This window comes from Schistocerca nitens, chromosome 1 (genome assembly GCF_023898315.1).
Source record: "Schistocerca nitens isolate TAMUIC-IGC-003100 chromosome 1, iqSchNite1.1, whole genome shotgun sequence".
Lineage (NCBI taxonomy): Eukaryota > Metazoa > Arthropoda > Insecta > Orthoptera > Acrididae > Schistocerca > Schistocerca nitens.
Window position 1 is genome coordinate 1,142,896,251 of NC_064614.1, and position 576,716 is coordinate 1,143,472,966.

The following is a 576,716-nucleotide window of genomic DNA, read 5'->3' on the forward strand; positions in this document are numbered from 1 at the left end:
CAACCACTTCCTTAACACTAGAAGTACCAGACTTGGCTGTACTTCTAGAAGTATCATGTGGGTCATTTTTGACCCACAGTAGGAAACCACCGTTTTATTCGTATTTGGGTGGTGTCGCCATGATTTTAATATGTTAAGGAAGACAATAAAGTGTAACCAAAGGATAATATGGTGTCTAAAATGAATAGTATACTGTCAAACGTAAATTTTCCGGACTAAACTTTTTTATTTTAAATTTTATAGAAGAAATTGCCCAATGTTTCACTAATCATCGTTAAATCAAGTAAGCAAACCAGTGTTTCAATGTTTTTCTTCAAAATGATTGAATCAGAATAAAAAATATTGTTTATGTGAGTACTAATAGTATTTTTACTTTTACAGACAAATAAGGTAAGTATCAAGTATACGAGGTGTGGCTAGAAAAAAACCGGACTAGTACTGGTGAAACAATAAAACGAATGCAATAAGGCTGAAAGTCGCGTGGCCTGTCACGTGACTCTCGCTCCGCCTACTGCTCGAGTTTCATCTGCCTACTGCACTCAGTCTGCCCGTGGCGTCTGTTTTAAGTAGTTGACGTTTTGTCTGTGCGTCGGAAAATGTTGAGTGTACAGAAAGAACAGCGTGTTAACATCAAATTTTGTTTCAAACTAGGAAAATCTGCAAGTGAAACGTTTGTAATGTTACAACAAGTGTACGGCGATGGTTGTTTATCGCGAACACAAGTGTTTGAGTGGTTTAAACGATTTAAAGATGGCCGCGAAGACACCAGTGATGACACTCGCACTGGCAGACCATTGTCAGCAAAAACTGATGCAAACATTGAAAAAATCGGTAAACTTGTTCGACAAGATCGCCGTTTAACAATCAGAGCAGTGTCTGAGTTAACAGGAGTTGACAAGGAAAGATTCTTCATGAAAGTTTCAACATGAACAAAATGTGTTCAAAAATGGTTCCAAAGTGTCTCACAATTGAACAGAAGGAACGCCGAAGAATGATTTGTTCTGACATCCTGGAAACTCCTGTTAACTCAGAAACTGCTCTGATTGTTAAACGGCGATCTTGTCGAACAAGTTTACCGATTTTTTCAATGTTTGCATCAGTTTTTGCTGACAATGGTCTGCCAGTGCGAGTGTCATCACTGGTGTCTTCGCGGCCATCTTTAAATCGTTTAAACCACTCAAACACTTGTGTTCGCGATAAACAATCATCGCCGTACACTTGTTGTAACATTACAAACGTTTCACTTGCAGATTTTCCTAGTTTGAAACAAAATTTGATGTTAACACGCTGTTCTTTCTGTACACTCAACATTTTCCGACGCACAGACAAAACGTCAACTACTTAAAACAGACGCCACGGGCAGACTGAGTGCAGGAGGCAGATGAAACTCGAGCAGTAGGCGGAGCGAGAGTCACGTGACAGGCCACGCGACTTTCAGCCTTATTGCATTCGTTTTATTGTTTCACCAGTACTAGTCCGGTTTTTTTCTAGCCACACCTCGTATGTGAAAGATTCTAGAACACAGCAGGTGACTAAAATGCGTTGCTTGTTTTCCTGCTAATTGCGATCAAGGAACTGAAACGTAAGAACAAACATTTTCAATCTACAATTATAGCTATTTGAAAAGATTTAACAACACAGACTTGACAGAACTGCCTAAGCTGGGATGAGCCGATAGTTCAGACATTCGACAAGATTTTTTGTTTGGCAGCTTTTGCACACGTACTTGAAGCATGCCTTTGGATGTTTTATTTCCCTTCGTTGTTTTTCTGTTTGCAGGAAATCTGAATTTGACAATAGCTTCTATTTTAATATTGGGCAACTCAGTTATCGAGTGCGGCAGGGGGAGATTGGATTCTCCCTGCAGTTTGTAAGGAGCAGCAAGTTCATATGTTACTCTGAGGATAAATTCTCAATGTGAAATCTTCTTAAAGGTAAGCGGCTTAAAAACTGTGTGAGCGCTGATCATGGCATGGCCAAGATTTTTGTAAAAGGCATGCACTGCTCGAGGACACTGTAGTGTCTAGCTATTCGGTCAACTATATCGACTCCACGCTTAGTTTCATTATAAAAACTCCACAGTTTCTGGAAGTTTCTTTTTAGTACTCACAGTCACCTGACATCCAGCATGTATGTTACTCAGAATAAGGACTTTCTTTTTCCCTTGGTATGCTGTGAGAAGATTGTCGCCTGACTTGTTCGAGTGTGTTGCATACAATGCGTCGTCTCCGCTTCTCGCCGCAGGAGGGAACTCTTTGAATGAAGGCTAAGAGTATGTGATACGCAAATAGAATAGCTGATCCACAGGATAAAATTAAAACCATATGGTCAGTTGTGAAGGAAGTGTCTGGTCAACAGTACAAGGTCGACGATATAAAGTCAGTTCGTAGTTAAAATATTTCTGTTACTGATAAATCAGATATATGTACAGTATTTAACAATCATTTTCTGAGCATTAGTGGTGCATTAAATAAAAACTTAGTTTCCACAGGGAATCATATAACTCTTGGAACATGCCTTTCGGAGACTGATGTCTGAAATACTCCTCTGTGATACTGACAAATGAGAGATTGAGTCAATAATTAAAAAACTAAAGACTAAGGACTCTCACGGATATGATGGAGTCCCTAGCACAATATTAGCGTATGGTACTTTTCCTCTAAGAATGGCCAGTTTCCTTAACCATTAAAGTACTCAGTAATAAAGCCGCTTTATAAAAAGGGAGAAAGGGATATGTAGACAATTTTAGACCTATTTCTATGCCATCAGTGCTTGCTAAAATTATTGAAAAGGCTGTGTATGTAAGGATAATTGATCATTTTATATTACATAATTTGCTATCAAATGTACAGTTCGGCTTTAGAAGTGGTTTAACAACTGAAAATGCTATATTCTCCTTTCTCTGTGAGGTACTAGATAGATTAAACAAAAGCTCACGTTCAGCATCACTTTCAGGATCTTGTTCAAAGCCCTAACGCTGCCATTTTTACTATTCGATCGGTATCTTAAGTAAGTGATCGTTCGACACAAAAATTAGTCTAATTTGCTTATTTTGTATGTCGTATGGTATTATATTTTGGGGTAACTCTTGACATTCTCAAAGGATATTTTTGGCTTAGAAACGGGCAGTTTGGGCGATAAGTGGTGTAACTTTGCGAACCTCTTGCGCCCCTGTTCACTAGTCCAGTTATTCTGTTATTCGTTTCTCTCTCTCTCTCTCTCTCTCTCTCTCTCTCTCTCTCTCATTCTTTAATGTCGTTTCTTGTTAACAATATCAGCTTAACCCTAGGAATCAGCGCAAAGGTGTGCAATATACTGCTGCATCAATTTTCAATAACAAGAGTTAAAAATTTTTAGCAGTAATCCACGCACTTTCAAACCGAAACTGAAGAGTTTCATGAGTCCCTCCTTCTATTCTGTCGAGGAGTTCCTCGAAAAATTAAGCTGGAATGAGATTTTTACTCTGCAGCGGAGTGTGCGCTGATATGAATATTCTGTGCCGGACCGAGACTCGAACTTGGGACCTATGCCTTTCACAGGCAAGTGCTCAACCCTCTGACCTACCTAAGCACGAGTGACGGCCCGTCCTCACAGCTGTACTTCCGCCAGTATCTCTTCTCCTATCTTCCAAACTTCATAGAAGCTCTTCTGCGAAGTTTGCAGAACTAGCACTCCTGGAAGAAAGGATATTGCGGAGACATGGCTTAGCCATAGCCTGGGGGATGTTTCCAGAATGAGATTTTCACTCTGCAGCGGAGTGTGCGCTAATATGAAACTTCCTGGCAGATTAAAACTGTGTGCCAGACCGATACTCGAACTCGGGACCTGTACCTGTGCCTTTGCCCGCGAAAGGCAAAGGTACCGAGTTCGAGTCTAGGTCCGGCACACAGTTTTAATCTGCCAGGAAGTTGCAAAATTAAGCTGTTTCCTATGTTATATTGTTGATTACATTTAGTTAAACTTATGTGTTGTTTTTTTGGGTTCATAAATATTTTATTTTTTCTGTTATTACTTTTATCATGTAATTTCACGTACTGTCTCGTTCCGTTACCTTGGAGATTCGCTCCTCAATTTGGTACTACAGAACTAGACGTGTAAAATAAATAAATAATCTCCGAAGACTGCCAACTAAACTTGTTCCTTTTCTTTTCAACTCATATACCGGTTTCAAGGAGGTGAAGAAGTTGTCAGTCGTGACGTTGCGCAAGGACGACCCGCCTGACATCTACTATCGTGCTAGAGAACTCTTAGCAGCCTACGGACAGCAGTGTAGGAGGGGGGCGTTTACCCCACTGTGTAATATATTACTCTGTACGTGCCCAGTGTCACTCCATAGTTCTGCATGCCACCACTCTATAGAAAACGGAAAGCTGCGCTGATATTAAGTGTCGCCCGACATGCGAATTCTTCATATTTCACGTTCTTTTTGGCCCAAAGTGTCGTAATATACTCCAACATCTCGTGAATAGCAGCGAGGCACGCCCAGAAACTATTTAGTGTCTGAAAACCGGTGTTGCTGATATCAAATTGCGTTCAGATTCATATGGGTCAGAAATGACTCACATAAAAACTTAGTTTCCACAGGGAATCATATAACACTCTTGGAAAATGCCTTTCCGAGGCTATAACAGGTAAATTTTTGATACTTCTATGTGGTCTAGGAAGATGAAATTTTGGTGAGTTGTACAACCCAAAAAATGATGAAAAGTCACGGAAAGGCTTGGTCCTGCGATGATTATAGTGGGGGGGGGGGAGTAGGGCCCTCGAAAAACCCTTGTGGGCCAAAAATGACTCACTTGCAACTTCTATTGTTATCTTTGAGTATTCCACAAGGTTTTAAGTTTCTAGCTGTTTAGTGAAATCTCTCTAATTGCCTTTTTGTCATATTCTCTTTCTTAAAATTATTGCTTTCTTTAATTATATCTTTTCTTTTCTTTACAACAATAGACAGTAGATGGGATTCAGTTTGTTAAAAAGTCTCGTTGCACTTTTTTTCGTTACACAATAATATATTTATTTCACATTCACAATGTGGTTGCGCATCGATACATTGCCAGAGCTGGCAACTCCCTGACGAAGCGGACTGCGTATCAACAGAAAAATAAAAATTAACCACTTAAGCTCTGAAGTTTAACTAGTTAGCACAAACGAAAGACTCTGATTTAAGCCACTCGTAACGTTCTGTTTAAAGTGGACAGCCCAGCTGCATTTGCTCATTAAAATGGTTCCGTGGTTATTTGCTCAATTCCTATGAGGACTAACTCAAACCTTGAAATGCGAACGCAAGCTTTAATAAATCACCAACTGCTGTTACCATGCAAAGTTCTGCGAACTTCTACGTAATGTCTGTCAAAAAAATCACGTAACTAACCAATGGAGGTACAATCTCACTCATTGTCCGCAGTATATCCAAAAACTTCGACGCATCTAACTTTGAGCGAGCTAGACAGACACACTACTAGTATTACTTAGGAACAGTCGCATAGCCGATCTGAGTCAAATATTACCAAATAAATCAACTGAGCCTCGTTCAACACACACACAACAGCAATAGCAGTGAATCCAGTATTACTGCCTTAAATCCCACTAAATTACCATCAAATTAACCTTTAACAAGCTCAGTTCTTGACACTGAAACTTCCTGTACACAACTACGTAAGTATCCCTCTAACGGAAAACCCATAATACCGTCCTATACTGATAGGCTGAAACTTTAACTCTTAACTAATCAGTAAGTCACATGTCACATGTGACTTATCCAATGACAAACACTGACTTCAATAGATCCTTGACGCGCTACCAAAATTCCTGCGGCCATCTCCCAACTGCCCTATACTACTTCCAGACGACTGACTTTCAAAACCAAAACTGAATTACATTGTACTGACTTTAAATCCCATGTTAATTTCATTTGGAACCATTTTCTAGACAAATGAACAACGTTATCCTCAACCTTTCACTATCAAGTTATTGTTTATATGAATCTTGGTGTCTATTCTTTCGGACATGTCCGAAAGAACAGTCGCCATTCACTCATATAACTGATTGGCCTAGACGGGCAGTGAATCCTCCTTCTTCAGTGCGGATGCACCAGTACGTCCGACCTCCTATGGCAATCTCAGATTAGGAAGCGGGGAGGAAATAGACAGCGACGGCGGATAGGTGGCTCTCGGTGGAACGTGGGTCGACCATGCAGCGTGCTGTGATAGCCCGTGCAGTGGCGATAACACGGTGTCCCGGGTGGCGCAGCGGTTAATGGACCTCTCCTAGTAAGTAGGAGATCCTGGGTTCGAATCCCGGTCTCGCACACATTTTCATTCGTCGCCGCTGATTCCGCATAATGTCTGTTATTTCCGACCGTTCGCTGATGCTGGTGCAGAAAGCTGCGCGATTATTTATTCCATGCGGCCCTGGGTTCCGCTTTGCCGCAAACCACCTTCTCGCCATTGTACATCTGCATTAAATTCGCTCCTCTACTATATCATTACAAGAAACCTTATAAGAAACAGATACACCTGCTCCTAACACACTTATTAGGATTTATTTGACTTACGGTTTATAACCAACGGAGCTGAAGCGAGAGAATCGGATGTAGTAATAGCTCTTGAAAATTTTGGGTACGTACAAGTTAGTGATATAGAGATGAAGCAAAAGGCTATTCATTCAAATGCAGAGCCACTTATTTTGGTTAGAAAGAAGCAAAAGAATGGTTTGTTGTTATAAGATTAAAGTAGAATATCTATTGGTTTATAATACTTGATTCTAGAATTTTCCTTGTAATTAGAGCTTTACGAACTACCAACTAACAAACTGTTACATTTGTCTCGAGAGTATTGAATATAACTACTGAATGTAGAACCGTTTACAGGCAGATGATCGGGATCTGGGAGTCACTGCTCCGACTGGTTTTCCATGTCCATGATGGAGAGGTATAGCCTTCCTGACTGAGAGTTTTCTAAGCATTTAGCACACAGTATCCGAGTTTTAGAAAAGTATTCTGTCAAAGTGATCATACCTGAATGACTTGACGTATAGCTGGTTCGTTGACAGATTAGAAGCCGTTTACAGCCAGTAAGGAATTGGACATCAGCTGAATATTGCTCTTAACACCATTTCACGACCGTGGAGATTTCAGGAGGGTGGAAACATTCAACAAAATTACGGGCAACGTCGATTACATATTAAAATCCAGATCCAGGATCCATTAGTTGTTCTTAAATCCCCAAAGATAACCAATTAGAACAGTAGCTGCCTGGCTAGTCGTCCGGGGACGGTCTCAAGGTCCAACATCATCTGTTTGGTTGCGTGCCGTCGGCTCCAAGAGCGCTATGCTCTCGGCCACGCACCAGGTGCGATCTCCGCTCACAATGGCACTGCGTGACTCGACACTTTAGTTGTTATGTCCACCGTGAGGGGAGCCTTGTTTATAGATGAGTTGTGATTTCGTTTAGGGAGTGCTTCTCGTCGTCTGTTTATCTGCTGCTCCCCTGGGATGCGTTACAGCTCAGCAAGTATTTGGAGAGAGGCCAATACGGTGACTCCACTGTTCTCATTGTACACATCAAGGTGATACTTCCACCACGAGGTGAGTTTCCTAGCACTACTGTAAGAACTGAAGCAACTGGGATAATATCCTGCAACGGTACGTGTGGGATTTAATGATTCATTGATTGACTGATTGATTGATTGAGAGGGGTATGGGACCAAACGCCGAGGTCATCAGTCCCGCGATTCCAAAGTGAGTAACAGAAGAAAGAGGGTCTGCTAAAAGTGGACGGATTCTGTCAGAATAGTCAAATGATAAAGTAATGAACATTATACACAGGAAAAGCAGAAAAGCTCAGACTAAATCTAAAAACTGGAAAAGAAGGGGGGCTGTCATGGGGCACAGACCGTGAGGACTGCAAAAGAAGTCCCAATAAAAGCCACTTTCACGGAGAAAACTGAGGACCGTCTGCTAACACCTAATATTAAATTTAAGGAAGCACGGAAACTATACTTAACGTGAAGAGCCGAAAGAAGGAGACATGCCACCAATATGCGAGATATCGTCAAACTGGCGCCACAACCACATTGTAGGGGTGAAACGTTACGTAGGAGGAAAAAATGGGTCAGCCGGGTATGACCAATGCGTAAACGGCGTAAAACAGTGGACTCCTTCCGAAAGGAGCGGAAAGAAGAGCGCCAAACCGGACTCCTTGATTGTGCGGAGTTTATTACTGTGAGCAGTAGCGCTCCAGACGGCATTCCACTGTCGAGCAAAGAGAGATTTGACGTAGATCCGCATATTTGCTGCTGGAATCATGAAAGGAAATGGGGGATAAGTATCTGATTCTCTAGCCAAATTCATTCCCTGGGATGCCCACATTACATGGGACCCAGAGAAAGTCGACTGCACAGGCGGCGCGCTCAAGAGCAGAGAAAAGGTCATGGATAACAGAGACCAAAGGGTGACGAGCGTAGCATCGATCGATAGCCTGCAGGCTACTCATGGAGTCGGAACAAATCAAAACACTGTGGAGGGAGGCTTAAGAAGAAAAAGAGGCCTAGGTGAATGGCTAGAAACTGTGCTGTGAACACACTACATGATCCTGGCAACAAATGGTGCTCAAAGCCAGTAGGAGACGTGAAAGCATATCCCACATTATCAGTATAGAAACATCAATGTAAAATATGGTGGCACCCTGGAACTCTGCAAGGATGGCACATACAAGACGCCAGTAAACCATAGGAGAAACAGAGACCTTAGGACCCTGGAATAGATCGGTCCTAATCCGTGGTCTAGGCACCATCCAAGGGGAGGTATGGGGGGAGAGACATGGGATGCAGTCCAGTGAGTGCACACGGAGATCCTGACAGAGGGTAGTGAGATGCATGCCAACTGGCAATCCCAACTGCGGGCGGGTGTTAGGAGGGAGACATCCCCCATTGGTGAAGAGCACAGAGTGCACAGGATGGTCATGGAACTGGCGTATGGTGAACGCATAAGAGACAAGGAGTTGGCTCCGTCACATGTGTAGAGGGGGAATCCCTGCTTCTGTGAGGACACTATCAACAGGACTGGTGCAAAAGACACCAATAGCCAGATGCACCTGACAATGATGGACAGGGTCAAGGAGCTTCAAAGTGGAAGGAGCTGCTGAGCCATAAACCTGACTACCATAATCCAAGACCAGAGCACAGAAAAAGATGGAGAAGAGTGGAACGGTCTGCACCCCGAGATGTGTGGGCCAGGAGGCGGAGAGCATTAAGCTTCTGCATGCATGTAGTCTTCAGGTGGTGAATATGGGGCAGCCATGTCAGCTTGTTATCGAAAATAAGGCCCAAGTAACGGAACTGTGCTACAACATCAAGGAGCTGGTTGCCTAAATAAAGTTCTGGATCGGGGTGTACTGTGAGTTTACGACAAAAATGCATAACCCGCGTTTTAGAGGGAGAAAACTGGAAGCCATGGGCGGTGGCCGACGCAGAGGCCCGTCGGATGGCTCCTTGGAGCTGGCGTTCAGCATACGCTACCGAGTAAGAGCTGTAACAGATGCAAAAATCTTCAACATACAATGCAGAGATAACCAGAGGCCCAACAGAGGTCACAAGCACATTGATGGCAATGAGGAAGAGTGTGACACTTAACACAGAACCCTGTGGGATACCATTCTCGTGAATATGAGAGGTGGTAAGTGAAGTGCCAACTCAAATCCGGAAGAGCCAGTAAGATAAAAACATGCTGATAAAAATCGGAAGGGGACCACGGAAGCCCCAGTCATGGAGGGTAACTAATATGTGATGGCGCCAAGCCATGTCATATGGCTTATGTAGGTCAAAGAAATCTACGACAAGGTGCTGGCGGTGATTAAAAGTCTGTCGGATGGCTGATTCCAATCGGAGTAAATCGTCAGTTGGAGATCGGCCTGCATGGAAACCAAACTGGTACGTCCAGAGATTCATGTACCCAACATAATTTGAAGTTGACCATCCTTTCGAGTAGTTTACAAAGTACATTCATAAGGCAAATGGGGCAGCAGCTGGTAAGAACTAACTAACTTGGGTTTTTCGCAGGCTTAAGGATGGGGATAACTATACTGTCTCGCCATTGTGACGGAAAAGCACCTGTGAGCCAGATGTGGTTGAAGACCCTGAGGAACTGTTGCCTCTGGGGAACGTCCAAGTGGTTGGATCATCTGCTTGTTAATGGAATCCGGCCCTGTGGCTGTGTCTCATGAAGAGCTAAGAGCCTGCACTAATTCCCATTCAGCGAAAGGTACATTATAGGGCTCAGTGTGGTGTGGGATGAAATGGAGAGGGGTCTGTTCAACTCTGCATTTCTGCCAGAGAAAGGTAGGAGGGTAGGAAGTGGACAATGATGCCATCACAAACTGTGTCGCAAGGTGTTCCACGAGGACCAATGGATCAGTGCACAGAGCACTTCCGAGGTTAGACCCAGGACAGTTGACTGTTGCTGGCGGCCCAGAACGCTATGGAGCTTTGACCAAACCTGCAATGGAGAGGAATATGTCCCCAGGGAGCAAATATAGCGCTCTCGGGATTCCTTTTTACTGCGCTTAGCAAGGTAATGAACCTTAGCACGGAGACGGTTAAAAGTGAGGAGGTTGGTCTGGGAAGGGTGTCGCTCAAATCGCAGCAGCGCCCGTCGGCGGTCCTGGACAGCGACTGCAACGTCCTTGGTCCACCATGGTGCCAGCCGACGATGAGGAGGCCCTGTGGATAGAGGGACAGCAGTGCCAGCATCATGAAGAAGAGCAGCCGAGATGCTCTGCACGACTACATCAATGAAATTCTAGATGGAGGTGTCAAAGACGACAGCAGACATGTATAAAGGCCAACTGGCCCTGCAGAATGCCAAACGTGGGGGCCTATCTGCCTGGTAGCAGCAGGGAAACGATAGTATCACTGGAAAGTGGTCACTGTCACAAAGGTCATCAAGGGATGACCAATGTAAGGAAGCCACGAGGGCAGGGGAGAAGATCGTGAAATCGATAGCAGAGAAGGTGCCCTGAGCAGCGTTGAAATAGGTAGGGGAACCATCATTGAGAAGACACAAATCAAGGTCCGTGATAAGTTGGCTGATTAGAATTCACCTACCCATTGAAACGACACTCCCCACAGTGGATGGTGGGCACTGAAGTCCCCAAGGAAGAGAAATGGTGGCTGGAGTTAATGGATTAAGGCAGATAGTGCGACATAAGCAAGTGGCCTACCTGGAGGGAGGTAGACATTGCAAATGGTAATTGCCAGAGTCGTTTGCTCTCTAACCGCTATCACTTCCAAGGTGGTACATAGGGGGATCCAGTCACTAATGACATCAGAGCGGACCAAAGAGCAGTGGACCTCACCAGATGCTATCCTGGGGCCAGCACGATTCAGACAGAACACCTGATAACGATAGAAAGCTGGAGAGTGGTCATCACAGAAATGTGTTTCTTGAAGAATGAGACAGAATGCAGAATAAGAGGAGACAAGACGTTGCATTTCCGGTATGTGACGATAGCATTCGTTGCAGTCCCACTTGATGATCATGTGGCACATGGAGAAGCCGAGGAGGATGTCAGGTCACCTGGTCAGTAGTTGTCACAGACAAGGATGGAGTGACATCCATAAAGAAGATGTCAGACTCAGGTTGCGAGGGGGGAGATGGCACCTCTGGAACTACGAGGGGCACCTTGTCTTGGGCTTCATGTTTCTTATTCTTCTCTTTCTGAGGTCAAGGAGGGTAGGGCACAGGTTGAGTACAGGCTTTACAGGCTTCTGCAAGATCAGGAACTGAAAGAGAGTGGGCGATCTTGGAGCATACAGATGGTGTGCTTCATGGCCGAGTGGTGGTGAGAGTCTACTGGCCTGAGAGATGCTGGAGAAAGGGGTCCCAGGCGGGAGCCTAATCACTGGCAGATGCCAAAGAAGGGGGAGTGGCTCCCTGACAGGAGGTCGTGGAAACTGCAGGTGAGGTAGAGGGGAGAGTATGGTGGGGCTGGGGTAAGGACAAGGGTGGAGGAGAAGGAAAGGAAATAACAGAGGCAAAAGCTGAAGACAATGACACCGGATGGAGTCTCTCATACTTTTGGTGAGCCTCAGCATAAGCCAGGCGATCCAGCTTGTAAGCTGGGCAATCTGGCGAGCGAGGGGAGTGGCGGTCAGCACAATTGACATACACAGGCTGCGGAATGCAGAGGCTTCCCTCAAGGACTGGGTGGCTACAGTCACCACACAAAGGGTCCGGCCATACAGAGGGGAAGACATATGCCCAAAACGCAAGCACTGAAAGCAATGTGGAGGGTATCCCCCTCGAAAGCCAGAATGAAGGCGCCAGTATTGGTGCAGTTGACTTTGCGACCCTTCTGCACACGTCGAACGAAATGAACGCCACGCCACTTCAGATTAGCCCAGAGTTCCTCCTCAGTTTGCAGGATGATGTCCCTATGAAAAATTACTCCCTGGACCATATTAAGATGCTGGTGAAGAACGATAGACATTGGGACATTGCCAAGACGATCGCAGGAACGAAGAGCTGCAGATGGGGTAGCAGAAGGAGCTTTGATCAACAAGGAGCCCGACTGCATCTTACTAATAGACTCCACTTCAACAAACTTGTCCTCGATATTTTCCACGAAAAACAATGGCTTTGTGGCGGTGAAAGTGTCCCCATCCGTCCTAGTGCAGACGAGGTAATGGGGGTTTCAGCCCAAGATGGCGAGACTGGCCCTCCTCCCATGGGGTAGCCAGGGAAGGGAAGACTGCCAGGTCATACAAGGCTGCATTTAAGGATCCTTCACCATTCGAAGAGATGCCATGTGAGAATGGCTAGATTTTTGCAGCTTGATATGCTTCATGCGTCAAGCATCCGTCCTGATACCACCCACTCCGACCAGGGGGTCTTCCCATGGGCGCCACCTAGCCACAGCAAGGGCTGTTGCTGGGAGTTCTGATGTTTCAAGATGATAAGCAACCACTCCTTGGCATACCTGGGGAGGGAACAGCTCGGGTATCAGCAGTGTGATCCTCATGTTGTCAAGGGACAGTCATATGGGTACAGCCCCACCACACGGACTGGCTACACGTGCTGGCGACCTTGCAGGGTGGAAGGGGCTACATTGGGGAAGGGAGAGGGGAAGGGAGGGGGAGAGGGATCCACACTGTAGATGCTTGGGAGGGAGTTCTTCCCCATATGGCTCACACTAAAAACAGGAAATTTTGAAGTGGATGTCAAACCTCAAGCAGAGACCGAAACGCCAAAAGGGTGGAAGAACAGGCAAAAGGAACAAAATTGCAACCAACACAGGAAGCCAGGTGGATAGCCAGGTCGACCTAAATCAGAACACTGACAGAGGGGATGGAAGTGGCACTGGGGAAGGAGCGGGGACATGGAGGGAGGAGGCAGGGGGAAGGAAACGCAGCCAGGGAATGAAGAATGGGCCACAGTAGCTCGGGGCCCTGTGTGCTCCATGCACGAACCCACGAAAGAACCGTGAGCCGCCTGGGGGGTGGGGGGGGGTGGGGGCTAAGGGTGGATTTAATTTAATTTCCGTTAGATGGATAACAATGCCCGGCGACATACGACTGGTCCGGTGGACTCATATCTGGAACTTGATGACACTGCATGCCTAGAGTGGGTAGCCCACATCCTACACTTAACATGTATGACTTGGTATCCACCGGACGACAGCAGCTCATGCTACTGTCACGAACATATATTTACAATAACTTGCCAGCAATAGAAAGTTTAGCGATTAACAAAGCTGAGAAATGATTCAATGATGGTTAAGCCCTTCTAATAACATACGGAAAAAAGAGAATCGAAGAGTTTGAGATTTGGTGTCACAAAATTTTGTTGAAAATTAGGGGAACTGATAAAATAAGAAAAGAGGAAGGTGTCTGCGGAACCGCTGAGGAAAGAAACATGTAGAAATACTTCAAGAGAAGAAGGGAGAGGACGATAAGACACCTGTTTAGGCATTAAAGGATAACTTCCATGGCACTGGAGAGTGCCGTGGAGGATAAAATATACATGGGAAGACAGAGGTTGGAATAGCTTACATCAGCAAGTAATTGAAGATATTCGTGAGGAAGTGCTACTTTGAAATAAAAAAACCTTCTTCTACCACGTTTCTTAGTGGAATCAGTTGATATATTGCTAGCTGTCACTCGCAGCTATGCTCAAAATGCAGTAAAATGATCAGGAGACTCCGTTCGGCAATCCGGTGACTTGCGCGTCGTTGACGACGAGATGATGATAGGGGCAACACAGACCTAGTCTCGAGCGGAGGACATCCTACCCGACTGGTAATCGAACATGGGACACGTTGATCAAGGGTCAGCAACGCTATCCACATGACCACGAGCTGTTGACGCTTATCAGCAGTTTTGTTATGATGAGTGGTGGTGACGGTAATAAGCTAGAATGTGAACTTACCAAAATTATTAAACTGCTTTAAATTGCCGAATAAAGAAAATAAATAATTTGTAGTTCGATGCAGCGGGAATTTTATAACATTTGGATGTGCAATAATGGCAGCTGCCCTCACACTGTGCCTGTTACACTTTCTACAAGTAAAACCGCGACAACTCCCTGTTTGTCGTACAGCATTTAAAGGACATTGTTGTTATGGGTGTTCAGGTGTCACAGAAGCTGTAAGAGACCCACGACGCCCAAAGCTAAAACGTGAAGGGGTTGTGACTGATATCAGAATAGAAGTATGGATTAAACACGTTGAGGATTGTATAAGTATGTATTCATTACGTCGAATCGAATTATAGTACAAACATACCCAACAAGAAAAGCATATTCACAAATATGGTAAAATTCAAAAATAAAAAAGTAAATAGATTTTTCAAAGAGTAATTATTGTCCATATTTCACTTTACATTCTTCAAATCAATAAATATCTTGTACTGCACACTTTCTAAAGTAGCTTATGTTTTTCCTCAGCGTTCAAGCTACCTCCATACCAAATTTCAACCCAATAGGTTCAGCGATTTAGTCGTGAAAGCCTGACAGAGTTGCTTTCCCATTTATAATATTAGTATAGATTAATAATATCAAACAACGTGAGTGCTACGAAAAATCTTAATTCTGCATCAGTGTAAGTAACTGTTGTAAACTAGTTTCTGTTAGAATTACAACAGTTTAATGATTCGCTTATGCAGTTCAGTGTACCGGTATATTTATTTGCATGTTTATTGCAAATTTGATACTACCTCTTAAATGAAAAATGTTTCAGACTTGTGAGTTACTACACATTCATAAGAACTATTTCACTTCTGATCTGTGAAAAGAACGTTAACCTGTCCGCAGCTCGTGTTCGTGCGGTAGCGTTCCGGCGCCCGGGTGCCCGGGTTCGATTCCCGGCAGGGTCAGGGATTTTCTCTGCCTCGTGATGACTGGATGTTGTGTGATGTCCTTAGATTAGTTAGGTTTAAGTAGTTCTAAGTTCTAGGGGATTGATGACCATAGATGTTACGTCCCATAGTGCTCAGAGCCATTTTTGAGAACGTTAACCCATCTCCTTTTTCAATAAGTAACGTCATAAATTTTATTTTATGACGTATTTCGTTCTTGGAGATATCTACTTGGATTGTGGGAAAAAATATATCCATTCAAATTTCAATACGAACTACCGCTACATTCCAAAGCTAGTCATGGACAGACTACAGAACTTCAGAGAGTCGAGAACTCTCCTCTCGAGAACACATCCGAAATGCGAGAAAAGAGAACTTTAACGGTTACTGTCTTGCTGCTACTGGCACCACGCGTTTCTCACGCTTCAGCCACATATTCGGCTGTAGTCGTGATCTGGCTTTTCGTTTTTCGTATATGTCTAATCGTTTCCATTTGGTTATTGCGTCCATAATATGAGATTTCGCGTCAGCTTTTAGTCTGTGAAGAAACTAGTTTCATGTAATGTATATGAAACAATACCATATCAGTCTCAAACTATATTCTCTAGCATTTTACTTTTGCATAAAAATAAAAGCACAGGTTTTGGATAAACGTCTTTTCTATGCTACTCGGCCTTTCTCGTACATCTGTTAGGTACAAGAACTTTTTTCTTTCGTTCATTTTAGTGAAAAGAGTTAGCTCAGTTGCTGGTTGAAATGAGGAGCATTACAGAAGTTTTTGTGACATCACGTTTTACCTAAGCCCCTTTCTCTCTTTCGCCAAGTGTTATCATATTAGCGGTTACAACCACCTACTTCCCCCTCTCCTAGTACACTACGAAGTTGTTTATGGTCGGTCCCATTACCCTTAATGCTGATTTATAGTTAAGTTTCATTTGAATTTTACAGTTCAATCAACATTTTATTGGAAGAAAACTGCATGCATTTTTTCTGTTAAGTAGAAGTTAAAGAATTTATTTATAATTGAACTCCAGGATTAAATTCAAAATTAAATAACTTTAGTATTGTGACTTTTCATGCTCTCTCGACGGACCTGCTGCAAATACGCTTCTCGGGTTTGCTGCCGGATCGTATTGTGCAACTCGCACCATATTTCATCGACGCAACTGCTCGACATCATCAGGTGGTGGTAGCTGCTGCTGTCACTGCTGCAAGGGGCCACTGATGATAATCGCTGTCGCTGTCGTTGACATGACTTGCCCTACTCAGGCACGTGTTGGTGCAGTATCAGCATTTATGGTGCTTTGCCTGCTAGACTTAACTGATATGAGAGTGGGGTAACCTTACGGATAGGAATGTCCTGATAGACGTAATTCGTCTAGGTAGTTTGGGATAGGTGACTGACGGAGGAATACACAAATACCCTCGTTGAGTAAGTCGGAACCAGGAGATTTGGGTGGGTCGGGCGGAGGAGTTTCGGCGCGTATGTCTAACAGGCCGAACCGTGCAAGAACGCTGCGTCATACAAGCATGGGACAACCTGATAAATCAGCGGTAGCGGAGCATTGCTTGGACACGGGACATCGTATGCTTTACGAACCGACGGAAATCTTATCCACAGCGTCATCTTTCTGGGACTGTGTTGCTAAGGAGGCCATACATATCCGTACGGCGGACAATCAACAGGGATGCAGGTTTTCAAGTAAGCATACCTGGAATCCAGCACTGGCTGCCATTAAATCAAAACAGGGAAAACAAGATGCAACGCGCTACTGAGGTTTAGTTCAGCCTTTAACCGCAGGAACGTCCGGCGGCACGCTCATTGCCCATAGCGCATGCGTGGATGGCCTTTCTGCGGCTCCCAGCAGGGGCACCAGGAGCGCCGCTTTCCTCCAACTATGAGAGCCTTCCCGCGCACGCGTATTGCCTGCTCCCAGCATGATAAAATCCGACGCCGCCGCAAGATTATCATCAACTGTCCCTCTGACTATCCTTTAATCTTTCTTATATAAAAAAAAATATGCACAAAAGTCAAGCCAATCGAAAACGCCAAGAATTTTCATCACCTGCCCATCAAGCCCGAAGGAGAAGCGCTTCCATGCGCTAGTACTTCACCACCAGTCGAGAATATCCTCCTTCATGTGTGCACGCCGCCGCCATTATCATCAGTCGCGCCTTGCAGCTGTGACAGCAGCAGCTGTTGATTTCAAGCAGTTGCGTCGATGAAATATGGTGCGAGTTACACAATACGATCCGGCTGCAAACCCGAGAAGCGTATTTGTAACTTCAGTGTTCTCACCAGAATTATTTTTCAACATATTCTATATTCACGTGTTTTCTTTCTGTTTTCTGAAAATTAATGGAAGTATACTTACCAAAATGCAGTTGGATTGTGTTAAAGCATATGGTGTATAAAGTACTAGCAAACGCAGTAATGCTTCTTAATATCTAAATACAGAGGGGTCCAAAAAAACGTATCCACTGTTTAAAAGTCCATAACTGGCAAACTAATTGCCGGAGTTGTCTCATCTTTGGTCGTGTAATAGTTTATAGTTCCGGCAATCGCCACACAAGCGTTGTATTGCGTTGTTTTGTTTTGTCAGATGACAGTCGCCACATAGTCAGTGTTTTGTTCTTAGTTGAACCTAGTTACTCGAGTAAACATGGCTGGCGCAAGGCTTACATTCGATGAAAGGAAGTCAGTTTTGAAGTAGTATTTTAAGTACGAAAACATTAACGAGGATCAACGCAATGGCGAAATGAGTATCAAACAGAGCCACCCACACGTTTAACGATTCGTCGCATTCGAGACAAGTTTGAAGCCGAAGGCTGTATTAAAGATGTACACAAACAACGATCTGGACGACCTGTAACAGTAACAAGCCCAGCTAACTTACAACAATTTACTCGCTCACCACAGAAGTCTGTGAGACAGTGTGCCCGTGAAACTGGAGTGAGTCGCTCAAGTGTCCGGCGAATTTTGAAGACAGCAAAGTGGAAGTGCTACATCCCACGATTGCTACACGCAATGGACGAGGACGATTCAGAGAGTAGAATGGAGTACTGCGAGTGCTTTACTAAATGGTGCGCAACGATGAAGAGTTTGCAGAGATGATTGTGTGGTCTGATGTGGCACAGTTCAAACTCAGTGGTACAGTAAATCGCCACAATTGCATCTACTGGGCCACCGAAAATCCGAACGTCCATGTAGACAAAGCCGTGAATTTCCCAGGAGTAAATGTGTGGTGTGGGTTGTCTTACCGGGGCTTGATTGGGCCATTCATCTTTGGCGGCACAGTTACCGGTCAGGTGTACCTTCAGAAGCTTCAGACATCCATTTTACCTGCCATCCGAGACTTGTATGGAGACGGAAGAATTTACTTCCAACAAGATGGTGCCCCAGACCACTACCAAAATCGTGTTAGGGCGTATCTCGACGAAAATCTACCAGGAAGATGGATAGGCCGTAGAGGTGCTGTGGAGTATCCACCACGTTCCCCAGACCTAACTCCTCTGGCCTTTTACCTGTGGGGAACACTAAAGGACATCGTTTATCGACTAAAGCCACGCACATTGGATGATCTTCGAAAATCCATCGTACAGTCATGTGCAAATATCCAACTGAACACGTTGCAGTCAGTAGTTCGTGCTGCAGTTCGGCGGCATCGTTTGTGTGCGGATGTTAATGGTGACCATTTCGAACACCTACAGTTATACCTTTAAGTTGGACTTTAAGCTACACTTTCACAAAAAATGAGACAACCCTGTCAAATAGTTTGCAAGTTATGGACTTTTAAACAGTGGATACATTGAAACTTCCTGGCAGATCAAAACTGTGTGCCCGACCGAGACTCGAACCCGGGACCCCTGCCCCTCGCAGGCAAGTGCTCTACCATCCGAGCCACCGAAGCACGACTCACGCCCGGTACTCACAGCTTTACTTCTGCCAGTATCTCGTCTCCTACCTTCCAAACTTTACAGAAGCTCTTCTGCGAACCTTGCAGAACTAGCACTCCTGAAAGAAAGGATACTGCGGAGACATGGCTTAGCCACAGCCTGGGAGATGTTTCCAGAATGAGATTTTCACTCTGCAGCGGAGTGTGCGCTGATATGAAACTTCCTGGCAGATCAAAACTGTGTGCCCGACCGAGACTCGAACCCGGGACCCCTGCCCCTCGCGGGCAAGTGCTCTACCATCCGAGCCACCGAAGCACGACTCACGCCCGGTACTCACAGCTTTACTTCTGCCAGTATCTCGTCTCCTACCTTCCAAACTTTATAGAAGCTCTTCTGTAAAGTTTGGAAGGTAGGAGACGAGATACTGGCAGATACTTTACAGAAGCTCTTCTGTAAAGTTTGGGAGGTAGGAGACGAGATACTGGCAGAAGTAAAGCTGTGAGTACCGGGCGTGAGTCGTGCTTCGGTGGCTCGGATGGTAGAGCACTTGCCCGCGAGGGGCACGGGTCCCGGGTTCGAGTCTCGGTCGGGCACACAGTTTTGATCTGCCAGGAAGTTTCATATCAGCGCACACTCCGCTGCAGAGTGAAAATCTCATTCTGCAAACATCCCCCAGGCTGTGGCTAAGCCATGTCTCCGCAGTATCCTTTCTTTCAGGAGTGCTAGTTCTGCAAGGTTCGCAGAAGAGCTTCTGTAAAGTTTGGAAGGTAGGAGACGAGATACTGACAGAAGTAAAGCTGTGAGTACCGGGCGTGAGTCGTGCTTCGGTGGCTCGGATGGTAGAGCACTTGCCCGCGAGGGGCAGGGGTCCCGGGTTCGAGTCTCGGTCGGGCACACAGTTTTGATCTGCCAGGAAGTTTCATATCAGCGCACACTCCGCTGCAGAGTGGAAATCTCATTCTGGAGTGGATACATTTTTTTTGACCCCTCTATATGTGTGGGTATTTGGATATACGTCCAACCCCAGCTTTCTCTCCGTCTCCTCTTCACCCTCTCTCTGACTTCGAGCTTTGTTTATTGTTATTAACAACGGAACCTCGACTGGGAAATAAAGTCTTTAAAAATAAATGACTAAATCGGTTGGGATGATTGGTTTATGGGGTATGAGAGAGACCTTTCCAGATGCTGGATCTGTGAAGATGGTAGCTTTTCCACAGTTTTAATCTGCAAACGGGTAGGCTCACATAGTTAGCTGTAAACGTAACTTTCCTGTTTTCTGTTACAACCGACTGGGAGGAAGAAAATAAAACCGCACATTGTTGTGCATAAAGTTTTTGTATAAAATTATGTATAAGGCTCCCGGGACACGCTGTTATCTGTGGGAATGAGGCGGCCGATATAGCGGCCAAGGCTGCAGTCTCTCTTCCTCGGCCAGCTATTCAGTCGCTTCCCTTCACCGATCTACGGAGCGGTTTATGTCGCAAAGTTGCTCATTTATGGCATGCGCATTGGTCAACACTTCCCCATAATAAATTGCGGGAAGTGAAAGCCCTATGTTGCGCTTGGACCTCTTCCTCCCGAACGCGTCGTCGGGAGGAGGTAATTTTAGCTAGACTCCGGATAGGGCACTGTCTTTTTAGCCATCGACATCTTTTAAGCGGCGCTCCTCCCCCACTCTGTCCCCACTGCTCTCAGCTGTGGACGGTAAGACATCTTTTAATTGAATGCCCCTATTTTAATCCGTTACGCTCCCGTCTACAGCTATCGCCTGATCTATCGTCGATTTTAGCAGATGACACGCGCTCAGCCGACCGCGTTCTCCAGTTTATTAGTGACAGTGAAATGACGTCAGTCATTTGAAGCTTTTTTTGGGGACAACCAACCCCTTTCTGTAGTGGATTTATAAGCATCCCTTCTGCTTTTGGTTTCTCCAATTTTATGACTTTGTTCCCATTGCCGCTGGTTTTCAATTTCGGTTTTTTACTGTTTCCTAACTCACGGGCTGGGCGCTAATGACCATAGAAGTTTTGCGCCCTAAAACCAAAAAAACAAAAAAAAAACAGGACTGAAGCGCCTAGAGCCTCTCGGCCACAGCGGCCGGCTTGTATAAGCATTCCACATTTGCAATGGCTTATCTCGTGCTTACGTTAAACTGTTATCTTGGTTCAAATAGCTCTGAGCACTATGGGACTCAACATCTTAGGTCATAAGTCCCCTAGAACTTAGAACTACTTAAACCTAACTAACCTAAGGACATCACACATACCCATGCCCGAGGCAGGATTCGAACCTGCGACCGTAGCAGCCCCGCGGTTCCGGACTGCAGCGCCAGAACCGCACGGCCACCGCGGCCGGCAAACTGTTATCTTGTTCTGTTAATCATTTAATATATGAATGCGGAACAGTTGTGCGAAGCGACTGAGAGTATATTTCAAAAAAGGAAAAGTAATTCAGCAGACAGCCGCTAATCCAGCCTGTATTTTAGTGCCGACTTGGATTTCACCTTTCAATAGCTAGTCACAGTACGTTTAAACCGGGAAATATACACTCCTGGAAATGGAAAAAAGAACACATTGACACCGGTGTGTCAGACCCACCATACTTGCTCCTGACACTGCGAGAGGGCTGTACAAGCAATGATCACACGCACGGCACAGCGGACACACCAGGAACCGCGGTGTTGGCCGTCGAATGGCGCTAGCTGCGCAGCATTTGTGCACCGCCGTCGTCAGTGTCAGCCAGTTTGCCGTGGCATACGGAGCTCCATCGCAGTCTTTAACACTGGTAGCATGCCGCGACAGCGTGGACGTGAACCGTATGTGCAGTTGACGGACTTGGAGCGCGGGCGTATAGTGGGCATGCGGGAGGCCGGGTGGACGTACCGCCGAATTGCTCAACACGTGGGGCGTGAGGACTCCACAGTACATCGATGTTGTCGCCAGTGGTCGGCGGAAGGTGCACGTGCCCGTCGACCTGGGACCGGACCGCAGCGACGTACGGATGCACGCCAAGACCGTAGGATCCTACGCAGTGCCGTAGGGGACCGCACCGCCACTTCCCAGCAAATTAGGGACACTGTTGCTCCTGGGGTATCGGCGAGGACCATTCGCAACCGTCTCCATGAAGCTGGGCTACGGTCCCGCACACCGTTAGGCCGTCTTCCGCTCACGCCCCAACATCGTGCAGCCCGCCTCCAGTGGTGTCGCGACAGGCGTGAATGGAGGGACGAATGGAGACGTGTCGTCTTCAGCGATGAGAGTCGCTTCTGCCTTGGTGCCAATGATGGTCGTATGCGTGTTTGGCGACGTGCAGGTGAGCGCCACAATCAGGACTGCATACGACCGAGGCACACAGGGCCAACACCCGGCATCATGGTGTGGGGAGCGATCTCCTACACTGGCCGTACACCACTGGTGATCGTCGAGGGGACACTGAATAGTGCACGGTACATCCAAACCGTCATCGAACCCATCGTTCTACCATTCCTAGACCGGCATGGGAACTTGCTGTACCAACAGGACAATGCACGTCCGCATGTATCCCGTGCCACCCAACGTGCTCTAGAAGGTGTAAGTCAACTACCCTGGCCAGCAAGATCTCCGGATCTGTCCCCCATTGAGCATGTTTGGGACTGGATGAAGCGTCGTCTCACGCGGTCTGCACGTCCAGCACGAACGCTGGTCCAACTGAGGCGCCAGGTGGAAATGGCATGGCAAGCCGTTCCACAGGACTACATCCAGCATCTCTACGATCGTCTCCATGGGAGAATAGCAGCCTGCATTGCTGCGAAAGGTGGATATACACTGTACTAGTGCCGACATTGTGCATGCTCTGTTGCCTGTGTCTATGTGCCTGTGGTTCTGTCAGTGTGATCATGTGATGTATCTGACCCCAGGAATGTGTCAATAAAGTTTCCCCTTCCTGGGACAATGAATTCACGGTGTTCTTATTTCAATTTCCAGGAGTGTATAACCTATGTCTGTCCAAATGTTTGTTAGAGCACTGAGGAAAAACAGGTCAAGAACTTTTCTAGACTTTTGTTAACATCGTCTCTCCTTTAAATGTTTTATATATATTGATATATTAAGAAAATGTGTAGCCTACGTCTGCCTGAATGTTTATAGCAGTGCAGTGTAAAAATTTGCAGTAAATCAACCTACAACTTTTCGAGATTTTTGGTAATGGTTCAAATGGCTCTGAGCACTATGGGACTTAACTTCTAAGGTCATCAGTCCCCTAGAACTTAGAACTACTTAAACCTAACTAACCTAAGGACATCACTCACATCCATGCCCGAGGCAGGATTCGAACCTGCGACCGTAGCGGTCACGCGGTTCCAGACTGAAGCGCCTAGAACAGCACGGCCACACCGGCCGGCCTTTTTGGTAATAACGATGAACAACGACTTGTTTTTATATAGTAGTAGAGAACAGATATAGAGATTTATATGCCATAAATATTTAAAACTTTATTAGAGTATCGCATAAAAATCTGAAGTAAAATGATTAATAACTTTTCAATATTTTTGCTAGCATTATATATTATATATAGTTCTGTCATGATTATTTGTTTTTCTTGAGGTTATGGTGTAAAATCTCAAAGTATATAACACTATTTCGACTTGAGGTTTGAGTCCTAGTATATTCAATCACAGACAAGCTCACAGAGCCAATAGTTGCTGACCAGAGCACCTGTGGTTGCCACGCAGACGTGTTCGTGTTTTGGAGTTCGCCTGTTACCCTCAGCAGGGTCCTTGACAGGGTGCTATCACGCGGACCCAGATGGACCTCGGTTTTTCATTGAGGTTGTTACTCCTCCCCCTTCCCCTTTCCTCGTCACCTGCAAGAAGACGAAAATACTGAGAAAGATCTAAGGGCCAGTTTAGAAAGAGGGGTATAGAAAGCGACAAAAGAACTGTACGAACCGACAGAGACAGCTACAAATAACATTAGGAAAAGGAGGGAAAATCTGTATCGACACATACATAGGATGAACGAAAATAGACTGACCAAGAAAATTTTTAACACAGTGACAACTAATACAGTGGAAACCACAGAAGACATGTCCTGTTGGAAAACTCCCCCTGCATTGTTGCTCATAAACGGCAGCACAACAGGTCAAATCTCCAGATTCACGAACAGATCTTCACTGTTTTTGACGACGCGATCCACCAACCATTCTCAGGGATCTACGCCAAATCGCCGTTGAGGAGTGGAACAATTTGGACCACAATGCCTTCATGAACTTGTGGACAGTATGCCACAACGAATCAATGCAAGAGGACGTGCTATTGGGTGTTAGAGGTTCCGGTGTGCACAGTAGTCTAGACCAACACCTCTGAAGGCTCGCTATATGGTGGTTCAACATGCAATGTGTGGTTTTCACGATCAATAAAAAGGGCGGAAATGATGTTTATGTTGATCTCTATTCAAATTTTCTGTACAGGTTCCGGAACTCTCGGAACCGACGTTATGCAAAACGTTTTTTGATTTGTGTAATATCCAATAGCATTGTGGAGCTTCCTTACGTGCTTAATCCACAACATACTCGCAATGATTTCAGTAAACACTGTTTATTGTGTTCCTCCTGTCATTCAGGTGGATGTAAAAATTAGTATTAAAATATTAGTAGATACTTCTTCCATAGAAGCTTTATTGTGGCTTTTTTCGGTTTCTAATTAAGACTTCCGGCGTAAGAAGTCAACCTTATTCTGCCAACGGCCTTGTCAAAGAGGACGGAGGAGTTGACAGGGGTTCAGGGCACTCTCTTACCCTTGGGGTGGGAAACCCCCTAAAGGCGAAAGGATCGGCAGTGATCAACGGCATGAGGATGCAGAAGGCAATGGCAAGCACTGCATTACAGACAAGTAACGCGTATCCACATTGGCCTGTAACTGAAAAAGTATCGTGATGATCACTCCACTGGCAAAAGATTCCGATATAGTCCCCCATTCGCATCTACGGGAAAGGACCGCCTAGGGGGATGTGAACATGAGTAAAAGACTGAATAATCAACTGAAGGATAACGTACTATGAGTCGGGGCGTGGAGTGTCAGAAGCCTGAATGTGGCAGGGAAGCTAGAAATCTGAAAACGGAAATGCAAAGGCTCAATCTAGATGTAGCAGGAATCAGTGAAGTGAAATGGAAAGAAGACAAGGATTTCTGCTGAGCTGAGTATAGGAAAATACCAACAGCAGCAGAAAATTGTATAAAGGGAGTAGGATTCATTATACACTCCTGATGCCGGGTGTTGGCCCTGTGTGCCTCGGTCGTATGCAGTCCTGATTGTGGCGCTCACCTGCACGGCGCCAAACACGCATACGACCATCATTGGCACCAAGGCAGAAGCGACTCTCATCGCTGAAGACGACACGTCTCCATTCGTCCCTCCATTCACGCCTGTCGCGACACCACTGGAGGCGGGCTGCACGATGTTGGGGCGTGAGCGGAAGACGGCCTAACGGTGTGCGGGACCGTAGCCCAGCTTCATGGAGACGGTTGCGAATGGTCCTCGCCGATACCCCAGGAGCAACAGTGTCCCTAATTTGCTGGGTAGTGGCGGTGCGGTCCCCTACGGCACTGCGTAGGATCCTACGGTCTTGGCGCGCATCCGTGCGTCGCTGCGGTCCGGTCCCAGGTCGACGGGCACGTGCACCTTCCGCCGACCACTGGCGACAACATCGATGTACTGTGGAGACCTCACGCCCCACGTGTTGAGCAATTCGGCGGTACGTCCACCCGGCCTCCCGCATGCCCACTATACGCCCTCGCTCCAAGTCCGTCAACTGCACATACGGTTCACGTCCACGCTGTCGCGGCATGCTACCAGTGTTAAAGACTGCGATGGAGCTCCGTATGCCACGGCAAACTGGCTGACACTGACGGCGGCGGTGCACAAATGCTGCGCAGCTAGCGCCATTCGACGGCCAACACCGCGGTTCCTGGTGTGTCCGCTGTGCCGTGCGTGTGATCATTGCTTGTACAGCCCTCTCGCAGTGTCCGGAGCAAGTATGGTGGGTCTGACACACCGGTGTCAATGTGTTCTTTTTTCCATTTCCAGGAGTGTAAATATGAAGGTAGGGCAAAGTGTGTTACTGTGAATAGTTCAGTGATTGGGTTGTTCTTACCAGAATCGACAGCAAACCGAAGACAACGATAGTTCAGGTATACATGCCCAACGCAAGCTGAAGATAAAGTGATAAAGTGCATGAGGATACTGAAACGGTAATACAGTATGTAAAGCGAGATGAAAGTCTAATAGTAATGAGGGATTGGGATGCATTTATAGGGGAAGGGATAGAAGGAAAGGTAATTGAGAATATGGGCTTGGGACACGGAACGAGAGAGGAGAAAGACTAATTGAGTTCTGTAATAAATTTCAGCTAGTAATAGCGAATACTCTGTTCAAGAATCACAAGAGGAGGTGTATTTGGAAAAGGCCTGGTGATACGGAAAGATTTCACTTAGATTACATCATAGTCAGACAGAGATTCTGAAATTAGATCCTGGATTGGAAGGCGTATCCAGAAGCAAATATAGACTCAGGTCACAATGTATTAGTGATGAAGAGTAGGCTGAAATTCAAGAGGTTAGTCAGGAAGTATCAATACGCAAAGAAGTGGGATACGGAAGTACTACGGAATGGCGAGGTACGCTTCAAGTTCTCCAAGGCTTTAAATACAGCAATGAACAATAGGTTCATAGGCAGTATAGTTGAAGAGGAATGGACATCTCTAAAAAGGCCAATCATAGAAGCTGGAAAGAAAAACATAGGTACAAAGAAGGTAACTGAAAAGAAACCGTGGGTAACAGAAGAAATACTTCAGTTCGTCGAGGGCAGAAGGAAGTACAAAAATGTTCAGGGAAATTAAGGAACACAGAAATACAAGTCGCTGAGGAATGAAATAAATAGGAAGTGCAGGAAAGTTAAGACGAAATGGGTGCATGAAATGTGTGAAGAAATCGAAAAAGAAATGGTAGGTGGAAGGACTGACTTAACGTCTAGGAAAGTCAAAACTACTTTCGATGAAGTTAAAAGCAAGGGTGATTACATTAAGAGTGCAACCGGAATTCCGTTGTTAACTGCAGAGCAGAGAGCGGATAGGCGGAAAGAGTACTCTGAAAGTCTCTATGAGGGGGAAGATTTGTCTGCTGTGACAGAACAAGAAACAGGAGCCGATTTAGAAGAGATAGGAAATCCGGTATTAGAATCAGAATTTAAGAGAGCTTTGGAGGACTTAAGATCAAATAAGGCAGAAGGGATCGATAACATTCCATCAGAATTTCTAAAATAATTAGGGGAAGTGGCAACAAAACGATTATTCACGCTGGTCTGTAGAATGTATCATTCTGGCAATATACCGTTCGACTTTCGGAAAATATCATCCACACAAGACTGCAAGAGCTGAAAAGCGCGAGAATCATTGTGCAGTCAGCTTAACAGCTCATGGATTCAAGTTGCTGACAAGAATCATATGCAGAAGAATGGAAAAGGAAATTGAGGATGTGTTAGATGACGATCAATTTGGCTTTAGGAAAGGTAAAGGCACGACAGAGGCAATTCTGAAGTTGCGGTTGATAACGGAAGCAAGACTAAAGAAAAATCAAGACATGTTGATAGTATTTGTAAACCCGGAAAATGCGTTAGACAATGTAAAATGGTGCAAGATGTTCGAAATTCTGAGAAAAATAGGGGTAAGCTATGGGGAGAGGCGGGTAATATACAATATATACAACAGCTAAGAGGGAATAATAGGAGTGGACGACCAGGAACGAAATGCTATTATTAAAAAGGGTGTAAGACAGGGATATAGTCTTTTGCCCCTACTGTTCAATCTATACATCGAAGAAGCAATGATGAAAATAAAATAAAAGTTCAGGGGTAGCATTAAAATTCAAGGTGAAAGGGTATCATTGATACGATTCGCTAATGAAATTGCTATCCTGAGTGAAAGTGAAGAAGGATTACATGATCTGTTGAATGGGATGGACAGTCTAATGAGACAGTGTAATTAGTACAGAATATGGATTGAGAGCAAATCGAAGAGAGACGAAAGTAATCAGAAGTAGCAGAAATGTGAAGGAGAAACTAAACATCAGCATTGATGGTTACAGAGTAGATGAAGTTAATAAATTCTGCTACCTGGGCAGTAAAATAACCAATGACGAACGGAGCAAGGAGGACGTCAAAAGCAGACTAGCACTGGCAAAAAGAGCATTCCTGGCCATGAGAAGTTTACTAGTATCAAACACAGGCCACAGTTTGAGGAAGAAATTTCTGAGAAAAACTTCTGGAGCACAGATTTGTATGGCTATGAAACATGGACTGTGGGAAAACCAGAACAGAAGAGAATCGAAGCATTTGAAATGTTGCAAATTGGGTCCGCTGATAAGGTAAGGAATGAGGAGGTTCTACGCAGAATCGGAGAGGAAAGGAACATGTGGAAAAAAATGACAAGGAGAAGGGACGGGATGACAGGACATCTGTTAAGGCATCAGGGAATGACTTCCATGGTACTAGAGGGAACTGTAGAGGGCAAAAACTGTAGAGGAAGACAGATATTGGAATACATCCAGCAGATAATGGAGGACGTAGGTGGTAAGTGATACCCTGAGGTGAAAGGTTGGCAAAGAATTGAAATTCGTGGCTGGGAGCATCAAGCCAGTTAGAAGACTGATAACTAAAGAAAAATTATATCTATTAAGACCAAGGAATTAATTTTCGTATTGGTTATTCTTAATGCGCTGATTATTGTTCAGATGATTCAGTTTAGTAGTTCGTAAGTTTCACTCAACTAATTACATGTCCTGGTTCAAATTAAAGCATTACCATAAAAGGACGGCGTTGACAATACTTCCGTTAAATCGGTTGCTTTTTAAAAAAGCTTGTATTAGTGCTGCCGAGCTGCCGACGTCGAGTCTGCTACATTACAAAAATATGCTTCAAAATCTTTATCCCTCAAAATATCAAATAAGTTCATTCTTTTCTTGAGCACCAATGTTTTAAGTATTTATGTATTTCATTGTGCACTAATGATAAATTAAATTACATCTCTATGTCCATAAATATTGTATTGTACTCCAGTTACAGGATCACAAGGGAAAATCAGAAAGTAAGAACCTATCTCAAACACAAGAGTAACCGATTTTGATTCCAGATCATATAATAGCTGTACATATTTTCTTTTATTTTGGTTAAACAACGATTTTAACAATACTTGCAGTCTGCTATCGCAGATTCGCACCGCGCGTTTTTTAATGGCAGGCACCGTATACCCTCTGTGATTTGCACTGTATGGTTTTCTCTCTGCCGCGTCCTTCGGTGAACCACGAAACATAGAAAAATAAATCTAGATACCCATTCATATGGTTAAAAACTGTACAACTCACACATTCTTCACTTTCATTTCCGTTTGTAGAAACGGTAAAAGTACGAGTACTGTAGTTCACTTTTGTGCCTCTACAATCCGAACCATCATACAAAAATACACTCCTGGAAATGGAAAAATGAACACATTGACACCGGTGTGTCAGACCCACCATACTTGCTCCGGACACTGCGAGAGGGCTGTACAAGCAATGATCACACGCACGGCACAGCGGACACACCAGGAACCGCGGTGTTGGCCGTCGAATGGCGCTAGCTGCGCAGCATTTGTGCACCGCCGCCGTCAGTGTCAGCCAGTTTGCCGTGGCATACGGAGCTCCATCGCAGTCTTTAACACTGGTAGCATGCCGCGACAGCGTGGACGTGAACCGTATGTGCAGTTGACGGACTTTGAGCGAGGGCGTATAGTGGGCATGCGGGAGGCCGGGTGGACGTACCGCCGAATTGCTCAACACGTGGGGCGTGAGGTCTCCACAGTACATCGATGTTGTCGCCAGTGGTCGGCGGAAGGTGCACGTGCCCGTCGACCTGGGACCGGACCGCAGCGACGCACGGATGCACGCCAAGACCGTAGGATCCTACGCAGTGCCGTAGGGGACCGCACCGCCACTTCCCAGCAAATTAGGGACACTGTTGCTCCTGGGGTATCGGCGAGGACCATTCGCAACCGTCTCTATGAAGCTGGGCTACGGTCCCGCACACCGTTAGGCCGTCTTCCGCTCACGCCCCAACATCGTGCAGCCCGCCTCCAGTGGTGTCGCGACAGGCGTGAATGGAGGGACGAATGGAGACGTGTCGTCTTCAGCGATGAGAGTCGCTTCTGCCTTGGTGCCAATGATGGTCGTATGCGTGTTTGGCGCCGTGCAGGTGAGCGCCACAATCAGGACTGCATACGACCGAGGCACACAGGGCCAACACCCGGCATCATGGTGTGGGGAGCGATATCCTACACTGGCCGTACACCACTGGTGATCGTCGAGGGGACACTGAATAGTGCACGGTACATCCAAACCGTCATCGAACCCATCGTTCTACCATTCCTAGACCGGCAAGGGAACTTGCTGTTCCAACAGGACAATGCACGTCCGCATGTATCCCGTGCCACCCAACGTGCTCTAGAAGGTGTAAGTCAACTACCCTGGCCAGCAAGATCTCCGGATCTGCCCCCATTTAGCATGTTTGGGACTGGATGAAGCGTCGTCTCACGCGGTCTGCACGTCCAGCACGAACGCTGGTCCAACTGAGGCGCCAGGTGGAAATGGCATGGCAAGCCGTTCCACAGGACTACATCCAGCATCTCTACGATCGTCTCCATGGGAGAATAGCAGCCTGCATTGCTGCGAAAGGTGGATATACACTGTACTAGTGCCGACATTGTGCATGCTCTGTTGCCTGTGTCTATGTGCCTGTGGTTCTGTCAGTGTGATCATGTGATGTATCTGACCCCAGGAATGTGTCAATAAAGTTTCCCCTTCCTGGGACAATGAATTCACGGTGTTCTTATCTCAATTTCCAGGAGTGTAGTTTTAGGAGGGGCAGATGACAGGTCGATATTATCTGAATGAATCATAAGAAAATGAAACTAATCCTCAAAAGAAGTTTTACGGAGATACTCAGCAAACTCCGGTGGCAGCGCCACAAAAGAGGCGATGAGCACCACGAGAAAGTTTACTGTTTGGACTTCGAGAACGCGGGAGTAAAAAGCAATCAGGTAACGTATTACGTCCTCCAGCATACTTCTCCTAAGAATATCGCGACGGAAAAAAAGACAAGAGATATCGGAGCTCATTTGGTGGCTCACCGACTATTGTTCTCCACATTCACCATTCGCGAATCGAACACGGCATTGAAAGAAATCATACTGATGCCAAAAGTACCCCTCCGTTACAGTAAGATAGCTTGCAGAGTATAAATTTAGATACAGAGTAAGATTATGAACAAAACGTACATTGTTTCGGGGATATCTAAGAGCTCCTAACTTAAAGACGTTATTTATGCATCGTGGCGAGAACAAAGCCATAAACCTGTCTATTGCATATAATGAAACATTCTTCTTACTTCATTGTTACGCTTGTGATCTCGTTTACAAGTAACCGTGCAGTTAATGTAGCAATCAACACTTAGACATAATTGCGAGATAATTAATAGAATTGGAATTTTAATAGCAAAGAGACGCAGTTTATATTTGGTCGTTAAAAGTAGAGTAATGGAGATAATTTCCGGCCAACTATACTACACTATGATGCATAGCAGCATTGGAGGTGATAGTGAAGATAGGAGCAGTGAAAGAGACGTGAAGTAGAACACAAGTAAGAAAGAGAGGAGGAAAAAAAGCCTCATGGCTAACTGAAAAACGAAAAGGGAAGGGATCATCGAATTGCGCCACGTTGATCAGCAAATCTGCCCCAAAATACGAATATCTTTAAAACCTGTGCTATTCATAATGTGCTGTTCCTGGGGCTAAAGATGAAACATTCAAACATTTATCTCTGGTAATAGTGAAGCAATCATCCAGAACTGAATATAAACAGAGGCATTTTTAGCGGACTCGGAGGAGATGGATCTGTGGTGTCTGCTCAAACGTTGCAGCAAACACGCGTATCAATAAGCAGCATATAAGTCCAGAGACATTTACTGCATTTTTTCCTTATGAAACAACTCCAGGATAAACAAACATACTGAAACACCCACAATCAGCGAAACCTCTGCCCTGGCTGCGACTGACGTCAACGTTCCAAACCCACACATCACTAAACCTACCATTCACACGTTTCGGCGTTTGCGAAGCATTTGTACAAAGACACCAAGTTACTAAGGCAATAAACCTATTACGAGTTACAATAATCCAGCTGAATACAAGATATATAGTAAGAAATTGACAAGAGAAATATGTGGACCACCATTTTTTTTTAAAGAAAAAGAGTAAGAGAACAGAAGCTTTCGAAATGTGGTGCTACAGAAGAATGCTGAAGATTAGGTGGGTAGATCACATAACTAATGATGAAGTATTGAATAGAATTGTGGAGAAGAGGAGTATGTGGCACAACTTGACAAAAAGAAGGCACCGGTTAGTAGGACATATTCTGACGCATCCAGGGATCACAAATTTAGCATTGGAGGGCAGCGTGGAGGGTAAAAATCGTAGAGGGAGACCAAGAGATGAATACACTAAGCAGATTCAGAAGGATGTAGGCTGCAGTAGGTACTGGGAGATGAAGAAGCTTGCACAGGATAGAGTAGCATGGAGAGCTGCATCAAACCATTCTCAGGACTGAAGACCACAACAACAACAACAGATATACAGTCAACTATGAGTGTCAGCATGGTGGTATCAACTATAGTGGCAATATCATAGATTGCCAAGAGATAGCGGAGTTATTTAGATTTCACTCTATTAGATATAGGACACCAAGTGCTACTCATTAAACTGTTGTCACAGTTAAGTAAAGTTTTCTATCATCACTATTAGTAAATGTACGGTTATTTTTTATAGTGCTGCCACATTTCCGATCTAGTGCCACTGTGTCAAGCAAGTACAGATTTTTTTAGTGCTTGCGTGAGTACTGCCACCTCTTTCATACGAATATAGTAGGAAATAAGTTTCCTGCTTCTGTAGATTTTTAGGCCGAATTGATGGTAAAGTTCAGTTACAAAATCTCAACATAATCTTACTGTGTTTCTATGATATTTACAAAACATTTTTCTTCAACCTTTGATGAGATCGGTAGTATATGCAACTTTCCAAATTGAAACTGAACACTGACTGAAATGGATTAAAGTGCTTGGCTGGCAGGACTCAATCATTCATTTAGAACTCTAAGGTGAGCCAGAAGTCACGATCGGAAATGCAGTAAGTACTGGGAGATGAAGAAGCTTGCACAGGATAGGGTAGAATGGAGAGCTGCATCAAACCAGTCTCAGGACTGAAGATCACAACAACAACAAGAAACAGAGGTACCTAGAGGGTGGCCATCATCACTGTTGTACAAGCGCGTGTCGCAGAAGGGAAAGTAGTTTCTGTAATACACAATCAGAAAAAAACACAAACATAAACCAACCAATCTAAGCACAAAAAGGAACAGAATGAGCCGGCCCCGGTGGCAGAGCGGTTCTAGGCGCTTCATTCTGGAACCGCGCGACTTCTACGGTCGCAGGTTCGAATCCTGCCTCGGGCATGGATGTGCGTGATGTCCTTAGGTTAGTTAGGTTTAAGTAGTTCTAAGTCTAGGGGACTGATGACCTCATTTGTTAAGCCCCAAAGTGCTTAGAACCATTTGAGCAGAATAAAAAGGTCTAGCTTTTGCATATGGATTTATGGAAATTACAGAATATATGGTAAAAGCATAAAGTGAAGAAATAAAAACTTTGAGGTTTTCCGATGACATGGTAATTCTGTCAGAAACCGCAAAGGATCTGGAAGAGCAGTTGAACGGAATGGACAGTGTCTTGAAAGGAGGATATAAGATGAACATCAACAAAAGCAAAACGAGGAACGAGGATAACGGAATGTAGTCGAATTAAATCAGGTGACGCTGAGGGAATTATATTAGGAAATGAGACACTTAAAGTAGCAGATGAGTCTTCCTATTTGGGGAGCAAAATAACTGATGATGGTCGAAGAAGAGAGGATAGAAAATGTGGACTGGCAATGATAAGGAAAGAGTTTCTGAAGAAGAGAAATTTGTGAACATCGAGTATAGATTTAAGCGCTGGAAGTCTTTTCTGAAAGTATTTGTATGGAGTGTAGCCATGTATGGAAGTGAAACATGGACGATAAATAGTTTAGACAAGAAGAGAATAGAAGATTTCGAATATGGTGCTACAGAAGAATGTGGTGCTACAGAAGAATGCTGAAGATTAAATGGGTAGGTCACGTAACTAATGAGGAGGTACTGAATAGAATTGATGAGAAGAGGAATTTGTGGCACAACTTGACTAGAAGGGGGGGATCGGTTGGTAGGACATGTTCTGAGGCATCAAGGGATCACCAATTTAGTATTGGAGAGCACCGTGGAGGGTAAAAATCGTAGAGGGAGACCAAGAGATGAATACGCAAATCAGATTCAGAAGGATGTAGGTTGCAGTAGGTACTTGGAGATGAAGAAGCTTGCACAGGATAGAGTAGCATAGGGAGTTGCATCAAATCAGTCTCTGGACTGAAGACAACAACAACAAGATAAAAGCATGTACACCAATAGGTGTTTTAAAAAGAAGAGCAAACATAACTGATCTAATAATTTCCGTTTATAAAAGTCATGAATAACTTCAAAAAATGCACCAGAACACAAGTCACAGTAATGTTTAGTACAGAAAAAGTAAGAAAGCTTGATTATCTTGACAGAAACATGTAAGAAAATGCATTACTAAGATTGCTAATAGAGCAGTAAATCCATAGAACAATATTTGTAGCAGGAAATTCCTTACCTTATCAGTGCACCTAATTTTCAACATTCGTCTATAGCACCACATCGCAAATGCTTCGGTTCTCTTAACAACTATGTTTAAGGTAAATTTGAACTTTTTTGATATATCATTGCAGAATGGCAGAAAAATCGTGACAGTACCATTTAAAGATTCTTAACTGCATTCTGTTATGCCTTATGTTATGTCTTAACAACTATCATCATTATTCAGACAAATGCGAAAATAGATTATAATAAAAATATTGGAATAATAATCAGTTGCCTTTGGTATGTGTGCCTCCATTTGACACCAAGACAAGCTTTTATTACAGTATTTTCAGGGAAGGAAATGATGAATAATTCACACGGATAAAACAAAATAAACATGGAAATCCAGAGCCATAGATAATCAGAATTAGTCGTGACGAACTCTTTCCAGAATAAATTACTAAATTTGGAAGAAAAAATAGTAAGTTTACAGTCTTGGGGATTGAAGAAAAGTAAAAAAGACATAGCAAGATGACGAATTATTATTGAGAAAGAAATGAGAAAGACTGCAACTGAATCGTGATTCTCGTTGGTCAGTATGATGCTGAAAACAAAAGGTGTAGGCTATAGGCTACATTTGACTATCGAGACTGGAAAGTGAGCGAGATCACTACATGAGCTCATCGCAGGTGCACCCGCACGCTAGAAGACATTCTTAAAAGCAACAACTAATTTTACACGGAACATAAAGTGGACAAAGAGTCTTTCCCAAATAATTCAGGCAAACTCTGTGTTAAAGTTCTAGGTTGTGATTATACCTAAACTCTAGCTGACATACGCAACCTTGTCAAAAGTTGCCTGTTGAGAAATGTGGTTGTAGTGCAATTATAAGTTTATAGAATAAAAATCTGCTTCAGTTGCTAGTAATCTTCTGGATTTATTCCACGACCGGTTTCGAAGCTTAAAGCTTCACCTTCAGGTGCCACCAAATAATTATGAAAACATGACAGTGTGGCACTTCCGTGTTTTGCTGTCCAGACGGGCGTTGTGGTGTCTGGTCCTACGCCCCCAAGCGTTTGTTTGACGAGGGTGTGATCCCTAACGACAGACTGGACCGACCGCCACGCATTCATGTTTTCATAATTATTTCGTGGTACCTGCTTATAAAGCTTTACGCTTCGAGAAAGGTCGTGGAGTAAATTAAGAAAATTATTAGCAACTGAAGCGTGTTTTTATTCCATAAATATGTTTCTCAGTTGCGGATGTTCATCTGATCAAATACTTTGTACAATTGTGAGGTTTATAATTATAAACATTACTGGGAGAACTAAGTTGGGTAAAGTAAAGAAGTCATTGGCAAGTCCTTATTCAGAATTTAATTGAGAATAACGCTTTTCTGTTGCAATATTTGCTTGCAGTATAGATACGTTTATGAGTTCAGGTACTGCCAGCATTTGCTCGTAACGTTCGCTTCTGATGTCTCACAGTTTGTGCGAGCCCTTGACCGCCGCAATGTCGGCTCTTCGTAACTCGCAGACTGCGGTTAAGCGTCTGTTGCATCGCTGAAACAAATGCCAGTGAGGGCGCTCGCGCTGGCAGAGCACCCTGGCGGTGGCGTGGGGGAAGCTGTCAGTATGGGTCGTGAGGGCGGCGGGAGCGCACACGGGTGAGCGCGTCGCGAGGCGCCGGCCGGCGGGCCAGGCTGAGGCAGCGCCGCGGCGGACAGCCCAGCAGACACTCGGCGCCGCCGCACCATGCGGGTCGCGCTCCTCCTGCTCGCCCTTCTCAGGTAGGCGCGCCGCCTCGCTAACGCTTCCCTTTACTGGCACGGCTAGCGACATCGATTTAGACAGGAACCCACATAATTCGTAATTCCTACCAAGAATAATTTTATCTAGTGTTTCGCGACTGCATTCGGTTCGCCGGATAGGCGACGACGTTTTGATACACGTATTCTTTAACTTTTTGTGCAATTTCTACAGGGGTGGAGAAGATACGGACGTCAGCAGCTAACATTTGCACGACAGAAAACAAATGCTTTTATCTTTTATATCTGTATTCAAGTAACCGTATTTACAGCGACGTCACAAGGCTTTTTCATCACTCATAAAAGTCAGGAATCTATGTGCAGTCTTGTGTCTCCATACCTGCTGATGGACGGACAACCTGTCTCGTGCTCTCAAGATATACTTAAGGGTGCAGTGTTCATTGTGAATCGATTATTGTATTATGCTTCCGAAGTTGGAGCCTTGTATCTTCAGAATCGATAAAAGTTGAAGTGCAAAGAATAAAATTCAACTGTTCGGCTATAGAAGTAAAAGGGAGATAAATATTTATTTTCCGCCAAAAAAATATTTTTTGCTTAATTATTCATCTCTGATGTTTTCACATAGGATTGTGACTGTTGTGATACATCACTCAAAATTTAGTGAAACTCTGTGGGTATACTTACTGTGACACTATTACCGACACATCTGCCATTGTGTACCTAAGTGACATTTTTATGTTTGTAGCCTGTCTTCCGCTGTTGTTAGTTTACTTCCTTTTTACAGACTTTTTTTAATCGTTATCACAAACTGGAAAAATAAATTAAAATCGAATTACTTTCCGCACAATATTAGCAAATTTCTACTTTTAATCCGAAAATAATGTCTGTTTAAAAATAGTTTTTAATATATTAGGAGGTTGTTAAAAAACTTTCTTTTCCATTCTCAACTTCGACGGATACCTGTACGATAAGGGTTCGAGAAATCGTGAGTACTTGTGAATAAATACCAATCTTCGAGTAACTCAATTTTTTCCACACGTATAATCACGAGTGAAGCTGAGAAACAAAATAGTTCATAATTACTCGCTCTTTTATACGAAATTAACTTGTAAATGCAGAAACGTAGTTCGACGCATATTAAAATATACTAAGGATCCTTAATAAAGACACGAAAGAGTGTAATGTTGATGAACAAATATTGTATTCCTACGGTGTGTTATATGTAATTAAAACCTTTGCTTTTAACGTCAGAAAGATCGTTCATGCTTCTTCTGTGAGCATTTGACTGTTTCGTTACATTTGCTGCCTCTTTTAGCACGTTTTTAGAAAATTCTTTACATGTGACGTCCACGATATATCCGGTGTTTACAACAATAAAAAAAGAGGTACACCGTCTCGTATCGTTTCACTGAGCAACTGTACAAGTATAACAAAAATAATGTTCACATTAAGCAGCTTTACTGTTTAAACTCACGTAGAAAAGTGTTTTCGTATTTACCACCGCTGATCGTTGGCTGTGGATATTCTGAACTACCTCTGTACAAACATGACGCAACTGACGTTCTATAAAAAAAGTTTTGTTTGTTATGTTTATCTTCTTGACAGGCGACAACATTGTAACTTATTTATCGTTTATCTCGTAAGCACACGATGGGAGTGATAACTTAACATTACCTTGGTTTATCAGTACGTGGAGCTGCGCATGTTTACAGCAAAACATGCATGTTCATGAGAGTCGGTTGTGTTCATAATGTCTTCACATACTGTAAGCGATGCAGCTTAACTGCATTTTATTGTAAGCCATAATCAGATTACTTTCGTTGTTTCGACCGGTGAATGTTTTACTGTAATACATGGCCCGCATTACATCATCTGCGGTATTGACTATTAGCACACAATGCTCAAAATTCAACGAAAGTATTCATTGTTTTCGTGTTATACGAGAGAAATGTTGAACGGCAACTGTGATCCTATTCTGAGTTTGTAGTAACTCTTTTTCTTTAATTCTTCAAATGTAAAGATTAAATCGATCTCCGAGCGTTTAGAATACTCACGTTTCCATACTGTGTTGGAATAACGATTTCAATTTCTTTTTTAAATTATTCTTTTATTATTCACTGGGTTTGTTGTAATTTGTAAAATCTAAATTAGAACTAGCACCTCGCTAATTACCAAAGTTATCCATTTATGAAACAGTGTTTATCTAGCGATCCTGAAAAGGCCAGTTTCCTCCTTCTGTAATCACTTTCCTTCTGTTATTCTGCACACATTAACACAGACAGCAATCCATTTGACTCCATCGAAGGTTTCATTTTTGTGTGTCATCTGAACGATGTGCAAGTAAACAACAAAAATTCGCCCAGTTAGAAAGGCTCTGGGAAACAGTTAAATATGTCGTACATAGCTCGTGACGTTGTAACATAAAAATGATAGTTTATTCTTTAGTAGACTGAATACTACACATAATTTTCTGCATGTTTATGTCCAATAAATCGTCTTTGCCAATCTTGTATTCAGAGTTTGACTCTACATTCGATGTACGGTTGGCACGAAGCGAATTGCCTTTTCTGTTTCCCTGATCCGACAGTCGGCGTTCCTTCTTGCGTCGCAGAACAACGCATTCCTGCGCAACTACTTTCCATATTTAGTTTTCGACGCCTGCCCTTGTCCCCAAAACACCCGGCGCCTTATAAGCTCGCCGTTGTGCACTCGCCGCTGTTCTACAACTCTCTGTGCCAATCCACAACTCTCCGGGCAGAGGGCTACGCTTTTTCGTATCTGCAATAACACACGTTGCCAGGACTTACGTCGTTGGCAAATTTGAAATATTTGGCTCGTTCAGTCACCCAAAAGAGAACGTTATAAGGATGATAATCACGAGAATTGCTTCTTATTTTTCCTGTAAACTGTTTCGCGTTGACCGCCTTTACAGTTGACATAGCATTTCTCTGAAGGTAGTTCGTTAATGTTCAAATTTGCCACATGCGGCTGACACCACTGTTACTTTACTGATATCATGACTTGTAAACATAACCTGTTACATCGCAGTGTAGTATTGTTGTAGGTTTCCTACAACAGTTCATTGCGCTATCAGGAAGGCATTTTAGTCGCTACGAAAGGCTTCATTCTTGTTTGAAAATCGATGTTAGATGTATAAAACCACGCCAGAGACAGAGCGTAGAAAGCGTCTCATTATATCATCGCCGCTGTGATCAAATTGTTCACGCCTTTGACATCGGAAGTTGCGTAACAGTCTTATCTCCTTGTGATGTGAGAAGAATATGCGCTGTACCTTTTTGGTGAAGCAATCAATAGAGTCCTACTTAATGTAAGTGGGTCTCTAGTTCTCGGAACAAATACTACACAGTAACTTTGCATTTCGAATTCTACATATACAGTTTAGCTTAACGCAGTTTCTAGCAAAACTGTAGTTAAAATAATTAGTAACCATACTTTCATTTGCATTTAATTTCCCTCGTGAGATCCGTATAGAAAGAAAAAATCCTAATACCTACTTTATTTACTTACTCTGCCAAAACGAGAAGAAAAGGAAAAGATGATAAAGAAGTTCAAGGATATGTATTCAGTTAAGTTCGATTATTTTGGTAAATTTTATACATTATCGAATTTCGTTGCATCGTTGTGTACTTCACAGATACGAAGTAGTTATTTCATGTGTGTAAGACACTCTATTTCCGAGAATTATTATTTAGTGTCATCCGCACCTACAGTCTTTGTAAATCGTTTTATAGAGACGTTACGAATGGTCTCAAAATAAAGGCACTGGATACTGTGCGTATGATGGCATCATAATAATTAACGTCGTAATGGTTTAGATGAAGACACTTTTTTTCCAGAGTTATGGTCAAAGCAACGTTCCATAATTTATTTACAGTAAAGGGAAAACGTCGAGGAAAATTCTCTGAAATACTATTAACACAGTCTGCACACTGCACGAAGATAAACAGAGTAGATTTACAGAAAAGTGAATGTAATCTCGTGAAAATGATGAAGTACATAAACAATAAAATATATGAGGGTGTATTGTTGACAACATTCGAGTCTCATAAATGAAGCTCGGACTAAGTGACATGTACCGACTTTTAAATTGGATAATTTTGTTTCGTCGAAGAATGTTCGTCACAACTATTTCCGAGCTTCCAATTAGTTGCATTCGACCAAGTGTTGGGTGGTCACGACGTTCGGATCACGGCTTACTTCAACCTTTCCACACTTCTATTAGTCAATAAGGACAACATAATGCGCAAGTAGTAAGTTGTACTACTATGGCAATCGCGAGAGAAATTTTGCGCGTCAGTGACATATCGGTGTGTTGCGTCCGTGAGCACGAAATGGCGGCTGTCATGTGGTTAGCATTGAAGCTCAGCAATCGGTGGATCGATGGACCGAGTCGAGCTTGTCTTTCTTTTTTTAACTCATTTTTTTCCAACACCAATTATAGACAAGTAAACGGCAATATGCATTAAGTTTTCCGAAAATCCTTATACCTGCAATCGGATGAGTACCCGGGACTGCTTCGCGTCTACATGATTACAATATGCCAGAATATGAGGGTAACATCGATTAATCGTAGAATTTGCTTTAGACATTACAAGTTGCAAAATGATATTTTTCATAGGGAAACAGAAAATATAAATTTAAATGTCATCCACAACATCGAATGGCTGCGATTTTCCCGCATGCGCAAGGAATCTTTTGGAGTTTCTAAGTAAAAACAAAGCCCCTTGACATTTTGAAAAATTTATCTTTCTTCCGACAGTTTGGATGTACACGATGCATTACGTAACATTTACTAAATATCGGTACCGAAAATTTGCTATGTGTGAGTATATGTACTTTAATAGCATTTTCACGAGAAGCAATTTCTCGTTCGTTGTCAGTCAAATATGAGCAAATCTGAATTCACATGATAAGTTTTCAACTTGCTCATAGAAATAAGAGTCACATAATGTTCGATGTAATAATAAAAATTAGTAAACAGCCAAATAACATTGGAAATTCAATAAAAGTCCATGCAAATACACGTGTCTTTTCATCATATTACATTTCGGATGCCACAGTACGAAAAATTACTAGTTTGGAAAAATATATATAAATTTAAAAAAAAAAAAAAGAAATATGAGCAACACTCGATCCACCGATTACGGAGCTTGAACGCCAAGTACACGATCGCCACTAGCTCGTGCTCACCGATACGTCATTCACGCGTAAAACTGCTTTAGTAGTATTCTAATCTACATCTACGTACATACTCCGTAAATCCACCATACGGTGCGTGGCGGAGGATACCTCGTACCACAACAAGCATCTTTTCTCCCTGTTCCACTTGCAAACAGAACGAGGGAAAAATGACTGCCTATATGCCTCTGTACGAGCCCTACTCTCTCTTATCTTGTCTTTGTGGTCTTTCCGCGAAATACAAGTTGGCGGCATTAAAATTGTACTGCAGTCAGCCTCAAACGCTGGTTCTCTAAATTTCCTCAGTAGCGATTCACGAAAAGAACGCCTCCTTTCCTCCAGAGACTTCCACCCGAGTTCCTGAAGCATTTCCGAACACTCGCGTGATGATCAAACCTACCAGTAACAAATCTAGCAGCCCACCTCTGAATTGCCTCTATGTCCTCCCTCAATCCGACCTGATAGGGATCCCAAACGCTCGAGCAGTATTCAAGAATAGGTCCTATTAGTGTTTTATAATCGGTCTCCTTTACAGATGAACCACATCTTCCCAAAATTCTACCAATGAACCGAAGACGACTATCCGCCTTCCCCACAACAGCCGTTACATGCTTGTCCCACTTCATATCGCTCTGCAATGTTACGCCCAAATATTTAATCGACGTGACTGTGTCAAGCGCTACACTACTATTGTAGTATTCAAACATTACGGGATTCTTTTTCCTACTCATCTGCATTTATGCATATTTAGAGTTAGCTGCCATTCTTTACACCAATCACAAATCCTTTGTATCCTCCTACAGTCACTCAATGACGACACATTCCCGTACACCACAGCATCATCAGCAAATAGCTGCACATTGCTATCCACGCTATCCAAAGGATCATTTATATAGATAAAAAACAACAGCGGACCTACCACACTTCCCTGGGGCACTCCAGATGATACCCTCACCTCCGATGAACACTCATCATCGAGGATAACGTATTGGGTTCTATTACTTAAGAAGTCTTCGAGCCACTCACATATTTGGGAACCAATCCCATATGCTCGTACCTTAGTTAGGAGTCTGCAGTGGGGCACCGAGTCAAACTAGTTTTCTCGGAGTCACCTAAATAGTACGGTTTACTACTTGCAGATTACGTTGTCCTGATGGACAACTAAAAGTGTACAAAGTTTGAAGTAAATCCGTGATCCGAATGTTGTGGCGTCCCATTGTTAATCTTCAAACAGGAAGGTAGAGCACAGAACGTCACAGGAAACTAACTTTTCATTTCCTACCTCCATCCTTGGATCATCTATTACTACGCTTTTAGCCCGATGCTCAGGCACTACCTCTCCTCCGTGCGTAATGAGCTTACAGTCTGCAGAGGAGGGCTGATAGCAACGTACAGAAAAACTAGTCACCTCTCTTATCGAAAACAATTATGACTTCAGGCGTCTACACTTGACTGTTACTAAACTGGTGCGCTAGCATTTGTTTGAAAAGTTGTGTTCAGAGTAATCACAGAGGTGGCGTTCGGGGCTCTTGGGCTATGTTGTTGTCTTCTCACCATTAATAGCTCCTGGGGATGCTATTTATATACACTGAAGAGCCAAAGAAACTGATACACCTGCCTAATATCGTGTAGGGCCCCAGCGAGCACGCAGAAGTGCCCCAACACGAAGTGGCATGCATTAGACTGTCTAAATCAGTGCTGGAGGGAACTGACACCATGAATCCTGCAGGGCTGCCCATAAATCCGTGAGAGTACGAGGGGGTGGAGGTCTCTTCTGAGCAGCACTTTGAAAGGCGTCCCAGATATGCTCAATAACGTTCATGTCTGCAGAGTTTGGTGTCCAGCGGAAGTGTTCAAACTCAGAAGCGTGTTCCTGGAGCCACTCTGTAGCAAGTCTGGACGAGTGGGATGTCGCATTGTCCTGCTGCAATTGCCAAAGTTCGTCGGAAGGCATAATGGACATGAATGGAAGCAAGTGATCAGATAGCATGCTTAAGTGCGTGTCACCTGTCAGAATCGTATCTAGACGCGCCAGGGGTCCAATATCACTCCAACTGCACACGCTCAACACCATTACAGAGCCTCCACCAGCTTGATAAGCAGGTTGTCTCCATACCCGTATACGTCCATCCGCTCGACACAATTTGGAACGAGATTCGTCCAACCAGGCAACATGTTTCCAGTCATGTTTCCAATCCAGTGTTGATGGTCCCAGGCGAGGCGTAATGCTTTGTGTTCTGCAGTCATCAAGGATACAAGAGTGGGCCTTCCGCTCCGAAAGCCCATATCGATGAGTTTCGTTGAATGCTTCCCACGCTGACACTTATTGATCGCCCAGAATTGAAATCTGCAGCAATTTGCAGAATGGTTGCACTTCTGTCACGTTGAATTATTCTCTTCAGACGTCATTCGTCCTGTTCTTGCAGGATCTTTTTCCGACCGCAGCTATGTCGGAGATTTGATGTTTTATCGGTTTCCTGATATTCACGGGACACTCGTGAATTGGCGGTACGAAAAATCCCCACTTCATCGCTACCTTAGAGATGCTGTGTCCCATCGCCCGTCCGCCGACTACGACGACACGTTCAAACTCACTTTAATCTTGATAACCTGCCATTGTAGCTGCAGTAACCGATCTAACAACTGCGCCAGACACATGTTGTCTTATAGAGGCATTATCGACAGCAGCGCCATCTTCTGCCTTTTTACATATTTCTTTACTTCAATAGATGTGCCTATACCAGTTTCTTTGGCGCTTCAGTGTAGGATATACTCCGCTAAGTCCTCCAGCTTGGGAAGCTAATTGACGTAATACTAATTAATCGATTTTGCTAATTATAAATTATGCTAGTAATTGATATCAAACGTACTGATTGCAAACAAAGCAACTGAGTGTTGCATTTGTGTTCAACAACGATAGGCTGCACCAGCACGATAACACTGTGTTTTAGGGCGTGGCTGAACTGATGTTACTGTGTGGTTTAAAATAACTGTGTGGTTTTGACATTTTAGTTCGCATGAGGACAGATGACGCCATTGTTGTAGCAACGCAAATGACGAGTTATCTCATCCTTCCTCTCGCGCTTCAGAGATTGTTGTTGTCCGTAAACAACAGCCCGTGGAGTCGAGAATCGGTAGCTTCTGTTACCACGTTTACAAGCAGTTTTCTATGTCATATATACGTGATAGTTGTGAATAGATTTTGCTAGCCATATGGAACATCAGCTTTCAGAATTTAGTACGTTTTCCATTGATAGTAATCTACTGCTTCGATTTTATCAGTTTAGTGAAGTTTGGTTATCGGTACCTCCGTTATATATTTAATTCGGTTTCTTTAGTGATGTTAGTGAAATCGAGAGGAGAAGGAGGAGGGAGAGGGGGAGGGAGAGGGATTGGGGTTAAAACTCTTACCTACGCCGATCAATGAGGGAGAGATTGATTCTGTACACCCACTCAGATCACTTGCATTGCGGAAAACATTCCGAAGTGATTTCTGGTGGAACACTTAACAATTTCGACACTCAGAATGTCTAGAAAATTTCCAATTGCGTAAAGAGCGAATGCTTTGGTCACCGTCGTTTTAGTATGTATGGTAGCGCTTACAAGTAAAAGAGAAAGTAGACATAGCAGTTCGAAAAACAGCCACTTGTGCAAAATGTAAGGCAGCAACCAATCTATTTGATTTTACTAGTTCGACCATTGTATCAGCATTTAGCTACTAGTACATCCTTACACAGACAAAAATGCACTTCATTTGAATAAAGGATATTAAATACTTGCCATCTATTCCATTGCCAAAACTGGAATGTTTACATCACCATCCAGATACGGTATTGGAATTTTGGTTTACAAAAAAAGCAGGTTTGGGATTTCAAGTGGATGATCTGCACCACGCATATGTGAACTACATTCAACACCTTTTGGCAACGACCCTACACCACATTTACCAAGCATCATTCCGTCGAGAGTTGCAGTGGCTGAAAGAATATCATATTATAAATCCAACGGTCTGGGGTTCAAAGCCCAGATTTTTTCTTATCACTTACCTTTTCTTTTATTTTTGGAAATTATTTCCAAATGTGAAAAACGCAAACTTCCAACTGTATTTATTATCTACTTTGTAGATTCTCCTGTACTGCGCTAAAATTTAGCGGTAAGACGGTTCACTGGATGATAGTCCGTCACAAACTGAACACAGATCGAACATGAGAACAGGAAGAAGGTGTACTGGACTCTGAGAAAACAACCAAAATAGAAACAGTGAACGGTCCAGGCTCAAGATGTGCTACATAGAGCGAAATTCAAGAGTCTACGCGTCGTGCTTGTGTGGTCGCGGTGTTGGGCTGCGAAGTGGGAGATCCGTGTTTACTTATCCCTCGTGCCCCCCCCCTTTTTTTTTTTTTTTTTTTTTTTTTTTACAAAATTATGAACTATCTGTCCGGTCACCGGTCATTGACGTGTTTCTTCGCTGCATTCCAATTTGTGCATGTGTCGTAGTGTAGCGCCTGTTTGCGACAGAGAGTTGTAACGCAGGGACCTGTAGACGTACGTACCTCCTATTTGTTCTATGCAAATACCACATGTCATTCCTCTTGCTTTCCGTTTTGGAAGCTTCGACTCTTGAATTCCCTTGTTGTAACATAGTTCACACCTGTTTATTTGTTGTTTCCATTCCTGTGAGAGGTCTATGCGGCATCTCGCCTGCTCTCACTATTCATCACATTTACTTGCAACGGTAATATATTCTTATCACGTGGCAGATATTTTATATCCAGTGTGTACTATCACAATTGCCAACATTGCAGAAGGAGAACAGACACGTCAGTGACCTGATGGAAAGTTTATAATTTTGTGGAAAAGAATAAAAAAGGGAGGGCGACGACAGAGATTTGTACACGAATCGCCCCCTTCGCAGTCCAACAACGTAACCACACTGCCTCAACGCTGTGGCTCTCCAAATTCGCTCGATGTTTGACGCCCTGAGCTTGGACCGTCCACTGTTACTATTTTGCTTCTTCTTTCACAGTTCAGTACACCTTCTTCCTGTTTCCATGTTTGATCTGTGTTCAGTTTTTGACGAGCTATTCACTGGGGCATTTTGGCACTAAATCTGAGAGGGTGCGATGGGGAGTTTCCCTTGTAAGTAAGCTATGTGAAAGGTCGGAGGAACTTTGGCATACTATATTCAGTAAGACCAGGTCTAGTAAATCAATGCGGTGCTTCCAAGCAGCCAACAGGTTGAGGACAGTTTTACCTTTATGTTGCCTTCTATTCAAATGTGTGTGAATTCCTAAGGGACCAAACTGCTGAGGTCATCGGTCCCTAGACTTAAACACTACTTAAACTAACATATGCTAAGAACAACACTCACACCCATGCCCGAGGGAGGACTCTAACCTCCGGCGGGAGGGGCTGTGCAATCCGTGACATAGCGCCTCAAACTGCGCGGCCTCTCACCGCGCCCGTTGCCTTCCACATTAGTTAATACATTACTCTGAAGAAATATAGAACTGACCTCATTCCATCACAAACCAAGTTTTGATGACACTAACACATTACATAAAAAATTATCTGAAAGCCATTTTCCTGAATGATAATTATATACAATTTTGCGACAAGTGGAACATTGGCAGGAATACTTTAAACTGGGTGTAAAAGCACATATTATTATCAGGCATAGTTCGCAGCATTGAAGGTACCACACGATGCGAGGTCCTCGCGCTGCATGTGACAGAGGGCAGCAACTGCTGTCTTTGTTGTTTCCGCTGCTGCGTCAAACCTGACCAGGCGACTAGCAGCGATGACTCTCCGTCTTTACGCGTCCAGCTGAAACTTCCCACTCGGCTCTCAAACCCGAGAATGTCGCAGTACAAATGGAAATTTGAGTGTCTCACGTCAACAGTAGGAATGAAGTATTCCTGTACATGTCGCTGTTCCCTCTTTTGAACGGATAGCTGAGGCTACGAGCGGCACAAAATTATCTATAAGTATTTATTAGCATTTTCATTCCTCTTGACTAACGTCATTTCTATTCCACGCTAAAAACATCACACACGTCTGGAAAATATTTCCTGTAAAAGCATTACAGAGTGGCATTTGCATTTAACTGTGAATCACCTGTGTACAAACCGTTCTTGAATAGACAATGGAGATCTCACTCACGCGGTGTCCTATTGTCTGGTGAGATCTATCCCTTCCTCTTTAAACAAACGACCATAGAAAGATAACGTTTGGAATCGTAATGTAAGATCACTGCCATTTGACATACCACAGACCACCCTATCTAGGCATTATACATTTTATATACAGGGTGCGCCATTGATAGTGACCGGACCAAATAGCTCACGAAATAAGCATAAAATGAAAAAAACTATAAAGAACGAAACTCGTCTAGCTTGAAGGGGGACACCAGATGGCGCTATGGTTGGCCTGCTAGATGGCGCTGCCATAGGTCAAACGGATAACAACTGCGTTTTTTAAAATAGGAACCCCCATTTTTTATTACATATTCGTGTAGTACGTAAAGAAATATGAATGTTTTAGTTGGACCACTTTTTTCGCTTTGTGATGGATGGTTCTCTAATAGTCACAAACGTATAAGTACGTGGTATCACGTAACATTCCGCCAGTGCGGACGGTATTTGCTTCATGATACATTACCCGTGTTTAAATGGACCGTTTACCAATTGCGGAAAAGGTGGCTATTGTGATCAAAATGCCCAACGGGGGTGTGCTATGTATGCTGATCGGTATCCTGGACGACATCATCCAAGTATCCGGACCGTGTGAAACGTCAACCACGACCTGCAACAAATGATACCCAAGTAGTTGTTTTAGCTGCTGTCGCGACTAATCCGCACATCAGTAGCAGACAAATTGCGCGAGAATCGGGAATCTCAAAAACGTCGGTGTAGAGAATGCTACATCAACATCGATTGCACCCGTACCATATTTCTATGCACCAGGAATTGCAAGGCGATGACTTTGAACGTCGTGTACAGTTCTGCCACTGGGCACAAGAGAAATTACGGGACGATGAAGATTTTTTGCACGCGTTCTATTTAGCGACGAAGCGTCATTCACCAACAGCGGTAACGTAAACCGGCGTAATACGCACTATTGGGAAACAGAAAATCCACGATGGCTGCGACAAGTGGAACACCAGCGACCTTGGCGAGTTAATGTATGGCGCGGCATTATGGGAGGAAGGATAATTGGCCCCCATATTATCGATGGCAATCTAAATGGTGCAATGTATGCCGATTTCCAACGTAATGTTCTACCGATGTTACTACAAGATGTTTCACTGCATGACAGAATGGCGATGTACTTCCAACATGATGGATATCCGGCACATAGCTCGCGTTCGCTTGAAGCGGAACGCCTGACAACATGCGTCAGCGCATTGTCAATGCATGTGCAAACATTACGGAAGGCGAACTACTCGCTGTTGAGAGGAATGTCGTTATACTAATTGCCAAATGCATTGAGGTTGACGGACATCATTTTGAGCATTTATTGCATTAATTTGGTAGTTACAAGTAATCACGCTGTAACAGCATGCGTTCTCAGAAATGATAATTTCACAAAGGTACATGTATCACATTGGAAATTAAATGTTCAAACGTACCTAAGTTCTGTATTTTAATTTTAAAAAACCTACCTGTTACCAACTGTTCGTCTAAAATTGTGAGCCATGTGTTTGTGACTATTACAGCGCCATCTATCACAAAACGGAAAAAGTGGTCCAACTAAAACATTCATATTTCTTTACGTACTACACGAATATGTAATAAAAATGGGGATACTTATTTAAAAAAACGCAGTTGATATCCGTTTGACCTATGGCAGAGCCAACTAGCGGGCCAACAATAGCGCTATCTGGTTTACCTCTTCAAGCAAGACAAGTTTCGTTCTTTGTACTTTTTTCGTTTGACGCTTATTTCGTGAGATATTTGGCCCGGTCACGATCAATGGACCACTTGTATTCACCACCTTGTATCCTTTGTCCTGTTTTTTCTTTATGGGTATTCGATCCAGCTCAGTACTTCAGAACTAAAGAATGGAATTGAATTTGCTTCATTATTTTATGCTACTTGTAGGTATTTAAATGTACTCTTTGCTTCGTTAGTCTTACTTTTGTTGTCCCCTGCATGGCACTGGTTTCGTTCGCAAAATGAAGGCCACAATCCTTTGTCTTCACGGCACAAGAGAAATCGTAATCTATTAGAGGACAAAGAGCCAGTATATTAAGCCAATAAATCAGTGACGTGCTGAGAAACACCAACAACTGGCATGCGAGGGGGTAATTAGACCCAGATGATCTATAAATCTGATCACTGTTCGAAAAGAGAAATGCATTGTTCCATGTCTGCCAAAACCCTCTCGAAGCGCTTCTTAGATGGGTAGAGTCTGTGATTGCGACACAGGGGATACGCAACCACAAAGTGATAGCATAACAACTCCAAACAAGCAAATTACTGTTAGTATCCAGTTTTAATAGCAGACTTTTTCTACTAAATGCCCGCTACTCAGCAATGGACCCTGACGCTGTCGTGTCACAACTGTTTTATGGCGAGCTACAGTGCTACGTTGTTATATTATTTCCAGTTGTATGTTAACACATCAGTGGTATTTTCCATTGAGGAATTCATTACTGTTTTGCAGTTTTATGGCGTTCGTAGAAACTACTACGTATAATAACTATTTATCATCAGATTACTTCATATTGGGAGTATGTGGGCACTTCTTGAAATATATTAATCTAACACTTCAACAATTATGCGGAAACTGAATCTTTAACTTCGTTTCTCTTCTTTCGTAATCACCACTCACATACATGTTAGAGATACCAAAATACCCCCACACCAATGGCTATTGAAGGTATATGAACAATGAGCAGTTAAATATATATTCATCAGCATTTCAAAGCAATGTCAAGAGGAGGCAGACAGAGGCGAATATGAGTTTAACTCCATTCAGTTGGAAGTTAAGATCGTATGTGGACAGTTGATACGAGTACAGCAGACTGTACCAAACACGTAACTCTGCTAAAGCACTGTTTCCCCTCTGAACCAACACAGGTCTAAAAGAACTGAGGTAATAATGATCGGGTTCAGGTAGTTGTAGTTCCATTTTCTTATCAGATCTTCCTCTATCCCGTAGAGATAACGTTGCTGATGCGAAAATCTTTCCTCGAGACAAGCAGTAACACTTCGAAGAATAGAATAGGTGAACATGTCTCTGATTTTATAGATAAAGAAAGAGCAGTTTCTTGTGGCCAGCTAGCTAGCAGTTTTTAAAATACAGCCCATGTCAAAATAAGCGAATTCACAATACACCTCGTTTCTCGGGACGTCTGCTTATCGATACTGATGCAGTATTAACTTTACTGTGCCATGTCCACAATACGTTGCATGTGGCAGTCGCTGTCAGAAGAGTGTTCTGTGTAGTTGTGAGTGCATTATGTCAGAGCTAAGTGAATTGAAACATGGACAAACTGTTGGTTTTCATATGGTGGCTGCTTTCGTAACTAAGGTATCCGAGGTGTTTGGTGCTTCGAGAGGCACCGCTTCGAAGATTTATACCGCACGCTGGGAAAGCGGAAAATTATCATCCCCGAAGTCACAATGTGCACGAAATTGTGTGTCAAGTGGTTGTGATAGACGGTCATTGAAGAGGATTGTGACGAAGAATAACAGAATACCTACGAGGTATGTTCAAAAAATTCCAGAAATTAGTCCGCAAAATTTTTCTACGCCTACCTTTTTACTTATTGTGCATGATCTTCTTCGAAATACTTTCCTCCACAGTTGATACACCGCTCCCAAAGTCGTTTCCACTTCCGGAAGCGGTCTTGATACGCCTCTAACTGCATCGCGCGAAATGCCGTCTGCGAATTTTCTTTTACCTTGTCTATCGTTGCTAATCTTTGTCCTTTGAACAGGATTTTCAACTTTCGAAATAATAAAAAAAAAAAGTCCGCAGGGGCCAAGTCTGTAGAGTATGGAGGATGAGGCAGCACAGTGATTTCGTTTTTAGCGCAACAGTTACGCACTAACAGGGATGAATGTGTGGATGTGTTATCGTGATGCACGAGCCATGAATTATCTCGCCATATTTCAGGCCGTTTCCTTCTCAGGTGTCGCAACACGTCCCAATAGTATCATCGATTAACAGTTTGTCCCTGTGGCACGAATTCAAAGAAAACTATCAACATGGTTTTGATATTTTACCTGACCTGACGAGCTTTTTCGTTTTGAATAACTTGCCCCGACCCACTGTGATGATTGAACCTCGGTCTGCGGTTCTAGGCGCTTCAGACTGGAACCTCGCGACCGCTACGGTCGCAGGTTCGAATCCTGCCTCGGGCATGGATGTGTGTGCTTAGGTTAGTTAGGTTCAAGTAGTTCTAAGTTCTAGGGTACTTCTGACCTCAGATGTTAAATCCCATAGTGCTCAGAGCCATTTGAACCTCGGTCTCAACATCGTAACCGTAGACCCACGTCTCATCGCCAGTTAAGATTCTCTGAATGAACGTCTTCTCCTCATTTGCGCGATCCATAAGCTCAGATTGTGAGGCGTAAGTCTTTCTGACTCGACTCATGAGCCGTGGGACGAACTTGGCGGCAACACTACGCATTCCAAGATGCTATATCAGGATTTCATGACATGGTCCAACTGAAACGTTACATTCTTCTGCAATTTCTTGGACAGTCAGTCTTCGATCGGCAAGTACAATTTCCTGACACGTGCGTCCTGAACGAGGTCATCTTTATCTTCCGTCAGGCCATTTTATTTAAACCGTGTGAACCATTCGTAACAGTGAGTACGACTTAAGCACTTATCACCGTAGGCTTCCTGCATCATTTGGTGTGTCTCTGTAAAGGTTTTCTTGAGTTTCACGTAAAATTTAAATCTGCCGCGTTGCTCCTCTAACTCTGCCATCCAGAAATTCGCCAACTGTGTGACACAACGTTCTTCTCGATACAGGACTTAACAATAATGAAGACATGTAACAATGAACCTTCCGTCAGTAACATATGAAATAGAGGAATGTGCGGGAATGTCAACACATCACTGGCGCCAAATTACGCATGTTCCGGAATTTTTTGCACAGACTTCGAACAAAATTCAGCGCAGAACGGAATGTCGCACTCGCAAACCCTGTAACCAACAAAACAACACGATGGGAGCTCCAGACGCAGAGAATTCCTGGGCGAGCTGGAATTCCAGAACCACTCATCGGAGATACAAATGCCCGTAACTGGAAAACGTGGCCCCAAACAAATATAACCTGAACGATGGAGCGATGGAAGAAAGTAATTTCGTCGGATGAGTCTTGTTCCAGATTGTTTCCAAATTCTGGCCGAGTTTACGTCCCGAAAGTGAAACTTGGCGGGGGATAAACTGATGATTTAGGCAGCCGTATCGTGGTATCTCGTGGATCCCATGGTTGCCTCAAGGTCGTATTACTGCCAAGGGTTGTATGATTTTTTTTGGGTGATTACGTGCCTCCCATGATACGATGGTTGTTCGGCAATTGAGATGCTGTATTCTCGCAAATCGCCTCGGCCATGACTGGTTTTGTGAATACGAGGATGAATCGTCGCATCTTCCCTGGAACGCACAGTCATTAAATCTCATTATTATTGAGCCTTTGTGGTCCACTTTGGAGATCTGTTGTGAATTTCAACAGTTTCCTTACACCAGATTAGACATTGTAATGTCTTGTGTTTTTGGCATTTTCATATTTTTGTCCACACCTGTACGTTACCTATAGAAACTCCTGCTAAATTTACAAATAGAGAAAGTTTCTGTGGGCGACAACCGATACTCATAAGGAGACTAGCGTTTGAAGATCACGTATTTAAACAAAATTCTGCAGTGAGATTCGTCAATTAAAAAAAAAAAAAACATCGACGTCAGTTTCGGTTCTTTGCTTGACGCCCGTCTCCCAGTTCTGGTGAAATTTTCTTTTATGTAAATTATACATTTCGCTGAAAGTAATCAACATTTCATTAATATAAATAGTTTATTTATTTGACATGGAAGAACTGTCTATGTGGGTGACGTAATTAATTTTCTACACGTCTCAGTGCCACCAAACTTCGTTTTTCTGTCGTTTTTACATCGGTTCCCCGTGAGGCAAAATTAGGCTTGTGTTATAAAACAAAGCAGTTTTGGTGTATGATGATATGGAAATTTAAGTTCATTGTAATAAAATAATTAATTATTAATTATGATAAAAACTTGCACTACTATTATAATTTGTGTAGCTTGGTATTTGTCCGTAAACCTCTTTTTCAACAACTAACTGACCACAGAAAACGTTACGTGTAGCCACGTCTGCGTAACGGAGGTGAAAGTGGACGTGTCTCGAGGCGTGAATGGGCGAACGCGACTTTTGTACACCGTTACAGCTGTCAGTATACTTCGAATGGCCACTTCAAGTGAAGCCTTGCGCACATTGCCATTTAGCACGGGAACTTGCCCAATGGATTGATTTATACCACAACGACGTGAAACACAAGGCACCTAAGATCTGCGTAGTACTGGTCACCCACGGCCAACACCATTAGCTGGTGGCCGCTTACCTATAGACTGTGGCTCGTAGGGGCCCCGAGGAGATCACTGCGAGAGCTGTGTCGACACAGACAATACACAAGCGACTAAACATGATCAGCGCTGCTCCTGACCGTCCACTACGAGCAACAGTGTAAAGTCCTCACAACAGTGGTGCACGAAGTACCTGGGTAAGGAAACACCTGGAATGGGACACGAAACAGAATCCTAATTTGTATGGGATGTGACGATTGTTGTAGGAGAGTTTGAAGGCTATCAGGTGCCAATAAAAGTCTCAAGTAAGTCATCACACAGGTTCACCACGTAGGTGAGTCAGACATCTTATGGCACGATATAATAAATGCACGCTTATCATCGCCATCGAGAATAGTCTAACGATTGTGTAGTAACGGGGCGGTGTCGTCCAACGCAATATCCAGCCAGGCAGACCACATTTCAGCAATGGTTTCGTCCATAAAGACGATAACGCATGACTGCAATGTTCTACCTCTATCCAGGAGACAGATCGGTTTACTGAATATTTACACTTAAGTAAAATAACACAAAATTTTTAGTAAACAGATTAACGTTTTTGTCTAGTTCACTCGAAAAATTTTGTCAAGTTACGCGCTGACCACCTATCATCACATTATGCATATTTATAAAGTCACCGGACAAAAACTTACTCTCTTCTAGAGAAATGGCAAGCCGTCGCTCGCCTTAATCATAAATACGTGTCCGAGTGAAGCTACTCATGTACCACCCCAATAAAATAAAAGCAGTGAATAGTAGAAAGATTATGAATGAGGTGGCATATTTAAGTTTAGAAAATAACGTCAAATGTTATTAAACCTTTAGTAAATACAACTGGATTATAAATCTTACACATAAACGACAAACACAAATCGGATAAGAAACGGTGTTTGATAGGGAAAGCCCACATTGGGATGGAAGATACACACGTTCTCCCCTGAATGAATCTCTTTTGAAACACATGAAACTTCTTTATTTAAATGCGTGTGTCTGTATTTAAATTGCAGAATGAAATGGGAAGTTGAAGCTTCTACGTTATTTAATTCTGAAACAGCTGAGTAAAACTGAACGTACTGAGCCTGCTTTCTCTTTACTTATTCTTATTATGTCAACACTGACCCACAATATTCTAGCGCAACGCAAGCTGACTGCTCAAAAAAAAAAAAAAAGAAAATTACAACCTGACTTCAAATAATTAATTCAAAAGAATAGCCTGACTAAAAAGAAGCACTTACCTCTCAAAAATCTTCATTACACGAACTGATGCAATACAGCGAGCGCCAATACTGCCAGCTAAATATAAGATTCTAACTACTGAAGGCACTACCTTCTAATAGGGATATGGTTAGCAAAGGAAAGATTTTGTTGCGGAGCAAACAAATGGTTCAAATGGCTCTGAGCACTATGGGACTTAACATTTGAGGTCATCAGTCCCCTAGAACTTAGAACTACTTAAACCTAACTAACCTACGCACATCACACACATCCATGCCCGAGGCAGGATTCGAACCTGCGACCGTAACAGTCACGCGGTTCCGGACTGAAGCGCCTAGAACCGCACGTCCACCGCGGCCGGCGCGGAGCAAACAATGTATTTACCTTGATAATGTGGCAACCAGTTCAAAAATCATATAATATATAAACGTCCGTGACATCCAGTTCCAAAAGATCATATAATCATCGTCAAATTACATTTCCGTGACGGACACACGTCCAGATCGTCCGCTCGAGCTGACACTTCAAACCTCTAACCTCCATCACCTCTGGCTATTCTCTCCCCACATCCATCACTGCTGGCTGTTCACCTCCAACTGCCCAACAGTACTTCCATCACTGCTGGCGACTACCTTCCAACTGCCCAACACTATTGGCGATTAACTTCCAACAACGAGTCCAACCAGGCACAGAGTCTCTTGCAAAGCAAGCGCAGAGCACTGTTCTCTTAGCTGCCGGAGATCTTCGTTAGTCTTAATTTTCAGGCTGCTCCTGCAGCGGCTGAAGCGACAACAAGCTGCGCGCTGGCTTCCGTGTAGCGACCGCGAAGGTGGCTCGTGTAACGAGGGAGGCGGGGCAGCGACTTTATGCTGCCGCGGATAGCGCCGGGCAGACTTATGACGCTCTCCCGCGGCGCCGCTGTGGACTCACAGTAAATCCTTACGGTCGCTGTTGTAGCTGTACAGTGTGCAGTGTGAAGTGTACACAGCCGCAGGTAGCGAGGTTGTCTGGCGGAGCACACGTGTCAAGAGGCGGCTGGAAGCAGCCGTCACACGTTACCCACACAACGTTACACGGCGATACGAACAAACAAGCTGAATGCTTGCATCGAGTACAGAAGGAGTATTAGAGATGCAATCTGACAAATAGGCATTCACTCAGGAGAACTACATTTTGTTCGATTAACAACACAGTTAATTGGGACAGAAGGGCTATACAAAGGAAAGAAACTTAAATATGAGATAGAAAGCGGAAGTACACGAACATGAGATGAGAGAAGTGGTGCCGTTTGCAGAATTTGACAGAACACTGGAAGACGCAAGTCGTAACTAGATTCCTGGCGTAGACGATATTCCCTCGGAATTACTGAAATCCTTGGGAGAGCCACACATGCAAAAGTATTCCAGAATGAGATTTTCACTCTGCAGCGGAGTGTGCGCTGATGTGAAACTTCCTGGCAAATTAAAACTGTGTACCGGACCGAGACTCGAACTCAGGACCTTTGCCTTTCACAGGCAAGTTCTCTACCAACTGAGCTACCCAAGCACGACTCACGCCCCGTCCTCACAGCTTTACTTCTGCCAGTACCCCGTCTCCTACCTTCCAGACTTTACAGAAGCTCTCCCAGGCCTTGGCTAAGCCATGTCTCGGCAATATCCTTTATTTCAGGAGTGCTAGTTCTGCAATGTTCGCCGGAGAGCTTCTGTTAAGTTTGGAAGGTAGGAGACGAGGTACGGGCAGAAGTAAAGCTGTGACGACTGGGCGTGAGTCGTGCTTGGGTAGCTCAGTTGGTAGAGCACTTTGCCGCGAAAGGCAAAGGTCCCGAGTTTGAGTCTCGGTCCAGCACACAGTTTTAATCTGCCAGGAAGTTTCAACAGTATTCCACTTTGTGACTGACAAGAGACACTCAGCTTTCTAAAGGAATGTAATAATTCCAGTTGCAAAGAAGGCAGATGTTAATAGGTGTGAACATTGCCGAATCATCAGTTTAATTTTTCAAACGAGGAAACGTAATTCAGCAATAGTCGCAAGTCCAACCTGTACTTTGTTGCAGATCTAGAGTTCCCTTATTAAACAGATCTCCTCAGTACGTTTAAACCGAGTAATATCGATTCTCCAAACTTGTGACATCACATATCACCATACGACTTTAAGACATACATAGGCAGTGTTGTATTGGCAGAAGAGCCAACACCGTGTTACAAGTGGAAGCCGAAATGCACGCGTTTTAGCTCACGCAGACTGGCGTGAGGAGGGAAGAACTATACTGACGTTAGGTCTGGAACATGACAAGGAATTAGGGCGGAATTAGTTTGATACTTAACTTTAATCCATTAATGATGAACGTCGCTCTTGACGGTACATGATTCAGAAGACATAGTACTGAATATGGCGCCTTGCTAGGTCGTAGCAAAAGACGTAACTGAAGGCTATGCTAAACTGTCGTCTCTGCAAATGAGAACGTATGTAGACAGTGAACCATCGCTGTACAACTGGGGCGAGTGCTTGGAAGTCTCTCTAGACTAGACCTGCCGTGTGGCGGCGCTCGGTCTGCAATCACTGATAGTGGCGACACGCGGGTCCGACGTGTACTAACGCACCACGGCCGATTTAAAGGCTACCACCTAGCAAGTGTGGTGTCTGGCGGTGACACCACAGGCAAATTATAATTTAGAATCTACGTACACGTTTAAGTCGTGCTGTCACAAACTTGACGAGTATATATTTCTCGGTATAAACGTACAGAGACTAGCTACTGAAAGGTGAAATCTAAGTCGGCACTAAAATACTTGCTGAATTAGCGGCTGTCTGCTGAATTACTTTTCCTGTTTTGAAATATATCCACAGTCCCTTCGCACAACTGTTCCGCAATCATATATTAAATGATTAACAGAACAAGATAACAGGTTAATGGAAGTACGAGATAAGCCATTGCAAATGTGAAATGCTGATACAATAATAACCGTTTTTCGATGACGCTGGAGTTGTCTTCCAGTGATGTCCCATATGTGCTCAACTGGAGATTGATCAGGTGACTGAGCAGGCCAAGGCAACATGTCGATACACTGTAAGAATATATTGGGTTACAACAGTGGTATGTGAGCGAGCGTTATCCAGTTGGAAAACGCCCCGGGAATTCTGTTCATGAATGGCAGCACAATGGGTCGAATCACCATAATGACGTACAGTTTTACAATCAGAGTGCGTGGGATAACCACGAGAGTGCTGCTGCTACCATATGAAATCGCACACCAGACCATAACTTCAGGTGCAGATTCAGTGTGTCTAGCACGCAGACACGTTGGTTGCAGACCATCAGCTTACACCTTCTAACCAACACACGGCCATAACTGGTACCGAGGCAGAAACAGCTTTTATCAGACAACAAAGCAGACCTCCACCGTAACCTCCAATGAGCTCTCGCTTGACACCATTGAGGTCGTGAGTGACGATGGTTTGGGGTCAGTGGAATGGAAGTTAAGGGGGCGAGGAGAGGAAACGGCTGGGAACTGTCCTTGAGGTAACCGAAATGTACCAGTTTGTTGTGTCACTGTGGCGCCAACAAATTGCTGCTGCAGACTCAGTATGATGCGCCAGAGCCATACACCGGATACGGTGGTCTTCTCTCTCAGTAGGATACGTGGCCATCCGAATTCAGGTCTTCTTGCAACCATACCATCTCGTGACTACCGCTTCTAGCAATCATGTAAAGTGGCTACATTCCTACTAATCCTTTCTGCAGTATCGTAGAAGGAACATCCAGCTTGTCGTAGCTCTATTACACGACCTCGTTCAAATTCGGTGAGGTATTGATAATGGCGTCTTTGTCGCCTTAAAGGTATTCTTGACTAACATCATTCGCCGCGTCCGATATCAAAGGCAAGTAACACCCACGAACGTTACAGCGTATATTTAAAACGAACCTGGTAAGCATCCTCATGGTGGTACTATCAGCGTCACTCTTTTGCGACTGGTGCGAAATGTGAATAGATTTCGGATGTAGAAACGCCTACCAACTTTGGTTATGTCGTACAACTCGGGCGTTGCCATTTTGTTTCCATCAGCGTATTTGAACGCGGGAAGTACCACTGATCTCTCGATTCGTTTTAGTAGACAGGTTGAAGAAAGGCAAACTTATGATTAAAGTATTTCTTTAAAAATGGTTCAAATGGCTCTGAGCACTATGGGACTTATCTTCTGAGGTCATCAGTCCCCTAGAACTTAGAACTACTTAAACCTAACTAACCTAAGGACATCACACACATCCATGCCCGAGGCAGGATTCGAACCTGCGACCGTAGCGGCCGCGCGGTTCCAGAGTGTAGCGCCTAGAACCGCTCGGCCACAACGGCCGGCTAAAGTATTTCTTCCTTTTTAGAAATATTTTAACAATGTTGTATGAAATACATTCTTCAAAATTCTCATGGTAGCAGCGATAAAATACATAGAGCGAAAGACTGTATATAACTTGTACAGATACCAGACTGTAGTAATAAGAATCGAACATGAAAAGGAAAGTGAAGTTGACATTGGAGAGAGACAGGGCTGTAGTTGCCCCTGATGTTTTTTCAGACTGCATGGTGAACAAGCAGTAACAGAAACCAGTGAGAAATTTGGAAACAACATTGTAAATGTGTGACTAGGGCCTCCCATCGGGTAGACCGTTCGCCGGGTCTTTCGATTTGACGCCACTTCGGCGAGTTGCACGTCGGTGGGGATGAAATGATGATGGTGATTAGGACAACACAACACCCAGTCCCTCAGCGAAGAAAATCTCGGACCCAGCCGGGAATCGAACCCGGGTCCTTAGGATTGACATTCTGTCGCGCTGACAACTCAGCTACCGGTGGCGGATGGAAACAACATTAAAGCTCAGGGAGAAGAAATAATAACTTTGAGATTACGCAAAGACGTTGCAGTTGTGTCAAGAGACTGTAGAGGATTTGGAAAAGCAGTTGAATAGAATAGACAGTGTCTAGAAAAAACGTTATAAGACAAACATCAGCAAAGGTAAAACAAACGTAAAAGAATGTAACAAATTTAATCAGGCGATTCTGAAGAAATTACGAGGGCGTGATGAAAAGTAACGCCTCCAAACTTTTTAATTTAATTCTCGTGAAGCATTTTAAATAAAACAAACGCAATTAACATCTTTATTCTTCATATGTACATTTTTTCTGCACTCTGCCGCTAGAGGGCTCTAAATTGTAAGATGTATCATGGCGGTGTGTAACGTGAGTATGGCGGTGTGTAACGTGAGTATGTCGGTGCACGAGAAACAGGGTGCTGTAATCGACTTCCGAATTCGGGTAGTTGGTTCACACCCTCTCCTTCAGCATGACAATTTCCGACCACTCACGAGTGCTGCGACATCTTCAACAATCCGACATCTTGAGTTCGCCGTCGTCGGTCATCCTCTAGAAAGTCCCGACTGGGCACCATCCCATTTTCATCTGTTTCCAAAATTTAAAGAACATCTTCGAGGACTTCACTTTGGTAGCGATGAAGCGGTATTTGCAGAAGTGAGGTCGTAGTTCCATCAACAAAGTCAAACATTCCACAGTGACGGTGTTAACAAAGTGGTGTCTCGTTGGGAGAAATGTATCCGTCGCCAGGGTGACTACGTTGAGAAATAAATATGTAGACGTGAAGAATAAATATGTAGAATCTTGACAACGTTTGTTTTATTTAATAAGCTTAAGGAGTTTTCACATGTAAATTTCGGAGGCATTAGCTTTCAGTGCGCCTTCGTAGAAACGAAAATGACAAAGGAAGCAGATGAGTTCCGATTTCAGGCTTCCTTTAATCTGATTCATGTAGACCGCCGTGTTTTTTCGATCTAATACATGCCACATTTTGGCAAGTGATATCTATTTTTATTAAATGGATAAAGAATATCTATGTAATTTAACCGATTCGGTATGGTATAATGAGAAACTTGATCTTTTAGTCTAAGTTAGACAGCATCAATGTCTCGTATCATCATTCAGTTTTGTTTGCTGTGTCGTTTAACAAGTCTTAAGTGCTTATTAAGCGGCCGCCTAACGTTCCATGATTATCAACAAATTTTAAAGTTTTCATTGATATTTGATCACAACTAAAATTCTTGAAATCTTTGTTGCGTTTCACATTTGGCTCTATGTTGACGACTAGTTGCAAGTTGAGAATGTGTATCCCCATTGTCATCAGCGAATATTTTTATCGATTTATTTCTGGAAAAATGAGTATTAGTGACAAAATATAGAGTTATCATACTGTTTCAAAATTTAAATACAATAATTTTCAATGCGATAGGGTCCGCAGCTGCGATGAATTTTTTGAATGATTTCTCGGAGCCTTCAGCTGCCATTTTCTTTATTTCCTGTACGATTGTACAATTTCAGCCTTAGGCCATTTTCAAGTATCTAAAATGGAAGTTTCGTACATTGGATGCATTAGTGACACTTGTGATTCTGATGTAGGAACAATTCATATCTGTAGATACACTAGGCGTATTATAACTTACTTCACGGATGATTTTTGGTAACAGATTGTATCATATGTGTAGACGTATCACTTCAGATATTACATAAGCCACAGAAAGGAAAAGTCATGGATGTAATGGAAGAAATCGAAATCTACATACATCTAATAGATCAATCAGACAAAGGTTTAAATGAGCAAATTGGAAATTCCTAGACAACTTTCTATCAGTTCTAGGGCGAAGCGTTACAGAAATGTAGAATGTAAAATTGTCGCTACACTCATTAATAATTATGACTGTAATGCGAAACATGAAGCAACCATAAAGCAGTTTTTATTAGACTCTCGTGGTTCCCAGTACTCCCTCATTAGAATACTGTGATAAATGTGATGTATAAAATCTTTGTACCAACTATTCAAAAATGACGTACTCCTACAACAACACAACAAATATTTACAAGTTATTTTAAAGAAATTACATACAGTCATATTTACGCCAATGATGAACGATGATCAAATACAACTAAGAACAAAAGTATATGCAGATTAAGTAGCAAAATTCTGTAAAATAATTATAATCTTCCTAGTGTTAAGTATGTTATATATAAGAGCTTTGCAACAACTGCTCGAAAGTAACGTGCTCCTAAAATAGCGTGTACACCTCGAGCTAATTTATGAACGTGACATGATGTCATAGTAGCAACGACGCATATGATATAATCTGTTACCAAATGGCTCTGAGCAATATGGGACTTAACATCTGAGGTCGTCAGTCTCCTAGAACTTAGAACTACTTAAACCTAGCTAACCTAAGGGCATCCCACACATCCATGCCCGAGGCAGGATTCGAACCTGTGACCGTACGGGCGCGCGGTTCCAGACTGAAGCGCCTAGAACCGCTCAGCCACTGCGGCCGGCCTGTAATCTGTTACCAAAAAATCATCCGTAAAGTACGTTATAATGCGCCTGGTATATCTACAGATATGACTTGTTCCTACATCAAAATCACAAGTGTCACGGTTGTATCCACTGTATGAAACTTCCGTTTTAGATACTTTAAAATAGCCTAAAGCCGAAATTGTACAATCGTACAGGAAATAAAGAAAATGGCAGCTGAAGGCTTCAAGAAATCATTCAAAAAATTAAATACAATACCTGTAATTTTAATTACCTTAGTAGAATTTGGGTGTTGGAGATCGACAATTTAAAGGTCGGGAAATTACCCCACAAAATCACATTTCCAGTGGATGGTGTGCCGACACCACCTCCTGAGTGGAGAGTGGAAACGTCTGCTGCTACAAGGAAAGACACACGCATCAGGGAGTAGCTGCACGTTGTCGTTAGGGCATCTGCGAAGGAGAACGGCGAAGAGGCTGGCGCTTCGTTTAGAATCCGTGACATTGAACACAAAGGATAGTGGGCGTTGGGAATTATGGGCTCACCTGAGCAACGAGGCGCTAACTGAGTGGCAACTCGACGCTGTTTGGCTGGGGTGTTAACGCGTCGCCTGTTGGAGGAGTGAGTGGCAAGAAATGCACTCGGTGCTGAGCGGAAGCTCACAAGCGTACAAGGACGACTGCGCGTGCAGGGTCTCCAGATGGCGGTGTGTAACCTCCCATCCGGCGGGAAGGCCTATAGATGTAACAGGCTGAGGAAATGTCGCGGTTCGACATGTCGCGTAGACTAAAAGAGGAGCTATACACTGTTTGCTGTTCTACAGGCAGAAAACGAGCGAACCTGCTAGTGCAGTCATAACTAATGTAACTGTCTTCGGCAGAGGGAGATTGATTACCGATCTTAGGCGGGTTCTCTCTCTCTCGAGTCTAAGTGGGATGCGATGCATATCTGTTCACATAACTGAACACACCCTTGTAAATTGTAGAGCCAGTCAACTTGTCCCACTGTCTTGATTGTGCTGAACACATATACAGGGTGGTCCATTGATCGTGACCGGGCCAAATATCTCACGAAATAAGCGTCAAACGAAAAAACTACAAAGAACGAAACTAGCTTGAAGGGGGAAACCAGACGGCGCTATTGTTGGCCCGCTAGATGGCGCTGCCATAGGCCAAACGGATATCAACTGCGTTATTTAAAATAGGAACCCACATTTTTATTACATATTCGTGTAGTACGTAAAGAAATAAGATTGTTTTCGTTGGACTACTATTTTCGATTTGTGATAGAGGGCGCTGTAACAGTCACAAACATATGGCTCACAATTTTAGACGAACAGTTGGTAACAAGTAGGTTTTTTAAATTAAAATACAGAACGTAGGAACGTTTGAACATTTTATTCCGGTTTTTCCAATGTCATACATGTACTTTTGTGAACTTATCATTTCTGAGAACGCATGCTGTTACAGCATGATTACCATTAAATACCACATAAATGCAATAAATGCTCAAAATGATGTTCGTTAACCTCAATGCATTTGGCAATACGTGTAACGACATTCCTCTCAACAGCGAGTAGTTCGCCTTCCGCTAATGTTCGCACATGCATTGACAATGTGCTGACGCATGTTGTCAGGCGCTGTCTGTGGATCACGATAGCAAATATCCTTCCAACTTCCCCCACTGAAGGAAATCGGGGGACGTCAGATTCAGTGAACGTACGGGCCAGGTATGGTGCTTCGACGACCAATCCACCTGTCATGAAATATGCTATTCAGTACCGCTTCAACCATACGCAAGCTATGCACCGGACATCCATCACGTTGGAAGTACATCGCCATTCTGCTATGCAGTGAAAATCTTGTAGTAACATCGGTAGAACATTACGTAGGAAATCAGCATACATTGCACCATTTAGATTGGCATAGATAAAATGGAGGCCAATTATCCTTCCTCCCATAATGCCGCACCATATATCAACCCGCCAAGGTCGCTGAAGTTCCACTTGTCGCAGCCATCGTGGATTTTCCGTTGCGCAATAGTGCATATTATGCCGGTTTACGTTACCGCTGTTGGTGAATGACGCTTCGTCGCTAAACAGAACGCTTGCAAAAAAATCTGTCATCGTCCCGTAATTTCTCTTGTGCCCAGTGGCAGAACTGTACACGACGTTCAAATTTGTCGCCATGCAATTTCTGGTGCATCGAAACATGGTACGGGTGCAATCGATGTTGGTGTAGCTTCTCAACACCGACGTTTATGAGATTCTCGGGCAATTGTCTGCTACTGATGTGCGTATTAGCCGCGACAGCAGCTAAAACACCTACTTGGGCATCATCATTTGTTGCAGGTCGTGGTTGACGTATCACATATGGCTGAACACTTCCTGTTTCCTTAAATAACGTAACTATCCGGCGAACGGTCCGCACACAGGGATGATGTCGTCCAGCATACCGAGCAGCATACATAGCAAACGCTCGATATCGAGCTTTTCCGCAATTGGTCAACGGTCCATTTTAACATGGGTAATGTATCACGAAGCAAATACCGTCCGCACTGGAGGAATGTTACGTGATACCACGTACTTATACGTTTGTGACTATTACAGCGCCAACTATCACAAAGCGAAAAATGTGGTACAACTAAAACATTAATGTAGGTAAAGAAATATTAATACCTACTACTCGAATATGTAATAAAAAATAGGGGTTCCTATTGGAAAACCGCAGTTGATATCCGTTTGACCTATGGTAGCCCCATCCAGCGGGCCAACCATAGCGCCATCTGATTTCCCCCTTCAAGCTAGACGAGTTTCCTTCTTTGTAGTTTTTTCTTTTGATGCTTATTTCGTGAGATATTTGGCCCGGTCACTGTTAATGGACCACCATGTAGATGGGTCTCAGGAAAGTACGAGGGCTATCCACAAAGTACATTACGTTTTGGAATTAAAAATAAATAAAGTATTGGAAATTTTTTTTATTTTATACAGATGACAGCCACACTTAAATACTACTTTTCTACATAGTTGCCATTTAAATTAAGGCACTTATCGTAGCGATGGACGAGCTTGGAAATTCCTTCGTCGTAAAATTCGGCCGCCTGCGCCTTCAACCTCGTGGTTAATCAGTAACCCGGTAGAAATACGATTTTTGTGGATTTCCTGGAAAGAGGCACTACAATAAACTCTCAAAGGTATTGCCAAACTCTGCACAACCTCAGAAGAGCAATACAAAACAAGCGCAGGGGAAAGGTGAGCTCAAAGATCTTGCTGATTCACGACAACGCCCGGGCCCACATGGCAAATGCCACTCGTGAAGTTCTCGAATCTTTTAAGTGGGAGTTATTTCCTCATCCGCCGTACAGTCCCGACCTGGCACCGAGCGACTTCCACTTATTCCCAGCAATGAAGAAGTGGTTGGCTATGCAGCGTTTTCATGACGACGCACAGCTTCAAGAAGAGGTAACCACGTGGTTGATGGCGCAGGCGGCCGAATTTTACAACGAAGGAATTTCCAAGCTCGTCCATCGCTACGATAAGTGCCTTAATTTAAATGGCAACTATGTAGAAAAGTAGTATTGAAGTGTGGCTTTCATGTGTATATAATAAAAAAAATTTCCAATACTTTATTTATTTTTAATTCCAAAACGTAATGTACTTTGTGGATAGCCCTCGTATTTGTTTCGTATGTGTTTTATGTTACATTGTTGCACTCATAATTAACGAGTTAGCAAAATTTTGAGGTGTTTGTAAGAGGGGCGTTCAATAAGTAATACCAATTTCGGTTGAAAAAATGATTTGTTGTGGGACATCTTGGAATACTCCCACTTGAGCCCCTATAGTTTCATGAAGTTCCGATAGGTGGCGGCGCTAAACGTAGCCTTCAGAATGGTATGTTACGTAGGTGCGTTGCAAGCAAAGAGTTGTCATTGAGTTTCTCTTGGCGGGAAACCAGAGCATCGCAGAGTGACTACGGAGACCTCGCAGTGAACAAAAGTACGGTGACTCTTCCAAAAATGGTTCAAATGGCTCTGAGCACTATCGGACTTAACTTCTGAGGTCATCAGTCCCCTAGAACTTAGAACAACTTAAACCTTACTAACCTAAGGACATCACACACATCCATGCCCGAGGCAGGATTCGAACCTGCGACCGTAGCGGTCGCGCAATTTCAGAGTGTAGCACCTAGAACCGCTCGGCCACACCGGCCGGCTGACTCTTTCGAATAGGCCCTGTCATCATCGCAAAATGGTCGCACATACCTGTCCGTTCATCCGCGTGCCGGCCGGAAGCGCACACTTTCCTGAAATTCAAGAAACGACTTCAGCGTGTTCGTTGCCACAAAACCGCTAACGAACTTCTCCTTTTCAATCACACATAAGTCCGTACACCCGAGAGCAGCTCACTAAACTTCACTGGACTTTTCTTCCCCATTCGCCGTATAGTCCAGATCTCTCACCTTCCAGTTTCCATGTGTATCGCCCAATGAAGGATGCAGTTCACGAGAAGCAGTACTCGGATGATGGGGACGGTGCTGGAGCAGCAAGACGTTGGCTCCTTCGTCGACTAGCAGAGTGATACCGTGCAGGCATAGAGGCTCTCCTAGTAAGGTGGCTTAAGTCCGCCCGGTTAGCCCCGCGGTCTAACGCACGGCTTTCCGGTTTCGGGAGGAGCGCCTGGTCCCCGGCACGAATCCGCCCGGCGGACTTGTGTCGAGGTCTGGTGAGCCGGCCAGTCTGTGGATGGTTTTTATGCGGTTTTCCAACTGCCTCGGCGAGTGCGGGTTGGTTCCCCTTATTCCGCCTCAGCTACACAACGTCGGCGATTGCTGCGCAAAGAAGTTCTCCACGTACGCGTACACCACCATTACTCTACCACGTAGACATAGGGGTTACACTCGGTTGCTGTGAGACGTTCCCTTTTTTTGGAGTGGGGGGTGGGGGAGAGGGGTGGTCGGCCGGGGGCCACAATAACCCTGAAAGAGTAGTTCGGTGTGGTGGGGCGGCGGAGGGATGAAGTGGACTGCTGTAATCGACATGGGGTTGTGGACCACTGCGGCTGTGACGAGGACGGAGCCTCTCCGTCGGTTCTAGTTCCCTGTTAACATAAAATACAATACAACACAACACAAGGTGGCTTAAGGCCGTTGCATTCGACGGAGATTATGAGGAAAAACAGGGTTTTGCAGCGAAAAGAGTGCTATGTTGTATACTGGAATCCTAAATAAAGCAAACCTGATTTCAGAAAGAAAGCGTTGAATTTAATTATTGATTACCCCTTGTAATTACCGGAAGAATTTTAAAACCTAGAGGTAGGATGAATTTGAAACTTTTTTTCTGTAGAATAAAAAAATACTTGTTTCTGAATGTTAAACGAGAAGAAAAGCATATTTGTGTCGTGTGAACGGCGAAATGTTAGGTGCATTCCGTTTAGACTCTAAATGTCACATAAAACTCATTCTCCTTTCTTTGGTATAGGGGACTGTTTCCCATAAGTCGCAACCGTAAAGGACAACTGGAATGACCACTGTCTACAACACGAGAAGCTTTGCTTTGGTGCTCAGTCTTTTTTCTACAGGTGCTTTTCTTAAATTTTAAATCAATCTTGATAACTTATTTCTGATTGGGGTATTTTCCTGTTCGTTATCTGTTGCAATTCCGAGATGTTTGTCTCAACCACCAACACCATTTTTCTAGCGCAACTGTTTCAAAGATGTGGCACATGTCTCTTTAAGTGACTTCTCTCTGATCGTGGTAGCTAAAGATCTTTATATTCGTTTATTGCTTGGTTTTAATATGGCAGTCAAGAAGTCTAACTTGAATTCTAAAAAAAATGCTATTCGATTTTACGCCCATAAGAGCCTGTTACCTTAGATTTTCGAGATTTCTGGAGAAGAACAAAATAAACTGTTCGGTAACTAGTGGAAAATCCAATAACACCTCTGCTGTATCATTTTCAAAGTGTCGCGTCATTCGGGCCTGACAGGATGACCAGAAAATTGATTCTTCTTTATTTTACTTATGTTTTACTGATACGTTACGTTGTGGCGCAAAACAACGTTACCAAATGTAGAAAAAGTCGTTAAATTAGGTATTGTAAGTCCAAACGGTGAATTAGGTGTAATTTTTAAAATCATATGCAATGTAATGACGCTCAAAATCAGCACAATAAATGTTAACACCTAACCGAAGTCACGTGACCTGGAAGGCTATATATCGGCTACAAAAATCCTATTCAACGCATGCCAATTAGCACTCTACAGACATCTCTACAACTAAATTACGTGATAGCGTAAAATACTTTTGGTAAAATTTTTGGATTATAGATTGTATAGTTTCTCATTGTGGTATTTTGGATCTATCAGTTACAAACATATAAAGCGTCCCTGAAATAAAAGTGGAAAGATAACGTCAACTTGCCAAGATTTTGGCGCGTAATACATCGGAAAAAAGACGGATATGTATGCTCCAGACTGAAAGCTGGAAATTACCAAAAACGGACTCCTCCTTTGCATGACGTTTGCAAACAACGCATTGCATCTTCCGTAAATGTCAGATTATGAGAAGGACACAGAGCACAGCTGCTTTCAGACCTTAAAATGTTAGAAATGTGTTTTGATTTATCTGTTAATATCACTGGTAGCTGTAGATGCCTTCATGGTGCACCAGTATCTGAATAGCATCTTTACAAACAAGTAAAAAACTTAGAAATACGAAACATAAGTAGTATAAAATAAAAAACATGTAAACATCTGCCAAAGGTGTTTTTTTATTTAATAATTGCACAGAACTCCGAGTTAATTTTTTCCCCGAATGTTGCATCATCGGTTGATTTTCTCAGGGTGTCATTGAAGATGTATACCTATGTAATCTCGGCAAGGTGCCGCTGTTGCTTCGGATTGTGATCGCCAGAGCCAGACATGTGTGTGTGTTCCTCGGCGCTCGTATTACTTAAACTCCTGTTCTCCCGCATTTTCATCTATAGCGTTTGAGATACGTGGCGAGATCTTAATATATTCGGTGCCGGATACCAAGTGCTGATTAAATTGAAGGCCCGTCCCAGTTTAAAAGGTTTCTGACATCCCAATTTCGTCGGACTCCCCAATTACGTTGGACCATAAACTTGGAGCCAGCGTCTCGATACTGATCTTGTCGTTCGTCCTTACGTAAATACGTGCCGGGCAGTGCAAATCCACAGCTTATTTGCCTTGCTGTTTCAGCTGGATGTGTAACTGATACCATGCACTTCTCCTAACTAACGGACTGCCCCCCCCCCCTCCCCCTACATGTGACTTTGGAAAAAACCTCATATTTGCGCAGGACTGATTAATTTAACATGAAGTGGCAAACAGTGTTTTTGTCGTCAGGGGAGAAATACACTGAACTGTGCGCTTCTGTAAATATTTTTTCCCCCGGAGATTGGTTCAGAACTAACGTAATTTCTAACAGATTCATTTCATTTCATATGTGTGAAGATAAGAGCTTGGGACAAATTTCAACTTACGCATAAAAACTAGAGACCTGGGATCTGTTGTAACTTGCCGTTTCACGTGGCTGACGCTAGGGCTCTTGCACAGTCTCTCATTCATCACACAACGTGCATCTAGTTTAGGTAGCTATAATCACAGCAAACGAAAAGTGTTTTCTTGTTCTCTGTTTCAACATGTAGGAGGGTCACTCCAAAACAAATGCACACTATTTTTGTAAAAATACAGTTTTCATTCTGCATGTGTGAAAGTTTTACAGTGTGTAGATATATCCTTCCCGCTTGTTTTCAAACTTAGTTCAACCTGTTCCCGCGAGTGGCGCCGTCACAGCATGTCTTCAAGATGGCTGCTACACTTGACGTTCGTCAGAAGCATCGTGCTGTCATAGGATTCCTGTGCTGTGAAAAGGAGACAGTGGGAAACATCCACAAGAGGTTGAAAAAGGTGTATAGAGATGCTGCTGTCGATCGCAGTACAGTTAGTCGGTGGGCAAGCAGGTTACATGACGAAAGCGGGCACGGCAATATTGAGGATCGTCCTCGCAGCGGCAGGCCTCGTACTGCACACACTCCAGACAATGTGCAGAGTTTCCAGAATGAGATTTTCACTCTGCAGCGGAGTGTGCGCTGAATTGAAACTTCCTGGCAGATTAAAACTGTGTGCCCGACCGAGACTCGAACTCGGGACCTTTGCCTTTCGCGGGCAAGTGCTCTACCACTGAGCTACCGAAGCACGACTGACGCCCGGTCCTCACAGCTTTACTTCTGCCAGTATCTCGTCTCCTACCTTCCAAACTTTACAGAAGCTCTCCTGCGAACCTTGCAGAACTAGCACTCCTGAAAGTTCGAGTCTCGGTCGGGCACACAGTTTTAATCTGCCAGGAAGTTTCAATGTGCAGAGTGTTCACGAACTGCTGACTGCTGACAGACGCATCACAGTGAACGAATTGTCACGTTACGTTGGGATAGGGGAAGGAAGTGTTTGCAGAATACTGAAAGTGTTGGCGTTAGAAAAGGTTTGTGCCAGGTGGTTTCCCAGGATGTTGACAGTGGCTCACAAAAAGAAACAAGAAAAACGGTATGCAGCGAACTTTTGGAACAGTACGAGAATGGTGGAGATCAATTTCTTGGAAGAATTGTGACAGGTGATGAAACATGGCTCCATAATTTTTCACCAGAGACGAAGAGGCAATCAACGCTGCCAAACAGTGGCTCCAACAGGTTAACAGGTTGGTCCAGAATTTTACCGTGCAGGTATACAGGCGCTGGTTCCAGGATGGCGTAAGGCAGTTGAGAGGGATGGAAATTATGTGGAGAAATGAAAATATTGTTCATAAAGGATGTATTACACAAACTTTCAAACATGTAGAATAAAAGATGGATTTTTAAAAAAATAGTGTGCATGTGTTTTTGGAGTGACCCTCGTACAATTCAGTGATAAATGCACGGAGTATTTTCGTCGAGAATAGAGAATTATGCCTACTACAGAGTAAGGGACATATGGGTGTCATATAGCACAACTCACGTCCAGCGTCGCCCAATCTCGCAGTACGTGCTGCTTTTGGGGCATTGTGTAACAATCTGTCTATGTGCCCTTCCTTCCCTCCACCCCCGCCCGCTTTCAACAACTTCACGTCAAAGCAGCAACTCCAGACACGCTCCCAGTAGTGTGGGACGCCGGCCGGAGAGGCCGAGCGGTTCTAGGTGCTTCCGTCTGCGACCGCTACGGTCGCAGGTTCGAATAGTGCCTTGGGCATGGATGTGTATGATGTCCTTAGGTTTGTTAGGTTTAAGTGGTTCTAAGTTCTGGGCCACTGATGACCTCAACTGTTAAGTCTCATAGCGCTCAGCGCTAATTGAACCATTTTTTAGTAAGGGACGACTTTGACTATGGTCCGGATGTTTGTCGTGTGACCGGTAGAGGACACAAGGAACATTAGTGGAAGATATATGAAAGGTTTGATCTTAACCGTAATAGTGGATAATACATGTTCATGCATATAAAATCAGACGGACAAACTTTGTAACACTATGCAAATGGTAAAATTTAACCCAAATTTCTATCTTCAGTTTAGTGGGAGATGTAGTCTTGCGAAATAGGATGACCCTTTTTGAAACAGCTTGTATTAGCAGGGATAGTACAACATGAAGAATAACCAGGGCTCAGTGCTCGAGGAGTGAGAGAACCGCTGTGGCTCGCGGTGACTGCTACTGCCATGCAACAGCGCTGAGTCGGACTGGATATGTTCCTCGCGCCTTGCTGTCCCACTGAATAGAGGTAACTAAAACAAATATCGCACTACACTAATTTCGAGAAGCTCTATCGAATGGGGACATAAAAATTCGCTTTAAAAATAATTTTTTTTGTGATGGTAAAGAAACCGGTGCTCGACAGTGGGCGTCGCATGAAATGCGCGGTGAGCAGCATTTGTTTGGGCTGACTCCAGCAACACATTGCAAAAATTGAATTGCAGAAATTTTGGAAATTTGTGGTAAGTTCCTATGGGATAGAACTGCTTAGGTCATCGGTCCCTAGGCTTACACACTACTTAATCTAACTTAAACTAACTTACAGCACACTCACATGCCACACTCGAACCTCCGACGGGGAGAGCCGCGCGAACCGTGACGAGGCGCCTTAAACCGCACGGCTACCCTACGCGGCGAAATTGCAGACATCTGTCGAAACATCCGGGAAAACACGCCAGTCGACTCTAGAGACTGTGATTCAGCCACCCATATAGTTGTCTTATGCGACCCGCAGTTCTATAGCCGGCTTTAAAAAACCACGCGAGCTTGTCATATTCTCCCGCTCGTTACACGAAAACTATTTGTCCTACAGAATAAATGAACAGGACTTACTTTGTAGGAGATTTAGCGTAGGTAAATTTTGTACTAGAATACGTGTTCGCTGGATGCCATGGCCGTCGAGTTATTCAAGAAAAACGTGCAAAAGTGACCTTCAAACGCATCTTCAGCCCCCATGCTCATCTTTGACCAGTCAGGATTTCTAGTACGCTGTTCGCGACACTTCCTTCTACGACCGCACAAAAATTTCCGACTACACGACCTATTCCCGATATTCGATCTTATTAATTTAAACGTGCCCGTAAGGGCGATGAAAGAAAAACTAATTTTGTGAACCTTACGCCAAAACTAATTACGTTGACAAGTTCACCCAAAATTAACTCTTGCAAGGACAGTGGTTTCATATTTAGAAAGCCTAAGGAATACAACGATGTAATTATTTATTTCAAGCTCTTAAAATTCTCAAAACAGGTAAAATTTATACAAACTTGAATTTTACAATTTGTAAGTGTCAGTGGTATAATAACGTCACCTAATGAAGATAAAAAAAGTCGAATGTGAGAAATAATTCTTACAGTTGAAAATTTTGACAGTACTAGGAGGGAGTCTCATGAACATGTTAGAAATCCTGATCGGAAGGGGGGTGGGGGGGCGCTCAGTGTGGTGCGTGTGCGGGGGCGAGGGAGAGGCGGGGGAGGGTTGCGTTTGAAGATCACTTTTGGTTCAAATGGTTCTGAGCACTATGGGACTCAGCTGCTGAGGTCATTAGTCCCCTAGAACTTAGAACTAGTTAAACCTAAGGACATCACACACATCCATGCCCGAGGCAGGATTCGAACCTGCGACCGTAGCGGTCTCGCGGTTCCAGGCTGCAGCGCCAGAACCGCGCGGCCACTTCGGCCGGCGAAGATCACTTTTGTTTTGTACGTTTTTCTTGAATACCTCGGAAACAACGGCCTCTGGCGAAGAAGTATCCTAGCACAAATTTAATTACATGAAAATTCCTACAAAAAATGTCCTATTCATTTTTTCTGTATGACTGTCACCCTATATATGAATTTGACATGTAGTTTAGCTCTTACTCCTTATACATGCGTCACTCTGTTTCCTCTTTTACGTAGAACATCAAGAAAAATCCGTAGCACCAGCTGTGACGAACCTGTATAGGGAAAATGCTAGACATTCGACACGCAAAATTTTCCGCTTATATGCTTGTCGAATGCCTAACATTTTCCCTGTACAGGTTCATCACAGCTGGTGCTATGGTTTTTTCATTATGTTATACGTAAAAGAGGAAACAGGGCGACGCAAGTATAACGAGTTAGAGCTAAACAACGTGTCAAATTTCTCCAACTTTGTTAACAATAAATCAGAAAGGACAAACAAGGATCAAAGATGGTCAGAAAATCCCTTTACCGGAGCTGCATTTCGTTGAGGCGCAATAGATAGTCGACCGAGTTCTCTCCATATTTCCCACATGTTCACTAATGAAATTTCTGAACTACGTATTGTTCCAGCTATTCTACGTGGGTGCGCCGACGCTGCTGTTGGTTGCACAGGAATGTCTACCTTTTGTACCATATAAGTCCTACCTACTTTTGATTCGACAGCTACTCATGGGTAATGCTCTTAATTAGGCGACGTAGTAGCGCTGACAGACTGACGAAAAATACGGTCTTATTTTAGTGTTACTGGTGGGGCAACAACTGTCTGTAGGAAACGTCATTCAGCAGCTTAAGCCGCCTCCTGTTTTCCTATGCTCTAATGATAAAATCAAAGCTTTTTATTGTCCTGTTCATCTGTCAGTGCTTTTTCCTTGGGGGCGCTGCACCTAAGCAGGTCGTCGATATATAAAGGCTTTGCAGGCGGCCGAATACTTTCGCTGCTTGCGCTGGGAGAGGAACTGCAACCTGCTTCATTATAGACGCAAACAGCTGCTAGCAAAAATTTTCCATTGAAAGCGAAATTAACCAAAAATCTTTGTCGATCCTCTTCCTATCATTTCTCACTTAGATTGATGACTGCGTTTCATCTTATATCCATCCTGCAACTAACTGAAGTTTTCTTCCTGTTCTGTTATGTATACGGTATCTCGTTTTCATCATAGAATATTGTCAACCAAGAGGTTCAATACAGAGAACACCTTTATACGTACGCGTTCATACGCCGAAGACGTGAAGATGAGGTAACATTCAGCTGGCTTTCTTCATGGCACACATTCAGTCCAGCAAACGCTCAGAGGTCGCAATTACTGTAATCCCATGTGAATAGCCGGACGTACTGCTCGATCTCGTGGAACAGGTTAGTTAACAGCGTAGCTATAAAGCGAGATTTGTTGGCGACTCTGTCCCGCTGTGCTAAATTGTCCTACTTGAATACCATGTTTATGCAGCGAAGGCAAAGTTGAATTTAGTGGTTCGTAAAAGTTTCATTTGGCGTAGAGTATTCAAAGCATTCGTTCCGCCTCATTTCGTGGCACGCGGCTTAGGAGCAGAAGTTATACTCCGTGAAGAAGACATCCCGACTCAGACGTTACTGTCATTGCTCTGAGTAAGAAATTACCTCCACGACGGCGATGTCTTTCGTTTTACGACAGAAGGATCAGAAGAGGCAGTGCTTAAGTCAACGACCTCCAGTGACCTAATGCAAAACCTCAAAACATGAAGAAATAACATAATCAAAGAGAATTTCGGAAGTATTTGATAATGTATTATAGGTTACTATCATACTGCAGCAAATAAATCCTTACGGTGGAGTGGGGTCAAAGTTTCCGATTAGGTGTGCAGATCTGGGCTGTTTGCAGAAGCCTCTGTAGGTGACTTGCTGCTGCTGAACACACCACAGCTGAGTTCCGTCACAATCCTTTTTCACTACGGCTAGTGATACGTCTCTAATGCGGCGGCGCAGTTGTAAGACAATGGGGTTGTACAAGTAGCCTGGGAGAGCACCAGTCCGATACCAATTCTCTCACACAAATTTAGGTTTCTTCTAAATTAGCTTTAATGTCGAGATGGCTACTTTGAAACGGACACAGCCAATTACCTTTATCATCCTATTCCAGTTCCAGGTTGCGTTACCTCGTCGTCGTCGTCGTCGTCGCCGCCGCCGCCGCCGCCGCCGCCGCCGCCGCCGAGACGTTCAATTCAAATTTTTCTTTCGTTCTGAACGTAAAAGTTGCTTCCTTCTCGTCTGAACGTAAACGTTTCTTCCTTCACTTGTGAACATAAAATTTTCGTTCTTCCCTTTAGAACGTAAAACTTTCAGAATCACACACATGCATCTATGTTTGATGATAGTAATTGTTGCACATAGTACTGCTCCAGTATATTTTCTTACTATTAAGGCTACTATAAATACCTTATCCTGTCTTCCAAACATTATAAGACCACCATGTGCTATCATGATTATTGTAACTGTCAGTACACTACCCTCCCAAATAGTTTATTTACACGATCCAGTCACATTAACGTCACCGCCATCCGAGTTCGACGTCAACGCAAAATAATCACTCATAGACGGCAGCGCGAGTACTGGATGTTACGGAGGATGATTCAGCTGTCCCTACCGAATCGTTTTATGCAACCTACGCTATGTCTGCATCAGGAACATTATTCTGACAGGTGACAGACAAGTAATCTATGTAAGTTCCCTTTCAGAGCTATGGGAAATTGTTAGCAAACGGAATCATACTGTAAAAAATACAAGTGGGGATTGGCCGTGGATTATGCAGCATGCTTGTACCAAGACATACCTTAATTCTGATATATTTATCCAAGTGTACCCAGTCTTTCTTTGCGTAATTAGTGGTGTATTCGTAATATATGTGAGTTTATTCCGTTTACTTCCACGATTCCCTATTTTGATGTCTCCTGTTAATTTCGCAATTTATGTGAGTGAGGCAACGTTTCTAAACCATTTACGCAAGATTAAGTACTATTATTGGAATAAACTTACAGACACATCCAAAATCCGTAAGACAATACCACAAATTACACAAAGAAACATTGTATACACTTCGGTAACTATGGCAGAAGTAAGGTATATCTTGGTCCAAATATACCATGTAACTGATGGACAATCCTCAATTGTATTTTTTTACAGTATGAAGACTGGAATTTTCGGTCAAGAAAACTGACGACGGCTGGGAGAGCTGTATGCTGCCGGCCGCGGTGGTCTCGCGGTTCTAGGCGCGCAGTCCGGAACCGTGGGACTGCTACGGTCGCAGGTTCGAATCCTGCCTCGGGCATGGATATGTGTGATGTCCTTAGGTTAGTTAGGTTTAAGTAGTTCTAAGTTCTAGGGGACTGATAACCACAGCAGTTGAGTCCCATAGTGCTCAGAGCCACTTGAGCTGTATGCTGACCACGTGTCCCTCCTCATATGCATCTGGTGACACCTAAGGTTGAGGGTGACGTGGCGGCCGGTCGGTTGCATTTGGACTTCACAGCCCACTCGGAAGGTGTTTGCATTTTTAAGAAGACAGGAATTTGCAAGCCAATACCGTAACCAGACGATAGGTGGCCTTTTCACATTAATCACATTTTATGGTCCACCGGATAGATGGCCATTGGCGTGTAAAGCGTGATACGATTGTCGGAAGGCCCCAGGCCAGACGAGGGAGCGTTATGACCTGGGAAGTGTTTTCGTGGCATTCTCTGGCTGATCTCGTCATCTGGAAGTCACAGTGGATCAACACAAGAATGCATCTAACCTTGGGGACCATGAAAACAACTTCATCCAGACTCCTCGAAACGTGTCACACAGCTCGTAGTGCATGTCCGTGGTTCAGATGGCCATTGGCGTGTAAAGCGTGATACGATTGTCGGAAGGCCCCAGGCCAGACGAGGGAGCGTTATGACCTGGGGAGTGTTTTCGTGGCATTCTCTGGCTGATCTCGTCATCCTGGAAGTCACAGTGGATCAACACAAGAATGCATCTAACCTTGGGGACCATGAAAACCATCCAGACTGCTCGAAACGTGTCACACATCTCGTAGTGCATGTCCGTGTTTCAGATGGCCATTGGCGTGTAAAGCGTGATACGATTGTCGGAAGGCCCCAGGCCAGACGAGGGAGCGTTATGACTGGGAAGTGTTTTCGTGGCGTTCTCTGCCTAATCTCGTCATCCTGGAAGTCACAGTGGATCAACACAAGAATGCATCTAACCTTGGGGACCATGAAAACCACTTCATCCAGACTCCTCGAAACGTGTCACACAGCTCGTAGTGCATGTCCGTGGTTCAGATGGCCATTGGCGTATAAAGCGTGATACGATTGTCGGAAGGCCCCAGGCCAGGCGAGGGAGCGTTATGACCTGGGAAGTGTTTTCGTGGCATTCTCTGGCTGATCTCGTCATCTGGAAGTCACAGTGGATCAACACAAGAATGCATCTAACCTTGGGGACCATGAAAACCACTTCATCCAGACTCCTCGAAACGTGTCACACAGCTCGTAGTGTATGTCCGTGGTTCGAAGAGCACCAAGATAAGTTAAACTTGGATTTAAATCCAACTGAATGTCTGTCGCCCCACCTCGTTCAGGCTGTTCACGCCAGGGATCCTCAACCGAGAAACCTAGCAGCACTGGAGTCAGCATGGCTCAACATCCCTCCCAGTATGTTCCAGAACCTTATTGACTGTCTTCCCGCACGTCTCTCAGCGCTTTGCGCTGCAAAAGGTGCTTATTCAGGCTTTTGACACAAGGTCACGTTAATGTGACCGGACAGTATCTTATGACTTTCGTTTCCTTATAAAAATGATCTACTAAAACTATTCAGCTACTGGCTACACCATGAAAATATTGCGGTTTGTATGGTGGAGTCTGCATGAAGGACGGCCCGCTTAGCGTTTCCATTCATTCGACCGACGCCGGGATTCACTTTACCTTCAGGGGACCACATTTCTAAAAGAAAGCGCTAACCGGTAGAGGATTTAATGTAGCAGTTGCCGAGCTCATCTGCCTTCTTTCCGTATACTCGGGCCGTAGATGAGTGTCTGTAGTTTCCCACTGTTCCTCAGGAGTGTTACCACAAGTGCCATACTTTTTTCTGATTTATTTATGTTTGTGCCCTACGTTAAATACACTCCTGGAAATGGAAAAAAGAACACATTGACACCGGTGTGTCAGACCCACCATACTTGCTCCGGACACTGCGAGAGGGCTGTACAAGCAATGATCACACGCACGGCACAGCAGACACACCAGGAACCGCGGTGTTGGCCGTCGAATGGCGCTAGCTGCGCAGCATTTGTGCACCGCCGCCGTCAGTGTCAGCCAGTTTGCCGTGGCATACGGAGCTCCATCGCAGTCTTTAACACTGGTAGCATGCCGCGACAGCGTGGACGTGAACCGTATGTGCAGTTGACGGACTTTGAGCGAGGGCGTATAGTGGGCATGCGGGAGGCCGGGTGGACGTACCGCCGAATTGCTCAACACGTGGGGCATGAGGTCTCCACAGTACATCGATGTTGTCGCCAGTGGTCGGCGGAAGGTGCACGTGCCCGTCGACCTGGGACCGGACCGCAGCTACGCACGGATGCACGCCAAGACCGTAGGATCCTACGCAGTGCCGTAGGGGACCACACCGCCACTTCCCAGCAAATTAGGGACACTGTTGCTCCTGGGGTATCGGCGAGGACCATTCGCAACCGTCTCCATGAAGCTGGGCTACGGTCCCGCACACCGTTAGGCCGTCTTCCGCTCACGCCCCAACATCGTGCAGCCCGCCTCCAGTGGTGTCGCGACAGGCGTGAATGGAGGGACGAATGGAGACGTGTCGTCTTCAGCGATGAGAGTCGCTTCTGCCTTGGTGCCAATGATGGTCGTATGCGTGTTTGGCGCCGTGCAGGTGAGCGCCACAATCAGGACTGCATACGACCGAGGCACACAGGGCCAACACTAGGCATCATGGTGTGGGGAGCGATCTCCTACACTGGCCGTACACCACTGGTGATCGTCGAGGGGACACTGAATAGTGCACGGTACATCCAAACCGTCATCGAACCCATCGTTCTACCATTCCTAGACCGGCAAGGGAACTTGCTGTTCCAACAGGAAAATGCACGTCCGCATGTATCCCGTGCCACCCAACGTGCTCTAGAAGGTGTAAGTCAACTACCCTGGCCAGCAAGATCTCCGGATCTGTCCCCCATTGAGCATGTTTGGGACTGGATGAAGCGTCGTCTCACGCGGTCTGCACGTCCAGCACGAACGCTGGTCCAACTGAGGCGCCAGGTGGAAATGGCATGGCAAGCCGTTCCACAGGACTACATCCAGCATCTCTACGATCGTCTCCATGGGAGAATAGCAGCCTGCATTGCTGCGAAAGGTGGATATACACTGTACTAGTGCCGACATTGTGCATGCTCTGTTGCCTGTGTCTATGTGCCTGTGGTTCTGTCAGTGTGATCATGTGATGTATTTGACCCCAGGAATGTGTCAATAAAGTTTCCCCTTCCTGGGACAATGAATTCACGGTGTTCTTATTTCAATTTCCAGGAGTGTATTTGAGTAATGTGTGCTTGATACAAGAATGGCGAAAAGCTTTGAATTTGTCACGATCTCAGGAGAAATCATTTTGAAAATACACGAGAGTTGAAAACTTGCCAGATCAGTCCAGTCGGCAATTTTGATAGTTACACATTTTATCTTCCTATGGTTTCCAAGGAAACTGTCCACCCTTTACTTTTACCTCTTTATTTGGCTTTGGACTATCGAACCATATCCGTCAACAGCTTCAAGCAAATATAGAAACACGAACATAGATGAATTACAACTTATGCGGTTTATGCATTGACAGTTTTAACATAGGCAGAAAGCATATAGTTAAAGGATCTGGACATTATACAAACAGTAGACAAAATCAAAAGTAAAGCTATCGTCAACGCGAAGGTTGAGTTGAACATCACAGTGCTTTCCTAGTCATTGTGCTTTTGAATTTGGTCTGCCATTGTCTTCCTCTGAGGTTTCAAATGACTTGCCCACCAGTTAGTGGAACCTACAATTTAAATTGGCTTTAGAACCACGTTGCACCTTGACGTCTTTCACATCAACAAAACTCCCAGAAGTGAAAGAAGTGACAAGTGACACGGCAGAACAAGGATCAACCCCAAGATATTCTGGATCTGTAGTATGGCAGCTCAAATTAATAGAATGCGGATCATACACCTGGAGATTAAAGTGTTAATGCACCTACTGATATCATTCCCAATTTCACATACACACGTTAAATCTTGCATAAAATCAGGAAAGGACTTTGTATTTTTTAATTTCTTGCGGTCACATTAGGACCGGCGCACTTGCGCACCTGGGTAAGGCACTTTCATTTTCAAGAAGTGTTGCAGTAAGCTGTGCTTCGAAGAAACTACAGAAAAAACAGCAAATTGTTTACATATCTTTCATCTTTGTTCTGATAATCGCAGGAAGAGTTTCCCTCGATGTCTGTTCGATGAGAGGAGCAACAGTTGGTATACATTCGTATCACGGTAGTTATCAGCTTCCTGATTCCTGAAATTTTTAAAATACAGAGTAGTTGCTAATTGAAAACGCTAATTCTCTGACCATTCTTCGTCGGCCAGTTTCCATATCCACATCCATAGACTGACTTTCTCCATAGGGTCAGAAGCATTGGCCTCCTTCGTCATGTTACCGATCCTACGTTAGTTGGGGGCAGTAGAAAGGAGATTCCCAGATAATTTGTTTCGCAATGAATCCCATATGATTTCTCCAACTGAGTGTTAATTGTGCTCACCTACTTCAGATTTTCGATGTACAGTAATACACTTTCTACCGTGGTGATATTGTGAGCGTACAAGCTGTGGCGGGAGTTTAGAGCGGCAGTTTCCCGCCGCAGAGCACATGGCTGTGCCGAGAGGCTAACGTCTACGCGGCCTTGGAAAACCCCGAGTGGACGCTAGGCAGGTGCACGTATGACCGTGTTTTTGCGCTTGGAGGAATTTATATGCCAGAGAAAAATTGATAAAAACAAAACTAAGAGTGACACAGAGGTGCGAGTTCAAATTACACTCCTGGAAATTGAAATAAGAACACCGAGAATTCATTGTCCCAGGAAGGGGAAACTTTATTGACACATTCCTGGGGTCAGATACATCACATGATCACACTGACAGAACCACAGGCACATAGACACAGGCAACAGAGCATGCACAATGTCGGCACTAGTACAGTGTATATCCACCTTTCGCAGCAATGCAGGCTGCTATTCTCCCATGGAGACGATCGTAGAGATGCTGGATGTAGTCCTGTGGAACGGCTTGCCATGCCATTTCCACCTGGCGCCTCAGTTGGACTAGCGTTCGTGCTGGACGTGCAGACCGCGTGAGACGACGCTTCATCCAGTCCCAAACATGCTCAATGGGGGACAGATCCGGAGATCTTGCTGACCAGGGTAGTTGACTTACACCTTCTAGAGCACGTTGGGTGGCACGGGATACATGCGGACGTGCATTGTCTTGTTGGAACAGCAAGTTCCCTTGCCGGTCTAGGAATGGTAGAACGATGGGTTCGATGACGGTTTGGATGTACCGTGCACTATTCAGTGTCCCCTCGACGATCACCAGTGGTGTACGGCCAGTGTAGGAGATCGCTCCCCACACCATGATGCCGGGTGTTGGCCCTGTGTGCCTCGGTCGTATGCAGTCCTGATTGTGGCGCTCACCTGCACGGCGCCAAACACGCATACGACCATCATTGGCACCAAGGCAGAAGCGACTCTCATCGCTGAAGACGACACGTCTCCATTCGTCCCTCCCTCCACGCCTGTCGCGACACCACTGGAGGCGGGCTGCACGATGTTGGGACGTGAGCGGAAGACGGCCTAACGGTGTGCGGGACCGTAGCCCAGCTTCATGGAGACGGTTGCGAATGGTCCTCGCTGATACCCCAGGAGCAACAGTGTCCCTAATTTGCTGGGAAGTGGCGGTGCGGTCCCCTACGGCACTGCGTAGGATCCTACGGTCTTGGCGTGCATCCGTGCGTCGCTGCGGTCCGGTCCCAGGTCGACGGGCACGTGCACCTTCCGCCGACCACTGGCGACAACATCGATGTACTGTGGAGACCTCACGCCCCACGTGTTGAGCAATTCGGCGGTACGTCCACCCGGCCTCCCGCATGCCCACTATACGCCCTCGCTCAAAGTCCGTCAACTGCACATACGGTTCACGTCCACGCTGTCGCGGCATGCTACCAGTGTTAAAGACTGCGATGGAGCTCCGTATGCCACGGCAAACTGGCTGACACTGACGGCGGCGGTGCACAAATGCTGCGCAGCTAGCGCCATTCGACGGCCAACACCGCGGTTCCTGGTGTGTCCGCTGTGCCGTGCGTGTGATCATTGCTTGTACAGCCCTCTCGCAGTGTCCGGAGCAAGTATGGTTGGTCTGACACACCGGTGTCAATGTGTTCTTTTTTCCATTTCCAGGAGTGTATAAATCAACGTGAGTGACTCAATATTTTAAATTTCACCGCAATACTTGCCTGCATTGTTTTGTTATATTTTATTTCAGCTTAAAACTTACGACAGGTGTGAGCTGGCACCCTATGACAAAGAACGTCTCCAAACATTGAGACCAGCCACATCTCTGGATCACTCAATGAAGCTGAGTGTAACGAATACATATATTTCCATGCCATAGTACGTGGGGGCTCGAGCCAAACTATTCAAATTTCAGTGTGTAGTGCCCAGTAATATCGTAATATGTACAGTAGTGAGTCATAAGTTCTCGAGCGGCAAATGACGTTCAAATCTGAGAACCCCTTGAATCACTATTGCTTCCGCAGTAAAACCGAAAAACGTGAACAGGCGAAATTGTTCGGTGTATTTCTGCTTGGCAAGAACAAATATGCATCCTACCAACGAAGTCTCTTGATATCGAGAACTGTTTGAGTATACACCACCTAAGAGCGACAAATAACGATTAACGTAAGCACTGAAAATGGCGTTAATTGTGCCAAAGTCATTTTTTGTAATAGTGAGTGAACATTGAAGTTTTCCAAGTGTTATCTGAATGGAATTCAAAATGGAACTATGTAACTTCACGTTTCCAATGTGGCCCATACAGACGGAAGGTAGGCTCTCATTTCTCATAAGAATGTGACTAATATACAGGGTGGTTCAAAACGAAAGAACTGAATTCAGTTGTTTATTACAGTCTAACTATAAAAGATAAAAACAAATTGCTGATGTCACCGGAAAGAGGAAGTTACAAAGTTTTGAAACAGCTACATTGTTGTTTGTCTATAGCAACACGGCGACAACACCAGAAGAGAAATCATTTCGTACATTGGAATTTGCGCGAAGTTAATCCACTGTTCAAGTGCAATGTGCATTCCGTGGTCGATTCAGGAATAAGACGCCGCTGCCCAAGCAGATTTACGTCTTAGATAAAAAAATTCTTGAAAGCTGGTTGGCTATGCAAAGGGAAGATCATTGGCCGGCCACGAACGTCTTACGAAAATGTCGAGCCTATTCGAGATGTGCTCACACGAAGCCCTCGGAAGCCCACAAGACGGACAGGCCAGGAACTTCAGTTTCCTCAAACAGAAGTGTGGCGTACTCTGCAACGACGCGTGGAAATGAAGCCTTACAAGTTGCAGTTACCGCAGCGGTTGGGTCGCAGTAACCATAACAGAAGGTACGCATTAGGCATTTCAGTCATCCAGGATATGGCACTTTTTCCAGACGACACATCTTTACTGACGAATCGACATTTCATCTATCGAGTAAAGTAAACTGATATAATGTAAGAATTTTGGCGTCACAGAATCCTGGCATCTTCGTCGAACACAAAAGAGATCACCGATACTGAATGTGTTTTTTGCCGTTTGAGTTTACAAAGTTTATGGACCTTTTTAAGCGCAGGAAACTGTGGCAGGAATGTCACAGCTGGACACGCAGCAAAACTGGTTGTTCCCCAACTTCAACAAGATTTCAATTTCATTTTTATGCGTAACGACGCTCCGCCTTGCTTTCATTTTGAGGCGCAGCCTTATCTCAACATCATCCCACAACATTGGTATCGAAAAGTTAGACCAAAAGATCGTGTTCATTGTTTTCAGGCTCCCAGAGCACTAGACCTCACACCTTGCGATTTCTTTCTGTGGGGATATATAAAAGACAGAGCCTTTGTCTCACCTGTGGCAACTACTCTTCAAGATCTGAGAAATAAAGCTTTTGAAGTTGTCGATGTAATAAACAGGGACCTGCTGATTCGTGTGTGGACTCAAATATACTACAGTTTCGATGTTTCTCGAGCAACGCATGGTGCTCATGCAGAGTGGGTGGTATAGTATCTGTGCGAACATCATAATACAGGACGTAATGAAAGAGCATGTGACCATTTACAAAGGGTTCCTTGTCCACTAATTTGACAATTTGATGTTTTGGTAGCAATGGCTTCGTCTGTTCGCTCTCTACGAAATGTATTATGTCTTATACTTCCAAAACGCTCCAAAACCCGTGTAAAACGCATTAAAATACTGCATGCAGTTCCAAAGTAGCCCTTTTCCAATGTCACGAATCCAATACGGTGAACGTAATAATGTACAGCTGCAAATAGTCCCTTGTCCCATTGCAAGGATAAGCATGGAACAATATTGAGTTTCAAGGTGACTTGTCCATCAAGGGCGGTATCTTTCATCGGATTTTACTCAGAGATGAATTCTTTACTCTTTGCTTTATTGCAATGCAGTAATAGGTCTTGTCCTGTTGGTAGCATTGCTTTCACAAACATTTACAACCAAAACATTGGAATTCCAACGCTCATGAAGCTCATAATACTCACGTGAATTATTGGCTCGCGCACGGCCGTTGCTCGAGGCAGGTTAGTAATCGTTTTACATGGTGATTTAGTATGCTTTAAGATCTAATTTTTGTGATTTAGAATACAAAGTTCAAATGGCTCTGAGCACTAAGGGACTTAACTTCTGAGGTCATCAGTCCCCTAGAACTTGGAACTACTCAAACCTAACTAACCTAAGGACATCACACGCATCCATGCCCGAGGCAGGATTCGAACCTGCGAAGGTAGCGGCCGCGCGGCTCCAGACTGTAGCGCCTAGAACCGTTCGGCCACCCTGGCCGGCTTTAGAATACACATTAATACTTACGGGTCACCATGGAAGAAACAACACGCAGTAAAATTGAGGTTAGGCGAGAAGGAACCGTGACACCGAGAGTTAAAGGGCAGAAAGAAACAACGAAATCCAACGGTGTGGGAGAGAAAGGTGCAGAAAAAATTTCGCTATACCTCCAAGTGCCTCCCAAAACTACCAGACTGCCAACACAAGAATCGGAAGGATGTCCACTGCTCGAAGGTCACTCTTCAAGATGTTCCTAAGTTCCACAACATGTTTTATCCGAGAAAAATGGATTGTAGTTCAATAAAAACAGAGCAGGATAATATTTTATATATGCACGTCAACAAGCTAGAGGAGAACGTAAACGAGTAACAAATACCTGGCATAAATATTATGTTCCCGTAACAAAACAATACCAAATCTGTCAGAAGGCATATTTTAAAAAGACATTTCTGAGCAATTTGAACATATCAAAGATGATAGTTCTAAGAGTGTGTCGGATGCATTTTTAAACTGGTGCACGTCCGAAAGAGACTCGCGTTGGTGATCGTCGCTCAACAGACCATCCCGAGCTAAGGAAATCAGTCAAAAGTTTTATTGAGGCCCCCGTACCTATAAATCCCATTACTGCCGTAACACCCAGGCAAATAAGCAGTATTTGGATAGCACCTTAACAGTAGCATAAATGCGTAAGTTGTTCAATACTTCATGTTCTAAGTTAAATACGAATATTTCAGGAATATTTTCGTAAAGGAGTATAACATAAGTTTTGAATCACCTGCTGTAGATGCCTTGTTCCAAGTGTTTGCAATATGAGGAAAGATGCAAATCTAATAGGACCAAAGAACTTGAAATTGCGTTTCAGTGTCATAAAAGGGGTGCTAATGCATTATTTGAACTGTTGAAAAGAGATGAAGAGAATACCATAATGTTTTCCTTCGATTGCGAGAAGAACTTGGTACTTCCTAAAATACCAGACCAAGCTACTTATTATTCACGACAATTTTACAGTTTGTGAGGGCACATCAAATGCACCCCAGACTGTGGGAAACACATTTATCTATACCTGGACGGAAGAGATAGCCATAAAGGTACATGCGAAATAGTCTCAGCTGTTTATCACCGGCTAACTAATACATAATTAGGAGGCATTGAAGTAATACGCCTGTTCGCTGATGGTTGCGGTGGACAAAATAAAAACAATTATGATTTGTATGCTGAAGAAACTGTTGCACGACGCCCGCACCAACATTCGTGAGATACAACTCGTTTTCCTCGGACCTAGACTTTGGGTGCATCGAAAAGGAAATGAGTACGATATCCAGTCCAGAACAGTACAACAAAATTTTTTAGAAGTATGGGACTGTCCTAAAGATAGGTGGGGACTTCAGTGTGTGCAACTGGAAAGCAGCAACGGGGGAACTTCTGAGGAAGCCTAACAACTGCCACTTTCAATTCTCAATAAGCAAGAGGTTTATTATCACACGAGGAAAAACACGGAGTGCAGACATTCCTGTACGTGGAGAGCCAGGATGCAATACAGACGTGGGTATTGCAAGAAAGGTTCTCAAAGAGGAAGGTAGCAGAGGTTAATCCAGAGCAGATTGCAGTTGGCAGTCCCGTGAAGCAGATAAGAAGAGATGACATCAAGAAATTACTGAGACTTCGTTATGGTGAAGATTGGCAGACCTTGCCTGCCTTGCTGTTCTACAAAAATATCATCTTTGCAGATTGTGAAAAAGATAATGAAGATGGATCAGAGGACGAAAACAAGGGTGGTCCAATGCGAGATGTTGATGATCCAGGTGTGTAATGGCGGATATATTTGTTCCTAAGCATTAATGTAAAACTTTGTTCAATTTTCTATGAATAAATCAGTTGATATAACATCAAAACAGCAGTATTATTAGGCCATCAAATTTCCTTTGAACCATACAGAGCGAAAGCCTCCCTTGTCCATTTCATTGTGTTCCTAAATGCCCCTTGTCCACAATGCAGTTCTAAACGGCACCTTGTCCAAGTTATTTTGTTTATTTTACAAATATCCTTTGGGGTCCATGAGCTGTAATTCCACCCCAATGCTTTAACAGTTAATACTAATCAGTGTACAAGATATTATTTGCACACAACGAATGGTTTGTGAGCAGAACGCTTTTTGTGTTTCCCCAAAATTTTCACATCTTGGACAAGGAGCCTCCTTTGAAACCGATACATATACACTGCATTATGACGTGAAATGACTGATCAACCGAAAATTGTCATGACGTCTTGTGACCCGTTTCTGCTTCGCTTTAATTTACTGACTTCAGCGCATTTTTCGTAATGTTTGAAGGAAGTGTGGTTCCAATTATTAATGCATTTGTCTAGGATTGTGATTGCACTTGAAAATGACGACTCAATGCAAACTAGTTACGAAAATTTTTAAAAATTGTACTGTTTTAGTGACTGTGGCTTGACGATCATTTTTAGTGTAAAATAAACATTTTAAACTTTGAAGCTTCCTCCATCCAGTGACGTGCGCAATGTGTTTCTATCTTTCACGGTTTGTAAGTAATAACTGTTGACTCTTATGGCCAATAAATTTTCTTGAAAGGTATTAGTGTCGAATACTCTGCCGTGTTGAGCTTCTACTAATACGAGTATGGCGTTTGTCGGATTCTACAGCGTAGCCTCAAATGGGTATGACATCGGAATTGTACCGAATCACGTTTGTTAAGCGGACATTGGGCAACCTTGCGATATTAATACTAGTCTTACAGTTTTAACTATTATCTCGAGAAAATAAAGTTACTTACATGTACACATCCACAGCTCTGGTACACATGGAAATCCCTGTGCCACGTAATACCGGGTGATCAAAAAGTCAGTATAAATTTGAAAACTGAATAAATCACGGAATAATGTATATAGAGAGGTACAAATTGACACACATGCCTGGAATGACATGGGGTTTTATTAGAACAAAAAATACAAAAGTTCAAAAATGTCCGACAGATGGCGCTTCATCTGATCAGAATAGCAATAATTAGCATAACAAAGTAAAGATGATGTTCTTTACAGAAAATGCTCAATACGTCCATCATCATTCCTCAACAATAGCTGTAGTCGAGGAATAATGTTGTGAACAGCACTGTGAAGCATGTCCGGAGTTATGGTGAGGCATTGGCGTCTGATGTTGTCTTTCAACGTTCCTAGAGATGTCGGTCGATCAGGATACACTTGCGACTTCAGGTAACCCCAAAGCCAATAATCGCACGGACTGAGGTCTGGCGACATGGGAGGCCAAGCATGACGAAAGTGGCGGGTGAGCACTCCAACATCAAAAAACGACGCGCGCAAGAGATCTTTCACGCGTCTAGCAATATGGAGTGTAGCGCCATCCTGCATTTTGGTTCCAATAAAACCCCATGTCATTCCAAGCATGTGTGTCAATTTTTACCTCTCTATCTACATTATTCCGTGGTTTATTATGTTTTCAAATTTATGCTGACTTTTTGATGACCCGGTATAATATCAAAATGGTGCAGCCTATCTCCACTTTACCAAGTGGATGCATCGTCTTGTTTTGGCTTGTGTAGCGACGTGCTACGATGATGTGGCGCGAGAATTCCAACGTGTAGCAGGACTATAAACTTGTATCTGCAAATTAACAACAAAATATGCTAACGTAAGTTTATTTTTTCGTCGTGATAATTAAAGCTTTATGACTACTCCACGTAAATGACCCAAGCCTGTACTGACTAGGCTACTGTACATTATCAAAAGAATGCAAGGGTCCCCACCACACCAATTCTGTCTTTCCACTGCTGCAGTGCGTAGCAATGACGAGTGTGGCGGTGCCCACTGCGACCCATTTACGTGCCGATATGACGGGCCGCTGGATCGCGTTTATCAACACGCACTGCCAGCCGCAGCCTCCGCCACGGCCAGTGACGTCACTGCCTGTGGCGCTTGCGTCAGGGGGCGGGGCGCTGCCCACGGGCGGGCCGCCCGCCGTGTAATTAAACTGGGTGGGGGAGGGGAGGGGCGAACGCGGTTGCTCATGAATCTGTGTCACGAGCAGCGCTCGAGGTCACCGGGGTGGCGGCGTCTCTAGCAACAACGAGTGCTCACAGCGCTCATACACGGGATGGATACATCTGTGCGTGTTAACTAGCTTCTGATCATTTCCGAATCTTCAAAAGATTTCATATTTCAGATGTAAATGGAATTTTAAGTCATGCTTCACTGAGTCTACTCCTGAGAAGAGAGATGAGCTTTTTCTTGTCACGAACAGCGTCAGCTCACAAGGGAACCTCCCCATCGCACCCCCCCCCCCCCCCCCTCGAATTTAAGTTGCCACAGTGGATAGGCCTTGAAAAACTGAACACAGATCAATCGAGAAAACAGGAAGAGGTTGTGTGGAACTATGAAAAAAATAAGCAAAATGTACAAACTGAGTAGCCCATGCGCAAGATAGGCAACATCAAGGATAGTGTGAGCTCAGGAGCGCTGTGGTCCCGTGGTTAACGTGAGCAGCACGCCATACAGCACCTAATAACGTCTCAACAGATCACACAGTCAGCGTTATATGAAGGCGCAGACGTTTGCCTGCCATTGGCGCGATGTATCTATCTGCAGGCGGGCTATTGTCGCGTAGCGCGGCCCTGATTGGCATGAGCGGCTTCCATCTTCACATCTCCAAGTACCCGCGGCTTTATAGCCGGCGCTCAGATCAGCTTAACCAATGTCCCGTGCAGCACGTCCCCATGATTCACTCTGAAAACAGCAACCTGGCGGCAGGTTCTGCACGTTGCACCAGCTCTACAGAGTCTTCCACCGGTCATACAGCGCTTTCTGGCAGCAGCAGTTCGACTGCAGAGGTGGCATCCCAGTTATATTGGGAGGTATATGTCAGCTAGCAGGAACACAGTCGAATTTTCAAGTACCTGAATATTAGACCGAAAGGTAAATCATCCGACATGGATTAGAAAATGAGGAACTATGCCGTGGGAATGAATACAGGAATTACACTTGAAGTTTCGAAAACGTGTAGAAGACGCATTGACATACCTCCAGAATGGAAGGCCGAATGCCCTAAGTTAAACAGAATCAACTCACACAAGTTAGTTTTTGAGGTAAACGGTCTTTTTCTTCTTCATAGTAGAGAATACTATTACCTTCTCGTATATGTCACCGCTCACTAAACTCTTATGTGGAACCAAACAGGGATCGATTCGCACACTTCATTATGATCGTTTCCCACTCTCGTATGGACACATGGATGTTGCTACACTGATTCTCAAAAACTTTATACACAAACAGTTCAAATACGAGTACACATACCAGGTGTACCGGTATGAATTGAGCGTTTTTTTTGTGAAAATGAAACACTAATTTTGAATTGAAAAGTAAAATTTTATTCAAAGTACTGACCATTGCTTTCTATACATTTTGACCATCTTTCTGGTAATTTGTGCACACCACGCCAATAGAAATGTTCGTCTTTTGAAGCAAACCAATCACACGCCCAATTTTCGACTTCTTCGCAGGAATCGAAGTGTTCCTTAGCCAATGCGTGTCTCATTGATGAAAACAAATGGTAGTCGGAAGGGGCCAAGTCTGGTGAATACGGCGGGTAGGGTAGCAGCTCCCAGCCAAGTGTTTTGATTGTATCCTGAACCAGTTTTGCTTAGTGTGCAGGTGCATTGTCGTTTAAAAAAATTACTTTGCCATGTCTTCTGGTCCATTCTGATCTTTTATCGATCAATGCATAGTTCAAATTGATCATTTGTTGTCTGTAGCGATTAGTATTCACAGTTTCACCGGGTTTTAGAAGATCAAGATACATCACACTTTTCTGATACCACCAAACACAGAGCATTGTCTTCTTGCCGAATCGATCTGGGTTTGCAGTCGATGTTGATGGTTGTCCCGGATTAACCCATGATTTTTCCCGTTTAGGATTCTTAAAATAAATCCATTTCTCATCGCCAGTAACATTTCGATGCAAAATTGATTTTATTTCACGTCTTTGGAGTAAAATTTGACAAATGGTTTTTCGGTTTTTCATCTGTCTTTCATTCAATTCATGAGGCAACCATTTTCCACACTTTTGGATCTTTGCCATAGCTTTCAAACGATCAGAAATTGTTTGTTGTGCAGCATTTAGCATTGCTGCCATTTGCTTCTGACTCAAGGTATCATTCTTCATCCAATATTGTTTGCAATTCGGCGTCTTCGAACTTTTTTGGCGGTCTTCCACGTTATTCATTTCTTACATCAAAATCATTATTTCTGAACCATTGAAACCATCTTTTGCATGTTGCTTCTGATAGAGCATGATCACCATATGCCTCGTCAAGCATTCTATGCGGCTCTGCAACCCTTTTTTTCAAATGAAAACAAAAAATTAATGCTTTCTGCAAATCATCACTTTCTGGTACAAAATTCGACATTGTTAACACGATGAAAACATATGATGTTTGTTCCATGACTTGATGTATACTAAATATCTTTGTCATACCAACCAAACAAAAAAAATTAAGGCTCGTTCACAACAAATGTTCCCTATCGACACATTTGTATCTTAACGCTCATTTCATACCGGTACACCTGGTAGAAAAAAGTTTGCGTGATTCATAAATAGTGCGCATAACTTCCTTCCCTTATGACCAGAACGGCATCAAGACCACAACATTAGAAGAAATAAAATCAAAATCGCCAAATAATGCTCCCCGCCAAAGGCTGGATAAAGCCAAGAAGAAACAAAAGTGGCACATTTTCAATATGCATTTACGTTGTTAAATATTCTGCAACCTACCGAACGAAATATTTCTTGAACTAATGCTTCTACGCAGAATTTTAGACTGCGTAGTTATAATTTTTATCATGGGCAGTAGACCAACTACACAGACAAGCTTGCAAAATTTCCTAAATAATTTCCAAATGTATTTGCCGAAAACTGTGCTGTATGTGAAACGTACCATCTCCCGTCCTCCACGTTTCACTGGCGACACGCCAAGCCCCACGCGCGTCCGTAACCGGAAACCAGGAATTCTTAGCGATGTGCTGCTCAAAAGCAAAACCGTGCGACATATTGCGTCAGATATGTTTTGCATAAATGCTGTATGAGATGGTGCGGTCATTCAGTACAGTCAGAACAACACTATCTCACTTGACCATAAAATTTAATTAACTTTATTACACTTTACGCGTTTCGGCGTTACACCATTTTCAAAAGATTAAAAAAAAGTAGACTGAACTGGTCTAATATAGATACACAGTATCTCGGCAACCTTTGTGTCATGACTTCGACTTACATATGATGACATTAAGATTGAGGAGCTCCACTTACATATGATGACATTAAGATTGAGGAGCTACCGTATATCTATGTTGGACAGATTCATTCTAGTTTTTGGTATCCATAAAACATTGTGTTATATTTTTGCGTCTTTTGAAAATGGTGCAACACCGAAACGCATAAGTTGTAAAGAAGTCAATGAAATACTGCGTCAAGAAAAATAGTGTCGTTATATTACAATTAAATGACGGCGATACTTTATACAGGGTGGCTGGAAATTTCCGTTACAGACTTCTAGGACTTGTAGAGAGGAGTGAGTACATCGTATTTTGAATAGGAACCCATGTCCGTAAACGTCACCAACGAGACTACAGAGCGTCAAAGTTACAGGCGCGGAGGTCTGTAAATATACGTATACACGAGGTGATTCTGTGATGATGTTACACTTTCTAGGATGATGGATAATGTAAATGTATTAATTTGAAGTGAAGATCCCTGTACCTTAAACGAACCAGTCGGAAGTTATAAACGAAAACCGTTCTGATACCTCTGACAGTTGGATGCATGTACCGGTCCTTGTGTTTCGAAGAGCGTAGGGTTGGTAACTTTCAGTGGTGGTAGTGTGGACAAGAACGAGAAAAAATGTCCAATAAACGCGGGCTCTAAAGTGCGTACCTTAACAGCTATGAACACTTGCTCAGTAGAGGAGATGTGTTTCACATTAGCGAAGGTGAACGAATGGTCATAGCTCCTCAGGTACGCACTTTAGAGCCCACGTTTATTGGACATTTTTTCTCGTTTTTGTCCACACTACCACCACTGAAATTTACCAACCCTACGCTCTTCGCAACACAAGAACCGGTTCATGTATTCAACTCTCAGAGGTATCAGAATAGTTTTCGTTTATATCTTCCGACTCGTTCGTTTCCGATACAGGGATCATTACTTCAAATTAATACATGTATCGTCATCCATCATCCTAGAAAGTCTAACATCATCACGGAATCACCCCGTGTATACATACATTTACAGACGGCCGCGTCTGTAACTTTGACGCTCTTTAGTCTCGTTGGATGACATTTACGGACATGGGTTCCTATTCAAAATACGATGTACTCAGTCCCCTCTACAAGTCCTAGAAGTCTAACGGGAATTTCCGAACACCCTATAGAGCGCTTATGCAATATATCTCCATTTAGCAAAATCCAGTTGTCACTCCTGAGTCGTCAGGCACATTTTGTCTGGTGTTTCGGCAAATATTTGCAGTTTAGTTTAGGCTTTGTGTAGGTTGAGTCAGCCCAGATAAATACTGCTCGTCACGTCTTTCATACGACGTCCAGCATTGATGGAAAACATCGGTTCGTTTCAAACCACAAACAAAATTATTTTTAAAGATGAATTTTGCTTGCTCATTCCATAGAGCGGTTCCTAGTTAGTCTAGTGCGACATTCGTTTTATCGACGGGAGTTAAGAGGGACAGTAAAACACGAAGAACAAACAGGACTCCAGCAGGCCGTGGTCTGCGCTGACTGCTGCCGCCGTGCAGAAGCGCTGATAAGTCGCTGCTGGGACTACTGGTTCTTCTTCATGTCTTACCATCGATAAAACGAAAAACGCACTACGCTAATTCTGAACCTCTCTATGGAATGGACAAGCAAAATTCCGCTTTAAAAATGAGTTTGTTCGTAACGAGGAAAATACCGACGCTCTCCGTCGACAATGGGCGTCGTATGAAAGATATGCCGAGCAATAGTTATCTGGGTTGAATCAAACTACACGTTGCCAAAACTAATTACAAATATCTGTAGAAACACTTGATACAATGTTATAACTCGTAGGAGGGACACCCAGCGTATACACCATATATATATAAATGTATTAAAAAGAGATGCTATTGTGGTCCAAAACAAGACAAAAATCTCCAGTAAAATATGGATTCTAAAACGCGTACCTTCCCATCTTCGCTGCTATGAAATAACACTCCTGTAATGGACAAGTGCTCACAGCTCTTAAGGCACGCACTTCAGAGCCCCTCTTTACTGGACATTTTTGTCTTGTTTTGGTTCTTAATGTCCTGTATGTTAAGCGTGGCTGGCTACGCAAAGATATTTATAATAAAGTAAAATCATAATATAATTGCACTCCAACTAGGATAATTACTTCCCCAAACACTCATCTCTAAAGGCTCGGGAATTATTTGTGACGATTGTTATATATCATGTTTGTATTATTATATCTCTGCTACATCTTTGAAATTCTTCCTGAATAGCCGGCCGCGGTGGTCTAGCGGTTCTAGGCGCTCAGTCCTGAACCGCGCAACTGCTACGGTCGCAGGTTCGAATCCCGCCTCGGGCATGGATGTGTGTGATGTCCTTAGGTTAGGTTTAAGTAGTTCTAAGTTCTAGGGGACTGATGACCACAGATGTTAAGTCCCATAGTGCTCAGAGCCATTTGAACCATTTTTCTTCCTGAATCGCTGATGTATTTTTCTTTTGAATGATTAAGTTTAATGTTTAAATTCTAAACGTGATATAATTGTTAAAATTAATCAGCAACAATAGCAGCTTCTATTGGTGTCACTTGAAGACATAAAATCCGAAAATGAGTCCGTGTTCATATTTTTGGCACTTTATTTTACAGGTCCGTCTCGATCACACAAACTTTTACACTTAACTATTACCGGTTTCGGCTACTGACATCTTAAGATCTGTTACAAACAAAAACAGTGTGTAACCAACTAAGTTCAGTTTGCTGACGCTAAACCTATAAAAAAACCTGGTGCTTCATAAAAAAGATAAAAAGTGTTTACATGATTAACAGTCATGTACACCAGCCATACGTACCATAAAATATTCTGATGTAGTATCAACGTCAAACTAAACTTGTAGCTACATAGTCAAGTACTGGTGACGATCAGAATGCGTCTGGCCACAGTTTATTTGTATAAATACCAGACGCATTCTGATCATCACCAGTACTGTTGTATATACCTAAAAGTTTAGTTGAACTCTGCTACTACATCAGAATATTTTATCTTACGTATGGCTGGTATACATTGCTGTTAATCATGTAAACACTTTTTATGTTCTTTATGTAGCACCAGGCCTTTTATAAATTTAGCTTCAGCAAACTGAACTCAATTGGTTACACACTGTTTTTGTTTGTCACAGATCTGAAGATGGGAGTAGCAGAAACCAGTGGCAGTGAAGTGTAAAAGTTTGTGTGATCAATACGAACCTGTAAAATAACGTTCTATTACCGTCAATACTGAACTAGCGAGACGGAACAGTGATTAAGGTAATGGATTCGTTCAAATGGCTCTGAGCACTATGGGACTTAACGTCTGAGGTCATCAGTCCCGCTAGAACTTAGAACTCCTTAAACCTAACTAGCGTAAGGACATCACACACATCCATGCCCGAGGCTGGGTTCGAACCTGCGACCGTACCGATCGCGCGGTTCCAAACTGAAGGGCCTAGAACCGCTCGGCCACCGCGGCCGGCCCTAATGGATTCGTATTGTGCAGAAAGTAAGTTCAGATATTTGTTCGACTATTCGACGAAGGCCAATATCGAGAAGTTGTATCTGGAAAGGACACGACGGCTTCCCCATCCATATCCGATCCGAACTTGTTCTCTGTTGTAGTGTTGCCTTAACACATACTCCTCAACCAGGTTCAGTCAAATATGTTGAAATCTGCAGAACAGAATAAAAAACTCCGTTTGTTACTCCTCAGCGGCATTCTCACTACGACAATGTGAGTTTCGAAGTCACATTTTCATCATCAGTACCCAGTTCTTTAACAACAACCGTGATGTCAGCTCGTGAGAAATGCGTGCCTGCGTATATTATTGATTTGTTCTGTATATAAGATTACGATGAAAAACCTCCCGCATGTTGTTTACACTGTCATGTCAACAAAAACTGTTTCCAAAGTGAGCATGTACAAAGGAAATAGAAAAATTAGCAGTTACGTGTTTCTGGCGTATTCACATCGTAATTAGTGTCATCAAACAAGAACCAAAGCAATGGTAATGAAGCAGTGACTTCTAAATGTACATTGACACAGTAAAGACGCTACTGAGAAGTCACTAGACTCATTTTATTACTAAGTCTTCCGTTTATTTCACTGATATTGTTTAGCCAAGGATATTCTTTATAGTATACAATCCGTCACGACGATGTTATCTGCTTGTTTGGAAACGTAAATTTTTATTTCTGCAACATGTGCGCAGGGTCAGTGACCCCTCTATACCGTCAAATTATTTTTACTGCTCACAGAGCAAGAAACAAAGCTCGCTTATGGACGCTCTTAGAGATCTAGTGCTACTCCATGGAGATTAAATTTCCTTGCCATGTTAATGTTATGAAGAGACTCAATTTTATCTTTAGATTCGATGAGAGAGTACGTGTATCGGTGTTACAAGGGGAGGCCGCCAATTGTGAAATTCAGATTCGATTCATACTGCGCATAATAAAAGCTCATGGCCAGAGGTGTAATGTGGCAAAGCACCAAGATGCACTTCTCAGCCGTTGTCGAGAAAATCGACAGTTAAAAGAAACCGTTGCGGTGAAATACTCTCTACGATTAATAACTTTCCACAGCGTCGTGGCGCAGTGGTAAGCGCTCGGGTTTGTAATCTGAAGGTCGCCGGATCGAATCTCGCACCATGCAACTTTTTTTTTTTAGTATTTGTTTCTTGTAATTCAAGTTGCAACAATTATGCATATAATAAGTTGTTGAAAGTCGTTTGTCGTGGAAAAACTGGCGACTTCGAACATCAGTATGTTTTCCGCAAACGAAGTTGTATTTCACAAATGATATTAATTGTCTTCATAATGTTAACCACGTATAGTTAACGGAAGACGTAGAAACGATATTCCGAAACGAATACGTATAGCGTAAGTCAAACGTTCGAATTGGAATAGAGACCCCACTAACACAAATTCGCTGTGGCAGGTATGAAATATAAACTCCGTTACTCGCTCGTTACACTTGAAGGACAGATGTTGAATGGGCCGAAACGAGCCGCCGCATAACAGCGTAGTTGCGTGCTGACTTCGGAAGAAGGTAGATGCGGTCCCTAGCGCAACTTATAACAACGTCGAAAATCAGTGCGGACGGGAGAGCTTTGGTAAACCCTGTTAAAAAAACGGAAAAATGGAGGCGGTACAATTGGAGAGCGATCCGCCTACACCAACATGCATAAGCAATTCATTAATAGTTTATATATATATATATATATATATATATATATATATATATATTGAATTACAAAAAACTAATTATAAAAAAAATTGTATGGCGCGAGATTCGATCCGACGACCTTAGGATTACGAATCCGAGCGCTTACCGTTGCGCCACGACGCTGTAGAAAACTATTAATCGTAGAGAGTATTTCACCGCAACGGTTTCTTTTAACTGTCGATTTTCTCGACAACGGCTGAGAAGTGCATCTTGGTGCTTTGCCACATTACACCTCTGGCCATGAGCTTTTATTATGCGCAGTATGAATCGAATCTGAATTTCACAATTGGCGGCCTCCCCTAGTCTGAATGTTGCGCAATAAGAGTCTTGTTGCCGGCAATCATTAAAGGCTGTCAGAAGTTAATTTAGTTTCAAGGATGCAAATAGTGTCAGTTAGTTAATATTTCATCTCCAGACTGATGTAAAGGACACAATATGTTTTCTTAGTGAAAAACGTGCAAAAAGTTTGTTTAAACAGTGGCTGATTTAGTATTATTGCTATAGACAACTCCCATAGAATTTTCTAAACGATGTTCGCTGGATGCTTCAGCAGCCGAATCTGCACGCACGGTCATTTACTCTTTCGGGAACATTTTTGTCCCTTTTCTAATTTATGAAATTCTACACAGCCGTAAATCCAAATCTCATTGCATAACTGTATTTGCATCTATACATACACCATTGATTCTATGAGGGCAAGTAAAACATATTTCTAGACTACAGGCGACCGAAGAAATTTAAGTGAAGTCGCTGCTCAATTACGAGATCCTTGGAACTCAGAGCAGCTCTTTCTAACAAGTTTTGGTATCTGTTAACATTAACAAAAGCTATTCATCATTCATGATATCAATGCACTTTAAGTAAAGTAAAAGAAAAGAAATAATAAACTAAGCAATCCAATCCAATCAAATCCCACCCAACCAAGATAATAATAAACTTTAAAGTAAATAACAAGATTTTTAAATATTTTACTTAATTATTATGGCTATCATAAAGTTTTAAAGTCTACTGGAATAAGTGGAGGATCTTGCCTAAGTCTGATTAATTATCTTTCTTCTGCAACGTTGCTTTTCTTCAAAAGTTGAGGCAGGACAACCTATTTTACATGTTTATAGGAGACTGCTCTGACAACTGGTAGAAGGCAATAGATTTAGAGCTTCAGTGACATATTACTTTGCAAGTGACTTAATGTGTTAAATATTTCATGTTACGCATGTACAAACTTTATCGTTTGAAATTATGTCACTATGTGCTATCATTATGAAACAATGGATACGTATACTGTGGTTAATTTGCGGTCTGTTTTAAGAAAAGATTGTTTTTCACACACCCGAATTATTATGACTTCATGTTTTCTGATCTGTGTGTCGCACACTGATAGAATTTTACACATTCAGTGTTAAAAATGGTTCAAATGGCTCTGGGCACTATGGGACTTAACATCTGAGATCATCAGTCCCCTGGAACTTAGAACTACTTAAACCTCACTAACCTAAGAACATCACACACATTCATGACCGAGGCAGGACTCGAACCTGCGACCGTAGCAGTCGCGCGGTTCCGGACCGTTCAATGTTATATGTGAATATTGTTTGCAAAATGTGCTGCGAATAGAATTAATAGCAAAGAAGTACTAAATTGAAACGTTGTGCCCGATACTGAAATTTTTATGCTACGAAAATATAGTAAGAGATAAACTTTTTTGGGTGGCTAGAGGGGTTGCTGGCCAGATAAAAGTTTCCGAAAGTATTTGAAATTATGTATAAATTTTATTGGAAGTCGCTGAATGCTCTCTTTTTCAAATACAGCTTGAATATAGCTTCGTAGATAAAAAGAAAATTTGGTTTTGCCTTGAGCAAACACAATTTTTCTAAGAAAATTTGGTTTTGCCTTGAGCAAACAATTTTTCTTGTCTTAGTACCCAAAACTGCTTCGGAAAAGTTTGTCCACCTTCAGTTGGTTCATTTATTTCCTTAATATTACTTGTTGGTGTTCACGTGGCTGCCTGATATTGACCTTGCAGTATGTCATTTTTTTGTAGATGCCGGGTTTTCATGCGTCTGTTAGGAATCTGCTTACCATCATCTAGTAGAAGCAGTAATTATAGCTGTGCTCCAAATATCACACAGCTACGTGAACATGGATTTGTAATACTAAGAGAATAAATGAAGCCACTGAACGCGGAGAAACTTATGTGAAACATGTTTGGGTACTAATACAAGAAAAATTGTTTGCTTCGGGCAGAATCACATTTCCTTATTACAAATTAGAAAGTAAACGCAGGCAAGAAAAGAGCTTCAACCACAAGATGATAGTGAGGGTAATTTTCGCGCTTCGCCGGCCGCGGTAGCCGAGCGCTTCTGGCGCTGCAGTCCGGAACCGCGGGGCTGCTACGGTCGCAGGTTCGAATCCTGCCTCGGGCATGGGTGTGTGTGATGTCCTTAGGTTAGTTAGGTTTAAGTAGTTCTAAGTTCTAGGGGACATAACCACAGCAGTTGAGTCCCATAGTGCTCAGAGCCTTTTGAACCATTTTTTTTTAAATTTTCGCGCCGTTGTTACACTACCTCAAGACATAAACACCGTTTCTAACTTTAATAGATGTGTTACTATTTTAAAAATTTAACGCGAGTTTATATTTCTCAATGCGTAGGTTATGAAGTATTTTAAATTTTTTAATTTGTTCAGTAATTATATGAAAGTCTGAAAATCACTTTTTTGTTGCCCTTGATAGCTGTTAGATAGGCAGCTTACAAGTGGGACCGTGTACTTTTTTAATTGTTTAGTAATACAGGCTAGGAGGGAACTAGTAAGCTGTACATCATAGGCCTTCGTGTTTAAGGCTGACAAGGGGACCCTCCATACTGTAAATCATGGATTTTGATGCGCTTCGGGTATGTTGTAGAGGAATTTACCCTGAGTATCTGGCTATCCGGTATTTTAGCGACGGGCCTTGGTTTTTGAGAAAATCGATTTTGAACTTCATTGCGCCCTACGTATACCCGTAACATTACATACACTCCTGGAAATTGAAATAAGAACACCGTGAATTCATTGTCCCAGGAAGGGGAAACTTTATTGACACATTCCTGGGGTCAGATACATCACATGATCACACTGACAGAACCACAGGCACATAGACACAGACAACAGAGCATGCACAATGTCGGCACTAGTACAGTGTATATCCACCTTTCGCAGCAATGCAGGCTGCTATTCTCCCATGGAGACGATCGTAGAGATGCTGGATGTAGTCCTGTGGAACGGCTTGCCATGCCATTTCCACCTGGCGCCTCAGTTGGACCAGCGTTCGTGCTGGACGTGCAGACCGCGTGAGACGACGCTTCATCCAGTCCCAAACATGCTCAATGGGGGACAGATCCGGAGATCTTGCTGGCCAGGGTAGTTGACTTACACCTTCTAGAGCACGTTGGGTGGCACGGGATACATGCGGACGTGCATTGTCCTGTTGGAACAGCAAGTTCCCTTGCCGGTCTAGGAATGGTAGAACGATGGGTTCGATGACGGTTTGGATGTACCGTGCACTATTCAGTGTCCCCTCGACGATCACCAGTGGTGTACGGCCAGTGTAGGAGATCGCTCCCCACACCATGATGCCGGGTGTTGGCCCTGTGTGCCTCGATCGTATGCAGTCCTGATTGTGGCGCTCACCTGCACGGCGCCAAACACGCATACGACCATCATTGGCACCAAGGCAGAAGCGACTCTCATCGCTGAAGACGACACGTCTCCATTCGTCCCTCCATTCACGCCTGTCGCGACACCACTGGAGGCGGGCTGCACGATGTTGGGGCGTGAGCGGAAGACGGCCTAACGGTGTGCGGGACCGTAGCCCAGCTTCATGGAGACGGTTGCGAATGGTCCTCGCCGATACCCCAGGAGCAACAGTGTCCCTAATTTGCTGGGAAGTGGCGGTGCGGTCCCTTACGGCACTGCGTAGGATCCTACGGTCTTGGCGTGCATCCGTGCGTCGCTGCGGTCCGGTCCCAGGTCGACGGGCACGTGCACCTTCCGCCGACCACTGGCGACAACATCGATGTACTGTGGAGACCTCACGCCCCACGTGTTGAGCAATTCGGCGGTACGTCCACCCGGCCTCCCGCATGCCCACTATACGCCCTCGCTCAAAGTCCGTCAACTGCACATACGGTTCACGTCCACGCTGTCGCGGCATGCTACCAGTGTTAAAGACTGCGATGGAGCTCCGTATGCCACGGCAAACTGGCTGACACTGACGGCGGCGGTGCACAAATGCTGCGCAGCTAGCGCCATTCGACGGCCAACACCGCGGGTCCCGGTGTGTCCGCTGTGCCGTTCGTGTGATCATTGCTTGTACAGCCCTCTCGCAGTGTCCGGAGCAAGTATGGTGGGTCTGACACACCGGTGTCAATGTGTTCTTTTTTCCATTTCCAGGAGTGTATATTCCGTGCCAGTCAGCGTAGCGCAGCGGTAGAGGTTCCCGGCTACTGCGCTGGAGGTACCGTGTTCGAATCCTGCTCCCATATGTTTTCTTTATGTATGCAAGAACCGTCCGGAAAATTTGGTCCTAACGTTCAAAAACGAGTAAACGAATTAACTGGGAAATTTAGTTGTCATGTCCTGCACGAAATCCGGGAATTTCATGAAACTGGTGTACGAAGAATTTTTGCGTTCTGTAATTCTTCCGTACGAGAGACAGACAAAATTTTTGTACATTATCGATCATGGGGAGGGCAAACCGAGTAAACTTCATACGATCATCTATTCACTGATGAAAGGAAAGCGAGCACCTGCACCCTAAAAGTGGTCCCGCCAAAGTGCACTCCGTACTGCCAGCCCTGCGATGTTTATTTTTACCGACAGGTGAAAATCTTCACGAAAATTATTCAGAATGTTCCCGACTTGATGAAAGACGATAGAGAGATCGCTTCGATGGAAGATTCGATAAAATAACATTCGCTAACCCTACACCAATTCAGCGCACGTAATTTTGAAAGCATGATTAGATACGCCTGATTCGCATCGAAATTAGCGGACGAAAGAGAATTTTTTTGAATGCAAAAGAATTGTGTTTCCCGGTATCGCTCATAAAGAAACCGTGACCCTGCAAGACAGGTGCTTTCAGAAAATGCGTGTGGTGCTGCGAAAATTTGTGCTTCGGTTATTTCTATGATAAGTATCACCCACAATATTGTTCTGGCACGTCAAGCAATGTGGACGATGAACAATAAGATTTCGTAATATTGTATGACAGAAAAAATTAATAACTGAATATAACTTTATAATTTATCACACCTAACTCTGTTGGTTGATATTACCTGAAATAAAATTTAAAAATTCGGTCGATTTTGGAAAAAAAAACACGAGCAGGATTCGAACATGGTGCCTTCAGCGCGGGAGCCGTGAACTTTTACCGCTTTTTTTTAACTCCACAAAAACAGTAACAAAAATGGCTACAATGAAATAACATAAATAAGGTGACAGATAATTGCAGTCATAAATTACAGCATTCAAAGAATGAGTCTTTAGCAGTAGCAAAATTTAGCACCTTCACTGTCACCTTCAACTGTTGCCAGTTCAGCCTGAGGTTCCTCACCATCATTTCCCAGACCCAAATTAATCATTCAATAAATCCTTGAAGTGAGTTCCTTCCAGGGTAAATTACGTGGACGGAAGAGCAGTCCCGAACAGCGACATCGCAAAATCCTTTACTGACTTGTTATTTTTGTCAGTTCCAGCCTTCTAAACTCATCCATAGGGAGTTCTAAATCTTTCTTTATATCAGACACCAGATGTTTGTTGCCATACTCTTGTATCTGCTATTCTACTGATTTATTTTTCATGTGTGACTTGCAGGTGAGGTTACGGTCGGGAATGCGACCCAACCCATTCCCTCTGTACTAGGAATCCCGTCCCTAACCTATATCCATTCTGTTGAAGACAATTCTGAGCATGTTACCATATTTCTTATTGTGATTCTGATATTTTAGTATTTTCTCGAATTCATTTTCCATATACATCTTGTATTCAATATGTTCATTGCTCCCAATATTGTTAAAAACATAACTTGTATATTTGCTCATTAACCAAATCACTGCGTTATTTTTTGGCTGAGGGTAGTAACTTTCCTCTGGTCTGAAGAAAATGTTAGTCGGTACATTGTTTGTTAAAGTTCTTGTTATTTGAGCAATTTTTTCCCTGGCCCGCCTCCAGTTCATAATCCGATCTCCACATTTGTAACGATGAGGCACGCTATCAACGAGGTTGCATTTGTTGCAGAGGTTAGTGTCACTTAAACCGATGGCAAATAGACGCTAATTAGTGCTGATGAAGTTATTGAATACCTTGTACCACGCTGTTCTCACGTCAGACGAAAGAACATCACTACTGATGTTTTTCCAGACCACATTCCATGCTATTCCAGTATATTTAGTTTCTATGTTATTTTTCCTTTCATATTTCCGTCTTTCAGCTAAAATCGCCTTTGCTGTAACATTTTTGGAGTTTAAAAGCTTTTTGCTAACTTAGTTCAAGATAATACTCCATGATGTGTTTTAGCTTAAAACTTATTTCTTGTATATTTATCGGCGGAGCTACGCTGACCTACTCGGAATAGGTGTAATGTTACGGGTATACACAGCACGCAATGAACTTCAAAAGCAATTTTCTCAAAAACCAAAGCCCGTCGCTAAAAAAACCGGATAGCCAGGTACTCAGGGTAAGTGCCTCTACAACATATTTGAAGCACATCAAAATCCGTGATCTACAGTATGGAGGGTCCCCTTGAGAGTGTAGATTCTTCTTTCTTGTAGTAATAGGTTGCGATAGCAAATAAATCGACTTCTTCCTCATTTTTTAAGTCAGTAAGTGGCGTGACAAGAACGAATGACAAATGAAAGCCACCGCCCGGGGTGACCGAGCGGTTCTAGGCGCTGCAGTATGGAACCGCGCGACCGATACGGTCGCAGGTTCGAATCCTGCCTCGGGCGTCGATGTGTGTGATGTCCTTAGGTTAGTTAGGTATAAGTAGTTCTAAGTTCTAGGGGACTGATGACCTCTGAAGTTAAGTCCCATAGTGCTCAGAGGCATTTGAACCATTTTTGAACAAATGAAAGCCCTCACGTGTTTACTGCATGCAGCGTCGCTCGCATGTATCTCCGGCGGCATAGCGGTTCACGCGCGACGCGGCCTGTCACGCGCTGCCTTCCCGGGTAAACAAACAAACAGCGCGTTGTAAGTCCGGCCATGACCGCGGCTAGCCAAGCGCGAGCTGACGCAACGCGCCCTACAGCCGCCGAATCCTAAAGTGGCGCTGCCTGCGGCCGAGCGAGGCCCTTCGGCCGACACCATCAAACTGGTTCTCTGTGTCGTCTGCCAATCTCCGTCAGCCACGAAGACTTCTCGTGGGAGGCTTCCACTTTTTAGCAGCCACTTCGTACGTGTTATGGCACTGCGATTTGAAAATGACCGGTTGAATGTGAAATGAATTGGTTGTAATTACCCTCCAACAGCTTCGGCGGTGCGCGAGGTGCCACACTGGTCAGCACATAGTACTGGCATTCGGGAAGACGACGTTCAAATCCTCGTTCGGCCGTCAAGATTTAGGTTTTCCGTGATTTCCCTTAAGTCGCTCCAAGCAGATGCCGCGATGGTTGCCACGCGGTCTGGGGCGTCTTATCACGGTCCGCGCGACTTCACCCGTCGGACGTTCGAGTCCTCCCTCGGGCATGGGTGTGTGTGTGTCGTCCTTAGCATAAGTAAGTTTAAGTTAGATTAAGTAGTGTGTAAGCTTACGAACCGATGACCTCAGCAGTTTGATCCCATAAGAACTTACCAAATTTCCGGGATGGCTCAAATGGCTCTGAGCACTATGGGACTTTACCGAGCGAGGTGGCGCAGTGGTTAAACACTGGACTCGCATTCGGGAGGACGACGGTTCAATCCCGCGTCCGGACGTCCTGATTTAGGTTTTCCGTGATTTCCGTAAATCGCTCCAGGCAAATGCCGGTTCCTATCAAGGGCACGGCCGACTTCCTTCTCCGTCCTTCCCTAATCCGATGAGACCGATGACCTAGCTGTCTGGTCTCCTTCCCCAAACCAACCCAACCCAACCCACTATCGGACTTTATATGTGAGGTCATCAGTCCCCTAGAACTTAGAACTACTTAAACCTAACCAACCTAAGTATATCACGCACATTCATGTCCGAGGCAGAATTCGAACCTGCGATCGCAGCGGTCGTGCGATTCCAAACTGAAGCGACTAGAATCGATCGGCCACAGCGGCCGGCTTTTCCGGGATGGTTCCTTGAAAACGCCACGGCCTATTTCCTACCCCATCCTTTCGTGATCCGATCTTCTTGTCTGTCTCAAATGGCCGCGGTCTCGACGGAACACTAAAATCATACTTTTTAACAGTTTCTGCAAAGAATTACCATTTTTTCTAGAAAGAAACTTGCTTTTCCTTTAGTTAGTCGCTCAGAATTACGTATGAGGAAACAAACAGTATGCGGGCGGAAAAAGTTGTCGCATTTAAGTTACGAATGGTAGTAAAGGTAAACGGAAAGAAATATCAAGTTGTTTATTTTTGTAAGGAGATTGGCTCTGTTACACTGAAAGATAATTTTGCTTGATCGCCGCCCTTGAAGAGATACCTTTGAAGCAGTTCAGGAAAGTAGTCCGCGGCTTTGAGTGCCGCAGCGCTTGAAATGCCGACGAGTTCGTGTAGTCGGTCCTTAAATTCTTCATTACTTCCAGTATCACGAGATGTACTGCCACAAGGCATAGCAGGCATACGCCACTACATCTGGACCTTTCCACTTGTTCTATAGCTCACAGATTGTATTGTATTGTATGTTAACTGGGGGGCGTAGAAACGACGGAGAGGCTCCGTCCCCGCCGCAGCCGCAGTGGTCCACAACGCCACCACGACTACCGCACTCCATTTCACCCCTCCACCCCACACCGAACCACTTTTTCAGGGTTATTTGTGCGGTTCGGCCCCGGTGGACACCCCCCCCCCCCCCACGCCCACCTCCCGGGAACGTCTCACACCAGACGAGTGTAACCCCTATTTTTGCGTTGTTGAGTAATAGTGGTGTACGCGTACGTGGATAACTTGTTTGCGCAGCAATCGCAGACATAGTGTAATGGTTCAAATGGCTCTGAGCACTATGGGACTCAACTGCTGTGGTCATAAGTCCCCTAGAACTTAGAACTACTTAAACTTAACTAACCCAAGGACATCACACACATCCATGCCCGAGGCAGGATTCGAACCTGCGACCGTAACGATCGTGCGGTTCCAGACTGTAGCGCCTTTAACCGCTCGGCCACTTTGGCCGGCAGACATATTGTAGCTGAGGCGGAAGAAGGGGAACCAACCCGCATTCGCCGAGGCATATGGAAAACCGCCTAAAAACCATCCACAGACTGGCCGGCTCACCGGACCTCGACACAAGTCCGCCGGGTGGATTCGTGCCGGGGACCAGGCGCTCCTTCCCAATCCGGAAAACCGTACGTTAGACCGCACGGCTAACCGGGCGGGCAAGCTGACAGATTAGTTCACTTGCGCGACAGTGAGTTCAAATTTTTGTTGCCTGATATTCTGCATTGGTCTGTGCAATCCAAGTACAAATATCTCCCTGCATGGTTTGAGTGCATCAATGACTTCCAGATGCCGACTGAAAATCTGTGACTGTGGCTTCCAACGAATCATGCCTGTCTGATTGCATCGTCGAAAGTTCCTGTCTGAGAATGAATATCACTTTAACGGTCGATGCTTCCATACAAGAGCTCTTGCACTTACCCATTGTTGCATGTGGTATTTTTATTTTGACAGATATTTCCTGCATAAACTGGCCGAATTACTGAGCGATTAGAATCCTTCACAGTAGCATTTATTCGTGTCATATTTCCGTTGCAACCGCTGTAACCAGCTTTTAAGGAAAAACACGTTACACCAAAATAGCCGGGACGTAGCTTCAAGTTTAGTTGAGTACCAGTAGGAGGAGTAATCCTATAGCCCGCGTTACTCCGGCAGAAGGAAGGTGAGACGCCCTGCTAAACCCGCAGAACTGGACAGGTAGTTTAAGTTGTAGAAAGGGGCCAAAATAAGCGGCCGTCAGTAACACTCGAACATACAACCTTTTATTTGATCAAACATTACAAAAGCCAAGAACCAAAAACAAAAAAAAAAAAAAACACAACTTTAGTTTTGGAACCTAATTAGCGGATGAGTCCGCCGTACAATCTCATGCCTTAAGGGCAAGACCACTTTAATTTAAAAACGGCTGAAAGCTCAACCAAAATCAGAGATTTAAAAGGCAAAGCCTTATCTTAAAACAGTTCCTAAATTAGGCCTAAAGAATCTGACCTTTAAGAGCAAACAACTTAAATTCAAAATGGGCTGAAGGCCGAACACTTACGACTCAATAACATTAATTTTAAAAATGCCAAAGGCTGTATGTAAAACCTTAAATTAGGCTGAAGGTCGACACCTTAAGGGCAAAACAACCTTAATCTAAAAATCGGCTGGAAGCCATACAAGAACAAACAAGAAAAGGCAGTACACCCAAGGGCGCTTAGAAGTTCCGAGGGTCGGCCTGGAATTCAAACACTGACGCTCGCTTAGGTGAGACAGGCAGTCGGCCCATCCATTGTCGATCCGACGACAACCCAACCGACAGACAGTCAACGGACAGGTAACCTCCGCTTCACCTGACCAGCACACAACAGGGAGTTCAAGGGCGCAACCAATTATACATTGAGCTGTCAAACTACACACCGTGCTGGACAGCGACAACACGACGAGGAAAATATACCGAATTTACGTCAATGGCCAGGGCAGGTAACTGGAACGTTAACGGCCACAAGGCAGAAGATCCCGCCGGTGCACTTCAATTCAAATACCCAAGTACAGTTAAACTTCACCGGAGGGTGGCTAAAATTTGCCATCTTGAAAACACACGTTGTTGCTCGTGGGAATAAACCAACATCCGACAACGAACTCGAAACGACACAATGTGAACAGTCGTGACTTGCTAGTAGATTAAGTCAGATCTCAACTTTCATGTCCAGGATCAGTGAGCCACGAACTTCGTAGTTATGGGAACAGCACCACACAATCTGACACCAAACAGAGGCCGCCAGCGGCCCCGGGCAAACTACACGCTGCGGAGATTTCCTCGCTGCTCCACACTAACCTACCAACTGCCCGCACACAGCCCAGCCAGAAACTGTAAACGACAGGCCAAAGATAGTCCAAGGTGCGAATATCGATACACACCGCTGCTGCCACCTGGAGAAAGAGAAGATAACAGCATAATCGCGATAACAGCGGGAGACTAAACACAGAATAGCAACCAAGGTTTAATCCAATGCATAGCATGAGCCAGCCACGACTAAGAAGGGCTTGGAATAGTAGAGGACAGTCGTATTATAAGAGAGTGTATCAGTATCCTGGGTTATATCTGAAACCTATTTGCAGTGTCTCACTGTGCGGTGGCTCGTGAGACATTCCCTTATACAGCTGATGATTGTTCGTATTCGCAACTGTGAATACATTTAATTTATGAAAACCCTTTGCTTCAGTAATGTTATGCATGCTTCCACAGCCATGCATGCCGCATCATGTTATGGGGCAGCTTTTCCAGGGAAAAAATGTTTTTGTGTGACAGAGGCGGTCTATTACATGTGTTATACATGTTTTCGAAACAAATTTAAATTGTGTTGTGTGTGCCACTTTTCAAGAAGTAAAGAATAAAGACAGATCCGCCATTACTGATAATGTGTATGCTCCAAAATGGTTCAAATGGCTCTATGGGACTTAACATTTGAGGTCATCAGTCCCCTAGAACTTAGAACTACTTAAACCTAACCAACCTATGGACATCACACACATCCATGCCCGAGGCAGGATTCGAACCTGCGACCGTAGCTGTCACGCGGTTCCAGACTGAAGCGCCTAGAACGGTTCGGCTACCACTGCCAGCAAGGTGTATGCTACACACAAAATAAAATCGACAGGAACACAAGGTAAAGCATTTCATCAACATAAAACATGCTATAAGCAAACAATCGACCAACCCATTACAAGAACAAGCAAATCACGAAATAGTTACACACATCCAGGAGTTAAACTTTTTATACACGTTAGCTTTACAAGCACACAATAGTTGATTAAAGTCATAAAAGAATGCCATGAAAAACTGGGTTAAAAAGAGGGCATGTTATACAACTGAGAAGTAATAGATTATAGAAAGTAAGATGCGACTTTTTAAATTTGCTGACAGTAAATTTTTGTGTTCAGTTTGTAATGGTACTTTAATTACGTAACCATTACGGCACCTCACCTCAACCTCTCGATACCAGCAATATTCTACTGTGTTTCTGTAAAATAGTTAACATATTTCTGTGACAACATTCAGATTTGATTTCATTAATGTAGAGGTACTTCGATACATCGATATGTATATATTGCAATGATATTATTCTTATGTGTATTCTTTCTTTTGTCACGTACTTGTAACTCTGATTTTTGGGAGCGTAAGCGGTTATTGGAGAGTCAAGCTTTGGTCGTCATGTTAAAAAGACACAAATTGTAGTCAGTTTATGAAGTGTGAACTTTAAAAGTGAGGAAGATATTTTCAAGTATGTTTTATATTGTGAAGTGATGTTTTGGAACGAGTTGCGTGATATTGCAACAAAAGTAATAAAAGAAGTGTATCTGAAATTCGGAGTGCTGATTACTTTTTTGCATCACTATTGTCCTAACTTGCAAAAGTTTAATCTTCAGGAATGGTTTATGAAACACATCTATAAAACTTGTGAATATCGCAGAATAACACCTAGGTCTCTTTGCATCCGAGCTTGGAATCATCACTACCTTCATTTTCGACGATTGAGCCATGAGTTCACAACGAGACCAGCGTGGGAAACACAAAAAGATGAGTGCCTAGTTTATCCATTATTTCAAGAAATGACTTCATTAACTGTGCTCTAATGACACCTGCCACATAATATAACTTTGTTTTTGCCCGAAAATGCAATATTTAGCAGCGTGAGCAACACTACAATCACAATTAATTCTTGACCTTTGTTGTGGTAGGGTTGTTACAAGTTCTTACCTTTGGTGCTTGTTTTTATCTGCTGTGTACTTGACAAAGCGTACACAGCAACACCACAAGAGGCCGCAATCAAACAAGCCCAATCACTTGCCTGGCGCCATCTCAGTTGCCAGCAGCCGCCTCCAGATGGCACTCGTTGATCAGGACTACACTCTGCTTCTGCGCCACATCCATCAATGCGCCATATTGGTCCACCGATAGTGCTGCCAGCCACCAGAGAGAGCGCTGCCAAAAGCTGACTGTTTCCCTTTCGCCTAATTCTGGCACCAGTACCGACAACAAAGTGCTGCCGACAATCGCACAGTTCCTACAGTTGACAGTTCCAATAGTGCAGCAGTTATTGCAGGTACACTACGGAACGTAGCTGCAAGAGTCCATTTAAAAGACAGTTGCTAATTAGCAGGCGCTATTTACAGAGCAATAGATGTAAACTGGTAGAAGCCGACCTCGGGGAAGATCAGTTTGGATTCCGTAGAAATATTGGAACACGTGAGGCAATACTGACCCTACGACTTATCTTAGAAGCTAGATTAAGAAAAGGTAAACTAACGTTTCTAGCATTCATATACTTAGAAAAAGCTTTTGACAATGTTGACTGGAATACTCTCTTTCACATTCTGAAGGTGGCAGGGGTAAAATACAGGGAACGAAAGGCTATTTACAGTTTGTTCAGAAACCAGATGGCAGTTATAAGAGTTGAGGGGCATGAAAGGGAAGCAGTGGTTGGGAAGGGAGTGAGACAGGGTTGTAGCCTCTCCCCGATGTTATTCAATCTGTATATTGAGGAGGCAATAAAGGAAACAAAAGAAAAATTCGGAGTAGGTATTAAAATCGATGGAGAAGAAATAAAAATTTCAAGGTTCGCCGATAACATAGTAATTCTGTCAGAGACAGAAAAGGACTTGGAAGAGCAGTTGAAGGGAATGATCTTGAAAGGAGGATATAATATGAACATCAACAAAAGCAAAACGAGGATAATGGAATGTAGTCGAATTAAGTTGGGTAATGCTGAGGGAATTAGATTAGGAAATGAGACATTTAAAGTAGTAAAGGAGTTCTGCTATTTGGGGAGCAAAATAACTGATGATGGTCGAAGTAGAGAGGATATAAAATGTAGACTGGCAATGGCAAGGTAAGCGTTTCTGATGAAGAGAAATTTGTGATTCTTGAAGTTTTCCCGGCGGACACTCACCTGAAGATGGCTGGATGATTGACAGTCGAAATATCGTGGCAAAAAGTCTACAGGATCCGGCTGCAATCCCGAAATCTCATTGATCGAAGAGAAATTTGTTAACATCGAGTCAGGAAGTCGATTCTGAAAGTGTTTGTATGGAGTGTAGCCATGTATGGAAGTGAAACATGGATGATAAATAGTTTGGACAAGAAGAGAATAGAAGCTTTCGAAATGTGGTGCTACAGAAGAACGCTGAAGATTACATGGGTAGATCACATATCTAATGAGGAGGTATTGAATAGAATTGGGGAGGAGTTTGTGGCACAACTTGACTAGAATACGGGATCGGTTGGTAGGACATGTTCTGAGGCATCAAGGGATCACCAATTGGAGGGCAGCGTGGAGGGTAAAAATCGTAGAAGGAGATCAAGAGATGAATACACTAAACAGATTCAGAAGGATGTAGGCTGCAGTAGGTACTGGGAGATGAAGCAGCTTGCACAGGATAGAGTAGCATGGAGAGCTGCATCAAACCAGTCTCAGGACTGAAGACCACAACAACATCAACAACAACAACAGATATACAGTCAACTATGAGTGCCAGCATGGTGTTATCAACTATAGTGGCAATATCATAAATTGTCAAGAGACCGCAGAGTTATTTAGATTTCACTCTATTAGATATGGGACACGAAGTTCTACTCATTAAACTGTTGTCACAGTTAAGTAAAGTTTTTTATCATCACTATTAGTAAATGTCACGGTTATTTTTTATAGTGCTGCCACATTCCCGTTCTAGTGCCACTGTGTCAAGCAAGTACAGATTTTGTAGTACTTGCGTGAATGTGGCCACCTCTCTCACAGAACAATAGCAGGAAATAACTTTCCTGCTACCGTGGACGTTTAGGGCGAATTGGTAGTAAAGCTAGATTACAATATCCCAACATTATCTTACCTGTGTTTCTATGATATTTACAAAACATTTTTCTTCAACCTTCGATGAGATCGATAGTATATGCAACTCTCCAACTTGAAACTTAACAATGACTGAAATGGATTAAAGCGCTTGGGTTTCAGTTACTAGCTGTCAGGACGCAATCATTCATATAGAGCCCATAAGGTCTTAGATACAGAGTGAGCCAGAAGTCACGATCGGAAATGCGTAATGTTTTTGTGCTAAAACAAGAAGCAAAATGAAAAGCAAACGGGAACATGATAATACTTCCTGGCTCTAGCACAAAACTGTAATTTACAGAAAAAGATACATTGAAGAATGCAATAGCAGAGAAACGAATGTTCTTACATATTTCAGACTCTATCTGTATCCGTCATTATCGGCGCAGAGTTGGAAGTTAAGAGCATTTCGAGGCCGGGTGCTAAGATGCACAGCACTTTCATCTCTCATCATACCCTTGCCGAGCCGTTAATGTTGGAATAGCTGCAGGGAATAATTCGCACGAATCAGGTCGAGTATTCATATCATGATCTCTTAATTCATTGACGCTGCCGGATCGAAATGGACGGTAATCTTTCTTCACTCAACAATGCATGGTGGTTCTGGAAATGTTCATCTCCGCCGACCGCTTTCTTGTCGACTTTTGTACTAAACGAACCATGGATGCATTTAAGTGTTCAGTGATTTCATTATTGTTGTCATATCTCTCTGGTTTTCCGCTGCATGGTGCATATGTCACCGACCCAGCTGCAAACGACTTTATCCCACTTTCGAAAGATTAGCCTCCGTCGGGGCTTCTTTCTTGAAAACAATTAAAAAGTGTTTGCGTAATTTCATCACATCGCACCCCAGCAAGAAAAGTGACGCGACTCAAAAAGGCTGTACTTCAGAGCTCTACAAAACTTGTAATGAAATAGTATAAACTTCCTTTAAATTTCAAGTAAGAGTATTTGACAGTAAATTCCGTTGTATTCTGTACAACTTTAATATGGACATGTATTTCTGTTCTCGTCGAATGTGAGATGTTATCAGGTAACTATTAATTAGTTCCTTGAACTGTCTGAATCTCATTGCTTTTCTAAACCATTTTTTTCATGACTCCTCGTGAAATACTTTTGCCCTTTTTCCACGCCAAATAATATATGCATATTTTTACATACTGTATTATAGTACGACATTGGAACCTACATTAGACCAAATTAATACATGAGTTAGAATAAAAAATTGAAAACAAGTAGAATTCTTTTATTAGAAAATACAAAGTTATAATTTATGAAAATTAATACATCTGAATAAGAAACATCAGTCAGGTACGTTTAATGAACACAATTTCCGAAAACTCAGATTTGTAAATGATCCTATTAATGCACGAATACCTTTCGCAGAGGAAAGTGATTGAATACGATTTTTTTATAGTAGAAATTTCCGTTTCTTTTTGTCTTGTACACTGCAATTTTGAAATATTTACAACAGCTGTAATTGCTCTAATTGTCAATATAGTGTCTGTTCCTTCGGAGATGTGTATGTGTCCGAGGGACATTTTAATGTAAAATACAGACACTGTATCAACACAGACATTGTAATAATCAACGATATTAAAAATTACATTCAACTTACCTGATACATTAAAAGTGTCACAGCTCAGAATGTGCCACTGTTCTTGATGACCTATGCTTACCTGCCAATAGCGAAGTTAAAGTGACATTGTTCTCGCCGGGGCGAATCTTGAAGTAGCCTGCAACAAAACTGACAGAGCGAGGTGGCGCAATGGTTAGCACACTGGACTCGCATTCCGGAGGACGACGGTTCAAACCCACGTCCGGCCATCGTGATTCAGGTTTTCCGTGATTCCCCTAAACTGGTGCAGGCAAATTCCGGGATGATTCCTTTGAAAGAGCACAGCTGACTTCCTTCCCCATCCTTTCCTAATCCGATGGGACCGCTGACCTTGCTGTTTGGTCCCCTATCCCAAATCAGCCAACCAACAACTAAAATGACACAACTGCCCTGAACTGTACAAAATGCGGCATAGAGATGTGACATGGTTCGTGCACGTTGGGGCTATTCACGCGTGTATTTCAGTGACATAACTAAAAGTTGCCGTTTTTACTTTTTTCACTTTTATTGCCGGGTAGCGATACGTCTCGCCTTTTTATTCTTTTTCATGCGCCCGTAAGCTAAGAAGAAGCCGCTCATAACTTGTGAATCTGCTTGTGTCCACCATTATAACACGAATGTTTACAAACGTATCACCCTGGCAGCATAACGGAGACACAAGCAAAACAAGACGGCCACATGCCGAACCACAACCAAAAGAAGACGGTCACATGCCGTATTTTCTTGGAGCGACGCCTGCATTGCTGTAATTTGACTCAGAGTAATCAATTGTAATCTGAGTGACCTCCACCAGACGACAGAGGTACTACGAGAAGGGAACATTATTCTAATGTACACTCATGCTCATAAATTAAGGATAATTGCATAATGTGGTGCCACACAACGTGGCACTACACAAAACATAGGGAACACACACGACACAGATCTGTAAGTCCACGGTATTGGTGATAAGTTGAGAAAACCGTCCCGAAACACATCTGCTACAAAATGCCACTGTTTCCTGCTCATGTACCCCGACACCAATATGGGATATGATCACCATGCACACGTACACAGGCCGCACAACGGCATACTCTGGATCAGGTGGTCGAGCAGCTGCTGGGGTATAGCCCCCCATTCTTGCACCAGTGCCTGTCGGAGCTCTTAAAGCGTCGTAGGGGATTGAAGACGTGCAGCGATACGTCGACCGAGAGCATCCCAGATGTGCTCGATGGGGCTTAGGTCTGGAGACCAGGCAGGCCTGATATCTTCTGTTTCGAGGTACTCCTCCACGATGGCAGTTCGGTGGGGCCGTGCGTTATCATCCATCAGGAGGAAGGTGGGACCCACTGCACCCCTGAAAAGGCGGACGTACTGGTGCAAAATGACGTCCCAATTACACCTGACCTGTTACAGTTCCCCTGTCAAAGACATGCAGGGGTGTACGTGCACCAATCACAATCCCACCCCACACCATCAAACCACGACCTCCATACAGGTCCCTTTAAAGGACATTAAGGGTTTGGTATCTGGTTCCTGGTTCACGCCAGATGAAAGCCCGCCGAGAATCACTGTTGAGACGACACCTGGACTCGTCCGTGAACAGAACCTGGGACCACTGTGCCAAAGACCATGTACTGTGTTCTTGAAACCAGGTGTTACGGGCTCTCCTGTGACCAGGGGTCAGTGGAAGGCACCTTGCAGGTCTCCGGACGAATAAACCATGTCTGTTCAGTCGTCTGTAGACTGTGTGTCTGGAGACAGCTGTTCGAGTGGCTGCGGTAAGGTCCCGAGCAAGGCTACCTGCAGTACTCCGTGGCCGTGGTGAGATATCGGTCTTCTTGTGGTGTAGTACACTGTGGACGTCCCATACTGTAGCGCCTGGACACGTTTCCTGTCTGCTGGAATCACTGCCATAATCTTGAGATCACCGAGGGCCCGTGCTACGACCTGCTGTGTTTGACCAGCCTCCAGTCGCCCTAGTATTCTACCCCTCATAACGTCATCAATATGTGTTCTTTGATCCATTTTCAACACACAGTCACCATTAGCACGTCTGAAAACGACTGCACACTTACTCGCTGCACCGTACTCTGACATGTACCAACACATCTCTGTGTATGTGGACTGCTGCCAGCGCAACCAGGCGACGACCGCAGGTCAGATGCACCGCACGGTCATACCCTGAGGTGATTTAAACCCGCAACCGCCCACCAGAGCGTTTTTTCACCATGTATCAGCATTATCCTTAATTTATGAGCATGAGTGTAGAATACACACCCAGAACCATGTAACCGCGAAACAATGTGACACGTTACTTGAATACTTTCCGATCGTGACTTTCGGCCACACTCGTGATATGTTGTAATGAAGTATGAAGAGTATTTTTCTTGCTAATAGTTATCTACTCGTAAACGTATTGAAAGTTTTTGCAGAGTATGCTTCCGATGAAAGCTCTCCAGTTTCCACCCGGATACCAGTGTTGAAACACTGGGACGCTTCGGCGAATGCCATACTTATCATCTTCCAGGGAAGATGAGTCGCGATGATCTGTGCACTGCCACCGACTGGAAACCTGAGATATCATCTGCGTGGGAATTTCCTAGAGTACGTGGACATTACCCTCAAAAGGTACTAGTGTTTGCCTATTATCATCAGTTCAGTATATCTTAAAGCGGTTTACAAGTGATTGTACTTGTATAGTATCCGGGTGGTCTGGTAGGCGGCCAAGCCGCGGTTCGCTGACACAAAGGCGGCTGCGTCTTCTGCCGGCGTGCCGGCCGAAGGTCACGGCCGCTGCTGGCTGGTGCACGCACGTCCGCAGGCGGCGAAAGCGGGCCAAGGCACCTGCTACCCGCCAGGCGCTACCTCTCCCTCCTCGCAGGCGCGCAGCCGCTCCGAACTCACAAGTGGCGGACGCATGACTCCGTCACCGCGTTTTGATTTTACATTCTCAGTGCAGATTAGCGATCAACTTCTACATCTACATACATACTCCGCAATCCACCATACGGTGCGTGGCGGAGGGTACCTCGTACCACAACTAGCATCTTCTCTCCCCGTTCCACTCCCAAACAGAACGAGGGAAAAACGACTGCCTATATGCCTCTGTACGAGCCCTAATCTCTCTTATCTTATTTTTGTGGTCTTTCCGCGAAATGTGAGTTGGCGGCAGTAAAATTGTACTGCAGTCAGCCTCAAATGCTAGTTCTCTAAATTTCCTCAGTAGCGATTCACGAAAAGAGCGCCTCATTTCCTCTAGAGACTCCCACCCGAGTTCCTGAAGCATTTCCGTAACACTCGCGAGATGATCAAACCTACCAGTAACAAATCTAGCAGCCCGCCTCTGAATTGCGAAATGTCCTCCCTCAATCCGACCTGATAGGGATCCCAAACGCTCGAGCAGTACTCAAGAATAGGTCGTATTAGTGTTTTATAAGCGGTCTCCTTTACAGATGAACCACATCTTCCCAAAATTCTACCAATGAACCGAAGACGACTATCCGCCTTCCCCACAACTGCCATTACATGCTTGTCCCGCTTCATATCGCTCTGTAATATCGCCCAAATATTTAATCGACTTGACTGTGACAAGCGCTACACTACTGATGGAGTATTCAAACATTACAGGATTCTTTTTCCTATTCATCTGCATTAATTTACATTTATCTATATTTAGAGTTAGTTGCCATTCTTTACACCAATCACAAATTGAAATTAGGGAGGTGAAGAAATTATCCTATCGTGGAATCAAAACAACTTGACGGACGAAGCAAGAACGTAAAAGGCAGACTAGCGCATGCTTAGAGTGCATTCCGGGTCTCACAGTATCAAACACTTCTGTTATTAATTAGAGGTCTGGACTGCAGGACTGTATGGAAGTGAATCATGGACAGTGGTAAAAATGGAAAAGAGGAGAATCGATGCGTCTGAGATGTGGTACAATAGGATGTCGAAAGTTAGGTGGACTGATTTAAGTAAGAAATGAGGAAGTCCTCCGCAGAAACGGCGAGGACAAGCATATGTGGAAAAAACTGACACAAAGCATGTATAGGATGACAAGACATGCGTTGAGACATCAGGGAATAACGTCCGTGGTACTAGAGGATAAAAGCAGTAGAGAAAGACAGAGATTGGAGAATATTCAACAAATAACTGAGGACATTGAGTATTAAGTACTAGTTTCATATGGACGCTTTGGGAGATGAAAAGAAGTCGTGGTGGACCGCATTAAACCATTCTAATGACCCTCCCCACTGCCCCCACCCTTTCCTCTCTCAAAGTGAAAACGTCCGTCTTGTACCAACTACAGCGTCAGACGGTAATCCACACTCTTTATCAGAAGCATTGTTAGAATGATACAAGAAGCTAAAGTCTCACTTGTGAGTAAGACAAGTAATGAGGGATAGAAAGCACAACTTACGTGTGGCAATTGCTTGCCATGCAAAGAAAAACATCATGATTCGGTTTGTTAATGAGATAACAGTGATCGCCGAAAGTGCACAGGGCCTGAGTAGGTTGCTGCATAATGAAACAGAAGCTGTTGTAGCTGACGGCTATAGTACGCACACAAACAGGAATAAAACTAACGTAACGGTGAGACCACCAGGAGAACAGGTGAGGTGGCGAAGTGTTGAACTTGGACAAGAGGCTCTTCAAGACATGGACGAATTTTTGCTATCTTTGACTGCATCATCATCATCATCATCATCATCATCATCATCATCATCTCGAAAGATTAGGCCTTTTGTCCTGCTCCACCTCAGAATTGCTCAATCCATCACTTTAACTAACTTCCAACATTTCTCTTTCCTGTTAGGTTATGTAGTATATTAGCTTTATCTTGTTACGAGACCTGCATTGGATGTGGTCTTTCCAGTATTGTCTGTATTTTTCAGTTACAGTTGTAATGGGTCCTATATTTAGTTGGTCTTATTTTATGGTCCGGTAATGATGATCTCTCTAAAAAGATGAGGAAGTTCATTTCTGATAGTTCGATTTGTAGCAATTGATCTGATGTTATGTTCCAATATTCGCTAGCACGCAGCAGCAAAAGAAAGGCTATTATTTTGTAAAGTTTAATTGATTTTTCTTTCTGTATGTTGCAATGTATGTTGTGTGGTCCCACAGAAATGTCTGAATAAAGCTAATTTGACTCTACAAAATCTGACTCGGAAAATTTAAAATAGGGCCTTAAATACGTGAATTTTCTTAATTGTTCAATTATTTGTCCGTCTATAATGGTTTAGGCTGATATAGTTTCCAATCCTTGAGATTCCATCACTTTTATCCGCTTGTTTCGAGGCAATTTGAATCAACTTACGGACTGCAGTTTGTAGTTACAGCAGTTCCAAGTTAACGTTAGTGTAGTTTTCAAAACAGAACAATGATTAGAGTGTGAAATACAACTATAAATTCTTAGTATAAATTAAAAACACAAAATTACGACCCAGGGCTCGAACTGGTCTGGCTCCGTAGGAGATTGTCATCCATGGCTACTTATAACTGAAAGCTGAACAACGGCGTCGTTTACGAAGAAAAGTACTGAATGCAAAGTAAAAGCACAAAGAGACGCTCCAGTTTTCGAACAGGACTGGTCCCATGAAAGGAAAAGATGCACACAACTTATAAGTGAAAGCTAAATACAGGAGTCTTAAATAGTTCGCGACCAAATAATACCTATACACATGGAACCGGTGATATAAAACAGACTCATGGTGAGGGGGTAGTCCCGCGTAATCAACTTTTTGTACAAGATCGCCTGTACGGCCGAGTACTTGGTATATGACAGTATACAGTGGTTCAGATCCGACACCGCCGTTGTGGCCTGATCATAGTGTTTAGAAGCTATGTTTTCATCCGTTTAGATGGGTAGGGTAACACCTACGTCGTAGATGCATGTGGATGAGAGAGGGTTACATAATGTCCACTAAGCTTCACTCCCATTTTCTATAGTTAGTCCCGTAGCGTTTTTCGTTCTCTCTTGTCAAACGCCGTTTCATGATCGATAAAAACATAGTAAGTTGAATTCTCTTCTTTCTTAGTTATTTGTGCCATAGTGTAAAGAGAATGACAACGTGATCTACCTCTTCAAAAACCATGTTGTACCATATTAACAAATGTGCTTATACTATTGGTATTAAACCCTTATTCATAACTTCAGCCTACAATTTGCACCAGAAATTGAGCAGACTTATTTCTCTGTTTTTGCGCATGTAGTTTATCTCCGTGCTTGTAAATAGGGCTTATGGAATCTTAAGTCCATTAGTTGGTCCCACGTCCGCTTGAAACTCAAACGCATCTCAGAAGTAGAATAAATACGGAAGGAAGAAGTACCAAAGATTTTGATAGGAAACGGGGATTTCTACAAAAAGAAAGAACTGATGATGTCCAAAGACATGAACGTCAAGATCAGAATACAATTCATGGAAGGCTATGTTTGCGGCACGCAAGCAAGTGAACTTTTTACTGTCATCTTTGGCGTTATTGTGAAACTGTTTGCGGTGTTAGTTGAAGATTGCAGTTATGCTCACGGAAGCTTTTTGTAGGTAGATTGTTCTATTGAACAGCTTTTCGGTCATTATGAATTGTGGTACATAAGGCGTCTTTAACGTATGTTTGGTAACTATGTACCCATTCACAAGAGAAACATATTATTACTATTATTACACCCTTCCTGCGGTTCGGGGTCGTGCATTTTTAAAATGATGTCCTAACGACAGTTGACAAGAGATTGTGAAAATGCTTTTCCAGAATGGAATTCCTACACAGTTATTGTACTAGTGAGTTAGTGATTCCAGACGTGGAAATATTACCGACGTCGTTGACATTAAATCCAAAACACTGATTTTTTTAAGGGGACTGCACCCTTAAGCTTGAATATATCTGTGCGAAAGAGATCATCTCCTATTAGAAAACTAGAAAAAAACAGCCGAACTGATTTGCCGACATCTTCCGATTCAACAGGTCAACATTTACCGATGAGGCTAATGATATAAAAATGTATAATTCGTTACCATCTCTCTTGATGAGTGATAGTTTTTGTATTAACTCTACAATTTTTGTCGGCAGGTAGCACAGCACACAGATTTCTTATTCCAAAATACGTAGAATCAGTGTGGGAGTGGTGTGCAACATCAGCACATGTTCACAGCACTACCAGAGCAGCATGCCATAAGCACTCCACAGCCCTCTGCCACTGATATGATTTCTGTTTTGCAACTCCACCACAATCATTTACTATTTCCGTGTGTAACATCCACATTCTCAAAACTAGCAAAGTTTGTTCTCCAGGCTATCAGATGAACTCAGCAGGAAGATGTAATATCCTTTCGATAGCAAAATATTTACTTAACTTGGTTTACATAACCTGGTTACACCAAGGTAGAGTTCTGATGGCGGTGTTGAATACTTTAAGAAACCGATGCTACTGGTAAGTAGTATAACAGTGCAACTACTGGCACACTCTGCATTGTTGCGAGATGTCTCCCTCGTCAATGAAAACATGCACTGGTGCCAGATATCTCTTCACCCTATTCCTATGACTTCGTTGGCAGCCCAACACTGCTACAGAATTTCCTGCACACCTATGATGTTACAGCTTAGAGTACTGTGTAAATTGGTGAGGACTTCAAAAACAGGCAGTGTCCTATTATTGGGAAATCCCAGTAGGTTATTTGGGTTAAGAACAGAATACAAGGTAGGTGACCTGAGAATGCTGGCGCAGTATCTAACCCATCACAGGCTGCATGTGCTAAGAGTCCACTTGTCTTAGTTTTAAACAACTTCCCTCCTCCCTCTGACGTCCTAGTGCACTTGCGCAGTAATACTAGAAGTAGGATAGGAGTGTTCATGTCTTTATTTAAAACAAAAAGATGCAGAAGGGCCTCCCACACCACTAGACCCGTCACTGCCCTTGCACAGGACAGGTCTCATGCAGCTACCAGCACATGCCAGGAAATCGTTACGCTAGCCAATGTGGATGAGCAGACCCCAGCAGTTGACTGACACCTCAGTATCAGTTCTCTGTTGCTTCGACCCATTAGCCAACATAGCACGCACCAGCACAGTTCCACACTTCACAATACGTCGTTGTTATCTGCATACCCAGACTAGGCTGGCCAGCCTGCTCTGGACGTGTCTACCTTCAGGAATGAGGGCAGATGCTTGTCACAGTGTATTCCTTCATAGCTGTCTTGCTGTCAGACGCATTTCTAAAGTCTTTATCATGCTCTAGATTTATGAGCGGACAACAACGTGGAAATGCACTATGCGACAGCATCTCTATGTAACGGCCGCAGGGGCTATTTCCAGCAATATGCGTAGCCAGGGTCTCCATCAGGGATGGCTCAGGACGGTATGCTGCCCTGCCGCTGTGCTGTCGTCTGTCTGAGCCATCAACGACAGGATTACACCATCACCCCAGTGCCAGCATTTCTATGCTCAATGAGGTGTAGTACCGATGATTACTCTTTCTAAGGTCAGAGTGTATGACAATGTTAATGGTTTGGGTAAGGTTTTCATAATTGTAATCAGTTGGTGGTGAATGGTACTTCCAATTGTTAACAATGTGAGACATATTAAGTATCGTGCATACATACAGCAAATCATTGAATTTTGCATCAAAATCAGACTAACGTAACACAGAAATCAATCCATTTTGAACAAAATCAGTGAAAAACAGTCTACATCGCGATGGTACTTTGTTAGAATGACCAGTTTCAGCCTATACTTAAGCCATCTTCAGACAACACCATCAGCTGAAGATGACGATGCGTACAACACGCAGTTGATCTCATTCGCTGAAAACGTTACAGAAAAATCTGATTACATTTTAAGCCAATTTCAGCGAATATTGCGTCAAACCCTGTTCCCTGTCCTTCAACCTGTACATCGAAGAAGTACTTTACATGTTTATCAGTATTTTGTCTCTCAAATACTCTGTGTTTATGTATTTTGTTGGTCGTATACCTATAAAATCTCCAGAAGTCTCGAAAGTGATGCTTCATCTCAACTACAAAGAGTTCAAACCTACTTTTGGTTCTAACCAATGCTAATGTTGAGCTTCCATCTTGCCATTTGTCACAGTTCGTTATCTCCTATTCTTTAAACCGACTACTGTCAATATACATCTCAAAGACATAAGTGATGAGTGTGAGCTCCTTGGCAGAAATAGGTGCATGCCGTGTGCATCGTTTGAGATCACAACTTAACAGTATGCTGCTGACATTATACTTCGTTAACAGGAACAGAACAGAACAATAGATTACCTCAACAAGAATATTACGCAGGCCTATGAAGCCATAATAATGGGGGAGGAGAAATTTGGCAACAATGCAGAGATCGAAAAGTGATGCACAGCCACATTAGGTAAATGGTTAAGAGATGATATCTATGTTGTAAAACATTAACTATTGCAAAAATTTTGATAACACACAAGTTGAATTGTCTGTTGCAACGTTTTACTGAAACTGATAACAATGTGGTCATATCAACAAATTTTTTTGAAAATTAGACATTTACTATTATAGTTTGAGCTAAAACTTCGGTAATTTTGCATAGTCTTTTCTTCCTTCCTTGCTACCTCTTACACGCGTGTAGAGGTAACTCACGAAAATCACTTTGTATCACAGTGCAATGATTTAACATATCTTGTCTGTTGTGTTGAGACATTGCACCTGCTCAGCCAGCAACAAGTAATACAAACGGGCTATGAAGACATGGACCATGCAGGAGACATCTCTTCAGGTGACAGACAAGAGAGAGCACCAGTTCGCCTGGTCACCAGGCGGTAAACCAAGCTCTACCAGAGGTGACTGGTGCGACCCATCCTCCACCATGGGCCTCTTGATAGTGTCTTCAGTGCGCTGGTGCCTGGGCATATTTAGGGCAGTGCCTGCCTGATCTACGCTCAAGCAGTTCGTTCTGAATGAGTTTCCTGAGTCAGACGACGATTGCGAAAGCATTCCCACAATCAATACCTCATCTGGACAGATAAAAATTTTCAGTTGTCGCCTGAAAAATGTGATGCTAAACCAGAGATGTCGTTTACATCTATATATTCCGCAAGCCACCCTTTCCTGTTTCAGTCACATATGGTTTACGCGAACAACGACTGCTGGTAAGACTTCATGTGGGCTCAAATCTCTCTAATTTGATCTTCGTGGTATGTTTTCGAGATTTAAGTAGGAGATAGCAATATATTACTTGATACTTCTGAACGATCTCTAAACTTTAACAATAGAATATAATGTGATGCAGAGTGGCTCTCTTGCAGCGTCTGCCACGGGCGTTGTCTGAGCATCTCCGTGACGCTTTCGTGCTTAGTAGATGAACGTGTAACGAAACGTGCTGCTCTTCTGGGATCCGTGGCACTTCTTTATTCTCTCCGTCAGTCCTACTGGAAAGCAAAATGGTTCAAATGGCTCTAAGCACTCATTTGAGGTCATGAGTCTGCTAACAACTATGTAAACGTAACTAACCTGAGGACATCACACTAATCCATGCCCGAGGCAGGATTCGAACCTGCGACCGTAGCAGCAGCGCGGTTCCGGGCTGAAGCGCCTAGAACCGCTCGGTCACAGCGGCCGACTGGAAAAGTATATTCAAGTATCAGTCGAATGAGTGTTTTGTAAGCTACTTCTAAAGTTGATGGACTACATTTCGTGAGGATCCTTGCACTCAATCTGATTGGCATCTGCCTTACACAACATTAATTTTATTTTGTCATTCTGCTTCTGATCACTCTGTATGCATACTCCTAGTAAAGGTTCTCATCCGTGTAATGCTTTTGGTACAATGTTTGATACAAGCGGATTTTGAAATTAATACTAAGTGATATTTTCACTAAATATTTCTCTAGCACATTTATACAGGGTGGCGCACGAAATGTGTTACCAATTGTTTCTTTCACAATTTACGACACGCATGAGATATCCCGCTGGGATCAAAAATGGTTCAAATGGCTCTGAGCGCTATGGGACTTACCTTCTGAGGTCATCATTCCCCTAGAACTTAGAATTACTTACACCTAACTAACCTAAGGACATCACACACATCTATGCCCGAGGCAGGATTCGAACCTGCGACCGCTGGGATCTCTACGGCAGTACCAGCAGAGCTTGGAAAAGCAAACGAGTTACGAAGTGACGTGTAATTCACGATACAGCCGCTAGGAGACTAGTAAGCAGCAATGGCTGACAATGGAAGAATGACGACACAGCAACGATCGGCAGTTGTGTTACTTTTTCATGAAACGAAAAGCCTTGTTGTGACTCAGAGGCGTTTTCGACAACAGTTTAACACACTATGGATCCTTTCCAAGAAGACCATCCGCAGGTTGCACTATAAATTTGGACAGGAAGGAGCAGTATTGGAAGCGAAGCGACCTCGGCCTAAGCCTGTTTGTTCTCCGGAGAATATTGAAGCGGTACGAGTTGCTGTACAGAGAAGTCCCGGGAAATCGTGAAGAAAGGCAGCAGTGCAACTGGGAATATCCAGACGCTCCGTTCAATGCATTCTTAAAAGTGACTTCCATATGTACCCACACAAGATGATCTGTGCACAGAAGCTCACTGAAGAACACAAGCAACAGAGACTACTGTTTGCTCAGTGGGCGGAGGATAGGGAAGAAACTCTCAGCAACGTTTGGTTTTCAGACGAGGCGCATTTTCATTTAGACGATGTGGTTAACAAACAAAATGTACGCTTTTGGGCCACTGAAAACCCACAAGTGCTTCATGAACGACAACATTATGCTCCGAGGATTACAGCGTGGGCAGCAATTTCCAGTCACTTACTTATTGGACCCTTTTTCTTTGAAGAAACTGAACAGCGAGCGTTATTTGAGCATGCTTCGCAGTAGCTTCATTCCACAACTTCTTGCTACTGCCTTGCCCTTCAACACGCAGTGGTTCATGCAAGATGGAGCAAGGCCACATACCGCAAACACTGTGTTGGAGTTTTTACACGAGCATTTCGACATGCGGATCATTTCACTCAGGTTTCCAGGTCGCTTCAATGACAAAATTGTCCCTCCAATAGTCCAGACCTCAATCCATGTGACTTTTTTCTTTGAGGGTACCTAAAGGAAAAAATTTTCCCGAAACGTCCACGTGATTTAATGGAGCTCAGAAGACTTATTCTTCAAGCTTGCAGTGAAATTACGGAAGACATGTGCCGTAGGGTAATCACTAACTTCAGTGTTCGTTTGAAGGAAGTTAGGAAACGAAATGGTGGACATATTGAGCATGTGCTGAGTTAGAACAAATCTCCATGGACGGCTCTTCGTTGTAGTATATGTTCCTTTCAGATTGCATTGACAATAAAGTTTATATTCAAAAACAAAATGGTAACACATTTCGTGCGCCACCCTGTACAACTAAAAAGTGTTTAGTTAGCTGCTGCTCGATGGCAGTCTATTTCTATAACTAGTAATCTTTGGGAGGACATTTCTTGGGGGGAGTATCAATGGTCTTGAAATGATATTTTAAAATTGAATTAAAGCAGTCTTGACCGTAATGAAATATTTGTAGGTGATAGTAACCAGTTTTGCTCAAAATGTGACTATCTTCAGAACTTACTAAGCCATGATTATGGTTTGAAGGTGGTCTCATTTTGACTGAAACTGGTTACCATTGCTAATAAATGTTTTATTGCAGTCAAGACTGACTTTAATTCAATTTTAAAATATTTCTGTAACTATTCTCTTGTTTTTCACTGAAAGACTCCTTAAGCACTTGAAGCAGTCAGCTGTCTGGAAAATGAATCCATCTACAGTCATGGGTGTACTATTTGGACTTCCTTAATTATGTTCAGAAATTCTGTCGCCGAGTTTCTAATAATTTTTCATCACTTGGATTAATCCTCCTTTGGAACTGTTAATTAATGCTTCATCACCTGCGTGTGCAAGTGTTGTAATGGTCTCCCCCCTCCTTCTCCCACCTCCTAGCCCCTCCTTGCAGCCTTTGTGAATTATTTTTTTAAATTCTCTAACGATCTTCTCTAATAAGAGATTAAATAAAATGGGTGATGTGGTATCATGTGTAGATACCACCCCACTGGCGTCAGAAAGCTGGCGACGGAACTGCAAGTTTCCGTCAGACGTTAGTTGTGATCATGAGGGATCCGGCAGACCCAATCGTGGGTACCCGCTGAATCACGCCTCCAGCGATTCTGGACTACATGCGCCGTCCGGCTACCGCGATATAGGATGGTCGGTGGCAGCCAGTCAGCCCAATCACAATGGGAGCCCGTTCGCTATATGCCATTATGCAGACGCCACCTAGTCGTGGCTCTGTCACCATCGTTCGTGCGTTAGCTCAGACAGCCTCTTCCTTGTTGACTTTGAGAGCCCGACTCTGCTTCTTGCACCATTATGTGTAATGAGTCTTCGTACGCCCCCTTGTCTCCGTGACGTATTCATGACGAAAACTGCGCCGCAGACGTGTAAATAATTGCGCCTCTTGAAAGGGAGAACGCATAACGTCTGTTGTTGCTATGTTATTGCTAACTCCACTCGACGCGCAGTATGTAACGATGGAGCTACTTCTTTTCTTCATCAGACATCGAGTAGGTACGAGCAGTAATTGAAGGAATGGGTGCCGGCCGCGGTGGTCTCGCGGTTCTAGGCGCGCAGTCCGGAACCGCGCGACTGCTACGGTTGCAGGTTCGAATCCTGCCTCGGGCATGGATGTGTGTGGTGTCCTTAGGTTAGATAGGTTTAAGTAGTTCTAAGTTCTAGGGGACTGATGACCACAGCTGTTAAGTCCCATAGTGCTCAGAGCCATTTGAACCATTTTTTTGAAGTAATGGGCCCGTATTTGGGAAGAGCGTAATTCAAACTTAAGTCCGACAACAGCTGTATTCCACATCAATCCAAGTGAATGCTGTGATGCTTCAGTAAAACGCTGGCGATTTTATTGTCAAATTTAACAGAGCTTGTGCTCCAGCGACCTGGGTGACTTCTAATCTTACTTTTATCGTTTTCTATTCTTCAGTATTGTCTCATTAGCGTCAATTTTCCAATATTATTATTTCTGAGTACTCCGCAGCAACTATATCAAGTGGAGTGTGAGAGAGTTTCACGTCTCAGACTGTACCTTCGCGTTAATTAGCTTTACAACAATGTGTCTCTTCACCGTGGGAGTTATCTGCACGGTTTATTCTCTTGTCGGGTGGCAGAGGTGACTATGCAACACGAAGAAGGAACTAATTCTTTCGCTGTTTTCGTAACACTCACAAAGCGCGTAACAGGTTTTGAGTAAATGCAGAAGCTGTTGTCCGAGAGAGGGCTCAGGCATTCCATTGGGTTAATATAGATGGAAGCCATTTTCTGTTATCGCTAGCTGAGTGCATTGTCTTGTCGCGAGCTCCTTATAGCTGTTTCACAATTGGATTAAGTACCGACCCAAACTGGTTCCTTGGGAGTGCTTGTCGCTACGTAATCTCTGAGATGTTGTGTGTGATTTGTCGAGTTCTACGTCGCATCGGCATACAAACCAAACACTACCAACAGTGAAGGAGCTCCTGGAACACAGTGACAGCTACGTAGGCATTATCCATAACCAACTGTTGCATAAATGCGTAAGAGGCAGACCATGACAAGCACAGGATACGGATTGCTGCACAGGATATGACGTGAAATATATCTACGCCTGTACTCTGCGAACCACTGTGGATATCGATAAACGAGAAGTTACCGACATTTTTTGTACATTTCGGAGGAAGTTAAAATGTTTGTATATTTTACGAGTATGTCATGAAATTAACTATAATCATAAAACTCTATGATTAAAAATTACATGTTACAGACTCTTGCGGTCCATCTCTAATGACATCGCCACCGACTAGACCTTAAACCTAAATTCTCGCTTCAACTCTTGCTCGGAGTTTGTTTGCTGTCACTAAACTATATTTACATATCTACCTAATACATGTATCAGTACCATGAAAAGGATAGTTGCCACTCACCATGTAGCAGAGAAGCTGAGTTGCAGATGGGCACAAAAAAAAAAAAAGATTATCACAAATTAAGCTTTTCGCCAACAAGGTCTTTGCCAAAAACAGACGGCACACACACACACACACACACACACACACACCACAAACACAAGCGCAACTCATACACGCATGACCACAGGACAGTTGCCACACACTGGTCATGTGCATGTGAGTTGCCCTTGTGTGCGCGCGCGCGCGCGCGCGCGCGCGCGCGTGTGTGTGTGTGTGTGTGTGTGTGTGTGTCTGTTTTTGACAAAGGCACTGTTGGCCGAAAGCTTATTTTGTGATAATCTTTTTGTTGTGCCTATCTGCGACTCGGCGTCTCCACTATATGGTGAGTACCAACTATTCCTTTCATATTATTGATACATTCCATCCTGGACTCTTGATTGTTTGATTTTATCTAATACGTGTATCAATTTTTAAATTAACACACAACATTAATGTGGTTGGAATTTCTGCTTACTCACTAATTCAATTAAAGACAAGGTTATCGAAATAAAATGCAGATACGTTACGATAGCCTACCGTAACCCGAAAAGTGACTGCGCTTCACTTTCATATTAAGGTCTTTTACTGCAAGACCTTAAGTGTGAAAACCGTGAAGAGTCGTTATATCCCTTAACTACATAAGATTTTTGAAATTTTTGAAAACATAGTCAACGATCTTAAAAGTAGATAAAATTAAAATTTAAAACAGTCTTGATCGCAATCTTGTTACAATATTTTTTATTGGAGTGAGTGACCAGTTTCGACTCTATGAAAGAGTCATCTTCAGACTCCGGAGCGGTGGATGAACACTGCTAGATGAGTTACGTCGACCCTCGACGCTCGTGTAACAAGATTGCGATCAAGACTGTTTTAAATTTTAATCATTAACTACAGTTCACACTCGTTTGAATACTGCAAGGCAACATGGCCTAAAGTTAGTCAGCAGTATGTATGCTGTTTCGGGGCATCTAAAGTAGAATGCAATATACGGATGAAAAGAAATGCATGGTGGACCCATATGCCGGGGCTGGTAGGTACTGAAACTATTTAAGTTATTTCTGCACAAAACATCCCAGAAAAATATTTTAGGCCTGTTGCGTGGTTCGTCTCTGCTCCTGTGTATAGAAGAGTGCAACCGATAGCTTACTAGGTGTGTATAACATATTATGCGAGCATCTTATCTCGCTTTCGACATTCAATAAATATATCTTTCTGCATGCATATTGTCTCATTATGTAATCTAAAAGCCGGCCGTGTGGCCGAGCGGTTATAGGCGCTTCAGTCTGGAACAGCGCGACCGCTACGGTCGCAGGTTTGAATCCTGCCTCGGGCATGGATGTGTGTGATGCCCTTAGGTTAGTTTGTAAGTAGGCTGTTTAGGTTCTTATATTGGTAACGCCACCGCCACGAAGCGCTCTGTATGAAAATCACTGGCTGTGCTGTGTGCAGTCTGTGGCTGGGTGGCATTGTTGGAATTTGCTATTGTAGTGTTGGGCTATTGGCTGTTAACAGTGCGTAGCGTTGCGCAGTTGGAGGTGAGCCGCCAGCAGTGGTGGATGTGGGGAAAGAGATGGCGGAATTTTGAGAGCGGACGATCTGGACGTGTGTCCATCAGAAAGAGTAAATTTGTAATATTGGATATCATGGACTGATATATAAATTATGACTTTTGAACACTATTAAGGTAAATACATTGTTTGTTCTCTATCAAAATCTTTCATTTGCTAACTATACCTATCAGTAGTTAGTGCCTTCAGTAGTTTGAATCTTTTATTTAGCTGGCAGTAGTGGCGCTCGCTGTATTGCAGTAGTCCGAGAAACGAAGATTTTTGTGAGGTAAGTGATTTGTGAAAGGTATAGGTTAATGTTAGTCAGGGCCATTCTTTTGTAGGGATTGTTGAAAGTGAGATTGCGTTGCGCTAAAAATATTGTGTGTCAGTTTAGTGTTGATCAAAATAAGTAAAGAGATTAATGTCTGAGTACGTTCAGTTTTGCTCAGCTGTTTGAAAATCAAATAATGTAAGAGGTTTATCTGCATAGTAATTCATTAAGTTTTCTAAGGAGACGTTTCAAGTAAGATTTAAGTAGTTCTAAGTTTTAGGGGACTGATGATCTCATGACCTCAGATGTCAAGTCCCATAGTGCTCAGAGCCATTTGTAATCGAAAATGCCTCCCAGGTCTTTTATTGTTCGTATTATATTTCATCAACAGGCTTATTCCAAATATTAGATTAACTATTTACAGTACTCCATGGATTATTACCTCAAAATTACTATTCATCTCTCTTGTCCACTGTATGCCCTCAATAGCCCCATCAGTGAAGGCGACAGCCCAGAAATGGATGACAAAAATGGGGCAATGAAGTGATGTTAAATGGGTGAACTTGCATCAGGTGTCTGAACAACCCCAGACCGTAACTGCATAGCATCATATCATTTCGATAATACTAATTCATTTCAATAATAGTAATGATTTCAATAAACTTTTTAATGTGATACGTTTTTAAAAAGGAACTTAAAGTATAAATTCATTCATCCTAGCGCCATACAGACAATACTGAAAATTTTTGTTTATGAATTTTTAATAGTTATTAAAATATTTGTAAAATTTAAAACGAAAAACGTGGGTCGCATGCAGTGGATAATAGTAAGATGTGAACTCTTCATGCATCAGTTATGTTTTGCGGTCGCCCCAAATTTTTCGTTTTAAATTCTACAAGTATTTTTGATGTTATTAAAAATTCACAAGCTCAAATTTTCAGGACGATGTATCGTGTTAGGAATCTGAATGCGGCTAGGAAAAATTTTATACTTTTTAGTCCGTTTTAAAAACAGTGTTGCCGAGCGGTTCTAGGCGCTTCAGTCTGGACCCGCGCGACGGCTACGGTCGCAGGTTCGAATCCTGCCTCGGGCATGGATGTGTGTGATGTGCTTAGGTTAGTTAGGCTTAAGCAGTTCTAAGTTCTAGGGGACTGATGACCTCAGATGTTAAATCCCATAGTGCTCAGAGCCATTTGAACCATTTTTTTAAAAACACGTTATGCACTCTAAGACAAAAACGGAAAGCCACACATCAGACCGCGCAAGGTGGCACAATGATTAGCACGCAGGACTCGCATTCAGGAGGACGACGATGCAGACTCGGACCAAGCCGTCCTGATTCAGGTTTTACGTGGTTTCCCTAAATAGCTTCAGGCAGATGCCGGGATGGTTGCTTTGAAAGGACACGGCCGACTTCCTTTCCCTTTCTTCCATAATCCGATGGGGTCGATAACCTCGCTGTTTGGTCCCCTCCTCAAATCCAACGACAACCAACCAACCACACATCACGTAGGAATTATCAGAATGTGACGGGAATCGGTAGATGAGATGTACAGGTACAGACAAACAAATGATTACAGCTTAAAAAAGAGGATGATCTTTCAATAGAAAGAGTTCTACAAACTGAGAAAGTTAATATGGCGTTGGTCCACATCGGGCCCTAATACAAGCAGTTATTCGGCTTGGAATTGATTTATAGAGTTGTTGGATGTTGCCATACGAAATGGCACCCCAAGCTTTCGGCCTGGAATCTCAATGACTGGAACAGAATTGTCTGTAGTGATAAGATCCGCTTCGAACTGAGCTCCGCTTCGAACTGAGCTCCGCTTCGAACTGAGCTCTGCTGACCAGATAAGATGTGTCTGGAGACTTCCCGGACAGCGGTGGGAGACCAACCTGACTGCCGCCCGCTATACGGCCATACAACCGGGAGGAATGGTCTGGGATGCCATTTCTTTTCATAGAAGGAGTCCTTTGGTTGTCATCCACGGTATGCTACAGCACAGCGCTACGTCTAGAACATTCTGTGCTACGTTTTGTTGCCCTTCGTGGTGACCCAGCTTGGGCTTACATTTCAGCAAGATAATGCCCGCCTGCACAGGGTGAGAGTTTCTGCTGCTTGCGTCCGTGCTTGCCAATCTCTACCTTGGACAGCTAGCTCACCAGATCTCTCCAAAATTGAGAACGTTTGGTGCATTACGGGCAGGACCCTCCAACCAGCTCGGGATTTTGACGATCTAACGTGCAAATTGAACAGATTTTCATCTGCAATTCACATTTAAGTGCTTGGCAGAGGGTTCATCGAACCACAATCATACTACCTCTCTACCATTCCACTCCCGAACAGCGCGCGGGAAAAACGAACACTTAAACCTTTCTGTTCGAGCTCTGATTTCTCTTATTTTATTTTGATGATGATTCCTACCCATGTAGGTTGGGCTCAACAAAATATTTTCGCATTCGGAAGAGAAAGTTGGTGACTGAAATTTCGTAAATAGATCTCGCCGCGACGAGAAACGTCTTTGCTTTAATGACTTCCATCCCAACTCGCGTATCACATCTGCCACACTCTCTCCCCTATTACGTGATAATACAAAATGAGCTGCCCTTTTTTGCACCCTTTCGATGTCCTCCATCAATGCCACCTAGTAAGGATCTCACACCGCGCAGCAATATTCTAACAGATTACGAACGAGTGTAGTGTAAGCTGTCTCTTTAGTGGACTTGTTGCATCTTCTAAGTGTCCTGCCAATGAAACGCAACCTTTGGCTCGCCTTCCCCGCAATATTATCTATGTGGTCTTTCCAACTGAAGTTGTTCGTAATTTTAACACCCAGGTACTTAGTTGAATTGACAGCCTTGAGAATTGTACTATTTATCGAGTAATCGAATTCCAACGGATTTCTTTTGGAACTCATGTGGATCACCTCACACTTTTCGTTATTTAGCGCCAACTGCCACCTGCCACACCATACAGCAATCTTTTCTAAATCGCTTTGCAACTGATACTGGTCTTCGGATGACCTTACCAGACGGTAAATTACAGCATCATCTGCGAACGACCTAAGAGAACTGCTCAGATTGTCACCCAGGTCATTTATATAGATCAGGAACAGAAGAGGTCCCAGGACGCTTCCCTGGCGAACACCTGATATCACTTCAGTTTTACTCAATGATTTGCCGTCTATTACTACGAACTGCGACCTTCCTGACAGGAAATCACGAATCCAGTCGCACAACGGAGACGATACCCCATAGGCCCGCAGCTTGATTAGAAGTCGCTTGTGAGGAACGGTGTCAAAAGCTTTCCGGAAATCTAGAAATACGGAATCAACTTGAGATCCCTTGTCGATAGATGCCATTACTTCGTGCGAATAAAGAGCTAGCTGCGTTGCACAAGAACGATGTTTTCTGAAACCATGCTGATTATTTATCAGCAGATCGTTCCCTTCGAGGTGATTCATAATGTTTGAATACAGTATATGCTCCAAAACCCTACTGCAAACCGACGTCAATGATATATGTCTGTAGTTTGATGGATTACTCCTACTACTCTTCTTAAACATTGGTGCGACCTGCGCAATTTTCCAATCTGTAGGTACAGATCCATCGGCGAGCGAGCGGTTGTATATGATTGCTAAGTAGGGAGCTATTGTATCAGCGTAATCTGAAAGGAACCTAATCGGTATACAATCTGGACCTGAAGACTTGCCCGTATCAAGCGATTTGAGCTGCTTCGCAACCCGTAAGGCATCTACTTCTAAGAAACTCATGCTAGCAGCTGTTCGTGTTTCAAATTCTGGAATATTCCATTCGTCTTCCCTGGTGAAGGAATTTCGGAAAACTGCGTTCAATTACTCCGCTTTAGCGGCACAGTCGTCGGTAACAGTAACATCGGCACTGCGCAGCGAAGGTATTGACTGCGTTTTGCCGCTTGTGTACTTTACATACGACCAGAATTTCTTCGGATTTTCTACCAAATTTCGAGACAATGTTTCGTTGTGGAACCTATTAAAGGCATCTCGCATTGAAGTCCGTGCCAAATTTCGCGCGTCTGTAAATTTTAGCCAGTCTTCGGGATTTCGCATTCTTCTGAACGATGTGTCTCAGGAGAACATCCAAAAACTCTATCAATCAATGCCAAGCCGAATAACTACTGGGATAAGGGGCAGAGGTGGACCAAGGGGTTACTTTCTCTTCAATAAATCATTCATTTCATTTGTTTGTCTGTACATGAACATCACATATACTGATTCCCGTCCCATTCGGACAAATCCTTCCAAGAACGTCGTTTTTTCCCCTTAGAGTGCATTAAAAATTTATACTGATATATTTATTTTCTGTTTTTTAGTATTGTGTGTTTCAAATTTTTCATTCGATTTCAATAATTTCGTTGAGATTTCAGCAGCGACATGTGGTAAATTTCCGGATTAGTTCAGGTTCTCTTAACCTGAGTCAACTAATACATCGGTTTCGGCTCTCTTAAGATATTCTCACGAAGAGTCCTCGAATGCGAAAGTTTGTAGAGCTCACCTTGGGACTTACCCGCGACGGTTCTCATCACGAAACATTCACAAGTGGAACAGGGAAAGGGGGAAGCTGCAGTGGTACACGAAGTATCCTCCGGCACACACTAGAGAGAAAGCGGGTTAAGATCGTATTGTCATCAAGTTCTGAGCTGTGCTGAAAGTTTCAAGCCTCTAACTCGTCAGAAAAATGCTACTGGTAAACAAAGTATCCACCAACACCCACCAGGCGTGAGAGAGAGCTAACATCGCATTGTCATCGAGTATGGAGCTATGTTGTAAGTTCGAGGTCTCTAGCTCACCAGGGAGTTAGTTTAAAATCAGCTGCAAAATTTACACAGAACAAAAGACAAGAAAGCGGCCTTGTAAAAACGTATTATAAATAAGGGAAAGCCTACTCTGGCTAAAATAATTGGTGTACATTTTTATTACTTAAAGTATGTTAGAATATTACAGATAAATAATTCTGTACGTAAAAGAAGAATTGAATGAATATGATAGCTAGTTAATCAATAGCGTAACATCCGAATTTGATTCTTAATTTTCTCCTGGCGTATTTGTTGATCGAACAGTTCATGGGTAATCTTCGGTTTATCTCTGCGTATTTGATGATCGAACAGTCCCCGGGTGACCTGACGATAGTGACATGTTTGATCGCCACAATATTCTGTTTGTTGGACAGTATGAACTGTACGATCAACATTCAAATACATGTCCAGTTAGATGAGCTACAGGAGAGGTATTGCAGTGCAACAGGTTGAGCAGAATTGCTATGTCACAGAGGTAGCAGGTTTTCAAAATACTGGTAGAGAGGTGCAAACGCTTCCGATAAAACATAACTCATTGGTTTACCTGTAGATATGGCCGCTTTGGCTTTCTATCGTGAGGGGATTCATGATTCTGTTGTTTCAGTTGCTGTTCTCATTCGTGAATGTATTATCAACACGACCTAAAATAGCTTAATTATTTGTCAATTTACAAACATTTTCTGGTCACCTTCACGCCTAAATCGTAATTACTTGGACCTACAAGCGGTGAAATATTTAAGGAAATAACACTAATGTAATTACGTTTATGGTTTACGTTTGCTATTTACTTCATAAATTTAAACCACTCTGATATGTATGAGACTAAACTTCTCCTTCGCTCTTGTAGAAATATAATTCGATCAACGAATAAATGAAAACTTCACAAATCATTCTGTAGTTAATGGCTATAAAGTAGTTTAAAACATTCGACTTCTTTATGGAATAGTCATACTTCGTCATATCACAGACTGTCCAATGGAGATTTTTCCATTCGCTTCGTTAGTTAACCTGTGCCTTGGTAGAGGGAGACACCCACATTTGTACCTTTTATAGATATTTCATAGTAACTATTGGGTAAATTGTGTCATGCGATATACGTATCAACAAGTATTGGCAGGTTGTGGAGGCTGTATTTGACGACAACTACAGTATTTACACAGGCTTATGTTTGGAGCTGCCATTGTACTACTGTATGTCTGTCTTCGCATACGAAGGTGGGATGACGCTGTGGTGTACTGTATTGGTTGTGCGGAAATTCCCGTTACAAACTTTTAGGACTTGTACAGGAGAGTGTGTACATAATATTTTGAACGGGATCCCATGTCCGGAAAAGTCATCCAATGACGCTACAGAGCGTCAAAGTTACAGGCGCCGGCACCTGTAAACGTGTGTATATACAAGGGGATTCCGTGATGACGTTTCAACCTTTCAGTGATGATGGAGACGGATAACTATTATCAATTTCAGATAAGGGTGCATGTGCCGCAAACTAACGATTCGAAAGTTATAAGCAAAAACATTTCTTATAGTTCCGACAATGAAACACGTGTACCGTTACTGTTCTTGTTAAGAAAGTATGGTATACAACGTTTATACAACTTTTAGGGCTGGTAGCATGGACCAAGACAAAAAAAAAGTGTCTGTTAAACTTGTGGTCAAAAATGCATATCTTGAGACCTATGAGCACTTGCTCAGTGCCGGAGATTTGTTTCACACTAGTGCTCATAGATCCTCCTATATGCATTTTAGAGCCCACGTTCCATGTTTTGGTCCATACTACCACCTCACAAAACTGCCTACTCTACAATATTAGCAACAACAGTGCTACACATATCAAAAAAAGTTTCGCATCACCCAGGTTCCCAGAACTCCTGAAGATAGACGTTGACTGTGGATATTGTATCACAGACACGATCCCTTTGACTGTTCAGACGTGTCACTAAACCCGCCCAAAAATGTAAACAACCATATATGAGCAGCGCTTCTTAGACGGAGGGGGCCAGACAGCCGATCCGTCCCAATCATTCCACCAGGAAGGAGGTACACGAGTCGTCTGTAGTTCCACTATGCCTAGACGGTCAATACCGCGGTTCGATCGCGTCCACATTGTTACTTTGTGCCAGTAAGGACTTTCAACAGGGGAAGTGTCCAGGCGTTCCGGAGTGAACAAAAACGATGTTGTTCGGACACTGAGGAGACAGAGAGATAGGAACGGAGGATGACATGACTCGCTTAGGCCGCCCAAGGGTTACTACTGCAGTGGATGACCGCAACCTACGGATTATGGCTCGAGGAACCCTGACAGCAACGCAACCATGTTGCATAATGCTTTTCGTGCAGCCACAGGACGCCGTGTTAAAATGTGTGCAATAGGCTGAATGATGCGCAACTTCACTCTCGACGTCCTTGGCGAGGTCCATCTTCGCAATCTCAACACCATGCAATGCGGTACAGATGGGCCCAGCAACATGCCGCATGGACCGCTCAGGATTGGCATCACGTTCTCTTCCTCGATGGGTGTCGCATATGCCTTCAACCGTACAGTCGTTGGAGACGTTTTTGGAGGCAACCCGGTCAGGCTGAACGCCTTAGACACACTGTCCAACGAGTGCCGCAAGGTGGAGGTTCCATGCTGTTTTGGGTTGTAATTATGTGGGGCCGAGGCACGCCCCTGGTGGTCGTGGAATGCGACGTAACGGCTGTACGATACGTGAATGCCATCCTCCGACCGATAGTGCAACCATATCGACAGCATGTTGGTCAGGCATTCGTCTTTATGGACGACAATTCCTGCCCCCATCGTCCACATCTTGTGAATGACTACCTTCAGGATAACTACATCGCTAGATTAGAGTGGCCAGACATGAACCCTATCGAACAAGCCTGGGATGGATTGAAAAGGGCTGCTTATGGACGACGTGATCCACCAACCACTCTGAGGGATCTACGCCGTACCGCCGTTGAGAAGTGGGACAATCTGGACCAACAGTGCCTTGATGAACTTGTGGATAGTATGCCACGACGAATACAGGCTTGCTTCAATGCAAGATGACGTGCCACTGGGTGTTAGAGGTACCGGTGTTACAGCAATCTGGACCACCACTTCTGAAGGTCTCACTGTTTGGTGGTACAACATGCAACGGGTGGTTTTCATAAGCAGTAAAAAGGGCGGAAATGGTGTTTTTGTTGAGCTCTATTCCAATTTTCTGTACAGGTTCCGGAACTCTCAGAACCGAGGTGATGCAAAACTTCTTTTGATGTCTGTAGTACATGTATTTCACTGCCAGAGGTATCAGAACGGTTTTTGCGTATAACTGTCTTCCGTTTCCGGTACAGGGACCATTACCTCAAATTGATACATTAATTATCATTCTCAATCATCCCTGAAAGTATGTAACATCGTCAATAAATCACCCTGTCTATACACATGTTTACGGGCGCCTGTGCCCATAACTTTCACACTTTGCAGCGACGGTGGATGACATTTCCGGACATTGGCTTCTATTCAAAATATTATGTACTAATTCCCCTCTACTACTCTTGGAAGTTTGTAACGTTTATTTCCGCATACCCTGTATACAGGTATATTCCAGGAGGAATGGTCAGAACTCAGTGATGTCACAAGAGCGCTCATACGAAGTGGAAGGGTTCATTTGGGCATAAGCCCTATTCCGGATGGTTTTCGAGATAAAATAAATTTTTGGATTAGTGGCGCGCACGTGTGTCTTACCACCCAGCGTCTTTGACTTTTTATTCTAGTCTATCGTACCTCGTTGCTTTCAAACTATTTGGTCATAATGTCTTACCACCATTTATTTACCAGCCAGCGTCTTTGAAGTTTTATTCTAGCCTAGCGTACCTCGGTGCTTTCAAACTCTTTGTCTTTGCTCAGAATATCTTACTACCATTAAACTAACCCTTTGAACGTGCGCTAGTCCACTGTCTGTTGTGAGTGAAGCAGTGCATGGGTTTAGAGTGTAAGAGAGAAACATAGGTTAACTGTGTGCTTACACTCGCTGGCTAAAATGGTACAAGTATACGACAACGAAGGATACGCAGATGTGGTGTATCTGTAGAGCTTCTGCGATGGCATTGCTTCTGCTGCTTTCCAAGAATACCGTCGGTGCTTGCCTATACGTCGAATTTCTGAACGTAAGGTGTTTACCAGATGCGTGAAATCCTGAAACAGGTATTCTTCCAAGTTCCCATTTTTCTTCTGAGCGCGTAGGAGCCGGCCCCTGTGGCCGAGCTGTTCTAGGCGCTTCAGTCCGTAACCGTGCTGCTGCTACGGTCGCAGGTTCGAATCGTGCCTCGGGCATGGATGTGTGTGATGTCCTTATGTTAGTTAGGTTTAAGTAGTTCTAGGTCTAGGGGACTGATGTCACATAGTGCTTAGAGCCATTTGAACCATTTTTTGAGATCGTAGTGCAACATCCTAAAAGCAACGAATCGTTGAAATTGTGCATTGTGATCCTACAACTAGCATACGGCGACTTTATGCATAGTGCTGAATGTATAAAAAAAATGAGGTTTTTTTTTCAACTGATACGTTGTAAAACGCATGTTGTAACGTTCATTAACTGTTGCACATGTGTACCTGACTATGTATTGAATATTATACAGCGTGTACGGAAATTCCCGTTAGAAAGTTCTAGGCCTCGTAGAGGGTAGCTAGTACATGATACACTCCTGGAAATTGAAATAAGAACACCGTGAATTCATTGTCCCAGGAAGGGGAAACTTTATTGACACATTCCTGGGGTCAGATACTTCACATGATCACACTGACAGAACCACAGGCACACAGACACAGGCAACAGAGCATGCACGATGTCGGCACTAGTACAGTGTATATCCACCTTTCGCAGCAATGCAGGCTGCTATTCTCCCATGGAGACGATCGTAGAGATGCTGGATGTAGTCCTGTGGAACGGCTTGCCATGCCATTTCCACCTGGCGCCTCAGTTGGACCAGCGTTCGTGCTGGACGTGCAGACCGCGTGAGACGACGCTTCATCCAGTCCCAAACATGCTCAATGGGGGACAGATCCGGAGATCTTGCTGGCCAGGGTAATTGACTTACACCTTCTAGAGCACGTTGGGTGGCACGGGATACATGCGGACGTGCATTGTCCTGTTGGAACAGCAAGTTCACTTGCCGGTCTAGGAATGGTAGAACGATGGGTTCGATGACGGTTTGGTTGTACCGTGCATTATTCAGTGTCCCCTCGACGATCACCAGTGGTGTACGGCCAGTGTAGGAGATCGCTCCCCACACCATGATGCCGGGTGTTGGCCCTGTGTGCCTCGGTCGTATGCAGTCCTGATTGTGGCGCTCACCTGCACGGCGCCAAACACGCATACGACCATCATTGGCACCAAGGCAGAAGCGACTCTCATCGCTGAAGACGACACGTCTCCATTCGTCCCTCCATTCACGCCTGTCGCGACACCACTGGAGGCGGGCTGCACGATGTTGGGGCGTGAGCGGAAGACGGCCTAACGGTGTGCGGGACCGTAGCCCAGCTTCATGGAGACGGTTGCGAATGGTCCTCGCCGATACCCCAGGAGCAACAGTGTCCCTAATTTGCTGGGAAGTGGCGGTGCGGTCCCCTACGGCACTGCGTAGGATCGTACGGTCTTGGCGTGCATCCGTGCGTCGCTGCGGTCCAGTCCCAGGTCGACGGGCACGTGCACCTTCCGCCGACCACTGGCGACAACATCGATGTACTGTGGAGACCTCACGCCCCACGTGTTGAGCAATTCGGCGGTACGTCCACCCGGCCTCCCGCATGCCCACTATACGCCCTCGCTCAAAGTCCGTCAACTGCACACACGGTTCACGTCCACGCCGTCGCGGCATGCTACCAGTGTTAAAGACTGCGATGGAGCTCCGTATGCCACGGCAAACTGGCTGACACTGACGGCGGCGGTGCACAAATGCTGCGCAGCTAGCGCCATTCGACGGCCAACACCGCGGTTCCTGGTGTGTCCGCTGTGCCGTGCGTGTGATCATTGCTTGTACAGCCCTCTCGCAGTGTCCGGAGCAAGTATGGTGGGTCTGACACACCGGTGTCAATGTGTTCTTTTTTCCATTTCCAGGAGTGTATTTAGAGTAGGAACCCATGTCTGGAAACGCACCGTTTCCGTTCTACGATGGCTTCAATTCAGATGTGCCAAATCTCCTTCCACCCAAGCTAACTGGTCCTGCATACTTTGTATTCCTACAAAACGTATTGGACCCATTCTTGAAAGCTGTGTCACTGAACGTCCGTCAGGAAAAGTGGTTTCAGCACGATGGTGCAGCAACTCAGCTGTCTCATCTCAGCAGACGATATGGTGAAAAATGGATTAGCTGAGGTCGTCCAAGCGCGTGGCCGTCGCGATTGTTGGATTTAACACTTACGGACTAGTTCATATGGGTTCGTATGCAAAGTTCAATTTACGGGACTCCTGTACAGCGACAGAAAGATCAGCTGGCATCAGTTCTGTCCGCTGCACTAGAGACTGAAGAGGCACCAGGCGGGATGAAGAATGTGTGTACAATGTTTGTAAAAATGTTGAATGTCGTGACATTGAGTTGCCGTTTTAATGCATCACAACTGTTTTGTATGTACAGTGTGCTGGGTTCTTTTTTGTTTTGGAATAATATAAACACGTAATATTTAAGCGTAAATAGACGTGCATAAATCATAAATGGATGTTCCGTTACGTTTTCTTTCTAACGGTTTCCTAAAAATTTTACTGCGTCACGCCTGATTCTGTTCTTCAGGCAGAAACGGTAGAGTTAAACATTTGAACTGAAACAGTCTTAGAACGGAAACGCTAGGTCCTTATTCAAAATAATGTGTTCTCACACCTCTCTACAAGTGCTAGAAGTTCGTAGTGAGAATTTCGGAACACGTTGTAGCCGGCAGCGGTGGCCGTGCGGTTCTAGGCGCTCCAGTCCGGAGCCGCGCTGCTGCTACGGTCGCAGGTTCGAATCCTGCCTCGGGCATGGGTGTGTGTGATGTCCTTAGGTTAGTTAGGTTTAAGTAGTTCTAAGTTCTAGGGGACTGATGACCACAGCAGTTGAGTCCCATAGTGCTCAGAGCCATTTGAACCATTTGAACACCTTGTAGAAAATATGTAACAATGTAAATTAAATGTATTCTGTCTCGGAAACCATTCTGAATAAGGTATACATATATCCATATGAAGTTCTTTGTTTCAATGACCCTGTCATGTGCCTGAGTACTCAAAACTCCTCCAGGAAAGATAGGAACCAAGTTCACGGTTTAACGTTTCGTCGGCGACGAGCTCTTATAGACGGAGGAACAAAATCGGCCGCGTCGTTTTCAAAGGAATCATCTCGGCATTTGCCTTGAGTTGGTTACGGAAACCGCAGGAAACCTGCATTTGAATGGCGGGACGAGAATTGAATCTCAGTATCTTACTGCCACGTCACATACTTTAAGAGGTGGACTTGTTTGGGCCAAGGCGCATATCCACATGGTGGGTGCGACGGTGTATGGACATCGCGGACTGTCAACGCGACGACATTGCTGTGGCTTTCAGTGGCGCGGCAGGTGAGGGAGGCCCGCCGATAGAGCGGCGACAGCTCTGGTTACGCGTCTCGCACTGCATCGTCTTTTCTGGCGAGTTCCTAATCTACAATATCACGACGTCGTTATCCATTTGCGGAGGCTCCGATGGGAACGAACGTTGCCAGATTGCATTACTAATCGTAATGGTATGAGGTGGCTCAGTGTACTCAATACGATCACCTCTGGTTCACGTAACCAGTAGTTTGGACAGCAGGCGTTACACGCCTGACGTATTAAAACCGGTAGCTGTGCTCGATCTTCGAGATCTAAGTGACGTTATCTTTCAACAAGATAACGTAAGACCGCATGTCGCCTTGCTGCACGGTCCTACCTTGGCGTTCGTCTCTCGTCCTAATTAGCACACCTCTCCATATCTCTCACATGACGATGGGTAACGGAGCGATTGGCACGCCAGCACTCGCTAGCCATTACGACTGACGAAGTCGCGAATAGATTTGAAGCACCACGGAATGACGTACTGTATCTCACGCAAGCTCAGTTGAACTCGATACCCAGCTGTCTTAAACCGCCGCGCGGGATTAGCTGAGTGGTCTGGGGCGCTGCAGTCATGGACTGTGCGGCTGGTCCCGGTGGAGGTTCGAGTCCTCCCTCGGGCATGGGTGTGTGTGTTTGTCCTTAGGATAATTTAGGTTAAGTAGTGTGTAAGCTTAGGGACTGATGGCCTTAGCAGTTAAGTCCCATAAGATTTCATACTCATTTGAACTTTTTTTTGTCACAAAGCCACCGTTGCTGCCAGAGGTAGCAGGCCTGCGAATTAAATTTCGCGGCCTCCATAATCCCAAATCAAATTTCACGTCGTATTCTTCACGATACCACTATACCGCACGTTCGCGGTAAGTAAAATTTCGTAATTTACTGTAGTTACTTGTGCTTCCGTGCGAGGTCAGCGGTGTGCTTTATATTATTTCAATATTTAAATACAAGCAGTAATACCAGACTAGGCCGTTACGACCAGACGAAGAAATTTAATGGCACTAGGTATTCAGGTTGCAAACGCTTATTTTAACTTTCGTGTTAATAAACGTTCCAAGAGATAGTTGTTTATTTTTTGGGGAGGAAAAATAATCTGCTTTACAGCAGCAGAGATTTCTCGGAAGAGGATCGTAACTTGGAGGACTTTTTGTTGTATTCCTTTAGTCAGAGGTCACGCTCAGCTCAGAAGTTCTTCGAATGTGTGAGACGACTCGAAATAGTCATGTGAGTGAATATTATGATGGTGCTCCTGTGATTTTTTTGAGCTTGCCTGGTAATAATGACAAAGAAAATCAGAGAGGCGGAGGAGGTTAAAGATCTGTGTGGGAAAAGTATGGCCACTCTTTCCCCTCCGCTGGCGATCGTCAGCAGTTCATGATTACCCGAAGAAGCATTACGTGACACTTTAATCCATACTCGGACCGCCTGTTACGCGTATAGCATCGGACAAGTTATGTATTTGCGGAAATATCCACTGAAATAATGCCATAGTGCTCTGCTTTAGGTGGCATTTTTCTAAGCAGACAGGAAAGGAAATTTTATGCTCAGCCCGCTTAAAGGAGAGGTGCAGCAAGGAGGATTTTTATGCGCTAACGTAAATCGGCTCAAGATTTAAGATTCACCAACGGGTATGTCGTGTAGCAAAGAGCAGCAGTGTTTGACACTGATCAGGTCCGTGACCGAAGTTGCCGCACAATGATTTGAGTTTAAATTCTTGTATCAATGATGTGTTTATTGATCACTAGATCGCTTAAACACTCGAACAAAGATGACGAATTACTGGACCAACAGACAATTAATTCATTTTGTTCTACAATTTATATTTATCTGTTTAAGACTGCTGTATGCTTTTTTATTTGTATATTTGCGCTTAGTGTACAGGAAACAAAATATACTACAACTAAAAGACAACTTTTTAGGAATAGTCTATTGCGGTGTTTCTGAATCTGGTCGTTTTATCCTGTCTCTGCACTGTTTATTTGTTCCTGTAAAAGCTCATCAGCAAAGGCGGCCGAAGACTTCCTGTGTAAGAAATCATGATCATGCTGACAACGGCCTTGTCGAAGAAGGTGAAGGAGCGGACAGACGTTCAGGGCACTCTCTTGCCCTTGTGTTACGAAACTGCTCCTAAAAAGCGGAAGACTCAACAATGATCAAGGGCATGAGGATGCAGAAGACAATGGAAACCACAGTATTAAAGTTACATAATGTATATCGGCAGGACATGTTGCCTGTAACTGAAAAAGTTTCATAATAATCTCTCAATTGACAAAAGATTCCGTGTTAGTCCCGTATTCGCGTCTCCGAGAGAGGACTGTCAAGGGGGAGGTGACGATAAGAAAAAGATCGACTAACCAACGAAAGATTAGTGTTAGACGAGTCGAGACGTGAAATGTCAGAAATTTGAACGTGGTAATCAAACTAAAAAGTCTGAAAAAAGGAAATGCTGAGACTCAGTCTAGATATAATATAAGACAGTGAAATGAAATGGAAAGAAGACAAGGATTTCTGGTCAGATGAGTAGAGGGTAATATCATCAGCACCACAAAGCTGTATAACAGGACTAGGATTTGTCATTAATAGGAAGGTAGGCCAGAGAGTGAGTTACTGTGAACAGTCCAGTGATAGGGTTGTTCTCGTTGGAATCGACAGCAAACCAACACCGACAACAATAACTCAGGTTTGCATGCTGAACTCATATGCAGAAGAAGAGATAGGGGAATTATGCGAGGGCATTGAACAGATAATTCAATATGTAATGGTAGACAAAAATCTTGGGTAGGGGAAGGAGTAGATAAAACGGTTACGGGAGAATATGGACTTGTTACTAGGAATGAGAAAAGAGAAAGACTAATTGAGTACTGCAATAAATTTCAGATGGTATTAGTGAATACTATCTCCAAGAATCATAACAGGAGGTGATATACTTGAAAAGGCATGGGGATAAGGGAAGATGTTAATTAGATTACATCGTGATCAGGCACAGATTACGAAATCATATATTGAATTATAAGGCATTCCGAGGACCAGATATAGACACAGACCATAATTTAATAATGATGAAGAGTAGGTTGCAGTTACGAGACTAGTTAGGAAGAATCAATGAGCAAAGAAGTAAGGTATGGAGGTACTGAGTAGTGACCAGATACGCTTGAAGTTCTCTGAGGCTACAGATACTGAGATAATGAATAGCTCAGTAGACTGTTCAGTTGGAGAGCAATGGACATCTCTAAAAAACAGTACCCATAGATTTTGGGAAGAAAAACATAGGTACAAGGAAGGTAACGGCGAGAATCCCATGGGTAACAGAAGAAATATTTCAGTTGACCATCGGAAGAAGGTTCAGGGAAATTCACCAATACAGAAATGTAAGTCACTTAGGAATGAAATAAATAGGAAGCTCAGGAAGCTGATGCGAAATGGGTGCATGAAAAATGTGAAGAAATCGAAAAAGATATGATTGTGGGAAGGACTTACTCGGCATATAGAAAAGTCAAAACAATCTTCGGTGAAATTGAAAGGTAGGGTGATAAAATTAAGAGTGCAATGGAAATTCCATTGTTAATTACAAACGAAAGAGCGAGCAGGTGGAAGATGTACATAGATGCCGCTGTGAGGGTGAGGTCTGGTCTAATGTGTTGGAATAAACAGGAGTCCGTGGGGAAGAGACAGAGGATCCAGTACTAGAAGCAGAATGTAAAAGAGCATTGAAAGACTTAAAATCAAATACGGCACAGGAGATCGATAATATTTCATCGCAGTTTCTAAAATAATTGGGAAAAGTGGTGATAAAACGACTATTCACGTCAGTCTTGAAAATGTATGTGACTGGCGAAACACCAACAGACTTTCGACAAAACATCATCTACACAATTCCGACGATTGCAAGAGCCGAAAAGTGCGAGAGTTATCGCACAATCAGCGTAACAGCTCGCGCAACCAAGTTGCCGACAAGATTAATAAACATAACAATGGAAAAGAAAATTGAGGAGCTGTCACACGACAGTCAGTTTGGCTTTAGGTAAGGTAAAGGCACCACATAGGCAGTACTGACGTTGCGGTTGATAGTAGGTGCAAGATTGAAGAAACGTCTAGACATGTTCATCGGATTTGTCGACCTGGAAAAAGCATTCGGCAATGTAAAATGATGCACGACGTTCGAAGTTCTGAGAAAAATACTGGTATGCTATAGGGAAAGACAGTTAATGGACAATATCTACAGGAACTAAGAGGGAACAATGAGTGTGAAGGACAAAGAACGAAGTGCTCGGATTAAAAAGGGTGCAATAAAGGAATGTAGTCTTTCGTCCCTACTCTTCAATCTGTCCATCGAAAAAGCAGTGACGGATATAGAAAAAAGGTTGAAGAGTGGGACTAAAAGTCAAGGTGAACAGATATCAGTGACAAGATTCGCTATTGAGACTGCTTTCATGAATGAAAGTGATAAAGAATTACAAGTTCTGTTGAATGGAACGAACGATATAATGAGCAGAGAATGTGGACTGAGAGTAACTCTCAGAAAGATGAAAGTAAAGATAAGTATCAGAAATGAGAACAATGAGAAATTAATATCAGAAGTGGGAAACACGAAGAAGGAATTCTGCTACCTAGGCAGTAAAATAACCAATCATGGACGGAGCAAAGACGGCATAAGAAGCCGACTAGCACTGACAAATGGGAATTCTTGGCCAAGAGAAGCCTACTAGTATCAAAACCTCGGCCTTAATTTAAGGAAGAAATTTCTAAGAATGTGCGTCTGGAGCACACCGTTGTTTGATAGTGAAAGACTGACAGTGGGAAAACCGGAGCAGAAAAAAATCAAAGCATTTGAGATGTGGTGATATAGAAGAATGTTGAGAATTAGGTGGACTGGTAAGGTAAGGTGGTTCTCCGCAGAACCTGTGAGGAAATGAATATATGGGAAGCACTGACGAGAAGAAGGAACGGGATGACAGGACATCTGTTAAGACATCACGGAAAACCTCCATGCTACTAGAGGGAGCCGTAGAGAACAACAACCGTATAGAAAGGTAGACACTGGAATACTTCCAGCAAATAATTGTGAGCGTAGGTTGCAAATGTTACTCAGAAATAAAATGGCTGTCATAGGAGAGGAATTGGTGGCGGACTGCATCAAACAAGTCAGAAGACTGAGAAAACGAGAAGCACTTCAATTAAACGTGGTTTGTACATATAAAATAATTTTCTGAGGTATCTTCTGCTAAGTTACAATTTAGGACATAGTTCCATTTACAACAATAGTACTTGACCCTATCTCTGTGGCGTATAAAACAGGAACAAGAGGTAATATGTTTTATGTTAGTAGTGAAGAGCTTGTAGTTGCATATAACGATGGAGCCTCGTTTGGTGCTGTAACCGATTCCGGCAACCTTGCATTTCAATTTTAATTGACCTCTGCTGTTTTTGGCAAAGAGTTTCAGTGCCAGTATTGATTAGTTTTATGTCGCCGTAGTCGTTTTTTCAAGAGCTTTCGAATTGCGTTGAAAGAAGTACATCCTTCCATTAAACACTAAACCTTAAACGAATAATTAGATGTATGAAAACGTCAAATAAAAAGATAGTGCTAATAATAGTTGATTTTAACAAGTCTTATGGTTCGATAGACAGAGACTTTCCATAAAAATGATCAAATGGCTCTGAGCACTATGGGACTTAACATCTGAGGTCATCAGTCCCCTAGAACTTAGAACTACTTAAACCTAACTAACCTAAGTACATCACACACATCCATGCCCGAGGCAGGATTCGAACCTGCGACCGTAGCGGTCGCGCGGTTCCAGATTGAAGCGCCTAGAACAGCTCGGCCACCAGAAGGCCGGCCTTTCCATAAAAGCTTGCAAAAATTTGCAGTAGATAGTAAAACTCTGGAAATAGCTAAATAGACTCTTCTGAAGACATTATCTAAAGGTAAACTTTTTGGAACAGCTTTTAATAACATTGCAACTGTAGTAGGCGTCAGATAGTGAATTTGCTACAATTATTATTCAGTCTTGTGCTGGATAAAGTTATTGGATTGGTACATAAATTCGTAGCGTTTTTCGATAAGTTTAATAAACACAACAGATACAGTACACATAACAGAGACTTCAGTCGTCAATAGCTTATTGTCATTAACTATTCACATCAATTTGCCAAAGTCGGGTAACTTCTGTAGGAGGCACGTGTTTTGTAGGTGAAGAACTTGTCGAGCCATGTTTGGAACTCATTTTGATCCGGAAAAAAAGTCTATGAAGGTTGCTGGGTAGAGAGCGCAAAAGATGAAAAATTTAGGGTGCAAAATCAAGTGGAAACGGTGGGTGCGGAATGACTTTCCAACCCAACTCGTCCGCAGCTCGTGGTCGTGCGGTAGCGTTCTCGCTTCCCACGCCCGGGTTCCCGGGTTGGATTCCCGGCAGGGTCAGGGATTTTCTCTGCCTCGTGATGACTGGGTGGTGTGTGATGTCCTTAGGTTAGTTAGGTTTAAGTAGTTCCAAGTTCTACGGGACTAATGACCATAGATGTTACGTCCCATAGTGCTCAGAGCCATTTGAACCAACGCAACTCGTGTGCAGCGCTTCTTGTCAGTCTAGGAGAACGCGGGCGGACATTATCGTGGAGTAGCATCACTTCACGCAGTCTTCCCGGTCGCCGTCCTGGGACTGCGTCTGCAAGACGTCTCAGTTGTTGACAATGAATGTTAGCAGTGATTGTGACATCTCGGGGAAGCAATTCGTAGTACAACACACCGTCGCTGTTCCACAAGATGCATCTTTTGTGGAGGTCCGCAGGTGTTCGTATGGGGAGTTACTGCTTTTTTGGGGCCTCAGCCATTCTTTTCCTTTCCGTACGTTAGCATATACAGGGTGTTACATAAAGGTGCGGCCAAACTTTCAGGAAACATTCCTTACACATAAAGAAAGAAAATATGTTATGTGGACATGTGTCCGGAAACGCTTACTTTCAATGTTAGAGCTCATGTTATTACTTCTCTTCAAATCACATTAATCATGGAATGGAAACACACAGCAACAGAGCGTACCAGCGTGACTTCAAACACTTTGTTACAGGAAATGTTCGAAATGTCCTCCGTTAGCGTGGATACATGCATCCACCCTCCGTCGCATGGAATCCCTGATGCGCTGATGCAGCCCTGGAGAATGGCGTATCGTATCACAGCCGTCCACAATACGAGCACGAAGAGTCTCTACATTTGGTACCGGGGTTGCGTAGACAAGAGGTTTCAAATGCCCCATAAATGAAAGTCAAGAGTGTTGAGGTCAGGAGAGCGTGGAGGCCATGGAATTGGTCCGCCTCTACCAATCCATCGTTCACCGAATCTGTTGTTGAGAAGCGTACGAACACTTCGATTGAAATGTGCAGGAGCTCCATCGTGCATGAACCACATGTTGTGTCGTAAAGGCAGATGTTCTAGCAGCACAGGTAGAGTATCCCGTATGAAATCATGGCGGTGAATCGAGGAAGTACACTACATGCTGACGAAACTAAAATGAGCTCTAACATGGAAATTAAGCGTTTCCGGACACATGTCCACATAACATCTTTTCTTTATTTGTGTGTGAGGAATGTTTCCTGAGAGTTTGGCCGTACGTTTTTGTAACACCCTGCAGACATCAGCTTACGTCACCAGTAACGATACAGAGTGCACATATGGCCACCCGCTGATTTTTTTGTGATTTCAGCTTGGAGTATATGGTACTCATACACCCAATTTTTGGAAATTCCCCATCGCAAGAAAATATCGCACGATATTGGAATGATCACGGTTCATCACATTTTCCAGTTCCGGGTACACTGACGTGGATAATTGTGTATTAATGCGTCCAAACGATGTTCTTCAATCCCCGGAGGTCTTCCTGAACGTGGAGACTCGGTATTGTCGAAACGATCCTCCTAAAGACAAAACCATTTTCTTGCAGTGCTCTGTGCTATGGCATTATCGACATACACGGCGCAAATTTTTCTGGTTGCCTCCACTGCTGTCGCTCCTCTAATGAACTACAACAGAAGATTAGTTCGAACATGTTCAGATTTCAGCTCTCGGCACTCCATTTTATATCGTCTACAGCTCCACTCACTATCTCCATATCACAAAATGGTGATATGTAAACTCAGATAGCAACAATGAACTACAAATAAAAATTGACAGTCGATAAATAAACCCATAGCAGTCGGAATACCGACATGCAAAATAAAAACGCTACTAACTTATGCACCAGCCTAATGTAAGTGAATGGGAAACAAAATAAGAATTTAATGTCTCTATGGCGCTGGGTAGATGGAAAGAAGCAATAAACTGTTTGGTCTTTGCAGCTGATCTCGTAACAACAGATGGAATGAAAGGAAAAGAGACAGCTGAAAAGGCAGGTCTGCAAGATCTTTGGAAAAGGCAGCATGTATGCCGTTGATAGTAAATTACCTATAATTTTACAAACAAAGTTCGACAGCGTAAAGAAAAGAGACTACTTTAAATATCTGGCTACAAATGTAAACACAAAAAGTTAAACACAAGCTTGACATGGTCCTCAGTTGGCCTGAAGCCAAATAAATAGGAAGCCGTAGTTGCTACAGTACAAAACTTACGTGTATTAACAATGCTACAAAATTAAGTTCCGGTGTGTGTACTACACCGTGCCGAAAACCTCGCTTCAATAGCAGTGAAATTAAGAGCAGCAGTGTGATGGGCCCAAAATGGCGGCCGCCGGCAAAGTGGCCGTACTTTGCCCATACAGTGGCTTAGGGCGCAATTTTGAGCGTGGAACGGTGTGCAGAGGCGGCAGCCGCGGATGGGCCCGACTGGAGCAGTGAGCAGTGACCCGCGGCTCGCCGCTACCGCCGCCGCCGCCGCCGCCGCCGCCGCCGCCGCCGCCGCCGCCGCCGCTTCCACCGCCCACGACGGCGACGATCGATAGCAGCGCGGTCTCTGGCCGACGCCTGGCGTCGCGACGGAGAGACGCGCCCTGTCGGCCATCGGCAACGCTGCGGGGGCGGACGCCTGTCTCTCAACAGGGGCGGCGTTGCCCGAGGACAGGGAGCAGTTCACGGCCCTCCACGTAGGGGTCATAAGGGAGAGAGTATACGCCCCAACAAGAAGAGTATGTGGGGAAGAGAATCGCCCATAGTCTCGTTGAAGAATTCATCTCAGCATATTCTGAACTGATTTAACTGAAAACAAGATAAACCAACATCCATATTGTTAGAGAGGAATTTTACCCGTATTGTACCGAATACATGGCCAGTGACCGAACCACTGCATAAGGGGTAGTGTCAGTCCTACCTACGTGTACTTCCTGGCACATAATTGACCCCTCTCATCAATTTCTCAAATCCACAACTCTCGTGGATATAAATATCTTCAACATTTTGCGGCCCCGTGAATATAAACTATTTAACAAAAAGAAAACCGCTCACGTGGGGGGAAAGAAATGAAATGAAACTTCATGAGTTGACAGTGTGTCTGATGTTATTTCGCTTATAATGAAATCGGATCAAAGTATTTGGCAGAATGAGCCCACTCACCAGTACAATGCTGCACAGATTATGGCCCGGATGCATGTGCTGATTCGGTTGGTTGGGCACGGTGTAGTAAACCCATCGGTAATCTTTCCTGAGGCAAGCTACCCACAGGTGTAGTGATGTCCTGCATACTGCCACTGAATTCCGAATGCATTTCTTACATTTCGTATCTCACGTCCTAGGTGATCCCACACGTCTTCTGTCAGCGACAAATCTGAAAATCTTGCTGGCCATGGGTATACCACAACATCAGGCAAGCAGTTCATAGAGACATGTGCCACGTGTGGACAAGTATTGTCCTGTTCAAAAATGGCATCAGTATACTGTTTAGTGAGATTTAACACTTGAGGACCCACAGCATGCGTGTCGCGCCGTTGTCCTGGCGGAGCCCCGTACAGTCATTCCCCATGCCTCTCTATACTATGACGCCAGGAGTAACACCGCGGTGCCTCCGCAAAACGTACTGCATGGGTACTCACCAGGTCACCGCCTACCCGCTGACCGTAGTTATCCAGGGTAGTTAAAAACCCACGATGATACTGAAGGGCTTACCATGCGCTTGGTATACAATAGGGCGAACCTCATTTGTGGTGGTCAGACATGTTCGACTAGAACCTTCACGACGGGTATTCCAACCCTCACTTTCCCATGCAGTCCAACGTTAGGCCAGTTTCTCATCAGAATACCCCAGAAACATGGGTACTGCACGATTCGACCAACTGGCCAAATGGCGGCTTTTAAACTCCGCAGAGCGCTGATAAACATATCTCACACGAGAACGTGGCATTCCCGTATCGTTCACAGTGATCACACAACATCTGACGGTCTATACATCCCTTACATACACCACCGTGCACGTTAACAACATCAAACAATGCCAATGCCCTCTGGTGGTCTTTCTGCCTGTCACAGGAAATTGCAAACTGTAATCATACCTCCGATGGTGTCTCCATGCACGAAGTTATAATAACATCAAACCAAGTTTTCTAAATACTTTTCTTTTGCGGAAGGAGTGTGCTTGTTGTCGTTTTGTTCAAGATTTCAGGTCCACAGCTTCGTATCATGTCTGACGTGATACTTAACGTATCAAAACAAAAAAATTTACATGCTGCTTGCGTCTTATTATTACCCACCAGCATAACATAAAAATATGAATTTGCTGCCCTTCAATATAGCTGCCATTAGTTTTATCACCGAACTGTTACTCAGAAACGAAAATATACGCACAACGCCATCTTAGACTGCCATAACAAACCATTAACTATCGCTCCCGTCACTCTGTAAGTAACTGCCGTGCCAAAGCCACCTTTTATTATGGTTGTGTGCGAGGTCATTTTAGGTGTCAGCCAAGCCACATGTCACAATTACATAATGTATAAGAATCAAAAAAATTTTTACACAATTTCGATTGACACTGAGGACCAGTTCTAAACGACATTCAGTGCAAAAAATTATAATTTCAGGACCATCACAGATCTCGAGTTCTGTTCGGAAGCAAATCAAGTTTATAATACTTTGATTGAACAGGTTGGACATGAGTATAGAGAGTCTAACGTCACACAAATACGAAACCCACTTCAAAAATGTCAAAATAAAACCTGAACACAATAAGGCTGATATGCATATCATATGATTGCATTTCATTTCTAGATTACAAACGTGAAATCGAATTATACCAAGACAGAGTATTTTGAAAATTACTGGTGTATTGTATCGACTTTTACATACTCAGTAGTAATTATAACACCAAGAGAAACAAAACTGCCCGCATCTCGTGGTCGTGCGGTAGCGTTCTCGCTTCCCACGCCCGGGTTCCCGGGTTCGATTCCCGGCGGGGTCAGGGATTTCCTCTGCCTCGTGATGGCTGGGTGTTGTGTGCTGTCCTTAGGTTAGTTAGGTTTAAGTAGTTCTAAGTTCTAGGGGACTGATGACCATAGATGTTAAGTCCCATAGTGCTCAGAGCCATTTTGAAGAAACAAAACTGGAACTCGACTCGTCGGAGCGTGGAGTGTTAGATTCCTTAATCAGGCAAGTAGATTAGAAAATTTAGGAACGGAAATGGGTAGGTTGAAGTTATAGTTGGAATTAGCGTAGTTTGGTAATGTATGAACAGGAGTTCTGGTCATGTGAGTACAGGGCTATAAATACAATATCAGACAGGGGTAATGCAGGAATAGGTGCAACAACGAACTGAAAAATAGGAACGCAGACAAGCTACTATGAAGAGAATAACGAACGCGTTATCGTAGCTAAGACAGACACGAACCCAACACCAGTCACAACAATACAAATTTATAGGCCAACTAGCTGATCAGATGATAAAGAATTTGAAAAAATGTGTGACGAGATAAAATAAGTTATTCAGACAGTCAAGGGTGATGAAAATTTAATTTTAATTGGGGACTAGAATTCGAAGAAGGAAGAGAAGGAACAATAGTAGGTGAACACGGACTGGGGGAAAGGAACGGAAGAGGAAGCTGTCTGGTAGAATTTAGGACAGAACATAATTTAATACTCGCTAGCACTTGCTTTCAGAATCATGAAAGGAAGTTGTATACTTCTGAGAGACCAGGAGACTGCAAGTTTTCAGCTTGATTATATAATGGTAAGAAAGAGATTTCGAAACTAAATTTTAAACTGTAAAACATTTCTAGAGGCAGATGAGGATTCTGACAACATTTTATTGGTCATGATTTATAGATTAAAACTGAAGAAATTGCAAAAAGGTGAGGAAAAGAGATGGAACCTGCATAAGTTGAAAGAACCAGAAGTTGTTGAGAGTTTCAGAGGGAGCATTAGGCAAAGATTGACTACAACAAGGGAAAGAAAGACAACATAATATGAATGAGTAGCTTTGAGAGATAAAGGCAGCAGAGGATCAGATACGTAAAAAGACAAAGCCAGGTAAAAATTCTTGGATGTCGTAGGAGTTACTGAATTTAGTTGATGAAAGGAACAAAATATAAAAATGCAGTAAATGGATCAGGAAGTGAATACAAACGTTTAAAAACTGAGACTGACAGGAAGTGAAAAACGGCTAAGCAGAAATGGCGAGAGGACGGATGTGTGGATAGAGAAGCATATTTCAACAGAGAAAAGCCTGATACTTCCTATAGGAAAATTAAATAGGCCTTTTGGCGAAAAAAGAAGCAGCTGTATCGATATCACGAGCTCAGGTGGAAAACTAGTATTAAGCAAGCAATGAAGGGGGAGCTGAAAGGTGGGAGGAATGTAAGAGGGTTGATACAAGGCAGTGGACTTTTAAAGCAATATTATTATTTTTCCTTTCTCAGACGTTATGTCTGCTTAAAAATGGAAAGCGACGCCGACCTTGATCAAGCGTGACTTCCTTTTAACTGTACGGTATATGTTACATTACATTTAGGAACTTTCGGGTAATTGAACATGTATCAATAATTACAGATTTCTGTAGTTGTATATATAAGTTTGGATGTAGCTGTATTGCGTTGATGTACTGGTGGATATTGTGTGGTATGACTCCTGTAGTTGATAGTATAATCGGTATAATGTCAGCTTTATCCCGATGCCACATGTCCTTGACTTCCTCAGCCAGTTGGATGTATTTTTCAATTCCTTGTCCTGTTTTCTTTTGTATATTTGTTGTATTGGGTATGGATATTTCCATTAGTTGTGTTAATTTCTTCTTTTTATTGGTGAGTATGATGTCAGGTTTGTTATGTGGTGTTGTTTTATCTGTCATAATGGTTCTGTTCCAGTATAATTTGTATTCATCATTCTCCAGTACATTTTGTGGTGCATACTTGTATGTGGGAACGTGTTGTTTTATTAGTTTATGTTGTATGGCAAGTTGTTGATGTATTATTTTTGCTACGTTGTCATGTCTTCTGGGGTATTCTGTATTTGCTAGTATTGTACATCCGCTTGTGATGTGACCTAGTGTTTCTATTTGTTGTTTGCAAACTCTGCATTTATCTGTTGTGGTATTGGGATCTTTAATAATATGCTTGCTGTAATATCTAGTGTTTATTGTTTGATCCTGTATTGCAATCATGAATACATCCGTCTCACTGTATATATTCCCTTTTCTTAGCCATGTGTTGGATGCGTCTTGATCTATGTGTGGCTGTGTTAGATGATACGGGTGCTTGCCATGTAGTGTTTTCTTTTTCCAATTTACTTTCTTCGTATCTGTTGATGTTATGTGATCTAAAGGGTTGTAGAGGTGGTTATGAAATTGTAGTGGTGTAGCCGATGTATTTATATGAGTGATTGCTTTGTGTATTTTGCTAGTTTCTGCTCGTTCTATAAAGAATTTTCTTAAATTGTCTATATGTCCATAATGTAGGTTTTTTATGTCGATAAATCCCCTTCCTCCTTCCTTTCTGCTTAATGTGAATCTTTCTGTTGCTGAATGTATGTGATGTATTCTATATTTGTGGCATTGTGATCGTGTAAGTGTATTGAGTGCTTCTAGGTCTGTGTTACTCCATTTCACTATTCCAAATGAGTAGGTCAATATTGGTATAGCATAAGTATTTATAGCTTTTGTCTTGTTTCTTGCTGTCAATTGTGTTTTCAGTATTTTTGTTAGTCTTTGACTATATTTTTCTTTTAGTTCTTCTTTAATATTTGTATTATCTATTCCTATTTTTTGTCTGTATCCTAGATATTTATAGGCATCTGTTTCTTCCATCGCTTCTATGCAGTCGCTGTGGTTATCCAATATGTAATCTTCTTGTTTAGTGTGTTTTCCCTTGACTATGCTATTTTTCTTACTTTTGTCTGTTCCAAAAGCCATATTTATATCATTGCTGAATACTTTTGTTATCTTTAGTAATTGGTTGAGTTGTTGATTTGTTGCTGCCAGTAGTTTTAGATCATCCATGTGTAGCAAATGTGTGATTTTGTGTTGGTATGTTCCAGTAATATTGTATCCATAATTTGTATTATTTAGCATGTTGGATAGCGGGTTCAGAGCAAGGCAGAACCAGAAAGGACTTAATGAGTCTCCTTGGTATATTCCACACTTAATCTGTATTGGCTGTGATGTGATATTATTTGAATTTGTTTGGATATTAAGTGTGGTTTTCCAATTTTTCATTACTATGTTTAGGAACTGTATCAATTTAGGATCTACTTTGTATATTTCCAATATTTGTAGTGACCATGAGTGGGGTACACTATCAAAAGCTTTTTGGTAATCAATGTATGCGTAGTGTAGCGACCTAAACAGTTTTAGCTTGATATGTCACCTCTGCATCTATTATCAGTTGCTCTTTACTTCCTCGTGCTTCTTTGCAACAGACATTTTGTTCTTCATTTATAATTTTGTTCTGTGTTGTATGTGTCATTAATTTCTGTGTAATGACTGAAGTTAATATTTTGTATATTGTTGGTAGGCATGTTATGGGGCGATATTTTGCTGAGTTTGCTGTATCTGCTTGATCTTTAGGTTTCAGATAAGTTATTCCATGTGTAAGTGTATCATGGAATGTGTATGGGTCTGCAATGTAACTGTTAAATAATTTAGTTAGATGTGAATGTGTTGAGGTGAACTTCTTTAGCCAGAAATTTGCTATTTTATCTTTTCCAGGGGCTTTCCAATTGTGAGTAGAATTGATTGCTTGGGTGACTTCATGTTGCAAAATTATCACTTCAGGCATTTGTGGTATCATCTTGTATGTGTCTGTTTCTGCTTGTATCCACCGTGCATACCTGTTATGCTGTACCGGGTTTGACCATATGTTGCTCCAGAAGTGTTCCATGTCTGTTATGTTTGGTGGATTGTCTATTTTAATGTGTGTGTTATCTATTGTCTGGTAAAATTTCTTTGGTTTGTGTTGAATGTTTGATTTTGTTTCCTTCCATTTTCACTTTTTTTGTATCTTCTAAGTCGTTTGGCCAATGCTTGTAATTTCTGCTTCTTTTCATCTAACTGCTCTATCGCTTCTTGTTGTGAGATTTTACCTAACCTTTTTCGTTTTTTGTCTGATATTTCATTTCTTATAAATTGTGTTAGCTGTCCGATGTCTTTTCTCAGTTTTTCTATTCTGATCTGTAGCCTGTGTTGCCATGCTGGTTTTGTGGGTTTCTTCTGTGTCTTGGTTGGTTCTGATCTCTGCCTAGTATGAATATTTAGTGTAGTGAGTGCTCCTATATAAATCAATAGTTGTAACCCTTCCATAGTTGTATTTTCATTTATTTTGTTGTGTATGATTGTGTTGATAGTTGTTATTGTTGTTTCGACTTGTGGGTTATTTGGTGGTCTATGCAAGAATGGTCTAATGTCTGTATTTGTGTCTTTGTATTCTATATATGTCAGTTGAAATTTTTCTTCTATATCTAACATGTGTGTCACTTCATGTTCTATTTCTGCTTGTTCTGGTGGCTGTCTTAAAATTTCGTTTTCCTCTGATTGTTTAATTGATGCGTGTTGTTCTTTGTTTGTTTGCTCTGAGATGTTTGAGTCCATTACTGTATTTTCTTCTTCTTCTGATTGCACATTATTTTGTTCTAGTATTTGTTGTACTTGTTGTTTGATGTTTTCTAATTCTGACTGGGGTATCCTGTTATTTTTGATTATTACACGGATCTGATCAGCTAGTCGTTGTTCAGTTAAAAATTTTAATTCTGAGTATCTGGTAATAAATGTTGTGTATACTTGTGATCTGTATCCAGTTGTGTTTGTTCCTACGTTTGTTGCTTTGTAATAACAGAAAATGAGGTGTCGGTTAACTTCATCTGACCATCTCATCCTCTGTCTTTGTTTTCCTTCTAGAGTGGTTGCAGGAAGCATATCCTGCAAAACACCTCTATTTGGATTTAAATCATTTTCCAGTTGGCTAGCAGTGTCGTTACCATTGTGGACGGGCATAGGGTTCAAGCGTCGTCCCCGACCATGACAGCGCTTGTCCGAGGCTTCATTAGTTCTGTCCTGAACCAACTAATCACACTAAAAGGAGGGTTATCCCTATTAGTGGTTTGTTCTTTTCGTCGCCTTTTACGACTGGCAGAACATACCGAAGGCCTATTATTATTATTATCTTTTCATTCTTCACTCCAAGGAATGCAGCAGGTCGTTAGGGATCCAGCCCATTAAAGAGTTGCGGTTAAATTCACCCAATTATAAGACAAGCTGACAGTGGGGCAGATGGGATTCGCAACTGCGAATAAATCGTAGGAGCTCAGTATTTCCGTCATTCAACATAATCGAAATAGACCTCCCGAAAATCTTGATCTTAACTGGGGGATTGGAACCACGTTAATTTATTTCCGGGACAGCGTCCGTCCTTGAGGACGTTGTAAGAGACGAAAAAACTAAAATGTTGTTTATGTGTAAAGTGTTCGTATGTTTTATGCGTATGTATGTGTTACTGAAAGAAGCGACGTGTTGATGCAGTTACACTGAAAGGTCTAAGTTGAAACACGGCTCCGGGAGTAAACATTCCGTTAGAACTACTGATAGCGTTGGGGAGAACCAGCCATGACAAAACTCTTGTGAAACAATTCAAATTTCAAAGAATGCGTGTTCTGACAGATGTGAATATCGCAGAAGTATCAGTTTAATAAGTTACTGTTGCGTAACTACACTACTGGACATTAAAATTGCTACACCAAGAAGAAATGCAGATGATAAACGGGTATTTATTGGACAAATATATTATACTAGAACTGACATGTGAACACATTTTCACGCAATTTGGGTGCATAGATCCTGAGAAATCAGTACCCAGAGCAACCACCTCTGGCCGTAATAACGGCCTTGATACGCCTGGGCATTGAGTCAAACAGAGCTTGGATGGCGTGTACAGGTACAGCTGACCATGCAGCTTCAACACGATACCACAGTTCATCTGGCGTATTGTGACGAGCTAGTTGCTCGGCCACCATTGACCAGACGTTTTCAGTTGGTGAGAGGTCTGGAGAATGTGCTGGCCAGGGCAGCAGTCGAACATTTTCTGTATCCAGAAAGGCCCGTACAGGACCTGCAACATGCGGTCGTGCATTATCCTGCTGAAATGTAGGGGTTCGCAGGGATCGAATGAAGGGTAGGGCCACGGTTCGTAACACATCTGAAATGTAACGTCCACTGTTCAAAGTACCGTCAATGCGAACAAGAGGTGACCGAGACGTGTAACCAATGGCACCCCATACCATCACGCCGGGTGATACGCCAGTATGGCGATGACGAATACACGCTTCCAGTGTGTGTTCACAGCGATGTCGCCAAACACGGATGCGACCATCATGATGCTATAAACAGAACCTGGATTCATCCGAAAAAAATGACATTTTGCCATTCGTGCACCCGGGTTCGTCGTTGAGTACACTATCGCAGGCGCTCCTGTCTGTGATGCAGCGTCAAGGGTAATCTCAGCCATGGTCTCCGAGCTTATAGTTCATGCTACTGCAAACGTCATCTAACTGTTCGTGCAGATGGTTGTTGTCTTGCAAACGTCCCCATCTGTTGTCTCAGGGATCGAGACGTGGCTGCACTATCCGTTACAGCGATGCGGATAAGATGCATGTCATCTCGATTGCTTGTGATACGCAGCCGTTGGGGTCCCGCACGGCGTTCCGTATTACCCTCCTGAACCCACCGGTTCCATATTCCGCTAACAGTCATTGGATCTCGACCAACGCGAGCAGCAATGTCGCGATACGATAAATCGCAATCGCGGTAGGCTACAATCCGACCTTTATGAAAGTCGGAAACGTGATGGTAAGCATTTCTCATCCTTACACGAGGTATCATAACAACGTTTCACCAGGCAATGCCGGTCAACTGCTGTTTGTTTATGAGAAATCGGTTGGAAACTTTCCTCATGTCAGCACGTTGTAGGTGTCGCCTCCGGCGCCAACCTTGTGTGAATGCTCTGGAAAGCTAATCATTTGCATATCACAGCATCTTATTCCTGTCGGCTAAATTTCGCGTCTGTAGCACGTCATCGTCATGGTGTAGCACTTTTAATGGCCAGTAGTGTATTTACAGAAGAATGGAAAACTAGTAGAAGCCGGCGTTGTGGAAGATCAGTTCGAATACTGGAGAAAAGCAGAAGTTATCTGAATAGAGGTATTTTTACTTCTTACTCCGACTAAGATTCCTCAATTGTCACTAAATACTTTTTGAAGACTATGGAAAAAATTGTTGAATAAGAATCTTATACTAGGCATGGTGAAATTAGTTAGGCTTAATACGTTACTTCGAGCACGCGGTGGTTCTGACTTTCAGTGTCAGCAATGTTGGAGATAATTTCTAAAGAGGAAATTAAAAGCGAAAACTTGAGACCAAATAAAGTAAATATAAAAACAACGGATAATTTCAACCTATATTATAGCCATTTATGTATTTTCTGTTACGTGAGAACCAGTTTTATTTCGTATTAGGTTATGATGAAGAAGGATCCTCCCGTGTGAAGCAGTCGCGTGCCTGTAGACGGTTTAGCTGCATTCGATCTTTGATTGACAATAAGCAGAGATAATTCAACTGCAGTGTATCCCAAGTGACAGAACTAAGCACCTGTTCACGTATAGCTCACATTATGTATTGGTGAGGCATCGTTGCATTATGTCTGTGCTATAGCTACACAGCTGCAGTATTCCACACATTTTGAGGTGTCACTGTCAACTTAGTATGAACAAGTTGCCAAAAAAAGTTGGGAGAACGCTGTCAGAAAGCAAAGGAAATGGAAGATAAGAACAAATGCCTTTATTCGCTTCAAAGCAATCACTAGTATCCGAAATCTATTTTAGCCACTTTCTAAAAGTGTTGGAAAGTGTCAGCGAAAACGTAGTTTCCGATCTGCCGAGGAAGTCGTATAACACTTACCTGAAAACATGTTCAAACGCGATGCGTCGGAACAGTGATGTCAGAGTTGTAAAGTTATTTCTGTACTCACGTTGCTGATAGAGCTATTTGCATGGCGTATCGACTCAAGCAATATAAAAATATATAATGAGACGTGTAGCCGCGCGAGATTAGCCGAGCGGTCTCAGGCGCTGCAGTCGTGGACTGTGCGGCTGGTGCCGGCGGAGGTTCGAGTCCTCCCTCGGGCATATGTGTGTGTGTGTGTGTGTGTGTGTGTGTGTGTGTGTGTGTGTGTGTGTGTGTGTTAGTCCATAGGCTAAGGGACTGATGACCTTTGCAGTTAAGTTCTATAAGATTTGACACAATTTTTTTTTTTTTTTTTTTTTTTTTTTTTTGAGACGTGCACGAGTACTTCCTCTCTAGTAACGTGTGATGGTAAGCACTGTAAATGAAGGATTCAGTGGAGATGACTTGTTAGACCGATAATAATTCACCTTAAACTACACCCATGTCAAAGTTCGTTTCACTAAAATTTAAAAAACTAATATACCTGTAGTATGCCTGTACAGTTGAAGTAGGCAACCAAAACATCCATTACTGTCACATCGACCAAGGATAATTGCTATGCATAAGAAATTTTAATTTTTTTTTGTCTTTATATTTTAAGTTTTTTTCCTTTTGCTTACTTTTAAAATTTGCTTTTGTTACTAGGGTACTGATATTTAGCTAATTTTCTGTGTTTTATTTCTATTTTCACTGCATTAATTATACTTCAGTGATGTAACGTGACGTTCACTTACTAGTTCACTTTACCTCCAGTTTTCGGAGAGTATTAACTACATTCTTAAGAGATAGCATCAAGAGGCTGCAAGTGTTGAGCAGATACATTTTGCTACGAATGTTGTTATTTTATCAACACAAAATCAAAACATCTTTCGAGAACATGGTAAGATGTGTGAGGCCTGCAAAGTATACTTTAATATGCCTGTACACTGTACGTGATCAGCTGTACTCAGTTGAGAGTTCACAAAGTGGATGGGAAGTTGGAGATTCAGATTTTTCAGCTGAGGGGAGAGAACCGTACTCGTACTAAACAGGAAGATCTTAATGACTTGAGCGTGACCTTGGTCTCAACAAGTCAATTCCCGAGCTTCTGACAACAAGATCGAAGCTGTGAAAATTGTTAGATCAAAACGTTAGTGTCAGAACAGAGAAAGCGTCACAAAGTTTTTTCTAATTTTTTTTTCTCGTCAAAATGGCCTATGCTTCTGCCACAATGTGAGTAGTCTGTCTAAAGCTATCGGAACCTATTTCAGTCTAAACAAGTGGCGCCTATTCATGGTCAGCTCACAGTTAAACCTCAGAGTTGTTTACTACATAATGTAGACAATTACCCATGTCTTTTCCTGTCCGATTCACCTCAAAAAGGAATATGGCAAATGGCTCTGAGCACTATGGGACTTAACATCTGTGGTCATCAGTCTCCTAGAACTTAGAACTACTTAAACCTAACTAACCTAAGGACATCACACACATCCATGCCCGAGGCAGGAGTCGAACCTGCGACCGTAGCAGTCGCGCGGTTCCGGACTGAGCGCCTAGAATCGGCAAAAAACAAAAAAAAAAAAAAAAAAAAGGAATACACAAGCGACAATTTCTTAATAGAATCGACCAAATACGATAGCAGGTATTAGGGGACTTTTAAATGGTGGAATTTCTGATGGGCCTCCAAAGTGATGTTACAATGTTTCCATGATTTCTTTGTGTTTGGGAGAGCAGAGGCTCCCTAGAAGAGGCGACACTGGCCAAAGGGAATTGAGTTTTGTGTGGGAACCACCGGTAGACCCAAAAAACATGCTGATGCCTCCGTTACATATGCAGCTGGACCTATTGAAGAAGCTTGTTAGAAGTCACAATAAGAGTCTGGCAGCCTTAAAATACCCTCTAGGTTTCTTTTCTAGACTGACTGAGGCCGAGAACAAACCTGGTATTTTTGTGGTATACAGATAAAGAAGATCGCGCACTGCAAGAAATTAGCAAATATTTTCACTGTGATTGAGAAAGTTGCGTGGGACTGCCTTATAGCAGTAGTTCAGTCCTCTTGTGGGATCATTAGGCCGAAAATTATGTGCAGTCTGTCAAGACCGCAGTAAATAACTTCGCCATAATGAGATGCACGACATCCTTCAAAGTCCATATTCTTAACGCTCATCGACATTACTTCAAAAAGGACATAGGGACGTACTCCAAAGAACACCGGAACGCTTCCATCAAGATATAATGGATCCAGAACGTCGCCACTGAGGACAGAATAACAGAAACGTGTTGCAAGACTAAGTCTTAGGGTTCTTTCCCCAAAGTGATTTACAGTACAGTCGGAAATCTCGAAACGTCACTCACTTCTAATTCACATCTTGCAGTTTCTTTGTTTATATAGGTCAAATTTAACACGTATGCTAATTTTTAGCTCACATTGTGCAAAATAAATTGTAACCTCCTCTCTTTCCTTATCTCAAATAGGTAAAAGTAAATTTCGAGTTGAGATGTTGGCATTTTCTACATTCGTGAGATACAAGGAGCTAGAAAATGACATTTACATCCCAGGGACAAAAATACTGTTACATTCATTATGGGTTAGCTTTAGTTAGCAATTTTAATATTTTAATATTTAATACACATTTACATTTACGGGTATATCTGGCTTCGGATAGTACGTAGGTGAAGGGATGTGGTACTATTTGAACACTTGCACACAATGTTTTGTGTTATATGTTACAGAAGTTAAAATATTGGTTTAATATCTTGTTATCTTGGCACGAGAAGCCAACTCAAGCAACGTATTGTAAATCGAGCATTTAAAATCGCATATGTTGGGAAAGTACTGTCTTGAGACCGGCAGAATATTGATAAAATTTCAGTACAGTTTCCTTTTAATTACGCACAAATTCTAAGATACTTAAGGGTTTATTTTAAAGATGACGTAAATGGCTGAATTTTGGTTTGAGGAGGCAGACGTATTTCTTTTTTGAGGCAGCGAGCGTTGCCGAGGACACACAGGTGCATGGCCGTACAGTTGTCCAAGTCACTGCGTGAGAACACAATTCAAGGCCGAAATAGAGTCGCGTATTAACATGTGACGATAGATAGTTCCTCAGTAATGTGATCACTCTCTCTTCTTTTTTCTCAGACATCATCTCTTCACAAATTACGGCCATATTCTGTTGTTAACGAGAATAATAAGATTATGGAAGCACAGAAAAAGTTAAGACACCACGGGCAAGTTAGTTGGCTTCAGAATTGGTGAAGTTTCGTGAAAGCAATTCCAACATTAAAGTTCATGTCGGCAAGAGAATGTAAGAAAACGAAAAGAACTATGACAGCATTAGTGCAACGGGTGACAGTTTTAGGCCACTTAAAGTGGAACATGACGTTTACAACTCTAAGCGTAACTATGGTTAAATATATAAGCGAAGGCAATTTTACAAATAGTACAAAATTTTGAAGAAAATGAATGAAAAAGAAACTGATAAATATTAAATTAGAGATGCAGTTTACACGCATAACAGGAAACTCACAGACGGCACGAAAAATGTAAGGGAGAAATTCAAAATGGAAACAAATAAGAGAAGGGATATATTTACTCTGGGTCTCTAATGATACTGACCTCTTGAAATCAAGTAAGTGTAACTAGAAGAACTAATGAATATAATAAAAATTACTTAACACATATTGAAGGACAAACAAAACAAGCGGAAAAACATGCATTAATAAGGATGAAGGGGAACGAGAATTGCAATAACCTACAGGCGAAAAATTGGAGGACACTGCGAAACAGCAACAAAAATCGTGCCTCCTAAGAACCAAAATTATTCATGAAGAGGAAGAAATGCAGACATAAAAAGCAGAAAACCGTTGGTGAACTCTGCGCTGTTTGATACTGAAAGATGTAGAATGGAGAAAAGAGAAGAGGACAGCTATGATCCGGCTTGTAGAGGGCGTTGAAAGTGATGTGGAAATTCACAATATGAAAGGAATAGATGTCAGACAGGATCTGCGAGAGGCACTTGCGGCGCACGTTATGTATTCGACTGGTTCGTTGGACTTGCTTTAAGGCATCCAAAATTAGTTAATGAGAGCAAAAGATGTATTTTTTTTCCTTTATTCAGATAAATCGTTTATAAAAGGCTGTAACTAACGATGTAGCAAAGAAGTTGAACATGAATGGCAAAATAGAAATACGAGGAGCAATATTAAGCCTAAATGAAGAGAGAAGAAAAAAATTACGGTAATCGTAGAATTTTCCTGATTTTGCTCACGTCATTCTATTTCTCGTCACTCATTAAGTTGCGGACATCTGACCGTTTTCGGCAAATACGAAACAGTATACAAGATTCCAGTCGACTGATACAGCTTCATTAAGCCAACGAAATAGCTCACTCTAACTAGCTGTTTTATTAATGGCATGTCTCGACGACGCTCTGCCACGCCATTCCGTAACATCCGCCAGCAGACATCCTCTTCAAGATGGACGTCCAGACAAGCGTCGATTTGGACTGTTGATTAGTACGTATGCTTATGTCAGCTGTGATGGGGAGGCATTCAGAGCTACCAGCTACATGCTGTGCAGCAGAAACAAGTCACGTTGAAATGTCAGGTGGATGACATAAGTGCTAATAATTTTATCCTCCCAGTGAAACGCCTTTTTGAAGTGTGGTGGCCGAAGTCTCACCTAAGGTCTGCAGTGCTCAGTTGAATTTATGTGCCATAACGACAGCAGTTTTTATTTAACCGAGCTCCCATTTTTTACTTAACTCGTGAAGTCAGTATTTAATCTGCTGAAGAAAAAATGTGTGACTAACTGCGCGGAATATTGGAGCATGGAATATTGGAATTTTGGAAATTATTAATCGTTATTTCTCAACTTATATTAGTCCAATCCATGCCGGCTACGGTAACATCCTTTCCATGTCCTCGTGCGTCGGCGTGTATTTTGGAAAGCAGTCTTGTTTGTGACATACTCACTCACCGTCACAGACGAACAATTTGATTATTGGGCTCTCCGCTAGGGTCTACGCAGCTCTATTCGCAGTCATTTTTAGACGCGAACGATCCACAACCAGCCATTAGTTATAGTTTCTCTTAAAAATGTGACCGTATAACCTAGGTCCAAGTTCTTCTGCAAGCAGCCAACGTTAGTTTCTAAGCCCGCCTTTCGGATCTACGCCTGGATCGACCTCATTTCATCGACTTGTATGGGTAAGAATGTGATTTTGGCTGTTTAAGACGCAAGAGACACTTTTAACTGTAACAGACTACAGAAGAAATTTCCGTTCCAAATTCTTATTTTATATTATTTTAATAACTTGAATGTGGCATCTTCAGTCTACATTTGCAGCAAATGGTGAGTGTAAGCAATGGAACAGGTTTTTAACGTCAGTATTTTACAGATCGTGCGCTCAAAAAGTGAGTCTCTGAGAAATTGTCAGTCACTGATTAGAGAATCAATACAATCTATCTTGTAACACTAAGAGAAATGAGGCTCCAAGAAAGAGAAACTATATTTTCTGCCCCGATTCGCTATGTATCTTTCAAGCTAACACAATCGTATTTAGCACGAGAGGCACAAGGATACGTATGAAAAAGCTAGCCTCTTTCTAGTGCAAACTGGGAAACATAGAAATACGGAACAATAAGCAAGTCTTTTAACCACAGAACAACATTCTGATCCCTACACGCCGTCTCCTGTGTTTAACATTTAGTAGACGCTAAATGTTTTGTTTACTTTCCCTTAGGATGCTATTTCCAAACAATGAAAGACGTTTTTAAGTGGCAAAATGATTTTTCAAAAGTAAAAAATAATCAACTGATAACGTAACATAAATTATTAGAAAATGGATAATATTTATAGACGTTGGCGGACCTGTCCTTACAAAAGTCTAGGAAATCTCCTTCTTACACTTCGGCAAAAGAACCCATCTGTATGTTCTGTTAGTGAGGATCCACTTTGTGTTCTTCTTCTCTATAAATAAAGACACTGTCTTGATCGAATGACCGACGCATCATCGCCTAGGCCAAACCGCTAGGATAAAAACTTGAAATTTGGAAAATGTGTGGATCCTATACTGTAGGCGTCGTCCAAGTACGGATTTTTCGAAATTTCAGCATTAAGGAGGTGAAATAGGGGATGAAGGGTTTTTGTGAAAAATGTCGATATTAAGGCTATTATGAAGCTAGAACTACGAAAACTGGAATTTGGTTTCTCAGTCATAAAATAAAAAATACGTATTTCAGTATTAGAAAATTCAACTGTTAAGAGGGTAAAATACTGGGTGAAAGTTTTTTTGAAAATAAGCAATTACTAAAGGACTACTAAACTATTTTTAAAGCTGCATCTGTGAATATTGGTATTTGACTTCTCGGTTAGAAATAAAAAAAATATGTGTTCCAGCGTTTCTCGAAATTCAACACCATAGGGAGTGCAATAGGGGATAAAACATTTTAAGAAACTATTTCGTTACGTTAAAAAATTTAAAGCTACGTTTATGAAAATTGGTATTTCACTTTTTGGTTACAAAAAATGGTTCAAATGGCTCTGAGCACTATGGGACTCAACTGCTGTGGTCATAAGTCCCCTAGAACTTAGAACTACTTAAACCTAACTAACCTAAGGACAGCACACAACACCCAGCCATCACGAGGCAGAGAAAATCCCTGACCCCGCCGGGAATCGAATCCGCGAACCCGGGCGTGGGAAGCGAGAACGCTACCGCACGACCACGAGATGCGGGCTTTTGATTACATACAGAGAACTATTTGTTAAGAGATGAAAGTTGCTATGGAAATATCTCCACAAGAACGCAAAAGGCATGATTAACAAAAACTTTGGACTCCAGCTACCAGAATCGCTCTTTGGTCAGAAGTAACGTACATTCGCAAAAGACCGTGCTTATATGGGATTAATTAGCATGAAAAGCTAAGAAGGTGTTACAGTTTATGACCAAAATAAAAATTCGATTAAGTAAAAAAAAAATTACTCTGCACTTCTTATATTCTCTTAAGCTAGTATTGTAATAATAGGGCGAATCAACGGAAATTGGGTCGGTGTTTAATTTTCTGTGTACAGTAGCTACTCCGGAAACACTTTTGACAGAGGTTCAAATTGTTGCAATGTTAATGATTAGTCAGACGTGCTACTCTCTTCCTCTGGTTGATTTTTTGCAACTCATAGGAACTAAGCTGGGAGAGAACATCATACATCTACGCAAACATTTTCACACGTAGATCCATATTTTTTCAGCACCTATATTGTGAACAACGGTAGTCTACTGATTTCCACAGCAATCAACATTTTTATGGAAAATTTCTAAGATAAAGAAATTATATGGGCGTACGATACCGGAACTCGAACCCAGAAATTAGGACGGCTCTGATTCCCCAACTGTTTTCGGAAATTTGTAGAGGACACTTTTTTACTATGGCCACACGGATCCCCAACGATACATTCATTTGTTGATCACCTAAATTCTCTCTATCCTAGAATATACATTATACAATACGCAGCTACGACAAGCTACCTAAAATGCATCCAGTATGAGTAAATAAGATGGAGATGCAGTTTACTGAACATTCCGAAGAGCCTCGGGTGATAATAACTTCAGTGACATAACACGTACAGAACTTGGTCAAATAGTAACAACATAACAGAGCGCTGGCCAATGTGGCCGAGCGGTTCTGGCGCTTCAGTCTGGAACCGCGCGACCGCTATGGTCGCAGGTTCGAATCCTGCCTCGGGCATGGATGTGTGTGATGTCTTAAGGTTAGTTAGGTTTAAGAAGTTCTAAGTTCTAGGGGTCTGATGACCTTAGATGTTAAGTCCCATAGTGCTCAGAGCCATAACAGAGCAGCAAAGCACTGTCTCGTTTTCAGGAGATGTTCCACAAATTTATGTCCTGTTGTATCCTATGTAACTCAGGTGCAGTTCGTGTGTATCTTCTCATGAATCTCATGGCGTGCGGCTAAAAGTGTTGACCTTCAGAATTTTATACATGCGGTAAAGTGATTCCGAACAGACATTGTAGCACCTTGAAATTTATCTGACCTTACTGCAGCACCCGTCTCTGCTTTTCCCCACACATAAAAGTGCAGAGATTTGCAGATATTCATTAAGAAGGTATGTAATTGTCTGTGTGGAACTGACGGGCAATCGTCATGTTGGAATCTGACAAATTCTACATTGCCTTTTGTTCGAGGCATTTCAATGACAGCGCAACCAGATTGTTACGGACTGTGCTTCTTTTGAACCCCATCAATAAAACAGGGACCAATAATGCGATTACGTAGAATCCCGCACAACACTTTGACAGGCCTCTGTAGTAGTTTATCCACATCTCACAGCCAACATGGATCTTCAGCTGTCCAGCGGTATGAGGATCATTCAAATGAAACCTGGTGAGTGCGTCTACCTTTGCCTTACACGTATGAAATGAAATGTCGTGTGACGAGGGCCTCCTGTCGGGTAGACCGTTCACCTAGTGCAAGTCTTTCGATTTAACGCCACTTCGGCGACTTGCGCGTCGATGGGGATGAAATGATGATGATTAGGACAACACAACACCCAGTCCCTGAGCGGAGAAAATCTCCGACCCAGCCGGGAATCGAACCCGGGCTCTTTGGATTGACAGTCTGTCGCGCTGACCACTCAGCTACCGGGGGCGGATTGCCTTACACGTAAGGTGGCCCCACGTAACTGCGGGTATGGTGGCGCTATCTACTGGTTGAGAGACTGACGCGTGCGCACCGTTTGATATTGCGCTCACTGGACTCCATTCGGGAGGACGACGGTTCAATCCCGTCTCCGGCCATCCTGATTTGGGTTTTCCGTGATTTCCCTAAATCGCCTCAGGCAAATGCCGGGATGGTTCCTTTGAAAGGGCACGGCCGATTTCCTTCCCCATCCTTCCCTCACCCGAGCTTGCGCTCCGTCTCTAATGACCTCGTTGTCGACGGGACGTTAAACACTAATCTCCTCCTCCTCCTCCTCCTCCTCCGTTTGATATTGCATAGCGCCAGTGTGGTTTCACGCCGAAGAGAAGGTGGTCACACATCGTCCACTACCGAACATGCAGGCGTGTAAGAAGGAGCAACGAGGAGTGATTCTGTAGTGGACTGTTAAGGCAGCCAGTCCACAGTGAAGTAGCCGAAAGGGCACACGTACACACACGCCGACTGGCGCGAAGTCTGGAACAGGATTCGTAATGAATGTGATAAAGAAAAGAACGTAGCTACTAGAACACTTAACTTTTATCTCGTCCTTTGGTATACAGCATTCTTGATGATACAAGTGAGACTCTTTAGATTCATGAAGTAACTAATGGCGCCTTGCTAGGTCGTAGCCATGGACTTAGCTGGAGGCTATTCTGTCTCTCGGCAAATGAGAGAAAGACTTCGTCAGTGTAGTCGCTAGCAACGTCGTCGTACAACTGGGGCGAGTTCTAGTCCGTCTCTCTAGACCTGCCGTGTGGTGGCGCTCGGTCTACGATCACACAGTGGCGACACGCGGGTCCGACATGTACTAATGGACCGCGGCCGATTTAAAGCTACCACCTAGCAAGTGTGGTGTCTAGCGGTGACACCACAGATTCGATTTTTGGCGGCGGAGAGAGTCGGAGGCCGTGAAATGTATCGATGGATGAAGGTTGTGTACGGTGAGTACAGTCTGAGTCGTTCACGTGCTGTGGAATGGCGTAAACGATTCCTTGAGGGGCGCGAGTCTCTGGAAGACAACGCTCGTCCTGGTCAGGCTCATCGTGTCATCACACCGGAAATGGTTGCGGAAGTGAATGCTTTAGTCTTGGACAACCACAGAATCATCGTGAACGATATCCATCGGTTACTGGGTATTAGCGTGGGCACCGCCCATACCATAATGCATCGATACTTGGATTTCTAAAAATCTGTGCGCACTGGGTTCCCCACCAATTGGCTGCCGAACAGCTAAATACTCGAGTCACCTGCAACGTCATCATGAGGAGGAATACTGCTTTCCGCCTCGTATTGTCAAAGGTGACGAAACATAGGGTCACCATTTTGAACCGGAAACGAAGCTCAGAGTAAGCAGTGGAAACATGCGACTTCACCACCTCCAAAGGAATCATAGGCCGTGCACACCAGTTCTAGTAAGATGTCCTTTTTAGACCACAAGGACCCACCACTTGTCGAGTTCCTGGAACGGAGAACCACCATCAATGCCCAGCGTCATCACGCCCCTTTATAGAACCTTCGACGAGCCATCAACTCGAAACGCCGAAGCATGATGTTCTGCGGCGTTATCCTCATGCACGATAATGCCTGCCCAAACACGGCCAATGCGGTGAAAACGACATTGCAGTAGTTTCGGTGGGAAGCGCTGGAATATCCACCGTACAGTCCCGACCTTTCACTGTGTGAGTTTTATGTGTTTGAACCTCTAAAACAAGCTATTCGGGGACATCGTTTCGCAGCGGACGACGAAGTGCGTGACTGGGTCCAGGCATGGATCCGACAGCAGCCTACTAGCTTCTCCAAGGATGCAATCGACCGGTGTCGCAATGGAATAAATGTGCCAACAGTTTGGCGACTATTATGCACTAACCTTCGACATTTACGGTACGATTTCAGTGAAAGTATACGTTTTATCCAGAAACGCGTACATGTATATCACATCCCAGATCCTATATGCAGCGTTGCGATACATTAAATTATTTTTGTCAACGTTGTCAACCTATTCGCTTTACATTTTCAATGTAATAAACTGAGTTAAATGAGATCCTTGCTTTATTTTGTAGACAACGAATTCCTTGGTCAACGTTTGGTGGGTCACCAGTTTAATGTCTGATTTACAGAGCGATATTATCATAGCCAAATAAAGATTCACATTTTTAAACCACCACCACCACCACCACCACCACCAATACTTCTAATGAGGCACACAAACGCCGCATCACTGTGCAGTTATCGTAGACAATATTCGGAAAATTCTAATCTATTTTCAAAGACGTGGTCATCAATCTGGAGTGAAATGTGGTAAGGATGAAATGTGCTGGTATGTACCCCTTGAGTGATCTCACATGGACATTCAAGCTGCCTCTTACTGACACGTGGATTGTGTGTTACCACTGCTAAAATGTTCATTGCAGTTCTCTAATCAGTTTCTGCTGTAAGCTGTCAGTTTTAGAAGTGTTGGTGGTGGTGGTGGTTTAAAAATGTGAATCTTTATTTGGCTATGCTAATATCGCTCTATAAATCAGACATTAAACTGGTGAACCACCAAACGTTGACCAAGGAATTCGTTGTCTACAAAATAAAGCAAGGATCTCAGTTAACTCAGTTTATTACATTGAAAATGTAAAGCGAATGGGTTGACAACATTGACAAAAATAATTTAATGTATCGCAACGCTGCATATAGGATCTGGGATGTGATATAGATGTACGCGTTTCTGGATAAAACGTTTACTTTCACTGATATCGTACCGTAAATGTCGAAGGTTAGTGCGTAAAGATAGTGTTGTGTACATAGTTCCGCGTAGTCAGCGCGTACACAACTTTCCCACTAGAGCGTGCCCCGCTAAGCAAAGCAGCGCAGACGCAGCGCTCGTCCGTCTCTGCACAACGAGATGGCGCTGTCTTAGAGACGGACCAAATTCTGCTTCCGCCGACCCGTGTATTAATATGTAACGCAGCCAATGAGATTGCTGCTAACGTAGAACCTTTTCTCCTCACGGATCACACTCGCGCAGTGATATCTGAACGCTCGAGGTATTATAACGAGTGTACAGACCTCCGATTAGTCAGTCTGCATTAGTCTATAGTCAAGTTTCAGTCTGCGCCTCATAAGATTATCCTATTCCTGTACATAGCCATGAAGAGAAATGTATAGACACTTTGTCAAGTATCAGAGATATGTGAGAATAAGATTAACGTACCAAGACCAAAGGAACTTCAGATTGTCAATTGTAAACAGCATCCAGAATCAAGTTACGTAATATCTACGATTTTTATTATTTTAATAAATGTGTGTGAAAATTAATCAAGTTCTGTTTAAAGTTGGTCACCGTCAATCTGCTACTGTAAGCGTGGAAGTGGCATTTCTATCGTCTGACCTAACGGCGAAAGATAAACACGCCACATTAAACCACGAGACATATTGCTGACACTTTCCTACTTCGTTAGAGCGACAAGTCAAATAATCTGATGGTGTGTGTACCGAAGGTCGTACAGTACGCACATCACAGATAGAAAATACTGCAGAAGGATAAGAGTTTGCGTCTATTGCCAGAGTCGAAAGCATGTTGGGCCTCTAACTGCAAGTAAGTCTTTAAAGTAAAGATTGAAACTACTGAACGTTGTTAAGAACGACTCGACTTTTCCTACAGTTTGACTCGCAGTCACGGCTGGATCCGATCGCACTCAATAATCTACAGGTGGCGGCTGAAGAGACATCAGGATCAATCATTGCCTCTCTACCAGCAACTTGCCTCTAAGTTGAACTTAGATGAGAGCCTTCCACTCCCGAACTGAACTTCGCACCAGATGGTGTCTGGCTGAAGAGAAGTCTATCTGCCAAGATACTGAAATACAAGTGACTTTCTGCGGCTTGCTTGTGACAAGGAAGACTATGGTCTCCGCGTTTTCCTGCCGCCACACAATTTTGATGCCTGAATGATAAGTATTTCGATGAATTCCGACTGCCTGCCGTATCAACCACAAAAGGAGTTCTTCCGGGACGCTTCCACAACAGCGTGCATCCTCAAACCACACATAGCTCGTTAAAATACATTCTCAAGTGTCCCCGCACAGACTAGAGGTACAAGCTGCATTGTGACTTTTAGAGCGCCCGACGCCAATTTGGCTTTCCTCAAAGCGTTGTCCACTGCCCACAGTTCGTGGAGATCCCTCGTACGCCTGTGAATGGCCCAGTGAACCCTCCGTGTATTCTATGAGGGCTGCTTCCCCTGCCGTCTCCTCGCCTACAGCCAAGTGCCAGACGCTTTCGTAGATGCTTCTTACGTACGTGTGCGTACAGTTCAGTATAGGAAATTGTAATCTACATAGTTAAGTACTGGCAGTCACTGTAGTCGCTCATGTTTTATTTATTGCTGAAGATTAATTTATTACGATTTGGTTTGTCTTTTTGTTTCGGGTTCTACATCAGTTAGAGGACAGTTTAGGTGAAACGGTCGCGTAACACTCTGAAATATCCCCTTAGAAAATTTTTTATAAATGACAGTGCTGGAAAACCTCTACGTTATTTGATTTTCAAACAGCTGAGCAAACCTGAACGTACTCAGGCATTTCTCTCTTTACTTATTCCGATCAACACTAAACTGACACACAATATTTTTAGCGCAACGCAATCTGACTTTCAATAATCTCTACAAAATAATGGCCCTGACTAAGAGTAACCTATGCCTTTCATGAATCACTTACAAAAATCTTCGTTACTCAAACTACTGCAATACAGCAAGCGCAAATACTGCCAGCTAAATGAAAGATTCGAAGGCACCAACTAATGATAGGCATAGCAAATGAAAGATTTTGAAGGAGAACAAACAATGTATTTACCTTAATAGTGTTCAAAAGTCATTACATATATATATATATATATATATATATCAGTTCATGACATCCAGTCTTACAAATTTCGTTTTTCTGACAGACACACGTCCAGATCGTCCGCTCTCAAACCTCTGCCATCTCTCTCCCCACATCCACCACTGCTGGCGGCTCACCTCCAACTGCGCAACGCTACGCACTGTTCACACCCAACTGCCCAACACTACAATAGTAAATATTCCAGCAATGCAAACCAGCCACAGACTGCACAGATCACAGTCAGTGATTTTCATGCAGAGCGCTACGTGGTGTTACCAACATAAAAACCTAAACAGCCTACTTACAACTTTTCCATTCATATTTCATTCTTTACACCTTCAGTTCCTAAGACAGGTCGTGTGGACTCGTCACGATCAGGTTACCATTCAGCATAAACCACCCTACTGCTCCAACAATTTGACGACATTCGCCTTAATCGAAAACAATAAAACCATATCCACTTTTTGACTGTCGTATAGATTCTGAAAGTCTAAACACAGGAGATGGACGGAAATAAGACAGCAATTGCCTTCAAAGCAGCAACCAGTTGTCTCCGTATGGTTTTCGAGGGAATCTTATAGAATTCTTCCTGCAACATAATGGCAAGTTGAGGTGAGGCAGCGATCAACCACCCTCCTATCCAAAGCAAACCACAGAGGCTCAGCAGCACTGATACGTGTCCACTTTGGTGGGCAGGGGAGATGTGACAATTCATCCTCGTGCTCACAAAACAGCCCTGGACGATGCAAGCTGTATGGATCCTGTCGTTTGGAACACAGAATCGCCATCGGAATTGTAGCCTGGGATGGATCTGATAGGCCAAAATGCTCACGTAATTCTTGGTAGCAACACTTCTGGCAGAGTACCGATAGAGTCCATGGAATACAAAGACATGATAGCCCAAATTAGTCACAAAATCCTCACCGTGTCTCATTCGTGCGACGTAAACTCGGTCAGAAACTGGAAACGTTGTGGAACAAAACTTTTGCGACCAAATAACATTATTTCATTGCTCCACAGCTCAGGCTTCATGGCTTCAGCGCCACGATTTCGTGTTGCGGCCATTTAAATCACTGGTTTGGGAATTCCAGCTCGCTGTGCAGTTCCCTGTTTATGGAGCCCCCTTCCTGTTTTGGTGCTAAAGGGCTCTCGAGTACAGCATTCAGTTCTGCGCTGACTTTTGCTGCTGTTTCCTTATTCTGTCACGATCACTTGACGTATTCTTTCGTTTACGTTGTGATTTAGCGTATGACGTTTTTCCGTTTTCCCTGCATGCGCCACAAATCTTCGATACGATACCTCTTGAAATGCGAAACACTTGGGCTACCTTGGTTACGAAACTTCCACCATAAGAGCACCAACAATTTGCCCGTGTCGCAATTCACTTAGCTCCGACATAATGCACTCACAACTACACAGAATACTTTTCTGACCCCGACTGAACTTGCAACTATTTGAGAACATTGTACAGGTATCGTTCGGGCAACCTGAACGCTTGACTAGCATCTGCGATTACGCTCAAGCATGTATTTCTCGCGGTATCTCCATCTTTTTTCCTAACCACCGGTAAATATACAAACCGCACTTGGGTATCACTTTTGCTGACAGTTGTTTACATTGCTGTTTTCTTGTTACTATTCCACACACCTTAGGTCACTAAAGAATCTTGCAATTCCACAGAAAAAGTATATAATTCCACTTAAAAAGAACCGTGGTCAGTGTTTTAATTCAGCATGTACGAGGTGTGGCTAGAAAAAAACCGGACTAGTACTGGTGAAACAATAAAACGAATGCAATAAGGCTGAAAGTCGCGTGGCCTGTCACGTGACTCTCGCTCCGCCTAATGCTCGAGTTTCATCTGCCTCCTGCACTCAGTCTGCCCGTGGCGTCTGTTTTAAGTAGTTGACGTTTTGTCTGTGCGTCGGAAAATGTTGAGTGTACAGAAAGAACAGCGTGTTAACATCAGATTTTGTTTCAAACTAGGAAAATCTGCAAGTGAAACGTTTGTAATGTTACAACAAGTGCACGGCGATGATTGTTTATCGCAAACACAAGTGTTTGAGTGGTTTAAACGATTTAAAGATGGCCGCGAAGACACCAGTGATGACACTCGCACTGGCAGACCATTGTCAGCAAAAACTGATGCAAACATTGAAAAAATCGGTAAACTTGTTCGACAAGATCGCCGTTTAACAATCAGAGCAGTGTCTGAGTTAACAGAAGTTGACAAGGAATCTTGTCGAACAAGTTTACCGATTTTTTCAATGTTTGCATCAGTTTTTGCTGACAATGGTCTGCCAGTGCGAGTGTCATCACTGGTGTCTTCGCGGCCATCTTTAAATCGTTTAAACCACTCAAACACTTGTGTTCGCGATAAACAATCATCGCCGTACACTTGTTGTAACATTACAAACGTTTCACTTGCAGATTTTCCTAGTTTGAAACAAAATTTGATGTTAACACGCTGTTCTTTCTGTACACTCAACATTTTCCGACGCACAGACAAAACGTCAACTACTTAAAACAGACGCCACGGGCAGACTGAGTGCAGGAGGCAGATGAAACTCGAGCAGTAGGCGGAGCGAGAGTCACGTGACAGGCCACGCGACTTTCAGCCTTATTGCATTCGTTTTATTGTTTCACCAGTACTAGTCCGGTTTTTTTCTAGCCACACCTCGTATATACTTTAAATCTTTGCTGCTACTTGAGAAAATTTTACACATTGTCCACTGTAACTAAGAGAAAGCCTCACGTCGATGCATCCTCCCGTTGTCGCTCTATTTGGGATGGTTATTTTAGCTAGCCGACTCTGTGCAATGTAATAGTAGTGAGATAACAGTAGTTACATTAAAGGAGGATGACATTAGAATTTAACGTCCCGTCAGCAACGAGGTCATTAGAGACGGAGGGCAAACATAAATTAGGTAAGGGCAGATATGGAACCATGCCGGTAGCGAAATCGCAGAAAACTCGCATTTGGATGGTCGGACGCTCCCGAATACAAGTCCAGCGCGCTAACGCTGCGCTAACTCACTCGGTAAAAACAGTGAAGAGGAGTAGACACTTATTGAACGTCTGGTACGAAAGTGTAGCAATGTGGAATCACTATTATTTCTGATGGCCCACTACGGCAATTGCTGACAGACCCAGTTTCGTGGGGAAAACCAGGCGGACAGTGTCTTGACTTCTTGGAACAGGACGTGACGTCAGCGCGGACAACGAGCCGCCGATGGGTCAACGCGGCAAGTGTTGGCTGCCCTGCGTGGACAGAGACAAACGCGCCAAAGCGCCGCCCTCGACCCACTTTACACGCTGTCACAGATGATAGAGCGAATGTGGGCATTCATAACGTGCACCTCACTTGCTGTCAAAACTCCGCTGCCCGTCTTTCTCTCCGCGAACATCTGCCGCCGATTGAAACGAATGACTATAGGCTGTTTTCGCTTCTTGACAGTTCAGGCGCTACTGTGTACATGGAGGACGTTAGTAGAGGGATAGTTATACCAGTGATATCAGACTTCGTGGCGGCCCGCATCATACCAGTCAGACTGATGACGCCCCCCCCCCTCCCCTCCAAAAAAACAGACTTCTTTATGTATTCTACCGTGAACAGGCTGTTTTATAGGTGTTTAATTGATGGGGGTATAGTGTTTCACCCCCTTCCCCCCCCCCCTCCGCCCAAGATGCAGAGTAAATTATTCGACGTTCATACCACCTAACAAAGTCGTATTGCAGTGTGCATATTCATCGTAGTGCTTGCTCTGTAATACTTGCACCAAGCACATTATATAGTTATAATTGCAATTTTCCTATTGAAAGTCCATTTCCCCAAAATACTGATCGAAGCAAAGCAATTATCGGATACTTTGTTTTGCTACAATGGTCCAGAGGTTTGAAGATAACGAAATCTTAACCCGAGGTAACAACGAAGTTTATCGTACAGTCAAATTGTAATACAGTCTAACATTCCTCAAAATATCAATCCAGACATTGCATATATATATATAATTTTAGTGATCAAATCAGTATATCATATATTATGTGATTCGTTACAATCAACTTAAATACATTAAAGTGCAAATTGTTTACCTTTTTTCACCTACATTAATGACATAATTTCTAAGAAAAATAGTAATTACCGAAGGCAGCAGTAGTGAAAGTACTCCCAGTACTAACTTAATTAGTCAGTACTATGTATTTACATTCCCTCTGCAGACACTCAAAACATTTTATTGCTATTTGTAATACTAAAATTATTGTTATTCCTTAGGTAAGTATGATGTACAAAAAGGAACTGTATGTTTTAAACCTTGCCCCGAAGTAAGAGAGGACCTGAAGGCAATAATCTGATCAGGTTAAACAAATAAAGTAAATAATTTATTTTCCTGTCATAAATTAATATTTTTACGTTAGTCCTAATTTGTTTTTATACACATTACATTCAATAAGGACATTCAACAATACGACACTCCAACGCTGTCAGAGACAGCAAAGGACTTGGGAAAGCAGTTCAGTGGAATGGATAGCGTTTTGAAAAGGTGTTACAAGATGAACATCAATAAAAGTAATACAAGTGTTACGGAGTTTAGCGGAATTGAATCAGGTGATGCTAAAGGAATCAGTCTTCTCTGGAGTATCTGTTTGGATTGTTGCCCTGTATGGATGTAGAACATGAACGATTAGCAGTTCAGACAAGAATGGAGCAGAAGCTTTCTGACTATTGTAATAGAGAAGAACGCTGAAGAACAGATGGGTAGATCGAGTAACTGATGAGAAGATACTGGATCGAATCGCGGAAAAACGAAATTTATGACGCTACTTCATTAAAAGATGGGATCCGTTGATAGGACACATCCTGAGTAATGAAGGAATCGTTATTTTTAAAATGGAGGACGATGTATAGGGAAGAGGGGGTAGGGGGGTACGAGTGGTGGGCAAGATGAGGGAAGGAGTAGAAAACTGTGAAGGGTGACCAAAGGATGAGTAAAGTACCATGTTAAAATGGAAGTACGTTGCGGAGCGTGGAGATTTGCATCAAACCCGTCTCCGGTCTAAAGACTATATCAACAACAAATTTTTCAGCAAGTATTTGGTCTCAGCATTTGCTCACATTTACACGTAAATTCTTAGATTTTTTTCGTTTTATGTGTCCTTTTTCACCATATTGATGAGTTTCGTATATATTACATATTAATTCATACTCTTAAATAATAGCTTATAAATTAATGGCATGTTTCCATGTTATCACCCTCACTCCAATCGGAGGATGCTGGTTCCTACTCCCAAAGTGTTTCTTTCCAGATAAAAAGTGATACATGTACCAAGTTTGATTCAAAATCGATCCAGGGGTTTAGGAGGAAATGTGGAATGTACGCACACACACACACACACACACACACACACACACACGGGTACATACATGGACCCGCTTTTGTAATAAGCATGGAATAAGCATGGAACACACTCTGTGAGGCATGTGTGACATAGTGTGCTCATAGCAAACACGTACATAATTTATTGTGTATTCAGATTCTCCACGTTGCTACGCCTGTTGACATGCCTCGACGATCAGATATAAGTAAATTCCCGTTCCTGTCTTGCTGAGTCGTTATTTCTCCTGGTTGGTGCAAAATTCCCAACAGATTGAGCATTGAGCATCTCTACAACTCAAGTGCAACTGTTCGTGGAATTCAACTAGAAACTCTCGGTGGGCTAGTGATATGTATACCATTAGAGTAAATTATGACATGGTTCAGTCCCATCGGAGAGATCACTGATTACTTAGTGACAAATCTGGTCGCTGTGTGCTATGTAACGGTATGAAGATGTGACATGTGCTTTGAATGGCCATGTAACAACTTTCACAGTTTGGCGACACAATTATAATGCAATAATCATTGTGTCAACGTCACCTACAGCAAAAATTCTGGTAAATGTTTTACAGACCCCTTCCTGTCTCAGTTCCTAAATAAAAAGAAAAGCACTCCGTCTTCAGACCACATGTGGCCCATCGGGACCATCCGACCGTCTTGTTATCCTAAGTTGAGGATGCAGATAGGAGGGGTGTGTGGTCAGCACACCGCTCTCCCGGTCGTTATGATGATATTCTTGACCGAAGCCGCTAGTATTCGGTCGAGTAGCTCCTCAATTGGTACCACGAGGCAGAGTGCACCCCGAAAAATGGCAACAGCGCATGGCGGCCTGGATGGTCACCCATCCAAGTGCCGACCATCCCTGACAGCGCTTAACTTCGGTGATCTCACATGAACCGGTGTATCCCCTGCGGCTTAATAGAGATCAAAAAAGCAATAATAATAATAATAATAATAATAATAATAATAATAATAATAATTATTATTATTATTATTATTATTATTATTTACAGATGCAGTAGAATGGATCTAAACAATAAAAAATAACTCTTCTCCAAACGAATTTTTTTTAGGTCACAATGCTTTTCTTGGAAAAATTGTATGTCAGACCCGAGAATTGTCTCGCACGTATATTAAAGGGAGTCTGCAGTTTAATGAATAAGTTCTCTCTCCAAATCACCCCCACATAAGCCACACACAAGAATGGTTAAGAAAAAGCTTAGAAACCTGAAGCAGAAGGCACCCAACAAATCAGCGTACTGCAGAGACTTCACTATATATGAGATCACTACAGCAATCAAAGAAATGAGAAAAAGGTAAAGCTCCAGGATTTTATGGGATACACCCGGAGTCCCGCATCAATTGTCGAAACAGGACTCGTAGATGGATTCCAAGTTTCTTCATTAATATTATGCTATCAGAGAACATGGCAAAAGCCTTTAAAAAAACAAAAATCATAGCAGTACTGAAGCTGGGTAAACTAGCGAACAAAACTGCTAGCTATCTCCGAATCGCCCTCCTGAGCTTCTCCTACAAGCTTTTGGAAAGAGTTATCCTCAACCGAATCGGTCCAAAGATCCATGTAGTTATTCCCATCGAACAGGCAGGATTCAGACCAAACAGAAGCTGCGCATACCAAGAGCTCAACTACACACATAGAAGCTGGATTCCAACATCGCCTTAAAACGTCAGTGGCTTTTGTTGATCTTACAGCTGCCTATGATACAGTATGGAGACAAGGACTGCTGTACAAAGTCGCCAGTGTCATACGCTGCCAAATCACAATCAGGCTCATAAGCAACATGCTATCTGAGAGATACTACCAAGTAGTCCTAGGCAACCAACTAAGCAGACAAATGGAACTTGATAATGGTCTTCCTCAAGGCTCAGTTTTGGAGCCAATTCTGTTTAGCTTGTATATATCTGACCTCCCTGAAACAGACTTAAGGAAGTTCATCTATGCAGACGACCTGGCTTTGGCCACCCGGCAAAAAACTCGAAGCTGGTAAGGAGATCTTATCCGCAGATGAATACTTCAAAGAGTGGAGACTGATACCAAATCCAACGAAGACTGAAGGTAGATGCTTTCACCTTAACAGAATGGCCAATGTGAAGTTGAATGTCACCTTTAATGATTAGGGCCTTCACCACCAAGACTCTCAAAAATATCTAGGAGTGACTCTTGATAGAACCTTCTCTTACGGGAAGCACATAGAAAATACCTCAGCAAAGATGAGGTCACGCAGTAGCATCATACACAAGCTGAGTGGTATCTCATGGAGCGCAAGAGGTACGACACTGCGATGTGCTGCCTTAGGGCGGGTCTGTTCTGTTGCTGAATACTGTGCCCCAGTGTGGCTCAATAGCACACATGTGAGAAAAACTCATGTGGAGCTAAATGCATCAATAAGGACATAACAGGTTGCATCAAATCTACTGCTCTATACTGTTTACCACCTCTAACAAGGGAACCTCCCCATCGCACCCCCCTCAGATTTAGTTATAAGTTGGCACAGTGGATAGGCCTTGAAAAACTGAACACAGATCGATCGAGAAAACAGGAAGAAGTTGTGTGGAACTATGAAAAAATAAGCAATATATACAAACTGAGTAGTCCATGCGGAAGATATGTGCTATCTAGGAGAGTGTGAGCTCAGGAGCGCAGTGGTCCCGTGGTTAGCGCGACCAGCTGCCGAACGAGAAGTCCTTGGTTCAAGTCTTCCCTCGAGTGAAAAGTTTAACTTTTTATTTTCAGTTTATGTGACAAACTCTTATGTTTTCATCACTTTTTTGGGAGTGATTATCACATCCACAAGAAAACCTAAATCGGGCAAGGTAGAAGAATCTTTTTACCCATTCGCCAAATGTACTAGTTAGGTGGGTCGACAACATGCTGTCACCAGTGTCGTGTAGAGTATATCAGACGTGTTTTCCTGTGGAGGAATCGGTTGACCTAATGACCTTGCGATCAAATGTTTTCGGTTCCCATTGGAGAGGCACGTCCTTTCGTCAATTAATCGCACGGTTTTGCGGTGCGGTCGCAAAACACAGACACTAATCTTATTACAGTGAACAGAGACGTCAATGAACGAACGGACAGAACATAACTTTGCGAATATAAAGAAAATAAAATTTTCGGTAGAGGGAAGATTTGAACTAAAGACCTCACGTTCCGCAGCTGCTCACGCTAACCACGGGACCACGGCGCACCTGGATTCACCGTCTCCTTAATATTGGCTATCTTACGCATGGACTACTCAGTTTGTATATTTTGTTTATTTTTTCATAGTTCCACACAACTTCTTCCTGTCTTGTCGATTGATCTGTGTTCAGTTTTTTAAGGCCTATCCACTGTGCCAAATTATAACTAAATCTGAGGGGGGTGCGATGGGGAGGTTCCCTTGTAAGCAACATTGCGCCACCAGACCTCCGAAGACAGAACGCCCTCCTCAAGGAATACCAAAAATTACTTATAAATCCCCTAGCTTCCAATGCACTCTGACGTTTCTGCACTCCGAATGACTGTGGAAATGAACATGAGACGATCCATCACATTGTAATAAGCTGTAGCAGAAGAGCCTACCATGGGAACTTGGATGATTTATTTGAAGTAACAGAGGCAGCCCTTGAATGGATCGACCAATTAGATATTAATTTTATTGAATTATAAATTATGAAATTAATATATTTTTGTAAAATTTTGTAAACCACAATTTCTAGTCGCTGTTCATATGTAATGCTCTACGCTAAACAAATAAATAAATAAATACAAAATATCATTCTAAAAACTACTTCCATATAAAGATCGGCTGATGTACCAGTTACACCACAAAACGGTTTCCATTAATGTCCATTGCCAGTTTTAATGCACTGAAAGACGGCAACAGAAAACTGAAAAAAATGTGTGTTGCGGTTTGCATTCAGGAACAGTTAGCGACTCACGTAAATGGGTTGTGATGTAGAACGAAGGGTGCGGAGAACAAATATTATCTGAGGAAGATGAGCAAAAAAAATTGGCCAGAACGTATCCTACGAGACAAATACCGATAATAACAAGCCGGTGTTACTGAAATGGACAAGGAGGCAGATAATGCCTTTCTAGGCCATAGTCGGTTTTTCAGAGTAATAGGGTGAGCAAACAAAGACATATTTTAGCAGTTAAAAAGAAAAAAGCTGACGAATAAAAGTGAGCCGATGCTGCAGCCGCACATATTTTAATTCGGAAAGAAAGTCCCGACCCATCGAAACGGAGCTAATGATCGAATTGGGAAATCTGTCATCGTGGAATTTGACTTCTACAACTTATGGAAACCACGCAGAGCCTGAATTTGGGTGGCTGGAAGACATATATCATGTGTCCACAATTATTAAGCGGAATACTGCGTAAAGTCATTAGAACGTTCTCATAAAGCGATTTGATTAGAAATAAAAGGAGAGAATTTCAGTGAGCACCTCCAGTCAAATTAAAACTACTGTCAGTATTGGTCGAGTTACTCATTGCAGATCCTCGTAGCGTGGTGCAATATGCTATTGGTGATTATCACTGTCGGTGGCATTGCTAACGTCAAGAATTATTTATGACACTGGCTTGAAGTTCTTACGCCGGATAATGTCTTTAATTGTGGATTAGATTTCGACTGATAGTGATAAGGAAGGAGTAAACACATTTTGCTTATCTTAAGCTCTCCAGTCTGAGCGAGGATAAAGCGCCTTCAGTAACAAGGACGCAGCACCCAATGTTGGGCGGCCCCGTCTAATCCCTCATATTAAGGCCCCCTCTTCTGCTGCCGCGTCAGCGACCGTCAAATCCGGTGTGTTATGCAGTCACACAAGGTCGCTGCCTAGCGTGCATTGCGTGACAAGTTCAAAATCGAGAAAGTGCGCATGTGCTGTCCAAACTGTTCTGAGCCTTGAAACGTATTCCACTTGGCACACCTTTCACCTTTTCGGACGTGAAAACAATAACTTGTGCTATGCATGATTATTGTGCAGAAGTATGCGAACGTTTGTGAAATTGATGCTCAGATAGTTTCCGCAACTGTTCCATTTTCCAGCTTTCGAAACGAAACATAATTGTATGCAAGTTTACCGTGTGTATCCATGTTTAAATTGAACGAATCTTTGACAAACCAGACCTCTGAAATTTTAAGATACAACACACTACTGGTCATTAAAATTGCTACCCCAAGAAAAAATGCAGATGATAAACGGGTATTTATTAGACAAATATATTATACTAGAACTGACATGTGAACACATTTTCACGCAATTTGGGTGCATAGATCCTGAGAAATCAGTACCCAGAACAACCACCACTGGCCGCAATAACGGCCTTGATACGCCTGGTCATTGAGTCAAACAGAGCTTGGATGGCCTGTACAGGTACAGCTGCCCATGCAGCTTCAACACGATACCACAGTTCATTGTATTGTGACGAGCCGGTTGCTCGGCCACCATTGACCAGACGTTTTCAATTGGTCAGAGATCTGGAGAATGTGCTGGCCAGGGCAGCAGTCGAACATTTTCTATATCCAGGACCTGCAACATGCGATCGTACATTATCCTGCTGAAATGTAGGGTTTCACAGGGATCGATTGAAGGGTATAGCCACGCATCGTAACACATCCGAAATGTAACGTCTACTGTTCAAAGTACCGTCAATGCGAACAAGAGGTGACCGAGACGTGTAACCAGTGGCAACCCATACCATCACGCCGGGTGCGTTCACAGCGATGCCACCAAACACGGATGCGACCATCATGATGCTGTAAACAGAACCTGGATTCATCCGAAAAAATGACGTATTGCCATTCGTGCACCCAGGTTCGTCGTTGAGTACACCATCGCAAGCGCTCCTGTCTGCGATGCAGCGTCAAGGGTAACCGCAGCCATGGTCTACGAGCTGATAGTCCTTGCTGCTGCAAACGTCGTCGAACTGTTCGTGCAGATGGTTGTTGTCTTGCAAACGTCCCCATCTGTTGACTCAGGGATCGAGACGTGGCTGCACGATCCGTTACAGCCATGCGGATAAGATGCCTGTCATCTCGACTGCTAGTGAAACGATGCCATTGGGATCCAGCACGGCGTTCCGTATTACCCTCCTGAACCCACCGATTCCATAATCTGCCAACAGTCATTGGATCTCGACCAACGGGAGCAGCAATGTCGCGATACGATAAACTACAATCGCGATAGGCTACCACCCGACCTTTATGAAAGTCGGAAACGTGATGGTACGCATTTCTCCTCCTTACACGAGGCATCACAACAACGTTTCACCAGGATACGCCGGTCAACTGCTGTTTGTGTATGAGAAATCGGTTGGCAACTTTCCTCATGTCAGAACGTTGTAGGTGTCGCTACCGGCGCCAACCTTGTGTGAATGCTCTGAAAAGCTAATCATTTGCATATCACATCATCTGCTTCCTGTCGGCTAAATTTCGCGTCTGTAGCACGTCATCTTCGTGGTGTAGCAATTTTAATGGCCAGTAGTGTATTTTGAGTTACTCAACAGTTACTAGTTGCAAGTTTTTTAACTGGAGAAAGCACAAACATTCTGTTAATAATATCTAACGCTTGTATGCAGAATGAAGCGACAAATGGAAATTTGTACCGAGGCTAGGATTCGAACCTGGGTCTCCTTCTCAGTAGGCAGATGTGCTAACCACTTTTTTTATTTTTTGTATGTTGTTCGTTGAATTTGTTCGGGCCGGACGCCCGAAGACACCCGTTTAGGTTCTTAGTTGGTCGATTCACTCAGTTTTTTTATTGCAGAGGGTAGCTAACCCTCTTACCGAACACGCTGAGCTATCGTGCCAAATTCCAGTTCAAGCCTCAGTCCACTTCGTTAATCTCAGAGGGGGACATCCAATGATACCAAACGTGACCAAGCACCCCATCCCGTGTAAGTGTGTGGGCGGGGGTAGGGGGTGGGGGGGAGGTACTATGGAATCTTAAATTGGACCCCAATTTTTACTGCGTATCCGGGTTCTAGAGAAAAATACATAATCAAATAATGAACAACCCAGGGTGGTGTGATGACAATATTATGAAATTTTTAGACTGCTACTCACCATATAGCATAGACGCTGAGTCGCAGAAAGGTACAACAAAATACTATCAAACAAGTAAGATTTCGCCCAAATGGACTTCTTCCAAATAAGGCAAAACACACACACACACACACACACACACACACACACACACACACACACACACACACACACACACACACACACACTTACTCACACACGGATGCAGAAGCGACTCACACAAACATGACCACTGTCTGTATCTGTCGAGGCCGGACTGTCTCATAAGTTTTCTGAGACAATTTTTCGTTTCGCGACAGATGGCGCTGTAATCAGGAAAATGAAAATTGTAGAAAACCGTTTGTTTCAGAATGCTATCCAATGACACTTGAATTAACCCCCCATCTACACGCTGAGAGAGTAGGACAGGCAATCATTTCATAACTTATAATGGCAAGCCCCATTCTCTACGTTTTATTCCTCCAATAAAACGAAAAGGGTACTGGTCGACGTGCCACTGTGGCCGTGTAGCGAACTACGACTTATCATAACAGGTAGTGTAGTCCCATTAAAAGTTCCGAAATAATTGCTTGTCCTACCGTCGCATGCTGTCATTGGATAGCATTTTGAAACACGATTTTCTACCCATTTTGATTTTCCCGATTACAGCGCCATATGTCGCGTAACAAAAAGAATGTTTCCGACAAAACTTATCTATTTTTTTTCGTATAAACTGAATCTGCAGTAAAAAATGGGGTTTCCCATTTAAGATTTCAAAGTTGCCCCTCACCCCCTTCTCGCACCCATAGACATGGGGTGGGGTGCGGGGTTGAGTTTGGTATCATTGGATGTACTCCTCCGAGGTGAAAAAATTTTAATTATAAATGTTGTGGATCCAATGTGTTGTTTTCTAGATATTTCAATATCTTCAGATAAAGTGAACACTCTGTATACGGTATAGTTATTTGTGGCTTGAGAGGAGTTCTGGAATCATATAATTTCATTTGAATAACATATAATTTCAGTCTCCCATCGCTTGTCTACAGTAAAATAATTGGAAGCAATGAGAAGAAAGGGACAAGGAGCTCTTTGCCGACAGACAGTAAACCAACAACGAAACTGTGTGTTCTAGCACACTTTGTGTCTCATACCGAGAAGAAATGCACATTGAAGGTTATGTAGACCTCCGGACTCTTTTAGCAAAAATGCTTCATTCAGAATTTTTTTTTCGGTATGTCAAAATAGAGATAGCATGTTTGACAATTTTTTGATACAGCGATGCTAGCCGGAGTGACCGAACGGTTCTAGGCGCTACAGTCTGGAACCGCGAGACCGCTACGGTCGCAGGTTCGAATCCTGCCTTGGGCATGGATGTGTGTGATTTCCTTAGATTAGTTAGGTTCTAAGTACTAGGGGACTGATGACCTCAGAAGTGCTCAGAGCCATTTGAGCCATTTTTGATACAGCAATGGATTGAAAACAAGCTAATGTGTTGTAAACCTCGGACGTGGTTCTGTGTACGAATGTGATTAATTCGGTCTAAGTTATTCATCTGTAGTGCTAGCTATCCCATATGTGCGAATGAGAAAGCGACACCACGGAGGCCGAGTGTTTGCGATTTCCTCGCTCACAGCCCATGCAGAGCAACTCAGAGGCGCTGACTCAAGTGCTGCCTCCGGAAAAGCATCCCGTGAACAGCTCTGTTCTACCCGGATTCTCGATTACTAATATTAACACTACTGCTACTACTACTACTACTACTACAGCGCTATTACAAATGATTGAAGCGATTTCATAAATTCACTGTAGCTCCATTCATTGACATATGGTCACGACACACTACAGATACGTAGAAAAACTCATAAAGTTTTGTTCGGCTGAAGCCGCACTTCAGGTTTCTGCCGCCAGAGCGCTCGAGAGCGCAGTGACACAAAATGGCGACAGGAGCCGAGAAAGCTTATGTCGTGCTTGAAATGCACTCACATCAGTCAGTCATAACAGTGCAACGACACTTCAAGACGAAGTTCAACAAAGATCCACCAACTGCTAACTCCATTCGGCGATGGTATGCGCAGTTTAAAGCTTCTGGGTGCCTCTGTAAGGGGAAATAAACGGGTCGGCCTGCAGTGAGCGAAGAAACGGTGGAACGCGTGCGGGAAAGTTTCACGCATAGTGATGTGAAAGTTTCAGTGTTTAAACCTCCTCTACCAAGAAACGTGCCAGAACTGCGAGCTCGCATCAACAATGCTTTCGAACTCATTGATGGGGACATGCTGCGCCGAGTGTGGGAGGAACTTGATTATCGGCTTGATGTCTGCCGAATCACTAAAGGGGCACATATCGAACATTTGTGAATGCCTAAAAAAACTTTTTGAGTTTTTGTGTGTGTGTGCAAAGCATTGTGAAAATATCTCAAATAATAAAGTTATTGTAGAGCTGTGAAATCGCTTCAATCATTTGTAATAACCCTGTACTATTACTTCTGTTATCACTACCACAATCGTCACTACTATCACTCTGACACCGTGGTACTCAGCTCCCTGTTTGCTCGCGTCAACCACTGCCAATGAACTTCAACATAAAACACATCACCGGCAGACAATATTCTGAGGCATGAGAGCCGGCCGGTGTGGCCGAGCGGTTCTAGGCGCTACAGTCTGGAACCGCGCCACCGCTACGGTCGCAGGTTCGAATCCTGCCTCGGGCGTGGATATGTGTGATGTCCTTAGGTTAGTTAGGTTTAAGTAGTTCTAAGTTCTAGGGGACTGATGACCTTAGAAGTTAAGTCCTATAGTGCTCAGAGCCATTTTTGACGCATGAGATACCCAATCTTATCTACAGAACACGTTATCCATATCTTTCAATGATATACGTCACAACTAAATGCAAGCAAAATTTCTTGGCCAGTCACGGCCCTTAAAATTTAACGAACCAATTGCTTAAAACCACCAATAAAATAATGGCCTAGAAGTTAAAAAGACACACAGTTATCTGGTTGCACATTTAAACGCCAGACTACAATAATGAACTACAAGGCAGAATGGGAGAAATATCCCGGCGTGGCTTGGAATGCCAGACACCAACTTACGCACTACTTGTTGCACTTCTAGCTACGTATTTAGCCATACTTCGTGTCTGTTCGTTGGGCGTAGCTACATTTCCTTAACTGCCGTCTAGGTGTCAAGTCACGACACCGAACAGAGTGATGAACAACTAGAGCAGTCCCAAATGGTTTTAGTACACTGGAATGTTCACAAGGGGAGGCCACGACGTTTGGAACGCGGATTTACTGCAAAGTTCGTACACTCGTAGCACTCCATGAGGACAACAAAATGTGTAAGCAGGAGCGCGTACTTATCAAGCGTTATTGAGAAAATCGCAAGATAATTTCGGTCGTCATACACCTGTGCGTGTCCATTTTTACCATGAAGCGGCGGCAGCGGAGTGGTTAGCTTTCAATCCCCATAATCACTGGATCGAGTCCCGTTCGTCTGGTTTTTTTTTTTATTTTCAACACAGTCATTTTCTATACTATTTATGTTACAGTTGATATAATGGGGAAAATACGTGTAATCGGATGAACTTTTATTACATTTACAATGTTATTTGGCAGTCTACTAATTTTTATTATCACAAATAATATAATATTCATAACTATCGACTAGTAAACGACCAAACGCATAAAAAGATACTGAAAATGTATGCTTGTCCGTGATTTGAGAAATCACTTATACGTGAAAGGAGCCCGAAACGACTCGTTACCTCCAAGTTTTGATCGGCACAGACAGCTTTCGAAAGATGTACAATTCATCGTCGCTTTAGACATTACGAATACAAGTTGCGGGATAGTATTTTTCGTAAAAACAAACCTCGATAACATTTTCAAAAACCTCTCTTTCAGACGATAATTTGGAAGCAAACCATGCATAACGCAATATTTCCTTAAAAATATACGCTGATAATTGGTTATGCAGCATCGAGTGTATTTTAATAGCGTCCTCCGAGAAGCAATTTCTCGTTCTCTTTCGATTAAATACGAACAGTTTTGAAGACACGGACAAGCATACATTTCCATTATCACTTTATGCGTTTGGTCGTTTACCTGTCGATATTATATTATTTGTGATGATAAAAAATAGTAGTCTGTCAAATAACATTGTAAATTTCATAAAGGTTCATCCGATTACACGTGTTTTTCCCATTATATCAATTGTAATATAAATAGTAAAGGAAACGACTGTGTTGAAAATAAAAAAAAAACTGACGAACGGATCGCGATCCAGCGATTCAGCGGCTTGAACGCCAACCAGTTTTCTTTTTTTCTTTTTTTTTTTTAAAAAAAAAACATTTTCTTCTATATTGTTCGTTGAATGTGTTCAGGGCGGACGTCCGAAGACCTCCGTTCAGTTTGTTCGTTGATCCGTTCTCTCAGTATTATTACTAGAAAGGGTAACTAACGCTCTGACCGAAGACGCTTCTTTTTTTTTTAATTTTGTTCGTTATTGATTGTTGTGTTTGGTCGTTGCAGACGTTGCAAGACATCCTGTTCAAGTTCGATGGTTGATCCTTCCACTCAGTTTTTTATTACAGAAGCCAACTGGCTCTCTGACCGAACACGCTGAGCTACCATGCCGGCACCATTCGGCTGCAGCCGCTTCATGGTTAAAATAGCCACGCACAGATATATATTTGACGACCGAAATTATCTTGGGATTTTGTCAGTAACGCTTGAGAAGTACGCGCTACTGCTTGCACATTTCCGCGTTCCAAGCGTAGTGGCCTCCCGCTGTCAGTTAAAATGCTAACAATCCACCGAAGCAATTCGACAACTCCAATTCATTCGGCCTGTGTAGCTTGTAACAGACTCGAAGGAAACTTGTACTTCCAACCTCTAGGAAAACCTCATCACCAAGGGCAATCGATCAGCCTTGCAAGATTAAACACGTCGTAGCGGCTGGCCACGCTCCTTCGCGATGCCGACTCTACCTACATATATACACAGTCTGACGTCACTCCACCTGACACCGCGGATACCCGCACCCCATCTGGCAGAGCGCACGCGCTGCCGTTAAATCCTGCCGCCAAGGATGTGAAGAAGACAAATAAGCATCGAAGTCGACTCAAAGATCAAAATGACAGTCGATGGAAACTGGTGCCAGAAACGCACCAGCTCACGTTAAACTCTATTTCTTCATTCCTTAAAATCATGATAGTCAAGTCCATTATACGGTGTCTCTCGTTATCCATTAACTCTGGTGACTCCTTCTATGGCTCCTGCTAGATTTGGACGGGGGGGGGGGGGGTGGTAGCGGGGCGGGGGCGACAGTGGTGGAAATTTTAGAACTTTTACAATCCGGGAATATTGTGTGGGATAGAATCGCATGATCAAATTGGTTCAAATGGCTCTGAGCACTATGGGACTTAACTTCTAAGGTCATCAGTCCCCAGAAAAAAAAGTCTCTAAGCACTATGGGACTTAGCATCTGAGGTCATCAGTCCCCTAGAACTTAGAACTACTTAAACCTAACTAACCTAGGGACATCACACACATCCATGCCGGAGGCAGGATTCGAACCTGCGACCGTAGCGGTCGCGCGGTTCCAGACTGTAGCGCCTAGAACCGCTCGGCCACCCCGGCCGGCATCGCATGATCCCTAGAGAGATAGAAGCCTAGACAGAATCCATAATCTTTGTCGTCACTAGGCTAGTTGGAACAACTTTGTTGAGGTCTCAAATTGACGTTGTAATGGATCTATTAAAGATTTTGTTACACAATTTTGCCTACACTAATAATACTTATGAAACATGAAAAATAAAGCAACTTTTAAATTGCGCTAGAGACAGATCTGATTCATTTTTATGTGAGGTGGAAGGTTGACAATAATAAGTAGTCAACTAGTCGCGATTAATTAAAAGTGTCAACAATTAAACGTGCCCTCTCCCCACTGCCCCGCCTCCCAGCCAACCAATTACACAAATTCCAGTACCTGCTCTGCGAAAACTGTCAGTTCCAACTACTCATAAATACTCGAAATGTCAGAGGGATGAACTTAAAACGAGAAAATTAATTTTCGTTCTATAGCAAAGGGTAATAATTTATTTTCTTGGCTTTTGAGCCATAGTGCAACGTCTAATCGAACAGAAATTATGTAAAATGAATTCGCATACCTTGTTGAAAATGGCAAATTGGAGCCAGCATCGTGAATTTTCGACGATATTTTATTACCCCGTGAACCGGTTATTGTTAAATGATCCTCAGATAACGACCCAGTCTCGGCTATAAAGACACAGCTAATGACCAACAGCAAAATATTAACCCAGAACAGACATTAAAGACTGACATAAGAATGTAATGCAGCAACTGCTGTTAGGCCAGTGTTATCTAACATCATCACTGAATATTTTTTCTTTTATGCTCGATACGTACTGTACTCGAAGTTTTTAAAGATTTTTATAAAAACCTCAGATTTTAGCTAAGGTCAGACTGAGACGACGTCATTTCATAACTTAACAGTGCATGTTTAGAAAATACCACATCTTTCATTTTGACCGTGAGACTCCTTTTACGATCATTTAACACCGACGATAAAAGGACAATCTTTTGAAATGTATTGCATGTAACTTCTTGTAGCTGCAGAGGTCTTTTTTGCGGAGCGGCCCCAACATTAATTTGAAGTTATGTATTGAAGGAAGATGACTATAAGAGGAACAAGGCATAATGCCTCAAGGTCAGTTGATTATATTACCGTCGTTAGTGCCAGATGACGACGGTAACTTCAATCGCGAACCCGGGAACGTTTTCACTCTTCGCGCACTTCGACATCCTCCCCGACCCCTCGTAACATTGAGACTGAGGTGTAGCTAGTCATTACAAATTACAGTAGAAAAAAATTTAGATAACAGTGCTGTGTACATGGTACTGATCGTTAAGAGAAAGAAGAAAAATGCTGAATGCAACGTCACGCCGGCCACTGTGGTCAAGCGGTTCTAGGCGCTTAAGTCCGGAACCGCGCTGCTGCTACGATCGCAGGTTCGAATCCTGCCTCGGGCATGGATGTGTGTGATATCCTTAGGTTAGTTAGGTTTAATTAGTTCTAAGTCTACAGGACTGATGACCTCAGATGTTATGTCCCATAGTGCTTAGAGTGTTATGTCCCATAGTGCTTAGAGCCCCCACCCCCTTTTTTTATTCTTTTTATTTATTTATTTATTTATTTATTTTTTTGCAATGTCACATCATATTACTTTCCAAAAGCGTAGGGAGGTAGCATAAGTTAAAGTCGACATCCAGCACACAGATTAGTATAAACAGAATTATTTTCCTTCACTATATGGGAACCTGTACATTAAAAGGGCGAAAAAATTTAATTTTAATAGCAGTATTACGATTTAATTACCGCATACTAATGACAACTAAATAAAACATAAATGTTAGTAGTTTGGATTAATAAAAGCAATGAAACTTCACTTTATGTTTTGGAAACCAGTTCACGATCGCACGAAGAAATGCACTAACATAATGCTACGTAAAGCCTGTGGATGCTATATCAAAACTAATCCCCACACCGCGTTTGCGTAAGTGTGTGTGTGTGTGTGTGTGTGTGTGTGTGTGTGTGTGTGTGTGTGTGTGTCCCTCCCTCCCGCTCTCCCTCCTTCCTAGTTTATCATCATAAGAAAGGCGTCGTTTGAAGGTGTGGTTTGAAGCTTCGTTAAATTCTTAGAACATTTACTCACAGCCGGCTGTAATAATTATGTATCTACTAGACGTCCTTCATCTTTATTGAAAGCCTTTAGACACTTCCAAACCAAGCGACAATACGTCATATTAGAATTTTGAAATCGTTACTGTACGAAACCTAAAATATGCGTGCGAACTAATATCTTCTTAATATACGACCAGAAATGCCCTTCAGTCTGTAGGCAGCTCCTTACGATTCGACTTTTTCGTGCTTTAGTAAGGATTTCGCTGCAACTATATCATTTCTATAAACAATGTAATGCAAATACGTTTCTCTGCACAACTTCCTGCAGATTTCTGAGCACTGACACATTTTGTCGTTTGACTTCAGTGCACAAGACTGCAACTGGATTAAGCACTTCCGTGCAGGTTGAACTCAACATGTAGCTCTTAACGAAACAAAATCGACACAAGTAAATGTAATTACCGGAGTACCGTAAGGAAATGCGATAGGGCAGTTATTGTTTACAATGTATTTGAGTGATGTAGTAAAAAGCGTCGGGAACTCTTTAAGACTGTTCGCAGATGATGCACTTGTTTACAGGAAAGTAGCAACTCCATAAGACAGTATCGATTTGCAAAATGACCTGCAGACGATTCATGAATGGTGCAGGCTCTGGCAGTTGACCTTGAACACGAATAAATGTAACATATTGTCCATACACAGGAAAAGAAGTTCACTACCGCACAATAACACTATTGATCACAAATATTTGGATGCAGCACCTATTGTAAAATATCTAGGAGCAACTATCCAAAACGATCTTAAGCGGAATGGACACATGAAACGAATAGTAGGGAAAGCAGACACCAGACTGAGATTCATAGGAAGAATCCTAAGGAAATGTAACTCATCCTCAAAGGAAGAGGCTTACTAGGTGCTTCTTTGAGCGGTCCTTGAGTATTTTTCGTCAATCAGGTAGGACTGATGGTAGATTAGATCCAACGATGAGCGGTGCGTTTCGTCATGGGATCGTTTCGTCAGCGCGAGTGTTACAGAATGCTCAACAACCTCCAGTGGCGGACGCTAAAAGAAGAAAATTCGAGAAATTAGAGCTACTACGGAGGTTCACCGATAATCATTCATCCCACGAGTCATTCGCGAGTGGAACAGGAAAGGGAGAATCCGAGGTAACAGAGTGCCCTCCGCCACACACCCCGTCAAGTGGTTTTCGGGGTATGATGTAGATGTAGATACTCATTTATATTCAGCTTGGTTCACACACGCGTACGCACAACAATTTTTGGAGCAAAGAGACTTTCACATCTCTTTTGCCACAGTGTTTGATGAACACTCACTAGTACCATTAGAGGTATATAGTTGTTACTATTATTAGCATTGTAAATTTGATGATGAATCCAATATGGGGTATTGTTAGAAGACACAGCAGACACTAGCTTACGTGCTACATCAATTAGCAAGCTAACGTGTGTAGTGCTTTGAGATGGTTGACATACCGGCCTCCAAAAAGTAGGCTATAATTTTTCTGTTTTAGTAACCAGTAATTCTTGCAAGACATAGTTGATGACAAGTACGTATTTATCACGGCCACCCGGTTGGCCGTGCGGTCTAACGCACGGCTTTCCGGGCGGGAAGGTGGTTCAAAATGGCTCTGAGCACTATGGGACTTAACATCTATGGTCATCAGTCCCCTAGAACTTAGAACTACGTAAACCTAACTAACCTAAGGACAGCACACAACACCCAGCCATCACGAGGCAGAGAAAATCCCTGACACCGCCGGGAGTCGAACCCGGGAACCCGGGTGTGGGGAGCGAGAACGCTACCGCACGACCACGAGCTGCGGACGCGGGAAGGTGGTCCCCGGCACGAATCTGCCAGGCGGATTTGTGTCGAGGTCCGGTGAACCGGTCAGTCTGTGGATGATTTTTAGGCGGTTTTCCATCTGCCTCGGCGAATGCGGGCTGGTTCCCGTTATTCCACCTCAGTTGTCGGTGATTGCTGCGCAAACAAGTTCTCCACGTACGCGTACACCACCAGTACTCTACCACGCAAACATAGGGGTTATACTCGTCTAGTGTGAGATGTTCCCTGGGGGGTCCACCGGGGACCGAACCGCACAATAACCCTGGGTTCGGTGTGGGGCGACGGAGGTGTGAAGTGGACTGCGGTAGTCGTCGTGGGGTTGTGAACCACTGCGGCCGCGGCGGGGACGGAGCCTCTCCATCGTTTCTAGGTCCCCGGTTAACATACAATACATACAATACAATACAATACGTATTTATCACATTAACCGATGTAGGTTGATGATACAAAACGAATTATTACTAATACTGTAATCTGTAGGGGTTTTCCTTCAGACTTCGAAGTGAGCGGCGGACGTATTTACGCTGCGCCTAGTTTTTTGCGCGCTGTACGGCGCCTCTGTTCTGGGTGAAACGAATGGAAGCACCGTCCACCCGAGTAGGAAGGGACGCGTCGCGCTGTTTTTTTAGTGGCCGCCGCTAATTGCTCGCGATGGCTGTGGCCTCAATCTTGTGGAGTCGGCAGCGGCGCCTCCCATCACGTCGCTGTACGCCGTCAGCTTCGTATGGCACTGCCACGGGTTTGCGGTAGTTATCAGTAACGCAGAATTTCCTGTTCACAACTGGAGGACTTCATAAAAATGGTTCAAATGGCTCTGAGCACTATGGGACTTAACTTCTAAGGTCATCAGTCCCCTAGAACTTAGAACTACTTAAACCTAACTAACCTAAGGACATGACACATATCCATACCCGAGGCAGGATTCGAACATGCGACCGTAGCGGTCGCGCGGTTCCAGACTGTAGCGCCTTTAACCGCTTGGCCACCTCGGCCGGCGGAAGACTCCATAGAAGACTGGAAAAAGTACTGGAGAAGAGCAGTATGGATTTACAACAAACGAAGGTGGAAGAGATGCAATTGGAATGCTGAGAATTGTAGGTGAAAGACACACTGAAAGAGGAGGAGGAGAAGAAGTTAATGCTGTTTTCTTTGACTTGGAGAAAACCTTCGATAGAGTACAGTGGGATAGATTAATGGACACTCTAAGTAAGAATGGTGTGATTGGAGCGACAGAAGGCTGATTAAGGACTTATACCTACATCAGAAATAAAGAGTACAGATGGCGGATGAGATGACAAAGGAGAGCACGATTGGAACAGGAGTGAGGCAAGCCTGCCGTCTCTCTCAAATACTGTTTAGCGTATACATGGAGCATATTATTCAGAAATGTTTGAAATGAAAAAGATGTGGGATGGTAGTAGGAGGAGAGATTGTATCCGATTTGCGGATGATACGATGTTATTGGCTGGGAGTGAAAGATGATTGGAACGTTAAAAGAAGTAAGGCCTATGAGCAACTCGGATTGAGAGTTAATAAGAAAGAGACAAAGCTCAAATTATTTTCCGGACATGAATTGTTCTATGGTTATTGTCAAATGTCACAAGGCAGGCAAAAGGTCCTACATCAGCAAGACCAAAGCCATTGACCGACCATTTTGCTTGTTCCGACAAGTCTGGTCTTGTTGACGTCCAATGCATTTTATTTTCTGGGTGGGTTGCGCAGAAACTGTCGCCGCTTCTTTCGCAAAGCTGGTCACAGGTGATGCTCCATAAACGAACAGTAATACTGTAGATTGACGGTCTGCCGTGGAGGAACGTATTGCGTTAGGTTAACATCGCAGTCTTACACGAGACTCGCCAAAACTTTAGACAGCTCTATACGCACCATCAACACAAAAGGTTCTGCTAACGGTATACTACGCCTTCCACATCGCTGGCAACGGGTTCTACACAACGCTGGTGACTACTTTGAAGGACTGTAACAGGTGCAAACATGTAACTCTTTTGTATCGGTTGTGAATAAATACTTGCCGCTATTTAAGTTCCAACCCTCGTATATTTAACTTTGTTACATCAAAAACTGATAAATTAAGACAAGGCAGACTATTCAGTGAAGGTCTGTAGTCAGTTTTTGCCTGTTCTTTTCCGAGATAAGTTCATTGTCCGTAATTTGCTTAATATCAGGGCTATAGAATGAGTAGCGTGAGACGAGTTGTTGACTTTTGAATAAAATTGTTTACTTTGGTAACTCTCGTCGACAAGTGAACTTCAAGGTGTAAGTTAGATCAACACTAGAACCCCTCTACATTTTGCAGTGTGGCACACATACCATATTACAGCGAGCTAACGCCGAAACCTCCAGATGTCAGCCACTCAGTTCGGTACCGACAGTTGTATTTCGACAAAGTATCAAGCTAAACCCCAACTTAGTTCGTACTGTGTGCTGTCGTCCAGCAAAACGAGCGTATACGTTGATTACAAGTAACACCAGAAGCTCAGTAAAAGCATAACTGTCAGTAATTGAAATGTATAACTGCCATGGGGAAGTTGACACAGCGTTAGATCGTCGTAACAAGGATCCTGGTTTTATATCCCAATGATATTTTTTAAACTGTATTGTGCGTGAAGGTTTTACGTTGGACGATTAATACTTCCGCACGTGTGATGCAATCGTTTCTTTATTCTACTGTTCCGATGGCTTGTTTATGTTCATTCTGTGAAATATGAATGCACTAGCTGCTTCACCACCAATGTGTCTGTTCTTTCGCGGATTTCCGACAGAACACCACACCTATCTACACAAATGTACATAGTACGGCGACATTTATTACGGCGGCCTCACGCTATACCAACTCAGCCACGCGAGATCTACGCTTTTACTGTGCGGCATAGTTCTGGTGTCACTTTCAATTGCCGTTTAATCAAGCTCTTCTGGACGACATCACATAGCATTAACTAAATCAGTGTTTTGGTTGATACTCTATCGACACACAACATTTGATACCGACCTGAGTGTCTGACGTCTAGAGGTTTGGGTGTAAGAGAATCAAATGTATTGCGTGACAGCAAGACCAGACTCGTCGAAACAAGCAAAATGCTCAGTCAGTGGATTCGCTCTTGCCGATGTCTACCTACCTTATGATATATGACCAAAATCATAGAACAATTAAGATGTGGAAAATAATTAATTTGGGACTGCACTGTGTCTTACACAGCCTACGGAAAATCAACCAAACTTGGTACGTGCATATGTGCTGCTTTACGCAATTTTCGGATAAATACTTTTGAGTATGATGGAAAAAGTTCAGAGCTTTTGCATACTTTTGAGCATTCTGTAGTGTACTTTAAAATGATGCAAATTACTCTCTTTACTATCTTTTTGCATGGTGACAACTGTGGTGAAGAAGTTGCGTGTTATGTGTGTGTGTTTACATAATTTTTGATAAATAACCGAATTCTTTTTTATATTCAGTAATTCAAAGGAAGATGCTCATGGAAAAGCTGTAGTATAATTGGAAAAAAATATTGTTTGTGTGGGTGTCTGTATGTATGTATGTATGTATGTATGTATATGTGTGTGTGTGTGTGTGTGTGTGTGTGTGTGTGTGTGTGTGTGTGTGTGTGTGAGAGAGAGAGAGAGAGAGAGAGAGAGAGAGAGAGAGTGATTACGATAATTTTCATCAATTATGTAATACCTCGCTGAGATCGTGAAAATATACTTCCCAGCAGCACAATTTTGCATTTATCAAAATTTTACTGTCATCCACCATCTTGATTATTTCACGTGCTCGTGGCCATTGATGACATCATTGTCTCTGGCATATAAGTGGCTTGCACTAACACTTGCACATTTCATGGTCAAATGGCCGACATCCAGGATTGTGATGTCCGTGGTACCGCATACTTCACTGCTGTATTTAAAGTGTAAAGTGTGACGGAACATAGATTCTCACTGCACTCAGGTGAGAGCTTTAGTTTTGTTGAATGGACAAAGACTATTACATGAGTCGTAGATGTTAAATCTGGATCAGTTCACAACATCTTGCAATACTATCAGCACATTACACCGGTTTCAACTTGACAGGATTCTCGTTTGTCGAACGTATTCAATGTACCTTGATAACACATCAATGCAACCCTAATAAACTTACGCTAGTACATAGTTTCATACACTGCTTCAGCCGTATTATCAGGATACACGAACAATGCATTTCCATATCGATCCATAAACGAAAGAGACATGTAAACAGTGGAATTACTCGCACTGACAATAGCGAAAGACGTATCCTTCTTTGGGAAGGAAATGCCAAATGTGTGTATGGGATTATCGCGACATCCTCCTATGTGTAAAAGGAGATGGAGTCTTATCGTGAGACAGATGAAGTGATACAGGTAAGAAATGTCAAGAAAAGGTGTTCTAATCCTTGTAACGATACACCTTTCGTGCAGTTCGTTAGGTAACTATGGATTTGTCCGAGTGCAGAACACTTTCGTATGCCAGGAACAAACCCGCAAGCTGCAACTAATAAATGAAGACGTATTTTGGCTTCTGTTTTCTCTTTCCCACACAGAGTCACGAATTAAATGAATTCCTGTTTTGTCCCTCTCATCCAAACATTCCACGACTCCCACGGTTGTACTTCTGTTTCTTTGTGTTGCTTGCACGTGTTTCGAAAGCACTCTCGGAGTGAAGTGCAGTCTCATGACTGCCAGAAGCACTTTGTGTCGGCTGCTACACTTGCTTGGTAAAAAGAAACGTTTAAGTTCTTATCGTCAATGTGTGCTGTATTTCTCAAGAATCCTTACCGACGCTATTTCTTTCAGTTACTCAGGCAGCGACTATTAGGCAGCGCTCAACTCTACACAGTGTTGTACAAGGAGCTTAAGTATTACTCATAAGTGCGTGCAGCCCGCAATACTCGTATGTTTCAGTTTTAATTCTTGTATACGTAACTGCTGTTAAACCTACGATGAAATTTTACGATTTGTTACACTCTATCTGATGATGTCTACTTTGTGTTTTACAGGTAGGAGCGCTAGGCTTACCGATGTAGGACAATACCTCGACCGCTTCTGTCTCCACCGGGCGGTGAGTGACAGTTTCAAATGGATAATGGACTGCATAATAGTTTATTAAGCCACGATCCCTTGGATATCAAATTATATTATGATGTAATAAATTATTATACATACTTGCAGTTGGCAATATGGTAATTAAAAAGAAAAGGATGTCTCACTGATATGAAAGCTGTGGAAAAGAACGGAAGCTTTGCAAGGGAGATCTACTTCAGATCCCACGTTTCTTGTAAAGCATTCTGAGTTTTCAATTATAAATAAAACGTTTCCAATCTGACTAGCATGACCTCTGTAAAACAATAATGGCACTTTCGCCTTTATGAAGTAGAAACAATAATTTCATTTTATTCTGCTCTAGTCATAAAGTATCTACCGTATCTTTTCAAACAACTTACGCGAATTCAGCCACGCCGATATTTCGGCGGGAGTACACACCGCCATTTTCAAAGCACAACACAAATTGTATACGCCAGGAGAAACTCAGGTCTCACATCTATCGTATCGTTTAATGTCACACGATTTGAGAGCAAGTTACAAACAAGTACAGTTTGACGTCACACGATTTGAGAACAAGTTACAGACTACAAACATCTATAGCCTGAAAGTTATTTAACTGGTTATCTAACGATTGTTTCTCAAAACCGTGTGTCTTTTTAACTTCCGATTGCAATGTCGGCCGTTTATTCCAATCTAGAATAGTCTTTGCTACGGTACAATAATTTTAAATTCTAACATTGTTTGTGTAAATTACTTCTGATATGTGTGTGTGATGCCCATTCATTTAAACTATGTCTGACTATTTGTAAACAATACCGAATACAAATAATGATTATCAATAATACAATACATACACACATCAAAGAAACTTTTGCATCATACCGGTTCCCAGAATACCTGAAGATAGACGACTATGGATATTGTATCACAGGCACAGCCCCTTGGACTGTTCAGAGAAGTGACTAAACCCGCCCAAAGATGTAAACAACCATGAATGAGCAGCGCCTATTAGACGGAGGGATACGACAGCCGATCCGTTCCAGTCATTCCACTAGGAAGGAAGTACACGGTTCGTGTTGCCTGTAGTTCAACCATGCCTAGACGGTCAATACCGCGGTTCGATGGCGTCCGCATTGTTCCATTGTGCCAGGAATGGCTCTCAACAAGGGAAGCGTCCAGGCGTCTCGAAGTGAACCAAAGCTATGCTATTCGGACGTGGAGGAGATACAGAGAGACAGGAACTGTCGTTGACATGCCTCGCTTAAGTCGCCCAAGGGCTGCTACTGCAGTGGATGACCGCTGCCTACGGATTACGGCTCGGAGGAACCCTGACAGCAAATCCACAAAGTTGAATAATGCTTTTCGTGAAGCCGTAGGACGTCGTGCTACGACTCAAACTGTTTGCAATAGGCTGCATGATGCACAACTTCACTCCCGACGTCCATGGCGAGGTCCCTCTTTGCAACCACGACACCAAGCAGCGCGGTACAGTTCGGCCCAACAACATGCCGAATGGACCGCGCAGGATTGGCATCACGTTCTCTTCACCGATGAGTGTCGCATATGCCTACAACCAGACAATTGTCTGAGACGTGTTTGGAGGGGACTCGGTCAGGCTGAACGCCTTAGACACACTGTCCAGCAAGTGCAACAGGGTGGAGGTTCCCTGCTGTTTTGAGTTGGCTTTATGTGGGGCCTACGTGCGCCACTGGTGGTCATGGAATGCACCGTAACGGCTGTACGATATGCGAATGCCATCCTCCGACCAATAGTGCAATCATATCGGGAGCATATTGGCGAGGCATTCTTTCATGGTCGAAAATTGGCGACCCCATCGTGAACATCTCGTGAGTGACTTCCTTCAGGATAACGACATCGCTCGAATAGAGTGGGCAGCATGTTCTCCAGACATGAACACTATTGAACATGCTAGGGATAAACTGAAAAGGGCTGTTTATGGACGACGTGCCACCAACCACTCTGAGGGATCTAGGCCGAATCGCCGTTGAGGAGTGGGACGATCTGGACCAACAGTGCCTTGATGAACATGTGGATAGTATGCCACGACAAATAGAGGCATGCATCAGTGCAGGAGAACGTGCTACTGGGTACTGGAGATACTGGTGTGTACAGCTATCTGGACCACCACCTCTGAAAGTCTCGATTTATGGTGGTACGACATGCAATGTGTGGTTTTCATGAGCAATAAAAAGTGCGGAAATGATCTTTATGTTGATCTCTATTCCAATTTTCTCTACAGGTTCCGGAACTCTCGAACCGAGGTGATGCAAAACTTTTTTTTATGTGTGTAGAATGGCTTCCTCATCAACCAACCTAATACAATGGCTAACTGTTGCGTATTGAAACAGCTACTGAATTATATATAGAATTTTTCAAATTAATACAGTTACTTAATTCATCTGACGAAGTCCGTTTAGGCCCTACGATTGATTTTACCTTTGCAACGAATAACTCAGCTCTGCTCAGTTACGTGAAATGCTCAAGTGCAGGGTCGTGAACTGAATCACTATGCCTTATCATTTGCTTTAGGCAGCTTTGTCAAATGAGAGTTTTGCTATCTTTCCAAAAATGTAGCTCACTGTCCAAGCAATAGTGCAAAGAGTAACAGTGCAACAATATTACTATTTTCATTCACATTGTGAAGATAAGCATCAGTGAAATATTCGCAAATCAGTAAATGGTTATTTTGAAACTGAAGTGATAGTCAGATCTCTTTAACAACACAGAAGAGAATCACATTAAAATGAAACTATGACCTTTTCTTAACGTTGTTATAAACCTGGAAACCTAATTCCAACAAACATTGTTTAAGTTACTAAAATTTACTCTTTACTTTTCAGATGAAATACTTTTAATTGAAGGTGGATTGTGACAAATAATAATTAAGATTCTGAACAATGATTGGTAAATCGCCCAGGATACCAACACAATGTAATTTTTACACTACAGTATTTCACAATTAGCGCTTGCAACGTATAAGAAATATTTTCATGTTACCTTTTTCCAAATATACCGTCTTTCTACGAAATCACCTCAAAATCATCCTCTATGCTCCGTTACTCTAGGAAGCTTCTCAAATAAAATTCGTTCTCTATTCTAAACGCTGGCCATCGAAGCTCCTCCTCACTCAAAGACGACTCAACATCCTCTCTGCAGCCGACTCAATCACTCGCCCGTTCCCTCCTAATAATACAACTTCTGGTAGCCAAAGAGTATGTATCTCTCATTTTTTCAGCATCTAATGATGTTCGTAAGATCAATAAGTTGACGACGACCAAGTATTCCCTCTTTCAGTGCGAATGCACACCACGCCTGATCCCTTATGTAAATGAAGGACTGCAAGTAAAGAGTTCATGGGTAGGTGTCGCTACGTCAGTGGTGAATAACGGGCTGGAAACTTGAGTCGAAAGGGAAGCGTGCTCGGATGGCCGAGACGGTTGAAGTGTAGAGAAATTCGGGTTCGAGTCCCTGTCTGGCACACACTTTCATCTGTAATCATTGACACATTTCAATGGCCAAATGCGGATAACAGCTTTAAAGCCTTTGAACGATAATTATATGTGTCACCACCACACCCATTTAATGTTGTTGGCATCTTTTGATAAAAAAATGAAAAATGTTATTTATGCAAAAGATGCCACCCAGGTTAAATACTCGTCTATCTCTGATATGTTTAATGTCTGATATTTCAAAATGGCTAAACGACCGAAGTTGCTGATACTATCAAGAATTTCAACAGTCAAAGACGATGACGATTCTTGGAAAACGTTTGATTTCCAAACCTAGGCGAGAAAAATTAGTAAGTAAAATGTCGCGGGGTAGAAATTAAGCCAAGAGCGACTGATACGGAGCCAAAAGTTGGTCCTCACTTGTTGGAAACTATGGTATGCTCGATGGCTTCAAGGACGGAAGGTTAATCTTCTTAAAAATTTCAACCTGGCGTATGTGATTTAGTTCTTTGTCATTCGAGGACAAAATATTAACGACTCTGGTAACAAGCCGAAAGATTCTTTCCCCATTCCACGCAGATTCTAAGTAGTGCTCTTTTGTTACAAAGCTCTGTCTGTTTTGCGTAGTTGAGATTTCTGATATAGTTCCCCATCCTTCAAGGGGAAAACTCATACGGATGGTCGAAGATGCGAAATGGAGTGATTTGAGCTAGTGAACTAAAAGTCGGAAATGAATATCTAGTTTTTTGATGACATAAAGAATTTACATCTTGCAGCAAGAGTTTAAACTCGTATCTACTACTCGAAGCGTTGGCCACCGGTCTCAATAAATGCACTACAACGACACATAAAATTTTGCTATACTGTTGTTTGTCTGACCCTACCCAAAAAAAAAAGAAAATGACGATGTACTGACGGTGAAGACATTTGAAGATTGGTTATCGAATGGATATTTTATAAAACTGGTCAGAACTGAAAATGCAGCACCACTGTACTGACAAGAAGTTATTTTCGAAGGGTAGTTATGCTGAATACAGCTGCGTTGGTCTCTTGAGCATTTGTATAGATGTATCATTATGCTAACCATCTTCGTCCCACGAATTATAATTTATTTATCTGTACTTTTCCACAATTGAGAGCGCATAACGGAACGTGCTTTCCGAACGAATATTCTGAACCTGAATTATAAGAACAATATTGGACATCTCCGTCTTAGAAACATAATCTATCTTCCCAGCAGCAGTCTCATTCAATCTTAAGAATTTTTTTTCCATCGTTTATCAAGGGCGCCAATGCTGTCTTCGAAAGTGTCCATTGCCCACTATCACATCCACTGCTGTAAGCTGTCGAACGTGCGCTGTTCCGTAGTACCGTAATTTCTATAGTTACCTTCTTTCTTGTCTGCAAAATTTCTAACTCAGCGAGAGATCTAACATAAGAACTGCAATTATTTAAACCCTGTGCCTCACTCATTTCAAATAAAGCTATTGTACACCATTACACAGAGTTTCTGCTTCAACAGCCACCGTACTACCTGTATGTTTCGTAACATTTCATTCTTCTCTCCTCATGAAGAACTGAAACAATCGTACTTTTTAGTATACCAATAAATTCCGTATTCCGATATGACGATAAACGCTACGTTTGTTGTCGTTACGTCCTCTACTTGTGTTTCCATTTGTTTCCATTCAAACATTTGATCAAAAACTGGGATCTTTTCATACCTCACATGATTTGCTTCGTTTCCAACTTTGTTATCAACGTTATATAAAACTCAATCTTTGTAGTGCAAGATATTGTCGCTTTTACTTAGAGGAATCCGCGAAACACCTACAAATGGAAAATGGCTGACTTCCAGCTCTACGTATTCTATATAGCGCCATTTATGTACATATGTTCAAATAAACAAGGACAAATAAAACTGTCTGGGAAAGCGACTGATTGCGTTGTCTACAAGAATAACAATCGTTACTACAGTCCCTGAGCACTTTTTTGACCGCTGTCCCAATACAATTTTACAACTTCTAAGAAAAAAATGAGCACCATGGCTTGACGAAATGTAGACGACGATAAGTAAAACCCTGATAGGAATAAGGACGGTCAAAGAAACCGGCAGTGTCCTTCTCAAAGGAACCGTCCCTGTATTCTCTTTAATTGATCTAGGAAGAAGTTCGATAACCGAGCACTGTATTGTCAGACGGCGGCTTGAGCCACGCTCCTCCAGAGCGCGATTCAGGTGCCTAAGAAAAGTGTCACTGCTGACGTCAGTGGTTGATAGCGAATGAGATATCAACGCTCGTCTCTTTGTATTATTAGCAGAGGCCTATGATAATTATGTCCCAGTGGTACATGCCGCAGTGTTATTGGAGCTCATTTATCGCGAAAAGCCTTCTTCAGTTTATAAATGGTCAATCTGCAAGACTGTGTAAACTGAAATTATTATATATCGTCGAGTTTTAAAATTTTGCTCACTAAATAGTCTACCAACTATCACTACTTCTCTACCATTCCACTCTCGAATGGCGCGTGGGAAAAAGGAACACCTAAATCTTTCCGATCGAGCTCTGATTTCTCTTATTTTATTATATCATTTCTACCTGCATAGGTGGATGTCAACAAAATATTTTCGAATTCGGAAGAGAAAGTTGGCAATTTAAATTTCGTAAATAGATGTCGCCGCAAAGAAAACCGCCTTTGTTTCAGTGACTGCCACCCCAATTCGCGTATCATATCAGTGACACTATCAACCCTATTACGCGATAACACGAAACGAGCTGCCCTTCTTTGCACTTTTTCGATGTCCTCCGTCAACCTCTCTTAATAATGAATTCCGACGAGCGTACGTGACGAGTATCTGAGCTGTTTTTCCGTTCGAACCCACCACTGCTACTAGCATGTCATAAAACAGTAGCCGTAGGTACACGAGCTTTAAAAATGGAATAGAGGTTTATCTTTCGGCATTCTGTTTTTATCTAGATTCTCTTTCCTGCTGCCGCGGTGGATATGATTTATTATCTGTAAAACTGTCTTAGACCTTCCAAAGGAACACACAACTACAGAGACCTATTGACTGTGGAAATTCATCATGGATGCAGAAAATTCAGTTAACCAAGTGGCGAATTCTATGTCACTCGTTCCGCGTCGGCTGTCAACTTGTAAACAAAACCAGATGCGTCCAGTCATCAGGCAGCGAAGTGTTGTTACGCAGAGGGGATACAGATTCGAATACGCAGCACCGCTTAATGATGTGCAGACTCATTGACCGGGATACGAAAATAGCCGTTTTGCACTCGCAAATAGAAATAGCGCAGCGTGGAGAAGTAGGTCGCACCATCGACTTCAGAGGCGCAGAATATCTCGCTGTGGGCTGCGACTGCCAACTGCGCATGCGCAGTTAGAAGCGAGCTATCTGCGTCCGTCACCTGCCAACGGCAGCATCTAGGGTGATGCGACGCATTAAAGTCCTTATTCAGTGTGATGTGTCACTCTCAGTCAAAAAGTAATCTTCCATCATCTGTATCTTTTTACTACACAAACACCATCGCGGGGTGGGACATGTGGCACAATAACTTCTACCGTATTTTCTCGTTCTATGTGGATGATGTGCGATTCGCCTTCATATAAAGTCTAATTTCTCTAATTTCAGCATCATGTAAAATTTATGAGCTAGCAAACTGTTGTTTTTGGCCCATCCCAGAACGTGCACTTTTATTTTAAGCCTTTAATGAGGCTTGTGCTGCCTTTATGTCCCCAACTTGAGCAAGCTGAATATTTCTTGAGCCAATTGAAGAAGACCATAACGAAACACACAAGGTCTTTCTTGAACCTTCTCTGTCTCTGCCATTAATCCACTGTGGTACATAGCGCTTCTACTCACTAATAACACTCAAGAGGAGGTCAGATGAGGGATACATGCACGATTGACTTCGAGGGTAACTAACACTTAATTACTTCGTCTGGATGTCTACGTGCACTTACAAGCAATAAGAATATGCTAGGGGTGGCAAAGAAAACAGTTCTGAAAGTTTCGTGTCACTCCCGTAACTTGATTAAACCGCTCTTTCTGATCATAAACATCTTTCTCGATATTTTGACTTCATGAAAAGGCTATTTGTGCAATGGGGGTAAAACTGTAAGCATAATGTGTCTTTGATCGTGATCTAGACGCTTTTGTACACATTTCAGTCTGTCAAGATACCTCAAAGAATCATTTCAAGCTTATATTTTGATAGTATTGTCACCTCATGGCAAGAAGAGTTGTCAGCAAGGGAAGTTGGCCGGCCGGCCAGGGTGGCCGAGCGGTTCTAGGCGCTTCAGTCCGGAACCGCGCTGCTGCTACGGTCGCAGGTTTGAATCCTGTCTCGGGCATGGATGTGTGTGATGTCCTTAGGTCAGTTAGGTTTAAGTAGTTCTAAGTTCTGGGGGACTGATAACCTCAGATGTTAAGACCCATAGTGCTGAGAGCCATTTGAAGTTGGCCGCCCTATTGGTGTACACAAAAGTGACGCTATTCGTTGAAACGCTATCTCGATACACAGATCACTGTCGTGGTCGTCCGTGGTCATGAATGCCAGTTGATGACCTCTCTCTAGTACCTGATTACCTCAGAAGTCCCATAGTGCTCAGAGCCATTTGAACCATTTGACCTCTCTCTACAAATTATGGCACGTATGTACCTCGAGGAATATTCAATAGAACTGCGCGCTATCTTCTTGGAAGCGAGTGGGAGGTCTGTGTCTGCCCAGATAGTAAACGATTTTCAACACACAATCCATTTGGTTCCTAGGCATTCATTATGAGCGGCACTGCAAACTTCTAATACCGTAGTAGGCGAGGGAGGTGGGTACTGCAAAACCTGGTATGGAACATGGACCAGTGGGGCCGGATTCTCTTAAATGACGAATGTAATAGTTGTTGGGCGTCTGATTAATAGTCGTAGAAGAGCGTGGAGGTGGCCAGTTATCAATGCGTACCTCAGACATGCAGTCCCGCGGGTTCGCCACAAAGGAGGATCAGCCTTTGGGAAGTGTAGCGGGGAAGATGACAGACCCTACTCATCGCTATCTAGAGTAATTTGAGTGTTGTGCGTTATCAGCGCAGAATCTCCAACATATTGTCCAGCTATATAATCGTCATCTCGGGACTAAGTTTGTGACTTAAGAAGATAAGTTACTATCACACCGCGCCCACCTCTTGAACACAGTGATCCGCAAGCAGACAGCAAAGCAAACCCAAGGAGTAGCCTGTCGTACCTGCTGACCTGAAACCTGCTGAGTATCCTGGGGAAACTGGCCGTGCATCGCCGTCTGTACGTTCTCCTCCCCCCCCCCCCCCCCCCACACACACACCACACTGAATGACCTCATCACAGAATAGAGAGTAGAGTGTATACAAAAAGTAGTCTGCAATCCATGTGCCAGAATTTGGTGCGCATGCTCGAAATGTATATCTATATCTACATCGCTACTCTGCAAATCACACTTAAGCGCCTGGCAGAGGATTCATCGAACCACCTTCACAATACTTTCTATTATTACACTCTCCAACAGCTCATGGGAAAAACGAACACCTATATCTTTTCGCGTGAGCTCTGATTTCCTTTATTTTATTATGATGATCGTTTCTCCCTATGTAGATCGTTGTCAAAAAGGTATTTTCGCATTCGGAGGAAAAATTTAGTGGTCGAAATTTCGTGAGAAGGTCCCGCGCAACAAGAAACATCTACGTTTTAATGATGTCCACCCCAAATCCTCTATCAATTCCGTGACACACTATGCCCTATCCCTCGACAGTACAAAGTCTGCCATACTGAAACCGGGGTCGCTGAAAGTTAGAAATATACGGTAGTACTGTCAGATTTACTGTGGTTGTAATGAGAATTAGTAAAAGAAAAGGCAGCCAACGGTGTTTAGCCCCTAGCTGCAGAAATAACACTAATGCAAATGCAAACAAGGTCATAAGCTTCTTCAGAACGATAAGTTAATTCTAACATTTTATGGAATATGAATCGTATTCACCTGTATGTTAGGTCTTCCCTTCTTCCCTTAGCTCACTGGTCCTATCGTTAAGTGTTTTCTTTTTGAGTGATACTGTCTTTGGCGGATCCGGTATACTGAATAATGTTGGAGCAGCATCAGATTTCAATCGGTTTTCAACAAATTAGCAAACATCACATCTTCAAAGTGGATCCTTCTTCAGTAAATCTGCTCTCCTAGAGTGGACAACCTATTTATTTGCACTGGAAATAAACTTATTTCTGGGCCTATTTCAAAACATCTGCATAAACGAATTTTCAATGCAACCTGTTGCCTTCATTTAAAGTAATACCTATGCGTTACTTTCGGATTGGAAAACATGAATGAAAATAGAAATTAAGAAGTAGAATAAAATTGTTGAGAGGTAAAACCCAATATTTACAAAACAAAGTAGCTTCATTGTCCTCTCATGCTAAGAGCATTGGCAGTTCACACTTTGCACACGTGAAGAGTAAAGAATTTAAAAGTTTGCGTGATACTTTTTATAAAGGAATTTATCCAAACCAGTGAAAATGCAGATAGATTGAAGGGATTGTAGCGTGATATACAGGCTGGGGCATATAAAAGTGGCCCGGAGAACAGAGTTCCAGGGTACAAAGAAACACAGCAGAGGAATGAAAATACAGTACTAACTTGACTGTAGCAGATGTTGAAACTGATCACCTACATCTATTGGCTTTTTTGGGCCCTCATCAGTAAGTTACTGAGGGCGGATCGAAGCTAGACTGCTGGAACTGCTGCAGTCTCATCCGGAATGTTCTGCTGCCGTTCTTGAAAACTATGTTGGTTGTTGCGATACACTTGAGAGGGCTCCCCTCGCAAAATAATCGCCTACTGACAGACCAAGTGACCTGAATAGCCAGCTAGCCCCGCGACCAGATTGACCTCTGATAACAACTCTGTCAGGCGTGAAGATTGCATAAGTGCGCTCCAAGGTTTGCCAGGCTGTATGGGCAGTTGCTCCATCCCGTTGGGAGTAACTGGTCTTTTCCTCCTCCGTTAACGCTGGCACAATGGTTTTAAAACAACGCGCCGAAGCTAGCGTTTGGTGAAAGAACATGGGACTAATAATGCGACATACAGACACTGCACACCAAACCCCAACGTTCTGACCATGCAATGATGTTTCGTGGAAGTCATGCGGATTCTCCGCTGCCCAGAACCTTTGATTCTGTGAGTTGACATAACCAGTCAGGTGGAACCAGCCTTCATCAGACATAAATACAGGTCATTGTGCAAGCCATTCATTGTCATCTTAGTGAACAGCCACTCACAAAACTAGAGGCGCTGAGCAGGATCTGCTGGTTTTAATGCATGAACAACTGACGCTCGGTAGGGACGCATGTGCAGGTCCTGGTGGAGTATTCGTCCGCACGATCGACGTGGTATGCCGGTCTCCTACGACAGTCGTCGGGTTACTCTGAAGCATTTTCTGGTGAACTGCAGTGACATTCTCTGGTGTGCGGGCACGTTTCGGAATGTTTTTTAACTTGTTCGAAACAGATTGAGCTGACGCCATTTTCGGCCTAAGCGTTGCGTGCCACTCTTTGCTGGCACTTTGACACCATTAAATTTGTCGGCAGACAACTGCCCACACTATTTTCACCAATTTGTTGTCACGTAACATTCCACAATGAAAGCCCGCTGCTCCACTGTGAATGCCATCGTCCCTTCTGCATTGCACTACGCTCTGAACCGGCGTGGATCACGTGGCGGGCCTACATGCGGTTTGCCCGTCACGGGGTGTGGTTGTATACATACATTCACGTCCAATCGTATCCAAGCATCTCGACCACTTTCATTTGCCCCGCCGCTTACTATGCATTCTGGTTCCATATTTTTTACACTTTTGTTCTTGTATTAAATAAAAGAAGTTATTGAGTGACTTCTTTATTAATTATCACTATCTATTTTCCTGACTATTACTTAATGTTACTAGAGCTTCTTATGTATGAACATGAGGAGCAAACAAAACTGTCGTTGGTTTCATTGCACCGTGCGGGATTAGCCGAGCGGTCTCAGGCACTGCAGTCATGGACTGTTTGGCTGGTTCCGGCGGAGGTTCGAGTCCTCGTCCCTCGGGCATGGGTGCGTGTGTGTTTGTCCTTAGGATAATTTAGGTTAAGTAGTGTGTAAGCTTAGGGACTGATGACCTTAGCAGTTAAGTCCAATAAGATTTCACACACATTTGAAAATTTTTGTTTTGTTTCATTGCGTGTTTTCGTGCTTTATGCTTTAAAAAATTGTAAATTGATTCCAACTGGGTACAATAAAAACGGGCAAAGAGGAGGGTAGCAGAACGGAACGCAGTCCCCTTTCGTATAAATTCTCTTTGATAGAAGTTCTTCTTATTCCGGTTAATTTTAATGCGCAAAATTCTGTATTGAGACAGAAATGGATCATATTACTTTCGGGTGGTCAGATTGTAGGGTTCATTGGCGTTTCCTTTCGTACAGGTTTTCATTTATACTGTTAGATTAGTTCTGTTTCGTAAAAATGATCGTTTCTTACGTAGTAGTGAGCGGCGATCGTTTTACGTTTACACGGTTTCAGTTTGGCTTTGAATGCAACGATTGACTTCTTACAAATCAAAGGAGCCGCCCTCTGCTTCCCTTCCTGTATACTGTCTATTCTGTGTCTTCACGATAGTCGCGGTTGAAGGGTGGAACACAAGGTAGGTAGAAATTTGACAGTGGGACAGGCCTGAATACCATCATCTTCATCATCTTGTGAATAGCACGGTAAACAGGATCCAAGCGTGTTGCGATGCACGGCGTGGAACAGCACGGAACACTAGCGGATTCTGATTTCACATATGGACAAAGATGTACACTGCCGAACAACTACCTTCACTCTGGTCATTGTTCGGATTTCATTATACTGCAGTTATTTACTTTCGGTTTCAGGAGAGTTATTCTTACGTTACTCCTGTTGTCTAAGCCCTCACAGGCTCGCAAGTACGATAGCGGTGCGAATCCTTTCTCGGGTCGTTGGTGTCCGTTAAGAACTCTGACGGGAAGGAAACGCATTGCTGTAGTTTTACCACAGCTTGTCAAGTTCATCCCTGCAAATGATATTCGTCCCTCTTCTGACATATTATGCTCTCCTTAGATTTATAACTGCTTTCTGTTACAGAAACTGTATCGTACGAATGCGGTGCTTACAATGAAGTACTAGGTTCTTTTACCATATTTCTCTTACCAGATTTGTTGGCAGTGGACCCAAGGGCATAATTTTACTCGTTTGTCAACGACAATGGACTGCCGCGATCGTTCGCAATTCTTGTTTCTTCCTATGTTCTACTTTTAGCTTTCTTAGTTAACGCTGTACTGACGCGAATTCTTTACAGACGAATGGAAAAACTGGTAGAAGCCGACTTCCGGAAAGATCAGTTTGGATTACGTAGAAATATTGGAACAAGTGAGGCTATACTGACCCTACGACCTATCTTAGAAGATAGATTAAGGAAAGGCAAACCTAGCATTTGTAGACTTAGAGAAAGCTTTTGACAGTGTTGACTGGAATACTCTCTTTCAAATTCTGAAGGTGGCAGGGGTAAGATACAGGGAGCGAAAGGCTATTTACAATTTGCACAGAAACCTGATGGCAGTTAAAAGGGTCGAGGGGCATGAAAGGGAAGCAGCGGTTGGGAAGGGAGCGAGACAGGGTTGTAGCCTCTCCCCAATGTTATTCAATCTGTATATTGAGCAAGCAGTGAAGGAAACAAAAGAAAAATTCGGAGTAGGTATTAAAATCCATGGAGAAGAAATAAAAACTTTGAGGTTCGCCGATGACATTGTAATTCTGTCAGAGACAGCAAAGGACTTGGAAGAGCAGTTGAACGGAATGGATGGTGTCTTGAAGGGAGGATATAAGATGAACATCAACAAAAGCAAAACGAGGATAATGGAATGTAGTCGAATTAAGCCGGGTGATGTTGAGGGTATTAGATTAGGAAATGAGACACTTAAAGTAGTAAAGGAGTTTTGCTATTTGGGGAGCAAAATAACATGATGGTCGAAGTAGAGAGGATATAAAATGTAGACTGGCAATGGCAAGGAAAGCGTTTCTGAAGAAGAGAAATTTCTTATCATCGAGTATAGATTTAAGTGTGAGGAAGTCGTTTCTGAAAGTGTTTGTATAGAGTGCAGCCATGTACGAAAGTGAAACGTGGATGATAAATAGTTTGGACAGGAAGAGAATAGAAGCTTTCGAAATGTGGTGCTACAAAAGAATGCTGAAGATTAGATGGGTAGATCTCATAACTAATGAGGAGGTATTGAATAGAATTGGGGAGAAGAGAAGTTTGTGGCACAACTTGACTAGAAGAAGGGATCGATTGGTAGGACATGTGTTGAGGCATCAGGGGATCACCAATTTAGTATTGGAGGGCAGCGTGGAGGGTAAAAATCGTAGAGGGAGACCAAGAGATCAATACACTAAGCAGATTCAGAAGGATATACGTTCCAGTAGGTACTGGGAGATGAAGAAGCTTGCACAGGATAGAGTAGCATGGAGAACTACATCAAACCAGTCTCAGGACTGAAGACTACAACGACAACAACAACAACAGTTAACCCGGCTGAAACTGACGCTCACAGAAAGAATTGTGAAATGCTGTAGTTTATTTTGTTTTATTGATATACTGGCCATGTTTTGTAAATACTGTACCTAAAAAAACTGACAACTTAACGATTTTCTAACATGTCTCCAACCCACATGCTATTTCTGTCGCCTTAGTATATTAGTGCTTTGGCACTCAGAGAATTTCATGCTGTCAGTTTCCGCACAACCCGCCTCTCCCTCCCCTTACACTAAAAGACTACAATTTTTGAATGAAATTTTCACGATATCATGTGCCGTTTTATGGACGTTCTTCACATGAACAACCCCAACATCATAAGAGTGCGGGAGATCTGTCACATTGTGTGTGCTTTGAAGAATGTCTCAGCAATTGTTGGTAACACTATATTGATTTTATATTAGAGCCAACTTTATATTAAGAAGCAAGGTAGCTTATAATTACTTGAATCAATGTTTGTTTTAGCAAATATTGCAGCATAATTTTACTACAAGTACATTTTGTGGATGTCTGACCTAACTTTATGTTATTGGTACATTAAAATTTTCTCATGTTTATATTTTTGCTAAAAAAACAACACTAAATAAGGATTTAAGGCTATTGACTGTTTCATCACTTTTTATTGAGTTCGGGGGAAAACGAAGTACATTAACAAGACCTTAGCTGCTATAATTTGTAGTGTGTTGTTTCCAAACTTCACAAAACCGCTCTTTGTCTATAATTTGATCATCTAATCTGAGTTTGAGTTCAAGGAGTGGTTTTACACACGTCAAGCTTAACAGAAGAAGTCGCTATAATAGAGAGATAATTCAGTCATTAGGATCGCTTCTAGGTATGGTGGCCAGTCAGTGAGGACAATTTCGGGCCACCTCGGACATTCATCTACATCTACATTTATACTCCGCAAGCCACCCAACGGTGTGTGGCGGAGGGCACTTTACGTGCCACTGTCATTACCTCCCTCTCTTGTCAGAAATTATTTGTAGTGGGTGTATTTTCCATATCAAATAATATATGAAATCACAAAGCGTTCCAGTATCTGCAGAGCCCACGTGTGGGAATTACTAGCCTAACAGAAACGCCAGGGTGTTTTTTATGTCGTGAAAAGAAATTTTCCAGCAATTTGACTGAATCTAGCAACGTGTAAAGACCCCAACGAAGGGAAACACAGCACAGAAGTGCAGTTACGGGAGAAAGAGCATTACCAGTGAGCATGTTCAGTACTGACAAGGGAGGCCGCCAATTGTGAAATTCAGATTCGATTCATACTGCGCATAATAAAAGCTCATGGCCAGAGGTGTAATGTGGCAAAGCACTAAGATGCACTTCTCAGCCGTTGTCGAGAAAATCGACAGTTAAAATAAACCGTTGCGGTGAAATACTCTCTACGATTAATAATTTTCTACAGCGTCGTGGCGCAGCGGTAAGCGCTCGGGTTCGTAATCCGAAGGTCGGCGGATCGAATCTCGCGCCATGCAACTTTTTTTTTTAGTATTTGTTTTTTGTAATTCAAATGTGTGTATAAACACACACACACACACACACACACACACACACATATATATATATATATATATATATATATATATATATATATATATATATATATATATATATATATATATTTCCCGGCAATCAGTTGCAACAATTATGCATATAATAAGTTGTTGAAAGTCGTTTGTCGTGGAAAAACTGGCGACTTCGAACATCATTATGTTTTCCGCAAACAAAGTTGTATTTCACAAATGTTATTAATTGTCTTCATAATGTTAACCACGTATAGTTAACGGAAGACGTAGAAACGATATTCCGAAACGAATACGTATAGCGTAAGTCAAACGTTCGAATTAGAATAGAAACCCCACGAACACAAATTTGCTGTGGCAGGTATGAAATATAAACTCCGTTAATCGCTCGTTACACTTGAAGGACAGATGTTGAATGGGCCGAAACGAGCCGCCGCATAACAGCGTAGTTGCCTGCTAATTTCGAAAGAAGGTAGATGCGGTCCCTAGCACAACTTATAACACCGTCGAAAATCAGTGCGGACGTGAGAGCATTGGTACACCCTGTTAAACAAACGGTAAAATGGAGGTTGAATTACAAAATAATAATAATAATAATAAAATGTTGCACCCTATCCGAGCCTCAGGTACAGGGCGGGTCGCAGGTGGCGGATAGCGAACGATCCATCAGATATGGTGAACAGCTGCGAATAAGGGGAAACCCAAATAAGCAGTCCCGGACCGAGGCGGCAGCATCACGAGGGTGTGGGAGTGTGACTTTTGGCAAGGGTCATACTCATTCAAAAACCACAGAACCCGAAGACGTTGCTGTGTCATGGCGAGTAAGTGCCGCCATTACAATAAGCGCCGTCAACACCCAAATCCAGGACGCGTCTGAAGTGGGAACCATCGGCATCCTGGTCAGCGTCTGTTCACACAATGTGCGGCTGGTCATAATGCTCCAGGAACTAACAATCCCTGGTTCTAAACACCCAGTGGAAACACTGGACCAACTTGATTACAAGCAAGTATGACTCGTGCAAGTAATAACAACATTACCCCAGGTGGTAACCAATCCACCCATCAACAGATGGCAACCAGGAATTCGGATTCTGGGGAACTTGGACTTACACGATTACATCAGAGAAAGTCGGAGCTCTCTGGCAAACTTCCACTGAAAACACCTACATACATTGGAACCTTTAACATAAATACATTAATCCAACCAGGAAAACTTCTAAACCTTACAACAGAACTTGAAAAGCAAAAGATAGTAATACTAGCTTTACAGGAGACACGTTTTACAGATGAAGAAACATCAGATTATGGCAACTATCGCATCTTTAAGAGCAAGACGGATAAACGAATCGGAAGAGGAGCCCCCCATCTCGGGATGGCGTTTATCATACACAAGAGCGTGCTCAGCTCCATCAAGGAAGTTACTCCCGTAAATAATAGGATAATGACGATGCGCTTACAATGTGCCAACAAAACATACACAATGGTTAATGTTCATGCTCCCACAAACGGAGACAACAAGAAAAACCCCATAGAAACAGAAAAGTTCTGGGAAAATTTGGAGAATATAATGGCCAGGATTCCAAAAGATGATACAAAAGTTCTACTCGGCGATTTTAATGCCCAAATGGGTAGAGAGAAAATCCACCAAAAAACCGTAGGCAAATATCCTGCACATAAATTTACCAATAAAAATGGTACAAGGCTCGTCGATCTATGTAAGCAGAATAACCTGAAGATAATGTCAACATCTCTAAGAAAATGTCCAAGAAAACAAAAGACATGGAGATCTCCTATACAACAAATTGGCGAGTTTCAAATAGATCATGTGGCGATTTCATACCCAGTACAAAAAGAAATTTACGACGTCCAAGTACGCAGAGGAGCAAACATTGATTCAGACCATTACCTAACTAGAATTAAAATCAAGTTTACAGCACGAAGAAGTCATCAGAAGAAAACAGAAATACAGAAATATGACACCAAGAAGATTAAAGAATCTAAAGTAAAAGAAGAATGGGAGAAGGAAAAGGCAAACACATGGGAAGAATTTCATTCTAAAATCACGCGAATAGCTAAGGAAACTATTCCCTTGAAAAAGATATTCAAACACCCTTGGTGGGATTCGGACTGTGAAAATGCATTGGAAAGGAGAAAAAAGGCATTTCAAGAATATAACAGTAAAAAATCACAAGAAAGTCTACATTTATTTAACGAGGTTAGAAAACAGGTTTCAAAATCTATTAGGCAAGCAAAAATGAAGTACACAAAGGCACAACTGGATGCCATAGAAGAAAATTTCCAAAACTATAATACAAGAGACTTCCACAGAACTTTCGCAGATAAAATACGAGGATATATCCCTCAAAATTTATGTTTCAGAAAACCAGATGGTAAATTAGCCCTAACAAACCAGGAAAACTGTCAAGTATTGGCTCAATATTTTTCTAACCTACTAAATTGCCCAGAACCTAGTTTAAGGTTTCCCAAAGAAATCTGTGCCAACGCTCAACCGGATTCATTACCACCAACACAGGAAGAAATCAAATGTCACATTAAAAACTTAAAAAATAATAGAACATCTGGCGAAGATGGCATTGTTGCAGAGCTATTAAAAAACCTAGGACCAAGAGCTCACGAAAATAATAACAAAAATATGGGAAACAGAAAAATTACCAGAGGAGTGGAAATGTGCCCTTATTCACCCGTTACATAAAAAAGGAGACAGAACAAATGTCAATAACTACAGGGGAATCTCACTTTTACAAGTCACCTACAAAATTCTCTCAACATGCCTGCTGAAAAGAACACAAGAGCAGCTGGAATGCCAAATTGGTGATTATCAAGCAGGCTTCCGCCCCGGTCGCTCATGCATAGAACAAATATTTAATTTAAAGACAATGTTAAAACACAAAGCAATTAGAAATGCCCCCATAATTTGTACATTTGTAGATTTTAACAAAGCCTATGACTCAATTGACCGGCAATCTTTCTTTAACATTTTAGAGGAACTTGGACTTGACTCCAAAACACTAAGGCTTATCAAAGAATCACTGACAGACACTGTATCTAAAGTTAAATTCAGGGGAGAAATCTCTGAACCTTTTCTCATAAAAACTGGAGTACGTCAAGGTGACGGGCTATCTCCACTTTTGTTTAATATAGTCCTGGATAAAGTCATTAAGGAATGGGAAAAAGAATTAAAAAATCAATCCTACTGGAAACCAATCCATCTTGGTAGAACCAAAGACAACGTGGAGATATCTTGTTTAGCATTCGCGGACGACTTGGCTATACTTGCAGATGATGAAGAAATCGCCACCAAACAAATAGAGATCCTTAAGGAATGCGCGGATAAAGTAGGTTTACAAATTTCGTTTCAAAAGACAGAATTTTTCTGTACAAAATTCCATATACACAGTTTGAACACAAAATATGGAAAAATAGAGTAAAACACTTTAAATACCTAGGTGAAATTTTGGAGCCAACCGGAGGAGAGAAAGTTGCACAGAAGATCAGACAACAGAAAATGAAGAGAGCATATGGTATGACACATGAAATATACAATAAAAAATGCATCTCCTCGAACACAAAAATCAGACACTACTGCGCAGTAATTAAGCCAGCAGCACTATATGCTAGTGAAACGCTCACACTCCACACAAAATGTGATTTAGAAAAAATACTAAAAGAAGAACGAAAAATTATGAGAAAGATTTTAGGTCCAAAATTAACAGAAGAACGATACCGGATACAATCAAGAAGAACCACAGAAACTATATCAAACCTGGCAGCAGACATAAGAAGGCGAAGATTAAAATTTTATGGACATGTCACTAGACTTCCCCCCACACGACTCACCAACAGAATTCTCACTTACATAGAAAAAGTCAAATCAACAACACCATGGATTAGCCAAGTAAAATTAGATTTACAAAAAGCAAATATTGAACTTAAAGATGTCAAAGATAGAAAAACTTTTAGAAATAAGGTGGAAAAGTGGAATGTATTGTCGGAGAAGGAAGCACTAAAGAGACCAGGAACAAAATGGACAGAAGAAAGAAAAAGAAAACATGGAGAACGAATGAAAGAAGTATGGAAGAAACGACGTCAGAAAGCTTTGCGTGATCCTTCTGGGTCCATTCGCGATAAGTAAGTAAGTAATAAAATGTTGCATGGCGTGGGATTCGATCCGGCGACTTTTGGATTACGAACCCGAGCGCTTACCGCTGCGCCACGACGCTGTAGTACGTTGGTAAGCGTAGAGAGTATTTCACCGCAACGGTTTCTTCTAACTGTCGATTTTCTCGACAACGGCTGAGAAGTGCATCTTGGTGCTTTGCCACATTACACCTCTGGTCATGAGCTTTTATTATGCGCAGTATGAATCGAATCTGAATTTCACAATTGGCGGCCTCCCCTTGTGAGGCAAATGCCCATCAGTGGCTCTAACTGCTAGGCTCATTAGCTGAATTCTAATTGAAATAACATTAAAAAAAGTCTTCCTTAGAATATGAAACACGAAACTGGCACCTAAGGTGAATGTGTTATCTTCACACTCTTTTAACTCCCATAATTGTACATGAAGAAAGGGCCAGGTCAGAACATTGTAAATTGTAACTAGAGTTTTAAAATACGACTTTGTAGGGAGAGGCGATGGTGAATTTTAGAACTGGTTACATGTTCCTCCGAGTATGCCCTGAGGTGGGAAAAGCCATGTGATACTTACTTTACATGTGGCAAGGGCCTTATCGACCATACGCCTACTCTATGAGCCTCTTCCACTTCTGCCTGTCCAATGCGCTGTTTGTCCAGTTGCTGTTGCTGTTCATCCTAGTTGTGTCCTCCCGAATGTCATCCCGCCATCTGATTCTAGGTCTCCCTCTTCCTCTCGTTCCAGCTATTGTTCTGCTGAATGCCATTCTAGGTAGTGTATTCTCGGTCATTCTTGCTATATGGCCTGCCCAATTCAACCTTCTCCTGTTGAGCCATGAGATAGCTCCTAATATTTTGTCGGACCTCTATTTCTCGGCGCAGTGCAGAAGTCGACGTGGTACGGACTCAACAAGTCGTTGGGAATCCCTAGATAAATATTGAGCCATGTTGCCTCTGTAGTCATCCATAATTGCGAAAGTGTTGCCGGTGCAGGATTTGTGGCACGAACTGACCACCCGATTATGCCCCATAAATGTTCGATGGGATTCATGTCGGATGATCTAGGTGGCCAAATCATTCGCTTGAAATCTTCAGAATGTTCCTCAAACCAATCGCGAACAATTGTGACCCAGTGACGTGGCGCATTATCATACATAAAAAATCTATCGCAAATGGCAGCAAATGGTCTCCAAGTAGACGAAAATAACCATTGCCTGTCAATGATCGGTTCCGTTGGACCATAGAAGCCAGTCTATTCCATGTAAACACACCCACACTATCATGGAGCCACAACCAGCTAGCACATTGCCTTATTGACATCTTGGGTCATGGCTTTGTGGATTCTGCGCCACACTCGAATCCTACCATCAGCTCTTATCAACTGAAATCGGGACTCATCTGATCAGGCCACGGTTTTCGAGTCGTCTAGGATCTAACCGATATGGTTTCGAGCCCAGATGAGGTGCTGCAGGCGATGTCGTGCTGTTAGCTAAGGCATTCGCTTCGATCGCTCCTGCTGTTTGCTGCCACAGGCCATTAACGCCTTATTCTTTACCTGGACTGTCTTAACACGTACGGTCGTCGTACGTCCCACATTGGTTTCTGCGGTTATTTCACGTAGTGTTGCTTGTCTGTTAGTACTGACAACTCTACGCAAACGCCGCTGTTCTCGGTCGTTAGGTGAAGACAGTCGGCTATTGCGGTGTCTGTGGTGCCTGAAACATGGTATTCTCGGCACAGTCCTGACACAGTGGATCTCGGAATATTGGCTTCCCTAACAATTTCCGAAATTGAATGTTCCATGCGTCTAGCTCCGTCTATCATTCCGCGTTCGAAGTCTGTTAATTCCCGTTTTGCGGCCATATTAACGTCGGAAACCTTTTCACGTGAATCACCTGAGTGCAAATTGCTGCTCCACCAGTGCACTGCCCTTTTATACTTTGTGTATTTGATACTGCCAGCATTTGTAGAGAATGCGTGGTTCACCTCGCCCAGTAATTGCGCATACTGCCCGACAACCCATGTTTTGTTCTCCGCTGAGTGTTATTGGTCGACTACTTTTCTTTGCAACAACCGCAGGCCGCAAGCTATCGCCAGCGTGGGAACCAAGCCAAGGGAAGGCAGCGCCTGCTGTAGCGACCAATCAACATACAGAGAACCGCCCTACATCAACCGCCGCAGACCAGGGGCGGATAAGACGGCCGAGGCCAACATCAAGCATGCCTTAGCGAGCTGAGAAAATCACTCGTGCAGCAGAGATAGGAAGACCCAGAATGAGTCTCTCTCTCTCCCTCTCTCTCTCTCTCTCTCTCTCGCCCCCTCTCCCCCTCTCTCCCCCTTCTATTTTTTGTACCGCTGCCAACCTTTATATAGTTCACATATCAAACCTGTTCTCTCATTAACTGTTCTCGTAGTCGTCTCATATTCTTATTTTTCACATTCCTGTACCCATCACATTTAATTATGTTGAACGGATGGCTAATGAAAGATTTGACAGGTCTCTTGCGCACTTTTCGCAAGTAACTCAATTATGCTAGATAAAATTGAGTCGTATCTTAATAGCTTTTAATCGAAGTATGATACTGCCATCGTACGTGATTCTAATCTAAATTATTTAGATTATTGTTCGCACAGTATTTGTCGCTTTCGAAAGAATTTGCCAGCAGTCATCTCTTGGGAGCTGTTATGGAACCCATCAGCTGGTCAAGTTCTATCTCATTTAGAGTTGTCAATAGGAGATGTGGTTTCGTGGATAATATTTTGTGTGGCGTGTCTCTGAAGGTTGAAATTGTACGCAGGATGGAAAAATGTCGGAATCTTTGATGTATCTGAAGTTTAGAATTTGTCAGAAGTATGAAGCATTATATCCCGACTAAATGCAAATAAAGATAGACTTCCACAGTAATGTACAATTAAAAATAATGTTTCGCTGTTGCGGCAAGTTAACTACAGAACAATTTTGTTGTGAAGACTGAGAGTTGGTAATGCTGATGGGATATTTGCCTCTGATGGAAGAATAGGAAACCAGGATGTAAAGAAAACATATGCAGATAGTATGTACAGGGTGACAATTATTGAACTATATGAAAAAGAACGGCGTCCACAAATTTATTCAACATGTAGCCGTCACTACAGATATTCGGATTTAGTTTATGATATGTTCGATATGTCTGGCATCATTGGCGATGATGTGACGCAGAAATTCTACATCTACATCCATACTCCGCAAGCCACCTGACGGTGTGTGGCGGAGGGTACCCTGAGTACCTCTATCGGTTCTCCCTTCTATTCCAGTCTCGTATTGTTCGTGGAAAGAAGGATTGTCGGTATGCTTCTGTGTGGGCTCTAATCTCTCTGATTTTATTCTCATGGTCTCTTCGCGAGATATACGTAGGAGGGAGCAATATACTGCTTGACTCTTCGGTGAAGGTATGTTCTCGAAACTTTAACAAAAGCCCGTACCGAGCTACTGAGCGTCTCTCCTGCAGAGTCTTCCACTGGAGTTTATCTATCATCTCCGTAACGCTTTCGCGATTATTAAATGATCCTGTAACGAAGCGCGCTGCTCTCCGTTGGATCTTCTCTATCTCTTCTATCAACCCGATCTGGTACGGATCCCACACTGTTGAGCAGTATTCAAGCAGTGGGTGAACAAGCGTACTGTAACCTACTTCCTTTGTTTTCGGATTGCATTTCCTTAGGATTCTTCCAATGAATCTCAGTCTGGCATCCGCTTTACCGACGATCAACTTTATATGATCATTCCATTTTAAATCACTCCTAATGCGTACTCCCAGATAATTTATGGAATTAACTGCTTCCAGTTGCTGACCTGCTATTTTGTAGTTAAATGATAAGGGAACTATCTATGTATTCGCAGCACATTACACTTGTCTACATCGAGACTCAATTGCCACTCCCTGCACCATGCGTCTATTCGCTGCAGATCCTCCTGCATCTCAGTACAATTTTCCATTGTTACAACCTCTCGATACACCACAGCATCATCCGCAAAAAGCCTCAGTGAACTTCCGATGTCATCCACAAGGTCATTTATGTATATTGTGAATAGCAACTGTCCTATGACACTCCCCTGCGGCACACCTGAAATCACTCTTACTTCGGAAGACTTCTCTCCATTGAGAAATGCTGCGTTCTGTTATCTAGGAACTCTTCAATCCAATCACACAATTGGTCTGATAGTCCATATGCTCTTACTTTGTTCATTAAACGAGTGTGGGGAACTGTATCGAACGCCTTGCGGAAGTCACGAAACACGGCATCTCCCTGCCTATGGCTCCCGTGTCTATGGCTCTCTGAGTCTCGTGGACGAATTGCGCGAGCTGGGTTTCACACGACCGTCGTTTTCGAAACCCATGCTGATTCCTACCAAGTAGATTTCTAGTCTCCAGAAAAGTCATTATACTGAACATAATACGTGTTCCAAAATTCTACAACTGATCGACGTTAGAGATATAGGTCTATAGTTCTGCACATCTGTTCGACGTCCCTTCTTGAAAACGGGGATGACCTGTGCCCTTTTCCAAACCTTTGGAACGCTACGCTCTTCTAGAGACCTACGGTACACCGCTGCAAGAAGAGGGGCAAGTTCCTTCGCGTACTCTGTGTAAAATCGAACTGGTATCCCATCAGGTCCAGCGGCCTTTCCTCTTTTGAGCGATTTTAATTTTTTCTCTGTCCCTCTGTCGTCTATTTCGATTACCATTTTGTCATCTGTGCGACAATCTAGAGAAGGAACTACAGTGCAGTCTTCCTCTGTGAAACAGCTTTGGAAAAAGACATTTAGTATTTCGGCCTTTAGTCTGTCATACTCTGTTTCAGTACCATTTTGGTCACAGAGTGTCTGGACATTTTGTTTTGAGCCACCTACCGCTTTGACGTAAGACCAGAATTTCTTAGGATTTTCTGCCAAGTCAGTACATAGAACTTTACTTTCGAATTCATTGAACGCCTGTCGCATAGCCCTCCTCACACTACATTTCGCTTCGCGTAATTTTTGTTTGTCTGCACGGCTTTGGCTATGTTTATGTTTGCTGTGAAGTTCCTTTTGCTTCCGCAGCAGTTTCCTAACTCGCTTGTTGTACCACGGTGGCTCTTTTCCATCTCTTACGATCTTGCTTGGCACATACTCATCTAACGCATATTGTACGATGGTTTTGAACTTTGACCACTGATCCTCAACACTATCTGTACTTGAGACAAAACTTTTGTGTTGGGCCGTGAGGTACTCTGTAATCTGCCTTTTGTCACTTTTGCTAAACAGAAAAATCTTCCTATCTTTTTTAATATTTCTATTTACGGCTGAAATCATCGATGTAGTAACCGCTTTATGATCGCTGATTCCCTGTTCTGCGTTAACTTTTTCAAATAGTGCGTGACTCGCTGACATGTCAGAACATCGATGCTGTCGATGATCTCCTGAATGGCTATTTTCAGCTCAGCATTGGTTTTGAGGTTACTGATGTACACCTTGTCTTTAATACAGCACTACAAAAATTATGGCGGCCAATCGAGGCTCATGTCAGTGGCTTCTGAGTACCCCAGAACCAAAATGCTGTCTCCAAAGTGCTCCTCCAGGACACCAGACACTCTCCTGCTTCGATGGGGTCGACCTGCGTCTTGCATGAACCACATCTTGTCTAAATCAGGGGCACTTTGTATAATGGGGATGAAATCATCTTCCAAAACCTTCACGTACCCGTCGGTAGTCAACGTGCCGTCAAGGAATATCAAAAATGGTTCAAATTGCTCTAAGCGCTATGGGACTTAACATCTGAGGTCATCAGTCCCCTAGACTTAGAACTACTTAAACCGAACTAACCTAAGGACATAACCGCACGGCCACTGCGGCCGGCCAAGGAATATCGCACCGCTCATGTGATTGGACATTGCACACCACACAGTCACCCGATGAGGGTGAAGAGACTTCCTGATCGCGAAGTGCGGATACTCAGACCTCCATATGCGCCAGTTTTGGTGTACCGTGATATTTTCATGTGCATGTACCCGACAACAACGCTCGTCCGCATGCGTATACTAATTCATATTATGCTCTGCGGCCAACCGTGTAGTTGGAACGTCCTAAGGAAACCGTTCAGAAGTTCTGAGGATTTCATTTCGTGTAGTTCAATGACTGTCACCCTGTATTACGTATTTTTGGTTACTACGCTTTTATGTGCGAATGTCGAGAGGGAAGAAACTCGCTTGCTGGTATCATTCAAGGATTTGCTTTCTCTAGTTGTCACTTACAGCTCTGTACTCTATTTCCATCAGTGTGGTCATGGTAAAATATTGATAAGAACAAACGAAATACGACTCTTCTTCTCTGATGCACCATCTGCCTAAAATGGCTCTGAACACTATGGGACTTAACATCTGAGGTCATCAGTCCCCTATAACTTAGAACTACTTAAACCTAACTAACCTAAGGACATCATACACATCCATGCCCGAAGCAGGATTCGAACCTAGACCATAGCGGTCGCGCGATTCCAGACTGAAGCGCCTAGAACCGCTCGGCCACAACGGCAGGCACCACCTGCCTGCCGGCCGCGGTGGTCTAGCGGTTCTAGGCGCTCAGTCTGGAACCGCGCGACTGCTACGGTCGCAGGTTCGAATCCTGCCTCGGGCATGGATGTGTGTGATGTCTTTAGGTTAGTTAGGTTTAAGTAGTTCTAAGTTCTAGGGGACTGATGACCACAGATGTTAAGTCCCATAGTTCTCAGAGCCATTTCTCCACTGTGACGTTTTGTGAAGAGAAACTTGTTGATCTTTTAAGCCACCAAACTGGTACCTTATCATACATATTTCTCAAAAAATCCGCCCCCTAGTGGGATTCTCAATTTGATTTTCTCACTTCAATATCCGTATCACGGACTGTTGTTATTTTTCTTCAATTCGATTTCACTCTCAGCTATAGCTCATTGATTTCGGATACTGATCTATCAGTCACTGGTATCCTAGCGACCGTATTATTTAATTTAATTACTTTAATTATGCACAGCAGTACTACTTTTTCATCACGAGCAAAGGCAGCTTGTGTGTGTGGTTAACGATTTTAGGTTACGTAATAAAAACCATCGGGACGCAGTGACTAATAAGCAAAATTTATGCATGGGAGAAATATTGTTGTTGTGATCTTCAGTCGTAAGACTGGTTTGATGCAGTTCTCGATGCTACTCTTTACTTTGCAGCCCTCTTCATCTCCTAATAACTACTGCAACTTACATCCTTCTGAATCTGCTTGCTGTATTCATCTCTTGACTGTCTTATACAATTTTTACACTCCACACTCCCCTCCAACACTTAATTGGTGATTCCTTGCTGTCTCAGAATGATCAACCTTTTTTTTTTTTTTAGTTAAGTTATGCCACAGATTTCTTTTCTCCCCAGTTACATTCACTGCCTCCTTCTTTGTTTCGTGATTTACCAATCTAATCTTCAGCATTGTTCTGTAAGACTACGTTTCAAAAGCTTCTATTTTCTTCTTGTCTAAACTTCTTATTGTACATGTCTCTCTGCCACACATGGCTGCGCTCCAGACAAATAACTTGAGAAAAGACGTCTGAACTCTTAAATCTATATTCGATGTTAAAATTTATTTCTTCAAATATTCTCTTCTGCCTCCTCCAGTTTTCATTTTATATCCTCTGTAAATCGATCATTGACACTTTTTTACTGCCCAGACAGTAAAACTCATCTAATACTTTTTGCGTCTCATTTTCTAATCTAATTCCTTTTGCATTTCCTGTTCTAATTCGACTACATTCTATTACTCTTCTTTTGTTTTTGTTGATGCTCATCTTATATCCTCCTTTCATGACACTGTCCATTCAGTTTATATGCTCTTCTACGTCCTTTGCTGTCACTGACGGAATTACAATGTCATCGGCTAACCTCAGCGTTATGTTTCCCCCTTTCAATTTTAATTCACTTTCCAAATTTTTCTTTGGTTTCCGTTACTGCTTGTTCAATGTAGATGATTGAATAACATCGGAATAAACTATAGTCCTATCTCACACCTTCTCAACCATTGCTTCCCTTTCACGGCCTCCTTACCTTACAACTGCCCTCTGGTTTCTGTAAAAGTTGTATACATAAATTTTCGATCCCTGCATTTTCTCCCTGTTATCTTCAGAATTCCAGAAAGTGGTTTCCAGTTACTTTTTGTAAGTACATTAATGCTATAAACGTAGGTTCGCCTATCTTTAATCTATCTTCTAAGTTAAACTGCAGGGTCAGTATTGCTTCGCATGTTCATACATTTCTCCGGAACCAAACTGATCTTCTCCGACGTCTGTTTCTACAAGTTTTGCTATTCTTCTGTAAATAATTCGGAGCATTATTCTGCAACGATGACTTATTGATAGTTCGGTAATATTCACATCTGCCAGTACCTGCTATCTTGGAAATTGGAATTATTATGTTGTTACAGACCCATATTCATTATGCCCCTTTGTTGCAAGATGCTAGGGCATATCCTAAACTGAAAAATTATGACTTTCCTAGAGGAAAAAAGTTGCTACATACAATAGAATGTTTCAATGGAAAACATTTCAGGTGAAACACACTTTCCGTTTTTCGCTGATAATGAAGATACCATCATACGGAGCACATTCCGAAGTATGTGGCTGGTTAGAAGAATTTATACTGTATAGTAAATGCTCCGAAGAGGTGAAAGCTGCAACGGACTCTCTACAGGGTAGCATTATAAGGCCTATAATGCTCTCAACATTGTTCTATACAGAATACTTGGCGTTTTCGGATTGTGTACTGGCGACAATGTAATCTACGGCAAGGTGTATCCTCTGAATGATCGTGAGGCGACGCAGGCTGACATACAGTGATGTCGCTTGGTGTAACGAGGGACTGCTCTCGGTAGACGTGGACAAATACTGTCCCCACGACATACAGAAAGCACATAGTTGTTTTCGACTTCAAGATTCGTAGTAACTGCCTGGAGATTTTCACGTAGTTTAAAAATATAGAAATATTGCTACGAAGTTGTTTGAAATAAGTAATAAGAAAAGCGATTGGGAGATAGATTTGTTTTCGGAAAGTGCAGCCCATCTATAACGAACATTACACGTAGTCGCTAGCATTGGACTGACAAATACTCCTAGATGCACTGTACAAGTGATTGCGTAGCATGTGTTTAGATGTAGAGTGGCACTCATTTTCCGGTCATATGAATACAGATTTAATTAGTTCGTCGTAACCGCTATAGTAAATGTCGATGTGGCTCTTTCAAGAAGACCATAGGACTTTTCCAGCGCATCCTTGTTCAACTGAAAATTCTCTCTAATGACCTCGACTTGGACAGATGGTTAAATTCTTACTGGACTCCTTCGCATCTGTCTCCTTAGAGGCTAGCCTACGATATTACACCACGTTCGCGAAAGGTTGACTGTTGAAGCTTTCGTGAAAAATAACTATCAGCGTGTCGCTTGACACAGCCCAGATTTTTTCCCGTTTATTTTTTCATCTTTTTTTTGGGGGGAGGGGGGCAGAGTTCAAAAGACTTGTTACACACTTTCTGGAAGATATCTCGAGGCAAGTGCGTAGAATTCGAAGAGGATTATCCCAAGAAATACCCTGAGGGCATGTCTATCAGTTTAATTCCTTCTTGATTGTTAATGTAATTCGCATTCCTTATTGATTAGTGCAGCCTGTATGAGAGCGTATGCTCGCCATGAGTCAGGTGGGCTTGTGAACAAGTGGAGGGCGTGGCCCAGAACCTGTCAACGATCTGGCAGGTGCGCTCTTTGCCGGTCCGCCTAATGCGATGGGCTCTGAGATACGCCCATATACACCTGCCTGTTACCATCGACTGCCGTTTCATAGTGCAGCGTCCGCGTTGGGTGATACGTATATTCATCTTTCCTTCATCATTGAATAATACTCACCCGAGAATAAAAAAAAGAAAGGGCGCAGTAAACCATTTGTCAAATTACGTTAGAACGAGATTAGTTGCTACAGGGTGGTTATAATTAAATTTTCATTACTAGAGTCAGTGTAGACCGAAAATAGTTACCTTACGGGCACTCAACTTTATAGGAACGATATTCAGACAATGAGCTGTAGTATTTGCGTTGTTAGTAGAGTCAGTGTCACTGGTTTGCCGGTAGGCGCCGGCACTGGTTTGGCGACGTAGCACTGAAATACATGCACCAGTGTGCATTACCGTTGCCGACAATCAACATGGACCTGGGAAAGGTGAGCAGGACCCCTGCCTTGTAAAGCTGTTTTATCAAAATAACAGCACTAGAGCTGCAGCTCTCGCGAGTTTCGACACATTAAAAGAAAACGGAGAAGTTCCCTTTTCGCGCCAGTGTTGAAGTACATGATACGGGAAACTCAAATTAATAGCCCAACGTTGCAAACTGCGTGGTCACCAAGATCACCGGATTTGAACCCCGTCTGATTTTCGACTGTGCGTTACCTGTGAAACGTTCCCTTGGAAAAATTATAAATGACTGTGCCGATAAACCTCTTACGTTATTTGATTTTCAAACAGCTGAGCAAAACTGAACGTCCTCAGACATTTCTCTCTTTACTTATTCTGATCATCACTAAACTGACACACAATATTTTTAGCGCAACGCAATCTGGCTTTCAGTAATCCCTACAAAAGAATGGCCCTGACTAACAGTAACCTACACCTTTCATGAATCACTTACCTCACAAAAATCTTCGTTACTCGAACTACTGCAATACAGCGAGCGCCAATACTGCCAGCTAAATAAAAGATTCTAACTACTGAAGGCACTAACTACTGGTAGGCACAGTTTAGCAAATGAAGAATTTTGATAGGGAACGAACAATTTATTTACCTTAATAGTACTCAAGACATCCAGTCTTACAAATTTACTCTTTCTGATGGACACGTGTCCCAATCATCCGCTCTCAAGACTCCGCCATCTCTCTCCCCACTTCCACCACTGCTGGCGGATCACCTCCAACTGCGCAACGCTACGCGCTGTTCACATCCAACTGCCCAACACTACAATAGCGAATGTTCCAACAAAGCAAACCAGCCACAGACTGCACACAGCACAGTCAGTGATTCTCATACAGAGCACTACGTGGCGTTAACAACATAAAAACCTAAACAGCCCACTTACACCTGAAGGATCTGGGTTGTATGTTGTATGTTAGCCGGGGACCTAGAAACGATGGCGAGGCTCCGTCCCCGCCGCAGCCGCAGTGGTCCACAACCCTCACGACGACTACCGTAGTCCACTTCACCCCTCCGCCGCCCCACACCGAACCCAAGGTTATTGTGCGGTCCCCCCCCCCCCCCCCCCCAGCGAACGTCTAACACCAGACAAGTGTAACCCCTACGTTTGCGTGGTAGAGTAATGGTGGTGTACGCGTACGTGGAGAACTTGTTTGCGCAGCAATCGCCGATATAGTGTAGCTGAGGCGGAATAAGGGGAAACCCCGCATTCGCTGAGGCAGATGGAAAACCGCCTAAAAACCATCCACAGACTGGCCAGCTCACCGGACCTCGGCACAAGTCCGCCGAGCGGATTCGTGCCGGGGACCAGGCGCTCCATCCCGCTCCGGAAAGCTGTGCATTAGAGCGATCGGCTAACCGGGCGGGCTATGGACAGGGGTTACTAACGCGAGACTAACACACGACGGAGGTTGAATATGAACTTGGCGAGGGAGGTCGCCAGCAGCCCACCTGCGATGTTCCGGGCAGCAGTAGAGCAATTGAGACTGTCGAGGATACGCTGAGCAACTTTTGTGAGCTGGAACGTACACACGGTATGTAATCATGTCCTTACAAATGTTTCCGCAAGTTTCGTTTTCCTACATAATTCGTTTTGATTGGGGGCCATCTCAAGTAACTAAAGTTTGATTATAACCACCCTGTAGTTTACTGCAAGAGAACTTAAGTTTAATGGTGACAATAATATGAAGACGCAGCGCTTCTGGCAAGTTGACATACAGCCATATACGCGCCCAGAAGTCGTTTGAAAGGTCCCTAAGGTAAAGCCTGCATCAACTATAGCAATTAACTCTTCAAAACGCTTGTTTTATATTTCGGTCTGAATTTCTTTAACTAAAATTTTTGAATGGAAAATGTTGTTGTTGTTGTTGTTGTTGTTGTTGTTGAGGTCTTCAGTCCAGAGACTGGTTTGATGCAGCTCTCCATGCTACTCTATCCTGTGCAAGTTTCTTCATCTCCCAGTACCTACTGCGACATACATCCTTCTGAATCTGCTTAGTGTATTCATCTCTTGGTCTCCCTCTTCGATTTTTACCCTCCACGCTGCCCTCCAATGCTAAATTTGTGATCCCTTGATGCCTCAGAACATGTCCGACCAACCGATCCCTTCTTCTAGTCAAGTTGCGCCACCAATTTCTCTTATCTCCAGTTCTATTCAGTACCTCCTCATTAGTTATGTGATCTACCCGTCTAATCTTCAGCTTTCTTCTGTAGCACCACACTTCGAAAGTTTCTATTGTCTTCTTGTCTAAACTATTTATCGTCCTCGTTTCACTTCCATACATGGCTACACTCCATACAAATACTTTCAGAAACGACTTCCTGACACTTAAATCTGTACTCGATGATAACAAATTTCTCTTCTTCAGAAACGCTTTCCTTGCCATTGCCAGTCAACACTTTATATCCTCTCTACTTCTACCATCACCAGTTATTTTGCTCCCCAAATAGCAAAACTCAATTACCACTTTAAGCGTCTCATTTCGTAATCTAATTGCCGCAGCATCACTCGATTAAATTCGACTATATTCCATTATACTCATTTTGCTTTTGTTGATGTTCATCTTATATCCTCCTTTCAAGACACTGTCCATTCCGTTCAGCTGCTCTTCCAAGTCCTTTGCTGTCTCTGACAGAATTACAGTGTCATCGGCGAACCTTGAATTTTTTATTTCTTCTCCATGAATTTTAATTCCTACTCCGAATTTTTGTTTTGTTTTCTTTACTGCTTGCTCAATATACAGATTAAATAACATAGGGGATAGGCTACAACCCTGTCTCACTCCCTTCCCAACCACTGCTTTCCTTTCATGCCCCTCGACTCTTAAAACTGCCATCTGGTTTCTGTACAAATTGTAAATAGCCTTTCGCTCCCTGTATTTTACCCCTGCCACCTTCAGAATTTGAAAGAGATTATTCCAGTCAACATTGTTAAAAGCTTTCTCCAAGTCTACAAATGCTAGAAACGTAAGTTTGCCTTTCCTTAATCTATTTTCTAAGATAAGTCATAGGGTCAGTATTGCCACACGTGTTCCAACATTTCTGTGGAATCCAAACTGATCTTCCCCGAGGTCGGCTTCTACCAGTTTTTCCATTTGTCTCTAAAGAATTAGTATTTTGCAGCCGTTGCTTATTAAACTGATAGTTCGGTAATTTTCACATGGAATGGAAAATAGATCTGAAAATTTCCCAAGCTACGGTAGGAGCATATGAAGTTAAAGGCTATCTGATGACAATAAATAAGATTAGTGTTTAACTTCGTGTCGATACGTGGTCGTTGGGTTGATATATAGTACATTTTTTGTGGTCGATCAGCCGTAGCCGATGTTGCCATCTAAAATTCCCGTTTCAGATGCGATGCTACAAGTACCGTGGGGACAGCAGCAGAAAGTTCTATTACGTAGTTTAGAGGTTAGCCTATGGGTTAGACAGAGAAATCTCGAGTTCGTGTTATGTGGCCGCCTCAGTGCTCTGTGGCAAAAGTTTTGCAGGGATACGTGAATATTGCTCCCAGCGAAATTTGCTCATATATAAAAAACTGTGAAATCTGCGTCTAGTATTCACAAAAACTACCTTAAGTCACGGCCTACCGGAACTCTGAGAGTCGTCGTCCACCGGGAACGCTCCGTAAGCCCGCATTGGGCTGCAGTGCCGCCATACTCATGACCAGCAGCACCAGTGTCCTGCCGCCGCTGGTGGAGCGCACCGAGGCCGACGTACTGCTCTACGATATGCCCTCTTACACATACTGCACTTATTCTAATTGTTTTGACATTTATCCCGCTTTTCCTTTTTGTATGACACATACACTACCTGTCGAAAGCTTTCGATCACTTGTCAAAACTATCGATTTGTGTTTGAAACAGAAATTTCGTTTTGAATAGTTTATCATGTCCCCATTCTGATAGTAAAACAAGAATAAATAAGTAAATACCTTTCTCCTCTGTTGTGTATTTGACGGGTTGTTCGCGTAGAGCAGGGCTTAACAACTGGCCGGATTTGAGCGTGAGTACTCGCGTCTGCTCAGGCACGTGCTCGCGAGCAGGTGCAAGGTCGCGGAGTAGGGAGGGAGGGGAGGAAGGGGAAATGCGCGCACATGTTTGAATAGGGCCTCAGCGTGCCTATTGAATTCGCGCCGACTTTGTAACGTTTAAAGTACTACGATCAGCTCTAACAGTCACTTCGCTGGTTAAGAATCATGTCAAGTCGTCGTTGTATAACCCCAACCATGCTTTCGCAGTTCAACCCCCATTGGGAGGAATTGTATCTGTTTACAGAAGAAGATGGTGTTGCAAAATGTTTAGTATGTCACAAAACGCTGAATTCTTTTAGGAAATTTAATTTGCGGCGACATTATATGGCGTACCACGCGAAAGACTACGGAAGTGGAAAATGTGATGGACCAGATCGTGCACAGGAAGTTATTAAACCTAAAAGGAAGCTGTCCGAAGAAAATCTGGACGACGAAGAAAAATCAACTGAGGCAGCTCTCAGAGTGAGTTACAAAATTGCTTTGCTTTTAGCAAAATCCCTGTGCCCCTTCACTGATGGCAATTTAATAAAAGAATGTTTGGTAGTTGCCGCGGAACATTTGTGTCCATCTCAAGTTGAACAGTTTCGGATTGTGCCATTATCTAACATGACCATTATGCGTCGCATACAGGACATAGCAGACGACGTCCACAGCCAGCTTGCAAATATCCGTAAAGATTTTTTGGCGTATTCTCTAGCTCTGGACGAATGTGTTGATATCACTGGAACAGCGCAGCTTGCCATATTTATTAGCGGTGTTAATAGAGATCTTCAGGTGAGGGAGAAGCTCCTCGATGTAGTAGCCATGAAGAACACTACAACCGGAGGTGATATTTTAAGTTGAAGAAAGTGTTGAAAATATAGGATTGTCGTGGAATTCTTTAGTTTCAGTGTCTACAGATGGTAGAGGCATACACTAAGCTAATAAAATTATGTGGCACGTGTACATTCTCCTTTATTTGTTTCATTTGTCGCAGTAATAATTCGTGAGTGATATCCCTGCAGGTGGCCGCGGATTTACATCGACTGGCTGCAGCTGTTGTGTGCCCCACGTGACTCTCCCCACTCTCCGCTCTGGTCCGGTAGTGGGGGTAGCGTGCTCGCGCTGCTCCGTGCTCGCGCCTTGCTGCTCACAGCTTGCTCCGCGAGCACGTATGTTGTGAAGCCCTGGCGTAGAGGGTCGTTGATGAGTATCCGCAACAACAATGACGTGCTTTTACCTAAGACGGTTCCGTTCGAATAGGCCTCAGCCCTTCTTCTGTCTCTGTAGCAATCAGTTCGCATTAGTTTGCACTGTGTGCATCTAGAAGTGTGTCTGTATACCTATCAGATTCATACCGTGTTAGCTACTAATGAGAAAGAAGCAGGAGATTGGAATTGAAAAACGTGCTGTTACCGTAACTCTGCAACAATTCATATTTGTAAAGAGAAACGTCAGAGCACTCGCACTGCACCTGAAATTCGCGAGGAAATAAGTAGTATGCAAGAAGCTATAATCTATTGTCAGACAGTGCAACGCCTTTTGCGTGAACAAGGGGTGCATAGCGGCCAGAAACCTCGTAACGTTTTATAAAGAAAATGAAATAATAAACTTCACGATCACGTTGGATGAATGTCTGATCTGTGGAATGAGTACTGAACTCGAATTGTCGTGCAGCGTGTTGTAAGTGCAAGTGGTGTGTTTACTCCGTGTTATTGTTAGCAAAACTTTACACGAACTGATTGGGAAATGCAACTCCTATTACCAATAAAGAAATACAGTCACTGCAAAATACATTCAGCCCCTTAGGCACTGAAACATCTGACCCTGTTCAAAACTGATAACTTTGGCCCCTGTGCACATAACGAATAAATTAAATTGTCTTACCTGTAGAGCGCCGGCCGGTGTGGCCGAGCGGTTCTAGGCGCTTCAGTCTGGAACCGCGCGACCGCTACGGTCGCAGGTTCGAATCCTGCCTCAGGCATGTGTGTGTGTGATGTCCTTAGGTTAGGTTTAAGTAGTTCTAAGTTCTAGGGGACTGACGACCTCAGATGTTAAGTCCCATAGTTGGTTGGTTGGTTGTTTGGGGAAGGAGACCAGACAGCGAGGTCATCGGTCTCATCGGATTAGGGAAGGACGGGGAAGGAAGTCGGCCGTGCCCTTTGAAAGGAACCATCCCGGCATTTGCCTGGAGCGATTTAGGGAAATCACGGAAAACCTAAATCAGGATGGCCGGACGCGGGATTGAACCGTCGTCCTCCCGAATGCGAGTCCAGTGTCTAACCACTGCGCTACCTCGCTCGGTAAGTCCCATAGTGCTCAGAGCCATTTGAACCTCTAGAGCAGCAACGGTGTAACGCAATATATTCTGGGCTCTCACAAAAATATAAATACGCTAGCTACGTGCTCAGCAGTGTGCAATGCTGACCATAATACTTTCGAATGCACATGAAATTCTTTTGGGTGATAAACGATAACATTTAAGAAAATCCAATATGAGCTTGACAGGGAAGCGGTACTGATTGCGGTGAATTACTAACAAAGATTTTTTTAGCAAAATTATGTTACAAGTTAAGTTTGTCTTTTAAAAACATCTGATAATTGAAGTTACATTACTCACAACTGATTCATAAACAATGGGATTCAAACAGCAAGTATTATCTAACTTCATAAATCCAACATCAACGCAAATCATCAAATTAAATATAGCTCTGTTAACAAATCTTAGAAATATTACAAACTGAAATATCTGACTAGCCTTTTTATCAAAACGGTTTACGTACATTCTCGGGTCACTCAACAATTACAAATTATCAGCCAACTCATCTACACTGACGCGCTGGCACAAACAGAAATCATAGTTATTTAACATCTTTACCTCGCTTGCGTGAATTCTGCTTCCAATTTCAACAATACTGATATACCTAAATTAATCTAACGCTTGGTGGCTTCACACAGCACACCACAAAAACTGCCTACTCCATCGTCTTTCGCTCACCGACAGCTACCTAAAACTTATGCTCTAAGCGCTCTCTTACGCCAACACCAGCAGTATCTCTGGATCTGCGGTCTTACACAGCGATATAAAGCCTATCATAGACATACAATGTTTATAAAATCATATTGTGGTGCCACATACAAATGTGCTCCAGTAGACTCCTGTCAACCTTTATCACGCAAACAAAATAAGGTGAAAAGTTTGCAATGGGGCAGCAACATAAAAACTGAAGCGTACAGTAATGGTCCAAGGTGTTATCCATAAACAATTCTAAGTTTGAAGTATCTAGAAGCCTTGTCTAACGTTTGTTAGTCGATTTTGTGGAGAAAGTATGAAGAGTCAGTGTTTGCCGCCATCTATGAAGCGTGATGGGTGGTCGGTCATGGTGTGCGAATGTTTTGCGGGTGATAAAAGTCGAGCCGGCCGAAGTGGCCGTGCGGTTAAAGGCGCTGCAGTCTGGAACCGCAAGACCGCTACGGTCGCAGGTTCGAATCCTGCCTCGGGCATGGATGTTTGTGATGTCCTTAGGTTAGTTAGGTTTAACTAGTTCTAAGTTCTAGGGGACTAATGACCTCAGCAGTTGAGTCCCATAGTGCTCAGAGCCATTTGAACCATTTTTTTGATAAAAGTCGATGATCTAGTGAGAACTAATGGAACATTAAAGAACGAAGGACATCACAGGACACTGATGAACAATGTAGTTCCTTCTGGCAGGAAACTTATTGGTCTTGGGTTTGCTCTGCAGAAGGATAATGATCCCAAACATGATTCTAAAGTTTGCAGCGGGTATGGCTGTCGAAAACATAAACGTGGGGAACTGAAGATTACGATTTTCCCAAGTCAGTTACCTGGTATAAATGCCAATAAACTGTTATGGGATGGACCTGCAAGGCAATCAGAAAACTGAGGTCATACAGTGCTGAAGATCTACGGAATAATTTACAGACATGTTGGAGTGCAATGTCTGCAAAAACACTATGAAATCGTTTCTCCAGATTGCCAAGTGATTAGGCGGATCTTCTGAGGGCAAAGGAAGGATACTTTGAAGAGGCTAAAATATAAACCGTACTGTGTTGTACTTAAAGACAGAGAGAAAAAATATTTATTTTCTTGATCTATTCAGTTTATATGATGTGCTAGTGCAATGAAATAAAGTACATACTTGTTTCCGTCGTTGAAATCAAATGGCTCTAAGCATTATGGGACTTAACATCTGAGGTCATCAGTCCCCTAGACATAGAACTACTTAAACCTAATTAACCTAAGGACATCACACACATCCACGCCCGAGGCAGGATTCGAACCTGCGACCGTAGGAGCAGCGCCGTTCTGGACTGAAGCGCCTAGAACCGCTCGGCCACAGCGGCCGGCTTTCGTCGTTGATCTCTGTACTCTGCATTAAGTTGAAAAACCATGTCATGCATTGCCACCTTCAATTTTTTTGCTTGTTATTCAGTAAATTAACCTATTTTACGATGTATACACCGTCATTTTAAACTGTGTTTCGTGTATTCTGTATTAAACCGGGGACCTAGAAACGACGGAGAGGCTTCGCCCCGCCGCAGCCCTCAGTGAGTGGTTCACAACCCAACAACAGCCCACTGCAGTCCACCCATCCCAGCGCCGCCCCACACTGAAACCACGGTTATATGAGAGTTTTAATTAGTATACCATTTTGCAATAACTAAATGAAATGCAGGATTTTAATTATAAAGAAAACAGTTTTCATGTTTAGAAGTCACATGTAGAGGACGTGAGCAAGTTGCGTTTGGAGTGGGGGGAGAAGCTATATGCAGCTTATGTTACCTATACTTGTTTATAATCCTAGCCTTTTAGGTAGTATTGCAACGTATCTTACGTATATGAACTATGTTAATTCATGGATGCAGACCATACATTTTTTTTATATTTATTTTAAAGATGTCCGCCCCCGGTAGCTGAGTGGTCAGCGAGACAGAATGTCAACCTAAGAGCCCAGATTCTATTCCCGGCTGGGTCGGAGATTTTTCCGCTCAGGGACTGGGTGTTGTGTTGTCCTAATCATCATCTCATCCCCGTCACCGAAGTGGCATCAAATCGAAAGACTTGCACCCGGCGAACGGTATACCCGACGGGAGGCCCTAATCACAGGACATTTTTATTTTATTTTAAAGATGCTTTGTCTAGTAGCAGATAAATGATTTTTAAACTCTGTGTTTGTAATTAGGTTTTAATTTTTCCATCACAGCTTCTCAAGTTGTAAGAGAAAATTTGTTATTGCGCCACAAGAAAATTAAATAAATTGTCTTCAGTTCCAGCTGTAAAATTTTTTGACATTACCTTTTTCACTCTAACATCTTCAGCCCTCTTCACCAGTACACCTCGTAAGAACCATTAGCTCTTCTACCTGTCAGGCAAGTTGCTGAATTCGAACAGGTGCAGTAATGGATCTTACCTCGACCTTCTGTGAGCACAAATTTCGCTAAGCGTAAATTACACCGGACATAGTTTGCCGGTCACCGGTTTGGAGTAGGGTGAAGCCAAATGAGATGAAACTTAGTTACTATTAAGTTTCGAAATTGGAAAGCAAGTAAATTCATTAGCCCCAAAATTGAAGCTTGCCTATGGTAAGGAGCCCTACTTTTACTTATGAGCAGGAAAACAGCACCAGCGATGGAATGTCTGGGGGTGAAATACCTTGTGAGGAATTCGGGCGGAATGGTATTCAAATCTCCACTTGATTACTCAGATTGATTTTATATGGTTTACCAAAGTCATTTAAAATGCATTCGTGGCTGCCCGACTTGTCATTACAACAGCGCCACATCTGGCGAGGAGCACAGCAGGACTTCCCTTGATTAAGCACGAGGCGACTTGGTGACCACGAGAGCTTTTCGACGTGGCTCGGTAATGAAGTAACCTGTTTCTGAATGGTGGACAACGATGACAAGATCACTAACGCTACAGGCGTAGCGACATCTTCGGCCTTTCTGACAAAACGACCTCTCACCTCCTTCCTATTGCTCCCATTATCGTTGCATATCGTATTAGAAATTGTACAGTGGCGACCAATGTCCGACAGAAACAGGGTGCATTAATCACCTTATTTACTTTCTCGTGTTCGTTAATGTCACACGTTCTGGTCGACAGTAATTCTGAACGCACTGTAATTAGTGACACACATTTAGCAGTACTGACAGATGATGGTTTATTTTACTCTTTGCAAAACGTGTTTGGTCTTAATAAGACTTTTATTACAGCAGCAAAAGACGGTACTTAACCTACATAACTTGTATAACTACCACTCCAAAGAACAGGGTCTCTAAAACAAAGAAGACAACGCGTTTGACCTTATTTCATTTCTACATCGTCGACTTTTGATCTGTTAATTTAGCATAACGTGCAGAACTTCGACTTGTGTGACAAGGAAGAGACCAGACGCTAATCTGATCAGCGAATGAGTATTCAGGATGAGACAGCAAGATTCAATCCCTGTGCACCCATTATGGTTTAGGTTTCTCATGTTTCGGTCCATCCCTCCAGATGGAAACGTTTGCTACTACAATTTTGCTGTTTTCCTATCTTAGGTACGCGATTCTGTTTGCTGTAATTCTGAATCATTACGACACTCAAATAGAATTTTAGGTCAATATTCTCACAAAATATTTGTTATTTTTATGTGATTTAAAAATCATTAAATATCGGATCTGGCCACGTGGTCGACAACGCTTTGTTAAAAGGCTAGGAGTAAGACGAAGCTATACGTGTCTTGTAAGAGTATTAGCCGAAATTACTAGTATTTTTCTGTACATTTTCTGCAAACAGTTTAGTTATACTGGTGGAATACCCATTTACAACTTTTAAGCAACAATGGAAAGGAATTTTGCCAAGGCTGATAGTGGAAACTTCCGAAAATTGTGCATTTATGGTCTCTTCGTTCTTCGAAAACAATCTGAATTTTTGTATTCCGGAAATAAGAAACATGAAAACTGCATTGCATTGCGACTGGGTCGGAAGTACTGCGACACAGCAATTAGTCGTACAGTTGTCTTAAAACTGAGGGAATCTGGAACTGAATTATTTGCTCGGACCATGACCAAAAAGTTTTCCAGGACATCTTGTGAAAGCCTGCACAATAAAACACAGTGGAAACCATACGTATGACTTTCAATTGCTGTGATTGCTGGCAGAACTACTACTGCAGTCTAGATACCTCTTTTGTCAACTTTCGAATTTTCAAACAGCGTTATAACGCTCAAGGGGAAATGCAGAGCATCATCGTTTTTAATGTCGACATCATTACACACAGCAGTCTTTCTGTTGCTCCGTGTCATTAACTTAAACCACCGGAAAATTATGTCTATAAAACATGCAGCTGACTTAGAAGAACATTAATGTAGATGTTGTTCTACTACGTACTTAACTGCTGCTGAAAAACTATGATTTAAAAGTGCTTAAACAGGACCAACTTTATGTAATGCCCTGGCCTTGTTACGATCCCTCGAGGTTCCTAGTAATGTTCAGTTTCTCTTTTCGGCAAAAATCATACAGCTTCACAGCACGGTCAGTGGAGACAATGTAGTGGCAAGTTACTGTCTTCAACGAATTGTTTGTGAAAAATAATGTGATCAGAAATTATTGAACGGCTTTTCAGATTCTTCAGAATAAGAGTAACATCAGGCATGAAATGCAGTTTCTTAATACCATCCTTGTGATTCATCTTAAATTGATCAGGGTTAAAATGAAGCTAATAACTCAAAATATTTATTAAAATCCAATATGATATAAAATTTGACGTCATTAGATAGCTGTATTATGAATAAGGTAAACTTAAGAAGACTGGTATTAAACGAAGAGAAGAGAAACGAGAAAAAAAAATCTTGCTCCAATTGAGAATCGATCTTGTGAACATTGCGTTAGAAGTCTAGCACGCAATCTATTGTACTTGAAGCGACAAAAAATTCATATACAACGCTTACTTAGATCAGGATGATCCTCACAGAAATAAATACACATAGTGACTATTATCTTACATGGATCTTTACGAGCGAGTTGCAGCCACATTTTACGCATCTCCTCATTCTTTGGAACATTCAAAAATAATTCTTCAGGAGTTTTTATAGATGTTCAGTATGGTACTCCACAAAATTTGTAATCCATTTTCCGAAGCGTAAATACAAAACCAGATACCACAGTGAATGAGCTTTACGACAGTGGGAACAGCATGCTAGGCAGTGACGTGACGGGTAAGTAACCATTTAAGACGATTTCAAGAACACAGTTAAAAACCCTGTTACAGCGCTGCCAACATTCAGCATCACCACCTTAAGATGAAAAAGCAATCCTTTCGTCAAAATAATGCGAAGTTTCGGCGACTTTATTCAATGACATACCCCGGAGCTTCAACAATAAAAACAAGCTTCATTAAAAATATTCTTTTGGTACAATAAACAAACTGGTCACTGTCACACCATTATCATGATGCTGCTTTTATTACATCTTTGTGTAATGTACGATCTGTCGACTGTTTTCTAGGTCTATAACAAAAAATACTACGAAATGAAATGATCGTATAGCAGTATTGGACTGGAGACCTCTCCTGGGTTAACTGGACGGCCTAGTGCAAGTCTCTGTTTTACACCGTTTCGGCGACGTCCATGTCGATGATAATGAGACGAAATGATGAGTACAACACAAACATAGCATCACTGAGCGGAAAAAATCCCTGAACCGGACCGGGATCTAGAGTGAGCAACGCTGATTACTAAACCACGAGTTGTAAGTGTAACATTTATAGACAGTAAAAAAATTACGTACGAGAGCACTCTCATACAGATTATGTACAGTGACATGTGTGGTTCTTAGGATGGCAGCTCGTAAGATACGTGAGGAAGGCACAGGAAGTAAACATCCTACAGATATACACCAGCGCGTTGTGCAGACACTGCGGTGTTCTAGTTAGAGTAAGCGCCATACGAGGGACATTGCATCATTCAAGTAATGTTTTGACTGAAGGAGGCTCTTTTATTTGTTACTAATTAGTACTCTTGCCTCCCAATCTTTCGGCTGTGTTGCGTTAATATTCTGTGTACAAGGTTATTTCTCACAAATAAAACGTATTTCTGCTGCTTGCTACTTTATAAGTGTTGGTCTATTTTTATAAGTATGCACGTTTCGACAAGTTATTCTATTTTGAGATCCTGTTTTTACATAAAAATCTAGACGATTACATGAAAAGTATAAGAACAACCGCCTGAAAATTAGAATAAATCCTCGAAACGCGCCGAACTTATGATAGTGGCAACAATATTCATAAAAGACAGGGAGGAGATATTCATTTTTTGTGAGAAATGAACATATATTCGTAAAGTCTGTCTTTCCCAAAGCCCTTATAATGGATAAAGTGGAGTTATCTTTGTGTTCTGAAACAAGAAAGGAGACAACAAATATTGAAGTCGAGATATTGGTTATCCTACCTGATGCTTGTATCTTACTCGTGAATGGAGCTCAGATACCGAACTTTAGAAATAACTGCATCCACAAATCCTGTAGAGAGAACCGTGATATAAATGGCTATGCTATCATAAATGAACGAGAAGAGTTTAACGGAAAGGAGATCCGTTATCCTCGACGAAGAATATCTGTGTGTGTAAAGCATTCCAGGAAACGTTTTCCATACCCCACACATCCATATTCTTGCCTGTTAGATGTCAAGGCAACACTACAATAAACAGACCCCACAAATACTTGGCTTTCGAAAGCCGCGCTGGACGTGAAACCGTGAATCATGTTGAACGGACACCGCGCCCTTCAGTGATACTATCGCTAGCCGAAATATATTTCATATGCATCGGCAGCTAACATCACTTCTCCTTAGGGTGCCGGATCGCTGGAGATAGTGTGGGGATTGGTCTCTGGTTTGGTAGCACCGCGTTCCATTTCACGTCTTGCCATTTAGAGATAGACTTCTCCTCAGTTTTCCTAAAACGCGTAAGACAAGTTCTGGAGCGGCTCCGTTCAAACGGATGCCGTCGACTTACGTTCTCATTCTTGTCCACTCAGGTCCTAAAATTACTTCTATAATTTAATCCATAACGTTTCTTTCCTTTTTTCCGTGAGGTGGGAGAGTAGCCCGAACGAAACGGCACTTTTCTCGCAGAAGAAGAGTTCCTTGTAGAAATACCCGCTGCAGTTAGAGAAGCCGCTAACTAAAGTCTCATTGGGGACCCAAGCAAAGCATTGCAGTGGCTAGAGTTACGCCTAATTAAATTGCGTATCAACTGCTACTGAGTGGCAAGCCCAACAAAAACGGTGAGAAAAGCAAGCTACAACGCGATATCCACAGGGAAATCCGCAACTTATCCTCTCCTTACACAATGACAGAACTCAAAGAGGGTATAAACCCTACGAAAAACGGAAAGACGGCTGGTGTTGTGATAATGTGTGTGTGGAACTGGTAGAGCTTTTCGAACTGAATGCAAGAAATTGGGTGTTAAGCCTATTTAACCACTGCTGATAAAACTTCAAAACTCCTGAACTATGGAGGAACTCCAAGATAACACCACTCATAAAACCAGGAAAAGAACCCGACTCACGGAACGGCTATCGGCCTATATCCTTTCTGTGCCGTCTCTTCGTACTATAAGAAATGCAGATCCTTAATCGAATCAATAACATCATCGGTTCAAAGTTAATCCCGTAGCAAGGTGGCTTGAAGCCAGGTAAATCTTGTACTGGCTAGATCTTGGCGCTCACGGAGCATTTAGACGAGGGACATGAAAATAAATTAATAACGGGCTTGGCTCTGGTCGATCTAAGTGCCACCTACGACAGATTAAGCCACCGAAAACTATTGCTCAAAATCTGTGATATTAATAGGGACGATCAACTAATAAAAATTACAGAATCCTTGTTGCAGAACCGAGAATTCTGCGTCGCCCTAGACGGGAAAAATGTCGTTGGAGGAAGTAGAAAAACGGTCTTGCTCAGGGAAGTGTGCTAGACCCAATCCTTCTCAACGTACATACGAATGATCAGCCAATATCCACAGATACGAGTCAGTTTCTCTGTGCTGACGATTTGGATATCAGAGCGTAGGGAAGAACCGTTGAGGAAATATAGTTGAAGGATACCCGAGAATCTACGTCAACATATTACGATGACAAGTCTCCCAAACCAGATCCAACTGAAGCGAACTTAACGCTTTACACCTGCACATACGCCTGTCAAACAGAAAACTGCACGTTACGTGGAATGGGTGTACCTTTGAGCATACAGACCAGCCGACATATCTCGGAATGACGCTTGACAGGTCACTCATACACAAACATAACTGCGGAAAGAAACAAAGTAAGGTAAGTGCAAGGAACAATATCCTTAGAAAGCTGGCAGTAACAGGGGCGCCAAACTCACTTTGCTTAAAACCACCGCTTTAGCACTTCGTTTTTCCGCAGCTGAGTACACGCGCCCTGTCTGATCTAGATCGGTGCTTGCAAAGGAAACCGATATAAGCCTTAACTAAACCTATCGGCTTGTCACAGGATGCATGAAGCCCATTCCACTGGAAAAGCTCTAACAAGCTTCAGGTTTTAGCAGTCCCAAGTCTCGTAGGGTAGCTCATGAACATAGCTAGTTGTTCAAAAAGACATTTGATGAGCGCCATCGACTGTAGGGCACTCTTTATGGATTAAAAAGTCTAAAATCAAGAAATCGGTTCCGTAATTACACTTTGGATGAAACCCGTGTTGGCTACCCTGTTTCAGAACATCCACCAAGTAGTGTTGAATTAAATTATGGGTCACGGACAACGCTAAACCGTACCAGAACTGGTTGAGCCCCTGTAAAAACCAATCTGATCAAGTCGGGCCAATTAGGGCTTCATGACAATATTTGCCAATGTGATATGTACAAAACTTGGAATAGCTTCTAACATGCCGAAATTGTCCTGCGCGTTGATCCCTAGACGATCTCTGGCTGAGCAAGCCTGAAGCTTTTGACCTGGCCCACTTCTGGGCTGAAAAATTTACAGCTCCTGACACGAAAAAGTAAAGTAAATTCTGTACCGGTACAGTAGCTGTCGGGTTATCTCGCATGACGGCCGTGTGATACTACGAGCAACAGCTGTTACCTGCGACCCGCAACTATCTGCAGACAACCTATGCTATTTATTGCACGGGCCCCGGCAATAGTATATTAAGGATCGTTCATGCACCAACCTCGAAGCGCACAGTGGTAAGAGCTGAATAACTAAGAAGACGAATCAGCAGCTGATTCACGATAGGAAGCAAGGTAACGATGACATAACACGTTTCTTTGAAAGTACGCGGAAGTGCCAAAAAAAATTGTATTTTCTGTTAACAAACCGTCAGTTTGAAACGTTAATGGAAATGTCAGCTCTCAGCCTTACGCTGGTCGTAGCGGTCGCTACAGATCTGTCTGTCGTCACAGCCAAGGTTTCGTATTCACATCCTCTCCTACCCACAATCTATCTAACCTAGATCTCGCCCCACGCTACCGAAGTGTGTTTCACCACTAACAATCAGTAGTCATTATTTCAACACAATAACTACGTGCAAAAACACTAAAGCTACGGAAACATACATGTGAGGCAGACACAGAAAATGGAACAAAGGACACTTGCGCATTCTAAGCTATTCGTATTTGACAGCAAATAGTCATCAGCTTCAACCATTCATTTACCAATTAGTTATGGATCGCTCCATTTGACGAATAGTGTGCAGAGTAATTGAAGAAAGTGTACGTTTTAGAAGCAAAGAAAATCTGATCGAAAAATAAAATTTATGGAAATGTCCCTTTGCGAATATTAGATGCTTCTGCACCACCTACCGCTTAATCACGTACGAGTATAGCGGAAAGTAACTTACATTAAACAACAAACATAATTCTGTAAGAGTTACGTCAAATTAATTCCAAAACTCTTAAAAGTACACCTTCGTATTACTTTCCTACATAATCAGAATTCAGATTGAAGCAATTATCATACCTCTTAACGATTTGATAAGTTGCGTTTGTACGAAAATCTGCCGCCTGAGACTGCATCCAACCCTAACGTAGGTACCGTATTAGTTATAAGTGACCTAGCGCCTGCTCCTTCGCTTGCGTAGTCTGTGTGGTATGCACAGATTTTATTTGTTTAATCATTTTTTATGTTATTCACAAATTACATCTTCTAAACCTTTCACACTAATTATGGCCAAGGTCTTCTCCGAATGCACTTCCTGAAATTGCAGCCAACCCATGACAGCATTCTGAAATTGGTTGCCAGAGTCAAAGCGCTGTAAGTAGAGTTGTAAAACTACTGTAGACTCTCATAATTAATCGTAGACTACAGTCGTTTTACTACTAGCTTTGATCAGTTGATGTCGTACCCACATTATCTCCAGTTACGTGTGTTGCATACCCATCTGGCGTAACCTCATAACGGTCGATTTCTTTACATACGTGATCAGAGTCTTACTAGATTCCTCTACAAATCGGAAGCGGTGAACCGTCTAGAAACTGAGGATATATGAAGGATCGGGGAGCTTACAGTACATTTCTGTTTATATAGTTCTCCTCGTGCATGTTGCTTAAAAGTAAACAGCATTTACAGCAAAATTGAAATGGTCAATGTTTAATTCAGGTTTTATTCGAAAATTGTTGATTTGTAACGTGAAACAGAAGAATACTGCATTAAAAATAAGGAAAAAATATATATTTATCTTATAGCACTAAAAAGCATTTTAGTCAAAAAAAGGTAAAATAAAAATAAGGTAAAACAAAAACATATTAAACACTGCTTCAACACTTCGTCGAATCTACATAGAACATGTTTGTCTTATTCACTGTATACAAAATAACAAGAATAATTTTATATATATTTCTTTATGTACGCATCTAAACTGCACTTGAACCAAAAGCAATAGCTTTCTTATATAAAAAGGCAGAACGTACGCGAGCAATTAATTTTTAGTAGTTATAAAATGCAATTTATATTCTGGAAAAATGTGAAATACACAAACAACTAACACTGGATGATGTGCAACTCTAATTACGTGCAAAATAAACAACAACAACAAAAAGAGAAGCTGTCGGCTCTCAGTTTCTCTCTCACACGTTCATTTATGTTTCTCTCCTTACCAATGCTAGGCGCTACAGTCTTGAATCGCGCGACCGCTACGGTCGCAGATTCGAATCCTGCCTCGGGCATGGATGTGTGTGATGTCCTTAGGTTGGTTAGGTTTAAGTAGTTCTAAGTTCTAGGGGATTGATGACCTCAGATGTTAAGTCGCATAGTGCTCAGAGCCACTTTTTACCAATGCTACCAATACTACCGGTAATCCTATCATTTACTACATCATTTATGTTGTGTACCAAAACTACCGAACCCCGTAGTTTTAGTAGAGCACAACTCTAGTTGTAAGCCAAACCACTTTGTCATGTAAATGAAGTGCTGGCAACCATTTGAAACTAAATTAGTCGTGATATACACTGTTCGTCCAAAAGATTCTGAGACCGATTTTATTCCTGGGATATAACTGACGACAGAGTAGTTACTGCGGTGGCTGGTTGAACTGACAACAGATGTGAATTCGACCAGGCAGTTGCGAGTAGGCATTGCTCAGTAGTGGAGTTGCGACCTATGTGCGTCAACATTGTTGTGTCACAAACCTCAATGGAACAATGAACTGAACATCTCTAAATCAAGCATTCGAGACATTCCCCATAAATGTTTTAAAGAAGAGAAAGGTGTGTGCAAACTTGGTCTGTCACAGCTTGACTCTCGAACAAAAACAACGACACGTAGACGCCTGCCGTGACTTAACTAAAATGAACAATGCGGACAGTTCTTTTCTTTAAAAAAATCATTGCGGGTGACAAGACTTGATGTTTTGAATACGAAGCTACCACAAAACACCAAAGTGCAGACTGGTTCCTGTTGGTTCATCATGTACTAAGAAGATGCGAATGTTACGCGCGAATTAGACGACATCCAAGAGAAATTCTCTTCTGACAGTTTCACATGGATGTACCAAAGTCCTGTGCGTTATATTCTTGTGAGTATGGAGAGGGTTGGGGAGGCTATGTGGAATACTTCAAGCATTAAAGCTACCACTTCATCTCCGTTATTAATTCAGTCTCAAACTTTTTGGACTGACGGTGCATGCTGAAAACATCACGTCTGAAAAGACGTCCATTTTCAATGCTGGTTCATTGCTGACGGCGTGTAGGTGACCACTTCTGTCATTATCAGGAACATTGGCCCTTTTAATAGCATAAACGCACAACACGCCCACTCATCCCATTCGTATGCAGCTCGAATTTTGTGATGAATGTTGAATGTCTACAGCTTTGAAATTTTCTCTACTCACTAAACATCGTATTACAAAACAGACTTCAGTTTCGTAGGATTTTCAATTGCAACGCTCATTTTGAGGCGAGCGAGGGATACTGTCGCAGCAATAAGTCCACTGACCTACTGCGCGAGTCTGAAAAATGGAGATACAGAATGGTCGTCGTCCGTTTGCTGTTTGTAAGAGCGAATGGAACTTTCTGGCAAAGAGGTGTCGACTGAACGCGCTCCCACCAATGAGAGGCGGAGGCTGCAGCAACACACGAACGCCTTGACCTGCGGCACCGCGCATGCGCGAACCTGGCCCGCCTTCTGCTGTTCTCTGGGAACACGTCCTGCCTGCCGACAGAAATACATTATCCTCGACGTAAAGAGTTGTGGCCCGTATCTCGGATACTTATCAAATACATGCTCTCTGTGGGCAGTTAAAGATGGTTTGCTGATCGTGTTTCCTCCACAGCCTCATAATTTGATACAATGGACACGAATTCCTAACTTAAGAATCCTTTTCTTAAATTGTGACTGTACATCCCCCACAATCAGAGGAATCTTACTACAAATTTAGAATGATGATCTCTCCAAGCATAGCTACTTCCTTTAATTCACCGCCTTACGGCGCTCGAGCCGTTTGTTGCAATGGGCTGTACAGGTCGGATAAGTAAGAACGACTCTCTAAACCATATATCAACGGTAAAGGCAAACGAAAACAAAGTTTTCCAGTGTCAGTACTGCTCCGACGGTTACAGACATCCGACCTCTCTATATCTTCGTCATGAGAGCATGTGTACTATAAAAGTAAATGCATTAGACAACATTTTCATGCTTATCGATGCTGTCCCATTGGTCCATTATTACCTGAAAACTAAGTGCACACCAATTAGCATGAAGTGCTTTCTACTATTTTGTACGAAAAAATATTGGGAATTCCTAGTATTACGTGTCCTTTTGTTTTAACGTCTTCAGGATGCACCACACGTGAAAAGCTGAAGGGTATCAGTGGCAGATGACTATTTAGAAAAATTGAATAAAAATGTAAAAGAACCGGGTATAACATTTCTTGTTCATAACAAACTAAAATATGTGACGGAATTACTTTACTTTGCGTACGCGGTATCTAAAAAAGTACTTTAACTTGTTAATGTCTGCATACCAATGTACATTACTCAAGAGGATGAGAAGCTAGCTATAAGCTACATTATTTTATTTTAACGAACCTATGTTTTACACTGAACTGTTGCTTCCGTAGTTACTTACCTTTCCTCTGTCTTGTCGCTGTGGAAGCAACGTGTAAGTTATTTGTGCAGCCCGCTTGCGAAATAATCAGTTATCATTAATTGGCTGTGTTTAATTTCGTGGTAATATATGAAATACCTTACTTCCATTATATGAATAACATTTTTAGGAATACGTGTGTTATTCGTGATTTTTAGAGGCCTTATTCAAGCAGCTCTAGCCGGATTGTTCAATGACCAAACGATTTTGGCTCCATTTTTGCTCTTTCCTAATCATTCTCTTAATAGAGAAAGACTCATCTTCGTTAATATCGAAGTCTGATTACATTAATTTTACAGTTCTTCTGTGTAAGAATCTTATTAAACTTCCCTGGACGAGACTCACTAACCAGTGACGCCAAACAACCAAATGCACTGACCTGACACAATAATAATTTTTATGGTGATGGAAATAATTATTACAAATATTCTTATTTTTTTCAAATCACTAAAGATTCCTTACAAAAGGCATTTATGCAGTCTTTAGCGCATAAAGAATAACAGCAGCGTCGTTGGAGTGAGTCGTCTTCACGCGACAATATACGCACGTGAAACATTTAAATCATTCGGATTTAGCTGCAAGGTTTTTCATTTCAAAAAGTTTCTCTATCGAGAGGGTACATTTCACTGGTTGGGTTCGATTTGAAAGTTTGATCCACATCGAAGTCAGTAGAAAGAAAGGGAGAATATATATATATTTGAAAGTATGATCGGCATCGAAGCCAGTAGCAAGAAACGGAGGACATACATCTACGACGAGGTCATTAGAGACAGAGTGGGCAAGAATGGGGAAGGAAATCGAGCGTGTTGTTTTTAAAGGAACCATCTACGTATTTGTCTTAAGCGATTACAGAAATAACGAGAAACCTAAACCTCGATGTCCAGATGGATAACTGAAATACTGCTCTCGCAAATGCGAGTCAAGCGTCTTGCCACTGAGGAACGTCGTTTGATGGCAGTCGGTAGGGACACGGCAGCTGAGTAGTTTCGTTAGCACAGGAAAGGAAATAAGCAAGTTCTGTTATTTTCTAGTATTGACATGACGTATCTTAGAAAAACCACGTAAAAACGAAATTAACTTGGGACACGAACCCAGCTCCTAATAAATACGATTCGAGTGTCTTAACCACTGAACCATCTCATTTTGGCGTATTCCATACCAACTGCATCCTCTACCTCGAATCAAATTGTATGGTGAAACCGCGTCACTAGGAGGCGAATCGCTGTAATACACGGCAACTACGTATAGTTTCAAACACCGGTTCTCATTGTGCCTTTAGGTTTTCCGTGATTTCCCTAAATCGTTTCAGGCAAATGCCGGGATGGTTCCTTTGAAAGGGCACGGCCGATTTCCTTCCCAATCCTTCCCTAACCCGAGCTTGCGCTCCGTCTCTAATGACCTCGTTGTCGACGGGACGTTAAACACTAACCACCACCACCATTGTGCCTTTATACAGCGCAATCACGAATTAAATTAGCTGGTCATAATGGGATATCTGAACAATCAAAACCAGACAAATTTTAAATTTCTATCAATTATTCGTTACGTTACACATGAGTTTTCTGTAATGTCTACTGCCTAAAGTTTAACTCTTCACTCAGCTATGCTAAAAATACCATACTGCTTTGAATTTGTTAAGATAAAAAGCTCTACTTCAGAGGCAGCATTGCATTAATGGATATGTGGTGCTTTAGGTGCAATGTCACTGATAATGAAATCTAAGTAAACATGTTTCAATATTTGCTAATGCTCAGATAGCATGACTGCACTTCTAACAAGTAAAGTAGATCAGTTAAGTCGGACACAACCGCACAACGTGGCGCCACCAACTCCAGCGCTCTCGTCGCTGATTGGCTATCGTTTTATGGTTGTAGCTCCACTACGGTGCATTTCAACATATAGTCTTACATGGAAAATTTTGCTCCATTTAACGTTCGCCACGCTGCTCTGTACTTATCATCACGTTGTGTTTCTCTGTGTATACGGATTGCTTCTTTTTTTTCCATGTGAAAGTCATCATATAACCTTAACAGTATCGCAGTATCATTTCAGAGCCATCAATTTATTTATACTATTCTTAACAGTTTTCCCTCAACAACACCAAAGTATTGGACTTCGTGTCCGATACTATGGTAAGTTATTAACCTACTATCTTCTCTGTATGTACTTACACAGATTCTATTTAATAACCACATGTATCATGTATGTAATATGATGCTGTCTCCGTGGTACAGAGGTTGGATAAGAGAAATGCATGTTTGAATACAAATGTAGGTCGCGCTTTTGTATTTGATGACGAAAGGCATCTGTGCAATTTCCTCAATCCGTTGCAAGTGTCAGCGGGGGTCAGATCAGTGTTGTGTGTAGTTGTGAGTACATTATGACGGAAATAAGTGAATTCGAAGGAGAGCGTTGGCGCTCGTATGGTGAATGCTTCCGCTACTAAGATAGTCGAAGTATTTAGTGATTAGCAAAGCACTGTTTCCAAGATTTATACCGCATGCAGGGATAGCAGAAAAACATCATCTGCTAATTCACAAAGCGGACGAAGCTCTGTGTTCAGTTATCGAGAAGGACGGGCACAGCAGAAAATTGTGACGAAATAATGAGAGGATAGAAGCTGCAAAAGTCGCTGCAGAAATGAATGTCGCACTTCCGAACCCTGTCAGCACCAAAAGAAAACGAGAGGAGCTCCTTCAGCAGGGAATTGCAGGGAAAGCTGTAATAAAAGCAACTCATCAATGATGTAAGTGCCTGTAAGAGAAAGACGTGGTTCCGAAGCCATAAGACTTGGGAAATGCAGCGATGGAAAAAAAATCATTCGGTCGGGTGCGTTTTGATTCACATTCCTTCCAACTTCTGAACTAATTTTTGTCCGAAGAGTGAAACATGGCAGCGGTTCGGTGGCGATTTGGTAATATCGTGGCTGAGTGCCATTTTGGAAACCCTACTATTCGCAAAGACGACCATAGAAGCCTCTGTAATCATTATTTCTGATAATATGTCAGCCCTATAACTGATCAGAAACCATCATAATAATTGTACCAACTCAATAGTTTTAGAAATTGTCGACGTTGTGTTTCGAGTGCAGAGGAACTGTCGCAACATCACGGTGGTATCGCTGAATGGTATGGATGTAGGCCACTCTGGGATACCGGGAAACGAAAAAGTAAATGTTCCTGCAAATCAGGTTTATCTCGGTGGAGCTATTAAATATGTTGAACTGCCTCTCACATATGTGATCCCCGTGATCAGAAAAAGGCTGTCCTCGGACTGGCAAGAGGAATGGTCGCATACATACAAAATCAAGGGCAGTCACTATGCACTAGTTCATTCCACGATTGCCGGCCGGAATGACCGTGCGGTTCTAGGCGCTACAGTCTGGAGCCGAGCGACCGCTACTGTCGCAGGTTCGAATCCTGCCTCGGGCATGGGTGTGTGTGACGTCCTTAGGTTAGTTGGGTTTAATTAGTTTTAAGTTCTAGGCGACTGATGACCTCAGAAGTTAAGTCGCATAGTGCCCAAAGCCATTTGAACCATTTGAAGCTATTCCACGATTCGAAGAGTAGCACGGTATAATAAGATACAAACATCAAGGAGCTTCACAATAGTTTTAGCACGGCTAAAATTTATTCCCTGGAAGTTCAACAAAACACTTCTATCGACTCGATTATAAGCACCACGTATCTGTGTGTTTGCGGAGAGAAAGAAGAATAAACCGTACGTTTCTACATTGTTCTCGGAACACCTATCACATAGACGTACTTGCAAGTAATGTTCGGGCTGTTGGTCATTTCCAATTTTCAAGCAGCCTCCAAAATCTTTTAGCCACCAACGATATAGCAGCGTATAAGCTACTGTACGAGTTCTTCAGCAGTGCCAACATCAAGATACAAATAAAAATGGTCTTGGTACTTAGACTGCCAGGTGAAAACCAAAAGCTCAGTTAACTGACGACACTCCCAGCTGCTACTCTGCAGAACATGGAAAGCTCTGCCTCTAAATGTATGTCATAATGTACCTCCTATAAGTATGTGTCTGAAAACTGGTGTATCCATACGTTTGGCGGTAACACACAACTTTGGTTGTTGTAAACCGTTCTCATGTTCTGTCTAGATGGCACAAATATTCAGTCTTCCATCCGCAGCTTTTGAAAAAAAAAATTTCAGGATATGCAAAGAACATTTTATAGTTGACTTACATATATAGTCATTAATATGGACTGAACTGGGAAAATCCCAAATATGTACCAACGACGATTTATAATTTCCTATTCTTTTATAGGTTATTACCGCTACGTATCCTGTGTTCCATTTTCGTCCTGTTTACTCGTTTTACTACTCTTTGATTGTAAATCTTGTCTGATCTCGAATCAGTCTTTTGTTAATCGTATGTAACGTCGTATCAGCGTACGACTTAAAATAATGACCACCATGAATAGTCAAAACAAACTGTAATACAGCATTACCTGTGTTGAGATGGCTGCATGGTCAGGTTTCGAAAGCCAGTGAACAATATTCTTCTGTGTTCCAATACGAAAGGCCTCTTGTAAACACGGCTCACAGTTCAAATGGTTCAAATGGCTCTGAGCACTATGGGACTTAAATCCTGAGGACATCAGTCCCCTAGAACTTAGAACTACTTAAACCTAACTAACCTAAGGACATCACACACATCCATGCCCCAGGCAGGATTCGAACCTGCGACCATAGCGGTCGCGCGGTTTGTAGCGCCTAGAACCGCTCGGCCATCCCGGCCGGCACTGCTCACAGTGTCAAGGTCTGGTTTTTTGAGCACGAGAACTAATTGTCGCATCTCCCACTGCCATACGGTCACCAGGTGTCAATATTGTAGACTCTCTGTGTTCTACTTTTGAGAGAATGGTGTGCATCGTTGTTCGCTTCCATCATTTTTACCTGACCTTGCCACTATTTTCCAGGAATACGTGTGTAAGATTGCCTTGAAAACCATACAGGACCTGTAATTATCCATTCCGAGCGGACTTTATGCTGTTTTGAGTACCAATGTGTTTCACTTAGTATCATAAGCAGCCGATTAGTTGCTGGAAGTTTATTTATTTAATCGTCATTTGGGTTTCGATACTACTGTATCTTCTTTAGAAGCAGATTATGTTACTTGTTTACATTGATTAAAACACGTTATATGAATCACGAGCTAACGAGCTCAAATCCCATACAGGTCAACTCGTAGGTCGTACGGTGGGTGCGTCCGTAACCAGGGGAACCGAAGATTTATACCGCATACAGTGAAAGCGAAAAAACCTTAGCCACCCAGTCATAACGCAGGAGAAAATGTGCGCTGAGTGATGGTCATTGAATGTGCGTTAAAACTTCAAGGACAATATATGTATGGCTGTAGAACAAAAGCAAACATTGAACTATGAGCTCAGTTCGACGTTTGCCTTTGCTCAACAGCCATATATATTTTACCCTAGCAGTTTCAATGGACATTGAATTTTTATTGCCGCATGTCACTTGAGCTGGTTAGCTCGTGATTCATGTAACGTGATTCAGTCAACCACGTAAGATCTTGGATAGAAATCTTGAATATATTGTATTTGTGTTCAGTAATAATGTTTATTTAATACTACGTTATGAACCGGCTTTTGCCTTTCTAGCCCGGCATCCGATAACTCATTGCTAAACACAAAAATGGTTCAAATGGCTCCGAGCACTATGGGACTTAACTTCTGAGGTCATCAGTCCCCTAGAACTTAGAACTACGTAAACCTAACTAACCTAAGGACATCACACGCACCCATGCCCGAGGCAGGATTCGAACCTGCGACCGTAGCGGTCGCGAGGTTCCAGACTGTAGCACCTAGAACCTCTCGGCCACCGCGGCCGGCTAAACACAAACTTCAGCGAGAGTTGATAGGTGTAAGAATATTGTCTTTCAAAAATATGTGACATTTTACAACTTCTAAAGCAGGTTACACGGCGATGGCCTAGGAAGGCGAAAGCCGGGTCGTAACAAACTATTAAATAAATATTATTGTGGAATGTAAGTCGTGTGTATTCAAGTTTTTAATATATCTATGTTCTTCCAAATACGGATGGAATATACCATGAACATTAACATCATATTCTTGTGAATCAGGTATTTACAGTGTGGAAACCTAGGTCAAGTTTAAACAAATAAAGGTCTGGCAACTGAGTGGCTGTTTATTAATCGAAGCTAGCTCATAGTTGCTGTTAACTGCCATATGCAAGACTGCCAACGGGTTTCCTACACTATGACGTGTTGCGTTTGTGATGTTCCCACATTATTGTTCAACCCCTCTAGCTACACCAAACGTCAGGAAATAAATGAAAAACTTACTAAATGATAGACGTACTTCCCGATATTGGTTTATTTATTTATTAGCAATGGTACTTGAATTAGAATCTAGGCAGCTAAAAACGACGGTAGCCAGCCCGCGCATGTCCTCCCTGTGTTGCTGCTCACCGAGTGAGCGATGGCAGTAGGCCGTTAGCCTTTGTAGTTCGTTCGGCGTCGGTAGCTCAGTGGGCTGACAAATTGAATCGCCTGTGCTCGTTCTTTGCCTGCGAGAGACTAATTGTGCCTCCCGTTTAATGAACGACAACACGGCGCCTGTGACGGCCTGCATTTCGTTTCTCTCCGCGCCGCTTGTGTAACACGGGGCGCCTCAAAGTAGACTACCCTCGTCACGCAATCAGTGGTCACCTCTGTCCTCAGTCATTGACGGCGATCCTCTCATCACAGAGCAACGGGAAACACGGCTGAACTATCCTATCCACAGAGGTGGCGCGACGAGCATAGAATTTCGTCGTAGGTAACATCCCTTTCCCCTAAAAAAAGGCGCAAGTGTTAGCGTGCAGTGACAGACAACAGAACATGTTCTCACCTTTGTTTCCAATTTAAATACTTATGGATAATTTGCGATCAGCTACAGAGAAATTTATGACAGGTGAGAGGTATCACGTGTTAGTTTCTCTAACGCGTCGCTAATGGCGTTATGCTTTCATATGAAATACTGCAATTCATTTGAGTTGAGCGTTCTACCAATAGGTGACGCTCATGGTAACTGTCTGTTGGAGAGTCTGTATACAGAGAGAGTGGCCATAGGTGAAGTTGTCCGTGACTGGTTGATTAGCTTTGGCAGAAAAATGGCGCCAAACGTCTCTCGCGCTTCCTATGTTCGCCGTGCTTTTGAGTTGAGTTGAAGTTCAGAGGACTTTTGGAAACGATTAAAGGGTATTTGAATTATTGAGAGACTTGTTATGCGTTGTGCATGCATGTTCGATTTAATTGTATATCGTTTTTAGTACGTAATTAGCGTTTGCGATCTTAAATACGAGTTGAAATAATGAATAGTTTTGTGATGAAGTCGGTAGGCCTACATGTTTGAAGTAAACACGTTAGTAATTGTACAGTATTGTTTTTGACATCTGTAATTCGTTCTGCAGACGTTCGTAAACGATGCCAGGTTGTGCTGCATTTGGTTGTTCCAATATAGGCGAAGGTGGATTTCGCATCTTAGCATTTCCACGCAATGAAGAAAGACGAAAGCAATGGGCAGTCGCAGTCAACAGGGCTGACATAAATCAAACAGGAGCCTCGTGGAAACCAACCAAGTACTCTTAACTATACGAAGTAAGTCGTTTTTGCTTTTTACTACATATAAAACAACTTGCAATATACATAGTTAAATTTGAAAACAGACCTGTAAATTGGCTGTGTGAAAATTATTATAACACATAATTCTGATAAACAAAGGCATTTAACGAATGATTTCGCCATATTGTCTTGTGCTTTTGATTCGGCGAGTGTGTACTCCACTACTCCACTGGCCATTCAAAAGTTCCGCCCGCAGTTTGGTAGAAAAATGGCCGCCGTATCGTCCGGTTGGCCGCTCTCTCCCCTATACAGGCTCTCTACTGTCTGTATGTTTACGAAGGTCACGAATGATCTTCCGATCGGTGCAAGGGCAGTCACAATAGAAAAACTGCCACAGTGATGCAAAACTTTTTTTAACGTGTATATGACGAGAGCTTCTACGATCTGCTCGTATAGCTTAGCAAGAAGGGCGGTAGTTTGCCAGACAGATCGAATACGTACGGTGGATGTATGATTTTGACCTGATACACCAGCCAAACTTAACGAGGTTTTTGCGCCGTTTCCACTCTTGATTAATTAATCCAAGGTTGGTGTCATTCTCCTTCTCAGAAAATACGACACACAAACAGTTAAAATAGGCTCACACACAGGACGAGGATTGCACGTTCCAGAGACAGTTGGCGCACTCCACTACCCTCTAGCGTGTTAACTGACGACTATGACGACAGCAAGGGCAATCAGTCAGGAAGTTTAAAAATGGAAAATAAATTAGCCCAATCATGAAAATAGTGAACCCTGTACGGCGGGGTAAAAGCCCTGAAAAACAGAGAAATAACGAGATGTTTTACGGTTTCTATCAGTTGACAGTTGTTAAAATATGGGCTTGTCTTCATCTTAATTGCATGCAGGGTGTAGAAAAACAACCTGCTAGTAAGTATCACACATTCAAAGCACGGCAGGCGACGTCGAATTAAGCAAAACATCTCAAATAGCCATTGCTCGGAAATACACTGTCGCCGAGTTACTGCCATAAAACCTCGGCGAGCACGCGGGAAGTTTGTCCAGTAAGCGAACTGGTTCGGCTGTGTTCACCAGTGTGGCCTTCCCCCTTTAACCTGCGCCTGTGTTGTAATGTGACTGTTTGACGTCACTGCACGTATTACGGAACAAGACTTTATTCATGCCCTCTGTACATCAGGAAAAATTTAGATTTCATTATTAACATTACATCTCGCAGTACCATATTTCCACTGTATTCTGCAGTACAGCTTATTACCTTAACAAATTAAAGGAACAACGGTACTTTTTGCGGTGAACAGAATAAGTTCACGCACGCAAATAATAATCCCATGTAGTGCTAAATAAATAACACTGCATTACGAAAAACAGAGAAGATAAAGCCAGTCTCAAACAACATCATCAGGAACGCAGTTGTATAAAGTCTGAAGAGTCACAAACTGTAATCTTTTACATTTGTTTTAGCAAAAGAAATTATAATTCTATGTGGTTACTTGTTCATTGACTGTAGCTGACAACAGTGAAATTATAAGTCCGGTCGGATGTCCATCACTGAAGACAGTTACGTGCTATCAGAAAATCAATGTGAAACATCGACTTCCATCTCACGAGCAGTGCCTGATTGAGGTCAAGGTCGGTGGAGGTGATGGGTCTGACTGTGACTGCTGGTGACTCGTTGCAGTGGGGCTGCGGTGATCCTCCTTGACCGGTGCTATGGTTAAAACATGGTTCAAATGGCTCTGAGCACTATGGGACTCAACTTCTGAGGTCATTAGTCCCCTAGAACTTAGAACTAGTTAAACCTAACTAATCTAAGGACATCACAAACATCCATGCCCGAGGCAGGATTCGAACCTGCGACCGTAGCGGTCTTGCGGTTCCAGACTGCAGCGCCTTTAACCGCACGGCCACTTCGGCCGGCTGCTATGGTTAGATATGGCCATTCTGTGACTGTTTGAGCACTTAAGTAGAGGCTTTGAAGACCAATACTTGCTTCATGTTCCTGCTGACACATGATCATCAGAGATAAGGAATCCCATGCGCGTAGCGTCACAATACAAGCGTCGTGGGTTGTCAAGATGGCACTGTACGTTTCCCTGGTGTCCGCCATAATGTATCTTGAGAACCGAGCGGCGTGTTTTGGCTGGCAACTGAGCAACTGTGATGAACAATCCAGCCTGTTGGGAAGCCAGTGGGGCATCTGAGCTATGGCAACCCGCCAGTCGTGTGTGCCCATCCCTCCCCCTAGGGGAGAGATGGTGGAACCACCACGATGTCCTCTAGCTCTGTTGCAATCGTTGCGTCCTGGATCCCTCAATGTTCCAGTGGGATGGGGGCCTCCCATACGGCTACACCCCTGTCCTGGGGACTGACATCATATCGTCAATGGGGCCCCCACTGTTGAAGTTGCTGAACCTGCACCAGTTGTTGCTCCAGCTCGGGGACTGGATGTGCAATCTCTGGAAAAGAAAATGTGATAAGAGACGTTGGTAGCAATACCTTAGAGCCTATGGAGATGGGGCTGGTTAATGTGTTTGCAGATTGTAGTGTGGTTTTGGAGCTGGACCTATTACATGCGTCAGCCCAGAAGGTGCAGGATACATGGCAGTATCCACCAATTTTTCGCCTGCTGAACACCATCGCCCAAATTGAGCCTAAAACGATGGGGGTGGCCTCTTGGCTGTGAGTTGCTGTGGGTGGTTGACTTTACTATCGACAGCTTGTTCTGCTGAGGGCAACTGCGAAGCTACACTCCTGGAAATTGAAATAAGAACACCGTGAATTCATTGTCCCAGGAAGGGGAAACTTTATTGACACATTCCTGGGGTCAGATACATCACATGATCACACTGACAGAACCACAGGCACATAGACACAGGCAACAGAGCATGCACAATGTCGGCACTAGTACAGTGTATATCCACCTTTCGCAGCAATGCAGGCTGCTATTCTCCCATGGAGACGATCGTAGAGGTGCTGGATGTAGTCCTGTGGAACGGCTTGCCATGCCATTTCCACCTGGCGCCTCAGTTGGACCAGCGTTCGTGCTGGACGTGCAGACCGCGTGAGACGACGCTTCATCCAGTCCCAAACATGCTCAATGGGGGACAGATCCGGAGATCTTGCTGGCCAGGGTAGTTGACTTACACCTTCTAGAGCACGTTGGGTGGCACGGGATACATGCGGACGTGCATTGTCCTGTTGGAACAGCAAGTTCCCTTGCCGGTCTAGGAATGGTAGAACGATGGGTTCGATGACGGTTTGGATGTACCGTGCACTATTCAGTGTCCCCTCGACGATCACCAGTGGTGTACGGCCAGTGTAGGAGATCGCTCCCCACACCATGATGCCGGGTGTTGGCCCTGTGTGCCTCGGTCGTATGCAATCCTGATTGTGGCGCTCACCTGCACGGCGCCAAACACGCATACGACCATCATTGGCACCAAGGCAGAAGCGACTCTCATCGCTGAAGACGACACGTCTCCATCCGTCCCTCCATTCACGCCTGTCGCGACACCACTGGAGGCGGGCTGCACGATGTTGGGGCGTGAGCGGAAGACGGCCTAACGGTGTGCGGGACCGTAGCCCAGCTTCATGGAGACGGTTGCGAATGGTCCTCGCCGATACCCCAGGAGCAACAGTGTCCCTAATTTGCTGGGAAGTGGCGGTGCGGTCCCCTACGGCACTGCGTAGGATCCTACGGTCTTGGCATGTATCCGTGCGTCGCTGCGGTCCGGTCCCAGGTCGACGGGCACGTGCACCTTCCGCCGACCACTGGCGACAACATCGATGTACTGTGGAGACCTCACGCCCCACGTGTTGAGCAATTCGGCGGTACGTCCACCCGGCTTCCCGCATGCCCACTACACGCCCTCGCTCAAAGTCCGTCAACTGCACATACGGTTCACGTCCACGCTGTCGCGGCATGCTACCAGTGTTAAAGACTGCGATGGAGCTCCGTATGCCACGGCAAACTGGCTGACACTGACGGCGGCGGTGCACAAATGCTGCGCAGCTAGCGCCATTCGACGGCCAACACCGCGGGTCCTGGTGTATCCGCTGTGCCGTGCGTGTGATCATTGCTTGTACAGCCCTCTCGCAGTGTCCGGAGCAAGTGTGGTGGGTCTGACACACCGGTGTCAATGTGTTCTTTTTTCCATTTCCAGGAGTGTATTTGGTTGGGCAGAGCCCATTGCGAGATATCAGACGTTATAAAATGAGGAAAATTGTGAGAATGTCTCCTTTGTTGTATTCCTGCTATAGTTTGGCGATTTGTGTTTTAAAAGTGTGCACAAACAATTCCGCCATGCAGGGTATAAGGTAGCCATAAGCACATGCTGATTCTGAAGTTTTACACAAAACTGTTAAAAGTCCATGGAAGAAAATGAGGGACCATTGTTCATGAAAATCATAGCTAGTAAATTCTCAATGTGGAATTTTCCGCCAAACCTTGATTAGTTCTTCCCATGACTATGTACCACATGCTAGAGACAGATTTAAGTTTGCTATATATGCACTGATGAATATTAGCCATTATATACCCATGATATGGGCCGGCCGTGGTGGCCGAGCGGTTCTAGGCGCTTCAGTCTGGAACCGCGCGACCGCTACGGTCGCAGGTTCGAATCCTGCCTCGGGCATGGATGTGTGTGATGTCCTTAGGTTAGTTAGGTTTAAGTAGTTCTAAGTTCTAGGGGACTGATGACCACAGCAGTTGAGTCCCATAGTGCTCAGAGCCATTTGAACCATTTTGAGCCCATGATATGGCCTGCAAAGTCTAAATGGATTCATAACCATGGCTGTGTAGGAGGAGGCCACTGGAAGTTCTTCCTCACTGTGGCTGCCAGGTATTGTTGGCAAGGATGGCAGTTGGCGAGGGTGTGCTTAATATCTTTGTCGATATCTCACAAAAATAAATGCTCTCAGGGCAGTCATTTTTTCAAGGCAAAGGAGTAGATCCAGCGTGCGTCATTGCATGACTTTGGGAACGATAAATCTCTTTTTTATATCCCCCCCCCCCCTAAAGGAGGTGGAACCCTTGAAAACGTCCCGCTTCACCTGAGGTTTGCTCATTCCATCTGCTGGTAAGCGAGATCTACTGGGGGATTCTTTTCCGTTTCTTTCGATTCGGTTCTTGTCATCGTTTTCTTTTTATGATTGTCTTGGGTCCTCTGTCATCTTACAGATGAGGGGTGTCTTCGTTATACGCCACTTTCAAGCAGGAAGGTAGGGGACATTTATTATTTAACGTAATAGGAATTAATAACAATTAAAGGTCTGTTGTCCTCACCTGGTAATTGGTACTGCAGCACTTTGATACAGTGAAGCTAAGGTTAGCTCTAATTGTAAACTCTATCTTCTTTAGGCTCAGCTGTTTCTCCCTTGGATATGTGGCTTTCTGGTCACGAAACTAGTTGTGATTGATTAATAAATCAATTTATGGCAGCTTTTGCGGTTTTGTTAGAGGAAATAAAAACAGAGAGCCTATGTCTCCAGTACCAGTATAATGCAACATTCTAACTACTGTTTAACGTTGACAGCTGGCTACCAGAGTGTGATGCAAGGTTAACGCATCGCATAGAAGGAGGCTGCTTGGTATTAATTTGACGATGGATTTAGCGAGAATGGGAAACAGAGCGGCCGCTTTAGTTGATTTCAAGTCTATATGAAAAGACACCTCTGCCGCTGCGTCAAAAGCGGAGTCCTGACCTGCCGGAATGTGCAAAAGAAATCCACATTCACATACTGCGTCGTGGAGCGCTACTGTCGTATATATACAGCAACAAAAACCAAGGACCACCCCTGGAAGTGTAGTGCCGTTTTCTATGGAACATCCACTCGAAGTATGGAAAAGGGGCATCTGTGGTTTGTGGTTGGTCGAGATGATTAGCCATTGGTGTAGAGCTAATTGTGGCAGTGATGCGAGGGCCTCCTTCTCTGCCTGGCTGTAGTTAGATTTAGCTGTCGTTAAGAGTTACTGAAACGAAGGCGATGGGCGTTCCATACCATATACTTTGAGACATATAACCACTCTAATAACGCAATACGATCTGATGCGTCCGCAGCCACTATTATGAATTTCTGTAGCTTATAATCTGTCAGACAGGTCAGCAGGAGGAGATCTGTCAAGGTTTTCTGGCAGGCGGACTATCAATGCCACTTTGTCTTTTTGCAGAAGGGGGTGCTGGAGATGGTTGTGACGTGGGGAATAAATTTATGATAATTGTCCAAAAACTGATTTTCATTGTTTGGCATAAAGGCATGCCGGAAATTTTTGTATGGCCTCGATATATCGAGGTTTTGAGTGGATCGCTCAAGTGCTAAAAATTTTTCTGAGTTATTCTACCTGTCAGACAAAAACCATGCCTTTGTTGCACTTGATCTTGGCATTTTCCAAAAGCGTTCGGAAATTTGTGCTAAATTCCTACGTGTCCAAACTACTTAATCTAACGTCAACTAACTTACGCTTAGGACGCGTTATAGATAATACGGCCAAATACAGAGGTGCGAGGTAATGGTTAAAGATGGAGAGACAAGGTAAGCTACACTCAATAATTGGTGTACCGATACAGATGACACTTCACCTTAAAAGTTGGTGTTTGGATACGTGGCAAGGTGACTGAGTGTTAGTGTTAAGGAACGTAGACTGTAACACTTCCTCTCTGACATAAGGCATATATCGATCGTAGCCGTAGTACGGTGCATTTCTTTACTGGACACAAACCTTGTCCCATGCACTTACAATGCGTCAGTCTGAGACAGATGCCTACTACATGCACATGCGGCTAAGAAGGCTCCTCAAATCACACTCTTTTCTTCCGCGGGCAATACGCGAATAACAATAATTTCGTTGTTTTAAAAAGACTTTAAACAAATGATAAGGCAGGGGAGATTTATTATCGTCATCACCGACAGTGACTGGTAGTGAATACCTCGGAAAGGTTTCTTCGAGCTGTTGACCGCCACTTACAACAAAATTACAACTAGCCTTAGACTGTACAGAAATAGAAACACATTACACAGTAATAAGAAACCATGAACAGTGAGCACATTTAATGCATTAACAGATAGTATTTCAAACCAACACATGTAGAGTACCTGCAGACACATGCCTATATGCAACATAACAACAGTTTTCATAGGATGGACAGCGTTACCCACAGTGACATCGACAACCGTGACACTGAAGAGGATGAGGAGGAGGAGGAATCATGAATCACTCATAAAAAGACCAAAATGCAGCGACAGATTACACATGTCAGTCAGACAATAGTTAAGAATACCAAAAAATAAAGTAAATGTAGTGGAAGGTGCTTACAATCTAGCCAAGAAAGAAGTAAGTGCTGTTCATGGATGAATACCTAATGTTAATGCATATTATTAACAATACCATTTCGCTACTACTAACTACAAACCATTTTGTTGTGACTGGCGGCCAACAGCTTGGAGAAACCATTCTGAAGTGTTCACCGCCAGTCACAAAAGGTGATGGCACTAATAAATCGCTCCTCTGTCCTATCATCCTTTTACATTCTTTAAAAAAAAAATTATTTATACTTGAATCTCAAATTGGTGTTTTAAAAAGGACACTAAATCGCCAAAGAAGCTGGTATAGGCATGCGTATTCAAACACAAGGATATGTAAACAGGCAGAACACGGCGCTGCGGTCGACAACGACTATATAAGATAATACGTGTCTGGCGGAGTTGTCAGATCGGTTACTGATGCTACAATGGCAGGTTATCAAGATTTCAGTGTCTCTGAACGTAGTGCTGCAGTCTGCGCACGAGCGATGGTACAGAGCATCTCCGAGGTAGTGATGAAATGCGGTTTTCGCGTACGACCATTTCACGAGTGTACCGCGAATATCAGGAAACCGGTAAAATATCAAATCTCGCAAAATCGGACGTGTACGGGTTTGGAGACATTCTCGTGAATTCATGGACCCTGCATGTCAGCAGGGTAGTGTTCAAGGTGGTGGAGGCTCTGTAATGGTGTGGGGCTTGCGCAGTTGGAGCGATGTGGGACTCCTGATACGTCTACATACGACTCTGACGGGTGACACGATCATGTCCATTGTGCATTCCGACGGACCTGGGCTATTCCACCGGGACAATTCGACACCCCACACATCCAGAATTTCTACTGAGTTGCTCCAGGAACACTCTTCTAAGTTCAAGCACTTCCGCTGACCACCAAATTCCCCAGACATGAACATTATTCGTCATATCTGGGATACCTTGCAACGTGCTGTTCGGAAAATGTCTGCACCCTCTCGTACTCTTGCGGACTTATGAACAGCCCTGCAGGAGTCATGGTGTCAATTCCCTCCAGCACTACTCCAGACATTAGTCGAGTCCATGGTACTCGTATGTCGTGCTCCGGCACTTGTGCGTGCTCGCGGGGGCCCTACACGGTATTAGGCAGGTGTACCAGTTTCTTTGGGTCTTCAGTGTATTTATTCCGTGTTATATGTTGCAGATGAAAACAAAGCAGAAAACTACAAAAAGATGACAAACTGGCACTGTAATATATACAACCTGTTTAAAAAATATCAGGTAACAGATCTTTAAATTTTCAGTAAATAAATGAATAGTGTATGAAAGTGACATAGTGAGTATTCCGAGCTACGAACACGAAAGCAGACTATATCAAGACGCGGAGGTTGCCATGACAACGATTCGAACGATGAAAAGACTAGCGCAAGCCTGGCAAGCAAAGCACTGGAAGTGGGTTAGGTGTGAATGGCGGAGCGGATCGCTCCCGAGCGCCACGCCGTATCGGCGTCCAGCTGACGTGTCCCCCGCGGCGGCGATAAGGCCCCAAGTGGAGCGCGCAGAAAGTGGCTTTCGACGGCCTTGCCTTGCCTTGCGGCCAGACCGAGACAATGCGTCACCTGGTCTCCGCCGTCCGACAGCCGCTGCCCCACTTGTGGCTGCACTCTCCTGACAGCGGGGGGCCCCGGGCGGTCACATCGCGCTCACAGTTACTGCAGCCGCAGAGCAGTCTGCACTAGGGTGATCAACTCTCCCGTATTTTGCGGGATCTCGCGTATTTACAAACATTATTTCACAATCTCCGGGCTCCCGCATTTTCAGGCTCAGTGGCCGTTTATCTCCCGTTTTTAACTTTATTTTTCTTATCACGTACCGGTATGTAAAAATATTTTTCAGTCATTTAAATTTTGCACGCACTGTCAGGATTCGTTCGTAAACAGCAGAGACAACTGATTCTATATCGACCTTGACCATAGATGTCGAAATTATGTCTATCGAATATCTGGAATGATCGACCGACACGTGGCGGTTAGATGTGACTTTGTTTCTGTGCCCGTGCTTAATGTGAAACGTCGTTAACTTGTTCAATATTTTATGATTGGCAGCGAAGACGAAGCCAAAACTCCACCAAAAAGAAAACAAAGTATATGTGTACATATCTTACGAAAAGGGAAGCTTTATATTCCTGGATTGGACCAGCACGGTCAAATGCTTATAAAGCAAACTGCTCAATTGGCAAACGGGAGTTAGCAGAGGGCATGCCGACAAGAACGATTGATTACAGCACATGAATACTTCAGGTACGGCAATATATATATATATATATATATATATATATATATATATATATATATATATATATATATATATAGTGTGTGTGTGTGTTGTACGTCACAAAAGCAAGGCAAATGATGTAACTGCTTCATCCAAAATAACTACGTTCTTCATCTCTCCTCACCTGAGCAAAGGCTTAACAAACGAAGATGTGAAAACCATTGCTGGTGGACTTTCATTAGTCTACATCACAGTGCAACACAATCTAAGCTATAGGAGTTTGGACCGTGCTATCAAACTTTCGAAAAACGTGTTCAGTAAATCTAACGTGTCAAAGAAAATATCTCGCGGGCGAACTAAAGCTGAAATGATGATAACGAAAACTCCTCGTAAAAACCCTCTCAGATTTAGTGATAATATGGTCCAGTGGCTATCGCGTCAAAAACTGAACACAGATCGAGGACGAAAAAAGTAAGAAGGTGTGATGAACTGTGGAAAAAGAAGCAAAATCGAAAGAGTGAAAGGTACAATATCAAGATCGGCAACATCGAGCGAATTGTATTAGCCACGGTGTCGTGGTTCTTTGGTCGTCGTCTTGGATTGCAAAGTGAGAGATCCGTGTTCAAACCTCCTTTTTTTTCAGAAAGTTATGAACTGTCCGTCCGCTCATTGACGTGCTGTGTTCAAATTCGTGTCTTTGTCGTGGTGTAACGTCCGTTTGCAACTGCCAAGTGTAAGGAATGGACCTCCGGACGTACGTACCCCCTATCTGTTCTACGCAAGTACTACATGTTACGACACTTCCGTTCCATTTCGGAAATTTGACTCTTGACTTCCTTTGTTGTAACATAATTCGCCCCCTTTTATTTCTTGTTTTTCGTTTCTGTGAGAAGTCCATGTGGCATTTCGCCTGCTGTCACTATTTATCACATTTTCTTGCAATGATTATATATTCCTACGACATGATTCAAATTCTATAACCAATGTATAGTACCACAATTGCCAAGGCTACATAACGAGAACAGACACATCAATGACCAGAAGAAAAGTTCATCAGTTCGGACACGGATCTCCTGCTTTGTAGTTCACCACCATGACGACACTACCTCGACAGCATGATTAATGTAGATCGCTCGACGTCGCACATCTTGAGCTTCAACCGTTCACTATTTGTATTTTGCTTCTTTTTCCATTGCTCAATATACCATCTCCGTGTTTCCACGTTTGATGTGTGTTCAGTTTTTGACGGGCTATCCAATGGGTCATTTTACCACTAAATGTGAAGGGGGTGCGATGGGGAATTTCCCTTGTCAACGCCATAGTTGCGGTTGCAAATGAAATGTTGAGCAATCAGTAACAAGTGATAGAAGCTCTCTGTCCAGTAACTCAGTGATGACGCTAGCAGCGAAAGGTAGGATGGTGGAGAGAGGGCTGAAATATTAAATTCTTAAGACTGTTCTGTGGTTGCTGTTTTCAGTCATCGCATGAACACCAACGTGACAGATAGCGAGATAAGTGTCCACGGCATAGGAAATCAACTAAAATCGCTCAACAGAGCATAGGCGACCGGACCTGATGGCATACATGTACGATTCTACATACAGTATGCGAAATAAATTCGCTCCCGTTCTGTCAGGGCTTTACTGTTGGTCGCTGAAACAACGAAGGGTACCAAACGATTGAAAAAAGTGATTGTATTGTTCTCATCATCATTTCACCATCGCTGGCGTGCAAGTTGCCGAAATAATGTCAAATAAAAAGAGTTGCAGCACGCTGCGAAACTCTGTAGGAGGGGAAGCCAGACCAAAACTGCCATAAACAACATTTGAACAGGTTCGGGAGCAAGTTGTCTGATCGCTACAACAACAGGGCACAGACTCATGGGGTTCAGTGGCACAGATAAACACCCCAACTGTGTCTGAGTTACGCGTTTCTTTAGATGTGGTACAGTAGTAGAGACGTTTATCAGATCTTTCCTCCTAAGGGAATAGTGATTTTTGGCGCTGTTATTACATTAATACTTGCCAAAGTCCTACATATGTTATGTCACTGAAGTGATTTTTGAAGTCTTTCTGAAGTCATAGAATTAATATCTGCCACGCCATGTAAAGAAATAATTTTGGAAAATGTCTGTGTACCTTTTAAATGCTTTGAGAAGAGTAATCTTCATGCTGGTAGCTTGGCTGTTCCGTTTACAGAGACCAAATAAGAGCGATTGTATCAGATAGTGTGCTTGCTGTGACACTAGTATCTCAAAAGCTTGATATGTTTTGTTACTGACAAGGGAACCTCCCCATCGCACCACCTTCAGATTTAGTTATAAGGTGGCACAGTGGATAGGCCTTGAAAAACTGTACACAGATTAATCGAGAAAACAGGAAGAAATTGTGTGGAAGTATGAAAAAAATAAGCAAAATATACAAACTGAGTAGTCCATGTGCAAGATATGCAATATAAATGTTGATATTGGCTCAGGAACGCCGTGGTCCCGTGGTTAGCGTGAGCAGCTGCGGTACGAGAGGTCCTTGGATCAAGTCTTCCCTGCAGGGAAAATTATATTTTTTTTATTTTCAGACAATTATCAAAGTTCAGGCACTTACACAAAATCAACTTCGCTCTCCAAAATTCCAGGACATGTTCAGATTTGCTTGGACATATGCAGGTTTGACGGTCTACACGCGGAAAAAATTGAAAACGTTAAAAACATATGTTTTGACAGAGCACAAGGAAAACTGTGCGACTGTGAAACTGTTGCATTCATTTGTTGCAGTTTATGTAACAAACTCTTATGTTTTCATCACTTTTTTGGGAGTGATTATCACATTAACAAGAAAACCTAAATCGGGCAAGGTAGAAGAATCTTTCTACCCGTTCGCCAAGTGTACAAGTTAGGTGGGTCGACAACATTTTCTTGTCATGTGACGCACATGCCGTCACCAGTGTCGTATAGAATATATCAGACGTGTTTTCCTGTGGAGGAATCGGTTGACCTATGACCTTTTGATCAAATGTTTTCGGTTCCCATTGGAGAGCCACGTTCTTTCGTCTACTCATCGCACGGTTTTGCGGTGCGGTCGCAAAACACAGACACTAAACTTATTACAGTGAACAGAGACGTCAATGCACGAACGGACAGATCATGACTTTGCGAAAATAAAAAAATTAAACTTTTCACTCGAGGGAAGACTTGAACCAAGGACCCCTCGTTCCGCAACTGCTCACGCTAACCACGGGACCACGGCGCTCCTGAGCTCACCATGTCCTTAATGTTGCTTATCTTGCATATGGGCTACTCAGTTTGTATATTTTGCTTATTTTTTTCATAGTTCCACACAACTTCTTCCTGTTTTCTCGTTTGATCTGCGTTCAGTTTTTCAAGGCCTATCCACTGTGCCAGCTTGTAACTAAATCTGAGGGGGTGCGATGGGTTGGTTCCCTTGTGAGACAAGAGTTGACGGAATGACCAGAAATAATTCCATTCTACTTAGAGAACAATCTTTTCTCTCGCTTCATTTTCTACAAATTTCAATCCTGTTTACAACAGTTTTAAACAAATATTTTAGTTCATTCGCTGATTAAAGGGAGAAAACACCACGGGACCATGAGACCTGTTAATCACCGATTTTGATGAGACACGTTGTGGAGGTCATGAAAGAAGGTTGTATATGTGGAAGAGGCCTGGAGACACTGGAAGATTTCATATCGGTTAGATAATGGTAACAGAGATTTCTGAACCCGACTTTAAGTTGCAAGACATTTCCAGGGAACTGTAGATTAAAACTCAAGAAACTGGAAACTGCAAGAAGGTAGGAATTTAAGGAGATGGGACCTGGACAAACTGAAAGAACCATACCTTGTAGAGACTTTCAGAGAGAGCATTAGGGAACGATTAACAAGGACAAGGGAAGGAAATACAGTAGAAGAAAAATGGGCAGCTTTGAGACATGAAATAGTGAAGGCAGCAGAGGATCAAGTAGGTAAAAAGATGAGGGCTTGTAGAAATCCTTGGATAAAAGAAGAGATACTGAATTTGATGACAGGAGAAAATATAAAAATGCAGTAAATGAAGCCGTGGAAAAGGAATACAAACGTCTCAAAAATGAGATCGACAGGAACTGGCTAAGCAAGACTGGCTAAAGGACAAATGTAAGGATGTAGAAGCGTGTATCACTAGGGGTAAGATAGATCCTGCCTACAGAAAAATTAAAGAGACCTTTGGAGAAAAGAGACCCACCTGTATGAATATCAAGAATTCAGATGGAAATCCAGTCCCAAATAAAGAAGGGTAAGCATAAAGGTGGAAGGAATATAGAGAGTCTATACAAGGGCGACGTACTTGAGCGCAACATTATGGTACTGGAAGAGGACGTAGATAAAAATGTAATGGGATATGTGATACTGGGTGAAGAATTTGACAGAGCACTGAATGACTAAGTCAAAACGAGGTCCAGGGAATAGACAACACTTTGCTAGAACTACTGATAGCCTTAGGGGAGCCAGCCATGACAAAACTCTTCCATCTTGTGAGCATTATGTATAAGACAGACGAATATCCTCAGACTTCAAGAGGAACATAATAATTCCAATTCCTAAGAAAGGATTTGCTGACATGCCTGAAAATTACAGAACTATCAGTTTAATTTACGGTTGCAAAATACTAACACTAATTCTTTACAGACGAATGGAAAAACTGGTAGAAGCCGACCTCGGGGAAGATCAGTTTGGATTCCATAGACATGTTGGTACACGTGAGGCATTACTGACCCTACGACTTACCTTGCAAGATAGGTTAAGGAAAGTCAAACTTACTTTTCTAGCATTTGTAGACTTAGAGACAGCTTTTGTCAATTTTGATTGCAATACTCTAATTCTGAAGGTGGTAGGGGTCAAATACAGGGAAAGAAAGACTGTTTACAATTTTTACAGAATCCAGATGGCAGTCGAGCGACACGAAAGGTTCAAATGGTTCAAATGGCTCTGAATACTATGGGACTTAACTTCTGTAGTCATCAGTCCCCTAGAACTTAGAACTACTTAAACCTAACTAACGTAAGCACATCACACACATCCATGCCCGACGCAGGATTCGAACCTGCAACCGTAGCGGTCGCGCGGTTCCTGACTGTAGCGCCTAGAACCGCTAGGCCACCCTGGCCGGCGACTCGAAAGGGAAACAGTGGTTGAGAAGGGAGTGAGACAGGTTTGTAGCCTATCTCCGATGTTGTTCAATTTGTATAGTGAGTAAGCAGTAAAGAAACAAAAGAAAATTTTGGAGTAGGAATTAAAGTCCATGGAGAAGAAATAAAAAGTTTGAAGTGCCGACGATGATGTAATTCTGTCAGAGACAGCAAGGATTTGGAAGAGCAGTTGAATGAATGGGCAGTGTCTTGAAAGGAGGATATAAGATGAACATCTACAAAAGCAAAACGACGATAATGGAATGTAGTAAATTTAAATAAGGTTATGCTGAGGGTGTTAGATTAGGAAATGGGACACTTAAAGTAGTAGGTGAGTTTTGCTATTTGGGGAGCAAACTAACTGGTGGTCGAAGTAGAGAGGATATAAAATGTAGACTGGCAATGTCAAGGAAAGCGTTTCTGAAGAAGAGAAATTTGTTAACATCGAGTATAGATTTAAATGTCAGGAAGTCGTTTCTGAAAGTTTTTGTATGGAGTTGTATGGAGTGTAGCCATGTATGGAAGTGAAACATGGACGATAAATAGCTTAGACAAGAAGAGAATAGAAGCTTTCGAAATGTGGTGCTACAGAAGAATGCTGAAGATTAGATGGGTAAATCACATAACTAATGAGCAGATACTGAACAGAATTGGGGAATTTGTGGCGAAACTTGATTAGAAGAAAAGATCGGTTGACAAGACACGTTTTGAGACATCAAGAGATCACCTATTTAGTATTGGAAGCGAGCGTGGAGGGTAAAAATCGTAGAGGGAGATCAAGCGATGAATACGCTATGCAGATTCAGAAGGATGTAGGTTGCATTAGTTACTCGGAGACGAAGAGGCTTGCAGAGGATAGAGTAGTATGGAGAGTTGCATCAAACCAGTCTTTGGACTGAAGATGACAACAACAGCATGTTGTAGAGCATCCAGTCCTGCGACCTGGCAAGCGGCTTTTCAAGCGTCGGCGCCCAGTTTCGAGAAAATAGGTGTTGAAATTTTGTGGGTACATCGTATACCTGTAACTTTATTCATTTGCCGGCCAACCGAGCGTACTGCACTGGTTGTAGTTAACGTGTACAACGTTAGCGGTACATGTTCAAACTATGCCTAGTTTCTTTTTTCAGTTTTGTCGTGTAGAACATCATTAATTATATACGTCATTCAATACAATTCAAAAATAGAAATTTCTTTGATTACAGCAAACTTTCTTCAAATGTGCATTCCGTTTGTTACAGCATCGAATTACTCGCTGTCGCTTGCGTAGTTTGCTGTATTAGAACATAATTCCTGTTCGTTCTTTTCGTAGGAGCAACCGAATCACAAATTCATAGAGCACCATGCACATGTAATAAAAGCTTGTCTTACAGGGTGACGGATTTTTTAGAATCTATAACGGCAAATCCAGTTCGTTTAGACTGTTCTTTCTTCTATCAACTTCGATGCTAACGATACTTATTGGATCATTCGTGTGAAAACAGGTGCACAAATTGATGCTGAATTAAAGAATTTATTTTTATGGAAGCTTTCCTCGAAGTGATTTCTCTATTAATCGTTAACAAGTCGGGAACATTTTGAATTTTTTTCGTGAAAATTTTAACCTGTCCGTAAAAGTAAACATCACAGGGTGGGCAAAATGGAGTGAATTTGGGAAGTATAATTTGTACGGCGCGGTCGCATGCTTTTCTTTCACCTACAAAGATTTGATCATAAAATGTGTAATCGGTTATCCATTTCCACGAACCAGTAATGTAGAGAAATTTTTCTTGTTCCACGTACCGAAGAATGACATATTAAAAAAAAAACTGTTCGTACAGCACTTTCGTGAACTTCCCTTATTTCGTACAGGTCAAAATTTCGTTTTGTAATGTATGATTCAAGTCGTCAGTTCTTTTTTTGAACAATCCGACCGAATTTCCTGGATGGTCCTTGCATACATGAAAAAATACAGGAATATCTTTCCTGGCGCAGTTGCAGTAAATTGTGCTGCGAATGAATGACTAATCTTGTTCAAATCTTCCTTTGCACAGCAACGGTTCCGCTCCTTATTGCCCAAGGAATATATCAGATATTGTACGCCGATTTGTACTGGCATCCGGTTTGGTCGGTGTTAATTACATAATCGAGGACAAAATTAGGGATAAGTGGTTTCGTCTGTATCTGGAATCCTTCGGCAGCTGCTAATACTTCATCCACCGCTGTTCTTTGAAACTGTTCAGATATTTAGAACTGCAACTACGAAACAGAAAAATAATACACTTTTGAAGAGAGTGTGCTATAATGGTTGATTTATAAAAGAAATTACTAAGGCCAAAATGACTATATTTGACTAATTCCACGTCACATGTATTATTTTATGAAATTGATTATATATATGTATTTAATCTGACAGATACAGTATACAGTCATGAGAAATTTCGACATCGATTTTGTCGGAAAATCATGCCGTAGCATGAAAAGCCACCCGAAGGTAAATATGACACGTCCCTCTACAAAACACCTAAGACTCATCAAAATCGTGGAGCAACACATCTGATGATCCCCTTGTAGGAGTAAATCAGGAGATGATTGTGGCAGAATTGAGTATCATGGTGCTCCAAACTGGCGGAAAATGTCTTTAAGGTGCAATCTACTGTGCGGTGTGGGGATGAGGACACACAAAACAAGTAATGTATCAGCGTCATATTGCCCTTTCTGTATACCGATAATGATCTCCCTCTCTCTCTTTCTCTCTCTCTCTCTCTCTCTCTCTCTCTCTCTCTCTCTCCCCTAGGAAATCTCTATTCATTCGAACAATTAAAATTGCTACACCACGAAGATGACGTGCTACAGACCCGAACTTTATCGAACAGGAAGAAGATGCTGTGATATGCAAATGATTAGCTTTTCAGAGCATTCACACAAGTTTGGCGCAGGTGGTGACACCTACAACGTGCTGACATAAGGAAAGTTTCCAACCGATTTCTCGTACACAAACAGCAGTTGACCGCCGTTGCCTGGTGAAACGTTGTTGTGATGCCTCGTGTAAGGAGGAGAAATGCGTACCATCACGTTTCCGACTTTGATAAAGATCGGATTGTAGCCTATCGCGATTGCGGTTTGTCGTATCGCGACATTGCTGCTCGCGTTGGTCGAGATCCAATGACTGTTAGCAGAATATGGAATCGGTGGGTTCAGGAGGGTAATACGGAACGCTGTGCTGGATCCCAACGGCCTCGTATCACTAGCAGTCGAGATGACAGGCATCTTATCCGCATGGCTGTAACGGATCGTGCAGCCACGTCTCGATCCCTGAGACAACAGATGGGGCGTTTGCAAGACAACAACCATCTGCACGAACAGTTCGACGACGTTTACAGCAGCATGGACTATCAGCTCGGAGAACATAACTGCGGTTACCCTTGACTCTGCATCACAGACAGGAGCGCTTGCGATGGTGTACTCAGCGACGAACCTGGGTGCACGAATGGCAAAAGTCATTTTTTCGTATGAATCCAGGTTCTGTTTACAGCATCATGATGGTCGCATCCGTGTTTGGCGACATCGCGTTGAACGCACTTGTGTATTCGTCATCACCATACTGGCGTATCACTCGGCGTGATGGTATGGGGTGCCATTGGTTACACGTCTCGGTCACCTCTTGCTCGCATTGTCGGCACTTTGAACAGTGGACGTTACATTTCACATGTGTTACGACCCGTGGCTCTACCCTTCATTCGATCCCTGCGAATCCCTACATTTCAGCAGGATCATGCACGACCGCATGTTGCAGGTACTGTACGGGCCTTTCGGGATACAGAAAATGTTCGACTGCTGCCCTGGCCAGCACATTCTCCAGATCTCTCACCAACTGAAAGCGTCTGGTCAATGGTGGCCGAGCAACTGGCTCGTCACAATACGCCAGTCACTGCTGTTGATGAACTGTGGTATCGTGTTGAAGCTGCATGGGCAGCTGTACCTGAACACGCCATCCAAGGTCTGTTTGACTCAATGCCCAGGCGTAACAAGTCCGTCATTACGGCCAGAGGTGGTTGTTCTGAGTACTGATTTCTCAGGATCTATGCACCCAAATTGCGTGAAAATGTAATCACATGTCAGTTCTAGTATAATATATCTGTCCAATGAATACCCGTTTATCATCTGCATTTCTTCTTGGTGCAGCAGTTTTAATGGCCATTAGAGTATTTCATTGTATAACCACTTCAGCTGTCACAGCATGCAGCTTCCAAAAATATGATTACCACGGCAGTAATATTTTATGGGGACAGACCCAACCGGTTATACTTTGCAATAACTGTGAAGTGATCAGTTGCACAGACATCTCCGCTTTGAATAAATGTTGTCAGTTATCAATTCGACCGCTCTGTTAGTTACTTGGCAACCTCACAAAATAGGTAGTAGGTAGTCATTTCAAAACATTCATTCAAATAAAAGCTGCAGGATCACGTCGGTCGGACGGACACAGAGCGTTCCTCTTTAGAGTGAGTGGAGGCGGCGACGGCGGTGCGCGTGTGGCCGCTAGCCCCTGTGGCGGCTGTGCTGTGGAGCTGAGCGGCGGCATCTTCCTCGGATTACGCTGTGCGCCGCTGAGCGTCCGTGACATATGACTCATATCGCGCCGGGATCGGACCTACACGAGCGTGGAAGTCGGCGCATTCTTCACCGTAAAAACTCTGCACGACCGGTTCTGGCCGCCTCGGGTGACGCGGGCCTGCCGGCCGCGCTCGCTGCCGCCTGTTCCTAAAGCCCGCTCTGCGAAGAGCTCAAGCGTGTCGCAAATGGCCATTAGACTGGTGCGCGCGTGTGCCACACGAAGGTGATGTTCATATGATTGAGGACTATTAGAATCGTCTCATCACAGTTACATCGTGGGATACGCGTCATTGTCCCTGTTGTGGCTGCAGTCAACGAGTACTTCATGGCACGCTCCAAATTGTCAGTTTCTCCAAAGGCGACTGGGTAACTATCGATGACAGATTCAGTAAAATCAACAGCTTTATTAAAGACGATGTGCATACTGTTAAACTAGCGCTAAGAGTCTCAATAGGAACTATTGATGTCCATTAACTCTTACGTAGACACAAAGTCCAAACAACACAGTCAAATGAACACTTTTTATATATCACTCCGTCTTCAGGCCACGAGTGGTCTATCGGGACCATCCTCAGTGTAGGATGCGGATAGGAGGGGTGTGGGGTCAGCACACCGCTCTCCCGGTCGTTATGATGGTATTCTTGATCGAAGCTGCTACTATTCGGTCGAGTAGCGCCTCAATTGGCATCACGAGGCTGAGTGCACCCCGAAAAATGGCAACAGCGCATGGCGGCCTGGATGGTCACCCATCCAAGTACAAACCACGCCCGACAACGCTTAACTTCGGTGATCGCACGGGAACCGGTGTTTCCACTGCGGCACGGCCGTTGCTTTTATATGTCACACCTAAGAGGATTAAATGATCGAAGCAGAGTCCAAGCTAAAAGTCTTACTCAGTGAGCCGCGAAGTTCAAAATAAGAGAGTTATATTATGACTAACAAGGGAACCTCCCCATCGCACCCCCCTCAGATTTAGTTATAGGTTGGCACAGTGGATAGGCCTTGAAAAACTGAACACAGATCTATCGAGAAAATAGGAAGAAGTTATGTGGAACTATGAAAAAAATAAGCAAAACATACACACTGAGTATCCATGTGCAAGATAGGCAACATCAAGGAGAGCGTGAGCCTAGAAGCTCTTTGGTCTCGTGGTCAGCGTGAGTACCTGCGGAACCAGAGGTCCTTCGTTCAAGTCTTCCCTCGAGTGATAATTTTAATTTCTTTATTTTCGCAAAGTTATGATCTGTCCGTTCGTTCATTGACGTCTCTGTTCACTGTAGTAAGTTAAGTGTCTGTGTTTTGCGACCGCACCGCAAAACGGTGCGATTAGTATACGAAAGAACGTGCCTCTCCAATGAGAACCGAAAACATTTGATCGCAAGGTAATAGGTCAACCGATTCCTCCACAGGAAAACACGTCTGATATATTCTATACGACACTGGTGGCAGATAATAATTGTCTGAAAATAAAAAATTAAATTCTTCACTCAAGGGCAGACTTGAATCCAGGACCTTTCGTTCCACAGCTGCTAACGCTAACCACGGGACCAAGGCGTTCCTGATCTCGCACTCTCCTTGATGTTGCATATCTTCCACGTGGACTACTCATTTTGTTTATTTTGATTATTTTTTTCATAGTTCCACGCAACTTCTTCCTGTTTTCTCGATAGATCTGTGCTCAGTTTTTCAAGGCCTATCCACTGTGCCATCTTATAACTAAATCTGAGGGGGGGGGGGGTGCGATGGGGAGGTTCCCTTGTAAGAAGCAAATCATTCCATGTAGGCTTTCACGGCCGGCGTCTTCATCAGTAAACACTTCCGGGCTAAGTTGCCGTGGTCCAGCTGTAGAACTTCTTCTCCCTGACGTTTCGTTCTCAACTACGGAGAACATCTTCCGAGGTGAGTCAACGACTGGCTGCTAGGAGCTGGGGCCGCCGCTTATATGGATATCGTAGGGAGCGCCACCACACGTCACGTGGCGTCGATGTGCAGCTATCTCTGGCTATCGTCTGTTCTCTCGATTGCAGGCAATCGATTGTCACGTGATTGATGCAACGTCGACCGCCATATCTTATCCAATTTTAATCCTTCTTCTTTACGATTAAAATTGTATTGATGTTTGTGGATTTCAATTGCCTCTCTATACATACGTGTATAATAGTGCGACGTCCTCGCTAGCACGCTTGTTTCACCAAATTTTATTTCGTGATCTCAATCCTTAAAAACATGTTCCGCTACTGCCGATTTGTCGATATGTCCCAAGCGACAGTTTCTTTTGTGCTCCGTCAACCGTGTATTGATGCTTCTTTTTGTAGTTCCTATGTAAACCTTGCCACAACTACACGGAAATTTATATACCCCTGGGGAGGCTAGGGGGTGACGAGCATCTTTTGTTGATCTTAGCATTCACTAATTTTCTTAGTAGGTCTAAAAATGGTCTCTACCTGAAACTTGGCTAATACTTTCCCAATGCGATCCGTGATATTATGGATGAAACTGTCGCTTGGGACATATCGACAAATCGGCAGTAGCGGAACATGTTTTTAAGGATGGAGATCACGAAATAAAATTTGGTGAAACAAGCGTGCTAGCGAGGACGTCGCACTATTATACACGTATGTATAGAGAGGCAATTGAAATCCACAAACATCAATACAATTTTAATCGTAAAGAAGAAGGGTTAAAATTGGATAAGATATGGCGGTCGACGTTGCATCAATCACGTGACAATCGATTGCCTGCAATCGAGAGAACAGACGATAGCCAGAGATAGCTGCACATCGACGCCACGTGACGTGTGGTGGCGTCCCCTACGATATCCATATAAGCGGCGGCCCTAGCTCCTTGTTGCCAGTCGTTGACTCACCTCGGAAGATGTTCTCCGTAGTTGAGAACGAAACGTCAGGGAGAAGAAGTTCTACAGATCGACCACGGCAACTTAGCCCGGAAGTGTTTACTGATGATGACTAAGTAGCAAAGCCCAAAACAAACACTAGTCAATGGTTAGAACTGTACGGTCGAACGATGGCTGTGGGTTGGCTGTTCGCTTAACCCAGAGATGCTGAAGCGAAGCTGTAATCGGAACTGGCTGGCTTGGAGCTCTGGGACCTCGTAAGTACCAGCTGTGTGGAAGGATACATGCTCCATTTACTTTGCAGACACGTGGTCAGAATAGGGGAGTAGTGCGGCGACTCTGGCACCGCTTGTGGTGACCCTGCCGCCGCTGATGTGAGTCGAGCCTTCCTCTTGCCAATCAGTAAACTTGTAATTTTTCTACCGATGATGTCTGTCGGATAGGCAGCTTGGCAGACCTGGATGTATTGCGGTATGGCGTAGGCCCTAGGGTAACCAATTCCATAACAAACTACTGTTGTTGTTGCATCCACAGATGTAATGAGTCAGTGCATCTATTAATTATGCGCTAGGAGTTGTAATAAACAAAAGAAAGAATCATTGACTTTTTGGCGGGGAGACGCCAGTGAGTAAGTTTAGGCGTCTAATCAGAAGCAAAATCTTGTACATGGCTGCACGTTCACAGACCGTGAATAATTACAATTGAAAGAAAATCAGCCCTCGGTCACTATTTTTAACAAATTAACCTGATTTCGACACTGCTAGGAGTGTCTTCCTCAGACTTTGAAACAAAGAACTGTCTATATTCTATAACATGGTCACAGAATTCTCACTAAAAATGTATGCTAAACTACGGAATCGTCGTGAAAGACTGGCAGTACTTATATATCATTTATAAAATAATAAATATGCCGTTTTGGCATATTCATTATTTATTTTTTCGAACTCATAAATCATGGGAAACACACACGAACAAAAGGCATCAGCATACCACATGCAACTGTTTCTCACAGGATATGTTCAGTATGACCTCTGTGGGCATTGATACACGCATCAGCCCGTCGTCGTAGTAAATCTAGGATGCGCTGATGTATCCCTGGAGTGTACGGTTTTGCAGCCTACAATAATACGGGCACGAAATCTCTGAACATCTTCTACTGTGGTTCCATACACAAGAGCTTTCAAATGCCACCACAAATAAAAGTCTAGTGGATTTAGGTCCGGAGAGCGTGGAGGCCAGGCAGTTGTATCATCTCCATTTGTAATCGAATCTTTTATCTTAGCAGCCAACGGACATTAACACTAAAATGAGGAGGTGCCCCATCGTGCATAAACTACATTTTTTGTTGCACAGCTAAAAGCACATCTTTTTACATATTGTAGAACACAGCAATCAGTCTTTCTTAAAAGAAGACTCTTGAATGAACTGTGACACGCTCGAACAACAGGGAACTGCCATGCAATGATACTATGAAATAATGCATTGATAATGGCTCGGAGCTAGCTGAAACCTAGATTTTCCAAATAAAACCTGCAAGAAAGGACGCCTGGTTGCTGTGCTCTATCATTTGTAAGCCGTATCACACTGACTCCACCGACATTCCTAATGGAAGGTAACTGATAAAGGCACATCTGCTGATAGATCAGGTTGAACATTCACTACGAAATTATGATAACTTTCGCCGTTGAGCTTAGGTGGAAGAAAGTGAAGTCGTGCCAGACAGTTACCAACAATGGCGGCCCACTGACAGAAGATCTTAGTTGATGACTTACTTCAACAGTTGCATGAGGTTTGACGTCTGTCCATACATGCCGACTGTGAAGATTTACAATCTGTTGAGGAAAATGAGTTGCAACATTGAAACAAAGCGCTTCTAGACCCATGTTCATGTAACATAATTTCTTCGTCTGCGTGTGAGAAATATGGCCTGCAGTTTGCGCCGTACATTTATGTTACATTCTGTATAGGACTACAGAATAGCATTGAACTTCGTGTATCCTCTGTATAAACCAAACTATGTTTATGTTGATTATCGTTGCCGTCGATCGATAAACATTGTGTTTGGCCTAACTGTGCGTACAGACCATCCATGAACAAGTCACAGTGTTTGAGCACATGACAATAAAAAGCCTTGTTGAACATGATTTTTGTACTGCGTGGTACAAGAGGGCATAATTAAACTTTCGCTACTTCAGATGGTGCACAAGAAAAACGAGTGATTGTAGGACATGAAACATTGTGGACATATTTGTAATGACATGCGGAAGAGTAATGACGAATAAACCCTTGAAAGAATGAGGTTTCAATTTCCACATGACAGAGAATAACATTTGTTAATTAGGTACCATATTTACGTTCCAGGTTACGAAAGTCGTTCAGTGTGACACCCGTCTGCATCCACGATAGTCTAGAATCGCACTAGAGATACGATTTCACAATTATGTTCTCATCACTTTTCGAACGGTGGACCATGAAATGTGCAGTTGTCGTGACCAGCTCATACACTGGTTGAAGATAACGCATTGCCTCCAGCATCCTCATGCGTGACAACAATAACCTATCCAACAATCTGCGGCGCAATTGCCCGTCGGCCCTCCCAGGAGCAATTTCCAAGTCACCAGTTCATTCAAACTTCCGCGTGACGTTCTTCAACCCGAGCGCAGAAAGAGGGAACCTACGTTGTCGTACTAGTAACGGCGTCTAACGGCTTATCATAAGACTAACGCTACTAACAGTGAAAATCCTGCAGCGCACAGTCTGAACATCATTCCTGTAAAGATAGTTATTCGTGCGGTATATAGTTCTCCCTCTACACTGGCTCAAGTAGTGAAAGTTATAACCAACATGTATTACTACAGTGAGAATTCTGAGGAAGATTCGTGTCAAAGGCAGTCGGATGAATTATAGGCCTGGCTGCGAAACACGAAATTTAACGGCGTGACGAGACAGACTTTATCTGCGTGGTAGTTAAGGACTGCAGGGCCATACCATCTCGTACACCGCAAGACATTGTCATATGTCTAACGGGGAACGGAGGAAAGACAAAAACTTTGTTCGGGACCGTATGGCGTGCTCGGGAATTTCAGTGGATATTGCTCTAGCCATCACTCAGAAGCCTAGTTAATATCTGACTCTGCAAACACTGATATGCGACTCAGGTGGGTGACACCAAAGAGCGCTCCTGACTACATATTGAACGCCTGCATCTACTCTCCGCGCTTCGTTCCAATAAACGTCAACAGAGACGGACGTGAGCAGCACGAAATCTACAAAACTCTTACATCATAGTATAGGATGAAGAATTTTGTTCTGGATTACCAAATTATCGTCGATACCGATGCTCTTAAACAGCAAAGAAATAATGGGAATAAGTAATGTCGACTTGAATGTCGTTACATAATAAGGGAGAACCTTGACTACTAAATCTGTCATATTTCACATAAGCGACTTGCTCTTTTGAAATAACTAACGGGAGCACGTAGAACTAACAACTTCCTGCGGTAAACAATAAATCAGACATTTGGATCTGCATGCTGACTTCGTGTTAAAACATCATAGGATAAATGAGTCAAACATTTCAAAAAAAATCCAGGAGAAATTCAAGAAATTCTGTTGCCTCCAACAGGTTATCAAGTCGGTCTTCCAGTGTCAACAGGAGGATCGATATGGAAATGTTTATGAACGCATTGTGGCTGGAAGACGGACCGTTTTCTCCTCATAGGAGAGACTACGATATAGTGCTGATGAAAGATTTAGACGTTTGGCCATCGTGAATATCTGACAGGGATTTTTCATTCATAATACCGTGACGGACGCATCACATCCGATAACCGCTATTCTGCAGGGATATCAAAACAATTTAGGTACGAAACCAATGCAACTCCCATCCGAACCGCCTAAAGACACTTCCACATCGAATGCCACATTGACTTGATGCCACTTGATATCCTCCCCGTAAACATAACGTCCACAAATCCAGTCCCACTCCTGATATCAAGCTTGCGTAACTTTACAGGCTTGAATTCTCCGTCTACAAATGTCACTCTACATCAAGTGGAATGTCTCTTCTCGTACTAGTATCCAAATGCACCCCCTCAATCTATGAAACACATATGAAAGTTGGAAGCTGAAGAAGTGAATTAAAATTTGTGCTGCGGCCGGGACTCGAACCCGGGTCTTCTTCCTTACTAGGCAGATATGGTGACCATTACAGCACCACAGCATTATGGTTAACATAGCTGCACGAACTACCCAAGTCAAATACCCTCCCCACCACAAACTCCAATTCACATCTCGCCTTATATTGGAGTTAATTTACCATAATGCTGTGGTGGTATAATGGTCAGTTTATCTGCCTAGTTAAGCAACAAGACCCGGGTTCGAGTCCCGGTCGCACCACAAATTTTAATTCACTTCTTCAGTTTACATCGTTATCGTAGATAAATTAGTGACTTAAATGTCTAAGGGAAAATTTAACATATGAAAGAATTTTCAGTGTCATTTCTTTATCAGTATTTGCCTGATCAGCAGTCGTCCGCTCCCCCCCCCCCCCTACACACACACACACACACACACACACACACACACACACACACACACTGTGTACTGGAAACGAATTCGATGCGTTCCATCGGGTTCAGATTAGGAGAATTTGGTGGACAAGGCATTTATCAAGCTCCTCAGATCACTGTATCACGATATTAGCCTTGCGATATGGGCAGTTACTCTGTTTGAAGATGCCATCATCGTCGGAGGAAACTTCAGTTGTGAAGGGATACATGTGCTCCGCAATAACGTTTACGAAGTCCACAGCTGCCATGGTCCCTTCAACCGCTACCATACAGCCCTTGGAAGCACAGGTCCCCCACAGCATAATACTGCCTCAACATAGACAAAACGTCAGAGCCGTCAGATGCACAAGAAAACTTTTATTTGGTTCACTTTACCGGTTTCGACAATTTACACAGTCATCTTCAGAAGTGAAATAGACTCATATCATTGGTGGAGGAGGTCATTAGAGACGGAGCGCAAGCTCGGGTGAGGAAAGGATGGGGAAGGAAATCGGCCGTTCCCTTTCAAAGGAACCATCCCGGCATTTGCCTGAAGCGACTTAGGGAAATCACGGAAAACCTAAATCAGGATGACCGGAGACGGGATTGAACCGTCGTCCTCCCGAATGCGAGTCCAGTGTGCTAACCACTGCGCCACTTCGCTCGGTCATATCATTGGTAAGCTAACGTCTAAATAAGAGTCGAGCGGTAGTGTCCTTTGCTACAGGAACTCTGTTTTATTGACTCTGCTGTAAACTACTCTACCGTCCGATTCTTATTTTGATATGGGCTTACTAATTTTGTGAGACTATTTCACTTCAGAAGATGACAGTGTAAACAGTGGAAACCGGTAAATTGAAACAAATATTTTCTTCTGCCTCTAACGACTGACTTTCATCTCTGTCGAAATATTCTGCAGCTACTGAACTACAGCTATGAACGAAATCGTAATACTGTCTCCCCCGGCCTGTGCTGGTGACGTGGTATAATATCTGGAATAACCGTTCGCCAGGGTGACGGCGTGTCCTGTCATGAACATCGACCTCGCGTAACAGGAACGTAAGTCATCCGCCCAGGTGACACGTTCCCGTTGACCCACGGTATAATCTCGACGACCTTCCGCTTTTGTTTATTTTTATTTATTCGTATGGCTAGGGACCCCGTCGGGCAGACCGTTTGCAGGGTGCCGGTCTCTCAATTTGACACCACTTCGGCGACCTGCAGTCGATGAGGATGATAGGATGATGATTAGGACAGCATAACACCCAGTCCCTAGGCAAAGAAAATTCCCCGACCCAGCCGGAGTCGAACCCGGACCCAGAGGACTGACAATCCGTCACGCTGACCATTCAGCTACCGGGGACGGACACCTTCCGCTCACCGTCTCCGTAAATAAGGATGTCGTTGGGTCAACATGGGAACACGTAGGCGTCGTCTGCTATGGAGCTCCATGTTCTCTGATGTACGCTGATCCGTGTACTCTGAAACATTGGTGCCCATTCCAGCATTGTGTCTTGCCCCAGGAAACAGATGACTCTTGGCTGCGTTAGAACAGTTTATTAATTTGCTACCGGCTTCAGTCAGCGGCCATCATGTGGCACCTGAATCAACATTAAAAAATAGACATGAGAACAAAATCATGGTGCGCAGAACATCTTGAAGACACGAGAATACGAAACGTAACTAATAAAAAATCGGATGCATGAATAACAGTAAAGAAGAACAGTATATTTTCAATATCAGCGATCTTCGTCATGCACACACAACAGGAAATTGCACTTAGGTAATCCGTAAATACCATGAGTAGCCAAAGTATCTGTGGCGTCGAAGATACCACTACAAAGTGTCCATTCGATATAAATCATGACACAAAAAGATAAGTTTAAGATAAAAAACAGCCACAATTACTAAGATTACAGTACAGTCATAAGTAATATTTATATTAAAATCACAAACATCAACAACCGAAAATATTTTCATGTCCTGTACAATTAATGTACTCGTGTATGCACATCACAATGTATTATTTGTTTAATAGGCATTACATGACAAAAATATTTGAGACATTATTAAAACAAAAGCGCCAAATTCTGGGTACAATGTGTAATTCAGTGCATCACATATCCCAACAGATAAGGACTCAGAAGCAAAAGACTAAGATTAAGGTTCCCGGTATATTACTGAAATGCTACCTAGTCATGGATATAAGGAAAAAACTAACCAGCGTTAGGCAATACACGATACATACTTTTAAAAGTCAATAGTAAAATAGGCGGTACCTTTGTGACAGCATGCAGAAGGTCTGTCAATAAAAGCGTTATCTCATTCCCGTATGTGTGGCTAAAATAATAGACATGTATAGACATGTAAGTTATAGTCAAACAGGAATTACAGGAAATCCGTTTCCCAAGAAGGCTCAGCACACAATGTCAAAACGTATGAGACCAATATAGGCATCAAACAAACAGCAAATTAACTTAAAAATTATTCAGAAATAAGGGAGAATCAGGATAATCTGCTTTAGGCAATTGAACATTGTATTACATGATATGATACGTGTGTCAAAAAAATGGTAAGTGAGGAAATTTGATTTTTTTTTTTTTTGTAGCTGCTGTAAATTACAAAATATAAAGTCAATCTTCAAATAGTAGCGCTCTGAAATATTGTGCAATGATGATGGGAAACATCATCACAGCACAGAAAAACGTGCCTTAACTCCAATAAGCCACACAACCGTCACAAAGCAATCCTATTAAGTAGTTTAATATAACATCTCATATTTTACAGGAGGAACACGAAGGGGTAATATAGCTCATCAATATCGTCAAATAACCCGTAAATAATGGTATCAAAATAAAATGTAGCAACCAAATAACCAAGAAATAGGATAGTAAACATACATGATAACGGACAAGGCTAAATAATCGCAAAGTAAACCAATAAAATAGTTTAATAAAAAATCTTCAGATTTTCCCGGGAGGAGGCGGGGAAGAAGGGGTATTGCTCCAGAAGTTGGACCAATACGGAATACGGGGAGTAACTCACAACTGACAATTGGTTCACCTCCTACTTTAGCAAGAGACAGCAGAAGGTCATTATTCGCAATGTTGAGAATGGCTGCGATGTGGGGTCTGAGTGGGGTGCAGTCAAGTGGGGGATGCCCCCAGGGCCGGCCGAAGTGGCCGTGCGGTTAAAGGCGCTGCAGTCTGGAACCGCAAGATCGCTACGGTCGCAGGTTCGAATCCTGCCTCGGGCATGGATGTTTGTGATGTCCTTAGGTTAGTTAGGTTTAACTAGTTCTAAGTTCTAGGGGACTAATAACCTCAGCAGTTGAGTCCCATAGTGCTCAGAGCCATTTGAACCATTTTTGATGCCCCCAGGGATGAGCGTTGGGTGCACTCCTGTTCCTTATTTATGTAAATGATATGCACTCTAGTATTACGGGTAACCCTAAAAATTTTCTGTTTTCTGATGACACTAGCTTGGTTGTAAAGGATGTTGTGTAAAACATTGGCTCGGTTTCAAATAGTGCAGTTCATGACCTAAGCTCATGGCTTGTAAAAAATAAACTAACGCTAAATCAGTGTAATACTCAGTTTTTAAAGTTTCTAACACAGAATTCAACAAAACCTGTCGTTTTAATTTCACAGAATTGGTATATGATTAGTGAAACTGAACAGTTCAAATTTCTAGGTGTCCAGATATATAGTAAGCTGTCGTAGAAAGCCCACGTGTAGGATCTTGTTCAAAGACTGTCATTTTTAATATTCGAACGGTATCTGAAGTGAGTAATCGTTCGACACGAAAATTAGTCTACTTTGCTTATTTTCATTCGCTTATGTCATATGGTACTATATTTTGTGGTAGGTCTTCCCACTCTAAAAGGATATTTTTGGCTCAAAAACAGGCGGTTCTGGCAATAAGTGGTGTAAGTTCACGAACCTCTTGTCGACCCCTGTTCACGAGTCTGGGTTTTTGACATTGGTCTCTCAGTATATATATTCCTTACTGTCATTTCTTGTTAACAATAGCCGGCCGCGGTGGTCTCGCGGTTCTAGGCGCGCAGTCCGGAACCGTGCGACTGCTACGGTCGCAGGTTCGAATCCTGCCTCGGGCATGGATGTGTGTGATGTCCTTAGGTTAGTTAGGTTTAAGTAGTTCTAAGTTCTGGGGGACTGATGACCACAGCAGTTGAGTCCCATAGTGCTCAGAGCCATTTGAACCATTTTGTTAACAATAATAGCTTATTCCCAAGAATAAGCAGCTTTCACTCGGTTAATACTCGGCAGAAATCAAACCTGCCTTTGGATCGGACTTCCTTAACTCTTGTGCAGAAAGGTGTGCAGTATACTGCAGAATCCATCTTCAATAAGCTACCGCTGCAATTAAAAACGCTTAGCAGTAAACCACGCGCTCTCAAATTGAAACTGAAGAGTTTCCTCATGGGTCACTCCTTCTATTCCGTCGAGGAGTTCCTTGAAAAATTAAGCTGATTCTTCTGATTCTTGTTATATTGTTGATTGCGTTTACTTTAAACTTATGGACTGACTTTTTTCGGGTTCATAAACATTTATTTTTATCTGTTATTACTTTTATGTTGTAATTTCATGTACTGACACGTTCCATGACCTTGGAGGTTTGCTCCTCAATTTGGTCCTACGGAACTTGACGTGTAAATAAAATAAAATAAATGGTCGTATCCAGATATGCAGTTATCCAGGTGAAAGGCTACTCGAAAAACACACACGCACACGCACACCGCGACTGGACGCAGACCGATAGAAACAGTATTATGCTTTGGGGAACATACACCTGGACTTCCATTGGACTTCTGGCAGTAATCGAAAGCACTAGAACAACACTGGAACACGTGAACATTGGCCACCTGCATCCCTTCAGGCTTGATGTCTTTCTTCGCAGCGATGTCATCTTGCAGAAGAATAACTACAGTGGTTTGGGGATCGTTATGTCTTGACCACTGAACTTGACTTACCTGAACCATTACGGAACACATATGGGACAGTATCGGTTGCCAGCTAGGCGCACACTAACGACGGGCCCGTACTTTACGATTATTGCGTGACCTGTGCGTTGGCATTACGAAACCTACCAAAGACTAGTCAGATCTGTACCATTCAAGATCGCTGCTGTGTTGCGTATCAAAGCTGGCCAGACATGCTGTTACGTCGTTGGCCGTAAGGTTTTGACACACCAGTGTTTACAGACGGAATAGTACTGCAGACGTCACAATTCAAAACATCTGTCCCGTGGAGAACAACCAGTAAGCACGACTTTTGTCTGGAGAGCTATCTATCTACACCAGTGAAATTATCACCACGCCCAAAACAGCAAAGTAGCAAAAATGGGCTTCGTGCTTCTAACAATACCACCACTAGCAAAATAGGTTAGAAATCAGATTAATAATATTGCTCATGCAGCATGTGTTCGCATTATCGGGCAAGAACAAAGTTATTAACTGTGGATGGTGTCGTCAGAATGGAAATAATGAAGTCACTGTAAAAAGTCATTAAAGTGGGCACTTGTCTTGAATGGATTCCCACGTAGATTTCGTCGAAGTTGTTATGGATCATCTTGTTGATTCTAGGGTGATTCCACTTTGACTGCTAGAAGATCCAGATCTGTATTTTAGCAATATTTGAAGACCTAACAAATGCGTTTTTCAGGAAATTCTTAATGATCCCAGATCGGAACAACGGTGTGGTAGAAATAATTTTTGACTTGGTGTTCACGATCCACATTTTTATTAAACTTCTTGTAAATTCACATATACTTCTTCTTAATTGTCACATCATCAAGAAAACAATTTTATATCAATCTTCATATATTTAATTTCCACTTTAACCAAACACAAGACTTGACTGTTCTTTTACAAAGCGAAATAACAACTTCTCTTCTGCAAAGTGAAACAAAGACTGCTCTGTGCGCATTCGCGCCAGAACGCTTGCAAGTAAGTCAAAGATTATGACAGTCTCACAGAAATGAATACACACAAGAACCATATCACTGTAATATATCGATACATCGGAGTACCTATACATTAATAAAACCAAATGTGAATATTGTCACAAAAATATGTCTGTTACTTTGCAGAAAAGTAGTACGATATTTCTGGTATCGAGAACTGGGGTTGGAGTGCCGTAAATAAAGAACAATTACATGCTTCAATAAGCCCCAGGGATGGATCCATCCTCAAAAAAAGGTGCAAGGCAGCAGGTTGGAGAAATGGAAGCTATGTAGCTCTATCAACTGCATCAGGCACCGATGGTGAGATCCAGTAACTTAATAAAACGGCGATTGCTTCCAACAGATAGCATCAGTGTGTGGTTACCGTGAAATCCAAACCACACATCTCTCACAATGTTGCCTATGTTCCATATGCTCAACTAGCGACCCGATAGCAGGAAACCCAAATGGCTGCAATTTGAGCCGATATTGGCCTGTTATTATCTCTTTCTACATTTTGTTTTAGTGTGTTTATTAGCTGTGTCTTTTGTACCTTATTTATGTAGCTACATTAGTACACGTGTTCTACTTCCCTATATTCTTGACTTGAAATAAATAAATAGAGGTCCGCAAAGCGAGAATTCCGCTCATTACCCATTGTCTTCCTATTTACCATACTAAAATACTCGGAATTAACTCTCAACCACAGTTGCCTCATGTTAATCGCACAGTTCAAAATCACGATAGGTTTAAGGTATTGATTAGCCGACCTATGTATTACGTGCTTTCACCATCCTTAGCTACAGCACTTTCCTTTGCCCTTTGCTCACTCTCATTAACATTACGAACGTAAAATAACAAACAACCACCTTCAGTCACAATTATGATTTTGTTTCCTTGCAAGAGGCCTTTCGAGCCATGGTGTCTCATCATCAGTTGTTTTGACATTCTACTTAATTTTTTTTCCTAGCTTAGTTTAATTCTGGTCCTTTTCTTGTAGTGGTTACGTGGGTTTCGAGTACATACATGCACATAAACACCTCTACCCATGCTGTACTTCAAAACCATGCAATAAGTACTGAAAACACTCCAAAGTTAACCTAAATTTGGAAAAAAGAAATAGATGTACGCTCTCAATTCAGGCTCGAAAAGCGTCGTGCACTGAAATAAAATTACGACTGCGACGAAGGTGATTGTTTCCTATTTTACGAAACTAATACAGTCACGGAAGAAACATGACATCAACGGAAAAAATTAAGAAACATTACAAACATGTGCATGTTTCCTAACTTCTTCTAGCGTCGAGCGATATGTTAAAAAGTTTCACTCGCATTAGATAAGTGGTTCCAGTTTCCGTACTGTAGTCCTTCCACTGCTTTCTTAAATAATTTGAGGCGAACGTCGGTATGGTTCATCAAAGTGAAGCCTCGGCGAGCGCTTTTCTTGTAAGGTCAAAGTATTAGGTCGGTCCAACCGCAAGTGTTACGCGTTCAGTGTCAAGCTTATGAACTTTCTCCTTGCAGATGATTCACATCCGACGTTGTCCTACTTTGCAGGACAGAAACCTTCCATTCTTCTCAAGTGTTGTATTGCTTAATATCATATACGTTCTACACATTCCATCGCGTAACTATTACCCAAGATGAGCGATCATGTTTGTCCAATACGCAGTCTCACTAATTTGTTAACTATTAAATATGGTTAAGTGGGTAAGAAAAATATACTACTGATGAATTAAGGACAAAATCTGCTACGTTTAACTGACCTGTTAGAACTTAATTAAAAGTGAGACACGCTAAGAAGCTGTGCACCGTTACCCTTCTACAGGGTGGTTCATTGATCGTGACCGGGCCAAATATCTCACGAAATAAGCGTCAAACAAACTACAAAGAACGAAGCTTGTCTAGCTTGTTGGGGGAAACCAGATGGCGCTATGGTTGGCCCACTAGATGGCGCTACCATACGTCAAATGGATATCAACTGCGTTTTTTTTTTAATGGGACCCTCATTTTTTATTACATATTCGTGTAGTACGTAAAGAAATATGAAGGTTTTAGTTGGACCACTTTTTTCTCTTTGTGATAGATGGCGCTGTAATAGTCACAAACATATGGCTCACAATTTTAGACGAACACTTGGTAACAGGTGGGTTTCTTAAATTCAAATACAGAACGTAGGTACGTTTGAACATTTTATTTCGGTTGTTCCAATGTGATACATGTACCTTTGTGAACTTATCATTTCTGAGAACGCGTGCTGTTACAGCGTGATTACCATTAAATACCACATTAATGCAATAAATGCTCAAAATGATGTTCGTCAACCACAATGCATTTGGCAATACGTGTAACGACATTACTCTCAACATCGAGTACTTCGCCTTCCGTAATGTTCGCACATGCATTGACTATGCGTTGACGCATGTTGTCAGGCGTTGTCGGTGGATCACGATAGAAAATATCCTTCAACTTTCCCCACAGAAAGAAATCCAGGGACGTCAGATCCGGTGAACGTGCGGGCCATGGTCTGGTGCTTCGACAACCAATCCACCTGTCATGAAATATACTGTTCAGTACCGCTTCAACCGCACGCTAGCTATGCGGCGGACATCCATCATGTTGGAAGTACATCGCCATTCTATCATGCAGTGAATCGTCTGGCAGTAACATCGGTAGAACATTACGTAGGAAATCAGCATACATTGCACGTTTTAGATTGCCATCGATAAAATGGGGGCCAATTATCCTTCCTCCCATAATGCCGCAACATACGTTAACCCGCCAAGGTCGCTGATGTTCCACTTGTCGCAGCCATCGTGGATTTTCCGTTGCCAAATAGTGCATATTATGCCGGTTTACGTTAGCGCTGTTGGTGAATGACGCTTCGTCGCTAAATAGCACGCGTGCAAAAAATCTGTCATTGTTCCGTAATTTCTCTTGTGCCCAGTGGCAGAACTGTACACGACGTTCAAAGTCGTCGCCATGCAATTCCTGGTGCATTGAAATATGGTACGGGTGCAATCGATGTTGATGTAGCATTCTCAACCTCGACTTTTTGAGATTTCCGATTCTCGCGCAATTTGTCTGCTACTGATGTACGGATTAGCCGCGACAGCAGCTAAAACACCTACTTGGGCATCATCACTTGTTGCAGGTCGTGGTTGACGATTCACATGTGGCTGAACACTTCCTGTTTCCTTAAATAACGTAGCTATCCAGCGAACGGTCCGGACACTTGGATGATGTCGTCCAGGATACCGAACAACATACATAGCACACGCCCGTTGGGCTTTTTGATCACAATAGCCATACATCAACACGATATCGACTTTTTCCGCAATTGGTAAACGGTCCACGAAACAAATACCGTCCGCACTGGCGGAATGTTACGTGATACCACGTACTTATACGTTTGAGACTATTACAGCGCCATCTATCACAAAGCGAAAAAAGTGGTCCAACCAAAACATTCATATTTCTTTATGTACTATCGAATGTGTAATAAAAAATGGGGGTACCTATTTAAAAAAACGCAGTTGATACCCGTTTGACGTATGGCAGCGCCATCTAGCGGGCCAACCATAGCGCCATCTGGTTTCCCCCTTCAAGATAGACGAGTTTCGTTCTTTGTAGTTTTTTCGTTTGATGCTTATTTCGTGAGATATTTGGCCCGGTCACTATCAATGGACCACCCTGTATAACTAGAGATCGTCGAACGCCGCCATTTCATTTGTAAGGTATCAGCAATGTAAGTATGCCAGCAGGGAATCCAGTTCCATGCAAAGGATAAATCATACCCATCATTGACGAGTAACCTATTCGAATCACAATGTAGAACAAAGCGAGCGAGGTGGCGCAGTAGTGAACTCGTAACGGCGTCACATCAGTTAGTGCAAGCCATCCAGAGTCATGCTTACACTAGTTTCCGTGAATCACTTCGGAGAATACCGGGGCTATTGCTACGACAAAAACAAGCTATGATAGGTTTCCCGTCTGTCATTTTCCAAGCAGGTCATAAGGCGATTAGGTCATTAGGCACGATAAGCAAATAATGTTGTACATATCCAATGGTCTCCTTGCCAACGTAATTCTCCTCCCTTCCTTTTGGTTGTGAAAGAATGTTTCATTACAAAAAAATACCTGGCACATAAACATTAACATACATTTTTTGTACTCCAATCTATGTGGCGGCGTCGCGCATTAATTTCAAAACTCTGAAGTTTCTTTTGGAGTTAAAGTAACCGATAGTATTAATGGCGATTGTCAGCTGAATGCATGGTTTTCATGGCCTGTTTAGTTGCTTTCGAGACGGATAACATAATATTGACTGTAATCATGCATCATGCCTGGCCTTTTCCTCCCCCCCCCCTTTCTCTCTCTCTCTCTCTCTCTCTGTCTCTCTCTCTCTCTCTCTCTCCCTCCCTCCCCCCTTCCTCTCCCACTCCCTCTCATATAACACACACACACACACACACACACACACACACACTCCCCTCTGCACCACTCCTCCTCTCTCTCCTTCCCTCTTCCCCTTTATTTCTTTCTACTCATTCGTCATGACACTGCATGTTATTCTCCCACACCCAGGACTGTTACACGTCATGCACAGATACAAGGAAGGCAATTGCGAACCGCATACTGTCATACTGTCCACGTAACCAGTGCGGTTTTCACTTTTTTTTTTTTTTGGCAGCGCTTATTAATCACAGAACTATTTACAGAACATCATAGCCGATAAGTGATATGACGTCACTTTCATAGGCTTTTGCTCGGGTTTTGTCTACTTCAAAAAGGCGAACTATGCCATTTATTTACTGTCAGATTTGATCCTTACACCTCAAGCGACAATGTAGATCTCACAGTGCTCAACACTTAGCAGGCGCATATTATCACCGTGGTTAAAAAAAGGTCAATTCTTTCCTAAGTAGCATCTTCGTGGAATCTCTTACAGCAGACTATGTTTTCTTTAACATATTGCATTATATATTGCTAAATTATATATTTCTCCCATTAATTTATTGTTATCAAATTACATATTTCTAACTTCTACACACACACACACACACACACACACACACACACACACAAACGATCCTCTTCTCTTGCACTTTCTCTCGCAGTTATGGTAGTACAAGGGTTCTGACTTGTGTAACACGCACTCTCTCAGCACATACCGTTTCTTGAAACTTCCTTGCTGATTAAGACTAGAGCTCGAGACCTTTACCTTTCACTGGCAAGAGCTCTCCCAACTGAGCTACCCAAGCACGACTCATGACGCGTCCTTTCAGCCTTATTTCTGCCAGAGACACATCTCCTATCTCCCAAGGTGCTTGCGCGCGTAAGGCAAAGGTCCCGAGTTCGACAAGTCTCGGTTCGACACACAGTCTTAATCTGTCAGGAAGTTTCATATCAGCGCACAATTCGCTGCAGAGTGAATAATACTGGATATTATTTCTTGCTCACTGGCCATCTTCATTAATGGTGTGTCTTACAACCACAAGTGGGCATCTTAATTTGTGGTGTGTCTTACATATCATAAGTATAACTCGCAGTTAACACCATAACTCTCTTCCAACATTTAGATGCACTTCCAGCAAGCCTCGTAGCAAAACATTGGTTAAGGCGAAACGTTTTGCACAGCCAGAAACACTCTTCCGTAATTTCATCTTCTCTGCACCCACACATGGTAGAAATATAGCAAGGTCATTGCGACAGAGATGCTTCTTGATGTGTCAGTGACTAGGCTCATTGTTGTGATTGTCGCCCTAGACTGGCTCACGAGTGTGGCTTGGCAACGCAACAACGACGCGTCAGAACACGCAGATCGTAGGGTCTGGGCGGATAAACGACACTCCTTGAGTCACATGGATCGGAGAATTCCAGTGTAATCGGTAGTTTGGATAGCTCCACGCAATCCTATCACGAAATAACTCTTTCGCCAACGTGTTTTCCTTTTATTGCCTGGGATTCTGTAATGCCTCTCGATTCAAGCTAGGTCCATTTCTTTTATTCTTTATGGACGTGGCAGTTACAGTATGTATAACGTGATTGGGCTATTACTGCGACCTCATCGTAAGGACTGCTTTAAGTTAACGACTTATATTGTGTTCGTGAGGCCACTCTATACTACACATAATTGAGCGCCCTTAGAATGGCATTACGTTTCGCTGTGTCATAACTTGGTGTGATCTTATAATGTGGCCATGCTGACTGCAGGATCTCGAAATGCGCAGCTACATCCTTCCGCACTCTTTTATCCAGCAGGGAAAATTATTTGCGTGCTACCTCAAGTTTGCAGATAGTCTACTCGCGTAATTTCAGACCCAGCACATCATCTCACAAGTGCTGACTGTAGGACTGTGTGTCTGCAGATCACCTCTACATGCAAACCGACGAACACAGACTGCGCTAGTGACTACGACAACAACTTACACAGACACAAAGTTAACTTCACTGCCGGAGACTTCAAAAGCCATACTTTCCGTGGCACGACTCTGAAAACGATAATAATAGAAAGACTGTTATCAGCAGACTGCATCAAACAGCTTAGATCTGATCTACAAAAATATACTCCCTGTGTACTTCAGTAGTTTAAGATTACAAACAGGATAGAACGGGGACCTCAGTTTTGTGTTTACACCGGTGCCTACGAGATGCTTGCCCACAGATATGAACACCCAACACAGCCCAATACTTTGCCAAGTGCCACGAAGAGCGATGTTTCGAATCAGCTATAAGTTTCAAAAAGCAAACTGTAAGAAGATCCAAAGCCTACTGCCAAAAGCAGGAACTAATGTTGTATGACACTTCATCGAGTGTCTCACAGGGGAAACGGAATACAAACAGGAAAAAAAGTATCGCTATTAGAGACTAATCTCTGGCCATACAATTACTCTTAGCTAGTAACTGATCAACTCAATATCGAGCGCCAGAAGAGAAAGCTGGATAAAGGCAATAGAAAGATAGCTATGAGAAGAAACAGCCAAAAGACGTGGAAACACCAAATAAGCTTCAAGCAATCTTCAGGTCATGTCCCCACCACTGCCAGCCAAATAACATGTGAGCTCCTTGCAAATGGCGAACTCGAGCATAAATTATCCAAAGTAAACTCAAAAAGGAACGAAGAAGAAGAAACCATAAATATTTCTCGTCCCTTCAGCATAGAAGAGGTAAACAGAGCAGTTGCCAAGAGCAAAGCAAAGAAGACTGCTCCTTTAGGCAGTATCCTAGTAGAAGAAATGAAACAAAACAAAACAATGGACAGAGATCTTCAACAATTGCCTAGTAGCAGGCTGGACGAAAGCCAAAGATATTTCCATCCTAAACCCAGAAAAACCACTCTAACGACCCTGCAAGCTTCTATCCCATGTCACTCCTTTTCCATACTTGCAAAATCTATGAGAGAATGCTGTAATACAGCTTTCTGGATGCAGTAACCCTTTCTTACTCGTCAGTAGGCCGATTCAGGCTCAGCAAAAACTTTGTAAATATTACACCTCACATAGCTTACCATGTTTGCGGCTGAAGCGTTGATAGACCTCTCCGCCGGCTACGGTACCGTCAATTATATACTTTTTAGTGCAAAAGAGCTACACTTCAACAAAACTCATTGACCTTGACCATAATAGGCCTCCTCCAAAACCGCATCTTCTTAGTGGAATCCTAGGACAGAAGAAGTAGATGGCGGGGGCAGAAAAATGTTCTATCTGAGTGTAGCGTGTACGTGTCCCAAGACTTTATACATTTGATTACTACCGAGTAATGCCACATGCTTCACAAACACACATGGCAGAGGTCCACTTTTGAGGATGTCGAGGTAAGACTCACTGAAGTGCTGAGAGGCCCGAAAAATACTGCTCATACAGGGTGTTACAAAAATGTACGGCCAAACTTTCAGGAAACATTCCTCATACACAAATAAAGAAAAGATGTTATGTGGACATGTGTCCGGAAACGCTTAATTTCCATGTTAGAGCTCATTTTAGTTTCGTCAGTATGTACTGTACTTCCTCGATTCACCGCCATGATTTCATACAGGATACTCTACCTGTGCTGCTAGAACATGTGCCTTTACAAGTACGACACAACATGTGGTTCATGCACGATGGAGCTCCTGCACATTTCAGTCGAAGTGTTCGTACGCTTCTCAACAACAGATTCGGTGACCGATGGATTGGTAGAGGCGGACCAATTCCATGGCCTCCACGCTCTCCTGACCTCAACACTCTTGACTTTCATTTATGAGGGCATTTGAAAGCTCGTGTCTACGCAACCCCAGTACCAAATGTAGAGACTCTTCGTGCTCGTATTGTGGACGGCTGTGATACAATACGCCATTCTCCAGAGCTGCATCAGCGCATCAGGGATTCCATGCGACGGAGGGTGGATGCATGTATCCTCGCTAACGGAGGACATTTTGAACATTTCCTGTAACAAAGTGTTTGAAGTCACGCTGGTACGTTCTGTTGCTGTGTGTTTCCATTCCATGATTAATGTGATTTGAAGAGAAGTAATAAAATGAGCTCTAACATGAAAAGTAAGCGTTTCCGGACAAATGTCCACATAACATATTTTCTTTCTTTGTGTGTGAGGAATGTTTCCTGAAAGTTTGGCCGTACCTTTTTGTAACACCCTGTATAACAGGAACCATGCTAAGCCTTGCCTCCTGAATATCCAACATTGCTTCTATCATCTCCGTAAAACGCATACAGCCAAAGCGCTCCAGGTTACATGCAGTGGATCGCAGCTAGTGGACTGCCCCTACCCCTACCCCTACTTACTCCGGTGTTACCCTGGACAGGATGCTGACATTTAAACTGCACTCCGTCACTAAAGTTACTTGCAGAAACAGTATTCTTGGTAAAATTGTAGGCTCAAAATAAATGCTGAACCACGAGTGATAAAGCCAACAACATTGCCAATTTGTTTTGACGTTTGTGAATATGCCTCTCCATCTGGTACAAATCCATCCACGCTAAGTAAGTTGATGTCTCACTGAACGAAACTGGTAGACTCATCATCGGCAGTCCAAAACTAGTTCCCATCGATCTACTACTAGGCTGGAACCGCTCCATCGCCAGTTCGCCTTGAGGTAGCTTCCTAAGTAGAGTGAACGAAATCTTTCACATTCGAACAATCCACTCTATACGCCAATCAAAATATCGTCAACGGGGACAATCATCAGAAGGATTAGCCCTGGCTTTCTCGAAAACCTGAGGTATTTACCCACTGAAGGGTAAAAACTAAACGATGCTATTCTGTTTCTCATGAAGCTAAATTATTTTCAACAGATCATTAGCATTAGCAAATTTTTAATTTGTAAGACTCTAAATTGATTATACAAGTTAACAAGAATTACTTTTTTCTCAATGAGTAGCAGCAGTATGGTGGAGGTTACAGATTACTCACAGAGTTCAACCACTATGAACATATGTTGTGCTTTGTCCTGTACATCGGTGATAAACAAAGTGACACTTATAAGTAACAAATGCTAGATATCTCCAGCAATTGTCTTCTCCAAGTTGTAGATAATACCCTCACTAGTCCCGAAATTGGTACCTTACTTGACTCGAAAAAGATAAATGAATTAATTGACAGCACCACACAGCAGTAACTACATTAGGGCTACTATAGTGCTGTACACATTATTATTATTATTTCTTTACTTTCTCAGACGTTAAGTCTGGTTGAGAATGGAAAGTGACGCGGACCTTGATCAAGCGTCACTTCCTATTAACTGTACGGTATGTGTTATATTGCATTTAGGAACTTTCGGGTAATTGAACATGTATCAATAATTACGGATTTCTGTAGTTGTATATATGTGTTTGGATGTAGCTGTATTGCATTGATGTACTGGTGGATATTGTGTGGTATGACTCCTGTAGTTGATACTATAATTGGTATGATGTCAACTTTATCCTGATGCCACATGTCTTTGACTTCCTCAGCCAGTTGGATGTATTTTTCAATTTTTTCTCCTGTTTTCTTTTGTATATTTGTTGTATTGGGTATGGATATTTCGATTAGTTGTGTTAATTTCTTCTTTTTATTGGTGAGTATGATGTCAGGTTTGTTATGTGGCGTTGTTTTATCTGTTATAATGGTTCTGTTCCAGTATAATTTGTATTCATCATTCTCCAGTACATTTTGTGGTGCATACTTGTATGTAGGAACTTGTTGTTTTAAAAGTTTATGTTGTAAGGCAAGCTGTTGATGTATTATTTTTGCGACATTGTCATGTCTTCTGGGGTATTCTGTATTTGCTAGTATTGTACATCCGCTTGTGATGTGATCTACTGTTTCTATTTGTTGTTTACAAAGTCTGCATTTATCTGTTGTGGTATTGGGATCTTTAATAATATGCTTGCTGTAATACCTGGTGTTTATTGTTTGATCCTGTATTGCAATCATGAATCCTTCTGTCTCACTGTATATATTGCCTTTTCTTAGCCATGTGTTGGATGCGTCTTGATCGATGTGTGGCTGTGTTAGATGATACGGGTGCTTGCCATGAAGTGTTTTCTTTTCCAATTTACTTTCTTCGTATCTGTTGATGTTATGTGGTCTAAAGGGTTGTAGAGGTGGTTATGAAATTGTAGTGGTGTAGCCGATGTATTTATATGAGTGATTGCTTTGTGTATTTTGCTAGTTTCTGCTCGTTCTATAAAGAATTTTCTTAAATTGTCTACCTGTCCATAATGTAGGTTTTTTATATCGATAAATCCCCTTCCTCCTTCCTTTCTGCTTAATGTGAATCTTTCTGTTGCTGAATGTATGTGATGTATTCTATATTTATGGCATTGTGATCGGTAAGTGTATTGAGTGCTTCTAGGTCTGTGTTACTCCATTTCACTACTCCAAATGAGTAGGTCAATATTGGTATGGCATAAGTATTTATAGCTTTGGTCTTGTTTCTTGCTGTCAATTCTGTTTTCAGTATTTTTGTTAGTCTTTGTCTATATTTTTCTTTTAGTTCTTCTTTAATATTTGTATTATCTATTCCTGTTTTTTGTCTGTATCCTAGATATTTATAGGCATCCGTTTTTTCCATCGCTTCTATGCAGTCGCTGTGGTTATCCAATATGTAATCTTCTTGTTTAGTGTGTTTTCCCTTGACTATGCTATTTTTCTTACATTTGTCTGTTCCAAAAGCCATACTTATATCATTGCTGAATACTTCTGTTATCTTTAGTAATTGGTTGAGTTGTTGATTTGTTGCTGCCAGTAGTTTTAGATCATCCATGTATAGCAAATGTGTGATTTTGTGTGGGTATGTTCCAGTAATATTGTATCCATAATTTGTATTATTTAGCATGTTGGATAGTGGGTTCAGAGCAAGGCAGAACCAGAAAGGACTTAATGAGTCTCCTTGGTATATTCCACGCTTAATCTGTATTGGCTGTGATGTGATCTCAGTTGGCTAGCAGTATCGTTACCATTGTGGGCGGGCATAGTGTTCAAGCGTCGTCCCCGACCATGACGGCGCTTGTCCGAGGCTTCTTTAGTGCTGTCCTGAACCAACTAATCACACTAAAGGGGGGTTAGCCCTATTAGTGGTTTGTTCTTTTCGTCGCCTTTTACGACTGGCAGAACATACCGGAGGCCTATTCTTTTCCCGGGCCTCCACGGGTTATTATTATTATTATTATTATTATTATAAGAATGGTTAGACACAAAGCATTAACAGCCTGAAGTCTCCAATTTCTGACAATTCAGAAGTAAATGGTTCATCAACAATAAGTACCATACACAGATCTGAACTTGTTTGATTTTAAATGGGGCTGCAATGTGCCGGTCAACTGAGAAGGAATTGTGGGTAGCACTTGCCATGTACCACAGTAGGGGGACAAAGCTGCAACCACCCCACATTACATTGTTGCCAAATTTATTCAAAATGGGGGATCCAAGATGGCGGCAATAAATATGGCAGCATCACAATGACGTCATGCTGGGAAGTTCAAATTTTGGCAAAAAATAGGTCAATTGGGTTACTTCCATTAACCTAACCCCCTCTCCTCCCCCTCCTCTCTCTCCACCCCTAGAAAATGATGGGAAGTTCAAATTTTGGTACAAAAAGGTTACTTGGGCTACCTCCACTAACATTAAGAAAATGGTGGGAAAACAGGTCACTTAGGCTACCTCCGCTAACCTAAGTCATCTGACCGCCACCTCTTCCTAGGGATTGGTGGGGAAAGCACTCAGCCTGTGCTGGGCTGCTGGATAGGATGGTCTTAATTTTGTATTCAGTGTTTATTATTTAAACAATTTGAGGCAGTAGCTGCATCCAGTGTGTTCACCATGAGGTCTGGAGTCCAACTGACCTAGTACACCGAATTGCCACCAGAGGGTGCTGTCGTCCCTTCTGTGATGCAATCCAAGATGGCGATCTGGGGGTAAAGTGGCGGGAAAAGGACTCAACCTGTGCTGGGCTGCAGGAGACAGCAAGGAGTGTACTTTATTTATTTCGAAACAATTTATTCAGGGACAGATTTCACATAGTTTATTTATTACACTGATACAAAACACCCACTCTGATGTGCTTGGAGTCACAATACACAGCCTACAGACCTGCAAACTACTCGTAAATTATCGAAATAAAGCAGTACACTGATGTACACACACACAAACAACTCGTAAATTACCGAAATAATGCATAGCACACCCTATACAGCTGCAAACTATGCGTAGATCACCGAAATAATGCATGTAAAACGCTCTGCAGATATGCTCACTGTCGAACTAATGCACTGCACAGTCTACAGACAAGAAAACAACTCGAAAATTATCAAAATAATGCATGTAAAACGCTCTGCAGACACGCTTGCTAATTGTAAACTGTCGAAATAATGCAGTACATAGCCTACAGACTTGCAAACTACTGGTAAATTACTGAAATAATGCAGTACACTGAAGTACAATCGTAAATTGTCAAAAAATAATTCATGTGAAAAGCTCTGCAAACTCACTCACGACGCTAAACAGCCGAAAATAATGGAGTGTACAAACACTCATTGCATGTAAGAAGTGCTTTCGAATTATCGTCGACCGCAACGTATGAGAGGCTCCTAAGCGCGTGTGCACCAATGCCATCATGAGCTACCGCCAGACAGATGAACACAAGGGCACGAGCTGTTGCTCTCAGGTCACTACAAGATAAAGCCAGTAAGTGAAAGTCACGTATATTTTTGGGTATACAGTTAGAATTCTTCAAGTGTTATACTGACATCACATGCCTGTGTAAATAAGAGGCAAGTCACCCTCTGAACACGCGTGTGTTTACCGTTGCTGGTGCAATGCCTCTCTACCTGCGAACCAGTGGAGATCTAATTGCCAAGTGACTCACCCTCGCAGATGCAGCTAAAAGGTTCTCAATGCTATACTGACATCACAGGTCGCACTATAGAAATCTGTTGCAATGTGTCCCAGAATAGCACAGGGTGCAATATGTTCCTTGCGATCATTACAGGGCATGTGAGATGTTTACTGTGGCTGACCTCTACCTGCAAGTCCCACGTCAAGCGAGAGATGTCTGCATAGCGGCTCACCCATGCAGGTGCAGCTAAAACGTTCTCAATGTTGTCTGTGTAAATAAAAGCCAAGTCTACCTCTCGGAAACAGTAAAGAACTGCAGAAATATTAACAGCCGCTTTTGTAGGAGCTTTCGTGATGTCTCAGCTTGTCTGTATGGAAATTCTTGTCTTAACAGGAGCTGTTTATAAAAATAGCCCAGAATAACACCGACTGCATTCTTGCTGATGGTCCTAATAAGGCACCCCGTCTGTCAAGTGTTACCCTTCCTAGAAATCGCGACTTCCTGCTTTCAGAAACAGTAAAAATTCTCGCCACTATGTAGAGACTCTCAAGTCCCAGCACAAAGGATGTCTTGCGAATGAGTGGAGCATTCACCTTTTTCTTTCTTTCTGCTGGCGAGACTTTCAGCGGCAAAACTATTCTGTACGGATCGCCATATTGCACCGATAATTAAACACTGCAAAAGTGGCCTACTGATCGTCAAATACAGAAAGACACTTGCTCAATAAGGCTGCTCTGCCACTGAGAATGGAAGCTTGAATATTAGAGCGTGAAACTGATCTTCAACCCATCAGTATATCATCATGTACTGTGTCGATGTAGTAAACATACAATTCGTATCCTGCGCCATACAAAATCGCCCCTTTTCCATCATGCGTTTAGCTATTTACTGCCAGACGCTCATACATATACCGCGAAGACAGACAGAATAAGCACATGCACTGAAGGCATACTCCTCACTGCACTAGATATTTCCCACAAGGTCAGGTGGTCATCCACCACAGCCAATAGTCACAAGTCATCCGCCCTCAACGCGTGACCAGAGTGCCCTCAGTGGACTAAAGTCACTCTCAGAACTGTTGTACAAAGTTGGGGTCGGTTCCCCTTGGTAAAACAGCGTTACTATTTCTGGCCCCAACCTGCTTGCTTGCTTGTTTTCTACACCAATCTCCAGACTCTGGGATTACAAGAACACATATATTTTCACATGGGTTACCTGATTATTACACCATTTACGCGATACCTCTAAATATCAAGCACATAGCAATATCGCTTGAATAGCAGTATCGCTCACCCAACATAATTGTTAAGATATTGACTGGAAATTATTTCTCTAGATACCTGAAGTTTTTGCGAGGTGGAGCGTGCTGTAAACCAATGAGTAACTAGAAACTTATCCTGTCTGCGAAGATCTTTACGTGAAAACTCGAAAAAATGGAGGAAATTGATATTTCCACTCGCGAATACCGACGTCGGTGATGTAACAGATTCCAACTCATCCCTATAATTTACAAAGTCAACTAAGGTGTTTTTCATGTCTAGCAAACCAGAAAACATGTCTTGAACCTGCTTTTCACCTGCTAGATGCTTACATCATAATCTATGTTCTCTCGCCTAAATGAAGACGGGAAATATGAAGAAGCAGTCAGGCGGACAATTACGTGGGAGAGAATAATGGTGCCGTGCTAACACATGTCGATTTTGAATCTTCTCAAATTTCCACGTGATCACGAAAGCTGTCCAACACATACTAAGTATTAGTTCGGTATTCGGCCACCTAGAGGACGACACAGTTAAATCGGCTACATTCCTGTATCCCAACAGGCCTCTCCATTCGGACAGCTCCCACCATTAGCCAGAAACGTGAATCATTGCTGTCACAGGCCACCGCCGGCGCGCCACGAACCCCTGGACACAATTATCGTAGGAAACCAGTCCCATACATATTTGATTGCTATACTTATAATTAAATGTTACGATTGCGGTCTCAAGTGGACGACATCGTTCAGCGATGTCTTGATCGTCTTTACTCCTGGAGCATCGCCAATGGCTTTCGTATTTCCACTGACAAAACCGTATGTATCTATTTCTGGCGGCGCAATTGGTTTCTCCCACCATCTTTACATCTTGGGCGTGTTGCTCTTTCATTCGTTGAAACTACTAAATTCCTAGTGCTGATGCTCGATAGGAAACTCTCTTGGTCCTCCCATGTATCTTACCTGGCATCCCGCTGTACACACTCCCTCGATGTCCTGTTGTTGTTGTTGTTGTGGTCTTCAGTCCTGAGACTGGTTTCATGCAGCTCTCCATGCTACTCTATCCTGTGCAAGCTTCTTCATCTCCCAGTACCTACTGCAACCTACATCCTACTGAATCTGCTTAGTGTATTCATCTCTTGATCTCCCTCTACGATTTTTACAATCCACGCTGCCCTCCAATGCTAAATTTGTGATCCCTTGATGCCTCAAAACATGTCCTACCAACCGATCCCTTCTTCTAGTCAAGTTGTGCCACAAACTTCTCTTCTCCCCAATCCTATTCAATACCTCCTCATTAGTTACGTGATCTACCCACCTTATCTTCAGCATTCTTCTGTAGCACCACATTTCGAAAGCTTCTATTCTCTTCTTGTCCAAACTGGTTATCGTCCATGTTTCACTTCGATACATGGCTACACTCCATACAAATACTCTCAGAAACGACTTCATGACATTTAAATCTAGATGTCAACAAATTTCTCTTCTTCAGAAACGCTTTCCTTGCCATTGCCAGTCTACATTTTATATCCTCTCTACTTCTACCATCATCAGTTATTTTACTCCCTACGAACTATGCTGTTCGTAGTAGCTAACCCGCACTCCTATTTTTTTATTCATTATTAAACCTACTCCTGCATTACCCCTATTTGATTTCGTATTTATAACCCTGTAATCACCTGACCAAAAGTCTTGTTCCTCCTGCCACCGAACTTCACTAATTCCCACTATATCTAACTTTAACCTATCCAGTTCCCTTTTTAAATTTTCTAACCTACCTGCCCGATTAAGGGATCTGACATTCCACGCTCCGATCCGTAGAATGCCAGTTTTCTTTCTCCTGATAACGACGTCCTCTTGAGTAGTCCCCGCCCGGAGATCCGAATGGGGGACTATTTTACCTCCGGAATATTTTACCCAAGAGGACGCCATCATCATTTAATCATACAGTAAAGGTGCATGTCCTCGGGAAAAATTACGGCTGTAGTTTCCCCTTGCTTTCAGCTGTTCGCAGTACCAGCACAGCAAGGCCGTTTTGGTTAATGTTACAAGGCCAGATCAGTCAATCATCCAGACTGTTGCCCCTGCAACTACTGAAAAGGCTGCTTCCCCTCTTCAGGAACCACATGTTTGTCTGGCCTCTCAACAGATACCCCTCCGTTGTGGTTGCACCTACGGTACGACCATCTGTATCGCTGAGGCAGCAAGCCTCCCCACCAAAGGCAAGGGCCATGGTTCATGGGGGAAGCTCGATGTCCTACGTGTCCTCAATGGTAGTTCCTGGGCTGCAGATCGAATCAACCTCCTTCGTTAGTACAGGTCCCTTGTCCATTCGAAGCTAGACTATAGGTGCTTTGTTTATGCGTCTGTCCCTCTTACTGCGGTAGCGTTCTCGCTTCCCACGCCCGGGTTCCCGGGTTCGATTCCCGGCGGGGTCAGGGATTTTCTCTGCCTCGTGATGGCTGGGTGTTGTGTCCTGTCCTTAGGTTAGTTAGGTTTAAGTAGTTCTAAGTTCTAGGGGACTTATAACCACAGCAGTTGAGTCCCATAGTGCTCAGAGCCATTTGAACCATTTTTTTGTCCCTCTTACTGCCGTCTCAGCACTATCCATCATCATGGCATCCGTTTCGTCACTGACGCCTTTTGCGCTAGCCCAGTTGAGAATCTATATGCTGAAGCTGCTGAACTACCACTGTCCTACCGCCGTGACTTTCTTCTCAGCAGTTATACATGCCGTTTGTCTACCATGCGTGGCCACCCACACTATGCCTCCTCCTTGGATGATTCTTTTGATCGCCAGTATGAGGCACCTCTTCTTCGTTGCCCCTTGGAGTCCGCTTTCGACACTTGTTCCGACTGCTTAATTTCACAAAACTTGCAACTTTCAACATCTTGGCTTCGTGAAGCGGCCCGTGTTAACCTTGGCCTTCTTTCGCTTGTTAAGAACGCTACTCCAGTCTCGCTCTATCGCCTTCCGTTTCACGACCTTCTCATAGAACTTCGCGATGGTCCTTCGCCCTGTATCAGGCCACTGAGTACATCCGGCGACACAGACTTTTCAATTTTGTCCTCAGCTCAGACTCTCTCTGTGCCCTTCAGAGCCTCTGCGTGCTGTACACCGCCCACCCCTTAGTGCAACAGCTCCAGGAAAACTGTCACTTGCTCACTCCTGGTTGACCCACTGTGATGTTTATGTATCATGTCGATCGCCCAGGAAACGAGGCTGCTGGCGCTGCAGCACAAGGCTGCAGTCCTCGTACCTCAGCCCACTAGTTCCTATATTCCCCCAATGATCTCTGTGTTGCCGTCTGTCAGGAGGCATCGCCATTGGTCCTCCCTCCATGGAAATAAGCTCCGGATTATTCTCTCCCAGCGGCTTGGAGGGGTGGAGGTCATTTTAAGAAGATAGCATACTGGGCATTGCCTTTTTAGCCATCGTCATTTGATAAGTGGCGCTCCCTCACCATTTTGTACAAATTGCTACAAGGCTTTAACTGTCCTCCACTTCCTGACGGAATGCTCATATTTTAACCGTTTATGTTTCCGCTTGAGTTTGCCGTCTGAGTTATCGGCCGTTTTAGCAAATGACGCGCGGGCTGTCGACCGCGTTTTTCTTTTTATCCTTCCAAGCAATATGTCGAAGGCCATTTAATTTTTAGTTATGGACGTCCATTTCTGTATGGTGTCTTTTGTAGCTCTTTCTACACGTCCCTGTTTTTAGCTGTCTTCACTTATGTCAATTGGGATTGCAGTATAGTCGTTTTTTAACGCCTCTCTGTTTTCGTGCTCCATAGTATTGACTTGGGACCTTATTACTCCAGTTGTTTTTGCACCCTAAAACAAAACAAAGATACAGTTTCAATTACGGTGGCACAAATCCAACATATAATAGTGCAAAGCACCGTCTTGGCAGTGACCATGAATGAGCAATCACGTAACGTTCAGCTCACTCGAGGGCGACTTGGGCTCAGAACTTCCATTTAACCATCCAAGCAACAGTTTGCCCCGTCAAGGAAGAGCGCTGCTAGACGAGCGTTGTTGTCCAGCCGTGTTCCCGTCCACCAAAAGCCGCCCTGTGTCCTAAACGGGGCGCGACCGAATCATTCTCTCTCATTCGTGCAAGCGCCGCCAGCGTGAAGTACCCTCTTACTGCCATGCCCCTGGTGCCCACACGGCGACCAGGGAAATATGTTCAAATGGCTCTGAGCACTATGGGACATAACATCTGAGGTCATCAGTCCCCTAGAACTACTTAAAACTAACTAACCTAAGGACATCACACACATCCATGCCCGAGGCAGAATTCGAACCTGCGACCATAGCGGTCAAGCGGTTTCAGACTAAAGTGCCTAGAACCGCTCTGCCACACCGAAAACATATGTGTAGCAAAGATGTTAAGTATGTCTGTCCGGCACCAGAATCAAATCGAGCCCTTACACGGCTCACGAGGAACCTCTTGAATGCGAGATCAAAATGGCTCAAATGGTTCAAATGGCTCTGAGCACTATGGGACTTAACATCTGTGGTCATCAGTCCCCTAGAACTTAGAACTACTTAAACCTAACTAACCTAAGGACATCACACACATCCATGCCCGAGACAGGATTCGAACCTGCGACCGTAGCAGTCGCGTGGTTCCGGACTGAGCGCCTTAACCGCGAGACCACCGCGACGGCGAGTGCGAGATCGCAAAAGGTAAATGATATTTGCGGCATTCGACGCCACACACATTGTCTATCACGCAAGCACAATAGTGGATCTAATGGCAAGAGGGGGCGGCACTGGTATCTCCAATGGTGAGCACACCATGTCGCTACGGAGTGTAGTTGAAATGCTTAGTCGACGAGCAACTCACAACAGTGCTAGTGGTGTTGATGCAAAGTAGAGCAATGGCAACAATAAAGAAAGCAAATATTACGTTTTATGTTCAACAACAGTTTCCCAAGTTGACATTTCCTCAGAAAAGAATGCAAGAACAGGCAAATGAAATGCTAGCGTTTCTGCAACATAAATCACTGAAAACATGTGGTGTCGTATACGCTCAACTGTGCGGACAATGTACATGAGAAGTGCAGTGATGGCGATACGTGCTTAACAAGTGAAAGTGAAACTGAATCAAGTGTCAAGCCATGTAGTTCACCATTCTTGGCGGGTACGGACCCACAAATCCAATCTCCAGTGAAACGTAGTAAAGGTCAGTGGTAGTCCAAGGAGAGGCTATTAAACATAATTGTGTACATGGAAGATCATCCGCAGCACAGTACAAAATATTTATGAACACGTTTCGGGTAAGTCAGTAGTGATATGGCCGTGTAGCGCATAGGAAAAACTGCGGATACTCTAGTGAGAACAAGGCGCACTAGTTACAAAAACTGGTGATTGCGCGTTTCAAGGATGCTGGATACAATATAACTACGTTATGTACATCATGTACGTCATTAGACGCGACATGGGTTAGAGTGATTTCAAACGAAACAGTGGATGGTGGCATAACTTCAAACAGTGCTACAGAATTGGAAGACGTAAGACAAAAATTGCTCATCTTGACGATGATCAGCATGCTGCGGAATCGGCGCGAAAATTTGTAGACGAGATAAACAAACTAATCCCAACTCCGACCAGTCGGGATCCGTAGACGAAAAGCATATGAGATATAGCCTGGAAATCAGAGATACCAAGAGAGTTGCATCAAGCATAACTAACACCAATGCCTTAACGCATTCGTATACAATTATGCCGACTGTTAATCTGGTTGTTGTTGTTGTTGCGGTGTTCAGTCCAGAGACTGGTCTGATGCAGCTCTCCATGCTACTCTATCCCGTGCAAGCTTCTTCATCTCCGAATACCTACTGCAACCTACATCCTTCTGAATCTGCTTAGTGTATTCATCTCTTGGTCTCCCTCTACGTTTTTTACCTTCCACGCTGCCCTCCAATACTACATTGGTGATCCCTTCATGCCTCAGAACATGTCCTACCAACCGATCCCTTCTTATAGCCAAGTTGTGCCACAAATTTCTGCCTGCTGCGGTAGCCGAGCGGTTCTAGGCGCTTCATTCCGGAACCGCGGGACTGATACGGTCGCAGATTCGAATCCTGCCTCGGGGATGGATGTGTGTGATGTCCTTAGGTTAGTTAGGTTTAAGTAGTTCTAAGTTCTAGGGGACTGATGACCTCAGATGTTACGTCCCATAGTGCACAGAGCCATTTGAACCATTTGAACCACAAATTTCTCTTCTCCCCAATTCTATTGAATACCTCCTCCTTAGTTATGTGATCAACCCATCTAATCTTCAGCATTCTTCTGTAGCACCACATTTCGAAAGCTTCTATTCTCTTTTTGTCTAAACTATTTATCGTTCACGTTCCACTTCCATACATGGCTACACTCCATATAAATACTTTAAGAAACGACTTCCTGACGCTTAAACTTATACTCGATGTTAACAAATTTCTCTTATTCAGAAACTCTTTCCTTGCCATTGCCAGTCTACATTTTATACCATCATCATCATCATCATCATTTAAGACTGATTATTCCTTTCAGCGTTCAGTCTGGAGCATAGCCCCCTTACAAAATTACTCCATGATCCCCTATTCAGTGCTAACATTGGTGCCTCTTCTGATGTTAAACCTGTTACTTCAAAATCATTCTTAACCGAATCCAGGTACCTTCTCCTTGGTCTGCCCCGACTCCTCCTACCCTCTATTGTTGAACCCATGAGTCTCTTGGGTAACCTTGCTTCTCCCATGCGTGTAACATGACCCTACCATCTAAGCCTGTTCGCCCTGACTGCCCTCCTGCCATTGTTCCCATCTACTAGTAGCTGCAATCATCCTAGCTACTTTCATATCCATTACCTCAACCTTGTTGATAAGGTAACCTGAATCACCCAGCTTTCGCTCCCATACAACAAAGTTGGTAGAAAGATTGAACAGTGCAGAGATAACTTAGTCTTGGTACTGACTTCCTTCTTACAGAAAAGAGTTGATCGTAGCTGAGCGCTCAATGCATTAGCTTTGCTACACCTCGCTTCCAGTTCTTTCACTATGTTGCCATCCTGTGAGAATATGCATCCTAAGTACTTGAAACCGTCCACCTGTTCTAACTTTGTTCCTCCTATTTGGCATTCAGTCCGTTTATATCTCTTTCCCACTGACATTACTTTCGTTTTGGAGATGCTAATCTTCATACCATAGTCCTTACATTTCTGATCTAGCCCTGAAATGTTACTTTGCAAACTTTCAATCGAATCTGCCATCACAACTAAGTCATCCGCATATGCGAGACTGCTTATTTTGTGTTCACATATCTTAATCTCACCCAGCCAGTCTATTGTTTTCAACATATGATCCATAAATAATATGAACAACAGTGGAGACAGGTTTCAGCCTTGTCTTACCCCTGAAATTACTCTGAACCATGAACTCAATTTACCGTCAACTCTAACTGCTGCCTGACTAACCATGTAAAGACCTTTAATTGCTTGCAAAAGTTTGCCTCCTCTCGTAGAACAGACAATAACTTCCTCCTAGGAACCCGGTCATATACCTTTTCTAGATCTATAAAGCATAGATACAATTCCCTGTTCCACTCATAACACTTCTCCATTATTTGCCGCAAGCTAAAGATCTGGTCCTGACAACCTCTAAGAGGCCTAAACCCACACTGATTTTCATCCAATTTGTCCTCACCTAATACTCGCACTTTCCTTTCAACAATACCTGAGAAGATTTTACCCACAACGCTGATTCAAGAGATACCTCTGTTGTTGTTACAATCTTTTCTGTTTCCATGTTTAAAGATTTGTGTGATTACTGCTTTTGTCCAGTCTGATGGAACCTGCCCCGACTCCCAGGCCATTTCAATTATCCTGTGTAGCCATTTAAGATCTGACATTCCACTGTATTTGATGAGTTCCGACTGAATTTCATCCACCCCAGCCGCTTTATTGCACTGCTATCTATTGACCACTTTCTACACTTCCTCAAATGTGATCCTATTTCCATCATCATTCCTATCCCATTGTACATCGAGATCTGAAACATTACAGATCGTATTTTCGCCTACATTAAGCAACTCTTCAAAATATTCCCTCCATCTGCCCAAGGCATCAACAGCAGTTTTCCTGACCTGTCCAAAATACTTGTCATTTCCTTCTTACCTCCCTTTCGAAGACTGCTAATTACACTCCAGAATGGTTTTCCAGCATCTTGACTCATAGTCTCCAACCTGTTTCCAAAGTCTTCCCAAGATTTGTTCTTGGATGCTTCAATTATCTGTTTGACTTTGTTTCTTTCTTCTACATAACTTTCTCTGTCTACCTGAGTTCTAGTATGTAGCCATTTTTGATACGCCTTCTTTTTCCTTTTACAGGAAAAAGAAGGCGTATCAAAAATGGTTACATACTAGAACTCAGGTAGAGAAAGTCTACATTTTATATCCTCTCTATTTCGACCATCATCAGTTAATTTGCTCCCCAAATAGCAAAACACCTTTACTACTTTAAGTGTCTCATTTCCTAATCTACACTCCTGGAAATGGAAAAAAGAACACATTGACACCGGTGTGTCAGACCCACCATACTTGCTCCGGACACTGCGAGAGGGCTGTACAAGCAATGATCACGCGCACGGCGCAGCGGACACACCAGGAACCGCGGTGTTGGCCGTCGAATGGCGCTAGCTGCGCAGCATTTGTGCACCGCCGCCGTCAGTGTCAGCCAGTTTGCCGTGGCATACGGAGCTCCATCGCAGTCTTTAACACTGGCAGCATGCCGCGACAGCGTGGACGTCAACCGTATGTGCAGTTGACGGACTTTGAGCGAGGGCGTATAGTGGGCATGCGGGAGGCCGGGTGGACGTACCGCCGAATTGCTCAACACGTGGGGCGTGAGGTCTCCACAGTACATCGATGTTGTCGCCAGTGGTCGGCGGAAGGTGCACGTGCCCGTCGACCTGGGACCGGACCGCAGCGACGCACGGATGCACGCCAAGACCGTAGGATCCTACGCAGTGCCGTAGGGGACCGCACCGCCACTTCCCAGCAAATTAGGGACACTGTTGCTCCTGGGGTATCGGCGAGGACCATTCTCAACCGTCTCCATGAAGCTGGGCTACGGTCCCGCACACCGTTAGGCCGTCTTCCGCTCACGCCCCAACATCGTGCAGCCCGCCTCCAGTGGTGTCGCGACAGGCGTGAATGGAGGGACGAATGGAGACGTGTCGTCTTCAGCGATGAGAGTCGCTTCTGCCTTGGTGCCAATGATGGTCGTATGCGTGTTTGGCGCCGTGCAGGTGAGCGCCACAATCAGGACTGCATACGACCGAGGCACACAGGGCCAACACCCGGCATCATGGTGTGGGGAGCGATCTCCTACACTGGCCGTACACCACTGGTGATCGTCGAGGGGACACTGAATAGTGCACGGTACATCCAAACCGTCATCGAACCCATCGTTCTACCATTCCTAGACCGGCAAGGGAACTTGCTGTTCCAACAGGACAATGCACGTCCTCATGTATCCCGTGCCACCCAACGTGCTCTAGAAGGTGTAAGTCAACTACCCTGGCCAGCAAGATCTCCGGATCTGTCCCCAATTGAGCATGTTTGGGACTGGATGAAGCGTCGTCTCACGCGGTCTGCACGTCCAGCACGAACGCTGGTCCAACTGAGGCGCCAGGTGGAAATGGCATGGCAAGCCGTTCCACAGGACTACATCCAGCATCTCTACGATCGTCTCCATGGGAGAATAGCAGCCTGCATTGCTGCGAAAGGTGGATATACACTGTACTAGTGCCGACATTGTGCATGCTCTGTTGCCTGTGTCTATGTGCCTGTGGTTCTGTCAGTGTGATCATGTGATGTATCTGACCCCAGGAATGTGTCAATAAAGTTTCCCCTTCCTGGGACAATGAATTCACGGTGTTCTTATTTCAATTTCCAGGAGTGTAATTCCCTCAGCATCACCTGATTTAATTAGACTACATTCTATTATCGTCATTTTGCTTTTGTTGATGTTCATCTTATATCCTCCTTTCAAGGCATTGTCCATTCCGTTCACTGCTGTTCCAGGTCCTTTGCTGTCTCCGACAGAATTACAAAGTCATGGGCGAACCTCAAAGTTTTTATTTCTTTTCTATGGATTTTAATTCCTACTCCGAATTTTGTTTCCTTTACTGCTTGCTCAATATACAGATTGAATAACATCATGTATCCATGATTCCATGTTTATGTGATCGCTCTAAGCTTGTTGACACCAGTGCCTACCAATTGAAATTGTATATTACAGCACTGAGGATGGTCACTAAGTGGCCGAAAATCGATTTTGCGGTTAATAAAACAAAAAAATACGACCAATGCTGTCTCTCCTTCCAAATTAAAAGTTATTTATTGTGCTGCGAGAAGTTGGAGGTGCTCTGCCCCTACGATTCCTTCCAAGGGCAGAAGGGGAATGTTTACGTCACAGCAAGCAAGAGTGGGAAAAAGGGTGTTAGAGAACAATTACTATCGTATGAGCACTGCTTTTAGCCAATAGCTGGTCAGAATAACTTGCTTTTGCTTTATTGTTGGTCTGCGTATGAAAGTCATACTCCTTTAGAGCAAACTATCCTTCCAGAAAAGTGTGTGACATTGCAGTTCATACCAACTGGAATCACTGGACTAATTCAGTTTCTGGATGTTTGTTTTTTCCGTGCCTATAAAACATATTAACGCACTATCTGCAGCTACGCTTTAAAGGATAGCCAGTTTAACGATAAGCTCCACGACAATCTGTTTCACATTCAGTTGCGTGCTATCATATTGAATCAGTTCCAATTACCCTCTTACACCAATGTGAATTTTCCACACAGTGTGGACTAGCAACTATCAAATGGCTTTCTAACTTCTTCTCAGAAATTCTCTCCACTGGAAATCTCCAACTACACTCCTGGAAATTGAAATAAGAACACCGTGAATTCATTGTCCCAGGAAGGGGAAACTTTATTGACACATTCCTGGGTTCAGATACATCACATGATCACACTGACAGAACCACAGGCACATAGACACAGGCAACAAAGCATGCACAATGTCGGCACTAGTACAGTGTATATCCACCTTTCGCAGCAATGCAGGCTGCTATTCTCCCATGGAGACGATCGTAGAGATGCTGGATGTAGTCCTGTGGAACGGCTTGCCATGCCATTTCCACCTGTGCGCCTCAGTTGGACCAGCGTTCGTGCTGGACGTGCAGACCGCGTGAGACGACGCTTCATCCAGTCCCAAACATGCTCAATGGGGGACAGATCCGGAGATCTAGCTGGCCAGGGTAGTTGACTTACACCTTCTAGAGCACGTTGGGTGGCACGGGATACATGCGGACGTGCATTGTCCTGTTGGAACAGCAAGTTCCCTTGCCGGTCTAGGAATGGTAGAACGATGGGTTCGATGACGGTTTGGATGTACCGTGCACTATTCAGTGTCCCCTCGACGATCACCAGTGGTGTACGGCCAGTGTAGGAGATCGCTCCCCACACCATGATGCCGGGTGTTGGCCCTGTGTGCCTCGGTCGTATGCAGTCCTGATTGTGGCGCTCACCTGCACAGTGCCAAACACGCATACGACCATCATTGGCACCAAGGCAGAAGCGACTCTCATCGCTGAAGACGACACGTCTCCATTCGTCCCTCCATTCACGCCTGTCGCGACACCACTGGAGGCGGGCTGCACGATGTTGGGGCGTGAGCGGAATACGGCCTAACGGTGTGCGGGACCGTAGCCCAGCTTCATGGAGACGGTTGCGAATGGTTCTCGCCGATACCCCAGGAGCAACAGTGTCCCTAATTTGCTGGGAAGTGGCGGTGCGGTCCCCTACGGCACTGCGTAGGATCCTACGGTCTTGGCGTGCATCCGTGCGTCGCTGCGGTCCGGTCCCAGGTCGACGGGCACGTGCACCTTCCGCCGACCACTGGCGACAACATCGATGTACTGTGGAGACCTCACGCCCCACGTGTTGAGCAATTCGGCGGTACGTCCACCCGGCCTCCCGCATGCCCACTATACGCCCTCGCTCAAAGTCCGTCAACTGCACATACGGTTCACGTCCACGCTGTCGCGGCATGCTACCAGTGTTAAAGACTGCGATGGAGCTCCGTATGCCACGGCAAACTGGCTGACACTGACGGCGGCGGTGCACAAATGCTGCGCAGCTAGCGCCATTCGACGGCCAACACCGCGGTTCCTGGTGTGTCCGCTGCGCCGTGCGTGTGATCATTGCTTGTACAGCCCTCTCGCAGTGTCCGGAGCAAGTATGGTGGGTCTGACACACCGGTGTCAATGTGTTCTTTTTTCCATTTCCAGGAGTGTATTATTCAAGAAAACCAAGCTAATAGCAATCCTTAAACCGAACAAAGACCCAACAAAACTAGAAATTTACCGTCCAATAGCCTTGTTAAGTGTTACTTACATACTACTTGAACGACTCATCTACAACAGGATCTATGAAACAATTAATAAAGAAATACTCATAGAACAAGCTGAATTCAGGCCTGATAGAAGCTCTAATGACCAAGTATTTGCATTAACAACCCATATTAAAAATGGATATGAGAAGAAATGCGTAAGCATAGCTGCTTTCTTTGATCTATCCGCCGCCTACGAAATTGTACGGCGAGAAGGCCTTCTCTTAAATGTGTGATCATCATTCAGTGTCGCAAACTCACAAACCTACTTAGCAACATTCTAAGCAACAAACATTCCAGATTTGCTCTGATAACGAGAGAAGCAAGTTGTCAAATTAAGTGACGGGCTACCTCAAGGTTCTGTATTGGCCCCTCTTCTTTTCGACTTACACATTTATGACCTGCCAACCACAACCTCAAGGGATTCATATATGCTGATGACATGTGCTTGGTAACCCAGACCTCCAGCTTCACCACTGCTGAAAGCACATTAACTGCCGACATGGAAATCCTGGACACATACTTGAGGAAATGGTGCGTCTGCCTAAACTATCAGAAAACTGTTACTTCAGCATTCCACCTACGGAACAGACACTCTGATTATAAACCAGGACTTAAACAAACTCCGAGGAAAAACCTTGCAGTACTGCAGCACTCCTAAGTACCTCGGAATAACACTCAATAGGTCCCTAACTTTCCGACAACATATCTCCAACGTGGTCGCAAAAGTGAAGACCCGTAATAATATCATTCAGAAGCTTGCTGGTACCACCTGGGGTTGCAGCGCTCAAACACTAAGATGAACTGTTTTGGCACTATCATACTCTGTCGCTGAATACTGTTGTCCAACTTGGATGAAAAGTGCTCACTTGTAAGATAAATGTGCTACTCAACCAGACATACAGGCTGCATACGTAGCACTGAAACTGCATGGCTACCAGTTTTAAGCTCTACGAAGCTCAGATGCGCTCATGAAGATCTGGAGAAACATTCAGAAGAACCCCCAGCTACCCGTACACAGCGATGTATTAATAGCAGAACATCAGCGACTGAAGTCAAGAAAACCACCTTGGCGAACTACACAACACCTTGAAGTCTCCAACTTTAACATCAACGAAGTATGGAGAAGTCAATGGGAAGAATCGTCAGTGTTCAATAGTCATCTGGTTGAAAAGCCTTTCATGCGATTCCCAGGTTCCACACTCCCCAGACGCCGGTGGAGAACCATCAACCGCATCCGAACAGGACAACGGAACTGCGGATATCTAAAGCACAAATGGGGCTGAGCAACATCTCCAGATTGTGACTGTGGAAAAAAATGGTTCAAATGGCTCTGAGCACTATGGGACTTATCTTCTGAGGTCATCAGTCCCTAGAACTTAGAACTGCTTAAACCTAAGTAACCTAAGGACATCGCACACATTAATGCCCGAGAAAGGATTCGAACCTGCGACCGTAGCGGTCATGCGGTTCCAGACTGAAGCGCCTAGAACCGCTTGGCCACTCTGGCCGGCTGTGACTGTGGAGCTGCCCTGCAAACAATAAATCACATTGTTGATGAATGCCCGAAACGAGCCTTAGGGGGATCAAGAAATGACATCCACCATGCATCACCTGAGGGTCTCAACTGGATCAACAGATTGGAGTTAGAAATCTAAGGACTTGTGTAATTTGCAGATAATTTAGTATAATACTTTGGACATTTGGTTCTGTGCCTGTATTTTTCTTGTCATTTCTTACACTGTATACTCTTAAAGTTATGTATTTGATACAAGCTCTGTATCATCATACGATAAATAAAACCAATATGATTTTATGTGCATTCCTTAAGAGTGGACACCTGGCTGAACGTCCTGCAGGGTTTGTAACTCCCAAGGAGTTCCCCTTGGCTCTTGATGGTGAGAACCTCTGTCATCACTGTGGAGCGCCAGTTTTCATTCGGTGTTCATTATGCAATTTAATGGTTCATTTTGAATATTTCTAGCATGTCGACGATGTCCATTTTGTGAAGCGTAATGTGTACATGTGAAGATCGATCTCTGCACATTCTGGACACTCATGTTCTGTCTCTCTACTGTGTAAACGGTGAGTCATTAGGGGCTAGTTTGCTCTGATAGTTTTTAACACAACACTTTCAAATGAGCCTGACTAAAGAAAGACTGAACCTGCAACCTCGCCCTCGAGGGGTTCCTTGTCAATGACTAAGGATACTCGCGTGACTGAGCTGGCATATTTCTTCAAAAATTTAGTAAATATTGGTTGATAGTAGGGGGCGGGAGGGTTCTGAGTATGTTAAAAAATATATCGGCTCAACCACTTGTTTATAGTGTAAAACACTAAGATTGACGCGTTTCTGAAGTCAAGCTTCCATCATCAGAATAATAAAAAGAACCTGTTAAAACTCGCTAAACTGGAACATGCACCAGGCTCAATAAAATTGATAATAAAATTAAAACATCGTGGCTACTTCCCTTGTTGCAGCCGTGTCTTCCAAGGTGCATCTCCACATAGTCGTCAAAATATAAAAAACTCTAAAATGGTGTCGCCTATGGTGTTCAACATCTAACCATATGGCTCACTCCTCTATCGTCGTAAACCGCGCGTGCGTCTTCGTTGATACCACACACACACCACGTAGCCAAACACGACACTGAAACGCGAGTGAGCTCACGCGTAAGTAAACAAGGAAGTCACAGACATGTATATACAAACAGATAACGTATACATGTTCCAAGGACCTCATGAAATGATGGTATCCTGCCAATTGCTAAAAGTGTGGTTACTAAAAGAAACCAGTGAAATGTTTGAAAAAGTTATTTGTATAACCAGTTAGCTGTTAATTCAGTGTCGTGTTTGGCTACGTGGTGTGTGGTATCAACGAAGACGCACGGGCGGTTTACGACGATAGAGGAGAGAGCCATGTGGTTAGATGTTGAACACCATAGGTGACACCATTTTAGAGTCTTTTTATATTTTGACGACTATGTGGAGATGCACCTTGGAAGACACGGCTGCAACAAGGGAAGTAGCCACGATGTTTTAATTTTATTATCAATTTTATTGTGCCTTGTGCATGTTCCAGTTTAAGCGACTTTTAACAGGTTCTTTTATGTAAAGGATGAGCCAGACAATAAGGGATTTTACTTTATTATATGAGCCTCCAACCGGTAACTTCATTTTTCCATTACGGCCAAGCCACGGCCGGCAGTGTTAGCTGCCTGTAAATTCTTTCGTCCCACGGTCTAGTAACAGGAAGTCAGCACCGAGGAAGGGCACCTTGATCACGCGCCACTTTCGTGTGCTTACGAGGTAACGCCGCCCCAGGCGTCGCTTAGCAGGCAACGCTCTGGAAAGTTCCATGCCGCCCGCACGGTTTGCTCGGTCCTGACCAATTAGGGTGGAGGAAGCCGCGTGGTGCGTCGAATATACCCGGCCGCCCGTCGCCGGGCCCGCGCTCTTGTATTCTTGCTCACCCGCGAGTCGGATGCGCGCCCTGTAGCACCGAACATCTCCCGCTTCTCCCGGTGCTGCGGCACTGTGGACTTAGTTTTGGCAGACGACCAATTTCGGTAGCTTCGCGAACAATGTTCGCCAAATTGTAAGCTCTGGCTCACCCTCACCTCCCTAGGCCTATGTAGCCCCTTTTCATCACGCTTTAGCCAATAAATGGCCTTTCTCTAAAAATTACCCTATTATTCCACAACGCCCACCGCCAGCCCATACCCGCCGCCCCGTACATTTACTTTTTATTATTCTGATGATGGAAGCTTGACTTCCGAAACGCGTCAATCTTAGTGTTTTACACTAAACGAGTGGTTGAGCCGATATATTTTTTAACGACGACATTCACAACCACGACCTCTCATCCTGTATGGATAAAATCAAGGTTCTTAGTATGGATTGCTACAGAAATATGAGGTTTCGACAGGTGGAGAGACGAGAGGCAGCCCGCGACGAGAGGAACAGGTTTGTTGCACGCGGCACGGGAAGCGGTGGCGGTGGCAGCGTGTAGCTGCAAGCGGAGCGGCTGCCGCGCCGGCGCGCGTAATCGCCGTGTGAATGAATTGTCACGCGCTGCTGTGACAGGCGCGCGGTAGGCCGCTTCTATCGCCGCCGCCTATCTCCCAGGGCTGCCCAAACAGCGAGCGCCGAGTTGCGACACAGCGACCAGCATTGCCGACTGCAATTAAGAGTTGCTTACTAACTAAATTAATAAGAGACGAATCAGATCTCCTCAAGATACTGGTATACAGGGTGATTTTCCCCTAATGTCATTTTTCCCTGAGAGGATTATTTAAACCGGTGGAGGCCATATTACTGTCGTTAGAGGCCATATTACGATTTTCAGTTGTTAGAGTGCGTATTACAATCTTCAGTTGTAGGGAACTGCTGTCCACCAGTGTAGTAGTGCATTGTCTCTGTTTACTAATGGAGCGATACACCTGGAGTGAGTATACTGACATGCTTGGTACGTACTACGTAGCGCACCATAATGGACGAGCTGCACAGTGGGTTTATCAACAATATCCTAATCGCCGTATCCCGCATCATACGACCTTTGCTGCCGTGTACCAACGTCTGCGTGAGACCGGGTCATTTAGACGATTACCTGGACAGGGACGCCGTCGCACGGTAAGAACGCTGTAATTTGAGGAAGCTGCCTTGCAGCATGTGGAGCGGGATCCTTCAATCAGCACTCGTGCAATTGCACGTAACGTGGAGACGAATCAGACGAATGTAAGAACAGTCCTTCGAGAGCAATTGTTACGTCAATTTCCCTTAGAGCGTGTCCACAAGCTGGAACCGGTTGATTATCCACCCAGAGCACAATTTTTGCAGTGGTTCCTGGAACAGTGTGAAATTCATCCTACATTTCGAGCTTCTGTGGTGTTTACCGATGAAGCAACGTTCGGGCGTGATGGAGTCTTCAACATGCACAATTCGCATGTTTGGAGTGAGGATAACTCATATGCCACAGTTATGCGGTTCTTCGTTAATGTGTGGGTCAGTGTTGTTGGGGACTGTTTAGTTGGGCCGTATCTGCTACCTAGGCCATTAAATGGCAGGCACTATTACAATTTTCTCGCCAGAGCATTGCCAGAATTGCTGGAAGACGTCCCGCTCCCTACAAGACAACTCATGTGGTTCCAACATGACGGGGCGCCGGCACTTTTGAGTCGTCGTGTGCGACGATTCCTGGACCGACGGTTCCCAGAAACATGGATTGGCAGAGGTGTTCATGTACCATGGCCTGCTCGATCCCCAGATATGTCCCCTCTGGACTTTTTTGTGTGGGAGAGATGCGCAACCTTGTTCACGCAACTCCTGTTGCATCAGAAGAGGACCTGGTTGCCAGGATAGTAGCAGCAGCAGGAACAATTCAGGATACTCCTGGCGTTTTTGCCCGTGTCAGACAGAACATGATCCGACGGTGTAACCTTTGTTTACGTGTCAATGGAGGCATTTTAGAAAATCTACTGTAATTGAAATATTGGGTTGTGTTAATGTGTTGTCTCTTTGTCATAAAAAAATGGAAAAGTGTTTGTCGGTTTAATTAATTTGCCGCCGGAGAAATCTTCCTCTACCAGTTTAAATACTCCTCATAGGAAAAAATGACATTAGGGAAAAATATTTGTTTTGATATCCCCTACAACCTCCCAGACTTTGTTGGTTTAAATACTTTTCACCCTGTAGAACCAAAGGAAGAAGCATGCCAGATTTAACAGAGTGCAAAATATCGAATGTTGGCAACGCTGACATCAATGAGAGATGCTCTTAATAATTCTAACGACGGTAGTAGTACCTCTACATCTACATCTACATCTACATGGTTACTCTGCAATTCACACTTAATTGCCTGGCAGAGGGCTCATCGAACCATTTCCATACTACTTCTCTACCATTCCACTCTCACCTAAATCTTTCCGTTCGAGCTCTGATTTCTCTTATTTTATTATGATGATCATTTCTCCCTACGGAGGTGGGTGTCAACAAAATATTTACGTATTCGGAAGAGAAATTTGGTGATTGAAATTTCGTAAATAGATCTCGCCGCAAAGAAAACCGCCTTTGTTTCAGTAACTGCCACCCCAACTCGCGTATCATATCAGTGACACGCTCACCCATATTGCACGATAACACGAAACGACCTGCCCTTCTTTGCACTTTTTCGATGTCCTCCGTCAATCCTGCGTGGTAAGGATCCCACACCCCGCAGCAATATTCCAGCAGAGGACGGAGAAGTGTAATGTAGGCTGTCTCTTTAGTGGGTTTGTCGCATCTTCTACGTGCTCAGCCAATAAAGCGCAGTCTTTGTTTCGCCTTCCCCACAATATTATCTATGTGGTCTTTCCAATTTAAGTTGCTCGTAATTGTAATTCCTAGGTATTTAGTCGAATTGACAGCCCTTAGATATGTGTGATTTATCGTATACCCAAAATTTATCGCATTTCTTTTAGTACCCATGTGGACGACCTCGCGCGTTTCTTTGCTTAATGCTAATTGCTTAATGCTAATTGTCAGAATTCCTCTATAGATCATTTTGTAATTGGAATTGATCGTCTGATGATTTTACCAGACAGTAAATTACAGCGTTATCTGCAAACAATCCAAGGGGGCTGCTCAGATTATCACCTAGATCATTTACATAAATCAGGAACAGCAGAGGGCCTATGACACTACGTTGCGGAACGCCAGATATCACTTCTGTTCTACTTTATGATTTACCGTCTATCACTACGAACTGTGACCTATCTGAGAGGAAATCACGAATCCAGTCACACAACTGAGACGATACTCCATATGCACGCAATTTGATTAATAGTCGCTTGTGAGGAACGGTATCAAAAGCCTTCTGGAAATCTAGAAATGTGGAATCGAATTGAGATCCCTTGTCGACAGCACTCATAACTTCATGGGAATAAAGAGCTAGTTGTGTTGCACAAGAACGATATTTTTTGAATCCGTGTTGGTTATGTATCAATAACTCATTTTCTTCAAGGTGATTCATAATGTTCGAGTACAGTATATGCTCCAAAATCCTACTGCAAATTGAGGTCAGTGATATGCGTCTGTAATTCAATGGGTTACTTCCGTTTCCTTTCTTGAATATTGGTGTGACCTGTGCTACTTTCCAGTCTTCAGGAACAGACATTTCGTCAAGTGAGCGGTTGTATATGATTGCTAAGAAAGGCGCTATAGTGACTGCATACTCTGAGAGGAACCTGATTGGTATACCATCTGGACCGGAAGACTTGCCTTTCTTAAGTGATTTGAGTTGTTTAGCAACACCTAAGATATCTACTTTTATGTCACTCATGCTAACAGCTGTCTTGGTTTCGAATTCTGGAATATTTACTTCGTCTTCTTTCGTGAAGGAATTACGGAAAACTGTATTTAGTAACTCCGCTTTAGTGGCACCATCATCGCCAACATTTCCATCGATATCGCGCAGTGACGGTATTGACTGCTTTTTGCCACTGGTGTAATTTACATACGACCAGAATCTCTTTGGGTTTTCTAGTATATTTTGAGACAATATTTCATTGTGGAAACTATTAAAAGCATCTCGCATTGACGTCCGCACTAAATTTCGAGCTTCCGTGAAACATAGCCAGTCTTGGGGGATTTTGCGTTCTTCTAAATTTGGCATGCTTTTTTCGTTGCTTCTTTCCACAGTGTTCTGACGTGTTTTGTGTATCATGGTGGATCAGTCCCGTCTCTTATTAACTTATGCGGTATGAATCTATCTATTGCTGTCGGTACTGTATCTTTGAATTTGAATCGCTGGTGTAGAGAAACAGCCCAAAGAGCTGAAAACGAAATAAGTCGCCATGTCCGGATAGAAGCCCATATCGGTTTTACAAAGAATACTTTATGGCACTGGACGCTTACTTATCTTGCATTTAACGCGAATCTCTCGCCGAGCGCAAAGTCGCAAGGGACTGGAAAAAAGTGCAGGTGACTCCTGCGTATAAAAATGGTAAAAGATTTAACCGGAAAACTATAGATAGATCTCCTTAACATCGGTTTGCTGCAGAATTCACAACATATTCTGAGTTCGAACATAATTAATTTCCTAGCGAATGAAAAGCTCATGTCCACGAATCAGCATGGTTTTGGAAAGCATCGCTCATACGAAACTCAGCTTGCCCTTTCCTCACATGACATCCTGCGAACTATGGATGTAGAGAAAAAGGTTGATTCCATATTTCTGAATTTCCGAAAAGCATTTTGCACGATGCCCCCTTGCAGACTGTTAACGAAAGGACGACCGCAAGGAATAGGTCTCCAGACATGTGAGTGGCTCGAAGACTTCTGAGTTAATAGAACCCCGTATGTTGTCGTCGACGACGGGGGTTCATAACAGACAGCAGTACCGTCAGGAGTGGCCCAGGTGACTGTGACAGGACTGCTGTTATTTTCTGTTTACGTAAATGATCAGGCAGACAGGGTGGGCAGTAGTCTGCGGTTGTTTGCTGATGATGCTGTGGTATAAGTGCAGGCGTCGAATATGAGTGACTGTTAGATGATACAAGATGACTTAGCTGATCTTGCAGCTCTCGAAGAACGAAATTACAATAAAATCCAGACCTTTAGCTGCTTACAGGCGTTGATAAATAACAACGGGGACAGCTGAAAACGTGTCCCCCACTGGGACTCGAACCCGGAATCCCCTGCTTACATGGCAGACGCTCTATCTGACTGAGCCATCGAGGACAGAGAGGATAGTGCGACTGCAGGGACTTATCTCTGGCACGCTCCCCATGAGACCCATATCTCCACCGTACTGCCCACACACTACATTTGTAGTGGCCCTGCCCACTATACTCATTAATAGCGGAAGTCAATCTACCGATTCCTGCGAGAGTTTGAGCAATGTGAGTGCATCCGCACTGAAGAAGATCTTTGGCCCGTAAACCTTATCTGTATGAAGATGGTATCTGTTCTTTTGGACATGTCCTCGATGGCTCAGTTGGATAGAGCGTCTACCATGTGAGCAGGAGATCCCGGGTTCAAGTCCCGGTCGGGGCACACATTTTCAACTGTCCCTGTTGATATTTATCAACGCCTGTAAGCAGCTAATGGTCTGGATTTCGTTGTAAACTTCAATTTGGTGTGGTGAATGACAGCTAGCTGTAAATGTAGAAGTATGTAATGCGGGTGAGTAGGAAAAACTAATCCGTGATGTTCGGGTACAGCAGTTGTATCTTTCTTAGCGTCACCCTAAGGGATGTTACCTCGTTGTTAGTTTCAAGAATTGGGGGAAAAACTTGAAACTTCCTGGCAGATTAAAACTGTGTGCCGGACCGAGACTCGAACTCGGGACCTTTGCCTTTCGCGGGCAAGTGCTCTGCCAACTGAGCTACACAAGCACGACTCACGCCCCGTCCTCACAGCTTTACTTCTGCCAGTACCTCGTCTCCTACCTTCCAAACTTAACAGAAGCTCTCCTGCGAACCTTGCAGAACTAACACTCCTGTAAGAACTGGTATTCTTATTCTAGGGGAGAGAGTTTATGATTCATTCAGAAAGCAACCTCTAACAAGCGGCTAAGCCATTTCTTAACAGCATCCTTTCTTCCAGGCGAGCTACTCCAGGAATGTATGGATGATGCCTACTATGAAGTTTGAAAAGCGGAAGAGAGGTACAGGCAAAATTGAAACCGCGACAGTTGGTCGTGAGTCGTGTCTGGCTAGCTCAGTTGGCAATAGCACTGTCTGTGGAGGGGATCGTTCCATGGTCCCAGTACGGCACACACTTTGAATTTGTGTGCAAGTGTCAAGATCGTCCTTAACCTTCATTCCTGTCTACTCCTTCAGTCAGATTAATTTCGTCTGTAGAATACAATGTTATCAATATACACAATAGCTTTGAAACAAATAGGTAAAAGATTGCGCAGGATCCATGTTGCGCTCAGCGGCAGCTCGTGAAAATTTTTACCAATGTGTTACAATGTGGTACAGGCCTATAGCCTTTTGACTTACAAGCTTACTAATTGTAGCTAAACTGAATATTTTAATTTATATAAATTGATCTGTTGAAGAACAATTATATGTTAAAGTTAATCACTTAACATTGCAATGATAAAAGGGAAGGAATAAATATTGTAGAAGCAGGAATTGCTGCTCAAAAACTCTCCTTACTCCATGTGTATATCTTTAGAGAGCGGTTTACCTTTTCTCCAGCCCACTCAGGCGCAATATTCTAGGAACTTGAAAGAGGCATCTACCTGCTTCCGCTCACATGGTTTGAGCCAAACAAGTAAGCCTCGTCCCACATCCTCCTGTTGGTAGATTCAGATTTGGAATAGATCTGCCTCACTCTTTAAATGTCACTGGAAAAGGGCCTCTTTAGCTGATCATCTAGAGAAAATGCTTTCATATTAAATTTCCTCATATACTCTTTTTTTTTTTTTCACCACCAACAGCCTCTTGATTTATAAGGATAGTAATCGTAACTACATTGTATGTACTACACTACTGGCCGTTAAAATTTCTACACCAAGAAGAAATGCAGATGATAAACGGGTATTCATTGGACAAATATATTATACTAGAACTGACATGTGATTACATTTTCACGCAACTTGCGTGCACAGATCCTGAGAAATCAGTACCCAGAACAACCAACTCTGGCCGTAATAACGGCCTTGATACGCTTGGGCATTGAGTCAAACAGAACTTGGATGGCGTGTATAGGTACAGCTGCCCATGCAGCTTCAACACGATACCACAATTCATCAAGAGTAGCGACTGGCGTATTGTGAAGAGCCAGTTGCTCGGCCACCATTGACCAGACGTTTTCAATTGGTGAGAGATCTGGAGAATGTGCTGGCCAGGGCAACAGTCGAACATTTTCTGTATCGAGAAAGGCCCGTACAGGACCTGCAACATGCGGTCGTGCATTATCCTGCTGAATTGTAAGGTTTCGCAGGGATCGAATGAAGGGTAGAACCACGGGTCGTAACACATCTGAATGTAACGTCCACTGTTCAAAGTGCCGTCAATGCGAACAAGAGGTGACCGAGACGTGTAACCAATGGCACACCATACCATCACGCCAGGTGATACGCCAGTATGGCGATGACGAATACACGCTTCCAATGTGCGTTCACCGCGATGTCGCCAAACACGGATGCGACCATAATTATGCTGTAAACAGAATCTGGATTCATCCGAAAAAATGACTTTTTGCCATTCGTGCACACAGGTTAGTCGTTGAGTACACCATCGCAGGCGCTCCTGTCTGTGTTGCAGCGTCAAGGGTAACCTCAGCCATGGTCTCCGAGCTGATAGTCCATGCTGCTGCAAACGTCGTCGAACTGTTCGTGCAGATGGTTGTTGTCTTGCAAACGTCCCCATCTGTTGTCTCAGGGATCGAGACGTGGCTACTCGATCCGTTACAACCATGAGGATAAGATGCCTGTCATCTCGACTGAGAGATACGACGCCGTTGGGATCGAGCACGGCGTTCCGTATTACCCTCCTGGACCCACCGATTCGATATTCTGCTAACAGTCATTGGATCCTGACCAACGCGAGCAGCAATGTCGCGATACGATAAACCGCAATCGCGATAGGCTACAATCCGACCTTTATCACAGTCGGAAACGTGATAGTACGCATTTATCCTCCTTACACGAGGCATCACAACAACGTTTCACCAGGCAACGCCGGTCAAATGCTGTTTGTGTATGAGAAATCGGTGGAAACTTTCCTCATGTCAGCACGTTATAGGTGTCGCCACCGGCGCCAACCTTGTGTGAATGCTCTGAAAAGCTAATCATTTGCATACCAGAGCATCTTCTTCCTGTCGGTTAAATTTCGCTTCTGTAGCACGTCATCTTCATGGTGTAGCAATTTTAATATTGCGAGGAATAAAATTGAATGAATTCTTCGTAGTGCGGCTGACCACCGTATCAGCACTCAACACTGGTTTCTAGTTATCGTGGAGAGAGCTTTACGAAACACGTTTTTGTCCGTTTTATTTGTGCACCAGTTGCATTCCAAAAGAAAAGTGGCAATTTTAATTTGGTTTCCGAGTTGCATTCTAATATAAATGGCGTAATTTTACCACCAATTCCGGCTCGCATTCTAAAAGAAATGGAATTTTAGCGCCTTTTTATAGCGTGCAGATGATACCCGGGGGTCGTTGAACGTCCCAGTGGGACAGTTGCGAAGGCAGCGGCGTGGCTCGGTGGGCATGAGCGATCGCGGCGCCGTGTCTTTCGACGCGAGGTCCTCACGGCGAGCCGACTATGAAATATGATTTATGTAAATTAGCCCGTGTCTCCTCGTGTCCGCCCGCGCCACGGCAAACAAACAACCCAATTATGCCCTCTCGACAAACGAGAGGCCTGTTATCTCGTCTTAGTAGGTGCATAAATAAACAATGGCGCGTCGGTGTGTAAACGCTGGCCGCCAGTTAACTGGCTGTGTCCACAGGCGGGCCAATTCACGCCCGCGGGCCGCAATTTGCTCTGCCGGCGCACTCAATAATCATACCGCTAAATCCCACGGCGACGTCGTGTTTGCATTGTCACATTGAGTGATGCGCGTGAGTTACTGCAGGAAAGAATAACAATGTTTGGTGACAGAATAGATGCATCAGTATAAAGTCTTCAGTGGCTTTACTACTTACAAGGGAACCTCCCCATCGCACCCCCCTCAAATTTAGTTATAAGTTGGCACAGTGGATAGGCCTTGAAAAACTGAACACAGATCAATCGAGAAAACAGGAAGTAGTTGTGTGGAACTATGAAAAAAATTAGTAAAATATACAAAGTGGGTAGTCCATGCGATGATAGGCAACATCAAGGACAATAGGAGTCATGGAGCGCCGTGGTCCCGTCGTTAGCAAGGGCAACTACGGAACGAAAGGTCCTAGGTTCAAGTCTGCCCTCGAGTGAAAAGTTTAATTTTTTATTTTCAGTTTATGTGACAAACTCTTATGTTTTCATCACTTTTTTGGGAGTGATTATCACATCCACAAGAAAACCTAAATCGGGCAAGGTAGAAGAATCTTTTTACCCATTCGCTAAGTGTACAAGTTAGGTGGGTCAACAACATATTCCTGTCATGTGACGCACATGCCGTCACCAGTGTCGTATAGAATATATCAGATGTGTTTTCCTGTGGAGGAATCGGTTGATCTATGACCTTGCGATCAAATGTTTTTGGTTCCCATTGGAGAGGCACGTCCTTTCGTCTACTAATCGCACGGTTTTGCGGTGCGGTCGCAAAACACAGACACTAAACTTATTACAGTGAACAGAGACGTCAATTGTGGTGTCACTGCCAGACACCACACTTGCTAGGTGGTAGCTTAAATCGGCCGCGGTCCATTAGTACATGTCGGACCCGCGTGTCGCCACTATCAGGATCGCAGACCGAGCGCCACCACAAGGCAGGTCTCGAGAGACTGACTAGCACTCGCCCAGTTGTACGACGACGTTGCTAGCGACTACACTGACGAAGCCTTTCTCTCATTTGCCGAGAGACAGAATAGCCTTCAGCTAAGTTAATGGCTACGACCTAGCAAGGCGCCATTAGCCTTAGATAGCTTGTATTTAAAGAGCCTCACTTGAATCGCCACAATCTCCAGATGTCTCATCAAGAACGATGTATACAAAGGAAGGATTAAAAGTTAAGTAGTCCAGAAGTTACGTATTTTCTTTATAGCATTCATTAAGTCTCCTGTTTCAGACCTCACTCCCTCCTTCGTGAGTTAGCGCGTGCATCTTGGCCTCCTCTTTCAATTAGTGTACGTAGTGTTGGCAAGTCTGCCGACACAACATCAATGAACGAACGGACAGATCATAACTTTGTGAAAATAAAGAAAGTAAAATTTTCAGTCGAGGGAAGACTTGAACCAAGGATCTCTCGTTCCGCAGCTGCTCACGCTAACCACGGGACCACGGCGTTCCTGAGTTTATAGCATCCTTGATGTTGCCTATCTTGCGCATGGACTACTCAGTTTGTATATTTTACTAATTTTTTTCATAGTTCCACACAACTTCTTCCTGCTTTCTCGATTGATCTGTGTTCAGTTTTTCAAGGCCTGCCCTCTGTGCCTACTTATAACTAAATCTGAGGGGGGTGCGATGGGGAGGTTCCCTTGTTAATAACAAATAAACTGTCCACATGCGTTTCGGCGTATGAAAAAGTACAAAAAATGTCACACGTGTGAAATGGAAAAATAAGACATAAAAAATGGAAAACATTAACCATTTACTATAAAACTATAGCAAGTGAACATTTAGGAAGGTTATTAGTATGACAGTTCTATCAGGACTCTAGGACAAAGTAACTGCCCATGAAACAGCCTTCGGAGACTCACTTGTGAAGTCACTGTACTCCCCATGAAATCATCTTAATAGGGATCCACAAACGACGTTTCGGAAAAGCTGATAACATGTCCTACTACCAAGAGAACCGTGTGTGAGTTGAAGTACTTCAGAGTAAAGGAAGCGCAAAAGCGCAGAACTCATATGTCTGTTATTCTAGAGAAGTACTTATTTTTGGTTATGGCATTGGTACATACGTTAATCTAGTATGTCTGTGAAGTACATAGATAGAATTGGATTGGTTCTGTGGCAGGCGGTTGTGTACATTTGTATTATTCAACCAAGTTATCCATCAATTGTGCTTGGGGCATATTTTCTACATAATTCTCATAAAATTCTTAAGAATGACCTTGTTTGAAGACGGTTCCACAGTCACCATGAATTTCTTAAAGGACTCCATGCCGGCTTCAACTGTTAAGTTTCAGTTTATTTACTCATAATAAATGACCCGTGGAGGATTCGAACCTGCGACCGTAGCAGCAGCGCGGTTCCGGACTGAAGCGCCTAGAAACGCTCGGACACAGCGGCTGGCGATGATACTGTCGTTTATCGTTTAGTAAAGTCATCAGAAAGCAAGCCAAATTGCAAAACGATTTATAAAAGATGTGGTGCGGAAATTGGCAGTTGACCCTAAATAATGAAAAGTGTGAGCTCATCAACATGAGTGGTAAAAGGAATCCATTAAACTTCGGTTACACGATAAATCAGTCAGATCTACACACCGTAAATTCAACTAGATAACTAGGAATTACGATTACGAAGAACTTAAATTGGAAAGAACACACAGAAAAAATGTTGTGCGGAAGGCAAACCAAAGACTTCGTTTTATTGGCAGAACTCTTAATAAATGCAACAAATCTGCTAAAGAGACTGCGTACACTATGCTTGTCTCTCCTCCTCTGGAGTACTGCTGCACGGCCTGGGACGCTTGTCGGATAGGATTAACGGAGTAAATCGAGAAAGTTCAAAGAAGAACAGCACGTTTCGTATTATCGCGAAATAGGGGAGAGACTGTCACGGACACGATAGGGAAAAGGTATGGGCAACGTTGAAGAGAAAGGAAGTTGGAAAGCAAACACTTGAAGTCATCCAGGCAATGTATGAAAACAGCTCTAGTTGTGTGCAGACACCAGTTGTAAGTACTGAATGGTTTAAGAATGTTACGGGACTAAGACAAGTAAGTGTGATATCACCCGTACTATTTATAATGGTGATGGATGAAATAGTCAAAGAGACGAAAGAAGCTCATAGAGGGATGGAGATGAAGCTGATACTATATGCTGATGATATTGTGGTGTACGGAACAAGCAGCAAGGAGGTACAAAAACAAATAGTCATCCTAAATGATAAGGTCGAGAAATATGGAATAAAATTTAGTGTGGAGAAAAGCAAGACCACGGTAGTAACCAGAGAAGATAGAAAGGGAAGGGACAAATTCATATTTAGGGACGGGATATTGAAATAGTGGACAACTTTAAGTATTTAGGAAGTACAGCGTGATCAAAAAGTCAGTATAAATTTAAAAACTGAATAAATCACGGAAGAATGTAGATAGAGAGGTACAAATTGACACACATGCTTGGGATGACTTGGGGTTTTATTAGAACCAAAAAAAAATACAAAAATTCAAAAAATGTCCCACAGATGGCGCTTCATCTGATCAGAATAGCAATAATTAGCATAACAAAGTAAAATAAATCAAAGATGATGTTCTTTACAGGAAATGCTCAATATGTCTACCATCATTCCTCAACAACAGCTGTAGTCGAGAAATAATGTTGTGAACAGCACTGTAAAGCACGTCCGGATTATGGTGAGGCATTGGCGTCGGATGTTGTCTTTCAGAATCGCTAGAAATGTCGGTCGATCACGATACACTTGCGACTTCAGTTAACCCCAAAGCCAATAATCGCACGGACTGTCTGGGGACCTGGGAGGCCAAGCATGACAAAAGTGGCGGCTGAGAACACGATCACCACCAAAGGACGCGCGCAAGAGGTCTTTCACGCGTCTAGCAATATGGGATGGTGCGCCATCCTGCATAAACATCGTACGTTCCAGCAGGTGTTTATCAGCCAGGCTGGGGATGATGCGATTCTGTAACATATCAGCGTACCTCTCACCCGTCACGGTAGGAGTTACCTGCTGTCCAGCGCCATCCGTCGGACATTTTGTGAACTTTGTTTTTTTTTTTTTTTTTTGGGTATAATAAAACTCCATGTCATTCCAAGCATATATGTCAATTGTTACCTCTCTATATACATTATTACGTGGTTTTTTAAGTTTTCAAATTTATACTGACTTTTTGACCACCTGGTGTATTAATGGGGAGTTCTCGTTTGGAGACAGAAATTAGCAAAAGAATACAACAGAGTAGTACATTTGACCAGTGCGTGACGGGCTTGTTGCGGGGAAGGGAAGTGCCAATGAGGAGAAAGCTGGTGCTACACAAGACTTACTTCACACCCATACTAATTTACGGGTCACAGGCTTTGACTATGACCAGAAGAGAGGAGAGTAGGATACAATCCAGTGAGATGAAGTTTGTGAGAAGTATGCTAGGGAAGACGAGGAGAAACAGAGTGAAAAATGAAGATGTTAGGAAGGAGATTGGAGTGGAGAAGTTGACTGAGAAAATTGAAAAGAATAGATAAAATGGTTTGGGCATGTGAAGAGGATGGGAGAGGGAAGAATACCAAGAAGAATGGTGGAGTTCAAGATTGAGGACAAAAGGCCAAGAGGAAGACTGAGAACAATATGGATTGATACCATAAAGAGTTTAAGGAGGAGAAACCTGCTATGGAACCATATTGTGGAAGAAGAATGGTGGTAAGGCCGAGTAAAGTGGCGAAGTACCATTGGTACTCCAACCCGACCAGATGGTGGATAGACGGGAAACGAGGATGATGATTATTCTTGTGATAATTTGAATGGTTATTGGGTGGTGAGTGTTGTTACCGTTGTTTATAATGCCTCTGACCTGCGGTTGCTCTCCCCATAAATGTGTTTATATTAGCTACATACTGAAGGACTTGTTCAAATGTTCAAATGTGTGTGAAATCTTATGGGACTTAACTGCTAAGGTCATCAGTCCTTAAGCTTACACACTACTTAACCTAAATTATTCTAGGGACAAACACACACACACACACACACACACACACACACACACACACACACACACACACACACACACACACACACACACAAACACACACCCATGCCCGAGAGAGGACTCGAACCTCCGCCGGGACCAGCCGCATAGTCCATGACTGCAGCGCCCTAGACCGCTCTGCTGATCCCGCGCGGCCTGAAGGACTTGCTTGATAACAAGTACTTCGTCAGTGGAAATGGTGACTACAATTGGGAGTTTGGATATTTTCTTAGCTTTACACACTGCACAAAAGAAAGTAATTAAGTTCATATTTAGTGCCAACATGTGAGCATCTAATACTTGTTTTCTTAAACAGTAAATTTTACGACAAAATGAATCGAGTTTTACAATAACAGTTATATATGTTCAGTGGAAAATGTTCCACCCACAAAATCATTTTCCTAGATTTGATTTTTGAATTTGTTGAACTCCGTCAGCTTGTGTACCAACGTTTCATCATGCTGTTCGTGTGATATGTTCACTTCCTACTCACAGCCACGTGATCAGCCAAAAACACTCCGTCATCAGGCCACAAGTGGCCCATCGGGACCATCCGACCGCCGTATCATCCGCTGAGGATGCGGATAGGAGGGGCGTGTGGTCAGCACACCGCTCTCCCGGTCGTTATGATGGTTTTCTTGACCGGAGTCGCTACTATTCGGTCGAGTAGCTCCTCAATTGGCATCACGAGGCTGAGTGCACCCCGAAAAATGGCAACAGCACATGGCGACCCGGATGGTCACCCATCCAAATGCCGGCCACGCCCGACAGTGCTTAACTTCGGTGATCTTACGGGAACCGATGGATCCACTGCAGCAAGGCCGTTGCCACTGATCAGCCAAGTATCATAACAATTCTAGCAGAGCGCATTTTTAGCGGTGCTCTACATACCTCCCGGCAGGGTTTAGCAGTGAGCTGTGCTTGTGGTTGCAGGTGGGCGGCATCGGTGTGCGGGGAAGAGTGTCCGGAGAAGGCGGCGTGCCAGCGGCTACGGGGACACCGCGTCGTCTGCTCCGGAGGGCTGCACCAGTTCGCCACGACCGCCGCGTGAGTAACTGCCAGAAGCACCGTAAAGCCGTTCTTTCATTTAGCAACTACTGAGACGGTATAAAAATAGCGCAAATGCAGTGAAACTGGACGAAGACAGTGTCTACAAAATAAAGGGTGATTTCCAAAGAGCAAACTTAAAGAAATCCATCGTAAAATACTCTTTTTTTTTGTCTACTGACTGGTTTGATGCGGCCCGCCACGAATTCCTCTCCTGTGCTAACCTCTTCATCTCAGAGTAGCACTTGCAACCTACGTCCTCAATTATTTGCTTGACGTATTCCAATCTCTGTCTTCCTCTACAGTTTTTGCCATCTACAGCTCCCTCTAGTACCATGGAAGTCATTCCCTCATGTCTTAGCAGATGTCCTATCATCCTGTCCCTTCTCATTATCAGTGTTTTCCACGTATTCCTTTCCGATTCTGTGTAGAACCTCCTCATTCCTTACCTTATCAGTCCACCTAATTTTCAACATTCGTCTATAGCACCACATCTCAAATGCTTCGATTCTCTTCTCTTCCGGTTTTCCCACAGTCCATGTTTCGCTACCATACAATGCTGTACTCCAGACGTACATCCTCAGAAATTTCTTCCTCAAATTAAGGCCGGTATTTGATATTAGTAGACTTCTCTTGGCCAGAAATGCCTTTTTTGCCATAGTGAGTCTGCTTTTGATGTCCTCCTTGCTCCGTCCGTCATTGGTTATTTTACTGCCTAGGTAGCAGAATTCCTTAACTTCATTGACTTCGTGACCATCAATCCTGATGTTAAGTTTCTCGCTGTTCTCATTTCTACTACTTCTCATTACCTTCGTCTTTCTCTGATTTACTCTCAAACCATACTGTGTACTCATTAGACTGTTCATTCCGTTCATCAGATCATTTAATTCTTCTTCACTTTCACTCAGGATAGCAATGTCATCAGCGAATCGTATCATTGATATCCTTTCACCTTGTATTTTAATTCCACTCCTGAACCTTTCTTTTATTTCCATCATTGCTTCCTCGATGTACAGATTAGGGGCGAAAGGCTACAGCCTTGTCTTACACGCTTCTTAATACGAGCACTTCGTTCCTGATCGTCCACTCTTATTATTCCCTCTTGGTTGTTGTACATATTGTATATGACCCGTCTCTCCCTATAGCTTACCCCCACTTTTTTCAGAATCTCGGCACCATTTTATATTGTCGAACGCTTTTTCCAGGTCGACAAATCCTATGAAAGTGTCTTGATTTTTCTTTAGCCATGCTTCCATTATTAGCCGTAACGTCAGAATTGCCTCTCTCGTCCCTTTACTTTTCCTAAAGCCAAACTGGTCGTCACCTAGCGCATTCTCAATTTTCTTTTCCATTCTTCTGTAAAAATACTTAAAAAATAATATTTTAATAGATCTGAAGTGTCATTTTTTGCACAATAGTGACCGGTTTCGTTCAGCTTCGGTACATCTCTGAGTCTGTTGAAATTCCTGTTAAACCTGATAATGAAGTTAAAGCTGGGGCGTCCACGGCTTGCCAAAGTCCGCGTGGGCCGCGTGCAGCTGCGGCCTCGGCCTGTTCCGGATTTGCTCGGTCCTTCTCGGAAGTGTTCGGGACTGCGCTTACTATGGCGGCGTGGCATATTCCGGTCGGCACAACTCTCTTCACATCGCCAGAATCGCGTTATCGGTGTTATTTATCTTATATCATTTGTTCGTGGTACGAAGGACGTTCACAGGTCCAGTGGCACATTTCGGCCATCTAGCGATCTGTCGTCACAAGCGTTTAAAAGTGAATGAAGAGAGGGGTGAGAATGTTCACTGTCTATTATGCAATCACATAAGCGACGGATACTGCAAATTTGCCATGAAACGATATTAAAGCAACCTGCAGAAAGAATTTAAAGGTTTAGTTGACAATGAAAGATCAAGAAATTATTACTGTTGACAGACAGGATTGAGTTGTTTGGGGGGAAGAGAGAGCCAGCGAGGTCATCGGTCTCATCAGATTAGGGAAGGAAGGGGAAGGAAGTCGGCCGTGCCCTTTCCAAGGAACCATCCCGGCATTTACCTGGAGCGATTTAGGGAAATCACGGAAAACCTAAGTCAGGATGGCCGGAAGCGGGATTGAACCGTCGTCCTCCCGAATCCGTGTGCTAGCCACTACGCCACCTCACTCGGTGACACAGGATTCATTTGTTCTGTACATCAAGAAGTTCTTTCTGCTAAATTTTCAGGCATACAGCACATGAGGAAATGGATGGTACGAATACTAAATTTTCTGAAATTGCACGCAGCTCTTCACTGTCACTTGCAACAGGTTTCGATGGATTTTTGCTAAAAGCTTGGAGACTTGGTTAAGGCAAGGAGCATGGCTACGACGGTTTTTCGATGTAAAACTCGTTTTTGTTGAGTTTGTGAATGAGAAATCAGTGCAGGAACGAAAATTAGAACAATCGAAATGGTTTGCAAACCTGGCATTTTAAGTGGACTTGACTGCACAGTGCCAACAGTAAGACATTGCGAGATGAGAAACAACTTCTTGCTGATTTGATGGGGATGCATTTAAAAACAAAATCGCGTTGTTGAAGTGACACGTTCTGACAAACACAGTGTAGTTCCCTAAGTTCACTGGTGTCAAAGAAAACGCGAGGTTTGAAGAATTCATTGTGCCTTTAAGAGAATTACAAGTATAGTTTTCTAAACTTCTTTAGGAGACTGCCAGTCGTACATCTGTTTTAGAGCTGTTTCCGAGACCTTTTGCCGTATCAGCTGATAGCGGCCCTGTACATGTACAGATGTAACCGATTGATCTGGAACGTAACTACAGTTTTAAAGACAAATCTTTTTTTACGTTAAAACTATCGAGTACTTCCTCATTCGTTTTCTCACTCAAAGTTTCCACGTGTGCATAATGAGGTTACAGAAGTGCTACAATATTTCGATGAACGTATTTGTATAAATGACCTTTTTTCGATTGTGACACTAAATAAGTCACGTTTGTATGTCAGCCTGAGTGCGAAAATGCATGAAATCGTCTGTGTCTGCACGTGTGCCAGCAGTCTGTACCTGACAAAAATTATGTCTTCAGAGACAAAAATAATTAAATAAAACTGAAAATTTGGTTTTTGTTGAGAATTTTTAAATACACTGAAGCGCCAAAGAAACTGGCATAGGCATGCGTATTCAAATACAGAGATATGTAAACAGGCAGAATACGGCGCTGCGGTCGGCAACGCCTATATAAGACAAAAAGTGAATGGCGCAGTTGTCAGATCAGTTAATGCTGCTACAATGGTAGGTTATCAAGATTTAAGTGAATCTGACGTGGCATTATAGTCGGTGCACGAACGAAGGGACATAGCATCTCCGAGATAGCGATGAAGTGGGGTTTTCCCGTACGACCATTCCACGAGGGTACCGTAAATATCAGGACTCCGGTAAAACATCAAGCCTCTGACGTACCTGCGGCTGGAAAAAGATCCTGGAAGATTGGGACCGACGACGGCTGAAGAGAATCGTTCAACTTGACGGAAGTGCAATCCTTAAGCAAATTGTTGCAGATTTCCATACAGAGCCATCAACAAGCGTCAGCGTGCGAACCATTCAATGAAACTTCATCGACATGGGCTTTCGGAGCCGAAGGCCGACTCGTGCTCCCTCGATGATGTCACGACACATAGCTTTACGCCTTACCTGGGCCCGTCAACACTGACATTGGACTGTTGATGACTGGAAATATGTTGCCTGTTGGGACGAGTCTCGTTTCAAATTGTATCGAGCGGGTAGACTTGTACGGAGACGGAGACAATTTCGTGAATCCATGGACCATGTACGTCAGCGGGAACTATTCAAGCTCATACTGTTGGAGTGATATGGCATCCCTGATACGTCTATATACGACTCTGACAGGTGACACATACGTTAGCATCCTGTCTGATTACCTGCATTCATTCATGTACACTGTGCATTCTGAAGGACTTGGGAAATTACAACCGGACAGTGCGACACCCCAGAATTGCTAAAGATTGGCTCCAAAAACACTTTTCTGAGTTTAAACACTTCTGCTGGCCACCAAACTCCCCAGATATGAACATTATTGAGCATATCAGGGTTGCCTTGCAACATTATGTGCAGAAGAGACCTCCACCCCCTTGTACTCTTACGGATTTATGGACAGCCCTGTAGGATTCATCGTATTTGTTCCCTCCAGCACTACTTCAGACATTAGTGGAGACCAAGCCACGTCGTGCTGCGGCACTTCCACATGTTTGCGGGGGCTCCACACGATATTAGTCAAGTGTACCAGTTTCTTTGGCTCTTCAGTGTATAAAACGAAGTCACATGCAGTAAGACTGTACTGACAATTAAGAGGTACATTCACGTGTTTCCCCCCCTCTTCCTCCCCATGCTTAGTGTGCTGTGACAGTGGGGGAAATGTGCAGCTAGGCTGAGCACCATAGCACTTGTGCCAGGTCACGGCTCACAAGTCGAATTCTTGGTCACCCCTGTCCTAAATCAAGTGCTCACCTGACAAAATGTTGGTCACCCCTTTAAAAAAGCATGCTCGTCGCTTTCGAGTGCCATAGATGGAGTAGAACTGGTACCCAGTGGACACATGACTCATGTCAATCATAGCAGTGAAGTCAGTTGTAGAGTGTCATCGCAGTAAGGTTGGTCGACGTGGAGACTTGACAGGTTGAGTGGAAGGCGCTGTCGGCTTTGGACGTGCCCATGACCATACCATGAATAAAGTTTCCCAGTTTGTTGGTGTATCAACACGGACTGTCCAACCTGTCTACAAGCCAATATTTACAGCTTGCAGTCATGTAACGTGACGGCAGAACAGTGGTCTATCCAGAGAGGATTGTCACGCCTTGTCACCGGCAGTCGATTTCAAACCCAACAGGTTTTGATGGTCCGTTTCAACCAATTTCCAAGTGAACGTTGCGAGAGCTAAACTGCATGCAGAGGACATTTAGAGTCGTCTACTTCACAGAAAGCCATTGCTCACAGTGGCACATAAACCTGCGTGTATACAAACGACACAGAAACTGCACATAATCTGACTGGAGGTGTGTAGTGTGGTCAGAAGACTCACTGTTTTCTCTTTTACCAAATGGTGCAAAACATCGCTGCTTCAACGACCCAGGTGTTTAACTTGCAGTATGTGGAGGGTGTAAGTCACACACGGCAATTGTCCAGTCATACTTTGGTAGTATTTCTTGTACCATGGCTAGGGCCCACTCACTCAGGGTACCGTTAAAATGAATAAAGTGTTTGTTTCAAGAATCTCGGTCGCGATATATTGTCCTTTTTCTCACGTCCTCATCATGAGGATGCTGTGGACTCTCTCGTCTTTCAAGATCACGTACAGTCGTGTTCTCGAGGTTCCATGCATACAGTCTTGGTTGATGAGCACATGGGCAACGTATCACACCCCGTCTGCCCCTTACATCATCACCAGATTTTAACCTCACAGAAAATATCTGGGTCCTTTTGGAACAGTGGATGAAACGTGCAAATCAACATCCTCGCAGTCTGTTAGCTCTGCAGGATCTAACCATCAATGAGTGGCTTCCGTTGGATATGACATAATTTAAGAAGACTGTGAATTTTTTTCTCCTTGAATTTCGTCCATTATAAAGGGTGGCGACGGTGTTACCTGGTATTACCTTATTGTCTCCTGGATTTTGGGAAGTTTTTTGTCCGATGTGCTTATGGTAAAATAAAACTGTGTATACCACACTGCAGGGCAACCAGTCACTTCGAAGTGCTGCAAACACTGAACCGAATCATAAAGATGCTCTTTCAAGACGCACACTGAAATACAAGCTATGTTCCCTATATAAATTGCAAGATATTTAAATTTTTAGTTGTTCATGATTTTATTGTTGTAACTTACTGTGCTGGTCCTGCGAACGACTGAAAGCAAGGGTAAACTAAAATCGTTATTTAACCGGGATGCATGCATGTCTACAATATGCCATAATGACAATGGCATCCTCTTGACTAAAATATTCCGGCATTTGGATCTCCGGGTGGGGAGTAATCAGAAAGACGTCCTCAACACACGTTCTACGGGTCATGGCGTGGCACGTTTCATCCATTTCTTAATCGGGTATGTAGGTTAGAGACTTTAAACAGGAAAATGGGTAGGCTGAGGTTATTTATAATGGGAATTAATGAAGTGCAGTGGCAGGAAGAACAGGACTTCTGGTAAGGTGAGTACAATGTTATTAACACAAAATCATGTAGGTGTAATACAGGAGCAGGCCTAATTATTGTCAACACGATAAGGATGCAGATAAGTTCCATGCAGAGCATTGCGAACTCATTTCGTAGTCCAGATAGACACGTTAGCAAAGTGCATCACAAATGTCCAAATTTCTTTATGTTGTAGCCATCCAATGTTTTATAAATCATGAAATTTTGTTATCTGTGTATTAGTTACTTGTGCACACTGTGTGGTCCTCCTGGCACTGATTTACAGTATCATACGTTTGTATTAAATTAGTTCGTTACTGCCACACTTTGCGTCACTTTCGTTTATTTTGACACAAACAGTTCTGTTATTGAACTAACACGGTTCTTACTGTGGGAAAAGTGTCACAGTAGACTTGTGATGAAAGACATTTCCATAATTCATTTGTGACGGGTTTCCCCACTTGCGTCAAGTTTACGCCACGAATTCTCTTGAATACGCATCTTCAGATTTACATCTCTCGTTACGTAGCCATCATTGTTTTTCTCGTGAGCTCGAACCAAAACTAACAGAGTGCATTTCAAAACAAACCCCCAAATACAGCAACAGCAGTTTTCTTGCGCTAATACTCGCTTTGCCTCCGTCAACAGAAGTTCACGCTGCGTCAGAGCCCAACTTTTTCGTGTGTCAATATTATAGTGCAGCCAGATTAGTCACTCGTAATGAGCAGTTACATAAACTGTAAAAATTTGTTGTATTACAGCTATATTTCGGTTGCCTTCTGTGTTTTTACTCAATTTATAGCTACGTACCTATTTCTGCTCGCATTCGGCTGGACGACGGTTCAATCCCGTCTCCAGCCATCCTGATTTAGGTTTTCCGTGATTTCCCTAAATCGTGTCAGGGAAATGCCGGGATGGTTCCTTTGAAAGGGCACGGCCGATTTCCTTCCCAATCCTTCCCTAACCCGAGCTTGCGCTCCGTCTCTAATGACCTCGCTGTCGACGGGACGTTAAACACTAACCACCACCACCACCTATTTCTGTGTTTGAATGATGCCAGATCGCAATAAAAATTTCGGAATTATGCTTTCACAAAGCCATCTATTGCAGAATACGAACAAACGTTTTTCGAACCGTTTGTGTCGAATTTGTTACTTTCTTTAATTGCAAGAATATGTTGTAAAAGCCTGTATAAATGTTTTCTTCACTGAATTACGCAATTATTTTAAAAGAATTTCTAACAGTGTTACTGGCAAAAGAAAAGATCAGTTGAATTTATGTTGTTACTTATTCAGCACCTTCAATATACTAAGTTTCAAATATACGCAGCCGACAAGGTTGAAAATGCATGTATGAAAATGTTAGGAATCCCTGATTTAGAGATAAACCTGTACTCTGATGATGATGATGATGATGATGATGATGATGATTGGTTTGTGGAGGGCTCAACTGCGCGGTTATCAGCGACCGTACATAGTCCCAATTTTATCAAAGTCCAGTCTATTCACTGTCGCTAATGATGATAATATGATAAGGACAACACAGACACCCACTACCCGGGCAACATGCGTTCAAGTCGATCGTTGATTCCTTGACTCAGTTTTTTTTAATAACAGAGAGCTCGCAGGGCTCTGACCGAACTCGCTGAGCTACCGTAACGGCTGCACTAGACTACGAGCTGCGCACAACGTGCACTCCGCATAGCACTGTGCAGTGTATGGCAAAAAGTAGTTCCCATCGTACCCTATATTAAAGTTTCTTCCCTTTTGCATCCCGCCTGGAAGGCGGCGCGTGGGTCTGCTCCTGTGATCTGCAAAATAGGCCGAATGAAGGAAGCGAGTAGGAGCAGGAGAGGTGAAGGACTTCGGTACTGCGTATAAAATTAAAGATGTTTACTATAGGCTAAGTTAATAAATGGTTACATAACAGTGGGATGATGAGCACGTAGGTGCGAAGCCGCATTCCCGTCGTAAGTAGTAGAAAGTCTCAATAGCAAGCCAACGCACACTGAAGTTGAAGCGATGTATCCAGGCCGTCTACTCTTGATGAAATGGGGAGAAAGCAGAGCGGCCCTCGTTGAGCTCTACAGCGTCGGCTGGAGGGCGCTGTGGTCGGCGTAGTTCGTCCGCTCTCGTAATGCCAACCTACGAGTGTGCACCTACGCTGTGGTATCTGAACTATCGATACCACATTCCCGTTCCTTTCGCGTACGGTTTGCGATAATGGTTCTGTGTGGGCTGTAGTTAATCTACACGAGCAGTCACATTAACGTCATCACCGCCTATGTTGGACATCAACGTCCAATAACCACTCACAGATGGCAGGTGGCAGCATTAGCATTGAAAGGTATCTAAAGCGTGTTGGTGGAGGGATTCGGGGACAGTACAGTCGTTGTAATGCGGAAATGGAGCAGTTTTTCTGACGTCCGAAAGAGGGTGATCATTGGCTTTCAGGCAAAAAAATGGCACCTTCCAAAACCGGCGCCGAGCCATCTGTGGTGCACCATGGGCCATACATGACAGGGGTGAACGACGGTTGCGGAGATGCTTTCGGCAGCGAAAAAATGGTTCAAATGGCTCTGAGCGCTATGGGATTTAACATCGGAGATCATCAGTCTCCCAGAACTTAAAACGACGTAAGCCTAACTAACCTACGGACATCACACACATCCATGTCCAAGGCAGGATTCGAACCTGCAACCGTAGCAGTCGCGCGGTTCCGGACTGAACCGCCTAGAACCGCTCGGCCACCGCTGCGGCTTTCGGCAGCAACTGACAGCCCAGATGAACCAAGGGGCTACCAACGGTGGTTCCTCAATGACCGTTCAGCGAACGTTGCTGCGAATGGACCTCCACAGCAGGCGCCTAATTCATGCACCCGTGCTGACTGGCCGTTCGTTGGCGAGGAAGGCTTTAATTTGCACAACAGTACCACAACTCGACGTCCACTGAGAGGTATCAGGTGGCCTTTTCAGATGAATCACGTTTTATGCGGACAGATGGCCGTTGGAGTGTACGGTGTGAAACGTCTGGAGGCAAAGACCCTGCAACAATCGTAGGAAGAGTCCTGGCTGGATGGCATTCCCTGGGTGATCTCGTCTTTTTAGAAGACATAATGGTTCAAAATGGTTGAAATGGCCCTAGGCACTATGGGACTATGGGAGGTCATCAGTCCCCTAGACTTAGAACTACTTAAACCTAACTAACCTAAGGACATCACACACATCCATGCCCGAAGCAGGATTCGAACCTGTTACTGTAGCAGCAGCGCGGTTCCAGACAGAAGCGCCTAGAACCGCTCAGCCACAGCGACCGGCAAGACATAATGGATCAACACAAGTATGCATCTGTCCTTGGGGACCCTGCCCATCCCTACATGCAGTTTTTTTTCCTCCCCAAAACGGCGTCTACCAGCACGACAGTGGAATGTGTCACACGGCTCGTTGCTCACGTGCCTGTTTGTAAGAGCACCAGGGCGAGTTTACCCTAATGCCGTGGCTACCAAACTCCCCGGATTTAAAGCCGATCTATAATCTGTGCGACCACTTCGATAGAGCTGTTCTCCTCATGGATTCTTAGCCAAACCTTTACGCAGGCAGCCACGGCGCAGGAGTCGGCATGTCTCTACATGGCTGTCGGTAACTTCCAGAACCTCACTGACATTCTTCCTGCATATTCGTAGCGGACCGCGGTGCAAAAGGTGGAATTCAAGCTTTTCACAGGGCAATGTGACTGGACAGTGTAATGTTGCTGCGGTCAGTACGGGAGCGATACTTCGTGGGTTGTAGTACATTCCTCAATTCTTCACTTACTATTGTTTCTTGAAACTTTGTTGGCAGGCTATCGTGGTGTCAGTCTTCAAGCGTCTGCCAGTTCAAATTTTTCAGCCTCTCTTTGACGCTCTCTCGTACACCGAACGAAACTGTGACCATTCGCGCTGCTCTTCTTCGTATATGTCTGATATCCCCTGTTAGTTCTTCCTGATATGAGTTCTATTCAGTCCAGCAATATTGTAGGGTAAGTATAAAAATAGTTTCGTAACGCATTTTTCCAATATGCTTCGAATTAACTGAAGTCTACCATCCGATTTCATATCCATGAAGATTGCGCCACACAGGTATTTTGGTGGGCGTAGCAATTGAATTGTAACTCACTGATATATTCTGTCATGCGATACTACATTTTTGTGTTTTGTGAAGGGAGATATCTTTCATTTCCAAGCGTTTAAAGCAATTTGCCGATCTCTGCAGCATTTTGATATCTTATCAAGATGTGGCTAAATATTTGTCCATCTTTTTAAAAGGTGCTTCGTTATAATTAACTGTATAATCTGGAAATGTTTGAGGGTCTTATTAATATACCCCGCCAGATCATTAACATAGAAACAAACAACAAGTTACTTCTGCATCTGTCAGTGTGTCTCCATCTGAGATTACGTGCTGGGTCCTCCCTACCAAGAAATCCTGTCTAGTCACATTTTTTCTTTTGAAACTCTTTATTATCAAACTTATTTAGCAAGTGGTGTTGTGATTCTGCGCCGGCCGAAGTGGCCGTGCGGTTAAAGGCGCTGCAGTCTGGAACCGCAAGACCGCTACGGTCGCAGGTTCGAATCCTGCCTCGGGCATGGATGTTTGTGATGTCCTTAGGTTAGTTAGGTTTAACTAGTTCTAAGTTCTAGGGGACTAATGCCCTCAGAAGTTGAGTCCCATAGTGCTCAGAGCCATTTTTTGTGATTCTGCGTCATATATGTTCCGGATGGCCCGAAATAATGTATCGATGTGGCTGTCTCGATCTATGGCTTTGCGGATACCATGTGAGAAAACTACAATGTGGGTTTCGCATGATGGTGACGTGGGGATCCTTGCTGACTGGCATGGAGGTAGTCATTCTTTTCTAGATACACTACATTTAAGTTCAAAATATGTTCTACATATCCCCGAATGCCTGTCAAAGATACAGCACAGCAATTTTGTGCAACATTTCTTCTGCCTTTCTCGCAGACAATTTCGATTAATATTGCATCATCTGTCGGGGCGTGCAATCACATCATTGTTCGTCCTTTCGACATTTCGGCCGATAATCGTACTGTCATCTTCAGTGTGTGCTGGAGACAGAATTGTAAGCACTTAATGCTATACCGTGGAGTAGATGCATGTTCGTCAGACATAAATCTGTTGGCAACAAGACCGTCAATCACACATAAAACTTTACGCGTCTAAGAGTGAAACACAGCAAGCGCCGTATCAGCAAATCCACAGTGCTTAAGAGATACGTGGTTTATTATTATTGTTATTATTATTATTATTATTATGTCCGCCCCTGGTAGCTGAGTGGTCAGCGCGATGGAATGTCATACCTAACGGCCAGGTTCAATTCCCGGTTGGGTCGGAGATTTTCTCCACTCAGGGACAGGGTGTTGTGTTGTCCTTATCATCATCATTTCATCCCCATCGCCACGCAAGTCGCCAAAGTAGCGTCAATTCGAAAGACTTGCACAAGGCGACCGGTCTTCCAATCGGGAGGCCCCAGCCACACTGCATTTCCATTTCTAATTTCTATTATTATTGCTATTACACTACTGGTCATTAAAATTGCTACACCACGAAGATGACGTGTACAGACGCGAAATTTAACCGACAGGAAGAAGATGCTGTGATACGCAAATGATCAGCTTTTCAGAGCATTCACACAAGGTTGGCGCCGGTGGCGATACCTACAACGTGCTGACATGAGGAAAGGTTCCAACCGATTTCTCATACAGAAACAGCAGATCACCGGCGTTGCCTGGTGAAACGTTGTTGTGATGCATCATGTAAGGAGGAGAAGTGCTTACCATCACGTTTCCGACTTTAATGAAGGTCGGATTGTAGCCTATCGCGATTGCGGTTTATCGTATCACTACATTGCTGCTCGCGTTGGTCGAGATCCAATGACTGTTAGCAGAATATGGAAGCGGTGGGTTCAGGAGGGTAATACGGAACGCCGTGCTGGATCGCAACGGCCTCGTATCACCAGCAGTCGAGATGACAGGAATCTTATGCGCATGACTGTAACGGATCGTGAAGCCACGTCTCGATCCCTGAGTATATAGATGGGGACGTTTGCAAGACTACAACAATCTGCACGAACAGTTCGACGACGTTTTCAGCAGCATGGACTATCAGCTCGGAGACCATGGCTGAGGTTACCCTTGACGCTGCATCACAGATAGGAGCGCCTGCGATGGTGTACTCAACGACGAACCTGGGTGCACGAATGGCAAAATGTAATTTTTTCGGATGAATCCAGGTTCTGTTTACAGCATAATTATGGTCGCATCCGTGTTTGGCGACATCGCGGTGAACGCACATTGCAAGCGTGTATTCGTAATCGCCATACTGGCGTATCACCCGGTGTGATGGTATGGGGTGCCATTGGTTACACGTCTCGTTCACCTCTTGATCTCATTGACGGCACTTTGAACAATGGACGTTATATTTCAGATGTGTTACGAGCCATCGCTCTACCCTTCATTCGATCCCTGCGAAACCCTACATTTCAGCAGGATAAAGCACGACCGCATGTTGAATGTCCTGTAAAGGCCTTTCTCGATACAGAAAATTTTCGACTGCTGCCCTGGCCAGCACATTCTCCAGATCTCTCACCAACTGAAAACGTCTGGTCAATGGTGGCCGAGCAACTGGCTCGTTACAATACGCCAGTCACTATTCTTCATGAACTGTGGTGTCGTGTTGAAGCTGCATGGGCAGCTAGCTGTACCTGTACACGCCATCCAAGCTCTGTTTGACTCAATGCCCAGGCGTATCTAGGCCATTATTACGGCCAGGTGGTTGTTCTGGCTACTGATTTCTCAGGATTTATGCACCGAAATTCCGTGAGAATGTAATCACATGTCAGTTCTAGTGTAATATATTTGTCCAATGAATACCCGTTTATCATCTGCATTTCTTGTTGGTGTAGCAATTTAAATGGCCAGTAGTGTAATTACCTTCAAGTTGCGACCTATAATGAGTCGGCCAGCGAGTGAGGAGATGGAGCTGTAACAGTAGACTGTCAGTATGGCGACCAGTGCTAGAGTCTGCCCCTGCCGCAGGCCTCGCGTGCGCTCGGTGTGGCTGTGTGACTGGCCGGAGGCGACGCTCGACCCCGCGGCGCTGGCCCGAGCCTTCCCGGGCGCCCAGCAGGTGGCGCTGCTCAACGCCAACGTCTCCCGCCTCTCCGCGCCGTTCCCGCCCATGGCCAAGCTGGAGGTGAGTGACATTCAGGGTTGTAAAATTACTGTAGACTAAGTGGTTCGTGGTGTGTCTTCCTGTTGTCATGTCCTAGTTCATGAACCACGGGCAACGTATGAGTGGCCAAGTAAGTGGTCCTGACAATCGGGATACCAGTTACTTTGGAATAAGGCTGGGCATCTCGGACATATTCTGATTCGTGGTCACCTTTGTGTTCAGACGGCAAAGACTACCAAATCCACCGGGTAGTTCCTCAACCGTTAGGGGTAAAACTCAATGGGACCCGGGGCAAGGCTAGCAACCTGCTTTCCTGGTACTTTAAATATGATGCTGGCAACAATCAGAGCAAAATGCCTCGGAACTTTGGAGGTAACGGAGTCCCACCTCTAATTGACAAACCAGGGACTCCTAAGATACGACTCGGCGAACGAATGGTAACGAGATGGGGAGCTATTAATATCTGTGGGGGCTACCCTGGGAAGAAGGTAGAGCTGGCAGAGGCTGTAAGATGGACGTTTTAGCTGTTAGTGACATTCGGGTAAGGGGTGAGAAAGAAGAGGAAGTGGGAGAATACAAGGTCTACCTGTCAGGAGTCAAAGCAGGAATAGCACAGTGGGATGTAGGGCTTTACATCAGTAAAGAAATGGAATCAAGCTTAGTTGCAATAAGGTATGTAAACGAATGACTGATGTGGATGGATTTGACACTGTCTAGCAAGAAAATTAGGATTGTGACAGTATATTCGCATTGTGAAGGGACAGACCAAGATAAGATGAATAGTTTTTATGACGCACTCAGTGATGTAGTTGTTAGAGTAAAGGACAAGGGCAGTGTTCTGCTCATGGGTGATTTTAATGATAGGATTGGAAATCGAACAGAAGAGTATGAAAAGGTTGTGGGTAAATTTGGAGAGGATATGGAGGCCAACAGGAACGGGAAACAACTCTTGGATTTCTGTGCCAGTATGGGCTTAGTAATCACAAACTCCTTTTTTAAACATAAGAACATTCACCAGTATACTTGGGAAGGCATGGGAACCAGATCTGTCATTAACTATATAATAACAGATCAGGAATTCAGGAAGGCTGTGAGGGACACACGTGTATTCAGGGGATTCTTTGATGACACTGATCATTATTTAATCTGCAGTGAAATTGGGATTGTGAGACCGAAAGTGCAGGAGGTCAGGTCCATATGTAGGAGGATAAGCGTGGAGAACCTTCAGGATAAGGAAATCAGGCAAAAGTACATAACAGTGATCTCAGAAAAGTACCAGTTAGTGGAATGCAGTCAATTACAGTCATTGGAAAAGGAATGGACAAGGTACAGGGACACAGTACTAGAATTGGCTAAAGAATGTCTTGGAACAGTACTGTGTAAAGGTAGAATGAAGCAAACAGCTTGGTGGAGTGACACAGTCAAGGCAGCCTCTAAAAGGAAAAAGAAGGCGTATCAAAAATGGCTACATACTAGAACCCAGGTAGACAGAGAAAGTTATGTTGAAGAAAGAAACAAAGCCAAGCAGATAATTGCAGCATCCAAGAAGAAATCTTCGGAAGACTTTGGAAACAGGTTGGAGACTTTGGGTCAAGCTGCTGGAAGACCATTCTGGAGTGTAATTAGCAGTCTTCGAAAGGGAGGTAAGAAGGAAATGACAAGTATTTTGGACAGGTCAGGAAAACTGCTGTTGATGCCTTGGGCAGATGGAGGGAATATTTTCAAGAGTTGCTTAATGTAGGTGAAAATACGATCAGTAATGTTTCAAATTTCAAGGTAGAATGGGATAGGAATGATGATGGAAATAGGATTACATTTGAGGAAGTGGAGAAAATGGTCAATAGATTGCAGTGCAATAAAGCAGCTGGGGTGGATGAAATTAAGTCGGAACTCATCAAATACAGTGGAATGTCAGATCTTAAATGGCTACACAGGATAACTGAAATGGCGTGGGAGTCGGGACAGGTTCCATCAGACTAGACGAAAGCAGTAATCACACCAATCTTTAAACATGGAAACAGAAAAGATTGTAACAATTACAGAGGTGTCTCTTTAATCAGTGTTGTGGGTAAAATCTTCTCAGGTATTGCTGAAAGGAAAGTGCGAGTATTAGTTGAGGACAAATTGGATGAAAATCAGTGTTGGTTCAGGCCTCTTAGAGGTTGTCAGGACCAGATCTTTAGCTTACGGCAAATAATGGAGAATTGGTAAGAGTGGAACAGAGAATTGTATCTATGCTGTATAGATCTAGAAAAGGCATATGACCAGGTTCCTAGGAGGAAGTTATTGTCTGTTCTACGAGATTATGGAATAAAAAAAATGGTTCAAATGGCTCTGAGCACTATGGGACTCAACTGCTGTGGTCATTAGTCCCCTAGAACTTAGAACTACTTAAACCTAACTAACCTAAGGACATCACACACATCTATGCCCGAGGCAGGATTCGAACCTGCGACCGTAGCAGTCGCACGGTTCCTGACTGCGCGCCTAGAACCGCGAGACCACCGCAGCCGGCGATTTTGGAATAGGAGGCAAACTTTTGCAAGCAACTAAAGGTCTTTAAGTAGATAGTCAGGCAGCAGTTAGAGTTGACGGTAAATTGAGTTCATCGTTCAGAGTAATTTCAGGGGTAAGACAAGGCTGAAACCTGTCTCCACTGTTGTTCATATTATTTATGGATCATTTGTTGAAAACAATAGACTGGCTGGGTGAGATTAAGATATGTGAACACAAAATAAGCAGTCTCGCAAATGCGGATGACTTAGTTGTGATGGCAGATTCGATTGAAAGTTTGCAAAGTAATATTTCAGGGCTAGATCAGAAATGTAAGGACTATGGTATGAAGATTAGCATCTCCAAAACGAAAGTAATGTCAGTGGGAAAGAGATATAAGTGGATTGAGTGCCAAATAGGAGGAACAAAGTTAGAACAGGTGGACGGTTTCAAGTACTAATGATGCATATTCTCACAGGATGGCAACATAGTGAAAGAACTGGAAGCGAGGTGTAGCAAAGCTAATGCAGTGGGCGCTCAGCTACGATCTACTCTCTTCTGCAAGAAGGAAGTCAGTACCAAGACTAAGTTATCTGTGCACCGTTCAATCTTTCGACCAACTTTGTTGTATGGGAGCGAAAGCTGGGTGGATTCAGGTTACCTTATCAATAAGGTTGAGGTTACGGATATGAAAGTAGCTAGGATGATTACAGGTACTAGTAGATGGGAACAGTGGCAGGAGGGTGTCCACAATGAGGAAATCAAAGAAAAACTGGAAATGAACTCTATAGTCAGGGCGAACAGGCTTAGATGGTGGGGTCATGTTACACGCATGGGAGAAGCAAGGTTACCCTAGAGACTCATGGGTTCAGCAGTAGAGGGTAGGAGGAGAGGGGTAGACCAAGGAGAAGGTACCTGGATTCGGTTAAGAATGATTTTGAAGTAATAGGCTTAACATCAGAAGAGGCACCAATGTTAGCACTGAATAGGGGATAATGGAGGAATTTTATAAGGGGACTATGCTCCAGACTGAACGCTGAAAGGCATAATCAGTCTTAAATGATGATGATGATGATGATAAGTAAGAATAGAATACAATAAGTTTTCAAATAACTTTGGTCATTAATGTCGTACCCTGTGTTACCAGTTCTTGGGGGGTGTTGCATACCTACTAGGCGTTACTTCATAACGAACACTCTTTACATATACGATAAGGGCCTTATTAGATTCCTCGAAATACCGGAAGTGATGGACTAACTAGAAAATGAATGGGGATACATAAAGGGTCGGGTAAACTGTAGAACACCTTACTTTTACATAGGTTCCTCTCTGCTACTTAAAAATAAACAGTCCTTACAACAGAATTGAAATTTTCAATCTTTAATTCGGGTTTAATTCGAAAATTAGTGACCTGTAATGTGAAACAGAGGGAGATCGCAGTAAAAATAAAGAAAACCATAAGGGCTTATCATGTAGCGTTAGAAAACGCAATTTACTCAACAAAAAGGTAAAAAAAAGAGAAATCGCAGAACGGCAATGTATCAAACGTCCCTTCAATACTTCGTCGAACTTAAATAAAACGTATCTTTGTTATTTATAAACAACTTTTGCATTTTACAATAATAACAGAAATCCCTTGTCATCGACCATGATGAACAACGTTCTATTGAGTAAAAAAAACAATAGTAATTGTATATGTTATGTGCTTATACATAAACCATACTTGAATTGAAAGTAGTTGCTCTGGTTACATAGCAGAAGTTACGTGATGAGGCAATTTTTATTACTTCAAAAACGCAATTAGTTTTCTGAAAGGGTGTAAAATACACAACGGACTAATACTGACTGATGTCTGGATCTAATTATGCGACAAACAGATAAATCAACAAACAAAGAGAAGTCGTTGGTTCCCAGCTTCTCCCTTACACATTCACATATGTTTCTTTACCTAACAATACTACCGTTAATCCTACCATTTACTACGTCATTTATGTACCGCACGGAACTACCAAAATTTAGTCTTGGTTGAGTGCAACTCTACTCACACTCTCACTTATCACCTGCTGTGTAACTGCACCAGTATATAGTACACCATCATCAGGTCCTATTCATTCGGATACCTTATCAACTACAATTTTTTACAACCCGATAGAAGCATTATTAGAAATTTAGGTAATGTATATTGCTGGTATAAGGTCAATACACGCTGGAGGGAGCGGGACAGAATGGAACGGAACGGAAGCCCAAGTCGCCTTCAAATGGTGGTGCGTCCACACGAGACGAAACGTCAACACGACATCATTTGGCTTAGGCTAGTAGCGAATGACGATACTGAGGTTATGACATACCATCTCTGACACAAAAAGTCAGAATATAGTATCAGCATTAAGTAAACAGCTATGATAACGTGCATTAACGTCCAAATCAAAATTAACAAATGGCTCTGAGCACTATGGGACTTAACATCTGAGGTCATCAGTCTCAAAATTAACAGCTCAAGTTCCTGCAAAGATCGTTGGCAAACTGCTGAGAAGTGATACTACAGGAGAAATGTCGTCCAAACATTTCAATACATGATAGGCTTTTGCTGCAGAATATATACTTCTTGACAAAAAAGGTGAAGCGCCCAGAAGAGCAACAGTAAGTGAAATGAAGTTTCTCAGGTTGAGAGGGTACGCGATGTTATTTGACTGATTACAAACTCGAGTCCTATTTGCAAACAACTTGGCAGTATGAGCTCCCTTATGAGTCTGACGTTGCACACACCCTGGTTTAGATGCGTGCACTGATTCGTTTGGGATGGGTGTCGTAATGCCTTTGTATCCTCTCTTGGTACTAGTTGTCCAACAACTGTTGTAACTGGTCCTTGCCATCTTGGATACTGGCACTACGATCGAGTTGAGATCTAACCTGATCCCACACAGATTGTGTTGGGAACAGACCTGGCTATCTGACTGCACACAGAACTACATCAGCATCACGCAGACAAATCATTTGGATGGATGTCATCCGCAGCAAGCGCAGATATATATGATTTGTCAATAAAAACCACCTTTTCTTGCTGCAATGTATTTTGCTTCTCCCAGACGCGTTTCGCCTTTTTCTTAAAGACATTTTCAGTGGGATCTAGATTGATACAGTTTTGTTTTGACATGTGATATTTGTAGATTATAAAACAGTTCACCTCTCGCTTTTTGCCTAAATAAGTGATCACTTACAGTTCTTCTCGTTTTTGTTTGGCATCTGCGGTTCCTGTGATCTCCTCGCATGCCGGTGGTCGCACTATAACTTCGCTTACGAGAAAAATGCACGTTTTCATGTCCCGAACTTTTTTCTTCACACTTTTTCATATTGTTTGTCGTGATTGCTCTGTCACGAGTTCAAAATATTTGAACGAAAACTGTTGTTAGTGCACTTTGTCTCCTCCCGTTTGGTTTGTTTATGTACATGTTACCAATCTAACAAAGTATTTGCTGAAAACTAACGTCCATTCTTTTCTTGTATGTTTATATCTGTGTGTGTGTGTGTGTGTGTGTGTGTGTGTGTGTGTGTGTGTGTGTGTGTGTGTGTGTGTGTCTGTGTCTGTGTGTGTGTCTGTGTCTGTGTGAGTGGTTGCCTTAAAGTAAAAGGCGAAACGCATCTGAGAGCAACAACATACGATTCAGCAAGGAAAGCAGGTTTTCATTTCTTTTTTTTGGTCATCAGTCTAGTGACTGGTTTGATGCGGCCCGCCACGAATTCCTTTCTTGTGCTAACCTCTTCATCTCAGAGTAGCACTTGCATCCTAAGTCCTCAATTATTTGCTTGACGTATTCCAATCTCTGTCTTCCTCTACAGTTTTTGCCCTCTACAGCTCCCTCTAATATCATGGAAGTCATTCCCTCATGTCTTAGCAGGTCCTATCATCCTGTCCCTTCTCCTTATCAGTGTTTTCCACATATTCCTTTCCTCTCCGATTCTGCGTAGAACCTCCTCATTCCTTACCTTATCAGTCCACCTAATTTTCAACATTCGTCTATAGCACCACATCTCAAATGCTTCGATTCTCTTCTGTTCCGGTTTTCCCACAGTCCATGTTTCACTACCATACAATGCTGTACTCCAGACGTACATCCTCAGAAATTTCTTCCTCAAATTAAGGTCGGTATTTGATATTAGTAGACTTCTCTTGGCCAGAAATGCCTTTTTTGCCATAGCGAGTATGCTTTTGATGTCCTCCTTGCTCCGTCCGTCATTGGTTATTTTACTGCCTAGGTAGCAGAATTCCTTAACTTCATTGACTTCATGACCATACATCCTGATGTTAAGTTTCTCGCTGTTCTCACTTCTACTACTTCTCACTACCTTCGTCTTTCTCCGATTTACTCTCAAACCATACTGTGTACTCATTAGACTGTTCATTCCGTTCAGCAGATCATTTAATTCTTCTTCACTTTCACTCAGGATAGCAATGTCATCAGCGAATCGTATCATTGATATCCTTTCACCTTGTATTTTAATTCCACTCCTGAACCTTTCTTTTATTTCCATCGTTGCTTCCTCGATGTACAGATTGAAGAGTAGGGGCGAAAGGCTACAGCCTTGTCTTACACCCTTCTTAATACGAGCACTTCGTTCTTGATCTTCCACTCTTATTATTCCCTCTTGGTTGTTGTACATATTGTATATGACCCGTCTCTCCCTATAGCTTACCCCCACTTTTTCCAGAATCTCGAACAGCTTGCACCATTTTATATCGTCGAACGCTTTTTCCAGGTCGACAAATCCTATGAAAGTGTCTTGCTTCCATTATTAGCCGTAACGTCAGAATTGCCTCTGTCGTCCCTTTACTTTTCCTAAAGCCAAACTGATCGTCACCTAGCGCATTCTCAATTTTCTTTTCCATTCTTCTGTATATTATTCTTGTAAGCAGCTTCGATGCATGAGCTGTTAAGCTGATCGTGCGATAATTCTCGCATTTGTCAGCTCTTGCCGTCTTCGGAATTGTGTGATTGATGCTTTTCCGAAAGTCAGATGGTATGTCGCCAGACTCATATATTCTACACACCAACGTGAATAGTCGTTTTGTTGCCACTTCCCCCAATGATTTTTCATTTACAAAACAAATAACACATAGACAATTCATAGATACCCATGCCATATGTGGACGATCATTGTCATGTTGAAAAATGGTACCACGGTGCTGTTGCGTGAGGTAACAGATGAGGACACAAGATGCCTGTGACATACTGTTGTGGCGTCATAGTGTCCTCACTTACCATCATCCGTGACCTGAAGTCGTACTCAATAGCTCACCAGACCGTGAATCCAGGAGTAACGTCGAAGTGCTTTTCCAAAACGTCAGACAGATGGGATTTCTCTTCAGGTAGCCACTGACAGTGGACATCACGGACAGTGCAGAACCATGGTTCATCGCATAAAATAATGGAACGCAATCACTAGTCCGTGCTTCTCGGTCATGGCACCACTCCAGACGCAGCCACTTGTGTTATGGTTTTAATGGTTCCTCACATATGGGATGGCAGTTCCTTAGCCAAACAGTGGTGTGAGATGACATTGGATTTTGGATACAGATGAGCCAGAGTGCGGGTGGTTTTCAACATATATCGAGGCAAATACTGACAGGTTCTCAGTCTGAACTTCAGTACGAAAAATATTAACGAGCTGCTTCGTGGGGGTTTCAAAAAATGATTCAAATGGCTCTGAGCAGTATGGGACTTAACATCTGAGGTCATCAGTCCCCTAGAACTTAGAACTACTTAAACCTAACTAACCTAAGGACATCACACACATCCATGCCCAAGGCAGGATTCGAACCTACGGCCGTAGCAGTGGCGCGGTTCCGGACTGAAGCGCCTAGAACCGCTCGGCCACCGCTGCCGGCTTGGAGAGGGGGGTGTTATGATTTAAAGTATTTCGAGCACCTTAACATTAGGAATAAAAAGAACACCGGAAGTGTCCTACGTGTGGCTACTGAACCGACAGACGAAGTTTTCTGCCTCGCCACTTCTAAATAATGCCACAACATTTTACGTAAAACTTAGCCGATTTCTCACTTTTATATTCTTCAGTTAATAATAACGCTTCGGTGCTATGAAGTACTTTAATGTGTGACCCAAGTTAAATACTACAAAACAAGACCAGAGGACTAGCCATACAGTGTGCGCTGTAGTTAACAGAAATATAACGACAATACAGATCTCTTTACTCAGTACTTCATACTTCCAATACTTCGTATGGCGTGGATCACATCACATTTAGAATTAGCTCTTAATTCCTTGGGTGTTTGTTGTCTCATTGTTTGGTCGTGCTTCAGAATTTTTAATGGTGTTTTTGTAACAGTCTATCAGTATAAAACTGACTTGAAACCAGACGGGTAGAGATATGTCTTTTGGATGTATTGTTTATAATGTTATACTACGAACCTACAGTCAAATAAATTGAATGTAATTTCCCTTGTCTAATAAACTTTATCTCCGTCGAGGTGCTTTTGTTCAACACTTCTTAACCTAAGTCCGATGTTTTAAGAGCACCATTATTTTCTGTTTGCACTATTTGCCTAGGATTTTGTCAACAGCACCAATGTATTTTCGGAAGAACTGATACACTTTTGATTTTAGCCTTATTCATTCAAGGTTTGTGATTAAATGAGAGAACTACAGTGTTAGGTGAACGATGAATAACGTGTCTCACATTCGCAAGAGCAGAATTATTTATCATTTTGTGCCATTATCCTTCGTTCAAGATTATTTGCAGTTTTCCTTCAGACGTGCGAAAAAGTTATTGCTCCATTTTCTCTTTCGTCTTCGGTTTCCAACTCCATGATGCGACACATTAAATCTTACGAACACCTGCACGCATTGTATTTTCCAGGAAACTTTTTTCTATGCTTTAGAACTCGCACGACATATTTTCATGGTTATTTAGCGCTCTGCAACAGCAGGTATACTATTCATCGAGTTAAGCGGAACAATATTCGCTCATTACCATACAATGCCCTATCAACTACGTACCTTCTTTACGTGGTCCATACTGAGAACAGCAAAAGACAAAGTGGTACTGAATCACAGGCCAACGAACCAGCGACGCGTATCAGAGATACAGCTTTACGTAGTACGCAATCATTTGCGTCGTTTGCATTCTGTCAGACCACTCTGACTCCCTTCTAACGTACACGAAGTTCGTTCCTTATCAGTTTACTTGTCAGTTCTCCTCAAATCATATTAGATGCTCTGTCGTTTTTCATTTAATCATGTACTCTAGATAGTTGCAAAGCAGCTGCAGTGTCACAAAAATCCTTCACTAAGCTGAAAAAAGGTCTACACTACACCTGAAGGAGTGTGACGTGTGGCTAAAATAAACAACAATACAACACTACGAAGTTACGGCCAAAATGTGAATGGAACAGTACATTTATCAGCAGCTTTTAATGATTCAAATGGCTCTGAGCACTATGCGACTTAACTTCTGAGGTAATCAGTCGCCTAGAACTTAGAACTAATTAAACCTAACTAACCTATGGACATCACACACATCCATGCCCGAGGCAGGATTCTAACCTGCGACCGTAGCGGTCGCTCGGCACCAGACTGTAGCGCCTAGAGCCGCACGGCCACTCCGGCCAGTTTTTAATAATTAATTACTTAAAAATAGTGTGTGTGTATGTACCTGTGTGTGTGTGTGTGTGTGTGTGTGTGTGTGTGTGTAACAAAGAGAGGGGAGAGAGAGAGAGAGAGAGAGAGCGTCGGCAAAAAAAGATAGTACTCTTTACACATTAATTGTTCTTGGAACATTCTAAAGATACATTTTAGTATGGCTTTAAGGCCATAGGCACAGTGCAGCAAATTGATGTATCAGTGCTTTGTGTTGGCGTTCCAGGAGTCGTCTTCTCCCTCCGAAAACGTTCAACACTACTCGCAGTCTGGAAGAGTGGGACTCATATCCCAGCCCGGCTATCCACATTTACATTTGAAACTTCCTGGCAGATTAAAACTGTGTGCCCGACCGAGACTCGAACTCGGGACCTTTGCCTTTCGCGGGCAAGTGCTCTACCATCTGAGCTACCGAAGCACGACTCACGCCCGGTACTCACAGCTTTACTTCTGCCAGTATCTCGTCTCCTACCTTCCAAACTTTACAGAAGCTCTCCTGCGAAACTTGCAGAACTAGCACTCCTGAAAGAAAGGATATAGCGGAGACATGGCTTAGCCACAGCCTGGGGGACGTTTCCAGAATGAGATTTTCACTCTGCAGGAGAGCTTCTGTAAAGTTTGGAAGGTAGGAGACGAGGTACTGGCAGAAGTAAAGCTGTGAGTACCGGGCGTGAGTCGTGCTTCGGTAGCTCAGATGGTAGAGCACTTGCCCGCGAAAGGCAAAGGTCCCGAGTTCGAGTCTCGGTCGGGCACACAGTTTTAATCTGCCAGGAAGTTTCATATCAGCGCACACTCCGCTGCAGAGTGAAAAATCTCATTCTGGACACATTTGCATTTGTTTATGATTTTCATAAATTTACTATTGCAAATCACAGGATGGTTCCTTTGAAAAGAAAGAATGTGGCTGAAGTTCCCATTCGTTCTTGACCATTCCGAGTTTCAACTTCTGCTGTAATAACACCTTCATCGGCATGACGTTCAATACTAATCTCTCGTATATCCCTGACACGTGTGATTTGACAATCCCGAATAAACATGTCATCTGTGTAAGATGTCTTCAGAATAATCAATATTCGTAGTGTGGTGTTCACTTTAAGATCAGGGCGCTGACTACTCCAACACAAAGACCATATTTATTCTGTGTATTTCGTCTCCGAGGAGAAGAAAAGTTATCAGATTTTACGCAGATGTTTAGGATTATTGTCGTAGGCTCCAGTAGAATGACTACCATAATGATATCACGAGGCACCGATGACACGCGTTTCGATTGATCAAGAAGTTAAGTCAAAATGTTTCTTTTAGTGCTGTACAGTGGTTCCATCCATACTTAAAATCTCAATTTTTCAGTCCTGATTTTGTGCGATTCTAATATAACCTAGCATTTCTAAAGAATGTGTGTACAAAACCTCTTTAAAGCTGTTTACATCATATTGACTTAAATCTTTTTCACATTCTTGTGCAGGTCACTTGCAACAGAACGATTCCCGTCATGCTTTCTGTTCTTGCGTAAGGTGCAATATCACATAGTTTCCCCGTCGATCCTTCTTATTATTACCAGCCCTTGCGAACTTTTTCTTCCATTTTTTAAGTCACAGTGGTACCCAATGTCACCGTCCTTCAAGAGATGAATGTGAGATGCTGCGAAAGCCTGTGGTTCACTCGCAGCTGTTAAAGAAAAGAGGCTTTAGTGAAGTTCTCCGTCGCTAGGGCGTATCCTCAGGTGCAAGCCATTGGTTTATTTATTTATTTCACTCTCAGGTTTCTTCATAGTCTATATTCTGGCATGTACGTCGCAATCAGAAATATCACTGCGTTGACTAACCTAAGTTTTATGTTCATTAGAATCATTCAAACATTGTAGAATCAAGCGTCACAATGTTTCACACTTCGCAGTTGGCGTCTGAACACTTAACAGTTACTATCCGATAACCACCCCACACATTCCCTGGGCCGGCCGCGGTGGTCTAGCGGTTCTGGCGCTGCAGTCCGGAACCGCGGGACTGCTACGGTCGCAGGTTCGAATCCTGCCTCGGGCATGGGTGTGTGTGATGTCCTTAGGTTAGTTAGGTTTAAGTAGTTCTAAGTTCTAGGGGACTTATGACCTAAGATGTTGAGTCCCATAGTGCTCAGAGCCATTTGAACCATTTTGAACATTCCCTGGTTGAAAACGAGAGCTCCCTGATACATGAAGATCTAAACCGTATAGATACCAGACAACTCCTTTAGTAAGGTTAATCTTTGTTGACCCAATTCATGACAGTTGTATATCACTGTTTGCGACGTTTCTCTTTCCTACTTTGATCCATCTTCCCCATACTTCGTTAATTTGTCTACTCTTCTACTTAAAGTAAATTCTGTGCCATTCCTACTTCATTTAATAGTAGACGATCCTCCATACTCTTCCTAACGACTGTGTATCTTGTACGTAGAATACGTATTACAATCTCTATCCACAAAAACACTTAGCCACACAAATTTCGGTACAATTTATTACTGTATTTCACAGACAATAGCAATGTTTTAGCCTCCAGAAAATCTCCTCCTCTGAGCACCTGCGTGTGTGTGCTTACTCAGTCACTGGCAGGGAAAGTGTCTTATCCAGGTAATTACGTTTTATTAGATCTCCAAGAATGACTAAGATGCTCTCATCTCGCGAGTTGTGAATTTGCGTTTCTGCCACAGTTGCTAATTACTGTGTCGTAAAAAATACGTAAACCACGCATAATGCATACAAGTTGTTGGAAAGAAAAATACGCTGAAGAAGGTACTGAGAACCTCCTCTATGACGATCAGGTTGGCTTTCGGAAAGATAACGGCACCGGAGAGGCAGTTCCGACGTTGCGATTGATAATGGAAGTACGGTTTAAGAAAAATCAAGACATCTTATCGGATTATGAATATGAAGATGGTATCTGTTCTTTCGGACATTTCCGGAAGAACAGATACGATCTTCATATAGGTTAGGCTTACCGGCCAATGATCTTCTTCAGTGCGGATGCACACATTGCTCAGACTCTTACGGGAATCGCTGGATTGACTGCCGCGAGTAATGAGTATAGTGGACAGGGGCACTACAAATGTAGCGTGTGGACAGTAAGTTGGAAATGTGGATCTCACGGGGAGTGTGCATAGATAATAAGTCCATGATTCACACTATCCTCTGTGTCCTCGATGGCTCAGTCGGATAGAGCATCTGCCATGTAAACAGGAGATTCCGGGTTCGAGTCCTGTTGATATTTGTCAACGGGTGTAAACAGCTAGTGGTCTGGATTTCATTGTAATGTTATTCACTAGAAATTTATGTGCTTCTAGGGAGTAGGCTGCGTCTACAATAGGAAGTGTTTTAGAGTGAGGATGCACTTATAATGGGAAGTATCCCACAGTGGGGATGCATGCATCCTAAACTTTAATGACACGCTGTGTCGTATTGCACGAGATGACAAATGCCATGTTGGATGACATGATGGTATGTGTCATGTTATATGACATGAAATCATGTATCATGTTACTTTACTTAACACGATGCATTATATTACACGACATTGGTACTAATATTAGCAAGTCAAAAAGCGTCAATATTGAACTGTGTTTTATTTTCAGAGAATATTCTTAAGAATTTATTTTATTTACTAGCGATTCATCAAGAACATTAACACATTTACTCACAATATGTAAGCATGGAAGTAGTTGCCAGGAAGTAACTGATGAAATCATAACCAAATTCCTTTTAACAAATGGGAATTTTATTCACTTGAATAGCGCCTAAAAGCTTTTTTTTTAAAAAAAAAGGAACAGATTTAAAATTATAATCAGAAAGCACCCTCTAAATATCAAAAACAATTTATTGAGAGGCAGAAAGAAACAAGTTTTGACTGTATGAGCTTTCGGGCAGAGAACCTTGCCGCTCCCTTTTGACATGGCCGTAGTTATGACCGCTCACAACAGCCTCTGAAAGACTACACTGGTGCAAATCTGCAACACACCAGATAACTTTAAACTAAGTTTTTGGCAATTTACACAAGCACACAAACTATGCACCCCCCGTAGGAGGGATGTAAATGATACAAAACACTAACAATTAAAATATTAACCTTGTCACCGAAGGTGCAACTTAATTTTAACTTCTAAGCAAAGTCTTACGTTGAAAAGGTGGCAACTTTATATACTAAAATGGTCATTTAAATAAAAGCCCATGAAATGCAATCTCATATAAAATTCTACAAGGGTGGCCAAACAATACTTAAGATGCTCTACAGTACACAGATACCGCCTCTCAAGATCATAGTCAATAATATCAAAGTTTCCAAAGATCAAAACATATTTCAGGTTCTAGGCCGTTACACTCCAAGCAATAAATTCGTTAACACACAAAATCCGACAAACATGACCGAGGCAGCTACTAACTTACATTAGATTGATAGGGAGATTACCGAGCAACCCGAACCGCAGGTTGCTCTACCCCGCCCCTACTCCACAACCGAAAAACGGACCACCCAGTTTATAAACAACCACCTTCCCGCGGGTGGGCAAACGGAGAAGAATGGTGAGACGACCCCAAAGCAAAACGGCTGGTGACTTCACCAAGAAAACAAGTGGAATTTAACAAGAGTAAATCAAACAACGTATCACCACTCACTTAACTTCTAATAAACTGCGAATTCTCGAGACCTGGCGCAGCACCCCCAAATCGCTCTCCCGAACCGTCCGCTGCCAACCGCTTCAACGGACACAGGAAGGCGCGCCGATCTCTCGTCTTACGGCGTCGCAGCTCGCACAGGCCAGACTGATGTCGTGAGTTGACTCCTTTTGCTCTCGTATCGACCGCGAAGCCACTACCCCTCGCTATACGCCGCGGCCCACTGGACTCACGTGGCGACCTCACATGCGCCGACGCTCAAGACAGACAAGTCATCTTGTGTCTCAGTGTGCGACCGACCAACCGATCGATCCATCCGTCAGTGACCATTGCCTGAGCAAACTCGAAAAGACTGGCGGCCTAACGCTCAGACTCAGATGCAGGAACTAAGCCCCGACCGGGCGACCACCCGCTGAGTTCTCTTACTGCCTAACAAATGAGGACGAGAGACAGACTAGCAAGCTAGGAACGAGAGACTGACCCAGACTGACCGCCTGACGAGCTCATAGCGCCCCTTAAATGCACGTGAACAGGCAGCCTTTCCCCTTTCCCACCAGAGGGAGACACCAAAGCTGCGATTGCCACTGCGGCGCCACCGCCAGAAACGGAGGGCGACTGCTTCACACTCTGCGCTGTGGCGCGCTCTTCAAAGCAGCAGCTTTTTTACCACGGCTCAAATATATCAAGATGTTTTCATTTAAACGTCTTTAAAGGCGTCAGATAAGTCGAAAAAACTAGTTCCTTTCTTTTATATCCCTAATCTTCTCAAAGACATATTCGCCTATTTTGCTACTATGATATGGGCATTTTTCATTCTGGTTATGTGTTTTTGTCTACGTTCTTACAGAATTTGAAGCGATTCGTTAATGTCTGAAACACAAGCGAGGCGAGCAAAAAAGACTCACATAAAACGTGTATTTTGCACATAAAATCTGAATGAAGCTAGATTTTTGAAACCGACCAATTTTATCATAAGAATGCATGTTTTATTTATTTTATTCCCTTTAAACTGTATCCACGCATTCAACACTTAAGAGCGAATTTTATGTGCTACATTTAGTTCGACTTTAAGCCATCTTATCCAACAAGGAATAAAGATTTTTGGATGAAAAAATTCCGTTTTGACTTTATTCATTTACCTACCTTCGTGCAAAGTTCGAACTGATTTGTACAAGTTTAGGGTACAGAAGTGGCGCACATCAAAAATCTCCCAGAATACGTGGTCTGGACGTAAGATTCAAACTAAGCAATATTATTTCAGACGATTGAAACTTATCTTACCAAGGTCCGATACACCTGTGTATGAAATTTAAACCATCAGTCTTGCTCCAGTCCGGAGTTATTTAAGGGTGACTGTTTCTGCACGTAAAATGTTGACCAGGGTGACTGTCCTTGAAAGTAAATGGTCCCAATAGCTGATCATTAATTTCAGCCCAGTTAAAATCTTTGCAAAAGAAATTAATCGATCCACGCTATTTCACTGGATGCCAGCTCCGATTCGTCGTTCAAACCTTGCTTAATATACTGTAACACAGCAACAGTAAGGCAGGTGTTCGAATGGCTATAAAAAGGGCTAGCGGTCGGGGCTACACCACTTTTCACCTCTTGTTCCTAGCACAAATAGGAACCGAGCACCAAGACGATCCTCCCTCCCCTCCTTTCCGCCAAACGGCGGCTATGAGCGCGGCATTTTCGTACATACACTGAAGCGCCAAAGAAACTGGTACAGGCATGCGTACTCAAATACAGAGAGGCGTAAACAGACAGAATATGGCGCTATGGTCGGCAACCCCTATATAACACAGCAAGTGGTTGGCGTATTTATTAAATCGGTTACTGCCGCTACAGTGGCAGTAACCCTTCCACAACTTGCTGCAAATTTCGATGCTGAGTCATCAACAAGTGTCAGCCTGCAAACCATTCAACGAAAGATAATTCATATGGGCTCTCGGAACCGAAGGCCCACTCGTGTACACTTGATGACTGCACGACACAAAGCTTTATGCCTCGGCTGGGCCCGCCAACACCGACACTGTACGGTTGATGACTGGAAACATGTTGCCTGGTCGCACGAGTCTCGTTTCAAATTGTATCGAGCGAATGGACGCGTACGGGTATGGAGATATCCTTATGAATCCATGGAGCCTGCATGTCAGCAGGGGACTATTCAAGCTCGTGGAGGCTCTGTAACGGTGTGGGGCGTGTGCAGTTGAAGTGATACGGGACCCTTGATACGTCTAGATACGACTCTGACAGGTAACACGTACGTAAGCATCCTGTCTGATCACCTGCATCCATTCATGTCCATTGTGGATTTCGACGGACTTAGGCAATTCCAGGAGGATAACGCAACACACCAACGCGCCCAGAATTGCTACAGAGTGGCTCCAGGAACACTCTTCTCAATTTAAACATTTCCGCTGGCCACCAAACGCCCTAGATGTGAACATTATTGAACATATCCGGGATGCCTTGCAATGTGCTGTTCAGAGGAGATCACCCCGTCGTAATCTTACGGATTTATGAACAGCACTGCGGGATTCAGCAGGATTCATGGTGTCAATTTCCTCCAGCACTACTTCAGACATTAGTCGAGTGCATGCCACGTCGTGTTGTGGCACTTCTGAGTGCTCGCGGTGGCCCTAAAACGTATTAAACAGGTATACCAGTTTCTTTGGCTATTCAGTGCATTTATTAGAGTAACGTATCCATTGACCCACGGTGCAACCTCGACCAGCCATTGTTAAATGCACGAGCGAGGTATCGAGCTGATTAGCTGTTAGCACACTGTTGTTGAGTGCGGGAGGACCACGTTTCAGATCCCCGTCCACCCATCATGCTTGAAGTTTTCGGTAATTTTCCTAAATTATTTAATGCTAATGTCGGGTTAGTTCCTTTGAAAAGGGCACGGCCGATATCCTTCCCCAACCTTCCTTATTCCGATTTTGTGCTACATCTCTGATGATGATATCGCTGTCGACGAGATGCTAAACGTTTATCTGCCTTCTTCCGGACACGAGCAACGACCTGGTGTGACAAGAAGCTTGATTCATCCGATCAGGCGACACTTTTCCATCGATTCTCGGTCCAATTTCGATGTTTCCGTGCACACTGAAATCGTAACTGACAATGTCGTAGGGTCCAAAAGGGCAAACAGTCATCTGCTGTTGAAACCGATGTTCAACAGTGCACGCTGTACGGTATGTTTCGAGAAATGTGTGCTCGCACGAAAATTGTACTCTGTCTTTTGAAGTGCCCCAGATGTGTGCTTATCCAGTTTTACCGAGCGGCCAGGACTCCTACCCCAAGTTCAGTGACGACGCTTTGACACGTAACACGTTGTTTCCTACTCCTTCAAACAATTCCCATAGACGCCCGATACAGTAACACGTGAACAGCCGACCAACTTTATCATTCTGATATGCTCGTTTCCGGGCACTGGTCCATAACAATCTGCCCTTTGTAAAAGTCGCTAAAACGATTTTCCATTCGTCTTTGCTCCGCTTATATACTGTCCTCACCACTTAGAGTGCCCACAGCACCACCAGGTTGTGTTAAATCTCATGGTAGACGGTAGTCACGATGTTTTGGTTAATTAGAGTATACCTTGGTGCCTTACACCAGTGTCAGGGTATGTGGGGCACGTATAGCTGTACAAACTGATCTTAATTTCTCTAAAGGTTTGGACTACACATTTTGAAGACGTGCGATTAGCATTGCACAAAGGACGAAGTCTTTGTCTTGTCTCGAAATTTGCAATGTTAGAAAAATCACCATTTGAATGACGGCAGCTATAACCCCGAACTGAAACGCTCGCTCAGTAGAACAAATTTACTATTATTTGTAAAGAAACTTCTCGCACTAACATTGTAATAATAAGTCTGTTAGTCGATAACACAATTTAACAGTTAAACCATGCGTAAAATAACTTTTCTTGATAGTTATCTGCATAAAATTTTCTGTAAGATTGTGGGGAAAAGACACACTGAAATCATAAACAAAAGTGCCTGAACTACCCTCAGATTACATTTATCTGTAGTACAGTATCATTAGTATTATGAGTAAATCGTTTTATGTAACTGATTTCGTGAATAGTGTCTTCATTTAGTAAACAGTAAGTTTTGGTATTATACAGGGTGATTCAAAAAGAATACCACAACTTTAAAAATGTGTATTTAATGAAAGAAACATAATATAACCTTCTGTTATACATCATTACAAAGAGTATTTAAAAAGGTTTTTTTCACTCAAAAACAAGTTCAGAGATGTTCAATATGGCCCCCTCCAGACACTCGAGCAATATCAACCCGATACTCCAACTCGTTCCACACTCTCTGTAGCATATCAGGCGTAACAGTTTGGATAGCTGCTGTTATTTCTCGTTTCAAATCATCAATGGTGGCTGGGAGAGGTGGCCGAAACACCATATCCTTAACATACCCCCATAAGAAAAAATCGCAGGGGGTAAGATCAGGGCTTCTTGGAGGCCAGTGATGAAGTGCTCTGTCACGGGCTGCCTGGCGGCCGATCCATCGCCTCGGGTAGTTGACGTTCAGGTAGTTACGGACAGATAAGTGCCAATGTGGTGGCGCTCCATCCTGCTGAAATATGAATTGTTGTGCTTCTTGTTCGAGCTGAGGGAACAGCCAATTCTCTAACATCTCCAGATACTGTAGTCCAGTTACAGTAGCACCTTCGAAGATAAAGAGACCAAAAACTTTATTGGCTGAAATGGCACAGAAAACGTTCACCTTAGGCGAGTCACGTTCATACTGAGTTGTTTCCCGCGGATTCTCAGTGCCCCATATACAGACATTGTGACGGTTGACTTTCCCGTTAGTGTGGAAAGTTGCTTCATCACTAAACACAATCTTTGAAACGAAAGATTCATCTGTTGAGCCTAGTCAACAGCGCCTCGAGCGAACAAATGTACAACTAAATGAAACTTTATAGCTCCCTTAATTCGCCGACAGATAGTGCTTAGCTCTGCCTTTTGTCGTTGCAGAGTTTTAAATTCCTAAAGTTGTGGTATTCTTTTTGAATCACCCTGTATAGTTGTATATTTGTATTGTTATTGGTGAGAACATAGAAAGTAAAGCGTTCATGAAGAATGATAAATCGCTAGACAGTGGAAAAATTCTAGTGTGAGGGATTTACACTACAACAGGAGAGAAGTTTAGTTCTCTAATATCGAAAAAGAGGTCAAAAGTGAGACTGAATATCGATATGCATGAATTGGATGGAAAGAATGTCTCATAAATTGTACCGAGAAATGTACCCAATTTCATGCACTACACATTGTGGACTGTAGAGTGTAGATGAAGATGAATATTATAGCCAGAAAATACACGAAGTGTAACAAAGTCGTTTTGATTGGGGATTGTAACACAACTCCCATATCTGAGTAATATTTTCTACCTTTCTCGTCCAGAAGCGTAACTTTCCTTCACAGCTGGAGCCGCCAAATCATGCCACATAAAGAGCAATAACAATAATTCGACTCGTTACGCCATACGATGGTTTGCCGAAAGCAGGTCGTTCAGTAAGTGTAAGTTGCGTGAGATAACGAGGACCGTTTTCACCTAGGTGGCAAATAAACGGTCCCCCCGGACGGCTTTGAGACTGCTCGCAGCAGAAGTCGACATGCCCGAGTGGTGGGCCGGTAGTGGCGGCAGCAGCGGAGGCTGCGCGTCCATCACGCCGCCGTCTAAACACGCCGGCTGCCTCATTTGCATCCTCGCGCAGCGGCAACGCGGAGGGTCCCGTACAAGTGGCGAGGCAAGCGGTGGCAGTGGCCAGCAGTCGTCTAGGGAAAGATATACGTGACCGAAATGCTGCAATTTTACGCATAATATTGCTGTGGGAAGAGGATTTGACTGAACGTTCTGTACGAGGTCTTCATCAGAGGCACAGGTATTTCTAAGTTTCCTCGCGTACAGCTTTTGCGATAAACTTGTATGTCACGGTGTAGATGACGTATCAGTAGTATTATTCCATTAGTGCAGTAACTCTATCCCGTTGCTGTTGAAAATAGGTAAGCTCTCCGAAACTAATGACTACCTTTTAATTTTCATGGAAATTACAACAGATGCAGACAGCACAATAATACAGAAATATTTCAGCTACATACGAGGGCGTGAAAATCACTGAAATACTCTCTTTCAAATTCTGAAGGTGGCAGGAGTCAAATACATGGAGCGAAAGGTTATTTGCAATTTGTACAGAAACCAGATGGCTGTTATAAGAGTCGGGGGCCATGAAAGGGAAGCAGTGGTTGGGAATGGAGTGAGACATGTGGCCTATTCCCGATGTTATTCTATCTGTATATTGAGCAAGCAGTAGAGGAAACGAAAGAAAAATTCGGAGTAGGAATTAAAATGCATGGAGAAGAAATAAAAACTTTGAGTTGCTGCCCGCCATCCATGTGGAACACGTGTTGGCCTCACCGCGGACTACCACACTGAGCCACACACAACTGATTTCATCAAAGTGTACGGGCCTAAAGATGGCGTTGACGCAACGTCGAAACTAGTGGCGAAGTGAATAAAAAATCTTAAGTACAGCTGGAGGAATTTCATTTTTAATAAAAATTAAACCAGCTGTGTCCCATCTTCATCCAGTTTAAATATAGACGTACAAAGAAAATTTCGTGGTTTGCCGATGACATCGTAATTCTGTCAGAGACAGCAAAGGACCTGGAAGAACAGTTGAACGGAATGGACAGTGTCTTGAAAGGAGGATATAAGATGAACATCAACAAAAGCAAAACGAGGATAATGGAATGTAGTCGAATTAAATCGGGAGATTCTGAGGGAATTACACCAGGAAATGAGACACTTACTGTATGGAGTGTAGCCATGTATGGAAGTGAAACGTGTACGATAAATAGTTTAGACAAGAAGAGAATAGAAGCTTTCGAAATGTGGTGCTACAGAAGAATGCTGAAGATTAGATGGGTAGATCACATAAGTAATGAGGAGGTACTGAATGGAATTGGGGACAAGAGAAATTTGTGGCACAACTCAACTAGAAGAAGAGATCGGTTGGTAGGACATGTTCTGAGGCATCAAAGGATCACCAATTTAGTATTGGAAGGCAGTTTGGAGGGTAAAAATCGTAGAGGGAGACCAAGAGATGAATACACTAAGCAGATTCAGAAGGATGTAGGTTGCAATAGATACTGGGAGATGAAGAAGCGTGTACAGGATAGAGTAGCATGGAGAGCTGCAGCAAACCAGTCGCTGGACTAAAGACTACAACAACAACACGAGGGAGTGCTGAAAAGTAATGCCACCGCTTTTTTATGAGAAAGCGCTTAATGCTTTTCAAATAAAATAGACTATATTAACATTCTACGTTTTTATTCTTCATGTCTACATATTTATTTCTTAACATAGTTAACCCAGCGACAAACACATTTCTCCCGAGGGGAAACCAGTTTGTTGACGCCGTCACTGTAGGATGTTAGACTTTGCTGACGGAGCCACAACTCACTCCTGCTTGCGTCGCTACATCACTATCGAAATGAAGTCCTCGAACGTGTTCTTTAAGTTATGGAAACAGATGGAACTCAGTTGGAGTCAAGATGGAGGACCATTGATGATACTGAACCGAAGGAATCTGAGTGCTGCAGATGTCGCAGCGCTCGATGGTGGTCCGGCACTGTCGTGCTGAAAGTGAGAGTGGCAAATGATTCAAATGGCTCTGGGCACTATGGGACTTAACATCTGAGGTCATCAGCCTCCTAGAAATACTGAAACCTAACTAACCTAAGGACATCACACACATCCATGCCCGAGGCAGGATTCGAACCTGCGACCGTAGCGGTCGCAGACTGTAGCGCCTAGAACCGCTCGGCCACTCCGGCGAAAGTGAGAGTGCTCGGTGTGTGGCGGAGCTCTTCGCATCCGAAACTGGATTGCAGCGGGCTATTCCAAGCGCACCGACGTAGTTACATGTTACACATCGCAATGTTACACGCCACAATTCGAAGCCCTCTGACGGCAGAGAGCTGTAGATATGTAGATATTAAGAATGAGGATGCAAAATGTGAATAATGTTTGTTTTATTTAAGAATCTCTAAAAGTTTCAACATTGAAAATTCGGAGGCATTACTTTTCAACAAGCAGTCGTACTGTCATTTTAAACACTTGAGGAGAATCATCCATTATGCAGTTTTGCCAGTGATGAAAAAGGGCTTCTATGTCGTGGTCGTAAAAAACCGAACCTGCTGAACCTAGCCACTATCTTATAGCTTTGGTGGCAGCATCTGAATCTGTAAAATGTTGACCGGATAGCCCATCCTTCGCATAGAGTAAGAGAGTGAAGTCTAAAGGTATAAATAAGGACTGTACGGTAGATGTGGAGGGCAGTCAATCCAAATTTGGCAGTAGGTTCCATGGTTGCAAAACTTACGAGGCCTGGCGTTATACTGTTGCAAGTAAAAGTTTTTCTTTTCTGATCAGATTCTGTAAATTCTGGCTTTTAGCCTAGTCATCGTCGTCTTGTACCTTTCTGAACTGGACTGCGGTTATAAGAGTCGATGGACATAAATGAGTCATCATGTCCAAAGAAGGTCATCATGATCTTACTGGAACTTGCTGGAACACAGTTCAGAAGGTGTGACACAGGGTTGAACTTGAACATTTGCTATTCAGTCTTTACATTGAGCAAACAGCGAAAGAAACCCGGAAGAACTTGAGAAAAGGAATAAAGTTCAAGGCAAAGAATAAAAGCTTTGACGTTTCCTGATGACATTGTAATTCTGTCAGAGACGACTGAGGACATGGAAAGTCGATTGAATGGGACATTTAGCGTATCGAATAAAGGTTATGGGATCAATGTCATCAATAGTAAAACAAGGGTAACTGAGAGTAGTCAAATTAATATTGTAATGATGAGGGAATTAGACTGGGAAATGAACATTACAAGTACTAGATGAGTTCTGCTATCTGGTACAAAATAACTGACGATGACCAAGGTAGAGCTGATATACAACAGCAAGAAAATGTTTCCGTAAAAGAAAAACTTCTTGTGACATCGAGTATAAATTAAATATTAGGAACTATTTTTTGGGGGTATATGTCGGGAATGTGTTCCTGCATGAAAGGTGGACTATAAAAACTCCGGAGAGGGAGACATTATTATCTTTTGAAATGAGGTGGTACAGAATAATGCTGGATGGGTAGTTTGAACACCTAGTCATGAAGTAATGAGTCGAATCAGAGAAAAGGAAATATATGGCACCACTTGACTAGATTTTGTGGTAAGGTCTTATGGGACCAAACTGCTGAGGTCATCGGTCCCTAAGCTTACACACTACTTAATCCAACTTAAACTAACTTATGCTGAGGACAACACCCACGCCCATGCCCGAGGGAGGACTCCAAGCTCCGACGGGGGCAGCCGCGCGGACTGTGACAAGGCGCCTGAGACTGCTCGGCTACCCCGCGCGGCTACTTGACTAGAGTACGGGATACGTCGAAGCAACGACGAATCGTTGTTTCAGTAAAGGACGCATCTTGAGGGAACAACGAATAGTTCCACTAATGAGCGAGACTTTATGACCCACTGCTTAACAGCGTGTTGCTTCACTTTTGGCACGCAATACAGCAACGATTCTGTGTAACAATGATTCGACAACTTCTTGGTAGGTTTGCGGAGTTTTCTGCCACCGAATGTCTTCTCATTTCTCATCGGTTCCCGTAAAATACGGGCCGCCTGATAGCGTCCCAGATGTATTCGGATTAAGATCAGGTGAGTTTGTTGGCCAAGATATCAACTTGAATTCACTGTCAGGCTCTTCGAAGCACTGTAGCACGATTACGACTTTGAGACACGCAGAGTTATAGTGCTGGAAAATGCTACTGAGGTCGGTATGGATATCAAGGTTGAAGGGAAGCAGATGCTTTGCAGTAAAGATATACAGGACATAAAATTCCGTCTGAGACGTGCGATTATTTTTATGTTAATAATTGGCAACCAGTGCTATACAATCGCAATAAAGTCACGAGATGGTCAACGCACTGCTTCAAGACTGCTTGTGTCGCAGTTATAGTCATATGTTATTGGACACTTTCTTTGAATTGTCAATGGTGTACGCCTGGTTGGTTACGAAGGAGTTGAAGTTTGTTATGTCTGAAGATGGGTGTAATCCCGAAACGCGTTTGCAGTAACGTTCACGTAGTTCATTGCTGTTATCAAACCTTCGATTAGTCTCTCTCACAGGTCACATGGAAGCCGTGGTGAAGGTACAGCATAGCACAGCCCTCCACCAGTCTGCATCCGGTGCACACTATAGGTTTCCACCAACCGTTCACCTGGATAACAGTGTATCCAGATATGGTGTGGCAAGAAATATTATGTTTTCGATTAGGCGCAACGTTCTCATTGATCCGCGGATGAACCTCGTTATTTCTGTGCCCACGCAAAAGTAATTGACCATGTGGTTGGGTCAACATAGGAACACTTAGGGGTTCGATTGGCAGTGTGGGGGCGGGTCTATCGTGCAACAGCATGATTCCGTCCGACAGTATTCCTGGGCGTATTGACTTTGGGATGCGTCGCAGTTTCTGCAAAGTTTCTTCTTAGCGCTGTGATTTATGCTCGAGGAACTCGGCAAGCAGAGGACCCCTGCAGTTGAAAAAGGAGGTCATCACGACCTTACAGGAACGTGTGTGAATAGCTTTGGATTTATTTGGTGGGGGAGATGTTGCTCATTTCCACTGTTGGTTTTGGCATTTGCCCTCGGGCTGTCGGAATGCTGTCGGACGGAATCATTCTCTTTCACGATAACTACAGCCCCCACATTGCCAATCGGAGGAAGGCTACGCTTCAGCGATGCGGTTGGGAAACATAGCGACATCCTCCATACGACCTGGATCTTTCACCGTATGATTTTCAGTTCTTTGATTACTTGACGAAAGAGATGCGTGGACGTTGGGTTCAGTCGAAGGAGGAAGTCCGAGAGTGGGTGCGATTGTGGATCCGTCGACAGCCGACCGCGTTCTGTGAAACAGGAATTGATCATTTCATCTCCCAGTGGTATAAACGTCTTAATGCACATGGTGGTGACTTTCGAATCGAACCGTTCCATGGTCTTATTGTGGTGGGTCTTTGGTTTTAATTTGACGGTCCCTCAGACATTGTAGCTCGAACGACGTTTTCTCAAACACTGGCCATGCACCAGCGTTTAATGTTGTTGTCAGATCTGTCAGATCACCGCCTATCCAGATTTACGCAGCGGGTAAGCAAGCCTCCAGTCTGCACCGCCTTTGATGAGGTGTGGACGTCCGACCCCTTGTCCGCCTACTAGTGGTTTCACCGTCATTCAACCACTGTCCATAGACGCTCACGACAGTACCACCCAAACAGCGGACCAGACCTTCGGTTTCGAAATTCTCCTTTGCAGGTGTCGGGCCGACTCCAACGATCATTTAATTCAGTCGCTTCTGTCAGTAGATTTCCTCGTTTTATCTCTGTATCGTTGCTAAAATGATATCTCATTAATCTCTTAATCTCTGCTCCACTGCCGGCCGCGGTGGTCTAGCGGTTCTAGGCGCTCAGTCCGGAGCCGCGCGACTGCTACGGTCGCAGGTTCGAATCCTGCCTCGGGCATGGATGTGTGTGATATCCTTAGGTTAGTTAGGTTTAAGTAGTTCTAGGTTCTAGGGGACTTATGACCTCAGCAGTTGAGTCCCATAGTGCTCAGAGCCATTTGAACCATTTTTCTGCTCCACTTATACAGGGTGACTCAGTGATGATGTTACAGACATTCATTAATGATGGAGGGTTGGTAGATGTATCAATTTGAGTTAAGGAACTCTGGTCCGGAAACGACCGAAAATTACAAGCAAAAATCGTTCTGATACCTCTGACAGTGGAATACCGGGCTATTCAAAGGAAGGAACAGATTTCAAACATGTATTGCTTCCACACTACGAAAGATAGAAATATAATTCCATCGTTCCTGGAAAGAGAAAAATTCAAATTTTTGTGCATTGAAAGAGAACACCATCGTTCCTTGGTAAATATGAAAACGGTGGCTCATTTCCTGCCACAAACGAGGCAGCTGGACTCTCGTTGTCGAATTCACAGCTTCAAAAATGCGATGTCACAGACTTTCAAGACTGTTAGGCATAGGAGGGGATAAAAACGCGATCTTTTACGTAACCCCACAGATAAAAGGCAGAAGGTATGAGGTCCGGAGAAATGGGAGGCGACTGGCTCTGAAGTTCATCTTCTGCCCCTCCTTTTTCCAATCCAGCGTGATTAGAGAATTTTTTTCAGCGCGTTGGATTGGAATAGGAGGGGCAGGAGATGAATTTCATCGCTGGTGTCCTACGAGGTCCCCAGATCTCACACCTTGTGACTTTTATCTGTGGGGTTACGTAAAAGACCGTGTTTTTATCCCCTCCTATGCTTAACAGTCTTGAGAGTCTGCGACATCGCATTTTTGAAGCTGTGAATTCGACAACGAGAGACGAGCTGCCCCGTGTATGGCAGGAAATGAGCAATCGTTTTGACATTTTTGTAGTTTCGAAGCAATGAATGTTTGAAATGTGTTCCTTCTTTTTGTATAGTCCTCACCTCTTGGTCTAGCGGCTAGCGTTGCTACCTCCGGATCACGGGGTCCTGGGTTCGATTCCCTGTCGGATTGGAAATTTTCTCTGCCCGAGGATATTTGTGCTTTCCTCATCATTTCATCATCATTCGTGAAGGTGGCGAGAGTGGACTGTGTAAAAATTGGGATTTTGTATGGGCGCTGATAGCCACGCAGTTGAGTGCCCACAAACCAAACATCATCATCATCATCATCATCATCTTTATGAATAGCCTTGTACATGCACCATTACCGTTGTTGCTAAGATCACAGTGTAGGTAACTTTTAGATGTGGTATTCTTGACCAAAACAAGAAGAAAATATTCAGTAAACATGGGCTCTGAAATGCATACTTTAAAAGCTATGAGCACTTCGTTATCTTCGCTACCGTGAAATACATCGCTCCTACTGAATAAGTGCTCGTCGCTCCAGAGATATGCATTTTAAGCCCCTATTTACAAGTCTTGGTCCACACTACCTTCTCCCAAAATATGGAAAGCAAAGAACGTGTGTTATAGAAGATCAATAAAAGGTCACAGATTATAAGGCATGCCTTGCAGAATCCATGTCTACTGACTTTTCTCTGGTTTTGTTCCAAACTGGAAACTTTGAAAGTTGCCTACCCTACAATCTTAGCAACAACTGTACCGCTAGAGGTATTCCATCATTGCTGTACACCCTATACTACACAGCTTCCGTGTCACGCGATAGCAACGCCACCAGACGGTGGTTCACCTCGTGTTGGGCAATGGTCATTATGTTTAGCTTCATTAGCGAGTTTTGATACTGGAAGCAACTGTGGGGAAGAGGGATAAAAACTGCCTTGAATCACAAAGGCTTTAATACAGAAAGCGGTTTATAATGGATGTTGGGTGTAGTATTTACGGTAAACTTTGTAGCGCAGACCTGCGTGATGACCGGTATCAAAACAGTCTTCGGACTGACGAGCACACAACAACAACAACAACAACAACAACAACAACAGCAACAGCAACAACATCATATATCAATACTATATTGCCAGAATGAAATTTTCACTTTGCAGCGGAGTGTGCGCTGATATGAAACTTCCTGGCAGATTAAAATTGTGTGCCCGACCGAGACTCGAATTCGGGACCTTTGCCTTTCGCGGGCAAGTGCTCTACCATCTTTCTTTCGGGAGTGCTAGTTCTGTAAAGTTCTGTAAAGTTTGCAAGGTAGGAGACGAGATACTGGCAGAAGTAAAGCTGTGAGTACCGGGCGTGAGTCGTGCTTGGGTAGCTCAGTTGGTAGAGCACTTGCCCGCGAAAGGCAAAGGTCCCGAGCTCGAGTCTCGGTCGGGCACACATTTTTAATCTGCCAGGAAGTTTCAATACTATATTGGTCGTACGAATGTCGATAATGTTGCTTGCGTGCTAAATTTAGGAAAAAAGGATCAACGATAGAACTATTTGAGACACTAGCATTGTTACATTTACACTAACCAGTATATAATTCAACTTTCCCCTAGACATTTAAGTCTAATTTTTATCCACGAAAAGGATGAAATCTGAAGAAATGAATTAAAACCTGTTCAACGGCCGGGCCTCGAACCCAGCTGTCCTTGCTTACTAGGCAGAAGTGCTGACCATTACACCACCGTAGCCCTATGGTTAACATTGCTGCACTGACTGCTTAAGTCCAGTGCCCTCCCCAAAACAAACTGCAGACCCGGGTTCGAGTCCCGGCCGTGGCACAAATTTTTAATTCACTTCTTCATCTTTCATCCTTACATTAACAAAGTTAATAATTTCATAAATTAATCACACACTTGGAGGTTCTGACTGGACAGCGGGGCGTGGTTTCGAATACTAGGAAGGAAATAGAACTTACAAGATATCTAGTAGTCCTGGGTAGACAACCACGTAACGAAAGCTGTCTGAAAGTTTCGTAGTGGCACCGTGTGTAAGCAATGCAAGCATGCGCCCTAGAATTGAGCGACACGTCAAGGGTTGAACTAGTTAAACTGAACATTATTCTACTGGGGCCAGTGGAACGCAGTAAGCTAGGAGACCCCTTATAAAACACTAATACGACCTATTCTTGAGTACTGCTCGAGCGTTTGGGATCCCTATCTGGTCGGATTGAGGGAGGACATAGAAGCAATTGAAGAGGCGGGCTGCTAGATTTGTTACTGGTAGGTTTGATCATCACGCGAGTGTTACGGAAATGCTTCAGGAACTCGGGTGGGAGTCTCTGGAGGAAAGGAGGCGTTCTTTTCGTGAATTGCTACTGAGGAAATTTAGAGAACCAGCATTTGAGGCTGACTGCGGGACAATTTTACTGCCGCCTACTTATATTTTAAGAAAAGACCACAAAGATAAGAGAGATTAGGGCTCGTACAGAGGCGTATAGGCAGTCATTTTTCCCTCTTTCTGTTTGGAACAGGGAGAGAAGATGCTAATTGTGGTACGAGGTACCCTCCGCCACGCACCGTATGGTGGATTTCGGAGTATGTATGTAGATGTAGATGTAGAAGATCGTGAATCAATACATAAACATCAGAATCCTTGGCACTAAAGCTCAGTACATGGAATAAATATTGGATATAAGGAAAAATAACTTCATTAAGACTCACTTCGGCGCAGAAACTTGCTCATTATTCAGGAATACACATTTTCAAGCAACAAAAGAAATCGGCTGTTAATAACGTGTAGTTTAAAAGGAGACTAAAACATTCACTGGTGGCTACCTCCTTTTACGAATTCCATTGAAGAATATCTCTGCAAATTCAAGTTATTTATTGTATTTCGTAACATGAAAGTTATGTAATACCCGACTTCGACTCAGCTTCGTGCAGTAATTCGCTTTGTTAACAGAGCATCGTTTTTATTTCTGAGATGCCTGGCTATAATAGCCCAGCAATTACCACATGTACTCAAGTCCGCATGTATTTAAATGTTTGTGGTAAACATGTAACGCCTCTCACAGATTTCTAATTAGGAATGCATTAATGAATGAAACCGTGTTAAGCAAATGGACTGACCGCGAGCTTGTTACGTAGGATTACCGGTTGGTGGCGGCGGCAATGGTAGTGCCGAGCATACAAATTAAAGTCGGACTGAATAACCACTGAGAGGTTAGCAGACGTTGGCAGAAAAAACATATCACACAAGGGAACCTAGAGCATACGTATTGGGAAAGATAGCTGACAAGCTGGCATACATTTAAGATTACGTTTCATAAGAGCCTAAGTGCATTCAAAGTTTATAAGAGACACACAAAATACATATAACAGTAAGCAAAGATACTCGTACGAGCATTACCACATTAGTGTACCTGAGTAATTGAAAAGATAAGTATTATGTAGTAACTTTCAGCATTCATTACTGTGGAGCCGAACACAAACATGTGTGTCGTATTGGCTTTTGTCTCGGGATCTTTGGCCGACTTTCGTTGAATAACTTTCCTGAGATTTTTTTTTTCCAGCAAGAGTGGCTGACATTGCCAAAGATTCGCCCTTCATTGCTGGTGGCGGGAGGTGAATCTTTGACAATGCCATCCTTTCGTGCTGGCGGAACATCGGAAAAGTCAATCAACAAACGCCCTCCGAAGATCCCTAGACAAAAGCAAGTGGCCTCGAGAATCTCACCAGTTTTGTACAGAAATCTGTGCCTAAAGCTTTGTTTATTAATGCCCAGAACATCTACAGTAGGGCATACACGCAGTTTGAGTAATAATATACTTGATGTTGATTGGTCTAAAAATGCGTTACTAGAATAGCGTACTCGTTAGTTTACTTTTTGAGCCAGGATGCACAAAAAGAAAAGTCACTTTATTGTAACATGTTGGATCTTTGATATGATCGAGTGGGGCTGTGATTGCTTAGTCAGACAATATCAAAAACATCGCAGATTTGAGGTAACGAAACTAGATCTGAGAACCGTAATTCGAAGAGACACCGACTCATTAATGTAAAATGCTAACGGATGTTTATTAAATTGCTCATTTCTTCACAGTTCAATAAATAACCACTCACCCCCGTGAGAAATAAAATGATACCTGTTTCAGAAATACACTGCCATTGTTTTACTCGATTTGTAGGGTCAAGTTCATTGTTTCGTCAGATGAATAATAACTGTGCACAGCATCGTGACTGGATAAGCATTCGATGTTATGCATCTGCAAAGATGCATTCGCTTAACCGTGATAATAATAATTATCTGAATTTCTTCGAGAGCAATGGGTTCATGTTAACGAAACGTACTTAATAGGATCAAAATAAATTTCTTATAGTAATGGAAAACTCGCACGAGAGAGCCCAATACATCGTAATGGGCAGTACTTATCCGTAGTTACTTTTACGATCGCACAAGGCGCTACATCTATATCTACATGACTACTCTGCAATTTACATTTAAGTGCTTGGCAGTGGGTTCATCGAACCTACAATCGTGGACACTTCATATTTATTTCGCAAAAAAACTGTCATTCTGAAAATACATTTATAGAATTAAGCCCTTACATCAAAAGCTATTTAATAAATCATATTAACAGAATCTTCCGTCGGTTCTTGGTAGAACAACATTATAATAATAAATGAAAAGCACCAGTTTGCTTTTGTTCTACAATATTTAATAAATGTTTGAATAAAAAGCAATTTATATATTTTTATTTTTTTCTCTTCTTGAAGACCACCTTAGTTATGGTCTAGGGAAGGAATATTAGCATAAGCTGTTCTTTTTTTAGTTTTGTGTTATGCCTTTCTGGTCTTCTGTTTCACACTCTCGAGTCTTAAAGCGTCGGTCTACGGAATTCACGGTGTATGTAATCCCTAATATAATCTTTGTCTGGTCACAGTGACCACATTCGGGATTCTTCTGAGAAGCGTGCGAACTATATCGTGGTATAACTATGACGGATGTTCTGACCGTTTGACGCTCCATCGCATAAGGTTTCTGATCTGCTCACATGCTTAACCGGTGAACAGTTACGTAGCAGTGACACCACATATGTCTTCCCATTCAGAAGCAGCTACGGAATCCACACACACAGCGATCTCTTTGGGTGTCACAAATCCTTAACACGGTATTACGATGAGCGTAATCCGATCACATGTCGCCTAACGAACACGTTTGGGGCAGGCTGGAATTCAACTGTAGCGTGCATCTAAAACGAGGAATCTGGACTGTCAGTTGTAACAGGCGAGGCAAGATGTATCTCGGCAGCACATCGGACATTTCAACACTCCACGAACGCACGTAGTGCGATGTGGCATAGTGCCAAAGGTGATGTGACATCGTGTTAATTTCGTCGTTAACCTGTACTTTTTCTTCCAATATGTGATTGGCACTGTCTCGCATCGTACAGGATCATTTACGTTAATTCTACTCGTCGGCTTCAAGTTTTTACCCACGGAATGGTGTTTCACTGATCAGGGTTAAAACCAACTTACTTGTGGACGTTCTTGGAATATGAAATAGATTTTATGTTGCTTAATTTCTTATTGGCTATAACTGGGAATGCAGTGAATCGGATAAGTTAGACAAGCAAACGTTAAGGTAGGCAGACGCCTCAGGTAGTCAGATATCGCAATTTTCTTCCTCATTCTACGATAAATTATCCTATCCTCTAGTTAACAGTATGTGCCCAGATTACCAAGTTGCTAGATATGTAAGGGACGAACAAAAGTTTCCGTTTGAGTGTGATATTGCAGCTGATATACAACGTAGTGCGACTCCGTAGCGTGTATATTAACACCTACGTAGAGGTAAGTTATGTGGCATTCGTGTCTTTCCGACTTGATAGCAGAAATGTGAGCTAGGGCGACATTATTACCAATGTTTCCACAGGACAAACACCGGTAGACATCCATTGGAGAACGAAGAATGTGCATGGGGCACCATGTCCGTCGAAAACCACCGCTGTGGAATGGTGCCTCAAGGGGTAATGATGCTTCACGATCGCGTACGTCTCCATATCGCAAAAGTCGCAACGTAGAAGATACGCTAACTCAAGTGAGAGACTGTCGAGCACCCGCCCTATAATCCGGATCTCTCCCCCATGCGATTATTATGCGTTCAGGCCGTTAAAAAGTACAGTGAAGGTTCAGATGAGGATGTGCAGCAGGTAGTTACGGAGTTACTCATGCAGCAGGACGCGTTTGTTTTACCAGTTATCTTCAAACTGATAGATCGGTGGGATGATTGCGTCAACGTTCACGACGATTTTGCCTGATTGGCAAACCGATTCTGAACTGTGCAGCCTCAGAACGGAAACTCTTTGATCGCACCTTATTACGCCGACCGCCCTAATGAGGTTTCATTTGCAGTAGGTGGCTTTCCGTCATCTGTGAGAAATATCTTCACCTTCGTGATGACTGGGTGTTGTGTGCTGTCTTTAGGTGAGTTAGGTTTAAGTAGTTCTAAGTTCTAGGGGACTGATGACCGTAGATGTTAAGTCCCATAGTGCTCAGAACCATATCTTCACCTTAGTAATGCTTTGGTGTATGCTGATGTCACCGGCCACACGTGCTCATTCCAGACGCTGAACATGACGGGTCTCGGCCTCCGCGAATTATCCGAGGACGCCCTTGGGAACCTCACGTCTCTCCGCACGCTGGACTTGCGGAATAACCACCTGGAGCGTCTGGATCCCGAGCTGTTCGACGACCTGGATGAGCTGAAGCAAGTCTACTTGTCAGGTAAGCATGGCGTAGCTGCAGGCAGGCGCTACGGCGATGAAATTGTATTTATTCACGTAATACCGTTCTAGGGTCACATTGAAAGTCATAGGCAACCCTTTGCTACCATTGAAATAACTGCATTATTATAATCTATAGCCGGCTGGTGTGGCCGAGCAGTTATAGTCGCTTCAGTCTGGAACCGCGCGACCGCTACGGTGGCAGGTTCGAATCCTGCCTCGGGCACGGATGTGTGTGATGTCCTTAGGTTAGTTAGGTTTACGCAGTTCTGAGTTCTAGGGGACTGATGACCTCTGATGTTAAGTCCCGTAGTGCTCAGAGCCATTTTTAATCTGCAGGCCTTGCGCTACGTGTTGATACATTGCGACAACATTAATGTCTATTACATGGCCGCTGGCTACATTTACAAAATGGCCGACATCAAAATTTCCTTTCTGTTGTGTGTTGTCAGTGAAGCCATGATTAAAAATAAAAAAACTTGGATTCTGGAATTCATTTCAGAGTTCACCATCCCTATTGAGAGGTGTGATTGGTCACCAGCAGTGTTAAGAGATAGGTGATGCGAGGGTTGCCGTCGACTTTCGTGGAAGTGGGACTGAAATCCGTTTGTTGGAACCTCGCTCTGAAGTCAGTCTTCGCTCGTACTAATCAGTAACTCGCGGAATAAGTAACGAAAGAATGTATTTCTCACAATCCACGTATTTATTACTCGGGTAGTGACACTTTGCTGAGCAAAATCTGATTAACAACAACCCGCTTCTTCTGTGTCTGACATCATCTCAGAGAAGCTCTTCAGTCTAGGAGAGCCCAGTACCACGGAACTTCCCTCAGGAGAACTCCACAGCGCGGCGCACGCCGCTACAGACCCCCGAGACATGTAATTGTGACGACGTATGCATGTCGGGTGGCATTCTCGCGTAGCCGCACCATATCTCTGGAGCACCTCGAATGTGACACCACAATCTAAATGCGGAATAATATAAAGTACCTAACTAATTCCTTTTGAGGAATCCTACGTGTCAGTGAGTGCGATTACTCGGTTATTTAAAACGTTAAAGGTAAAGGCGTACTACCTATCCGTTTTGAAATTATAAAACAATTCCGTACCCTTATAGCGAACGCTTCGGTGGTGGGAAAATGAGCATCCAAAGTGAATGTTGTAGTGTTCACCTTCTACCTGCCTCCATTGTAGCCAAAAAGGGAAGTGTTCAGTTCACTAGAGAAGACAGGCGTGTCAATGTGAATGCTACCGCAATAAAATTGCAGTAGGACATAGTGCAGAGCAGGGAACGATTCAGATACTGGATTGGAGTATCTTGTAAACGGAAAATGGATAATTATATGTTAACAAGATCCTACTTTCTTCGATGTACAAAAGTTACTTCACAGTATTGAGAATAGTTGTTGAAAAGTATGGAGATATGCAATTATGTCTGAAATAAATATTTCAGATAGCAGAGTTAAATCTTTATTAACAGAAGGGACAGCAGAACATAGAACGAGAGAACATCTCTATTGATTTGATTGGAAAAGTTATAAATGATGATGCAAAGGTAGCAATAATTTTTAATAAAATGTGGTAGAGACAATAGGGTCAAGCAGTTCAACAGAAAAATCACAGCAGTACATTGACAAACGACCATACTCACCTGATATTCTCATCCCTTCCACATCTGAAAGAAATAAAACAATAAACTTTCTTAAAAATAAAAGTTCATAAGGAGTTGATGCTATTTACATAAAAATTCTGAAAGATTGTTGACACATACCAAGTACCTTACTCTCTGAAATATGTAGTGCATCACTAAACCAGGGCACTCTTCCAGCGAGTTTAAAATAAACAGTTATTTGTAGTTAGCTTTTGTGATAGTAGTATTGTCAAAGAGCGATCGGATGCCTTTCCTGACGCCGCACCCCCCCCCCCCCCCCACCGGGACGATTTTCGCGTATCCTGTCTACATCTACATCTACATGGATACTCTGCAAATCACATTTAAGTGCCTGGCAGAGGGTTCATTGAACCACCTTCACAATTCTCTATTATTCCAATCTCGTATAGCGCGCGGAAAGAATGAGCACCTATATATTTCCGTACTAGCTCTGATTTCCCTTATTTTATTGTGGTGATCGTTCCTCCCTATGAAGGTCGGTGTCAACAAAATATTTTCGCATTCACAGGAGAAAGTTGATGATAGGAATTTCGTGAGAAGATTCCGACGCAACGAAAACCGCCTTTCTTTTAATGATTTCCAGTCCAAATCCTGTATCATTTCTGTGACACTCTATCCCATATTTCGCGATAATACAAAACGTGCTGCCTTTCGTTGAACTTTTTCGATGTACTCCGTCATTCCTATCTGGTAAGGATCCCACACGGCGCAGCAGTATTCTAAAAGAGAACGAACAAGCGTAGTGTAGGCAATCCCCTTAGTAGGTCTGTTACATTTTCTAAGTGTCCTGCCAATAAAACGCAGTCTTTGGTTAGCCTTCCCCACAACATTTTCTGTGTGTTCCTTCCAATTTAAGTTGTTCGTCTGCGTCTAGTGTCTAGTGTTACCCCTAGTGAAAGTGTGAGAAAGCTTTCGAAGTGTACGAATTGTGTAACTGAGGTTGGACGTCGGTACTAGAACGCTGTTCACCTAGTCGGATATGGTAAACCGTCTTAAAGACGTACAGCTGGGCTGGCATACCGGATCTCGTCGTTAACTCGCCATGCGGATTCGATCCGTGGCCGGCATGACACACTGAATCCCTGCAGCGGAGTGCTAACGCTCTCACGTATCCAGGCGGGTCTTAAGTAGTGCTTCATACTCATTTAAACCAGCAGCCTGGTGGAAACAATGCTGTTCCTTAAATTTATCTAAGCGTTGGTGTCCACCCAGATGTAGTCAAATATGGGAAGAACACAGAAACACAATCAAGTAAGCTTGACCACCAAAACTGGAAACAAGGTCGCTGATTCGTCAGTAAATAGGCTTTATCGAGCGAAAGAACTGACACTAAATGTCCAGGAAACTCTTTCCTTCGATATGTACTGAACGGAAGCATCGCAGCGTGAAAGAAAGTAGGGCATACAAATGGTATGGGTTCCATGAGCAGTTTTACTAAAATGGGGTAGGGTATGCGATCTCTGGACGTAATGCTATACCCCCACTGTCGAGGCTGTAGGATAAGTTACGTGCAGCAGCTGCCAGATCGTATGTTCGTATGGCGTACATAGTCCGTGTGCGATTTGTTTCGAGCGCTTTCGGAGCTCTGGCGGCGAAATACGTTCACACGTTTCGCTGTCGCCTCAGTTGTCAGGCAGGCAATGTTACCCCACGGTCTGTAAGTCTGCAAGGCGTCCGCGACTGCATAAAACGGCAGCTTTACGAGCTGCCCAAACTTACGGCCGACGCCGGCTGAGAGATATATTCGCACCGAGCCTGTGGCCTCTCTGAAATACACGACAGCGGTCCAGGAATTTCCGTTACAAACACACCGTCCCTGCCCACCGTAGCTGCGGTACATGACGCTCGGAAGATTTCGCTGGTATACACACCACTTCTCCACTACATGCAGTTCATTGACAGAACCACTGTGACGCAGGTGAGGATTCTGAGGTAACAACTACACGTTCACATCGTCATGAGCACTTAAACAGTCGGAGACCCTGTTTTGGTGAAAATGTAGTAAATGAAGCTCTTCATTTAAAAATTCACATCCTCTTGATTGTAACAAACAACAAAGTGTAAGTGTTCTGTACAAGTTTGCAGACAGTGGACGACAAGGACCAGTTAGCTATAATGTAAATGAATGCGCCACGGGACGATAGGCATTTCAGATGAACAGAGCAGGCGACGTCACGTACCGGGCTAGAAGACAACTACTTCGAGACATTCGCGTGTTTATGTTAAATATTTTTCATTGGCATTATTGCCTGATGATGACGTTATACCCCCAAACATGTTGCAAGATTAAATGAGTTAAGCAAGTTGGCAACAAATTCTGATTGTTAACGGTACCTGTTAGTAAATTTTAATAAACAGTAGCAACTGAACAACTGCCAAAATGGCATGATTTTCTTCAGTGATATTTTCTGAATATTTTGATGCAGTGGACCGTTGTCTCCGGTGACTCGCCACAGAGTAATAATTACAATTTACTCTGTTTGTTATCCTAGTTACTTCTCTGAAAATGCTTTCATAATACTGAAAAAAGTCATGTAATATGCAATCTCCAAAATATACAACGCAGCCCTCAGTCAGCTCTCAAAGTACTTCGATGTGGTTGCCGTCGCTGCGGAAACAGTTCACCAAGGCGTCGTTGTGTCATTTTTCCATTGCATACAGTGAGCGTATACACCAGGTTTATGTCGGCCAAATCTTCGTAAGCGAACCTCTACACGCCGCTGTGTACCGCCGTTAACGTATAAGTGATACTGACGGAAAAACAAGCCCGAGACTTAACGGATCAGTACTGAAGGCTGCCTTGGGGGTAAAGAGTAAAGTGGGCGCTACCGTTGGAACACCAAGTGTCGCAAAATTTTGTACATGGCTGCACGTTCAGAAACCGCGAATCGTTACAATTGAAAGGAAAACAGCCCTCTGTCACTATTTTTAAAAATATAATTAAATTTAATTTTTAACAATATAATTAAAAATAGTGACCGAGAGCTGTTTTTCAATTGTAACACCAAGTATCATTAGTGAATGAAACAAGTTCGTTTTTACACAAGACACAAAGCACGTATCCTCTGCATTTGCACTGTTGTGCAGATCTTTTCAGTGCAATATAGATACAAAGCTAAACGGAGGTAAGGAATCTAACGAAATGCACTGTAACGGGCAACCGGAAACTGCTGGTGTCTGATACCAAATCATTCAGGAAATAACCCTGAAAAACCTCAGAAATATAGTAATTGAGTTTCGGAAGCTTTACTGACATCTCTGAACAGTCAAAGGGACTGTGTCTATGATATAATATCCACAGTCAACGTCTACCTTCAGGAGCTCTGGGAACCGGTGTGATGCAAACCTTTTTTTGATGTGTGTATATGAGCATCGAACGAAACAGGGGATCCTGCTTTAATCAAATGAAACGATATGGTACCAGAGACGTTTTCTAGTCACAAACATCTATGATATATGCACTGAAGCGATGAAGCATGTGGGTAGCATATCTGCCTAGTCAGCAGGACGTTTGGGTTAGAATCCCAGCCTTGGTACAAATTTTCATTCATCCCTTGTACGCCAGGAATAAAATCAGACACAGAATTTTTTGGACAGATGGTGTATATCCTTTTTCCCGTTAATTTAATGTTGCCGTTGTCACCTGAAAGCTTTCATCATCGCCCACACCATGAATGAATTCAGGTTCAACTAATTTCTATCTGTGTAGGCTTGTGACAGCTGGAGCATTGGTACATTAAGGTCTTTGAATTAATATTTGTGAAGCAATCTTTTGCTGTTGTGCTTCCGACCGTAATTGGGATAGTACACTGCGCGAACTATTTCAGTCGGTTTCTAGAGATCGTTGTGATCCACCGCAGCCTGTATGCGAAGCTGCACGCTGCTGTATACTGGGAAGTACAGTGCAGAAAAGCTGACTCACGTAGCTCGTTTTGTTACTTTCAATCGCCTATATTGCAGTCTCACTGTCATTCAGTCAGTTTTTAAGTCTGCTAAATCAGACAGTCAGACATAGCGTGGATACTGAATTGGTAACGATCGGTGCTACAGGGTGTAGAGAAAGGGAAATACCCACGTTCCTCGGCGTACCTTGGGCCTAAGAACTGATAAACACGTCTGTAATAACGTTAAACTGACGTAGTCGCTTCACACCACTCTGGTAGACGTTCCATTTTTTTGTTGGTACTTATTGTTTGGTCTAGAGGTAGAGTCTTTGATTAGTAATCAAAATGTCCTCAGACCTAGATTCGAAACCCGCCACCGTTTAACTTTTGATTAGTAATCGGCATTGGTGACTGAAGCCAGCCTCATTTTGCCAACGGCCTTGTCTAAGAGGGCGGAAGAGTGGACGAGTGCACAGAGGTTGAGGGCACTCTCTTGTCCTTGGGATGGGAAACTGCTCCTAGAGGCGGAAGAATCAGCGATGACCAACGGCATCTGGACGCAGAAGACAACAGAAACCACTGCATTAAAAATACATAACGTGTATCCACAGGCCATGTGACCTGTAATTGAAAAAGTGTCTTGATAATCTCTACATTGGTAAAAGATTCCAGAATAGTCCCCCATTCGGATCTACGGAAGAGGACTGCCAAACGGGACGCGACCACTGAAAAAAGATTAAATAATCAACAAAAGGATAACGTTCTACAAGTCAGGGCGTGAAATGACAGAAGCTTCAGTATGGAAGCTAGAAAATCTGAAAACGGAAATGCAAAGGCTCAATCTAGATATAGTAGAGATCAGTGAAGTGAAATGGAAAGAAGACAAGTATTTCTGGTCATGTGAGTATAGGGTAATACAACAGCAGCGGAAAATGGTATAACGGGAGTAGGATTCGTTATGAATAGAAAGGGAGGGCAGAGAGTGTGTTAAACTGACCAGTTCAATGATAGGGTTTTTCCTTGTAAATAATAGATTTCAGCTATCAGTCGTCCTTCTTAAATTTTATTGGCAGATCTAGATTTCAGCCAGAAACTAGCCATTCTCAATGCACTATCATTTTTGATCAATGCATGTAATGCCTGTTGGTCGGGCTTCATCCACAGTTCACTGAATACTCAATGAAGCAATGTCAACACGCTACAATTCTGAGACCTCTGGCGGCAGACGGCTGCAGATATGTAGACATGAGGAATATGTAGAACGGTAATAACTATTTTATTTAAAAATCTTTACGAGATTTCACATAAAATGTTCGGTGGCATTACTTTTAACACAGCCTCGTACCTTGTATAAATTCGCGTTTCACCATTCAGTGTAGCTTTTTTTCCAAATTTTGCGTTCCCAACGTTACAAGAAGTCGTTTTCACGATAACCAGCAAGGAACTTACCTGCAGAATCCTTGGAATATATGCGTCCTATCCTTTCGGGCAAAGTGGTCCACAACCCCGAGTGAAAAACCATAGTCCCCTAGAACTGCGGCGACACTGAGTCGTATCCGCGGAATAGTAACCAAAATCACGTCGTGTGATTGGAAGTGGTGGACGCCCTAAGCCCACTTTAAACGTCACGTATCTTATCTGACCTAACAGATTTTAATTATGTAGTGGTCCACACCAGACTATGAATGAAAAGCAGTGTCCGAGATCGCTCCATAAGCCGACGAGGTCGGCAGATACAGAGGTTGTGAAGAAACTTGATTGATGATACACTTATTTTTGCTGGACCTTCTCTGGTTCAACGTAGCTCATTATTCTCTCGACTGACGATGACCTGCTTCAGTTTCGCAGTGTGTCAGGGTTCGCTTACGCCACCCATTCTGCTGATCAGTTGACCTCATTCCGGTGCTCGTTTAGATGGAGCCAATTTGCATCGCAAATGTGCTATAATTTCTCGGTCGGGCGGAGACAATTACGGCGTAGATTTATAGCTGCGACCGCAGGTCAGTGCTCTCCCGCCAAGGAGTGCGCCTTATAACCGTCGTCTAGTGGGTGCTCGCACTCAGGCAGTGGCGATACGTCCGAGTGTTCTCTCGAAGCGTGCAATGAACGTTTTATCAGCACATCGTAGACCATACTCTGCACGAAATTACTGTAAAACGAGAAATCAGAATCCTTGAATTCTCTAGTATCAATCAGGAAAATATGTAACTAAAAGCTGAGCAACTACGTCATAAAAACTCTTTACTTGTTATGTGTTGGGTCATTCTAGTTTCTAGTCCACTTCGTATGCATGGAATAGACAGACGTTTTGATGGCCCAAGTGCGTATTGGAACAATCTATATCTATTCACGATGGTCAGTCTCGAAGCCGACAGAATGACCGAAATCTCAATATCATGCTTTACAAGCAGTTTTATTAGTGAAAATATTCTCAAACACATTCGTGGGGCGTTTAGGCGTATAGGTGTATAAATAAACATCTGGAACGAGCTAAGTATCTCTAGAACGAATATATTAGATGCTTGAACCAAGATGGAATAAAGGAAATATTGAGATTATGTAATGAAATATATGACAGTGTCGAATGGCCTGAGGACTTTCTGACAACAGTAATGATTCCATTACCGAGAAAACAAGGAACCAAGAAATGCAGTGAGCACAGGAAAATCAGCCTCATTTCACATGTAGCCAAAATGATGTTAAGAATAATTAATAAGAGACTTGAGAAAGCAATGGAGGAGAATCTTGACGAGGAGCAGTTAGGCTTTAGACGGAATACGGGCCCCGGAGATGCAATAGGGCTCCTACGAATCTTGGGAGAAAGGTTTATTGAAAAAGGAAGAGACCTATATATGTGCTTCATCGATCTAGGAAAGGCATTTGACACTGTGGTATGGGACAAGCCGGTGACTATAATGAGGGGAAAGAGAGTGGACTGGAAAACGAGAAGACTGGTAAACTCATTATATCTTAATCAAAAAGCCTCAGTTAAAGTGAAAGTACAAACTGGATCGGAATAGGAAAAGGAGTAAAGACAAGAATGCTGTCTATCACCTACCCTTTTCAACCTCTACTTGGAAAATATGATTGGCCACTGTTCATTATGTGACAAAGAAGTAGAAATTCGAGGAAGAAGAGTAGGGTGTTTGAGGTTTGCTGATGACATGGTCCTTCTAGCCACAGGGGAAAAATAATTACAGGATTTGGTGGACACCATTGAAGCTTACGGAAAAAATTATGAAATGAAAATTAACACAAAGAAAACAAAAGTATTGGCACTAGGAGGAAATAAAGAAATAAAAATTATTATGAATGGAGAAATGTTAGAACAGGGGCAAAATTTTACCTTGGAATCAGGATAGACACAGACTGGAAATGAACCACAGAAATTAAAACAAGGATAGCACTGGCAAAAGAAGCATTTTATAAGAAAAACAGTATTTTCTGGAGCGGTCTGGACAGAAAACTCAAGAAGAGACTCATAAAATGTGTAGTATGGAGTGTTCTTCTGTATGGTGCTGAAACATGGACTTTGAGAAAGGCTGGAGACTTTTGAGATGTGGACACTGCGGAGGATGGAAAGAATAAGTTGGATTGACAGAGTAAAAAATGAAGAGGTACTGAGTAGAGTGGGAGAGAAAAGACAGTTACTAGATGTAATAAAAAGAAGAAAAAATCGGATTGAGCATATATTAAGAAAAAATGACGGACTGATAAAAACAGTTTTAGAAGGTTATGTAGAAGGGAAAAGGAAACGAGGAAGGAAGAGATTTCAGATAATGGATGACGTGATGGACGGTACAACATACGGCAGCCTTAAGAAGGAAGCAATGGATCGCAGAAAATGGAAAGGCAAAGGCCCTGCTAATATAGCAGAAAACTGATGATGATGAGAACGATTTTTGTGTAGGCTGTGAATTGGGATTAAGAGGATATCTCGAAATTTGAAGTTTTTCTAATGTTTTCAATGTGAATGACATCAAAATAATCCACTACACCGACAGTAGCGCATAACTTAAATATAGGCAAAATTCCACATGTAATCATCAATGAAAGAAAATTCCTCTCCCTTGCAGTATCTTTTATTCATCAAAGAAATGGAAAAAATTTATCCACAAATAAGCGAAAATACCCACTGTTAATCCATTGTGCGACTGTCATTCAATCACTGGAACATCTAAATATCTAGGAGTATGAGAGTGGAGCGATTTAATGAGGAATCTTATTTTCCCTTAATTTACCTCGTCTGTTCAAGGTATTGGCATGTTAATCAAGATATGGCGATATTAGTGGTAAAGGGTGTCCAGATGCTTGCAATTTAATGTAGAATGATCGTATTAAACTAGCTGTTGTATACGTCAGACTGGGAGTTACTGGAAGAATAGAAGATTCCTCCTTGTGTGGCGGGGTAACGGAGTGCGGTGCCGTCAGTCCTCTGATTTGATGTGCTCCTCTCAGTCAGGAATGCCCTGTTTGCCTGTCCTATGCTGCTGTTTATCTTCTCGTTGCTTCGACCATCATGTATCATTTTACTTTCAAAGTAACAAAATTCTTTACTACTTTGTGCTTCCTACCTTTCATTTTAAGTGTATCCCTAATCTCATTTCTCTTACTCCTCATTGCTCTCGTTCTTCTTCGGTTTACTCTCGATCCATATACTGTACTCATTAGGCTCTTCATTCCCTTGAACAGGTCCTGTGAAGCCTCATCATTTTCACTGAGGACATCAATGTCATCAGGAAATCTTATCATTGATATCCTTTCACCCTGAATTTTAATCCCAGTCTTGAAGCTTTCTTTTATTTCCGTCAGTGCTTGTTCGCTGCTTATATCGGGCAGTAGGGCCGAAAGACTGCATCCCTGTCTCGCAGCCGTTTTAACAGAACACTTCGTTCTTGGTTTTCCATTCTTACTTTCCCGTCTTGTGTATATGCCTATTTTGCACCCGCATCTCACTCCTTCACAACGTCTAACGCATTTTACTGGTAAACAAATGCTATGGGCGTGCCTTGATCTTTCTTCAGTCTTGCTTCCATTACCACGCGCAACGTCAGGACTGCCTCTCTGGTTCCTTCCTCTTTCTGAAAGCCAAATTGATCGTCAACTAATATAGCCTCGATTTTATTTTCCATTCTCCTGCATGCTGTTCCTGTTAGAAACTTCGATGCATGAGCTGTTAAGTTTTACACTAATTGTGTGATTATCTTTGGAATTGTCTGATTTTAATTTTTCCAAAAGGCCGATGGTATGTCTCCAGTCTCAGAGACTCTACACACCAACTTGAATAGAGGTTTGGTTGCCATATCCTCCAATGATTTCAGAAATTTCGAAGCAATGTGACCTATCTTTTCTGACTTATTTGATCGCAAATCTTCCAAGGGTAGTCTGACACTAATACCGGATTCCCTACATCTTCCAGATCGACTTCCATTCCTTCTTTTATCATCTCATCAGACGGTTTCTTCCCGTCATTTAGGGCTTCCTTGTACTCATTTACCCTCACCTATGCGATTGACAGTGGAATTCCCATTTCAGTCTTACTATCGAAGCCGTTGCTTTTAATTTCGTGAAGGTTGTTTTGATTTTTCTACGTACTACGCCTATCCCTTCGACGACTATTTCTTTTTCAATTTCTTCACATTTTTCTCGGAGTCATTTCATCGTGGCTTTCCTGCACCTCCTACTTATTTCAATCCCATGTGACTTACATTTCTGTATTACTGTCTTTGCTTGAACATTTTTGTACTTCCTTCTTAGGCAAATAAGGTGAAAAATTTCTTCTCCTACGCAAGGTTTCCTCGCAGTTATCTTCCTTGTATGTACATTTTTTCTGCTTAGCTTCGGTAAGTATATTTTTGGAGATATGTGTTCCTCTTCAACTGAACTGCATGCAGTAGAATTCATAATCGCAGTATCTGCAACCTTAGAGAATTCAAACGCATCTCACCATTCTTTAATAATTCAATATCCCACTTCTTTCCACATTGATTTTCTCGGACTGTCTTAAGCTCTAGTATACTCTTCTTTACTGAATTGTGATCCGTTTCTGTATCTGCTCCTGGACACGCCTTGAATCCAATATCTCATTTCAGAATATTTCTCAGGCAATGATGTAATCTAGATGAAATATTCCTGTACTTCTGGGATTTTTCCTAGTATAGGTCATCCTCTTGTGATTTTTGAACAGTACGCTATGTGATCAAAAGTATCCTGACACCTGGCTGAAATGACTTACAAGTTCGTGGCGCTCTCCATCGGTAATGCTGGTATTCAATATGATGTTGGCCCACTCTTAGCCTTGATGGCAGCTTCCACTCTCGCAGGCATACGTTCAATTAGGTGATTGAAGGTTTCTTGGGGAAGGCAGCCCATTCTTCACGGAGTACTGCACTGAGGAGAGGTATCGATGTCGGTTGGAGAGGCCTGGCACGAAGTCGGCTTTCCAAAACATCCCAAAGGTTTCTATAGGATTCAGGTCAGGACTCTGTGCAGGTCAGTTCATTACGGGTATGTTATTGTCGTGTAACCACTCCGCCACAGGCCGTGCATTATGAACAGATGCTCGATCGTATTGAAAGATGCAATCACCATCCGCGAATTGCTCTCCAACAGTCGGAAGCAAGGAGGTGCTTCAAACATCAATGTAGGCCTGTCCAAGCCCCCTCCATGAAAAACACGACCACACCATAACACCACCGCCTCCGAATTTTACTGGTGGCACTACACACACTGGGAGACGACGTTCACCGGGCATTCGCCACACCATCAGCCTGCTATCGGATCGCCACATTGTGTACCGTTATTCGTCACTCCACACAACGTTTTCCCGCTATTCAATAGTCAAATGTTTACGCTCCTTACACCAAGCCAGTAGTCGTTTGGCATTTACCGGCGTGATGTGTGGCTTATGAGCAGCCGCTCGACCATGAAATACAAGTTTCTCACCTCCCGCCTAACTGTCACAGTGCTTGCAATGGATCCTGATGCAGTTTGGAATTCCTGGAATTCCTGTTTGATGGTCTGGATACATGTCTGCCTATTACACATTACGACCCTCTTCAACTGTCGGCGGTCTCTGTCAGTCAACAGACTAGGTCGGCCTGTACGCTCTTGTGCTGTACGTGTCCCTTCACGTTTCCACTTCACTATTACATCGGAAAGAGTGGACCTAGGGATGTTTAGGAATGTGGAAATCTCGCGTACAGACGTATGGCACAAGTGACACCAAATCACTTGACGAAGTCCGTGAGTTCCGCGGAGCGCCCCAGTCTGTTCTCTCACGATGTCTAACGACTACTGAGATCACTGATATGGAGTACCTGGCAGGAGGTGGCAGCACAATGCACCTTATATGAAAAACGTATGTTTCTGGGGGTGTCCGGATACTTTTGATCACATAGTGTATATCGCTAGTGCTAGTTGAATCTTCTTGCACAATTCATTTAGTCCTTCTCCTCTCTCATTCTTGTTACGAAGCCCATATTCCTCCGTAACTCTGACTTCTATGCCTACCCTTAGCATCGCGTTCAGTCCTCCTTGATTATTAGACTTTCGTCACATCTCACGCACTGAATCAGTCGTTCTGTATCCTCATATACTTTCCCTACTGATTCATCTTCTGCTTGTGACACTGGCACGTGCAGCTGAACAATTGTTTTTGGCGTTGGTTTGCTGTCGAGTCTAAAGAGAACAACCCAATACTAAATTTTTAACAGTAATTCATTCTCTATGCTACATTACTATTGATAAAGAGACCTAATCCCGTTATACCATTTTCAGCTGCTGTTGACATTACCCTACATTCATCTGACGAGAAATTCTTGTTTCCATTTCATTTCACGAGTCGCCAGTATATATGGACTGATCGTACATTTTCAGGTTTTTTCGCTTTCCTGCTACTTTCAAATTTCTGGCATTCCACGCCCCCGACTAGCAAAAAAATTTCCCTTTCGTTGGTCATTGGCTCTTTTTCTCGTACTTTCGGCGTGGAAGTCTCTTCCTGGAGATCAGAATGGGGGTTTATACGCAATCTCTTGCCAATCATCACAAATTACAGGCCGCATATGTCTTGTGGATACATGTCATTTGTCTTTAATGCAGCGGTTTCCGTTGACTTCTGTACCCTTATGCCATTCATCATTGCTGGTTATTCTGCCATTTAGGGACAGTTCCTACCAAGAGCAAGAGCTTGCCCTGAAAATCGATCTGCTTCCTCGTCCGCTTTCATCAGGCCGTTGATAGTATGAGGGAGACTCCTTACAACGAGAGTCTCTGGTTACCATTAACTACGATTTTTATTCCGAATTTCATCAGAGGCTGGAATGGGATCCGGGACGTAGGACGTTTTGATTATTAGTCAAGGAAGATTACCCTAGACGCCGGGGTTTTCATACACTTTCTAAAAAGTCACTTGGTGAAAAACTGGATGAAGTAACTATCTAATAATAGCACAAAGTGTAAAGGAATCACGGTTCATTCCAAAGCGAAATCGTTCAAGCGATATACATGAGTTTGGGTTGCGCGGTGTCGTTTTGCTGTAATGTTTCTATTTCTGTCATTTGATTTTAATGTTCTCATCGATGAACCTCGAAAAGCTCTCTGGATGAACGCTAAGAGATGAGAAGATTGGAAACCGACCACACACAGCAAAATATATTCTCAGCATTTTCGAGAAGACGACATAGGCCGAAATACAGCTTCGTTAGCCCGTATTAAGGAAATTTTTGGATTACGAAAGTAGCCTTATCACATCATATACTTCACTTCTTGGTTATTAGAAACGAATAAAAAAAGAAAGTTACATTGACGAGGTGAAGTGCTCCGTATTAGTGGATCAAATATTCGTTTAAGGTCAGAAAACACGTCTGAGTATGCCTTCCTGACTCACTGTAACATTTTCTATTGGAAAGAACTGTTGCGTGCACACGACAGAAATTAAAAACAAGAAGCAGTCGTAAGCAGTAGTCTACTAATGTTTTGGCGCGTCTAACATATCGGCGCCGGCTCTAAAGCAACTTAAGTCTGTAGCGCCATCTCCATTTATTATACTCTACTGGCTAGTTTAGCGTCTTACTACTGCGCCACCAAGCGCGCGACGCTGCTGTCGCAGGTTCGAATCCTGCCTCGGGCATGGATGTGTGTGATGTCCTGAGGTTATTTAGGTTTAAGTAGTTTTTAAGTAGTTCTAAGTTCTTGGGGACTGATGACCTCAGATGTTAAGTCCCATAGTGCTCAGAGCCATTTGAACCATCTGTGGGGCCAAACTCCCATAAGTCATCTGTTCCTAGTCTTACACACTACTTAATCTAACTTAAACTATCTTACGCTAAGGACAACACACACACCCATGCCCAAGACAGCACTCGAACCTACGACGGGGCTAGCCGCGCGAACCGTGGCAAGGCACCTAGATCGCACGCCTACGCCGCGCGGCTACTGCGTCGGAAACTGGAGCTCGTTGCGAAGTAAATTATTTAGCCTTGTTTGCTGCTCGGCGTCTGCAAGACACTGCAGACTGACCACGGTGCTTGTTGTGGACGCCTCTCTCTCTCTCTGCCAGGTAACAGGTGGGACTGCGCGACGGCCGACGTGACGTGGTTGCTGGGCGACGACGGAGCGATTGTCAAGGACCGCGACGCCATGCGCTGCGGAGACGCCAACTTCACGGAGCGGCCAGTCGTGCGAGTCATGTACTTCATCAAGGTAACGACGGCGCCAGAGGACAGTGAAGTTACGTCCGTTTTGCACATTAGCTTTAAGGTTACTTGTAACTGACTGGAAGAGCACTGAAGATACGTTGAACTACTTAGTGCATTACCATGCGTTGCTTTCAACGACCAGAGGTTCGGCTCCCCTACCCAGTTAGGATGTAAAGTACAGTTTAAAGTGCAACCTAAATCACGGTGCTACATCATTTCTTTTCCAATAAATGAAACATTACCAAAAGCAACCTTACCTTTATGGGCAAAGGGAAAGAAATTTGAAAATAGCTCGTAATAACACTAATTATTGTAATATTCTGTCTTGATCGCTTTTATTTACGTATAGCATACGTCCTCATAATCTTTGTGGCAAGGAAGAGAACGACTGAGAAGCAGTTTTACGCAGTGAATAGAATTATATATGCCGTATTCTCGACATACTGTCGGCTGGGACACCGACCAATACACTTTATAAATAATATACGTTTTACTTGTTTTGTAAATAAAACCGCCTTTTCCTGCTGCCACTTAATTAATTTTTCCCAGACGTGTTTCACCTTTTTCTTGTTCTAAGGCATCATCAGTGGGATGATTTGCCGATCTACGTTTCCTATCATACCACTATATTACCGACATATAAGCACAACTTCGAGTTCTGACATTTTACACACTGTTCACCATGTTTCTCTTTCTTTTTTGTGGTGTACTATTGTTCTTTTTCCACTCGATGTAGCTATTTCTTCGGGCACTGCTTTTAACAACGTTATTACAAAAAAAATACTTCTATTCTTGCTGCGCAGGATGGCCACGCAAACGAAGTTGTTAATATACGTTTTAGTCTATAGTCTGTAGAGACAACAACTTCGGAAGCGATCGTGACGACAGCGTGCCAGGGGATGGCGTGAGGTTGGTACTATGTACCGAAGCCGGTAGCCAGTTGCCAAAATTAAAAAAGATTGCGACTACAGATTTAAACCTATATAATTTTCAATTCTATACGTATATGAAATAAAGGAAGATAATACGCGCTATCTCGTCAACTTTATGTGTACTAGAATACTAGCTTCTTTCTACAAGGTATCTTCTAATTTCTTCTTTTTATTCTCACTTCACGGATTCTGACGACAGCGTAAGGCAAAACACGAGAAAGTTTTGTGATGCGTGGGTGAGAACCACGTGTGAGAGATTCCCTGGCCATTTGCCAAGGCGACAAGGATTTGCAACTCGTAAGACATCTTTTATAATACATGTTTTAGAAAATCTTTGACAGGTACATTTGTCATATCTTTTATAAAAACTGAAGCGAAGTCCTAGCTTTTTATAAAAGATTTCCGGAAGCTCTCTGACAGAATAATACGTGACTTACGGGATGTGAACATCTGTGAGGGCTTGATCACCTTAGAGCAGCTTGATACCACAAACGTGAAGGTTGTGCCGGCCTCTTAAGTAAGCTCGGGTGGGACCCTAACGAAACTTCAGCAAGGAAAAATACCAAGCATGAACGGGTCACCAAAAAAATTTATCCCTAGGACAAACGTGGGTTTTCAGAAACTTCAAACCATTCTCAAGTCGTCGCTCACTGACTCTCCCACCCTTTGTCTGTCTTGTTCTGCTTATCAGAATTATACTTGATATTCAGTAAATTGGAAGGTATCTCTCTCGTTTTGCGCCTCATCTGGCAATATATAGGCCATCAAAGTCAAAAGAGACATTGATTTTTAATTTAATCTGAAATTCAAGTCTCACGCAGTGCTCCTGAAGATAGTGACTGTCTCGGTGTACTGCTACGACAGTGAAGGTCTGAATGGAAGTGTTTTGGGCGGCGTTGCAGGCGATGCAGGAGAAGTGCCCCAGCAACTGCACGTGCTGGATGGGCTACGTGGCGCCCACCAAGGAGGGCTTCCTGCTGCCCATCATCACGGTCGACTGCAGCGGCCGCGGACTCACGCAGCTGCCCGAGGACGTCCCGGAGAACACCACCACCCTCATCCTCACTGGCAACAAGGTCAGTCCGAGCTCTCTCTGCTTTGTCAAACACAAACCGCAGCCGGCCGGAGTGGCCGAGCGGTTCTAGGCGCTACAGTCTGGAACCGCGCGACCGCTACGGTCGCAGGTTCGAATCCTACCTCGGGCATGGATGTGTGTGATGTCCTTAGGTTAGTTAGGTTTAAGTAGTTCTAAGTTCTAGGGGACTGATGACCTCAGACGTTAAATCCCATAGTGCTCAGAGCCATTTGAACCCAAACCGAACGCTGACACTTTCAAAACACTTTATAATTCAACGTCATTACAACTTCTACTTGGCATCACTTCTACTGGCACAGGGTGTTTCTTCGCAGCCCCCTATAGTTAATCTATTTTTCGTAATGGGATTATATCCGCTAGACTTATCACTAACAAGGGGAGGCCACGACGTTTGGAATGCGGATTTACTGTAAACTTCGTACACTTACAGTACTCCATGAGGACAGCAAAATGTGTAAGCAGGAGCGCGCACTTCTCAAGCGTTATTGAGAAAATCGCAAGATAATTTCGGTCGTCGAATATATATATCTGTGCGTAGCCATTTTAACCATGAAGCGGCTGCGGCCGAGTGGTGCTCAGCGTGTTCGGTCAGAGCGTTACCTACCCTTTATAATAAAAAAACTGGGCGAACGGATGAACGAACAAACTGCACGGGTGTCATCGGACGTCCGCCCTGAATAAATTCAACGAATGATATAGAACCATTTTTTTAAGTGTTTGGCGTTCAAGCCGCTGATCGCTGGATCGAGTTCCGTTCGGCAGTTTTTTTTTTTTAATTTTCAACACAGTCATTTTCTTTATTATTTATATTACAATTGATATAATGGGGAAAAATCGTGTAATCGGATGGACTTTAATTAAATTTACAATGTTATTTGGCAGTCTACTAATTTTTATTATCACAAATAATATAAATTTCATAACTATCGACTAGTAAACGACCAAACGCATAAAGTGATCTGAAAATGTACGCTTGTTCGTGATTTGAGAAATCCCTTATACCCGGAAGGAGCCCGAAACGACTTGTTACCTCCAAATTTTGACTGCCACAGACGGCTTGCGAAAGACGTACAATCTATTGTCGCTTTCGACATTACGAGTACAAGTTGCAGGATGGTATTTTTCGTAAAAACATGGAAAACATAAAGTTAAACGGCACCAGCTGCATTGAATAAATGCTATGTTTCCGCATACGCAAGGTCTTTTGACGTTTTCCGTGGAAAAACAAGCTTCGTTAACATTTTCAAAAACCTCTCTTTCAGACGATAGTTTGGAACCAAATCATGCATAACGCAGTATTTCCTTAAAAATCGGCGTTGATAATTGGTTATGCAGCATCGAGTGTATTTTAATATCGTCTTCCGAGAAGCAATTTCTCGTTCTCTTTCGATTAAATACGAACAGTTTTTAAGACACGGACAAGCATACATTTTCAGTATCACTTTATGCGTTTGGTCGTTTACTAGTCGATAGTTATGAATATTACATTATTTGTGATAATAAAAATTAGTAGACTGCCAAATAACATTGTAAATTTAATAAAAGTTCATCCGATTACACGTATTTTCCCCATTATATCAATTGTAATGTAAATAATAAAGAAAATGACTGTGTTGAAAATTTAAAAAAAAAACTGCCAAACGGAACTCGATCCAGCGATCAGCGGCTTGAACGCCAAACACTTAAAAAAAATTGTTCTATATTGTTCGTTGAATTTGTTCAGGGCGGACGTCCGATGACACCCGTGCAGTTTCTTCGTTCATCCGTTCGCCCAGTTTTTTTATTATAAAGGGTGGCCAATACTCTGACCGAACACGCTGAGCTACCGTGCCGGCACCACTCGGCTGCAGCCGCTTCATGGTTAAAATGGCCACGCACAGATATATATTCGACGACCGAAATTATCTTGCGATTTTCTCAATAACGCTTGAGAAGTACCCGCTCCTGCTTACACATTTTGTTGTCCTCATGGAGTGCTACGAGTGTACGAAGTTTCCAGTAAATCCGCGTTCCAAACGTCGTGGCCTCCCCTTGTAAGACAAAGAGCTGCTACTTTATGATTTGGCAACGTGCGCTCGTGGGCCAAAACATTGTGACCACTGCACATTCCAGCCAGAATGCCACCCAAAGGCGCTGAGGGCACTATCTGATAAGGAATGTATACGAGGTGTGACAATAAAGTGACGAGACTGAGTTTCTTTGCAAGATGTGGCAACCCTGCAGGCTTTGACCGTGGTCTGTAAGCTGCTTCTTGTCCAAGTGGCACATCGATGCAAATGCTCAGTCGTGAGTTGTGCTGTAAGAAGTTAACATGTATTTGTGTCTCTCGTCATGGAAATGGAACCGCATAATATTGCGCAACGGTTTGCCGTTTCCTTTTGCGTTGAATTGGATGAAAACACGAAGACAACGTACATTAAAGCCGTCGGCACACGGGCCGTGCTGTCGAACGTTAACGTTGAGCGTGCCAAGTTCAACGTGCTGCTGAACGCTCAGGAATGACGTGACTAGAGCATACGGTACGTGGGCCCCAACGTGGTATAGGCGATCGCAACGCACTCCAGCGGCAGTTGAGGGATGTTTCTAGTTTGTAGATCACACTGTTTACTCAACAAGCGCGCGTAAAATTCCCACGTTAGCTCTATTAAATCGCACATTTTGCCCATCGTCCACGAAAAGGAAAGTACCATGTCCAACCAATAAGGACAGAGACACATAAAAGTTCCATTACAAACAGTGGGATACAAATTTGGAATACTTCTCCGCATAAGATACACATTATTTCATCATTCCCACATTTTAGTAAAACCCCAAGGTCAGTCTTACTTAATCACTTTTCCTACCCAGTAGCAGAATCTTTGCAACATGTCAATTACGAAGCGTAAAAGAAAAAGGAGCAAAATGTTTTTATACAAGTAGCGCAAGCTGTCCTGTAGATTAAGCCAATCAAACAAAGTCACCCCTCAAAAAAAGTTGAACTTATGTTCACATAACATCAAATATTACAGTATATACTTATATTAAACTAATAATACAGTATCAGAAACTAATAAAAACGCGAATGTTAGGAAATAAAATTTAGTGGTGTCTAGCCGCGAACCTCCGCCCCAACTAACAAATCAATACAAAACAGTAATACTATCCATTACGCTAAACCAACAACACGGACATTATAACTATTCAAAGTATGTTACCTATTTCAGAAAACCTTATGGTAGATATGTTACTAATTGAAATTTAATTATAACAAATTGTACCAAGAACAATGCGCTTTAGTGGATCTTCCATGTGTCGCTGCCTTCAAATAGCCTACTCTCGTAACACGCAAGTTACAATAATTCTTTTGCCATGAATATGATGTTTCTCGTTACTTTATTGGAACGAATCACAAAGTTAACAACGGGTTTTCCAGTGATTCTGAATTTGCTGGTGCTCAGAAACAGCATATATACATATAAGCTTGAAATGAATGCCAATATGGCGTCTCACAACTCTGTACTGAAGGGAGACGGCGTGCGTGTGACGTAGGTGGCGTTGTGCCATCTCATTGGTCAACGCTCAGACGCACGCTCAGAATATCTGACATGCCAGATATTGCTCTGCACGTTCGGAAAGACTCCCGAACGTGCTATTCCACGCTATGACGTCAGGAACTCGGCACGCTCAACGCTCAACGTTCGGATGCACGGTCCGTGTGCCGACGGCTTAAGCTTCAGAAGGTTTTTGGAGAGGAGGTTATGTCAAGAGCTCAAGTTTTTTGTTGGCATAAAATGTATAGTGAAGGCAGAACGAATGCTGAAGATGAAGACCACAGTGGACAACCATCAACGTCACTGACGGATGTCAACTTGGCTAGGGTGCATGAACTCGTACGATCTGATCGAGGTTTATCCGTGAAAATGTTTGCGGAAGAAAACATAAATCGAGAAACGGTTCGCCTAATAATAAAGGAATATCTTGGCATAAGAAAGATTTGTGCAAAAATGGTCCCCAAAAATCTCACACCACAACAGCGAGAATTGTTGAGCCGTGTCATCACTGGTGATGAAAGTTGGTTTTTTCAGTACGATCCAGAGACAAAACGCTAAAGTTAGCAATGGTGCTCAAAGGGATCACCCAGACCAAAAAACGCTCGCATGTCAAAGTCGAAAGTAAAATGCGTGCTTGTGTGCTTCTTTGATTCCAAGGGAATTGTTCATAAAGATTGGGTGCCTCCTGGACAAACAGTTAACCAATATTACTTCAAAGAAATTTTAGAAAGACTTCGTAAAAGAGTTCTCCGTGTCCATCCAACATTGCTGATAGTTGGATTCTGCATCACGATAAAGCGCCATCCCATACTGCTCTATCAGTACAACAATTTTTAACCTCAAAACAAATTTCAGCACTACCACAGCGTCCTTATTCACCAGATATCGCTCCGTACGACTTTTTACTATTTCTAAGAGTCAAAACGGCGGTCAAGGGACACCATTTTCAAACAGCACAAGATGTCCAAAAAGCTGTGACGAGGGTCTTGGAGGATATGGTAGAATATAAGTTCCAGAAATGTTACCACCAATGGCAGAAGCGCAGGGAAAAGTGTGTGTGCAATCAGAAGGGAACTACTTTGAAGGAGACAACACTAAACTTGACTAAAACGGTAAGCAACATTATTTTTTCACATCAGTCTCATTACTTTATTGTCGCACCTCGTATAAGCGAAGCAGAGGCGAAATTAGCAAACCAACTGTAACTTTACCTACTTTTGCTCATACTTTAGATGACTGGCCAATGCTCGGCTCTCTTTAGAAAGAGTAGTCCGAAAATGTCTTATTGTCGTGCCGCATATGTCTGCTTTCCTGCCTACCAGGTAACTCACTGCAAATAATAACCTGTAACTATAGCCCTGCAGTCAAATAGCCTATGAATTGGCTAGAATTGCGAGTTAATAAAATAAACAGAAATATTAAATAAAAGATAAATTAATAGAAATGGTCCTGTTCTGATATCAGTAATTGGTGTAGACGAAGTCACAGAATTCTATTGAATAATGTTTATTTAAGAAAGTATATATATTTGAAATAAATGGAATGTGATCCTACAATAGCGAGTTACAATATAGATAGAAAGATTACCTTATAAAATGCAATAGAGCTGCCTTGAGAGCGTTACGAGAATGGTAGCAGAATCCCCAAGCCAAATAGTTACCCAAGCGTCGCAAAAATTAAATCCATTTCATGATCACATTACACGAAATATTCGCCAGCTTCAGAGTTCAACATGGCGATTTACAGATTAAAACAATCAAGATAACGAGTAAGAACTCATGCTCTGTCTATTCTCAATTCCGAAATAGAAATATTAATTTAAAGTTCAGCAATGGAACATATCCAGACCTTGTGAAAGTTAGGGACTCTTCAAAAATTAAACTATTGTAAATGCCATTCACTGCCCAAGAATCGTTGGCCCACATGATCGATTTTTGCACGTTCCACAGGCAGGTCTTCCTTCTTCCACATCAAACTTAAATGTGTTCAGAAATGCTCACTTGATTGCACCACTCAAAAAGTATGTGTCTTCACCTTACTCCATCAGTTTTCCGTCAGTGCTTCCTTCTCCATTGGCTGAAGGCTGTCACCACCACACATCGTTCTCATGTTCTACAAATATGATTTTGACTCAGCTTGACCACTTTCCACAATGAACTAATATGTTAAAACAATATTTATATAAAGAAATGTTATAAACATTCGGTCATATTCTGCCGATTCACAGTAGATATAGACAAAGGTTTGTCGATAAATAAATAAGATAGCATTTTTGAGCTCACCTTAAATAACAACAAAATGTTGATATATATTGTTTAAACAATTATGTCTGCTTGATAGAAGTGTCTCTTGCCACTTTTTAATAGTGGTCTCAGCTAAAACATACGTGTGACCACTTCGTAAATTATATTTGTTTCATAATACCAACTGTAATCGTATTTAAATAAAGTTATTGGCAAAAATAGTAATATATTAAATAAACACTCAAGTAAGACAACACATGAGGTATCCATGCCGCATACAGGTGCTATGTTACTTTGGGGATATAATATTCTGACAAACATTTGCATAATGAAAAAGATATGAAACGCAATAAATCAAAAAATAAAATAAATACGCATATGGGGCTTTAATGGGTGATATAGTGCAATGCTGTCATTTGAATTGACGTTTGTTGAATCGGATGGAGCTTTTAAAAATTGTTAATTACAAAGTTAATTGCAAAAATATTTATTCGCCGTGAAACACTGGATGCGTCTAATTTTTCTGAGATCGCAGATACATTCAGATTTGCGCTATTATTTAACTGTGATTTATTAAAGTATTTCTAGCATCTGTAAGTAGCCACATTTCAGACTGTCTTACACGCAAAAGTTTCTGGAGCATCTTGTGCACTCCGACTACATGAGCCCTGCCGTCCAAATTTTCCCTTTTCTGTGTTCTACCATTTTCCGGCCAAGCACTGCACACCTTTGTAGCTGGTAATCGCTCGGTCTGGACCAGCCACGCCGTCCCCTGGGGCTACGTGCTAGTGTTCGGCGACACAAATAAATCACCTCACCTCACCTTATACCAATTGTAGGTAGCCGAATAGTTCACCCAAATACGTGTAACGTTATAGCTGTCATATACTATAAGAACTGTGCATGTCTGTATCAGCGGTATGTCTTTAATTCAGGCATTCTACCACTACATGTTCAGGTATCAAATTTCCCCACAGATGTCACTGCCATTGCTTTTTATATGAAATCTGTAGAGATCATCATTTATGATCAGTAATGTTAATGGAACATTAAGAAATTTTGAATTAATGTGTATATTTACAACAATGGTAGGCAGTGTATAGACATAAGCTCTGCAGGGAAGTGTTTGATTGCAGTACCTGTATAGAAATATAATTTAAAAAATCCACATCAGAAAGTAGACTCTGGCATGATGGAGGCGACTTGATCAGTGTCTCCATATTGTTGACGTCAACATTAACGATTTGGCCTGCCTGTCGGTTTAAATGGCGACAAAGCCCCTTACAGCCTATAAAGATGAATGAAGTGAAGAGGGTAGTAGAGTAGACTCCTCTTCATACAGATGGGCTGCGCCATTATATTATGGGTCCTGTAGCGGAGTGCCTACAGTGTCATGCAAGGCTCTCAATATAAACGAGGACTACAGACAGACACCTGCAAAAAAACGAAAAAATCCGTGTGAATGGTTGTAGCAACTAGAACACGCAGCGAGCTGTGACGTACAGTGAAGATAACACAGACAAAGGAACAGAAAGACGTCTTTCTGGTGCTCGTTTATTTTATGTGAGAGGCGACAGCGGCAGTGTTGGTAAGGCGGTGCGCCGCGGAGGAATTAAATCAATATTGTAGAGCGGCCTCAAGACTGGCTGTCACCGATCCCAGTCCAGCGGGCCGCTTGTGTTTGCCACCCATCTGCTCCACGTGACCCGGTTTCAAAGTTATAAACAAGAGGCCCGAAGAGAATTTCCGTGCGGCATCAGCGTCTCGCTGCAGGAAAACTCTGCTCATGGAAACAAGCTTCGGATTCGATGCAAGAGTATTAGGGGCAAAAGCCTACCGCATAGCCATCCCTTAATAGCAATCTTTACTTCCAATTGTCCAATAGCATCCCAGAGTGTGACGTCGATAGTCTACGGCAAGAAAGGAAGAATGAACTGATTGTTGGTGTTAATAACGATCATCCTCCTTTACCTCCTCTGCATTACTGCAGATGAGGCGTCACTGAGCACATTTGTTCTGTGCATGCAGTACACGTGAGGCGCCTAGTTGCTTCCACTGCACTGTGTGGAATACGAAGGTTCTGTTATAGTTCACTAACCTGCAGTCTTCAAGTTGATGTCCCCAGCGCAGAAAACAGCACGCAGGTCGTAGGTTCTGTATCTTGAGGCTGAAACTGACTTTTAGCGAGGTTCTGTTCTTTGGGATGCCACTCGCGTATTTTAATATAGCCACACGAGGAGACTACATGATCTTAATACAACACCTTCTGATACAGCAAACTACATGATCAAACACAGTGTTTACGAAAATGTATCTTTACACTATTTGTGGCACGTGTCTCTGCCTCATGACTACCGGAGTGAATCTTTTAATACTGGATACTGGCAAAAACATCCTACCACAGACAACATAACTGTACATCTCCACTGCCTAATCCATAGTGACGAACAGCCAGAAACACTTCGCGCGCCATACCAGAAAAGGCGTGACCTGAACGCTTCCGAAGTGCTTCGCCTGCAATTTCGTCAGTCTTTTATTTTTTATTTAAATTGTTTTTAATAATTCTAAAATGACTGATTCATAGTCAGCTGTCGAGAGATATTTACATTAAAAAGTGAAGTCATTCCAATGAGTAGTTTAACTAATAATAATAACTATACTTTAACGTTTTGGCGCCCTTGCTCCGAACACAACAGCCAATCACAGAGCAGTAGCATTATGCAGGCAGGCGTCTTTCTCACGGGAATGATACCGAATCTAACATCTGTCACAGGTACCTCACACCACATTTCGTCATCTATACACTTCTTGCACCTCCACTACATTGGAAACAGGTTCTTGGAGCCTAATATGATGGCTGACTAAGCCAGAAATATTACTAGTCACAACCGAGATAAGACAGAATTTAAGGGAAAAACCATCATCAGAGTCCTCTAGTTAGTCGCACTGAAGAGGACCACTGTAAAATCAGTCGAGGCGTCGGCATTTTAGCTATTTTAGTGTTTCATAACTAAGAGTCTAATACCCAAACCGATTTTATTTAGATTGGTATGTAACAGGAACAATTATTTGAAGCAGAAAACTTCGTATGCACACATGCCCTATTCCGAATGGTTTCCTAGACAGAACAAATTTAATGTACATTGTTATTTATTTTCTGTTTTATGCAATACATTCTCAGGTTCACACACGTACAACAGTTAGTAAGCATTACAACATGAATTTTACAAAGTATCAATTGAAAAATTAAACATTTTCAATGCTTTTACCTCTAACAAGGGAACCTCCCCATCGCACCCCCATCAGATTTAGTTATAAGTTGGCACATTGGATAGACCTTGAAAAACTGAACACAGATCAATCGAGAAAACAGGAAGAAGTTGTGTGGAACTATGAAAAAAATTAGTAAAATATACAAACTTAGTAGTCCATGCGAAGATAGGCAACATCAAGGACAGAGGGAGTCTAGGTGCGCCGTGGTCCCGTGGTTAGCGAGAGCAGCTCTGGAACGAGAGGTTCTAGGTTCAAGTCTTCCTTCGAGGGAAAATTTAATTTTTTATTTTCAGTTTATGTGACAAACTCTTATGTTTTCGTCACTATTTTGGGGGTGATTATCACATCTACAAGAAAATCTAAATCGGGCAAGGTAGAAGAATCTTTCTACTCATTCGCTAAGTGTACAAGTTAGGTGGATCGACAACATATTCCTGTCATGTGACGCACATGCCGCCATCAGTGTCGTATAGAATATATCAGACGTGTTTTCCCGTGGAGGAATCGGTTGACCTATGACCTTGCGATCAAATGTTTTCGGTTCCCAGTGGAGAGGCACGTCCTTTCGTCTACTAATCGCACGGTTTTGCGGTTGCGGTCGCAAAACAGAGACACTAAACTTATTGCAGTGAACAGAAACGTCAATGAACGAACGAAGAGATCATAACTTTGCGAAAATAAAGAAAGTAAAATTTTCAGTCGAGGGATGACTTGAACCAAGGACCTCTCGTTCTGCAGCTACTCACGCTAACCACGGGACCACGGCGCTGCTGGGTTCGCATTCTCCTTGATGTTACCTATCTTACATATGGACTACTCAGTTTGAATATTTTACTAATTTTTTTTCATGGTTCCACAGAACTTCTTCCTGTTTTGTCGATTGATCTGTGTTCAGTTTTTCAAGGCCTATCCACTGTGCCAACTTATAACTAAATCTGAGGGGGGTGCGATGGGGAGGTTCCCTTGTAAGCATTAACGTACACGTCACATTATAGCTATTGTACGGTTCATAACATGTTTGTGTATCCCACGGTCAACTTCAGGGCATTTGTGCACTCTTGGAAGAACGAGTTGTGATGCTTGTCCCAGTGCCTCTGCACGTACTCTGAAGAGGGCAGCAGCGTCCATGTTGCGACCAAACAGTTCATCTCACTCACCCTGCTTTCCTTTGTACATCTCAGACTTCATCCAACACCGTGAGCAAAAATCTAATGGCGTGAGATCGGGCGATCTTGGTGGGCAGTTAACTGTATTACAACGACCAAGCCAACGATTACGATAAATGCGGTTGAGATGTTCCCTCACGCGTGTGGTAAAAAGTGAATCGGCCCCATCATGCTGAAAATACATTCAAGTCCGCGTGACCAAAGGAACTGCCTCAAGATGTTTGAAATGTTTAATGGTAGTGACACACCAAAATGACAATAGTAATGCGTTGTAGTTGCTACATATTTTATTACAGTCAAAAGCATTATAAAATCACAATCACAATAATAGGGGAGACTACCTTACAAGGCCATATCACTTGGACGAATAACAAATAAATTTCTTTAAACGGAAAAAATTGAAATTTGAATATGACTAGGTAAATATACTCAGGTAAAGCTTTACTTAAAAAGTACAAATGTCCATACAATACCCATCAGAACTCTCATTACTTCCAATCAGCTGAGGAACAGATTAAGGGTAAGAACACAGATATTTTAAGGCTTGGCTAGCCAATTTTCCTAAACAAAACTATATACAAATGATTAAAACAATTAAGGAGGTGCTTTAATTTTGACCAAACCAATCTTCAAATTTACTTACTCAGTTGAGTAATCAACAATAATCTTAGAATGATTACAACTAGAACATGACCATATGACAATACACCTACAATGAGGTTGCTTCAATATTGCGTGTGAATTAGCGATAGACACGAGCAGACCAAGGATTCAAATCAATACGAGAGATCCACGAGACAGGAAATGACATAGAAATGTACTCAACTTTGCACTGCACTCGAACTTCAATGCTATAATTCTCCACCGGAAAGATGGAATCACGCAACAGTGACAACATAACCCAAGATGTAAAGGAGATGCTATAATTCTCCACCGGAAAGATGGAATCACGCAACAGTGACAACATAACCCAAGATGTAAAGGAGAGGACTGGACCTTAAATATCTCTCTGCCCCCGTGGTGCTCTGCTTCCAGTATGCTCGCGTCGACCGCTGGCAACTATCTGTAACACGACACATCAACGGCAGACGATATTCTGAGACATAAATCTTATCTACAGAACAGGTCACCAATACAACTGAATAGAAACAAGTTAGCCTCCGTGAGTTACTTGGCCAGTGCCAGCCCTTAAACTTTGATTAGTAAGTTCGCTAAAAATCATGCCCTAAAGTTAAGATGACAGAAATTATCTTGGCGCACATTTACACGCCAAACTACCAAATCAGCTACAAGGTAGAATAGAGGACTAACTCGGCGTGTCTTGAAATGCCAGAGCCCGACTTACTCTCTACTCGTTGCACTTCTAGCTACGTCTTTAACCACGCTTCATGTCGGTTGGTTGGACGTAGCCGCACTTCCTCAACTGCCGTCAAGATAGATAGTCACGACACCGAGGTAAGTGATAAACAACTAAAACAATTCCAAAGGATTTTTAGTACACTGGCATATTCAATTAAGCCGCACGCAACCCACCGAAGCAACTCAGAGACTCCAATTCAATCGGCCGGCGTAGCTTATAACAGACTCGAAGGAGCTTGTCCTTCCGACCTCTAGGAAGACCATATCACCATGGGAGGTGGATCTGCACTCCCGACTCAACACGCCCTAGTCGCTGGCTACGCTCCTTCGTTATCTGACTCGTCCTGCCTACGTAAGCATTCCCACGTGACTCTCACTCACCGCCGATCCCGACACACCTCCCCAGCAGAGTGCACGCGCTGCCATTAAAGCCGCGCCACCAAAGATGAGCAGAAGACAAAAAAAAATCGAAGTCGATTCAAAGATCAAAACGACGATCGATGGAAACTGGTGCCAGAAATGCCCCAGCTCAATGTTCAACAAAGGAATTTTCCAAAAAATCCAAGTAACTCTTTCCCATGCTTCATCCATCTAAAATGAGAGCACGTATCAACACGTTACCAATCGTACCAAGCCAGACATCGAAAATCCAACTCGGTATTTTGGTTTCCACTAAAGCGTGTGGACTTTCTTGCAACCATTATTCCGTCTGTTTTTGATTCCAATTATTGCAGTGTAAACGTAGCTACATCAGTGAATAGTGTTAATGGAGGTACGCGAATATTGTCACTGGTTCAATGGCAATCGTCGAGTCTTGCGGCATTGTCGCTGTTATGAAGAATGCAGACCCGCTGTATGTGAAACGGGTTCCAGTTTTCCGAATATAATGTTACCCATATGTGTGTTCGTGGGACCTTGATACATGCAGAAAGTGGTCGTGTGCTGCTAATAGGACTACGCTGCACCACTTCAAGAGTGAGCTGTTGAACTACACGTTCAGAAGAAAAACGGGAACTTGGAAGAACACGTGTTTGATGCAATATTCTGAAAACTGGTAAAAAACAGTATATGATCAGGAATTCGACATGTCGGAAAGTACAGACTGTATTTTCCGAAAGCAGCAGCAGATACACCACTAGCCGGCCGAAGTGGCCGTGCGATTAAAGGCGCTGCAGTCTGGAACCGCAAGACCGCTACGGTCGCAGGTTTGAATCCTGCCTCGGGCATGGATGTTTGTGATGTCCTTAGGTTAGTTAGCTTTAACTAGTTCTAAGTTCTAGGGGACTAATGACCTCAGAAGTTGAGTCCCATAGTGCTCAGAGCCATTTGAACCATTTTTGATACACCACCATCGCTGAAGCCGTAAACATAAACCGCATTTGCATATTCTTCATAATTTTATATGTTTGGCACTTTAGACAGTGCGTGCACAGCCGCAGTTAACCAATGCTCTCAGTCCCTCGAACTACTTCAATTACAACACACCACTGACAACTGCGCTTTCAACAAGCTAGTTTAATGGCAGAAAGACATCCCGAGAAAAGAGGCTGAAAGCAACGACGTAGGCTGGGCTGGCATAAGAAATTGTGTGGATAAGACACGTACGAGGGCGTCTCCAGTCCAAAAACAAATGTACATTACAAGTGTTCTATCTCGGAAACTATTCTGAATAGAGATTATGTCCACATAAAGTTCTTCGCTTCAAATGAGCGTTCCTGTCGTATCCCTGAATATTGACCATTTCTCCTGGAAGTGCAGACTTTATAGTATTTAAAATGAGCATTCTATGTCTGGGTAAACAGGCAGCAGTATTTTGGGTAATGTTGTTGTTGTTGTGGTCTTCAGTCCTGAGACTGGTTTGATGCAGCTCTCCATGCTACTCTATCCTGTGCAAGCTTCTTCATCTCCCAGTACCTACTGCAGCCTACATCCTTCTGAACCTGCTTAGTATATTCATCTTTTGGTCTCTCTCTACGATTTTTACCCTCCACGCTGCCCTCCAATACTAAATTGGTGATCCCTTGACGCCTCAGAACATGTACTACTAACCGATCCCTTCTGCTAGACAAGTTGTGCCACAAACTCCTCTTCTCCCCAATTCTGTTCAATACCTCCTCATTAGTTATGTGATATACCCATCTAATTTTCAACATTTCTTCTGTAGCACCACATTTCGAAAGCTTCTATTCTCTTCTTGTCCAAACTATTTATCGTCCATGTTTCACTTCCATACATGGCTACACTCCATACAAATACTCTCAGAAACGACTTCATGACATTTAAATCTATACTCGATGTTAACAAATTTCTCTTCTTCAGAAACGCTTTCCTTGCCATTGCCAGTCTACATTTTACACTCCTGGAAATGGAAAAAAGAACACATTGACACCGGTGTGTCAGACCCACCATACTTGCTCCGGATACTGCGAGAGGGCTGTACAAGCAATGATCACACGCACGGCACAGCGGACACACCAGGAACCGCGGTGTTGGCCGTCGAATGGCGCTAGCTGCGCAGCATTTGTGCACCGCCGCCGTCAGTGTCAGCCAGTTTGCCGTGGCATACGGAGCTCCATCGCAGTATTTAACACTGGTAGCATGCCGCGACAGCGTGGACGTGAACCGTATGTGCAGTTGACGGACTTTGAGCGAGGGCGTATAGTGGGCATGCGGGAGGCCGGGTGGACGTACCGCCGAATTGCTCAACACGTGGGGCGTGAGGTCTCCACAGTACATCGATGTTGTCGCCAGTGGTCGGCGGAAGGTGCACGTGCCCGTCGACCTGGGACCGGACCGCAGCGACGCACGGATGCACGCCAAGACCGTAGGATCCTACGCAGTGCCGTAGGGGACCGCACCGCCACTTCCCAGCAAATTAGGGACACTGTTGCTCCTGGGGTATCGGCGAGGACCATTCACAACCGTCTCCATGAAGCTGGGCTACGGTCCCGCACACCGTTAGGCCGTCTTCCGCTCACGCCCCAACATCGTGCAGCCCGCCTCCAGTGATGTCGCGACAGGCGTGAATGGAGGGACGAATGGAGTGTCGTCTTCAGCGATGAGAGTCGCTTCTGCCTTGGTGCCAATGATGGTCGTATGCGTGTTTGGCGCCGTGCAGGTGAGCGCCACAATCAGGACTGCATACGACCGAGGCACACAGGGCCAACACCCGGCATCATGGTGTGGGGAGCGATCTCCTACACTGGCCGTACACCACTGGTGATCGTCGAGGGGACACTGAATAGTGCACGGTACATCCAAACCGTCATCGAACCCATCGTTCTACCATTCGTAGACCGGCAAGGGAACTTGCTGTTCCAACAGGACAATGAACGTCCGCATGTATCCCGTGCCACCCAACGTGCTCTAGAAGGTGTAAGTCAACTACCCTGGCCAGCAAGATCTCCGGATCTGTCCCCCATTGAGCATGTTTGGGACTGGATGAAGCGTCGTCTCACGCGGTCTGCACGTCCAGCACGAACGCTGGTCCAACTGAGGCGCCAGGTGGAAATGGCATGGCAAGCCGTTCCACAGGACTACATCCAGCATCTCTACGATCGTCTCCATGGGAGAATAGCAGCCTGCATTGCTGCGAAAGGTGGATATACACTGTACTAGTGCCGACATTGTGCATGCTCTGTTGCCTGTGTCTATGTGCCTGTGGTTCTGTCAGTGTGATCATGTGATGTATCTGACCCCAGGAATGTGTCAATAAAGTTTCCCCTTCCTGGGACAATGAATTCACGGTGTTCTTATTTCAATTTCCAGGAGTGTATATCCTCTGTACTTTTACCATCATCAGATAGTTTGCTTCCCAAATAGCAAAATTCTTTTACTACTTTAAGTGTCTCATTCCCTAACCTAATTCCCTCAGCATCACCATGTTCACTCGACTACATTCCATTATCCTAGTTTTGTTTTTGTTGATGTTTTATCTTATATCCTCCTTTCAAGACACTGTCCATTCCGTTCAACTGCTCTTCCAAGTCCTTTGCTGTCTCTGACAGAATTACAGTGTCATCGGCGAACCTTATTTTTATTTCTTCTCCATGGATTTTAATACCTACTCAGAATTTTTCTTTTGTTTCCTTTGTTGCTTGCTCAATATACAGATTGAATAACATCGGGGAGAGGCTACAACCCTGTCTCACTCCCTTCCCAACCACTGCTTCCCTTTCATGGCCCTCAACTCTTATAACTGCCATCTGTTTTCTGTATAAATTGTAAATAACCTTTCGCTCCCTGTATTTTACCCCTGCCACCTTCAGAATTTGAAAGAGAGTATTCCAGTCGACATTGTCAAAAACTTTCTCTAAGTCTACAAATGCTAGAAACGTTTTCTTAATCTAGCTTCCAAGATAAGTCGTGTTCCAATCTTCCTACGGAATCCAAACTGATCTTTCCAGAGGTCGGCTGCTACCAGCTTTTCCATTCGTCTGTAGAGAATTCGCGTTAGTATTTTGCAGCCGTGAGTTACTAAACTGGTAGTTCGGTAATTTTCACATCTGTCAACACCTGCTTTCTTTGGGATTGGAATTATTTTATTCTTCTTGAAGTCTGAGGGTATTTCGCCTGTCTGATACATTTTTCTCACCAGATGGTAGAGTTTTGTCAGGACTGGCTCTCCCAAGGCTGTCAGTAGTTCTAAAGGAATGTTATCCACTCCCGGGGCCCTGTTTTGACTGAGGTCTTACAGTGCTCTGTCAAACTCTTCACGCAGTATCATATCTCCCATTTCATCGTCATCTACGTCCTCTTCCATTTCCGTAGAAGTACCCTCAAGTACATCACCCTTGTATAGACCCTCTATATACTCCTTCCACCTTTCTGCTTTCCCTTCTTTGCTCAGAACTGGGTTTCCATCTGAGCTCTTGATATTCATACAAGTGGTTCTCTTTTCTCCAGTGGTCTCTTTAATTTTCCTGTAGGCAGTATCTTACCCATAGTGAGATAAGCCCCTACATCCTTATATTTGTCCTCTAGCCATCCCTGCTTAGCCATTTTGCACTTCTTGTCGATCTCATTTTTGAGATGTTTGTATTTCTTTTTGCCTGCTTCATTTACTGCATTTTTATATTTTCTCTCTTTTCATCAATTAAATTCAATATTTCTTCTGTCACCCAAGGATTTCTACTAGCCCTCGTCTTTTTACCTACTTGATCCTCTGCTGCCCTCACTATTTCATTCCTCAAACCTACGCATTCTTCTTCTACTGTATTTCTTTCCCCCATTCCTGTGAATTGTTCCCTTATGCTCTCCCTGAAACTCTGTACAACCTCTGGTTCTTTCAGTTTATCCAGGTCCCATCTCCTTAAATTCCCACCTTTTTGCAGTTTTTTCAGTTTTAATATACAGTTCATAACCAATAGATTGTGGTCAGAGTCCACATCTGCCCCTGGAAATGTCTTACAATTTAAAACCTTGTTCCTAAATCTCGGTCTTACCATTATATAATCTATCTGAAACCTGTCAGTATCTCCAGGCTTCTTCCCATGTGTACAACCTTCTTTTATGGTTCTTGAACCAAGTGTTAGCTATGATTAAGATGTTTCGGATGTAGTACCGGTAAATCGACCGGAGCATGTGAGAGAGCGCGTGCTGGCTGCCCGCAGATCCGCGACGTGTCGCGGCTGTCGCGCGGCCTGGGCCACTACCCGCGCGTGCTGGACGTGCAGCTGGACGACAACGAGGTGTCCTCGCTGGACGAGCTGGAGGGCTCGCGCTGGCTGTCCACGTTCCGCGCGCTCAGCGTGCGCGGCAACCGCCTCTCGCAGCTGCCCGCCTACGCCTTCGACGACGCGCTCGAGCACAACGGCAACGCACTGCGACTCGCCCTGGGCCACAACCCCTGGCTCTGCGACTGCCACGTCACGCCTCCCTTCCAGGTACGTGCCGACCCGCCTCTCTCAGTCTCGGAAACAGTGAACACATTAATGGCACCCGCAGTCTTCAAACTGCAGGGCGTAAATAGGGTGTAGCAGCCTAGCCACATACCCAGGCTGCCGCTTCCGCCGTGGAGCACTTTCGTGACAGGTGAAGAAAATAAGGACGAAAGAAAAGGGGAAAAGGGAGGGCAAAATATAAGAGGTGTAACAAAAGATAGCAACAGTCTTCGAGGAGGTTGTTAAAACTGACTTAAGTAACAAATTGATGGTGCCAGCCGTTGTCCGCAACGACTCGACGACGCTACAGAGCCACCCCATCAGCATACAATACAGGGTGTTTATAAATGAATATCGGGGATTTAACGCTTTATAAAATTTATTACATTAAACTTACAGTTATAAATGATATGTCAGATCAAAGAGAAACTCAAACAGTTGGGTTTGGCACCATTGCGCATGCTCAGCGCGCAGTGTTTCCGCTGCAATCCGCTAGACAGCGGTAGCAGCGAAGATGGCGACTAGTGAACAGAAAGTGTTTTGTGTTTTGCAGTTTGCAAAGACCGAATCTCTAGTTACTGTGCAACGTGCGTTCCGGCTGAAGTACGGTTGTGATCCTCCAAGTGATAGTAACATTCGTAGATGGTATCATCAGTTTGAAGATAACCAGCTGCCTTTGTACGAGGTGCATTCAAGTTCTGACGCCTCCGATTTTTTTTCTGCGGACTGGAAGGAGATAGAAACATGCGCATTGTTTTAAAATGAGGCCGCATTCATTGTCAATACGTCCCAGAGATGGCACCACCGTACGGCAGATGGAATTTTACCGCCAGCGGCGAGAATGAGAACTGTTTTAAATACTTAAAATGGCGACGTTTTCCTTACTTGAACAGCGTGCAATCATTCGTTTTCTGAATTTGCGTGGTGTGAAACCAATTGAAATTCATCGACAGTTGAAGGAGACATGTGGTGATGGAGTTATGGATGTGTCGAAAGTGCGTTCGTGGGTGCGACAGTTTAATGAAGGCAGAACATCGTGTGACAACAAACCGAAACAACCTCGGGCTCGCACAAGCTGGTCTGACGACATGATCGAGAAAGTGGAGAGAATTGTTTTGGGGGATCGCCGAATGACTGTTAAATAGATCGCCTCCAGAGTTGGCATTTCTGTGGGTTCTGTGCACACAATCCTGCATGACGACCTGAAAATGCGAAAAGTGTCATCCAGGTGGGTGCCACGAATGCTGACGGACGACCACATGGCTGCCCGTGTGGCATGTTGCCAAGCAATGTTGACGCGCAACGACAGCATGAATGGGACTTTCTTTTCGTCGGTTGTGACAATTGACAATGGATGAGACGTGGATGCCATTTTTCAATCCAGAAAAAAAGCGCCAGTCAGCTCAATGGAAGCACACAGATTCACCGCCACCAAAAAAATTTCGGGTAACCGCCAGTGCTGAAAAAATGATGGTGTCCATGTTCTGGGACAGCGAGGGCGTAATCCTTACCCATTGCGTTCCAAAGGGCACTACGGTAACAGGTGCATCCTACGAAAATGTTTTGAAGAACAAATTCCTTCCTGCACTGTAACAAAAACGTCCGGGAAGGGCTGCGCATGTGCTGTTTCACCAAGACAATGCACCCGCACATCGAGCTAACGTTATGCAACAGTTTCTTCGTGATAACAACTGTGAAGTGATTCCTCATGCCCCCTAACCTGACCTGGCTCCTAGTGACATTTGGCTTTTTCCAACAATGAAAGACACTCTCCGTGGCCGCACATTCACCAGCCGTGCTGCTATTGCCTCAGCGATTATCCAGTGGTCAAAACAGACTCCTAAAGAAGCCTTCACCGCTGCCATGGAATCATGGCGTCAGCGTTGTGAAAAATGTGTAGTACGTCTGCAGGGCGATTACGTCGAGAAGTAACGCCAGTTTCATCGATTTCGGGTGAGTAGTTAATTAGAAAAAAAATCGGAGGCCTTAGAACTTGAATGCACCTCGTAAAGGGAAGAGCTCAGGACGACCAAGAATTAGTGAAGAGACTGTTGAGCGAGTGAGAGAGTCGTTCACTCGTAGGCCAAGGAAATCAGTCCAGAAGGCTAGTCGTGAATTAAAAGTTCCCGTGTCGACTGTTTGGAAAGTTTTAGGAAAACGCGTACAACTACGTCCTTACCGTTTGCAGTTATTACAGGCTCTAAAGCCGGCAGACCATGGATTATGTGCCAACTTCGCAAACGAAATGTTGATTAATGCCGATGAAGATTTTCTGGATAATGTTGTCTTCAGTAATGAACCGACCTTCCACCTTAGTGGACATGTTAACACTCTCAATGTGCGCATCTGGGACTCAGAAAATCCTCACAAGGTGGTACAAATGCAGCGTGTTTCCCCTAAAGTGTTTTTTGTGCCGTATACTGGCGGAAAGTTTATGGGCCTTTCTTTTTTGGTGAACTTACTGTAACTGGCACTTCCTACCTTGATACACTAGAGCAATGGCTCTTTCTTCATTTTCCAGCAAGATGGTGCGCCACCTCACTGGCATAGCAAAGTACGCGATTGGTTGAACTTCACTGTACCCAAGTGCTGGATAGACCGCAAAGGCCCTAATGACAGGGCTTGCTTTGTATGGCCTCCACGTTCACCCGACCTAACGCCATGCGATTTTTTCCTTTGGGGCTTCATCAAGGATCATGTGTACGTGCCTCCGCTACCAGCAGACCTCCCTGAATTAAGAAAGAATGGCTCTAAGCACTATGGGACTTAACTTCTGAGGTCATCAGTCCCCTAGAACTTCGAACCACTTAAACCTAACTAACCTAAGATAACACACATCCACGCCCGAGGTAGGATTCGAACCTGCGACCATATCGGTCGCGCGATTCCAGACTGTAGCGCCTAGAACCGCTCGGCCACTCCGGCCGGCCTGAATTAAGAAACTGGATTGAAGCAGCTGTTGGTACAATCACTGAAGACAAACTTATTAACGTTTGGGAAGAACTCGGCTGTAGACTTGATGCGTGCCGTGTGACAAATGGTGCTCACATTGAACATTTATAAGGTAAAACTGTCCGAGTTGCTCTTTCATTTGACATATCATTTATAACTGTAAGTTTAATATTATAAATATTATAAAGCGTTAAAACCCCGATATTAAATTATAAACACCCTGTATATGTTACACTGACAGACTGCACGTGTAAATTCTCCCAATGGACGTTAGATGGCATCGAACGCGTCCACACTTGTCATAACACTGGCTGCAGCCTATCAACGAACAAATTCAACTTTGTTGCCTAACGCCTAGCCGCTTTGTGGTAGGTAGTCATTCCTATAACTTCGACACTCTGTAGCGTCGTTGGATGACTATTGCGGATATGGGTTTCTAATGTCAGTTTGTTCTTCAACTCACCCTCTACTAGCCTCGAAATTTCTCTGCATCATTATTTTTACATCTTACTCGTATAGATACGAGGGTTGGAACTTAAGTAGTGGGAACTATTTATTAACAACGGATACAAAAGAGTTACATGTTTGCACCTGTTACTGTCCTTCAAAGTAGTCACAAGCGTTGTGTAGAACCCGTTGCCATCGACGTAGAAGGCGTAGTGTATCGTCAGCAGAGCCTGTTCTGTTGATGGTGCGAATGGAGCGGTCTACTGCATGTCGAATATCCGGAACAGTTCCGAAACGAAAGCCACGAAGTGGTTCCTTCATCTTCGGAATCAAATCAAAGTCACAAGAACTTAAGTCCGAGCAGTATGGTGGATGGTACAGTACTTCCCAGTCCCACGACCGAACAGAGCAGCCACATCTTGCGTTGTATGTGCCCGCGCATTGTCGTGCAAAATGATTGGTGGGTTGCGCAGAAAGTGTCGCCGCTTCTTTCGCAAAGCTGGTCGCAGGTGATGCTCCAAAAACGAACAGTAATGCTGTGCATTGACGGTCTGCCGTGGAAGAACGTAATGCGTTAGGATAACACCATCACAGTCGTACACGAGAATCACCATAACTTTAGACCGCTCCATTCGCACCATCAACAGAACAGGTTCTGCTAACGGTATACTACGCCTTCCACAGCGCTGGCAACGGGTTCTACACAGCGCTGGTGACTACTTTGAAGGACAATAACAGGTGCAAACATGTAACTCTTTCGTAGCGGCTGTGAATAAATAGTTGCCTCTAAGTTCCAACCCTCGTATTAGGAAATCTATAAGTGGTAACAGGACCACAATGCACCATTTCCACGATGTGCTGCTGTTGATGGCAGAATTTTGCGCTACACGTACAGAAGAAAAATGGGAACTAGAAAGAACACCTTTTTCATACAATGTTACATGTGAGATGCATCTACCACTCGCCTTTATGACGAACTGTGCTGGCGGCACTTTCAATGAGGAACTTAAATGTCTGTGGAAGACTAGCAGCACATTCTTCCTCAAGAGCCGAAACAAAAGAAGGTAGTAATGTCGAACGCTGGGGTATGCAGTGAAGTCGACGTTGTAACTAATCCTAAAGGTGTTCATTGGGTTCAGATCGGGACTCCTGGTGGGCCAGTGCTTTTCAGAAATGCTAGTGTCCACAAACCATTGCCTCACAGATGCTGCATTATGAGAGGATGCTTTGTCATGTTGAGAGAAACAAGCATTGTCTCCGAACTGTTCCCCCGTTGCACGCAGTACACAATGCTGTAAAAATGTTCATATCCTTCCGCACTTAGACCTTTCATAAGCACAATAACAGGACCACGCCATAATCGCAACAACACTGAGATACCATAACAGCACCACCTTTGATTCGGTACTCCAGCTCATTCGTTTCCAGCCTTCTACTTAAAAATGGTTCAAATGGCTCTGAGCACTATGGGACTTAACAGCTGTGGTCATCAGTCCCCTAGAACTTAGACCTACTTAAACCTAACTAACCTAAGGACATCACACACATCCATGCCCGAGGCAGGATTCGAACCTGCGACCGTAGCAGTCGCGCGGTTCCGGACTGCGCGCCTAGAACCGCGAGACTACCGTGGCCGGCAGCCTTCTACTATCCGGTGGTGTCTCTCTTTACATGACTTCAAGCGTCGCTTATCATTGACTACAGAAATAACTGGCTTTATGAAAAGCTATTTGACTATTGTACTCCATTCCTTTTAACTTCCTGCGAACAGCCATTTGCTAGCAGGACTGCTGGCAGTACTTTGAAACCCATGGGTGACACCTTCCGCTAATTTTAAGAATTTTTTTTACAATCACCCTCCTTAACGCTCAGCTCATTACATGAGCTTGGTTTAACTGTGGTTGTTCCTTAGCGCTTCCACATCATAATCACATCAACAGCAGTCCACTTGGGCAGCTTTATAGTGCATGAAATGTCGCTAATTGATCTGTTACCCTGCTGGCATCCAGTGACTAGTCCACTTCAGAAGTTCCTGAGTTCTCCTGAGCGACGTGTTCTGCTGTTACTGTTTCTGTTATGTATGAGGCGGAACTATGGGCCTCATGGAAAAAGGGTGACCAGGCTGAGTCACGCAATTTGACTCTAGTCCGATCACGAGGTGTGGCCATTAACTGCACACGTTGATCAACTAGGCTGACGTGAGGATCAATGAACTATACTTGACGGGATGTAACTGGACCGTCTTAGGTAGCCGGCCAGAGTGGCCGAACGGTTCTAGGCGCTACAGTCCGGAACCGCGCGACCGCTACGGTCGCAGGTTCGAATCCTGCCTCGGGCATGGATGTGTGTGATGTCCTTAGGTTAGTTAGGTTTAAGTAGTTCTAAGTTCTATGGGACTGATGACCAAAGAAGTTACGCCCCATAGTGTTCAGAGCCATTTGAACCATTTTGAACGTCTTAGGTGATTAGAAAGTTAGTAGACACGAATACAATGAAATACTTAGCTTTAATTCAGCATCAGCGGGGAACGTTGATCTTGACTTTGTACAACAATATTTACAAGTGCAGTTATAGACTGAACTGCGAATACTTCTTTAGAATTCTGATTAGTTCACACATATACAGGGTGTTTCAAAAATGACCGGCATATTTGAAACGGCAATAAAAAGTAAACGAGCAGCGATAGAAATACACAGTTTGTTGCAATATGCTTGGGACAACAGTACATTTTCAGGCAGACAAACTTTCGAAATTACAGTAGTTACAATTTTCAACAACAGATGGCGCTGCGGTCTGGGAAACTCTATAGTACGATATTTTCCACATATCCACCATGCGTAGCAATAATATGGCGTAGTCTCTGAATGAAATTACCCGAAACCTTTGACAACGTGTCTGGCGGAATGGCTTCACATGCAGATGAGATGTACTGCTTCAGCTGTTCAATTGTTTCTGGATTCTGGCGGTACACCTGGTCTTTCAAGTGTCCCCACAGAAAGAAGTCACAGGGGTTCATGTCTGGCGAATAGGGAGGCCAATCCACGCCGCCTCCTGTGTGTTTCTGATAGCCCAAAGCAATCACACGATCATCGAAATATTCATTCAGGAAATTAAAGACGTCGGCCGTGCGATGTGGCCGGGCACCATCTTGCATAAACCACGAGGTGTTCGCAGTGTCGTCTAAGGCAGTTTGTACCGCCACAAATTCACGAAGAATGTCCAGATAGCGTGATGCAGTAATCGTTTCGGATCTGAAAAATGGGCCAATGATTCCTTTGGAAGAAATGGCGGCCCAGACCAGTACTTTTTGAGGATGCAGGGACGATGGGACTGCAACATGGGGCTTTTCGGTTCCCCATATGCGCCAGTTCTGTTTATTGACGAAGCCGTCCAGGTAAAAATAAGCTTCGTCAGTAAACCAAATGCTGCCCACATGCATATCGCCGTCATCAATCCTGTGCACTATATCGTTAGCGAATGTCTCTCGTGCAGCAATGGTAGCGGCGCTGAGGGTTTGCGGCGTTTGAATTTTGTATGGATACAGGTGTAAACTCTGGCGCATGAGACGATACGTGGACGTTGGCGTCATTTGGACCGCAGCTGAAACACGGCGAACGGAAACCCGAGGCCGCTGTTGGATCACCTGCTGCACTAGCTGCGCGTTGCCCTCTGTGGTTGCCGTACGCGGTCGCCCTACCTTTCCAGCACGTTCATCCGTCACGTTCCCAGTCCGTTGAAATTTTTCAAACAGATCCTTTATTGTATCGCTTTTCGGTCCTTTGGTTACATTAAACCTCCGTTGAAAACTTCGTCTTGTTGCAACAACACTGTGTTCTAGGCGGTGGAATTCCAACACCAGAAAAATCCTCTGTTCTAAGGAATAAACCATGTTGTCTACAGAGCCGGCCGAAGTGGCCGTGCGGTTAAAGGCGCTGCAGTCTGGAACCGCAAGACCGCTACGGTCGCAGGTTCGAATCCTGCCTCGGGCATGGATGTTTGTGATGTCCTTAGGTTAGTTAGGTTTAACTAGTTCTAAGTTCTAGGGGACTAATGACCTCAGCAGTTGAGTCCCATAGTGCTCAGAGCCATTTGAACCATGTTGTCTACAGCACACTTGCACGTTGTGAACAGCACACGCTTACAGCAGAAAGACGACGTACAGAATGGTGCACGCACAGACTGCGTTGTCTTCTATATCTTTCACATCACTTGCAGCGCCATCTGTTGTTGAAAATTGTAACTACTGTAATTTCGAAAGTTTGTCCGCCTGAAAATGTACTGTTGTCCCAAGCATATTGCAACAAACGGTGTATTTCTATCGCTGCTCGTTTAGTTTTTATTGCCGTTTCAAATATACCGGTCATTTTTGAAACACCCTGTAGATCAATTGTCAATGCATAAACTGTATGTGGCGCCTGGCTACGTCGCAGCTACTGACTTAGCTGAAGGCTATGCTAAGTACCGACTCTGCAAATGAGATCTCTGAAGCTATAACGAGTGAACCATTCCTATTAAAGTCGGCTGTAGAACTGGCCAGTGCGCTAGCTTGTCTCGTTAGACCAGCCGAGTGGCGGCGCTCGCTCTGCTAGCGTCGACAGTGGCGACTCGCGGGGCCGATGTGTAGTGACGGACCGCGGCCGATTTGAAGCGTACAACCGAGTGAGTGTGGTGCCTTGCGGTGACACCACAGTTTCCTTACTGACAACATAATACTCCCACCTCCTTGCACACTGACGGGTCCATCTATCGTGACAGCTACTGCCCAGTTCCGCATTATGTAGCGGTATCCCGAGCGTTTTAACAGGTAGTGTATATATACAAATGGATATAGGTTAGTGAGTAGATTAAAACATAACATAGTTTCAGGCTAATTTAATACACCTGTGATTTCAGCATCTGGCAAGAAACAAGAGTTACGTATCTCTAGCGCTCCTACATACGAGGATGAACGTGAATATCATGGTGTAAAATCTAGAAAACCAGGGACGCTTTCTATCAAACGGGAGACATATGTGACTTGCTATCTTAATGGTCTTAGCTCCCCTCTCCCCTTATCCCCTCACACTTCGTTGGGGAACGGCGCGGGGTGGAAGGGAATGTAGGTAAAAATAAAATGTCATCACTCCCGGAGCTTACGCACTACTTAATCTAACTTAAACTTACGTAAAGGACAAGACACACACCCATGCCCGAGGGAGGACTCGAACCGACGGGCTCTTTTTGGGGAGGGGGGGGGGGGGAGCCATGCGGACCGTTACAAAATAAGACATAAGACTTACTTGGTATCGCCATGTTAAATTTCAATTAAATGTGCCACATACATGACTTACTGATTGGATAAAATTACTGCAGCGTTAAGACTATGGGCGGGACTGAGGGTGAACGGTGAAATGTTCAATTCAGAAACTACTGATATCAGTCTCGAATCGTTATTTTTTAGTGGTTCTAGTGTGATTGCTGACAGTTCCAATGACATTTAAGCCCGTGGCTAATCAGTGAAACGAATAGAACTGGGCAGAGCCTTAACAAAGAACTACATGACCGAAAATATCCTTTCCGCTACGTTGAAGTACGGAGAGAATAACTGGTCCGGAACCACCCGGTAATCAACAAGTAAACTGCAATTTCCCTGCAGTGAATACATACATTAAATGCAGAAGCGGATATATTTTTGGGTGGACACTAACAATGAAGCAAACGTTCCGATTTACGAACGAACGAATTAAATAGTAGAGGGAAGGTTTACAGTATTAGCAAATGCCATGTTTACTTCTCGTAGATGGTTGACAAAATGCGAATGATTCCGCTTTTGAAACAGGAAAAAAGAAAGAGACTTAGGAAAAGTAACGCGTTAATTCTATGACTCTTATCATTCTCACCGCTCAAACTACAAATTTACAATGCAAGCAGCAGTTATAACAAGGAATAAAGAAAGTTAACTGTTTAAAGTAACGTCAAAGTTGCAAGAAGCAGGACAGGCCTGTGGTCCACTTAGATCAGGATGGGATAAGTAAGCAGCCGTGTCTTGTTCAGGGAATAATACCGAAAGTTACGTGATGCGTTTCACGTGTACCAAGAAAAACATAATTCAGAATGGCCCAGAAAGGGATTCGAACTATGCTCCTCACAATTACAACTGTGTTGTCTTAGTCACTGCATCGCTCTTATCCTAATGCTAACGTCCAGCTCGGTATAGTATTTCCCCTGGTATTCCAACCAACGCTGGCAAAATATACAGGAGGGAAACTTCTTCTCAAGCCTGTTAACTGTAACTGTAACAAACTTTTAAGGCGGGAGGAACATGTACACACAAACAGCCACAGCACATGCAAACTCCAAATACCTGTCATTTACACATATTGTATTCCGCTGCTGTTATAAAATGGAAACATTTTCGGCATCCACAAAACTCCCAAACCTTTTACGGTGTTTGGTAAGAGAAAATTAACCAACTGTCATATTTTTTTGTACTTTTTTGGAATTATGATTTCAATTTATTTCGGTTTAGAGGACTTTTTCTGTAATATTTACGACCAGTTTCCCTATACATCCCTACCCCAACCATCCACCCTTAAGTTCGTACGTACGTCCGTTACACAATTTCATTACAGTCATTACAAATGGGCTGTTGTAACTTCTCACATTTGTGTAATAATTTATTGCATTAGTGATCGCTGATGTGTATTTATCATGTGACGACAGGGCGTATTTTCATTGAAATATTTTAGTTGACTCCATGGCATTCTAAGTGCCTAACTTTTTTTGTGTATCTTTACGAAGATCTGTAGTGGAGTTCGTCGCACCTGAAGATGGCACTGTTTGCCATAACTGGTAATTAGAGGATTTTATATGCAGTTAAGCGATCACTGACGTCATAGTTATACAAACATTTACAGAGGTCGAGTACTTAACCGATAGTGCAGAGATCACTTTTCAATTGCATAAAATATGGAAATGTTATCAGCTGATATCTAGTTATCTCTGTCGTATAAAGTTACTTTTTCTGTATCTACTCGTCGATGCTATACGGGAAGAGCACAGCGTGGTGCATATGTTCGGCGCAAATATTATAATCTGTTCCTTAAGAAAAGAGAGAGAGATAAGCGTTATTTTAAGTTGGGAGCCATTATCTATGGAAAGCCAATTCTCTCGCCTCGTTGCGTACGCCAGTTCTCGTGAGATCACCGAAGTTAAGCAACGTCGGACGTGGGCGGCATTTGGATGGATAAACGCTTCTATAGGCCACGTGCCGCTGGCTGCTTTCCCTTTGCCTTTAAGTCAAAGGGGAGGATGGATGGCGGCGTAAAGTCCCTGATCAAAAGACTTTGCGTCAGTGTCCTGGATTAAATTCCAAGTCTCTCCACAGTGTCTCATGAAGTGAGGACATGTGACATGGTTGATGATCTGTCTGTTGGACAGGAACGTTAAGCTCGGTACTATTCGAGAGGAATAGACTATGTGCCGGCACTGGGTTTTCAGCCACTCCCGTTTTTCCTCTTCAGGCAGCACAAACATGACACGACACAAAACACACAGCCATTACAGTCACGGAGACTTATAAGATACACATAAAAACACGACTCTAGCATTTCGCGAAGAAAAGATGTCACTGTAGGTGAAGGACAGGAAAATTTTTTAAATTAGGTTGCTGAACCTGCCTTTCAATGTCTCCCCGTCACCAATGTCATATGGCTTTACTTTACTTACGAAAGGGACGATTTCTTGTAAGCCAGTTGCCCCATAAAGCGATTCCCATTAATTGTTCTGATCTGCTTTTCTCAGGTGCTACTGCTAAAGTATTCGAAGCTGGTCACAGATCTGGATGACATTCGATGCCAGAACATCGATGGCGACGAAAATGCCAATGTCAAGGTAAGCATCACACCTCATATATCTTACGCACGCCATTTAAAAGCCATCCAACAGTCATCTATTTCTTAAAAGCACGTTTCCGTATTAACTGCGCTATCCACTTTTCTAAACTCTACGTGATTTTAATCTGGAAAACGTGTGACATATTTAGATGCAAAATAAACTATTTCCCGTTTGTTACTTTTGTCTGAACAGAACCATATTCCTCCACTCTGTGTCCGTATCCATGAAACAGAACTGCGTCATCATAGCAAAACTTTATTGGTTAACTGCTTTCATTTTTCAGAAAACGTATACAAAATTATTTTTAATCAATAAACAAAGATGTGTACGGTGCACTGTAAAGTTCATTGCGTAAGCAGTTAGATCAGCACATACACGTCACAGATATTAAATGAAATTAGTGAAGCATTGCAAAGCGTTTGACTTGTCAATTAACAATAAAAATTTCGTCAAACGACAGTAACAACAGGCAAGCAAGAGAAACTGTACATATCGTGTGTGATGAAATGAAGAAATTAAGATATTTCACACTTTATAATTCTTACAGTGCACTGCCTCATATTTTATTTGTGGTGCAAAGGTTTTCTTCGCCGAACACACCAAACACGAGGAAACCGTGGGTGCATAGGCTTTGTGAGTACAGTGTTTGCTCCACACCTTCTATCCCAGGAGTTGTACATACGTTTAAGAACTAAGGTAGATACTTTAACAATCCACTTGTGAACATGTGTTTTCTATATTTAGGCTGTTATTTCTTCATCACGTCAGCTAAAGTCTTGCCGTAGACAGTGATCGGAATTCTAAATGAAAAGGGGGTTACTACAACCGTCAGATCTCGTAAAGACAGCGAGTCTATTCGCAGCCGAAGCTTTTGTTGAGGCGTAAGTGGATGTTTTGTTGCCCTTATGTTTGGTTTATATGATGCATCACAGGTTTCGTGCTACTATAGCAAATACGCACGTATTATTTCAGGTTTTCATTTGTGTAATTAAAGTGCCTGCATTTCAAAATTCCACTCGCTGCATTAAGTCACATTATCGCTACGTTTACTCTTAGGTGACAACGTATGATACCATACTGTTTCGACACCTGGAGCAGATCTTCTTTAATTTTAATCAGACACTTAATAATTTTCTTCGCCAATTATTACATTGAGTTTTTACGTTTTAGTTCCCTAAAATCTGTCGTTTGTGTCTGTTGCTCTATAAACGTAATAAATCAAAGGGTTTCACTTCGTAGCGTTACTGATTATTGTTCAAAGTATGTCAGGAAGCATCACAGCCTCTTCATCTCCACAAGTGCATCATTTCACTCAGAAGGGGCCTATGTCATCATTAGAGACCGCACGATTAGAGAAAGTGTTTCAGATATTGCATACCGCCTTCACGACATAAAGGCTAACGTAAACATTTGTTTTGTACTATCCGAATGCCGACAGTAACTACTTTATCCATAGAAAGATGACAGGAGAGCTGCTTATAACATTGGCAAGTGCTTGTTTTGCTGTATACTGCGATGTCAGTTCTTCGTAGTATAACGAGAAATGCCATTTCATAATTTTTGTCAGGCTCCATAGGAAGTTCTAGTCTAGTACGCTATACGCAAGAGTGAGAACATAGTTCGCATAATCAGGATGGGGAACAGGTACACGGGAATTTTAATCTTGACTTTGAGGCGTGATAAAAACGTTTCCGGTTAATTAAGATATGGGTTTAGTTACTGTGCCAACGCGAAGTTATTATTAGCCAGGAACTTCCGTTATCGTCTACACTTTGTGGCAGGCTGTACGTTCAGATCTTTTATTGTTATTTCATTCCCCATGCTCCAAGGGGTCGGATAGTAGGCAGTCAGAATTTCAAATTTTTTATCCACTAAGATATATATCAAGCAGTCACTATAGGCCATTCGTTAAAAATATTCAGATTATATAGGGTGATTCAGTTGCTCTACTTGGGGTTTTATGCAATCCACAACACCTTCAGGTATAACACACAAGATTTTCATACTCTCTCGCTCGCTGTCCTACAGAAAAAAATTAACAGAACGTTTTAATTTTCGAACTGTCCAAGAAAAATGTACAAAAGTTACCTCTTGGATAACTCAAAAACCGAAGCCTCCGGCGAAAACGTATCCCTGTAAAAATTGTAGCTACACTAAGTTTCCCACAAAAAGCCCTGTTCATTGACATCACAGTTTCGCACTTGGTATTTGAAGGCATTTGTAAGGGCAGCTGAATCATGTTGGCGGATTCATATAGAGTTTTTTAAGTATGACAGCGCATTTCGTCAATGCTTTGTTCGTCAAATACCATATATGAAGGAAAGTAGGAAGCTTAGGATTTAATGTTCTGTCAACAACGAGCGCATTAGAGATGGTGCTCGTGCTCGTTTTGGGATAAACATGGTGAGGAAAATCAGCCGTGTCCTATTGAACGATTCTGGAATTAGCCTTGAGTTATTTAGAGAAACCATGGAAGATCTGAATTTGGATGGCCGGATGGAGATTTGAAGCAACATCCTCCTGGAAGCGAGTCCAATGTATTAACCACTGTAATAGCTCAGTTGGAGCTGTCTCTGATGTATAGAGTTTGACGATGATCTGTGTGCTCGAATGACCGAAACCGGTTATGATCGGATCTGTGAATGTGTTTAAAATAAAAAAAATAAAAAAAATACGTGACTCATCAATCACTCTCCTCCATAGACGGAATGCCATATCCTTCAGTAATAAATATACTTTTCTTCCAGAAATATTTCACAGAACTGATCATTAGGTAATAAGGGTATTTGTGGTGAGTGAGTGGAAAAGGAAGTGGGAAGTATGGGGAAGCTTCTATATGTTTAAAAAATTTCATCTTATATTGAACGGATGTATTTATTCTTTATTTGATTAACTCTCTTCTGGTTACCTGTTTCATAAAAAGATGGTGAGGATTAATATGATATGCATACTGACTTGGTGTAAACTTGTTTTTTAATATAATTTTTAGCCTATGTACTTTGATGACACACGATGTGTATATTACGAATGGTGCTTTGAAGTCCTCATTAGATATTATTCAAAGACGAATATTTCTACTCCACTTTTGAATGCTTCTATTGAATGTATATAAAGTTTCTATTTTTGTAGATTGTTGGATGGTCCTTATGTCGGTAGCACAAATGGAGAAGAAAAGTCCTAAACTTCTATATAAAATGGAAGCTTTCATGGCATGAACAGTACTTGATTTCAAACTTAGGAAAAACAGTAAGGGCACTAAATACAGACCCTACAGCTACAAATGAACTGACAATGTTTAACAAAAATTGGATAATTCATTTATATTCAGACATTATCTTCATTTTTTAAAATATTTAGGTGGTTTCTGCGGATGAACATTTGTCGTTGTTTAATCTGTTACATTACAAACCGTAGCCGAGTGACAAAGAGATCATTTGTCTGACTAGACTACGTGATGATTTTTAAGTAACTGATATGGTGTGGATGTTGAACATTACATAAGTATATTCACATTCCATAGGATAAACGATTGTGTGATATATCAACATAGAGGGCGAATGCAGAATCTCTAATCCGTGATGGATGCTCTATGAGCGTTATTAAATCAGTGGGCAATCAGGTATGGCCACATACAGAATAATATAAACTATACATCCGTAGTGGTTAGGTACGCAGATCATACAGCTTATATCGATTAGTGTACCATTCACAAAAGGGCTTAAACTAAGAGTACAATATGTGTATTTATATATCATAGCCCATGTCTTTGGTTTTGTGTTTATACTATGATAACGTATTTCATATTCTATAAAGGGAGTTTTATGTGTATAACGCTCAGCTGTATACGTCTTATATTAGCATAACCACGACTTTGTTTCCATAGCCCATAGGTTATTCTGTAATAGTGCTTATATACGCACTTTTTGTAATGGCAGTTTTTTTTCGTACCTATAAGTTAAACGAGGCTTAAAGATAGTTTGAAATATGTTGTTAAAATAAAAAATATCTACAGTTTTACAACCACAAGTATTTCATTGCAAACGTCTTTTCATTTTAGATACTATTACAGAATATGATTACAATTGTAAACCGATTTCGGCACTCGTACATTGGCCATCTTCAGAATCTGTCCAACAGCAAAATGAGAGAGGGTCTACATTTAAATTTCGAAATCTGCAAAATTTTTGCCACATCTACTTGTAAGTGATGGTGGGTAAAAACCAAAACAGATATATGTAGTTCATACCCATACCCCACAGACGATACTTCACTAACATAACGTTCACGATATTAGTTGCCATAATGAACCAGAGAACAGAAGCTACCATGATTGATGTTCTGTGGTTTTTCTAAATTGCCTAAGGGAATAATACCGTGATGATTCTTTTGAAAAAAGCACGGCTGATTACTTCGCTGTTCTTTCCAGTTCCAGGTTGTGCTGCTTTGCTACTGATGTTGTCGCTGATGGGATGCTAAACCCTAACCTCCCTCCCATTTTGCGCCGGCGAGGCGACCAACGTTTTTATGTTGATGGATAACCTGGAAAACTGTAAATGTAATGATATAATAAATATAGGTATCGAAGTGATTCATAACCTTTCACACATTTTTACATTAAAGATGTTGCGTGTTTTACCTCGACATAATTATGGAGAACAATTGGATCTGGAACATAGAGTATGAAAAGCGAGGTATCACTTAAGTATGCATATATGGTTCTTCGGTTTTTGGTCTCTAGCTTAGCTTGACAACACTTTGTTCTTAAATGTCGCCTTTGACGTATAGGTATGGAGCGCATGAGTTTTGACTTCAGCTTCGTCATTTACAAAAATAACTAGCAAAAATATAAAGAATTTAAAACATTTATCTGGATTTTCTGTCCGTTTCCTCTTGTAGATTCAGAAGATGGCCAATGTACGGGTGGAAACGGCTATGATTGTACTTCGTGACTGTGTCTTATAAAAATAGGTCTACAATACGTCAATCATTTTACCCGTATATACGTTATACTTTGTTGTGTTATCCAATTGGACAGTTTTCTATCATACTCGAGAATTTGTAGAAACAAAGTTAATGTTCAGTAGCACAGATAGTGATGCGGATACCGGATGGAATAAAAAGGCAGTTCCGAATGATCGGTAGCGAACGAGTTTATGTAGTGGACGGACGGCCAGAAACTAAGATCAGAACAAAGCGAAGTTCATCAAGCCCAGAGAGTAATCCAAAGCGAGAACAAGCAACAGCCAAAGTCGGATTGTAACTACCCGTATGACTTGATAATGGTAGCTTCGTAAAATGCGAGAACACGCATGAGACGCTTTCGTAAAATAAAACCTGTATTTACGCTCCAACCACTGGCTGCTGCCAAATCACTGCTCTTGTGCCATTAAAATAATATAAAATTTCTAGATAAATTTAAATAATTTAAGAATTTAAAAATAGGTGATTCACAACATATGGCTTGCATGCCTCGATAGCGACTTAAGCTACACAAGCGTCGCACCGCTGACATACATACATAAACAAACACAAAATTTCAATTTTCGTCTGGGAAAATGCAGAACATTGTCCCAAAAATAAACTGAAAAAGTTCGAATCGCCCATTCTGACCTAGGTCATCAGACGAATGCGGCAACTGGAAATCCTCTCCTAAATATTCATAGTTGGCATTTTCTCTGCTCCACTACCACACGAATAACTACAACAGCTTATCATATTTTTACGAGCTGCGAATGAAAGATGTAGAAGAAATGGGTGATTCTTATGATTACATGATGGCGGTGTGGCGTATATTTTCCTCATTGTGAGGATGACAAGGTGGAGGTTGCTGGGAGCTGGATAGGGATTGGAATATGGGAAGTATTTTGCAGATGTTTTATGGAAAAAGATCTGTATTGTCTATGTGGAAAGCAACTCACAAGTAAGGTTTAGGTGTTATGATATGAGTGAGACGTCAAGTGAGAAAGGAAATGCTTCACTGACGCTTTCATTCGAAGTGGGGTGGGTAGGTTACGGAGTAATTGGAAGAAAGGCTGGGAAAACATGTGGAGTGCTTGGAGATGGAAGCAACGACGGACTTGTTGGTAGCAGCTTTGCAACAATCCATGGTTCTCATGGAAGGGAGAGTGTTGGGACTTAAACGTTTACAGCATATGTAAGGGTGGGAGTGGTGTTTAGCTATTTAAGGATTTGTGGAAACATTATGAATAGGTATAGGGTGTGAGCGAGGGACGATGGATATAGAAAGTATGGCATAGTGCCTTCCTTTTCTGGAATTGGTGGGAGTAACAAAACTTGGGAGCAGTAGAAGTTCATACTACATTTTTATAGGTAAGATTGTGACTGATGAGAGTTTCATCTGTATGGATGGTGGTCATGAGATGTATCATCATGTTTCACTGGCTAGTAGTTTTAATCTTTAATTTCTTCAATGATCAAATAAACTGCCTAGATGGCATTGGCAATAGGAAATAGCTGTATCTTTCAAGAGATTATTAACGGACGAGTGCGTAAGCATGGTGCAAGCGAGGTTGTAGGCGCATATGGGGATGATATTGTGAATTATAATCGAGAGAGTCTGACAGGAATGATTGTACAGTACAGTCTTAGGATATGGAATTGCTTTTCTCAACACAAAGGGATCCACAAATACAAGTAGAACTTAAACCTTACTTGTGAGTTGCTTTCCACATAGACAATACAGATCTATTTCCATATAACATCATAGCCTACAAGAAAGTTACAACCTATAATTGATTATGCTGTAGGGAAAGAAAGTAAACATACAAAGGAGGAGAATAGCAAAAAATTGGTAGGTGCTACAACAACGGTAATGAGAATGGAAGAAAACTGGACCAACTATAGTACAAGTTAAGTTTATTGCAGGATCCTTCAACAGCCTTGTCATAAAAGCTTAGACTGAGTGGGAAGCTACATGAGAATGATGTTACAACAGTGGAAGCAGAGTATAAGACAATTGTGAGAGCTATTCATTAAGCTGCCCTTGAGAGTCTCGGCGTAGTTGAGAACCCATATGGAAAATTTGGAAGTGATTGGTAGGAAGGTGACATTGCCGCGAAGGTGTAGGAGCCAAAGGAGGACTATAACAGATGGCTTATGATCATTAGGACTGATAACAGGGTATATAAGGGGAGAGACAGGTAAAGCTAAAAACCGATGCGAAAGCGAAGGGTGCGTGGCACAGGGGGAGCTGTGTCAAGGGACCGAACATCAGTCCCTCTCTGTTCGCAGGGCACAGACCATCAGGTGTTCTGCATGCCGGAGACCTCGTTCGTCGGCGTGGGATCGCGGCGCGATTCGGCAAGGGTGCTTCGCCGCGCCTCTGGGTAACTGGGGCGTGTTCTGCCAAACCCAGGAGGTGGTGACATCGCCTGGGCTAGGTTAGATGGGTCCAGACCGCTGAACGACTGGGTGACCGACCCACCACCTGAGTAGGAGTGGGTCCTTGGCCGAGAGGTGGAAGCTCGCGCTAGTAAGCGGCGAAGGGCGAGAGGTGCATCCGCCTCTCCGGAGTGCGGGGTGCACTTCCCGCGGAGCGTCGGGTGAAATCGACGATGACGGAGCCACCGATGGGGACCAGTGCGCTGGCAACGGCGCGCTGAACCCTGCAGTTCGAAGAGTGCCCTTGGCCTTGGGGCGAGGCCGGTGGGCGAGCTGCCTCATGTGTCCCCCCCCCCCCCCCCCCATTGCCAGAGGAGCCGGTCCGGGGCAAGAGACGGGCTCCCATCTTTTATCACTCGTTTACTCATCATGGCGGCAACTGAAACGAGTGATTCTTGTGCGTCCAAACGCGCTTCTATTGAACCTGATCCCTCTCCCCAGGACGAGCTGGGACAGGCAGAAGGCGAATCTGTAACACCGAGACACGCTAGAATTTCACTGCTCCTAGAGCAGAATGTCAAAAATGGTAAAATAAGCCAAGCGGCTCTGTCAATCATAAAAAATGAACTCACGGCATGGGCTATCGCCCATGCAAAACTTGAAGGCCGGGTGGAAGAGTTGGAGAAAGAAAACAGTAGATTGAGGAACCAACCGGTCAAGACCTGGGCGGCGGTGGCTGCGCAAGCGCCGACCAAGCCACACACAACCAAAGAAACCATTGATAAAGTAGTTAAAAGAACAGACACTGCGGTCTTTCTCAGGACACTGCCTGGGCAAGACACCAGTGTAAAGAAAATCCAGGAGCTGTTCACAAAAACAATAAACCCAGCTAAAGATAAAATTAAGATAAAGAGGATTAAACCTAGCAGAAACTCGGTAATTGTGGAGGTAGCTTCGGAGGAGGACAAAGACAAATTATTAAACAATCAAAAACTAAACTCACTAGTTATGTGTGAACCTCCAAAGAAAAGAAATCCTTTAATAATCCTTTATGACGTGCCCACTATAATGACTGACGACGAACTGACGAACACAATAAAAGAACAAAATTTTGATGATCTAAATGTGGAGGAATTTCGGAATAGCTTCAAACTGAGATTCAAGACTGGGCCTCGGGGGCGTGATGTGGTTCATCACGTTGCGGAGGTCACGGCACCAATGTGGAGGAAGATCACAGCAATGGGCAGACTATATGTAGGATTCCATTCGGTCAACGTCAGAGACTACATCGTGGTACCTCGCTGCCACAATTGTGGTGACCTGGACCACATGCTAAGGCTTTGTACCAGGGAATCGGCTTGTACGAAGTGTGGCACAAATGGACACAACCGCACAGACTGCAAAGCAGCAGCAGTCTGTATTCCCTGCAAAAGCCGCGGAAAAAAGTCATGTGGAGCCACGGGACGTAATTGCCCAACATATAGAATGTTAGAACAACGATTGATCTCCAAAATCGACTATGGCTGATCACAGCCCACCAAACAGGATGCCAAAGCGCAAATCCCCGAGCAAGAGGAGGCGGGACGCTATGAGGGCAACCAGGTTTAAGAACTTCTTGATGGCGCTTTCGGGTGCCACTAAGACAGTAACAATAGATAGGGCCATCCAAACAGAGCCTTACATGATTGATATAAGTATACAAACAGATTTCCCCGTACTGAGTACAGATCCCGCCCCTCAACGCCGGGAAACGAAGCCGACAGTCCATCTGAAGCGGCAAGGGCATCCTATGAATGCAATAACCCTGACAAAACTAAAAGAAAACCAACCCATCCAAGACAATGCTGTCACAAGCACAAGCCTGAAGTCCACAACGCAGAACACTCCAGTGGTCAGATTGCCACTTGTGGAGCCGGTAAGGGTGTACCCCAACATCGAGTACACGATGCAACTGGTCAGGCTGGAAGAGCCGATTACCCTGGCCACTGCCTTACGACATGTGGTCCGTGTAGGACACGAAGAGGGTAGAAAGGTAACCTTCTCGGTAATGGAGGCTGTGGACAGAATACAGCTCAAGTCAGTGAATCTCCCCACTGATTTCGGAGCCCTGCGGGACCTACTGAAAAAAGTTTTTGAGAGACGTGGTGAGAAGTTTGGCCTTCAGGACATTTATGAACAGGACGTACTGGCAAACGGACGAATTGGTTTTGACTGGAGTAAGACCTGGCCGGACGACCACATGCACACATACTTCCCATGACGACTGAAATAACGATTGGACAATTAAATACGCACAACAGCCGACTTGTTATGCAGGAGCTCCGCAAAGAGGTGGAGGAGAAGAGACTGGACGTGCTCTGCCTACAGGAGCCGTACTCCCAAGCTGGGAAAATAGCTTTTGCTGCCGCAACTTGGCAGATTGTCAGCAGAGGTGAGGACCCTAGAGCGGCAATAGTAGTTACAAACAAACTCTTTGAGGGTTACCACGCTCTCACAATTTACAACTCGTCACTGCAACGTCGTGGAGCTTCAGTCACCGATGGGAGTAATTATTCTCATAAATATGTATTTTCAATACGGAGACGAGATTGAACAACACCTAGAACACCTGGCAAGAGTTACCGCGGCGTTGCGGGGACGAAAGATAATCATAACAGCTGACATCAATGCAAAATCCCCCCTGTGGTACAGCGGCACCAGAGACACAAACGGTGATAAAGTGGAAGATTTTCTCATGGCTTCGCAGCTCGTGGTGGCCAACATGCCGGGCAATCCTCCTACCTATACAGCAGGAGGAGGACAAGGCACGAATATCGATGTAACCCTAACATCACATAATGCAGCAAACCTTATAAAGAGTTGGAAAGCCGTAAGCAATGCCACCACGAGCGACCACAATTTAATAACCTTCACTTCAGGTGAAAGAGAGTGCCGCTGGACCATGGGGTGGGAAGTACAATTTAACTACAACAAAGCGAATTGGGAACTACTAGTAAGGGTGACGTACATCGGGACCTAGACATAGATGAAAGAGCTGAGGAACTGGTGGGTGCAGTACATAGAGCGGTGAGGGCCGCTGTACCAACCAGGAGGAAGGCCGTGGCGGCCTCGCCGTCACCATGGTCGGCCGAGGAATTACGTCAATCTGTCAGAAGGCTAAGGAGGAACTACCAGCGCAGTGTCGTCTGGCTGGAAAGGCAAAGATGGCAGTAGCGATATAGGGAGGCCAAGCAGAGATTCCAGAAGGAGTTACGCGAAGTAAGAATGCGTAGCTGGGAAAGCTACGTGCTGAACCAGTTGGCCTTAGATCCGTGGGGTCTCCCTTATAAATTAGTAAGGGAAAAAATCCGCTCTCCCCTGCAGCTATCAACAGTCAGGCAGGGGGACAGGATGACGGAATCTTGGCAGGAAACTGCTGAGGTCCTTCTCCAATCCCTGCTGCCTGACGACAATGCGGATGGAGAAACCGAAAGCCAGAAGCAACTGCGAGACACATACCTAGTAGATTACAACAACAACATGGCAGTCTACCCATTCTCGGAAGAGGAGGTGGCTGCACAAATAAGATCCCTAAAAAGAGGGAAAGCTCCAGGACCAGACGGCATTGTGGCTGAGGTGGTGCAATTTCTAGCACCCCAGTTAGTCGCGCCGCTGACCCACCTATTCAACGAATGTCTTAGACAAAGGAGGTTTCCCAAGAGGTGGAAAACCGCGAATGTGGTAATAATTAAAAAAGGACCAGAAAAAGATCCGGCCGAAGTTAAATCTTACAGGCCAATCTGCCTATTGGACCTGTTCGGGAAGCTTCTGGCTGACAGATTGACGGCTCACCGGGTGCTGTGCGGGATGAGCAGCAGGCAGTTTGGCGTCAGGCCGGGGCGGTCGGCATCTGATGCTATCGCTCTGGCGGCTGAGGTCTGTGGCTCAACCCCACATAAGTACGTCGTCGGCATCATGGTGGATATCAGTGGCGCCTTTGACAACCTGTGGTGGCCTTCACTCTTCTCCTGTTTACGGGAGAAAGAGTGTCCAGGGCCGCTTTATGGGTGTCTCAGGAGCTATTGTAAGGACAGGGAGGTTTGGCTATCATCCCCTAGCGGGAGAATTGGAAAAATAATTACCAAGGGGTGTCCCCAAGGCTCTGTTCTGGGGCCCCTTTTCTGGGATATCCATATGGAACCATTACTAGACGGACTACAACAAAGTGAAGAAGTGCTACAGGTGATAGTCTACGCAGATCTCCTCCTGCTGGTCGGCGGTCGTGGCCGAGAGGACATCGAGCCAAAAATTGAAAGGGCCATTGAAAAACTGCACCAGTGGTGCCTAAACACGAAGATGAAAATATCTCCGAGTAAATCCACATACTTACTGCTAAAAGGTCAGCTTATCAGGAATCCCACTGTCAGAATCTATGGCTCACCAGTTCTTCGGCGACGGGAGGCGCGATATCTGGGAGTCATAATTGACGAGAGATGGAACTTTGGAAAACACATAGAAACCGTAACCCAGAGAGCCCTCCAATTACTAAACAATCTCATTTCCATTGGACATAAACGATTTCATCTCACCCCTCATCTCATCAAACTCTATCACTATAGCATCTTGACCTCAGTAGTGGGTTACGGCTCGGGAGTCTGGGCGCACAGGCTCACGCGGGTCGTGCCCGCCATGATAGTGAGAAGAGTCCAAAGAAACATGATTCTAAGATCAGTAGGGGCCTACTGGACATCACCATGGGGAGCTCTGTTAGTCATAATGGGGCTCTGCCCGTTAGATATCAAGATACGTGAACAAGCGGCATGGTACTGTGCTAAAAAAGGGAACGGGGAGAAAATAATAGGTATCATGGGTGTGAGAGTAGAGGACAAGAGAGAAATAAGAAACAGAGGGGAGGAACTGTGGCAGAGGGATTGGGAGGAAGATGAAACGGGGAGAAGAACATTCCAGTTCTTACTTGACGTTAAAGAACGCGGGGCCATGAAATATTTTGAACCTACACGAGGGCTCATCTATTTTCTCACTGGTCATGGATCCTATCCGACATATTTATGTCGGTTTGGGAAAATGGCAACCCCCGAGTGTGACTGTGGCGCGGCGGAAGGAACTCCTGATCATGTGGTTTTCGAGTGCCCTCTCTTCAACGACGTTGCGACAACACTCCGAGACAGACTTCCAAATAACGAGACATACAATCTCCTAAGACAAGAAGACACTTTCCATACTTTGAATGCTCTGGCAGATGAGGTATCGCGAAAAGTGTTAATAGAATACTTGAGGGACTGAGAATAGGCACCAAATTTATAAACCAACCGATTAAGACCTGATCCCATTCCCATACCGCCTGTGCGTGGAATGGCCGACTTCCATCAGTTGGAAACCGCCACGTACGGGATTAGGGGGGGTGGGGTCAATTACACCGATTGCGACTAAAGCACCAATGATGACGTAGGTTAAGTTAGTAGTAGTAGGACTTAGTTTAGAACACTAACATAGGAAACTGCAGCGAATACTAACCTTGGCCGGCCCAGTGCCAGCGGCATGCTCCTCGGGGTTAGCTCGAGGAGCCTGGCCACCCTAAGTAGGTTTGTATTCTACTGGCACACCTGTGACGCTGCAGTTAGTAGTCATTTCTAGGTTGGATAATTAACTAAAGAAAGTAGGGAAAACTAAACTGCCCATTGTTGTTGTAGGAATCTGACCATACTTTAGTAACTTAAACTGTAGTTCACTAATATAATTGTAATATTAAGCTGCAATAACTTAATTCTATGTAACAATTAATGGCCCACTAATCATGTTAGGAGGTGGGCCAAATATGTATGATTAGTATTGTTGTGTCAATAAAGAATTTTTTTATAAAAAAAAGCTAAAAAATGCTATAAGGGATTTTAAATGTGCAGAAATTAATAGCTGCATAGGGAGTTCAAAATCCACAGAAACATGGAAGGACATAAAACAGCTAAGAACAAATGACAGAAATAACGTAATCCTACATTAGATAAGCTTAGGTAGATGGAAGACATACTATGAAGAACTATTTGAAGAAGGTCGATCCGAATTTCAGATATGTGTTCCTTTGCAGGTAATGAACATGACACAGAAACCCAGGCTATAACAGCAGCGGAAGTAAGTTAAGCAGTTCAAAAATGCCAGAGCACTTGGACCTGGAGCTGTATGTATGGACTTGTTGAGTGCCGGGTCAAAGGTGTTATTTGAACATTCCGCAAAGCTATTTATCCTCTGTCGTAGTGGCAAAGAAACTCCTGTAAGAGTTTAAAGAAGGTTTCATCACAAAAATATTTACAAAGGAAATCAAGGATGACTACGTAAATTATCGAGGCAACGCAACTCTCTGTTCCATATCGAGACTGTATGGTAATATCGTTAAAACTAAAACTGAGAGAGAAATTGAGGAAGCAGATACGAGAGCTCCATGGCTCTCCGGTAGGGTGGTCTCGTATCGATAATATCTGCAACATTAGACAGGCTACTGACAAGATAGTGACGCATAACTTGGAGACACTGATGGCTTTTATAGACTTGCAGAAAGCCTATGACAGTGGAGCACTTTCTGGGATGTGGGAAGCAATGAATAACCAGAGCATTCATAAATGTTATCTACAAGCCGTTAGAAAGCTGTATTCAGATAATACTTGGGGAGTAACTATCACAGAAAATATTAGCGAAAGCCGGCCGAAGTGGCCGTGCGGTTAGTGGCGCTGCAGTCTGGAACCGCAAGACCACTACGGTCGCAGGTTCGAATCCTGCCTCGGGCATGGATGTTTGTGATGTCCTTAGGTTAGTTAGGTTTAACTAGTTCTAAGTTCTAGGGGACTAATGACCTCAGCAGTTGAGTCCCATAGTGCTCAGAGCCATTTTTTTACTAGCGAAAGGCTGAGACAAGGATGCTGCTTAGCGCCTATTTTTGAACGAAGCACTGAAAAATTGGAAAGGAAAGTGCAAAAAGATGGAAATTATAGTAGGTGATGACATCCTATTCTCCCTAAATTTCGCCGACGATCTGGTCATTTTTGACAAGGAAGAGGAGGCTGTGTCCTATATGTTAAGCTTAAAGAAGAATATGGGCAGTGGGGCATGAAAATTAATTTTACAAAGACTAATTTGCTGTCGGAGGTATAGGAAAGGATATCGTCTTAAATGATGAATCTATAGTAAAGTGCTTTCTATCATACAAATATTGAGGGACAATCATTTCGGATAAAGGTGGAAGCAACGAGGAAATAAAGCACAGGATAGGAAAGGGAAATTTGGCAAGTGAAGAGTAACATTCCATTATTTAGATTAGAATTACAGTAAAAATTTGAAAAGGGGGACCTACGAAACTTCAGTTGGGGGTATTGCTCTGTATGGCGCTAAACTGTGGGATGTAAGAGGGTCAATGACAAGAAATTAAAAGGAATGGAAATGGAGTTTTGGAGACAAAGTCGTGAAGTAAAAATAATAGATGAAGTGCTGCGAGAATAGATGGGAGTTACAAAGTATAAGGATGACACCGGCTAGATGGGAACGACGGCGCGAGGTGTGCGATACAGGACAGTCCCAAGCAAGACGATGATCGGCAAGATGGAAGGAGGCGGAAACAGGGATGCGAGAGACGCCGCATGGGGTATAAAACTCGCAGATGTTGTGGGCTTTGGTTTGATTGGTTAGTTGGTGAGCTTCCAAGTTAATTTACGGTCATGATTTAGTCCAAGATATTTCATTATTTTGGTTAAGTGAGTGGGCCGGATGTCTGGTGTCAGGTGAAGTTCTCTAGGATGGAACAGCTGGGTGGTTTTTCCTATAATTATTGACTGGATTTTACCTGGATCTCTGTAGAAAGCTCCACTGGTTGCGCCAGAACTTGATTTTGTAGAGATAAAGTTGGAGGGATCGTTGGGATGAAACGAAATTACTAGGACAGGAAAGACATCTGTGTTTTCAGCATATTATAGTAAACACAAGGGGTAGTTTTGTGACATCATAGATGAGATGCTTCGACCATGGTGTTTAACAGTTCTATTAGACGAGCGCCCACTCCCCCCCCCCCTCCTCCCCCAAATATATTAGTTGCCCACGCCACGGCGACACATGGGAAATTACTGGCTGGGTAGCAGAATACTGCATTGGCCAGGTGAATATGAGTGAGCGGCAGTCGTTGCCGTTCACTTTTTTTACCCACATTCGATTCGACCTCTCTCGCCTTCGCGCAAGTGAGTACTGGCCTATGCGCAGACGAGTGAGCTCCGCATGGTGGTACAGGCGGCTGTGTCTTCAGGCCAGGTAGTCTCGGCTATTTTCCGCCAAGCTATGCAAAGTTCATTCGCCTTGTCTCTGGCAAACCGCAGTCGAGGGCATAGAGAGCATCTCTGGCTGCATATGGGTATCAGTATCGGGCTGAATCAGGAAACTGAATTGCTGTCAGATACTAAAGATAGGATGGGAGTTCATTCTGATACAGAAGTCTAGCCGGCCTCTGTGACCGAGCGGTTTTAAGCGCTTCAGTCCGGAACCGCGCTGCTGCTACGGTCGCAGGTTCGAATCCTGCCTCGGGCATGGATGTGTGTGATGTCCTTAGGTTAATTAGGTTTAAGTAGTTCTAAGTCTAGGTGACTGATGACCTCAGATGTTGTCCGATACTGCTTAGAGCCATTTGAACCATTTTTTGAACAGAAGTCTAGCAGACGAAGATGATGTTGAGGTAGAGTAGTTCACTCGTTTCTGTAGTTGGCTACGACACGCGATTTGTTCATTGCTTCATTCTTAGCTCTAAAATCTGCAGACTAGATTGTGAAATCAGAGCAAAGCACGTACGGACCTGAGAGAGTGTCCGCCCCCGGTAGCTCAATGGTCAGCGCGACAGAATGTCAATCCTAAGAGCCGGGGTTCGATTCCCGCCTGGGTCGGAGATTTTCTCCGCTAAGGGACTGGGTGTTGTGTTGTCCTAATCATCATCATTTCATCCCCATTGACGCGCAAGCCGAAGTGGCATCAAATCGAAAGAGCTGCACCCGGCGAACGGTCTACCCGACGGGAGGCCCTAGTCACACGACATTTACATTTTAGCTGAGAGAGTAAGTTACCAATGTCGCCCCACACAAAAATCATTGCCAGAAGAGAGTATATGTTTCAGGTTTCCTGCAAACACAGTTCTGCTGTGGTATGGATACCAGGAGCAAGACAGGGTATGAGTGAAATGATGCGGCAACTAGAAACGTTCTCCAATTTTGAGGTACGCGGGACAGTGCAATTCACGGGGGGCAAGCGTCAAAATATTCGCAGATTCACCGTAAAATTCTGCGGGAATATGGGCCAAATGCAATGTCGAGTCCAGCCGTAGTGGAATGGTGATATCATCACCAAGTTGTATAATTTGAAGGAGGAACAAGGATAAAGGAAAGGAAAAGGAAAGAACTAGTGATGTCGGCTGCATCTGGCGGGACTTTTGCGGAATAAGTGGTCACGAGTGAAAATGGGTGCCGGACCGGGATTCGTACCGGGACTTCCTGCTTACTAGGCAGTTGCGTTAGTCACTACGCCATCCGGACACAGTGTTTATCGCACTTGCGTGGACTATCTCGACACGCCACCCGGCCGACCCTCAGTCCCACCTAGCACCACCTATCCGCAGTCTCCATCCATGTCCTGCTTTCTAGCTGCTTTGAGATTTCCGCAGGAGATTGAACGAAATTGTGCATGCGCACTGAAGGTGGTTGGTTCACAGCCCATCGACGCGAATCAGTTACAGGAATACATGGCGTCTGTACTTTCGGACATGTCCTAAAGAACAGACCCGATGCATTCGTATAACTTGCCCAAGACTGGACATTGTCGATCGGGAGGGGAGACCATCGACATCGACCACAGTCGACAATATCGAGGCATTCTTTTCGACAGGGTGAAAGAACAAGTAGGTGGAAAGAGAGTTTTCCAACGACGAGGACGTTAACACAGCTATTCTCGAATGACACCGTAAGCAAGGAGCGGAATTTTATCTCTGAGGACCTGAACAATCGGAACAACGGACCAACTGTTATTTGTAGAGATTTGGTGACTATGTTGTGCAGTAGTGTTATGTATCTGTGTCACTTTGAAGTGTAGTGTAGCATTTAATAAATGTTAGTTGGACTGTCATAATGGCATGTAACTTATTCTCTGAAATTACAATGAAATGAATACCCCTAGCTGCATACAGGCGTTGATATAAGTCTACATGGACAGTTGAAAATGTGTGCCCCGACCAGGACTCGAACTCGGGATGTCCTGCATACATGGCAGACGCTCTATCCATCTTTTTTTTTCATTTTTTTCGGTGTGTTAGTTGCGTTTGGTCTGGGCAGACGTCACAAGACATCCGTTCAGGTTGATCGTTGATTCCTTTACTCAGTTTTTTATTACAGAGGACGAGCAGCGCTCGTCCATCTGAACCACCGAGGACACATAGGATAGTGTGACTGCAAGGACTTATCTCTGGCACGCCTCCTGTGAGACCCACATTCCCAACTTATTGTCCGGCGCTATATTCATAATGCTCCTGCCCATTATACTCATTACTCGCGGCTTTTTGCTGATTCCTGTAGGAGTTCGGGCACTGTTTGAAACGAATTGTTAAGGCTCACCGGCCATTTGGCCATCTTCTTCTGTGCGGATGGACAAACAGAGCCCGAACTCTTACGGGAATCGGCAAAAAGCTGCGAGTAATATAATGGGCAGGGACACTATGGATATAGTGTGGGACAATAAGTTGGGAATGTGAGTCTCACGGGAGGCGTGCCAGAGATAAGTCCCTGCAGTAGCACTATCCTCTGTGTCCTCGGTGCCTCAGATGGATAGAACGTCTGCCACGTAAGTAAGAGATCCCGGGTTCGAGTCCCGGTGGGGGCACACATTTTCAACTGCCCCCGTTGACTTATATCAACGCCTGTATGCAGCTAGGGGTATTCATTTCATTTAACAAGCTTCATGGTCACCGATGGTATCTGTTCTCTCGGACATGTCCATACCATCTTCATGTATATACAGGGTGCGTCAAAAAAATGTGTACACACTTTGAAACGTAATAGAAAATTTATTTCCCGTTCTACAATGTTAAATTTCTGGAAATGGAAAGCTTAAAGTCCAATTGCAAAAATAAATATACTTTGCGAATGTGATTAATGTTCAAACTGGTGGCCTGCAGCATCAATACATTTCTGAGTACGAGTCACCACTGATTCCGTACATGGTACCAAAGTGTCCCATGAGATTTCTGCGCACACCGCCTGCATCTCATTCCAAAGTGTGTCCAGGTTACGTGGTTTACGTTTGTACACCTCATCTTTTACTGTGCCCCATAAGAAGAAATGCAGTGGTGTGAGGTCTGGAGAGCGTGCAGGAAACTCGATTGGTCCCCTGCATCCTATCCACTGGCCTGCCACATTGTGATCCAGGTATGCTCGTACGTCCCTGTGATAGTGCGGCGGGGCGCCATCTTGTTGGAAATAAAACTCATCATTACCGTATAATGCACGAATGGCAGGGAATATGGAGTCAGCAAGCATTGTTAGGTACTTTTCTCCAGTAACAGTACCTTCAAAGAGGAAAGGCCCAATGACTCCCCTTGCAGACAAACCATACCACACATTTACACCAAGCAAATTCTCAGCCTTTTCAACTGTAACGTGAGGATTATCTTCATCCCAGTACATACAATTGTGCCTATTGACAGTTCCATTGAGTTTGAATTGGGCTTCATCTGACCAAATTATGCTACCCATAAATCCCGGTTCACGTCTCACCATCTCCTGAACCGATTCACAAAATTCTAACCTCCGGTCTGTATCGTCGTCACTTAGCTGTTGCACCAGCCTTGGAATGTACACACGAAACTTGCCTCTCTTCAGAATGCGTAGCACACTACTAGCACTTACATTACTCTCACGTCCCGCTTGCCTTGAAGATTTTTGAGGCGAACGCTGAAACAGTTCCAAGACCGCAGTTGTGGAATCATCACTTGTAGCTGTACGAGGTCGCCCTGATCGACCTTTATGCACATCACACAGTGTTCTATGAATTTCTAATTTGTCTCGTAGACGTGTAATTGTTAACCCTGGAGGTGGTTCTGTACCATACCCACTTCTCCACTGTCTTCGAACCGCAGCTACATTCTCAAACTTCCAGTACCACTTAATTATCTGCTTCCGCGCTTCAAAGCTGAAACGCACGTCCGCCATGTTGCAGTTACTTCCTTGCCACTGCTACCACCTGTTGAAGAAACATAACATTACTTTCTCACAGACATTTAACGCTGTAGAACGAGAAATAAATTGTCTATGACAGTTCAAAGTGTGTATACATTTTTTTTGACGCACCCTGTATTATTGTCTGGAGTCGCCTGGTGGAAGCATTCTCTTAAGAGGTGCCGGTGCTGTGGTGTGCAGGTGAAGGACGTGTCGCGCAACTCGGTGTGCCGCGTGCCGGAGGAGCAGCTGGTGCAGCCCCTGGACGTGCTCAACGGCGTGCTGGCGGCGTTGATCGCTGTCTCGCTCGCCAAGCTCGCCTACGACTACTGGGCCTTCAAGCGCACCGGCAAGCTGCCCTGGCTCGTCGGCAAGATGCCCTGAGCCGCGGTACCAGCCAGACACGCATCCATCCGCTCCACGCCTGCCTGCGCTCAGGGCCACGTCCACAGTATTTAAACAAGTAACGCAGCCTTACGGGCGGATGCCCGAATTAGAAATGTTGCTCGAAGCCCCCTCCCGCCCCCGCCCCCCCCCCCCCCATTACGCGGTTCATGTAGCCAAGTACGACGTCGCAATTTCTTAAAGACATGTAACGTTTATCCAGGATTTGCAGAAACACACCCTTTAATTTCCGTCTACGATTCAGGTATACAGGGTGAAAAGTATTTAAACCGACAAACTCTGGGACGTTGTAGGGGACACCAAAACAAATATTTTTCCCTAATGTAATTTTTTCCTATGAGGATTATTTAAACCTGTTGAGGCTGTATTACGCTCTTCAGTTGTAGGCAACTGCTGTCCACCAGTGCAGTAGTGCATTGTCTCTGTTTACTAATGTAGCGATCCACCTGGAGTGAGTACACTGATATGGTTGGTGCGTACTACGTAGCGCACCACGACGGACGAGCTGCACAGCAGGTTTACCGACAACAATATCCTAATCGCCGTATCGCGCATCATACGACCTTTGCTACTGTGTACCAACATCTGCGTGAGACCGGGTCATTTAGCAGATTACCTGGACAGGGACGCCGTCGCACGGTAAGAACGCTGCAAGTTGAGGAAGCTGTCTTGCAGCGTGTGGAGCGAGATCCTTCAATCAGCACTCGTGAAATTGCACGTAACATGGGGACGAATCAGACGAATGTAAGAACACTCCTTCGAGAGCAATTGTTATGTCCATTTCACTTACAGCGTGTCCACAACATGGAACCAGTTGATTATCCACCCAGAGCACAGTTTTCGCAGTGATACCTGGAACTGTGTGAAATGCATCCTACATTTCCATCCTCTGTTTTGTTTACCGAAGAAGCAACGTTCGGGCGTGATGGAGTCTTCAACATGCACAATTCGCATGTTTGGAGTGAGGATAACTCATATGCGACAGTTACTAGCGCTCATCATGTGCGGCTCTTCATTAATGTGTGGGTCGGTGTTGTTGGGGACTGTTTAATTGGGCCGTATCTGCTACCTAGTTGTTGTCTCTTGGTCGTAAAAAAATGGAAAAGTGTTTGTTGGTTTAATTAATTTGCCGCCAGAGAAATCTTCCCCTACCGGTTTAAATACTTCTCATAAGAAAAAATGACTTTAGGGAAAAATATTTGTTTTGACGTCCCCTACAACCTCCCAGAGTTTGTCGGTCTAAATACTTTTCACCCTGTAGTGTGAGGGTTGTTCGTTAGAACTGTGATCCAATAAAGTCCGATGTAGTTGGCTGTTAGAGCTCTAAGACGGTCCTGCTGAAACGACGTGCTTTTATTCAGGTTTAGTGTTTAAAAATTGTTCTACCATCTGTATGTAGCGCTCAGTGTTCATTATGCCACGAAATTATGTGACTCTGCGCGTAAAGCACACACTTTTTGTGTATCCAGAGGAGACTATGATATGGATTTTGCGTGGCCCATATGAGTGATGTATGTGCATTCACATGTACATCAAGATGGAGTCTTGCCTCGTCAAACCAAAACAAACTATCGAATTCTTACTCATATGCCGTCGTATATGACACTGATGGGAAGGTATATGCTTTGCATTGTCTCCAGAGGACAACTCTTGCGCATCTCGAATTTTGTGCGGGAGCAATACAGTTGGGCAATACAGTGTGGATGTAACCTCCAGAGAGACCAGACGTCCCCAACAGGCATCACACAGACTTCACGGGACCCAAAGAATGTGCAGCTCCTTTTGGCTGCATTTGCCACATTTCCTGTCTTCTGTCGTACAGGAACTTGATGGTACAGTAGTTTGGTGCATTCTTACAAAACCTCTTTGTGAAGACTTCGGAGTGGCGACATTTATTGTTCTGAGTGAGACTGAATATTCTCTTTGGTAATGTGTAGCCCATTTATTTCTCAATTAAACGAAAATCAGCGTCTGCAACAAGAAAGAAACATTGTTCCGTAAGACTGCGTTACTTTTTGAACACCCTGTATTTGATCAGGACTACATTTCGTCGATCATTAATAATTAAACTATCAGAATCGTTGTAAAAGGACAAAAAAGTTTCCAGTATTAAATACGGTACAATGGACGTGGCAACAGGACAAAATGTTTCAGCCAACAAATCTCGTACACCATGGGAACAGTATCTCTCTTAGCTTTAGATTCAGACCTGTAAGCAGCTCTGTTCATCTTCAGTCTATCTGATATTGTGGCCTAGTTGTACTCCGTGTTCCTATTTGAATTTGTGTTTGTGTAATTAATTTTCTGTTGCTTGTCTGTTATTTTTACTGCTGATACCCAGATTGGCAAAGCAGTCCATATTGAAGGAAATGTGTCTCAAGTACTCTGCAGGTAGTTGGCCACATAGTAACTGTTGAAAGCTGCAGTATTCGATGAAAAGTCTTCGTGCTGTTTTGTTTAGATCATAAAGGATAAATGTCCGCGAATTTACCGGTATCCGTACACTCTTTAAAGCATTATTGCTATGTATCGTACATACAACATATACTTTGAACTAGTCTGTTTCAGCCACATACATAACTACTCGTATCATATTCGTTTTCCCGAACATCCCTGAAACATCCAAAGCATCAGTAGCGGATATTGCTCCACTTAAATCCACCTACACTCAGAAATTAATTAAATTTGTTAATGATTGAAAATCTTAAAAGAGAGTGAGACCTGAAATTTTGTCAGAATCGAAACTGTCCATGGAATACCCCTTAAGACGATGAGTTACCAACAATACAGACGTCCACATAATCAAGAGGTACTGTAGATAACATTCCAACACTTCATGAGTAGCAGTTGCTGCACTTTCAGACTGTAGAAAGTTTAATTGCGTGCTGGGCAATAAAAAAAGCCGAAGATCAATCAACAGGACTTTCTAACATAAAACCGCTGACCAAATAAGCGTGTGAACCACAGCAAACATTTACACTGTGGAACTCTTTCACGTCTCGAACAAGCAAAGACCTTCCTTCTGGAAATGGGAAAAGTTGTCCTCCCACCTATTTTTCAAAATCAGAAGTGGTGTTTATTTGTGGGGTCGTCCCAGTAGTTGGTTTCTAATAATATTACCGTTTGTCAGTAAATTACACAATTACTTCGGAACAGATTATCTGACTTTTTTAAATGACATCAGAAATTATTTCGTGCCAATAATTTTGGCTTCCGGTGAATGTCCAGTTATGATAACAGAATCGCTCGCATGCATCAAAGGTCGGTTTTAACTGAACTTACGTCAGTTATTTTTCTTTTACGGCAGTGAACTTGCACAGCGAGAGTAATCAGAGCTCAAAGACGTTGAGCGCGCCTTACGCCACAAACAAATGTCACTAGTCTCTCACTTTCTCTCCGTCTCTCTTTGCTGCTTTGTGTTTTTCTCTCTGCCCTCCCCCCCCCCCCCCCCTTTTATCAAGCGATCACATGCCCTGATACCGCTCGCAACATAAACAAGCAACCATCCTCTGCGTGTACTTGGTTCTTCCTTCACTCGGTCTTCTGAAACACTCACCTATGTTGGAGCGATTTTCAACTAACGTCGCTAATGCAATTGATCCGACGGTGGGAGTAGTTTCCTGTGGTTTTCCCCCCCATTATGGCTCTGGTCACTGCCATCTCAGACGTCCTTCCTACTTCTCCAGCGTGTTGGATCTGTCTGTTTCTCACAATGTTTATGATGTCATAAGCACACATCGTATCACATAGTTTTCTGTTAACCAACTACCTGCACACTCATCCATCTTTAACAGCTCTGAGAATCAGCTTCATGGTCCTTTTCCGGCGCTGTTTACTTCATTTCTCTCATACTTCCTACCTGTCCATATGTGCGGCCTGTAAAGTACAATTGAACGAATGGTGGTGGTGTTGATCTTAATCTTTGTTCCATCTGATAGCCCTTTTTTTTAATTTCAGTACAGCTCATAGTCTGAATATATATATATATATATATATATATATATATATATATATATATATATATATATATATATATATACACACATCGGTTGATATTCTAGATCCTCTATATATCTTTTATGACATTTCTTCATTATATGTTTCATACTGCCATCATTATATCCCGTACTTAAGATGAAAATTATGAAAAGTGTTGTTATTCGAGTATATAGATTACTAATTATTGCTGAAAAGTATCACCCATCGATCTTAGAATTTCTGTAACGAACTTCAGCTGTAATGCGCAATAAAACCTAAGCCAAAACAAGATGTCTTCTGCCAACTCGGCTCCAAAATTTCTCCACGTATACTTGCTAGCTGAGAGGTAGCACTAGAAGGGCAGTTTTTGCCTTCTTTTCTGGGCGCACTCTTACAAAATGACAAGAGGTCTTTGAAAACAGCAAGCACTATAACCTGAATTACAAAAAATTCAATCAGTTTGTACGATTTCACAAAATAAATTTCTTTTTTCAGTTGACAGCACATACACATATGGTATTTACCGAAACATAATAACAAATATACAGGAGGAATGGTCAATATTCAGGGATATGACAGGAACGACCATTCGTAACAAAAAGTCCAGTAAACATGAACTCTAAAGCGCATGCTTTAGGAGCTATGAGCAGTTCTTGATCTTCGATACTGTAAAACAAATCTCTTCTACTTCAAGCTCTTTGCTTTCCATACTTTGGGAAATGGTAGCATCGACCAAAAAAGGAAAAAAAAATGTCCATTAAATATGTGCTCTATAATGTATGTCTTCAAAGTTATGAACGCTTGTTCATTAGAAGAGGAAATACTTTTTAATAATGTATCTGAATAAGCTGCCTCTCTCTTACAGTACTCACAAAGAAATGAATGTTTACCAACGTTGTGGGGGGAGTTTTCAAATCGCTGTTACTAACATGAATAATATACTGATATACTGCGATTTTTTTTAAAAAAATAAAGAGGCCGTTTTCAAGGTCTGCCTTTTCCAGGCAGAGAAATACCTGCCTTTCAACATATTCATGCTTGTTTTTTGTCACGGTTTTGAGTCAATCTTTGCCCCCCCCCCCCCCCAATTTTATGCTGCGTTTTACTTTACACTCCGGTATCCTAGAAGCTATTCATTCCCCCTGACGTCTTAAAGACGTCCTGTTAGCTTGTCCATTCTTCTAGTTAATGCTTCAACGTCTTCATCTTCTCGCTGATTCTGCGGATAACCTCCTTGTTTCGTTCGTTAATAAATCGCTAAATTCTGAGAGTTATTCTGCGACACCACATCTCAAATGCTTCTCGTCTCTTCTTTCCCGTTTATCCAACAGGCTGCATTTCACTTCCAAACAATGCTATTTATTCTCTATTACTCTGATATTTCTTTCTCGAGTTGGGTACTGCGTTTAAGAACAGCATAAATATTTTGGCGAGGAGTTTTACAAAACAATCACAGTTAGGGCACAGACTGCCTGAAACAACGGTTTATAATTACAAAAACGTGAGATTGCACCTCTTAAATAGAAAAACACGCACAGAGTTTAAGAATTAAACTACGATTTAAAGACAGAAAAGCTAAATACGTTGCTTGTTGGTCTGCTTGTGGTTAACAGGTGAAAGATGGAGCCTAACAGAATCTTGAAGCCTCCAAGGAGAGAATCACAAGGCGTTGTGAATGTTATCAAGAGTCTTCCTGCACTAAAGTTCGGGTTTTGAATAGTTTCATCCACCTCAGATAACTTCAATGTTGTCACAGCACGACAGGCACGTGGAGCTAATACAACGCTGAAAAGAGTAGCCAAATATTCATTCACCCATGGGTACATATTTTTAGATCTGTGTGACACTTCCTAATGGCTTTCATACTCGACGTATTCTATAAGAAGAAGTCGTAACTGCTGCATGTCAAATCCAACACATTAGTTAACACGTGCATGTGGTATCTAATTTTTTTTTTCAGTTGTGAAAAATGAAAAATGTTTTTCATCATTTTCGAAAATGTTAATCTCGTTGAGAGGAAATACTTCTTAATAATGAATCTGAATAAGCAGCCTCTATCTTACAGTACTCACTAAGAAATGAATGTTTACCAACGTTGCAAGAGGAGTTTTCAAATCGCTGTTACTAACATAAATCATATACTGCGAATTTTTCTTTGTTTTGTAAATAAAGAGGCCATTATCAAGGACTACCTTTCCCAGGCAGAGAAATACCTGCCTTTAAACTATTCATGCTTGTTTTCCACATGTTTGACACTTGTGACTGTTTCGTCTCATGCACGCATTTTTTGGGGGGAACAACAATATACATATACGGCGTTGGCTGCCAGAACTTTGTTTTTAGTCTTTTATAATTATGAAACTAAAGTGACCTGAAGAATTTACAGTCTGCAATAGATATTGCAACGAACTGGTGGATTAGCGTTCAGGAAACATTATTTACACATAAGACTCTCCCTTAACAAATACAGTGAATAAAATTACAGTATTAACAACGTTTTTGTGCATAGTGAAAGAAACAGTGTGAGTTTTGATCCAAAAAGTATTACATGAAGTTACCACATAAATTACATATAATTAATTTGTGACTTAATATAACAGTATTGTCTTTATTTTTAATTTTTGTTTTAGAAACTATTGTTGTAAGACTGAATATTACAAACTAATTTCATGACAAGCATGCAAACGTGCTTGGTGAGTTTCATTACGTTTCTATTGTTTATCAGAAAACTGTGTATATATGTACTAAACAGTCAGTTTTATGTTACCATGGACACATACGTCAATGCTGGTCATTTTGATACGTATTGTGACATCTCAAAAAATGTGCAATAGTACGTATTTTTCCTATATTGAGAGGCTATGTATAGATATAGTGTTATATTTTTTTTATTTATTTGTCCGAGAAGCAACAGTTTAAGGTGAAATTAATATATCAAATAAACTTTATTTTATTTTGTTTGTGCGGTCTTTACTGAAATTTTCCCTCTATTTCCCTATCATTGTCGTTTTTGAAATCTGATATTAAAATATTTTTGATGTTCCTATCATGTTCACAATAATACTGCTTTAATTAGGGACTGAGTTTGTCTCAGAAGTTTTTTTTAGGTAAGTCAGTCGCTTGTGTGCAAATGGCGTGTTCCGTCACTCAGAGTGTCTTATCAATGTAAACTGTGATAGAAAGCAGACTCGGTGACCATAAATTATTAAAGTATCAACTACCCAACACTCATATACAGCTAATAAAGCCAGCTGCTGTTTGCGCCAATGTAGATCTCACTAAATAAAGTGCAGCTGTAATTTTATGATAGTTCTTTATTGTACTAATTATAATCGCTGAAACACACAGCTAATCTGTGAGCCAGGTAGGTATTTAGTGGTTCTCACACACAATCTGGTAGAAATAGTTCCCACTTACGCAAATCGTGATGGTTCTTACCAGCTAAATAGTGTTTATGACGGGAAAGTCACCTCGATTCCGCAGCATACGGCCTCCAAAAGCAATAACTTCCTCATAAGTTTAAACATTGTGTGAATAACGGTCACGCCGTCGGCGTTATTACCCTTAAAGGGGCCACATCTACACAGGAAGAAGTCTGATTACGCAGAACGATAATACCGGGTGGTTATAATTAAAGAGCAGCTACTCACGGGTATCCTACGTGGGCTGTAATTATCGTTTACCAGCGAAACTTGGTAGATATGCTAATGAGTTAATACGACACCGATTTACGTTGGAAAGTAAATTACTTCCAACTGTAGCCAACAGGTGCAAATCTGGCGCTGTACACAGTATGGCGGTACGACATCCACGCTGTCATTTGACATGCCAAGGCGTGAGTGAACAGTATGGCTATTGAGAAGAAATATAGTGCGCTATTAGTGAAACTGTTTTATGTGTAGGGCAGTAATGTACCTGTATTGTGAGGGCATGTCGACTGAAATGTCTGAAAGCCCTGCTTAATGCAACATTCCACGAACGTCTTATCTCCAGAGGTTTTCCAGACGCATAGCCTGCAAGATCACATGATCTGAATGCATGTGACTTTTTTGCGCTGGGGACATCTAAAAGAACACGTTTATCAGGGACACATTCGGTCTTTACCTGATCTGAATGCCAGTATACAGGAACACGTTCCTCACATTCCACCGGAACTGCTGTGATCACATCATTTTAAGGATGTAGCTACTCGTCGGCGTCTCCAGCGCTCGTATTGAGCAAATTGTGTAAGCGGTGGTTAATAATCTAATCTGTATTATACCTTTCATTATTTTTTGACGACGTTCCGATCGTAATCCATTACACAAGGGAACATTTGTATGTCTTTTTTGCATTCACAAAACCAGATTTGCACCTGGTGGTCAAAATTAGAACTAATTTCCGTCGAGCGTAAATCGTTTCCTACCTACCAAGTTTCGTGGCCAGATGATAATTACAGCCGACACTGGACCTCTGACAATAGCTGCACTGTAATTGTAACCACACAATATAGAATTTAGACGCTCTTGTTTAGCTTTCCTTTCATATTAGGTATGCATCAGTTATATCTGCCGCTCGAGTAAGTGAAACATAGGGTCTATTTTTTCTGAACTTGTTAAAAATGGGGGTATTTCTAAGAACAACTTTAAGAATTCAAAGACTCTTGCAGAAGGGCAAAGTGACAACCGATCAAGATAAGAAATCTTCAATGCTTTTTCTTTCATCAAAATAAGACTTTTATGTACAACTAGCTGAGAAATTGGGCCCTGCCGGGGTTTTTATTTATTCAAATCTTCTATTATTCCATCTACTTCTTCCCCCTCTCTTTGTCCAAACCCTCCTCTCCCCTCTCTCCCCCCACCTCTTTCTCGTCTCTCCTCATTCTGTCCATTTCCTGCTCTCCACCTTCTCTTTCTATCAGTCCATTATCACTTTCACCCCCATCACAGTGGGAGGTTAGTGGTTTTCTTTCCACTGTGGGGAATATTCACAAACGCCTGGGCAAAGTTTATGGAGCATCTGCTGTCGACGGAAGTCCAGTTAGTTGCTGGGAAAGTGAGGTCATCAGAAGGCGGTTCGGCGGAGCTCCACGATTTGCAGCGGTCGTTGAGACCATCACGGCTGCCACACCTGGCACACCTGACCTAGCCCCCTCGGACTTCCACTTGTTTGGGCCGTTAAAGGATGTCATTCGTGGAAGGCATTTTGAGGACGATGAGGAGGAGATTTTCACAGTGAAGCACTGGCTCCGCCACCAGGACAAGGATTGGTACCGACAGGACATACAAGCCCTTGTTTCACACTGGAGGCAGGCCATAGAAATGGATGGAGATTACGTGGAAAAATATGGTGTGTAGATAAAACACATTCTTTCATGTGCGTAATTCTCATTATGTTCAATAAAGAATTGTTGAAGGAAAAAATGCGGTGCATTACTTTCTGGGCAACCCTCGTATATTTGTGGCAGCCTCACGTGGAAACACAGACGTTGTCGAAAGCGACACATCTTCGTAACACACCACAAGCAAATAAGTAAGAAGTATGAAAGTATTCCCTAGCGCGTTGGTGAGGAAGTTAAAGTCACTTTCAACTTGAGACTGGTGATGTTTATTTGCAACAGCTTACTGCAATAGCAAGGAAGGCTGATGGCTTGCTGTGCCGTGCGTCGGTAATGGAGACATCTGGAAATGACCTCTGGCTTCGCGTCGACGCTGTTGGTGTGGCTGGACACCTATGAAGGCAGTTCCACAGGATAGCGAACGCAGATGAATACTGCAGCAGATGATGGGTGAGTGACGACAGCCCCGTGCGGGTAGCCCAATCTACAGTGGTCGCCAAATCTGTGCCACTGGGCGGTTGTGGTCGTTGGTGATAAGACGCCTTAGATATGAGCTACTCTACTTACGACAATGCCACCAAAGCATCGCAGGTTTTGGTAATACTACTGGTCATCGAGTCGACCATCTTTGGCTGACTTCTGTATCTCTGGCTGACATCTATATCTTTCCCCGAAAACTTTCTTGCATGTCGTTTATTTACGTTTTGACAATACTGACACATATTAGTAGGTGGAAGGTTGAATTCGCAAACCTTCTGCGTGGAAGTCAAGATTTATACATAATGGGTGGTGGAAAAACTGTGTTTAGGAAACGGTAGTTTCATGGAAATCGGTTAACCAATAAAAACGAGGAAGCAGCTAGAAATGAAAAATATAAGCTCTCAACTTCAGCATCGAAACTTGGGACAGGGGAATTGTACAGGTGGTGCGTAAATGTTGTTGATATGTATTCCACTGAATTCAGACTTACTTATGTAGAACTTCTCTGCAAGGCTATAAAATTTTCATGTTCATGTGTTAGCTATAAAAATACGGAATGCATGATTGTTGTAAAAGAAAGAAGAGTGGGAATAGCTTGTGATTTTAAATTAATTTGTAATTCGTGTGGCTATGAATTTTCATTTTCCTCCTCCAAAAAAAAAAAACTGACACTGGTACCTATGAAAGCAATTTTAGGTTAGCATATGCTCCGAGATGCCTTGGCAGAGAAGGAGGTAATTTATTGTGTGGTTTTCTGAACATGCCTCCACCTTGTGCAAAGTTTGCGGTGGAGGAATTGGTGGAAATAAACTAAAGAGAAATAGATCGTGGGGTAGATATTCATAACAGTGAATCTCCTACAAATGTTACTGACGTGTGTGTGTTTGTAAATGGGACCTGGATGAAAAGGGGTCACACATCTCCGTATGAAGTTGCACCAGTTATTGGTATTGACGTAGGTGAAGTTTTATATGTAGAAATTGTGGCTAAGTACTGGCACCAGTGTGCAACAAATGTGCAACAATGAAGACAGTGAGAAACTGTGGCAAGAAAAGCATGCAGTAACATGCTCTAAAAATTAGAGTGGCTCAAGTGGGGGCATGGAGGATGATGCAGTTGTAAGGATGCTCTCCAGATCTGATGACTAGTATGGTGTTAGATATACTAAATACCTTGATGATGGGGACCCCTCTTGGTTCAAAGCTGGAACAGATAAAAATCTGTACAATAGAACAATCTAAAAGTTGGAATGTGTTGGCCACATCCAAAAGAGGCTTGGTGGTAGGCTTCGCCGCTTGCTGAAAGAGAAGAAAGGTGAAGTACTCGAGGATGGAAAACCACTAGGAAGAAAAGGCAGGCTTACTCTGAAAGAAATTTATTCTCTTCAGTTATTTTATGGGAGAGCTGTCAGGAAAAACACATATAATTTAGAGGCAGTGAGGCATGCCGTGCGGAAATATTTTTTTCCACAAACTATCCACTGACCAAACACCACAGCACAATCTGTGTCCGAAAGACGATTGGTGTAAGTTCAGCAACAGAAATGAGACATTTTCACATAAACACTCATTACATTGCAGCATGTGGTATGCAACAGTTGGAATATTTATTCAGCAAAAGAAATCTAGCTTAGTCTCTCCTTGCTTGCTGTTGGCTGTTGTGGTTTCGAGGCATCTGCAACAATGTTCTCAAGACGCTAGGTAGGTGGAAAGTTTGATTAGGGCCATATAATTGCTTTACTTCAGTTGCTCATTTGATATAAAACTAAGTGTTGAGGCCGGTTACGTTCAGTTCAAATTAGGTCTGTGTAGTCAAAGGTTAGCGTACGAGTGTAAGTTGGATAATAGTATGGGAGGTCATAGCTTTGGTAATTCTTAGACATTTATAGAATGGGAGGTAAAGCTGGGCTAAATTTCATACAGAAACGATATGTAGTGGGGAAGTTACAGCAATTTTGGAGATCTGGATTTTCAGACATGATGGTTTTACTGTTGTACTATTACTATAGATATGATTTATTCGTCAATAGCTGTCTGATATTTGTCAACTTTGCACCCTGGGGGATCGTAACCCTTGAGACACACGCCACCCACCACCTTCCCTCCCTCCCCCTCCCGTCCCCCACCCTCCACCCTCCGTCCTCTCAGTGAGGCTTGGGCTCTGGGGATTTTGCCCCTTTCCCCCTCTGTCGTCGTGCCTGTTGATACTCTTCCCCAATTTCGGTTTTAAAATCATTACGCAGTACGCGCGTCGGCAGCTATAACATGTTCCTTGATTGGTTTTGAACGGTAAGCAACTGTAATTTATTGAGAAGCAATATCTGCGATGCATAACGTCTTTCTTGTAATGTCTCTCACTGCAGTTGAGCATTCTGTGACTCTCTCCCATTGACTAACCAAACACGTAGCAAACAGAGCAGCTTTCCTTCGAGTCTTTTGCACCTCTACATCTATCACGGCAAGCATTCCAGACAATGAACAGCATTCAAGAACTGGCCGAAAAAGTGTGTTTTAAGCAACGTATTTCCCTTGTCAATTACACATCTTTAGGTATTTTCCAGTATATCTGAGTCTGGTATCCACCTCACCCACAGTTAAATTGCTTAGAACCACCCTTTACACAAACTCCTAGAATCTTGAATGTTGCGCCTGATTGGTGTCGAAAAGTCAGAAAAAGCGTTCAGAGCAAGAAACTGTTCGGAAAAAGTAGCTATAAGGCTTTGTTGGAGTGTCAGTATATCCTTTTATTACAACTATCTCGTTATCAACCAGGACGCTCACTGAGATAATCATCGATTAGGTCTTTGTCCCTTATTTCCGATGTAGTACCTGTTTCTGTCTTTCAGTCGCTGTAAATGTTTACTGGGAGTGTTCTTTGCTAGTGGTGATACGACTTGCTCTGAACTCCGCTCGCCGAGACCTGACTGAAGAGAGCTCTCCATTAATTTCTTCGAGTTACTAGTGCCTGCGGACGTCTATTCCCCTGCAGTTCACACCTGGTTGCTCGGCTCGACGACACGCACACATTTTACCAGTCTACCGACCACAAAACCGTCGGACGCCATATATTACTGATCTCATTACGCAGGAAATGTGGCAGCCTCCCGCATCCGCGGGAAGTTACTTGTCGCCGGCATTTAATTCCAGAGCGTCCAGCTGGGGCGAGGAGGTCTAAACGATGCCAGACCTGTCCCCATTTATTATGCCGTGGCCTTACCGTCGCGCATTTCTCCGCAGAGGTGCCAGCCAGCCACCACTAGGAGAAGCGGTCCCTGACCGGAGCTGCAGCTTCATTAGTGGGTCCACTGGGTGTGAAAAACGGCGTGCAGGCCTCCGCGGAAACGATGGTTATTCCTGGGGAAATAAGGTCAGGCAGCGTTAAGTGATACGTTCAAAGCTGCTGCTAAAGTAGTCCACGCAAAGGCGTTTGATGTGAACTCCCAAAAATTACTTCCTCTCCCCAGTTTATAGACCATAAATGTCACCGGTTGTCCCTCACGAGTAGACTGAATACATTTGTTTTCTAATGACGTATTAACCACGTTTATATGTGATACAACGTGCGGAAGACAGAAATGGAAATCAGAAACCAATTTTTGCCGTCCCCTTAGACCTGTATCGGTTTAGCTACCCGGATAAAATTTTCCGAGCGTCATTTGTGTTACGGAATGGTGTCCCAATCGGCTGTTCCCATTTCGCTAGAACGATGATGTACGGCTATCAGCACTTCGACTATGGTCTATAACATTGGAGTACGAAATCCTTATTATTCTGACTGAAGACGAGGAAACAGTTCAACCCTTTCAGACTAGAAATATTTGAAATTAAATTCTAAGATTTCTTGTTTTAATTAGATTATTAGACATACATTGCGACAGAATAATATGAAAAACAAGAGTTACATTTATTAATTTAACAAAAAAAAATGGCTCTGAGCACTATGGGACTCAACATCTTAGGTCATAAGTCCCCTAGAACTTAGAACTACTTAAACCTAACTAACCTAAGGACATCACACACACCCATGCCCGAGGCAGGATTCAAACCTGCGACCGTAGCAGCCCCGCGGTTCCGGACTGCAGCGCCAGAACCGCACGGCCACCGCGGCCGGCTTAATTTAACACATACGGGGTGATTTCATACGGAGTACCAGTGCATGAAATTTCTCTAATTTTGTGATAAAGTAAAACGCAGTTCCTTTCTGCAGATAGGCGTAGGGGTACAAACAGAGAGCACACTTCCATCTGGTTTTGTGATGTTCCTTATTTATGCTACAGTCTACACAGTGCCTTGAGGAAGTATGTGTTGGTAGATGCTTTTCTTGTGTTGCATATTTTTCGGCTGGAACAAAAGTTTTACATTTCTTTGCTAATGGCTCTTTTCTTTCATTCTCTGAAATAATGCAAGACAACAATATTTTCGTTCGAAAATCAAGATCACTGTCTTCAACTAACCCATCATCTCCACATTCACTGCTACTGTCAGTCTGAGGCGGCGTCAAAATAAATCCTTTCCAGAACGCACGTCCTTTATTCTGTGACAGTACACCATATGAATCTGGAAGAATAAGAATCTGTCACAGCTAGTCATACTGCCCTTGAAGTCGCAGTGGTTTCAAAAGCAACCACCACAATGAGTACGAAAATAAATACATAAATTTAGTTATTGTTGCAATACGCAGAATATAAAATTGAAATGGATAGTTTTCTGTACCTAATCCATATGCAGAACATGCCTTCAGAGACAGATTCACTCACTATTTGAAAACAAAGACAATCGTACACTTCATACAAAAAAATTGTTCCTACGTTTGCTCGTCTAACTACTAAAATTCGAAACATGTGAAGTTGTTCAAGCTGCAGCTACTACAAGGGAGCATGTACTGGAGACGTACAGTACGGATACAATTGTAGCTACTGTGCATATGACAAAAAAAAATGGCTCTGAGCACTATGGGACTTAACAGATGTGGTCATCAGTCCCCTAGAACTTAGAACTACTTAAACCTAACTAACCTAAGGACATCACACACATCCATGCCCGAGGCAGGATTCGAACCTGCGACCGTAGCAGTCGCGCGGTTCCGGACTGCGCGCCTAGAACCGCGAGACCACCGCGGCCGGCGTGCATATGACAGCAAATGATAAAATTTTCGGCAGTTTCAAAGGAAACCACACTGTCTGAAAGGGTTAAGATAATTATTGGAAAATCTTATCCATTGCAAACTTGTACGTAACTGTCTTCTTCCGGCCATTTCTATCAGTGAATTTTATCATACTCCAACCTTTTGCTGGCTTGCAATCGCGAGAAAAGTTGCTTTCACATTCAGGTGCACATATTTTGGTATATTTTGCCACCAATCGTCGATTGTGTTCGAGAGCCTTTGCCACTAAATAAGAGGGTGGATATACAGTACAGTTAAAAATTCCTGCCTGTGAGGTAAAGAACTATAGATTCTTGTGCAACACGACTGACATTCGACTATTAGCACAACTGGTGCGAGCAATATAAAGCACACACTCAGTATTAGATTGAGTCAAAATACTAAGGAAGTTATTTCTATTCATTATTTCTTTTTAGGAGAAACTAGAGTCTAACGCAGGAGCTACCAGATATGTAACCACTGGAAACTAATACTTTAAGAGTTTTACGAAACTTGTGACCCACGATAGTGCCTCTAGAAGACATAAAGGGTGATGCAGGACATAGATCCCTGAACCTTACAGACAGACAACACTGAATATTCTCAGTTACGTGAAAATTTAAATGCCGGATGTAGATTTGGTGTAGTCCACACGACGTCATCTGCTCGTATCCTAGTTGTGCATGGGCTGCAGTGACAGCTTGCACGCGTCGAGCGGGCTCTCTTATTTTCCTACCGCAATCAGTTTATAGTGAAAGCTGTTAGAGGCTCCTGTGGAACATTTACACTCCTTCCTGGAGTTCGACACCTTCAAAACGCTAGGGAATTGAGGCGTAATCAGATTACGGTATGTCTATAGTTCGAAATATGGGTGTTTCTGAGAATTGCAGACGGATCTTGGAGATCCTACCCATGATCACACACCCTGAAAATTACTGAAGCATTAAGGAATAATTAAACGTTTGGCTAGAGATCCTTCATTGAGTTGTTCAGTTTACGACGGCTCGACACGTGTTGTCGGGTTTGTACTTTAAAGTCCGGAGCACACTCTCTGTTAGACCAGGAAGGGGAAGAATATAGGTTGCAACCTTGTTAAACGACTCACACTGTCATTCGCCGAAAGTCATCTGGGGAAGTCATGGTATATCTAAATTAAGATGTCCGGCCCGTCGATGGTAATCCCATATCTGTTTAATATAGAGCCCATTGTCTTAATCACTAAAATCAGGACCTAAAGAGTAATGGTATGACCTGTATCTCATTTAGTCTATCTGCCTCCTTGGCAGGAGTGTCTGCTTATTCTTCTCCTATATTTCCTGCATAACGTAACTTTCACCTTTTTGCAGTGGAATGTTGTGTCATAAATGTTCTGGGTTGTTTCACCTGGTCGATTAATGTGCTGAATGCCTACACGGTGGTCAGACAAACTGAGTGGAGGAGAAATTTCACTTCTCCATTTCGTCTCACGTGTTACATAAACCAGTAATTCTTAGACCTCATTGTGAAACATGATTTGCACTGTCCTGTAGGCAAGGTCGGAAAAATTATAGCGACAGACAAGAGTAACTCCCTGGTTAGATATTTCGCTGCACGTCACTATAAAATCGCTGCTGCGGTAGTGGAAGAGTTGGCAGCTTACTTGGTGGACGGATCTTTTTTTCTCGCGGTGTCGGTGGCAGGAAGTGCAATTTCCGTTCTTCGTAACGAAAGTCACTCACTGTGAGATCTAAGCTTCAAGCGATTCACTTCCTCTTCCTCTCATTAGACTAAAACTTAAGCTACAACGTAGATAGCTGGAAGTTATTTACGAATAGTGTCCTAGAAGACAGTTTGTGGAGATAAGCGTCTTCGGATCCAAGTGAAATGGTCGGAGTTAGAACGAGCGCTCTTGGTGGGTCCCATAAAAAGCCTCCGGTCCAGCAAGAACTGAAGAGACGAGCGAAGCTGACCCTATTTTGTGTAGCCAAACGAAATGACGTTAGTAAAAATAAATATCACCCAACTTAAGCTTAGAAAGAATATTAGTTTGTCAGAGTGCCATCACCTTTATTGTCTGACCACCAAAACATTTCCTTGCTAAGGTGTCAATGCGTGCGAGGGAGACCTTTTCGTGAAGGTATGTCTTGAATGGAATACGCCGTGTTGGAGATAAATTACACACTCAAAAAAGAGACGACACGCCACGAAAGAATTTTTCGAATGGGGCAGAAATCGGTAGGTGTGCTAAACATGTGGGCTACAGTAACAAAATGATTATAATTTCTTAAAAACTCGATTTATTCAACAGAAGCTTCACAAATTGAGAATATTAAGATTAAATATTGTAACCCCAAAATCCCCCAAAAACCAACGAAATAGTAAAAAAGCAGAAAAATTCGTTTTACGCCTTCCTGACGGACAATTTACATTCCTTCCAAATTAACAATATAAGTGCAGACAAGATATGGCTTGAATTCAAAGAAATAGTATCGACAGCAATTGAGAGATTTATACGAAATAAATTATCAAACGACGGAGTTGATCCCCCTTGGTATGCAAAGCGGTTGAGAACAATGTTGCAGAAACAACGAAAAAAAGCATGCCAAATTTAAACAAACGTAACATCTCCAAGATTGGCGATATCTTAAAGCTCGAAATTTAGCGCGTACATCAACGCGAGATGCTTATAATGGTTTCCACAACGAAACTTTGTCTCGAAACCTGGCAGAAAATCCAAAGAGATTCTGATCGTACGTGAAGTATTTTAACGGCAAGAAACAATATGTTAGCGGCAAGAAACAATCAGTGCCTTCTCTGCCAGATACCAGTGGAGCTACTATCGAAGACAATGCTGAGAAAGCAGAGTTACTAAACACATCCTTCTGAAATGCCTTCACAAAAGAAGACGAAGTAAATATTTCAGAACTCTTATCAAGAACTGTGAGTGTGAGTAATGAAGCAACTGAAATCACTTAATGAAAGCAAGTCTTCTGGTCGAGACTATATCGCAATTACGTTTCTTTCGGAGTATGCTGATGCAATAGCTCCGTATTTAATAATCATATACATCCGCTCGCTCATTGGAAGATCCGTACCCAGAGATTGCGAACCTGCATAGGTCACGCTAATGTTCAAGAAAGGTTGTAGGAGTAATCCACTAAATTACAGGCCCATATTACTAACTTCGGTTTGCAGTAGGATTTTGGAGCATGTATTGTGTTCGAACATTATGAATAACATGGAAGAGAACGGTCTATTGACATACAGTGAACACGGATTTAGAAAACATCGTTCTTGTGAAACACAACTAGCTCTTTACACACACGAAGTGTTGAGTGCTATTGACAATGGGTTTCAAAATGGTTCGAATGGCTCTGAGCACTATGGGACTTAACATCTGAGGTCATCAGTCCCCTAGAACTTAGAACTACTTAAACCTAACTAATCTAAGGACATCACACACATCCATGCCCGAGGCAGGATTCGAACTAGCGACCATAGCGGTAGCGCGCTTCCAGACTGAAGCGCCTAGAACCGCTCGGCCACTCCGGCCGGGAATGGGTTTCAAATTGATTCCGTATTTCTAGATATACGAAAGGCTTTTGACACTGTACAACGCAAGCGGCTTGTATTCAAATTGGGTGGTTATGGAATATCGACTCAGTTATGTGACTGGATTCATGATTTCCTTTCAGAGAGATCGCATTTCATAGTAATTGACGGAAAGTCATCGACTGATTTCTGGCGTTCCTCAAGGTAATGTTATAGACCCTCTGCTGTTCCTTATCTACACACAAAAAAAAAGTGTTGCATCACGCCGGCCGGTGTGGCCGAGCGGTTCTAGGCGCTTCAGTCTGGAACCGCGCTACCGCTACGGTCGCACGTTCGAATCCTGCCTCGGGCATGGATGTGTGTGATGTCCTTAGGTTAGTTATGTTTAAGTAGTTCTACGTTCCAGGGGACTGATGACCTCAGATGTTAAGTCCCATAGTGCTCAGAGACATTGAACCATTTGTTGCATCGCCCTGGTTCCCAGAACTCCTGAAAATAGGCGTAGACTGTGAATACTGTATCGCAGACACAGACCCTCTGACTGTTTAGAAATGTCATTAAACCCGACCATAGATGTATACCACTATGCATGAGCAGCGCGTTTTAGACTGCTGGGGTCCGACAGCCGATCAGTTTCAGTCATTCCACCAGGAAGGAGGTACACGGCTCGTGTTGTCTGTAGTTCAACCATGCCTAGACGGTCAATACCGCGGTTCAATCGCGTCCGCATTGTTACTTTATGCCAGGATGGGCACTCAGCAACGGAAGTGACCAGGCGTTTCAGAGTGAACCAAAGCGATTTTGTTCGGACATGGAGGAGATACAGAGAGACAGGAACTATCGATGACATGTCTCGCTCAAGCCGCCCAGGGGCTTACTACTGCAGTGAATGACCGCTACCTTGTTGTCTTGTGACAGCCAGAGCGAGAACACCAGCAGCAGCGAGTACTGTTTGTATAAAGCGTTTATTTTGCATTTTGTTTACGACCTTCCACTAAGGAAGGGATTCTATTTGTGTTTATCTGCACTGCATAGAAACTAACAGTTCTTGATCGTTAGGAGAGAAATTTATTTTGTACTTATTTGCTGCGCTTAGCTTTTAAATAGTTTTTCTGGGAAAACCTAGCGTAGTTTTCGCGTCTCGTATTTCAGTGAGTGTTTCTTGATTATCAGAGTAGCTCATCAGAAGATTATCTTGGGAATTTGTCACCGTATAGAGTAGGGTAAACATAGTCATGTGTAGGGACTGTGGTTGTTGTGAGCGGACGCAAGGAGAATTGGCCACTCTTCGGGGGCAGGTGGAGGCTTTGTCTGTTAGGCTCATCGAGCTCGAGGCGCAGGCGTCGGCTCGTAGTGGCGTTGGGGCAACTGTGGTGAGACCTATGCCTACTTCGGTGGCCCTGGAATCACATGGAACCCCTGATGTCGCTGCGTCTTCCGGCAGTGAGCATCTTACCGGTCAGCCATCACTCCAGGGTGAATGGCGGACAGTGGTGGGCTCGCGCGTGCCTGGCCGAAAGGCGAAGGTGGGATCTGGCAGCGTGGCAGCTGCCTTACCCCTTTCCAACAGGTACGGGGTGCTTCCTAGTGGTGATGACATCGTTTCCGAGCCACCACAGGATGCCTCGCCTGTTGGGCCAGTGGCCGATTCTCCGGCAAGGTCCCGACAGTCACAGAGGGCGGGCCTATTAGTTATAGGGAGCTCCAACGTTAGGCGGGTTATGGAGCCCCTCAGGAAAATAGCGGGTAGGTCGGGGAAGAATGCCAGTGTGCACTCGGTGTGCTTGCCGGGGGGTCTCGTCCGTAATGTGGAGGAGGCCCTTCCGGCAGCTATTGAACGCACTGGGTGTGACCGGCTGCAGATAGTAGCACATGTCGGAACGAATGACGCCTGCCGCTTGGGTTCTGAGGCCATCCTTGGTTCCTTCCGGCGGCTGGCTGATTTGGTGAAGACAACCAGCATCGCACGCGGAGTGCAAGCTGAGCTTAATATCTGCAGCATAGTGCCCAGAGTCGATCGCGGTCCTCTGGTTTGGAGCCGTGTGGAGGGTCTAAACCAGAGGCTCAGACGACTCTGCGACTATAATGGTTGCAAATTCATCGACCTCCGTTATTGGGTGGAGAACTGTAGGGCCCCCCTAGACAGGTCAGGCGTGCACTACACACCGGAAGCAGCTACTAGGGTAGCAGAGTACGTGTGGCGTGCACACGGGGTTTTTTTAGGTTAGAGGGACCCCCCCTTGGGCGAAACGATAAAATACCTGACGGCTTACCAGAGAGAACATCAGCATCTTTGATAAAGAACGTCCGTCCTCAGAGACCAAAAACAGGAAAAGTTCACGTAATATTGGTAAACTGCAGGAGTATCCAGGGCAAGGTTCCTGAATTAGTATCGCTTATTGAAGGAAATAGTGCGCATATAGTATTAGGAACGGAAAGTTGGTTAAAACCGGAAGTTAACAGTAACGAAATCCTAGACACAGAATGGAATATATACCGCAAGGATAGGATAAACGCCAATGGTGGAGGAGTATTTATAGCAGTAAAGAATTCAATAATATCCAGTGAAGTTATTAGCGAATGCGAATGTGAAATAATCTGGGTTAAGTTAAGTATCAAAGGTGGGTCAGATATGATAGTCGGATGCTTCTATAGACCACCTGCATCAGCAACCGTAGTAGTTGAGCTCCTCAGAGAGAACCTGCAGAACGTCGTGAAGAAGTTTCGTGATCATACTATTGTAATAGGGGGAGACTTCAATCTACCAGGTATAGAATGGGATAGTCACACAATCAGAACTGGAGCCAGGGACAGAGACTCTTGTGACATTATCCTGACTGCCTTGTCCGAGAATTACTTCGAGCAGATAGTTAGAGAACCAACTCGTGAAGCTAACGTTTTAGACCTCATAGCAACAAATAGACCGGAACTTTTCGACTCCGTGAATGTAGAAGAGGGTATCAGTGATCATAAGTCAGTGGTTGCATCAATGACTACAAGTGTAATAAGAAATGCCAAGAAAGGAAGGAAAATATATTTGCTTAACAAGAGTGATAGGGCACAAATCGCAGAATATCTGAGTGACCACCATCAAACGTTCATTTCTGAGGAAGAGGATGTGGAACAAAAATGGAAAAAATTCAGAAACATCGTCCAGTACGCCTTAGATAAGTTCGTACCGACTAAGGTCCAAAGCGAGGGGAAAGATCCACCGTGGTATAACAATCATGTACGAAAGGTACTACGGAAACAAAGAAAGCTTCATCATAGGTTTAAGAGTAGTCGAATCATAGCTGATAAGGAAAAGCTGAACGAAGCGAAAAAGAGCGTAAAGAGAGCAATGAGAGAAGCATTCAACGAATTCGAACATAAAACATTGGCAAACAATCTAAACAAGAACCCTAAAAAGTTTTGGTCATATGTAAAATCGGTAAGCGGATCTAAATCCCCTATTCAGTCACTCGTTGACCACGATGGCACCGAAACAGAGGACGACCGAAGAAAGGCAGAAATACTGAATTCAGTGTTCCGAAACTGTTTCACTGCGGAAAATCGTAACACGGTCCCTGACTTCAGCCGTCGCACGGACGCCAAAATGGAAAATATTGAAATAAACGATATCGGAATTGAAAAACAACTGCTATCACTTAGTAGCGGAAAAGCATCCGGACCAGACGAGATACCCGTAAGATTCTACAGTGATTATGCTAAAGAACTTGCCCCCTTTCTATCAGCAATTTATCGTAGATCTCTGGAAGAACGTAAAGTACCTAGCGACTGGAAGAAAGCGCAGGTCGTTCCCATTTTCAAGAAGGGTCATAAATCAGATGCGAATAATTATAGGCCTATTTCGCTTACGTCAATCTGTTGTAGAATAATGGAACATGTTTTATGTTCTCGTATTATGACGTTCTTAGATAATACAAATCTCCTTCATCATAACCAACATGGATTCCGCAAACAGAGATCATGTGAAACTCAGCTCGCCCTATTTGTCCAAGAAATTCACAGTGCCGTAGACACTGGCGAGCAGATTGATGCCGTATTCCTGGACTTCAGGAAGGCATTTGATACGGTTCCGCACTTACGTTTAGTGAAAAAAATACGAGCTTACGGAATATCGGACCAGGTTTGTGATTGGATTCAGGATTTCCTAGAAGAAAGAACACAACATGTCATTCTTAACGGTTCAAAATCTGCAGATGTAGAGGTAATTTCGGGAGTACCGCAAGGAAGCGTGATAGGACCTTTATTGTTTACAATATACATAAATGACTTAGTTGACAACATCGGTAGCTCCGTGAGGCTATTTGCAGATGACACGGTTGTCTACAAGAAAGTAGCAACATCAGAAGACTCGTACGTACTCCAGGAAGACCTGCAGAGGATTAATGAATGGTGCGACAGCTGGCAGCTTTCCCTAAACGTAGATAAATGTAATATAATGCGCATACATAGGGGCAGAAATCCATTCCAGTACGATTATGCCATAGGTGGTAAATCATTGGAAGCGGTAACGACCGTAAAATACTTAGGAGTTACTATCCGGAGCGATCTGAAGTGGAATGGTCACATAAAACAAATAGTGGGAAAAGCAGGCGCCAGGTTGAGATTCATAGGAAGAATTCTAAGAAAATGTGACTCATCGACGAAAGAAGTAGCTTACAAAACGCTTGTTCGTCCGATTCTTGAGTATTGCTCATCAGTATGGGACCCTTACCAGGTTGGATTAATAGAAGAGATAGACATGATCCAGCGAAAAGCAGCGCGATTCGTCATGGGGACATTTAGTCAGCGCGAGAGCGTTACGGAGATGCTGAACAAGCTCCAGTGGCGGACACTTCAAGAAAGGCGTTACGCAATACGGAGAGGTTTATTATCGAAATTACGAGAGAGCACATTCCGGGAAGAGATGGGCAACATATTACTACCGCCCACATATATCTCGCGTAATGATCACAACGAAAAGATCCGAGAAATTAGAGCAAATACGGAGACTTACAAGCAGTCGTTCTTCCCACGCACAATTCGTGAATGGAACAGGGAAGGGGGGATCAGATAGTGGTACAATAAGTACCCTCCGCCACACACCGTAAGGTGGCTCGCGGAGTATAGATGTAGATGTAGATGTACCTACAGATTGTGGCCCGGAGAAACTCTAACCGCAACGCGACCATGTTGAATAGCGCTTTTCGTGCAGCCACAGGACGCCGTGTTACGACTCAAACTGTGTGCAATAGGCTACATGATGCGCAACATCACTCCTGACGTCCATGGCGAGGTCCATCATTGCAACTACGACACCATGCAGCGCGGTGCAGATGGGCCCAACAACATACCGAATGGATCGCTCATATTTGGCATCACGTTCTCTTCACTGATGAGTGTCACATATGCCTTCAACCAGAGAATCGTCGGAGACATGTCTGGAGGCAACCCGGTCAGGCCGAACGCATCAGACACACTGTGAAGCGAGTGCAGAAAGGTGGAGGTTCCCTGCTGTTTTGGGGTGGCATTATGTGCGGGCGACGTACGCCGCTGTTGGTCATGGAAGGCGCCGTAACGGCTATACAATACGTGAATGCCATCCTTCGACCGATAGTGCAACCATATCGGCAGCATATTGGCGAGGCATTCTTCTTCATGGACGACAATTCGCTCCCCCATTGTGCACATCTTGTGAATGACTTCGTTCAGGATAACGACTAGAGGAGCCAGCATGTTCTCCAGACATGAACCCTATCGAACATGCCTGATATAGATTGAAAAGGGCTGTTTATGGACATCAACACCAACCACTCTCAGGAATCAACGCCGAATCACCGTTGAGGAGTGGGACAATTCGGACCAGCAGTGGCTTGATGGACTTGTGGATATACTAAGCTACGACGAATACAGGCAAGTATCAATAGCATGAGGACATGCTACTGGGTAAGAGGTACCGGTGTGTACAGCAGTCTAGACCACCACCTCTGAAGGTCTTGCTGTATGGTGATACAACATGCAATGTGTGGTTTTCATGAGCAATAAAAAGGGCCGAAATGATGTTTATGTTGATCTCTATTCCAATTTTCTGTACAGGTACCGGATTTCTACGATCTGGTATCCTTACTAGATAGGGTTAACGGAGTACATCGAGAAAGTTCAAAGAAGAGCTGCACGTTTTGTATTATCACGAAATAGGAGAGAGAGTGTCACTGACATGATACAGGATTTGGGATTCACACTAATGGAACAAAGGCGTTTTTGTTTGTTTGTTTTTTTTTTTTCTGCGGAGTCTCCTCAGGAAATTCCAATCACCAACTCCGAAAGCGAAAATATTTTGTTGACACCAACTCACATAGGGAGAAAAGATCATCGCAATAAAATAAGGGAAATCAGAGGTCACACGGAAAGATATAGACGTTTGTTTTTCCACGCGCTGTTCGAGATTGGAATAATGGAGAATTATTGTGAAGGTGCTTCGAAGAACCCTGTACATGTCACTTGAGGGTGATTTGCAGACTATCCATGCAGATGAAACTTCCTGGCAGATTAAAACTGTGTGCCCGACCGAGACTTGAACTCGGGACCTTTGCCTTTCGCGGGCAAGGTCCCGAGTTCGAGTCTCGGTCGGGCACACAGTTTTAATCTGCCAGGAAGTTTCATATCAGCGCACACTCCGCTGCAGAGTGAAAATCTCATTCTGGTATCCATGCAGATGTAGATGTAGAACGCGTTGGTCCATCTCTGCCCTTATACAAGCGGTTATTCATTCGGCTTACCACTGGTTGACAGAGTTGTTGGATGTCCTACTGTGTTATATCGTGCCAAATTCTGTACAATTGGCGGGTTAGATCGTCCAAATCCCCTGCTGGCAGGAGGACCATGCTCATAATCCAACAAACTTTCTCATTTGGAGAGACAACTTGCGACCTGTCCAAGACAGGGTTTGGCAAGCGCGAAGACAAACAGTAGAAACTCTCGTCGTCTGTGGGTGGGAATTATCTTGCTGAAACATAAGCTGAGGATGGCTTGCTATGAGGGACAACAAAATGCGGCGTAGAAAATCGTCACATCGTCGACGCACCGCTGTGCTGCAAGGGTTCCGTGGATGGCAACCACAGATGTCCTGCTGTGAAATGTAATGGCTCCCCAGTCCATTTGGGTGTCGGGCCGTATGGCAGGTGACAGTTTGATTGGTACCTCACCACTTTCGGGAGCGTCTCCAACAACGTCTTCGATGTCAAATTCTTGTCGGGTTTGCAGCCGGATAAAACTGTCATCTGAGCTCAATATTTCAGCGCTCCACCTGGCCGCCATCATCAGGTGAGAAAAGGGGGAGAGGAGGCGGATGCGATAGGCGAGGCGGAGCGCATGGCGTTCCAGGATTTGAAGGGATTTGTAAAAGGTAGGAGGGGCGGAGATCCAGGCGGGATGGGCATAGCAGAGGATAGGGTGGATGAGGGATTTAGATTCCACTAGCAAATAACTGCACATTTATATGCCTCGGAAGTACAACAGCGCATGCGCTAGATACAGTGCGCACGCGCTCAATCATTCCTGCTGCCCCCGGCGCGAAAAGAATTGCAGTAGGAATGATAGAGTGCGTGCGTACTGTATCCAGCGCATGCGCTGTTGTACTCCCGAGGCATATAAAGGTGCAGTCATTTGCGAGTGGAATCAGTGATCGGCGAGAGCAGCGTAGCTTTTCTCACCTGATGATGGCAGCCAGGTGGAGCGCTGAAATATTGTGCTCAGATGACAGTTTGATCCGGCTGGAAACCCGACATGAATTTGATATACTAATATGCCGGGAAAGTCTACATAGTCACGTCTTCGATAGTCATCGAGGTTCAGTTCGAAGTGCGACTCTCACTGAAGACAGTTCTACCACGGTCAATAACAATCCAGGGCAAAGACGCGTCTGAAGACGCCCTGGGCAGCAGTGGGATACCAGCCTGACTGTCGCCCGACAAACGCCCCGACAACCAAGGGTTATGGTCTGGGGTGCGTTTGCATTTCATGGTAGGACCCCTTTGATACGTCGAAGATATTCTAAGCCCCGTTTTGATGTTTTTCTTGATAAGCCCTCCTGGGCTTACATTTCAGCAAGATAATACACATCCCCTTCCTCAGGACCATGGACCTTGCCGTTGGTGGGGAGGCTTGCGTGCCTCAGCGATACACATAGCCGTACCGTAGGTGCAACCACAATGGAGGGGTATCTGTTGAGAGGCCAGACAAACATGTGGTTCCTGAAGAGGGGCAGCAGACTTTTCAGTAGTTGCAGGGGCAACAGTCTGGATGATTGACTGATCTGGCCTTGTAACACTAACCAAAACGGCCTTGCTGTGCTGGTACTGCGAACGGCTGAAAGCAAGGGGAAACTACAGCCGTAATTTTTCCCGAGGGCATGCAGCTTTACTGTATGGTTAAATGATGATGGCGTCCTCTTGAGTAAAATATTCCGGAGGTAAAATAGTCCCCCATTCGGATCTCCGGGCGGGGACTACTCAAGAGGACGTCGTTATCAGGAGAAAGAAAACTGGCATTCTACGGATCGGAGCGTGGAATGTCAGATCCCTTAATCGGGCAGGTAGGTTAGAAAATTTAAAAAGGGAAATGGATAGGTTAAACATCAATAAACACTTCCGGGCTAAGTTGCCGTGGTCGATCTGTAAAACTTCTTCTCCCTGACGTTTCGTTCTCAACTACGGAGAACATCTTCGGAGGTGAGTCACCTCCGAAGATGTTCTCCGTAGTTGAGAACGAAACGTCAGGGAGAAGAAGTTTTACAGATCGACCACGGCAACTTAGCCCGGAAGTGTTTATTGATGAAGACGCCGGCCGTAAAAGCCTACATGGAAGGATAGGTTAAAGTTAGATATAGAGGGATTAGTGAAGTTCGGTGGCAGGAGGAACAAGACTTTTGGTCAGGTGAATACAGGGTTATAAATACAAAATCAAATAGGGGTAATGCAGGAGTAGGTTTAATAATGAATAGGAAAATAGGAATGCGGGTAAGCTACTACAAACAGCATAGTGAACGCATTATTGTGGCCAAGACAGATACGAAGCCCACGCCTACCACAGTAGTACAAGTTTATATGTCAACTAGCTCTGCAGATAATGAAGAAATTGATGAAATGTATGATGAGATAAAAGAAATTATTCAGATAGTGAAGGGAGACGAAAATTTAATAGTCATGGGTGACTGGAACTCGATAGTAGAAAAAGGGAGAGAAGGAAACATAGTTGGTAAATATGGAATGGGATTAAGGAATGAAAGAGGAAGCCGCCTGGTAGAATTTTGCACAGAGCATAACATAATCATAGCTAACACTTGGTTCAAGAATCATGAAAGAAGGTTGTATACATGGAAGAAGCTTGGAGATACTGGAAGGTCTCAGATAGATTATATAATGGTAAGACAGAGATTCAGGAACCAAGTTTTAAACTGTAAGACATTTCGAGGGGCAGATGTGGACTCTGACAACAATCTATTGGTTATGAACTGTAGAGTAAAACTGAAGAAACTGCAAAAAGGTGGAAATTTGAGGAGATGGGACCTGGATAAACTGAAAGAACCAGAGGTTGTAGAGAGCTTCAGGGAGAGCATTAATGGACGATTGACAAGAGTGGGGGAAAGAAATACAGTAGAAGAAGAATGGATAGCTTTGAGAGATGAAATAGTGAAGGTAGCAGAGGATCAAGTAGGAAAAAAGACGAGGGCTAGTAGAAATCCTTGGGTAAAAAAAGAAATATTGAGTTTAACTGATGAAAGGAGAAAATATAAAAATGCAGTAAATGAAGCAGGCAAAAAGGAATACCAACATCTCAAAATTGAGATCGTCAGGAAGCGCAAAATGGCTAAGCAGGGATGGCTAGATGACAAATGTAAGGATGTAGAGACGCATATCACTAGGGGTAAGATAGATACTGCCTACAGGAAAATTAAAGAGATCTTTGGAGAAAAGAGAACCACTTGCATGAATATCAAGAGCTCAGAGGGAAACCCAGTTCTAAGCAAAGAAGGGAAAGCAGAAAGGTGGAAGGAGTACATAGAGGGTCTATACAAGGGCGATGTTCTTGAGGACAATATTATGGAAATGGAAGAGAATGTAGATGAAGATGAAATGGGAGATATGATACTGCGTGAAGAGTTTGACAGAGCACTGAAAGACCTAAGTCGAAACAAGCCCCAGGAGTAGAGAACATTCCATTTTATTTTTTTTTTTTTTTTATTTATTTATTGTTCCGTGGGACCACATTTAGGAGAAGTCTCCATGGTCATAGAACGAGTCAATACATGAAATTATAACACGATTGTAGAAACAGATGAAATGAAATATAAGAAACATATTCAGGCGACAAGTCGTTAGTTTAAATAAAGAAAATCAAGAATGTAACACTGGAATTTGCTTAATTTTTTAGCTCTTCCAGGAGCTCCTCGACAGAATAGAAGGAGTGAGCCGTGAGGAAACTCTTCAGTTTAGACTTAAAAGTGTTTGGGCTACTGCTAAGGTTTTTGAGTTCTTGTGGTAGCTTATTGAAAATGGATGCAGCAGAATACTGCACTCCTTTCTGCACAAGAGTCAAGGCTACTGACAGGCTTGGGAGAGCCAGGCCTAACAAAACTCTACCATCTACTGAGCAAGATGTATGAGACAGGCGAAATACCCTCAGACGTCGAGAAGAATATATTAATTCCAATCCCAAAGAAAGCAGATGTTGACAGATGTGAAAATTACCGAACTGTCAGTTTAATAAGCCACGGCTGCAAAATACTGACACGAATTCTTTACAGACGAATGGAAAAACTGGTAGAAGCCGACCTCGGGGAAGATCAGTTTTTATTCCGTAGAAATGTTGGAACACGTGAGACAATACCGAGCCTACGGCTTATCTTAGAAAATAGATTAAGGAAAAGCAAACCTACGTTTCTAGCATTTGTAGACTTAGAGAAATCTTTTGACAATGTTGACTGGAATACTCTCTTTCAAATTCTGAAGGTGGCAGGGGTAAAATACAGGGAGCGAAAGGCTATTTACAATTTTTACAGAAACCAGATGGCAGTTACAAGAGTCGAGGGACATGAAAGGGAAGCAGTGGTTGGGAAGGGAGTGAGACAGGGTTGCAGCCTATCCCCGATGTTATTCAATCTGTTTATTGAGCAAGCAGGAAAGGAAACAAAAGAAAATTCGGAGTAGGAATTAAAATCCATGGAGAAGAAATAAAAACTTTGAGGTTCACCGATGACATCGTAATTGTCAGAGACAGCAAAGGACCTGGAAGAGCAGTTGAACGGAATGGACAGTCTCTTGAAAGGAGGATATAAGATGAACATCGACAGAAGCAAAACGAGGATAATGGAATGTAGTCGAATTAGATCGGGTGATGCTCCCGGAATTAGATTAGGGAATAAGAGGCTTAAAGTAGTAAATGAGTTTAGTTATTTGGGGAGCAAAATAACTGATGATGGTCGAAGTAGAGAGGATATAAAATGCAGACTGGCGATGGCAAGGAAAGCGTTTCTGAAGAAGAGAAATTTGTTAACATCGAGTATAGATTTAATTGTCAGGAAGTCGTTTCTGAAAGTATGGAGTGTAGCCATGTATGGAAGTGAAACGTGGACGATAAGTAGTATAGACAAGAAGAGAATAGAATCTTTCGAAATGTCGTGCTACAGAAGAATACTGAAGATTAGATGGGTAGATCACATAACTAATGTGGAGGTGTTTAATAGAATTGGAGAGAAGAGAAATTTGTGTCACAACTTGACTAGGAGAAGGGATCGGTTGGTGGGGTATATTCTGAGGCATCAAGGGATCACCAATTTGGTATTGGAGGGCAGCGTGGAGGGTAAAAATCGTAGAGGGAGACCAAGAGATGAATACACTAAACAGATTCAGAAGGATGTAGGTTGCAGTAGGTACTGGCAGATGAAGAAGCTTGCACAGGATAGAGTAGCATGGAGAGCTGCATCAAACCAGTCTCAGGACTGAAGACCACAACAACAACAACAACAACAACAACAATGCAGATCCGTACATGGCGAGGGTTTCTATTGCTCGTCTCCATACTTGTCGAACCCTACCTTGGCCAGAAAGGTCACCGGATCTCTCGGCAATTGAGAACTTTCGTAGCAGGACCCTCTAATCAGCTCGGTTCTTTAACTATCTAACCCGCCAATTGCACAGATGTTTTGCAGTATTCCTGAGGTGCACATCCAATATCTCTATCAATGAATGCCAAGTCATATAAGCGCTTGCATAAGTGCCAGAAATGGATCAACGTGTTATTGACTTTCTCAGGTTGTGAAGCTCTTTCCGTATTTATGAGTTTGTAATCATTTTTTCGTCTGTACGTGTACATTGCATCTACCAATTTCCGCCATATTCGGTAATTCCTTCGAGGTGCATCGCTTCTTTTTATTCTTTTGTCTTAGAGTGCATTTCCGAATGTGTATTGTTTTGGAACAACTAAAATTATCTGAGCAAGCTCCAGTAGTTAATGAAGTAAGTATCGTCTCTTTCTCTGATATGATATAAAAATAAATTTTATGTACTTAGGTAAGGGATTCGTAATTAATAATTTATCGATTAAATTACACACTAAACGTTGTTTTCCCGTGATGTCCATTTCTTATGAACGTGTCACTTGTTCTATGTGTAAACAGGTATGGTTGTAACACCATATAGTGAGTCATACAGAAATGGCTGATAACCTCACAACACTCATTAATCTAATCACTCTTTCCGTCTGGATAACTCCAAACAATTGTCATCCAGAATACCTTTGCCCATTAGGGTAGGTACTGGTCTCTATATACCGTTCTTATTCATTTCTACACTTTGATGGCAGGTGTAAAATGCTTAATAGAATTCATTGGCCTCTTCGACATTCTTCAACGTTCTGTCATAAATACAAAACAACCGTAGCTTTGACATCATTTCAGTATTCGCAGCAACACCCTGTTATTCCTTATTGCTTACCGATACATGTCCCAGCAAACGAAAGTTTCCACTTACCTCGGACTTCGATATGGATAGACAAGTGGCGTGGTGACACATTGCGACATATACACTACTGGCCATTAAAATTGCTACACCACGAAGATGACGTGCTACAGACGCGAAATTTAACCGACAGGAAGACGATGCTGTGATGCGCAAATGATTAGCTTTTCAAAGCATTCACACAAGGTTGGCGCCGGTGGCGATACCTACAATGTGCTGACACGAGGAAAGTTTCCAACCGATTTCTCATACACAAACAGCAGTTGACCGGCGTTACCTGGTGAAACGTTGTTGTGGTGCCTCGTGTAAGGAGGAGAAATGCGTAACATCACGTTTCCGACTTTGATAAAGGTCGGATTGTAGCCTATCGCGATTGCGGTTTATCCTATCGCGACATTGCTGCTCGCGTTGGTCGAGATCCAACGACTGCTAGCAGAATATGGAATCGGTGGGTTGAGGAGGGTAATACGGAACGCCGTGCTGGACCCCAACGGCCGCGTATCAATAGTAGTCGAGATGACAGGCATCTTATCAGCATGGCTGTAACGGATCGTGCAGCCACGCCTCGATCCATGAGTCAACAGATGGGGACGTTTGTAAGACAACAACCATCTGCACGAACAGTTCGACGATGTTTGCAGCAGCATGGACTATCAGCTAGGAGACCATGGCTGCGGTTACACTTGCCGCTGCATCACAGACAGAAGCGCCTGCGATGGTGTACTCAACGATGAACCTGGGTGCATGAATGGCAAAAGTCATTTTTTTGGATGAATCCAGGTTCTGTTTACAGCATCTTGATGGTCGCATACGTGTTTGGCGACATCGCGGTGAACACACATTGGAAGCGTGTATTCGTAATCGCCATACTGGCGTATCACCCGGCGTGATGGTATGGGGTGCCATTGGTTACACGTCTCGGTCACCTCTTGTTCGCATTGACGGCACTTTGAACAGTGGACGTTACATTTCAGATGTGTTACGACCCGTGGCTCTACCCTTCATTCGATCCCTGCGAAGCCCTACATTTCTGCAGGATAATGGACGACCGCATGTTACAGGTCCTGTACGGTCCTTTCTGGATACAGAAAATGTTTGACTGCTGCCCTGGCCAGCACATTCTCTAGCTCTCTCAACAATTGTAAACGTCTGGTCAATGGTGGCCGAGCACCTGGCTCGTCACAATACGCCAGTCACTACTCTTGATGAACTGTGGTATCGTGTTGAAGCTGAATGGGCAGCTGTACCTGTACACGCCATCCAAGCTCAATACCCAGGCGTATCAAGGCCGTTATTACGGCCAGAGGTGATTGTTCTGGGTTCTGATTTCTCAGGATCTATCCACCGAAATTGCGGGAAAATGTAATCACATGTCAGTTGTAGTGTAATATATTTGTCCAATGAATACCCGTTTATCATCTGCATTTCTTCTTGGTGTAGCAATTTTAATGGCCAGTAGTGTAATTTTGCGACGCAGACTGTTTGCTTGCTTCCGTGCCTCTTCTGTATGCGTCGGGAAAAAGGTTTCTCCTGGTTGACGGTGAGGGTCAGTCTTTCCCTAAACCTTCTAGATGGGTTGTGGAGTAGACATAAAAGGTATTTCGACGGAGGGGGGAGGGATTATCTCGAGCAGGGAATGAGAAATGGAGCTTGTGAAAACGAAGAGTCAGAAGAGAGCAAAATATGTGTGGCCTCTGCGTTGCCGGCAGTGTCCCCACAGTGAATTTCAGCGGGCAAGAGGGGACGATCCTTCCTGGTCAACAGAGTTTTCCTTCGCAGCATGGAAAATAGATTCCGAAATTATATTCATGTACGCTGGCGTGGACTCCAGTTTGAACTTTCCGGTGCTGTGGGCGAGTGCCCGCTTCAAGCGAGCATAAACGCATTCGGTAGGCTGAACACCTGACGTTAGCTCGCGGAGTCATTATTTTATAGTTGGTTGGACAGTAGCGTTTAGAGGTGAGCGTGATGTCTTTGTGTGACACTTTCCCTAATGACGTTGAACTGTATCCCTGTTTTGCCTTTGAGTATTATCTGCAAGAGTATCTGGTAGCCAGCGGGAGTCAGTGTGTTGAACTCTTAGCAATGAACATATCTCAGTCTTATTTCAATGAATATTAATAGGGCCGGTTCAATTAAGAATGAAACACATAGGTACCACACCAGTCACAAAGATAAATTAATAGCAGGAGGAGTCTTCTCCCTATTCATGGAAACAAATGGCCACTATAACGATTAGATTTACTGTCTTTAATCATGAATATCACCCATTGATATATTAAAAAGAGCCGCTGACAAACGGACAAGGAGCTACAAATCTTAAGTGTAACCTTGCCACAGGCGGGTGGGTAGGATGAAACACAGCTACGATAATAATTCGCAGACACTGCCAGCAACTAAATGAGTTGTTAATTAAATGCAGAAAGCGCATGGAACGATAGGAGCGAATACCATAAGACTGCCAAATCGTGTACTGAGAGCAACAAGCTCGATGAGGGACTTTTGGATCTCTTACTTGCCTCCTGAAGAGAATGACTTAACATCGGGCTTAAACGGTGCCCGTGCCTGTAACGAAGACTCATCCTATCAGACGCGCAGAGCGGGAATAAATTGGACAGCAGCAGTAGCGACTGGACCGTCAGATACATCCATTTCGTCGTACTTAATTCTTCTGGCGGCAGCAAGGCTCGTGTCATCATCTTTCCTCTTCTAACCTGAAGTCTCTACTCTGCAAAAGCCTACGTAGAAGTTTTTAATCTGAAAAAGTCGAAAGTGAAGAGTTCTCCTTCTGGCTGCTTTGAAACACTACTGTTTTTCACCAGAGTAGGAACTCGCTGGTCAGCGGTGGCAAAGATTGCGAGCACCAACTAGTAAGGTGTGGAAGAAAGCAGAAAATTTTTCCCATTACATGGCTCAGTTCTCGAAAGGTGCTATCCGACGCTCTGCTCGTAGGCACAGCGTAAAAGCGTCGGTTTTTCAGAAAATAACAGCACGACCCAATTAGAAAGCTAGAAGTTCATCTTTCTTAAAGTCTTCTGCAAAGAACCTCACATTTCTGTCGTCAGAAAAACGGGGCGTCCTGAGTCCTGCCTGGAGAATGAAGTCGGTGCGCTTCCAGCTCCTGGAAACCTGCAACGCACTACACAGGGAAGGTAAAGAAACTAACAGTGAAATGAAAAGAGCCATTGTCGTTGCTAACCCAGAGCTGCAGTTACAGAGCAGTGTAACTGAACGACTACTTGATCAAGGGAATTTGCATATCAGCCTCTGAAATATGTTAGTGGACGGTTTCAGAGGAAAATACCTACGATACAAGGGTTTTAATTACCGACTCTCGAACTGTGAGAAGTTTAACCTTGTCTGGTGGGCCAAAGCGAGAAAGGCGACCCTGATTTAAACTGACTGGACAATGGGACAGTCAAGAGAATTAATGCACACTGCTCACCACCAAATGTGTGTGTACTTTGGCACTGTCCTGCGAATGTGATTCAGTGTGACACAACAAAATGGGCAAAGCAAATGTTTCAGCATCCAGAGTTGATCGCTATGTTGAAGCGAAAACACAGTCAATTGACTATACACATTCCAGTTAGATTTTCTCTGACAATTCTCCTTCCAATTCTCGTATAGCGAAAGGAAAAAAGGTTGTTACGAAGTCTAGCTCATATAAACTATCCAATGAACGTCATCTCTAAAGGCTTCATGGCAACGTGAGAGAGTTATTGGACTATGAATACATTTTTTTAAGACTGCAAATATAATCAGGTATGTAAGGGGCACTGAGCACAACAAAGGATGCCACCTCACCCATGATCTCACTGATGAATCAAATGTTCCCTACACCACCATCACCACCAACCCAACCACATCCCAATCCCACAACCATCCAGTGTCCCAATCCCAACCCCAACCCCAACACCATTACAACCCCATACACACCCCATACCAACCCCATCCAACACCACCCCGATGCCAATGCTTAACAATGCAGACACCAATGCCAATGCCAATACCAGCAACAATGCCAATGCCTATGCCTATGCCCATGCCATGTCCACCCCCATAGCCATGCTCATACCCACTCCCACAACCACACTCAAACCACCCCCATGCCCATGGCCCTGCCCACACCCATCCTCACCATCCAACCCCCACATCCCACCCCCACACCATGTCCACAACTATGAACAAATAAACATCCACCCCACCCTCAATCTCACCCTCCCTGTGATAAAGGTCAATTCCCCCCTTTATAAAATGGCGGGAATTCAAATTTTGGCAGGAAATTCAAAATATTGGTAGGAAATTCAAAAAATATCACAGTTGTAATAGGTTTATTGTTATGGAAGTAGGGCTGTTGTCCTAAGTATAAATCGGTGAGAAATTCAAAATGGTGCATTTTCATACCATCTGACTTTAAAAACTGAACTCTATGGTGTCACAGCATGAGATGTCTGACCTGGAATAGAGGATGGCGACCAGTGCATACAGAAACAGTTCTGGGACGTTACAATCCAACTCAGGCCAGTGGAGCTGTTTACAACAGTGTGTTCTAGTATACTGCCCCAGAGCTGGAATGCTGACGCAGCTCTATGATGTCAGAATCCAAGATGGTAGGACAAACGGAAGTAATAAGCCTGCAGAGGCCTCTACGACTGTTTATAGCAGTAAGGTCACTGTGTAACTCCATCCTTCCTGTCTCAATTTAAGCAGTTCGCCATGCTTAAACAAATGTTTACATTCGGCCAGCATCATAAGTATGCTGTGTAGTAGAAACAATTATGTCTTTATTTAAACAAACACCAGTCAGGAAGGAGGAAGACCTCTACATCCCCATTGTCTCGAGCCAACACTACTGCCCCCCGGGCGTCTGTGGCGCTCTGTAATATTTGGGGTGCACGGTAGCCGCCCCACTCTTACTGCCAGGTAATATCCCTGACTTATTCCTCTAAGTCAAAGTCCAAAGTACACAGTGCGTAGTAGGAACACTCGTATGTATATGTAAACAAATACTTTGTGACGAAGAGTTCCCTATTCTACGATCGCAAACTCCTCCATTACCCAATCCGGGCGTGGAACTTCTGCCAAGAGATAAGTTACGATGGTAACAATTGCGTCTTTATTTAAACAAACACCATACCGGTAAGTTCACCAGCTGTGAACCATCTGGAAACACGCGCAGAACTGTCACGTCATGCGCCGCTGTAGACAATAAACAGGGCAGACACACTGCTGCCACAACCACAGCCAGTGCTGTAGTACGCTCATTTCCGCTGAGAGGTGGTGTGCTGTGGTCTAGTGATCATTTTTCTTGTTGAAATGCGCTGATAACTGTGTATCGTATTAAAATGTTATGGATAAGAGGGGAACAGACTATTACTCTCGAAGACGTCGCTGTTTTGGTACATGTTTACCACCATTAACGATCATTTTGTCGGGTATGATGTGAATATACTACAATTTCCAAACTGAGTTTGCGTACGAATTTCGTAAACAGTGCTTTCACAAACCTTCAAGAATATATAAGTGGGTGGTGGGAGACACAATCAGTACTATATTTCGTGTCCAAGGTAGTAACTGCACCCTCTTAAGGTTTGCGACCGTAGTGTGTGGAACTTGCTTGGCGGATGTATGTTTAAGGACTGTTGGATGGCATTAAATTACCATCAGTATGTTTGCACGTGTGTGTTGTGCACTCCCACCTTGTGTGCACACATCTGATTTTCAAGAAAGACGAAAAAATGGTCTACCGGTTCAAAAACTGCACTGCTCGCCAGAAATGTGTATGGAACGTTCAGCTTCGAAGTTGTGGTGGTTTCGGGTCTGTGGTAGAAATGCGAATACCTTAACATGATAATTCAATGGATGGTACTGCTGTATGTCAGAACTACGCCCATTCTGTGAGGTCGAAGTTATCGTAGAAATGTAAATGTACTGTGTTGATTCATACAGCCAGCCGCTAGCGCAGCTCGGCTGTTCAGTTTTGGAGAACATCTTACACCCTTTCCGGAGAAAAGAATAACTAGTCCAGTCAAATAGCAGATATGCCTGGCAAAAGGTGGGGTAGAAGAGTTTATTTTTTCAACTCGTTCATCTGGTTGGAAAGATTATAAAACCGAGTTTTGCCAACAAAATTACGCTTGGAAAAACTTTCTGCAGTCAAAAAACTTGGAAAATTTCGGCCTCTTTTCAGTTTTTTCAAAATATCTGTTTTTTTACTCCTATCGCTTTAACGTCTATTTTCTTTTTCAAAGAGCACAAAATTCTCTACAAATTTGATTCATGCCATTTTTTCTACTCCCAATATCTAAGGCGCTACAGCGCCTCAAAAAATACCAATTTTTCAAATTTTGAGCATAGTGGCAGGATACCTTATTTTTTAACACTATTTTTTCAAAAAACTGGTTCAAATGGCTCTGAGCACTATGGGACTTAACATCTGAGGTCATCAGTCCCCTAGAACTTAGAACTACTTAAACCTAACTAACCTAAGGACATCACACACATCCATGCCCGAGGCAGGATTCGAACCTGCGACCGTAGCAGTCGCGCGGTTCCGGACTGAAGCGCCTAGAACCGCTCGGCCACCGCGGCCGGCACTATTTTTTCAGTTTTTGCTTGTGTAGTATAAATACATTATACGTCATGTTATATGTTGGAATTTACCACCTCACTTTCAGGTATTCAATTTCTCTGTATGCGACATGAGGATTGCTGGGCACCCAACTATTGTGATTCTTACATCACTACCTGAAGTTCACTATGGGCCACCTCAGCCCTGGTATTTGTAAAACTATAAATATAAAAATACATCATTAAGACACACACACGCACACACACACGCGCGCGCGCGCGCGCGCGCGCACGCACGCACACACACAAAATAAATTGTCTCAGGAAACTGAACTATTATTAGCTGCAATAGGCAACCTAATTAGGTAGGTAATTATTCCTGTGTATAAAAGCCACACAGTTGACATTAAAAATAATTAGCTTTATTACAATTAAAATGCATTGTCAATTACTAAAAATGTTGACAGTTCTGGGTGTGTAATACTTGTAATATCCCACTTTACCGCACTTGAGACAGATATGAGCATCACTTCCAACGTTTTGATGGGCCAGGTTCCTCAGTGTCACCAGAAATACCTTGAGTTACGGATTCGGGGTCTGTACATAGAGTTGATCCCAGATTGACCTCTTCTTTAAACAGCGAGTCAGCCTCAGCAAGTTCGTTGATTTCGTCAGCGGTTTCCTCAACATCCTCCATAACATCATCTTCACTGTCTTCATATAAAAATTTTGACACGTTTTCACAGTTGACCCCAATACATTTCTTGCAAATTGAAGAACATTTCAAACCAGCTTTTCTGCAGGAGCACGCTCCGCCACAGTTCAGCTTGCATGAGCATGAAACAATGTGAAGAAGTGCTTCAGGTGCTGGATCTTGGCTCATTATAACGGGTATTGGACCGTGGTCACTGTGATTCCAGCCCAATTTCTCAGGTTTCCAGTTTCCCATCCAACTTTGGACTTGTTGGTAAGCCCGCAACGAATGATGTTGTGCAGCATCTTGTGTAGGTGGCAACCGTGCAAAATTAAGTTTGCTTTTTGTGGCAGACTTGGCGAATAGCTGGTACCGCAAATGGTCTAGTGTGTGGGAACTGCTGACACCTCCACTATACAATGAGATAGTAACCTGTTCTCCTGCTGTTATTATTTCTTCACGGGTAGCATGTGGTTTATTGAACGTGCAAAGCGCTGAGGTTAGGTGTTCATTTTTCGCAACAATATTGCAGCACTTAATTTCTCCTTGAGCAAAAAAAGCGGATGTTGTATCAAATCCTCTAAAGGCGTGAGTGAACAGAATATATTCAGTGTCAAAGTTGTAAGATGCAGTGGAAAACCACTTGTTTTCTGCATTTCCTCTTCCTGGCTTTAAGAAAAATAAGTTTTCAATGCCTTGCCCCAAATCGGTCATGAGCACAAGCAGGTCAACATCTTCTCCTACAATGACAACACTTCCAAAATCTTTGGTTCTTGAAATGGCAGATGTTACAATCATAACGTCAGCATCTTCTTGTGCCTGGTGCACTTCAATGCTACACTCCAGAAATTCCTTTTTAAGAAGTGTGATCAAACGCATCTTGTTTCATTCGTTGTACAAGAACTTGTCCTGAGGGACTTGGTTCACCATCTCTGATTCAACCACAACGTTAACCGAAGAATATTTTTTGGGCCTACGAATCCTCTCAGCACTCTTTATGCTACATTTGTCTCCTTCACATGGATACTCATCAAATACAATAGCAAATTGAGATCCAAAATGACGTTGCAGGTACGAAACATAGCGTTGGGCTATTGACTTGAAGCAAACATTTCGAGTCCAAGTCACTTTGTGGATGAAGTACCCTCAATCAATGACAAAAAATTTACTCGGTCCATCTGACTTCACATCTTCCACTGGAACGAAGGCATTGTAGAATGAAGATTTTGTTCCTTTTCGCATGCCTTTTTCTGAGAATAGAGGCATTGGGTAAGGAGCAAGTTCATATTTCAGAAAGGCTTTTAACTGTTCTTCACTTTGTTTCATTAAACAAATCCTTTGGAAAAGAGTTAATGGATCAACAGGAGTAATTTTAGTGCTCCCAGCTTTTACAGAATTGAACGCAGAAAGGAGAGTCACAACTTTATTTTTTCTACGGAACTTTACATGGTGGAAATTGTCACCAACTATTCTTTTCATGCCTTTTTCCCCCTCTTCGTGACACATATGACATTTAACATCCTCCGTTATGACAACAGCACTGCTGATAGACATTATAAAATCACTTTCAGGGAAGGGAGGGTGCACTGAAAACCAGTCACGCAGCTTACGCAAGCCTATGCCATCTCGTTCGATGCGACAACTTCTTGCATCTACATGCTGTTCTGATGTTACTGCACTCACTTCGCAATACGACTCAATTTCTTCACATATGTTCTGTAGGTGGATCTTACCCAATGTCCATCTGGTTAATACACTATACGTAATTCCTCCGCCAGAAGTAAGTCCTCCAGAACTCTTCATGGTTCTCATCAATGTTTGTTCTATAGTCATGTCAGAAGGAACCCCTGACCAATACTTTTCTGATCGCCGGATTGTAAAATGTCCTTTCGTTGTGAACTTCTCATAGTCTGATAAATCCAGTTTTTCCTCGAGTCTCAACATAATCTGTAAGTAGACGTGGCCACTTTTAGCGTACATAAAATGTCCAGCTGAATGGAAGTAGGGAAGCATTTTTCGCACGCTTTCAAGATGAAGTTTCCAATTACCTGATCGATCCGCTTCAATAAATTGTTTCATGAGAGTGACCATCTTGTAGTACTGAACCCATAATTTTGCTGTGGGTCCCTTACTTTCAATCGTTTTCAGGGCAGTTACAAATTTTTTTATCACTTGTTCCCTGAGAACACTGGTATCCTGGCTAACTGACAGTTCTGACTCACCACAAGGAGAAGACAAGTCAATCAATGTCCCACGTTCATCTTCTGTTAGCTCAATGTGACCCCACACTTGACAGGCTAAAGCAAGGTGACACAATAAATGCGCTCGCACACCCCTGGAATATGCATGTCCTGACAAAATCTTTTCAGCGAATATTACACCAAATAAGTCATTTAATTCACTTCCACCCAAGATCATACCGGTACATCCTATGAACGACATAAGGAAATGGAAACCTCCAAGTTGGACCTCCACATTATGAAATTCAGGAAGGTCATTCTCTCATTAATGTACTTCTTGTAGCATGCTTCATGCACTATCACTTCACTGAGCGTTTTCAATAAACGGGTGTGAGCAGACTCCCTGCGTTTAGCACTACAATCGATAAGTGTGCTCAGTCCTTTCTTTTTCACATTGTGTCCACCACTCACCACAGTTTTTTTGCAAATGAAACACAAATTCATGCCAGACATACTCATTGTCAGCACCACAACATATATTGAATGGAAGCGACTCCAAACTGTAGGACCCTTATTGTTGTGTGCTAATAGCTGTCAGCGCGCTGTGAACAATCACCAGAGATAATCGCCTTCCGCCCGCCAAAGAATAAATACGCTTTTCTCCGATAAAGAACAATTCCTACATACTATTTCTTATAACCGATCATTAACGTCAATCAACTGTAGAAAATGTACGGCACCTGCATGCAATCGTATTACAGATTGTAACACAAATAAACTTCACGCAATCCGACGTGAATGTGTTCGTAGCTACTGAATATGATGCTGTTTGTCCTGGTCCCGCAGCAGAGTGAGATGGTAAATTCCAATGAATAACATGATGAGTAATATGTTTATACTACACAAATATAAACTGAAATAACAGTGTTCAAAAATTAGGTAATTTGCCACTTTGCTCGAAATTTGAAAAATTGGTATTTTTTGATGTGCTGTAACGCCTTAGATACTGGGAGTAGAAAAAAATGGTAACAATCAAATTTGTAGAGAATTTTGTGCTCTTTAAAAAAGAAAGTAGACGTCAAAGCGATAGGAGCAAATGAAACTGAGATATTTTGAAAAAAACTGAAAAAGTCAGAAATTTTCGAAGTTTTTTGACTGCAGAAAGTTTTTCCAAGAGAAATTTTGTTGGCAAAACTTGGTTTTCTTACCTTTCCAACAATATGAACGAGTTAAAAAAATAAAATCTTTTTTTCTGACAGTTTCACTGGACTAACAACTTGTTTTCCTTCCCTTTCAACCTATCAAGATCTTTTTTAATCCACGTAACACAGAATCGCGACACTGAATAGAGCTTAACTAACACAGCAAAATCAGTATGAGTTCTCAGATGTTACAACATGAGCAAAATACAGTATGTTTATATGGGAATTATAAATGAATTGATGAGCTCCTAGCATACATCATGTTGTTCTTAAAGGAGTGGGCGGGGCGTGGGGTGCTCACTCCATGCTTTCATGATCCTGGATAGCCTAACTTTCTACACATTCTTCGTTGATTCTACCATAAAATTGATGTGAAAATTCAGTTACATGCTGTATATAGATGCCTGTCACCATTTACAAATCCAATGGAGGCAACTGATGTTAAGTACGCACTGTAAAAGTTCCTTGACGTAACGGCAAATTCGCTTGGCTGCGTCGCGTAGGTGTCAGTGGCTGGATGGGCTGCGTGTAATGGCCAGCATGTCGCTGACGCGCCAAAACACATGGTTCGTAACTTGTTTAAGAAGTGCTACCGCTTTCACCGAGTTATTGTGTTCACATTCCCTCCTTCAGACAGAGCTAGTAACTTGTACTCTGACGCTACAGACAGCTACAGTCATCTACCACCAGTCGGCGCTGCACTCTGTTGGTGATGACAGTTCAGTTTTTCGTATCGAAATGTGATTTACAAGTGTGGTGTAGACCTTTACTCGGAAATATCATAATTTAACAATATATGTATCTGTTGTGTTTTGACAATTATGATTCAACTTTTAAATGTAAGTCTGTAAGGCCTTCCAAATAGTCAAACGACATGCATTCTGTCTCGCTTTTTGCATCCATTTACCTTCTTCCACATGAATTTTCAATCGTCTCATCAAATTCCCACTCCTCCTGACCCACATAGAACACCATTGTACTTTCTATACTATCTGTAGACTAGATTCCAATACCCCCATAATCTCCCCTTTGATCACTAACAATGGCACGCTGCAGCACCTTCACAAACACATCGCTTCACTCTTACATCTATAGAGAGTCCATATCTCATCCCAACACAACTTCAATCTCTACCAGAGAATGAGATGTGCCCCAATATTTATCCCTGCTATCAACTTTAACTCTTCTTCACCTATCCCGCTCCACATCAGGGTCCCTCCCTCGCATTCCCAAATTTGGAAATTTGTGGTAATTACTATAGGACCAAACTGCTGATGTCATCAGTCACTAGGCTTACACACTAATTAATCTAACTTAACCTAAGGACAACACACTCACCCATGCCCGAGGGAGGACTCGAACCTCCATCAGGGGGAACCACGCGAACTTTGACAAGATGCCCTAGACCGAGCGGCTACCGTGCGCAGCGTCGCATTTCCACTTTCCATGCATCCTCACCCCTTTACCCTTGTAACTACTACGTTACCCATAGGCCACACTATTCCTCAGCCTTTGTCTTTCCCACCAGCTGTATTTCCCACTATCCACCTCAAATCCACCTGTCATCTTCACAGTTTTCCTATTTAATAGACACCTATGTTTTTACCCGCACCTTTCAATCCTATGAAACATATTCTCTCATCCGACAATACTTCTCACACAGTGCAGATCCTTCACATTATAGGTGAAAATACAATGCTTCAGTGTCCTTTTTTGTCAGAAGAATTCAGCTTTATGCGATGTGTTTATAAAATATATTTATATATGCTTCTCATTTTCATTTTCATTTTGCATTTTTTTAATTTGTTTGTCTGAAGAGCAGAGTATTGTACTGCTGACAGCCTACCTATGGTATGAGAGTGACGGAGTAACAGTAAAAAAAATACAGCTCTGTGGTGGTTCGTTACATTATTATCGACATCCGCTACGCACACATTTCTGTGATAAAATTTACAAGCATAGTACCCAAATTTTTTTATTATTTTTTTTCGGATGCGGAGCCTATGCACAAGAGTTCACTAACTTCCAAGGTCTGTCGTAGTAAACTTCGTCTCTCGGCAGAAAGGAGTGCGCTACAGCACTAGCGAGATGGTTTTGGCGGTAGTGTGCCCACCCTGCTTGCTGTATAAGCAGTTCACCACTGTGGCAGTCCCGTGTGTGTTTACAAATAGTCTGCAGCTGGTGAACTTATCGGAAGCGTAACAGGTGTTTACATACAAGTGTTACACGACTATTAAAATATTCAATAAGCCACTGTAGCTGTATTTATTTAAGCCCATTAGAGATTTTTTAAGTCTCTAATCGACTCAAATAAATACAGCTACAGTTTATTTAAGTCTCAAATCGACTTAAATAAATACATCTACACCTGACTATTGGACTTTTCATTCAGTTTTACATTTTAATAGGTTTAACACCTGTATGTAAATTCCTGTTAGACTGTATGAATTAGTTAATTAATTATGTTTAAGTTCTTTTCCTGTGGCTGCCCTAGTTTTAAAATCATCTGTTACCAGAAGAGACGCTCTCCAGTGTGACGTTTGTTTAAATAACGATGTAACTGTTTCCATTGTAAGTTTGCCCTTATTAGGAGTACAATAGACTGGGTGGCGGCGGAATTCTCAACCTGTCTGGTGATCGTGAACTTTATGGTAGTGGAATAGAGAGCTCTCCCTCACACTGCATTTGGTTACATAACTAAATGAGTGTTCCTACTTCGCATCGCGCATCGTACAGTTTGGACTATAGCGGAATGAAATGGCTCTAAGCACTATGGGACATATGAGATCATCAGTCCCCATACTTAGAACTACTTAAACCTAACTAACCTGAGGATATTATACATATCCATGACCGAGGCAGGATTCTAATCTGCGACCGCAGCAGACGCGTGGTTCCGGACTGAAGCTTAGCGAGATAAGTCAGGGCGGTTGCCTGGCGGGAAAAGGGGGGGGGGGGGGGACGGCTGCTCTGCTCCCTGCATATTAGAGAACGGTGTGGACGCTCTTGGCGGCAGCATCGGCATGGGGACAGTGGGGGGTGGAAAGCTCTTCCCTCTCCCTCACCAGTATTTGTTTAAATAAAGACGTAATTGTTGATAATACACGGTATACAGTGTGTACTGTAACTTATGATGCTCTATGACATATTTGCTGAGCAAACATAAACATTTATTTGAGCAGGGGGAATTTCTTGAGACAGATAGGTTGGAATTACACAGTGACCTGATTGTTGTAAATGGTCCTACAGACCTCTACAGGAAAGTTACCTAACTTTATCTTGGATTCTTACGTCTTACAGCTGCGCCAGCATTCCAGCTCTGAAGCAATATACCAGGATTCCACATTGTTATCAATAGCCCGACCCGTCTGAGCTGGATTGTGACGCCCTAGAATTGTTTCTGTATGCCCCGGTCGCCATCCTGTATTCCAGGTCAAACATCTCAGATTGTGACGTCATACAGCCAGGGTCAGCAGTCCAAGTCAGCCAGCATGACAATGCACCATTTTGAATTTCCCCTCAATTTATAATTAGGACAACAGCCTCACTTCCATAGTAAGTGCAGTTGGGCTGTTTTTATATTTCCCGCCAATATTTTGAATTTACCGTCAAAATTCTTTTGAGAAGAAAGAAGAAAAACCAAAGCCATCATCACTGCAGTTTCTCCTGTTTGTGTGACCTTGGACGAGATAACATCGATCGGGAGTGAGTCTCTAGGATAGGCGTAGGTACATATAAAGTACAATGAAAAATACAGCCTGAGACACATATTTAGACTAAAAAGTATTGGGTTGGTGCATAAATTCATAGCGTTTTTCCGTATGCCTAATAAACGCACCAGATACAGATAACGTAGACGTTAGTCATCAATAACGTGTTATCTTTGACTATTTACAACAGTGTGCCAACGCTCGAATAATTTTTCGATTCCACGACTTCAGAAATCACGTAGCTTTGAGGCGGAGAACTCGTCGAGCCATGTTTGGAGTGCGTTTTCATCCTGGAAGGACGTTCCTTGATGGCTGTTCGACAGAGAACAGAAAAGGCGATAATCTGAGGGCACAAGTTCAGGTGGGTAAGGTAGGCGAGGCATGACTTCCCAATCCAACTCGTATACAGGGTGTTACAAAAAGGTAAGGCCAAACTTTCAGGAAACATTCCTCACGCACAAATAAAGAAAAGATGTTATGTGGACTTGTGTCCGGAAACGCTTACTTTCCATATTAGAGCTCATTTTAGTTTCGTCAGTTATGGAGAGTGCTACGGGAGAACCAGTCTTTTCCATACTATGTACAGCGAATGCAGGCACTATCAGCACCTGATTGGCCTCCACGGGTACACTTCTGCGAATGATTCATCCAACAATGTGTCAATCCTCATTTCAGTGCAAATGTTCTCTTTACGGATGAGGCTTCATTCCAACGTGATCAAATTGTAAATTTTCACAATCAACATGAGTGGGCTGACGAGAATCCGCACGCAATTGTGCAATCACGTCATCAACACAGGTTTTCTGTGAACGTTTGGGCAGGCATTGTTGGTGATGTCTTGATTGGGCCCCATGTTCTTCCACCTACGCTCAATGGAGCACGTTATCATGATTTCATCAGGGATACTCCACCTGTGCTGCTAGAACATATGCCTTTACAAGTACGACACAACATGTGGTTCATGCACGATGGAGCTCCTGCACATTTCAGTCGAAGTGTTCGTACACTTCTCAACAACAGATTCGGTGACCGATGGATTGGTAGAGGCGGACCAATTTCATAGCCTCCACGCTGTCTTGACCTCAACCCTCTTGACTTTCATTTATTGGGGCATTTGAAAGCCCCTGTCTACGCAACCCCGGTACCAAATGTAGAGACTCTTCGTGCTCGTATTTTGAACGGCTGTGATACAATACGCCATTCTCCAGGGCTGCATCAGCGCATCAGGGATTCCATGCGACGGAGGGTGGATGCATGTATCCTCGCTAACGGAGGACATTTTGAACATTTCCTGTAACAAAGTGTTTGAAGTCACGCTGGTACGTTCTGTTGCTGTGTGTTTCCATTCCGTGATTAATGTAATTTGAAGAGAAGTAATAAAATGAGCTCTAACATGGAAAGTAAGCGTTTCCGGACACATGTCCACATAACATATTTTCTTTTCTTTGTGTGTGGGGAATGTTTCCTGAAAGTTTGGCCGTACCTTTTTGTAACACCCTGTATAGCGTTTTCTGTCAGTATAGCAGATGCGGGTGGGATGTTATCCTGGAGTAGCACCCATTGCTCGCAAGGGTATCCATACGATACATTATACGGGTTAGGGGGGGGGGGGGGCTAGTCCTGGGGTATGGTAAATTTGTAATATTTTGGAAGATGAATGGCGACTTGTAAATAGCTATAAAAATTTTCAGGTATGACTGTATCAAAAAACTAGTGTAATACTGACTTTTAAATCTTTTTTTTTTTTTTTTTTGCCCATTGTTACACGCGCCCTTGATTTCACGCAGTCTAGCTAGTCGTAGTTCTTGGATTACACCTGCAAGACGTTTTAGTTGTTGGTAACGAATGTCAGCAATGAAGATTATTCTCGTATCTCGGAGAAGCAATTCGCAGTCCACCACACCGTCGCTGTTGCGCCAAATGTAAAACATTATCTTTTGCGGACGCGCTCTGGTCTTTGTACGTGGAGCTGCTGCTCTGTTTGGGCTCAACCATTCCTTTATTTTCCTTATATTAGCATAAAAATAACAGTTCTCGTCACTAGAAACGATACAGTAGAGGAATCGTTGGTGTTGTTCGCGAACCAGTTGATGATGAGCAAGCAAACATGCACATATGGCCACCCGCTATGTTTTGTGATTTTGGATTAGAGTGTGCAGTACTAGCATTGGCAAAAATCGACAGACTAAAACTGATATCGGTATTTTAGTTCTGAATAACCGTTATTTTTCGATATTTGTTTGGTCTCGGTTATAACAGGTGGTTTTTAATTTATACTAATAACAGAGTATAAAAACGAAATATCAATTAGCCCTAGCAGCAGTGCTAAATTTTTTAGTTTCTAAATAAACTATTTTTTTAAAAAAGGAGTAATCCTTATTCGTAAAATTGACATTGATTTGAAATACTGTGTTAGTTTAGACAATGGGGAAAGGGATCACTGTAATTTTACTAACACTGCTGACAGAAGTAGCTACGAACACACGGCATTAGACTTGGTACAGCATTGCTGAAGCAACAATGCCCCTCTTGCAGTGTATCGTGGCTTAAAGTGTGCATGTACGTGCAGTATGGAAGACACGGCTCCACCCGGTCTACGTGGTATGCACACGTCCTGGAAAGAAAGAAAGAAAAAAAAAAAAAAAACAGGATAACTTGAACGAATAGAGATAGGACGTTCATGCTCACAGGACGTGTACATTAATATGTTCTGCAGAAATAACGAACTTCGGTTCGGCATGTGTCCTTTTCCCCGGTAGGCACAGGATTCTCTATTGGCCCTGGTGGCTTGTTACATACGTGATGGCATCATTACGCATCAGGCGCGAATGGTGTCCTGTGGTAAAATGGTTCAAGTGGCTCTAAGCACTATGAGACTTAACATCTGATGTCATCAGTCCCCTAGACCCAGAAATACGTAAACGTATCTAACCTAAGGACATCACAAACATCAATTCCCGAGGCAGGATTCGAACCTGCGACCGTAGCAGCCGCGTGGTTCCGGACTGAAGCGCCTAGAACCGCTCAGTCACAGAGGCCGGCCGTCCTGTGGTGCAACCATCCATGCTGCTTTCACCTGGTTCCAGAGTTCACCTATGGTGGTTGGCGTTGGGTGACAGTGCTGCACACGTCGTTTTCAAACAAACATCCTGGATTAGTCTGGAAACACTATCTGATGCCGTTGCGGTCCCAAGTAACGTCGTTTCATGCACCATTGGCGTGTAGCATGTTTCTGCACACTCGTGAAAGGTAGCTAGAGAGGTGGACCATTGTGCCAAAGTTGCGCCAGTGCCTAAGATGAATGCAGATCTGTCGTGCTTAACATTCATTCACCGCCAGGAACACGCCGCCTGACAAACTCACTGATTTGACGGCACGGTTCGCGCATACGCCTGCGAGACATCTTGCACGTTTGCTCAAGTCACACTGATCCATTACCTTCGGTTTATAGCGAAAATGAGAGCAGCAGGCACGATTTAGCGGTAGGTGGTGTTGCGCCACGATGTTGTCATTGTGTCGTTTCTTCTTTTACCAAACATCGTTTTCGTTGCAGAATGGCACCAGCCATGGTCTGGAAATATTTTTAAGAATGACGCAACAATCAGGCAAAATGCTTCATTTGATTTAAAAGATTAAAGATATGTCTGCCATTTTTATGAAATAATAAAAGCGAAACGAAGTTGTGGTAACAGTAATAAATTAAAAACTTAACAGAAATAGATTCATAGTTTACAATAAAAATAGAAAGTAGCTGATCTGTTACCTGTTTCTATATAATATGTCTTTATTTGCTTGTAACCCTTGAAAACTCACAAATTAACAGGAAAAGTAGAGTTTTTCAGCTTCAGTTTTCACCCTTTAGCGCTGACTATTTGTAATGCCCAAATAGTGGTGACATCCCCGATTATGACATGATTTTTGGGTAGAGTTTCAGAAAATTAGAATCAGTAGGAGGACACTGGCGATTTTTTGTAATATTCAACCACTTAACAATTTTCGAGAAAAGCAGCGAACAGTAAACGGGATAATTTCTTTTTAATTGCCTACATAATTTAATGAGTTTTGCTATTTGGGAAGCAAAATAACTGATGACGGTCGAAATAGAGAGGATATAAAATTTAGACTGGCAATGGCAAGGAAAGCGTTTCTGAAGAAGAGAAATTTGTTAACACCAAGTATAGATTTAAGTGTCAGGGAGTCGTTTCTGAAAGAATTTGTATGGAGTGTAGCCATGTATGGAAGTGAAACGTGGACGATAAATAGTTTGGACAAGAAGAGAATAGAAGCTTTCGAAATGTGGTACTACAGAAGAATGCTGAAGATTAGATGGGTAGATCACATAACTAATGAGGAGATATTGAATAGAATTGTGGAGAAGGAAATTTGTGGCACAACTTGACTAGAATAAGGGATCAGCTGCTAGGACATGTTCTGAGGCATCAAGGTATCTCCAATTTAGTATTGGAGGGCAGCGTGGAGGGTAAAAATCGTAGATGGAGACCAAGAGATGGATACACTAAGCAGATTCAGAAGGATGTAGGTTGCAGTATGTACTGGGAGATGAAGGAGCTTGCACAAGATAGAGTAGCAAGGAGAGCTGCATCAAACCAGTCTCTGGACTGAAGAACACAACAACAACAACTTAATTTAATATTTTGATTCTATATATCTCGAAACTGTGTGAACCAAAAGTTAACTGGTGAAGAATATGAGCAGTATTTCAGTTGCAGATAAATGTTATGTTCGGCCATTCAGAGTTTTTATGGTAACTGCAATTCCAGAGCTGGCTATCGCTGTCATCACAAATTATTGCAGCCTCTTCCCGGTCTCTTGAAAAGGCCGTGTTTGAGACATATTACCGCATTATCCAAGGATATTTAAATGCAGCTCTGCTAGTTTTCAAAACACCGACAAAGTTAAGTAGATAAGTGAATCTCGATTCCCATTTGCGATAATGAGCAGCGAAAAAGAAAGCCTCCACTGAATTATCTACATTCACGGGCGGGGTAATTTGCTTTCATATAAGACAGTGAATGCTAAAAGCTACCGCATTCATATGGGAACATTAACGGATATCATTGCTGTGGCAGATCGCAGAGATGAGAGGCGGCATCTCTTTGAAGACCTGTTTAAAGGCATGCCGTAGGCGTCATGCAGATAGCAGGATCGTGCTACATAGTTAGTTAATGGTGGCGTACTTTAAGAAATTTGCAAATACCAACGAGTCTTCGTGACACAGTGCTGATAAGTATACTCCACGTTTACTAAATGTAAAGTAAAAATTTCTTAACCCTTGTGGCGAATTGACTTGTACTGCTAGGGAATTAATCTTCCTGTATCTCAAGTAAGGAATTAATTCGTGATACCAGCGATCGTGCCTACGTTCTTTAGATTACGTAGCGTAAAGAAAGGCGAAAGAGGCTTTCTTGGGAGCTACTGCGTACTGGTGGATAATCTGTGCGTGTACCCCTGAAACGGGCGTTGACTAACCACACCTTTTCTTTGCATGTTGTCTTAACGGAGATTGATAAAGTTAGCTGTGCTGGTGCTCACATTTGATCCTCCATGAAGACTAGCTTTTGACAGAAGTCATCGATCGGTAATCAGTGTGTCACTTATAATGTTATAAGGTCTCAGCCGTTTATTTGTCTCCCCTCCTGTTTTACAGCTATAGCTTTTCTCGTTAACAGATGTGTCAGGGTTGTAAGATTGAAACCGTTAAGAGACCGGTGATAGAGTAGCATGGACAGCTTCATCAAACCAGTCTACGGGCTGAAGACCACAACAACAACAACAACATAGCGGTTCACGAAAGGTCAGTGTTTGATCTGGCGGTGACTTTAGGCATCTTCCGCTCCTGTCTACAGTTGTTTACCGGGGAAACATAGTGACACAGTATATATGAAAACAGTAACTGTTCTCTAAAGCCGGCCGTGGTGGCCGGGCGGTTCTAGGCGCTACAGTCTGGAACAGCGCGACCGCTACGGTCGCAGGTTCGAATCCTGCCACGGGAATGGATGTGTGTGATGTCCTTAGGTTAGTTAGGTTTAAGTAGTTCTAAGTTCTAGGGGACTGATGACCTCAGAAGTTAAGTCCCATAGTGCTCAGAGCCAGTTGAACCATTTTTGTTCTCAAAATAACAGATACCATTGATGACCGTGCAGCTTCTCTAGAATAAATGATAAATAATTGAAACCCTCAGCTGCCGACAGGTGTTGATATACCTCGATTGGGACAGTTGAAAATGTCTGCCCCGACCAGGACTCGAACCCGGAATCTCCTGTTCTTTCGAGAACAGTTACTGTCTTCATATACATATAGTTACTGGCTACCCAGCCATTGACCTCCGTCTGTGCGAATGCGCACAGGTTGCCCGAACTCTTACGGGAATCGTCAGCTTAGTGTGCGCGAGTAATGAGTGAATGGGCAAGTATCTATTAGGTACATGTAGATTGTGGACAGTTGGGAATGTGTGTCTCACGAGAATCGTGCAAGGGATAAGTCCCTGCAGTTACGCTATTCATCCGTGTCCTCGGTGGCTCAGATGGATAGAGCGTCTGCCATGTAAGCAGGAGATCCAGGGTTCGAGTCCCGATCGGGGCACACATTTTCAGCTGTCCCCATCGAGATATATCAACAACACCTGTCGGCAGCTGAGGGTTTCAATTAATTATCATAGTGACACAGTAACTGCGTGTAATTTTCCTGGTATAGGGCTGGTTACAAGTCGGCAACCGTCCTCTCTGAAATTGAAACGTAGAACACTGGCCTCGGTGACAACGCCTTGTCAGACAACGCACACTGATCTGTATTTGCACGCAGACAGCTGCCACCACCCTTCACAGAGGAATGGGGTACTTAAAACTCTAGTACATAGGGCGCGCACTATCAGAGTCTACCCCAGAAATTGGAACATCTGAGAACTGTATTTCGAAAAAATGGGTACTCAGAGTGGCAGATTCAACGTGCTCTCCGCCCAACCACTACAGCACAACCTGTGGAGATGGATGAAATCACGAGGGAGGAGGTAGGCACTGAGTTTATTCCATATACAGGCGCACTCTCGGGGAAAATCGCCCGCATTTTGAAGAAACACCGGGTCGGAACTGTGTTTTGTCCTCCGAATAAAAGTCGTGCGCTGGTGGGGAGTGCCAAAGATGACCTCGGTCTGAGGAAGGCCGACGTGTACCAGATTCCGTGTCAATGTGGCAAGTCGTTTATTGGTCAGACGATGCGTAACGTCGAGGATCGATGCCGTGAACACCAGAGGCACACTCGACTGATGTATCCGAGCAAGTCGGCAGTCGCCGAACATTGTTTGTCGGAAAATCACGCTATGGAGTATGAACGCACGAGGATTCTGGTACAGACATCGAGATACTGGGACAGCGTTGTTAGAGAGGCCATCGAAATTCTCACCAATGACGACCTCATAAACCGTGACTGTGGTTATAATCTTAGCAAGGCTTGGGAACCAGCGATTGGGTTAATCAAGAGTAAATCGAGCAAACGCATAGTTGTGACGACCACGGCGGACAGAGCCATCACACCGACGTCATCTGAGACGCCTTCGCAATCTGTTCCACCGCGTGACCGTGGCGCGGGGCGCGGACGGCGGAGGGAGTACGCCGCGGGCGGAGGGTATTTAAATCGGCCGCCGCCACGACCGAACCCAGTTTCTCCTGAGCAGCCTTAGCGTACGGATCTCCGTACCGGCACGTTCGCAGGAGCTCAGTCCGTCAGTTCACCTGATGATGGCGACATGTATGATCGCCGAAATATTATGCCCGTTGGACACTGTAGACCGGCAGTATACCCGTGGATATTTTGATTATCAAATACGCCGGGAGAAACTCAAGAATCACTTCAATAAAGTGGTCTCAAGGCGCAGGATTACAAAAAAACTTTCTACGTTTTTTGTGTGTGTGTATTTTTTTAGTTGCACTAGATTTTCAACGTTCTGTTGCAATTTGTGAATTAGTATTGGAACCGGTCACTTATCTGCTCACAGAAGATCACTGAGGCACTGGTGCCCCCTTCGTCAGCCACAACCGGTCACAGCTTCGCAAGGGGCGACATTTTCGTATTCCCGCTGTTCCAGGGCTCGCTGTTCCCCGAGTGTGGCGCCACACATACTCGCCACAACAGATCACCCCACCGCCTGCCAATCTAATTGGCTGACCCACCTTTTTAGGGAGCCGCGCTCAAGCTTTTCTCCAAATTCAGTTCATCTATAGACATAGCAATATTAACACGAGGACTGCAGCAAGGACAAAACATCGACGTAGCGCGGTACTACTAAACATCACTTCACGTTAGTGTGTTATCCAAATGTATCAGTCCTGGAATGGTTCAAATGGCTCTGAGCACTATGGGACTTAACATCTGAGGTCATCAGTCCCTTGAACTTAAACCTAACTAACCTAAGGACATCACACACATCCATGCCTGAGGGAGGATTCGAACCTACGACAGTAGCAGTCGCGTGATTCCGGACTGAAGCGCCTGGAACAGCGGCCGGCTCAGTCCTGGGGACTGTTTGTTTCTGTGTAGATCATTACCAAAAATGGTTCAAATGGCTCTGAGCACTATGGGACTCAACTGCTGTGGTCATAAGTCCCCTAGAACTTAGAACTACTTAAACCTAACTAACCTAAGGACAGCACACAACACCCAGCCATCACGAGGCAGAGAAAATCCCTGACCCCGCCGGGAATCGAGATCATTACCCTCGTAAATAATTCACCACCAAGAAGAATGTAGAACCCTTCAGAATTATGTATGTCTCACTTATTAAGTGTTTTAGATTTTTGTCTGATTGTCCTGCTACCAACGCATCAACCATGACAGAAGTTCCTGTGGTGTCACCGCCAGATACCACACTTGCTAGGTGGTAGCTTAAATCGGCCGCGGTCCATTAGTACATGTCGGACCCGCGTGTCGCCACTGGCAGTGATCGCAGACCGAGCGCCACCACACGGCAGGTCTCGAGAGACGTACTAGCCCCAGTTGTACGGACGACATTGCTAGCGACTACACGTACGAAGCCTTTCTCTCATTTGCCGAGAGACAGTTAGAATAGCCTTCAGCTAAGTTAATGGCTACGACCTAGCAAGGCGCCATAAGTAACTTCATGTATCTACTGAGTCTCGCTTGTATCATCCAGAATGCTGTATACCAAAGGACAATATAAAAGTTAAGTGTTCTAGTAGCTACGTTCTTTTCTTTATCACATTCATCACGTATACTGTTCCAGACTTAACGCCAGACGGCGTGATTTGACGCGTGCCCTTTCGGCTACTTCACTGTGGACTGGCTGCCTTAACAGTCCACTACAGTTCCCAAGCAGAGAGAGGCTTCTAGTGGTCCTATGGAAGTCCAGCATTCCTTCCCGAAGAATTCACCACACCTCTGGCTTCGACGGCTTGTACCTCTGCCCCGTAGATTGGAATTGTTCGCGCTACTCGCCTGTCTCATAGAGACTGTGGTGTCACAGCCAGACACCACACTTGCTAGGTGGTAGCCTTTAAATCGGCCGCGGCCCGGTAGTATACGTCGGACCCGCGTGTCGCCACTGTCAGTGATTGCAGACCGAGCGCCACCACACGGCAGGTCTAGAGAGACTTACTAGTACTCGCCCCAGTTGTACAGATGACGTTCATAGCAATGGTTCACTGACAAATTACGCTCTCATTTGCCGAGACGATAGTTAGCATAGCCTTCAGCTACGTCATTTGCTACGACCTAGCAAGGCGCCATTATCAATAGATATTTAACTTGTGATGCCTGTACCGTCAGACCGATGTTCTACAATTATGGATTAAAGTTAAGTATTACATCAACTACGTACTTTATTTGCTACTAAAAATTCCCTTAACTGTTCCAGACCTCACGCCAGTCTGCGTGTAATTAAACGCGTGCATTTCGGCCTCCTCTAGCAACACGGTGTTGGCTCTTCTGCCAACACAGCAGAGACCGTCCGCGATATCTCAGTCCCTCGTCTTCATAGGCACAACCTAAGCGCCGCTCAGAGCGTGAAAGAGCGTGACCTTCAGAAGAGACGGCTCGTGCTCGTATTTTCGAAGTCTGCGGTTTCAACAGATCGCGACTGCCTCATCACCGCCAACTGGCTTCCTGTCTGTCAGTTACCTTCTACATCTACATCTATACCTCGCAAACCACTGTAAAGAACATGGCAAAGGGTACTCTCCTTCAAAAAGTTATTGGAGTATTGTGAGCGTGAAGAGTGATAGCTTTAATAACCATGTGCATCCTACGATTAATCTTATTAATGGGAGTGATAAACAGAGGCTTGTGGTATATTCCTAGAGTGATCACTTAGCCAGCTCTTGGCCGGCTGTTTGGCCGAGCGATTCTAGGCTCTTCAGTCTGGAGCCGCGCGACCGCTACGGTCGCAGGTTCGAATCCTACCTCGGGCATGGATGTAGGTGATGTTCTTAGGTTAGTTAGGTTTAAGTAGTTCTAAGTTCTAGGAGACCTCAGATGTTAAATCCTATAGTGCTCAGAGCCATTTTTCAGTTAGATCTTGAGTGTTTGTGACTATACTTTCAGGGATAGTTTGTGTTTATCTTGGAGCGTCTACCAAAGTCAGTTTTTCCAGCATCTCCGTGACGTTCTCCCATGGTTCAGATAAACCTGTGGCCACTCGTGCTGCTTGTCTCTGCACACGTTAATTATTCTCTGTTAATCCTAGGTTGGGTTAGATGAGTGTTGTGTAAGCAATGTCTCTGGTCGCATTTCCCTAGCATTCTGCCAATGAAATGACGTCGGCATGTATATCGAAACTATTGTTGTCGGCGTCGGTTTACTGACAATTCTGATGAGAACAACCCCATCACTGAAATGTTTACAGTAATTCACTCTTTACCTTCCTATTAATAACGTACCCTATTCTGTTACACCATTGTCTGCTGCTGTTGATGTTACCCAATATTCGTTTTACCAGAAATCCTTGTCTTTCTTCATTGAGCTCCACTATACCTAGATCAAGCCTTAGCATTTCCCTTCCCAGGTTTCCTAAATTTACTATCAAGTTCAAACTTTCTATACTCCGACTTAGAGAATGATACCGTTTCGTTGATAATTCCGTGGTTGCCTCTCTCTTGGCGGTTCCTTCCGAAAAGGGGACTGGTCTGGAATCTTTAGCCAATGGGGAGAGCATCATGACACTTTTTCAGTTACGGGCCACATGTGCTGTGGATACACCTTATGTGTCTTTAATGCAGTGGATCCCACTGCCTTCTGCATCCTCATGCCGTTATCACTGTTGTCCCGAATCTCTATTGCTCCTTCTTTCGACAAGGCCGTTGGCAGGATGAGTGTGACTTTTTATGGTGGAAGTCTTCGGCTGCCACTGCTGATGATTCTAATTCAGAATTCAAGCATACCCAGGTTTGAACCCGGGACGGAGTATGTTTTGATAATTAGTAAAAGACGCTACCCCTAGATCATGGATATAAAACTTCACGCCGCACCATAGTCATGTGACTTCGGTGGAAATATGTATTTTACGTACCGAAAATTCATTCCGTTGTTGCTGCTACTGTGTGATTAGGGGAGAAGCTTACTAAGAAGTGACATCAAAATGACGTGTACTTGTCCAGTGTATTTGTCGACTGGTATCAACTGCCTTGGTCACATCTAGTTTTACGGAAGTAATGTGTTTGAGTAGGCCCTCAAAAATCATTATATATTCGAAAATAAACAGCCAAATATTGAGGAAAAGTAAGGCAGCAGATCGTGACATATTCGGAAAAAACAGCCAAATATTTCTGACAAGCCAAGAATGTAAGCGTCACTACTTCTCGTATCACTGACGGCAATTTAATCCTTCGTTTTTTAAGCAGACTCAAGTCACAAAACCAAACAAACTCACTCATGGCAAGGGCGCTCTCATACCTAAATAACATCGAATATTGCAGAATATATCTCTATTATATTTGTAAGAAAGTCCCAGAAACTTTTGCAAACGGGAAGATGTATAAAAAAAGTATTTGAATATAGCAGGACGCGATCCTACTTACTGTCACTCCGTACTTCCCTGTGTCTCAGCGCTACACCACAGAGGACACATGCAAGATCTTGCGTTGGACTCACCAGATCATGTGGGACATTAACTCAAATATGAAAAATTTACGATACTTCCACGTTTCTCACATGCTGTGAAAATGAATGTTGCAATTGTATCAAAGTTTACTTAGAACACAATTTCTTACACCTTTTCCTTCATAGCTCAAAGGCGTTTCATTAATTTAATTATTAAAAATGGCAAGCAACAACAAAAATTTTGCGATTCATTCCCAAGTGTTTTACACGGAGCTAACGTTTATTGAAGTCCGTGGCACTTTTGTAGCCGTCTGGAGCTAGATGCTGGCTGTCACAACGTACGCAGACAGTTCATAGTCTGTGTCTGGCGGCGTCACTTGGCTTATAGACACACTGCGATCTAATATCATGTCGTAATTTTTCACTTACCACCTGTGAGTTGATTCTTTATTCACCAGGCAACCCACCTTCCACATCTAGTGTTGTTCTAAACAACCAGTTGTCACCTCTTCGTTATCTCACTGCGCCAGTTTAAATTTTAACGCTCGCCCACTCAAGTGTGTGATTAGAGTGTTTATAGATCGCTTCATGGAGAAACAGCCTCCGTATCACACATATAAAAGTGCAGTGTCATTATCATCACAGCTTCCTCAAACGTCTTCGTAACACTTCATTGCCTGAGTGCACAACAGAGCTTATTCATTTCATTGTTTTCCCAAGTGTGCCCTTGGTAAACGCTTTTCAGAATCGATTATGGCTATCTATCGTCATTAAAACATACCTCATTTTCCACTCTTTCTACAAATTATTTTAATGCATTCAGGCACTGCAAGGTTCTTTTAGCTACATGGCAAGTAATAATGTTTGTTATAAAGCTGTATGACATATAACAATGTACTATAAATAGAACTCAGAGTTTATAAATGTGAAAATATTGTCTTTGCAAAATACCATTGTTATCAAGTTATTTCAACGTACTAACATCACATAAACAGCAGTTTTATAGCAAACCTGACAGCAGCAGAGCAGCGCGTTACTTACTAATTTACTCGATAAATTTAGATGGCATAGCCCTGAATACCATTAAGTAACACAGTGTTAATTTATTGTCAATACAATAAACGGATTATTGCACAACTTGAATCGTCCCACATGCCTGTGGATTCTCCTTCCTGACGAGATCTAGTGAGCACGATAAATGGGTGAACGAGTCAGCGCTAGAGAACGATATAAGCCATTCACGTATTCTTTGAGGTTTGACGTAATATTTTACGAAGTTGGCGCCTGTGATGTTTTCCTATGTATGTTGCAGTTGTATTACGACACTGTTCGTGTCCTTTAAAACAATTTCATTTAGTGTGAAAGTTGTCTGTCATAAATGTTGACTTCCAGCATTTGCTACTTTCCACGTTCTACAATTCGTAAGCACGTTGCTAATATATTCTGTGTCCTGCAATCGATGTCTGATGTGAGGACAGTCTTTTGTCAGTCGTGAAGGGTAGTCTGAGCTATGTTCTTGGACGAACAGAGTCTGGGACAATGGAAGCTCGGCGCGGCCTCCTGCAGGTAACGAAATGGCTAATTCAAATGGCTCTGAGCACTATGGGACTTAACATCTATGGTCATCAGTCCCCTAGAACTTAGAACTACTTAAACCTAACTAACCTAAGGACATCCCACAACACCCAGCCATCACGAGGCAGAGAAAATCCCTGACCCCGCCGGGAATCGAACCCGGGAAGCCGGCCGAAGTGGCCGTGCGGTTAAAGGCGCTGCAGTCTGGAACCGCAAGTCCGCTACGGTCGCAGGTTCGAATCCTGCCTCGGGCATGGATGTTTGTCATGTCCTTAGGTTAGTTAGGTTTAACTAGTTCTAAGTTCTAGGGGACTAATGACCTCAGCAGTTGAGTCCCATAGTGCTCAGAGCCATTTGAACCATTTGAACCCGGGAACCCGGGCGTGGGAAGCGAGAACGCTACCGCACGACCACGAGATGCGGGCATGCAGGTAACGCTTGAACTGCGTTCGAATGGGACGAAGGAGAAGGGGGTAAGAGAGAGGCGTGTTTGGGTGTGTTCTCTGCTCGATCCTGGAGACTTGCTTCTTTTGCGTGCAGCCTTATGCTGATACACGTTCTTGATGGAGAGTTTCTGTATAGATGTGGAAACTTGCCATGAGTTTGATTTCTGCGTATTGTTGTTACTAGCTATGGGTGACAGTGAAATAAACTTTGCTGTGCAATCCTGTTAATTCAGTGCAGCTGTTGCAGGTGTGTTACGAGCCGGCCGGCCGTTGTGACCGTGCGGTTCTAGGCGCTTCAGTCTGGAGCCGCGTGACCGCTGCGGTCGCAGGTTCGAATCCTGCCTCGGGCATGGGTGTGCCTGATGTCCTTAGGTTAGTTAGGTTTAAGTAGTTCTAAGTTCTAGGGAACTGATGACCACAGATGTTAAGTCCCATAGTGCTCAGAGACAACACATTTGTTACGAGCCACAACGAATGATTGGATGTAACATGTTATGTTATGTTAACCGGTGACCTAGAAACGACGGAGAGGCTCCGTCCCCGCCGCAGCCGCAGTGGCCCGCAACCCCACGACGAGTACCACAGTCCACTTCACTGCCGCCCCACACCTATCCCAGGGTTATTGTGCGGTTCGGCCCCCGGTGGACCCCCCCCCCCCCTCCCCCAGGGATCGTCTCACACCAGACTAGTGTAACCCCTATGTTTGCGTGGTAGAGTAATGGTGGTGTACGCGTACGTGGAGAACTTGTTTGCGCAGCAATCGCCGACATAGTGTAGCTGAGGCGGAATAAGGGGAACCAGCCCGCATTTTCCGAGACAGATGGAGAACCGCCTAAAAACTATCCACAGACTGGCCGGCTCACCGGACCTCGACACAAATCCGCCGGGCGGACTCGTGCCGGGGACCGGCGCTCCTTCCCGCCCGGAAAGCAGTGCGTTAGACCGTACGGCCAAAAGGGCGGGCTTGGATGTAACATACTTTGTGCTGTGGTAGACACAGTCTCGGTTTATATGGATCAGAAATCGATTTCTTACTTGTAAATTCGAACCACAGACCAACTAAAGAAATCGTATTTTCATTCATTTAATCATTATTGACGCTTTTGTAAGGTTCTTCAAGAATTTTTGGATGAATTCCTTTATATACGGTGGAATAGAATGCCACATTGTTGATATAAGAATAACTGTATACTTTCTTGAAGAATGAGTTGAAATAATCGCTGATCTAAATACGTTGTCTGCGAATATCTTTACATTTCTTTGCCCTGTCAAATTGATGGATTATTCTATGTAACATCCCACGCTTTAAACCATTTCTACATTAATCTATAGTAGAAACTGCGCCATTATCAGCTGTCTTCGGCAAAAATGTTCATTCATAGGAGCTACTCTCATAGGCAGTACTTGTAAGTTTGGCAGCACGATTAGTTGGTGACTTCCCTGTATGATCATTCAGGTTTTTGAAGGTAAGTTTCATCGACATCTTCGTAGCAGCGACGATATCTTATGCTCCATTCATTGTCTATTCTAGTATAAAGTAATTGAAAATGTGTTAAGATAATAATTTGCTAATAGGAAATTTGATCACTATAGTTCATTTAAATGTTCATTTATGCCCATAGATCAAACCACTGCACAAGGTAAGCGCTTTTCTTCTTCTGAATCCATTCTTTAAAATACTAGTCAAACAGCGTTTAATAAAAATCCATAGGTCAAAACCTTCATGTTATAAGGTTCATCTGACTCCAGCACAGCAATTCTTTATACGTCGTCATAGTTCAAATAGAACTGTAGACGTAACCAACATCACTCTGAGATATGTTTTACGTTTATCGGTTAAATGTATAGAATCAGCTACTTCGTCCTCGATAGCCACTTCCAATCTAGGTTTGGCGTTTCTGTGTGACGTTACGGTGTCAGTGCCAGTAGCTTTAACATTTTCAGAATATTTCCCATGTTATAAGACCTTCTAGTTGCAGAAATTGAGTATTTCATCTTTCTTTGCAAGAGAATTTACTCCCAGAATACGCCGGATGAGCAGGTGTCCTCGACTAAAAATGTGTGCTTGGTTGACACACCGATTAAACTCCATTTCTAAATTGACCTGCAGTTTCGCAAGCTATGACTTCGGGGTAGTTATTGTTGTTCCATATACAGGACGGATTAACTCTTCTTTGATCTCTCATCTTCTGGGATAATTGGAGTGATGCAATGTTCATTTGTGCCCCAGTATCTAGAATTATGACAGCTAGTACGTCTCGTTTGTGTGTTTGTGTGTGTGTGTGTGTGTGTGTGTGTGTGTGTGTGTGTGTGTGTGTGTGTGTGTGTTCTTACTACCGATTGCTTATATTCCGTAACTTTACAACTTGCGTGTTCATCACATAGTTCTTCTTGCATTAGGCTACCATAATTGATGTGCTCGAAGTGTAGCATAAGACGATATACGCCCCTGTCGTTTTTACCGGCCAGTCCAGCGAGGTTGTCATTGACCGTACTTTCCTACCCACCGGATCGTTTTCCCTTCTAACTTTATCGGGTGTCGTTTGGGCGCACCTCTATCGTGGCAGCTTTTCCGCGTCCCACCAACCGTCTAAATGCTGATAGTCGTCAAACTGCCCATCCGAACACGTTTCTTCCTTCATAGAAACCAGACTCATGGTAGGTTATCTGGCTGTATGGTCCTGCGAGACTGGGCAGGCAGTATGTCTATTCTCCCAGGGACTGCTCATTTCGGGCCACTCAGATCCTGCAAGACGTTAAGTACGACCCTATGGACTCCACGGAAGTTGTGGGATGCGTACCAACGCTAGCAACACGGTCGCAGAAGTATTAAGTGCAGTATCGATAGGTGTCTATCCGCCGCTGCTGAATTCCAACAGCCGGCCGCGGTGGCCGTGCGGTTCTGGCGCTGCAGTCCGGAACCGCGGGGCTGCTACGGTCGCAGGTTCGAATCCTGCCTCGGGCATGGGTGTGTGTGATGTCCTTAGGTTAGCTAGGTTTAAGTAGTTCTAAGTTCTAGGGGACTTATGACCTAAGATGTTGAGTCCCATAGTGCTCAGAGCCATTTGAACCATTTTGAATTCCAACACTTTCTGGTTCATGTTTCTGCTTCTTATGAAGCACTATGTGTTGTGACTTAGCAATACAGCCAAGTCACAACGAGAGGAAGCCGAAAGGCACGCGTTAAGCTCACGCAGATTGACGTGAGGTCTGGAACAGTTAAAAGGAAATGAGAACTAAGAAAATGGACGCAGTTGCTGTAATATTTAACTTTAATCCACATTTGTAGAACATCGCTCTTGATGATACATGCTTCACAATATTAATTATCAAAGCTATGGCGCCTTGCTAGGTCATAGCCAATGACTTAGCTGAAGGCTATGCTAACTATCGTCTCGGCAAATGAGAGCGTATTTGTCAGTGTGGCTTCGCTAGCAAAGTCTGCTGTACAACTGGGGCGAGTGCCAGTACGTCTCTCTAGACCTGCCGTGTGGTGGCGCTCGGTCTGCAATTACTGACAGTGGCGACACGCGGGTCCGACGTATACTAATGGACCGCGGCCGATTTAAAAGGCTACCACCTAGCAAGTGTGGTGTCTGGCGGTGACACCACACTATGCTATCTTCTCACAAGCAGCCAAGGTTAAAATGAGATTTCTCAGTGAGAAAGCTGCTGCATAATCTTTCCTTATGTACGTAATGTCGATGGAAATACTTGTATGTATGCGCTGTTGTGTTAAAATGGTAATCATTTGCATAATGGTGTACGTAATACACTTCATAGCAACTTAACATTTGCTCCATAGTGTTCCAGTTTTAATGGCTAGCAGTGTATTTGATCATCAAAATGCTCTCATTTACTTTGTCATCGTCAGATGGCATGTTATTATAACTTCCATCTTTAAGTGCATTCTATATAAAAATAATATTGAATGAGATATGAAATTTCTACACAGTTTTCGAAGACGTGCTTTACAATTATTTCTGACCTACCTGTTTTCTCGATGCATCCCAGCAGTCCAGTATTTATTGTCATAGCCGTCATCTAGTATTTTCAGTTACACAGTTTTTCTTTAACTTCAAAAGCCATAAGGTATCTGGTTATTCCAGGAAGAACTGACGATTGCTTCTTCAAATAACAATGGCTCAAGGAGCTGAAAATCAGTCGATGACTAAGTAAATAATATTTTGATGAGTACTAGTAAAGTGTTCCTTATATAGTATCGATAGTTACTTTCTCAGTGGAGTGAAGATTCATATGTCAATTTAGGGTTCATAAACCATACTAGCTGAAACCATGAAAATACCGAATTCTTGCACTAACCTTGTCGAACTGAGATTGCTTTCCGTCTCTTAATCACCTCGAACCGAGCTATGTGGCGCAGTGATATGTCACTGGGTTTGTATTCGCAAGGACAGCTAGTGAAATCTTGTAGCGGATCCGCCTGCTTTATTTGTTTTGTTTGTTGTCCTAGGTGTCGACGTACTGCGTTGCTACACTGGCTGAAAAATGGGTTGTGGAAGTACTACAGTACTACACAGACTACTTCAAATGATGTAGCCGACATTTCACTGTCTTTTACTTTCACTTTTCACAACCCCCCCCCCCCCCCTCATATTACACAGTTATATGGCCAGTGCAATATTGTTTAACTTTCGACAAGACTCATTAATAGGTTGCACGCGAACATCCAGATACTGCTACAATAGCTTACTATTGAACATCTACGAGCAGTAAAAACCTAACCAAAATGTTCACAGTTCTTGAAGAATAGAAAGATATGTATGGAGCAGACACTATCACTGTTTCTACACACGGCCTAATTGTTTAACACTTATTCCACATTTTAGTTGAAGCATTATTGTTGTTCTAACCAACACAGGTTTCTCGCCTGAACTCGGCCGTGCACTGACTGTTTCGTGAGCAAACATTTGGCCCTTATGTATCCTCACAATAATAGGTACTGAAACTACACATTGTTTGAAGTGAAATTTACAGAAATTATAATTAAATCTTACCTCATTAAATTAACTGAATAAATCGAAAGGTTGATTCTTTTCAACAGTTTCTTCCACTGCAAGAGTTAATCTGAATTAATTTTTAAATCATGAAATTAACAAATATAGTCACGCAAACAATACTTTGGACAAAACTGTTAATTACTTTTGAAATAATGAAAGGCTGGTTTTGCTAACATGTTTTGGAATAGGGCCAAATAGATACTTCAAGATTACTAGCATTTTGTCTTCCAAACGTTTATAATTAGTGCAGAATGTATATTTGTTTATATGTCAACAACAGAATTTAAGTTACGAAACAATTACTGGTTTCACCCTATAACAAAAAATACTGACTAAGAATAGTCCAAATAAATTAGAAAATTAATTACATACATAAAACTAAGCACAAAATTAGATCTGGTCTTATATTCTTTAAAACTGAGTGCCAACTATTCTCTTTTTTGAAAATGCAGATTATACTCATGTATGTTAATCGTAATTAGCCCACAAATGAAAAACTGAATTTAAGGAGGCAAATGGCAAAACAAGAGGGGAATTAAAATATCCCAGCTTGCTTCGTCACAATCTGCTTCGTAGTATCCAGATATAAATTTTACGTAATGTACTTAGATCCTATAGGAAACGTACACCAGAAAAAAAAACACTTGTTACCCCAGGAGATATCACGCTAATCCCATGAGCATTGATCCTTTATAGTGGCCTCCATTCAGCAAGGAAGAGGATCCATAAGCTTCTTCAGATATGCTACATTCAGTCGATGCCGCTCATTGATAATTAGACTCCATATACAACGAAGAGCCAAAAAATTGGTACACCTGCCTAACATCGTTTATGATCCCACTAGCATGCGGAAGTGCTGCAACACGACGTGGCATGGACTCGACTAATACCTGCAGTAGTGTTGGAGGGAACTAACACCGTGAATCCTGCACGGCTGTCCATAAATCCGTAAGAGTAAGAGGAGATGGAGGTCTCTTCTGAACGGTACGTTGCAAGGCATCCCAGATATGCTCCATAATGTTTATGTCTGGGGAGTTGGGTGGCCAACGGAAGTGGTTAAACTCAGAAGAGTGTCCCTGGAGCCACACTGTAGCAATTCTGGACGTGTGGGGTGTCGCATTGTCCTGCTGAAATTGCCTAAGTCCGTCGGAATGTACAACAGACATGAACGGATGCAGGTGATCAGACAGGGTGCTTACATACGCGTCGCCTGTCAGAGTCGTACAAGGGGTCCCACATCGCTCCAACTGCAGAGGCCACGCACTATTAAAGAGCATCCACCAACTTCAACTGTCCCCTGCTGACATCGATTTATCAGGTTGTGTTCATACCCATACACGTGAAACAGCTCGATACGATTTGAAACGAGACTCGTCCGACCAGCCAACATGTTTCCAGTCATCAATAGTCCAGTGTCGGTGTTGACGGGCCAAGGCGAGGTGTAATGTTTTGTGTCGTGCAGTCATGAAGGGTACACGAGTGAGCCTTCGGCTCCGAAAGCCCATATCGATGACGTTTCGTTGAATGCTTCGCACGCTGCCACTTGTTGATGGCTTAGTATTGAAATCTGCAGCAATTTGCGGAAGGGCTGCACTTCTGACGCCTTGAACGATTCTGTTCAGTGGTCGTTGCTCCCGTTTATGCAGTATCTTTTTCTAGCCACAGCGATGTCGTAGATTTTATGTTTTACCGGATTCCTGATATTAACGGTACGTTCATGAAATGGTCGTACGGGAAAATCACCACTTCATCATTACCTAGGAGATGCCGTGTCACATCGCTCGTGCTCCGACTATAACACCATGTTCATACTAACCTAAATCTTGACAATCTACCATTGCAGGAGTAACCGATCTAACAACTGCGCCAGACACTCTTTGTCTTATTTAGGCGTTGCCGACCGCAGCGCCTTATTCTGACAGTCTATATATCTCTGTGTTTGAATCCGCACGCCTATTCCAGTTTCTTTAGCGATCCAGGGCAGCTACCAAACTGTAGGAAAAAGCATTGCAACATGTAGTCTCAGTCCAGTCAAACATGTAGTCTCAGTCCAGTCAGATTAATGTGACCAAAGCCTATGATCGACGTCAACGTGCAATAACCACTCACAGACTGCAGGTGGCAGCACTAGCAGTGGAGAGTATATAAAACATCCCGCGGGGACGCGGAAAACAGTACAGTCGTTGTCGAAATGCAGAAACGGAGCAATTTTGCGACGCCCGAAAGGTCATGACCATTGACTTTCGGCCCAAGTGTGAAAGCATTTCCAAAATGCTACGTTTGGAAAATATTAGAGTGCAGCCCGTGAACACGGTTCTCGTCATCTTGGAAGACGGGAATGCCAGCAGCACACATATCACGAAGGGGCAGAAGAAAGGGAAACATATGATGGCCGAGAACTAAAATATACATCCTGTTTGACGTCCACGGTAACATGGATGAGTGGGTCCGAGTCGTGGTATGAAATCACCCCTAAAACATCGTAAAATCATCCTTGGTCTAAACTATGGTCTCCACACTGTGCAGATTAAGCGACCGTTGGTGCACGTCAACGCTTTGCATCATTTGAAAACAGGCAAAATCGTGACTCACCAGACCAAACCAGGCGACTCCTCTCAGTCACTGACCATTTTCTATGTACTCTGGCACATTCAAGAGGTGTAGCTTTGCCTGTCACAGTGGCCAGTGTCCTTTTGCGAGCCACCCGACTCAAAAGTGTCCACTGTATGCAGTTCTCTGCGCAGCATTTGCTCGGAAATTGTTAAGGTGAACCTGCGTTCATTGAAAACTGAGCCATGGTAAAATTTGCTGTTATGAAGAGCGCGCCGCAGCGCGTAGTGTAAAGCAGTCGCCTTCCATTTCTGGCGGTGGCGCCGCTGTGGCAATCGCAGCTTTGGTGTCTCCCTCTGGTGAGAAAGGGGAAACGTTGCCTGTTCACGTGCATTCAAGGGGCGCTATGAGATCCGCAAAGGGCAGTCAGTCAGTCCCCGCCCCCTGCCACGTCTTCACCGTTGTGTCCCCCCTACCCTCCATCTCTACACCCTACATCTCCTTTCCCAAGGTGGCTTCCATCAACTCCCCCTCCCGGATGATGCCCTCTCTCCCTCCATTTATCCCTCCTATCAACTCTGATCCTCACTCCCCCTCCTTTCCTCTGTCCTTTTCCCGGGATCCCTCTCCCCCCCTTCCATCCTCTTTCTTCCCCACCTCCCCTCTCTTGGCCCCCTTCTCTCCCCCGCATCCTTTTACATTTCCCTCCTCTCATTCCCTCTCGCGTCTGTCCTTCTCCCCCTTTATTAGTCCTCTCCCTCCTTGGTTCCCCCCTCCCCTTTTCGTTTTTTTTCCTCTCCTCCCTCATTGTTTTTCCCCCTTCTGCAGGTCCCCCCCCCCCCCCAATCTGCCTTTGACTCGGGAGTGTCATCTTTGTGCTGCCACTTTCGTGCAGTGTTCTCCAGTGAGTGTTCTACAGTGCGTGTTTCACAGTGAGTGTTCCGTGTTGTGCTTTTTGGGACTTGTTGCGAACGGCCATCATACTGTCGCTGGGTGTGCCTTTTATCTCTTACGAACAGAAACCAGACTGTCGCTGTGTTTTTTTTTTTTTTATTGTGTGTTTACTATGTTACTTGTCTGATTCCTGTGTATTTTATCTACATTGCCAACCCCTTTTGCTTTCTATTTTAACTTTCCGCATTTTTACGCCATTTTACACTTTAAATCACCATTTTCTCGCCTGTTTTACCTTGTTTCTTTCTTCTTCCTTTATTTAACAAAAGTCTGTAGGCTGTAGAGCAGCGTAGTAAGCTGCTGCCAGCCCGCCCCCTTCGGGGGGAATTGAAAATCAATAAAGAAAAAAAAATCAGTCAGTCGGAGGCAGTTGGTCAGCCAGGGCAGTCTGTCAGTCATGGGGAGCCTAGTCAGTTGGTCAGTCTGGGAGTCGGTGCAGTGAGACGACAGAGTCAGTCAGAAGGCAGACACTCGTATGTTAGTCGGTCGGCTCTAAGCCTCAGTCGCTGTTGGGTTGTGGACTGAGTCGGGTTCGTCATTACTCCGCGGTTGGACGAGTTGGCAGTCAGCAGTAAAAAGGTCCGCACGGTGCAGGTACGCGCCAGGACCGTGGTCGACGCAGACGAAAGGCCGTTGGTCGAACGGTCGGCTGGTCGTCGGATGGCGACATGTGGTCTGCTGAGCACGGACACTAGTATCAGTCGGGAAGAGTTGGCAGCCAGCAACCGTCGGGTCCGTATGGTGTTAGTATTCGCCGCGACCGCTGTCGGCGACAGCGGGCTGCCGTTGGTCGTTTGCTCGGCCGGTCGTCTTAGTCGACGACGTCTTGGATCCTCAGGATGAACACCACTTTCAGAGTCGGGGTGTGGTCGGACCTTGTTGGTTCGTTGGAACTGAGCAGCGACGTAGTCTCCACAGCGCGAAGCCAGGCCGGGGCTTTTGGCGGCGGGCACGCGCTGTTGCATGTGGAGGCGCTAGCTGCGAGAGCGACTCTTCGCATTCCTCCGAAGCAGGATCCTCAAGTTGAGTAATTAGTGAGAAAATCTTGACTGTTACGATTTGTTCGTTATTTGTGCATTGTTGTTTCCTCAGCAGTTCACGCGTGTGGTAACAAGTGGTGGGTGTTGCTGTCTACAAGCAGCAGCCTTCTTCCGTAGTGATTGCACAGTTGTGACTTGTGTTTTCTGTAGTCTTTTAAACTTGTCTTGAGGGGTGTTTGATGCCTTGATCTTGGTCAAGCCGAGTTAGAAAGTGTAGGTATCTTGCTTTACTCCACGTCGGCCGATATTCTCTGTTGTTTGTGCAGTTGGATCTGACGGTTGGAAATCGGTCGGATTGTCGGTCGGAATGCTAATATGTCTGTCGTTCGGAGCTGCCTTTGTCATGTTTATCGGATTTGATGTTAATGAATTTATTGCTTAAAGGCCGAATTCTTGAAATATGTTTTTATCTTGCTTATCATCTTGCGGGGTGGTTAATGTGTAATGTAGAGCATATGGTACATTTTATGTAAGTCTGTATTTTATGGGTTTTATTTAAATAGTCATTTTAGGTTATAAGCTTACCATCCTTCCACCGTAAGAGTCCTTTAAAAAAGAAAAAAAAAGTGCACTTTCGGTACCAAATAATTTGAGGGTTGTACCATTTCCATTCCTCTTACGGGGTGCATAATTAGCATGTTTGTGTGAGTTGTTAAAATTTTTTTGTTTAAAGTAATCTGGTGTGTTGCAGATTTGCAACTGTGTACTCTTTCAGAGGTTGTTGTGAGCTGTCATGACTACGGCCGTGTTGAAAGGGAGCAGGCAAGCTTCTCAGCCCGAAGGCTCCTATTGTTAATACTGTCCTTTGCTTCTAAATAAAACTGTAACTTGATATTTCGAGGGTTCTTTTCTGCTTATAATTTTAAATCTGTTTTGAAAAGGCTTTTAGGAATAAAATTCACATTTGTTAAATTGTGACTTGATATTTCGAGGGTGCTTTTCTGCTTATAATTTTAAATCTGTTTTGAAAAAGCTTTTAGGAATAAAATTCACATCTGTTAAAAGCAATTCTCCATTAGTTAGCCGGCCGAAGTGGCCGTGCGGTTAAAGGCGCTGCAGTCTGGAACCGCAAGACCGCTACGGTCGCAGGTTCGAATCCTGCCTCGGGCATGGATGTTTGTGAGGTCCTTAGGTTAGTTAGGTTTAACTAGTTCTAAGTTCTAGGGGACTAATGACCTCAGCAGTTGAGTCCCATAGTGCTCAGAGCCATTTGAACCATTCCATTAGTTACTTCCTGGCAACTACTTCCACGCTCACCTGGTGTGATTAAATGTGTCAATGTTCTTCATGAATCGCCAGTAAATAAAGTAAATTCTTTAAGAAAAGAGTTTGAAAGTTTAAATTCACGGTTCAAAAACAGCAGTTTCTGTCGAGACTGAAACTGATTTTGATTTACACGTTTCTGCTGCCCGTGGATTAGGATCTTTTTACAACCACTGTTACAACGACGTGTTAAATGACTATGAGTGGTCACCCATTCCTATTTGACACGGCAACCAGTTGACATTGATACACGAACAAATCAGGCTTTTTGATTCACGGTGTTGTCATGAGAACGTGCAAACCCGCTAGCTCCTTTCTGCTATTCTGCCACGCCTCCAAGTCGAGCTATCTTACTGTGATGATTCCATACAACAGATTGCCACATGCAAACTACTTGACAGCAAGAATTACGTCTGCGTCAGAGGGTCAGATGACAATCTGGTACCAGTTCTACTTCCTGTCAGCGGCTCGTGGTCTCACGGTCGTGTTATCGCTTTCCGAGAACGGGGTCCCGGGTTCGATTCCCGGCGGGGTTAGGGATTTTCACCTGTCTTGAGATGACTGAGTGTTTGTGTTGTCCTCATCATTTCATCATCATTCATGAAAGTGGCGAGACTGGACTGAGCAAAGATTGGGAATTCGTATGGGCGGTGATAACCGCACAGTTGAGCGCCACACAAACCAAACATCATCATCATCATCTACTTCGTCTCCAGCGTTCCAAAGCTCTTTTTAGGGGGCGATTAGCGTTGTGGCTAGTGAGCGCCTTGAAACTGGCACGAGCGGTTTCCTTCCCCAAACTGGAGTATGTGCTACGCCTCTAATGACAGTGCCGTCGACGAGATCCGACACCCTAATTTTCCTCCCTTCCAATGACACCAGTTTCTGTAAGAAATTTGATACTCATCTTCCTCCACACAAACTAAACTACGAAGACAGAATAGTAACTCGGCCCTGATAAAATCCGAAGGAAGATACGACTAGGCAGAAAATAAAGCCGATTAGAGAGTTCTGGGGAGAAAACAAAATTGGGAAAAGAGACAAGGAATCCATGGGGGAATGAGGAAGTAGAGAAGTTTCAGAAAATGGAAAAGGAGGCCTGCAATAAATAGTTGAGCACTCGGCTTGACCAAAACTGGACTTAAAGGGAAAGAAGTAAAAGGCTCATTGCTAAGGCTAAAAATTAGGTGTAATAGAAAGTCAGAGAGGATGTAGAAAAGGGCATTGGTGGTACTAGAGCAAGAAGAGAGTGGAAAATGCTCAAGACGATAAGAGTCGAAAACGAAGATAGTGCTGCCATACGCAAGGAGGAGAGGGTAAAGTATTACCAAGCCCTGCCCAAACAGAAGAGAAAGGTATTTTTACAAGGACACTTAAATTTGACGGAAGAAGAACATCCACATACACGACAGATAATCTCGAAAGGAATTTGTAAACCTGTGAAGCGTATGGCAAATGGAAAATCACAGGGCGTGTATGGAATGAGTATAGAATTAATAAAGGCAGCGCTAATGGATATGTATGACATATCGACCCAGCTGTATAATGTTTGGAAGGGGACCAGGTATCCAAAGAAAGGATAAAGTCTGCTATTCTGTTATTACTTCCATCTATAAGAAGGGAATAGATAGGACTGTGGAAATCACAAGGGCATGTGATGCTATCGAAGACGCGATTATACGGGAGAACCGTAAAAGAAAGAATAAATGAAAAGGCTGTTATCAGGAGAGCAGAATGATTTTAGAACAAGGTGCTCATATATTTATGGAATATTCCCATTACGAAATCTAATAGAGATTTGCAGAAGGGCTATGGTACGGTATCACAAAACATTCTGTGGACAAGTATGAAGAATAGTGGTGTGTCAACTACTTACAAAAATGATTCCAATGGCTCTGAGTACTATGGGACTTGACTTCTGAGGTCATCAATCCCCTAGAACTTAGAACTACTTAAACCTTACTAACCTAAGGATATCACACACATCCATGCCCGAGGCAGGATTCGAACCTACGAGCGTAGCAGCAACGGGGTTCCGGACTGAAGCGCCTAGAACCGCTCGGCCATAACGGCCGGCTCAACTACTTATACCAAAGCAGTTAATCCGTTCTATATGGACTATGTGAGTGCCGTCTAAGTAGGAAGTTCATTTTCATTTGAGTTTTTTGTAAGCAAAGGGCTACAGCAAGGTTGTGCTACGGCGCCGACGCTGCTTGAAAAGTATGTGGAGGTAGCATTTAAAGCCTGCAGGAGGCAATACTGAAGGTTGGGAGTCCCAGTGCGGGATCAAATCTCTTATACACTCCTTCTTGCTGATGACCAGGTCATCGTAGAAGGGACCAGGATGATGGTGAGAACATGTTTCTGGAAGCTGAAAGAGGAGTATGAGAAACGGGGCCTCACAACTGAACATCTGAAGGTTTACGACAGTACCATAGTGGATCTGGAGGTCGGAGCCAGTAAGATCAGAGAATGTATATCTGGGGGCTATGATGCCATCAAATGGTAGAAATGAAGAGGACTAAAACAATAAAATAGGCCAAGGTAGGATCGTCTGACGACAGCTGAACATGATCCTTTCGAATAACATAACAAAAAGGATCGAAGGTGACACATGGTTTAGTCGTTGTAAACATCGCTACATACGGAGCAGAAACTTGGGGAGAAACAAGTTGCTTGAACTAGATATGGACATTTGGAGGCGAAGTTGTGGCATCTCCAAACTGGACTGTGTACAAAATACCAATATCACAGGGACTATGGACTTCGAAAAGTCAGACACCGTAGAGATGAAACGTCCTAAATTATAAGGACATCTAGAAAGGATGAATGATAGCCGATGGCCAAGTGTGGCAGAGAGCCCCATCGGAAGCAAGAAAGCGTCGACGACCTAAGAGAAGATGGAGTTGAGAGGTCCGGGACACGATGGATGTCAGCGGATTACAAGCAATACACTGGCGGGATCAGAAGCGACAAATGATGATGATGATGACGACGATGAGAGAGAAGCTGAGTAGGAGAGTATTAGCAAATGTGTGACTGGAGATGACGCTTTAGATTTCAGCTACACCGATAGCGCTTTTGTAACGACGGCGGTATAAAATCGCAGGCAAACTAAGGTCTCTTGAAAGAACTTGTAGGCAGGTACTGAAAGTGTGCGGTGACTGCTCGCTGACTCAATGGCAGCCAGATGGTATCTGCAGGGAGGCGCTCTCTGTCAAGCGCACCTCCTCGCTCTCCGGTGGTGTTCGGTAATGGCCGGCGCAGCATCTGTAAGGCCGGGACATTAACAGTGCGCCTCGGCCACGAGTAATTGCTTCAGATTATGCAGCAGATACAGCCGCCGCCGTGTAAGGGATTTTTCACTTCTGCCACATGCGGCGACCGGCTTTAATACAACAGGCGCACGCATTAGTCACCGGCCGTATAATGCGACGTAGCATTCTTGCGTTGGTCTCCTCCCCAATGTAATTACCTCTGCTGCTAATCAGCGAGTACGTGACTTTGCAAATGACGGCTATTTGCTATGCCAGTGTTCCCTGGCCGGCTGGTTAGGTGCAGACGAGGATACGTGCTCAGTCAAGCCGGTCTGCTGACACATACCATACAATGACTATCAGACTGTAACTCGGTGAGACAGTTGCGCCCAAGACAGTATCAGCACGTAATACTAGGATATTTTTGCAATAGTAATATGAGCAACATCTTAATGCCAAAGGAGATGACAACTGTATTTGTTGTCATCGACGTAACCTTCATCTCGGCATAGCTCACTTTTCTTCATTCTGTCCACCAGCGAATCATTTTTCGCTCACATGATCAATACTATCCATGCTTTCCTCATCTCGATCTGAGTCCTGTTTTCTTTCCTGCATCTTACTTGTTAACCTTATTCCGTTATTACTTGCTCTTCGCCAGACCACTCAAATTACTCTTCAGGTCTGTGTCTGTCTGTACCGTTGCAATATATTTTTATTAGATTTCATTACTCACGTTCGAAAAAAAAGTAACGAGTTAATAACAGCAATTACAATAATATGGAGGTTCCAAGTTCTTTCCCGGAGGATAGGGTATTTCTTTCGTTCCTGTCGCTCCAGGACTGCCCAACGGTCACTCGGCTACTATCGAATGAGTTTCGGGGTTCTTTCATGGGGGAAAAAGGCGATGATGTCGAAACCACCCTCACTCTCCTAGAGCCACGACTATGAGGAGCTGCACTCTACCGGCCGTCAGACGAATAGCCCAGTACTGGGATCGTACACAGAGTTTACTTTACATCTTATTGATGTAATGATAAAGCTTTAACTTAAAGTTGTACTAAGTTCACTATATTCTTCAGGAACCCGACTAATCATTCTGCAACTGCCAAAGTACGAAGGATCAAGTTTTAGATCCTATACGGCTCAGTCCTGTTGGAACTACGCCATTTATTACCACACAGACTATCTGTACAGATTATTATTCTACGTGGCCTTTGCTTCATCTGTTTTTGGTTATCTTCGCATTGCAGTTTGTTTACAGATTACAAGTGTTGGGTACAGTGAGATCTGTGAGGAAGGTGTCTGCTGAGCTCGTCGCAACTTCTGGTGCATTATTATTGTTATTATTATTTACTGCTTGTGTATTAGACGCATTGTAATGTTAACTTACTAAGGATGTCTGTTTTGATGTAAGAGAGGGCCAGAAGAGCCTAATCTTATCAGTTGAAATAAATGTACAGATAAAAAGTAAAGAAATAATAGTTTATGATGTGTGTGCTGTAAACTTCAGTGGTTTGTACGTTACTACCTTAACTTTTTCATCTTGAAATAAGGACAAAAGTGTGTGTGTGTGTGTGTGTGTGTGTGTGTGTGTGTGTGTGTGTGTGTGTGTGGTCCTAAATCATGGCAGTACTGTAGTAACGCTTCTTTTTATTAACAAAATAACTTTACATTGCGGACCACACTATATTCTTACTGAAAAGGTTGCAATATGGAAATACGAGAAACACCAGTGGTTTCTTATTCGTTTCTGTGTTTGGAAAATAGAAGATTGTCCTCCAGTACCAATAAAAGGGAAACAAATTTTTCTCTGACTGGAGTGATTCACATTGGAGAGGATCACAATTCATTTTCTATGGTCTGGTGCTTTCTTTGCTTCGATTAATTGTTGTTGTTGTTGTTGTTGTTGTTGCTACTGGTTTGATGCAGCTCTCCATTTTAGGTTATCTTGTTCAATTCTTCTCACATCTGGATATCTGACACACCCCACATTTCGAACCAGCTGACTGTATTCAAACCTTTGTTTCCCCCTGCAATTTTCATCCCCACATGTGACTCCATTACCGATTTAACTATTCCTTGATGCCTCATAAAGAGACCTATCAACATATCCCGTCTTTTAGTCGAATTCTGCCCTAAACTTCTTTTGTCTCAATTCGATTCAGTACCTCGTCATTAGCTACTCGGTGTACAAACCTAATCTTCAGCATTCTTCTGAGGCACCACATTTCAGAAGGATCTATTATCTTCTTAATGATCAGTTGCTTTACTTGACACTTAATAAAATGGCCAGATTGCAGGCGACAGAAGTATCAATTTGAAAAACGAATATCACAAAAATGGTTTAGGAACCATGTTATAAGGAACAGAGTGTAGCTTATCAATGACAGATTGTCGCTCAAACTGCAGCAAATAACAGGGCACACGGGTCTTGACACATTATTCTCTGAAGAGGGTGATTTTATTGACGCAAGATCATTAAATAATCTGTTATAACGAACATTTGATGTCATTAGGCTTGACGAGAGATGAAAAGTTCCCACAGTGACACGCATTCAGGTTCTTCCACAGAAACTGAGCGCTACTGTTCATATCGTAATAATAATCTCTACTGGCTGAGAGTAAAACATAATAGTATTATTATAGTGCACGCAAATGACGCGGCACTTCCACAGAAACGCATTTTTGTCTTGAGCACTGGGCGAGTCTTCCGTTGCTCTGAAGAGGCCTCCGCCTCAGCTGAATGTCACCTTTCGCCCTGTCCCCTTTCAGGTCATCGGTCCTATCCTTTTATTACGGACCATATCACTGCAGTCTTCACGCACAACAGATGAAGGAAAAGTCCTACACAATCCGGTACAACACTTTTTGTCGGAAGAGGCGAATGAGGAAGCAAATTTTCAATAAAGACTGTGCTTGAGAGAATTCTAGAAACTGCTAGCTATTCCAGTTCCTAAACAAGGAGAATAAAGAAAGAGTGCTAAACTGTAGCTGTAAGTACTTACCAAGTATTCACTATTACAGAAAAACGTGGGAAGAAGGAAAAGAAAATTTTATTTTTAAGTAACATTTTTGATTAGGTTATGAGGGGACTGACACATAATTTGCAGGTGAAGTATGTTGTTTATTTTACATTGTCAGTATCGTAGAAAGCGACAATGTCTGCAACACTACATTTTTATAGCTTTTTTTGTTTTATGAGAGTCCTTCTGGCAGCGCACCATCTACATTTACACTGCACAAGCCACCTTACAGTGTGTGCGTTCTTATTTTGCTTCGACTGACGGTTTGTTTATGTGACTTATTTCTTTTTCTATACACTACTGAGAAACTACTGACTGAATGCCTGTATTTGTAGACGGTTTGTTTGTGTAACTATTTCTTTTTCGATACATTACTGAGAAACTTCTGACTCTGTATTTGCAGAGTTATTGGTTGTAGCGACATAACGTTTAAAAACAGCTGTAGTTACAAGTTACACTATGTGCTCAAAAGTATCCGTACACCCTCAGAAACAAACGTTTTTAATATTAGTTGCATTGTACTGCCATCTTCTGCCAGGTACTCCATATCAGCGACTCAGTAGTCATTATACAGCGCGAGAGAGCAGAATGGGCCGCTCCGCGGAACTCACGGACTTGGAATGTGATTAGGTGTCACTTGTCATACGTCTGTACGCCAGATTTCCACACTCCTAAACATCCCTAGATCCACTGTTACCGATATGATAGTGACGTGGGAACGTGAAGGGGCACGTACAGCACAAAAGCGTACAGACCAACCTAGTCTGTTGACTGACAGAGACCGCCGACCGTTGAAAAGGGTCGTAATGTGTAATAGGCAGACATCTATCCAGACCTTCACACAGGAATTCCAAACTGCATCAGGATCCACTGCAAGTACTATGACAGTTAGGCGGGAGGTCAGAAAACTTGGATTTCATGGTAGAGCGGCTGCTCATAAGCCACACATCACTAGTAAATGCCAAACGACGCCTCGCTTGGTGTAGGAAGCGGAAACATTGGACGATTGAACAGTGGAAAAACGTTGTGTGGAATGACGGATCACGGAACACAATGTGGCGATCCGATAGCAGGGAGTGGGGTATGGCGGATGCCCGGTGAACGTAATCTGCCAGCGTGTGTAGTGCCAACAGTAAAATTGGGAGGTGGTGGTGTTATGATGTCGTCGTGTTTTACATGGGGGGGGGGCTTAAACCCCTTGTTATTTTGCGTGGCACTGTATCAGCACAGGCCTACATTGATGTTTTAAGCACCCTCTTGCTTCCCACTGTTGAAGAGCAATTCGGGGATGGCGATTGCATCTTTCAACACAATCGAGCACCTATTCATAATGCACGGTCTGTGGCTGAATGGTTACCTGTAATGGACTCGTCTGCACAGAGTCCTGACCTGAATACTACTGAACAACTTTGGGATGTTTTGGATCGCCGACTTCGTGCCAGGCCTCACCGACCGACCTCTCTTCAGTGCAACACTCCGTGGAGAATTGGCTGCCATTCCCCAAGAAACTTCCCAGCATCTGAGTGGAAGCTGTCATCAAGGCTAAGGGTGGGTCAACACAATATTGAACTCCGGCATTACCAATGGAGAGGGCCACGAACTTGTAAGTCATTTTCAGCCAGGTGGCCGGATGCTTTTGATCACATGGTGTATATGGAAAACATGTTAGTGCATAAGCTTCAGCTGTCACACTGCACCTCTCCTGTGTCCGCACCACTACTGTTACCCCCTCCCTGTGTTTCGTAAAGACATTTAAGTATGCTTGACGCGCCTGCATAGTCAATGTGGCTGACAAAGGTTAGCACGATATCAGTCGTCCACAGGCGCCCGGCTTGAACTTTGCTTATTACAGAATTACACATGATTAACACTTGGCGCGCAAGGCTAAAAAAGGGTTTGCCAGCAAATGTTGGACATCAGGTGTCATCTGTGAACCAGTGTTGATGCCGATAGACCGTGGAAAGTGTAACTGATCCTACTTCTAGTTTCATAAAACAGCACTACTAGGGGGCTCGCCACAAGAGACCAGTAATCATCACCATTCGCGCACCAATATTGCGGAATAAATTAAGTGTTGCACTCACATTATCAGCTAGGACCACCGGAAACGCTTTGGCGTCAGCGGGCTAGCGGCCTACTGCGCCTCATATCATGTTTCATCTTCATCCAGCCTGCATTCAACAATATAGTGACATTATTGGAAGGTTATGGCTAGTGATAGAAGTAGATAACGTTTTGCCGCCAGCAGCGGCCCTTGTGAGAGAGACCGCCGACCAGAGTAGTCGTACATACCGGAGTTTACTGTGTATAAGCACACAATATCGAATCTGTACGTTGTGGTGTGGCTAACCATGACTTCCGACGTTCGTTCACCTCTGGTATCTGTTGAGGAAAAACGAGACATATAAGCTCATTTCGTTGCCGTTCCTAGAATGTCAGACACACATGTCATTAATCGTGTGCAATGTCTTGCAAACACTTCTCGCGATACCCAACAAGGGTGACAATGTACAAAAGAAAATAAAAGGAAAACAGAAAGTACCCCAGTCAACAGGACTACCAGATCAGATTGAATGGGCTCTGATCTGATCTCCGTTATTGGCAATATCCGTTGAGCGACTGAGACTGAAACTGTAAGATAAGACAGTCTGTCCGTAAGTGTCTGATGCTCTGTACTCGATCATTACAGTGCTCGATCTGTTTAATACGTAAATAAAGTTTCAGTCCTGTGTGAGTATTGCTCTGGGTGTTACAGTGTCCCTTTTGAAATATTCAAGCCGATATATTTGAAGTAAATAATAAAAGGACTCTGAATAATATTATATGGACATAAACGACAAATTAATTATGAAAATGTATTAAATTAGCTTCAAAGAAAGACTATATCGATTGCAATGTAATAAAGAGACATTATTTATATTAGATGAGGTCGTACTGCATAACGTTCTCGAAGCTAACATTATTATCTTTGTCAGAACATATAAGAGAAAAAAGATTTTTAAAATCACTTCGAGTCAGATCATTTCTTCTGCTGTATGTAAGGTGCGCTTGCTATTGTAAAGCGGTAGTTTTTGTTCTAATTGTTCTCGTACGTAGAGAATAATTCAAGTGTGTATTCTGTGCTTAGTGGAAATATATTTACAGAAAGTGAGTGCATTGTGTTACTTAAAGAACCCTTTCTAACAATTCTTCCTGTATTAATATTTGCAAGAAGTTATTTAGCATTTTTTCAGTCTCTGCGAAGGGAGCAACAGTGATCTTTGACTGGCAACAATTGGCAGCCATTACGCGGCGTATTTAATTTTTTTTTTTTTTGTGTAACATATCACCACAGCCGGAACAGAAAGAATCATTTCAAGTTATTCAATTAACTAAAGTGCAAAGCTTTACTAATTTTGTTTACTAATTTTGTTTCGTCAAAAAAAATGCATACTTTCAAAGATACGATTTATTCTAGGTGACTTGGCCTGCATTACATTTCGCCGAAAGCATTTGATATAATTTGTAGGGAGCCTGGCGCTCATTTGAAACATAATTTAATATTTATCTTTGGCCACCTAAAAATCAATTTCTTATATTATACCTTTCTTGTGTTTCACTTAATAATAATAATAATAATAATTAATAACCGCAGAGAGGAAGGGATAATATAGTGTCTCTCTTAACTGTATGTTATGATAACGTTTCCATCTTATTGTTGGAATGTTTCTGTAGTAAGGGTGGCGCACAAACCTATTATTAACGAAGAAATATGTCTGAAACGTTTATCCAGTTACCGCTGCTCACGCCATTGCCCTCATTTAATATATCTAGTCTGTTTCAAAAGAAATAAACAGTTAGACATTATACACAGTCGTGTTTAACAAACGACGGGAGCTTGTGCGCCGACACTTCCCGCTGCCCCAGGGTTTCGAAGCCGCCCTCACCCCGTGACCGCTGACATTTCACGCCCACACCGTTACTGCGCTTTACAGCTGGGAAACCTTACTTTTATTAAAAGACCACGATCTTATCGTCTTCGGTGACTGCTAGTGGCTGATTTACAGTATACTTTCTGTTGCTTCCAGTTATGGACTATTCACTAGCTTTTTAAGACGGTTAAAATAAGAAAGACTGAGGTTTAATGTTATGTCGACAACGAAGTCATTAGAAGCGGGGCAAAAGGAAATACTATTGCACTTGCCTTAAATGATTTGTGGAAATCACAGAAAACAAAAATCTGCATGGCCAGGCAGAGGTTTGGTTTATCGTCCAAACGAATGCGCTATGTCATTCGGCCAAACAGTTCGGACACCGACTAATATTCGTGTTTTCTGGAACTCAAAGTAATAAGTCTTACACTATACAATAACGCTCAGTGCAAGGTGAAAACTAACAAGCAATGATATTAAATGAATGATATTTTATGCATGTTTCACATAGATTACATATTGTGTGTTATCGAAAGAACACAGTTGAATATCTGTTTACTGAACCTCTTGTAAAATATGTTCCTATTTCTACTATGCAGCCCTGAAATAGTGCAGACAGATGAGCATAGAAGAGTCAGTCGTTATCGTGTAAGGCAATCTTCCGCGCAACTTCTGCTATCGTGAAGATAATGAGGTCCCATACTCACAGGAACGTAGGGAACAACGCGGGAGACCCGCACCTCCGACTAGGCAAGGTGCTAGCTGAGGTGGTTTGCCATTTCCTTCCTCCTACCGTAATGGGGATGAATGATGATGATGAAGACAACACAACACCCAGTCATCTCGAGGCAGGAAAATCCCTGACCCCGCCGGGAATCTAACTCGGGACCCCACGCGCGGGAAGCGAGAACGTTACCGCCAGACCACGAGCTGCTGACTCTACATATCGTATGCGGTCACGAAATGCTTTTGACAGTGGAGACAGGGTCATATGGCATCTCATCAAGTCTCACATATTCTCCGCGCAAGACATAATTGGTTCTCTGGCCAGTGGAGCAAGTGAACATCTTGGGAAGTGCGCTGGAGACACGAGAAATGTATACGGAAGTACTGTGTTACAGGCGGAACACATTTCCCTTGGGTTCTAGGAATGGCAACGGAACTGCCTCTTCAGACTGTTCAGTTCTTCTCCAAAACGTACCGAATCAATGTCGTATGTTCTTGCCTACCACACTGCGGTTGTTTTTCCCTACTGCTTGACAATACATTCGCAGACGACCATCAAAGGTGTGGTGCTGTCTATTCTCATCATCCTCCCTTTGGCAACATCATTTGATTCGAGCTGTATGGCGATGAAATGTAGGAGATCAGGTGAGCGGCAATTTGGTTGCAGCCTGCCTCCCGCCATAGAGTTCTTGATCGTCCTGACACATCCGGTGTGTAACAGTTCCGTGCGATCAGCAATGGCTGCTCGGTCACAGTCGTTGGACAACCAGCACTGACATTTTATATTCAATAAGTTCGGCAGTTTTTTAGACTACCCAGCGGGCGGCTGATTAACAATGCTACCTCAATGGAAAGCAGTCAGCCACGTCAACTGATCTCATCGATGTAGTTCTAGAATCTCCGCAGTGTGTCAAGATGTATCTTCAGATATTTAATCGAATAATTTTTTTTTTGGGTCGTCAGTCTTCTGACTGGTTTGATGCGGCTCGCCACGAATTCCTCTCCTGTGCCAACCTCTTCATCTCAGAATAGCACTTACAAACTACGTCCGCTGTTATTTGCTGATGTATTCCAATCTCTGTCTTCCTCTACAGTTTTTGTCATCTACAGCTCCCTCTAGCACCATGGAAATCATTCCCTCAAGTCTTAAAAGATGTCCAATCATCCTGCCCGTTCTCCTTATCAGTGTTTTCCACATACTCTTTTCCTCTCCGATTCTGCACAGAACGTCCTCATTCCTTGCCTTATCAGTCCACCTAATTATCAACATTCGTCTATAGCACCACATCTCAGATGCTTCGATTCTCTTCTGTTCCGGTTTTCCCACAGTCCATGTTTCTCTATCATACAATGCTGTACTCCAGACGTACATTTTCAGAAATTTCTTCCACAAATTAAATCCGTTATTTGATATTACAAATAGAAGACTTCTCTTGGCCAGGAATGCCCTTTTTGCCATTGCTAGTCTACTTTTGATGTCCTCCTTGCTCCGTCCGCCACCGGTTATTTTACTGCCTAGGAAGCAGAATTCCTTAACTTCATCTACTTCGTGATCATCGATCCTAATATTAAGTTTCTCGCTGTTCTCATTTCTACTACTTCTCATTACTTTCGTCTTTCTTCGCTTTATTCTCAGTCCATACTCTGTACTCAATAGGCAGTTCATTCCATTCAGCAGATCATGTAGTTCTCCTTCACTTTCACTCAGGATAGCAATGTCATCAGCGAATCGTATCACGGGTATTCTTTCACCTTGAATTTTAATCCCACTCCTGAACCTTTCTTTTATTTCCATCATTGCTTCCTCGATGTACAGAGTGAACAGTAGGGGCGAAATGCTACATCTTTGTTTTACACCCATTTTAATAAGAGCCCTTCGTTCTAGGTCGTCCACTTTTATTATTCCATCTTGGCTCTTGTACATATTGTATATGACCCGTCTCTCCCTATAGCTTGCCCCTATTTTTCTCAGAATTTCGAACATCTTGCACCATTTTACATTGTGGGACGCTTTTCCCAGGTCTACAAATCCTATGAACGTCTCTTGATTTTTCTTTAATGTTGTTTCCATTACTAACCGGAACGTCACAATTGCTTCTCTCGTGCCTTTACCTTTCCTAAAGCCAAACTGATTGTCGTCTACCGCATCCTCAATTTTCTTTTCCATTCTTCTGTATATTATTCTTGTCAGCAACTTGGATGCATGAACTGTTAGACCGATTGCGCAATAATTCTCGCACTTGTCAGCTCTTGCCGTCTTCGGAATTATATGGATGATGTTTCTCCGAAAGTCAGATGGTATGTCGCCAGACTCATACATTCTACACACAACGTGAATACTCGTTTTGTTGCCACTTACCCCAACGATATTAATAATTCTGATGGAATGTTATCCTTCCCTTCTGCCTTGTTTGATCTTGAGTCCTCCAAAGCTCTTCTAAATTGTGATTCTAATACCCGGTCCCCTATCTCTTGTAAATCGACCCCTGTTTCTTCTTCTATCACATCAAATTTTCACCCTCATAGGGGCTTTCATGTATTCTTTCCATCTATCTGCTCTTTCGTCTGCATTTAACAGTGGAATTCCCGTTGCACTCTTGATGTTATCACCATTGATTTTAATATCACCGAAGGTTGTTTTGACTTTCCTGTATGCTGAGTCAGTCCTACCGACAATCATTTCTTTTTCGATTTCTTCACATCTCTCATGCAGACATTTCGTCTTAGCTTCCCTGCACTTCATGTTTATTTCATTACTCAGCGAGTTGCATTTCTGTATTCCTCACTCCCGGAACATCTCTCTACTTCCTCCTTTCATCAATCAATTGAGGTATTTCTTCTGTAACCCATGTTTTCTTCGCAGTTTCCTTCTTTGTACCTATGTTTTCCTTCCCAACTTCTGTGATGGCCCTTTTTAGGGATGTCCATTCCTCTTCAACTGTACTGCCTACTGAGCTACTCCTTATTGCTGTATCTATAGCCATAGAGAACTTCAAGCGTATCTCGTCATTCCTTAATACTTCCGTACCCCACTTACTTGCGAATTGATTCTTCCTAACTAATGTCTTAAACTGCAGCCTACTCCTCAAAAAATGGCTCTGAGCACTATGGGACTTAACATCTGTGGTCATCAGTCCCCTAGAACTTAGAACTACTTAAACCTAAGGACATCACACACATCCATGCCCGAGGCAGGATTCGAACCTGCGACCATAGCAGTCGCGCGGTTCCGGACTGAGCGCCTAGAACCGCGAGACCACCGCGGCCGGCGCCTACTCTTCATCAGTACTATGTTGTGATCTGAGTATATATCTGCTTCAGGATACGCCTTGCAATCCAGTATCTGATTTCTGAATCTCTGTCTGACCATCATGTAATATAACTGAAATCTTCCCGTATCACCTGGCCTTTTGCAAGTATACCTCCTTCTCTTGTGATTCCTGAGCAGAGTATTCGTTATTACTAGTAGAAGTTTATTACAGAAAATTAATTTTTCTCCTCTCTCATTCCTTGTCCCAAGCCCACATTCTCCTGTAACCTTTTCTTCTACTCCTTCCCTTCCAACTGTATTCCATTTCCCCATGACTGTTGGATTTTCATCTCCATTTAGATACTGATTACCCTTTCAATATCCTCATACACTTTATCTATCTCTTCATCTTCAGCTTGCGACGTCGGCATGTATACGTGAACTATCGTTAACAGTGTTGGTTTGCTGTCGATTCTGAAACGAATAACAGTATCACTGAACTGTTCACAGTAACGCACTATCTGCCCTATCTTCCTATTCATAACTAATCATACTGCCGTTATACCATTTTATAATGCTGTTCATATTAGCCTATACTCATCTCACAGAAATCCTTGTCTTCTTTCCACTTCACGTCACTGACCCCTACTATATCTATATTGAGCCTTTGCATTTCCCTTTTCAGATTTTATAGTTTCTCTACCACGTTCAAGCTTCTGACATTCCACGCACCGTCTCGTAGAATGTTATTATTTCGTTGATTATGCAATCTTTTTCTCATGGTAACCTCCCTCTTGGCAGTCCCCTCCAGTAGATTCGAATGGGGGACTGTTCCGGAGTCTTTTGCTAAAGGAGAGATCATCATGACACTTCTTCAATTACAGGCCACATGTTCTGTGGACACACGTTACGTGTCTTTAATGCAGTGGTTTCCATTGCCGTCTGGATCCTCATGCCGCTGATCTTTGTTGATCCTTCTGCTTCCAGGGGCAGTTTCCCACAAGACAGGAGAGTGTCCTGAACCTCTGTCCTCTCCTCCGCTCTCTTTGACAAGGTGGCTGGCAGAATGAGGGTGAATTCTTATGCCAGAAGTCTTCGGCTGCCAATGCTGATTATTAATCAAAATTTAAGCAGCGGTGGAACTCGATCCCGGGGCCGAAGAGGTTCTGATTTTGAATCAAAGACGCTACCCTTTTTTTGTGCATATTGTTCGTTGTATTTGGTCGTAGCGGACGTCACATGACATTCATTGAAGACCCTAAGACCACGGGTTAGCACTAATCGAATAACACGAGCACTTAATTATGTTAACAGCATATTGGTCAAGAAGTAAGATATGGGATGCAATTATTTCAGAGATGACGTTAGTGACAGATTAAGTAATACGAGTTTGGTCGCAACTAAGTATGTAGATTTTTTAACAATGACAGACACTTACTCCTTTTTTTTTAGCGAGATGATGTATCGACGATTGGCAACGGGGTGACCACTGGTACGCCTGCATATACCATGTAACATACAACGTTTTCACATCGAACATCTCTTGATAAGTTATATTGATATCCTATTTTAATTTAGGTAAGTATTCATGGCAAGCTAATAACGCACTGATCGTTTTCAAGGTGCAGAGATAAAACTGTTGTTATTTTTTAAAAGAATTACACTGTGTTTTGGCCTCAGAATATCAGTTATCGACAAATTTATTATACAACAATTTTGTTTTGGATTTTGAAGTTAATAGATTCATTTGACGTAGAGTAAAAACATATAAAAAGTTTGAAAGTAACAAAATTCAGGCAAAAAATAAAAAATATTGGTTGTGAAATGTTACTTAAAACTTATGTTAAACAAGAAGTTCAGCTCCTTGAAAAATGAAGAAAGGACGCAACTATCTGGTAAAGTTAGTAAAATCAAACAGCGAATTACGTCTTAGTAAAGAAAGGTGACAGTTCATTGTGATAAATGGATCACGATAGAATACACTGAATTAATTTAAACGCTGAGGAAATACTGCAGAGAATTTCTGAGAAAATAACATGAAAATCTTATTAGACTAATTATTGAAAACAATTACAGTATGAAAAAGACAAAATGGAACCATATGGTCAGACATCACATTTTCTCCTTTCAGATGACGAGGGATACAGTAACAAAATGGGGAAAGAAAACTGTACAAGTGTTCGAAGATTTCTTTATATGTAGGTATAGCTCCAGAGATTAATAAGAATTACTGCTAGTTAAAAATGGTAAAATGATATTCCGATAGTGATTAAAGGTAGCTTTGGCGAAACCTACAAGAATTTCCTTCATTTTTCTGCAATCTCATAGTCTCAGTTTAATCAAACTTTTAATATAATATTAATTGAAATATGAGGCCTGTTATAAATATTAATTTAATATTTTTGTGAAGAGAACCATTTTAGTTGACAGTGTCGAGATTTTGACGCTTTCATTTTTTGGTCATTTGTCAATGTCCAGTATAGCGCCGAGAGGGCCAGCTTGGTGTCTTGGAACTCTTGAATTAATAAAGCCAAAAGCCGGACAGAAAGAAGGATTGCGAGCCAAGGAGGGCTCAAGGATGAAGGCACCTTCTGTCTCGAAATACATCATCTCTCTATCTTTTTTACGACACGGTTGTCATGAGAATAAGATCGAAAACATTGCCTCCAATTGGAGCAAAGCTTAGACACACTGCTAAATGTTAAAATAAAAGACAGAGCAGAAAGGAATGTGACCGCGACAGTGGGTCCGAGAGCCGATATACGTACAGTAAGTCCCCATCCAAAAGACAAAGCAAAATGAAGCTGAGGGGGCGGGGGGGGGGGGGGGCGGCGAAAGGAGTCGCATTTCCTCCAGCAAGCATCCTAGGCCCTCCGCGCATATTGAGGCGAGCCCAGCAAACAGCATACCCTAATCGCTTGCTAAGTACTTAACTAAGAGAGAATACTTCTGCACCCTTTTTCGTACAAATTTCTACTCTCTGTAACTGCATGGTGCTCTGTTGGTTGAAAACAAACGTCCTGAGTTCTGTGTATAAGAGAAAATACTCTAGCCAAGGTTGACATTTCTTACATTGTTGTTCCTTCTGCTGGAATTTTCAAGAAGATACATGCGGTAACAACTCGAACAGACAGTACTCTGACGAAGGCGAAGTAATTCTCTTCCCTCTCACTGTGGTGTGATCTCTCGTCCGCCACTTTTTTACCGATACTCGACAGCCAAAGGGTCAAAGGATACTGCAGTTATTACTTTCTGGGAATATCTGGTTAGTGATATCAAATAAATGAATGTTCGGATATCACTTTTCTAAAAGATTACTTCTCTCTTTGTACGGTATCCTTCGGCTAGTTGTGAGTTGTAGGAGAAGCGATGCTACGATTTTCGGCGGATACCTGGTCAGTTAAAAAGTATAGGATGAGTTCAACGTCGACATACAGCAGAGTTGATATTTCATCTCCTCCGGACATCCGCTGATACTTCACCAGCCTTAGAAGTGCACACAGCTCACAAGAGATCGGTAAGCAGTCGAGTAAGGCGCAAAGTGTAAGAAGCAAGTCAAGGTATGAAGAAAGGGAAGATGGCTAGAGATGATGGCATTTCAATAGAAATGATTAATCTCTGAAGCTAAACCATGCAAAAAAGTTCACAAAATATTTATAATATATCAGAGGGGATAAAGTCTCCTTAACAAATTGAACAATGCTGTCACTGTTCTTCTTCAAAAAGAGATGACAATTACGGCACAAAATGCTATAAACCTATCGGCTTCCTCTGCGTAATGTACAATATATCACCAAAATTATTTCCAAATACATCGAAAAGCATACTGGATCTTAATGAGGCAAATGATCAAACTGTCTTTAGAAGTCAATATAGCCCAGTGAAGCAATTTCAAGTGATGGACGAAATTACAGTGCGGAACAGGGGGTAAAAATGCGACTTTGGAATTTTGAAAAAAATCTTTGACCTTATTACAACTAAAGCCATAACAAGAGCCCTTAAGACACTGAGAACTGACTTAACCCATGTCGGCACACTGCAGAATTCGTGCATAACGATGTGGCTTTCATTATAATGTATCACAAAAGTGAGAAATTAAGAATTGAAAAATAAGACAGATGAAGTAATTCCGTGTCACCAGAACAATTTTTAGCAACCGTAACGAAATTTCTGCAACCCTCAACTTTGAAAAAGAAGAAATACCTATTGATTCAAAATTCCTAAAGCTCCTTCGTTTTTCTGCTGCCCTGTAGTGCAGACAAACCTCATGAAAGAAAGGCAGGACTTAATCGAACAAAATGGTCAGCAAGACTGAAAATCAATTGTAGACAGGCTAAAATAATATATAATCAAGACGAAAAAAGAAATTAGTGCAAATTAACAATAACCTTACAGAAACAGCTAACGAGTTGGTCAGGGAAACAAATAAACAAAATAGGAAAAATGACCTGGAGCACCGTTATCACAATACCTCATTATAACCTTTTTTAAATGAGTTAAGTACTGATTTACAAAAGGCTTTTCTAATGACGAAATTACTCATTTAAAACACAAGGCAAAACGTTAAAATTATATTGAGTTAGCACGAACCAATTTGAGTATGAAACCACTTGTCTGAAGGAGTAGGTACTGGTGTGTTTTGCAGGAAGCTGACTGTAAGCCGCGAAATGTATGCATATAGTACAGCATAGTTTTTACTGCTGCACTTGTGTTTCCTGAAAACTACACAGATATTGCAGATATTTTAATTCACATATAACTCTTATCAAACTAGTAGTGAAAGGCAATTATTTTCTCCAATAACATTCGATACTTTGATATTGTTTACGATCCCATGAAATAATGCAGTACTTGCTATCGATACCGATACCATAAAGTATCGCTATTTATATTATTAATATTGGAACGTTCCTAAATATAAATGGTTGTTAGTCCATAAGAAGAACCTCCTTGTCGGCAACGCTTTTCGTATTTCTTCAATCTACAACTGGATGGAAACTTGCATCTGAGTACGCGGGGATCTTCAAACGCTGGAGAACCGGTTCCGTCCTGCTAATGATCTCACGCAATGAGAATGCCGTAAGTTGTCGGACAGCGGTTGCCATCAAAGTAATTGTTGGCTCTTACTCATTGAGATTGCCGAGCTTAGCTTTTTTTAATAGCAGTGAAAGCTCTTAGACGACGAACACCGGCAGGAAATATTTCACTTTTTTTTTTTCAAACGCAGCAGAAAACCTGGTTGACAGCAACGCTGCTGAAGCACGGGACCGCTACGACAGCCCATGTACAGCCCTGTCGAGCAGAACGTACACAACTATTCGCTCAGCTTTCGTATGATGTATATCACAAAAACCACGAGGTAGTGAATTAAACGTAATCCCTCCCAACAACTCCTGTTACTCAGTTATAACATTGCAACACGCCCGGGAATGGACCTCTGTCAGCATGAGTTCAGTTTCGTAACACACAGTTGGGCAAGGAAAATACTGTAATTTCTACACCTCATCAATTTCCAGTAAAAGCTAATCCCCAAATGAGAAGTGCTCAAAGGTAAATTATTAAAGCTACAAGTGTCCTACACTGACATTACTCAACGAGCAGGAAAGCCATTCTTTATACTATTCGAAGGCAGTGGTGCCTTGTGTTAAGCTTTTATTATAACAGTACACTAGAGTAAACTGCCAACACTTACGTTATTTAAACAATACCAAAAGATGACAGTACTTATATAATGTAACTGTCGGTAATTGTACCCTTTTCAAAGCGCCAAAGCATTGAAAGACCTACTGTAAGTCGAAACAATGCACCTGGAGTATACTACACCCCCGCAGAATCATTAAGGTCGGTGAGGGAAACAATCATCACAAAACAATTCCACTTGATATACGAGATGTATACGAGGCACGCAAAATACCCTCAAACTTCAAGAAGACTGTAATAATCCCACTAGTACAGAAGGCAGCAGCTGACAGGTGTCTGTATTACTGAGCCTTCAGTTTAATAGCCCACGTAAAAGAATGGAGTGACTGGTACAAACCGACTTGATAGATAATCAGTTTGGTGTCCATTCAAATTTGGGAACTCGAGAGGCAATACTAATCCTCTGGTTATCTCATAAGACAGACTGCAGAAAAACAGTCATACGTGTAAGACATTTGCTGACTGAGGATAACAATTTGAAAATGTTGGCTGAAATACACTATTCGAAATTCTCAAGATATTAAGAAGCTAAAATTATCTACAATATGTACAGAGGCCAAACTGCAATTGTAAGAGACGAAGGTTATGAATAGGAGGCAGCCAGTCCACCGTGTTATTCAGTTTGAAGGTACAGCAAGTAGTAAAGGAAGCCAATGAAAAATTTGGAAAACTGTAATCACTTCAGAGACGGCGAAACCTTGGAAGTTCGGATGCCAATGGAATGTACTAGAGGTAAATCAGATGGTGCTGAGGGAATTCGATTAGAAAATGAGACACTGATAGTGATTAATCAGTTTCATTATTTGGGCGTCGAAATAACTGTAAATGGATATAAAATGCACAGTGGCAACAGAAAGAAAGGTGTTTCTCAAAAAGACGAATATTTCAACAACTAAGACAAATTTAAGAGTCAGGAAATCTTTTCGAAATGTATTTATCTGGAATGTACGTTTATGCGGAAATCAAACGCCGACGAAGAGTATAAACAAGAAAATAGATTTTCAAACGTGATGTTTCAGAAGAATACTGAAGTTAAATGAAACAACAAGTTTACTGTTACCAGTCACTGTTTTATTTATTTCCACGACGCGTTTCGAAGGTTTAAACCTCCATCATCGGGTGGATTTACATTAGTAAGTATTACATTTGTGTGAATGTTGTGTTACGATTTTTGGAGGAACTTGTGGCACTGCCTAGTGGAGAAACGAGACGCTATTTTAGAATATGGTTTAGGATTACTTTTGACGAAAAATTAAACTGATATCTAATGGTAAACATTAAATAAGTAAACTACAGTACCTTCAGTGATCACAGATTCCTTTTGCTGTCGTAACACATCACATGTATACTGCCACATTTGTAAACAAATATGGCGTCTGGAATCAGCTGGGTGCAAGGTTCGTATAGTAGAAGTGAAGACATAATCGCAAAGTGCAAAGAATATACATCATAACAATATTATTACAGAATAATTGCTTTAAGCATTTGGCGGTGTTTGTTTTGAGGTGTCAAATATATGTGTGTGTACTTCAGGTGGTATATAAATCCAATTCTGACAAGTTAAAACAGCAAACATTCGTACTTGTTTATACGATCAGGTGAAATGTTAAAATGGCTTAAACTTCATACTTATTGATAACAATTAGGTGAAATGTTACAGACTATAATTACAATGATCATATTGGCTACAACAGTAAAATCATACATACATTACACTCTTTGATTGGGGTTAATAAACAGATGTGAAGTGAGGGGCTGGAGGCAGAAGGAGAGGTAGAGAGAGAGAAAAAGTGTGTGTGTGTGTGTGTGTGTGTGTGTGTGTGTGTGTGTGTGTGTGAGTGAAAGGGAGAGGGAGATGGAGAGAGAGAGAGAGAGAGAGAGAGAGAGAGAGAGAGAGAGAAGAGTGATTATATGAGAGGAAACATTTACATGGCAAGGAGTCTTAAGATTGCATGCTGCATATATTAGCTGCCTAAAGGTTGGGGTAATACATTGGTTAATGCTATAAAATATGCAGATAGATATACATTTGTGCCAGTAGTTGATGTACATACAGATTTAAGCTGGCAAGGGGTACAAGCTGTTGGTGTGATGAATTATCTGTGAATGAGGTCAATCTCTTGTACTCTTGGCAGCTGTCAATATTTATGGTAAATATTAGGTGTGTGTGTGTGTGTGTGTGTGTGTGTGTGTGTGTGTGTGTCTGTGTGTCTGTGTGTGTGTGTGTGTGTGTGCATTTTTATGAGTGTAGGCAGTTGCTGAAAACGGAGATGATACTATTGTAAATATTGTCATTTTTGTCATTTAAGATAGATTCTGGTTGTTTCATTTGATGTTTGTATATTTGGAGTGTTTCAAGGATGTCTAGTTTTCTGCCTTTTGGTTGGATGTGTAAGATGCTAATACCTGTGTTGTTAACATGGTGTTTTGTTTCATGCAGGTGGGTAGCTATTGCTGATGTGTGATATTTTTTGTTTTTTAGTGCTGCCATGTGTTCTTTGAACCTAATCTCAAATGATCTGCCTGTCTGGCCTATGTAGAAGCAGTCACAGTCCAAACATTCAATTTTGTACACACCTGTGTGATGAAGTGGGTTTCGTGTGCCGATGTTGTGGGGTAACTTCTGTCCAATCTTGTTGTCTGTTGTAAAGGATATGCTTATGCCTTTCCGTTTGAAGACATTGGCAATCTGGTATGAAATGTTACCCAGAAAGGGGATTGTATGGAAGATGTTATTTTGTTTTTGTTTTTTGTGTTGTGATTCCTTTGCCATTTTCAATAGCTGTTTGTTTTATTATTTCAATTTCATGATCACATTTATCTTCTGAGAGTGGTAGTTGGATAGCTCTATTAATCATGAACCGGAATGCTGCCATTTTGTGTGCTGCGGGGTGGCAAGAGGAGTTGTGGATTGTGGTATGTGTTGTGGTAGGCTTCCGATAAATTTCAAACTGATGTCTGTTATTCTTTATTCTAATGGTAAGATCTAGGAAATTTATACTGTCGTCTTTTTGGAGTTCAACTGTGAATTTTATGTTTTCATGGGAGTTGTTGAAAAACTGATTCAACTCACTGATGTCATCTTTAGTGCCTTTGATTAAAATGATGGTATCATCTACATATCTGTAGTAGAAGATGATATTTTTGAGGAGGTGGTGATTGGAATTCAGGATTTTGTCTTCTAGGTTACTTATAAATATTTCTGCTAACAATCCGGAAAGATTTGAGCCCATTGCCAGACGATCTGTTTGTTGGTAGATTTTATTGTTAAATTTAAAATAGTTGTGTGAAAGTGTGTATTCAAGCAGGTCCATTAGTTCATTAATGTGAGTTGAAGAGATATTTTTGTGTTTATGTAGGTTGGCATTAATTATCTGTAGTGTGGGATCTATTGGCACAGAGGAATATAGGTTTTGTATGTCAAGATAAAATAGATTTTTCGGATAACTAGTCATGAGCGCTTGTTTAGACCTATTGGTTAGACTCTGGCTTTAAATAAATGCGTTGCACAACTTGAGTAAAATAACGAATAGGTTGACAGGGTACATCAGTACGCATAAAGAAATAGATAATCTGGTAATGGAAGGAAGTTTGAGTGAAGGCCGAGGCTGAACTACATTGATCAGATTCGTATGGGTGCTGGTTGCAGTTGTTAGGTTGAGAAAAGGAGCCTTGAAAAGGATAAATTACTGCGCTGAGCTGTTTCATACCTATTTTTGGAATTACTGCGCTGAGCTGTTTCATACCTATTTTTGGAATGAAGACTACAACAACCTGGTGAAGGATCCTGAGAGTAGAACCTTTTCCCGTACCTAGCCATCTACATTGCACTGTTTCTGGAATGTAGATGAAGAAGAGAATTCACACTGTCGTCAATTAGGTTCGTCACATAAAAGTCTTTAAAAAATCAATGCTTCTTACGGGACACCTGCTACATTCCGTATCGAATATTCAACGTGATGCAGAATCTAGAACAGACTTTCTGTCTGAATATGACCAACATGAAGTAATTGTCTAGTATTACCAAACGTCAGTTAACCCTTTTGATTTGTTTACAAGATCCAACGGCTTCAGATGTACTTCCACATTGCAGTTGCATTGTTCAGTACGAAGAAGGATTTTCTGCAGCTCTCCAAGCTACTCTGTTTACTGCAGGTCTCTTCGTTCTACAATCTACTGCAATCTACAGCACCATGAAACGCTATCAAACTTTGGTCTCCCTCTACAAAACTGTTAGTCGCCGTGCATACCTCCATAACCAAATTGACTGTTCTTTGATGCCTCTGGACACATCGTTTCAAGCTATTCCTCCTTTTAGTCGTGCCATTAACTCATTTCCTTCCATATTTATTACAGTATCTTCTAATTAGTTATCCGATCCACCCATCTCATCTTCCGCATTCGTCTGTAGCACTCCATTCCAAAACTTTACATTCTCTTCTTGCCTGAACTGTTTATCGCCCACGTTTCGGTTTCGTACAAGGCTACACTCCATACAGATACCTTCAGCAAACACGTCCTAACACGTTTACATAGGATGTTCGCATATTTCACTTTTTTAGAAAATCTTTCCTCGCTTTTACGTCTTTATTTTATATCCTCTTTATTTCTGCGGCCAACACTTATACTGCTGCCCAAATAGCAAAACTTTACTATCAACTTCTATAACCTAATGTTATTCCTCAAGTATCATTTGATTTAATTAGACTTTATTTCATTACCCTTGTTCTGCTTTAAAAGATATTTATTTTATATCCTCTTTTCAGGGTGGTATTCATTCCACTCAACTGATCTTACAGGTCCTGGGCGTCTCTGCAAAATCACAGTACCATCTATAAACCTTGAAGTTATTAATTCTCCTTGCATTTTAATTTCCTTTTCAAATTTATCCTTGATTTTCTTTAACTTTTGCCAGATGTACAGTTTGTAAAACTTACGAGACAGGCTACGTGCCCGTCAACACTCCCTTATACACTGCTGCCTCCCTTTCATGTCTCTTGTCTCAGGTTGTTGACTCCCTGTTGTTTTCTAATCCCTGTAACTGTCGAATTTCAAAATATGTACTCTTGTAAACACTGTGAAAAGCTTTATTCTAAATTTAGACACGCTACAAAATAAGTTTGCGTCTTCTATCTGTTGTATGGTGAGTACTGCTGTCTATTACTAAATATGACGCGACTTTACTGAATAGTAAGTGCACTGATTTACCGTTACCGGACAAACCATAGTACGGCTTCCTCAGGGGCGACGGCAGGCGATTTCCCGGTGCCATCCTTCGGCTGAGGCAATGTGGTTCCTCCCAGTCATTCCATTCTATGGGTGAGATCTGTCTCATTATATTTTGCGTACTGTAAAGTTCCACTTTGGGGACATCACTTTAACGAGCTTCGCGCAGGCGCATTGAGCAACAAAATGGTAATGTATACTGTAATGTGCACGTACTTGATTACTATTTTTCTGTTCTTTAGTAATTTGTAATATTATTATACTTATCTTTTGTAATGTTTCATGTACGAGTAAAAATCCTAAGAGAGGACGATGCTTGACAGATATGTTAGAACAAATCAATGAGACTCTAATACTGGTATCCTCTATCAATATCTATTGCCTGAATACGTAATCAACTCAGACATGAAATTGTGTAAGTAACAAACCAATCAGAAGAGAATAGCAAATTGGGATGCGGTTTTCCTAGCTCATCTAGAATAAACATTTCCTTTAATAGTAATGGCCACTGGAGCAATGCTCACCTTGACGTATCACATTTTATTCGTATTACTCTCGTTACTCTCATGCACTCATAACAACAATCTATATATTTTGGTGCTAATATCTGAAACACAAATAAAAATATTTTTTCTTTATTTATGCAGCTAGAGACAGCGAGTAATATTATAACAGATCAAGCTAACCGCGCTGCATCACTGGCTTCGTAGACTAGACATACGCCACCGTACGCTACTAGACCGAGAAACTATTTATTCTCTTTCACAAAATATCGTATTTAAAAATTATTATTCTGAAACGCTTCAAAGCCTCCATTGTAGAAAGACAATTTTAGTTACAAACTTATCTCTCACCATTCTAGTTTTACTCTCTTCTCGTCACATTTAGTTTTTAAACGTGTCTGTTTAGGTTTAATATTATGTTTCTTTGGTACCAGTTTTTGACAGCAGAGCAGAGAGTTTGGTAAGGGGCATCTCTTTATGCCCACAAACGATGACGAGTACTGCTGACGGGTTACAACATAATTCAATCAGGTACAATTCAGGACAGAATACGTTTAAGCTGAATAAAGCTAAATCAATAAAAGTAGTAAATCTGTTATGAACGAGACTATTTCACAATTCACACAGTAATTTATGAATATCTGTGTAGGGATTACAAATCAAACGTGTGAGAAGAAATAATTTAGCAATGTTTTGTAATTTTGTGGGCAAGAGAAGCACGAAATTGGAAAAAGCCTCCTCTTCGGTTGTGGCTTATAGAAGACTAAGGTAAAACCATAGATAGGTCTTTCAAGCTCATGCTAATAAAAGTGACTCGTATGTGATTTACAACTTTACAAACAGTTTTTTTTAAGTTTTGAGATGAATTTTTTAATATAGAAGTACTACCATTCAGCATTACAAAAAATAAACCGTGCTTAGAATTATATCATTGGTATGGATCAAAGACAGGATAGTGTATTTTAATACGACAGTATGGCATCTTAGGCAATTTATAACACTTAAAACACTTAATAATGGCACTTTGAAGCCAAAAATCATGATTGTGTAAGAGTGAATGTAACACTGTAAATAAACAACAGTCTAATGACGGTACTGACTTTAAAGAAATATATTATGACTATGGCCCCACATTATGAAAAAATTATTATATTTTTAAATTTTCACCAAGCCCATCGGCTGGCATAATTCGGACAGCATTAGTCTACACACCGTGGTGCACTCATAGAGTGTCTTTGTAGTTTGTGATTCATATGTGTTTAAATACTGGCATTCGTACCGCTATGGTGTCCGTTACATTCAGCTATGTAGCAGCAATACAGTCTGACAGTGGCTGGTTGTCAGATCCTCAGTGGTTACATCTGCAGCTTCATAACACGTTATCAATGTCAGTGCGGAATGTTTGTGCATGTTCCACTACGTACTCAAAGATTTCTGTTCGTGAGGCAACAGCACATGGCGCACGGGGTCCCGGGTTCGATTCCCGATGGGGTCAGGGATTTTCTCTGCCTCGAGATGACTGGGTGTTGTGTGTCTTTCATCATCATTTCATCCTCATTCACTCGCCATACGCTCATTATCATTATTACTTACAACACTCATAATTACATTTAGACATTCACCAGGCGTATTCAAAAAGAAACGAGCTGGATCGTGTAGGAAGCAAAATGCTGAAGGGGTCATAATGTTGTTGTCTACAGAAGAAGCTATGATCGCTATAACACTTCTGAGATCCAGATTCGCCATTAAAGGGACACAGGCGCATACCCATATGGTGACAGAGTGAGCACGTGTATATGTCGACCTTCTACTGGACCCAGTCGTGCTGAAAGCGGTTAAAGTAGGGTTTAAAAAAAGAACAATAGTCAGTTTCCTGACAGAGGAAGGAGTGCTGGGAAAGACACAAGTGTACGAAGAGTATTGAAAGTCCGTGGCAAGCATCAAGGTATGGCACAAGCGATTCAGGAGAGCAGGGACATCGTTGGCCGACGACGCACAATATGGAACGTCACACCACGTTACTAATACCATAGCCCAGCAGTTGTATCCGCACATTGTTGAAGACCAGCGAGTAACAGTAGTCGGATGTCGGATTCAGTGCCGGAATCGCAACGGATATTCAGTGCTTTCCGTACACTTACGCCATTTTTCGATGAATTTCCATTTCCCACGCATCTTCAGCTGTAAAAAAAAAAACACAGCAAGAAAACAAAAATTTACTCTTCTCTTGATATCTCCATTTCTCTCTTTTCAGCACTACTGAGTGCAATGGTTGGTCGACGTGTGCTCATGCTCACTCTGTCATCACGTTAGTGTGCACCCATGTCCCTTTAGTGGAAAGTTTGGATCCTCAGCAGTCTTACAGGGATCACAACTTTCTTCATAGATAGTCAGTCTACTTCGCCTAGACAGGTCGTTCCAAAGGATTAAAATATGCTAAATCTCATGTTAGTAAATTGCCGAAGTGTCTGTAGAAAGATCCCCGAGTTACTCTCCGAAATACACAGTACTAATGGCAATATTGTATTAGGTACCGAAAGCTGGTTGAAACCAGACATAAATATCAGTGAAATTTTGAACTCGGATTGGACAGTGTTTAGGAAGGATAGGACTGACGCTATGGGAGGTGGTGTGTTCACTATAGTTAAAAGCTATTTAAACGCAGTTCAGATCGATGCTGGGTCGGACTATGAAATAGTCTGGATAAAACTATCAATCAGACAAGGAGTGACCATTGTATTATGATGTTTTTATAGACCACCAGCATCCGCAAGAAACGTCGCAGAACGTTTCAGGGAAAGTCTTGAGTACATAGGAAATAAATATCCATATTATCCATTAGTTATAGGTGGAGACTTTAATCTGGCGTCCATTTACCGGGAAAATTACACGTTTATCACAGGGGGCAGAAGCAAAGACTCATGTGAAGTTATTCTAGGAGCGCTCTCAACATGCAACCTTGAGCAACTGGTTAGAAAACCAGCTAGAGATGGGAACATATTAGATATCTTTGCGACAAATAAACCTGATCTTTCTGAGGAAGTTAATCTAGAAGAAGGTATTGGCGACCGTAATGTCGTTGTGGCTTCTGTTTCAGTGGAAGTTGCAAAAAAAACCAAAGAAGCAGCGTAGAGTTTTCTTGTTTGGGAAAGCAAATAAAAGTATCATTAATGAATATCTTCATAGTCTGCTCCAAGTATTCACCGCGGGACACACAGATATTGAGCATCTTTGGTCGGAATTTAAAGGTATTGTCCACCCCATGCTATAGAAATATGCGTCTACCGAAAAAAGGGGGAGGGAAAGGATCCACCTTGGTTCAACAAACATATCAGGAAGTTGCTGAGAAAGCAGAGAATTTTGCACAGTCGTTTTAAACGTAGTCACTGTCCCGCTGACAGAAATTACGCGAAATGAAAGCAGCTGCCAAAAGGTCAATGAGATATTCTTTTAACGAATATTAAAGCAATATTTTATCTGCACATTCTAAAAATAATCCCAAAAAATTTTGGTCGTACGTAAAATCTATGAACGCTACAAATAATTCAATACCTTCTCTTGCTGACAGTACGATTAATGTAACGGATGATGATAAAATTAAGGCCGAAATTCTACACCTTGCTTTCAAAAAATCATTTATGGTAGTGGACTGCAGCACCATTCCTCCTTTCAATTATCGAACAAACGGAAGTATGGCTGACATAGTGTTTAGTGTATCTGGGATTGTAAAACAGTTAAGATCCTTACATACCTGGCCCAGACGGTATCCCCGTAAGATTTTATGTTGACTATGCTACAAATACAGCACCATTCTTATCCAACATCTATCAGAGATCATTGGAACAGCGAAACGTTTCACGGGACTGGAAGAAGGCCCAGGTCATAGCAATCTATAAAAAGGGTAGAAAATCGGATGCACATATTTACCGGCCAATTTCATTGGCATCGATTTGTTGTAGAACCATGGTACATATTTTGTGTTCAGACATAATGACCTTTCTAGACTCTGAGAAGCTCATCTGCAGAAACCAGCACTGTTTTAGGAAACAGCACTCATGCGAGACACAGCTGGCCCTCTTTGTGCATGTTATACAACAGGCTCTAGATACCGGCTCCCAGATTGATGCCATAGTCCTCGACTTTCGAAAGGCGTTCGACTCAGTTCCGCACTGTCGCTTGCTCCAAAAAGTGCGCGCTTACGGTCTATCCGATGACATATGCGGTTAGATAGAAACTTTTCTAACAGACAGAGAGCAGTATGTCGTCCTGAATGTGGAGACTTCAACAGAAACAAGCGTAACATCAGGTGTGCATCAGGGCAGCGTAATAGGTCCGCTGCTTTTTACGATTTACATAAACCATCTGGTTGATGGTATTGACAGCGGCCTTAGACTGCTTGCCGATGATGCTGTAGCCTACAGGAAAGGAGTATCACACGAAAGTTGTGAACAAATCAATGAGGATTTGCAGAAAATAAATGCTTGGCGTAAAGCCTGGCAGTTATCTCTCAATATTAGTAAGTGTAACCTACTGCGCATAACAAAGCGAAAATCGCCATTAATGTACGAGTACAAAATAAATTCCCAGTCTTTGGAAGCGCTAACATCCGTCAAGTATCTGGGTATGACTATTCGAAATGATCACAAATAAAACGATCAGATTACACAAGAAACGGGTAAGGTGAACTCTAGATTGCGGTTTATTGGTAGTATCCTGAAGCGATGCAGTCCTTCAACAAAGGAAAGTGCTTATAATACTTCAATTCGTCCAGTCTTGGAGTACTGTTCGTCTGTGTGGGATTTGGTCCGATTCGAGAGATTAAGGAGGCCCAAAGAAGAGCGACAAGATTCGTGATTGGTACATTTAGCTATCGCGAGAGCGTTACAAATCTCATAGAAAGTTTGAAGTGGGACACACTTGCAGATAGACGACGCGCTAAACGGAAGGGGCTGCTCACTAAATTCCAAAATCCGATCTTCGCCGAGGAATAGAGCATATACTATTAACACCAACTTCCACATCGCGCAATGATCACCGTACAAAGATAAGGGAAATCAGAGCTCGTGCTGAGGCGCTGAGACAGTCGTTCTTCCCTCGCGCGATCCGCGAGTTGAACAGAGGGGAGGAAATACACTCCTGGAAATGGAAAAAAGAACACATTGACACCGGTGTGTCAGACCCACCATACTTGCTCCGGACACTGCGAGAGGGCTGTACAAGCAATGATCACACGCACGGCACAGCGGACACACCAGGAACCGCGGTGTTGGCCGTCGAATGGCGCTAGCTGCGCAGCATTTGTGCACCGCCGCCGTCAGTGTCAACCAGTTTGCCGTGGCATACGGAGCTCCATCGCAGTCTTTAACACTGGTAGCATGCCGCGACAGCGTGGACGTGAACCGTATGTGCAGTTGACGGACTTTGAGCGAGGGCGTATAGTGGGCATGCGGGAGGCCGGGTGGACGTACCGCCGAATTGCTCAACACGTGGGGCGTGAGGTCTCCACAGTACATCGATGTTGTCGCCAGTGGTCGGCGGAAGGTGCACGTGCCCGTCGACCTGGGACCGGACCGCAGCGACGCACGGATGCACGCCAAGACCGTAGGATCCTACGCAGTGCCGTAGGGGACCGCACCGCCACTTCCCAGCAAATTAGGGACACTGTTGCTCCTGGGGTATCGGCGAGGACCATTCGCAACCGTCTCCATGAAGCTGAGCTACGGTCCCGCACACCGTTAGGCCGTCTTCCGCTCACGCCCCAACATCGTGCAGCCCGCCTCCAGTGGTGTCGCGACAGGCGTGAATGGAGGGACGAATGGAGACGTGTCGTCTTCAGCGATGAGAGTCGCTTCTGCCTTGGTGCCAATGATGGTCGTATGCGTGTTTGGCGCCGTGCAGGTGAGCGCCACAATCAGGACTGCATACGACCGAGGCACACAGGGCCAACACCCGGCATCATGGTGTGGGGAGCGATCTCCTACACTGGCCGTACACCACTGGTGATCGTCGAGCGGACACTGAATAGTGCACGGTACATCCAAACCGTCATAGAACCCATCGTTCTACCATTCCTAGACCGGCAAGGGAACTTGCTGTTCCAACAGGACAATGCACGTCCGCATGTATCCCGTGCCACCCAACGTGCTCTAGAAGGTGTAAGTCAACTACCCTGGCCAGCAAGATCTCCGGATCTGTCCCCCATTGAGCATGTTTGGGACTGGATGAAGCGTCGTCTCACGCGGTCTGCACGTCCGGCACGAACGCTGGTCCAACTGAGGCGCCAGGTGGAAATGGCATGGCAAGCCGTTCCACAGGACTACATCCAGCATCTCTACGATCGTCTCCATGGGAGAATAGCAGCCTGCATTGCTGCGAAAGGTGGATATAAACTGTACTAGTGCCGACATTGTGCATGCTCTGTTGCCTGTGTCTATGTGCCTGTGGTTCTGTCAGTGTGATCATGTGATGTATCTGACCCCAGGAATGTGTCAATAAAGTTTCCCCTTCCTAGGACAATGAATTCACGGTGTTCTTATTTCAATTTCCAGGAGTGTATGATTGGCGCGAATAGTGCCCTCCGCCACACACCACCTGGTGGTTATCGGAGTATATATGTAGACGAAGAACAAAATGTACCTCCTTAAGTTACGCAAGTATATGTTATAATTTCAGTCACAGAATTTCATGATGAGCCACAACGTAAGTATATACTGGTATTAATATTCTACATAGCAAACAATAAGAGAATTTACATACATAGCTCACAATATTTAATATACTGGTTTGTTCTCTTTGGCATGCCATAGAAAAGTAATAGTTTCCATGTAAATTATAACTAATTAACTATAACTATGCAAAGGAATTAATTATTGAAAATATCTCTTCAGATCCAGGTAAGATCCACGATAACATAGTAAATATGAACCAGAATGAGGTATTGTCTCTATGACAAATGGGCCAGTATACATTAATTGTATGTTTTTTGTTCTTCTTACACATAAGACAAGATTATGGATGACTCTGTGTTAGGAATTTATTTGCCACAGAAAATTTCAGTACCTTCAAGGTCTTACTCTCGAACTGATGTTTTCGCTGATGCGTCTTATATGTGATAGTGGTCATAGCTTGACATACTTTTTCCTCCAGAAAGGTTTCATTCCTAGGCAATTTTGGTAGTGGATTCACCCATTCATTATTTTAAGATTTATTTAATAGTTGTTCACTCAGCATATGGTAAGTTTTTCACAGTTTCTTTAAATGGCTCAAGCTACCATTGGAACAATAGGTTCTAATAAAGCTACTAAATTTCCTAAAGTCTCTCTCTCTCTCTCTCTCTCTCTCTCTCTCTATATATATATATATATATATATATATATATATATATATATATATATATATATATATATATATATATATATATATTCCTGATTTTCCCGGAACATGTTTGTACTTCCTCCTTTCATCAATCAACTGAAGTGTTTCTTCTGTTACCCATGGTTTCTTCGCAGCTACCTTCTTTGTACCTATGTTTTCTTTCCCAACTACTGTGATGGCCCTTTTTGGAGATGTCCATTCCTCTTCAACTGTACTGCCTACTGCGCTATTCCTTATTGCTGTATCTATAGCGTTAGAGAACTTCAAACGTATCTCGTCATTCCTTAGTACTTCCGTATCCCACTTGTTTGCGTATTGATTCTTCCTGACTAATGTCTTGAACTTCAGCCTACTCTTCATCACTACTATATTGTGATATGAGTCTATATCTGCTCCTGGGTACGCCTTACAATCCAGTATCTGATTTCGGGATCTCTGTCTGACCATGATGTAATCTAATTGAAATCTTCCGGTATATCCCGGCCTTTTCCAAGTATGCCTCCTCCTCTTGTGATTCTTGAACAGGGTATTCGCTATTACTAGCTGAAACTTGTTACAGAACTCAATTAGTCCTTCTCCTCTTTCATTCCTTGTCTCAAGGCCATATTCTCCTGTAACCTTTTCTTCTAATCCTTCCCCTACAACTGCATTCCAGTCGCCCATGACTATTAGATTTTCGTCCCCCTTTCAATATCCTCATACACTTTCTCTATCTGTTCATCTTCAGTTTGCGACGTCGGCATGTATACCTGAACTATCGTTGTCGGTGTTGGTCTGCTGTCGATTCTGATTAGAACAACTCGGTCACTGAACTGTTCACAGTAACACACCCTCTGCCCTACCTTCCTATTCATAACGAATCCTACACCTGTTATACCATTTTCTGCTGCCGTTGATATTATCCGATACCCATCTGACCAGAAATCCTTGTCTTCCTTCCACTTCACTTCACTGACCCCTACTATATCTAGATTGAGCCTTTGCATTTCCCTTTTCAGATTTTCTAGTTTCCCTACCACGTTCAAGCTTCTGAAATTCCACGCCCCGACTCGTAGAACGTTATCCTTTCGTTGATTATTCAATCTTTTTCTCATGGTAACCTCCACCTTGGCAGTCCTCTCCCGGAGATCCGAATGGGGGACTATTCCGGAATCTTTTGCCAATGGAGAGATCATCATGACACTTCTTCAATTACAGGCCACATGTCCTGTGGATACACGTTACGTGTCTTTAATGGTTTCCATTGCATTCTGCATCCTCATGTCGTTGATCATTGCTGATTCTTCCGTCTTTAGGGGCAATTTCCTACCCCTAGGACAAGAGAGTGCCCTGAACCTCTATCCGCTTCACCGCCCTCTTTGACAAGGCCGTTGGCAGAATGAGGCTGACTTCTTATGCCGGAAGTCTTCGGCCGCCAATGCTGATTATGTATCAAAATTTAGGCAGTGTCGGGGATCGAACCCGGGACCGAAGACTTTTGATTGTGAATCAAAGACGCTACCCCTAGACCACGAGTACTACAGTCTCGTTAGTAGACCTGATACATTTTCTAAGTGACCTGCCAATAAAACGCAATCTTTGGTTAGCCTTCCCCAGAACATTTGCTATGTGTTCCTTCCAATATAAGTTGTTCTTGATAGTAATTCCTAGGTATTTAGTTGAATCTACGGCCTTTAAATTTGACTGATTAAAGATGTAACCGAAGTTTAACGAATTCCTTTTAGCACTTATTTGGATGACCTCACACTTTTCGTTATTTAGGGTCAACTCCCAACTTTCGCACAATTCAGATATCTTTTCTAAATCGTTTGTTTTGATATTCTTATGACTTTCTTAGCCAATAAACGACAGCGTCACCTGCAAACAACCTACGATGGCTGCTCAGATTGTCTCTCAAATCATTTATATAGATAAGGAACAACAAAGGGCCTATAAAACTACTTTGGGGAACGGCAAAAATCACTTATGTTTTACTTGATGACTTTCCGTCAATCATTACGAACTGTGGCCTCTCTAACAGGAAATCAAAATCCAGTCACATAACTGAGACGATATTCTATAAGCACGCAATTTCACTACAAGGCGCAGTACAGTGTCAAAAGCCTTCCGGAAATCCAGAAATACGGAATCGATCTGAAATCCCTTGTCAGCAGCACTTATCACTTCATGCGAATAAAGAGCTAGTTGTGTTTCACAAGTACGATGTTTTCTAAACCCATGTTGACTGTGTATCAATAGACCGTTTTTTCCGAGGTAGTTCATAATGTTCGAACACAATATATGTTCCAAAATCCTGCTGCATATCGAAGTTCGGCCTGTAATTAAGTGGATTACTCCTATTACCTTTCTTGAATATTGGTGTGACTTGAGCAACTTTCCAGTCTTTGGGTACGGATCTTTAGTCGAGCGAAATGCTGTATATGATTGTTAAGTATGGAGCTAATGCATCAGGATACTCTGAAAGGATCCTAATTGGTACACAGTCTGGACGAGAAGAATTGCTCTTCTTAAGTGGTTTAAGATGCTTCACTAATCCGAGGATATTTACTTCTACTTTACTCATGTTGCCAGCTGTTCTTGATTAGAATTGCTCTTCTTAAGTGGTTTAAGATGCTTCATTAATCCGAGGATATTTACTTCTACTTTATTCATGTTGCCAGCTGTTCTTGATTACAATTCTGGAATATTTACTTCGAAGGCTGTGTTTAGTAACTCTGCTTTGGCAGCACTGTCTTCTATAGTATTTCCATTGCTATCGCGCAGAGAAGGCAATGATTGTTTCTTGCCGCTAACATACTTCACATACTACTAGAATCTCTTTAGATCTTCTGACAGGTTTTGAGACAAAGTTTCCTTGTGAAAACTGTTGTAAGCATCTTTCGTCGAAGTCCGCGCTAAATTTCGAACTTCTGTAAAAGATCGCCAATGTTGGGTATTCTGCGTCTGTTTGAATTTGGCATGTTTGTTTCGTTGTTTCTGTAACAGTGTTCCGACCCGTTTTGTGTACCAAGGAAGATCAGTTCCAACGTTTGTTAATTTATTTGGTATAAATCTCTCTATAGCTGCCGATACTATTTCTTTGAATTCAAGCCACATCTGGTCTACACTTATATTATTAATTTGGGAGGAGTTGAGATTGTCCTTCAGGAAGATGTCAAGTGAATTTTTATCTGCTTTTTTGAATCGGTATAGTTTTCATTCATTTTTGGAGGATTTGGGGGTTATAATATTCAATCTCGGTAAGGCAACTCTGTGTTCACTAATCCCTGTATCCGTTTTGATGCTTGTTATTAACTCAGGATTATTTGTTGCTAAGAGGTCAAGTGTGTTTTCGCAACCGTGTACTATTCGCGTTGGCTCATGAAGTAACTGCTCGAAATAGTTTTCAGTGAATGCGTTTAGTACAATTTGGGATGATGTTTTATGCGAACCTCCGGAATTAAACATGTATTTTCGCCAACATATCGAGGGTAAACTAAAGTCACCAGCAATTATAATCGTATGAGTCGGGTACGTGTTTGAACTCAAACTCAAGTTTTCTTTGAATCTTTCAGCAACTGTATCATCTGAATTGGGAGGTCGGTAGAAGGATCCAATTATTACGTATTTTATTCCGGTTGACAACAATGGCCTCTGCCCATACTAACGCACAGGAACTATCTACTTCAATTTCGTGACAAGATAAACTACTTCTAACAGCAACAAACACGACTCTGCCAACCGTGTTGAGCCTGTATTTCGGAACACTTCTAGGTTCTTCGCAAAATTTTTGGACTGAGCTTATCTGCGGCTTTAGCCAGCTTTCAGTATCCATAACAATTTGGTCATCTGTGCTTCATATTAGCCCTTGGACATCTGGTACGACAATTTACAACTGTTACACCGATGGTTCCCGTATCTACGTTTTTCCTGTGTTCAGCCTGCACCCTTTGCGACTGAAGCCCTTCTTGTGTTTTCCCGAGATCCTCTAACCTAAAAAACGCCCAGTCCACACCACACAGTCCCTGCTACCCGTGTAGGCGCCTCATGCGTATAGTGGACACCTGACCTATTCAGCGGAAGGCGAAACCCAACCACCCTTTGGTGCAAGTCTAGGAATCTGCAGCCTTACGCGGTCGCAGAACCGTCTGAGCTTCTGATTCAGATCCTCCACTCGGCTGTACCAGAGGTCCGCAATCGGTCCAGTCGGCTAGGCTGGAAATGGCCAGCCCTGCTTTCATCGTGCAAGAATGGCTCAAATGGCTCGGAGCACTAGGGGTCTTAACATCTATGGTCATCAGTCCCCTAGAACTTAGAACTACTTAAGCCTAACTAACCTAAGGACATCACACACATCAATGCCCGAGGCAGGATTCGAACCTGCGACCGTAGCAGTCGCGCGCGTGGCTCCGGACTGAGCGCCTAGAACCGCTAGACCACCGCGGCCGGCGTGCAAGAATGACTGGCAGCCTTTACCACTTATGTTAGCCGCTCGAAACGAGAAAGAATCTTTTCTGATCCAAAGTGACATACATCATTGGCACCGACGTGGGCAACCACATGCAGTTGGCTGCACCCTGTTGGCTGCACTCTTTGCTCTTCATGGCATCCAGGAGGACCCGTTCAACATCTGCAATGACTCCACTCCACGTGGTGCACATTGGTTTTCTTACCCTTTGTAGGACTTAAGATCAAATAAGGCAGAAGGGATGGATAACATTCGATCAGAATTACTAAAATCGTTGGGGAAGTGGCAACCAAACGACTGTTCATTTTGGTGTGTAGAATGTATGAGTCAGGCGACATACATCTGACTTTCGGAAAAGCATCATCCACACAATTCCGAAGACGGTAAGAGCTGACAAGTGCGAGAATTATCGCACAATCCGCTTAACATCTCATGCATCCAAGTTTCAGACAAGAATAATAAACAGAAGAATGGAAAAGAAAATTGAGGATGCGCTAGATGACGATCAGTTTGGCTTTAGGAAAAGTAAAGGCACGAGAGAGGCAATTCTGACGTTGCGGTTAATAATGGAAGCAAGACTAAAGACAAGTCAAGATTTGTTCATAGGATTTGTGGACCTGGAAAATACGTTCAACAATGTAAAGTTGTGCAAGATGTTCGAAATTCTGAGAAAAATAGGGGTAACTTATAGGGAAAGACGGGTAATATACAATATTTGCAAGAGCCAAGAGGGAATAATAAGAGTGGACGACCAAGAACGAAGTGCTCGTATTAAAATGAGTGTAAGACAAGGATGTAGTCTTTCACCCCTACTGTTCAATGTGGATATCGAGGAAGCAGTGATGGAAATAAAAGAAAGGTTCAGGAGTGGAATTAAAATTAAAGGTGACAGGATCTTAATGATACGATTCGCTGATGACATTGCTTTACTAAGTGAAGAAGAATTGGTTCAAATGGCTCTGAGCACTATGGGACTCAACTGCTGAGGTTATTAGTCCCCTAGAACTTAGAACTAGTTAAACCTAACTAACCTAAGGACATCACAAACATCCATGCCCGAGGCAGGATTCGAACCTGCGACCGTAGCGGTCTTGCGGTTCCAGACTGCAGCGCCTTTAACCGCACGGCCACTTCGGCCGGCGAAGAAGAATTACATGATCTGCTGAATAGAATGAACAGTATAATGAGTACAGAGTATGGATTGAGAGTAAATCGAAGAAAGACGAAGGTAACGAGAAGTAGATGACGTTAAGGAATTCTGCTACCTGGGCAGCAAAATAATCAATGACCGAAAGAGCAACGAGGACATAAAAAGCACACTAGCACTGGCAGAAAGATCATTCGTTTACAAGTCTACTAGTATCAAACTTAGACCTTAATTTGAGGAAGAAATTTCTGAGAACGCACGCATGGAGCACAGCAATGTATGGATGTGAAACATGGACTGTGAGAAAACCGGAACAGAAGAGAATCGAAGCATTTGAGATGTGGTGCAACAGACGAGTGTTGAAGGTTAGGTGGACTGATAAGGTAAGGAATGAGGAGGTTCTACGCAGAATCGAAAGGAATATATGGAAAACACTGATAGGGAGAATGGACAGGATGATAGAACATCTGTGAAGACATGAGGAAATGACTTCCATGGTACTAAAGGGAGCTGTAGAAGGCGGAAACTGTAGAGGGAGATAGACATCGGAATACATCCAGCAAACGTAGGTTGCAAGTGCTACTCTGACATGAAGAGGTTAGCACAGGAGAGGAATTCGTAGCGGGCTGCATCAAACCAGTCAGAAGACTGATGAGCCCCCCCCCCCCCCCCCAAAAAAAAAAATGGGTAAGGGACCACCTAGCGAGCATGGCGTGAACAATTTGCAGATAAAGAAGAAGCTAATCATCTGGTGTTCGTAGCATACATCGAAGGGCCAAAGAAACTGGTACACCTGCCTAATAGTTTGTACGGCCCCTGCGAACACACATAAGTGCCGCAACTCGACGTGGCAGGGAGTCGACTAAAATCTGAAGTAGTGCTGGAAGATGTTTACACCATGAATCCTGCAGGGCTATCCATAAATCCGTAATAATACGAGGGGGTGGATATCTCTTCTGATCAGTACGTTGCAAGGCTTCCCATATATATGCTTAATAACGTTCGTTTCTGGGGAGTTTGGTGGACAGCGGAAGTGTTTAACTCAGAAGAGTGTTCCTGGAGCCACTCTCTAGCAATTATGGGCGAGTGGAGTGTCGAATTGTCCTGCTGGAATTGTCCAAGTCCTTCGGAATGCACAATGCACATGAATGGAAGCACGTGATCAGACAGGATACTTACCTACGCGTCGCCTGTCAGAGTCGTATATAGACGTATCAGGAGTCCCATATCATTCCAACTGCACACGCCCCACACCATTACACAGCCTCCACCAGCTTGAACAGACCCCTGCTGACTAGCAGGATCCATGGATTCGTGAGGTTGTCTTCATACCCGTACACGTCCATCCGCTCGATTCAGTTTGAAACGAGACTCGTCCGGCCAGGGAACATGCTTACAGTCATCAATAGTCCATTGTCGGTGTTGACAGGCCCAGGCGAGGCGTAAAGCTTTGTGTCGTGCGGTCATCAAGTGTATACGAGTGGTCCTTCGGCTCGGAAAGCCCATATCGATGATGTTTCGTTGAACGGTTCGCACGCTGACGTTTGTTGACGGCCCAGCATTGAAATCTGCAGCACTTTGCGGAAGGGTTGCACTTCTGTCACTTTGAACGTTTCTCTTCAGTCGTCGTTGTTCCCATTCTTGCCCGATCTTTTTCCGGCCGCAGCGATGTCAGAGATTAGATGTTTTACCGGATTCCTGATATTCATGGTTCACTCGTGAATTGGTCGTGAAGTAATATCCCCACTTCATCGCTACCAAGGAGATATAGTGTCCCATTGCTCGTGCGCCGACAATAACACCACGTTCGGAGTCACTTAAATCTGAATAACATGCCATTGTAGCAGCAGTAAGCCATCTAACAACTCCGCCAGGCACTTGTCTTATATAGGCGTTGCCGACCCAGCGCCGTATTCTACTTGTTTATATATCTGTGTACTTAATACGCATGACGATACCAGTTTCTTTGGCTCTTCAGTGTATATTAGTGTGATTTCCAGCTAAGTACCAGTCACACTTCTTGAAATTCCACGCTACCACAAGCAATTTCAACTAGGTAATGGAACAGGTTTTTTACGGTCGGACAAAATGCTACTTGCAAAACTTATAGTACAAACCCTCATGTTTTCCCTCTATGTTTTTAATTTGGAATGGACAAGTACCAAGCCCAGAATTTGAAACATTTCTCGAAAAAACAGGAAGTCCAGAGACATATATAGTCTTGGGGGATACCAGGACCTGTTTTCTATTATCAAATGCTGTCTGTCAATCCTTTGACCAATACCACGGTGAACTCTTTAAAGTAAATATAGCAGTGCTTCACTGTTCAGTAATTCATTAGGTACAAATTGATGATCGAATTACTCCAATCCAAGGAACGCATTAAATTGTTTTATTGTCCTTTGGGGTGGAAAATTTACGTCCAGACTTATTTGAAAATTGGCATTAACTGCAGCCTGCTAAAATTAATTTAGAATTCTCACAACCAAATCAAAATGTTCATCCCATGTTCATTGCTCTTTTGGAAGGTCATCAAGGAACAAAGTCGCCTTACAAAACAATTCAGGCTCAAGTACTGTGATTAATACTGCAATAAATATACCAGAACTTGCATTCAGACTGAATAGCAAGACCTTGAACTGATAGCTTTTGTTAGTGAAGATGAAGTCAGTATAACTGTCAATAAGAAGGATATAGATCTATGCTTTTTGGAGATATCACTCTGCGAAACCTTTTAATCTGCTCCTCGATATTTGCAGTGCTTATTCTAATAGGTACTATAATCTTAATTGCTCTGGCATCTACTGTTATGTGTATATTTCTACAGGTTTCGAGACCGCTAGGAGACACTACAGTACAGTCTTTAGCTGGCTCAATAAAATTCCACTGCAACATTTTCATATTTCCTTAGTAACAGCTGATTTGGTTGCCCAGTGTATGGAGTACATCAAATTGCTATTAACGAATGATCCTAGGCTTACTAAATTTAACAGAGTGCCTTTCAGTTCACATTGCTGCCTTGCATCGAAACAATAAGATTCACTAACTTTGAAGATTGCTTTGTCCACAATACAATAAGTAGAACCATTCAGGTGGTCGAGTGTGATGACTGTCATACTCAAAAATGATAATCCTTTCCTTGCACAATGGCAAGATTTGCCATAGTTAGCATCTGTTTCTAATAAGTCCACTCTTGTCCTGATTGATAATCTTAATTTAACAATTTTCTGACGATACTCCAATTCTTGGAACCCTTAAATCAGAAATTCAAGTCCTAAAGCACAATCCACTACCACATTATCAACCACTAGGATTGTGTTGTGAATGACTGCACTTCGTGATCTTAAAGGCAAATGGACTTCAGTCTTCACATTATTTGATGTGGCACCAATTCCTCCCAGGATTTTGCAATTGGTAACTGTCGAATTATGGGGCATGTTCAAAAAGTAAGTGTACTAGATTTTTATTTTTTTATAACAGGTGTATCTGAAAAAGGAGCTGGATATTGTTGATACAATTGTTGATTACTTTTCCACACAACCGCCACCACATTCAACGTGTGTCGTGCGCCATGGCCCAAGCTTCTTTTTATCTCCTTGAAGAACTTGACCATTAGCTCCTGCTCCACTTTAAAACCTTTTTCTAAACCTTCCAATTGGTTGAAAATTTAATTAAACTCAACTGTGCCTTTATGCAGGTGAAAATGCTATCATCTGAAGGCGTCAAGTCAGGGGAACACAGGTCAGTGGAACATAAGATGTTTAAAATATACCACCAAATGAGTCCAAGAGTGCCTTGGTGGCTAAAGCTATGAGCTGTGTGCGTATGGGTGTTCTCATGCAACAAGCGTACTCCTCTAATCAGCGTTCCCTTCCTTTTGTTTTTAATGGTCCTTCTGAGCTTTTTATGGTCTCATAATATCGTTGTGCATTGATGGTCTCCCCTGAGGCAGAAATTCTACCAAAATGATGCCTTTTGAGTCCCAAATCACTTATGCCATCGTTTCTTGCCCAATATTCTGGAACTGAATTTTTTGGAAGATAGAATATATGTGTGACACCATTGTGACGACTGTCTTTTTGTCTCAGTCACGTAAAGAGACACACACGTTTCATCTACATGCACAATACATGTCAGAGAAACCTCACCTTCCAATTCAAGTGGCCCAAGAAACGCATGGGCGCTGTTGTTGACCCGACTTCTTTTCTTTTGTACAGCTCTGTCAGCTAGTTTAGGAGCCATATTGTGCACAGTTCCCGGTATCCAAGCATTTCTGTGAGTGTCTCACATAAGTGAGTTCTGGAAAGTTCTGAAATCACCTCATAACTTTCATCCATTATCAATCAGCTATCTACACGAACAGTTTCTTCGATTTTATGCACCAACTCATCAGTCAAAACGGAAGGTCTTCCACTCCTCTGTTCGTCATGAACATTTGTCCTGACTTTACCATACGCCATACATCCCTTAAATACGCTCATTCTGTTCATAACACCTTCGTCATCAACCGTTTTGATTCGCAGAAAAATTTCAGTAGGTGTTTTTCCTGTCACGAGCAGGAAGCGGATCACACCACGTGGCTGGTACTTGACAGGACCGCTTACCGACATCTTTCAGGCAACTGCACTACGACAAGAGTTTACTTACAACCGTGTTCTTGCTATGTAGTATTCACAACCAGCATTCTTTGGCCCAATTTGGTCATATGTAGTTTTCCTGTTAGGAGGTTCTAGGAAAGTTATTAACTTCTTCCACTCTTGCCTCCATAGTACGACTGTTCCAATTCTGATTTTGTTGATTGGTTGGTTGGTTGGTTGGTTGGTTGGTGGTTGATTTGGCGGAGGGGATCAAACAGCGAAGGAAGTCGACTTTTAAAGGAACCATCCCGGCATTTGCCTGAAGCGATTTAGGGGAATCACCGTAACCCTGAATCAGGATGGCCGGACGCGGGTTTGAACCGTCGTCATCCCGAATGCGACTCCAGTGTGTTAACCACTGCACCACATTGCTCGGTCTGATTATGTGGTCGCTCCTGCCTGTAATCTTGCCATCCATTTGTATTTTGATAACCAGAATTGTTATATCGCTGTTGTTGTCACTTTCTTTTGACAGGGCAGGCAATCCAGGTGGACTGGTGTCATGTGAATCGCCTGACAAATTTGCTTGCCCAGCACCATGGGAAACGTAGTAGTCATTGCCACAACTATCAGCTGATGTATTATTATTACTGATAGAACGGAGATATTAATGGCAGAAGAAACAATTTGGTTATTTATTCACTCTCCTCCCATCCTTTCTCAACCGAATCCTTGTCATTCATTTTCCTCTTCAGATTCGGGTATATGTAAATGATGACTTTTTGGGGCACACTTTCCATGGGAAAGTTCGTTACATATGCAGCACTTCTGTGAGTCTTCTTTATGTGGCTTGATATTTCCAGCACACAAAAACAAAGGCCTTGCTTACAGGATCTCATATTTTCTACGCCATTTCTGGACAATTGTGAAGATCCATCGTTTTTTATTTCTTGGCGCTCTGTTCCTTTAGGTCCTTCTTTTCATCCTTTTTCCTGTCAAGTCTCTTCTCCTCTCCTTCTTTCTTTTTATTGCCTCTTCTTGCTGAATTATTTTCCAGGCTTGATATTGCAAAAGGAAGTCATCGTACTTGCTTTCCTTTCATTATAGGTGATTCAGGCCACGATAAAATTTCATTTAAATGTGTAAAGTATGTATGCTTTTTGAAGTATCAAACAACTTCTGCTTCACAGGTTGAGTGCTTTGATTTGGAGCAGAGTCATCTCTTATTGTGCCAGTAACTACACCTCCTCGCAAAGTTCCGTCTTCTCTTTCGGCTGCACTGTTTTGCGTTAGAATATGACTCTCTTCCCCTCTGGCTATAAAAGACATAATGGACTCTGGAGTACTTCACTTATATATGTCGAAGTATTCGTAATAAAGTTCCAGAATTTACTGCCCTCCAGGAAATTTCTCGCGCTAAAATTATTCTTGGGACTGGGAGCTAGTTGAAACCCGAAGTAGAAAGTTTTGAGATGTTTAGTCCTGGAACCTACATCTCCAAGACAGATTAGAGGCTATAGGTGAGGGAATGTTCATTGCAGTTGACAAAAATATTGTCTCAATTGAGGTCGAAGTGGAGTGAGACGGTGAAGTCGTCTGGTTGCGTATAACAGATGTAGGTGAAACTGAGTTAATTGTTTCATACTTTTACCGACCACCCGATTCCGCTGTGGCAGTCTTTCAAAGAAAGTCTTCGGTCAGTGGCGGGTAAATACTTCACGCAATACTAGTTGGAGGTGACTTTAACCTGCCGAGTATATATTTGGATGTCTACGGAATCATTGCGGGGCGTACAGACAGACAGTCAAGCGAAATAATTTTGAACACGTTTTCTGAAAATTGCCCTGAGCAGCTAGCTTGGCAGCCCACACATAATGGAAATAACTTAGACATTGTAGCTACAAATAGGCCGGACCTTATCGACAATGTCAGTGTAGAAACGAGGATTATTGATCATGACGTCATTATAGCACGTATGATTACGAAAGTTAATAAATTAGTCAAGAACGTTAGGTTATTGTTTCTGATAGATAGAGCCGATATGCAGATATTAACATTTTACTTAGACAGTGAATTGGCATAACTTAGTTACATTAAGATGGATGTAGAGGAATTATGGGGAAAGTTTAAGCAGATTGTAAATCGTGGTCTGGAGAGCTACGTGCCTAGTCACTGGCTAAAGAATGGAAAAGATCCACCATGGTTTAATAAAGAAATTCGTAAGATGCTGAGGAAGCAGAGGCTGTTACACTCAAGATTCAAAAGGGGACGCACAAACGACGACAAGTGAAGGTTAGTAGAGATTCGTGCGTCTGTGAAAAGATCTGTGCGCGAAGCATACAACTACCACCGTCACACCTTAGCAAATGATCTGGCAGAGAAGCCGAGAAAATTCTGGTCATGTAAAATCGCTAAGAGGGTATGAGGTTTCTATTTAGTCCCTTGTCAACCAGTCTGGTGTGGCAGTAGAAGATAGCAAAATGAAAGCCAAAATTTTAAATTTCACGTTCAAGATATCGTTCACGCAGGAGAACCGTACAAACATAAAGTCATCTGACCATAGGACAGACTTCCGTATGGACGACACAGAAATAAGCATAGCTTGCACAGAGAAGCAACTTAAAGATTTGAAAACAAATAAATCATTAGGTGCGGATGGAATCCCAGTTCGATTTTACTGCATTGGTCCCTGATCTAGCTTGCATTTATCGTGAATCTCTCGTCCAGCACATATTCCCAAGCTATTCGAAAAAAGTGCAGCTGACTCCAGTATATATAAGAAAGATAAAAGAACGGACCCGCAAAAATACAGACAAATATCTCTTACTTCTGTTTGCTACAGAATCCTTTAACATATTCTCAGTTCGAATATAAAAAACTATCCTGGGGCTAATTAGCTTATGTCCACGAATCAGCATGGTTTTAGAAAGCATCGCTCTTGCGAAACTCAGCTTGCCCTTTTCTCACATGATCTATCGAGAACTATGGATGAAGGGCCACAGACAGATTCCATATTTCTAGATTTGCGAAAAGCATTTGGCACGATGTCCATTGCAGGCTGTTTACGAAGGTACGAGCGTATCGAATTAATTCACAGATACGTGAGCGGCAGTATGTTGTTCTCGACGGCGAGTTTTCATCAGAGACAGGAGTATAGTCAGGAGTGCCCCAGGGAAGTGTGATAGAACCCCTGTTGTTCTTTATATACATAAATAATTTGGTGGACAGGGTGGGTAGCAGTCTGCAGTTGTTTGCTGATGATGCCGTGGTGTACTGTAAGGTGTCGAAGTTGAGTGACTGTAGGAAGATACAAGACGATTTAGACAAAATTTCCAGTTGGTGTGATGAATGGCAGCTAGCCCTAATTATGGAGAAATGGAAATTAATGCGGATGAGCAGGAGGAACAAAAATGTTATGTACGGATACACTATTCCTAATGTCAAGCTTGACACAGTCAAGTCGTTTAAATACTTGAGCGTAACATTGCATATGAGGTGGAGCGAGCGTGTGAAAACTATGGTAGGGAAGGCAAATGATCAATTTCGATTTATTGGGAGAATTTTAGGAAAGAGTGGTTCACCTGTAAAGAAGACCGCATATAGGCCGCTGGTGCGACCTATTCTTGAGTACTGCTCGAGTGTTTGGGATCCGTACCAGGTTGGACTGAAGGAAGACATCGAAGCAATTCAGAGGAGGGCTGCTACATTTGTTACCGGTAGGGTCTAATAAAACTTAAATATTACAGAGTTGCTTCGGGAGTTCAAATGGGAATACCTGGAGGGAGGACGGCGTCCTTTTCGGGAAACATTACTGAGAAAATTTAGAGAACCGACATTTGAAGCTGACTGCTGAACGATGCTGCTCCCGCCAATATACTTCGCTCGTAAGGACCACGAAGAGAAGATACGAGAAATTGGGGCTTATACGGAGGCATTCTCGCGTCCGTCGGCCGTCGTAACTTAATATATTAATAGGAAGACATCGAAGCAATTCAGAGGAGGGATGCTACATTTGTTACCGGTAGGGTCTAATAAAACTTAAATATTACAGAGTTGCTTCGGGAGTTCAAATGGGAATACCTGGAGGGAGGACGGCGTCCTTTTCGGGAAACATTATTGAGAAAATTTAGAGAACCGACATTTGAAGCTGACTGCTGAACGATGCTGCTCCCGCCAATATACTTCGCTCGTAAGGACCACGAAGAGAAGATACGAGAAATTGGGGCTTATACGGAGGCATTCTCGCGTCCGTCGGCCGTCGTAACTTAATATATTAATAGGAAGACATCGAAGCAATTCAGAGGAGGGTTGCTACATTTGTTACCGGTAGGGTCTAATAAAACTTAAATATTACAGAGTTGCTTCGGGAGTTCAAATGGGAATACCTGGAGGGAGGACGGCGTCCTTTTCGGGAAACATTATTGAGAAAATTTAGAGAACCGACATTTGAAGCTGACTGCTGAACGATGCTGCTCCCGCCAATATACTTCGCTCGTAAGGACCACGAAGAGAAGATACGAGAAATTGGGGCTTATACGGAGGCATTCTCGCGTCCGTCGGCCGTCGTAACTTAATATATTAATAGGAAGACATCGAAGCAATTCAGAGGAGGGTTGCTAGATTTGTTACCGGTAGGGTCTAATAAAACTTAAATATTACAGAGTTGCTTTGGGAGTTCAAATGGGAATACCTGGAGGGAGGACGGCGTCCTTTTCGGGAAACATTATTGAGAAAATTTAGAGAACCGACATTTGAAGCTGACTGCTGAACGATGCTGCTCCCGCCAATATACTTCGCTCGTAAGGACCACGAAGAGAAGATACGAGAAATTGGGGCTTATACGGAGGCATTCTCGCGTCCGTCGGCCGTCGTAACTTAATATATTAATAGGAAGACATCGAAGCAATTCAGAGGAGGGTTGCTACATTTGTTACCGGTAGGGTCTAATAAAACTTAAATATTACAGAGTTGCTTCGGGAGTTCAAATGGGAATACCTGGAGGGAGGACGGCGTCCTTTTCGGGAAACATTATTGAGAAAATTTAGAGAACCGACATTTGAAGCTGACTGCTGAACGATGCTGCTCCCGCCAATATACTTCGCTCGTAAGGACCACGAAGAGAAGATACGAGAAATTGGGGCTTATACGGAGGCATTCTCGCGTCCGTCGGCCGTCGTAACTTAATATATTAATAGGAAGACATCGAAGCAATTCAGAGGAGGGTTGCTACATTTGTTACCGGTAGGGTCTAATAAAACTTAAATATTACAGAGTTGCTTCGGGAGTTCAAATGGGAATACCTGGAGGGAGGACGGCGTCCTTTTCGGGAAACATTATTGAGAAAATTTAGAGAACTGACATTTGAAGCTGACTGCTGAACGATGCTGCTCCCGCCAATATACTTCGCTCGTAAGGACCACGAAGAGAAGATACGAGAAATTGGGGCTTATACGGAGGCATTCTCGCGTCCGTCGGCCGTCGTAATTTAATATATTAATAGGAAGACATCGAAGCAATTCAGAGGAGGGCTGCTACATTTGTTACCGGTAGGGTCTAATAAAACTTAAATATTACAGAGTTGCTTCGGGAGTTCAAATGGGAATACCTGGAGGGAGGACGGCGTCCTTTTCGGGAAACATTATTGAGAAAATTTAGAGAACCGACATTTGAAGCTGACTGCTGAACGATGCTGCTCCCGCCAATATACTTCGCTCGTAAGGACCACGAAGAGAAGATACGAGAAATTGGGGCTTATACGGAGGCATTCTCGCGTCCGTCGGCCGTCGTAACTTAATATATTAATAGGAAGACATCGAAGCAATTCAGAGGAGGGTTGCTAGATTTGTTACCGGTAGGGTCTAATAAAACTTAAATATTACAGAGTTGCTTCGGGAGTTCAAATGGGAATACCTGGAGGGAGGACGGCGTCCTTTTCGGGAAACATTATTGAGAAAATTTAGAGAACCGACATTTGAAGCTGACTGCTGAACGATGCTGCTCCCGCCAATATACTTCGCTCGTAAGGACCACGAAGAGAAGATACGAGAAATTGGGGCTTATATGGAGGCATTCTCGCGTCCGTCGGCCGTCGTAATTTAATATATTAATAGGAAGACATCGAAGCAATTCAGAGGAGGGCTGCTACATTTGTTACCGGTAGGGTCTAATAAAACTTAAATATTACAGAGTTGCTTCGGGAGTTCAAATGGGAATACCTGGAGGGAGGACGGCGTCCTTTTCGGGAAACATTATTGAGAAAATTTAGAGAACCGACATTTGAAGCTGACTGCTGAACGATGCTGCTCCCGCCAATATACTTCGCTCGTAAGGACCACGAAGAGAAGATACGAGAAATTGGGGCTTATACGGAGGCATTCTCGCGTCCGTCGGCCGTCGTAACTTAATATATTAATAGGAAGACATCGAAGCAATTCAGAGGAGGGTTGCTAGATTTGTTACCGGTAGGGTCTAATAAAACTTAAATATTACAGAGTTGCTTCGGGAGTTCAAATGGGAATACCTGGAGGGAGGACGGCGTCCTTTTCGGGAAACATTATTGAGAAAATTTAGAGAACCGACATTTGAAGCTGACTGCTGAACGATGCTGCTCCCGCCAATATACTTCGCTCGTAAGGACCACGAAGAGAAGATACGAGAAATTGGGGCTTATACGGAGGCATTCTCGCGTCCGTCGGCCGTCGTAACTTAATATATTAATAGGAAGACATCGAAGCAATTCAGAGGAGGGTTGCTACATTTGTTACCGGTAGGGTCTAATAAAACTTAAATATTACAGAGTTGCTTCGGGAGTTCAAATGGGAATACCTGGAGGGAGGACGGCGTCCTTTTCGGGAAACATTATTGAGAAAATTTAGAGAACCGACATTTGAAGCTGACTGCTGAACGATGCTGCTCCCGCCAATATACTTCGCTCGTAAGGACCACGAAGAGAAGATACGAGAAATTGGGGCTTATACGGAGGCATTCTCGCGTCCGTCGGCCGTCGTAATTTAATATATTAATAGGAAGACATCGAAGCAATTCAGAGGAGGGCTGCTACATTTGTTACCGGTAGGGTCTAATAAAACTTAAATATTACAGAGTTGCTTCGGGAGTTCAAATGGGAATACCTGGAGGGAGGACGGCGTCCTTTTCGGGAAACATTATTGAGAAAATTTAGAGAACCGACATTTGAAGCTGACTGCTGAACGATGCTGCTCCCGCCAATATACTTCGCTCGTAAGGACCACGAAGAGAAGATACGAGAAATTGGGGCTTATACGGAGGCATTCTCGCGTCCGTCGGCCGTCGTAACTTAATATATTAATAGGAAGACATCGAAGCAATTCAGAGGAGGGTTGCTAGATTTGTTACCGGTAGGGTCTCATAAAACTTAAATATTACAGAGTTGCTTCGGGAGTTCAAATGGGAATACCTGGAGGGAGGACGGCGTCCTTTTCGGGAAACATTATTGAGAAAATTTAGAGAACCGACATTTGAAGCTGACTGCTGAACGATGCTGCTCCCGCCAATATACTTCGCTCGTAAGGACCACGAAGAGAAGATACGAGAAATTGGGGCTTATACGGAGGCATTCTCGCGTCCGTCGGCCGTCGTAATTTAATATATTAATAGGAAGACATCGAAGCAATTCAGAGGAGGGCTGCTACATTTGTTACCGGTAGGGTCTAATAAAACTTAAATATTACAGAGTTGCTTCGGGAGTTCAAATGGGAATACCTGGAGGGAGGACGGCGTCCTTTACGGGAAA

General features: G+C 43.2%; 1 protein-coding gene and 2 pseudogenes across 1 annotated transcript; 1 reads left to right on the top strand and 2 right to left on the bottom strand.

Annotated features, from left to right (window-relative positions):
- The first annotated feature begins 36,685 nt into the window (after positions 1 to 36,685).
- On the top strand, positions 36,686 to 455,090 carry LOC126199623 (protein singed wings 2). The gene is made up of 9 exons (XM_049936552.1): positions 36,686 to 36,811; positions 341,541 to 341,654; positions 354,929 to 355,085; positions 388,948 to 389,107; positions 404,221 to 404,363; positions 406,194 to 406,367; positions 423,571 to 423,843; positions 435,022 to 435,111; positions 454,875 to 455,090. Exons 1-9 carry the CDS (start codon positions 36,777 to 36,779, stop codon positions 455,055 to 455,057), a joined length of 1,329 nt encoding a protein of 442 aa, XP_049792509.1. The 5' UTR covers positions 36,686 to 36,776; the 3' UTR covers positions 455,058 to 455,090.
- LOC126210131 (5S ribosomal RNA) lies at positions 283,440 to 283,557 on the bottom strand (annotated as a pseudogene).
- Positions 341,319 to 341,436, bottom strand: LOC126203410 (5S ribosomal RNA; annotated as a pseudogene).
- Positions 455,091 to 576,716: the final 121,626 nt, after the last annotated feature.

Excerpts from the sequence above, each read along its gene's own strand:
- LOC126199623 (XM_049936552.1), top strand. The coding sequence starts at position 36,777 with ATGCGGGTCGCGCTCCTCCTGCTCGCCCTTCTCAG. Across the intron at positions 341,655-354,928 it reads CAGTTCGCCACGACCGCCGC|GCCTCGCGTGCGCTCGGTGT; the intron begins GTGAGTAACTGC and ends CCCCTGCCGCAG. Across the intron at positions 389,108-404,220 it reads GAAGCAAGTCTACTTGTCAG|GTAACAGGTGGGACTGCGCG; the intron begins GTAAGCATGGCG and ends TCTCTCTGCCAG.